This window comes from Nematostella vectensis, chromosome 6 (genome assembly GCF_932526225.1).
Source record: "Nematostella vectensis chromosome 6, jaNemVect1.1, whole genome shotgun sequence".
In the NCBI taxonomy this organism is placed as follows: Eukaryota; Metazoa; Cnidaria; class Anthozoa; order Actiniaria; family Edwardsiidae; genus Nematostella; species Nematostella vectensis.
This window is the reverse complement of record NC_064039.1, coordinates 11,833,982-12,399,984: the sequence shown is the minus strand read 5'-3', so window position 1 is coordinate 12,399,984 and position 566,003 is coordinate 11,833,982. Positions and strand designations below refer to the sequence as shown.

The window sequence follows — 566,003 nt, the reverse complement described above, 5'->3', positions numbered from 1 at the left end:
AGCTGGTTGTCAACGGGGTAGCAGCTCCGTGCACATGACCAGGATTTAGTTCGGGTCGGTTTCCAGGCCGTGGTGTTTCGGTGCGCCCGCGATCCTCTCCCATTCCACGGCTGGGCGCAGGGGGTACGAGGCTTTGTCTGGATTAGCCAATCAGAAACTTACCACTCGAAAGTCCGTGGAGGAGCAGAACGCGACGAAACCACGGCTGGAAACCGGACCTAGTCGTTTAGAAGAGCTCCGTAGAGAGAGACCAAAATGCTACAATAGAGTGACCGATAACACACTATTGAAGCAAACATAGCCTTATCAACAGCTGTTTCTTGACACAGAACGAAAAATAGCGAGGATTAGATAGGTTTTGAAGCTATGAATATTTCAAATTCGTTGTTTGTACGCGCACACTATAATGTCGCCATTTCAAATGAGCGCGCGCGGTGTTGCTTTCCCAAGGACAATTTTTGCTCTTGCTTTTGTAGAGAATGGACTCCAAACACTGTCCCAAATATGCCTGATAGCTCTTCAACACTCTTTTGTACTTAAAAAGTTGTCGTACGGCTTTACTTTTAGCATGTTTTCTTCCGGCGGTTACAGAGTTTCGCACTCAATGAATGACGACGACTTGCGCGAGAGCTTGCGAAAAAGGGGCGGAGCGATCCCTTTTATAGCGCGCGTTCGTGTTTGAAGGAGGTCTATTATATCCAGAGGTTTCACTTGTATAACTAATATCCACCATGTACACATACACGGTAACCACAGAAAGTGGTATCCCGAGTTCCAGAGCTTTGTCGCTCCTATAGAAACCCTGGGTTTTTCGAGGATAAAGATACTAAGGGGGAAGTTTCGCGGCAATTGCGCGCATCCACTTAACAAGCCGCGAAGATTGAGACCCGAAGTACCAGCAATCTCCGAAAAAAAAATAATAATAAAACACTTGAAAATAAAACAGCACAACATAAGTGACAAAGCCATTTATCATTCGGAATCATGTCATTCCTAGTAGCACCCCACTTTCTACGTGATATATTCGTTATCAAACGTGATCTAATTGCAAGATATGCAATACCATAATGTAGACTACTTACACACTTCAGTCAACTTACTACAAACATAAAACAATAACTATAACAAAACAATAAAAGGTAATAAAAATAATAAAACAAATAATAAAGTAAAATTTGAAATATGTTCCCTAGGACAATGCAAATTGAAAAATAAACTGAATAAATATGAAAACTGCAACTAATTTTTATAAAATTATGTACTGGGGCTTGTTGCTTCCAATTAAGATAACTGAGACCTTAAACAAGGAGAGCAAATTCATTGTCATCATAGCTAAATCTGTACAGCGTCTTGTTGCTGTCAATATAAATAACAGTATGTCTGCTGTTATTTATAATATATATAACAGTAATATGTCTGCTGTTAATATATATAACAGTAATATGTCTGCTGTTATTTATAATATAAATAACAGTAATATGTCTGCTGTTAATATATATAACAGTAATATGTCTGCTGTTAATATAAATAACAGTAATATGTCTGCTGTTAATATATATAACAGTAATATGTCTGTTGTTGTTTGGCGTACTGCTGGTGCATAATTAGCACTAGGGTTGTTGCTTCCAAGTGAGATAAAGACCTCAAACAAGGAGAGCAAATTCATCATCATCTTCATCATCATCTTCATCATCATCATCCTTGTTGCCATTGTCTCTGTCAAACAATGTTGTCTGTGGTTTGGTGTGCATGTGGTGCACTCATGGAGCAACTTCCGAGTGAGTCAACTTGTGGCTCAAACAAGGAAAGTAACTTTATCATCATCCATATCATCATCATCTTTTTGTCTGTCTGTTATCTGTCGCTGTTATCATCATCATCATCTATGTCCTTGTCATTTGTTGTTTTGTTTTGTGATTTGTACTTTTGAACTGTATGTGTTAACTCCAAGTGAGATACATTGAACCTCAAACTAGGAGAAACATTTCTTGTTCTTCTTTTTTTATTTCTTCTGTGGCGTCAAGAATCAAGTTATAAATGCTATCTGGGGAGCTGGCTAGTGGTGATGTTCTTATTTTTGCCCGACTTTTCCATAATAAAAATTCTACATACTTAACCTTATAATTTATCCCATCAAGGACAAAAATATAGATTGTGTATTGTTCTTGTTGCTGCTGCTGCTGCTTTTCGCTGCTGTCATTGTTAGTTATCTTTTATATTCAATAACTTAAAATTTGCTTTTAAATGTTTGTTTGTTTGTTAAAGGCTGTCCATCTCTCTTAAAACTAAACCAATCATTTAATACCACTTAAAGGCAAAATCTGGTTTAATTGTTGTTGTTTCTTGCTGTTGTTGTCATTGTCATACAATCGCTTTGTGTTTTTATTGTGTTTTGTCATTTAAAGGGTGTTCCTCCAAGGTACTTAACCCTTTACTGTGATCCCTTCAGAGATCTAGGTTTTGTTGCTGTTGCTTTTGCTATTGCATGTTAGTGTTATAGTCTGTAATGGAGCTGTTATTTGTATGTTCTTTGTGGTAGGTATTACCCGAATGTGGCCATAGCTCTTACCACTCCTCGGTTTCTATAATAGAGTATCCACGTTAAATATGTCTTGTCATTTTTGTGCCATTGCTGCATAATGCAACTCTAATGACAGCTTAATTCCCATATAATCTATAGCGATAGGATCCTGTTAATTAAATGTTTGTCATGATTTAAACCTATGACCTTGAAAGTGCAGTAAATAAGCCTGTACATGTCAGCTATAATGAAGTAATAATTGAGACAAAATAAAGAATGGTATAACAAGAAATACATTGCCCTAGAAAAACTTACTGCATTCACTATTACCCTATCATGTCTTTGTCTAAGCAAACGACTCAACAGTACTCTTAACGATGCCGATGCTCTCCTGCAATTGGTCCTCTGTAATGACCAGAGGGGGTGTGAACCTGATTATGTGGTCATGAGTGGGCTTGGCCAGAAGTCCATTATCACGAAGTCGCAAGCATACCTTCCATGCATTACAATCTGTGTATAAAGCCAAGAATTTCAGAATACAGTAGTGCTCATTTACCTAAGAGAACTTCAACTCAACTTCAGAAGTCTACTTAGCCCTTACCCCATGAATCCATTTTCGTTTGAAAATGCAACCTTTTTGTTCCATTTTCAAAAAGATCCGTGTCCACACGAAGCGTTTCCATTTTGATACGACCCGTCCCCCCGAAAACAGAGAAACGCTAAGAAAACAATAAAATGCTCTACAGCGCATGGGTATGACCCACTATTTTGCATGTTTACATCGCATGCGCAATTCGAATCCCGCCATTGTTTTCGAAAGGTTCCGTTTTCGTCCATCCTCACGACACCGACAGGGGATTGTTTTCAAATTGTTTCACTCTGGAGATAGTTTGGAGATCGTTTTCAAATCGTTCCTTTTTCGGTCATCGTTTTCGCGTTTCCATGTCGACGATACCCGCATCCGTAACAAAAAGGTTGCGTTTTCAAACGAAAACGGATACGTGGGGACAAGGTCAGCGGTTATTCAGTAGATTTAATTGCTACCCAGGTTGGACAAGGCAACAACAAGACAAAATTGGTTTTGACATAGTAGCAAATTTCTGGGGTAAACCAAACTATCCACTTGCAATAATGTTGTGGGATTCGAGACCTTATTAGACATGAAATGTGTATGCAATGTACAATTACAAAACAAGAAAAGCGCTTTTGTGCTTAACTAATGCTATAAGTTACAAACTTCCACACCATTTAGATTTGTCAATGTTAAAAGTTTTCTTTAAAGTTTCTGAATAAGACTTAAATATATTTGGCACAAAGTGAGTAAATGTTGGCCAGGTTTCTGCTACTTACCATCTGAAGGCTTGATAACAATTGCGTTCATGAGACCTTTGCCTCTCGCCAGCTCAACAACATTGGGGTTGAGCTTCTGCATTGCTGACAGGAATACTTTGCCAAGTTCAGCAGATCGCTCAGATAGCTTCTCTTCCTCTAAAACCTGATATCAACAGCAACACCTTGACTATTAATAAAGTATAGAATATAGTCTATACAGAAGTTTAAGTTATCCCAGTTTGAGTTGTAGCAAATGTTTGTTTCAGTGCCCTTGGCACTTATATAATTTCTAGAGTTGAGATGGGGCACTATTTCAAAATTCTATTGTTGGATAAGAAAATAAATAATATCTTATGAATGCTAAGAGCCTTGTGTTTGGTTCTTTGTACCCATTTTGTTGATGGGGGGCTTATTTCACAGGGGGTGCTTAATGGGAGTTCGGCACTCAATAAAGCATTTACTGTGGTTAAGATCATTCTTTATAGGTATCTGCTATCTCTTATGGTTGTTCAAATTATTCCCTCTAGCTATCTGCTATCTGTTAAGCTCACCCTCAAGGCCTCCATGGCTACTTTGGCACCGAGCGGATTACCACCATATGTTGAGCCATGCTAGAAAACACACACACAAAATTATAAGTTCAGATATTAGAATGTTAATTTTGACCCATAAGCACAGAAATGTATATAAAATAATGCTAAATAGACAGAAGCATCAAAAAGAGATTACTTTAAAAATTTTAACAAGTTCAATGTCACCAGTTTTGAACTTTTTTTTTGTAAAGTCATTCAGATTGTGTCTTTTATCACTTTATAAAGCCCAATCATGCAAAAAGGTGACTATGAACGAACATTATTACAAATGTGGATGCATGACGAATCGATAATCACCTCTCCTGGTTTGATAGTCAGCATGACCTGATCATCAGCGAGAACACAGGACACCTGCAAAGTAGTAGCCATAATATAAGACTACATTATCTAGAACATATTATAAGCCCAAATGCAGGCAGTACCGGGTATAATCCACCAGAGATTGCCTTGCCGAGAACAACCATGTCAGGTCGAACATTATCATGATCCACACATAGACGTCTGGAAGAAATCACAATAATATCATCATTTTAGTCATTTTGTAAGAACTGTCTATAAAACAACAATATGAGAAGACACAGTTTGATAATGTGGACAGCAAAGAAAATGTAACCAGAACCAAATGTTTTCATACTAAGTGCCAATTCTACTAGGGACCTTACATAAATAGAACAGTGATGGCAGAAAACAATAAACGCAAATAGCCCGACATGAAATGCACTCTGTCTGATAAATTTCAGAAGTTATCACAAAAATGATGATGTCAAAACTCTTAAGTTTCATGGTTTAGCAAGGACTTAGAATTAAATGGTTTAAACCAGACTTCATTGTTTACTATGGAAGAAACAAGCTAATATTTTATCAAAACTTGTTCAGAAGTGAGCACTAAGTATAAAGCATTTTTTCTCATTTTTTCCCCTTGTCAATGAGTTTGTTGTTGCGTACATCCCCTATTTACATACAGCTATGGCTAGTCGCTACACACACAACAACAACAAAAAACATACAAACCCTCTCTCCTCAACATAGTCATTTTCCTCTCAAGCCTCCCACAAAAAACATGATAACCCAATATTAATTACCTTCCAGTCCGACCCAAGCCAGTCTGTACCTCATCTGCAATAAACAGGACCTGTGGGGACAGAAAACAAGGCACACATAAATCTTACATGTAACAGCCTCAGTTCATTTAGGGTTTAATTTACCATTTGAGTAAGAACTGTTTTAACCCCATACCTTAAATTCTTCATTAGCCCAAATATTGCCCAAAGTTTGAGCTATCAAAGTTGAAGGGTGTGTATGGTGTACTTATGGCTAAATGAATTGCTAGCATTATGACTGGTGTACTTGAAGTACTTGTGGGTAAATAAATTCCTCCCAAATGTGACTGGTGTGTGGTCTTGGGAAAGAGCATGGTACTTGATAAAAAGTCTCTTCACAAATTAAAAAACAAGAAGCACTTTGAACTTGTAGGAGGCGAATCTTACATTGTATTTGTCACACAGGTCACGTACGCCCTTCAGGTAACCAGCATCAGGCACTACTACACCTGCCTCGCCCTGGATTGGCTCCACCATGAAGGCTGCAGTATTGGGGTCACTGATAGATTTCTGCCAATATAAAAAAAAATAAACCTTTGAAGTTTGTGTAATTTGAAGCATTTTATTAGCCCTCAGCCAAACTTTTAAGCATGAATAAGTGTAGACCCAGCCTTTTATTTGCATGTGAACTATCACCATCTTGGACTATTCAGGGCCATAGCAGGGGGTAGGGCACTGGGGGCACGTGCCACCCAATATTTAAAAAAAATTCCCCAAGCAGTTCACAAATACTGTAGGGAGCCTCCTTAAACCAGGATTAAAAACTCAAAATGGATAACTTGTCAGTTTTCTGTTCTTTACTTTGTTTCAAAGCCTAAATACTTATTTTAATCACCCCCCCCCCCCCCCACCTTCCCCTAATGTACAAAAAAAACTTTTATGTCTCTCAAACAAAAGTATTTCAATTTGAGGCTAAACTATAGAATTCAGTGCCACATCCAAACTTTTTTACATTTCCATTGTATTTATTTGCATTTCCATTGTATTTATTGCGCCGTTCTAAAGAAATCAAGGGGCAAAGTCCAATTGGCGTTGTATTCTATAGTTGCTCTCAATTTGACATGGCCATATTTTGAGAGATTGAACGCCAATTAAAAATGAACAATTTACCATAAATACCCCCCTGCAAAAAAAACAAATGACTTAAGTACCTCAAGAGCAGCTAAGTCATTGTAAGGCACTAGCGCAAAACCTGGCATAAAAGGGCCATAATCCGTATAACAAGAAGGATCAGATGATGAAGAACAGGCTGCCAATGTTCTTCCCCAGAAATTGTTCTCCGCGAACACAATTTTCGCTTGGTTCTGTGGAACACCTTTCACTTTGTATGCCCATTTTCTGGCGAGCTTGCAAGCGGTTTCTCCCCCTTCAACTCCAGTATTCATTGGTAAAACTTTGTCATATCCGAATAATTTAGTGACGAACTCCTGAAATTCCCCCAAGACGTCGTTATAGAACGCTCTGGAAGTCAGCGACAAGATGCCCGCCTGGTCTTGCAGGGCCTTTACGATACGAGGATGGCAGTGTCCTTGATTTACAGCGGAGTATGCAGCGAGGAAATCGATATATCGTTTTCCCGTTACATCCCACATGTAAATCCCCTCTGCTTTTGCTAGTGCCACTGGCAAAGGGCTGTAGTTATGAGCGCCATACTTTTCTTCTCGTTCAAATACTTGCTCGGGACTGAGTTTGGATGAAAAAGGTGTCGTGGTCGAGAGAGCCCGTAGGCCTACAACTCCACGTGAGAGCGAACGCGCCGAGATTCGAATCATTTTGCAACATATACGATAAATGAAATTTAAAGCAGTTAAACTTTTGAAGGCGTAATTAAAACAACAAAAAGGAGTTAAATTGCTTTTGTTTGTAGCAATTTTATCAACACTCTCTTCTGCTGAAACTCCAGAAAATAAAAGGACTTCACCAGGCGCGCGATGCATTATTTAGGCTGCTTTTTCAATGTCCTGATTGGTCGGTACTCTGGGAGTTGTCACGTGGTCGGGGAGGAAGTCATTTCGATTGACAGGTTTTTTTTCTTTCGCAACATGTACGATAAAAGAAATTTAAAGCACATATGAAAAAAGTTGAACTTTTGTAGGCGTAATTAAAACAAATAAGGAGTTAAATTGCTTTTGTTTGTAACAATTTTAACAACATTCTCTTCTACTGAAACTCCAGAGAATAAAAGGACTTTACCAGGCGCGCGATGCATTATTTAGGCTGCTTTTCCAATGTCCTGATTGGTTGGTACTCTGGAAATTGTCATGTGGTCGGGGAGGAAGTCATTGAGAATGAAAGGGGATTTTTTTTCTTTTCCATATCAAAAGGGAGTTAGTCATACCGTAATGACTAAAACCGTAAATTTTCGGGTCTTCAGGGGGGCGCTTATTGGAGAGGGGGGGACTTATTTCATTTCAGCAAAAAATAAAGCTTCTGAATGGACTGAGAACAAAACATGCGCTTATATATAAAAGTTGAAGAAATAATAAATAAGCCCGTTATGTTATGTGAGCATGTTAGTGTAAGGGGGGGCGCTTATTTGAAGGAGGGCTCCTATTCAAATCATGATAGTAATTTGATTTTTTTTCGCTTAGCTTTGTTTTTGGAAATGAGTGAGAAAGTTTTCTCGCTCATTTTCAAAAACAAAGCTACCCAAAAATTGTGTGGTTACATCAATGGAATAACAATGGGATGAATACCTGTTTGGGCTAGCTTCACAGATTCTCTACTATCTGGTTACTAATGTTTGTATGGCTTTAGGTAATATAGGTTATAATAATAATCATTATAATAATAACAATAATAATAATGGAAAGGGTGTCCATCTTGCAATCATTTTTTCTCCTTCTATACTCCCATAACATATTTTATGTTTTTCGTTATTAGCTTCTTCCAAGAATTAGGGGTAAACTGAATAAAGAAGACAGACCCAGATGTGGCCCACCTGTGAATCAAGATTGCTTTTTGACAACAGAGTCCTTTTATATTGATTTCTATTGAAGATATCTATATTCCCTGGATGGATCCTTGAGTATCCGGATCTCTGTTGAAGTTTTGTTTGTATTTAGGAAGTTTTGGATTTGGGGGTATAATTTCAGGCCACTAGGATGTCATTACACACCAAAGAACTTTTCCTTCCTTCTGACTTTATTGCAATCTCAGATGCTGGATGTTTATCTTAAAAAAAAAAAAAAGAAAACCACAAATCCATAACAATATATCCCACTTCACATTCAAAACAGCTGTTTAAATTCATTTTTGGTAATGTGTTACACCCTTGTAACATCAGCAGCTTTCATTAAACACAGGAACCACAGATAACAACATACATGTCTCACCCTATATTTTTATTGGTAAAAAAAGACGTTTTATCATATTGAAATACTTAGACCGACTTCCCCCCTCATCCAATCACCATATACTGTAAATACAACTCAATCCTCAGAATAATCCAGAAATTTTACATTTTCTTTCATGATAAAATGAAAAGACAGAAAATAACTCTGGGTTTCCTCTGACAATGATGCAATTCAGAGAAGGACATAACACACAGAGCCCATAACTTATCATCATTTTTTTACATTAGATCTTAACAGCATGATTGTATGCATACAAACATTATGTCACAAGTGTGACATACATATTTTGGACAGTGTGGACATCATATTTGGGACGGACCGAGCGTGCCCAATTCCCCTATTTGCAGATAAAACAATGAATCAACTTGGCCCAGTCCCCTTCTTCAAAATTGTTGCTCCGCCCTCCCCCTCTCCCTCCCCTCCCCCTCCCCTTATTAGAACTCCCACATCTGCCCCAGGACAGTGATTTGTATAAAGTACAGGGTCAAACTGGAAATAACCCTTTTCCAATAAATTCATAAAAACAAAAGCATGACAATCACTCACACGTTTTTACATTTTTGAACACCCCCCAAATTCGTGAAATCTGTTTGATTTAGACTATGTTACCTATTCTTAAATTTCATCTCTGTGTCCTACCTCAAGTAATAAAACTATAGTCCTTTATTGAAGAATACTGCATCTAGTGAATCACCATATTTTTCTCTTATTTTGGCTTGTAGTTCTGGCTCAAGATGACTGACAGCAATCGAGCTGTAAATGCATATTTATTGCATAGTGAAATGACAATAATGGTAGCAAAGTACAGTAGAAGAGTGGTTGGAAATTATGACAAAATTAACAGTATAGGCTTCTTAGAAGGGGAGGGGAAGGGGGGTTGTTTACCTACTTAGGAAGCTCATCCTCAGATTACAGTGATACACAGGGTGTGTAATATAAGGAGGGTGGGCTTAATAACATGGAATGAATGAAAAATAAAATGTGATAATGCACTCTCCCTACCCTATCTGCTTGACACATAAATTTTGTGTGAGCCTTTCAGGGGGGGGGGGGGTTGAATAGGGGTATGTAAATCAGCCGATCTGCTACATTTTTGGGGCAAATCCGTGGATCCGCAGATATTTTTAGATCTGCATGGTTTGACAGATAAAAAATATTATCAATTCAAATTCATTTAAAATTTGAAATTCAACCATCAAAGCAGTCAAAATCCGTAATCCACGCCAAAATTGTCAAGAGATCCGTGATCCGCTGTATTTCCAAATTCCGCCAATCCGCTGAACTAATTATCAAAATCTGTAATCCGTGAGCATTTCGGGGCCGAAACCTATTCACCTGCCCCCCCTTCACTATGTCACATCACATACCTCTGTTGTGGGAAGATTGCACAGCATAATGGTGTAGCAAAAACCAGACTGTAACAGGTAAATAATACTCATATTTAAACAGCGGCACAATCAGTTTTAATAGCTGCATGTTATTACTACCCCATATATTTTTTTGAAAAAACCTTGCAGATTGCTATAGGACCAGCCAACATTGTGCTGCTTGTTGCATGAGTTTTTTATGTTGTTGCTAGATGTTGGGCTACTTGGTTCAACATGTTGCATATAGCATTTTATGAGCTGTTTGTGTTGGTCAGCGGTCTGCTGGTCAGCGGCAGACAGCTTCACTGTATGATTGGAGTCTGCCATGTTGGATTGGGAATAAATGTACAGTCACTCATAGCTAGCTCATTACTCGTCCTGTGTACTCGACTTGGTGTCGGAAGTGGGATATGTCGAACCCGAAGAGACCGGAGCTAAAGCTGGCCGGAAATATTGGACCCCAAAAGACCTGTTTTGTTTACTGTCCTATTTTTCTTCTTCTATCATTACTGTTTTTTTTTTGTATGGCTTGTATGGCTTAGGTTTCAGCTTTTGAAACCTTGACTTTCAAATTATCTAAATCAAATATATAACAACCAGCTGTGCAACTAACAAAATCTTTCAAACTTTAAAAAAATGACGATTTAAGTCACAGAAAATCGTCTGGAATAAACTCTTCTTAACAGAATCAGCAAGCTTACCAAAACCCAACTAGGAGAACTTGAATTGGCGATGCAAGCCATGGAAGTCTCTGGATAACAAAAACACAAAAAAACAAAACACAGCAATGTAAAGCAACACTATACCTTAGGAAATCCCAATAATTTACAGTATTTGAGTTATATAATGCAAAAACAACAAGAATAACAATATAATATTATTTCCATTTGAGTCATTTTTAACCATAATTATTTGAGCAATTTATGAAATATGCATTGAATATTAAAAACATAAAGATCGAAAATTATACAGTTTGAAATGGCATCCAGGTCTCTAGCATGATGCAGCTACAGTAGACCATATTTTGATTGAAAAAAATATATACATATATGTCAAAATGAGTTAGAATATTTGATTGAACACAATTAAAAAAATGATTTCTTACCTTCATAAAAGGTTTAGAATCCAAGTGGTTCATAACAAAAGGAGGGAGGACTATAAAGAAATAATAAACATGTACTTTAGAAATCCATTAAGAGCATGTGAATACTGTAGCATATGACTAGAAGTTTCTAATAGAAAGTGAATGGTCCGAGAACGGGACGAACATGTTTCAGGGGTTCTCAAAAAAGACCGCTGATCAGCATGATATCTAGTCCAGACCTGGCACTCTCGTTGCGCTTGACATTCTGGCTAGCGTGAAAGAGGGTCCAGTATTTATTGCATGCGCATGCGCGAAAATACACCGCATATATGCAGTGTGGCATGGCTGCTTAAGTTCAAGATGGCTGCAAAAGGGACAAGCGAGGGTTTATTTCAGAAATAATATGCTGATTTTGGTCGTGGGTAAATACTTCGTTTTCAATATTTTCTGAGAACAGGACAGATGATAATTAGAGTCTGGAAAATATATCAATCAAAGAGCTTTTCCGTTTTTGTTATTTTCACACGCACGCTTTAGGCAACAGCGTCATTTCAAACAAGTGCACGCTTTTTTGGAATTTGATTTTTAATCATATTTATCGCGTTTTTATAGAAAACAAATCCCAAGTAGTTCGCTGATATTCCTTTACATGTACAAAACATTATTTTCAACTTAGCGATGATCGATTTTCGGAGCTCTGCACTCGACAAGGTCTAGCGGGAAGCGACCCATCTTAGGCACGTCCGTTATTGCGTGCGCTGGTATTTCAACTTTTGGAGTGAAGATTGCTGATTGGTACATGTTCGCGCAAACACATGAAATAAATACTTTACCCTCTTTAACGCGAGCCAGAATGTTGAGCGCAAAGAGAGTCCCAGGTCTGGACTACATGATACCAAAAAAAACAAATAAGCCGACTGGGAAGCCTGTGGTGTGGACACGAAAAATTGCATCCACTATATGAAACTCGCGCATGCGCTAAAACACCGCTGATCGATATGAAATCAATATACAGTACAAATCAGCCGACTGGGAAGCCTATGGTGTGGACATGAAAAATGCACTATATGAAACTCGAGCATGCGCTATAAAACACAGATCAGCATAAAATCAAAATACAAATCAGCCGACTGGGAAACCTGTGGTGTGGACACGAAAAATTGCATACACTATACGAAAATCGCGCATGTGCTAAAAAGACCGCTGACGTAATAACACGTCATAAAATGCAATCCTTATCTTCCAGTAAGGATGATACCTTTTTCTTGTTTATTCCAGGTAGTTTTGTGCAAAAGTTCCAAAACATCTATCAGAATTGAGGATTCCTAGCTTCCTCTACAGGCAACTCTTCTATACTCTGTAATGGCCTTTATTCAGATTTATGGGATACCTGTGCTTGCAATTTTAGGACATGGGATACTGGTAACTAGGGGAGGGAGGAGGAGAAAAAAGGGAGTGCCTGCCATATATCGAACAGTTGGGACATGGCGTGTCACCTCAGTGGACACGACACGTCGCCTACCTGACCCTTAATTTGCGGAGGAAAAAACATGGCATGCGAAAGCGAAGATTCTACTTCAAAGCGAACTCATTCCGATATTTCAAGATATGTCAAAAGCCATTTGCTAGTATGGGATACAAAAAAGGTTTTCGGGAAGTTAATGAAAAGAAAGGATCCATAGATTCTAAAAAGTGAATTCGATGCTGAATGTTTGCCTTCACCGACGGCAACGTGATCGAGCTCAATCAGCACTGTTCTGTTGTCTTTTATTGACCATGTAAACGTGACTGCTTTCAGCTTGGTTTAGGGTTTTCACTTCAATTGAGACTTCGCCGTCTCGGTTTTCACTTCAATTGAGGCTTTGCCGTCTTCGGTCTTTAGCGTTCCAAGCACACGAAGCATAAACCCTGAATTTCGGAGCAACTGCACACCTTGATTACTATAGAACGGCGCAATAAATACAATGGAAATGCAAATAAGTTTGGATGTGGCCATGAATTTTGAAAGTTGGCGAATTCCTTCGTCTCTGTGAGGGACTCAATAAAACGATCCATATTGACTCCGAATGTCCTAGTTCATGGATGAATTTCTACTCTTCCTCCCGGTTAGTATCATATTCTTTACAAATTCCTAATTACCCTCCCATAGATGGTAGAAAATGTCATGCGTAGTGCCACATGCGCAGATGTCATTCAGTGTGTCAATATATGGTAGGCATCTCTATCTTTTCTTTCTTTTTTTTTTGCCTCCCTCCCCCCTGCGTTATTTTTCTCTTCTATTCGCCACAGGAATCCCGCATTGAAAAAAGAACGCTTTTTTCTTTCCGTGAGAAGAGATGCCTGAGGAGGAGTCTAGAGGATTCCCTAGCCACTAGAATTTGGAAGTCTGTCCAATAATAATTTTTTTTGGGATACTCACACATTCCAGGTGCTGCCATGCCTATTCTTGAGAAAACAACACTAGCAATAGCTTTCCTTGCTGCCGCCTGTCAATCAAGTAATGGAGTCAAACTAAAAAATAACTTGTGATATTTCTCTCAAATGTTAAAATAGGTAAAATAAATTACACTAATTTACCTTAGATTCTCCTATTCTGTTCCCATCTTTATCTGTGATGGGGATTCCATGAAAGATTTCTCTGGAGGCAACAAAAATAAAATATAAGAAAGAATGTCACAATTTTTTCTTCAACACAAATATTGCAAAAGATAGGCCTGTGAAAATGTGACTGTGGCCACGGACTGACAAGAATATTTGACTTTGCAAAGGGGGTCTGTATATAGAGGATTCACTATGTAAATGGAGCATATACCTTTGACGCATGAATGGGATGTTGACACAGTTTGCAGCTGCAACTGCTGCAAATGGTACAAATCTTCCGATGAGGGGAGGAGCCCCCTGCAACAAACAGCACTTGATAAGCATTTTAAGATAAGTATAAGTATAAGATAAAAATTCTCTGAGATCTACAATCCACTGTGGTTGTTTTCTAGAGGAACAGCTTTTGAGGAATGTACTATAATTATGAATTTCACCAATTTCAGGGCTTAAATTCTCCACTGTAGTTACTCCTATGCAATTACATACCCTTGTTGCATAATTTAATCCAAGTGCTACAGTTATAGCTCCACCAGTTGCAAGTGCATATGCTATAGATAACTCCCTGCAAACAATAGAATTTTAAGTTAAACAAAACAGATCTGTACATGCCATGTCGATGCTACAACTAATCCTATGGAATGTTAGTCATTTATACTGGCTTACTTGTTTGTGAGCAGGGAATCTCCACTTCTGTTTGTATAGTTAACTACTGCATTAAAAGATTGGTTAATCCATTGCCAAAATAATACTGCTGGGGTAGTCCTAAAATAAAAGTGTAAATAGTTAAAGGAATGACATAATGGTCTTTTACAGTAATCAATTGATTAAAGATAATCACACAACTTCAAACTTATAAAATACTTTAGAATGCACGAGCCTTGTAGGGCATGCTTTTATAGCCATCACACATCACATCACATCACACATCATCTTTTAAATACTTATAAAATATACATTCAAAATTGTCTACAAAAAGCAAGCAAGCACATGGCAAACAACATAAATGCACATGACTATTATACAACAAACCGGCCTTATTCATTATCCTGGTATAGATATTTGTGAAGCATAATTCACATTGTAGATACCATTAATGACTTGAATTATCAAGAACACACTCGGATTGGAGATCCAAAAATCTAATGTTACTGCTAGACCATCAAAAATAATCCTATTGTATAATTCACACTAGCACTTATGCAGTCGGATAGAAAAAAATATGTGGTTAAAAAAGGGATACTCCACTCACTTTAGGTGTATAGAAGGTCGATTGTATTATTAATTACAATTCAAATCAATTCAAAAGGCCAAAATAGTCATGATCAATGATACAAGGGTCTCCTACCTGTAAAAAGTCATCATACAACCAGTAATGGTCATATTCATAGGGACTTGTGCTGACATCCGTCCCAGAATAAACATAGTCTCCCCAGTATCAGGGTGATATGCAGATTCATATGTCTTCTTTGCCCACCAAACTTGCTCATCCGAGGTGCCCTTAGGCTCCTCCCCTCGTCTATAAGAAAAGTAAATTAAAAATAATATTACCGGTACCAACCTTGTAGTGGAATTTGTTGTCCTGTAGGATTCAAATCCATTTCTCGTTTGGGAATAGTGACATGGCAAATGATGGAACACTAAAAACTTGAAAGCCACTGATTGGTTTAGATGGTTGATTGACTTTATGGTCTGTATCCCCTTTTTGTCTTCTTATGTCTCAGCCTTGTCATAATGATCTCAGAGATGTGGAGGTGTTGTGCAAGGACAGCTTGGCTGACATAGTATCAAAGCATAAAAGTGCTTTAAGTGTAGACACTTTTGGACTAACCTGTACTTAATCAAGAGCTGTTTGGATTCCTCAAGCTCTTTAGCTGAGCGTAGAATGTTCCTTGGATCTGTGACGGTGAAAAAGTGCTTGGCCCTTCCCATATAAGTGCTTTGGTCATATCGGGGTTTATCCAGATCAATTCTGCCACTAGGAAGCCTTGCCGACTCCATTGTAATTATTCTAGATCTTTTGTTTCTGGAAATGAATTGACAGGTTTATATAGATAAGAAGATGGAAGACTACAGTTCTTTGAGCCTTGCTGCAGATTAATTAGAATTTAAAGTTACATTGTCACCAGTTTACTTCCAGAGGGTTGACAGAAACCTAAACTGGAAAGAGACAAAAGAATCTTTTAGAATCTGCAACTATTACACATGCCATCCACTCTAAATTATCGGTCACATCCTAAAAGACACTTCCAATAGACACACAGCTTTCACAATTTTGAAATGTTTTTTTTTTTTGCATTTTCCGTCAAAACTAATCGGAAGAGAAACAATCAGTCTTAGTGGATATTCAATAGTTTATGCACACAAAAAACGATTCTTACTGAAATTTAAATTTTGAAATACAAATAGTTTAAAGACTATAGGACTATTTTATATAACCTACCCTATCCTATAACAGACAGAATTTTTCAGGAATTCGTTTTACATCGGTAGATTCAAGTCAAGGTAACACGATCGACAAAGTACAAATGGTAGTGTATGAAGTAGTTTCAACTTGTTTCACCAAGCGAATACAAGATTCATAAGTGAGATGATCTCATTTTGCAAGCGTTCTTTTTACAGTGTTAACAGTTAGTAATTCGAATGATGCACGAACAAATTCTTAACGTTATTGCTATCCATTCCACAACATTCTAAACAGGTTCTAAGCCAGGTAGGTAAGAGACTGTATAAAAAGAAGCCGGTTACGGTTAGATGTAAACATTTATGTGCATCGCAGATGTAATTCCACGTGTGAATGTTCAGCGAAGTTAAGACCGATTTTGCTAAAAATAAGAATCTAGACCACAATACCACCCTACCTTACATCAGTGGGATTGAAAGGCCCTATAGAAGTGTGAATACTAACCGTTTGCGATATTAATCGCCAAGACGTTCGGCGAGATAGTTATAACTTGAAGATGTTACACTACCACGTGATCAGTACAACCGGTTTTACGTGCCCAAAGCCCGATGAGTTATGGGTAGAGGCAAACCCCCAACAAACCCCCCCTATATCAACCAATCATGAGCCAGCAATAAGCGCAGGGCCTGTACCCTGGTCCCAGAGCCTCGAGCGTCTCTCTATTCAGCGTCTCTCTATTCAGTGACCGAATAGAGCGTCTCTCTATTCGGTCTACTTCTACTTCTACTTTATTAACTGATAAAACCATGTCGGTATCACATCAGTATAAATAAATACAAGGTAAAAATATACAGATCTGTAATAATTTACATAACTTATACAATATATTCATAATTTGTAAAATAAATTTATAAAATAATTTTCAATAAAGTAATTCAATTAAATAATTTAGCTTAATTAATTTATAACTTGAATACTAGAACCACTGGCCATTATCAATTAAATGCTGCTGAAGCTTCTCTTTGAATTTGCCCTTTTCTTTTATGTCGGTAATTGAACCTGGTAAATTGTTCCAAAATTTTATAGACCACGGGAAAAAGCTATTTGCATGCTGGTTGCACTTGGAATGTGTTCTATGGAAGCGCTTGGAGTTGCCATTCCTTGAAGGCCGGTCCATCGGAACCAAGAAGGGCTCTCTCTCAATGTCCACAGTTCGGTCACTGAATAGAGAGACGCACGAGGCTCTGGAACCAGGGTACAAAGCCTGTGTCATGGAATTAAAATTTTAATATCTTGAAAATGGATTCCTACTACGCAACAAGCAAACCCTACCCCTGGGTACGACAGAGGCTCGAGCTTCACTCGTTTACTGACCGGGCTCGAGTTCAGTTCAGTTCAGCTCATTCTTTTTTAAACGTTTAGAAGTCTCAAATCTCATCCGATTTCATTTATGTTTTCAGATGATTATATTTAATCATCCATTTTTAATGGGCTACTGTTTTATTTTTATTTATCGGTAACCGATTTAAGGTTATTCAGACCAGTAGTTTGTGAAGTTTACAATATATTTCCAAAAATAACTTATGTTTTTTCTTTAAATTTGCGGAGAGACATGACTTAGGCATGATGGGGATCACTGGCAAGTCTTAAATGACCATGTAAACTTTTTTGTCCGCATACTCAATTTTCTCCCTTTGCTTCGGGCAACATTGCGTTATCCTTCAATTTGTCAAAAAAAAGTCAAATTGAAAAAAAAATGCTATAAAGAATTACTAACGCAAGCCTCCTTAAAAACCGATAGAATATTTTAATGTTTAAAAACATTTGAACAGGGTAAAGTCTCCTACACATGTTCCATGAATCTAGAACAAGTATACGGGCGTCCTGTATTATTAATACACACGTATCAGACATATGTATATTCCGTCAAACCAGGCTTCACATAGAAAATGCTGGGTATAGGATTAAAGAATTGAAGATATGAAGATCTGTGTATACTTTCTGCGTATAACCACCTTGGTAAACATATTATATGTATGAATATATTACATGCAAAGGTACATAATTCAACCCAAAAAGACAATCTTTAAATTATCACATTTGTGTCTGTCTCCGTATCTTCGTGTACTCGCAGAGTTTATTTTTCTCAAGCAGCTTCAATTATTTTTTTGGAAAGCAGAAAATTACTCCAGCAATCTGATTGTTATTTTCCGAATTTGAATTTTCAATTCTTGCTTCACTTCCATTTCCATCACAAAAACTAAACTTTACTCCCTCGCAAGTGACGTCACGCGTCAAAGGGTTACCATGGATACGAGTTGGGATCTCCGTGCGTACACTTATGGTGTACGTATCGCCGCTGGTCAGGCGCGCTCTAGGTGATAGCAGTACGTCTTGTATGCCGTCTTCATCAGTGCACTTGAGGTGGCCTTCAAACTCGGACACTTTTTGTCCGGATTTATCGGTCAAGATGACGTTAACTCTGTACTCCTCTTCGCTTTCATTGTCGACTTTGACAGAGAAAAAGCTGACACCAGCAAGAATCACCGGATAATCCACGGTGAGCAGAAGCTCAGACAATTCTTCTTCGTCGACACCATCATCCACCTCACGCCTGCGCAGCTCTGGGAAACCGATATACCTTTTGCACCTGTACAGCGGCGAATCGTCATGGCTTGATCCTGACTCTTTTTCCTTAGATACCTTAGACGTCCCACGGGGCCTGATTGGAAACTTTACATGGCATTTCTGAAATCCCGAGTTAAATCCGATATACATATTCGCGACTTCTTCGTACGTCAGATAGCCCGACCGAGCAACTTGATCCGTAAAATCTTTCATTGACATCAGCGGGAATCGGATGGAGTAAAACGTATCCCCGAGAACCTGCCGTCTGGCTTCAGCGGTCAGCGGCAGCTTCAATCGCTGGCATTCTTTGCCAGCCCAGCGTACCGCGGCGTTAAACAATGTCGTCTCCTTGGCAACAAGAGTGTCACGGCATAGAAAGGCAGTCAGTGTTCCGTGGTCGATTTCCACAAACGTGACATCATCGGCTATATTCTCGGCCCGTTTGTCCACAATGTCCCAGCATTGTTTCTCGAGACCCTTGCCGACTCCCAGCATACAACACTGGTCTAGGACAGTTAAGGAGTTGTCCACCGTTAGATTTGTGACAAGGAAATCGGTGCAGATATCGGCCAGGTGTGGAATTAGGTATTTGCGAGCCAGGTAAAGTACCTCCGGTGCTGTAATGGTTGTCAGCTGTACTTCGTCGTAATATAAGTACCGAAGAAGCTCCAGAAATGCGGCCGGTTCACACTCGGAGATCTCGATCTGGTAATAAGCAATAGATATGGCTAATAAATGACTATCAGACCAGCTTACTTTTTGTAAATTACATGCCATAGACTGTCCACTTGATACTTGCTCAGCCTATTTGATGTTTACCTGTTCACATAATAAATGCCCAGCTATTGGTTGTTTACTTTTATTTGATATATTCTCGGTTGCTAAGATATTTGTTAATATTATTTTACCTTCTAACGTGATAGCTGCTAAGGTATTTGCTAATATTTACATGTTCACGTGATAGCTGCTAAGGTATTTGCTAACATTTACAAGTTCATGTGATAGCTGCTAAGGTATTTGCTAACATTTACATGTTCATGTGATAGCTGCTAAGGTATTTGCTAAAATTTACCTGCTCACGTAATAGCTGCTAAGATATTGGTTAATATTTACCTGCTCACGTGATTACTGCTCAGATATATGCCAATATTTACCTGCTCACGTGTTAGCTGCTCCGCCTGTAACGCTCCAAAGGCGAAGAACATGGACGAGAACACAGGACTGCTAATTGACATGATGTACTTATGGGCCGGTATGGACTGCTTGGCCGACCGCCCCACCAAGAATCGGACATCGCTGAATAGCTCATTATTGAACATGTGCTTGTTGCGCTCGCGCAGGCTGCACATTGAGGTCTGCCACTGGTCATCCTCGGCCGTGTAACGCAGGCTCGCGCGCAAAGCGCCTTTTGCAGTGAAGGAGTCGTTTAACATCGGGGCGGAGTTGAGTTGGTCGCTCATCTGTGAATTGAATGAAGGTATAAATGCAAAGTCTTGCAAAGTCTGTAAATCATAGTGCGGTTGTTTTGAGCTGCGAGATGTAACGGAGTTATAGGTTGCGGTCCATACCGCTGAGGCTCACGGGACAGCGCGCTTATAGACTAAGCCAGCGCTGAGCAGTAAGTTGCTTCGTTGTTGTCAATAAGCCAGAGGGTTCTTTTCCAGAAAAGTTTTCTTTTTATTGGAAGATTTTATTTGTCGTCGCTTTCTAGCTTGATGGGTGCAGCATTTCTTCGATTATTTTGGCTTGCATTTCAAAAATTAACGTAATTCTTTTAAGAATTAAAAGTGCCTAATGAGAGCAATGACTTCCTTTCTGGTCAGATTTGAGGACCCTTAGACCAAGCTAGCGGGCCATATAGGAAACTATGGACCTGTTTCTGTACGCCCAAACAAATAGGACAATAAGATATTTTCTATACTGATCCGCTTACTTCAAATAACCTGGGCTCAGCAGTTCTTTGCATATCGAGATCTACGCCAAAAAAAAGTGCGATCATCGTTTCCATAGATACATTAAAAATAAGGTGAACGTATTTGCTATCATGGAAATATCAGCTCGTGACTTAGACCAAGCTAGCGGGCCATATAGGAAACTATGGACCTGTTTCTGTACGCCCAAACAAATAGGACAATAAGATATTTTCTATACTGGTCCGCTTACTTCAAATAACCTGGGCTCAGCAGTTCTTTGCATATCGAGATCTACGCCAAAAAAAGTGCGATCATCGTTTCCATAGACACATTAAAAATAAGGTGAACGTATTTGCTATCATGGAAATATCAGCTCGTGACTTAGACCAAGCTAGCGGGCCATATAGGAAACTATGAACCTGTTTCTGTACGCCCAAACAAATAGGACAATAAGATATTTTCTATACTGATCCGCTTACTTCAAATAACCTGGGCTCAGCAGTTCTTTGCATATCGAGATCTACGCCAAAAAAAAGTGCGATCATCGTTTCCATAGATACATTAAAAATAAGGTGAACGTATTTGCTATCATGGAAATATCAGCTCGTGACTTAGACCAAGCTAGCGGGCCATATAGGAAACTATGTACCTGTTTCTGTACGCCAAAACAAATAGGACAATAAGATATTTTCTATACTGATCCGCTTACTTCAAATAACCTGGGCTCAGCAGTTCTTTGCATATCGAGATCTACGCCAAAAAAAAGTGCGATCATCGTTTCCATAGATACATTAAAAATAAGGTGAACGTATTTGCTATCATGGAAATATCAGCTCGTGACTTAGACCAAGCTAGCGGGCCATATAGGAAACTATGTACCTGTTTCTGTACGCCAAAACAAATAGGACAATAAGATATTTTCTATACTGATCCGCTTACTTCAAATAACCTGGGCTCAGCAGTTCTTTGCATATCGAGATCTACGCCAAAAAAAAGTGCGATCATCGTTTCCATAGATACATTAAAAATAAGGTGAACGTATTTGCTATCATGGAAATATCAGCTCGTGTACGACGATTATTTATACCTGTCTTCTAGTGCAGGTGTGTTAAAGCAACAATAAAAAACTTTGTCGTTTTTTATCCTACTAGGTTACGCCCCGCCGAGCCTTTGCGAGTATTAGAATATGAAGCAATGAAATATTCATCGCCAAACAGAGTTTTCATGGACCAAAAGCGTCCCTAAAGTATGATAAAAACGCTGTATTTTTGGTTAACAAAGTTAAATTCGACAGTTCGAAGTGTAAAAATTCAAAGATTATTGGGTTTGATCTTTTGATCTCCGCAACTGAAATGAAATCTAATGGTGAAACGGTGGAATATCCTTACGAATGAAAATTACTGAACAAACATTTAAAAAGCATTAGAGTTCAATCTAATAAAACGCACCCAAACATATTATTCACCTACCTGTAAATCCGTTTACATAGCGGTTTTATAAATTGGAAAGCTGATAATCTCTTTTCTTTTGAAGGTTTAGTCTTTAGACATCTTTAACAAAAGCTTCCTCCAATCTAAGGCCCTGCGTTGACGCCAGGCCGTATTCGCGTGATATTGAGCTTTTTCAATAAATTTTCATGTAGGCGGTAAAAATATCATGGCTGGATTCTATAGTAATTACTTCTCACTCAAGACAGTAGGCCGTACCGATGATAAATCTCCGGGTGTAAACGTGTCTATCAGGGACAAAGGTATAAATATTTATTGGAAGCTACTCCAGATTCTATTATCACTTATTCTATTTTCCACATTGGAGTTTAGTTATACTTACGGTGCATAAATAAGGCGGCGGAACCAGAAACAGTCCCGCAAATAAAATAATAAAAAAAGGGCTTGCAAATCAGGGAAATATAGAAAATACACAGAGAGAAAAGGCATTTTTTTCCTATTTTCCAAGAAGGTCATCGCCTGTAGCTCGTAGATGGCGTATAAAGTTAATAATGCCAGTCGATCAATTCCAAGTTTTCTTACTAGTGTAACCCTCGTGATAATGTTTTCATAAAAAAACATCTCTCATTACAAGATGAATACATCTACTTACTATTTTCTGTAACTGTTACACACCCACTAAATCGCTTTTTTTTTCTCCTGTTGTTTTTGATGAAGTATTATGTAGTTTGTGGCTGTTCTTTCTCCTAAGCCTTGGCCATTCATAAAAAAAAATGTTTCGCCAGTCTCGGTGGAAATGATGGAGGTCCTTTATTTGCGGCGAATCTCATGCAGTGTGTTAACCCTATCGTATGTGCCAAAATGTAAACAACACCCTGCTTTGCCCAATAGACACTTCACAGCTAATAAGATATTCTCTTAAGCAAAATTGGTTTAAATCTTCATCGGAAACAAACAGGCTAGAAATTGGTACTATAATGTGGTTACTAAAAAGAAAATGGGTACTATTTTGCTTCAAATATAAGGCTTAAAATTATGTTGTGTAGAAGCCTTAAAGGAGCTAGAAACCTCAAAGAACAGCTAACGTACAATTTATGGACAGAACCTAATAATGCTTCAGGGACTGGTGGTGGTGATGGTGGGGGAGGGGGGGGGGGGGTGTGTGCGCAGTCATAGGCCTATCATGCGAAAAAGGAAGGTATTTGAGCAATCCTTCGATAAGAAATGGTCCACTTTTTGGCGGCCAAAGGGAGGGGAAGGGGGGTAGGTACTGCTTGAGTTAAGTGAGACTTCAGAGGATTTTTTTGTTGCGGTTTAAATAAAGCTATCGTAAAAACATTCTAGAATTTTCAGATTTTAAGCATTGCCGTTGCCGCACAGACAAAGAAAATCTTATTCGGGAGAGCACATTTCCTGCGAGACTTACACTCTTACTAGGTGCCTTTATAGCGATAGCATGGTCATACGCATACACACAAAAATAACTGAGCTTTGCATATGTAATGTTCAGTTCAGTCATTAAGTGCCACGTATTGCCAAGGCGGGGTTACTGTGGTGAATTGTAATATATACTGACGTCATTACCGATCACACTATTTCCTTTCCAATCAAAAGCGCGGTTTCATCAGTATAAACATGGCGGCCATCACCACAACAGTCTTTCTGTGAGCTAACACCACTTTTTACACCATAAACATGTCTTCATTGAAATAATGCCCAAACGAATAAGATGAGAAAGATCTGTTTTTCATCTGTGGTGAAATTTGTGGCATTCATGGCTACTTTTGCGAATGAATTTGGGAATGTCAGTTCGAATGGCTCTGAAAATGCATCAACTTCGAACGGGAAAGCTAAAGGAAAGAATATGTCTCGAATGGAATCATGGTAATTATATTATTCAAGAGACACTAATGTATTGTTAGATATCATATTGACTATGGTTTTGAATAACGTATTCGATTTTCTTTTAGTTCGCTTATAATTGTCAGTACATTAGATGGTAAACTTTCTGCTTTGGATGGAAACAACAACGGGGATTTGAAGTGGAGTCTGCCTGCGTTTTCAGGTCCTCTGTTGTCTTCTAGCCTCAGTTCCTTTCAGGTTAGTTTTTTTTAGTCATCTTCTCTAATCAAATTTTCGCTAAAATTAAACTAGTTGTTTGATCTTTTACTTTTACATTTTCGACATTTGTTATCAACCATGAGTCGTGAGTCATATTAAGACTTAAGACTTTGCTAAAAATGTAATTATCATTGTAGACTGGTAATAAAGTGCGAGTGATTCCATCCCTTGATGGCGGCTTGTACAGAGTAGCTGGAGATACTATTGAGGTTTGTGAAAGGGTATTATCTTTCACTTTTATTGTTTTCAGACTGTTGTGTACACATGTTGTGTAAATGTACGTAATGTCTTTATTATGTTAATTACACATGATTTTAGTACCATTTACATTTCAGACGCAGAGACAATTTACTAAAGATTTTTTTCCCTACAGTCTATTCCCTATACTGCTGACAGCCTTCTAGGCTCATTCCACAAACTCCAGGATGGTTCCATGCTAGTCGGAGGGAAGGAAGCAATATCATGCGGTATTGACCCCTATACAGGGAAAGTAAGGTATATCTGCTCTGCCGAGGGATGCAAGCTGTCCGAGGATGAGGAAAATGGGCATGTCCAGAATAAAGATGTTCTTGTAGTGAAGAGAACTCAGCAAACAGTCAGGGCAGTGGATCAGCGGACCGGTTCAGAAAGGTAGTAATATAATGGGATGTTATTAACCACAGCTAACCATGCATGTCAATGCTCTATTTTCAAAAATTAATCTGGTCAATCATTTTGTTGCTTGTAGAGTTATTGGAATTATCCTATAAGATATAAGTCAAAGCTTTCTAGAAAAGACAAGGACACAGCCTATGTACCCAGGAAATCATACATCACAAGGCTGAATAAATGCTTAAAGAGTAAATAAAGCCAAACCTCAAACTATTTTTGTTGAAGGAGCTAAAACTCAAATATTAATTTTATAATCTCAGATGGAACTTTTCTGTTGGTCAACAAGATGTAAACTTTCTAGAGGGTATAGGTGAAGAAGGTGACAACAAGTGCGCAATGCCTGATGCCGAGGTGTCGACAGAATGGGATCTAAGGATCTCTATTCCTGATGGGCTCATTGCTGCTGTACAGCCTCAGGCTTCAGGAGATATTGCTAATGAGGTTGTACTGTGGAGTCATAAATTTGAAGCACCAATTGCAGCTATCTGGACTTTGCATGGGGATTATCTCAAAAGTGTGGACTTATTCAGTGATGAGATTATGCCAGGGCTGCGTGATGGCCTACCCAACCAGGACACGGCAGAAGCTAAACCCATTATGTATCTAGGTGAGAGATCATTTTACTCTCAGTGCTTATAAGTTTCCTGTTGCAAGGTGAAGATTTATTTGAGGGCCATTTCTATTTTGAGTATTATTGGGTCATTTCTTGATTATTTTTAGGGGAGGGAAAAGGAAAGCGGACGGCATGAAAGCTTAATCTCCAAATACATTATGTTATTTACTGTTAGTGCACTACATGATCTGTTTCTACAGTCAAAGGCTCTGTGAGCCAACTCGTGAATGCAAATGTATTTTCCTTGTTATTTTCTTGTGTGCATAAGAGATATACAATGTACAGTAAACTGAACAAAGTATGAACACATCCAAGATGTATGAACACCAAGTATGAACACATCTTTCCCTTTTTTTCTTTTTGATGTGATGACACACTAAGAAGAGTATTATTAATTATTATTATAATTATAAAAAGTAGGTACTGGCGCACATAGACAAGTGGTCGAAACCACTATACTACAGTGGCATTGCTGAAATGACATTAGACTAAAATTAGTTTTAATACTAAATGGAATACTGTACTAATATAACTTGAGTTGGGTTAAGTAACACACATTGATTTACAGTAAAAATGATCATGCATTAATGTAAACTGTTGACAAAAGACAAAGTACAAAAATACCACAACAAAAAATGGGGTACCATTTTTTCCCCGCATACAACCCATTGTTCTATGCAGAAATCAATAATACTAAATATATTAACCTATGTACTCTCTCAATTCAGGTTCCCATGAAGGTCAAGTATACATCCAGCCCTCCCATCCAATCATAAACACCCTTGATCCTGCTATCAAGATACATTCCCAAACAAATGATGGTAGCCAAAGGAAACCCAGGACAATCAGCTGGCAACCCAAGCTTGCAACATCAGCATCTCGCACACCAACTGTCGTGTCTAAAGAGGTTGCCGTTTGGAATCCAGTCGAGTATCCATTTGGTAGGTACAGTATCAGAGTTATACATGGATGTCAGAACCAATGGGAGGAATCAAAGGGACAGTGTTTCTCCTATGATTCCCTGGGTTACAATAAGCTCAGAGTGATTTTTAACCCATATTTTTATTTAGTGCTGGTTGGTGTAGTGGCAGTGGTATAGTGGTAGCTACCAGGCTGAAAATTCAACACCAGAAAATGCATCTCCTTGTTGCTTGGGGGTAATATGCTAGGTGATAATGTTTCCCCTCTATTATTTTTGGCTTGAAAAAGTGCTGCCCCAATATATTTTTTGCTTCTTCCAGTTTTGTTTGTGTACTATATCAGCAGCTGTGCTGTGATTGCCTAGTGCTGTCAGACCTTCCAGTCTTATTCACAGCAATTCATAACTAGCGCAATTTAAACTAATGTATACTTCCTGGGTTCCAGACAATGGGTACTACTTCTATGGTGACGTCCAGCCAGTTATTCCACCTCACCACAGAGCGTTACCAAATGGACATGGTACAGACAACCAGACCATAAACAACAAGGATAATAAGAAGCCCCCTCCTAACAGTCATGCCATGGAGTACTGGTAAATGCTTTTGATGCTCACATCCTAATCTATATTTTATAGCCAAATTTGTTGTTGTGCGCCCTTGGTGAATCCATAATATCACGTTTTGTTTGGGGACAGCACAAAGTCAATCAACCACCACCATTGCGTCATAAACCATTTGACCAACACAGCAAGGTAATTGATTGGTTATGGTTGTATTATTGATTACGTGCTATTCCCAGATGATCAATTGATTTGAATTCTCAGTGGCCACAAAACGACAAATCAGCTATAATTATTAGAAACCTAATAGTATTGTCAGTGACAAATGATGCACTCCAATGGTTAAACTTATAGGGGCCAAAAAGGTGTAAAGACCCCCTCACAGTGTGCAAACTGTTAACTATTTGATACTATATTGTGATGAAAGACTATGTTTAAAAAAAAAACAATTAGAAGTGAGAGCTGAGGACTATCCATATGATTGCCTCATACTCTGTATTTTGAAATTAGAAACAAATTGATAACACGCTTACTGGGTTCAACCATTAATTTGAATTTCATTACTCGTTCTATTTTTTTTAAGCTGTTAACCTACTTGGTACTTCTGTTACAGGAAGGGCGCTATGGCTGTAGTGGTAGTGTTTGCTGCATTCGCACAGCTGGTCCTTAAGTTTCTTGTCACACCTGCAAAACCGGTAAGATCCTCCACAACAATGTTGTGAAACAGTTCTAATAATAGTAGCGCCAAGTGTGCTGAATGTCAGCCCTTCTATACCTGCAGGCCCCCTCTACAGCACTTCAGAGATTGCCTTCCTCATCCGCCTCTACTATCACTGGCTCTTCTGAGACACTCATGCAGGTGAATGAATGTTTTCAGTTGTTATTGATAAAAAAAGGGTATAAAAACAAGAGCTTAGCAAATGCAACTTGTACTGCTTAAACCAAAGAAACGATGGTCATCATTGTCCTTTCCTAACTTCAGCTTTCTCCGAGCTCTGCAAGTCTGTCATTAAATGCCAGCTTTTCTTCAAGGTAATCATTTCTTGTCATAGTTATTTTTTCTTTTTAATTATCAGGTATACTTTCAAGGAGTGTTATTTATTATTAACGCTCCTTGAAAATAAAGAAAAAACACAAAATAAATCAAATTTCAAGCTTGAGCATAGGGGAAGGGGTTGCTTATTGTGAAAGGTGTGGCTTACGAGGGCGCATTTATGTCATTTGTTCTTTGTCAAGGTACCTGACTGACTTTGAGCATGAGCTCTGCCTGGGAAAAGGAGGCTTTGGTTTAGTATTCCAAGCCAGAAACAAGGTGGACGACTGCCAATATGCCATCAAAAGAGTCCGGCTGCCAAACTGGTGGGTAAGATGGTATTATTATACCCATAACAAATGGCAGTCAATTTCATGGCAGTCAATTTCATGACAGCTTACAACACTCTGAAATGAAGTATCTTTCAGTAGCATTTCTTTTTGTCATCACTGTTCCATGCTAATGACTCGATTTTCAAACAATGTTCCTTGCTGTCTTTTGTGAGTATGCATGATTTTCCAGCTGTGCATTTTGAACTTACACCATCTTTGCAAATGAAATACGATAAAAAACATTGTGATTATTTTCTATATTCTCTATATTCTCCACAGTGATGAAGCAAGGGCCAAAGTGATGCGTGAGGTGAAGGCCCTTGCCAAGCTAGAACATTCTGGGATTGTTCGCTACTTCAATGCTTGGTTTGAAGCACCCCCTGTTGGATGGCAGGAGGAGCTTGATGAAAAAATGGTTGATGATGGGTGAGGGAGATATATTTTATAAACTTAACTTGTATTGCAGAACATATCCTCTTTACCACTACTGTTTTGCAAAAAAATATATCTCTTGGTTATGCTTGTTTTCTTATTTATTTTGGATATCAAGTAAATAATTGAACCTTAGTTCAGCTACAAGGAGGAGGAGACCAAATCTTCTCCCTTCTTTTCTAGAAAATACTGTGGGATTGGTGATGATGTATTGTCTACTGGAGGCCTTGTAATGCATGACATCTCACACCATGATAACATTTACAAGCAGAAAGCTCCAAGAAATGGTAAGCTAGCCCCTCTTAATTAAGGCTTGGCTAGAGGTTAATTATCTTGTTTGTCGAACATTGAAATCAGCTTCCTTTTAAACATGAGGGCATTACTTTTTCTGGTTTCATGAAAGAAACTTTGAGTCCTTATTTGATAATTAGCACAGAGCATTTGCAAGATTAACTCCTAAATTGCTAACAGGTAGGTTCAACCATAGTCCAACACAAATGTTTGTTGATAAAAATGTTTTAAACTTTTTGCGAAGCGTTGTGGAAGCCATTTGAGTGTCATGGTTTGATAGCGGGTAAACACAATGTCATCTGCGTGTTGACAAACTTGTTTTCATAGCTGGGCTGTTAGTCTCATTTGCGCTATGGGCGTACTGTGCATAGTGTTTTGTTGGCCCTTACAACTTTCAGTACCGCCTGCTTCATGTTAGATTGATTGTTTTGTCCCTCTCTCAATATTAGGGCTTATTTCTGATCCTGATGGTAAGAAAATCCGCCAAAGAAAATCCACAAGCTCAAGTAGCAAATCCCATCACTCAGATTGTACTTCTGCTGAACACAACCGCCACAACACAATTACCGAGGACTTGAACCTGGACATTCCCTTTGACGTCCAACAGCTTGAGAATGAAGCCTTCTTGCCAGAGGATGAGAGTGGTTCATTTGGGATCGAGTTTGCTGAGTCTAGTGGTTCTCACACTTCGCCTGGGCAGAGCTCACATGTTGGTGTCGAGGATGTGTCAGAATCAAGTGGAATTGTTTTCAAGCACTCTAGCAATGGGGTGAGTTATCCTAAACTCCCAGTACTTCCTTGTGCATGATAAACACTTGTGAAGAGCATTTATACAGTTGAAGCATAAGATATAGCCTTATTGACTATTATTTAAGTGAGTGGGAAGCCATAGAAATACTGAAGGTGGGCAAAGGGTCATGCCCCATATGATTCTTTGATTACCTACCACTACCCCTGCCTGGCAGTGTTTGCTTGAAAAGAACTTTGAGATCTAAAATGTTAAAGCCGCATTGTCACCAGTTCACTTCCGGAGGTCCGACGGAAACCTCAACCGTTAAAAGACAAAAGAATCTATTAAAATCCGAGATATTAAACAGGTCATCCGCTTAAAATTATCAATCACATCCTCAAAGAAACTTCCAATAAACACACTGCTTTCAATATTTTGAAATATTTTTTGCGTTTTCCGTTAAAAATCATCGGATATTATTAGGTAATCGACCTGAAGTAAACTGGTGACAATGCGGCTTTAAATTCATGATATTTTGTTAAAGTCTCATATTGTATGGATAAGTGTTTTATTTGATTTTCATTGATAGGAAGCTGCCATTCCTGTAAGAAACAGCAGCAAATCTTTGTGTAGCCGTGGTAGCCACTCCTCCACTGATAGTGACTCGCACATTTCACCCTCTTTCACAACATCAGGCCAGTCACTTCTTTCAGGTATGCTAAAGATTTCCTTCTCTCAATCACCTCTGACTTTGTCCCCATCTAATACCTTTTCTCAGACGTGCCTCAGTAGCTTTTCTTGTACATTAGTCATGATCAAGCAGGGGGTCAATTATAGCATCCAAGTTTACCCTTGTATAATATAGAAAGAGCTGTTTACTTTCAAATTTTGCCACTCTTCCTCATTCACTTACATTTTCCCCCTCAATGCCTATATTTTGTATCTACCTAATACTTGCCAACCTTGAAAGCTAAATAAATAGGAGATTGTGCTTCAAATACAAGAACGGAATAAGAAGTTCTGGATGAATGTATATCTCCAGGGAGATGAAGACTAAAAATGCAATACAATTCAATACAATAATCCTTGTTTATAGAGGGTAGCATATTAACCGAATTAACAGTTTTCTAACATATGGCCCTCGTAAGCATTGTAAGCACTGTCACTGGAGGTGGTCACTGCCAGAGGGTTTATTGCGTCTCCAGTGGTTCTTTTACGTCCCTTTGGTTCAGGTTAGTGTAGGGCAGCATGAAGAGACAGGAGTCTCTTGGCAGACTTGGCAGGTATGCTAACTGTGTAATATAGAATCCTTATTTTTCTGCTGCTGCTGTAATTAAGGGATATAGTGAAGGTTTTTTAGGGAATAGTGAATTAGAGATAATTAGTGTTAGTTACTTTTAAAATTAAAATTGTCTGGTTTTTTTTGCTTGTTTTTCATCAGGGAAGCACCACAAGTGTGGCAACAAAAACTGCACCAGTGACATCCTGTCTGCACCCCTCTACCTCTACATACAGATGCAGCTATGTCAGCGTGAGAGCCTCAAGGATTGGCTAAAAAATAACAGCACCAGGGAAGATATCTTCTGTTTCAATGTGTTTGAACAGGTTAGAAAGAAAAAAGCATTTTATCAATAACTGGCATTTAGTATTAACTGAATCAAAGGTCACAACAAGTTGAAATTTTGCTTCTTAAAAATAGCTATAGCTAAGTTCAATCGTTGAATTATCCATGACCCGTATCCAATGCAAATGCGTGCAAATGAAAATAAAACAATTGCCTTGATTCATTTGCATGCATTTGCGTCGAATACGGCTCATGGATAATACGACGTTTGAACCTAGGCTAAAACGTTTCTTGTGTTTGACTACATTCTTTTCTTTCTCGCAGATTGTGAATGCAGTGGAGTATTTCCACAACCGCGGTATGATGCATCGGGACCTTAAGGTGGGTTAACCATTTTCTACTGTGATTCTGAATAACCCATTTGTCCATTAATTTACAATTTTATTTTTTAGAGATTTCAGACATAAATTGTTTGTTATTTTCATGTTTAGCCCTCCAATATCTTCTTTTCCTTGGATGGGCTGGTGAAAGTTGGTGACTTTGGTCTTGTGACAGCCACAAAGCAAGACAACATCCATGAAATACAAGAGACAGGTATTGCAACCAGTGGTGTAACGTACATATAATCATGAATATTAGGGGGACCTTATTGTCTAATGAAAAATTGTGATTGAAACACACTGAAAGCCAAATGATTGGCTTTCAAAATTATTGGGCAGGGTGTATGTGTACCCAGTGTATCTAAAAAATCCTCTAATTATGTTGAAAATGACAATGTTTGCAAATCCTATTTTATCATTGCAGACAATCCTGGTGATCTTGATGGTAACCACACAGGACAAGTTGGTACTCAACTTTACATGAGCCCAGAACAGGTACAGCATTGTGCATGATCTTGTTTTCCTCTTCTTGATTGATATTTCAATACTATTTGGTTCTCCTTCAGATTGAAGGCAAAGCTTACTCGTTCAAGGTAGACATCTTCTCACTTGGCCTCATCCTGTTTGAGCTGTTTCATCCTTTCAGTACAGAAATGGAAAGAATTAAGGTAATATTGATTTGATTATCCCTTCCTTTAAACTGCAACTAAATAAAAATGTCTATCATTTGGGGTTCAAGTTTCTGTTTTTTAAAATTTCCTTCAATCCTGAAATTTTATCAGTTCAACTGCATCACAGGTGCACAGTCAAAACTTGTTTAAAAGTGAAATCAGTTATGAGCGGGACAAATTGACAAAATTTCATCCAAGGTCAAGCTTATTTGCAAACCATTACCACAAAAGGACAGGAAATTGTGTAAAGGAATATGTAAAAATAATTCAGAAAAAAGGTAGATATAAAACGATACAATTATTTGGACTATATATATATATTTTGCACAAAATGTTGGCTTTTTCCCTTCAGTTACACTCCTGAAACTTGTGTTGTGTAAAGATATACTAAAAACTTTTTCCACAACTTATCCTGTAGTTTTTATCATTAATATAATAAGGCTAGATCTAATCTTTTAAACATCTTTGCTCAGGTAATGAGCAACGTCAAGAAGCGCATTATGCCAGCTGAATTCAAGACCAGCATGACTTTGCAGGTAAGAGTGAAGTGTGTTAGTAGTATAAAAGGTCAAATTACAATAAAATTTGAATCAGAGACCAGTTACCACCTCTCTGATAATAATCAATTTTTATTGGTACTCGTTATGCCTTGGCACTACGTCTTGTTGTTAAGTGTACAATACATCAGTAGAAGCTTTACAGGTCTATATCTTGATGTCAACTTAAATAAAAAAATTATACATCAATGCAAGCTATAATACCTACGTAGAAATACCTAGGACAATTGTGGGAACCTCCCCACTCAAATCCTGGCAAATGGCCTTTTGTGGCAGCTAGAAAATCACTATGTGATAGAATCCTTAGGTCTTTTAGCCAGGTGTCTAAAAATTTTAAAGTTTCATATTTTAAATATACTTTCTAATTTAAATGTGTTCTTTTGCAAGAGCATTGTTGTCACGTCCTTAAGATGCCAGCATACCAATCAGAGATGCTCTCTTTTTTCTACTTTCCAAACAGTAGTGAAATCCTACCGTGCTATTGTCAAAGGTGCAAGGCGGTGTCGAATCTCTTTAGACCCAGTGATATTGCTCTTTTACAGTATAACTATTAGTTTGGTATTGCATCAAGTTAATTGCAGCAATTCAATAAAATGCAAATGCTGTTTGCAGTCTCAGCTTGTGACGTGGATGACATCAGATCTCCCTACAGAGAGGCCAACAGCTGCAGAGATCCAGTCGAGTGATATCTATAAAAACATCATTACCCTATCCAAGCAAGGCACCAAAGTCAAGTCTGAATAAGACAGAGCAATGGCAATAAGTCAATGTACAAAATAGATTAAAAGATATTTAAAACCTTGTGTGAAGGGTATGAATCAGACTGAAAAAACACCCAAAACTGATACATGGAAAATTCATTGGGTTGACTCATATATGACTAATATAGGATACACCACAAAACATTGTTTTGTACCCTGTTTTGTACATTATAGTACTGTTCAATATTGTTGTCTAAAGCTCATATAATTTTAAATATTATTGTGAGGTGTTGTAGATTAGGATGGGAGAGGAATTTAGATGCCATTTAGTCTTTGCAATAGGAGATTGTCTATGCCATTCTTTATAAGTTGGCTTTCTTCTGTGGGTTGGAAAAAGGGGTCAAAACCCATTATGCACACTATGCAGGGTACAGTCTAGTCTGCATTGCAGCTGCTCTTAGTGTCATACAGGGGAAGCCTTTCCAGTCCATCCCTGACACTAAAAGGTGCTACTAAGCTTACTGTCAAATTTCTTTTGCACAGTGATATATTGTACTCATGTGCAACCTACTTGGTTTATATTCAAGGTCTTGTTTATTGTGAAACAGAAAAAGACATAGTACATATTTGTATATTTTGTAGTTTTATATGTTTATTTTGTAAAAATAGATTTAAAAGAATAAATAGACTGTTTACATATACAAAGTATGGAATTGCAAACAAGGCATTAAATAGCTGTTCAACGAGTCAGGATCATTTTAAATCTCAAATGGTAAACGTTTTGATTTCCACTTGTGCTTTGTCTGCCATTTCTTATAATGGCAGCCATTTGGCTATGAGAATCCACATTGCTAGGTAACTTGGATGTCTTCAGTTACCATATCATTCATGGTCTTTGTGCAAGCTTCACAATCCTCCACGATCTTGTTCAAGGTGTCTACTGTCTCCGGGTTGAACATAGTCACCACATCCACGTTTAACATGTGACATTTCACTGAAACAGAATAATGTCAGCTACCTTGGGTGTGGCCACTTGTGGGGGAGGGAGGTCATATAAACTAACTGCATTTGACTATACCAGTAATAAAAAGGAATGGTATTTAGTTACTAGGCAACCAAGTCATTAGGAAACCGTTCACTTTGACAGTGACACTGTCTGATAACCTAAGATGTTTGCCTAAATAGATCTGTATGTTTTTCCTATGTACTTTCTTTTTACTCCATTTAAAAAAAAATTATAGGAACATGGCACATTTCTCTAGAAGAATAATAAAATAAAGCATCAGAAATTTGAGAGGGAAAAGTTGGAGGATGCTGTGTTTCATACTAAGGCCTACACACCACTGGCAGCTCGAAGCTTGTGTTTGACTGCATCCAGGCTTTTCTCTATCTCTGTGATCTGTGTCATCATTACAGAGTACTGGTCTGAGCAATCTAATGGGTGGAGTCATTTAAAAACAAAAGAAAGGGGGTTTGATTTTAAACTGCACAGGACCTGCAATATTTATGCAAATGGTATTGTACTTAATTTGACTCAGCAATCACATTCCAATCTCAAGGTGGTTTCCATATGATCGCATGACCTGGTTTCTTTCTTATGGAAACCAGGCTTTAAGACCCTCCCTAGAAATACACACCTTCATTACATGGAACTTCGTCAGAGGCTTTTAATTGATCCTGAGTTTAGAACAAAAAATAATACGGTCAGAAGAGCAAACTGCGTTTGTTTGTTGGTTTGCATCGCTTGCCTGTCTTGTTAAAGTAATTATCAGATTTTTTATTTGTCAAGTGAATTTGAGGGAGTAAAACATATTGGCCGGATCAGTTATGGTGGCATTCAATATTTGTATGACATCAACTCGTAACCCACCTTCCACGACAATTGGCCAGTCACGTCACTACAACAACAACAACAAAAATGATAATAACCATATTCAGTTGCACTAAATAAAGAACATTTTCTTTGGAGATTAAAATCCTCGCTGGTTAGGATTTCTTAAAACGATTGAATACATTCTTTTTTTTATAACGTCTAATTTTCAGTTGAGACTGGGTCGTTTTTATTTTTGGAGCAATTTAAGGCTGAATATTTTTTTAACGATGTGCATTTGAGAATACAATACCCAATGAATTAGGAAGAGAATTACACAAATGATCAATAGCAATAATATTTAAGGGTGTATTATGAACACAATTCGATTCAGCATTTTAGAACACAACACACAAACAAAACTCAACATTTTGCTGCTATTTCAGCCACGGCATGTTCTTAGCATGTTTCTAAAATTTGGTGAAATCTCAGGCTGGACGTTCTTATAAAAAAGATTCTTATAAAAAAGGAGTGTATTTGACAGAATTTTTTATTGGGACAACATTTCGGTTTGTACACCTGCCTCGAATCAAGCTAATGTTTCTCATCGTGATCGATATGATAATTCATTCTCTCAGCTGGGTATTATCACCACATGTAAACTATATTCGCGTTGCGATAAACACAACCTTGCATAAAGAGAATATATAAGTAAGCTTACTTTAATTCTCTCTCTCTCCTTGTCAATGTGAAAATTTATTTTATTTAAATCCTCCATATACGAGAGGTTTTTCCTTTTTCCCCTTAGTAAGCTTTATGATTAACTATGTTGTAGGCGTTAATTCTCTATTTCAAGGAGGCTTTAAACCCCTACCCTTGGATTTTATGCTGGTCCACCTCCATCGCTTGATGATCCAAACAGAAAAACCTTTTTTGCTGAAAAAAAAAAAAAGAACAAGTTCAAATTGAACTTTAAAAGCTTAATCTAGGGTTAAGGGATTAAGATATTTTTAAGGTTTATTTCGATAGTTTAAGAATTGGTTTCGACACCATTAGCGTTTGTATTTGGAATTTGATAAATTATGCATAATTTTGAGCAGTGTTAATGAAAAGAGGAGTTATTTTATTTAGTTTGTTCAATATTCCAGTGCGGAAGTGAAGAAGAAAGGCTATGGTTAGAGATTAGGTTTGAAGACAAACGAAAGTGAATTTTAAATAGAGTGTGTACGGAACATTATACTTTTTTCGTTTCTGTTGGCCTTGAAATCCTAAATTTATAACTGGTAGTATGGTTGGCAAGCGTTGTTTGTGAATTTAAAGTGAAACTAATTATTCTCAATCACGATGAAAATTATTTGAAAGGATACCGAAAACCATAGAATTTAATCTTTAAAACATTCAATTTGAATATTTATTTTTCCGAAAAGCTAGGCATACGGAAACTTTTTTTTAAATTGACACAATATCTCACAGTAACTTACAGATGTTGAAGATTGTTGTCCCACCAGCTCGTTACGATTCACTTGCATATTTCGCATACACAAAATAAACCATTGTCCCTAAAACAAGCAGAACTAAAAACAGGAAGAACGACACTAGAACCCTGAAATGGAATGGTGTCTTTTGGCGATTCTGAAGGCGTGTAGTTCGAGCCTGATTTTCGGGTTCTAGTTGAAGGATCTCGTCTTGAGGGCCTTCTAGTAGATCCGTTATCTCGTCACGCGCTCGCCGCCCACACCATTTTCGCGGGAAAATATCCAAGCGCGCGAAATCGCTTTGCTAGTACCGCAACAACTAGATGAATTATGCATGAGAACAATTTAAAATTATTGTACAGCGATTGGCTATGTGTTCAAATAATACATTGAACGGCTCGCGTTGATCATTATCTGATTGGCAAATAGAAAATATATGTAAGCTTATTACTTATATGCATTAGTTTCTTAAAATACAAAAAAAAAACACACACACACACACAAAGTGTTGGCATGGATATGCCCTAAATTTAAGTTATTCTAAATCTTCCAAATTTTAAAAATACAATGTAGGATTTTTTCCTCTTTCTCTCCAAATTATGGAACAGCCGGCGTTATCTTTGGATACCTGTGTCTGGATGAAAAAATCAATCAAGATGGCGGCCAAAACGCGTGACTTGAGGCGTTTTGTCGATTTCGGACGAAAGATCGTGGCTGTAGGAAGAAACTATCGGTGAATATTACGAAAAAATAGGATATTAAGTACTCAACGTAGCAATTCGCTTTAAGAGGCGTGCATATCTTCCGAGACTTTTCATAGTGTACAATTCAATCGATGAAAATCGAATCGAACATCCAGGCAATCGACAATAAAAACAAAATAATAGTTAATTGGTATCGTGTAGGGAATCGTTAATATTCGATACTCACAAATTTTCGTCCAATCAGTTTATCGATTATTATCAATAATTTTCTATTGCTTTGAAATTTTATGATAGACTTTCCGCTTTACTAAGCTTTTGTTTTTGGAATTAAGTTACTTCTGCCTATGTTCCCTGTCCTATCTATTGTCCTTTATAGCTGTTTTATTTCTATTGAATGTCATTGTTTCAGAGATCATGCAGCTGAGCTTGGCAATGTTGTCCCTGATAAACCACTGATATTTCTCAAACCAACATCAGCATACATTGAGCAAGGAAGCAAAATAAAGGTACAATGCAATGCTACATTAATGTCTTCAATGCTATAGCTAAAAAAAACTTGTTTGCTAGGGGGGGGGCTGTCAGGATTTTCTTTTATATGTCTTTGTTAAATTCCGGATCTATCAAGTCAGGGGGGTGCACTACCTGCAATCATGTTAGCTATATGGCACTGGGAACTAGTTGAGTAATGGATATCCTCTTTACTCTTTCTTTACTCAGTACTCCTAAAGTGGTTATTGCATGTTATACCTTTCCTCTGCTTTTTGTGTTTTGTGGCTCAAAGGTCCTCTACACTAGCTCGCCATTTTATTCTCATGCCGTACCCAATCAATCTCCACTGTCTTCTTTTAAACTACCGTGCTGATACTCTCGCAGTATACAATGCATTGCATATAATAGTTTATTGTGTAATTTCATGTATATATAACAAATTTCAGTGGTTCAATCAGTTCTCAGCTGAGATAAATTGTTATTTTTTTTTTTCATTGCTTTCAGATCCCCTCAAACTGCTCACAGCTTCACCATGAAGTTGAACTTGGAGTTGTCATAGGTCAAAAAGGAGCTAACATCAATGAGGAAGCAGCTATGGATCATGTTGGTGGCTATGCACTAGCACTTGACATGACTGATAGGACATTGCAGGAGGAGCTTAAGAAAAAGGGCCACCCATGGGCAATTAGTAAAGGGTTTGATACCTCTTGCCCAGTTAGTGACTTTATTCATTCCTCATCAATCCCAGATCCACATAATTTGAAACTTTGGCTTAAGGTTGATGGGGTGACAAAGCAAGAGGGAGTAACTAGTGATATGATGTTTACTGTACCTTTTCTAATCAGCTACATCAGTAAGATAATGACACTAGAGGAAGGGGATCTGATTTTAACAGGTACACCAGCAGGCGTGTCAGCCGTCAAGGAGGGTGACAACATCACTGCAGGAATCGAGGGCATTGTTGAAATGGCATTTAGTGTTGAGAAATGAAACGAAACGAAACGATCCCAAGGAGTCCCCGAAATGAACCCCGTGGAATTACCAGAATGGACAAAGGAAAAGTGGAAGGAAATACTTTTTGAAGCATTATAAAAAAAATTAAAAAACAAAGGCCCGATACTCAGGCAATGTACACTACTCAACCACTGACCTCGATGACGAGTGTCAATCAATGTCAATGACGTCATAGGTCACGTGACTTTAAAAAGCTTCAATATCTCCTATCCTTAAAACCCTAAAGGCCCGATACTCAGGCAATGTACACTACTCAACCACTGGCCTCGATGACGAGTGTCAATCAATGTCAATGACGTCATAGGTCACGTGACTTTCAAAAGCTTCAATATCTCCTACCCTTTAAACCCTAAAGGTCCGATACTCAGGCAATGTACACTACTCGACCACTGGCCTCGATGACGAGTGCCACTCAATGTCAATGACGTCATAGGTCATGTGACTTTTTAAATATCTCCTACCCTTTAAACCCTAAAGGTCCGATACTCAGGCAATGTACACTACTCGACCACTGGCCTCGATGACGAGTGCCACTCAATGTCGATGACGTAATAGGTCATGTGACTTTTTAAATATCTCCTACCCTTTAAACCCTAAATGTTCGACACTCAGGCAATGATGACGAGTTTCAATGTCTATGGCATTTTATTTTAACATCCACATGTCCTTATATGAATGGTTCTTTGTGAGAACTTAGGATACTATGTTCTTGTTATTCGTAAATTAACAGTGGCGGTCAAAATTATTTATTTTCGTTTCTGTTATTTAGCATAGTTTAATGCCATTTCCTCTTTCCTGCTTATTTTGTTTGGTGTGTTGTTTTGTATCGTGGCACTTTGGCATATTTTTTTAAATTTTTTTTTGAAAATTATTTGTTTTACAATAAAAACCTGTTTTTGATAGCCTAGAGTGGTTCTTATCTGGGGGGTGGTCAGGTTAGGTTCTTGTCAGTTTTTACTCGCAATGTCCACAGTTTGCGATGACGAGTTTCAGTCAATGCAGCGTACAAAAGAAAATCACCTGATACTGAGGCCAGTAATTAGTTACGCTTTCTCTGGACGACAAAGGTCAGGATTTTGACGTTCCCGAGGAGAATGGAACCGACGAGATCAATTCTGATTCCGACTATGACTCGTGGTTTCAAGAAATGGATAGAAAAAGACAGAAGGCACTTCACTCGTCAAACGAATCAGCAAGAAGAATGGTGAAAAGGGAACTAAAAAGGAATCCGCCCTCCAGGTACTTTGTTGGTGAAAAGGTTTTGGTAAGGCTCCCACAAACAAAGAAACTCGTGAAAGGCAAAAGAATATCTTTAAGAGGCACACGTGAAGCACTTGTCCTTAAGGCTGATCACAGTGAGCACAAGTACTTTGTCCAAATCGATAATCCCGAAGCTCCAACAATTAGGCAAAGTATGTGGATTAAAGTCGACGACATTACGTCACTAACGAAACAGGACGAGAGTAAAAGGCAAAAGATTGTAAAGGAGGAAATAAACGGTAAGCAAGAACAACAATTACAGATGACAAATGAAACATTTGCTGATGATGACATAGAGTTTGAAGATGAAAACAATAACGGAAGCGTACTTGATAATGCTATAACAGAACTGGTTAGCGACAAGGAACTCAGTGGCGATACTGTGAATCTGTACACATGCTTTTTGAATAATTACTATGCAAGTACTCGTACAGTCACAGCGAGTACTTACTTTTACCCCTCCCTCGATAGAAGCAATGATGCTGAAGAGACGCCATCTTACCGAAAATATATGAAACATAAACTATTAAGTGAAATCGATTACTTAGTAATCCCTATTCATTTGATGGAATTGAAACACTGGATTTTTGTTGTGTTATGTACTTTAGCAATGACGCTGGAGCTATATGACTCTGCAGGTGTCAGCGAAGCACATAAGGACGTGTTTGCCAATCTCAAAGCTAGGTTTATTCACAAAGAGATGGAATCTAAGAAAAATAGTTGGTCAGAGCACGTCAATAACCGTACCCCGAGGCAATCTAATCTTAATGATTGTGGGGTTCACATGTGCCTCATGATTAAACGACTTCTCCAAGCCAAATTTACGAGTCCTCCAGTCGCCATGCCAGATGAAAGTCGCGAAATGCGCCAAGATATGGCTGACGACATCCTAAACCATCCCTTCTTAGCGGCTACTCCAGACAATCTTAAGATTCAAGACCTCTTTTTAAAAGAGGTCTCAACCAAAGACGTACTCGACCAGCAAGTGGCTGCTGCCGGTTGCGTCTACAGGAAGGACGTGCCTATGGACGGTAACTGCTTCTTTTACGCAGTGAACGACCAGCTGATAAGATTGAAGTGTCCAGGGATTCCACATAATGTCTTAAGACAAAATATGGTAAGATATTTAGAACAGAATCCGTTTACCCCTGACGGCACACATCTCGGTGAGTTTATTAACCATCGCGCCTGGGACTCATACCTACACAACATGAAGAGAGAGGGTGTGTGGGCAGACTGGATCGTTGTCTGGGCAACTGTCAATATGCTTGATCGTGACATTGCCATCGTCTCGTCAACTGGGAGTGATGTTCTGCGAATAATCACTCCGAGCACTAGCAACAAGTCTACCGATCCCGGGAAAGAGGGAATGATTCTTCTCGGGCATAACGCCGAGCTTCATTATTATAGCCTTGACATTGCCGAGAAAGGCAGCCACCCCGCAGACCCGACATCATCCTTGATAAAAAAATACGGAGAAGGAAAAGTCACTGTACAGTTCTGCCAGAAATGCAACAAGGAGTTCAAGAGTTATTCGGGTGGGGTGTAGGAACTGGGGAGCGCCTTAGCCTGTTACTCCGATGACCAGGAATACTGCGAGGATTGTTTACATGAAATGCTTTTCTAGGTAACATAGTTTACACTATCCCTGCGTACGACTCGGCATTTCACATATGTTATTATTTTAAAGTTAAAGTTCAATGTTAAAGGGAGCGGTGTTCGCCCATAAACCGAGAAACGATTTTGATTTAAGAGGAAAAATGCAAGGCCATTGTTTTTCCCTCAAAAGTTCACTGTTATATCATGAAATAGTTTGTTTTCAAAAGTAGTAAAGAATGAAATGCAACCATAATACAGTACATACATCGTTGTCCTAATCTTTTGGTATGGGAATGTATGGGAAAAAGCTGTGTATGTATGTTTTGGATTGTATGACGTTTGTATTGTTGACGTCCTTAGTGGTGAGTGTTGCATGTTGCGAGGTTAGCAGACACTCGTCATCGAGCCTGTGGTTGAGTAGTGTACATTACCTTAGTACTGGACCTTTGGGGTTTAAAGGGTAGGAGATATTGAAGCTTTTTAAAGTCACGTGACCTATGACGTCATCGACATTGATTGGCACTCGTCATCGAGGCCAGTGGTTGAGTAGTGTACATTACCTTAGTATCGGGTCTTTAGGGTTTTAAGGATAGGAGATATTGAAGCTTTTTAAAGTCACGTGACCTATGACGTCATCGACATTGATTGGCACTCGTCATCGAGGCCAGTGGTTGAGTAGTGTACATTGCCTTAGTATCGGGCCTTTAGGGTTTTAAGGATAGGAGATATTGAAGCTTTTTAAAGTCACGTGACCTATGACGTCATCGACATCGATTGGCACTCGTCATCGGGGCCAGTGGTTGAGTAGTGTACATTGCCTGAGTATCGGGTCTTTAGGGTTTTAATGATAGGAGATATTGAAGCTTTTTAAGGTCACGTGACCTATGACGTCATCGACATCGATTGGCACTCGTCATCGAGGCCAGTGGTTGAGTAGTGTACATTGCCTGAGTATCGGGCCTTTAGGGTTTAAAGGGTAGGAGATATTGAAGCTTTTTGAAGTCACGTGACCTATGACGTCATTGACATTGATTGACACTCGTCATCGAGGCCAGTGGTTGAGTAGTGTAGATTGCCTGAGTATCGGAACTTTAGGGTTTAAAGGGTAGGAGATATTGAAGCTTTTTAAAGTCACGTGACCTATGACGTCATTGACATTGAGTGACACTCGTCATCGAGGCCAGTGGTTGAGTAGTGTACATTGCCTGAGTATCGGGCCTTTGTTTTAATTTTTTTTTAAATGCTTCAAAAAGTTTTTTTCTTCCACTTTCCCTTTGTCCATTCTGGTAATTCCACGGGGTTCATTTCGGGGACTCCTTGGGATCGTTTCGGGGCCCGGGATCATTTGGGGGACTTATGGGGATCGTTTCGGGTCCTGGGATCGTTTCGGGTCCTGGGATCATTTCGGGTCCTGTACAGGCTTCCTGTGCTATTACCCAGAGCGCAGCGCGCGGGAAGCTGTTATTAAATCACCATAGTAACAAATTATCTATAACAGCCGAAGTGCCAAAATACGGGTACAAAAAAGCGACAAGATGGCGGTTGGAGACGGAGTCGAACAACTTCTTAGCACCGCAGCTGCCCTAGGAACCACGACACTAGATTTGAACAGAAAGAACCTGATAGAAATACCACCCAAAGTGCTGGATCTACAACACCTAGAGGTATTCAGGCATCATAAATCGCACACATGTCTAAAATTTACACGTTGAATTCATGTTACTTTCGCATTCGTTTAATTCTTAGTTTCGACGTTTTGTGTATCTTACTGATATTAAATATTCTGTTTTATTTCTTTCTACAGTTTTTGTATCTTGAAGGCAATTATCTTACAACACTTCCTGAGACGCTGTTCGAGCGTTTGCCAAATTTGAAATGGCTTGACCTGAGAAATAATCACATCAACGAAGTACCGGAAAATCTCGGGGCACACAGGTAAGACTTCCATTGTTAAATAGAGGGCCGTTATCGACTGTACGTAAATTATGCAGTACTCATATAATTTCTCACTCATAACAATATTATGTTTACTTCTTTTTAGATGTCTAAAGAACTTGTTACTTGAGGGAAATAACATTCGAACTTTACCATTTGAATTAGGTAAGATGATACTTAAGGTTATATAGAAGTGCAATGGATGTAATGTACAATATTGAAATGAGATATCTCTTTTTTTTGGGGGGGGGAGGCTGATTATTTCGTCCTACTAGTACTGGAACAACTGCTATAGCAGTTTCGCTCATTATGGTTTATTACTTCAGGTTTTATCAAAAGTCTAAGTGGCCTGAACTTAGCGTCAAACCCACTAGAAAACCCACCTCCCCAAGTGGTTGAAAAGGGCACACAGGAGGTCCTTAGGTTTCTAAGGGAGCAATTCTCAGATAGAGAAAAGGCATCTGGCCACTGTACCCAAGGTGAGTTTTATGTTTTTCATGAGACGGGGGGGGGGGGGGGGGGGGGGGGGGGATGAGCCAAAAATGCAAACAAATTTAGAACATATTTAGAACATGTTTGTATACTAAGTAATGCCTGGTGCACATTAGTGGCCTAACAACATAGGTGTGCACACTGTTATGTTCAGATGTTCAAGTGTGAATGGTTCAACATAAAGACAAGCTAGACATAACAACATGGACATTACAATAAGAATTTTTTTTTCTTCTATGTCTTTATTTCTATGTTGTTATGTCAGGCTTAATAAACATACGGAAATAAGAATGTGTGTGTGCCTATGTCATTATGTTGTTATGTCACTAGTGTGCACTAGGCATAAGACCTTTTTATACTCTGTAGATGCGTTCAGTTCCTTTTTAACATATTGAATAGAGAAACTGATTGATTGGTGTCAATTTCAGTCAAGTCCCTGTCAGCCTCATCCAGCGACGAAGATCTTAGTAACCCCAGAGAGTTTTCAAGTAAGTTGACAGTTTTGTGTTCCCTTCTGTGAGTGTTTTTAATAGTTCCAGAAACACTTTGAGTGTATGCAATGGGTTGTTGAAAGTTAGTGGTCTATTGTAAGGGGGAACGTGGATATCAAACTTCCAAGCCCCTTTTTATTCCCATCCTTTTATTCAAAATTTATAAAATTTTGCCCAAATAATAAGTATATCTGATATCCAAATCCCTTTTGCAGGGGCCACAGTTCCTGATCAACAACCCATTGTGACAGAGTATGAATGTCTAAGCCCTGAGAAAGTGCGGTTACCTCCAATCATACAAGCTGCTGCATCAAGATCAAGAAATAGAACACTTGATAGCCCTGAAACTTTACTACAAGGCCAAAAGGCTAAACAGTTTGTGCATGAAAAGCAAAAAGCTGTTATTGTCAGTGAGGCCAATCCACCCAAATCTCCTATTCGTCAGATAAGGGAGTCAGTTTCTCGAAATAACTCAGAGCTGTCCCCTAAAAAAGAGCACAAGGAAATTGAAGAAAAACACAAAGTTATAAGGGTCAAAGTTGAATCCAAAAAGCAGATTACTGAGCCTCAAAGGTTAGAAGAAAAGGAGGAGAAACAACGAAAAAGAACTAAATCTAGAGGAGTAAGTCCAAACAAAGAGCCTAAGCCCAAAAAAAAGAGCAGCGAGCCTGTCCAGAATCCTTCCTATGATCTTTACAAGCCTGTGACTAAAACCACTGCAAAACCAAAGACTGAGGTACAGAAAATAGACATCGAAGGCAGGAGAGAAGTCCTCATGAAGGTGGATGAGATTACTGCAAAGACACATGGAATGGCTGTCAAAGAGGAAGTAGACTACTCAGAGCTGAGAGATCTTGTTGATGCATCAAATTTTCACGGCAGACTGAACTTGAAGGAAGGAGACATGATTGCTATTAAAGTCCCAGACAAACTTTACATCAAAGGCCAACCCTGCCTTGGGAAGATCACTTCTCTTCCTAACACTGTGGGCCAACTTACTGTGCACTACTACACTGGCACGTATGACGGTTACTGGAGACCAATGATGAGCCGAACGAGTCCATATCTGAGAAAGGTGCCCCTCACAAGTGTGTTGTGCAAGTTTAAGGTGTCAACAGATGGTCGCATGAGCCCCGTGACAGCTGCTAAGGTGCGACATGCTGTTGATGCCGACAGGAAAGAGCATATTTAGTGCAGTGTGACCATCATCTGAGTATGATCTGAGTTGATCAGCAAGAAATACCAGCAACCTTTGGATGATTTAGTGTCATCAGAAGTCAAAGACGCTTGGTTCAGATGCTGTGGAATAAAAATAGACATCTGCTTCAATGCATATAGAAAGCTTAAATATAATATATTATGAATGCCACACAAATAGAATAGAATCGAAGTATTTTGTAGAGTAGATTTTTTTACAATATTTTTATACTTCAGTTTTATACAACAGAAATATCATACTGAAAAATGAAATAATAAATAAATAATATGAATAGGTATCACCTTTTAACCACCTGTCCAGTATACTGGCAATATATATGCTTTTTCAAAAAGTTCCCTATGTGGATTTGGGTTTGCATTATAAATCTGTGCAGTACTTTATGTCAACTGCAAAGTTGTGAATTTGATGGTTGTGTGGGTGGATGATATTGGCCACAGGCATGCACCAACGATTGGCTAAGGGAGGGTGCGCAGTCATTGATATCATATGGAAAAAGGATAGTATTCGACGATCCTTAGTTAATAAATGACACTTTTTTGTTGGGGGGAGGGGACTATACACACAGACGCGCTAGTCGCTGAAACTCCTCAAAACTGTCATTGCCATCAAGTGGGCTTCTTGTTGATTTGTTTATTCAAAGCTCCCAGGTCATTATCATGCATTTTGCGACTGTTTTTTTTTTTTTCGTTTATCACGCGCTATAGATAAGTGTGAAATGGGTGCATATAGTTGACCTTGTAGTAAATAAAATTTTGTGTTTTCAGGTCAAGGCAATAGCTCTCGACGTAATAGCACAGGCTCGATCCAATCCCGACGCTATAGCAAAACCCGCGAGTCACTCGAAGATGACCCCGACTTGCGCCCCATCCAAACCCCAGTCTCGTTCCACACCCCTCCACTGGTACGCCCGGACCAGGTCCGCAAGAAGTACGACCGGCAAAGAAGCCACGCCTATTCGGCGGAGAGCAAGGACTCAGGGAGGAGGCACTCCTACGGGGAAAACGCATCACACTCCTGGGAGAAAGCCAGCTCCACGGGATCAGCGCCTTCCAAACGGACCCAACCTCGCCACAGGCATACCAACCCCAAACTAGAAAAAGCAAAATACGACATCCACGACCCACCAAAGTTCCCGGATTTCGAGGCGAAGATCGCAGAGCAGCAACAAATGGCGATGGACGCGTCTTTGAACGAGAAGGAGAATGGCATCGTGCAGAAGCTGAAGGACAAGAAGGCCTTGGATGACTGGCGGGATAAAACCAAGCGGATCAGACAGCGCAAGCAGCATCTCGCAAGCTTCAAAGCGCCTGTACAACCAGACGTGAACGCACCCTACGGCACGGAGAAGAACATGAAGGAGGAAAAGCCCAATGTGAGTTAAATGACTGGCTAGGGACGGGCCTTGCAGATGTCTGAGGGGAGGAGGGACGGGCCTTGCAGATGTCTGAGGGGAGGAGGGACGGGCCTTGCAGATGTCTGAGGGGAGGAGGGACGGGCCTTGCAGATGTCTGAGGGGAGGAGGGACGGGCCTTGCAGATGTCTGAGGGGAGGAGGGACGGGCCTTGCAGATGTCTGAGGGGAGGAGGGACAGGCCTTGCAGATGACTGAGGGGAGGAGGGACGGGCCTTGCAGATGTCTGAGGGGAGGAGGGACGGGCCTTGCAGATGTCTGAGGGGAACGGCTCGTGCACTATATTCACTTTTTCGGTTAAAATCTTTGCCAGAAATATGATATTTTTTTTTATGTGCTCAAATTCTTTGACCCCCTTTAAATTACTAATGGCCCGTTACTTTAAGAGTAAAATAGTTGGGACGGGAGAAAGTCTGGTCCATGAATATATAATCTCAAATCTCGAGACAGGAAAAGAAACAAGAACCATTTTGCTATTAATACAACTTCGTACTGTAGTATAGCCAAATTGACCCTCTTCTGATTATCCGTTATGACCCCTTGATCTCTCCCCGTACAGGCGATGTACGTGGCAAAGCTCAAGGAACTGTTGGGCGAGAAGGACAAAGGTGCTGCTAGGAGGTAAGAGAGGATTTGCCTTGTATTCTATTTAGTTGTGAAATACCTTCACTAATACAACCTCTACAAGACAAGTTCCGTGATTTACTGATGACCTGCATAAGGGAAAGGAGTAAGGGTGAGGAAGCAATAAGCTGTTAGCGCCATCTTCCTCAATATCTTTTCTGCTTTCTCCTACTTTGTGCTTGCTTGTGCGGGCTAGTTTTTAGCAGGCAGACAATCGGGACAGCTCTTGTGGATAGCCAGACAGCGTAAGGATGTACTTAAAAGATCTTTGATGAAAATATTTTTCGCCAGCTCTTTGAAAACCTCTCGTGGCTAACCGTAAATTTCAAATGGCAGCCCTTTGAGAAAAAGTGTTACATATTAAATAACACCCAAGGAATGATATTGAAAATGCCTTGTACTTTCAGAGCACTGCTAGATCGCGAACTAGAAGATCGCATCCGAATGCATATGGACAAAATTCAGGATCATCGGCGTAAAACGTACGACAACATTCAAGACGAGCTCGAGTCTGCGCGGAGAAACCTCGAAATGGTGAGTCGACTGTGACGCATGTGCGCGCGGGAAAAAAAGGCAGGAATCTATCATAAGCATGTGCTACACAAGTGTACTCCGATGCAGCTCAAGAAACAAAAGCAGTTCTGTACTCTAGCTTTCGTTCAAGTTAAAATCAAGAAACGAAAGCCCGTGTTGAAGTCGTGGCTTGGAAATAGATGCGAAAATTCTAGTAGGCATGCTTTGAAGAACGCTTTAATGAGGACCAAACTTATAAGAAAGAGCGCACGTTCGGATCGCTTTGTGTTTAGAACTACATTGCACACGTGCTACTACCGTTGCAATATGGACTCCTACTTAGTTATGAAACCTTGGTAGACACGGTTGCGAACGATCTGTCTTATTTGAGAGCAGAGATTCCATTTAGAATCGGTTATTTCTATTTACCGACTGTGAAAAAGAACAAAACATGCAAAATAATAAGTCTTTGACCAGTCGTTCTTCTCGTATTTGTTCCAGGCACACAAATACCAGCGTGAGCTAGACGAGAGAAAAGCCTTGGAGTACCGACTGCGTGCGTTTACTGGGGACGACATAGCACTCGCCAAGGGGAACGTACAACAAAGATTATCCTCTAAAAAATCTAATAAATAGAATCATTATATTGAAATTCAGGATTTTTATTCACATAAAACCTTTTGTTTCTCAGAAATTACCTTTCATCAAAAATTGTACATAAGTGTAAAATAGGTTATCTATGAAAATAAGATGTCATTTGCTTGATACAAATGGCTTTGAAATAAATTATAAAGAAACTCCTTTTTGGTAATAGCAGGGTGCATGTCAAAAGGCTAGGGGTAGTAATGCTTTTTCTTCAAAATTAGCCTGCTAGCCGGCTCTCCGTAGTTACCACTTACACTACAAATATTAACCCATTGACCCCTCAACCGGCCTGTACCGGCCTTGAGAAGAGACCCACAACCAAAAATACATAAATGCAAAATAAACACAACAAGACACAGGCAGCCCAAGCTCATTATATGAAATTTGACGGTCAAAATTCAAAATTGTCTATTTATGAATAAAAATGACTTGCAATGACTAACTTGTTGTGTCGTTTATTACTCGACCGAGTTTGAAGCCATTCGACAGGGATTTCACCAGATTGCTGAGTTTTCTCCCCCACATATATAAATAATCCCGGTCTAAGGGTTAATTACTGAACATGCTGCACGTTAACGCAATGACAAAAAAACATGCATTTTCTGCGTCACCTGTTCTTTTAGCCAAAATAACACAAGAAGGCGCCCGCCTGTAAGTTTCTTGTCAGTCGTAGGACCAGGATTTCAAAACCTAGGCTACAAGCCATTTATAACCAAATCGAATGACCACACGTACAATCGATTAAAATTTTGCTCGTTTATCTGTGACTTAAATTCGAGGGAGTGCTGGGGGGGTCTCTATGGACCTATAATTTCGAAGGCGTTAGACCACTCATAAGAAAATCCGTATTAGAGAAATGAAATTTTGGATTTATTTTAAAAACGTAATACAAATATGTACATGCTTTACATCGACGAGTGCTATAATTTCAAATCAACGTTGTCGGCAATGATATTCATAAGTTACACAACGCGACCTGGAAAACCGCGAACAGCGAAAAATATGTGGGAAATTCTGACAAGTCACAAGCGAGAATTCGGGTACTGAAACTTGTCTAGAGATCTTTATGCTTGAATAGCTCGTATGTGATTGGTAGGAAGGAACATTCCACACATGTTTCTCTTTTCCCGTTTTACTACTGGTCACGCTAAAAAATGAGAAGCGGGTAGATTGTTATCGAATCTCTTCAGCCTCGTTTCTATCTCCAGGCTCTTCTTCGGGCACATTCACCACAGGGAACACGTGGGGTTCCTGTGGTATTAGCTTGCCATTTTGTTCCAGGATCTGTTCGATCTCGATCATACGTCTGTGCTTTGTCACGTGTTCCATTCGCGCCGGGCCACCAAGCCTTATGAAACGAGCACCGGTAGCGACAGCCTAAAGAAAATGACACGGGGTCGTCACGTGAAAAATGAACTGATACAGCTGTGACACAATCTGAGCATACACCTATTTCAAAATACGTTGTCAGCATAGATGTGAAATGACAATTGCCAAATGGTAGTTCTTCTATTGAATATCATTATGGGACTCTTCGTATTTGTACTGAATGTAGGAAAATATGAGACAAGTTTACTCGTCACCTTCATTCTTACTTAGTCAAATCTTTATACTCATAAGAAGCGGTTGGTCTAGCCTGGAAGGGGGGGGGGGGGCAGCTGTAACCAGGCTACGGTTGGACTTAAAAACTACCATTTGAAATTTTCCAATCGCCATTTGCACTGACAGCGTTTCTTGAAATACGTATATATAAAACGTATACCATCCCGGTATTTTAAAGCGCTGTGGCGACAAAATAATGGGGGTACATGACATAAACAACTTCACAGCATCTTCTATTTCCTGCAACCCTGTTCAGTGTAGGGAGAGGGGGGAGGGTTGGACGGAATGACATCCACTTTATACTTATACTTATCTAGCACGTGACGGGATCCAAAATGCCTTATGGCAAGTGCAACCGTAGCACTGTATCTATAGCAAGCCCTAGGATAATGGAATCGGGTAAATTTTTGTCCACGTTTTCATCTTAGGTGGCACATTTAATGACGTTACGAGTTGACTGGTTACGAGTTGACTGGCTACGTATTGAATGGTTACAAGGTGACTGGTGAGGAGAGGGGACTGGTTATGAGAGGTGTCTGGTTATGAGTTGATGAATGTGTGTGACAAGTAAGACTACCCCAACAACTTATATCCAGAATCTGACATGAGTTATTACCTAATTTCGACCGTACAGAGTATAGTCAGCGGATAAATCTACACGCGCATGCGCAATGCCAAACCCTGAAATCTTCCTCAATTGTCTCGGAACTAGACTCCAGGGCCCACGCGGTTCTGTTTGAGATCCAGGGACAAAAGTGACTCTGTCATACAGTAAAAAAGATGGAGAGTACTCAGATGGGACACGAGAGAGTCGTCACACGTTCACACACTCTTTGAACCTCGCATTGTAAACCAAAGATAGATACTCGTGCGATAGCCTTGCCCTTACGGTTATTAGGAGTCGCAATGTACTATCAGACCACCAGAGTTTGGCTTCTTGTGGTCTTGATGGCCGAATGGGCAGAATCAACAAGTGAGTACCTGACTCAAGCGGGTGACAGCCATACGCAAGGACAAAGACCAAATAACAATATCTATACAAGTATACGAACGTTTACATTCGTGTACACGTAACAATACACCAAAAACTGGAATTCGACGAAAATTAAGCAGAGTCGAATTCCAGTTTTTGGTGTATGGTATTCATTGTTCTGGTACGAGATCACGACAGTTTGGGCTTTTTGATTCTATCCGTGTACACGTAAAGTACAGCTAAAATCATACACGAACGCCAAGAATTTCAAATAATTGGGGTTGCATTTAAGCTTGATTATTAATACACAATGCGAAGCTGTTTGGATTTTAAACATCAATACTGGTAAGTCCATCTTTTACAATTGGTATACGAAAATGTATGATTTTAGCTTGGAATCATGCATTATTTAAACAGAATCACAGGTGTGCGGCCTGCGCGCAAGGTCAGCGGACGCAGGAGCAGACAGGCGCATTACAGGTAGAAATCCGTCTTCCTCCATCTTGGCCTTTTGCAATATTTTTATAATCATTTAGTTTTTTAAATTAAAGGTCCTCCCCAGGAAGTTGGCCGTGGATGGCGGCCGTTTTTGTGCGGGGTCCGCCCAAGTATTTCAAATGTGGTGCATCTTTGATCTCAGACCGCTGGCTTATAACCGCGGCTCACTGCGGAATCTTCAATTTTGACATGATGATGACCAGCGCTCACAAAATGCCGGAACAGTTGATGGTAGAGGGAAGGGTTCTGAATAAATTTCACTAAAAATGACCAATGCATCAAGAACTTTCTATAAAGGATCTTGCATTGAAGATATACAAAGCCAATCAGAGGTGAGCTAAGCTTTCCCCTATCTAACAAAAAGGATTTATTACCAGGTGCGGCTGGGCGAGCACAATATGGAAAAGAAAACCGACACTAAGCAAGAGGTCAGCGTGAAGCGAGTTGTCTTCCACCCAAAAGGCGATCTAAAATTCACTAACACCACCGAGGTGAAAAAAGTAACGTCCTCACATGACCTGATGTTGGTGGAGCTTAAACGAGCAGTGGAGATAAATGATCACGCTAGACCCATCTGTATCAGCAAGCAGACATTCAAGCAAGGTAATTCTATTGATGACCATGTTAGGCTCATCTGTATCAGCAAGCAGACATTCAAGCAAGGTAATTCTATCAATGTCCACGTTAGGCCTTTATGTATCAGCGGACATTCAAGCAAGGTAATCACATTGATGACCACGTTAGACCCATCTGTATCAGCAAGCAGACATTCAAGCAAGGCCTTTCTATTGATGACCACGTTACCCCATCTGTATCAGCAAGCAGACATTCAAGCAAGGTAATTCTATCAATGTCCACGTTAGGCCTATATGTATCAGCAAGCAGACATTCAAGCAAGGTAATTATATTAACGACCATGTTGGGCCTATCTGTATCAGCAAGCAGACATTCAAGCAAGGTAATTATATTGATAACCACGTTAGACCCATCTGTATCAGCAAGAAGACATTCAAGCAAGGTAATTATATTGATGACCACGTTAGACCCATCTGTATGAGCAAGCAGACATTCAAGCAAGGTTATTATATTGATGACCACGTTAGACCCATTTGTATCAGCAGATATTCAAGCAAGGTAATCACATTGATGACCACGTTAGACCCATCTGTATGAGCAAGCAGACATTCAAGCAAGGTAATTATATTGATGACCACGTTAGACCCATCTGTATGAGCAAGCAGACATTCAAGCAAGGTAATTATATTAATGACCACGTTAGGCCTATCTGTATGAGCAAGCAGACATTCAAGCAAGGTAATTATATTGATAACCACGTTAGACCCATCTGTATCAGCAAGAAGACATTCAAGCAAGGTAATTATATTGATAACCACGTTAGACCTATATGTATCAGCAAGCAGACATTCAAGCAAGAAACCTAGCTAACTAACCTGTTACTGTGAGACATTAAAGAACCACTGTTTCTACATTTCGTACAACAAGATATTGGGTTTTACTTATTCGCAGGCACAATGTGCTACATCGCAGGATGGGGGAATGAGAAGGTGGGAGGACCAACTCAGCAAACCTAGCAAGAGGCGGCTATTCCTATAGTGTCACGTGACTGCAACATGCCCGCGTCGTACAGCGGTGTTATATCGAGCGACATGCTCTGTGCGGGTTTCAAGGAGGGCGGCGTGGACACTTGTCAGGAGACAGCGGAGGTATGCAAGCGTCTTCCTAACAACCAGTATCATCACAATAATCATCATAACCGTTACTGTCATCACCACCCTCATACTTATTATTATAATCACTGGAAGCAGCAGTATTCATCGTGTCATCATTTTAATAAAAAAATCTAAACGTCAGCCCCATATTTAACGTTGTTATTGATCATTATCATCATCATCACTTTGGCTATTTCAGATGTTACTGATGTTTATAATACATTTTCAGTTTCGCGTTTCTCCTTGTTTTTGTTTCTTTTCAGGTCCCCTCATGTGCCAAGGCCGCGATAAAAAATGGTTCGTAGCCGGAGTAGCGTCCTTTGGTCACCAAGGCTGTGGCGTACCGCACAAATACGGCACATGCTAGCATGGCACGTACCACAGGAATACCAGTAATCCGAGATTGAATGACATCAATACGGTGTATATGCTAGCATAGTACGTACCACAGGAATACCACTAATCCGAGATTGAATGACATCAATACGGTGTATATGCTAGCATAGTACGTACCACAGGAATACCACTAATCCGAGATTGAATGACATCAATACGGTGTATATGCTAGCACAGCAACAGATGCAAAATGGGTCGCACATACCACAGGAATACCAGTAATCCGAGATTGAATGACATCAATACGGTGTATATGCTAGCACAGCAACAGACGCAAAATGGGTCGCACATACCACAGGAATACCAGTTATTCAGGTCATAATGATATAAAAACGGAATATAGCATAACAGTACACGCAGAATGGCTGGCACGTACCAATGGCATACTATTTATCCAAGACAACATGATATAATTACGGTTTATCTGCTAGCATAACAGCAGACGCAATATGGGCGCCACGTCACACAGGGATACCACTTATCCAGGATACAATGACATAAATACGGGCACGCAAAATTGGTCGCTAGTACCACAGGAATACGAGTTATCCAGGACTGAATGACACAAATACAGTATATATGCTAGCATAGCAGCAGACGCTAATTGGTTCGCACGTACCACAGGCATACCACTCAAATTGAATAAATGAAAAATGGAACATTTACGTTTGCTACAGGTATAGTGTTCACAACTGTACTCACGAAATCCACTGCTAGAGTGTTGACGTCTTCAACCTGTCCCTTACTCAGCATTACCAAGCCTCCCTGGTCTGCGGACAGGACAATAAACAGGGGTATTAATAATGACAACAAGTGATTATAACCCATGAACTAGGGGCGGATCTAGCTTTTCGCTAAGGGGAGTGGGTAATTTTTTGTTGCATGTGGCTTTCTGGCGGCGTGGGTTAAACCCCCTAAAACCCGTGCCCTAGATCCGCTACTGATGAACCCAAGGAACAGGGAGATTCTCCATAGTAAGGGAAAGGAATTTCCCTATGTCCGGTTTGTAAATAAATAATTACAATAATCTGTTGTAACTACATGGTGTGCCTCCCCTTAAAGAAGACCAATGACGCCGCCATTTTACGCTTCCGCACAAAACCGAATGACTCAAAGCATCCACTTCAATCGGCTAATTCAAGCAACTGAGAAACTAAAAAAAATGTAGATTAAATGTGAATACGTATGAAGAGACGATTTGCTGCTTTTTCTATCCCAAATAAAACTTGAGAAAACTTGAAATTGTCGCGCATTGAAAAGTCATTAAAGCGGGAAATTGTCAAAACACAGGAAGTTTGAAGCCGATTTACCGATTTAAGTCAATGGCTCTAGATAAAATGACAAATAAAATACCGTTTTAATGTAAAGATCTATAACCTCGGAGTTAAAACCGGTAAAAGCCGGTTTTCGATAGTCATTTTTAACATCAACTCAATATTTCCGGCTTTGGAGGTGAGCGGTCCGGTATCGCGGGGTCCGGATCGTAGGATACCGGACCTTACGAGAGCCAATCAGAGCGCGCGATTTGATGGATACCGGACCCCGAAAAAAAGTAAAGCAAGATATTGGATTTTACTTATTTGCAGTCGTGTATTGTTATTTTGACGTTTTCTTGCAAATGAACAATAAAAAACGAGTGGTTGACCGACATTCCTTAAATACTTACCGGCCACAGCCCTTATCTTTTCCCACAGCTCCGTGACGGTGTTTGCGTTATCAGCACTGAGTAACGCAACGCTGGAGAGTTTTTCAGTCACGCCTGTTGCTAGGATACTGGGATTGCGTCGGTAGAGCTCGTTGCCTATGACGAAACACTTCTCTCCGATCCGCTGGTTGAGCTTCGTCCATGCCTCCCTGTCCTGAAGCCAAATGAAATTCTGAAAGTCTCGCACATAAAATGTTTATATTGTACAGCACACATAAACACATTTCTTATGGGTTATGAATACGTTAATTAAGATTTATGTATGTTTGAGCTCAAGTGATGACGCGGAAGTGTTGAACATTTGACACATTTCAACTTTCTTACACGAATCTTTGTGTTCCGGCTTCACGCGGGCCCAATGATCATAACCAAATATCAAACATCTCTGGTTTTCTTTACCAAGGGTGAGGAAAGTCTGTGGTTCATGATTGCGTTATTCATTTGTTCAGCTAAAAATCAATGCAAATTTCAGTAGCAAACTAAATCCACTCGAATCACTGTTAATTCAATCCATGAAATTATCCAGAAAAAAATTGATTTAAAAATCAGTCTCAAAGAAGAAGGGGCCTGGCCTAATGAACAGGTACAGCTATATTTCTTAAAATTATGAGAGTTTGAATGTAAAAAAATGCACGGAGAATTACCTGACTTCTTACGCCATCAATAATCCCGAGGATTCCCGGAAACTTTTCCAAGAACTCGCAATACAGATTGATGACGTCATCGACTGACTTGAAAGCGTTGCTCATGATTTCGTACTTGAGTTTCTCCTGTATAAGTCAGGAAATTTAGGAAAAATTTAATCATTGGTGGTGTGCAAGTGTCGATGGTGTGACCTTGGTGTGAAAAAAGAATTAAAAAAATACCGCGTATATTTTGCAACAGCTGTTTTTAAACTAAAAAACTCAAAAAATTTCCCCCCCACAAATGTATATGTAACCTATTATATTATCTACACCAAAAGAACCTTTCCCACATCTTAAGCAATGAGATATTAAAGCCGCATTGTCACCAGTTTACTTCCGGTCGATTACGTAACAATATCCGATGATTTTTAACGGAAAACGCTAAAAATATTTCAAAATATCAAAATATTGAAAGCAGTGTAAACTGGTGACAATGCGGCTTTAAGTTTAACTGTTTTATAGATATCTTGATTACATTTACATTGCTTTGCCTCCCAGAAGAATTTATAAAAGACTAAAAAGATTATTGTCCATTATACAATAAAGTATATGTATATCTCCTTTGGATCCCATTAGCTAAAATCAGAATGTTAGTTTTACAATCGGACGCATTCCAGTTGTGCAACTGGCGCACGAGGAGAGAGGGGGAAGAAAATAAAACTATTATAATTAGAGGAAGAATAGCGCAGAATAGCACGGCATATGCATAGCACCGAATAGCACAGCACAAAATTGAATAGAAGGACTTAGATTAAACAGTTAACTCATTGGTGCATGTAATAAAACTAATACACACTACTAAAAACAAAATATCATCAAATTAATTAAAAAGTAACTCTTTCCATGAATGCCGTGCATGTGTGCATGTGAGTCAAGTGTTGTGACTTTAACAAGTGTCGGTTTAGTTAGTGCGAAATTCATTTTTTTCTAGACTAGACAGCAGACCTACTTAAATGCTGCATTCATTCCACAACTCTGGAGAATCGAGATAACATGGTCATAACTCTAAAATGATTGTTCTCAAGTTGATTCTTTTCTTGGTTGTAGCTTCAGTATTTTGCAGTAATAAGCACACAGTGCCATATGGAGAGAGGATACTGTCTCCAGTTGACGATTCAGTGTACGATGCATTGTCTGAACTTTGCAAAGGAAAATCTTTACCACCAAAAAGTGAACGTAGCAAGGCACAAAAGGCTGCAGTTATCCGCTTTTAGAGAGGACGGAGAAAACTTTCTTTAAAGGTTGAAAATGGCATAGATTGCTTATTTTTTTAGATAAAAAGATGCTTAAGAGTTTAATTTCAAAGTACTTGCAGAAATCCTGGTTTTACGATACATGTTATCTTTTATAGCGGAGCTTGGTAGATCAGAAAAGGCGGTAAGCTATACAATTAAGTTCCGTGAAAAAGATGGAATTCCTCTGTCATTCGCTGGCTGTGTCTTTTGTTCCCAAAAAGACGCGAACATGGGAAACGCATGCACAAATTTTCTTTGAAATGACTAGAGCTCATTATCTGTTTTGCTTGGGGCTTAATGACAATAAAAAACTGGTTATAAACTCATTTTTCTAATGCCTAGTGCACACTAGCAACATAACAACATAACGACATGGGCGCGCGCACTATGTTTAGCCCGACATAACGACATGGACATAATGACATAAAAGAAAAAAATATGTTTTTTCTCTTATGTCGTTATGTCCATGTAGTTATGTCGAAGATAAGAGTGTGCGCGCCCATGTCGATATGTCGCTAGTGTGCACTAGGCATAACCGAAAGCTTATAAGGCCATTTTAAAGTACTTTTAAACAAAAAACACAACAAAAGCACACGTTAGCAATCATCAGTAAAGATTTTAGTATTTTATCATGAAGACAGGTGGTGCATACCGCAAGCGTTACTAACAACATTGTCTGGACGGGAGCTTTAATTACCTTCCGCTTTGGATTACCAATCTAAATAAGAATACGGGTGAAATATTAAAAACAATATTTTATTGCCTGATGAAACTGTCTGGCATTTTCACGCAACAGACAGATCAAACGACAAAAGTTTCAAACAGGCTCAGCAGGTAAGACCTCGCGTTTGATTGGTAGGAAGACAATTGAAACAATGGATATTCCATACAAATTTCTGCTGTTCACGTTTGATTGGTCAGAACACATTTGTTAAGTCAGTCAGTAATTGACACAAGCAATATCCAATGCACATTATCCCTGTTAATGTTATTTTTAATATTATACTTTTTCTTTGTTTTTTTTTAGTTGCTTTGTTCTGTTTTGTATAGTTGTAAAGTGTCCCAAGTGAAATGGTCGCTATCCTAATTAGCATTTTTGTCATGAAATAAAAGCTGGTATTCACTTTTTTAGATTTCTTTTGAAAATGCAAAACAATCTTTTCTGTAGCACGTGTAATTGCTTAAGTTTACAATTGGTTATGTTGTGGACTCAGTGAATCACAGTTCTATAATATGCCCTGAATAAGTTACCTGATCATAAAAGTCATTGGCAGCGATATTGAGTATGATATGAAGGTCTGTTCCCAGTGTATAACCACACCCAGAAACAGCATCCTGTAGGTATTCCAAGGCCGTTTCGGGCTTGTCCAGGGGTGGAGAGTAACTCCCATCATCGGTTACACATCTCCCTGATGCCTGCAAAGACATTGGGTTGAGCGATATAGCAAACAACACGTGGGCAGTGGTGACCCAATCTTCCAAGATTAGAGAGCTCATGAATATACCACAGCACTTACTCACAAATCATAGTAAAAGAATAGAAACTACAGAGGTACAAAGGATATTTAGTTATTTTACAATACTCATCTAAAAAAAGAACACCAATAACCACCCACCTTAGCCCCCCCTGCCCAGCCAATGTGCCTGAAGAAAACTAGCCTATGATGTACCCTATATCCTATAGACAACCCTATTGGATGGTTGACTTAAGCTATGTAATGTACTACTGACTCCAAGTTTCTGCTGCAGAAGGGCCCCCATCTGATGATAGACTTCAGTCAACATCTGAAGGCCCTGTTTAAACAACACACAACAATTTGTTATGTCTTCTAAAAAGATTGACTTACAGTAATGGCACAGTAGATGGGATGTGATACTTGTGCATTTATAACACATCGCATCTACAGTAGTTCTTCATTGGGCTCCAACAAAGGGCTGATAACGCTCAAAACATCAGCTCTGTTTTCAAAGGAGAAACAAATATGACACCACAACCTCCCCCCCTCTGTTTTACCTTTGATGTGGATTCTCCAGGCTTGGGTAAGATGAGCACTTCCTTGATCATGTTTTGCTTGCCAGAAGCCAACTTACCAGATGACAGTAGGGTCATGACAGGCAGCGGCATGCACTGGCTTCCACTGGGCTGTAAAATAACCACCATTACCAACCCCAATATGGTCAAGATTGACTCAAGAATAATCAACGGTCTAACACTATCTTCACAATAAGCCAGCACACACACTACACCACAGAAGAATGTACTAAGGGGCCACTTAGACATAGTATTACCATTACCATACTCTAACAGTACAATCTGCAATTCCTTATCAACTAGCTATAATCATCTCACCTCTTCAAGAAAGGTATTTGCCAAGTGTTCAAAGACTTCCATTTTCTTTAACATGGATCCTGCTATAACCGTTGCCATTGAAACCCCAAGGACAGCATAATCTCTTGTAACTTTCTCTTCCTCCATGTCAGGAACTATTTGAATGTTGGACTCCTTGGCAAGTTTCTTGTCAGCAACGACACTCTGCTTTTTGCTAAGTGAGACTGATTTTCTGGATTGGCTGGACTTTTTTCCTGACAGCTCATCTATTTTCTCTGTAGTAGGATCTGACTCAGATTGCTCCGCCTGAACAGACGCTGGGCGTGACAATGGCATCTCTTCATCAAGCAAGCCCCTTTGAATAGAAAAGTGATTATTAACCCTGAAATTGAAAAACTGTTATCCCCAAAACAAAATATTCCTGCACTCAAGCCTAACAGTCTCTGCCCCCCAGCATCTCAGGGAAATGCAAATAGGCTACAAGACTTGTTTTGGCAGTACCTCCATTTGAGACCTAGTACCACAACATGCTTTGCTTCCTTGCCACAAAAACTCATCAATACATTTTTCAATGTCAATGCTGTACTATGACCATCAAGCTTGACTTTAGAATTACCATAGAGTAATATTCCTTCATCCTTTCACAAAAAGGGCCAAATTCAGGATTTCCTGAAGGGACAACATTACCAAATGGGTGTGCACCAATATATAAACATATAACTGGAGGTAATATGTAGGTTTAAGCTAAAGTTTTGGCTATTCTCAACCACCCCTGAGAAATAATATTTTGATCCTGAGCAGACCAGGGGGGGGGGGGTAGGGGGTGCAAACACAATGGCGTAAAGTCCACTTTTGGTTCTCAATAGACGTGCTATTTGTAGACAAAACTATAAAGCATAAGCTCAATCAGTCTGGTATGTAGCCAAATCTGACAATAAACATCCCGTGGCAATACTGCAAAGGCATAATTTTTTTTTTTTTGGGGGGGGGGGGGGTGTTCAGATTTTTATCAGAGAACCCCCCCCCCCCCCCCAAAAAAAAAAATCCTGGTTACGGGCCTGCTGAGTATGCTCTGGTTTGGGGCTGCCATGGAAGAATTAAATGATTAATAATAACAACAAATATAAGCTTACTTCAGTATCTGATCAACTCCTTGCTGGTTCATTGGCTCTACACCACTGACCCTGGGTGTAATTGTGTCCTGAACTCTTTCTATGAGATAATCAATGTCTAGCGCAAGATTCGTCCCACTAACAACACTCGTGGGTGCTGGGGGGTCGCAAGGCGTCTTTTGCTTTGGGGGTTCGGGAGATTTTCCTTTGAGGTCTGGTGTTTTCACCTTTGTTATGGGTGGAGAGCCGTCTATTGGTAACACTATGCTCTTGACTGGCTGTTGAATAATGTAAGTAACAATAAGTAATAATCTACTGTGCTTATGGGTAAGGATATGTATTGATACAGGCCATAGTTTTATTTGCATGAAAATTTTGGCAAAATGTTATGGAAACAATAAAACATACACAAGCCTTGTGATACTTCCATGTTCAAAAAAAATGTTTGTAATAATGAGATAATATAAATAAATAATAGTTGAAAACAAAGTGCTCCATTTAAAAAGGTAATAGGAAGATCAAGGGGTGGGGCAAGTTGGCTGCTCCTCTTATTTTCATAGATGTTGCTTAAAAAATATGATAAAGTAAATAAAGCAGATCCTAGCTACAGTTCCCCCTAAATAAAACTATTAAATCCACCCCTAGGGGTAGGCATAGGTGATATTGAGAAATAAAATATAGCAATTTTGAGACAAATGTGCTCTCCACAGACTAACCAATCCAATCTAATCACTGTAGTAGCTACCACAATAGAACTCTACCTTTTTTACACCATTAACAAAGCAGTTTAACTCAAGCTTGACAGAAGGGTGACCTCTACTGCTTAGCACTTCTTTGGCTGACACCTTAAGCAGAAATGGAGTATTTTAGATGGAAATCTACACAATTTTATCGGATACGTTAGGCTTGAATTGAAATGTTCTTGCTGCCTCTGTGAAAACTGAGTCTGAGTCTGGTGTTTCATAAAGCCCTTTGCTGAGGAGGCTTATTTGCTGTGGCATGGGCTAATGCAGATTAATCTTGTTTCAACCATGCTAGCACAGACCACCTATAGTTTTTTCTATAGGTTGCTGTGTAGCCTTCAAGTTATAGCATGCAATCATTTATACTAGAATAAATTTTGGTCAACATTTTGTCAAATCTAAGCATTGCAAGCGCCCTTGTAAAAGTGCTTTAAAAGCAATGCCCTTCTACTCTAGTGTATGGGTTTACGGCTGGCAAACTCTTAATCATTTCTAAATGATTTCTAAAATATTTTTTGATAATTTCTAAATAAGTCACTCTCAATAGATACATACATATGCTCAAACTTACATTTGTAATTGTAGGCGATTTTGCTATCGCACCAAAGTGCTCAGACTGAGAGAAATAAAAATAAAAAGAATTTATGATGCAATAGCTAACTATTTACACGTCAAATTAGTAGTGAGAAGACTTTTACAATAAGTACCATAGATGAAGATGAAGTTTAAATAACACAGTACACCAGGGATTTTAACACTACAGAACAGCTGATCGAAAGTCAAAAACGATATAGTCTATTTGTAGCTTAAGTGTAATACCTCTCAAATAAAAAGATATTGGGAAGCCTCCTAAAATATAAGTAAGTACTGTAAGTATTTTTGTCAAAAGAAAACAAAAATATCCTGTCACTATTTCTCTGACGACAAAAATCGTTTTCCTACCATATAACCAAATATGTCTTCAGGCTTCTCCTTAAACATCTTGTTTAGCAATTCTTCCACATGTTTTGGCACGTTATTTGAGTTGAAATACTCGACGGCTTGTCGTTTTGTTTCTAGTGTGTATTTCGCGCTTACGGCCGCCATCTTGAATCACTAGGGAGATCTTGTCAACGGCCTCGCTTTGGTGAAACTAGAAAATACACAGGTAACCCGAACTTTTGAAAACGTAAGGAAAACGGAAAGTCACAAGCTCGAAAAACTTACAAAATGAAAAAAAGATAAAAAAAGAAACCTAAAAAAAATGAAAGAAAATGAAAGAAAATGAAACCTAAAAAAATCCGCGTTCACACCGACAGGAAAGTGTTTGACAGTAAATAAAGTGATTTTTCTACGTTTTAGTGATAAAATATAAAAATGCAAAGGTATTTGTATCTGTTTATTCACATTTATTGGTAACATTCCGAATCGTACAAAGAGCTCACACTCTACCTATACCAAACGTTAGCTGGAAAAAGCTTTATGAGGGTCATGTCCTGTGCGCTACCACGCCTCTCTTGGTGTGTACCTGCTATGTTAGCGGGTAAGGTCAAGTGGTGGAAATAATTGATGATCGACTAGTAGTTGCGTCTAAGAGTATGATTAAAAAACAACGACCCTGACAGAAACAAAAAGCGCTTGGAAGGCGCTAATAAAAACACCACAAGGAATCAAAATCTTTTTTATTCAATTTCAAAATGTGCTAAGATACTCAACCCTGAAGTCTCTAGTTAAGATGGAAGTAGATTTGACCATCAAGGCCGTGTGGTGCCCTTGATGGAAAAACCTTGCTGTTGCTTCTCGATCATTTACCACTGTGTACTCCAAGAGTGTTCGTGTTTGGAATCAATAATGGCAATCGATTTGGATATTCCTAAGCGATATGTTCTCTCTGGCTTGATATTCATCGGATTTTTTATAATGTCTGCGCTGCGCGTAAATCTTAACGTTGCGATTGGTGCGATGGTGAATAATCATACAATCAATACGAACGGAACGGATATTGTTGAGGTTAGTATATTGAAGGATATTGTTGAGGTTAGTGTATTGATGTTTATTGTTGAGGTTAGTGTATTAATGTTTATTGTTGAGGTTAGTGTATTGATGTTTATTGTTGAGGTTAGTGTATTGATGTTTATTGTTGAGGTTAGTGTATTAATGTTTATTGTTGAGGTTTGTGTATTGATGTTTATTGTTGAGGCAAGTGTATTGATGTTTATTGTTGAGGTTAGTGTATTGATGTTTATTGTTGAGGCAAGTGTATTGATGTTTATTGTTGAGGTTAGTGTATTGATGTTTATTGTTGAGGTTAGTGTATTGATGTTTATTGTTGAGGCAAGTGTATTGATGTTTATTGTTGAGGTTAGTGTATTGATGTTTATTGTTGAGGCAAGTGTATTGATGTTTATTGTTCGGATCAGTACATTGGTGTTTATTGTTTAAATTAGTGTATTGATGTTTATTGTTGAGATAAGTGTATTGATGTTTATTGTTGAGGCAATTGTATTGATGTGTATTGTTGAGATCTGAGTACATTGATTTTTATTGTTGGGTTAGTGTATTGATGTTTATGGTTGAGGTTATTGATGTTTGTTGTTGAGATTGGTGCCGTACCCAGAGGGTTGCAGGGGGTGCGAACGCACCCCCCACATACACACAACTGCCGAAGGTCCACTTTCGGTTCTTAATAGACGTGCTATTATTTGTAGACAAAACTCACTCTGGTATTTACTAAAATCCGACAATAAACATCCAGTAGAGATACTGCAAAGGCATGGCCAGATTTTAATCAGAGAACTCCCCCCCCCGGAAATATTTGGTCCACTTTTTCGGATTTTGCACCCCCCCCCCCCCCCCCCCTCAAGAAAAATCCTGGGTACGGTGTTATAATGTATTTGGTCTATTGTTGAGGTTTATTGTTGGGGGTTATTCAGAGCGTTCGTTTAAGCGTGACCGGAATTTTATATGACCCTCATCCAGTTCTATTTTTATTTGATTATCATGAAATAAAAATCTGTAATGAGCCCGGGCTTGACTGGCTTCAGGGCAGGAACACCCCTGTTAAAGTACTTTTTAAAAAAAGCAATGAGGTGGTTGTTGCTGGTAGCTGGTAATTCTTGGCAGCTTGGTAGCGACGCCCTTATAAATTTTACTTATTGAAATCAAAGCTTTTACCAGGCGTATGTCCAAAGAGACCGAGGGGTCCGGACCAAGGCCTGATCATGAAACGAGATATGAGCGCAACGTCGGTTAACACCTTCGTTGGTAGAGAAGAGATGGATAATTTCATGTGTACATTTGAATAGAGAAAGGTTTCTAGATGGATCTAAGGGCCTATACCGAGAGCAAAGGATGCCGATGTAAACTTAGTTGGTCTGTGGTCAGTGAATTACTACTGGGGTTTGGACACCACCCTCTATTTTCTTTTGACACGCCCCTCCAAAAGTTATATCACTTCCATTGTTTTAACTTGTATTGGTCATACGACTTGCAGGATCCAGAGTTTGATTGGGACTCCGCTATGCAAGGTAGGAAAGTACTACATGGCCGTAGCAGGGGATGGGGCATTGGGGGTACGTGCCCCCCCACCCCCATATATATATATATATATATATATATATATATATATATATATATATATATATATATATATATATATATATATATATATATATATATATATATATATATACATACAACTTTCTTAATGATTCTGTAACCTGCCCCCTCCCCCCCCCAGGATATTTCGGGTCCTGTTACGGCTCCAGTACTGTGTGCCACCGCTTAATCACGTCACCTCGCCTTAAAAGGGGAATCATAAGAAAGTCCTTATCAGATTTTTTTTCATTAATCGGTTAGTGGGTCAGCGTCGGTTCGTGCGCCACGCACGCCTAGGTCTATCTATTCACCTTGAAAAAAGATAACATATGCTCGTCGTGAAAACAAATTAATTAACTCCATAGTATAGCAGAATGGGTGTGGTCAACACAAATTTCCATCCGATAAAGGCGAAGTCACACTTTGTGCCCAAAGTTAATGCATAAATGTTATTCTGCTGGCTGGTAAATTAATCTGCTGTATTTCTGGTCTAAACTAAAAGAAATTATTACACCCCAAGAGGTTAAACGAGTATATGTGACTTTTTCAAGGGAGTCCGTCCGGAATGGAACTGTTTCTTAGTAACACAGAGAGCACAAATATCCCATCGCATGACCAGATAAACTGTATTTCAGTTTATTTTGATTTTGTGTTTTTATTAGCATATAGCTCGAAAAACTCTGTTCCTTCTGCCCCTTGGTTCTGCCAGTAGGACTAATATTATCGTATCTTCCATCCTTAGTTTGTTACTATACCTACATGATTTCCCGGCATCCGTCCCATAATTACCAATGTTTCAGGTTGGCGTATCGTCACTCTTAAAGCCGCATTGTCACCAGTTTACTTTCGGAGGTTCGACGGAAACCTCAACCATTAAAAGACAAAAGAATCTATTAAAATCTGAGATATTTAACAGGCCATCCGCTCTAAATTATCAATCACATCCTCAAAGAAACGTCCAATAGACACACTGTTTCAATATTTTGACATATTTTTCGCGTTTTCCATTAAAAATCATCGGATGTTAGGTAATCGACCGGAAGTAAACTGGTGACAATGCGACCTTAACAGCTTAATTTATTTTTCGTCGGTAGGCATCATCCTTGGCTCGTTCTACTACGGATACATGGTTTTCCAGATCCCAGGAGGCTGGCTGGCCATGAAGCTCGGAGGCGCCAAGCTCTTTGGCTTTGGCATATTTAGCGCCTCATTCCTGACTCTCTTTACACCACTCGCGGCTCGCTGTAGCCCCATCGCACTCATCATACTGCGCGTACTGGAAGGACTCGCTCTGGTAAGTTAACGTATTATGAGGGTGTGAATACGTGCTCTGTTTAACCTGAGTGACATGTGCTTGTTCTAAGTGCTGAGCTTTTTAAAAGAACTAGCTTCAGTGACCATATAAGTGATATTAGAATAAATGAAAATGTCAAAACTTTGGTTAACTTTGAGTAACGTTGAATCTTTGTATACTGGCGTGTGCTTGAGGCAATCACCTAGGATAACGGACCATATTAGGGTGGACGACATTTTGTCACGGCCTACTGCATGACTTCGATGGTCTTTTTGCGTAAATAGTATGGTTTGAATGGAATGTGTCAATTTATTATTATGTGTTCTCAAGAACTCATCGATTCTGAATGGCAAGTCATGATAGTCCGATATTACTGAGAAGGACGGGCTCTGCTAATCACTAGTCAGATAACGACATAGGCGCGCACTCTATGTTCAAGTGTGAATAGTTCGACTTAAAGACATAAGCCCGACATTATAACATGAACATAACGACATTAGAGAAAAAACATGTTTTTCTTTTATTTCTTTATGTCCATGTCGTTATGTAGGGGTTAACATATACGAACATAGGTGTGCGCGCGCCTATATCGTTATGTCGTTATGTCACTTATATGCACCAGGCAAGCATATATGACTCTTATGACTTTGAGTGACATGTGTCAAATCATTACGTCGCTTGTTTTTATGGTCTCGCGCTGTCTGGCTTGTCACGTGATAAAGTGTATGATATAATAACCGCTATAATGGATGAATAAAGCCTTAGTGAAGTTTCGAGGAGTCCTCTAGACAGCGGTCCTGGCGCCGGGCTAAGGGGTGAGGGGGGGGGGGGGAGACGTATAAGTTACTATGGATATTATGGGTGCCTCCCTGCCCCCCTCCCCCCCCCCCCCACACACACACCAGCCTCCTTCCGACAAAACGTTAAGCCCTGATAAAGAGACAAAGGGGACATTTGACCAGCACAGCTCTTTGTGTATTGTTGTAGGGGTGCCTGTTCCCGTGTAATCACTGTATCTGGGGACACTGGGCGCCGTCAGAAGAGAGGACAACACTTGTCACGGTGTCAGTCGCAGGTGCGTGTAATGGTGTGTCACGACAGGTGTCACGATTTGCGTGACACATGATCCCGTAGTCTAAGTATAAAAGGACAAAACAAACAAGGCTAACACAAAAAATTCGTTAGGAATTTTCGTTTTTTAACTGACTTGTACTTGTGTCTTTTTTACAAGTGTAGGCGTATTTCAACTAACCTTTACTTGTGTGTTATATACAAGTGTGGGTGTATTTCTACTGACTTGTACTTATGTCTTAGATACAAGTGTGGGTGTATTTCTACTGACTTGTACTTATGTCTTTAGGTACGAGTGTGGGTGTATTTCTACTGACTTGTACTTATGTCTTAGGTACAAGTGTAGGCGTATTTCTACTGACTTGTACTATGTCTTTGGTACAAGTGTAGGCGTATTTCTACTGACTTGTACTATGTCTTAGGTACAAGTGTAGGCGTATTTCTACTAACTTGTACTTGTGTCTTAGGTACAAGTGTGAGCGTATTTCTACTGACTTGTACTTATGTCTTAGGTACAAGTGTAGGCGTATTTCTACTGACTTGTATAATACTTATGTCTTTGGTACAAGTGTAGGCTTATTTCTACTGACTTGTACTTATGTCTTTGGTACAAGTGTAGGCGTATTTCTACTGACTTGTACTTATGTCTTAGGTACAACTTTAGGCGTATTTCTACTGACTTGTACTTATGTCTTTGGTACAAGTGTAGGCGTATTTCTACTGACTTGTACTATGTCTTAGGTACAAGTGTAGGCTTATTTCTACTGACTTGTACTATGTCTTAGGTACAAGTGTAGGCGTATTTCTACTGACTTGTACTATGTCTTAGGTACAAGTGTGGGCGTATTTCTACTGACTTGTATAATACTTATGTCTTAGGTACAAGTGTAGGCGTATTTCTACTGACTTGTACTATGTCTTAGGTACAAGTGTGGGCTTATTTCTACTGACTTGTACTATGTCTTAGGTACAAGTGTAGGCGTATTTCTACTGACTTGTACTATGTCTTAGGTACAAGTGTAGGCGTATTTCTACTGACTTGTACTTATGTCTTAGGTACAAGTGTGAGCGTATTTCTACTGACTTGTACTATGTCTTTAGGTACAAGTGTGGGCGTATTTCTACTGACTTGTATAATACTTATGTCTTTGGTACAAGTGTAGGCGTATTTCTACTGACTTGTACTTATGTCTTAGGTACAAGTGTAGGCGTATTTCTACTGACTTGTATAATACTTATGTCTTTGGTACAAGTGTAGGCGTATTTCTACTGACTTGTACTATGTCTTAGGTACAACTGTAGGCGTATTTCTACTGACTTGTGCTTATGTCTTAGGTACAAGTGTGAGCGTATTTCTACTGACTTGTACTATGTCTTAGGTACAAGTGTGGGCGTATTTCTACTGACTTGTATAATACTTATGTCTTAGGTACAAGTGTAGGCGTATTTCTACTGACTTGTGCTTATGTCTTAGATACAAGTGTGGGTGTATTTCTACTGACTTGTACTTATGTCTTTAGGTACGAGTGTGGGTGTATTTCTACTGACTTGTACTTATGTCTTAGGTACAAGTGTAGGCGTATTTCTACTGACTTGTACTATGTCTTTGGTACAAGTGTAGGCGTATTTCTACTGACTTGTACTATGTCTTAGGTACAAGTGTAGGCGTATTTCTACTAACTTGTACTTGTGTCTTAGGTACAAGTGTGAGCGTATTTCTACTGACTTGTACTTATGTCTTAGGTACAAGTGTAGGCGTATTTCTACTGACTTGTATAATACTTATGTCTTTGGTACAAGTGTAGGCTTATTTCTACTGACTTGTACTTATGTCTTTGGTACAAGTGTAGGCGTATTTCTACTGACTTGTACTTATGTCTTAGGTACAACTTTAGGCGTATTTCTACTGACTTGTACTTATGTCTTTGGTACAAGTGTAGGCGTATTTCTACTGACTTGTACTATGTCTTAGGTACAAGTGTAGGCGTATTTCTACTGACTTGTACTATGTCTTAGGTACAAGTGTGGGCGTATTTCTACTGACTTGTATAATACTTATGTCTTAGGTACAAGTGTAGGCGTATTTCTACTGACTTGTACTATGTCTTAGGTACAAGTGTGGGCTTATTTCTACTGACTTGTACTATGTCTTAGGTACAAGTGTAGGCGTATTTCTACTGACTTGTACTATGTCTTAGGTACAAGTGTAGGCGTATTTCTACTGACTTGTACTTATGTCTTAGGTACAAGTGTGAGCGTATTTCTACTGACTTGTACTATGTCTTTAGGTACAAGTGTGGGCGTATTTCTACTGACTTGTATAATACTTATGTCTTTGGTACAAGTGTAGGCGTATTTCTACTGACTTGTACTTGTGTCTTTGGTACAAGTGTAGGCGTATTTCTACTGACTTGTACTTATGTCTTAGGTACAAGTGTAGGCGTATTTCTACTGACTTGTATAATACTTATGTCTTTGGTACAAGTGTAGGCGTATTTCTACTGACTTGTACTATGTCTTAGGTACAAGTGTAGGCGTATTTCTACTGACTTGTGCTTATGTCTTAGGTACAAGTGTGAGCGTATTTCTACTGACTTGTACTATGTCTTTAGGTACAAGTGTGGGCGTATTTCTACTGACTTGTACTATGTCTTAGGTACAAGTGTAGGCGTATTTCTACTGACTTGTACTTATGTCCTTAGGTACAAGTGTAGGCGTATTTCTACTGACTTCTACTATGTCTTAGGTACAAGTGTGGGCTACCTTTTCACCATGCCCATTACCGGACTGCTCACCAAATATGGGTTTGATGGCGGCTGGGGATCGGTGTTCTACTGTTTCGGTAAGATCTTTTTTATTCTTATTCCCAATGCCCAACTCCTTTGTTTTTTTGCAGATTTGTTTGTTTGTTGGCTTGTTTCTTCATATTTCTTTGTCTTGGTGTGCCTGTTTGCTTGTTTGTCATTGTTTTTTTTTTTTGTGTGTGTAATTGTCCAGGGCCGTAGCAGGGGGTTGGGCACTAGGGCTCGTGTCTTCCCACAAATATTTGTAATATCGGAAATGACCTGTGGAGGTGTGGGGGCGTTGCTGTATCCCCAATATTTTCTTAATGTTTCTGTATCGCGCCCTCTCCAATATTTCCAGATCTGCTATAGCTCTGTTGTTTGTTTGACAAGGTGTGTTTAGACTGGTGGTTTATTTACGTGTCTGTTTCCTTGTTTGTTTGTACTATACTTATCTAGGCGTGTCTTTTTGATTGAATCATGCGAGAACTGATCGGTTTTCCAGGTGTGTTTGGCCTGTTCTGGTACATTGCCTGGCTATTATTGGTCTACGAGACGCCAGCAGAACACCCGGGCCTTTCCACGGAGGAGAGGGAAATTCTTAGTCATCATGATAAAGATTTGGAGACTGTGAGTTAACTCATCATTGAAATCACCATTACAACCACCGCCATTTCACGATCCATAACCACATTTGATAACATTATAATGATGATCCTCACTATTATCATCATCATTTCCATAATAATCCTTTTCATCATCATCATCACAATCATCATCATCATCGCAACCACCACCACCATCATCATCATCATCACCATTACCATCATTATTACCATTATTATCACCATAATAATGGTTATTATCACCATAATAATGTCAACATCAGCCCTCTTAGATCCGCCGCTACTGACGGCTGATTCGCTTTATTCGATCTGTTTCCTAGATTGGGAGTGTTTCCGTGCCTTGGATAAATATCCTGACGTCACTTCCGGTTTGGGCAATAGTCGCAGCTAATTTCGCGCTGGACTGGGCATTCTACATTTTGCTTATCTCAATCCCCAAATATCTTGTCGAGGTTCAACAAACAGAGATCCATACGGTAAGGATCTTTTGATACGAATCAGCGAACAGCTCCTTGGTTTGATAGTATAATTCCAAATCAATAGTTCTTCAAATCATTTTGCCATCCGGATGAACGGATAAGGATTCGTGAGGAAAAGCTGGGCTATAAGGAAAAACTCTATTTAACAGTCGTCGAGTCACGAAAAGGAATGCGTTTTGAAGCATTTCAATAAACTTTCAGTTTGGCGGTTTGCTTATTAACACATCAGGTGAGCCTGTCTAGTAAAAAGACCACCTTGCCTTGTAGTATCCATACATGCAACAAATAAAACCTGCTTATTACGCACGCTTGTGTCTCTGCAGATGGGTTTCTTGGCAGCAGCTCCCTTTTTAGTCAAAGGGGTGTTCACGCCTGTTTCTGGCCTCACGGCAGATCTGATGCGAAAGAAAATGCAAACGAAAACCGTCAGACGGGTTTTTTACGCTGTTGGTAAGAGTATTTATTGGCTTATTCGTTGTAAGTACAGAGGCGTGTCTAGAAAAACGCAGGGTCCGACTCAGAGTAGTAATTCATATTCCAAAGGTCAATTTAGTTCAAATTGACATCCTTAGCTCTGGTAATAGGTCACTAGACCCATTTAGAGACTTTTTCTATCCAAATACACACATAAAATAAGCAGTCTTCTTAACCACCAACGAAGTGGTCAACCGGAATTGAGCTCATTTCGTCACATGAGCAAGGTGTAATCCGGACCCCTCGGATCCCCCTTCTGGATACGCGCCTTGGACTTTGAAAGTCCATTCAGGTTCTTTCCCGACTGTTGGGCATATAGCCACTGCGTTCTTTAAAAACCCGACTTGATAAATGAGCGGGTCGTAAGTCAAAGAAACCTAATCGGCTGTTAATGTTGCCTCAGGTACCCTGCTGACTGGTGTCCTGATAGTGGCGGCGGGGTACGCACATGTGGTGGCTGTCGTTGTGTTTGTGGCTCTCGCCGGGGCATCCACGTCCATCTCATACGCCGGGTACACAGTCAACATGTTGGATATTGCCCCTCGATGTGCCGGCGTCATCATGGGGATTTGTAATACAGTGGGGACAACCGCTGGATTCATTAGCCCCATGCTTGTGGGCTTTTTAACGCAACACAAGGTAAATTGGGTAACCATCCAAATGCTTTATGTTGATATATTAATTCTACTCCAAAACTCGAACCTATACGAAATTCTCGGTGAGACTTTGTGTGAATGCGTTACTAGGATACATTATACTGACAAAATGGTCCACTCTTTCAGAATTCGCACCCTATATATTAAAGCACCCCTTTCCACCAATGTAAGTACGGGCTTGATTAATATATGAATTCGATTTTGCATCTCCTTCAGAGTGCAGCCGAGTGGCGGATAGTCTTTTGGGTCGGCGGTATCATAATGTTTGTTGGCACCGGCCTCTTTTGCCTCCTGCTCGAGGCAGACCGGCAGGATTGGGACAAGAAAATGGACGGGAGTACCAACGACGAAAATCAGGGGCAAGACAAGCCCGCAAAGGAAGAAGTTCTCACCCCACCAAGCAGAAAATAAACTTGGAGGCCTTTTTAAACAAAGCGTATTATAAAGTTAGTTTTACACGAAGAAAATAATATGTTGAATTCTTTAAGGCCCATCTACACTAGCAACTTTTGTAGGGACTCGAGTTGCGATTTTTGCGGCGGCTATATTCAATTTTTATCCTCATTCTGCTCACCCAACCCAGCAGAAAATAAACTTGGAGGCTTTTTTTGAACAAAGCGTATTATAAAGTTAGTTTTACATGAGAAAAAAGGTCCGTTTACACTAGCAACTTTTATAGCACCACACGAGTTGCAATTTTTGCGGCGCTTTTATCGCACTCTGACTCACTCGTGTAAACAGAGTCATCACTCGTGTAAACAGAGTCGTCACTCGTGTAAACAGACTGAATCAATCGTGTAAACAGGCTGAATCAATCGTGTAAACAGACTGCGAATTCGCGGCGTTTTTACGGCGACAGCTTGCAAATTAGATAACACCTAACAGATACTAAAAGTGTCCGATGTTTTTTAGCAGAACAGCTAAAGAATATATTGCAAGAACTATTGTGCTCTATGTAGTTATTTATAGCAATATCCTTTGTTGTACGACCTCCAAGAATCCAAAATTCCTTTCCTCTATTCCCTCTATTCCATTCCTTCCTTCGACTTGAAGTTATTATTTCTTTCGTAAGTGAAAATTTTCGGGTAAGACAGAATACCCTGGTTTTGCGAGGATAAACGATCTCCTAAATTATTAGTGAAAAAAGTGCCACAAGCCACCCGGTAATTCCAGGAGATTTTCTGATATGGTTATTACATGGGGTTTTAATTTTACTTCCATACTGTAGTTTCGAAAGGGCGGAACTGCATTTTATCATTCAGATCATTACTGTAACAAATTCACTCTCATAGGAATCCAATTAAAAAAATCGTTACCGTTATCAAATGGTCTAAGAAAAAGGTCATTAATTATCCGTGAAAAATTTACTTTAATTTTTTTAACCGAGAGATGGCCTGAATGTCGCTGTTATCAGCGGGCTTCCGTTCAGCAAACGGAAGTCATGAAAGTTTAGGTAAGAGAACCATCATATTTATTAATTTAATTTTTAGGGGGTCTGGGGAGAAAATCTTGAAATTCCAGACTATTAGGAGGCTCGGAGATTGATCAGAATACCTCTTCAAAAAATAAGGCCCTTCGCGAAACAACCCTGTTTAAAAATTGGGGACCTCCTTCAAATCGGCGCTCAAAACATTGCAAAAAAAAAAAAAAACATCCCCCAAATGGCAGCCCTCCCCTCATGACCCTTCCCTTATTTGATCGTGAAAGCCATTTTGCAAATAAAATACCGCATTTTTGGTTGCTAAGCTTCAGGATTTATTGTAAGACGCACATAAAGATTCTAAAATTTGCAAGACGCTTTCGCGTTCGAAAAATATGGGCTACCTGTGGTTGAAGATAAACGAATGGGCTGCGGGTCAGCGGGTAGCACACGAAAGTGAGGCTATGGTCGACAACAAGAGAAGTGGACACGCAAAAACAGTGTGAAAGTCTTGTGTTTTATAGAAAAATCCCCAAAATATGCAAAATAACAAAGAACGAGATGCATCTGATGCAATTTCAGAGCAGTCTGAAGATGACCAACAGGTAGATATGTCTGGTTTTAGAATAATTATTTTAAATATTATTGATCGACGATTTTCAGCTCGATCGCTTTGACCTGAGTTCTGAGTTTCTATTCTTGCTTTTGTCTAACTAGGTTTTATCCTTATTCGAGCATTCTGATGTCTCTTTCAGAGCGAGAAAATGAAGGTTCATTCAACGGCAATAGTCAAATACACGAGTTTTGCTCCACCGGTTTTACCCTATTGGAGGCTTAGCCAGGTACTTTACATAATTCCCTACACACAATTTCTAATCGGAAACTGCAAGTGCTTATTATCATGGCATGTCAGAATATAATATTCTGACTTAAATAGGGTTGGGAAAGAAGAGAGGAAGAGGTACGTGCTAGGGGGAGGAGAAAGAGGTACGTGCTAGGGAGAGGGAAGAGGTACGTGCTAGGGAGAGGGAAGAGGTACGTGCTAGGGAGAGGGAAGAGGTACGTGCTAGGGAGAGGGAAGAGGTACGTGCTAGGGAGAGGAGAAAGAGGTACGTGCTAGGGAGAGGGAAGAGGTACGTGCTAGGGAGAGGGAAGAGGTATGTGCTAGGGAGAGGGAAGAGGTACGTGCTAGGGAGAGGGAAGAGGTACGTGCTAGGGAGAGGGAAGAGGTACGTGCTAGGGAGAGGGAAGAGGTACGTGCTGGGGAGAGGGAAGAGGTACGTGCTAGGGAGAGGAGAAAGAGGTACGTGCTAGGGAGAGGGAAGAGGTACATGCTAGGGAGAGGGAAGAGGTACGTGCTAGGGAGAGGGAAGAGGTACGTGCTAGGGAGAGGGAAGAGGTACGTTCTAGGGAGAGGGAAGAGGTGCGTGCTAGGGAGAGGGAAGAGGTACATGCTGGGGAGAGGGAAGAGGTACGTGCTAGGGAGAGGGAAGAGGTACGTGCTAGGGAGAGGGAAGGATAAGGGAGGGCTTGCAGCCGACCCCCTGGTTTTTCCATATAAACGTTTACTCAGTGAATGTTTAATGCTAATGAGGTAAATTGTATTCTGAATAGCCGAGAAGCCCTGTGCGTGCTAGTCGAGGTGTCAATCATTTTTAATACTTGCTAGTCGAGGTGCCAATCATTTTAGAGCTATCGTCAGTAATTTCAGCTTGAAACATATCTGGCATTTTAAATAGCATTATCAGTATTCCTTCTCATTTGAATTTCTTTTATTTTTAGCTCTGGACGCTGGGTGGTTTTCCCACTAATAGTGAATTTAGTATTGCCTACACCAGGGGCGTGAATAAACTGTTATGAAACGTTATCTTATGCACGAGCAGATTTTAATATTTGAAATACTAGGGTAAAATAAACAGTGCACGGACAGCAATCTTGCGTGAGCCAAAGAGGTACGTGCTAGGGAGAGGGAAGGATAAGGGAGGGCTTGCAGCCGACCCCCTGGTTTTTCCATATATTAAACGTTTACTCAGTGAATGTTTAATGCTAATGAGGTAAATTGTATTCTGAATAGCCGAGAAGCCCTGTGCGTGCTAGTCGAGGTGTCAATCATTTTTAATACTTGCTAGTCGAGGTGCCAATCATTTTAGAGCTATCGTCAGTAATTTCAGCTTGAAACATATCTGGCATTTTAAATAGCATTATCAGTATTCCTTCTCATTTGAATTTCTTTTATTTTTAGCTCTGGACGCTGGGTGGTTTTCCCACTAATAGTGAATTTAGTATTGCCTACACCAGGGGCGTGAATAAACTGTTATGAAACGTTATCTTATGCACGAGCAGATTTTAATATTTGAAATACTAGGGTAAAATGAACAGTGCACGGACAGCAATCTTGCGTGAGCCAAAAGGCATCCTGTGAAAAAACACAGGATCAGTGGCAATCACTACCTTCCCCTGCATTCGCTCCATCCTTTTTTCCAGGACACACAAGATCCCTCATTTTCCCAAGCCCTTTGTCCTTGCTAGGCAGGCTATCAGAATACGGGAGATGTGTACTCTGTACCTGGTGGATCATTGTACAGGGTCCCTATTGTCATTTGTCTTTCATAACTGCAGGAATCTAGATTCATTTCTACAGGTGCCATGATACAATGCTTTGTTTTCCCTATTTTGTTCGTACGAAGCACACGCTTCTTCACTTGTCCGAACTTTGGCGATTTTTTGGAATTTGACCCCGCAAACGAATGTGACTTTTCAGTGCCAAAAGGGTGTATTGGTATTTCTTATGGTTTGGGCAGTTGAAATTTTCACCTTACATAAGGCTATGGACACAGAGTTGCTACCCAATTGCATTACACCCTAAATTTTTAGCGTTCCCTTTAAGCTTCCACTAGAGAAGGGTGTTTCTTTCAAACCTCACAAAAAAAACCTGGCTATGGGTGTGCTAATTACAATTGACAAATACACCCTGCTGTATTTTCTATTTTTTAGGACACTAACCTCAACATTGCTCCAGCAAATTGGCTTAGAGATGGCCGGTTTTCAGATGTTTTACCACAGAGTCGTAGACCTGTTGATTTTTCAAGGTATATAACCTTGTGCTTATAGAATTCTATTGATTTTCGCAATGAATTTGTGCTAATATTTTCTTATTCTAGTTTTGAGATTGCTCACACCTTTCTGGATACTATTGGTGATGTAGATGTGATTTCAGATGCTGAGGTATGAAATGACCTTTGAGTTATTCTTGCTCATATTTTAATCATCCTTGTTTTTAAAAGGGGGACTATCACTAGAAAGCTGAAGGTTTGAGTTTACAAACCTTTCAACCATTTAAAGGATTTGCATTAAATAATATTAAGTGTAAGTCATGTTCAAACATATAATTCCACCCTTAACTTCTAAAATTGAGCTGCTCTTTCAAACCCCTCAGACCTCTTTGTGGTTACAAGTAGAACTCGGTACTTTTTTCCCTACAGAACATCAAGAAGTTATTGAAAATGCCACATAGGTAAGATTGTTGATAGAGGCCTGCGAGTGTTGATAGAGGCTTGTCAGTGTTGATAGAGGCTTGTCAGTGTTGATAGGGGCTTGTCAGTGTTAATAGAGGCTTGTCAGTGTTGATAGAGGCTTGTCAGTGCTGATAGAGGCTTGTCAGTGTTGATAGAGGCTTGTCAGTGTTGATAGAGGCTTGTCAGTGTTAATAGAGGCTTGTCAGTGTTGAAAGGCTTGTCAGTGTTAATAGAGGCTTGTCAGTGTTGATAGAGGCTTGTCAGTGTTGATAGAGGCTTGTCAGTGCTGATAGAGGCTTGTCAGTGTTGATAGAGGCTTGTCAGTGTTGATAGAGGCTTGTCAGTGTTAATAGAGGCTTGTCAGTGTTGAGAGGCTTGTCAGTGTTAATAGAGGCTTGTCAGTGTTGAGAGGCTTGTCAGTGTTAATAGAGGCTTGTCAGTGTTGAGAGGCTTGTAGTATTAATAGGGGCTATGTCATTGTTGAGAGGCTTGTAATGTTGAGAGTCTTGTCAGTGTTGATAGGCTTGTCAGTGTTGAGAGGCTTGCAATGTTGAGAGGCTTGTCTGTGTTGATAGAGGCTTGTCAGTGTTGATAGAGTCTTGTCAGTGTTGAGAGGCTTGTAGTATTAATAGGGGCTATATCATTGTTGAGAGGCTTGTAGCATTAATAGGGGCTTGTTAGTGTTGATAGGGGCTTGTCAGTGTTGATAGGGGCTTGCCAGTGTTGATAGAGGCTTGCCAATGTTGATAGAGGCTTGGGTTCATGCAGCGTTCTAACTGACACTTTATTTAGTTGTGTTAACCTGCTCCAATTGCTACAGCTTACAATAGGTTTTATCCCTTAATCTTTTAGTAAGGGAGAGATTAGCATAGCTGTCCACAGGATTGGCAGGACCTTGCTCCTTGATGATCTGGATTTACCAGGCTTACTTTCTTATGCATCACAGGTATTTGCCTTATATATTATTCTTATAAAATATTACTGTATGGAAGTAATGAATTGTTTGTGCTTGTTACCCACGAAAGAAATGAAATGGGGTGTAAACGGTATACTTTTACTTGTACAAAAAGGTGTGGCAATGTTGCAATTCATTCTGTACCATTGACACAGCATGTCACTACACAGTCTTGTCCCTACAAAACTTTAGTCATGGATACGAAATTAAGCCAACCTCTTTTCCAGCTGGCAGTTGATACTTAGCTAACATTGCAACATCATAACCTACAATCTGTTACAAAATTAATGGGACACTTTCCCTCCCCCTTCCTCAATGTTGGAGGGCAAATGATCACCTTGCTACTGCTTGTGTTTTGAGCTAAAAAATCGCCTCTAACCAATATTAATCGGGGGAGAGAGTTGGCGGTTGTTCGTATGGGAAGTGTCCCACTTACTTTTGTTGAGGATTGTAGCTAACATTGCAACGTGACGTCAGAGAGTGAATAATAATAAAATCTTTAAAATAATGTAAGTCAGCCATTTCAGAAACTTTCTGGCTGAATTGTAAGCACTGAACATGCTTTGTTTTTTGTTGTTTTTATTTTTTTGCTGCAAAAAGCTGGAGCATGCATAAGTTTGTCACCCAAAAAGTCTTATTTCTTAGTGCAAGGTGCCTTATCGTTTTCATAATAGTCTTCAAATTGAATGACAGAGGAGGGTGCATTATTGACCCCATACAACATAAAGTAACTTCCTTTTACTGACCGTCAGTCATTGTTGACCAAGCCACTGCTTGTAGGATCTAGGAATGCTACCTATTCCAATATTTTTGTGTGTTTTTGTAAGGGAGGGCTGTACACGTTTATGTATGACATTACCTCATCATAATGAATGGCCAATTGTATTTTTTACCAGAGTGGAGGTTTTAGCAACTACAAATGGCTGCTGGATTTCTATTGTGAGCAAAGTGGGATACCAAAGGTATTGAGAAAGTGCAGTTTAAGCATACAAGTGAATATATAAAAGTGTACAATATGCAAGAAACAGATCAATAGCAGTTTAGGGAAATTATGATTTCCATTTTCTAATTGTTCAATAAATAATTTAAATAAACTATGAGTAGATAAATACGGATTTTTCAATTGACTTTTAACTGAGCTCCTTGGTTTAGAAGTTAAGATTACCACTCCCCTTTTCATCAAACTCAGCCTGGTGAACTTTGAATAGACAATTATTTTTTTCCTCTTTATCTTTCATGACCCCTTGACACTTCATGAACAGTGGTCAACACAGTGTTTTTCATATTACTACAGGGTGCTGACTTCAGGAAAAAGAAAAACAGAAATCAAGCAAGAGAAAGGGATATTCTCTCAAAGTTTCTCCATTACAGGTTAGCAAAGTTTTTTTTATTCATTTTATTCTTAATTTTAATTTCTAAATTCAAAAGCAGCACTTTCCTTACTGTGATGTTAGGTGATTTGTTTTCTAATTGATGTTTAAGACAATTTTCATGTAAATGGTTCCTCCCTGGGCGTGTAATTTGGCTTTCTCCGTGTAATCCACAAATTTCCGCTATTACCTCTTACCTTACCTTACCTCTATTTCTTGTAAAAAAAGACAGATATTCTTCGTAAGAGTGCAATATTTCGAACTGAATTTCGAAAACAAATAAAATGACTAGGCGTTCTTTGCTTAACCGCGAAGGCCTAGGACTAATAATAAAATACCTTTTTTAATTGGCTGGTGGCTAGGAGCCAATGAAAACTCGCCTAAGACATTTTTGCGCAAAAAATAAACCTTTTTCAAGTTATTTCGTGCTTTCCTTCGGTACAAAATGTAGTTTGGGCGTAACAGTTGATATTCCGTGTAATTTAGCGCGTAATTCAGTAAAGAATCCCGCAAAATTTTGATTTTTAGAGAAAATGTAAAATCCCACGTAATTTAGTGTGTAATGATTGATTTTCCACGTAATTTAGCAAAGAATCCCACATAATTTTGAGTTTTTTTCCGCGTAATTCCAGAAGCCCTGTTTAAGATACCCTCTATTACTGTATGTAATCGAGACACCTCCCAAGGATCCAATTTTTCTTAATTCTGGCATTATATGTAGGAAGCTTGTTGTATAAGTCAATCCAACAGGATTCAATAAGATGGAGCAAAGAGCACAGGTATTCTTTTGGATTAATGATGATTACAATAAAATGAATGGAATCATGAATCATGTTTAACTTCCAGTATCCAGCAAAGTAGTGAAGACCCTTCTAGAAGACCACCTTATGAGCAGCCAGCCACCCCTCCTGATGTCAAGCCAAACATCAGTGATCCAGGGGGGCCAGTTGTGGTGACAGAGCCAGAGGAAGAAGACGCTCTTCCAGAGGTAATACTGCAGTCATGACATGCTTTGTGTGTACTTTGCACACCATCATTTATTTATTGCAATTTTACTGCATGATTTTTAAAACACTTTTAAAATAATATTTTCAGAAAAGAAATTTATCTTGGACATTTCTGTATTTAATTCCATGAAAAGAAAATAACTTCACCTTACCTTCAAGTTTTTATTTTCAATACAATTTTATGATTTTTTTAGAAAAATTCTCACAACTTAAAATAATAATTGATGTCATCTAAATCAGAAGTACTGTAGCCTGCGTCACTTGCTTTTTCTTCTCTCGCCCCCTCCCTCTCCCTTGAGCCGCTACACAGGCTAGAAATACTGTAAAATAAAACTCCAATGATTTTCATAATCATGTTGGTTATTCTTCTTTCGATGGACAGGTTCTGTTTAACATCTTTAAGTCTGCTCTCGCAATAATTTCCTAATTAAGCCACTAGTGATCCAGCTATTTAGCAAACAGCTTTTTATGCAAGTGGTGTTTTATTTATTTACTTGCCTTTCCTAGCCCAAGCAAAGGTCTCCATTTCAGAGAAATATTCTGTGGCGTTTTGAGGACATTCATATGCTAGTTGGTTCAAATCTACCTATCTTTGGAGGAGGCAAATACCCTGCTGTGAGTCTAAGGCTCAGGTTAGTGCAAGCGGAATAAAGTATGTATTTAATATTTATGCTCCTTATCGCTAGAAATAGGATGAGCCAACATCCCCTCATTACATGATATCTGCTCCTTATCGCTAAAAAAAGGGTGAGCTAACATCCCCTCATATCATGATTTATGCTCCTTATCGCTAAAAATAGGGTGAGCCAAGATCCCCTCATATCATGATTTCTGATCCTTGCTAGAAATAGGGTGAGCCAACATTCCCACATATCATGATATCTGCTCCTTATCGCTAAAAAAAGGGTGAGCTAACATCCCCTCATATCATGATTTATGCTCCTTATCACAAGAAATAGGGTGAGCCAACATCCCCTCATATCATGATTTCTGATCCGTGCTAGAAATAGGGTGAGCCAACATTCCCTCATATCATGATCTCTGACCCTCATCGCTAGAAATGGGTTGAGCCAACATCCCCTCATCATGATATATGCTCCTTATCACTAGAAATAGGATGAGCTAACATCCCCTCATATCATGATATCTGCTCCTCGCCGCTAGAAATGGGTTGAGCCGAGATCCCCTCATATCATGATATATGATCCTCATCGCTAGAAATAGGGTGAGCCAAGATCCCCTCATATCATGATTTCTCCTCCTTATCACTAGAAATAGGGTGAGCCAACATCCCCTCATATCATGATTTCTCCTCCTTATCACTAGAAATAGGGTGAGCCAACATCCCCTCATATCATGATATCTGCTCCTCGCCGCTAGAAATGGGTTGAGCCAAGATCCCCTCATATCATGATATATGATCCTCATCGCTAGAAATAGGGTGAGCCAAGATCCCCTCATATCATGATTTCTCCTCCTTATCACTAGAAATAGGGTGAGCCAACATCCCCTCATATCATGATATATGCTCCTTATCACTAGAAATAGGATGAGCTAACATCCCCTCATATCATGATATCTGCTCCTCGCCGCTAGAAATGGGTTGAGCCAAGATCCCCTCATATCATGATTTCTCCTCCTTATCACTAGAAATAGGGTGAGCCAACATCCCCTCATATCATGATATCTGCTCCTCGCCGCTAGAAATGGGTTGAGCCAAGATCCCCTCATATCATGATATATGATCCTCATCGCTAGAAATAGGGTGAGCCAACATCCCCTCATATCATGATTTCTCCTCCTTATCACTAGAAATAGGGTGAGCCAACATCCCCTCATATCATGATATCTGCTCCTCGCCGCTAGAAATGGGTTGAGCCAAGATCCCCTCATATCATGATATATGCTCCTTATCGCTAGAAATAGGGTGAGCCAACATCCCCTCATATCATGATATCTGCTCCTTATCGCTAGAAAAAGGGTGAGCCAAGATCCCCTCATATCATGATATCTGCTCCTCATCGTTAGAAATAGGGTGAGCCAAGATCCCCTCATATCATGATATCTGCTCCTCGCCTCTAGAAATAGGGTGAGCCAAGATCCCCTCATATCATGATTTGTCCTCCTTATCACTAGAAATAGGGTGAGCCAACATCCCCTCATATCATGATTTATGCTCCTTATCACTAGAAATAGGGTGAGCCAACATCCACTCATATCATGATTTCTGATTCTTGCTAGAAATAGGATGAGCCAACATCCCCTCATATCATGATATCTGCTCCTCATCGCTAGAAATAGGGTGAGCCAACATCCACTCATATCATGATTTCTGATTCTTGCTAGAAATAGGATGAGCCAACATCCCCTCATATCATGATTTATGCTCCTTATCACTAGAAATGGGTTGAGCCAACATCCCCTCATATCATGATTTCTGATCCTTGCTAGAAATAGGGTGAGCCAACATCCCCTCATATCATGATTTCTGATCCTTGCTAGAAATAGGGTGAGCCAACATTCCCTCATATCATGATCTCTGATCCTCATCGCTAGAAATAGGGTGAGCCAAGATCCCCTCATATCATGATATATGATCCTTATCACTAGAAATAGGGTGAGCTAACATCCCCTCATATCATGATTTATGCTCCTTATCACAAGAAATAGGGTGAGCCAACATCCCCTCATATCATGATTTCTGATCCTTGCTAGAAATAGGGTGAGCCAACATCCCCTCATATCATGATATATGCTCCTTATCGCTAGAAATAGGGTGAGCCAAGATCCCCTCATATCATGATTTCTCCTCCTTATCGCTAGAAATAGGGTGAGCCAACATCCCCTCATATCATGATTTCTGATCCTTGCTAGAAATAGGGTGAGCCAACATTCCCTCATATCATGATATATGCTCCTTATCGCTAGAAATAGGGTGAGCCAACATCCCCTCATATCATGATTTATGCTCCTTGCTAGAAATAGGGTGAGCCAAGATCCCCTCATATCATGATTTCTCCTCCTTATCACTAGAAATAGGGTGAGCCAAGATCCCCTCATATCATGATTTCTGATCCTTGCTAGAAATAGGATGAACCAACATCCCCTCATATCATGATTTATGCTCCTCATCGCTAGAAATAGGGTGAGCCAAGATCCCCTCATATCATGATTTCTCCTCCTTATCACTAGAAATAGGGTGAGCCAAGATCCCCTCATATCATGATTTCTGATCCTTGCTAGAAATAGGATGAGCCAACATCCCCTCATATCATGATTTATGCTCCTTATCACTAGAAATAGGGTGAGCCAAGATCCCCTCATATCATGATTTATGCTCCTTATCACTAGAAATAGGGTGAGCCAAGATCCCCTCATATCATGATTTCTCCTCCTTATCACTAGAAATAGGGTGAGCCAACATCCCCTCATATCATGTTATACTGTATGCTCCTTATCACTAGAAATGGGTTGAGCCAACATCCCCTCGTATCATGATATCTGCTCCTCATCGCTAGAAATAGGGTGAGCCAACATCCCCTCATATCATGATTTCTGATTCTTGCTAGAAATAGGATGAACCAACATCCCCTCATATCATGATTTATGCTCCTTATCGCTAAAAATAGGGTGAGCTAACTCCCCCTCATATCATGATTTATGCCCCTTATCACAAGAAATAGGGTGAGCCAACATCCCCTCATATCATGATTTCTGATCCTTGCTAGAAATAGGGTGAGCCAACATTCCCTCATATCATGATCTCTGATCCTCATCGCTAGAAATAGGGTGAGCCAAGATCCCCTCATATCATGATTTATGCTCCTTATCGCTAGAAATAGGATGAGCCAACATCCCCTCATATCATGATATCTGCTCCTCATCGTTAGAAATAGGGTGAGCCAAGATCCCCTCATATCATGATTTATGCTCCTTATCGCTAGAATAGGGTGAGCCAACATCCTCTCATATCATGATTTATGCTCCTTATCGCTAGAAATAGGATGAGCCAACATTCCCTCATATCATGATCTCTGATCCTCATCGTTAGAAATAGGGTGAGCCAAGATCCCCTCATATCATGATTTCTCCTCCTTATCACTAGAAATAGGGTGAGCCAAGATCCCCTCATATCATGATTTATGCTCCTTATCACTAGAAATAGGATGAGCCAACATCCCCTCATATCATGATATCTGCTCCTTGACGCTAGAAATAGGGTGAGCCAACATCCCCTCATATCATGATTTATGCTCCTTACACTAGAAATGGGTTGAGCCAACATCCCCTCATATCATGATATCTGCTCCTTATCACTAGAAATAGGGTGAGCCAAGATCCCCTCATGTTATGATTTATGCTCCTTATCGCTAAAAATAGGGTGAGCTAACATCCCCTCATATCATGATTTATGCTCCTTAACGCTAGAAATAGGATGAGCCAACATCCCCTAATACTATGATTGATAACATGATTTTTCTCGTTTTTTTTGCAGGGACTGTGACAAACCAATAAATGTGCTGACTGGGCTGGACTACTGGTTGGATAACCTCATGTGTAATGTGCCCGAGGTCGCCATGTGTTACCATGTGGATGGGATAGTTCAGGTACCATACCACTGTATAAAGTACGAAAGAAAAGGGCAATTGGAGCCGACTTTATCCAGAATAATCCATTTTCATTAAATTTTCATGTGAATATGTGTGCCAAACACCAAGATTACTACACCTAAATCAACACAGAAATGACTGCAGTAATTCTTTCGAATTAAAACAAGACAGTTCTGTCCGAATCTTCTTAAGAGCAGATTAAGTTGCTTTTAGTTGTTGTTATTTTGTCACTAAAAGCTGAAGAGCGTGCCACCACTTAAAAAGTCACGCCACACTGAAAAAGTACATGGTACACATGGTTTACATGGTTCACATGGTTTACATTACATTGGATCTTAACCCAACTGCTAATGAAACGCTCCGTTGCCTGCACCCAGTTGACTCAAAAAGAAGTAGATTTAGTCAATTTGGTTTTGCGACAAGTGCTTGTACTAAAGATGGACATCGCCTTTTTGCAGTGGTTCTTTAATGTCCCATGATTACGGGTTGGTAAGCTTAAATAAGACAGCTATGTGGAGTAGCCGTCTGAGCCACGATAGATGCACATTGATCTTACCCTCAAAGTTTCTTTCATTTTTGTCTTCACCTTTGATCGAACGAAGAATATGAACTATTTTCTCAATGTCTATGCTTGTATAAATTACGCTTAATTCAATATAATTGTAAAAATTCTTAGTTTAGTAGTATTTTTTTAACGCACACATGTGTATGTAACGTTGTTTTTTTAACAGTGAAAACTGTCATAAATATTGTTCCAATTTCAATGAACTGAATTATTGTGCCTTCAGTATTATGAGCTATACAAGACAGAAGAACTGCCCAATCTCAAGGATAGCACCTTCTCGCCTCAGGTGGGCTTTGAAATTAAGCTAAAATCAAACTAAATTAAGATTTAGCTTTGCATTTTTTAGAAGTAGCCGTTTAGTACCAATATCACTTGATGCTGCACTTTTTGTATCCTCTCACATAAGAACATTGAGATATGTTGCTCCAGTGAATCTTCATATCTTCGAGCCAGTGATACCTTGTCTGACGGAATTTGAATTTATTTTTATACTTGTTGTTGTCTCGCCAATAGGTCGTCAAGGACATAGCAAAGAACCTCTTGTCTTTTATGAAGTCAAACTGCACGCAGGAGGGCCACACCTACTGGCTCTACAAAGGTCAGGATTTCTAATGACAAGCTGGTTTTCCTTCCATGTTGTAATTATTTTCAGGTTGAAGGGGTAACCTCTTGTTTTCATGAAGGTTATTTCTATTGATAAGCCAAGTATTCTTTCCATGTTATAACAATTCTCGGGTTGCACACCTCATGGCTCTACAAATGTCAGGATTTTCATTAATAAGCTGAGTATTATTTTCAAGTTATGATAATTCTTGGATTTAAAGGACACACCTGCTGACTGTACACCTTGGACAATTCTGTGGTGGCGCCAATATCAAATACAAAATAGATCTTCTATCTGTTTGAAATGTAACTACTACTAAAACTACTCTTCAATTAATTTGGAGTATGCTTTTGTATCCCCTAAAGGGAACTTTATAGGAAAAGGGTAACTACTACTAAAACTACTCTTCAATTAATTTGGAGTATGCTTTTGTATCCCCTAAAGGGAACTTTATAGGAAAAGGGTAACTACTACTAAAACTACTCTTCAATTAATTTGGAGTATGCTTTTGTATCCCCTAAAGGGAACTTTATAGGAAACTGCTAAAATATATTTTGTGATAAAAATTTGTTGACATTGTTCTAGACAATGGTTATATCATGTAGTACATGATTACATGAGTACATAATTAGAGATAAGGAATGAAGAAAGAGGGATCGTTTCGTTCCTTCGCCTCCTTTCCGCTGTATTACTTCCCAATGTTTACAAGCGCGAAAGCATCTTCAGTCGCAGTTGTTTCCTTCCGAATGTTTATTAATTTTGTCAATGTTACAGGTAACGATAGCGAAGTTGTGAAGCTCTACGATCTCACTTCAATCTGTGAAGAGGTATGTGAGGTTTACGTGGTCGACTTTTTTTCTTTTTTTAATGCTATGAATACCCGTGAATGTGTCGGAATGATACAACTGTGAACGTGTCGTAAACTTTGCATTACATGATCGTGTGTACACGACTTTATCTTTGCCCTGGATTAGCTATGACGTTAGGTTTTCGTGACGTGATCGTAGAGTGATCGTGTGGACTCGACTTTATCTTTGCCCTGGATTAGCTATGACGTTAGGTTTTCGTGACGTGATCGTAGAGTGATCGTGTGTACACAACTTTATCTTTGCCCTGGATTTGCTATGACGTTAGGTTTTCGTGACGTGATAGTAGAGTGATCGTGTGGACTCGACTGTCTCTATGACTATCGATGACCTAGTAGTCTTGTCCTTCTAAATCCTAGCGGGATGGGAATAACTACCAGAATCTGTTCACTGTTCCTGTGGGTATGCTGTTCTTCAGGTAAGCGAAATTCTGAAATGGCCCCTATAACTGTTATTTTCTTTACTTACCGTAATTTCTCGAACAAACTCTTATATGAAAAAAAAATATGAAAACTATAACCATATGACACGGTAGCAGTCCTACTACCCCATGTTGATTGCTGTTATCGTTAGCAAATAGATCAGGAACCTTTGATTATGCTTTTTTTGAACTTGACATTGATCAAGACGTTTATCACTTACTTGTTAATTAATCAAAGAGGCAATATTAAATTGGAATTATATTACCAGCATTCCCATGTCCTTTAGTTTTAGTAAGATGTGCGTTTTTTGTTTTTATTTTTATTTTCTGAGGTCATGTTTTTTTTTTGCAGAGTGGCGAAGAATATGATGAAGCAAAGAAGGCTAAATTCACGGTAATGTGTGTTCACACATTCATTATCGAAGGATTAAGTTTTTCTATCATTTAAAAAAGAAGTTGAAGAAGAAGAAGAATTGTGTAACTGTAATAATTAAGAAAAGTGATGAGAGAACATGAACTAACATGGACGTGGAATTCAGGAATCGTTATAATTTAAGTTTTATTCATTAAATTTATTTCTGAGATGTATTTTCAGGGAACAAGGCACCGTTCGACTGCTGCTTGATAACTGTTTAACACTGATTGAAGAGCATAATTTCCCTGAGGTATAAGAAACAGTTAAAGTTGTGAAAACAGGTATATACAGTACACCGAGTCTGTCTCATTCGGGAATTTCTTTTCTTGCAGATCGTGGCATCGGCTAATTATCTGCTATCAGAACTCTACTCTCCCGATAATGTGCATATTACACCACACGAGTCATCAGGAGAATCACAACACAGCTCGAAAGAGGACCTTACCCTGGGTGATTGCACAGAGGATAATGAAAATACCCCACCGGACGAGAGTGTAAATGTGAGTAATAACTTATACATTATATATAAATAGCCATGCTTGACTCTAAGAATGCCCCTCATAATGAAACTCTGTAATTGTCAGTATTAAAACATACAGTGATACCTCCATTTTGCGGCCACCCTGTGGACTGTGCAATGTTTCCCCTTAATAGAGGTAAGATAGAGTAGGTGAGTTGGCCGTTTTAGAAAGGGCGGCGTCTTTTGATAGGTGGCTACTTCATGGAGGTATCACTAAAGTTTGTAGAGAACAATAAGGAAAGGCCTACGATAGAAGATTATGGATTACAGTAATAATGAATAGCTTCGCATGCGTGCACTTGTTAACCTTTTGTATAAGTCGTTTAACGGGAATTTCTTGATTGCTGGGAGTTTTGTACGATACTTTGGGCGGGATTGTAGGTCCCGTACAAACAGCGCCAACATCTTGCTCGACTGACCACAAAGAATATGCTCGTATTTCCTTTGTCTTGTGGTCTTCGTGGTTAATCTTATGTTTGTTGCTCTGCAAATAGATTCTCGACGTTCGTGAACTCTCCACTCCTGGCATGTACCAGGACGAAGTGAAGCAGGTGAGGAGACTTTACAACAACATAAGCGTGTGAAAATATAACATTAAAATAGCTCTGCATTGATCTCTCTCACACGCTTTTTTTTCAGAGGGGGGTTCTAGCCTTTCGTTAAAGGGGGGTTTGAGTCAGTGACAAAGGGGGGAGAGGGTAATTTTTTTTTTTGTTGCATATGGCTTTCTGGCAGCCCAAGGGGGGAGGTTTAAACCCCCTTAACCCTCGCCCGTAGATCCGCTACTGATTTTATGGAGTTACTTTATGGAACTCGTTTCTGACATTATATTGTGTGCATCGCAGATGGGCTCGATGTTGACTGGGAATGTGGAACAAAGATGCAAGGCTGCGCTTTCTTACATCGTGAAGGTAACTACATGTTTCTACGTACATCACAACATCAATACGAGAATTTAAGCGGAAAAGTTCAATTCCCTAGGGTCCACAGGGTGCCCAACTCGACACCGAGTCTGTGGGGGAATCTTATAATGACGCATATAAGGACGCATTCAGAGTTTTATTATGAAATTTTGTGTCTATCGCTCTGCCTAACGGTTAGTCTGCCATGTTGGTTCTGTTTTCAAACTTCTCGAGGTGTGAAAAGAGGGCGTCCCCATTCCTTTTATAGCGCGGTTTCGCGTTTAAACCTGTGCACTGGGAGAATTAGTTTTGTCTTTGTTAACAAAATCAATTAATGGTGCACATTAGGGCTTACTGTGCCTCAAAATGGCGGCCGCATCGCATGATGAGCTTCACCATGGCAACAGTCAAGCCTCGTCCCAGGCCCCCATCCCCTCCACGGCGTTATCCATACGACACGTCAATAAACCTGAGCCCAGTTCCCCCGATCCACTCCCCATCGCCAAGCCAGACATTCCAGGAAAGAACTCCTTAATCCTCATTAAGCCTGTTAAATGGAAGTCCAAGTCCACTGCGCTACTCCTACGTAAGGCTGCCACGGTTTACCATTCACTAGCTTGTGTCTCGAACTCGAACGGAAAATACGGACGAGGCTTAAGGTTTTGTAAACTGGCATTCAAGTGTTTTGAAGCCCAGCAGAGATTCGCGGATAGGACCTCGACTTCTAGCCAAGACAGTGCCATATTGCGTTCAGTCTTGTGCGCATGTGCTGACGCTTACCTGATGCTGGCCAAGTGTACCGAAGGCCTTTCCATGCACGGCGAAGACTTCAAAAACTTGTCTAGCGATGACCTCGCGCTGTCTGAGTCGGCAGGCGAGTGTGTCAGCGGTATACCTGGCACGTTTTATAGCAAAGTGGAATTTATCGTTTCCATGGAAAGGAACTTTTGTACTAGGTGAGTTCAATTCCGTTAATTAATAGTTAGAAGTAGTATATATGGGTCAACTGTAATTAATTGTTAGAAGTAGTATATATGGGTCGACTGTAAGGCAGTTTTGAATAGTACAGCGGTACTTTGACAAGGCGTACAGCGTTATATCCAGAAAATAAAGAAAATCTTAGCATATGATATTTGGCTAAAAAGTCTAAACAACCGTTATATCAAAAAGTTGAGATACAATTCTTTTGTTGGGCAAAAAAAAAATAGAGAAACAAAAAAAAAAATTACGACAGAGCAAATGCATGCCACACCCGAACCCGTATGTCTAAGTATCGATTCTGTACTTTGGAAAATTAGTTATGGTCGTTATGGTCGTTATAATATCGTTATTTAGGGACGGCATGTGGATCTTTATTCCGAAATTCGTTGTATTGAGGTTTCACTGTTTTATAGATATCGAATTTGCCACTTCTTCGACCAATAAATATTGGAAGCAAGATGAAATAGTCCAGGTTCGCATTCTTTTACAGTACCGCTCACGAACATAGGGACATTGTTCGCGAAACTTTCGCGAACAAAGTTCGCGAAATTCGCGAACATATAGACTGTTCGCGAACAGATGCAAAATAAACGGTTTGACGAACGGTAACGTATGATCCAGGGCTTAATAACAGCTGGAACAGCGAGAAGCCATTTATTTGACAAAGACTTGTATTAGACAGAGAATTAGTTTGGGGAATGAATGCCGATCGCTTGATATTCCTTGAAGATTTTCGAATGTGTGTTAACTGCTAGCGAATACTTTTAAACAGCGGGAAGCCATTTATTTGACAAAGCAAAGACTTGTACTAAACACGGGAGAATTAGTTTGAGGAGGGAATGCCGATCGCTTGATATTTTTCGAAGATTGTCGAATGTGTGTTAACTGCTAGCGAATACTTTGAAAAGCCGGAAGCCATTTATTTGACAAAGCAAAGACTTGTACTAAATGAACGCGAGTTTGGGTTTTTGACAAGTTCCATGTGTATACCAGCGGGAATTTCTTTGATCCCAAAATAAAACAATGCCAAACGTATGATGTTGCTGGATTAGCGAACGCTGTGTCCGATAGTTCGTGCTATATTTTATCCTTGTCCTTGCTTATGTCCAGCGGGAACAGAATTTGAAACTGAACTATTGAGGGTTGTTCGATTGGCTTCATACAAGATAGCCGTATATACATAGCACGTTTACGCTATCTTTTTCGGCTAATTCCTCTAAGGGCTATCGACCTACGGTATAAGGCTTAAAATATGAATAGTACAAGATTATGCAACTATATATTCTTTGGTTTCCAGACCTATATTATCGAACATTATCTTCTAGGGCTATATTTTAATATTAGGCTCGCATAGTTCACCAAAAACTGGTACTCGACTCTTCCGAATTTTCGTCTTATTATACTTCTCCAGGGTAGACCACGACCATCTGGGTTTTGTGACTGATTAGGCATGCAATGATACATCACCCATCCCTGGTAACGCGATATGCGCAAACGAAGGTTCAACGGGTGAGTACGCAGCTCTTACAAGATGCAATTTGATTGGGCAAATGAACAATATCCGCACCTCGACACAAAGAAAGAGAAGAATAGAGACAAAAGAACTCCTTTGTAGAACAAAGATAATAGGAGACAAAGCAGCTGCGTACTTAGTCGGTCCAACCGCTGTTAAGGCCTTTTCACGTACTAATACATACAACTTAACATGAGACTATTGGCTTGGTCTATAGCGTTGGTTTATGGATGTAATTTGATGAAATGTGACGTTTGACGTTATTTTCTATGTATTATTATATTATTTTTTATATATTTATATTTATATATTTCGGGAGCGCATACGCCGGATCATATGCCGGATAAGACCCATCTTTTTTTTTTAATAATTCCTGATTTAACCAAGTTTTTAGTTCTGAAAGTTGTTTACGTTCTCTATTCAGTTAAACTGCCTTCGAAACGGTTTTTCAAAATTAAAAAAAAAAGATTAAAAAACTCATTTATAATGCCGAATAGTTTATCCACCTTTAAGTCTGATCGTTACGGTTTTAATCAGAATTTTATGAATTTTCGCGTGAAAATTTTCGTTTGCAGGCGGTTAGTTGTCCATTTTATGTTTTCTAAAATAATACCTCATACTTTTTAAATATTGAAAATCGCCTAAACACAAAGTATGGTAATGTGGTTTTATCTGACTTGAAGTGACAAAATTGTGATGAAATTGGAGTTAAATTGTTTTCTATTGGAAATCACTCCTGAGGTGAGATGTACAAACACGCCCACGTATATTAAAAGTCTCGATTTTTCAAAATTGATTTTTATTCCCAAAACTGATGCACCAATAATGATTTTCTCTAATTATCAGCATCTTCTGTCCGTTCTTACCGACTTCTTTTTTATTTTAGGACTTGTGTTACTCACAAATGTATATTATCCGGCCATCTGTTAGAATTGTAATTACTAAATTTGCTATATGTTTTTTTTATTCTATTCATTTCGTTATTAAAGTTTTCCAATAACATTTTCCGCCACATAGCTCTTTTATTAATTGTAGTCAACAACAAATACAAACAGCTGTGTTTAATTTTTTTTAAAGGGCTAGCTTTTATTTCTTACATTTTCGAACTTTGTTTTCTTTTTGTCTCTTGTATTTATAATTATAAGCTGGATCTTGTTGATTTCAAGCTTCCATATACTTTTTATGTTGTTGTTTAGTCTCTTTTAATTTTAATTAATTAATTTTAATTTCAACGATTCAAATACATCATGTTTGTTTTTACTCGAGATTTGCTCATTTGTTCCTTCTGGGTTGGCACTGTCTGTATTAACAACATATCTTGCTAGACAATTAAGCAGTTTTAACTCTGCTACTCGCTGCGCGGTGAAGTAAAACTTTTCTTCGTATCCTAATAATTGAAATTATCTCTAAAAACTGCTTGGAACTGATTGCGACTGGAAAACGCAGTGGAAAAGAAGGAACATCGCCAGTTGGCGATACTGTTTTCCTATTGCTAATATTTCTTGGGACTCTTGGGATTTCTTGAGAACACAAGATCTGCTTGGATTCGTATATCAGCAACTTTAACATATTGGTAGGATCTATGCGAGGACCTTCTTTCTAGAAACTCAAAGTAAATTCATCCTCGTCCTCTGTGATTGGACACCTGCTAGCTGTGAATCGAAATCTCAATGTATGCCGTGCTGTGGCTGTAAAGAAACATCCGACAGAGCAGGGAACCGATGGCATTCGGATGGTGATAGTAAATTGAATGTTGCTGAATGTAAATTGAACGTTTGAGAGGGAAAAAAACGAAAATTAATCAAGAGAGCAAGAAAAAAAAAAGAAACTTGAGAGAGCGTCTAGTGTTTGGATGGAAGTGTAGTAGCAATAGAACTATCCTAAAAAAGGTGCCTTCTTAGAAATCGCTTGACTGGTATAGCGAACATGAGTGTTTTTGACAACAATCGTACTAAGTGCTTCATATTCGTCACATGGGAGGAGTTAAGCACTACGTATTTCGTGCTGAGCGCAGTGAATGGCGTCTTCTCTGTCATCGCTGCCACACTCAACGCTCTCATCCTCCTTACTGTCCTGAAGTCGCCCTCTCTCCGCACGCCGTCCTACATCTTCCTGTGCAACCTCGCTATCTCTGACCTGGCCGTCGGGGTTTGTATCCAGCCTTTATGTTCAGCAGTGATGGCTCTACAAGGACTTGGTGTAATGGCAAAGCACTGCACCCTTGTTGGTGCATTCTCAGTGCTCTGCATTTACTTCGCCGGGATCTCTTTTATTGGTGTTTCCCTCATGAATTGTGATCTTTACCTCGCGCTGTACCTTAACCTGAAGTACGTATGGATAGTCACCGTACCCCGCTCCATCTTACTGACAATCACTAGTTGGATCTCCCTCGCAGTGTACTCTGTTCTTTGGGTGTTCGTCTTTAAGTGGGGCGAGACTTTCGCTTTTGTGACGCTAGGGATCATACTGTTTTTCGTGCTCCTGAATGTGGTCGCGTACCTCAAGATCTACCGGGTCATACGGCGTCACAGACGGCAGATACAAGTTCAGAGCCTTGCCGTAAGCGAGACAAGTGATGGTACAAACACCATGAGGCGAAACCGGAAATCCGTCAAGGGAACCTTCTATGTGTTTCTGCTGTTTCTCTTTTGCTACGTGCCGTACATTCTCTGCTCCGGGCTGGTCTTCTTTCTCGGTCTTAATGAATGGCTTGAGAGAGCTGTGCAGGTTTCGGTGACGATCATATTTTTGAACTCTAGTCTCAATCCGCTGCTTTACTGTTGGAAGAGAAAGGACCTAAGGGAGAATGTTAAGAGGGTCATCAAAGAGTTGATTCCTAGTCATCTGACCTGATGCGGTTGTTTTCATCAACATCATCACCATTGACATTTTATAAACCTATTTCAAATAAGGTTGCACTAGAGAATCTGTGTCGTACGTATCCTGCAATGGCTTATTGGTAACGTATAAATGGCTGAATCCAGGTCTTATATGAATAATATTTACAGGCACACAAACAAGAAACCAACAATTTTCATAACCTGGATTTTATTTTATTTACGCTCATTTGCCTATTTGATTGATACCCATGAAGCATTGCGCGTTACAACACATGAATTCTCTGAGTGCAACCCTATTTGGAATAGGCGTATATAATCACCATCGTCATCATTTTCGGCATCGTTATCATCAACATTTTTATCTTATTCACAGACGTCATCTTTACTATTACTATCATCGTCATAATCACCATCATCTATCTCACCCTAAACTAAAACTGTTAGCATTACCATCTTCATCAATAATATAATTCATAATTCGTCGGTCGTTTTTATTACTATCATCACTATCCTCAACATAATCATCAATTATTACCCCCTTAATGTTTTAGGATATAGCCAGCCTTGAGAATAACAATTAGCTGTTAGAAAATCACCCGTAAACAGAGTAGAAAAGCAATTGCAGGGAAAGAGCTTCGTGGTTTCAGTTTAAGAGCCGACGGAAACCTCAACCAACCGACAAGATACAAAAGAATCTATTAGAATCCGCGCTATTTAACAGGCCATCCGCTCTAAATTATCAGTCACATCCTCAAAGAAACTTCCAATAGACACACTGCTTTTACAATTTTGAAATATTTTTCGCGTTTCCCGTCACAAATCATCGAAGATTGTTAGGTAATCGACCGGAAGTGTAAACTGCTGACAATGCGGCTTTAATTATCTCTTCTATAGGCATGTAATTATCTAAAGGAAATTGCAAATCAGTGATGATGATGAAGGTACACAGTGACACGCTTGACACTGATCAGTAGAAGACCCAGGCGATGGGTGATGGGGGAGACCTTCCGATCTCGACGACAGAGCAAAAAAATGGCATGACATTTTCCAATTCTCAATATATATGCTAAAGATTCCGCATACAAGGAGTTCCTCTGACCATAAGCGTAATTCCAAATTTTAAAGAAATTTTGAAGATATGAAATTTAGATATTAGCGAGAAAAGTTGGCTTAATTTCTGATCAGAGCCCGACTAAAAACAAGGAGAATTCATGTACTTTGAACATTTGAAAATTGCACTTCAAGCCTCATATCTCGAAGACGAATCCATTAGAAAAAATACACTTTTTGATGTGTTAGTTTACATAACATAAGGAACCTCTATGCAAAAATTCAAGCTTACCGAAGTTAACAAGACCTTATTTTGGGAAAACTTGCCATTTTTTGGCTCTGTCGATCTCTACCATTTTACGGAACTGTTTCGTGGTTCCGAAAAAAAGGCCAGGCTGTCAGACACAGGAATGGGCCCTTTCACGAAAGCCGTCGTCTATCTAAATAGTAGATACAGCAAAACTGTTTGTTTCGTTAGAATCATTCAAATTTGTTTAACTTTTTTTTTCTGTAACCAATAAATATGTCGGCATAAGTACAAATAAATTGAAGTGCACCAGGAAGATTGACAAGATTGTTTCCACATACTTTGAATCTTGAAAATTCTGATATTTTTGCCTTGGGAAGAATGGACTCAATTGGTACAAGAAGTCCATGCTGACAGTTTTCCAAAATAAAAAGCTTTAAGAAAGCCTTGCCTGTTCGCAGGCGTTTATTAGCGGAGCCAGCGCGACCGTAGGCCGTGCGCGGAGCTCCATAGGTATAGAAATATGGTATAACTATGCGACTTGCTTTTGGTGATCATTGCGCGGGTACCCTGTGGTGACACTCGCCAGTCAGTCAGCCGCGCAACTCTCAGGCCCCATTCGGCCCCGAAATGGCGGCTAAATACAAGCACGGAGCAAGAGAAAAAGTTCTTGTCATGCCTCGAAGTTCATGTCTTTTTGCCTCAAATTTTGTGACTTAAGTATAAAGTCAACTAGAGGAGATCTACTAACATTCATTCACGCCAAGATTTATGTAAGGATATGTCTGGTTTTAGCTAGTAAATTTAAGTAAGTAACAGTTCACATTAAAAAGCGACCACAACCACAAGAAAGCGACAAAAACAATGCAAGGTGAGTTTCAGACGACGATTTGTATTGTCTATTTAGGATATGACAGTTATTGGGCTTTTTGTTGTCTTTTTTGTTTGCTTTGAGAATACGAGTACTTAACTTAGTAATCAAATTATTTGAGCATAACACCTTTTGTTTTGACATTCTTTGTTCTGAATTGATTGTGTTGAAATATCTTGATTGTGTTGAAATATTTCATAAAGGCTAACCAATATCGTGTTACATTTGTCATATACTGCTGAAGACAACCGTTCTTGTCTTTATATCCTGTGCTCTTAGTCCTAAGAAGATACATATCCTTAGAAGATACAGCAACTTTTTCAACTTTCCGAGGATAAAAAAAAATTCAACCCCTATTGCCAATATGTATTGTTGTTATTGTCTGCTTCTTGCATCTCATGTGTTTATTTTTTCAAATAGTTGTGGTAATTAGTCAGATTATAAATGTCTTGAAGAAAAGATTGTTTTGAAAGAAATTTCACTCTTTTATGAACCAGGGACTACCTGAGGGCCAAGAGGAATGCTAAAGACTGGAAGACATGAGAATTGAAAATCATGTCTTGAAAGATAACAGTAGGGAGTTCTTATTCACTAGTCATTTGATACCCCCACACCCATGGTCCCAGGGAAAGGTGGGGGATTTAACTTTAATAAAAGCCTGTTTCCAAGTTAAGATTCAAAAACAGTCAATACCACCACCCCTCTTGACATATTCTGGTTAAAAAGTAATCTAAAACCCCACCTTAACCCCTGACTTCCCCAGGACCATAAGGGAGGGGGCTCAAATGACTAGGGCATTACTATGTGATTCAGCAGTACACACTCAATAGGTTTTTTTTTAGAACAAGATACTTATATTGTATAAAACTATAAACCAACTTTTGCTTTTTAAATAATAAATCTGTAAAGAAAACAGTTTTCTATCAACCTAAAGATAATGGGAAAGGGGATATTTTAGGAAAGTACTGAATATAATTATCACATTATTTTTATTATATTTTCTTTTCAAACATTTTAAGAAGAGTGATATTTCTTTCTTTTCCTTCTCCCTGTTGACTATTTTTATGCAATTGATGCTCTTTGCTATTTCCCCTCTACACCAAAAATAAATTAATGAACAGATTTGATTTTTAGATTAGAAATTTTTATTTAGTACTTTCACTTATATCTTCTTTTAAGGATTTCCTTTCCAAGTCTCTTTCCCATTACATTTATTTTAGAGGTTTATATTTATTTCATTGGAATGGTTGGATCCAGGGTTTCTAAAAACACCAAAATATAATGCATTACTGGATGTATATTTGTAGATATTAATTTCTATGGGGATGGAAAATCACCACTTAAAATGGTACATTAAAACTTCAGTATTGCATCTTATCTAAAATTGTGTCTGACACTATATTCCATCTTTGAAATCCTGTTTCATCCATTACTTGTTCTTTGCAAGGACAAAGCTTGTCTGAATGTAGCTTTACAAATGTACATTAATGGAATTATTATTAAGGGGAAGGGTTTTTAGGGCAAGATACTTAAACTTTATAACACTAGCAACAACGGGCCACTATATGGTAAAGGGGGGTGCACCAATATGTAATGGGCTTATACGCGGAACAAAGTGATTTTCTTGAATATCTCGCGAAGTATACATGGTTTAGCAATAAATCTTGGTATAGTGGTAGATCGTGGTAACTTACAACAGTTGGAATTGTTGTTGCCATGGAAACACGCCCAATTGCATAAATTTGAATTTTAATTAGCTAGAATAATTCAAGTAAAAATGGGGAACATTTAGGCAAAACAATTTAGAAATCTTAAGCCATACATTTGTTTATTGGCATAACACATGTATGAAATAGCCTTTGCACCTGGTCTAGCTATTAATTTTAGCGAGATATAGATTTTTTATGTTACCACGGTAACCGTTGTCATGTTAACGGGGTCGATGGACCAGATGCAAAGGCTATTTATTATGGGGCTTTTGATTATGAATAAATATATGTGCTTAGAACACCAATTTACACTGCATAAGTTTTCCCCATTTTCTTTTAAAGTTGTTAGCTAATTAATATGCACATTTGCTGCTTCCATGGCAAAAGACTGTGCAGATCATGTTTTTCTCCTATGGTTATTCACCATGCCAAATTTGGTTGTTGTAGGTTATCGCAGTCTTGTATTTTTGAAAAATGCTTAGATATCCGCGTATAAGCCCATAAGCCTAGAATTTACAATTAGACTCTTGACAACTTTGACAGCCATATTCACACCAGGAATTGTGTTTGTTAACTTTGATGTACTGCATAATTGAAATTATTGAATAAGGGCTGGATCCATTTGGTTGGTACAATAAATAAATCTCAGTAAAGAGCAGGAATCTAGATCCCCCAAAAATACCTCGATCAGTCAACACAAAAGGTGTTCAATGCTGGCTCCGCTTTAAGGCAGTGCCTAAATCTATATATTAGCGATTTTTGGGCGCGTGTCCACCCTTCCTTTCTTATCAAACTGGTGCACCGCCAGAACAAAACAAGATGGCGGTCGCCTAATTGTGCGCGAGTAAAAACGAGTAAAAGTACAGTAAACATCGCCTAAGTCGACACTTTCGGGACTAAGATTTTCATGACGGCTTATAGACGACCTACGTGTAAGTCGTCATTTCGACGATTTGTGTGTAACCTGCCAAAATGACGACTTGAATGTGCATCTCGACTTGAAGAAGAGATAGCTACTACGTTACCATGTGAACACTTGTAGTTTGATTACCGTAATCAATACATCAATGACTGTGTCATGACTACACAGGTAGCCCAGGCTCACGGCGAGTGTAGGTTTATTACAGAGTTAGTATGAGCGTACAGAGTTTGTATGAGCGAACAAATCTCGTTGAAATAAATATGCTGATTTGAAAATAAAACAGTAGCTTGACATTGCTGCTACTCAAACCTGCCATTATTAGTCATTTTAAGCTTTTTTAGCCGCTGCGAATGCCTTCTGTAGAAGGCGACGGGAAAAATTCGCAGCGGCTAAAACAGCTTAAAATGTCAAATAATGATTACTCGAATGTTTGGCGCGCGTCGGGACTAACGCGATGCAAAATCAATTGTTTTTATGTTGTTGGGACCGGGATTTCTGCGGCGGCTTAGGCACATGGGCGAATTAGGAATGGCGTGGAAATTTAATTTAAAATGTTATACCATTAAATCGGGACTTTCTCGGAAGTAACGACTTTGGAACTTTGGCGGCTCTCACATTTAAGGCTTCCAAAGCTAGTCAAAAGCGAAAGCGCTTGCACGAACCACTCAGCAGAAAGCTAAATTTATAGGCGCTCACTGTCACCCCACCCCTGTCGATTTGGAAGTTCCGTTGAGACTGAAAAGACAAATAACGGTGTATCACATTTGCAGTGTTGAGCTGTACGAGGCGGCGCTAGACCTGATGGGTAAAGATACTCAAGAGGAGGAGTTCGTGAGCATCGCTCGTCGCGTTGGCAACGTCAAGAACGAGTTGGGCGTGCATTATATGAACTGCGCAGCAGCAGAGCTACACCGCGAGGTACCCCCGACTAGCGCCGAGCGGGACTTATGGCGGAAAAGCATCTCGTTCTTTGAGAGTGGAATACGCGCCTTCGAGACTATTGACGACAGGTATCTGATGGTTTTTCCCGCCTGAAATGCGTAGTTCCCGGATGATCGCGCGCGCCTTATAATAACACGACAAGGTCTGCCTGTGCGGGTTTTTACAAAATATACTTTCAGCCTAAAATTCATTGAAACTAATGTAACCAATTCTGAACTTTTTCTGATGTAGCTTTTTGCTATTTCGTTAGGGTAAATGAAGCACTATCAACCTTATTTGGCTGTATTCTAGTAATCACTTTAGGATTTTCAAGGCATTGTTTACCGGTTTTGAGATTACGTGATTGGCTGTAACTGATTGTCATCTCTCTAGGGCAAATATGGCATTGCTGTATTCAAACTCTGGTCGACTTATGCGGCTGTGCGCGCAGGCAGTTGCGGGATACGGGACAACCCGCGGGCAGTTCTCACAGGAGGAGAGAGCATTCTTCAACAAGGTAAACTGAGATCATGTGCGACAGACAGATACTACACATTACTGTAATATAGAATATATATAAGTACAGAGTTTTGTAAACATAAATTGTTTGTTTGACACTTTTTCTAAATCGACTTGTGTCGCCATTTATTTTTGCTTTTTTTATGTTGTTTGTTAATTTTGATTTTTCTGTTTGTTTATTTATTATTTGATATTTTTTCTGTTTAATTGATTATTCAACGGTCTATCTGCGTCTGTCCTCCCTCCGTTTTCTGTCTGTTCGGTTTAGTTATCGATCTGTTTCTCTTTTTTGTTACCTTTTTCTTTTCTCCCCAGGCTTTCGAGCTCTATAATCAGGCTCTGCGCACCTTAGCGGAGCGGAGGGTATGTCCGGGAGTCTGGGACACAGTCACGTGGGAGCTTAGTGGAGCTTACAACTCTATGGCCGTGCTTCTACAGGACTACCCTCCCCTCTCCTTAGTCTCCCATCAACAGGTATAAGGCGCAAACTACGGGTTATATCAATAGGTATACAACAATACCCTAGGCGCAAACTACGGGTTATATCAATAGGTATACCAACAATACCCTAGGCGCAAACTACGGGTTATATCAATAGTTATACCAACAATACCCTAGGCGCAAACTACGGGTTATATCAATAGGTTTACAACAATACCCTAGGCGCAAACTACGGGTTATATCAATAGTTATACCAACAATACCCTAGGCGCAAACTACGGGTTATATCAATAGGTATACAACAATACCCTAGGCGCAAACTACGGGTTATATCAATAGGTATACAACAATACCCTAGGCGCAAACTATGGGTTATATCAATAGGTATACAACAATACCCTAGGCGCAAACTACGGGTTATATCAATAGGTATACAACAATACCCTAGGCGCAAACTATGGGTTATATCAATAGGTATACAACAATACCCTAGGCGCAAACTACGGGTTATATCAATAGGTATACAACAATACCCTAGGCGCAAACTACGGGTTATATCAATAGGTATACAACAATACCCTAGGCGCAAACTACGGGTTATATCAATAGGTATACAACAATACCCTAGGCGCAAACTACGGGTTATATCAATAGGTATACAACAATACCCTAGGCGCAAACTACGGGTTATATCAATAGGTATACAACAATACCCTAGGCGCAAACTACGGGTTATATCAATAGGTATACAACAATACCCTAGGCGCAAACTGCGGGTTATATCAATAGGTATACAACAATACCCTAGGCGCAAACTGCGGGTTATATAAATAGGTATACAACAATACCCTAGGCGCAAACTATGGGTTATATCAATAGGTATACAACAATACCCTAGGCGCAAACTACGGGTTATATCAATAGGTATACAACAATACCCTAGGCGCAAACTACGGGTTATATCAATAGGTATACAACAATACCCTAGGCGCAAACTATGGGTTATATCAATAGGTATACAACAATACCCTAGGCGCAAACTATGGGTTATATCAATAGGTATACAACAATACCCTAGGCGCAAACTACGGGTTATATCAATAGGTATACAACAATACCCTAGGCGCAAACTACGGGTTATATCAATAGGTATACAACAATACCCTAGGCGCAAACTACGGGTTATATCAATAGGTATACAACAATACCCTAGGCGCAAACTATGGGTTATATCAATAGGTATACAACAATACCCTAGGCGCAAACTATGGGTTATATCAATAGGTATACAACAATACCCTAGGCGCAAACTACGGGTTATATCAATAGGTATACAACAATACCCTAGGCGCAAACTGCGGGTTATATCAATAGGTATACAACAATACCCTAGGCGCAAACTACGGGTTATATCAATAGGTATACAACAATACCCTAGGCGCAAACTACGGGTTATATCAATAGGTATACAACAATACCCTAGGCGCAAACTACGGGTTATATCAATAGTTATACAACAATACCCTAGGCGCAAACTATGGGTTATATCAATAGGTATACAACAATACCCTAGGCGCAAACTATGGGTTATATCAATAGGTATACAACAATACCCTAGGCGCAAACTACGGGTTATATCAATAGTTATACAACAATACCCTAGGCGCAAACTGCGGGTTATATAAATAGGTATACAACAATACCCTAGGCGCAAACTACGGGTTATATCAATAGGTATACAACAATACCCTAGGCGCAAACTATGGGTTATATCAATAGGTATACAACAATACCCTAGGCGCAAACTGCGGGTTATATCAATAGTTATACAACAATACCCTAGGCGCAAACTGCGGGTTATATCAATAGGTATACAACAATACCCTAGGCGCAAACTGCGGGTTATATCAATAGGTATACAACAATACCCTAGGCGCAAACTACGGGTTATATCAATAGGTATACAACAATACCCTAGGCGCAAACTGCGGGTTATATCAATAGGTATACAGCAATACCCTAGGCGCAAACTGCGGGTTATATCAATAGGTATACAAAAAAACCCTAGGCGCAAACTACGGGTTATATCAATAGTTATATCAACAATACCCTAGGCGCAAACTACGGGTTATATCAATAGTTATACCAACAATACCCTAGGCGCAAACTACGGGTTATATCAATAGGTATACAACAATACCCTAGGCGCAAACTACGGGTTATATCAATAGGTATACAACAATACCCTAGGCGCAAACTACGGGTTATATCAATAGGTATACAGCAATACCCTAGGCGCAAACTACGGGTTATATCAATAGGTATACCAACAATTTCCCTTGGGCAAAGAGCTCAAACAATGAGTTATATCAACAGGTACAAGGTATTTAGAGGACCTAGGTTGTACTTATCACCGTCTAGGAGGTTTTTACTAAAACAATAAGAATCCAAAGGCTTGAAACCATTGGCGAATACTTGCCTCGATACTTTGTGTTACGATGCGTCTTATTTTTTATTACCACCCTTCAATTACAGGTTGAAAAGGAGGTCACTGAACTCATGATGAAAGCGTTAAAGCTCTGCGAACCAGGTCCCAGTAAGCTCCCGGGCAAATCCCAGGCCCCTGGCGACGTGGAAAGAAGAGTGGGGACTATTCACCACCGTCTGGCATCTCTTTATCATAATGCTTACAGGAACGAGGTGCGTGGTCATAGGGAAGAAATGCGTTGCCATGTGGAAGAGTTGGGGGTCAAATGCGTGGTCGCATGACGAGATGCATAGTCACGTGAAGGGATAAGTGGTTACGTGAACGAGGTGCGTGGTCATAGGAAAGAAATGCGTTGCCATGTGAAAGAGTTGGGAGTCACGTGAGGAAATGCGTGGTCGCATGACGAGATGCATAGTCACGTGAAGGGATAAGTGGTTACGTGAACGAGGTGCGTTGTCACGTGAACAGAGTGCGTGGTCACGTAACGAGGTGCGTGGTCACGTAAACACGAGGTATGTGGTCACGTGAACAGGGTGCGTGGTAACGTGAAAAAGGCGCGTGGTCACGTGAAGGAGGTGCGTGGTCGTTTGAAGGAGGTGCCTGGTCACGTGAACATGGCGCGTAGTAACCTGAGCTAGGTGCTTGATCACGTGACGAGGTGCGCGCTCGCGTGAACGAGGTGCGTGGCCATATGAACTATTTGCGTTGTCTAGTGAACGAGGGGCATGGTCACGTGAACGAGGTTCGCACCTCGCAGGCGCAGAAACTCGCGTGAGTCACGTGACATTGAAAAGTTCTTTTTATGTGGACCACCGTTTCAAGAAGCCTAGTTTCAGGCGTTCTTACCGGGTTTCTGTGTTCGGAGATGAACGGCAGTGAGGCAGTCTGAGGGTCTGGGACGACCTCATCCAGTGATGTCACAAATATAATAATATCCACCACAGGAAGCCCGATCTGATCCCGGGTGAGAACGCCTGGGACAATGCTGCGATATAAAATATGCGGTGGATAAAGCTGGCTTTTTTTCTCTGTTAAAGCATACATAAGTATAAATACAATGTTCGTTCCAACAGGTGTCCGACCACCTTAAAAAGAAGCAGCGCTCCCTGGCCGAGCTGCACTACGCCAAAGCGTGCACGTACATCCGAGCAGACGTCTTCCCTTGCGAGTGGATGCGGATCCTTTTGGAGCGAGTCGCTATGTGCGAGCATCAGCTCGCTCTCCATACGGGCTCATCAGCTGCCGTCAAGACGTTGCAAGTTGCTCTGGGGTCTCTACTCGAGGCTAGAAAGGCCCTGGTAGTGCTGAGCACACATGGAGGGAGAAGTTCGCGCACAGAAAAGAGATCTGGCAGTTTTGAGGTAAGAGATAAGCTATTCGGTCTCTTGAAGGGCAATGTTTTATTTTCATCCGTGCTTCAACACGTAGTGTAGTATACGATTTGTGTTTCTATAGACATTTTTTCTGCAGCATTTATATCCTTTTCAACATATTCTCTTTTATGAAAAAGACAAAATGTCTGGCGTTGCTCTGTAGTTCGCTGTACCTTTCACCGCCGAGTCCCGGGCTCGATTTCCTGTACTGAACTGAGGTTTTTTTGTTTCTCCAGTTTTCCGTTCCCTACTTAAAGAGAAACGATAATTTCGATTTAAAATGGTCAAATATGAGTTGATAAAGTTGCTGCCTCTATTTGACTCAGTCAGATTTTAATATAGAATTCCTAGGCGCACGGGGCACCAAAGGATCATGGGACCGAGTTAACCGTAAGTCTTAGATATTTTTAGAAGCTCATGGACAACCAAACTGGGCATCAGATTGAGGGTCGATTTTCGTGTAATTTTCAAAAACCCCTCAATCCTCGGTAAATCAAGAAAAAGTCATTGATCGAACTCTTATAAATCAATATTCCTTTTTTACCTGAAAGAAAGAAATAAGTAGCTATTATTTATCATTAGGCATTTATACTAATCCTAGTAGGAGTTATGGTCTCGTATCGTCTTAGCTCTTAATCTAATTCTGTCAGCATAAAAAACCTAACGATCTCGGCATCGCCTTTTAGTCACCTGATCGCGTGAAAGGTAAAGAGGGTGCACTTGATGCCCAGCAGGAGGTCGCTTCAGGGTTAACAGACAACGACTCGTCTCTTTGTGAAAAAGGCATCCGGGACATACCAGTCAAAGAGGGCGTGGCTGAGCACGTGGACGAAGGTGAACTCGATGTTCTTGTGTCAATACTAGAGGCAAGGTTGAACAACGCTCTGAAAGAACTCGTCAAAGGTCTCAGTCAGAAGGGCCGAGGTAAGGGTCCGGAGCAGACGGGTCTGGACAAAGCGAAGCGAATGTACTCCGTAGCGCTCAGAGCCACAACGCAAGGAAGCAAAGGGGACGTTAAGGCCAAGGCAAATGCTCTTGCTGAGGCGCTCAGTGCTATAGATGAAATCAGGAATTCTTGACAGAGGTCTCACGTGGGCTTGCTATGGATTATTTTATTTCTAACATTTCGTATCATCAAAAAAAAAAAACTACTTTGCTGGTTCCTGTGTTGCTAGCCTCCAATGCAGGCGTTTAGCCGGTGTTTTATAGCGTAAATCCTGTTAGAAATACACGCAAATGAATCCAGTGGATTGTTTCATCTTCATTTGCGTGTATTTGCATTGAATACGGCTCATGGATAATACAACGTTTGAACTTAGCCTCAGTTTATTTTCATTTGTCTGACTATAATGTTTTGCCTATTCCATTGCAATTATATTGGAATTGATCGCCAAGCGCGCACGTATCTTTTTTGATCTCGTTGTCCTAGCCGCCGTCGTGGTACTTATGCTAGGTCCCTAGTAATAGTTAATATAGCTTAAAGATTTGGGATCCCTGTGGCCCATCCCTCAAGCTTGAAAATAAAGAAAATAACGACCTCTTATAAATATATAACCTATATAATATACAATATGTATATAACTTTTTTTGTGTTGTTGTGTGAAAACAACTCACTGTCTGATAACATTTCTTTGTGACAGAAGTAGAACAAGAAATAAGCGCATAAACACGGCCTATTTAAAGATTGGCCCTCTTCCACTAAATAATGTCGAGGGGACAAGAATCCAAGAGGATTCATGAATTAAATACAGTTGCTCTAGAGCTGTTGGAAGTGACTTATTAAAGTAAGTAAAAGACAGAATGAAGAAGTAAAAGACTCATTTATACGGTATGGGGTGGATTAGACGTTAGACACGGTTCTTTCCATTTTTCGCTAACAGTTTTAATATTTCTAAACAAATGTTTAGTTTTAAACAAGTTATCTTTGCTTAACATAAGCATATAATTGTACAGAGCCAGCTTTAAAACAAGATATATTTTCAATACGCGATCTCTATTCAAACCGAGGTCTCGGCCATAGTCTTTGACCCAGAATGTCCCGAGGTCTCAGCCATAGTCTTTGACCCAGAATGTCTCGAGGTCTCAGCCATAGTCTTTGACCCAGAATGTCCCGAGGTCTCAGCCATAGTCTTTGACCCAGAATGTCCCGAGGTCTCAGCCATAGTCTTTGACCCAGAATGTCCCGAGGTCTCAGCCATAGTCTTTGACCCAGAATGTCCCGAGGTCTCAGCCATAGTCTTTGACCCAAAATGACCCGAGGTCTCAGCCATAGTCTTTGACCCAGAATGTCCCGAGGTCTCAGCCATAGTGTTTGACCCAGAATGTCCCGACTGATCTCTGACAGCATATTCCCATCACCGCGAATTTCATGCACAGTGGGGTGAGGGGGTGAGAGAAGAGGTCAACCGAAATTTTTAAATGCTTCGCAGGCGCGTACTCAAAAAGCACGACATTTTGAGGTTTCTGAGCCTAGACGTAGCGGCAAATTTGCTAAAAATGTCCATATGTTAACTGTCACTTTTGTTATCTTCATGGGGTTACAGGTACAACTATCTTAGTCGACGTACGCATCAAGCAGTCCACAGCCATTACTCAGCTGGTGTTTTCAGTGATTTGATAACACTTTTTCTTTCGTGGTCTCTACTCTTTCGTCTTTTCCTCGTCTTTCTTCTCTTCCTCTGCTGCTCCAGTAGGATGAGCCCCCGCAGGTTCTCCCGAAGCCTCCTCAGCTTTTTCTGTTTTCTCCTTTTCTCCCTCCTCCTCCTCCTTCTTCCCATCCTCTTCATCTGCCTTCAGCTGCTTCTTTTTTTCTCCCTTCTCTTCGTCCTTCTCGCCCGAGGGATCGTCCATGGCCCACTTTTGTTTGTCACCGGACACTAACAGTCCGAACAAGACGATTCCCACAATGTACACGATGAAGGTGATCCAAAAGACGACCCGCCACTCCTTAGCAGTCTGGAACCATGAGAAAAATCTCTATTTTATCATCTATTTAAAAGAGTGCCTACCATACCCTTAAGTGGTCCCATGATAACATTTTTTATTTTGCAATAATAGAAAAGTACATCGCCCAAAATAGGGTTACCTTATTTGGCGTGAAGATGACCACAATCCGAGAGCTAGCTGATAAAAACCCTGGAGTAGCCCCCACCCCCTCTTCCTTGTAGAATAATGCCTCTAGATAATAATTCCTGCAGTACCCCCTTCCCCTTACCTTACTTGGTGTGATTATGATGAATCCTGGAGTAGCCATTCTCCCCCCCCCCCCCCCCTCTTGTAGAATAATGTCCTTTACCTTATTTGGTCTGATTATGTCCACGATTTGGGGGCTGATGAATCCTGGTTTAGACCCCCCCCTCCCCCGGTAGAATAATGTCCTTTACCTTATTTGGTGTGGTTATGCCCACGATCTGGGGGCTGATGAAGCCTGGAGTAGCCACCCCCACCCCCCCCCCCCCCCCTCTTGTAGAATAATGTCCGTTACCTTATTTGGTTTGATTATGCCCACGATTTAGGGGCTGATGAATCCTGGTGAGCCCCCCCCCCCCCCCACCTCTTGTAGACTAATATTCGCTACCTTATTTGGTGTGATTATGCCAACGATCTGGGGGCTGATAAATCCTGGTGCTGCGCCGAACACGTTAGTCACACCCATGATGACACCAGCGTACTTTGGGGCAATATCCAAGATATTGACCGCATAACCGGCGGCGTTAATTCCAGTTATTCCCACGCCTATTGTGAGAAGACCGACTGCTAGGTATGGCTGGTTGGCATAGCCAGTTGCAAGGACAAAGATTGATGCTACAGTACAACCTGCACGACACCAGAAGTTAGAACAAGGGATAAATTAGTGTGATGTGCGCGCAAATACGACTCCAGAAGTTAGAACAAGGGATAAATTAGTGTGATGTGCGCGCAAATACGACACCAGAAGTTAGTACAAGGGATAAATTAGTGTGATGTGCGCGCAAATACGACACCAGAACTTAGAACAAGGGATAAATTAGTGTGATGTGCGCGCAAATACGACACCAGAAGTTAGAACAAGGGATAAATTAGTGTGATGTGCGCGCAAATACGACACCAGAAGTTAGAACAAGGGATAAATTAGTGTGATGTGCGCGCAAATACGACTCCAGAAGTTAGAACAAGGGATAAATTAGTGTGATGTGCGCGCAAATACGACAGCAGAAGTTAGAACAAGGGATAAATTAGTGTGATGTGCGCGCAAATACGACACCAGAAGTTAGAACAAGGGATAAATTAGTGTGATGTGCGCGCAAATACGACAGCAGAAGTTAGAACAAGGGATAAATTAGTGTGATGTGCGCGCAAATACGACACCAGAAGTTAGAACAAGGGATAAATTAGTGTGATGTGCGCGCAAATACGACACCAGAAGTTAGAACAAGGGATAAATTAGTGTGACGAAATCCCTGATTGTTGTCTTACCAACTGTGAAGACGCATCGTCGAGTGTTCTTGACGCTCAGTTTATTCTTTATGAGCCAATCAACGATAACTCCTCCTGTTGGCCCGACAAACGCCTTGAGCACGTAGGGGAGGGCAGCCAGGAAGCCAGTCTAAAAGAGAAGCCAGAGTTAAAAGATATACTTTGAGAAAGCTACAACCATTATTTGATGTGATGTCATGATTGTTCAAGTCACGATGGGAATTTTTCAGATAATATAATTAATAGATGATGATTCTAATTACATTAACGAGTATTTTTCTGTTTAGAGTAACATTGATGATAGGATAATGAAATGAAAACTACGATGACTAAATAATAATGGTGACGACGACAATTATGATGATGTTGACGTAGATTATGATGACATAGATAATTATGATGATGAACATGATGATGACGTGATGATAAACACAATGATTATGAAGATCATGACATAGATGATGGTGACGATGATGATTAAAAAGCTTGACACATGGATTTTACATCTAAGAAATGTTGCCAAATCTCACCTTTGCCAGATCGAACTTGAGCACCTCGATGAAGTACTTGGGTAGGCAGATGAGGATGGTGTACATGCCCCAGTCTGCGGTGAAGTTTGCGATGATGATGGCCCACACGGGCCCTGAGGTCAGGATCGACTTCCAGGGAATCGACAGCTTCTGTGCGTGGAAACAAACAAGCGTTAATCTGTTAGCTAGGAAAAATCCTAAATAAAATAAGAAAGAACTCAAAGCTCAAAGACCCCCTTCCCCTACGCTCTTAATCTAATTGGGATGGGGCTACACGGTGCATCTGCCCCTTCCCCTTCGGACCAAGATTTTATAAGAAAATGTTTCGGAGCTAAAACCATCAATTTCCCATGTCTGTTCTATGAAGGGATCCTTCTGTCGACCATTCGTTTTATCTAGAATGATTTATCATCACAAAACACACTGATTATGGTATGGACTATTATATATCTCGCTGTGCGTAAAAAAAGGTTATAATTTCTTTTTTCTCGCCTCGGACTGCAAGGCTTTTGGTGGCTTGTGGTCGTCGCCATCTTGGTCTAAGGGCGCCGCCATATTGGATTTATGGGCGCCATCTTTTTTTGCTGAATGAACCGCCTATGACGAAAAATGGGGATATAGAAAGGTATGATGAATTATAATTATTTAAAAGTACGAAAATGAAAGAGATTTAAAAAAAAAAATACACAAAACCTGTTGTGCATTTCATTGCTATTTCCGCTTCCGGTTTGTAATTGTTGTCTGCGCATGTCTGAGTGATATTCATAACAAGGAAGACCTCATACGTGAAAATACGCTCGTGTTCTCGACTCTTTAAAGGTACGTATCTGAATGTTTATTTAGATCCATAACAAGCCATAAATGCACTCTGCCCCTACTGCTGCCAATGTTATTTGCGAGACGATTGTAATATTTTAGGGATTTGATTCTAACGTTTTAAAGTAACTAGACCCGTGAACTTAACAACGATTGAGTCTGGTATCAAACAAACGTACTATACAGACTATAGCGCAATTATTTGATCTCAGGCATATAACAGATAAACTACAAGTTATGAGCTTATTGACTGCAATTGGAGCCCTGTAATGTTTACATTTTTTTTAGCGATTAGGCTTAGTGCAATAGTGCACGAATTTGTTTAGAGCTCCATTTGTTAACTTTGTGTGACTAGATGTTGTTATTGTATATTCAGGTACGCGGAGCAGTTGTGTTTAGATTCAGGCGCGGATCTAGCTTTGAGCTAAAGGGGGGTTTGGCTCAGTGACAAAGGGGGAGGGGGGAAATTTTTTTACAAAGACAGACAGATATTTTATTTGGAATCGTATACAACGTATGGCTTTATGGCAGCCCAAAGGAGGGGGGGGGGGGGGAGGGTAAACCCCCTAAACCCTCCCCCTAGATCCGCTACTGTGATTCTTATAGCCGTTCTCAATTACACGCGGTCGCATGGAAAAAAGCCTTATCGGCTCACTAACGGCTGGATCAATGGTCACACACGGCTAGTTTGTGACGTCACTTCCGATATTATTCAACTTCTTTGCTTCTATTCGTGCAATAAAACATCCATAAACACTCGAAAAGATAAACGAATACACGAGAAAGTACACTTTGTGCAAAATCAGCGTTTCAAAGCCCGAGTGAGCTCGCTAAAATGTGCAAAGAAGGTCCATGGACCCCCTATTACATGGACTCCTATAGAATTTTTACAGATCACCTGAAATTAAATAAGAAATACACCATCATCACTTCTGGAGACCAAGGAATCGCTCGTTGCTCACGCCATCCTTGTGTTTTTTGTTTGTTTGTTTTTTTAATGGCGACTGCTGACCAAAGCTTTGACAGGCAACGCCACAGGAATCCCCCAAATGACCATGGAGAGTTGCAGATTTCAAACAATCTAGGAGTACTTCCTATAAAATAGGATTTTATTTTTCAAAGAAGTGAAAAGCGTACCCATAAATTAAATTCACCGCACCAAAGTGGCGGCAGATAGTGTACACTGATCGGTAATTAAAACTTCGGGAATTCGTCGGCGCAAAACGTGGTTGTAGGGAAAACACAACTCAAGCAACGATTAACGATCAACGAAGTCTGAAAACAAGGCAAAAGTGACCTGATCACAAAATATTTAACCAGCGAGTATCATAGCAGCAAGGAACCATTGTTGCCGAAAATGTGATCAGTTTGTTCGAGTCGGACGCGCCGACGACTTCAACACCATACTGGAAACGCTCTTGGATACTGTTCAGTATTTTGTGAAAATACGAATGCTGTATGTATAACATATTGAATGTTTTATGTATATTATTTGAAAACATACTTCGGTGCTGTGTTTAATTTTTTGTATTTACAGGGCACAAAATGGCGGCTTATCTGTCAGCCCAAGAGCAACTCAACGCTTCAGGGAGAAAAACCCAACTTCTAGAAGCTGCACAGAATGAACTAGTGTTCCTAGAAATCGTAAGTAAATTCCCACGCCTCGCTAAAGGATCTGTACTGGAGAACGCCATTCGCCGCTACGAGAAACTGTGGCTTCCACTAGCAGCCAACCCACCACAGGGAGACCCTCTCTCTCTGTTCTCAGCTCCGCTCGACGTAGCCTGGGTCTGGCACGTTCATATGCTGTCCCCAGTCTCCTATGCGCTCGACTGCGAGTGCCTCGTAGGCAAAGTTGTCGATCATGATTTTGGTAGAAACCCAGACCCCAATTCATTATCACTTATGGGTAAGGATTTGTGGAGCTTGCATTATCCAGAGGAATTGTTTGAGTTAAATTTGCTGGAACCCGTTTTTCTCAAATCTCGCTATTGTTTTAAATCAAGCTATGATCTTGTATCTGCGTCATTACGTCAGTGGAAATTTTACTACAATGTATCGTTGCCGCATTATAAAGATGAAATGTTCTTGGAATCCGCGTTTCGACGCTACGCGCACCACCTCGAGATCAAGAAGGCATACCCGGAGGTATTCCTTGTTCCTTGTTACGACTTTGACCTCGTTTGGCATGCGCATCAGATGATGCCGCTGCACTACAGGAACGACACTTCGCAAATTCTGGGCTTCGTTTTGAATCACGATGACACTGTATCAGGGAGAATTCCCGGATCAGTATTATACGACGCGGAGATGGAGACAAGAGAAGTTTGGAAGCGATTCGGGTCATTGAACTTTACTAAACGTGGTGCCATGTACAGGGGGGACCCGCAGCTAGAAGGAAAAGCTCCCAATGGGAGGTACAACAGATATGCCACCTATAACTATGACTTAAAGTTAAGAAAGCTGACCTCACTAAGTCCGAGGACCCTTAAATTTTCCGTTCATCGGAAAGAAGGGCTGGGAGGGTGTGAAGGAGAGATTCAGCCCGGTAAAGAAGTGAACTACGACGGAGACCCTTTGCCGATCCCTCGGTTCTTCTGCAACACGGCCGAGAATAGCCCAGTGGCTATAAGTATTCGTGCAAAGGGGCTTTTTCATCACAAGTGGAAAAAAATCACCGTAGAACCAAGAACATTTGTGGATATTTTGACAAGGACCAACACAACACAAGAATCTTTATTCGTATTTATGGCTGAACAGAACAAAGATAGATTGGAGGTGACATTTCATGTTTCACCTCCAGCCTTAGGAAGCTTTAAACTTAAAATCATCCCAAGTCCTGTTTTTTTCGATGTGGGACAGATCGCTAGGGAACTATCTGAACCAAGTCTCATGCTAACACAGCAAGACATCGAGAAGTCTCAGCTAAAAGGCCAGCTTAACCAGAATCTGGTCAAGAACCACAAAGATGAAACAGTGGCGATAGCTAATGTGAAATACTCATATGAGGGTAATCTGGCAGCCGTTGAGATCGCTGCGGATGATAGATACCAAATTGCCGCGTCAGCATTCCTTCTTGGTCCAGCCGCATTACCTTACCTTGGTGAACTATCGCCCAATCACAAGTGTGCTTCAATTGAGGCGGGAGAGCGCGCGATGCTTGTCCGAGGTGGGGGTAAGGATTTCGGTATTTGCTTCGGGAAATGGATCGAGACAAGTGACGCAACCAAGAAGAAAACTCCCCTCGATCTCTTCAGGCTGAGGTTTTTCAGTTTGGAGGAAGGACACCAGAGTTTCCATGAAGTCTTTGTTAAAAATGCCACTTATAAACTGCAATACCCGGAACTGTACATTAATCTGCGTAGCGGACAAATCGTCCTTTCAGTTGAGCACTCGGATATCTTGCCACAGTGTATCGCTACAAGCTTTGCTTTCGCTATGCTCTATCTTCTCTGCCGTCCAGCCAAACGAAGGGCACGGCGTTCACGCAAGAAGCGTATTGTGAGACGAGATAAACTGCCCAGGGCTACACTATTCCACCGGCGTTGTCCCAAACTCCTCCTGGCTTCCGGAGCATGTTGCATGAGTCTGCCGCCTTTTGAAGACTACCCACTGTGGGTGAACGAGCGGAATGTGGATTTAGCGGAAGACTGGGGCCTAGGTAGGTACCATTTGAACCAGTAAACAAAACCATTATTTCTATCGAGGATTTTTTTAGTGTTTTGTTTGTTTTCTCTACAAAGCTCAAAGAGCGGTTCACCAGCGGTTCTCAGAGACCGCTGGAATCAATTACTTAGTAATTTCAGTTTTCGTTTTATATCCATGCTTTACAAGATCTGAAATATGAAACATCACGACTCTTGTCTCTTTGTAGACTTGTTTTGAATATGGCCTTCGAAATCAAACCAAAATATGTTCAAATCAATCAGTCTTAGCAGTTATAGAGCCAGTAATTATGCCAGTTGGCATTTTAAACGATTGAAGATCTGTAAGCAAAAGATGAGTTCAAAGGAAAGAGGCTGACCTAGCTCTTATTTTCAGATTGCTCGTTCAAATGGAAGGAGAGCGGACCCATTGAATCAGGCGTGCGTCGGCCCCATTTAGAGTATGGGGCGTGGGACGGAGAAGAGACTGGGGTCGACATTGAGCCCTGTGAGGGCGGGGTTTGTGTTACTGGTGATGGAGAAGGAGACGGCGGTGGGGGTGGGTGTGGCGGTGGGGGAGGATGCGCTGGTGGTGGAGGGTGTGGTGGTGGTGGCGGGGATGGTGGCGGGGGAGGCTGTGGCGGTGGGGGAGGATGCGCTGGTGGTGGAGGGTGTGGCGGTGGTGGCGGGGATGGTGGCGGTGGCGGAGGTGGTTGTGGTGGTGGTGGTGGAGATTAAAAATGGGTTTGTTTAAGAAATAACTCGGTTTAACAGAGATTTTAGATTTTGTAATGAATAAATGAATGTTACTAAAGATGTTTTAGGAATCCCGAGCCGATAGGGGCACTGGTGGCCCTTGAACTCCAATATTTTTCTAAAAATTATACGAAAATGACCAGTAGGGGCGTGGCTGTGCCCCCAAATATTTTCTTAATGTTTCTGTATTGTACCCCCCCCCCTCCCAAATATTTCGAGGCCTGATACAGCACTGGTTAGACTACAGGGGAAACAATTTTCCTTTACATAACTACTAGTTTAGTATTGACTCTCTAGCTGTAGGGAAAGGCTATACTTGAGGGAAGGGCTAGTGGAAGGCTCAGGCTATGTCATAGGAAGATTATCATCTTTCCCATAATGCCAAGCGTGCATGCCTTCTGGTCACGAGGTAGTCACGTGGTGTAACAGACAAGATACCTTAACTCCAGGCTGATCAGCAATAGCGGTCTCGATGTACACTTTCTCCTCCTCGGAAATGGTCGGGTGCTCAGAGGGCGTGGCGTGGATTGACAGCTGCCAAACAAAAAACCACAGCAAGCCCACCGCACCTGGGGATAAAATTAATAAGTATTGATCTGGGTTGATTTCGGGACCAACCAACACCCCCGTCTTCACTTATACGTTTTGTGTTCCAAAGCAGGCAGTGCCAATAGTCACGAGATAGTTGTATTTTGATAGAAATATACAACAACACATATCAAGAAAATTTAGCCAAAAATTGTCGTTTTTGCCAAACGCAGTCACTTCCATATAAGGAAACTAATATGTTCCTTATTTGAAAAAACTGTATGATTCTTGGCAATTTTAAGGTTGCCGTACCGCAGGTGCTTCGCAAACTTTCTGACTTGTATTCAGAAGAGAAAAACAGTGACTTTTTTGGTCAAAGTGATCTTTTTTGGTCAATGGAGAAAGTATTTGAAAAAAAACTGAGATTCCTCGGTACCAGTCCCTCAAAACGACAACGTTTTCTTCAAATGGGGGCGAGGAAATGGTCCCAAAAGAGGGTTAGGGGAGGGGGGGGGAATGGCAGGGGGGAAGGGGTACCTAGGTTTCACATAGAGTACAGATGAAAATGACGCAACAAGAAAAAAACACACATCCGCTCAGAAAAGTGGGAGGCATGCCCCTCCCCGTCCGCCGCCCCTGAATAACATCTGGTAAAACAACACCACGAATATCATAAGATGGATGCACCGGCAAGCAGCGCCATCATTTATGGATACGAAGCGCTAGTATTATCTTGTTCTGTTTCACACTCTATTGACTAATGCTGCAAGGTACTGCAAACATTTCCCTTGTCTTGTGGTTAATCAAGGGAGGCTCGGTAGAAGACGTTCGGGCGAACTTGTCATCACCCCTCTTACCGAAGCAGTAGAAGACTGAAGCCCAACCGCCATCAAATCCATACTTGGACATCAGTCCACTCAATGGCATAGACAAGATGGTGCCTACTGGACACCCTGAAATAAACCACATGTTGCTTTTAGATTTACAGAACTAACCACATCTTGTAAGATTTTCAGAACAAACCACATCTCATAAGATTTACAGTACGAAACACATCTCATGAGATTTACAGAACAAACCAAATCTTAAAAGATTTACAGAACGAAACACATCTCATAAGATTTACAAAACAAACCACATCTTATAAGATTTACAGAACAAACCACATTTCATACGATTTACAGAACAAACCACATCTCATAAGATTTACCGAGCAAACCACATTTTACTTATCGGACCTGCCTCAGGCCTGTTACGGAGAACGCTTGCGAAGTTTACCATGACTACTGACTATCTCTCTAACGCATAGAGCAAACTCGGCGCCGCGTACGTTTCTATAAGTTCCCGATTTATTGTACATAGTTATATTTTATAAGGTTTTATACGTAATTTTATTAGTATTATTAGTTTGTTTTAGATTTCAAATAAGTTCATTATTCGACTTCCATGGTTGCAAAGAATTGATAAATATATCTATCTATCATAAGATTTACAGCCGAATCCGTATCTCGCATCCGACCATAATTAGCAATGTCTCGTAGTCAATCAAACTAAACGATCAAAACACCCCAAGTCTGATTTAGTACATCAAAGTACCAACGAGACACCACAGGCGTGTTAACCTCTATTATAATTGAACAATAAGCCTTCTGGAATTCGTTATAAAAGCAGACATAATAGTAGCCGTTCCTGCTAGGATATGTATACCTGCGACAGTGATAGTGAAGAGACGAGTTCGTTCAGACGGGGGCGCCCACTTGCTCCAGATGGCGTGGTTACACGGAAACAACGCCCCCTGACACAGAATAACATGTGTTCATACTAGCCCCATGTTCTCTGTGACGCTGTTCCCGTTTAACCATGTAATCGTATTACATGGTTACACGGGAACAGCGCCCTCTGACACAGAGTAACATATGCTTTTATATTAGCCACTTATTCAGGTTACACGATAACAGCGCACCCTGAAACAGAATGACATGTTTATACTAGCCCCATGTTCAGTCTACATGCCGCATTGTCACCAGTTCACTTCCGGAGGTCCGACGCAAACCTCAACCGTTAAAAGACAAAAGAATCTATTAGAATCCGAGATATTTAAAATGCCATCCGCTCTAAATTATCAATCACATCCTCGAAGAAACTTGCAATATACACACTGCTTTCAATATTTTGAAATATTTTTCGCGTTTTCCGTTAAAAATCATCGGAGATTGTAACGTAATCGACCGGAAGTAATCTGGTGATAATGCGGCTTTAACATGGAAACAGCTTCATGTTCAGAATACATGGTTACACGGAAACGGCGCCCCCTGACATAGTCTCGAAGTGTGCCTAGGTAAATGTTTAACTAACATACCAGGGTTAGACCCTCGATAACTCGAAGTGTGATGAGAGCGACGACGCTTGTTCGTGCTGCAAGGGGAGTCAGCATCGTGAGCACCGAAGCTATTCCGAGGCAGATTCCGAACACCCGAGTCCCTCCGAACCTCTGACCAAGCCATCCTCCGGGTAGCTGCATGGTCATGTAGCCATAATAAAATGCACCGAGGATTGTACCTAAAGCAACAAAATATATATGAGACGGTATCCATAGAACACAAAAAGGTTTTTCTTAGATGTTTTATATTTTCTTATCGGTCGAAATCTCGACTATAAGCATGGACGTATACACCTTTCAAGTTAAAGTACACACTTCAAAGTTAGTGAAATACAAAACGTTCAAAGAAAGCATCTAGTTCTGTTTTAATTGGTATTTTAGGGTATCAAAAGACATTGGGACGCTCACAGTATCTTTTCCGGGTTATTTTACAAATTTCTCTAAGAAGTCTCTCCGTGCCAAATCCCTAAGACTACCCCCCCCCCCTCCCCCCCCGGTCCAAGAATTACGCCTTACTGGCCCGACATTGGTTGAGGCCCTTAGAGTTAAAGACTGGTTCGGAAATACTATACATCACCTTGAAGCTTTGAACTCCAGTCAAACTCTGCTGGCTGTGAATGACAAGAAAACAAGAAAAAATATAACATCATTGTAATTTTGAGTTTTACACTAATAGTCCGCGTTGCCTTACCCGGAACACAAACTGTTCGAGAAAAATAAAATCAATATTTTCAATATTCTGCTAATATAACTGCTAAACCGACTCCTGTCGTTGCTATTTCCGTTATTTAAACTGAATAGCGGAACAGCATTAGGTGCTCTTTGATTGGTCAGCGCTTTACAGAGAGGTTGTGTAATTTGGGACTGCTGGCCAATGAAAGCGTTTTAATGTTTTTTTTTAATGAAATAAGTCAGAAGACACTCCATTCGTTTTCACATCCCCGAGGAACTCTTCTCAAGAACCCTAGCTTTGATAACCCAGTGTGACGTGACAATCACGCAGTACATTACAAGTACATTTTTGATGGTGCGTGACAGTCACGCAATACACTACAAGTACCTTTTGATGGCGCGTGACAGTCACGCAATACACTACAAGTGCCTTTTTGATGGTGCGTGATAGTCACGCAATACACTACAAGTACCTTCTGGTGGGGCGTGACAGTCACGCAATACACTACAAGTACCTTCTGGTGGCGCCTGACAGTCACGCAATACACTACAAGTGCCTTTTTGATTGTGCGGGATAGTCACACAATACACTACAAGTGCCTTTTTGATGGTGCGTGACAGTCACGCAATGCACTACAAGTACCTTTTGATGGCGCGTGACAGTCACGCAATACACTACAAGTACCTTCTGGTGGGGCGTGACAGTCACGCAATACACTACAAGTACCTTCTGGTGGCGCCTGACAGTCACGCAATACACTACAAGTACCTTTTTGATGGTGAAGCCGTTCTCTGTGACAGTGTGTGGGTTACACATGGCGCCAATGGCGACACTAAGGTTGACCCTGAGTGCGTACTGCACACAGATGCCAAGAAATACCATGATTGCCACAATATAGCGCTTGGGGAAGCCAGGGTGTTTCTTGCGGTCTTTGCCATCACCCTCTCCCTCGTAAGGGTCGGGAGTCGGACCGGACTCGGTTTTCGTCGCGTCGTCACTCATTGCTGAGTAGGCCGATCAGATTACAAAAACAAAATAACATAAATCAACTAAGTAAAAATTTGCGACAGTGACATGCTTCATTGAAGCGGTGCTTTTAGCTTCAATCAGAATTTTTTTCAACAGTCTTGTTATATTAACTTTTTACATTAGCCGTTTTACTAGAATTATATATTTAATGACAAGACAGCCGGATTATGGCAATTTAATTGTGATTTTCCCCCTTTTCGATGCAACGCACGCTACTGTGACCACCTTTTTATCCAATAAAGATGCGAGAAACGTACTATCGATACGACGCACGCTACCGTGCGTGGCCACCTTTACATCCAATAAGGATTTGAGAAATGTACTATCGATACGACGCACGATACCGTGGCCACCTTTACATCCAATAAGGATTTGAGAAACGTACTATCGATACAACGCACGCTACCGTAACCACCTTTACATCTAATGAGGATGCGAGACGTACTATCGATGCGACGCGCGCTACAGTGGCCAACTTTACATCCAATAAGGATGCGAGAGACGTACTATCGATACGACGCACGCTACCGTGGCCACCTTTACATCCAATGAGGATGCGAGAAACGTTCTATTGATACGACGCACGCTACCGTGGCCACCTTTAAATCCAATGAGGATGCGAGAAACGTTCTATCAATACGAACCACGCTACCGTGGCCACCTTTAGATCCAATGAGGATGCGAGGAACGTACTATCTGCTTGACATGAGAGCATATCATTAGCCAACCAGCGAGGCAGATAAACGTTCCTATATCCATTTCGTGTCAATCAAAAGAGTGAATGTCGTATGCTAATACCATCCTAAGTTATATTATATGTTAATATGATTGCCTACCACATTCTCATTTCATTAAGACTCATAAACGCTGTTACGTCATTACCTTCCTCTCCACTGACGTCTTTTTAAAAATTAAAAACTAATTTTTAACAGATTTTTCTACTTATTATGAGATATCGATCAGTCGAAGCCATATAAAGATCGGCATTTCACTAAAAGGAAACCAAGAATCTCCACGTTTCAAAATAGACAAAGATGCTCCGAACCTGTAGTGAGCACTTTCGGCACATTTTTCAAAAAATAGCGGCAACTTTGAGAAATTCAACTGGTCAATCTGGCTCTAGATTTAAAGTTCTGAAAGAAGAAAGCTGTTTTCTTTTGCACACGTTCACTTGACTTTATAGTTTTTTCGTCATAAAATAGATGAAGAAACACCGGTAGATTTAGAGACGACTTGCCTCGTTCAACCAATAAGAAGAAACGCCATTTGCCGACAACTAGAGCTACACGACGAAGGGCTGAGAAACTCTCGAGACTATGTTTTGTCGAATATAAATTGTCAGATATTATATTTGTGTTATTATATATTTTAAACTGAACAGAACTTCACAGGGAACTGTTAGTTAACCATGCTCCTCGACCACAGGGAGCGATGGGCCTAGGTGAGAAAGCAGTAAAACCCGAGCCAAACTTAGCCTCCTCCGCAGGCAACTCTTCTCATCGAAAAGAAAAAGCATTTTTATCGGTACGGGGTTCCTGTGGCGAATAGAGGAGAAAAATAACGAAGGGAGAAGGGAGCGGTACTAGTCTCCCGCGACCTTAAATCACAAACACAGGTATTCCGAATCTGAATAAAGGCCATTACAGAGTAGAGTTGCCTGCGGAGAAGGCTAAGGCAAACTATCAACCAATAATTTGTCTAGATCATCGCACTAAGCAATCACGTGACTCTGTATGGCAAATTCACGCAAAAACACATATCAGTCGATCAATCTTGTTTTAAAAACTGTTGTTTTTCTAGCTCGCTCGGTCATTTTCTTATTAGACATTACAAACCATTGGGAGTCCGCTTCAATCAATTTTTGTTTCGCTTTTTTATCGCTCTAGAGCTTTGTAAGTCGAGAATTTTCACGTAAACTTGCATGTTTACAACGATTTTGCTGGCAGCCAACTTAATAGGTCTCCCACGCGCTCGCCCCAGGCTCTTTAAACGACAGCCATTGATTGATATAGAAAGTACTGCGGCCGTCACCAGGTCACGCCAGAGAGCTACGAGAGAACCTTAGAATCAAAATTAACTGTTTTTTAACTTTATTTTTGGCTGAGCCTTATGCGCTGAATAAATCGCTTTTTGATCCGTTATTTTGCCGCTTAAGCCAGAACGCGCAACTTTGCCACCGAAAAAAGTCACGGGATTTCTTAGGGCAAGTCGTGTTATTATTAAAGGCTGTTTGTTTTGATAGAGGAAACCAAATACAGTAATACAGTGGTATCTTAGGACTTTGTCACAGGTACCTCCGATGGAGATGACAGACTGACCGCTTAAATGACCCGTTAGCTAATGTCCCGCCCATCTACAAACAGGTTCATGCGACGAATATTAGCGTAAATGAAGGGATTCACCACAGACGCGGTGGCCATATTATCTGTGTAGTCATATAGTTTTACTTGCGCAAGATTTGAGTCAAATCTGTTTAGTCCTGTGAGCTATAGAAGCACTCTCTTCCGCAATGAACTTGCCCCCTAGGTCGACCTGTCGTACGCTTCACAAAACACATGATGCACCCTGGCCGAATGGAGCAGTCTTTTTGTTTAAAAATTGTACGAAAAGCTCTTAAACATCATAAAATTATCGTTGTTCTCAGATTTTAATCTTGAAAGTATATATGGTTTTAAAACGTCTTCTCCTAGATGATTTTAAAACATTCACACGAGCTAGCATGTTCTACTTCCTCTAGTTTATTTGTACACATAACCATCATTGCTAAGCGAAACATCGTATATATAGTATAAAAAAGCCTATTGTGCTTTTGAAAACAAACCAGCCCCTTAGTAATGCTGCTGAGACTTTAAAGGATTAACTGTTTAACGTTTTGCGCTCGGTCTATTTCTAGTGTTATGATACACACATTACAATCAACTGAACAATTCTACGGTGTCCGTTACAGTTAGAGACGTTAGATTTCAAGGCCATCCAAATGTTTAATAAAATTACCTTGTTAGTTTTACTTTTATCTTACCGTTTTATGTCCCCTTGACGTTTGGTCAATCGATTGGATGTGATGTCCGATATTACTTCTCTGCCCTCATTTTCTTACTTACTGGCGACAATCTTTCCTCAGGGATCTCCTGCCTAACAACAAGTGTTTTGGTTTAGACTGCAACTTACTGACTTTTCTAAAGATTTTTCAAAGTTTTTAATGCAATTTGTGAGAAATAAACCTACCTCTGAACGAAGAAGTACAACGTCTTGTCACTGAAGACGTCACCGCATGAATAATTGATCGCTGATCGGACGATCATATATATTATTTGGCTATAAAAAGTATCCCGCAAAAGAAAAAAATCTATTCATTTAATGTTACGATATTGCATTAGCTGTGTTAATATATCATTATGCGATTGATTCATTATATCGTTAAATTTTTCTCTGTTTATTTTCTCCCAATTGACATTTACAAGGACTTGCGATCATATGGTGATTTCATCGGTAAAAACAAATACGAGAAGGATCAGTGCCGCTTTAATTTTATTCGTACAAGCGTTATCGAGACCTGTCGAAACTACAACTGTAGCTTATATAGTAAGACAATAGCATTTTTCTTTTCTATCAAATTATGGAGCAAAAAGAAAACAAATTTTTCCACACATGAATTATTTTACCGGTTGTTTTGCTGGAGGACGAAAATGACTTTACCACGCTCGCTGGTTTTCTATTGTGTTTTGCAGGTAGAATGTATCAAGTAAACAGCGGGAATTCAAGAATTAAAGCGGGAAATTTAATTGGTACTTAAACTTATACCAAACCTTTTTTGGTGTTATGATAAACATAACTTCCACATCCCCCTCCCCCCTTGGACGTAAATCTGTTGAGCACCGAGAACACTTCAAGTGGGCAGCCACTTTGGTTAAATCATTGTCTCCCGACCGTTCTTTGTTCAGGGGCGTAGCCAGGGGGGTGGCCAAGGGGGCCCGGGTCCCCCCTTCTAGCAGACAAAAAAGTAAATGTATGAGACATTATCTAAAACACAGGAGAAAATGCCTTGAAAGTCCCTTTTGGGCCCCCTCCTGTTAAAAATCCTGGCTACGCCGAATGGACTTCGGCGAGCATGCAAGCAACACCGCACTTCGTCAGATGCATTATCTTGATGCAAGTTGAATATGTAGATGCTCGATAGTCCCTCGGAGCGATGGTAACAGTCGAAGAATTCATGAGTACCTCGTACATGGAGTTTGACTTTAAAGCTCTGTTCATAGTCCTACACTTCTCGTACGATCAATATACTTTCGTTCCCCTCGCTCAGCTCTTATAACCTGCTTCGTTTGATTTTGTGTAATACTCGTGTTGTTTCCGGAAACTCCCTCGCATTGGTCCCTTGCTTTTTCTGCGATCGATATACTATCGTTCCCATCGGTTATTATATCCTGCTTGAATTACCGCTGATATTCGTGTTTTTTTCCGAGGCTTCCTCGGGGTTGTTCCGTGCTTGTTGTGCGATCGATATACTCTCGCCGCCGTCGGCTTTCGTACCGTTCAATTTAGTGATAGTTATGTTCGTGTTGGTTCCTGAGCCTCCCTCAGGTCCAACAACTGAAGGAGAGACTTCGCTGGTGTCTCGCCGTATGAACTTGAGACATGGTAATACTTGGTTGAAAGCTCGCCTGAAATCCGCGTTAATTAACCAATACACGAATGGGTTGATGGTACTCGAGATGTAGATAAGATACGCATTTAACATGTATACCTGACGCGGGAGACTCCCTCCTGAAATATAACGCAAGCGATGGACCATTAGATATTTGAAGTGGGGATAGGTGAGTGATGCTTTAATGCACGATATTTTTTTAACTGAAGAAAGCTTTTGTCCGTTTTACTTTTTTTTTCTATAGTTGCCTTGCTTTCCTTCAAAATGTCTATGCAGGAATTTTCATTGTGGGCGCTGTGCTTGAATTGCTCATGACATATGAATGATCAGAAATACCAAGCCTTGCGTACACAATACCGGTAGGGACTTTAATTAAGCAACGACGCAGGCAACGTGGACGACGACGGCAGAAAACAGTGAGATTTGATTCAGAATTCAATAGCAGCCGTGAAAATGCGTTCTGTCTGATACATTTCAGCCGTTTTCCATAAAACCACGACGTGAAAAATCAAACTTTCACGGTCAATTAAGGACGCGGACGTTTGCCGTGTAAACTCCTCTAACCACGTTCGCTACTGTAGAAATAATGTCCTTAGTTTATTTTTATCTATCTCTGACTATAATGTTTTGCTAATTCCATGGCAATTATTGATCACCAAGCGCAAACACATCTTTTTCGATCTCGTTGTCTTGGCCGTCGCCGTCCTCCTTGCTTGTTGGCAAAGAACCTTTGAGTATCATGCAAGCATACAGGAAAAAAAAACTACAAGGTTTTTAGTCCGTCCTACCATTTTACTTACGAAAAAAAAAAGCGTATCAAAAGTTGTGTCGAGTTTGTAAGAGTTGCTGTCAATCATTTTTCAGCACTTAGATGGCTTCCGAACACCCAAATATCCTTGAATAGTCACAAAAGTAGAGAGCAGAACAAATTGATTGACCCGCGCTAGGAAGTGACTTGTAGTATAATTGAACTGTTAATGTGACTTGTAGTATAATTAAACATATATTAAAGTATATTCTCGTATTGTCATCTAGTTAAGCTGTTTCATCCCCAAAACCAGAATTTTACCCAAATGACAAACCTGTAAAAGCGTCGACAAAATCGATGATCGAGACAGGGAGCCAGCACATAATAAAACCAGCGGTCGCAACCATCATAGTACGCGTGGCACGGGCTTCCTGTGCTTTCCTCCTCGCGTCGGCCTGGTCCCCACTTGTCATCATGCCCGCCACTCTTCGGTTGTTCGCCCTCATCGCAAAGTAACATTTGCTATAGCTATACAAGATCAGGTTCATGGGGATAGCGATGAAGAGACACTGAACAAGAAACGTATATGTGAGGTCAACATTGAACGGGTACATGCAAAGGACTTTGCCCGGCTGGAACGCGTAATGTCCCCACCCCACAAAGGGTGGGATCGTGGCGAGCCATGGTAGGAGCCATAGGAAGATGATGGTAATGCGCATGCGCGATGCCGTGAAGGTCTTGGTGTAGAGAAAGGGATGGCTGATGGCTATGTAGCGGTTGACGGCGATCAGACACATGGTCCACTGCAATACACACAAAGTTCCCATTACAATAGACTACGCACGTAGTCACATAGAGATCTATTGGGGAATGATTTGCTGGGATTTTCCTTAAAGACAATACATTGCAAGTCATTTCAAATTCTTTGCTATGCTATTTAGTTGCAGCCTTTCTTGTTGTTGGTTTCTATATGATCGCAACCGTTCGCAGGGTAAGTTTCCATGTAATCATACACGAATTGTCTGCGATCGATTACAATCGTGTGCGATCATGTGTAAATCGGTCCTTAGCATAGGCAATATATTTATATCATCTCTTGCGAAAGGTAATATATTAGTATTGAGTATAAATCTATGAACGTCTATTTAATTAAGATAATGATGCTGATGATTAGGTTTATTACAATGACGATGATCAGAAAAAAACATACCACAGACACTATTCCAAAGGAGAATATGAGAAAACCCTGGGCATCACACACGACGGCTCCATAATGCCACGTTCCCGTGAGGGAGACCCCTAGTGAGAGCGGCATGCAAATTCCGGCCATCAGAATATCGGACACCGCCAAGTTGGCCACCAGCATGTTGGGCGTGGTCTTCAGGCGAGTGTTCCTGGCCAAGACATAGCACACCAGAGAGTTTCCTAGAAAAATAGAGATACCTTTAGTGGTTCACATCGCTTAAAAGAGAGTCTCCTTAAAATAGAGTGTCCATATGTAAAGAAGTGCAGGGGCGCATCCAGGAGCATAGCCAAGAATGAGTGCACATTCGAGGTGTTAATTTTGTTACCGGCGCGGCGGCATGGTGCCGACACGGTTTTCGAGCGCCAAATTTGAATTCAAGCGTAGCGAAAATACAAAAAAACGGGCCAAAATGGGTCAAATTGGGTCTAGTCTCCCTTCAGTTTCTTAAAAAGTATTTGGAAAAGTCAAACTATCACAACGGAATATGTAAATAGAAACATTTATTATTCTAAATATATTAAAGGTTGAATTTTTCTTCTTAACACCGTGATGGAAATCGAGGTTAGATTTTTAAGACTTTTTGGCGATTTTTGTATGGGATTCGGAGTTTTGTAGTCATTAGCGCCACTTTGAGTAAGGTTCACTCCTAAAACTTTAAACAGGTATTAAAACATCACAACGGATTATTTGTCTGGGGTCTCTATAGTCTGTTTTAAGTGCAAAAGGGGGGCCGGAGCAGGGCTCCAAGAAAGGGGGGCTGGATTTAATGTTCTTCCTTAGTTTTATTTTTTGTTATTTTAAGCCAAATATCAGAAAACAGGGGAACGGGGCCCGCTCGGTCAGCCCCTTCAGGATCCCTGTGGATGTCCGCGCAACAGCAAATAACGACTGGGTACGAGTCTGGTCTCGTGCCTGTCCACGCCTTAAAATGTCCCCCCCAAAAAGAACGGCCCAGCCGCAACTGAGAATTAGACGTTCTTATAAAAAAAAGAGCGTATTATTACCAAGTAGTGCCAGCAGAATAAGAATGACGAGTAGCATGGACTCGATGACGATAGACGCCTTGTCTCTGTTCATAAGCTGTGCCATCAGAGTCGGGTACTCCTCCAAGGAGGCCATTTCAGAGATCACTTGCACTGAGGGGAAGATCACATACACCTCGATGCGTGTACCGATAAATGGCGGCTGTCTTTGTGGAGCGGGCGGCACACCGCTTATCGACCCTAAAATCATTCTCGCGCATAAAGAAATGCCATTTAAAATTGCCATTCGCTGATGGAGTCGTATAAAATGCGTTGAGCGTTGCTACCCAACCCCCTATCCCCAGTATGCGTAAAAAATAGAAATTATCCTTGCCGTAGATTCCTCGACTTTGGTATACTACCACGTCCTTTGTGGCAGGTTTATTTTGCTCGTGTGAAATATAGAAACTGTTAAATAAATCCTACTCCTATGGAGTAGACCAAACTTCAAAAAGTTAATTAAACCTAAAAAGGGCATCCCGTGATATTGAAAGAACGTCATAATTTTTTTTCGTGTAATGTGACGAATGCTTGCACAGCTGGGCCACGTTATGATTCTTCAGATGAATAAACTATTGTACAAATATTTCTTTTCATTATTACAAATATTTCTTTCGTTCTCTTTCTCGCTATTCCCTTCCTTAATGCATTACATTCTATCATAGAAATGGTCCAAGCTACTAGGATCCTGTGGGGTGCCTTTAATATCAATGCAAGTAGAAGGACGTTCCCTCATTACTCTCGCCTTCTGTAAAATTAGCGAGTGCTCTTGTCTTGGACGCAATTGTAGAAGAAAGATTGCCCTGTCTGCACCAATTTAGATACTTTTATTGCGAAGACAGGTGATAAAAAGAAAAAAAGATTTGTCATTGCATATTGATGCAAACAGAGTTACCCTTCCTGTTCTTAATTTTATCCTGATGAGGCTGGAATTATTTTAGATACTGGTCCGTCGTTTTATTTGACCGAAGAGTTCAAAAGAAGAGTTTATAATTAGCAAAAAACAAATAAAACAAGCAAGGCTACAAAATTGTCAAAAAAATAAATAAATATGCTATTCTTAAATAAATCCTCAAAGAAAGAATTGAAAAACCCTTTCAAATCATAACTCCCTACGGGAACATGCGTAAGACGTTTGTGTGTTTTCCAAAGTGGCTACTGGCAGTTGTTTTTGGGATGTCTGCTGTAGCTTCAAGCTCTCATCACAGATTAAATAAACTATCCTCCAATAGTAAACTATTCAAGTCGTTCGAATTGTTTGTTTTTGTATCAATGCGTTATATTTATCTGTTTGATGGCTATATACCCAGAATGGTTGAAGGAGTAGATATTTTCTTCTACACGAATAATATTATTTATAAATACTACGACAAAAAAGAGGAATTTAAAAAGAAGATAAGAAAATATTAGAATGCTAGTATCCTATGTGCAAATCGAGTCTGGAAAAAATGATTGAAAGAAAGAGCGAAATCTTCGTATTGTAAGAATGTCCATTGAAAGCATAAAAAATATTTTGATGAAAGTTCCGGGGTTAATTATCTATGCTTTCAAAAATTGTCCAATCTATCAATACGTCCGCGTTTCATTTATTATCGGGCATCTTCATAACTGTAATGTCCAAAATTCAAAGGATGAAATGATTGTAGTTTTCATCCATTGCTTAGGCGTGGGCACTCGCCTCGGCCGCCTAAAATCGGTCGAAGATTCACCAAATCTTTGTGCATCATTTCTTTGCCTACCTTTTTATACCTCCTCAGCATATTCTGGTTAACAGCTTGATTGTTTGGTAGTAGGTCAATATTGCAGATACAACAGCAGACTTCTCTAACCTTTTCTCAAAGTTTCTTGTGCGCTGCTCTCTTCTATGAGCGTCATATTTTCTCGCTTACTTTGCTTTGCATCATAAGAAATCCGACATAAAAGACATCAATCATATCACATCCGGTGAAAAGAGCCGCTAATAATTCAAATCCGACAATAAACAAACCCTTTTGTGTTCCTCATGATATTAAGATTACATATTTCTTTTGGGAAGGTATTAAAGTACAACAAAAGAAGTTTAGCGCAGTATCTTTGTTTTATTGAAAGGGAATCCAGTCTGTCGTGGGAAAAGCTGATGCAGGTTTGTGATGTGTGGCATGAGGGATATTAGCGGTGTACAAAAAAAAGTAATAGGAAGCAAGTGAGAGGGGTGGGGGCTGGTTTCACCGTGTGTCCTGATTAGTAAGTAGGGCTGGCACGGGGGCAGCTGTCTTTATAAGCTCCAGTCAGCTCAGCAAACAAGGAACAAAAATTATTGTTATCAAAAATATTTAAACCACTTCTTGCTATTTACACTGATTTACATCTCTTTTTACAAATAAAAGCTACTGCACTACTAAACGAGCAAGCATTCTCCATTGATTGTAAACAGATAGAAGACTATAAAAAGGCAAATACATCCTCGTTTTAGTCAAGAGACGATACCGCTAAAGGCTCATCTGTACTAGCGAAGAAACTGGAGATGTGAGAGCTTTTACGCATGAGTAAATCATCGCGAGAAGACACAAGCAGACACGCGTAAGCTAGTGCGTCCTTCCTTCTCCTTGTCCTTTGCTAGCGCAGCGTCGGCCTAACAGTCCTTCAGTTGCATTTTAGTGGGCTAGCGAAAGGTTGACACTGTATGACCCCAGTTTAGGGTACAAAATATGCAGAAGTTGCACCTCCTTTCACGAGCCTATCTTCGCGTTCGGATGAACGTGCCCCGCGTAACGGATGACCGTAGTACATGCGATTGCCATGATTGCGTGACTTCCATTGTGTGACAACTGGTAGCGTGACCCAGACGTCACACAAACGTCTCCTCAACCTGACAGCAACAAAAGCAAAAAAAATCTGTCACTAGCGGTTTCAAAATGAAAGACTATTTTACGTGAGTCAAGTCGTGCTCTGATATAAAAGCGACTTAAGATTTACGACGGCGGAGGGACGGCGCACAGGTTCTATTTCCACGCGCTAAAAGAAAATTGTGGTAGCGCGCGCTGAAATCCTGCTTGGGCACCTTTAAGGTATCGTCAAGAGGCTGCCCTCTAGGGGAGGGGGTACTTGGTATCTGTAACTAGGGTTTGCGGCCTTTGTGATTGATCCTTTAAAAACCTTTTTCCAATAGGAATGATAGTGAATGCTTGCGGCGTGTGCAGCGATCAGCGCGAATGAGACGCAAGGGGCATGGGCGGAGCCTCCTGCTCCACTTACGTTCGAGTGACTTTTGCGCATGCGTGGAAGTTCTTCTTACTCTTCCATAAATCATCTTCTTCACACTATAGCTATCGTAAAGCGAAAAAAGTGCAGGGACCGTACTCACCCGTTGGTAATCGCGACTAGACAAGCGCTTCTTGGCCGCCGGGGACCCATACAGCTTGCGAATTTTGGCTCCAGGCTGGTTGTAGGGGTCTGGGCTACACACCATACGGCCTGACGGCGTCTGAATAGTCAGCGCTGGCACGCTAGGGGCATGCGCAGTACGCGTACGGCTTCGCCTGAATGGTGACATACTCGAATTTCCAGCCGACAGAGTGCGCTTATGTCGCGGGAACACCTTTCCCCCGGATCTGTGAGGGGACTTAAAAGGCGACATAACACCCGAAGGAGTATAGCTTGCCTTGGCAGCTACAGATCTACTGTGGGAGGGTCGGTGGGCAGGCACATCTGGGGATCTAAAGGTGACGTTTTTGTGGTGGCTCGTTTGGTCCATTGTATTGTTGGCGTTGATTGGTGATAGGGGTGGCCTTGCAAGGCTGCCAGGGGTACACGTGGACTTGATTGGCGTCGAGTATGTGAGAAGGCTTGGCTTCATGGCCTATAAAAAAAAAGAAAGAAAAAAACAAGAGAATAAATTGCGGGGCATGGTCACGCCCTTTCTGGTCGTTTCCTTATACTTTTTGAAAACATTGGGGAGGGGGGGGGACTTGCCCCGAGTGCCCCATCCCCTGCTACGGCCCTGATTTGCAATTTATGCTAGGTGCGTCTCTGTTTAGCGTGGAGTTGCTATATTAGTGTTATCATTAATTAAATCCTGTAACAGTTGAGGCCAGACGCGATAATCTCATGACTGTCTCACCTGATCTACCGGTTTAGTTCGCGCGCGACTCCTCGGCATGAAGGGAGGCGTCCCTGGGTGTGTCTTTTCGAACTAAAAAAGAACAAAAAAATACAGTTAATAAAAAGCACAGACACACGCATGCGCGTATGCACGTCTGCCTATGCCGCTATTTGTTTTGTCGCAATTCTGATTGTTCACGCGCGTTTTATTATCTACGTGCACTGCTCTTTGTTTTCTCATAATTCTGATTGTTCACACGCGTTTTATTACCTACGCGCAATGCTCTTTGTTTTCTCATAATTCTGATTGTTCACACGCAATTTATTATCTACGCGCAATGCTCTTTGTTTTCTCATAATTCTGATTGTTCACGCGCGTCTTATTATCTACGCGCAATGCTCTTTGTTTTCTTATAATTCTGATTGTTCACGCACGTCTTATTATCTACGCGCAATGCTCTTTATTTTCTCATAATTCTGATTGTTCACGCGCGTTTTATTATCTACGTGCACTGCTCTTTGTTTTCTCATAATTCTGATTGTTCACGCACGTCTTAATATCTACGCGCCCTGCTCTTTGTATTCTCATAATTTTGATTGTTCACGCACGTCTTATTATCTACGCGCAATGCTCTTTGTTTTGTCATGATTTTGATCGTTCACGCGCGTTTATTATCTACGGGCACTGATCTCTGTATTCTCATAATTCTGATTATTCACGCACGTCTTATTATCTTCACGCACTGCTTTTTGTTTTCTCATAATTCTGATTATTCACGCACGTCTTAATATCTACGCGCACTGCTCTATATTTTCTCATATTCTGATTGTTCACGCGCGTCTTATTATCTACGTGCACTGCTCTTTGTTTTCTCATAATTCTGATTGTTCACGCGCGTATTATTATCTACGCCCACTACTTTTTTATTTTTCGCAATTCTAATTGTTCACGCGTGTTTTATTATCTACGCGCACTGCTCTATGTTTTGTCTGATTCTGACTGTTCACGCGCGTCTTGTCGATATGTACGCGCACTGCCTCTCCGCTGTTGTCTTTCCTGTTTATCCCTATAGATGCGAGCCTACCTTCTCCATAAACTTCTGCTTCATTGGTCCATCGGGCATATCCTTCACGTGATTATACAACTCCACTAACGCTTCAGTTGTCGCCTGCTGCGTGGTCTCCCTGTGTTCTCGATTATCCAGCTGATGACAATACGCATGCGCCATGGGAACCTCGTCTTCCTGTAATCATAAATACAGGTAGCCCAGTTTAACAAATCGAAAAAAAGACTCTGAGGGCAAGAGACTCACTGCTTTCCTTGAATGTTATGACTCAATTCGTATTCTTACGCTGCGCGGGGGATTGGGTCGATCTGATAAGCGTCCCCCACCATGCTGTTCGCTTATCTACTCGACCCAATCCTCCGCGAAAAGTAAGAATACCAAACATTCTACATGCTTACTTACCTTGCCTATGCTAATATTTTTCTCGATCAGCTTTAATTCCTTTTTCAGTTCATCTGGAATCTGCAGGAAAAATCCGGAAAACTTTAGTAAAATAGGTTGACATATTAATTATGTTTCTATCCCCTTGTATAAGAAGTTTTAATAATAATTTGAAAAATACTATTAAAATTTGATATTAAAGTATATCCCCCCCCCCCCCCCTGCAGCAGCCAGGCACCGTGGAGAGAGTGGGGCCAGAAGGGCTGAAGCTCCACCGCTCTTCAAGAAATTGTCATATATTTCTTATATTCAGCCCCCTCAGTTTAGTGGTACATTCTTTCTCATCAGCCCTACCACTTGGAAGCATGCTCTGAGCCCCTGGCGGCTGCCACTTGGTAACGTACATAAGCATAACTTCTTTGAATTGTAATAAAAAGGCGAGATATACGAAGTCACGTGAGTAGTGGCAATATGGCACGCACTCTTGGGCTTTTGGCAGCAAAATAACAAACAAAAAGAAACTTATCAACCAGAAAGTTTTTTTTTTATTTTTTTATGTTTTTTTTTTTTTATGAAAGAGTCCATTTTCATTGAAAGACTGAATTTTTAGTCACTGGGTCTCTGTCGCGAAGAGCGCTGCCATTTCAGAGTTTATTGTGGCGTGAGCTTCCCATTCACAAAGTCAGGACATTTCTAAGCGCAAGTCACCGGTTGTTTCTGTAGTATACCTGAAAGAGTTGTTTGGCAAATGTGATCATGAAGGCGACAGATTCATTCAGTGCATCTAGTTCTTGTGGGAAGCTACTGATACAAGACCCCCTCTGTGGAGGAAAAATCAACAAAAGCAGGAATAAGCTCCCTATTTTAATGCAAGGAGTCGTACTGCAGAGCCGTTGCAAGACACCTCGCAACGGCTTGATTGGGGGGGGCACAATACAGAAAGCTTAAGAAAATATTGGGGGGCAAAGCCACGCCCCATCTCGTCATTTCCTTATGATTTTTGACAATACTGGGGGGGGGGGGGGGGAAACCTGCCCCCAGTGCCCCACCCCTGTACTGAGGGTACACCATAGCATTAGACAAAGTGTTAACAAAAGGCCAGTGGTTGTCACCATAGAAAATGAGAAAGTTTTACGTTAGACCAGCAGATATCCGTAGCATTAGTTTGAGTTACTGTTACGGTGTATTAGGCCAGTAAATATTACACCATAGCATTAGAGGCAAAGCGTAATGCAGGTCAGCAGCTGTAACCATGGTTACTGCACCTGTTCCAAAGCCTGCTGGGAACGAATAAGGCACCATGACTTGACACGACGGAATGGAATTCTCAAGGACATACGGAATGAGGACTTGAGGAATGAAAACATCAAGTGTTAGGGGTTAGCGGAGAAACAGACAAGTCAACAGTTAGTTGGTGAGCAAGAAGTTGTCAAAGTATGTTATAGTAAAAATAAATACACTAAAGATTTCTTTGTTTAGGGCTTCAACAAAGTTAGAAGTACTGTACAGTATTTATACTTTAAAAGACTCTATATCACAGTTGATACAAACCCAATTATTCTATAGTGTAACATACATACTGTAGCGTATTTGAATAAAGTATTTTGACAGCAAATCTCCTAACATGTTTTCTAAAATCCTGAGTTTTCCAAACCATAGGAAATATTGAAACTCATTGTCTCATGTATGTTTTCCCAGTTGGCTTTAATGGGGCAGCTTCATGGTACAGCACATGTCTGGAGTCAGTGTTTATTGTAGTTGAATTTTACCCTGTCAATGCCTTGTTCAAATAATATGCAATATTTTATTGAAAACTATGTTTAGTGACAGTTTGTGGTCATTTTCTTTGAATTTAAGTCTCCCACATGTACCAAAGGCTCATAGGTCAATATTATTGGCCTTTATTGAATTCAGGCCTGAATTGGCCTAAAATTCATTTTGTCCAGGGCGGAGAGCCATCGCATTGCAAAGCTCTTACCATGACACTGCCCCTTTAACCCCTGTACTGACTGCAGTCTCACTCACACCTTCTTGTTACCTGTTTGTTGCAGTACAGTACATTTGGACAGAACACTACTGCCAGGTTGTATGCCGTCATCTTATTGTTGGGGTTTTCCAGAACAAGCTTTAGCAGCTCCAGGAGGTTGTGCAATAATGATCGATTTTCAGGCGGAATCATCAGAAACAAAAGCTGAAGTGCTTCCACATGCTTAGCATTTCCTTGATCATTTGAAATCTCTGTTATTATCAGAAAATGATGTTGGTAGAGTGATCTGAGCATGATTTTGAAAAACTATAGTAAGACAAAGTTAAAAATAAACTTGAACACAGATAATACAAATCTTTGGAACCAAAAGCAAAAATACAATCTATGATCAGGTTTATTTGTGAATCTAGGAGGCGTTTCCAAGTACCTGTAACTTGTAGGTAGGCGCGGTATGGGGCCTGTGTCAGCAGGGGCTCTGGGAGCTCTCCTAAGAATTGCTTCAGGACGGATGCAACATCATGCGCAGTAAACTTGCCACATCCTAGCTTTGGAGTGTCACCTCTATCAATCAGTTCCTTGAGTTCCTCTTGCCTCTTCTTGTTGCCAGATATTCGAAACAGTCCCTCTTTGTCTACACCTTAAAGTCAAAAAGCCAAGAAGTAGATTGATATTGCATGTTGAAGTTGCAGTTGATATTGTGAGTTGAAGATTGCAGTTATTTTAATGCATGCAAAAGAGGGTACTGAAAATTCCGTGAAGCACATCCGCCCTTGATAAACTGTCAGATATTACAATGGGAAAGTCAAGCATGGCCGTAAAAATGTATTGTGATGTACATTTCCAAGAGCAGAACCAAACTAAGAGTGGTCCCTACCAGTGAAGTATTTGCATTATACATAGGTTGGTGAACACTTAAGTATTTAGTTCTCAATTCATTGCTCAATTCTCAGTCAACAGTTTAAGCATTTATTAGTTATGAAAACTTTGCACACTTTGGCAGACCTACTCTTTTTTTATATTTTACTTACATGTCTTGAGATAGTGAATGAGTGGTAGGATTCTTTCAACAGACTCATTAGTAAGAGGGTGACCAAAGATGTGGTGATGGTCTGTAATAGACAGTACTGAGGATAAGTACACTACTGTGCTGGCCTGACAGCCAAAGGGTGAGGTTGGGGATTTGGATACCCCCCCCCCCCCCTCCGCACACTAAAATAAAGCCTACATTGTGAGTCTAGTAACAACGTAAGTTCAGGCCTGTAGCCAGAATTTTGCGCAGGGGGTTGGGGGGGGGGGGGGGGGGGTTGTTTGTTGTTCACCCATAAAGTGGACAATTTTCTTTTAGGTAGCTTGTCGAAAGTCGTAGTGGTACTTAATTTTCCTTAATTAGAGCAGACCTTCCAGTCAATTGGCGGTTGCAGCTTCCGGCCTGAACTTATAAGCTGATTCCTAAAATGCTTAAATAAAGAACTCAATTTCTTAAAATCCTGGTGACAGTAAAATGATATTGATGGAGATTTCACTAATGATTTCAAGATAATGTTCATTTTATTAATAACACGAAACAAGAATTAAGCAAAACAGGGACTCCCTATTAATTTCTGATGTAATCCATGCAAGATATTGTCAACGAGCCAATATACACCTTTTTCAATAAACATTGTCAGTGCAAATGGCGAATGGCAATCGGCAAATGGCAGTTCTAAGAACAATCACTGCTTATAGGTATAATTATTTGCAAGAATAAAGATGATAAGTAATATAATCACAGAAATTATCCACATGTTCCTAAATTAGATAGAAATTTGACAAGTTCCATGGTATTTTTTGATAGGAGAACTTCTATTTGACAATCGCCATTTGCCATTTGCACTGACAACGTTATTTGAGGTGTTATTTGAGATGTATATAGCTCTTATACCTACTCAAGTATAAACAAAAATAAGCACATGGAATATATAATCAGCTACCGGTATTGTACACTAATTTATACAGAAGTAATGCAAATATTACGTTTATTGACAGTCAACTGCCATTGTTTTTTTAACGACAAAAAAATGCCTCACCAGAGGCAATTTAACCTTAAGTAATGTAAACAGACATTATTACAACACCGACAAACTTTCCTCACAAAAGGATGTGCGGAAAAATTAAGTCGATTCAAAGCTTCTAACGATTAAGCCAACAGGATTTGCAAACAAACATCATTACTTACGTTTTCGGTGAATAATCTTGTTGAATTTCTCTGTAGATTTTTCCAAAAAGCTCCGATGAGGTTTGAAGTGACGCTCCAGCTCGAGGTTCTTAGCCACATTACCGCTATTTTCCAATTCTTGCAAATCTTCCAGCATCTTTAAATCCAAAATACGAGTCAATCGACTAAGGCAGATGGATCCATAGGGGTCCCTTGCATCGTTTTTACTCATTCTGTGTTTTGTTTGGCGAATCTTTCACCAATTATTCAGTATTTTGTTTAGGTTCAAGTCGAATTCATGATCTTTTGTCGGTTTCACATCTCAAATGTCCCCGCGGAAGCGACGAACACCCAATCAAAATAACGACTTTACGTCTGACCAATCAACACAAAGGTTAGCTGTCACGGCAAAAATGTATATGTTTAGGGAGGGGAGGGGTGAATCACGCAAACAAGGATTCATCTTTAAAAATGCTAACCACTTTTGAATTTAATTCCAATAAATATCTAAGGGGAGAATTGGTTTAGAAAAAGTAAATAATACATTAAATTATTCGATTGAATCTGTAAAACGGAATTTACACATGTGAACTCAAGCCCTCCCCCCTTAGTATTTTTGTTAAGTCCATTCCAATATGGCGGCGGAATGTGTTTGTTTTGCATGTTATTGTAAAATGTTCAATGTTTATCTCCTAATTTTGCAGTGCAATTCAGGAGTCCATCTAGTAAGCAGCTTTGCTTTTCATTGAAAGCAGAGGAGCTCCTGAACGCCAAGGTAACACCTGAATTATTGTTATATGATTTTTCAAGACCTCCCATATCATGAGAGGAATCATCGTGGAAATGGCGCGAATTAACCACTTACTGGTATCCGACTAGCACATATATATTATTAATATGCCTCTTGTGCTTTGACTTTTAACGTGGCTGGCGCGTCATTCCTCCGTGCTATCAGTACTCGATTGTTTATCTGTTTGGGTATTTTTCCATGCGTTCTTGTATCGATTGTGTGGACTCCATCTCCGCTTGGGAACTTCATCAGATAGCTCATTGTTACACGAATTCCTCTAGTTTTTAGAGTTCTAGCGATCATTGTACTCTTTTGATTGTCATCACCTCTGATTGAGCTTTGCACTCGGATGTTTCGTCATAGCGAAACCTGACCCTACCTAGAAGGATCAAATTCCGATACAAAACTATTACTTCGGCGGCACTGTGGTGTGTTGACTATCAAATATTTTACCCCAAGAAAAAATGCCTTCGATGAATTCTACTGCTACCAAGACAGAGTTCGAGAGCTCATTTACTCTAAGCGAGCAGGAAACCAAAACCACAAGAATGACTTCCTCGCTTGAGAGGAGTTTCGAGTCGAATGGATCCCGTCCAAGTAGTACAGGAAGTCCTACATTCAGCGAACGACTCAAATCAGCTAGGAGACTCGTACTGCCACAACACCCTGGTCGTGCAAGATTGGCCAAGTCAACCAGCGACACAGAGAAAATGGCCTCAAACAAAGAAGATGAGAATTCAAGCAATCCTAAAATCGCCCAAGAGCCTGCTGATTTCCGAACTCTTTTCAGGGAGCAGTTTATTCTTGCAGAGTAGTGAGTGTGCCCTTTAATACGATATACAAATATTGTTTTAATTTGTATCACTCATGTGTTTTTTTTATTTTTTTATTTAGCAAAGCAGTGTACAGGAACCCTCAGTCAGGAGTGTATGTTATCCCTTCTCTTAAATCTCTTCAAGGTAGGGCTGTCTCAAAATTAATTTCACTTTTCCTTTTTTGATGAAATGCATAAATTCATAAACTCTTGCAATGCATCGAGGAGAGGTTAAACAATGACATGAAAATAATAAGAACAAATGCTCTATGATGTTTTTTGTTCTTGGTTTATTCGATCATTTCCCCTCTGGCTCTTCCATGCAGTAATACTTAATTTTCTTCTAATTGAGCAGAATTTTATTTAAATTTAGCAGACCTTCAGCCATTTTAAGCCTGGTTTCCATATGGTCGTAACAGTCGTAAGGGTCATAACAGTTGTGCGCCAAAAAATCCTTGCATCCTTTAAAACTTAATGGAAATACTCAATGTGACAACCCTTGCAACAGAGGTGATCGGAGCGATGGGTCGCCACACGGTCGTCAGAGATAGAACCAGTTCTATCTCTACGACCAACATGACCAGAAAAAGGTGTGATACGACTTAATTTTTGAAACACTTTCATGCAACTGGTACGACAAGGCAAGGGCCTTTGCAGCAACGTAAAACAAGCTTGCTGAGTTTCGAAGAAGTTTGACGATACAAGTGCCTATATAACAAGTTTTCAAAGAAAAGGCAAAAAAAAACTGGAAAAAAAAATTTGGAAGACCCCCCAAAGAAGCGGTGACAAAATATAACATTCACTCAAGCTACCGTAGACTGATACGACCGATATGACCAAATGGAAACCAACAAACTTTAGGGCCGTATTGGTCGTACCCGAGTCTTCACCTCAGGGGGCAAACCCTAGATGACTGTTACGTCCCTTACAACTGTAACGACTTTATGGAAGCCAGGCTTTAACCAACAGGGCCAAAGCAATGGGTGGGTAGACTGTGGACTGATTTTTTCCATAAGATAATGAGGTGGACCCTCCCCCACCTACTCACCACCTAAAATATGACATTTGAGATTGTTGTCATAACAGCCAGGAAAAAAAGGTATTTTCTCATTATCCCAACCTTAGGAATGTACTAGTCAGGGTGGGGTGGAGGATGTAGTGGGATGATTTTAGGAACATGGTGGGGTCGGGTGGAGCTGGATGGGTAGCAACAAAATCTTATGGAGGGATCTACCTGCTACAGCATGTGTGCCAATATTTCAATGTTATTACTTTCTAGTTAACATTATGTACAGTATTTTTTGCTTACAGTGCAGTGAATATATAACATCTTTTTTATTTTCCACAGTTTGGCATGGCATCATCTTTTTGAGGGCTGGACCATACAGAGATGGCATTTTTAGATTTTTTATTTTCCTACAAGATGAGTAAGTCTTGTTGGATGGGGTGACATTGTATGTTTGAGTTTTATTGTATATTTTGGGAGTTGAAATCTTTGATTTTTTTTTTTTTTTGGGGGGGGGGGGGGGTGAGACTGTCCTACCCCCTGTAATGTTTATACAGTAGCTCAGCACCACTGGGGGGATATGATAAGCTTTTAAACTGAACCTTTGCTTTCCCTGCTGTATTCCTTTGTAGTTTTCCAGATAGTCGGCCCCTGGTTAAGTTCACTTCAAATGTGTTCCACCCACAGATTCACGAGAATGGGTAAGTAGAAGATGAAATTTCTTATTAGTATTGCTTTTTCTATCTTCTTTTTTTTCTGCTTTTTTTTTTTTTTGCTTTTTCTTGATATGTTGTGTTGAATGACCAATACTTTATTATGTGTTTCCAGTGTTTTCAATCTAGAAGTTGCATTCCCAAATTGGCATAGAGGAAAACATTGCATCTGGTAAGGAAAATAAAAGCTTTCTTTTTTTGCATTTGCAGCATAATTACAGAGCCATTGACTGTTAGTCTGGACAATGTATGCAATACAGAATGAAATAATACAAAAGGAATTGTAAAAATGATGCAAACATCAGCACCCACAGCATGTTTCTCAGATTTTTTTCATGAAAATAGGTGATGTGGTAAATGTGGAAAAATATAGAAGCTTATGAAGTTGATTTCCATGTTTTTTTAACATTTAAAAAAAGTGGGGGATTATTTATCATCAAAATTTTGGTTTTCCCCCAGATCCTGGACCTCAAGCAATTCCTAACTCAAGCATTTATGTAATGTACTGTTAATTGTAATACCTCGTTTTGTTGTTTTCGTTGCAGGCAGATTCTCAAGTATATGAAGAGTTGTTTTTATAGCACAGATACATGGGGCGGGGTCAATCAAGATGCAGTAAATGTGTAAGTAAGACAATCCCGATTCAATGCTACCCAGGATAGTTGATTCTCAAATTTAACCGTAAAGTATTCATTTCTCCTTTTGAACAGGGTGCACAGCAGTTTGGAAGAATTCAAGGAAAAGGCAAGGAACTGTGCTCTGGAATCACAAAAAATATTTGATGAAGAGACTGAAAGCTCAGGCAAGTTTGATATGTCATATGTGTGAGATACACGTAAGATGGAGAAATCTCTAGAGACATCTCTAGATCACACTAGCCCTTATTATCCTCAATGAAAGCCATTCTTCCTCAAATTAAAATGGCCATGCCTTGAAACATGTGTATTGAGAAGATATTTTGTCACTCTCTATGGTCCTGTATATGCGCTCATCTTGTTTGTACTCAAGACATTAATACTATGTAGGACATGACAGAAAAACCTGGAAAATGGGCAATTCGAGATAGGTAAAGAAGACTCGTTTTCTTGAAATGGGCATTAGTTTCGTGTATTCCAGAATAATTTTTAAATCATAAATAATGCAAGGCCAAAGCACATACCCCGATTTTGGCTTTTTAATATATATTTTACTTGTGCTATGTATGGGCTCAGGGACAAAAGGTTAATTTTCAATGATATTTTGTGTAATTTCCACCTTATTAGATGTGAAATGGGCTTATTTGACGCGTCAAGTCATGTTTTTCCGTCGTTACTACTTACTTGCTTTCACCTTGTGATATCCCTCTCTTACGGTTGCCCGAATCTTATACAAACTTCTAATTTCTTAGTGGAAGATGGAAATATTCTCAGAGTAAAGAATATGACAAAGGCAGAATTCCACGAGGCAAAGCAGCAAATGATTAAAGGGGTGAGTGCCAGCATGTATAATATTCTCAAATACCTGCGCAGCGTAGATAATAAAACACGCGTGAACAATCAGAATTATGAGAAAACAAAAAGTAGTGCGCGTAGTTAATAAAACACGCGTGAATAATCAGAATTATGAGAAAACAAAGAGCAGTGCGCGTAGATAATAAAACACGCGTGAGCAGTTAGAATTATGAGAAAACAAAGAGCAGTGCGCGTAGATAATAGGGACCTTAAGCGAGAACGACGGCGACGGCTAGGACAACGAGATCGAAAAAGATGTGTTCGCGCTTGGCGATCAATTATAATTTAATTACAATGGAATAAACAATACATTATAGTCAGAGATATATATAAATAAAAGGACATTATTTCTACAGTAGCGAACGTGGTTAGAGGAGTTTACACGGCAAACGTCCGCGTCCTCAATTGACCGTGAAAGTTGGAGTTTTCCCGTCGTGTTTTTATGGAAAACGGCTGAAATGTATTAGACAGAATGCATTTTCAGGTGCTGGCTATTGAATTCTGAATCAAATCCCATGTTTTCTGCCGTCGTCGTTGCTTAAGGTCCCTAATAAAACGTTCGTGAACAATCAGATTTATGGTACAATTAAGAACATTCCGCGTAGATCAATCAGAATTATGAGAAAAAAAGCAGTGTGCGACGATAAAAAGACGCGCGTGAACAATCAGAACTATGAGGTGAAAAAAGCAGTGTGCGTCGATAAAAAAACGCGCGTTAGCAATCAGAACTATGACAAAACAAAGAGCAGTGCGCGTAGTTAGAAAGACGCGCGTGAACAATCAGAATTATGAGGAAAAAAAGCAGTGTGCTTCGATAAAAAGACGCGCGTTAGCAATCAGAATTATGACAAAACAACGAGCAGGGGGCGTAGATAGAAAGACGCGCGTGAGCAATCAGAATTATGAGAAAACAAAGAGCAGTGCGCTAGATAATACGATGCGCGTGAAAAATCGGAAGTATGAGAAAACAAAGAGCAAATCGCGTAGATAATGAGACGCTCGTAAACAATCTATTATGAGAAACAAAGAGCAGTGCGCGTAAACAATGAGACGCTTAAAAAATCAGAATTATGAGAAAACAAAGAGCAGTGCGCGCACATAATGAAACGCGCGTGAACAATCAGAATTATGAGAAATAAAGCCCCATCTACACTAACAACTTTTAGTTGACAATTTTTAGTTGACAACTATATTTGTTGGCATCTACACTAGCAATTTTTCATGAGTGACAATTTAAAATTGCCGAGAAAAAGCAAACCTGCTAGCTTTTGAGCAACTATAGTTGCCACATAAAAATTGCCAACTTTGCTCCATCTACACTAGCAAATAAAAATTGTCAACTAAAAATTGTTAGTGTAGATGGGGCTTAAAGAGCAGTGCGCGTAGATAATGAGACGCGCGTGAACAACCAGAATTATGAAAATAAAGAGCATTGCGCGTAAATGAGACGCGCGTGAACAATCAGAACAATGAGAGAACAAAGAGCAGTGCGCGTAGATAATAAGATGGGCGTAAACAATCGGAATTATGAAAACAAGGAGCATTGCGCGTAGATAATCAAAAGCGCGTGAACAATCAGAACAATGAGAAAACAAAGAGCAGTGCGCGTAGATAATCAAAAGCGCGTGAACAATCAGAATAATGAGAAAACAAAGAGCAGTGCGCGTAGATAATAAGATGCGCGTGAACAGTCAGAAGTTTGAGAAAACAGAGCAGTGCGCGTAATAAAACACGCGTAAACAATTAGAATAATGACATATCAAAGACCAGTGGGTGTAAATTATGATTTAGAATTACGAGAAAACAAATAGCAGTGCGCATATGATAAAATTACCTCAAAATTCAGCAACCATTCGTATTTAAAAGTGAAGACTGTGTATTATTTTTTCCCAGGAAATACCAAGACCATCACGAAGTCACTCAACATATTGAAAAAAATATTTATTTAAGATAAAAAACATTGCGTTTGACGCACATGTTTGCAATAATGTATTTATGATAAATATAATACTTATTTTTACAATTGGCAAAGTTATACTTTGCAATTATAGATTATAAAGACGGTCATACAATATAATACATTTGTAAATATGTACATAAAGCAAGATAACAATACCCAATGGCAGTTCTATTGAATAAAGTTTTATTTTATTTCTTCTTTGGTGTCTTTTTAAGCATGATCTTAGAGATTATAGGGTAGATCTTTCATCCTAAAGAAGGTGATTTTAGGGTTGAGCGTAACATAGATATGAGCCAACTGTAGCAAATCTACCTCACAAGGAGAGAGTGCATTTGTAATTACGCTTTCTCCCTCCGAAGCACTGCTTTCACCATCTCCTCTATTGTATCCATATCTTCTGGGGGCGTAGTGACATTGCACAGCTGCTGGAAATCCTGTCAGACAAGGTGGACAAACCGGTATCAGACATTCAGAAAGTATATTTTCTTCTGACCAAAACTAAGAACTACTCTACTAAATTTCGAGAGTTTCCTGACTGAAGGGGTGCAATTTTCTAAAATGTAACCTATTTGTTTCCAATATTATTTTCAGGGAAATAATACGTTCTTTCCAACAACTTTTCCTGCATTCTCTGTGTACATAAAATTCTTGCGTCACTTCATCCTCACGACATTTCGAGAGTCGCGGAAATGTCAGCCACACTGAACTTAAACTTGTATCTATCCACTATTAATTTCGAGTGACACCCTGACCTTGTTTATCTTCTTGATGAGATCAGAATGATGTTTCCAACAGTGGTGTATGTAAGCCACTGTCATCTCAAAGACGGTCGCCTTGTCTGCCGTGTCGCTACACGATGGGATCATTGACCTTAGTAAAAACCAGCTTCGCGCAATCCTCTCCCTGATGAGAACGAGAAAACGGGAAATACTGTGACTGGCAGAATGTTTTGAAATTCCATTGAGTGTAAGCCTTGCGATAGCAAAATCTGTGTTTCTGGACCCAGAAAATTATTGCTGTTTGCAAACTATGTGGAAGGTATGTTGCAGGGTATACTTTGCTGGTCTGGTGGTCAAATGACATGGGTATGTTGGATGGTACTATGGGAAAATGTTTGTTTGGATGTGTGCATGGGCTTCCCTGTTTCTATAATTATGGAACACGACTTGCAAACTCGGTTACCTTTGGGTGCTTACCAACCCGATGTATAATTGCTCAAGAAAGATCGTTTTACTGTACCTTCTTTTGCGCTCTTTCTCCAGGTGTGCCTCCTTCCTCTCAGCAGGAGTACTCGGTGTCTTTGAAGTTGAATGATTGACAGCGGAGTTTATTGAATCCCTTTTCCGCTTGGTGGATCTGTTGGATGAAAAGTGTAAAGCTAATTACCATCTCTAGCTATCGTTCGATCTGTTCAATTCTACAATGCTTAGATGCTCGAACTCATACAAAACTCGAATGTCTCCTCACTCAAGCTAAACAGAGAATTTTCCATTAACCAATGGACAACTACAAGATTATTAGCCAGAAAAGAAAAATAGAGAACATGAAATTATATTGTATTGATATGTGTTTCACAGATCTCACATCATTTGTAAATGAAATTTTGCACATCTAGTTGTCAACCAATTAACAAAGACAGAGATTACTGTAACTGTCATATGTTTTATAGACAGTATCCCTTAGCTTTTTTTAAACAAACTTGTGAAAGTTATCCCTCCTGAAAATTAGCACAGTATACGTATCCTTCACTTGAAAGAATGTCCAACAGCTGACTTACCTTGGGGTTGTTGTCTTTTCCTTTTCCCCTAAATCTCTTCCAAAAACAAATGGTGTTAGACTGCTTGCAATAACTGCAGTGACTTGAGGGTCCAGTGGTATCAGTCGTTGGCTGTAGTCACTGCCCTGAAGTGCAGTATCCAGTAACTGCCTCGCACCATTCATGATCATTTTAGGAATCATGCCCTCTGCCTGGAAACCCTGTGAGCTTGTCTCTGTGACTTGTAGGTTTGACTGCAGTGGTTTGAGGGTCTCAAAATTTGGCAACATTGTCTCTTGGTTGTTGGGATGTGAGTTGGTTTTATCCCCCTCAGTTGTCTCATTGTTAGAATCGGATGTCTGTCATTAAAAAGCACACACAAACCCAGAAATATTGATCAGTAATCACTGTTTGCTTATCTGTTCGAGAAGAGAAAAGGTCAAATAATTATCTAACAACACCACAAATATACAGACTTTTCTGTCCCAGTTTGGCAGTTTTTATCAAATGACATAATTGCATGGCACATTTTCCTTGTGTGTGTGCACGAGCTTGCACACGTCATCTTTTACAAGCTACATTTTAAAAAATAAGATATTGTTACCTGGCTTACAGCTGGTAGTTCGCTGACTTCCCCCAGACCAGCACACCCACGTCCATCATGCAGAGGGATGATGCCTGACACACCCTGAGAACTAGGGCTCCCTTCAAGGCTACAGGTAGCGTTACTGTTTGGGATCTTTTCCACAGCAAGTGACATCTCCATGGCAGCTGTCAGCATCCCCATGCTGTTGCTTTGTGGTGGTGGAGGATTGTACTCAGGAAGGAAATCTAAAAAAAGTGAAAAGGCTGTTTTCAGTTACCTGGGTTAGTCTACTAAGGAAAAAAATTCAAGACAATCTTAGGTAGAGATCTGAAATCCTAGACTTTGACAACTTTAGGGATCATTTGCCATGCTTTCTAATTGTGGTCAAACCTTTTCTTTCACCTCCATTCTCTAAATGCAGTATCTAGTGCACATTTTGGGGTGAGGGCAAGGGGAGTATATAGCTACCAACTTGCATACTGTACCTGTAAAATACTGATACTGTTGCTGTCCAGAAATCCATGGCTGTCCATTGGCAAAGGTTACTTGTCCAGGAACATACTGTTGCGGTGCAAGTGAGTATACTGCTGAGGACGGGCACACATCAATGTTGGTGTAGGTGGATGCACACTCAGAGGGAAATGGCATCATCATGGGCTGTATAGGTGCGGCTGTTGACTGCCAGTCTTGTTGGGTAGGGGCTGCAAATCAACCACATGACTGAGCAGGACTTTCTGAAAGCACTAGTTTCTGGCTAATTTGTGCATTTCAAAAGGAGCTAATAGCTGGCTGAATTATGGTTGGTAAAACTCTCTGTTACAAGAACAAGCAAGCTACTGTATCCATTCCTTAACCTGTAAAACGTCTACCTTTTTCAGCAGCTTTGTTGTCATTTTCTGGCATTTCCAGGGACCGCTTGCATGCTGATAGAGGAGTCTTGTCCAGTTTCTGACGCTTCTGTGAGCTCCCTTCAGTTTTCATAGCATCATCCTTTTTCTTGGCCTTTGGGGTAACTACCATTGTATTGAAGTGGTGACAGAAGTGTTATTTTTCATTGTCAGCAACAGCAACCTCATTAATAATGTAATTCTTCATTAAGATTTTTTTGTTATATAGCTATCGTAATCATTATGGCTCTTAAAATTTACCGGCTGTAAGCTGGGCATGTCCAGCATATTTAATCACAAAATAAGTTCCTCTTTAATGAACACTGTATTCCTTATCCAAATAGGGTGGTAACAAGGCACCCAGGATACCCCAAACACCTTTTTGTCCTGTTGGCTCATTAACTCACCTGCAAAGTGGAGGGGCTCACTGATTAGCCGCATTATTGCTTTGGTCAAGTCTGTGTCAAATGTGCTGCACTTAAGTATTACATCATCAATGAACTGGTCCTTTACAAGCTCCTTCACAGTGTCTGAAAAAAGAATAGCATTAATTATATTGCAGTATGACACAACCTTTAATTCTCGATAAAACCTTACCCGAGAGTGAATCTGAGAATAAGAGTACAATTGGTGTCTGCTCATTAAGCGATCCAGTTGCTCTGTGTAAATCAAAACAACATTAGCTGATACCTAGACAGACAAGAGATGCATACAGGGGCGTGTTTAGAGAAAAATGCAGGGTGGGGTCCAGTAGTAATTCACTGACCATGGATCAATTTAGCAAATCTGCATCCTTAGCTTTGGAAATAGGTCACTAGAGATCCACCTAGAAACTTTTTTTATCCAAATGTACACACTTGTCCCTCTGGACACATGCCTGGCATAGATGGAAAGCTAGGTAAAGGAGACTTATGGGAAATCTTAGCGGTATTTGCTTCTTACTTGATATGTTTAAAAAAGTCCTTGTCTTCGCATTGCTCCAAGATAATCAAGCCATAAGCCTTTTTCTCACACAATTTTTTAGCTGTGCTGGAATCAGCGCACTCGATGATTGACAGTCCAATGCTCAAGAGACTTTCTACTGCAGACTGGGGAAGACTGCTATCTTCAGTTTTCACGTAAAGACAAGATTTACCAGCTTCATCCTACGAAAATAAAAACGATTGAAAACTTATTTCTTTTTTACGGCGTGTTGTCAAATTTTCAACGGTTTTTTAGACATGTTCAAAATCGAAAAGTCGTAAATTATTTCCTGCTTGGCGAAATAAGTTACTTATAAGCAAAAAGCTAGAATATATATTTTTAAAATCCCAGTTTTATTAACTAACCTGACATTTTCCTTATTGAGTTGTTCCCTTACAATATCGCACGAGCATAAAAGGAGAGCGCAGAAAACCGATTGCTCGTGTGCTCCCTCGCGCTGGAAAATGCTTAATTGTTCCACATTTTTCAGCAAGTTGTACCAGACTTACAGCTATTCCTAAGATCCCATGAAAATAAAGTGCATTTCCAATAAAGGATTTCCCTTGCTTTTCAAAGACATTTGAAAGTTGATGCAAAAATGACACAAAGCAAACAAGAATAAAGCGTACAACACAAAAACAACTAAATTATCATTTTCATCAACAACCCGTTTACCTGAACATGATTACCGCTCTGCTTTTTAGGTGTTTCTTGCTCCACCATCGCTCACAAAAATGGGTTTTCCAAAGAAATAAAGGAACCCAATGATTATTTAGCTTGTTTTTGGAAAACAAGACAATCAAAACGCAGAAGAGATTTGAATTTCGAATTTCTGACGCCATTGCACTGGAGCTGATGTGATGTTCTGGCGAAACATCGAGCGAGCCGTTTATTAAAACCCGAGGGATTCCCGCGGGAACACAATATGTAGAGTGAGGAAGGGGGGACCGAATTTTACGAAACTTCACAGAGGTGTAATTAAAATGATCACTTCTAATCGCTCGTTGAGTTCCGTGTGTTTTCATTAAGAATTTCTCTTAAAAATAACTAACTGTGAGCTTGTGCTCCCTGTGTTCAAGTATTCACGGTGTAAAAAAATGATGTTTTGTTGCGAACAACCAGAACTCACTCACTCATCTGTCTTCATGGGCACTTAATACCAAATTATTTATATTTTTTTATTAATATTTATATATTATTTATCAAAAACCCAAATATTCTGCCTTTGCGCCAAATCTATTTGTTCATTGGAAGAAGTGGCGCATACTATTTTTTGATTGGGCAGTTTTCCATATAGCTGCAATAAAGCTTTCCTGTTCGGTGCAGTAGGAAGACAAACACGGATATGATTTAAACAATATGCACTGTAAACACCAGAAAGGTATTATCATTTATTTCCTTGACAGATAGACTTCAAGCAAAATCAACACAAATGATTAAAAAATGAAAACAAGTATACATCAAGAGAGACTTTAATATCTAGAATTTTCCGTTAATCTAGTAACTCTTTTGAAAAAAAAAAGTACATACAAATTACATTATAAGGCAATATTTCCTGCAACTTACAATGCTGTAAAAATGGTTTCTACTTTATGCAAAGTTGCGAAGGAAATTGCCATGAGTGTCATGTTTCTGCAACCTGAGATACAACTTGCAGAAACAATTGCCCTTAAAACAACAAGGCCTGAAGACAGCGCAGAACATATTATTAAATATATATTAAATCTAAAAATAAGCCTAGCAGCTAGCTGGGAGATATTTATTCAGCCAGAAGGGCAGCTTTTTTCTGAACTGTTGTTATATTACTAGAAGAACTTGTTGGGCTGTGTAAGGGGACTGACGGGAGTTGGGTTCCAAATAGTGCGTTGTCATCCATTGCATGGTATTGTGGTAATCTTGTCTCTGCTCCAAGGGAATTCTATGGAATATACGCAAAATTTGTTAATCCCTTTTTCACTTCTACGAAACACCTGCTAAGTACCAAATATCTTGAGAATAATTGAAAAAACCTTACAGGTTAACCATACAGTACCTTAAACTTCTCTTCTGGTTCTTCTTGTGCTGTTTAAAAAAAACATAGAAAAAACAGTTGCTGCAACAACTTGGTTCTTATTTTTAACAGAGTAAAAAAAAACTTTCTTGAGATGGCATGAGCATTTCTGGGAAGGAGGGGAGGAGAATGCAAAATGACCCCTATGGTCTCCTGTGTAGCCATCTTAGCGACAGCCTAAAATCCCTTCCCACTTTAGATTTATACTAAGGTTGGCTGCACAGAAGACTTGCACTCCTAGTTAAAGAAGATAAAATTTGGGAAGCTATGAAAACAACATTCATATTGAATAATAGAATTTTTTATTTAAGGTTGTTGCCCCAACAATTGATTAGAAATTTGAGGGGCAGGGAGATTGAACTCTTTTGCCCTACAGGATTTGTTTATGCTGTTAAAATTGTGCTCTATTTTTGTTTTCTGTACATTCCCTCAAATACTGTTCAACCCTGCTCAACCCTACATGCTTCTACTGTTTCTCAAAAGTGCCTGTATGTGTACAAAGTACTTTATTTCCTCACCTTTGACACTGAGAGAGAGTGCTTCCAGCTCACGCTCAAGTTCCTCCATGTCGTCCCCTCCTGTCTGGTCTGATATGGCTTTATTACCTAAACGTTCAGCAAAATGATTAAAGATTGCAGCATGCTTAAAAGAAATGACTGAATGAAAACATGTACAATATTTTTAACTGAGCCATGGAATGAAATAATAAACTAACCCTGAGCAAGAGACTGTTGTATATTCTCAGCATCCTCTAAAGTCTGAAAATAAAAGTGAAAAGTATTAAAAGTCCTACAGTACTGATGATAAAAATGACTGTGCCCAGATTTCAAATTTCATGACTTCACCTGGATCCCTTTGCTATCCACTCTAAAATAGGCACACAGCAGTCTACACATATTTAAAGTAAAGAGAACTGAAGTAAACTCTCTTTTGACTTACCCCCTCAACATCCATTAGCACTTTATCAACATCACTTGCATTCATTCCTTCTTGGATGGCTCTGAGAGCAGAAGAGCCAGACTTGAGGGTTTCAACAATCTTTAACAAAACACATTATATTGTTACATATACTGTAAGAAACAGAACATAGGGAGAGTCACTCCTTATAAAAATGCTTGTGAATAAAGTTGTGTAAAGTGGTTTGCTCAGCAACAAATGTTACATGTGTGATCTAGATTAGTTGAAAAAGGAAAACCTTGTCAGAATGTGCTATTGTTTTGTATACTTTATTCCAGCCAAAAAGACAAACTACCTTATTATTGTATGCAGGAACACATCAAATGCTTGAATTTTCAAACATCTTTAGAGCTCTGTAGGGGGTTTCGAAGCATGCTAGACAGTTTTAGGACACCCTAATAAATTTGGCCAACAAAGAGAGGACAAAGTAGAACTGCCCTTATAATGTCTGGCAAACATTACTGTATAATGTACAGTACTTGTTACATTTGCTATACATACAGTATAACCACAATAGTCACAAATATATGAACACTACATATAACAAACTTATTACACTTTACCCTCTTATCTGTCTCTGATTCTTGTATCCTGTGTAATAATTCCTCTAGAGTGAGTAGGCTACCAGTTGTTCTGTCTAGCGACTTTTGATAGGATTCCTTCTTTTTAAGAATTGCTAATGCCTGAAATTTATGAAAAAAATACTTGCAATTTATCAAAGGACTAAAAGATATCTGATAAAAGCACCCTGACTGAAATTTAAATACAAAATTGTACTGTACAATATCAGGCCCATGCTATAGTAGGGGCCGCACAGGGGGATGCATACCCCCCAGAATGCTTAGATAAACTCCAGCAACCCCCTCCACCCACCAAATTCTGGCAATGCAACAGAGAAAAAACATTAAGTGACTAAAACAGTCACTTTACTTGCCATATCCTGGTAACAACAGTGACATCAAAAACTAAATATAAGTGATACTATATATTTACATGCATTAATTACTGTAGCTACTTTATCAAGTGCACCTCAAGCATTGTAAGCTATTGATTTGGAGCCTTTCGACATTCTTGTCGGTTACTTTACCGATTTTCGAAGTCCCTGATTTACACATTCTTTAGCTTTTTCTCTGCAACTAAAGTGAGTAATGTAAACATCATTAAAAAAAAATTAGATGATAAAAAAGGTGAATATGTATATCTATAATGCAAATGCATTACACAAACCTTTCAATGTTTTTTGATAACTTTTTCACTTGCAAAGTAAGCACTGCAACCATTTTCTTAAGTCTGTACAAAAATAATAAAATCAATAATTTACTTCACAGCACAGTACACTAGGTATGTAAAATATTTATTGCAGAGACAAAACCTAAACAAATAAAGTACACTATGTACTTCATAATAAAGTACACTATACCTCATAATATCCAGATCTGTGTCCGTTATAACAACAACTTTACTCTGGTTTTTCTTGCAGAATTTAATAACCTGTGAAATGTGATAAAATGGAGTAAATTTAAACATAATTAGTAATACAATAATATTGCATTATCAGTAACTTAGACAGTTTACAGATACTTTTTATTTTGAAAATGGTTGAAAACACTATGTAAATCTGTCTGGTATCACTGCTTGCTTTTTTATTTGAGCAAGTGGATCATTTGTCCCTTTGACTCAGGGGCGGATTTGCTTTTCACTGAAGGGGGGTTTGGCCCAGGGGCAGATTTGCTTTTCACTGAAGGGGGGTTTGGCCCAGGGGCGGATTTGCTTTTCGCTGAAGAGGGGTTTGGCCCAGGGGCGGATTTGCTTTTTGCTGAAGGGGGATTTGGCCCGGAGTCAAGGGGGTAGGTTGTAATAATTATTTGATTTGGCTTTCTGGCAGCCCAAAGGGGGGTTTAAACCCTCTGCCTACAAAATTCACTGGCTTGATTTAAGGTGCCTATGTAGTAAATGGTATTGTTACTCACGCCATACATATTTTCAACAGGACTATTGTGTCACTATTTAATTATTGTAGTTAACAAACCTTCTCTCCCTCTTTTGTACTGTGAACAAAAACCATTCTTTGTCTTTGTAGGTGGCACAAGACTATTTCCAGGTGCATGTCCGAGAACAGCAGTCCAGCAGAGGAACATCTCATTTTAAGTACATTCCAAGGGACCACATGATCAGTGGCCTCATGTTCAACTGCTTTGTGATGCATTTTCAGTAATAAATCTGCTTTCTCCTAAATTACATAATAGAAAACATGTTATCTTTTACTCAGGGTAAGCATTCTCTCACTAAAATAGTCTATGGGTGAAAGTATCCCAAGCCAACATAACACACTAGCCTAGCCCCCAGGCTAGCTGTCAGCTCCATGATGCTTTGTGTGCAGAACCACTTTCCAATATGGCAGACGCTCTTCATGCAGATTCAAATAGTAGCCTGGCAGATCCTTCACAAATATCTCTGTTTCTCCAAAAAATACTGTTTATTTCATGTGATCAAAGAAAAGTGAAATGCTTTGAAAAGTGTTCAGTAAGTTTTTTTTAGCATCATTTCGCTGCTTTTTTAAAAAAAATTTGGCGAGTTCAGTTAGTATCCGCTCGAATTTTTACCCAGAAAAAAATTGTTTTCATAATTTATAGCCCACATATCTTGAATAATAGATATCTTATTAAATAAATGAACCATTACAGCTTTGATGATAGAAAAGAATGTCTTTTAGGGCTGCCAAAAATGATGTTGTTACACTCAAACGGATAGATGCCATTTATGGTGCTTTTGGAAGAATCTGCCAGGCTTCTCTGGGGCAAGAGCAGAAAGGGCCAGTTACGTCATCACGATGCAGAGTGTACAGGCCAGCCGAGAAGTCTAGGGATGAGGCTAACATTCAAAAACTGGGAACCCAGGGAAAAACTGGTGGTACTGTAGAGCAATGCCTATAAACAGTGCCATCCAGGTTGCCCCTTCAGTTGCCCTTGAATTAAATAATAACATTTTTTAAAGAAATTAATGTCAAAGTGTTTGAACGTCTTCGTGACACCATCCAAGCTTCTTCGGACACCATTGAAATGTCACTGGGACACCATCAGTACATCTCCGGGACAAAATAAGGACGTCATAATATATAGCTTTTGCAAAAATCCAAATCAAAAGTCTCTCGCCTAATTTTGAGGATATAAAACATGTGTTCAAAAATGTAGCTTGCTATTATCATTGTTTAAACATTATTCTAAGAAGTTTCTATAATTAATGTGTACCTGTAGTTCTTGTGTAAGGACAAAGTTCTGGTTGTCTAATATTCTATCACTTTCGTTTCCGCCCCATAACATTGTCCCGACTGTCCAAGAAAATGACTTCCTCATGTACCCATACGACCATGACAACCAGTCGTCATTTACATGGCTCTGTATATCTTCTACTGTTTGTAATTTCTGTGTTCTTAGCATTTCCCTTAGCACGATTTTAAGCCCAAGAGGTACATGTCCGTTTCTTGTGAATCGTTGTCGAAGAGTATTCAAGTCGGTGCAAAATTCTCCACGAGATTGACACATTTCGCACACTGCTGTCGTCCAAAAGTTCAGCTTGCTGTCCCAGTGTTTGGGGTTGACATTTCTGTTTTCAGGAAACGCGGAAAACATAAAATTCATTCGATCATCATCTTCCCAATCTGTAGGAACGAAAGACATATCTGTTGTCTTTGCCGCCATTTTGAGATTTGAGCCCGCAATTGACCAGCTTTGCGGTCGTAGTTCGGCAAGGTTCTTCATATATGATGGTAAAGTGTACCATCCAAACAAGTGTCGAAACACGGGCCCTGGGGGGACACCACAACCCCAGTTGTGTGAGTGATATATAAATATAAGGGGGGTATTGTGTTCTTAATTTCTCTGTATTGTAGGAGCGAGAAGACGCCATCTCCTTCCTTTCTCATCTCTTCTCTCCTCCTTCCTCCGCCACCTCGTTCTCACGACTCGTTACGCTGACCTCAACTCCCTGGCGGGTACCCGAAGATGAGATCGACTAGGAGACGTGGTTGATCTGGAACCTCACGCCAAAAACTAACCAGTAAGCTACACAGAATACACAGCACTGTAGGTTTCGCCTTTTAACTAAAAATGGAAAACAAATGAGAGCATTCTTTCTGTGGATACGTGTTCTTTTTATTAGTAATGTAGCGACCACAAGGAGTTTCGCGATGAACCAACCGAAATATCGTGTTTCGTCGTTTTTCTCCTTTATAGCGGACCTCAACCGACAAGTAACCAGATCATCTACCCTGTGTACCAGAGGCGAAAACGTTTTTGACCGGTCGCTTTGAAGCTCGGAGCCTCTGGTACCAAGGGTAGCCTTCGGAACAACCTTTCTAAGTCACGTGTTCGTGCAGTGCATGACCATATTGTTCTGTGTAAACAACGCCAAAATCCTAAACAAAAAGTACCACAGAAGCCCTAAAATATACTATTTCTGATAAAAATGCTTATTTTCTCTCAGATACCCAATCAAATACCATGTCTGTTTACAAATAGCAAGGGTATACAACGGGCCCTCCTCCCCGAAACACGTTAAAATGGCATATTTTGTCGTTTGAATATGTTCTATCGCCGAAAATATCCATTTTAAAAGTTGCTGGGGAAAAATATTATCCAGGAGGGACCATTCCTTTTTCCCCAGCCAGCATTGGTTAGGAATTTTTGCACATGAATAATCTCCCGTATAGACGATCGAGACTACAAATTTGCCAACGGAGCCATTCGGGACGATTTTTCCCCAGCAACCGAAGGGTCTAACATCTTCCCAGCCAGCAAAAAAACGGGCTGCGGAACAGATATTTTGGGGGACAGATCTCCCCCCCCTCCCCCCCCCCCCCCCCCTCCCGTAATTATTCTATAGTCGAAAGATCATGGAGTTTTGTTTCCTTTCCAGGCGCGTTTATAGCGCAGGCTGCGCGCGCAAAAAGTGGGTCATTTCTTATTGAAGAACCGCGCAGCCCCCCCCCCCCCCCCCTCCTCTTAGCTAATCCTGGATAGGCAATTTCCAGCTCCATCTCTAAAGATGCGTTTATTCTAACGGTACGAAATTAGTGTCTTGGCCTCAACATATGCTATCGTAACGTCTAGCTATGTGCTTCTAAAAGAAAAACGTAATTTAATCTACGATGTAAGTATAGTCCCCGGTACACTCTAGATCCACCCGTTTAGTGACACTCCAGATACGCCAAGGACATCTCGTTTCAATTGCAGTTTCACGTGCTCCGTGTCGTTTACCTGGATTGTCTCTCAACGAGTAAACTGGACACAGAGGTACAGGGTAGCTATGCTAACTGCTTTTTTGATATCTGACGGGGCAGAGAGGGGGAGGGGGAGGGGGAGAGGGTGTCAAGTATCAGAAGTTTGTATCTCATGTTTAAAAAGTCCACTACTTCATCAATTTTTCAGTTCAAAGATGTTTGGGGATTGGCTTGACCGTCAGATATCAAAAGGCCTGTTCCTAAGTCATGTCTCGTCTTTGCTCTCTTTCAAATCTATTGGCTGCCTTCCTGTCTTCAAGCGTCAAGTAGAATGTGTATTTATCCAGTGCTTTGTCGTTAGTACGTGGCCTTGAACCCTTCACCTGAAGAAAAATAAAAAGAAAAAAAATGGTTTTGTTTTTCATGCTACATGACTTAGCCTGCCGGTGATGACGATGATAATGATGATTAAATGATTATGGTAATGAGATTGCTAAAAATAAAAACGATGATAATGATAATTAAATGATTATGGTGATGAGATTGCTAAAAATAAAAATGGCAAATGACGGCTATGAGATCATGATGATTATAACGATGGTTATGATAATGAGGGAAAGCATCGACGACGAAGACGACGTCACGTGACGGTGATTTTGATGATATGATCATGTTGATAATGATGATTATATTTTCATGAAAATACCTAGTCGGAAGCATTTGTTGAAGTTGTATTAATGGATAGCAAAAGGCGGTTTATGATGCAGGCGCGTACAAGGCCAAGAAGTGGGTAATTTCTTATTAAGGAATCTTTAAATACTATGCTTTTTCCAAATGATTCCATGAGCAGCCCCCCTCGGCCGATTCTGGGAACGTGCCTGTGATGCAGCATTCTCTCGAGTCTTCAAGGTAAATACACCATCCTTTCGTTACCTTATTCACTCAATCGTTCCCTTATTCACTCGTTCCCTTATTCACTCACTTGTTCCCTTATTCACTTACACGTTCCCTTATTCACTCACTCGTTCCCTTATTCACTCACTCGTTCTCTTATTTACTCACTCGTTCTCTTATTCACTCACTCGTTCACTTATTCACTCACTTGTTCCCTTGTTCACTCACTCGTTCACCTATCACTCACCTTACGATAAGCCAGCATTGTTCCAATGAAAAGGACCACCAAAGCGAGCATTGCTCCCACTCCGTATAAGAAGTACATGTAGACCTCAGTCATTGTGTTTTCAGAAGTAGGGGTGCTCTTTTGAACTAAATAATGCAAGGAATAATAGCTTTATGTGGTGTTTGAAAGCCCGAAAGTAGACTTAATTAATGCGTTGCGCACAATATCTATCACGTAGCAAAATTTCACATTTTCTTCTTATGAAATGCATCCTGTCATGTCACACAACACCATTAGCCCCATCATCGACGCACCAAAAACTTCAAAATGCCCATACAGCACATGACCAAGTAAACTGCGTTTACAACATACTTTTTTGTCACACAATACCATCAGCAAACAGTCAACAAAAACGGGGCTACAAACCAAGCACGCCCCAAAAATACACTTGTAGCACATCAAGTCAACCCCTGTCACGTCACACAAGAACCTTTCTTGTTTTAATATGTAAAGTGTTATCAAAACAGTATTGATTATAAAATAATATATTATTATACTTACCAGTAATTTGTGCCGTTTTTTCTCGGATACTGATGATGTTAAGCTGCGCAAGTCGATCATCTCTTGCAGAGTACAAGGTCGATCTCATTCTCTCTGAGGTAATCGTAGACGTTCTTCTATATCTGGCCCTATAAGATATACCACACAAGTCTTTATTGTCAGTCTCTATTTTGTCATCCAGGTAAATAGAGTGCGAGAAGTCATCTATTTATATCGGCTAATTTAGGGAAGAAGCTATTGTACTACATTTTATTGAAACTGTTGAATAATGTATGAAACTTTTGAGATAAATATAAATATTTGAAATAATATCATTATAAAATAATATGAATAAAGATGAAACTGAGGGCTCTAAAATCTATGAATTTTGTACTAATTGGTGCATGTGAAGTTTATTTATTGAGACTCTATATAAAATTCACTATGTTCACATAGATAACGATTGTGACGAGGATAACGATGTGCTGCTGCTGATGATGATAATGGTGATATCATAATGATTTTGATCCATACACGATGTGATGATGATTATGATGACAGGATGTGATAATAATGATGAAGAGGTGATGTTGACGATGATGATAATGATGTTTTAATAGTCACCTGTAAGTGAACATAATGCTTCCTTTACTCATGTCGATCACCTCGGCGTCCAGAAATCCCTCGGTCTCCTTCATCACCGGTTCAAGAGCAGACTCAAATCTTTCCTTTTCAGCCTTGTAATCTTCACTGCTCTTGTTTCTCAGCGTCTCTCGCCATTCATCACTCGATGTAATTTCAAACGTTAGACTTTTCGTTGACTGGACATGTTCAGAGCTGGTGGGATTCATGGTTGGCCCAATACTTGTAGTCATGGCCGACCCTGTATTCAGGGTAATTGTTGGGCGTATAAGGGACGTAGCGGTGGCACTGGTCTCGATTTGCGAAATCGCTTTCACCAGAGGACTTGACGCAGATGGTGAGTCCTTAATACTTTGCCCAGCAGAATGCACCATCGCTGTTAAGCTTCTTACCATCTCTGTTGTGGTCATAGGGGAAGGGTCTTGCAATGGGTCTGTGCTGAGGTTCACCATTAAGCTTCTTACCATCTCTGTTGTGGTCATAGGGGAAGGGTCTTGCAATGGGTCTGTGCTGAGGTTCATCATTAAGCTTCTTACCATCTCTGTTGTGGTCATAGGGGAAGGGTCTTGCAATGGGTCTGTGCTGAGGTTCACCATTAAGCTTCTTACCATCTCTGTTGTGGTCATAGGAATAGGGTCTTGCAATGGGTCTGTGCTGAGGTTCAGCATTAAGCTTCTTACCATCTCTGTTGTGGTCACGATAGGAATGGGGCTTTGCGAATACACTGTACTTAGGTCTAGGCTCGTAGTAACTATTTGACTAGATTGGTTTGCAGCGTCTGTGATTTAAAGAAAAAAAGAAATACGGGATAAGAGAAGAGGAAGAAAATCAGGGGAGGTTCTTCTCATGTTGACCTGATAGGGATGCTCGTCGTATTTTTGGGGGTTAAAATTGGGCATTTAACGCAGTCTGACACAAAATAGCCTTAGAAATGGCATATCTTAGGGCTTCGGGGTTTTTTTTTAGAATTTTTGGTGTGCAGGTATTTTCTCGAATGATCCCGAAGAGAATTCAAATGCTTCCCTTTCGCCCGGAAGTTTATTGGTGGAATAAGCCCCCCTCCCCCCCAAAAAAGAAAAATGCGTCCAAGCTTCTAACTGACTCCTCCCCAGCCCCTCCCTCTCAGCTGTCCCACCGGGATGCTTATTCGACCCTTACCATTGGTGGTGCAATTTGGCATGAGGCACGCTTCTTCTTCAATAACGACGCCGGGTCCATTTTTGCATTTGATTGTGCACAAGACCCGTCTCATTCTAGTACCATTCTTCCCACATGCTCCCCCAGCACAGGGGGTCCATCCGTTCCATTCTAGCGAAGCCAAGGTCTCGGTTGGAAATAGACTTACAAACAGGACAAGTAAGAGTAGACCGCTGACCATAGAGACGGTGAGCATAACGGCTACTGAAGTGGCTTCTGAAAAAAGGTGAATGAATAAATAGACGAGAGGGCCACTAACGATTATATCAAACTGCTATAAACACCTTTCGATGGACCTCAAAACGACGAACACGTGTAGAGAGAAGGCAAAATATTTAGGGATTTAGGTATTTAGGGTTTTAGTTGCATTCTTAGTTTATTGGGGCTATATTTCGCGGGTACCGACGGATCAACCCACGAAAATAGGGTTGGCACATTTCGCGAGATTTTAACTTCACGATTTGGGAACAAAATTATCCTTTAAAGGAATCGAAGTTTGCGAATATATCAAAAGCAACACAAAAAAACGCATTATTTTTTGCTTAACTCTATTTTCAAAATATTTACAACGAAGCCATTGAAACAAAAGTGAGAAATTGCAAGTTCTTGATCGTCACCAGTAGATCGTTACGAGAAAAAAACAAAAAATGGTAGGTTATTTAATTTCGCGATACAAAGTCCTCGTTTATTTTATCAGCCTCTTACGGGTGGGTTATTTTGTCGGGGAATCTTTCAAAAGGACATGGAAACTCTGTCTAATCCGATTCATTTGGACGAAAAATATGGATACACTCCTACCACATGGTCCCTTCATTGTTCCGCATATTATCTAATGAAATATGAATTTTACATTTACATCAAGATTGTTTTTAAATGTCTCTTACATTTTTAGAAACACAGACTAGTCGAACAAGATGCAGTCTTAGCTAAACAGAAAGTCATTTGAACCAAATAGTAACCACATAAACAGTAACATTTGTTTTGCCAGGCTCTATTGCTGAGACGCAAGACTATGCCGTGCTTGAACAATCTTCATATTTTTCTGGCAGCTTAACAAATTTTAGAGCGCACGAAAATATCAAGCTACATTTAATACGGTTAAATATTTTACTACAACAAGATCTTGATGGGACTGAAGAAATGAAGGGGAAAAAAGGGAAAAGACTAAAAGACAGAATTGGAGCTCAAACTCCGGCAAGCATAATTCATTATCATTGTGAACCAGAAACCTTTTATGACCCTCACCTTTACGTTTTTGTTCAAACGAAGTAAACTGTAAGAACATATCTGAGACTATTATTATCTGAGGCAAGCAGGAAAAAGGGAACACAGTTTTATGGTCCAAATGCAAGATGCGTAAAATCCTAATAACATGTAAAACATGTTATTAAGCTTGATTAGGCTAAAAGAATGCTTGACAAGACTATAGCAGCGAATATTTCTTTAAAGTATCTAAACAATATCAAATACTTACAGATAAATTTCTCGCGCTTGCAAATGTCTTGGTCTGCTCGCTACAGGATCGAGATCCGCAATATGCATAGCATTCAAAGAACTTTATTACCGATTGTTTTCATTTTACAATTCACAGCTGGTTCGATCTTTATTTCCAATGGAAAAATTATTAAAACATGCAAAGCTTAACAATAATAATTAATTCTAAACAATATCAAATACTTACAGATAAATTTCTCGCGCTTGCAAATGTCTTGGTCTGCTCGCTACAGGATCGAGATCCGCAATATGCATAGCATTCAAAGAACTTTATTACCGATTGTTTTCATTTTACAATTCACAGCTGGTTCGATCTTTATTTCCAATGGAAAAATTATTAAAACATGCAAAGCTTAACAATAGTAATTTATTAAAAGGGCCATTAACACATACATTTACCTGTGAATAAGTTTTCTGATCTATCATGCATCATACAGGCGCGTACACAGGGGAGTGCGCAGGGCGCGCGCGACCAAAAGTGGGGCATATTTATCTGGTGGGGGGAGGGGCTGCTTAGTTGAATTTTTTTTCTGGTTCAAAAATTGCGACCCTCCCCCAATCTAAAGCACAAAAAAGGTGACCCTCCCCCAAAAAGGCGGGAGGCGGGCTCCTCTGTGAAGATTTTGCCATTTAAATATGTGAAATGTTAATTATTGTTAAAACCTAAATAGAAAAAAGCATCATTAGCTCCTTGCCAACTAAAATCTTATTTAAATATGTTTTTATACCACCAATCTGAAAAGATAGTAGCGGGAAACTTTGACATAAATCGAAATTCGTAAATTCATTGATGGAAAGTATGGGAGTTAATGAAACCAAAACTGCAAAAGATGAAAATAGTAGAGGCCACACTTTAGGGGATAACGGTTTTCAACGCCAGTCAAACAAGAGTCATGGAAGTGCAAGCAGAAGACGCATCTAATTAATTTATCTATTTTGTAGGGGGTCTGGGGTTTTTCCCAGAAAAAAGTTGAAATTCCAGACTTTTAGGAGGCTCGGAAACTGATCAGAATACCTGTTCAAAAAATAAGGCCCTCCCCTAAACCCTGTATCAAAAATTGAGGCCCTCCCCTAAATCGATGCTTGAAAAATAGCAACCGTTCCTCAAAACATAGCAGCCATCCCTCCTTTAAATAATGACTCTTCCCTTATGTGAAATTAAGAAATGATGTCCAAAAAGAAAAAAAACAAATAGTTATTTATGATATCATTTATTTTAGAGAAAGGGGTTAAGAGGAGAGGGGGGTGAACGCATTGTAAAGGCAAGAATAATTGATTATCATTGTGAACCAGAAACCTTTTATCACACTGGCTCACCTTTGAGTTTTTATTGAAACGAAGTAAACTGTAAGAATATACCTGAGAATATTATTATCTAAGGCAAGGCAGGAAAAAAGGAACACCGTTTTATGGTCAAAATGCCAGATGCGTAAAATCCTTCCATTAATAACATGTTAAAGAATGCTTGACAAGACTATAGCAGTAAATATATTTTTTAAAGTATCTAAACAATATCAAACACTTACAGATAAATTTCTCGCGCTTGCAAATGTCTTGGTCTGCTCGCTACAGGATCGAGATCCGCAATATGCATAGCATTCAAAAGACCTTTATTACCGATTGTTTTCATTTTACAATTCACAGCTGGTTCGATCTTTATTTCCAATGGAAAAAAATATTAAAACATGCAAAGCTTAACAATAATAATTTATTAATAGGGCCATTAACACATACATTCACCTGTGAAGAAGTTTTCTGATCTATCATGCATCATACAGGCTCGTACACAGGGGAGTGCGCAGGGCGCGCGCGACCAAAAGTGAGGCATTTCTTATTAAGAATTTTTCAAATCCCATGCTTTTTCCATATGATACCTATGACTGCCAATCCTGGGTACGTGCCTGTAAAATATGCATATTTTTACCATTCAAAGGGCTATATTTTTCTATTTATGCTTTATGTGATATTAAGAAATGATATCCAAAAAAACAGGGGGAGCATATCACAAATAGTTATTTATGATATTTATTTTGGAGAAGGGGGTAAAGGTGAGGGGGGCGATGATAACGCAGTGTAAAGATAATTTTCTCAAAAATCGGCACTTCTTAATTTCCACTGCGTGGAATTCTCCGCCTTTACATACCATCGCGCATACATTGGGATAAGCTTTACAAAAAAGAAGAGAAACTATATCATCAACATAACAGGAGCCCATAAGTAAATTTACACTTTTTTATTAAAACGTCTAATTCTCAGTTAAGGCTGAGCCGTTCTTAGGGAAAGTTCATTTTTATTATCACCAGGGGGGGGGGGGGGCGTGAGGATACTGTGGGGGGGGGGGGGGGCTGGCGAAATATCCGAGGCCTAAAGGAGGGTCGTCGAAAGAATGTGTGTTTTAAAAAGGAGGCACTGATTTCTTTGTCTAATTTGACCAAGTGTCAAATCAGACTTCTTGGTTCAACGAGTCTCGGGGGCTGTTATTTGGCATGTAAAATCCAGGAGTCCAGAATACATATTAAACTACGTTTTATCTATGGAATGCAAACCTTTATATAACCTATTTTTTCATGGTTTCCGCTATATATTTTTGTTCCATATTCGAAATCATTAACAAAACGGGGGGGGGATACCGAAAATATGAGGGAAGCATGAAGGGGGGCATGAAGGGGGGCATTTTTTTCCACCTGAACTAATTTAATCAAAATCCTCATCCCCCCCCTTCCCTCAGGATAATAAATGAACTTTCCCTTATTTTTGGAGCATTTTACGGCTATAATACCCAATGAATTACTGAACTGATAAATAGCAATAAGACGGTTGTTGCTCTGAGCACAATTTGTTTCTGCATTTTTAGAACGCATCAGGACTAAAAAAAATTTTCTGCTGTCTGAGGCTTGGCATGTTCTTAGCATGTTCTTAAAATTTGGTGTGCTTCTACCTTCTGTATAATGAAGGGTAATAGCAGTGAGTGGTGTATGATGACCCATGCTCATAGAAATCTGGCTGGACTTTCTTATAAAAAGATTCTTATATAAAAAAAAGTGTATCAGTAGAACATTCGTACAAGTTTTCCTGATTTATCTATTAGATTGTTTTGTTAACAATTTTGCGCATTCCATTATCAATCTCTATGCTCTCTTGCTCTCCCTTATGTGTCTTCGCTCAGGATCCCTGTTTCGCAGGAATCCCGAACAAAAAAAAAAAAAGGAAAAAAAACCACAGGTATCCCAGTAACAAGCACGGTATTGTTAGGTATGGTTTCCGGGTACCTGGTATCAACTGCCCCAACATTGGAAATACGGGTGTTCTGAATAGATACAGATCACAAAGCAATGACAGTTTATTTTGATTTTTGTTCTAGGATAAGACAATTACAGGACAACTACAGGAGGTGATCGCAATCGTGAAAATATTAGAGCTAGGTACTGAGATGTTTGTAATCCTTTGATAAGTTATTTCATAATCAAACAATGGAGAAACTGGACAGAAGCGGCGAGTCCGATCCTCTTCTTGTTCAGCCGATCCAACCTTTATCGCGTGTAACTTGCAAGGTTTACAAAAGGCGATGGTACGTCTTGTTCGTGTTTTCTGCTGCCGCTATGACATCAAACGTGATGTGGAATACATGGGGCCCTATAACTAGCCCAAGTAAAATGGCGTTTGGCTGGTCCGAGGAAAGTGTTCTGCTAGTAACATCCTGGGGATCCAGCGCATCTATTATTGGTACTGCAGCAATGTCCCTTATCATGGAAAACAACGGTAAGAGTATATTTTTTAATACAGCATACATCAGTATCGAAGCATCGTACCTTGACTGGATGAGTAAGTTACATGTAAGCTTGTCAGCTGCGCGGTACATTATTTTATATTTTTTTGTTTTGGATGGGATTTTTGTTTGGGATCTTGTTTTGATCTATGAAATCTGGTTATTTCTTGGTGTATGGAAAAGTCCCGAAATTTTCCTACACAGACACATATATAATAAATCTCGAATCTCACCTCTCTCAGTGTGATACTTACAACAGACATTAACAGTTTGGTATCAGTCAAGACACATAGGACAGCTGGGATACTTGGGACGGCTGGGATACTTGGGACGGCTGGGATACTTGGGGCGGCTGGAATACTTGGGACGGCTGGGATATTTGGGATGGCTGGGATACTTGGGACGGCTGGGATACTTGGGACGGCTGGGATACTTGGGACGGCTGGGATACTTGGGACGGCTGGGATACTTGGGATGGCTGGGATACTTGGGACGGCTGAAATACTTGGGACGGCTGGGATACTTGGGATGGCTGGGATACTTGGGACGGCTGGGATACTTGGGACGGCTGGGATACTTGGGACGGCTGGGGTACTTGGGACGGCTGGGGTACTTGGGACGGCTGGGGTACTTGGGACGGCTGAAATACTTGGGACGGCTGGGATACTTGGGATGGCTGGGATACTTGGGATGGCTGGGATACTTGGGACGGCTGGGATACTTGGGACGGCTGATATACTTGGGACGGCTGGGATACTTGGGGCGGCTGGGATACTTGGGATGGCTGGGATACTTGGGGCGGCTGGGATACTTGGGATGGCTGGGATACTTGGGACGGCTGGGATACTTGGGACGGCTGGGATACTTGGGATGGCTGGGATACTTGGGATGGCTGGGATACTTGGGGCGGCTGGGATACTTGGGACGGCTGGGATATTTGGGACGGCTGGGATACTTGGGATGGCTGGAATACTTGGGATGGCTGGGATACTTGGGATGGCTGGGATACTTGGGGCGGCTGGGATACTTGGGGCGGCTGGGATACTTGGGACGGCTGGGATACTTGGGATGGCTGGGATACTTTGGGCGGCTGGGATACTTGGGATGGCTGGAATACTTGGGATGGTTGGGATACTTGGGATGGCTGGAATGCTTGGGACGGCTGGAATACTTGGGATGGCTGGGATACTTGGGATGGTTGGGATACTTGGGACGGCTGGGAAACTTAAGGCGGCTGGGATACTTGGGACGGCTGGGATACTTGGGACGGCTGGGATACTTGGGACGGCTGGGATACTTGGGATGGCTGGAATACTTGGGATGGCTGGAATACTTGGGATGGCTGGGATACTTGGGATGGTTGGGATACTTGGGACTGCTGGGATACTTGGGATGGCTGGGATACTTACGACGGTGGGGACCTGCTGGGATACTTGGGATGGCTGGGATACTTGGGACGGCTGGGATACTTGGGACGGCTGGGATACTTGGGACGGCTGGGATACTTGGGATGGCTGGGATACTTGGGGCGGCTGGGATACTTGGGACGGCTGGGATACTTGGGACGGCTGGGATACTTGGGACGGCTGGGATACTTGGGACGGCTGGGATACTTGGGACGGCTGGGATACTTGGGATGGTTGGGATACTTGGGACGGCTGGGAAACTTAAGGCGGCTGGGATACTTGGGACGGCTGGGATACTTGGGACGGCTGGGATACTTGGGACGGCTGGGATACTTGGGACGGCTGGGATACTTGGGACGGCTGGGATACTTGGGATGGCTGGGATACTTGGGATGGTTGGGATACTTGGGACTGCTGGGATACTTACGACGGTGGGGACCTGCTGGGATACTTGGGATGGCTAGGATACTTGGGATGGCTGGGATACTTGGGATGGTTGGGATACTTGGGACGGTTGGTAAACTTAGGATGGCTGGGACACTTAGGACGGTGGGACCCGCTGGGATACTTGGGGCAAAAGAACCAGGAGATCCATTGGCTGTTTTAATTTTGAGATACACCTATTTCAGTTAAGGTTGACTATAAGGAAATGGAAAAATGATGAATGCCTAACATCACTGTTTAAGGAAAACATCTTCTATCTGGTAATGACATTTAGTGAGGCTAAATTAAGGTTTGTAGTTATGCCCATGTATAGCATTTTCAATTCAAGAAGAATAAGTTATTATTGGTCAAACTTTGTCCCATTTTCCATTTTGAAATAAGTTGTGTATCCTGCAGATCAATTGAACTTGTGGCTTGCATACTATGCTAGTAGATGCTAGTATACTGTTCAGAGAAGTCTCTCAAATTTTAGCTTACCTTTTTTATTAACCCATTGACCCCATCCTGATATCCATGATACCCATCCTGGCTATTTTTGAGCTGAATTTACAAAAAAACAGACTGAAAACAGATACCCGCCCCCCTATTCTGAGTTTTATACAGCCCGTCAAAGTCAAACACAGCTGCACCAAGTCAGCGGTATCCTAGCTTTCCAAAAGTGCTTTGCGGCCCCCACTTTTAATCCCTCGTCGTTGTGCTGAAGCGAGCACAAGTTGATGTTTGCTTGCATTTTTTATCAAAAATACAGCTATGAGCATATTAGGAGAGTGTCTCAGGACATCATGAAGTCTATTGAGGCATAATTAAGTGCTTTGCTTATGGATATTTGCAAGCAAAGGTGGATTCATGGTGATTTTTTCTTGTTTGGCTTTGCTTGGATGAGAAAATAATTTTCTAATGAATCACCACAGCTCTCCTAAATGCTGTCTTTTCTGAAACCAAATTGATTCCAAAATTATTTACACTGCTATTCTGGGCCTGTATGACCTGGAATTGATTTGATTGGCTTCAGGGTGAAAAGACCATCTGACTTTGGGGAGAGGAGTGTTGACTGGCCCTCCCCTTGTGAATTTTTCCCTGAACCTCCCAGAATGCTTTGCAATCCGTAAAGGCATCCAAGTGGTTTTACAAGCCTTCAAGGAGTGGACATTGTGTTTTGAGGCCATGGCAATGAACCTGGAGGATCAGAAAGGTATATATTTGTGTCTTGAGCTGTGTTTGCTGATCTCTCTCCCTTGTGTGGTATTTTGAGCGTTTTATTGAGAGGGGTGATTCTGCTTTTCTTTCCTTGTTCGATTAAAAGTTTGTCAAAGAACCTGTGATATTATATGGCTTAAGAGTAGTTGCCAACACCTTGGTTGGATGCATATCTTAAAGACCATTTATCCCTTAGACTTATGTCTGAGTATCTTCATCTTGTTGTGTTTATTTTGCATTAATGATTTTTTTGGGTTGTGGGTACTTCTCGAAGCTGGTACAGGCTGGTTGAGGGGTCAATGTGTTAAAACAAGCTTCAATTGTAAATAATGGGTGACCTTGTAGGGAGAATCTGGGTTTGAATTTTTAATGGAATCGGTTTTCCAAGTTTGTGTTTGTTTTGGGTCAACTTTGAGTTACCAAATGTTAAACTGATTTAATTTTTTTTCACTTTTGACCTGAACATGTGAAAAGAGGTTTCTTCCCTTTTTATTTTGGTTTTTTATTCTTTGTTTTCTTTCTTTCTTCTTACTCCCTTTTTTCTTTTCATGACGATATGATAGATGCCACAAGCCACCAGAAAAAAAAATAATAATAAAGAGCGTAACTAAGTGTGATAAGTATTGCTATGGGCAGACATTATTTACAGAGGCTTTGGAAATTTGATAGTTTGACACAAACAAGAATTTCGAAATCTGATTCCACCTTGCAATCTTCCCTTCATCCACCCTGCCCACCCTTCCCTGTCCATCAATTGTATGTGATTTGCTTTATTGAGATAATACAGTATATAATTGAGAGTATTCTATTTCGAAAGTGTTTCTTTTTTATAGCTGCTTGAGGCTTGGTGGCCATCTTTTGGTAGTAGACATTGTTGTGACACTTTGTTGTATTCTTATTCATTTAAATTGTTTGAATAAACAAATAGAGTTCTTATCCTTCTCTAGGTCTAAGAGTGACTGTCATTACTGCTGTAATGTTGCTATTCATTGGTAAAGGGACCCAAGTGCTTGCCATGCTGTACCTCTCAAATGTGACCCAAACCTGGCTGATCAACCTTGGGCAATTGGTTTCTATGTTGCCAAGTGCTGCCTTGAATGGGGGAGCACCTTTTGTATCAGCGGTGTGGTTTCCAAGTAATGAGCGTGCAACTGCGACAGCACTTGGAGTTGTTGCCACATCTTTGGGAATAGCTTTGTCTTTTGTGATTGGACCACAAATGGTTCCAGATGAGTGTCTGGTACACAACAAATCACAGAAAACTAATCAAACGCTGCCTTCTCAAGAGCTTTCGCTTCATATGATTTTGCATTACATGTATCTTCAACTTGGGATGGTTATCTTACTTCTTTTCTGTGTCATTGTGTATTTTCCAAACAAGCCAAAACTGCCACCAAGTCATTCAAAAGCACAGAAGAGTATTGGGGGAGTAAAAGGTAATTCAATCAAATTTTGCATCTGTTAGTTTGTAACTTCTCTTTGTCATGGTTTTATACAAACTTGGGTTATATACTCCCTTTTAATATCAGCACGACCAGTTAAACCATGAACACCTAAAATATGTATGGAATGTTTATTATTGTCTTCTGACAAATCAGACTTATTCAGACATTTACTGTTTTAATGTCTCGCAAGTGATTGTTCGGAACAGAAACTCCATACATATTTCTGTTTTTCACAGTTTTACTTTTATTGCACTGTAAGTAAATTATATTATTAGAATAAACAGCTTTTTCGTAGTATAGTTATATTCAGTTGAACGATATATTTTTTTAAATAATTATGGTTCACAATGTACCCCCCAAAAAAAATCAGCAAGACTTACCCAGTGCTAACTTTCAGCCCATGGTCAGGTTTTTTTTAAAAGGACAAGAAGTGGGTGCCTTAAATATATATGTTTGGGGATTTAACTAAAGATGGACAAAAAGTAGGCTCAGCAGCCTTAATAGTTAAAGGGATTAGGTATAATACAGAAACAAGTGCAGCTGATGTTGGTTGTACTTTTGACTGTATGGCACATCGCTGTTGACAAAGATGGATGTTGACAAAGTCAAGTGTATGTCTCAGTTTTACAATATATTTTTAAATATGATGGACATTTAATTTTTTCAGGTCTACAAATGCTTTGTCTAAAGAAGTCCTTTTGGCTATTAAATGTGTTCTCAGCAGTTGGATTGGGTGTTCAGATTGGCTGGTTGTCCACACTTTCAGCAGCTGTCGAGCCATTTGGAGTCAGTCAAAGGACAGCAGGATGGTTGGGTTGTGTGGGTTCATTATCTTCTATGGTCTCAGGTGTTTTGACTGGAAGGTAAAAGATTTGTGATTTTCAACCTCATGTTGTTGGATTGTACTATTCTAAAAAAAATCTCATGATCTCAACTCACTCTACCTCGGGAGTATTTTGGGGATAGGCAGAACTAATGAACATACTAGATGTGGTACCAGTTGTACCTAGTTCGCCATTGTAGATTTGTAAAGACAAAACAATTGATTCATCAGAACAAGCCTTACGATAATTCGGTTAAATTCCAATCACTTGAATGAATTGATCTGATCATGACACTCCTGATTTGTCTTATTTGCATTCACAATATTTTTCGATGAAGTCACTGTTGAGTTGTAGTTACAGAAACAAAGTTGTTCCTGATTAAGGAGGAGCTTAGAGCACTACGCTACCTCTTTCTCGGTTAATGAAAAATAATTTACTTACTATGTTCTATTGGCTCAGGTGTCATTTATGTGTCAAGCGGAGGGGGGAATATGGTCATGTGATTTGACGTCACTAGCATAAAAAATATACTGACGTCATCAAAATAAAAAAAAATATTAATATTTCATGAAGGAAACACCGTGTGACAACCAAACTCTGTAGGTGTCATGGAGGTGTCAAGGGCGATGCAACAAGATGGCAACCTTATGTTTGATGTCATCGATGAAGCTATTTATCTTGAAATTACTGAGCGAAAATAAGCTTTGGTTGGAGCTCCGCCTTAATCTATATATTACCTGTGTTTGTTTTCAGAATCGCTGACACGATGATGTACCGTTTTGAGCACCTTCTGTTGGTCCTCATGCTTGGAGGTGGGATTTTCCAACTTCTCTTCAGTCTGACCTGCCAGAATATTATCCCATACAACGAGTATCTTCTATACGCGTCCGTCATTGGCCAAGGGTTCATACTATCGCCTGAGTCTTCTTTACTGTTTGAGCTGTTGATGGAAGCGACTTTCCCCATTCACGAAGCCATAGTGTCTGGTATTTACATGGCGACTGGCAATATCGTGATATTATTGTTTTATATACCTTTCCTGGTAGGGCATGTACCGACTTGGGTGATGAACTGGGTGTATCTAGCATCTCTAGGTGTAGGAATTCCTTTTTATGCAATCTTTAGGGTAAAGTATGTCCGTATAGGTATAGATGATAGTCTTGTACATTCAACTGTTATTAACTCTTAAATCAAAGCTGGGGCAGGCCTCGGAATATTGGAAAGGGTGGGGACAATATATAAAACATTTAGAAAATATAAGGGCCACAGCCACGCCCTACTGGTCATTTCCTTATAGTTTTTAGAAAAAAATATATGTGGCCTATATAAAATATATGCCCTCTATGGCCGTGTGAATAAAATATATATATATATATATATATATATATATATATATATATATATATATATATATATATATATATATATATATATATATATATATATATATATATATATATATATATATATATATATATATATACATATATACATATATACATATATACATATATACATATATACATATATACATATATACATATATACATATATACATATATACATATATACATATATATATGTTACATTAGTACTATACTCTAATATTTATCGTTCTCGCTATAGGGAGTTGTCGATCCTTTTTTCTTCATTAATGTAGCGTTACTATACTGTAAATGCACGCAATAATTTCGAACAATTAATTTTCGTTTTATTGAAGTCTTTATTTATCAATTTATCTATTCTCGCAGGTTATCAATACGGTAACTATGCATGCGATAATTCCGAAAATCTGTTTTGCTTTTTCACCAAGTAATTTTTTTATACCACTCAGTTTCAGTTTAATGGTAAATTTAATGAGTTCTTTTTTACTGTCGAGTCTAACACCCGTAATTATGTAAAATGTTTATTTTATATCGGATTTCTCTTTCATATACGTCCAATTTTATTCTCATATTCTTTAATTAACTTTTCACGCTCTTTAAGAATGACGAAACAAAGTTTTTACCTCCCTGCGAAAGTCAGTTTTCATCACGGCATAGACGTAGAAGTTCGGCGCAGAGTTCAGGTACCTAACCAGGGCCGTGGTGTCGGTAAGCCAGCCAGCCGGTCGACACGAAGCAATTAGAAAGACGCAACTCATCCAAAACAACGAAAAGATGTTACAGACCAGAAAGATCGCAACGACTATTCCGATTGCAGTGAGATCCTTATGCCTGTTGCGTCTTGGTGGAGCCGAATGGTCTTGGCTTAATTGTTCGCCAGAATGAATCGTTGCTGAGGTAGTCAGGTCGTTTTGTGCCCTTATCTCTCGGCGATGTTTCCTGACCACTAGGATGATCCTAGTGTATGCGTAAACCATGAAGATGATTGGTAAGCAGGTCGTTATCACCTCGTAAACTATTCGGTAACCAAAAAGAGTCTTGTTTGTATAGAACCCAAGCATTTTTAGAAGGAATGGTAGTTCGAGAATCGGTGGAACTATCCAAGCCACTGCTATGGAAATCAAAGTACTGATATGTCCTTCCATCGTGATGTGAGAGAACGGGTGCACCACTGCCCAGTAGCGATCCATGGTCAATAGGCATAAGCTCGTCACGGAACTGTTGATAACAACCTTGACTAGAAATGCAATCACTGCCCAAATAGTGCTATTACAAGGTGTGCCAAATACGCAGATTTGGACAGAGAGAAAAGGGAAGATTCCAACGAGGAGATCAGAGACTGCAAGCGAGAGAAAAAAACGACCATTGGGGGAGGTCTGATGCAGAAGATAGGGTCTTGATATTAGGATATAGACCGCCAGACTGTTACCGATGATTGTGATGATGGCGATGATATTGTAGAATACCCAGTAGACCGTTGTAAACTGCATAGCGGCCAGTGCGTACGGATTTGTCGTTATACTCACTCCGGTAACGTTAGACGAATTCATGTCGGATAGTGGTTTGATGTGCTTCGGGAAATCCACCACCGTATCAGTTTCGACAAAAGGGAGTGATGCACTATTTAAGTCGCAGTTAGTATTTATGCCAGCGTAATTAACAGCAACCCAAAAAGATTCATAACAGTTTTCCGGACTCTGATTGGCAGACTGAGCTTTTGCGCGCCACATGTTATTCAAATATTGCCAGATTTTAACAACATTGCTATTTTTATGTTGATCAAAAGGAAAGTCGCTATCTACTATTAGGTACACATCAAAGCACCATGCATTTTCTGATTCCTTGGATAAAATCGACAAAAAAATCTCCTCTTGCACCTGGTGTCATATGCTAATGCTTGACGATGTTGCTGATCTGTCAAGTTGATAATAGGTGACACACCTCCCAGGAGGCCGGCCGATATTATCGTAAAAGTCTTCGTAAGATTGGGGAGGGTTTGGTAATCATTTCCCTTTCGGCAAAGTGTTATCCATGAGTGGTCTCAAGTGAGTCATCAGCCTTCTTTCCCAAACATGCGCTAACGATTTTCATCGTAAGGATAATCGTGTAAAACGCTTGGGTACTATTTGAATTTGATTGAATATACTTTATTATTAGCGAATAGGTATTTTAACAAAATACGAAATATTCTAGAGTCTTCTAAGGAACCGACCGTGGATATCCAAAGGGGTTTTCCAAGACAACGAAAATAAACATCCACTCGAAAAATTTTAAACAAGCAAGTTAAGAAAATAAGCAAGAGGCAAAGCCACCAAATAAAAAATAGAAACAAAGAATGAGCAACTAAACTTTGTAAAAAAAGCATTTTAGAATAAAACGTAGAAATACTTTCTGATGCAACCGCAGCATGAGGGGCGCCTGTAATTCTGCTATTAACGTCATCTCAAAAAGCACCTGCTAGTTCTTAAATAGTCTTTTTTTTCTCTTCAAAGATGGTATTGCTATTATAGTATTAAATACACACGCCAAAAGCGATACCCCTTGCAGGTTATCGACTCATCGATGTTTTGTTTTCGCGAGCAAGCTCATTATCCTCCTTGAGGGAGCAAACATGCTGAAATCAATTATCGCTCTTTATATCTCATAGGGAACAGAGATCTGCGGCTGCCTCGACGGTTTATTTTAGTCGCTATGGTAGCTAGGCTTTTACCTGCAAATAGATGCTGTTTGTGTTCTTCTGAGCTGTTGAATATCGTCCCATTCTAATTATCTAGTTTAGCTCATTATCCTCCTTGAGGGAGCAAACATGCTGAGATCGATTATCTCTCTTTATATCTCATAGGGAACAGAGATCTGCGGCTGCCTCGACGGTTTATTTTAGTCGCTATGGTAGCTAGGCTTTTACCTGCAAATAGATGCTGTTTGTGTTCTTCTGAGCTGTTGAATATCGTCCCATTCTAATTATCTAGTTTAGTAGTATTTTTATTACGTGCGGATAAGGTTGCTTTGAGTTGGCCAAGTGCTCGGAAGAGCGTTTCCTGTTTGAAGGAAAATAAAGTTTAGTCAGGAAATGAATTCTCTATTCGAAAGTGATAGTAGTCATTTATGCCATATGATATTACATCATAACTGGTTCGCAGTATTATTTTTCGAGGTCATTTTTACATCGTCATAGTTATTTCGAACGAGATGTAAGGTCTTTATGCCAGGTTTTGCTTGTTTTGTGTCATTTACATGAGCCTTTTTCGTGCCTCCTAATACTCCTAGTTTCCATGGTCCCAGCCCTTGGGCCCCCTTGGAACATAGATAATTCGGGAGCGACTCAATCCTTGGCGTCTCATTCGGCTTAGTCGAAAAGCCACTATCGAGGGAGCTACTCCTACTTGAGCCAGCAGTCAGCGGTCAGACACATAAAGCATGCTCGAATCTCCAACGCATAATGCACTGCGTGCTTCAAGTACAGGAGTTCGGGTTTGCAGCGTCGCGAATTGTCGCTTTTGAGCGACATCCCCAACCTTTCTGTCCCCACTAATTATTACGTGAACTTTAGGCGCGAATATACCCGCCAAAGTAATTGTTGCTATGGTTACAGAGACGCCGCAGTTGAGGTAGACATGCGCCCAGACGTCATGCGTGTTAAGATAGCTGGGAAGGTAGATAATCCAGGCGGCGCACGTGAGGTACATCATGACTCCGATGTACTTAGCTTCGTTGAAGTTCCTCGGGAAGTTACGAGTCTTGAAAGCGAACAGAGTGCATACAAGCATTAAGAGGATATTATAGCTAAGGTTGAGTGCTAGCATCCCCCCGTGGCTCTCACAGCTTATTACTGTCCTCGTGAGCCGCTCGTAGGTGATGTGGATATGAGAAGGGGACGATATGGTCCAGACCGTGGTTAGCAATAGCTGAACTGCTATCAGTCCTGCGGTGACGAGCACCTGAGAGGTCGGACTAGTTAAGTGTGGTCGTGAGGCCGCCTTTCGGGCACGGCTGAAGATCCTGTAGATGCGATTGGTCTTCATGAGAAGCGGGGCGTAACACGTTGTGTAACAGACAGAGCTAAAGAAACGTTCCACAGTGCAGGTGATGGCGTCTGGTTCGACCAAGTTTGTGAAGATCGATGCATAGCATAGCATGATACCCAGCAAAATGATGGCGCAAAGTTCCCTCCCGGCTGCTTTTACAACCTCGTGCTCCCGAGACTTCACAAAAAACACACAGATAGCTAAGGTCACAAGCATCCCAAGACACGACCAGACGGCGAAGGTGATGCCCATGGCCTCCCCAAGGCTCGGGTGCACAACAGGCAGCTTTACGCACATGCTGTGGTTCGTGTAGGGGCGGTGCCCTGGTAAACATGACTGGCAGCTGTCATTCACCACAATTTGATGCTCGTCGCAAAAGGAGCATTCCCAGCAGCACTTGGGATTGACAGGGAGCTGATTGCGTATCTGGGGGAATTGACAGGGCGCAGAGCAGATAGAATGAGGAGGACTAAGCTTGCCTTTTCCCCAGCTTATTTTCTGGCTCTCTAAGATCAAGTGTTCCATTCGCACATTGTCGCTCTCGTCACCCCAACTCCACGAACCCACATTCTCGTAAATCCACTTCCCATTTTGATATTGAAAATTCATGATACTGTAGTTTCCGTCCATTTCCTGGTTTTTGTTGAACCGGACAGGCCATCCATACGACGCGTCCGGAAATGTCACATTCCTGAGAAAGTCGATGAGCGTTTTGCCACTAGAATCGGCTATCATGGCTTCGCATAATCCAACCTTTCCAGGACACAATGCGCGCTGCATGTCATCTAGAGCATGCGCAAAGGCGTACACCGCGTTGATGACAACTCGGACTGGTGCCACCTCCATTTTTGGTAACACCAAGTCTTCAGTACAGTTTTTATAGAAAGTTGGTTTACCCCCGGGAAGGTCACATTTGAACCAATTCTCCCAAAATTCATCAATCCACGGGATGTTTTGATTATTAATTGGGTTCATCGAACTGAAAAACTCCTCGAATCCTGCCACCTGCCCATCCATATGATTGACAGTAATTGAACCGTTAGCAACCATCTCGTTACCTATGGTAACTGTCATTCTATTACTCCATCCATTGCTGCCAAGCCACGTGAATCGCGTGGCGCCCAGGCGCGCAGCCGCGGAAAGAAGGCCCGCAGAGTCGGTCTGCGTTGTGAAGACTACTATGATATTTACTGCATCGAACCTCGCCTGCGCTATTTCACGGATAATCCTCTCGTAATGAGCATCAGTCGAAAGTGGCGGCACAGTGAAGGTGGCGGCAATACAAATATCTCTTTTCTCGGTGATTTTGATTATCGCAGACATGCCATTCTCGCCATAATTCCCCGCTGAGTTGATGGTAATTATATAATTCCAGCCATGATGTTCTAGAATGTCCACCAAAGCTTCTGCCTGAAAAGAGTCCGGGGGGACCGTCCGAAAAAAGCTGCCATATAGATCTTTGTTACTCAGGTCTGGACTCGTTGAACCAAAGCTAACTTGTGGGAGCCCGAATACTCTAAGTAATTGTACCGTCGCTATGGAAACGTCACTCACAAGAGGCCCGACCACGCCTTTTAGAAGCTTGTTATTTGTTAAAAGAGACTCCTTGATTATATCCTTCGCGTGGTCGGCCCCGATCGTTTGGCTTTGACAAGTGTCGTAGATGCTCGCTCCGAGTGTGATGTTACGGAGCAAAGTCGAGCTATTATTGATTAGCTCGAGTGCGAATAGCATGGCCGCGAGGTACTGGAACCCTGGCTGAGTGCTGATTGGTCCGCAGCTGTTCTCTGATTTTTGGTTTTTGAGGTGAACCGGGAAAAGACCCCCAATGATGACGTCACCAGGTATGTCTAGTGACGTCGCGCCAACGCAACCTGAAATGAGAGGGACCTTCTTAGTGAAGATGAGGGCGGCAAAAAATAAATACAAGTCTAGGACCTTAGGAAACATTTGTTTAAGACTTGAAGTCGGCCCAAGCTAAAAATAAAAACGTACCTACAAGCGATAAATCAATTTTGAGCAATGAGCAGCACAGAAATGCTTATAGTAGTAAAACACCGCGATTTCTGATGGAATAAACCTAGTTTTTTGTCAGTTGGACTGTGTTAACTTTTTTTATTTATCAAAGAATATGTTAAGTTTACACTTTTTTGGTTTAAAAGTTTACGATTTCGACTTTGTATTATAACACATTTTTACGCAACCGAATTGGATTTGCAGAATATATATATACTAATTTCACAACCCTAGCTAAATGGCGTAAAAAGTCGTTTAAATGCATTGAAGTCATACACATATCCACAAATTTTACCTTAAACAATAGCCCTTCTAACATTGAAAAAAAGAACAAAATCTCGCTTCATCTACACGAGATAACAGTTTTCCAGCGACAAAGAAACAAATTTCCTCGACTTTCTGCGTGAGTTCCCGAACGCTCTTTTTGGCAACCAAGGGGGGGGGGGGGGGGGGGGGAGGGATGAGCGCACATCTCTGTATACTCGCCTGCGTGATGTTGTCCTGATGGAACACCTATATCTATTACCCAAGACTTAGAGGCGCCGGAAAAGAGAATTGTTTCAAATCTCTGGCAACTGGATAATATATTATATGTTTTAGAAAGGCCTATGACCCAAAACCTCTCAGCTTTTTTTTTCATTTCGAAATGGCAACTGAAAAACATATACATATTTCTTTTTCTACTGTTTCGCTCGAAATAAGATTGTTCGTATTAGGTATACGTCAAACAATGCCGATGAACATTCAGAAGTTACGGTGTGACAGTTTATTTGATAGTTATTTTACCTTAGTTGACAAAAGAAAGGAAAAAGAATCATACCTTTCATCGCCAGTGCAGACATCAAAACACAGCATGCGGCCAATTGATGACCCATCACTGACAATCTTATTGACCTGATTTTTAAACAAAAACGTCAGTTTGCTTCTTGTTTTTACCCTCATTTCTATTGCGCTAATATCTGTAAAGGTCTTCAGGGTTTTTTTTTTTTTATTAACACTGCGCTTATTCAAGCAATTACGCTAATCGGTGAAAAAGTATGGGGGAGCTAAAAAGTTTAAACGAAAATATTTAGGCAATATAGCCTCTATGTGGAATCTTCCTCTCAACAAACAGCTTGAATCGCCCCTGCGTTTGACGGTATCCTAACAACTGAGTAAACAGACCTGGGGTGTAATTTCCTGGTGTTCTTGGTGACCTGTTTGGCGGATTGCTCATAGTTGATTCTGTATTAAGGTAAAGGTGAGAATCAAAAGATTACTCAGAGATATGAGCTTGAGTTCCCAGGTGAAAAGGTTATTTGAAGAAATTAGAGAATGACCAGTTTATTACCAACGGAACAGAACCGATAGAACTTCTAGTTACAAAGAAAAACTCTCTTCGTTCTCAAGCTACTAAAAAACTGCTCTTCTGTCTTTTTTTTCTGATCTCCTTTTAAGTAGAACTAAACAAAACAAACCAATTTTGTAAAGCAACAAAAAGTCATTTCCTATAAAATTAGAAGAAGGCTTCTCTTATCGCAACCATTATTGCTTTGTATTCTTTTCTTTTCTTTGCATTCATTGATTTAAACGCATGCATTCAATTGCTTGGCTATTAGATTACGCATTTATTATAACTTTTATGTATCACCGTTAATCGTTTTTTTTTTACTTTTTGGTAATGTTATCTTTCAAAGTTTTTACCAGACTCTAGTCCCCAAATACCTTTTAGTGGAATATTAATTCGCCACAATTGTCATATCGATGTGATAGCTAAATAATACTCTTGATAAAGGCGATTCTTTCGGGCCCAATGATACATATGACAATGTATGGTGGTAGATTTTCCTCAAATGATACATTGGTACAGTCCTAATGGCTGACTTGCTAGAAATTAAAATATTTGAAAACCGCTTTTGGTAGCATAGTAACGACAAAAAAAAAAAAAAAACTTACATTGAGAGTTGTCGACTTCCCCCGTTTTTTTTCTTCACGTTCGCAAATCCCTTGTCCGTGGTTACTCTCGACTAATAAGATTTTTCTTAGATAAAATAAACGATTAGAATTACCAAACTCTACATCATGCTCACGTCAATGAACAGAGGGCAAGTTACCTTAATTTTGTCTTAATATTGACTTAGGCTCGTCATACGCTGTCAATTTATGTTTTTGCAGCTTTGTCATCGCTTTATTACAGGTGCTGCGCCAATGAGCTCAATCCCTTGGAGATGAATTCTAGGGGATTGGATGTATACCGCTTCCGTTATAATCTTACGAGAGAGACGGTGTATTGCAAAATGAATGGATAGCAAGATTAGGTGCTACAAAATGTCTTGCAATGATAGCAGCGCAATTAGCTAGTGATTTATGATCACGAATTTGCAATATATTGTAGCATAAATCTACGCTATCCTGTATATGAATTGCAATTCTGAGTAATAGTCTCTGTAGTCTCTATTATACTTCTAATACCGATATTTTTTAACTTCAAATTCGCCACTAAAGGTCAAAAAGGGGTTTCGGTTATGGTTAAAATAATAGAGCGACTTATAAAAACAGATTTACTATATTGAATACTTCATATACAGTTTTCATAAACTTGCTATCATCCTGTTTTTTTATTACCTTTTTTATAATTTCTTTTATTATTACGAGAGTTTATTCAAAACGATATGTTTAGAACCATAATGGCACACATTTTAAACTTATGTTCATTTTAAAACATGATATTCTGAAGATAAACAGAAGTTGGATACTCATAGAAACATCAGGCACCTTTAGTCATCTTCCTTTGCTCTTGATCATATTTTCGAGGTTATCTTTCTGAACTTCAGTACTAATAGATAATCGATTGAGTTCTTGACTACGAGCTATCTCTTATGCGGTAAAAAACACTTACGGACATCTGTTTTCCTTAATTTCGAATCTTAGTTTCCAGAATTACTTTTGGGCATTTTAATTAAAAATTACCCTTTGTCAGACATTTATAGATGCCATCATTTATGTCTATTGATTCGATTTCTATCTCAGTTTTTTTATATTATCTTTTTTCATCTTTTATATTCTATTTAATCTATTTTTTCTTAGATTTTCTTGTATATTTCTTAATAGATATCTATATTTAACTAATATACTGCCTGGGTAAAAGATGTGACAAGTCAATTATATAGACTTTCCTTTCCATTAGGCTTTTCAATCTGTTCTGTTTGTTTATCTAAGCTTCCCATTTTTTGACAGTTCACTATTCCAATTGTTTATAGGCGGATATTATTTTGCTTATGAAATAACATAATGACATTTGTGTAGCTTCTGAATTTATACCGTCAATGCTTTTTTATAGTTTCGCATCTTGTTGATAGATTTTCTGTCATTCTGAAAAAAAAAAACTAGAATTACATTCAAACACTTTTCTCTGAAGCAAAGGAGGAATAGGGGTGCCTAAGGGGGGAGGGGTAGGGATGAGCAGGTTTGCTAGTAATTGCGGAGATTCTTCAAAGAAAAGACCCACTTTATGGCGACCAAGAACTCCCACCCTGTGTACGCTACTGGTAATCTTTTCTGCTGTTCCGTTAGTCAGCGTTGTGAACTAATCTTTTACTAGGTGCATTTTTTTCGCTGCGTTTTTTTTTTTCAATTCTCGACGCTCAACTTCACGCCCAATTATTTAATCTTTTTCGTGGTTGATGGATATTCTTATTTTGAGCGCGGGTTTGCACCTTAGCCGTTTCAACAAATCGATAAGACAGGGCGTAAGCATCTGCTAGCTATGACGTCAATTTTAAAAGCTGGCCGCGCTACACAGAGACGCCTGGGAACTAGCCTATGATATCACCTCTAACACAGCGTTAAGAATTTTCATGCGCGATACGTGAAAATAAATGAAACGCGAATATGCCATACGGCAAGTAGCGCAAGTAACGAAAAACGTTATTTTTACAAGAAATGTTGTACTGATTAGCTGCCAACTTCGGAAGTTAAAGCGGCATTGTCAGTTTAATTCCGAAGGGTCGACGGAAATCCCTACCGACAAGAGACAAAAGAATCTATTAGAATCCACGCTATTTAACAGGCCATCCGCTCTAAATTATCAGTCGCATCCTTGAAGAAACTTCCAATAAACACATTGCTTTTTAATTTTGAAATATTTTTCGCGTTTTCCGTTTAAAATCATTTGAGATTGTTACGTAAAAAGCATTTTGCTTATTACGTTTACCTATCGCGTTTGACCGGGAAATCTAAAACGGTCGCACAAACAGCTTAAAAAAGCAGTTTCAAAATCTAGCTAATTCGACCTGTTAATCCTAGGAAAATCAAAAAAGGTACGAGGAGCAAGTCGGTTTCAAGTGGTAATTGAGAATTGTTATTCGAGAACCATTTCACGTCTTAAAGTACAATGGTTTGTTCTGTCATTTGTCATTAGCGTGAGCTAACAAGGTGTAACTATTCCAAGTTAAATAAGAACAGTCATGTCGCCATTTTATGCTCCCGCCCAATGGAGAGTCACTCAAAGCATCCATCGGCATCGGCTAATTCAAGCAAGTAACCAAGATATTTTCAATCAAATATAGTCAATAAAATATCAGAGTTCGTTCGTAGATTAATATTTAGAAGTTTCCTTGCGAATAAACCTCTGTATTTTCAATGATAAACAATAACAAAGGAGTGAATGATTGACATTCTTTTACTTCTTTAAGCAGTCTCCCTAAGAGCGGCCGGGTCAATTTCGCGTCAGAAAAAAAGTCAAAAGGGTTTGGTCTACAACTAATAAAAATAGGTTGGTTTTATCGAAATATCTTTTTTTCGATTTCTCAGAGGCGTTGTCGGACATGGGATTGCCGAGTCAAAAAATCGCATGTTTGTAGAGGTGAAATTCACAGTTTTCACAGCTGCGCTACACCAAAACTAAAACGAAACTATGAACTTCCATTATATTGGCAGATTCCCCGACAATTAAGCCTCGAATAATGAACAAAAAAGAAATTATTCCAAATTATTTCTTCACGCGCTACAAGATTCCAAAGACCCCTATCTAATCTGATCCTAAGAAATCTTATAAACATGGCCGCGTTTGCGGACCAAAATCTCTGTTGTGGGACGTAGTTATATGTCGAATGATACATCCCTGAAGAGGTCTAGGGTTTTATGAAAAGTCGCTAGAATCCGCCTGTGAGCGATTTACCGGGAGACGGAATTCGCTCAAAATTTTGTTTGTTTGCACCATCACTTTCGGGTCACGGATCGCTTAGCAAATAGAAACTCCATTACCAAAACACTCTGAAACACTTTTTCGAAGCTCCCCCCCCCCCCCCCCCCCCCCCACAACGGCCGAAGGTCCATTTTATGTTCCCAATGGACGTGCTATTTGTAGACAAAACTATAAAGCATAAGGTAGATCACACTGGTACGTAGCCAAATCCGACAATAAACGTCCCGTGGAGATAATGCAAAAGTGTTCTTTCGTGGGTGGTCAGATTTATTCCCTCCCTCCCCTCCGCCCCCCCCCCCCCCCCCCCCTGAAAAATTAGGTCCAATTTTCGGTTTCGCAGCCCCCCCCCAAAAAAAACATCCTGGGTACGGGCCTGGGATCTACACTGCTTTTTGAAAGAATGAACTAGTTTTGTTTTTATTGCGAGTTCAGAACAAAAAGGCATCTAAAGTAAAAGTTTTTATCACATTTTTCAACTTTCCAGAGCTAGCTCTAATATTTTACAAAAGATTACCACAAACATTTAGGCCTAGAGAATAAACTGAAAGACTATTAAAGATGATATTTAAGACTTTTTTTGTCTATTTTTTGTCTTTTTAATGCATTTCTTTTCAATGCATTTTTTGTTGTTGTTGTTGACTAAATCTAGAAAGCTGGCAAGTAAACTAACAATTTCACCTTGTTTGCCTCGATTTTTTTTCTTTTTGATGGAAAGATGGGGGAATATATGTCCGAAACGTGATTTAAGTGAGCAATACACGATTTCTCCGAAATTTCTGAAAAACTGTTAGGTTTCTAAGGATGTTGGCCAGCAACAAACAACGTCATCGTTCCTCAAAAGTATGCGAAATTTATTCAAATTATCCTGTTGCGATAAAAGTTCAAGCTTTTGGAACGAATGGAGTAAGTAGTGTTAAAAAAAAACAGTAATCTATACAACGTTAACCAAGATACCAACATAGTAAATGCAATAAGGGCTTCTTCTACTGCTACTTCTAAAGGAAACATAGGGGAAAAGCTGTAGAAATTGTTTTAAAAGGAACACTCCGTTGGACCGTGAACTCCTTCTTTACCTAGGACGAGTTATGCTACCCACAGCTCTTTCTGTGATTGTTATCGTCCTGATTATTATAACTGGCGTTCTGGGAAATGGAAAAATACTGCATGTTATCTATAAGACACGCCTTATGCATACGCAGTGTAACGCTCTCGTGTTCAGTGTGGCGCTTTCGGACCTCGGTCTTTGTTTACTCTACATGCCGGTCTCACTCACCTCACTGCTATGTGGCAGATGGTTTTTCGGGGATATGGGTTGTTCGATCAGTGCGTTTTTGGGAGAGATACTCTACAGAGCAACGGCCTTGGCAATATTTTCTATTGTGTGCGAGAAACAATTCCAAGTAATACACCGTCGAGTGGAGGCTTTGTCGGTTCGCTGTGGCTTTGCGATACTTGTCGTAATATGGTTATTAGCCGATATATTCTCCTTGCCAATTCTCCCACGGCAAGCCCGTCTATGTGCCCGCAATTCGTAACTGTATTCTGGTCGGGTCACCCAATTCTAATGACACTTCCTTAATGCTGTTCACATTCTTTGAAGGTATTTTATTCAAGGGTCTTTTGCTCGGGCTGATCATCGTGTCCGTTATGGAAATAATCAGAAAAACAAGGGAGGCCATCAAGAATACCACACCCTGCGTTTGCCATAACCTGGAACACCTCCGTCAGATGACTAAAAATTATTCTTCATTCACAACCCTCATCCTTACCGTCACCTTCATTATCCTCACCTTCCCTTTCGCAATCACACAATCTTTCTTTCTGGGCACAACGTACCCGATCTCTACTACTTGTTGATAGTGTGGCTGATGTTTGTTAATTCCTCGCTGCGTCCACTCATTTATGCATTTAGAAACAAGCGAAGTCGTTTCTATATCCATAAAAGGTACGTGCGAGTGCGCCGTTATCTCCACCAGAGATGCTTCCTTTGCCATATGCATCGGCAGCGTAGAGCTGTCTACGTCGTCCAAAGCGACATCAAGAGTAACATCCCGGATATGATGACGCAGGTTGAGCCTTTCGCGTCACCTTCTGAGTGGAGTCCACTATTCACACGTCGCCTTCACGTTACTTGGACACGCAGCACGAGGGCTGAAGAGTCATTTGTGGATATCAGTGCGCTCCCAATAGCTAACAGTTGGCAGTCGTGTGGGCGTCGCGCTTATGCCCGCGCTTCATCCATGGGAAGATACCAATAAAAAAGACTTCGAAGACATTGAAATAGCAGGGAACTGACATCTTTGTACATCGGAATACCTAGGTGTTAGGCCACTATGGTATCTAACACGTACAATTACCCGGAAAACCAACATATTTGAACATTTAAAACAGCAAGCGCGTACGCAAAGACATCGGAATACCCGGGTACTATCAACCTTTTACATCAAAGACATCGAAATACCCGAGTACTTTCAACCTTGTACATCGAAGACATCGAAATGCCCGAGTACTTTCAACCTTGTACATCGAAGACATCGAAATACCCGAGTACTTTCAACCTTGTACATCGAAGACATCGAAATACCCGAGTATTTTCAACCTTGTACATCAAAGACATCGAAATACCCGGGTACTATCAACCTTGTACATCAAAGACATCGGAATACCCGGGTACTAGTCACTTGGTACATCACAGACATCGAAATACCCGGGTACTATCAACCTTGTACATCAAAGACATCGGAATACCCGGGTACTATCAACATTGTACATCGAAGACATCGGAATACCCGGGTACTATCAACATTGTACATCAAAGACATCGAAATACCCGGGTACTAGCCACTTGGTACATCACAGACATCGAAATACCCGGGTACTATCAACCTTGTACATCAAAGACATCGGAATACCCGGGTACTATCAACATTGTACATCGAAGACATCGGAATACCCGGGTACTATCAACCTTGTACATCAAAGACATCGGAATACCCGGGTACTATCAACCTTGTACATCAAAGACATCGGAATACCCGGGTACAATCAACCTTGTACATCAAAGACACCGGAATACCCGGGTACTATCAACATTGTACATCAAAGACATCGGAATACCCGGGTACTATCAAACTAGTACATCAAAGACATCGGAATACCCGGGTACTATCAACCTAGTACATGAAAGACATCGGAATACCCGGGTACTATCAACCTAGTACATCAAAGACATCGGAATACCCGGGTACTATCAACATTGTACATCAAAGACATCGGAATACCCGGGTACTATCAACCTAGTACATCAAAGACATCGAAATACCCGGGTACTATCAACATTGTACATCAAAGACATCGGAACACCCGGGTACTATCAACATTGTACATCAAAGACATCGGAATACCCGGGTACTATCAACCTTGTACATCAAAGACATCGGAATACCCGAGTACTATCAACCTTGTACATCGAAGACATCGAAATACCCGGGTACTGGTCACTTGGTACATCAAAGACACCGAAATACCCGGGTACTATCAACCTTGTACATCAAAGACATCGAAATACCAGGGTACTATCAACCTTCTACATCAAAGACATCGGAATACCCGGGTACTATCAACATTGTCCATCAAAGACATCGGAATACCCGGGTACTATCAACCTTGTACATCAAAGACATCGGAATACCCGGGTACCATTCACTTAGACATCAAAGACATCGAAATACCCGGGTACAATCAACCTTGTACATCAAAGACATCGGAATACCCGGGTACTATCAACATTGTACATCAAAGACATCGAATTACCCGGGTATTATTAACCTTGCACATCAAAGACATCGGAATACCCGGGTACTATCAACATTGTACATCAAAGACATCGAAATACCCGGGTACTATCAACCTAGTACATCAAAGACATCGGAATACCCGGGTACTATCAACCTTGTACATCAAAGACATCGGAATACCCGGGTACCATTCACTTGGTACATCAAAGACATCGGAATACCCGGGTACTATCAACCTAGTACATCAAAGACATCGGAATACCCGGGTACTATCAACCTAGTACATGAAAGACATCGGAATACCCGGGTACTATCAACCTAGTACATCAAAGACATCGGAATACCCGGGTACAATCAACCTTGTACATCAAAGACATCGGAATACCCGGGTACTATCAACATTGTACATCAAAGACATCGAAATACCCGGGTATTATTAACCTTGTACATCAAAGACATCGGAATACCCGGGTACTATCAACCTTGTACATCAAAGACATCGGAATACCCGGTACTATCAACCTTGTACATCACAGACATCGAAATACCCGGGTACTAGCCACTTGCTACATCACAGACATCGAAATACCCGGGTACTATCAACCTTGTACATCAAAGACATCGGAATACCCGGGTACTATCAACATTGTACATCAAAGACATCGAAATACCCGGGTACTATCAACCTTGTACATCAAAGACATCGAAATACCCGGGTACTATCAACCTTGTACATGAAAGACATCGGAATAACCGGGTACTATCAACCTTGTACATCAAAGACATCGAAATACCCGGGTACTATCAACCTTGTACATGAAAGACATCGGAATAACCGGGTACTATCAACCTTGTACATCAAAGACATCGAAATACCCGGGTATTAACCACTTGCTACATCACAGACATCGAAATACCCGGGTACTATCAACCTTGTACATCAAAGACATCGGAATACCCGGGTACTATCAACATTGTACATCAAAGACATCGGAATACCCGGGTACTATCAACCTTGTACATCAAAGACATCGAAATACCCGGGTACTATCAACATTGTACATCAAAGACATCGAAATACCCGGGTACTATCAACCTTGTACATCAAAGACATCGAATTACCCGGGTATTATTAACCTTGCACATCAAAGACATCGGAATACCCGGGTACTATCAACATTGTACATCAAAGACATCGAAATACCCGGGTACTATCAACCTAGTACATCAAAGACATCGGAATACCCGGGTACTATCAACCTTGTACATCAAAGACATCGGAATACCCGGGTACCATTCACTTGGTACATCAAAGACATCGGAATACCCGGGTACTATCAACCTTGTACATCAAAGACATCGAAATACCCGGGTACTATCAACCTTGTACATGAAAGACATCGGAATAACCGGGTACTATCAACCTTGTACATCAAAGACATCGAAATACCCGGGTACTATCAACATTGTACATCGAAGACATCGGAATACCCGGGTACTATCAACCTTGTACATCAAAGACATCGGAATACCCGGGTACTATCAACCTTGTACATCGAAATACCCAGGTACTATCAACCTTGTACATCAAAGACATCGGAATACCCGGGTACTATCAACCTTGTACATCAAAGACATCGGAATACCCGGGTACTATCAACCTTGTACATCAAAGACATCGGAATAACCGGGTACTATCAACCTTGTACATCAAAGACATCGAAATACCCGGGTACTATCAACCTTGTACATCAAAGACATCGGCATACCCGGGTAATATAAACCTTGTACATCGAAGACATACAAATACCCGGGCACTTTCAACGTAGTTCATCAAAGACATCGAAATACCCGGGTACTATCAACCTTGTACATCAAAGACATCGAAATACCCGGGTACTATCAACATTGTACATCAAAGACATCGGAATACCCGGGTACTATCAACCTTGTACATCAAAGACATCGAAATAACCGGGTACTATCAACCTTGTACATCAAAGACATCGAAATACCCGGGTACTATCAACATTTTACATTAAAGACATCGAAATAACCGGGTACTATCAACCTTGTACATCAAAGACATCGAAATACCCGGGTACTATCAACCTAGTACATGAAAGACATCGAAATACCCGGGTACTATCAACCTTGTACATCAAAGACATCGAAATACCCGGGTACTATCAACCTTGTACATCAAAGACATCGAAATAACCGGGTACTAGCCACTTTGTACATCAAAGACATCAAAATACCCGGGTACTATCAACCTTGTACATCGAAGACATCGAAATACCCGGGTACTATCAACCTTGTACATCAAAGACATCGGAATAACCGGGTACTATCAACCTTGTACATCAAAGACATCGAAATAACCGGGTACTAGCCACTTTGTACATCAAAGACATCAAAATACCCGAGTACTTTCAACCTTGTACATCTAAGACATCGAAATACCCGGGTACTATCAACCTTGTACATCAAAGACATCGGAATAACCGGGTACTATCAACCTTGTACATCAAAGACATCGAAATACCCGGGTACTAGCCACTTTGTACATCAAAGACATCAAAATACCCGGGTACTATCAACCTTGTACATCAAAGACACCGGAATACCCGGGTACTATCAACATTGTACATCAAAGACATCGGAATACCCGGGTACTATCAACCTTGTACATCAAAGACATCGGAATACCCGGGTGCCATTCACTTGGTACATCAAAGACATCGGAATACCCGGGTACTATCAAACTAGTACATCAAAGACATCGGAATACCCGGGTACTATCAACCTAGTACATGAAAGACATCGAAATACCCGGGTACTATCAACCTTGTACATCAAAGACATCGAAATAACCGGGTACTATCAACCTTGTACATCAAAGACATCGGAATACCCGGGTACTATCAACCTTGTACATCAAAGACATCGAAATACCCGGGTACTATCAACATTGTACATCAAAGACATCGGAATACCCGGGTACTATCAACCTTGTACATCAAAGACATCGGAATACCCGGGTACTATCAACCTTGTACATCAAAGACATCGGAATACCCGGGCACTTTCAACCTAGTTCATCAAAGACATCGAAATACCCGGGTACTAGCCACTTGGTACATCAAAGACATCGGAATAACCGGGTACTATCAACCTTGTACATCAAAGACATCGAAATACCCGGGTACTATCAACATTGTACATCAAAGACATCGGAATACCCGGGTACTATCAACCTTGTACATCAAAGACATCGGAATACCCGGGTACTATCAACATTGTACATCAAAGACATCGGAATACCCGGGTACTATCAACATTGTACATCAAAGACATCGAAATACCCGGGTACTATCAACCTTGTACATCAAAGACATCGAAATACCCGGGTACTATCAACCTTGTACATCAAAGACATCGAAATACCCGGGTACTATGAACCTTGTACATCAAAGACATCGAAATACCCGGGTACTATCAACCTTGTACATCAAAGACATCGGAATACCCGGGTACTATCAACCTAGTAATGAAAGACATCGGAATACCCGGGTACTATCAACCTAGTACATCAAAGACATCGGAATACCCGGGTACTATCAACCTTGTACATCAAAGACATCGAAATACCCGGGTACTATCAACCTTGTACATCAAAGACATCGAAATACCCGGGTACTAGCCACTTGGTACATCAAAGACATCAAAATACCCGGGTACTATCAACATTGTACATCAAAGACATCGAAATAACCGGGTACTATCAACCTTGTACATCAAAGACATCGAAATACCCGGGTACTATCAACCTTGTACATCAAAGACATCGGAATAACCGGGTACTATCAACCTTGTACATCAAAGACATCGGAATACCCGGGTACTAGCCACTTGGTACATCGAAGACATCGAAATACCCGGGTACTATCAACCTTGTACATCAAAGACATCGGAATACCCGGGTACTATCAACCTTGTACATCAAAGACATCGAAATACCCGGGTACTATCAACCTTGTACATCAAAGACATCGAAATACCCGGGTACCATTCACTTGGTACATCAAAGACATCGAAATACCCGGGTACTATCAACATTGTACATCAAAGACATCGGAATACCCGGGTACTATCAACCTTGTACATCAAAGACATCGGAATACCCGGGTACTATCAACCTTGTACATCAAAGACATCGGAATACCCGGGTACTGTCAACCCTGTACATCGAAATACCCGGGTACTATCAACCTTGTACATCAAAGACATCGGCATACCCGGGTAATATAAACCTTGTACATCGAAGACATACAAATACCCGGGCACTTTCAACCTAGTTCATCAAAGACATCGGAATACCCGGGTACTATCAACCTTGTACATCAAAGACATCGGAATACCCGGGTACTATCAACATTGTACATCAAAGACATCGAAATACCCGGGTACTATCAACCTTGTACATCAAAGACATCGAAATACCCGGGTACTATCAACCTTGTACATCAAAGACATCGAAATACCCGGGTACTATGAACCTTGTACATCAAAGACATCGAAATACCCGGGTACTATCAACCTTGTACATCAAAGACATCGGAATACCCGGGTACTATCAACCTAGTAATGAAAGACATCGGAATACCCGGGTACTATCAACCTAGTACATCAAAGACATCGGAATACCCGGGTACTATCAACCTTGTACATCAAAGACATCGAAATACCCGGGTACTATCAACCTTGTACATCAAAGACATCGAAATACCCGGGTACTAGCCACTTGGTACATCAAAGACATCAAAATACCCGGGTACTATCAACATTGTACATCAAAGACATCGAAATAACCGGGTACTATCAACCTTGTACATCAAAGACATCGAAATACCCGGGTACTATCAACCTTGTACATCAAAGACATCGGAATAACCGGGTACTATCAACCTTGTACATCAAAGACATCGGAATACCCGGGTACTAGCCACTTGGTACATCGAAGACATCGAAATACCCGGGTACTATCAACCTTGTACATCAAAGACATCGGAATACCCGGGTACTATCAACCTTGTACATCAAAGACATCGAAATACCCGGGTACTATCAACCTTGTACATCAAAGACATCGAAATATCCGGGTACCATTCACTTGGTACATCAAAGACATCGAAATACCCGGGTACTATCAACATTGTACATCAAAGACATCGGAATACCCGGGTACTATCAACCTTGTACATCAAAGACATCGGAATACCCGGGTACTATCAACCTTGTACATCAAAGACATCGGAATACCCGGGTACTGTCAACCCTGTACATCGAAATACCCGGGTACTATCAACCTTGTACATCAAAGACATCGGCATACCCGGGTAATATAAACCTTGTACATCGAAGACATACAAATACCCGGGCACTTTCAACCTAGTTCATCAAAGACATCGGAATACCCGGGTACTATAAACCTTGTTCATCAAAGACATCGGAATACCCGGGTACTAGCCACTTGGTACATCAAAGACATCGGAATACCCGGGTACTATCAACCTTGTACATCAAAGACATCGGAATACCCGGGTACTAGCCACTTGGTACATCGAAGACATCGAAATACCCGGGTACTATCAACCTTGTACATCAAAGACATCGGAATACCCGGGTACTATCAACCTTGTACATCAAAGACATCGGAATACCCGGGTACTATCAACCCTGTACATCGAAGACATCGAAATACCCGGGTACAATTTATTTTTGTAGCTCAAGGCTTGTGTTCAATTGTCTCTTGATTGAATAATCTTGTGAGAGTCGACTTAAACCAATTGAACGATGATAAAAAAATCTATTAGTTAAAGTCTTGAAAAACTAACAATAAAACCTTGGACAGCAAAATTTTAAGTACAATTTTATTGTCTTATTAGCTTGAAAGAGGGGACTTCATAGCTCACGAATGACACTGGTTTGTTGATATGGGAAATTAAATGCCAAGATTTTAAGAACATTTCATTTCAACCTCGATGAACAGCCGATAATTCTCAAATTAGATGACATTGAAAAAGACGTGATTTAGATCAACCAGCATGCAAGACTTCTTCTAGAAGTATCCTAGAATGCCTGATAGATATATCTCATTCCGAGGAGAACGCATCGCAAAATGTGTTTGTATATAACAACGGACACAGTGGTACACGCCTTTATTGTCGCTTAAGAGCAAAAAGCTAAATAAAGCGGAACAAGAAGAGATATTTTGAAAACACGAAAATACGTCGATAAGTCGCGCGGGCTATGTCCAAACTGGCGCTCATATTTTATTACTGTTTTGTGTGAACAGTTTTTTAAAGTCATAACATACAATAAGTTTAATTTCCTTTCTCAGTACACCATGTTTTTACCGATAAGAGAAAATACAAAGATTTATTGCTGGTTTTCATTAATATTCCGCATGAGCCACTAATGTATTTATCTTGGCCGGGGATTTAGATCGTAGCTATTGACTTATTACCTAATAAGCTCTAATCTTAAACATCTAGATGGCTAAAAAACGAAAGGCCTTTAATTTTAGAACTAAGAGCAATAAATTCCTTTGTAATCTTATCTTTGGTCTTATCCCTGAGTTTTGCGGGCGGTTTTTTTTTTATTAAAAAGGACACGCAAACGACATATAGAATGAAAGCTTTTCGCTTCCTTTTTAGACCAAAAACATCCTTTTAATTATATTAGAAAATAAACGCTCAATACTCAGTACTTATATAGCCAATAATGACGGTGAAAACAGTGGAATTGCCCTGGAGCAAGAAAGTATCCAACAGATATCAATGTCGGTAGATTTATCATATGTTTTCTGAGCGGTTACTGGCAGTTCTGTCACCAGCGCGGTTTAATTTTATTTATGTGACATCAAACAATTTTTGACGCCCAAAGAGATAAATATGCAATTTGACCCCCACTGCCTATTAAATTTTCCCCAGAATTTAATATCTCCGCAAACGTACTTGTTTGTTCTGTACACTTTATCTAAAGACTTCTGAGAAAACAGCGCAAATAGACATAAGGCTCAAAGGAAGACATGTCAAAGTGCAACTTCAATGCGCATGGCGAGTTTTTGCGCTCACCGCCGTTTCTCGCGCAGTATAAAGGGATATAACCTAGCTTTGTTTGCATGTAAGATCTATAAAAGCCCGCCTTCGGTGGTTCACGCCATCCGTAAGAGTTCCGGAAACCTTTCCGAGCCTAGAGGGAGAGCTGAGCGATGTTCCCGTCAAAAAGAAGTTCTATTGTTGGCGTAATGTAAATCTGGGCATTTGAAAAGAGGGCGCTTTAGCTAACGACGCACGTCATAGGAAGAGGAAGCAACTCATCAGTAAAATCACAGTGCTTAAAGGTTGAGCAGTAAGTCTACGGCATCGGTAAAGAGGGGTAGGGACGATGGACCTCCATCCGGACCAGAACTTCAGCTTACTCATGAACAACACAGTGAGTGAAGAGCTCGATCGCTGCAGCGTACGGCCAAGCGTCACGAACCTCGTGTTGACTGTTGTTCTGAGCATCATATGCGCCGTGGCGTTTTTTGGTAATGCCGCGGTTCTAGTAACAGTGGCGTGCTACCGATGTCTTCACAGCGCTACGTACATCCTCCTTGTGTCGCTTGCAACTGCGGATTTGCTCGTGTCGGTGTTCTCGATGCCCTGGCGCATCCACCAGACGGTGAGAAACAACCACTGGTGTCTGGGAATGGAACTGTGTGCTTTTTGGATATGGATCGACTCGTTCGCGTGTTGTGCCTCCATAACGAACCTCGCTGCGGTGGGTGTTGAGCGCTTTGTGGCGATCAAGTCCCCATTGAGGTATCATTCATTGATGAATAACGGCAATGGCTTTCGGATTGTTTGCTTTGTTTGGCTTTACTCTATAATCTGGGCGTCGCTAGGAAATCTTAACTGGAGCAACCCAGGGAACGCGGTGTTCAAAACAACTAGCATTTGCGGAAAAAACGACCCGATTTACTATACAGTAGTTGCAATATTTGCATTCTATATGCCTCTCCTTATAGTAATTCTTACCTATTCCTACCTAACCCACATTGCCCGAGTCCACGCGAAGGCCTTGCAGAACCTAGTCTCTCCAGAGCCGTGCCGGCCTCGTTCTTCCACTCTGACTCGAGATCGTATAGCAACATTCAAACGTGAGATTAAAGCTACTAAGATGATAGCGGGCGTAGTGGGCGCTTTCTTTATATGCTGGTTTCCATTCTTTGTACTTGTACTGAAAAGTCTTTGGTCTCCGTCCGTCATTCATCCCGTAATAGCAGAATTCAACAGCGTTCTCTTTGTTACCATTTTGCCGAACTTGAATTCAGCTTTAAATCCATTCATATATATTGCGTTTACACGCGAGCTGAGACAAGCCGCTCTAAGGCTACTAAGACGCGTCCAGATTGCCGTACTGTGCAAGCGAGATGAGAACGCGAATCAACTCTGGGCCCGTCCCATTCGCAGCTCGAACAAAGCAAGAGCGATGTCTGCAAAGACGGTTGAGTGTAAGTTGTGATGATTCCATTTATTGAATCATTTGAAGTAATTACCGGCAGTTAAAATAGTTACTTTTCTGACGCCAAAATATACATGCGCATGTTATGAAATAGCTGTTAAGCCATTTCAATGAAATTATAATACATAGAAGAACACTTTAGGCAAAGCAAAGCCAGGAAAGAAATAACAATGACAGTTTATTTAAGGGAGGTTTAGAATATTTATTAAGAAAGCGTAGAAAGATAACATGGAAAAAAGCAACCGGGGAGCTTAGGCCAAATGCGATTTTGGTCTGTATTGTTCGGTGCCACCTCGTTAATTCGACCATTTGACTGGCGCACATTTGGTGGGATTGAAGAGGTTGCGGTGTTTTTATTTTACAGTCCATTTCATTCCAGTTGCTTCCCTAACATAGCCCGGAACTTTAGCATTTGCCGGAAATATCCTGATGTTATCAAGTCTATGAGCTTACAAAAAGAAAGAAGCGTTCTTTAGAGATAATGTGATAACAGAAACTGAATAATCGCGGAAAAATTTCACTTAACTATTCGGTATTTGACCGTCTTAAGTCAGATACATTCACTGTGCTGTTAAAAAAAACAAGATCACTCACAATTTCTTTTCTTGATACATTACGTGTTAAAAGACATGGATAAAGCCGGAAAAAAAGTCCTTAAGTTTAAGTATTATCCGTTGGTCTTCCGAGGTGGGTAAATATTGAGCAATTCATGTGATGAGAGCATGTCAAAGTCACTCAATAATAAAAAGATTCCTCCAAAATTCTGTCTTGTCCCGCCCCGCAGAATCGAAGTCCGAGTTGTGCGTTTCTATCACTTCTACTAAGCATTCCACAAAGTCAATACCTACCGTGAAGAGAAAGGGGGCGGGGGAAGGGGGGTAGAAAGGGGGCGGAGGAAGGGGGGGGGGGGTAGAAAGGGGGCGGGGGAAGGGGGGTAGAAAGTGGGTGGGGTGGGGGTAGGGGAATAGAAAGGGGGATGTACGTACAAAAGTGGTCACGTTATACATGCTTGATTTAACAGCTACTGTGGCCAAATAAGAAAGGTACCCAAATAGACTTTCTATTCAACATCTTAAATTAAAAAATTATTTTAATCACTTAAGCCTGTTAGCATAGCATGCGTGTACAAATGCTTTTAATTATGAAAACGTCTGTGTTTTATATAGAATTGCTTATGTGTGGGTGAAACCCTACAAACAGCCATCTCGAAGATCCAGCGCTTCTCCTTTTTCTGCCTCTCACGCAATCACAATCACACGCCATGTGTCCAAACCCGATAAAGATGGTACTTTCCTTCCTTTTCTTATCCTTAGAAATACACTGGAGATATTTAATTTATATACAGCAATGCCCTTAGCAATTATTCATGCGCCGACGCCCTGTCACATTAAGAGGTCGGCGTCCTACCGGATCCCGCGGTAATGTTACCATTCAAGTGAAAAGGGGCAAAGAAAGAATTCAATACCTCCAGTTTATCGATGATAAGAAGTTTGAGGATCTTCAAAGACCACCGCTATTCCATAGCAATAAACTGCACATTATACATACAGTCAAGAACGTATACAAAAGATCTTATGGTATCAGTTGCTTTAAGCTCGCTCTTTTTTCTATAAAAAAAAGCCTTGATTCGATTTCATAAGAGGGATTAAAGAATTGTAGACTCGACCTCCTTTTCTAGCTGTGCTTTTCATGTATTTTCATGTTTTCACTGTGTGTTTAGTGGATATCAAGCTAGAGACCTCAAGCTCTCTCTAGCTTTCAAAACAAAATAGCCCTGATTTGATGTAATGGGGGGTTAAAGTGTGCCTCCTTATCTCGTTGCGAAATGACTGACAAAATAACTAAAGGGATAATGAAGAAAATAAAAAGGGAATTCTATTAAAATAAGTAAATAGCAGTGCCATTGCGCCCATAGGGGAGGGGGAGTATTTTCTAAAATTTTCTTTTTAAGGAAATGACTAGTACACTAATCCCCCCCAGATTTCACAATGACTCTTTATCTTATACCCTTACCCCCCTCCCCCCTCTAGATTTCGGAATCGTTGTGCATTGTGTTGACATTGTGGGACAGTCGACGGTCGATTGTCATTGGACCTTATTTTTTTAATAGTAAATCATCTCTGTGTACAAACAGTGCTGTGAAAGTATGCAACGTCGCATGGCCCAACAAAGCCGTGCTGTTTCAACATGTTGGAAGCAGGGGCAGATCCAGGATTTCCAAATTGGGGGTGAATAATGGCCGGATAGACGGCTTATAACTGATACAGTGGTTCTTGGCGCGTCACTACATAGATCTTACAATCCTTTACTCTGAATTGGGTCGCGTCTGCAAAGTCAAGCATGCGAAGGAAAATGGACAGTACCTCCCTTCCCTCAGACATTTACTCTCTTCAAAAAAAAAATTAATCCTTTTTGCTCAATAAGGGGGGTGGAAATCCACCCAATCCACCCCCCCCCCCCCCCCCCCCTGTATCCGCCCCTGGGAAAGACTCCAAACTTATTGAGGAAAAAGCGAATATTTTGACGGATGCGTACTAAAAGGGCATCGCTGTTGAGAAATATGCTTTTCTAGCAATGGATAGGATGGATAAAGGATTCCAGGGAGCTTTCGTAACAGTAGGACGTTGAATACTTATTTTATCGCGAGAAAACAATAGAGAGAAAAAATTATTTGGTCCATTCGACGTGAAAAGCTGATGTGATTGATAGAAGTGACCAGAAACTATGGTGACACGTCCCTGGTTAGCCACTAAATACTCATATTTTACAATGTGACTGCATATCACGTGAAAACAGATAGCTTACAAATTATTTACACGTGATGATCTGAGCATTTACCCATCAAAAAATACAAGTGCTTAAAACCATGGATATATACTTCATATACTGTATATATTGTAAAACACAAAAAGAAAACTGAAATAAAGTCACAGACAATTGATTAGTTTAGGGGTTTTTTTTCGGAGCGCAAACTTGTAGATCCAGCATGTTATTATCTCTATGTCTAGGCAGTCCATTACCAAGGCGGAACTGAGATGTCGCGATGTCTCGCTTAAACAAGTAAGCATCAGACAAAAAGAGATGGAGAAAATAGGTGCTAAGTTATCGTGATAACGTCTCCAATACATGACGAGTTTCTATTTTTATAGGAAGAAGGCAATTATAGGTTTATAGTTCTAACTCTCCCACATTTATAACCATTTATAAAAAGAAAAACAATCGGTAACGTAGGTTTGTATACGTAAATAGAGCCGATCTTGGGAGAGGGGGAACCTGATTTCTTCTGGGGTAAACCTGAGAAAATCAGGTTCACACCAGTTCCCCGTCCCACAAAATTTTCTAGCTACGGCCATGTTGATACTTTCCTGTTCAAAGTAGGGGTCTGGTAGGCAGTATATTGAAAATGTTCCAGCCTTATCCCAGTTTATCGAGGCTTTTCTACAACTCATCGAAAGCAACTGAGTACAGTTTAATTGACATCACTGTGACAAGCAATAAATTGCCCGAAAGGCATTCAAAAGCCCGTCGAGACTCCTTTTAACTAATCAACTAGGATTATCTTGAAGTTGACTCTGGTAATTCAGTAAGTCATAAAAATAGTTTTAACTGAAAACAGGATAGTTATATGCCCCGTGCATAGATTTAGATTTGGAAATCACCGACTTAACCATTGTCATCCAGCCTGACTTACTACGACAACGAACGCCATGTCGCATAGCATTAAAAGCTGCCCACTAATTACAATGACAAAAAATGTTTGTATTCATCCTTTTCCTCAGTTTGCTCTGATCGCCATAAACAATAAGATCATGAGAGCACGTCAGCTGGAATGCACGGAGAGCAAATAGCATCTCTATCCCGTGAGATAAAAGACTGTGGGAAAATGCAATTTCAGCAGCGAACCTGTTGAAAGATAAGCGGTTGTACACCCGACACACATTTTAAAATCAATTGAATCTATTGAACATCCCATTCGTCCGTCCTCTGTGCCATCCCCTTCTTCTCTCTCTTCCGTGTCACCCCCCCCCCCCCCCCCCCCGTTTCGTGTCATCCCCTCACTCTTCCCCTTTGTGCCATCCCTTTAGTCCCCGCCCTCAGTGCCATCCTCTTCGTCCGTCCTCCGTGTCATCCCCTTCTTTTCACTCTTCCGTGCCATCCTCTCCGTGCCATCCCCTCCCCTCCGCGCCCGTTGTGTCTCGCTCTCGCTGTCTCGCTGCACAAGGGAGATTAGCTTCCAACATGTTGGTCTCACTGGATTCATTGTACCGACGCACGTAGCATGTGCTGACGCACGGAATACAGCTGCCTTGAGCCTCAAAGAAACATCAAAATTAGCGTCACGTGAAAGTAACTTAGAACATCTACATGGAAAAAAAAACAAAGCACTCTGCTATTTCAGGAAAGTTAATATAAAAGCTATGTGTGATTTCCGAGAATGTAATACCTTGACTGTGTATTTCAGCGGGGTAAGACTTGGACTGTGGATTTCCAAGAGGGGTAATACCTGTTCATGGTCGGTAATAGATTGGCTGTGAATTTCCAGAGGGGTAATACCTGGGCTATGAATTTCTAGAGGGGTAATACCTGGGCTGTGTATATCCAGAGGGGTAAAACCTGAGCTGTGTATTTCCAACATAGGGAAAAAACCTGGGCTGTGTATTTTCAGAGGAGTAATACCTGGCCTGTGTATTTCCAGAGGGGTAATACCTGGGCTGTTTATTTCCAGAGGGGTAATACCTGGACTGTGCATTTCCAGAGGGTTAATACCATGGGCTGTGAATTTCAAGGAGGTAATACCATGGGCTGTGAATTTCAAGGAGGTAATACCTGGGCTGTATATTTCTAGAGGAGTAATACCTGGGCTGTGTATTTCCAGAGGGGTAATACCTGAGCTGTGTATTTTCAGAGGGGTAATATTTGGGCTGTGAATTTTTAGAGGGGTAATACCTGGGCTGTGGATTTCCAAGAGGGGTAATACCTGGACTGTGGATTTTCAGAGGGGTAATATTTGGGCTGTGAATTTTCAGAGGGGTAATACCTAGGCTGTGAATTTCCAGAGGGGTAATACCTGGGCTGTGTATTTCCAAAGGGGTAATACCTGGGCTGTGAATTTCCAGAGGGGTAATACCTGGGCTGTGAATTTCCAGAGAACTAATACCTGGGCTGTGAATTTTCAGAGGGGTAATACCTAGGCTGTGAATTTCCAGAGGGGTAATACCTGGGCTGTGTATTTTCAGAGGGGTAATACCTGAGCTGTGTATTTTCAGAGGGGTAATACCTGGACTGTGAATTTCCAGGGGGGTAACATATTGACTACGAATTCGAAGAGAGGTAATGCCCTGACTGTTGAAGCTTTTCTCGTGTAGGTTCAATTAGTTTATTCTCGTATCTCAAGGATATCTTCTTCGACCTCACAGCTAGCCTCATTATTTCGCAGATTCCAAGTGTATGTTCACTTTGAAGTCTATCACCACCTTTAATGAAAGTACTCTTGAAACGGCTGCCGCATTTCTATAATTCATTCAAATTGCAAGATAAGGATTTTTTGCTAACATCACGGATTCTAAGGAGACTTTAAACCAGGCAAACACTGAACTTAATTTCAAGATTCACAAATGTTCGTCATCCTTGATTGACTAGCCAATAGATAAAAATAGGTAAAAAATACCGTATATGAAGCAAGACGAAGGAAAATGGATTTTGGTTCGAGTGAGCGGAAGGCTCCCTCCTGCGCAATACTTTGTGTGTCGCTCATTACCATTACCATTGCTCCGCATAAACTTTATTTATGTGGAGCATGGAAACGAGCGACACAGAGTGCCCTGCGCAGAAGTAGAGGAAGGCTAAATAGTAGCCTTTATAGTATGACGAGGCTTGTGTAAGCCAATATATTCGTGCACTCGGTTGCTAAAGAGCCAATCAAAGCTCGGATCGTGTATTAAGGGAGCTCCCTAATTCAATCAGTGAACAACGAACATTACATGTAAGCTGTTTGTGGTTTTCCCCTTTTTATGCAGATCTCATCATATTATTCGGATAATATGTTAAAAAAATTGCTAAAATCTCAGCGTGCTCTAGTTTGTTTAAATAGAAAATAAAGATAATTGCATTGAATACTAAGAGACCGTCAAACACACAAAAACCTAGAGGACAATTGTCCTTTCCTATTTTTCATTTGTCACACATCCTGTTATGAAGAAAAAAAGCTTCAACTTGATAAAACATGCGTTCAACGTGCGTGTTGTGTATAGCGTATAAATATACAGATGTTTAGAGGAACATTCCTTTTAAATAGTTTCTCCATATTGGGATAATTTTTTTCTCTCTGGCCTTGGATATAAATTCCAAGAGTGCTTTCTCCTTGGATCATTGTTAGTTAGAAACATGTAACGTACGAGGATGCAAGTGCGCTTACAAAGATAGCCAAACAAGGGCAGAAGTGCCGTATTTCGGCTATTACTTTATCTTTGCTCAGACAGTAAGTGAATTAAATGCGTTCCCAGCGGTTTGCTAGACGCAAACTCCTTTCAATCATGGGCGAATCATCTTTCCTATCAACCACAGCAATAGAACCCTTAATAAAAAATTGATTGTTGGCAAGGGGTCGATAAAAAACATAAATACTTTATTCGCGAACCGAAACAAAACTTACTGGTAGCGACCTATCAGTTATGGGGCGTATAACATAAAACAACGCACAAACCGTCTACGCCGTGAAAAGTTTTCTAAACAGTACGGAGTTTTCGAGAGAAAAAAGAAAGCTGTCCTTTCAAATTACAATCATGGCCGATGCTTTACATTCAGTTCCGACTGACCCCAGATTAATTTCGGCAATGGTGAGTAGCTTTAGTCCTTGTCGTTATTATATATATTCTTCTAACTATCATAAAATTGCTCTCAGGGAAGATGCAATAGAGTTTGCTTCATTCACCAGGTTCCGATGTACCGGAATCTAAGCAAAAATACCTTTTAAGTATACATTAACGGGAATGACAAACCCTCAAATGTACTTTTGATACTGCTAATCTCAATATGCTTAATACAAGCTCAACTACCTCACGTCTTAAATGCAATGTGCTGCACTAAATAGCTAAAGCGGCCGAAAACATGATAACATGTCTTAAGAAGTCCATCATGCTTTTAGAAATTCAAATAGTTTTGTCTTAAAAAAATCTAATTTTCGAAGCTCAGAAATTACCTTTTGATTAAAAAATGATTATCATCAAAACCCGAGTTAGCACTTGGCGGCGAGTGTTTAGGGCAAGCTTTGAGTAGATTCATACTTCCGGGTGGTTACCATGGAGATGCTATCTCGTAGATATCTCTTTATGTGGTCAGCTGCCGCTCTGGTTTAAAGCAAACGATGTCAAACATCTAAGCACGCAAAACTAGTCCATCGGCTAGCCCGCCTTTAAAGCTCCAATACCACTGTCTACCAATAGAGTGCTAGAGTCAGGGAAATTGCCCACGGCCTCGGTAGGACAACTGAAGCGCAATTATAGTTTGTTACCGTGGGGATTGAACCAATCGGAGTATTCCTCCGTGAAAACTGTAAGACTGCTGGGATTCCCTCGTACGCCAGCGCACAGCTAGCTGAGCAGTGCATACATCTTCCCGCGCGCGCGTTCTTAGACCTCGACTGATGTCAACCAAGAGAAGCCTGCCGGAGAGTCTCGAGGTAATCAAATATTCAACGCTCATACTTGCCTATCAAAAAGAATACCGCATTGATCACCCGCAGTAGATTTTGTATTTTCAAGATAAAGTATTTTGTGACTAACTTAAGGCGCAACGTGGCAATTTATTTTATAGAATAGGAAATAGATTTTTTTTCTGAGGTTTTAAAAAGAGCCCTCAAATCTTGAAAACTCTTAGATAATTCAATTTTCCAAATTTTTCCGGGTGAATATGTGAGATTTATGGTTACCCGTTGATTAAGGGAGTCTGTCTCGATGTTGTCGTTAATATTGGCTTGAGATAGTATACAGAATATCCATAACTAAGGAAGAGCATTGGTAGCCGCAATACATAGATTGAAGTTGCATGATCACTGGTAATTTTACATTTCTAAAAGCCAAACGAGATGTAGCATAAACAATGCGTGTATTCTATTTGTATAGTCCCTTCCAAATCGGCTGAAATGCGACTCTATTACGAAACGAATATGTGTATCTGATTGGCTAGAGTCTCATATACAAAAATACGATTTTTTTTCTAAGCCGTCTCGTTAAACCGGTTCTATTATTTTTGAAATAACAACAATTGTGTGGGGATTTCGTTGAAAGAATTTTATATGGAAAATAACAAAAGTACAAATAGATGAAATATGTCTATGAAGAAAGAAAATTTTCCTTGAAAAATAAGCAAATCTAAGGTAAATCATTTTTTAACACCATAGAATATTTTCATCGCTTAATCACATGAAGAATTATAAACAGATAAACAGTATTATTTACTAGAGAAAAACATCGTACATGAGATGACGCGTAACTATGTTCAATGATTATGAGTGTTTGTCGAACTGTCTTAAATATCCTGAAAAATGGTTTGCATTTCATGTACATCTCTTACAATATCTGCTCTTATGGAACAGAATTCGATATAATTACGTAATCGGGTGCTAGTCTGTTGAAAAAGAAAAAGCTGTTAGTAATTTGTAGAACAGGAATAGCAAAAGATTGAATAGATTTTCCCTTATATAGAAAGCTGGTTGTAATTTGAAAAGTTTTTTTTTATATACGAGTAAAAAAGCAATTAGTGAAGAGCGGAATTATTTTCGCATTAGCAGCACAAACCTCCTACACAGTCAAAATCCATTAACGAACCATGCACGCTCAATATACTACAAGACCTGTAGGGCTTAATTTACTTATGGGTAACTTAGACCGTTTTTCTGCGCAGTAAGTCAACATAATATTAAGGCATAATAGACAAGTACAACTGTGCCCTTGTCTTCACAATAAAATATGGAGAAAAAAATAAAACGTTGGTTCAATACTATAATGCGAAATTGATAAACAATAGTTCGGGATTAAGAAATTACTGCAAGGTAGTACAGTGCTTTCAGACTTAACGACCATTTTAGGCAATAAATATAAAGGACAACATAAAACGCGAGGCTGCAAGTAGCTCAGTGCGAGTAATAGTACCGTGACTTGTCTACGCAATAGATAAGACCATGAAACTAAAGTAGTTCAGACAATTATCCAATGTATATTATTATCATGCTTTTGACAGGGGTGATTGTAGTTTTGTATCAACCCATAGGGGCGGCGGGCTAGATAGCATTTGTTCCCAATAATAATAGTAACAACAACAACAAAAGCTATAAATTAGCTGAGCTGCCAAAACAGCATCATTAACTACAAAAGGACGACGAAGGTGACAACAATGAAAAATAACAACAACGTCAACAACAACAGCATTACAGGCAACACCACCAACATGAACAACGGGAACTTGTAGCCACTAACAACAATTCAGCAACATCGTCAACAAAACAAACCATTAAAACAACGACCCAGCAACTCTATAAAACAAGTAAATAAATTCAAAGAAAGCAACAATCCAACAAAGGGAACAAATATGATCATGGATCACAAATATGAGTAGATCATGTGACGTAAATTTGAATTAGATATCCCAGCCATGCATCCGCCACCTCTGGTGTAGAGATATCGTTGCTTGTAGAAACCATCAATTGAGTATAATAACAATGTTTCCCTCATCTTTTTGCGCTACACACATCACATCAAGTACGCTATATTATTCTAGTAGCAGCGAAAAGAACTGAGCGAATAAAATAAACGAATGCAGGACTGATTCCTGGGTCTATAAAAAGATAGTTGCTCACTGCTTTTATTCCGAATCAATCCTTTTTTTTGGCATAAATCTTCTTGTGCAAACAGACCATGAAACTTTCATAAAAACGTGCTTCTAGATAGTCTATAACAATGATTCGTGACGGAAAAATCAGACAAACAGCTGGTTATTTTTATGACTGCCTGATTGAAATGAATTTTTGTAGCTTTGCCTCCGTTCTTACTTCCCTTAGATTTCGCCGCCCCTTTTTCTTATCAAAAAGGATGACCAAGGTCTGATTTCAAACGGTTCACGGTTTCACTTTGACTGAATGTAGCGGAAGGCACCGTTTGTTTTTTTGATTTTAGCAATGTTTTCCATCTGAGCCTTAGGCCCTTTTTGATCACCGCCAACTGATATCCAACATTCGGGAAAGTTATGAGAAATGCGGCTTTCCATGACATTGATAGATGTTCGTTTATTACCGACTCCGTTTTTGGCATATCGCTCGTTCCAGTAAAATTAAAGCGCAGCAAAATAGGAAAAGGTACAAGAATATATAATTATTTGCATATGGTTTTCCGGAAGTGAATTATGGTAATATTTAAAGAGAGCAGTGATTCGCAGACTAGAGCGAACTGTTTCGTGTATTTACTAGACTCCCGTATCTTGGCTTCTTTTGACAGCGACTGGTCTATCCGACATTTCGCCAGCACCAGATTCATTGACCACTAAGTTCATAACAGCTTCAAACTTGGTGAATCTTTAAGAGACTTCGTTCATGGATTTTGAGGTATACTGCAAAGCTGGCTCTTGATTCAGGTGTCTCTAAAAGATTTGGTTTTAGCGCCTTCTCAACTAAGTAGTTTTCAGAGAACGAGACACTATAAATCTATTCGGGAAAGCGGTTTATGGCGACAATGATTCAATTAATCCCGAAAAAAAAAGAAAAATAATAATGATCATAATATGTGTGCAACTTGGAGAGAACAGTGAAAAAAGAACATTAAATAATTAAATTATGGTTGGGTCTAGCGATTTTAAGGGAATCCTAAAACTACAGGGGGCTTCGTCTATCGGCGAATAGTTCAAAACAATTCTCGCTTTTGAAATTGAATAATATTCTCAAGTGCTTATTTTGGTCCGTTTAAGTTTTAAGGCCAATGTAACCGCATAAAACATCTTATGCACAAACTAATTTTTTTTACTGTCTCACCATTTATTTTAGAACTAACACAAAATCGTTATAAATCTATTGAAATATCATGTTGTTTTACAATTACATCAGAGTTACTGCCTGTAGCATTGACTCAGTGACATTCGTAAAGATACAAACTAAGTAATATAATATTCCCCGCGATTTTTCCATGGTTATTCGAGGCTACCGTAAAATTATTCCCATTTGTGTTTGCTTACCATATCCTCATATATATTATAGAATATTGGGCAATTCTTTTATTTAGACAATTCCGAGACAAATAAAATGAAATTCGCTTAACGGCTATGAAAGCTTTGTCTTATCTTCCAGCAGCTGCTAAGCTTCTTGTCAAGCAGTTTTTCTTGATTACTTTTGCGTTGACAGAGGATGTGCGAACAAAGCAGACTTACATTAGCATCAGGCCGAGGAACAATTGATCCTGGATATCCCCCGCAAAAATTCTAATTCAGAGAATGATAAAATATATGCATATCCTTAGTTCGCAAAATCATTTTTATTCAATACCAGTTAGTAGCAACTACAATGACTAAACTGTAGTCGGGCATTGTGTAGTACATATGTATTATTCTTTCAAATTAACTGTCAAGTATTTTTAATACTTAAAAGTGTAGACATTTGCGGGATACGGCTCAAAGGACCAATTCCATTTCGGTATTTTCATTACTCATTTAATACCGCAAACCGAAGGGGCGCACCAATTAAGGTGGCCAGCACCTAATTATTTGCTTCATTTTGTCATAAATAAGATAATCTTTTTAAATTGTATTTCTATTTTTGAAATAGTCCAAGTTAGTTCAAGGGACATGTTAAGCCCCAGCTAATGTACATTTGCCGGTAAATCGCCATTACTTTTCACCATGGTAACGATCGCCTAAGTTACTTTGTTTATTTTTTTTTTTTCAGGACAAGTTAACAGAAGAACAAATCGATGGTAAGTACAAACTACAAACATTTAATCAACTGTTCCTTGATTGTTATTCGCATGTAACAAATAAGTTACCAATTGTTTGGTTTTGGCCAAGAAAGCTAAGTGTCACACGGGGTATTGGGCATCTCATGTAGAGAAATGTTCACTTTGCATGTCAAAAGGTAAACTAATACTTAAACCTAGTGCTTATTTCTGTGATTCTGACTTCCTCCACATATTTCTTAATTAAAGCCGCATTGTCACCAGTTTACTTTCGGAGTCCGACGGAAAATGTATTAAAATCCGAGATATTTAACAGGCCATCCACTCTAAATAATCAATCACATCCTCAAAGAAACTTCCAATAGACACACTGCTTTCAATATTTTGAAATATTGCTCGCGTTTCCTGTTAAAAATCATTGAGACATTGTTACGTTATTGACCGGAAGCAAACTGGTGACAATGCGGCTTTTAAGCACTAACCTGAAAGGGTGCACCGGCACCGACCTTGAACATTTACAGGTCCGTACAACGGGGGGAGGGGGGGATAGGTGGGATGCGCCCCCCCCCCCCCCCACCACCACCACCACCACTACTACCAACCTTGGTCACCACAAATTGTGCCATTTTCTATTGAACGATTGTCAAATACTATTCTTTTTTTCGTATAAAACCTATGACCTGGGAACGTGCCTGGTATTGACATATGTGGGGTGGGCAACCTGTTTATGTACGATCCCACGTCTTTCCCACGTATTAGCCAGGTAACTCCTCACTCAGATATTTAAGCTATAAAATAAAGACAAAAACACTTTTTGCCTTGCATCTTAGCTGAGCAGTGACCTCAAACAGGACATCTTACGGCTTAGAGACCACCAGGGGCCGAAGCAGATTGTAATTCCATTTGCTAAGGGGTATCTGATGTGGCAGCCCACCCACCTCCCCTTACCAACAAGTCCTCTTGTCATTATGTTGGAAACCCTTTACCGTTAGATCATTTAAACAAGTCAGTTGCTTTTGTATTGTGTTATTCCTGTATATTGGATATTGAGTAAGACTAGATTTTCACTGAAAATTGTTTATGCGGAATTTGGGCGTGATTTTTTTATCTGAAAATAAGTATGACGAAAATAAACCAGTAACAGAACATTTTGTGAAGAAAAATATACCATGGGTGTAGTTTTAGGGGTATTTTTATGATAATATCAGCACTGAAAAATAATCAACTTGATCTGGATACAAATCATTCGTTTGCACGTAAGGGCCTTGTTCTTGGTGATTAACTGATCTTTTTCTCTTGATAATATGCACGCGCATTTGTCATCTTCACACCCGGGCATGGTTACTATGGTAATTCCTAATTTCCTTAATCCTGAGATTTAGAAAATCCTTCCATTTCTGTCGAACTAGAACTTTTAAATGCGTTTGTGTCGGACAGTTCTCTATGGTAGCTAGAGACATGCTAGAAAAACGAATATCCACAGAAAGCACAATCAACATAAATTAAGTAATTTATTATATTGATGGGTAAAAAGGACAAATCTTAGGTGCGGTAAGGATGTTTAATAAAAAATCGAATATCCACAGAAAGCACAATGAACATAAATTAAGTAATTTATGATATTGATGGGTAAAAAGGACAAATCTTAGGTGCGTAAGGATGTTTATCCAAACCTTTCAAAAATCCCGTGAGGAGCTTGCTAAGATGATTTATTTTTATGCTGGAAAAATCATCAAGTGATTCAGTGTTTGAGTAACACAGGTTAGCATTTTTCGTTCGTTAGCTGGTTAAAGGAAAAATAAAACGCCGCTCTAAGGATATAACCTCTTAATAAGGACCTGTCACTTGTTTACAGTCATAAAAGTACACAAATGTGTAATTTCCACATTTTTCTCTTACGTTATGTTGGCAAAATGCTTTTTGCTGTACCCATCTATTATTGCTGTGTGTGGTTTTGGTTACTTGTAACATTTCCTTTGTTGCCTTATGGTCTTTCCTTAAATCTTCAATATTCATGGCTACTTTAGTATATGGGAGAAAAGCTGATATGAAATTTTTCGAGCTTCGCTGTCAAATGGATCGAAATTCTTGTATGCGGATTGGTGAAGCCCGAAGCGGCGGTCTGAAAAAACAGGAGCTTTATCCTCAAGCCATTTCAATGCTTTCGATATAATATGTAGATGGCGTACAAAAATATAAAGTTATTTTTCTGGTCATCACATGTTGGGAATTTTTTTGGGTGGGTATATTTCTATTCTTGGTATTTCTGAAGGTTTGACATTTTGGGTTGACGTCACGGCCACCATATATATACAGTTAGGTAACCCCCTCCAATCTGACCAGAAGAAAACGTGAGATTTAACTTCACAGCGTCATGCAACACATATAGCGTTCAAACAGCGATACAAAGCCCAACAGTGCCAGCCGCTTTCCAGGGCCGTAGCAGGGGGTGGGGCACTAGGGGCACGTGCCCCCACCCCACCCCCCCAGTACTTACAAATTTTAAATGGAAATGACCAGTAGGGGCGTGGCTGTACTCCCCATTGTCTTCTTAGTGTTTCTGTATTGTGCCCCCCCCCCCGAATCTTTCAAGTCTGCTACGGCTATGTTTACTCAAAGTACTTGTACGAGGAATTCTAAGCAGTGTTTCAACCCTGTAAAAACTTATGACCCAAAATTCACAGAAAAAAAAACCGATCATAGGTTTTTTTTTTCAGAATACAGAGATGCCTTTAAGTTTTTCGACAAGGACGGTAATGGGCACATTACTACGCGCGAGCTAGGAGCCATTATGCGTTCGCTCGGACAGAATCCCACTGAGAACGAGCTGCAAGACATGGTCAACGAGGTCGACTACGACGGTAAGCGTTATCAGCCTTATTTGGCAAACCTATTTGTCATTTTGCCTAAAAGATTCCTTATTTTGTAAGTACCATCAGCCATTTGCCTAAAAAATTCCTTATTTGGTATTTGGTAAGTGCCATCAGCGTTTTTTGCCTAAAGTATCCCTTATTTAGTAATAGCCATCAGCCTTATTTGCCTAAAGTATCCCTTATTTAGTAAGTGCCATCATCCATATTTGGCAAACGTATCAGCCTCATTTGGTAAGCGTATCAGCCATATTTGGTAAGCGTATCAGCCATATTTGGTAAGCGTTTTAAGCCTTATTATACAAAGCTTTGTAATGTTTCAGAGTGGTAGCAGGGGATGCGGTGGGAAGAGCGCAGTAATTTTCAACTGAGCGCCCCCCTTCCGCCCTACCTCCATTTTGCAAGTCGAACTAGTCGAGACTGATCCTGGGTTTAATTTGCTACAGAAATATTAATTTCAATTGCATTGATTTTTTTTACCGCGGCAGTAAAATACGATTCGGTTCTATAGTCTTTATCTAGGAACAGTCCTAATCTGTTTAATGCTTTTTTCTCCAGGCAATGGCGTTGTTGATTTTCACGAGTTTGTGAACATGATGATAAACCAGAATAACAACACCCTGGACCAAAATGAGCTGTTAGAGGCCTTCCGCACATTTGACGGCGACGACAAAGGCTACATCTTCTCCAACGAGATCCGCTACGTGCTGAGACACATGGGCGAGAACATCCCAGAGCACGACATTAACGACATACTTAAAGACGCCTCACACGGCCGCAAGCGAAAAATCACATTCGAAGGTAACCGTTCTCTCCTTACAGTGCTTTGTTTTCAGTGCGACGTGCGCTAGTGTCGTGGCCACCTTGACAGTTTGATTGACATGAGCTGTTTATCACCCAATCTGTGCCTCAGAGGTTTCCAGCTCATCAATCAATCAATCAATCAATCAATCAATCAATCAATCAATCAATCAATCAATCAATCAATCAATCAATCAATCAATCAATCATGTGAATCTCGCATCCTGATTGGTTAGCTTTTATAAATCTTTAGGTGTGGTCGTTTTATGATGATATCTTATCCTAACAGAAACAATAGACAAGCTTCCAGAATCCGAAGCAGTATGAAATTTGATTGATATCTTGATTTTTTTATGGTGCTGCGGCATTTAGAAAGAGAGCTGATTGTAAGGCTGATTTCCATATAATGTTATGGAAACTGCTTTGTGTTCAGAATGCGATCGGTTGCGATCGAATTGCTGCGGCCGTGTGCGACCCCATGGAACCCAGCCTGTACGCTCATTTGACTATCTCATCGTGTGTTCTTTAACCTTAAACGCATTCTTAAAAGACAGGGTCGAAGCAGGGGGTGGGGCGCTGGGGGCACGTGCCCCCCCCCCCAATATTTTCAAAAATTACAAGAAAATAACCAGTAAGTGCGTGGCTGTTCCCCCCATTGTTTTCTTAACGTTTCTGTATCGTGCCTCCCCCCTCCTCAAAGTGTTCGAGGCCTGCTACGGCTATGAAAAAAATACTCTACCTTAAGTCAAACGGTTTACAACTCGGAACAATTCCATGCTGTCAGTTCCGGTGTCTTTGAACAGGAAACAGTCTCCCTGCATGGTTGACAGTGAGAAATGTAGAAGCCAGCTCGTAAGGCCTAATTTGAATATTGTATTCTCGTTCTTGTCGTGCATCAATCCAATGTGGTGAAATATTTTGATAGCTTCTACATGGCCCGACAGTATGATTATATAAAGTATAATGTAAGCAGGAGGCGAAGACTGATCTTGTTTAATTCTCTTTGCAGAATTTGTCAAAATGGTGAAGCCTGAGATTTGAGTCGAAATCAGATGATTGTGGGAGTGGATTGTGGGCGCCCTGATGCGGCAAAACACGATTGCGCATGCTCAAGACTGTTACTCACCCTTCCAAAGACGCAGGGAGCCCGCGTTGATCAGCATCATTGTGTTTTTTTGGTTCTGTCAATTATGTCAGCAAAATATCACGAATTATGTTGTATCCAGGTAGAAACGCAACTTATGGGTGGCGTAACACAACAGTATGATCATTTTTTATTAATTTTTTTACAACCTAATGATACACCTCGGCGAGAGGGAAGAATGTTTATTCCAACAGCATTTTTCTGTTGTTTGGTACATATTTTTGTATAATTTAACGCATCGTTCTATCCATGCCCGAAAATGTTTGGCAACCATATATAACGATGTGTAAAAAGAGGCTTTGATGACATTATTTGATTACAAGTACGCAAATCTTTTTACAATAACTTTCTTTCAAATATGACAGTTCGCCCTATCCTATAAAATTTTCGATTTATGTCGAGAATAAAAAGAAAACAGCGAATTTAAGTTATTGGACTCGTAGTCAAATACGTCATCATGGAAACCGCCATTTCCTAATTGGCCTTTCTTAGGGAGTGTTCATTGAAAACCATGAGGGGGGGGGGGATATTAGGAAGTGTCTCCGAAAATTTATAACCTTAAAACCTTCTAAAGGGGTGCTCCGACAAAAAACGTGCCCTCTAACGGAGTCTCTGATTTTTTTACGAGTCCGTCTGGAATCCTGGGGGTTGTTAAGGGGGGTCCTCACCGTAAAAAGAATACACTTAAGGGGGGAGGGTGTTCTGGAATTCCCCCCCCCCCCCGCTTTATTGGGTATTTAATGGATGCTGCCAAAAAATATTGGATACGTGAGCATGTTTATGTGATGCTAAATAAAAAGCTTGAAACTGTCGGATTTTGGCAATTTTGAATATCTTCGTTAATAAGATTCACAACATCAGGTTTGGCATCGTTCGACGCCATGTTAAATAACGTCCCCTAACGTCCCAGCATGCTATTTGTTCATGAACTTGACCCAATCCACCACGTAAGAATGGCCAATACGGTTTGACTAAGGACTTTATATACGAGTGCAAACGACAATAACCGTAGGTCTCGTTTTCTATCTGATTTAATGCCGTAGCAGGGGGTGGGGCACTGAGGGGATATGCCCCTCCAATATTTTCAAAAATTATAAGGAAATGACCAGTAGGAGCGTGGCTGTGCCCCAAATATTTTCTTAATGTTTTATGTATTGTGCCCCCCAATATTTTCAAAAATTATAAGGAAATGACTAGTAGGAGCGTGGCTGTGCCCAAAATATTTTCTTAATGTTTTATGTATTGTGCCCCAAAATATCTTAAAAAATTATAAGGAAATGACCAGTAGGAGCGTGGCTGTGCCCCAAATATTTTCTTAATGTTTTATGTATTGTGCCCCCAAATGTTTTCAAAAATTATAAGGAAATGACCAGTAGGAGCGTGGCTGTGCCCACAATATTTTCTTAATGTTTTATGTATTGTGCCCCCAAATATTTTCAAAAATTATAAGGAAATGACCAGTAGGAGCGTGGCTGTGCCCCCAATATTTTCTTAATGTTTTATGTATTATGCCCCCAAATATTTTCAAAAATTATAAGGAAATGACCAGTAGGAGCGTGGCTGTGCCCCCAATATTTTCTTAATGTTTCAGTGTTGTGCCCCCCAATATTTGGAGGTCTGCTACGGCCCTGAAGTATTTTCTCTGAAGTATTTTCTCAAGTAAAAAAGTTAGCCGAGATACTGTGCTAAAACCTAACAAAAGACCTCGACATTTTGACTACAGAGAGCCTCCATGCGATATATAACGGTCACCCCCGGTACCACAGAATGCGTCCGTCTATTTTCAGAGATTGACTAATAACGCCTGTTATACAGTGTCAACTCGATTAAAACCCGTTATAGGAGGACCAATTTTCCAAAATAAATGATTAATCTCGTCTTTGAGTTTGACTTGCTTATAGAATAACCTCGAGCCTTTTCAAGAGGTCCACCCTTTGTGCATGCTCGAACCAGCGTATTTTGTGGGCCCACCCTCTCTGCTCTCCTATGGAGTACTAGGAAACACTCTACTCTCCTATGGAGTACTAGGTCCACCCTCTCTACTCTCCTATGGAGTACTAGGCCCACCCTCTCTACTATCCTATGGAGTACAAGGCCCAACCTCTCTGCTCTCCTATAAAGTACTAGGCCCACCATAGATATTAAACACCGCTTTAAATTCTTAAAGTTTTTTTTTATATTATATCGAGTACTTCGATAAAGCGATATTTTGATATAATCTTGGATCCCTTGCCATGACGTTATATCGATTTTCCGAACAAATTTTCGATGAGACAATGAAACATTATCTTTTGAGATGCAACCAAAAAAAAAACAGCTTTAAAACATAGCGTTTCATTCTTCATTGACGTTGTGTCTTGAACAATATAGATACCATTCGCACGTGCATTACGATATCACTACCATGGTCACCGAACGAGTCCAAAGGAACCCACGGCGCCTAGGTAGACCTCGATAATTTTCACCCTACGTCACAGCGTGCTGTGTGTGGCGTAACCGTATAAGACTAAATTATTAAGGGCTAGGAACCTGGTTATTGCCTCCCTATTAATGCACTTGTGCATAGTTCGCTAGATAGCAGTTTTGGGGCCGAAATCTCCAGCCTAGCATTAAACTTTTAGCTGCCATACCAGATTTTTAGCTGCCAGATACCACAACGCATACTCGCTACCGCGCAGCGGTCGCACTCAGAGTTCTCCATGTTATGGATTTTTTCGCGGCTGAAAAAAAAAGGGATAACCAAAACTCTGTCTCTGGATAACACGAAAATCTTTTCACTTTTCACATGACTCAAAACTCGGTAGCCTGGTGACCGCGGTGTCCTTGACTTGCGTGCCCAATCAATGTTGCTTCTAGTGAAATCGTTTAGAAAGCTGGCCGTCTGACACTGGAAACCCACAAGCAGCCTGCCACTGCCGATGATTATGCATTTGTTGTGGTTAGTTTAGAGCACACGTTTATGCAGTGCAGATGCACTTAAAATCGTGACTAATTTTTCTATTGCATAGGGCCGCATTTGTTTGCCTCCGAATATAGTTCTCGAATCACCCGCAAAAACCACCCGCGAAAGTTACCCACTGCGCTACTCATCCTTCTTTCGAAAAAACAAATTGGTAGTTATATTTATAGAAAATACTTCCCGGTGTTAGTTATTTCAGTAGCAGGGTTGTTTCTAGAATTCCTATGGAAATAAAAAAACAGGTTTTTAAAGAGTAACGGCCTGACAAAATAATAAGAGCAAAAAGGTATTAGTGCTAAGTGTTTGATACCTCCTGCTTAAAGTGTAACATTCATGAAACTACTACTATCTCAACAGATATCTGGAAATATAATTCGGGTAATTAATAAATCGCCTTCTAATTTGCCTAGTCGAGTAGCTTCAAAGGCCATGACTAAATATAGGCAAGAAAACGATTTTAATCTTTAAAATTATCTTTAGTTAATAGTCTAGAGAATCCCTTCGTGGATAATGAGTGAGCCGATTGCTTGGGATAGGTTGTGTGTATGAAGAGGGGGGCGGGGAGGGGGGAGGTTGGGGATGCATTCTTTCCATGCTACAAGCCTGCCCGAAACCACTCAAATGTTCAGAAGAAAAATTCCACGTTTTAATGACTTTTACACCATAGAACATACAATTCTAGAAGATTCTAGAGAATACGGTCTGTCCTTTATTGCGTGTGAAGCGGAGGGAGAGCTATTTTCGCGGGAATGCGATAATTGAGCCCACACCTTCGCGTATCGCTGCCTTGTTCTGTAAACTACACAATTAAATCTTGATTGGTCAACATGCAACGTTTTATTTGCTTTTATCTAAACCGGCGCAAAAAAAGAAGAAAACGGAAAGATGCTATTAGTGCTCTCACGTTGCCATGTGTTATCGCAGAAGGAAAACTGTGCCAAATCAAAACGTGTGTTCACGTAAGTTAGTACAGTTTATAAAATGTTATACAACTGCCCACCTAGAATAAATTGCCCTAGTTAAACTATTTGTTCAAATTTTCTTCTGAAGTACATGACAATGCCCAACTTTTAGGATTCAGTCGAGAATTTTATTCGTATCACACTTTCGGCTGGGAGCGGCTCTAACAGTGAGCGGTGTATTTTTGGCGATCGGGTACCAAAACATCAAAACGCGTGTTGAGTCCCTTGTTTAGAATTGCACTAGTGCTTATTCAAGCACACGTCAGTCCTTTTCTGGCAGCTTGAGAGCTTATTAAAGCTTCTTATCGGCACATAAGCGATAAAAATATCGCCTCAATAACCTCGTCTATACTTCTTCCTTTAAACCCAATCGTCCGCCTCCTCTTTAAGTCTCTCTTGAATGATGTAATACTGGAGAATTTCCTCCCATCGTCGTGTTTTATCCTCGTGCGAGGCATTTAAACTCCCGATTCCCACAGTAATCTCGCGGAGTTCTCTAGTAACAGCTTGGAGTCCTTTTCTTACTAGCATGGGACTAGCACTTGTATTTGGCTTGTATCTAGTAGCACCCTCTATCACAGCTCGTTTAAATCTTTTTCCTGGTCGTAGTCCAACTTTTTCTAAGCTTTTCTCAACATTCGTGGGCACAAATTGTGCATAAGCTGGGTCAAAGTACAATACTTCCACTAGGTTCGAGGACCAGTGAACTCGTTTTCTCGGCATAGAGGCTGTGTAGTTATGGTTATACTCTATGAGTGTAGTTCGATCCTCGAAATCCGAAGAGAGTTTAGTCGCCATATTGTTGACAAGAACGTAACGTAGCCTTGTGCGTGTATGGTCTTTGATCGTTTGGACGTGAATGGTGAATACACCACTAAAATATACTCTTCTGAACTATTGTTTTGCCTCGGTGGTATTTGTTTTCTTACTAGAATTCTTCGTATCTAACAAGTCCGACGAGTTCGTCCGTTTAACGTAAGCCCTGTTCGTGTATGGGGTCTTTGAGCGTTTTGAGTGGAAGGTGGTTACATAGTCCTTTTATGCTATTATCTGTTGTTTTGATTTGCTAATTTTTTTGTTTTTATACGATTCTTCGTATCTAACCAATAAATTATTGACGATGATTTTATCGCCCACGTCGTGGTTTAGGAAAGGCTTAGTCGTACATTAGCATATCTAAATTTTCCAGTAACATTATTGACCTTGTAAGGTTGCTAAAATCTCCAAGAAAGTATTCTAAAAACAAAGTAGATTCGAGTACTTTTTTGTAGTCAGTTATATCGACTGATAAGGCCCTGTGATTTTTTTATGCAATATTTGTCGCGGCGAGTTTTATCGCGGGCGCTGCGACACCAAATCGCCAATGTAAACTAGACTAGAAACTAGCTAAACTAGTTGCAACCTTGATATCCGGGTAAACCGGGAGTTTTCTCGTTTAGTCGACAAATTTTTTCAAGAAAATCGACGAATAATACACACACCCAAATTCGCAATATTCAAACAGCCTATTTAGTAAGCATCAATCAGCTGATTCATGCATGATGAAATAATTATTGTGTTGAGTATTGGTTGCACCGCCAGATAACGCCTCAATAGTATCTAAAGTTGGAAAATAAAGGGATGTGATTGGATAGCGGATAGTTGCTTTTCCTCGTGACCACAAAGTCAGCCAATCATATCCAAGTTTTCAAACATAACCAAACGTGACCACAAAGTCAGCCAATCATATCCAAGCATCGAGCATCGATTGCTAAGGTTTCCAAGGCTAGGTTTTGTGCGTTGTTGGGCTGACTTCATTTTATCTTAACGAACCAGATTCGGCCAAGTTTGATTAGAGGGAGGCTTCAATGCAGCCAGCAGTTTCGAGCTTATTCAGTATAGCAAACATTTTCGTTTTCAAACATTTCAAATATATCATTTGTTTAGTGTTTTCGAAGAGGAAGTTCCAAAAAAATCATAATTTCAAACTTTGAGGTTGTTAATCATTTTGTCCCCTGGGTACTGTGTGATGTTCTGAAGGTAAGAAATTGTAAGATGTAGGGGATGTAGGCAATTTGGAACAGCTGGAAGCACAGTTTTCTCGAGAGCTTTGAATTATTTAAAAATAACTCACCATGATCATGTAAGGAAACCTTTCTAGCGACTTCTTTACTCGGAAAAAATAAAACCAATTTCAAAGCGGCACAACATCAAAGTGGGCGGTAATTAAAAACAAAAGTTTCTTATTTTGCGGTCTTATCTACAGTAGTATCCTACATGCGTACTGTGACGTTGACATGGCAGCTTCTAGGACTTTCCATAGCCCAGATAGCTATCGAGCGATGAAAGATGCCGGAGTGCGTGTGGGGGGAGGGGGAAGAGGTTTAGTTATGTACCCTTTGAATGCCCAAAAACGAACGCATATAAAATTGCTTGATAAATATTTTACTAATTACTTTCAAGAACAAAAAATAAGTAAAATAGGTATACAAAACAATACAATTTTAGACTTTTTCTTTGAGAAGTATAAATTAAAGATAATCTTGGATTTCTTTACATTCTCTTATATGTACGCTTTGAAACGCTGATACAACATACTCATCGAGCGTTTTTTTCATTCTTATCATGAATACAAAATATTAAATCCATGTGTCATCAAATAATCAATAAGAATAATAGCTATGTATTAGTTTTCAATTGTATAAAATGGTCCTTGAAACAATGGACCGTGGGTTGAATGAAAAGTTCTCTCCCAGAGTCTATCTTCATTACATCATCTAGTTCTTTTTCTTGCCAGCATTGTACGCTTTCTGGTAGAAGTTCATAAAGAGAGCCACTAGGCTACACATGTAAGCAGACTGCAGCCACAAGAAGCCGTTTGGAAAACCGCAGTTCATGTGGATCGCCTTGCTCGTGTGAACAACCACAAGGGCGAACTGGCTCTGTGACAGAATACCAACACATCATGAATGGTAAAACATAGATGAACACTTACTGCCGTTTTATGGAAGCTGCCTGCAGTTTTCTAGTAGATATACCGCTCATGTTTAAAGGGCTACAATTTTCGCTTGCGCAAAGCTTGGAATTTAAGATTTAGTCCATTTATCAAGTAAGGATTGAATTTTTGGAAAATATGTGAGCTGTTGTTATTTGAGTTACCATAGCGACGAAACAATGGATAATGAACTTTTAGATTTTTGCAAATACACACTATACGCAGAAAATTATTTTTTAACCATACCCCTTAGACAAAACTTACGACGTTTGCCTCCACATTTTTAAAGTTTTAAAAAAATCTGAATGTCTACTAGAAAACTGCAGGAAGCTTCCTTAAATGTTTTGCGAAATCTCACCGACGATTTCGAACTGCTAAATCGCATTTCAGCCAACGTCATTCAAATACCGTTTTCATCGGCCAATACCGAAATGGTTTGCTAACACGCCACATCTCCGTAAGGCGCTGCCATTCAAAAAGAACAGAATGTAGACTTTCTGAAAGTCCGTTGGTCGGCTTTTGCTGATTATTGAGGAAAAACCCTATCAGGGAAAATCAGCAAGGGAGATTTGGGGCAAGTCTACACCGAATGTAATTCCGCTAGTTTGAATGATCGAAGCGAGGGACCGGTTAAGCAGTTGGAAATTTGTTGAAGAGAGTTCGTAAAATGACAGTAACATATGAGCGGTGATATATAGATAAACATGTAACATTATGGATGGTGAAATTGGCTTCCCACTATTGCCCGGTAAGAAAGAAACACAAAAAGTGTATCTACATTTAAAGAGTTCAAGTGATATCTCGACTTTGACTGTTTTAGCAAGACTTACAGAAAAAAGCAAAGACAGATACCCCACCAGCCTTTTTTGATTTAGCCTGGTCAAGGTACAATAATGCTGGAAGGCAGTATGCCTCATGATGTACAAAAGTGTTTTTGTCAGATTGGTTGATAAGGAATAGGGCTAAGTTAGGTTAAATAGATCTAATTCACCTTGTCGAAAAAAAAAATACATTTACATCAATAGACATTGGGAATTCTATTGATTTTGCAAACTTCTTTTTCATGGACAACATTAATGTAGAAGTGCTAGCAAGTGCACCTCGGTGATCCTAGATACTAAAATTTCTTAGATACTAAACAGATACTAAACAGAAACTAAAAGCAAGGGGGGGTACTTGTTGATAACAAAAATGTTCAAAATTACACATTTTTTGCAAAGAATTAGAGAGTACAGCTGGAATACGTCAACATATTTATTCACAGCGATTTTGTATCGCATAGAAATTTCCAAGCGCCTAAACCAGACAAGGTATTCTAATCAGACATTAGTCTAGGATCCACACAAACTACAGAAGTTGCTGTAAATAATTTACTGTCGAATACGTTGTATCGCGACCCGCGTTTTCAAAACACGATTTGTTTTGGTTTTCTTTTTCGTCAGTAAAACCATTGAGCCAATCCCAGTCTCGCTTTGAGCACTTCTCTGGTTATTCTCTGGACGAAAACCAGACAGTGTCGCGACAGAAAGCTAGACAACTGCACAAGGCGAGAGATGGCAAGAATCTGATTGGCTTAGAATAATTTGACTGGCGGAACAGAAAATCCCAAAAGACAAAAACAAATCGATGTTTTGAAATTGCGGCGTCGCGATACAACGGATTCGACAGTAACAAACCATAATTATATATAATGCCTTTCCATAGATTCTAGCTGATTTTACTCGGTAATTCTACCTCGCATTTGCATACAATCAGAGGTCACGTGAGATAGCAAGCATGCACTTCGAGCTCAGTGCGAGTTGGACTTCGGGCGAAGCTGCACTTTTTCTACGAGTGAAACTGAGGTTTGTACCTTTCGCCTTTTCACAACAAGCTAGTGTTAAAAACTTCATTTTACTGTGAACTATGGACGGTAGAAACAAACTGGTGGCCGAGGAAGATACAACGAAGAAGCTTTATTGGAAATTTCGGCGGAATCTAATTCTTCCAAGATGGCGGCGGACGTTCCGCCGTCCCATTCATCAGTTAACAGTGAGGCAGCTCCTGCCTCTGTAACGCCAGAACAAGTCTCCTTGCTGACTTCAGCAATTCAGAGATTGTCTGAGAAGTTGGAGGACAGCCCCATGGGCAAAACCTCCAAGGGAAAAGCCTCTGCTGACAAGCGGATTGGCGAAAAGAGCGAGTGCTCGATTCCCGCCAAAAAGCCATGCGGTCCTGACAACCACTCCATGAGTGAGGACTCGGCTGACTGTGAAGCTCTTCTGGACAAAATTATGAGCTCAAAACCATCCACCTCAGCTGATAGTAGAGGTCAGCAAGATCAAAACAGTAATGATAATGCATATTTACGCGAGTTAACCAAAGAATATGGGTCGGAAGACTTGACAGGCTCTCCTCTAAAGAGTGAACCATTTGTTAAGCTCCTCAACAAAATGTTTAGGAGTAAAGTCGGAGAAAAGGCACTGAAAGAGAAAATGGAGCGTCAAGTGCGCCCAGAAAATTGTGCCAATGCCATTTGGAGAAAATTACAAGAGCACACAAAGAAACGTGACATGCACATGGTGAAAATGCAACAAGCTCTTGTAAAGGGAATCATCCCAGTTGCCCATGTGGCTGACAAAGCTATGGTGTCCAAGTCTTTAAATTTGGACGAAATACAGCAAATTAAGAAAAGTTGCCTGGAAGCATTGTCCCTATTAACTCATGTTAATTATGAGATTAACATCCAGCGAAGGTTTCTCATGAAACCAGACATTGGATCTGAGTATGCTTCCCTTTGCTCACCTCTGGTGCCATTCACCGATAACCTGTTTGGTGACGACCTCAAAAAACACCTGAAGGACATTGGAGACGAAAATAAAATTGGAGCCAAAATTAACAAAGGAACAAAGGGCAACCCACATGCTTCCCGACCTGGTTTTGGCAGAGGGTTCTACAACCAGAACAGGCCAAAAAACCATAGCAGCCGGGGTGCTCCCTACCCCGGCAGGAATTACCATCACAAGGGGAGCCGGCAGCAGAGAGGGCCAAAGGCCTCCAGAGTAATACAAATGTAAGTAACCATGCCATGAGCTTTAGAGCTGGCAATATAGCAAACTTCTTTGATGCATGGAGGGAACTCACCTCTGATGCAACAATTCTTGACATGGTTAAGGGCTGCCATATTGAGTTTGGCACAGAACCTGTTCAACATAATTTACCCAATTCCTTTGCAAACCAGTCACAACTGGAAAAGGACATTATTGAAACAGAAATATCCAAACTTATCCAGAAAGGAGTTATCCAAAAGGCAACCCCTTGCAAAGAGCAGTTTATATCGTCTGTGTTTACACGGCCAAAAAAGGATGGTTCGTTTAGAATGATCCTAAACCTAAACCAGTTTAATGCTTTTATCACATACCATCACTTCAAAATGGAATCACTGCAGTCTGCTTTAACTTTAGTAAAGCCAGGCTCATTCATGGCAGTCCTTGACCTTAAGGATGCGTATTATTCTGTGAGCATTGCTGAGGAACATAGATGTTACCTTAGATATGTCTTCATGGAACAACTCTATGAGTATGTCAGTCTCCCAAATGGACTGGCCTCGGCACCCAGAATGTTTACCAAACTCATGAGACCTGTCTATAGCAGCCTCAGAGCAGACATTTGTTTTGTTGGATATATAGATGACATCATCATTTTGGCTGACTCCCCAGAAGAGCTACGGACAGCTCTTAAAGAGACCAGGGATTTACTGACATCATTGGGGTTCTTCATCCATGAAAGCAAATCTTCCGTTACACCCTCTGAAGAGGTTAAATTTTTGGGAACAGTTGCTTCAGTAATAGGGCTCAAGGTGTCTAGCTTCCCAGGTGTACGTTACGGTCCATTGTTTTACAGTCAACTTGAGAATGAGAAAACGGTAGAACTAAAACACAATGGATATAACCTGGATGCCAAAATGGAGCTATCTACATTAGCTAAGGAGGATTTAAAGTGGTGGATAGAAAATGTGGAACTTTCTCCAGTACCTATCCTTGTCCCTCCGGCAAATGTTATACTTAAATGTGATAGCTCCCTTTTAGGCTGGGGCAGTGTTATTGATGGCTCTAATAATGTTACTGGAGGCAGGTGGAGCCCTGATGAAGCCCTCTTTCATATTAATTTTCTGGAACTGAAGGCCATAAAACTAGGATTACAGTCATTATGTAGCCATATGTGCAACACTCATATTAAAGTGCTGTTTGACAACCAAACAGCAGTTGCCTATATTAGGGCAATGGGGGGAACCCACTCCGATCTATGCAATCAAATGACCAGAGAAATCCTACTCTGGTGTAAGCAGAGAAATTTATGGCTAACAAGCTCCCATTTGCCAGGGCATTTAAATGTGACTGCAGATAAAGCCAGTAGAGAATTTAAAGACAACACTGAGTGGTCCTTGGATATATCAGCTTTTAACATGCTTGTCGCACAATGGGGTCAGCCATGTGTGGACATTTTTTCCTCAAGGCTGAATAACAAAGTACAAAAATATGTATCTTGGAAGCCTGACCCTACAGCATTTGCCATTGATGCATTCACAATAGATTGGGCTCAATATGACCTCATTTATTGTTTTCCTCCATTTAACTTGATTGGGAAAGTTCTCCAAAAGATTCAAGCTTGTCGGTGCACCGCACTTCTTGTCGCCCCACTGTGGAAGACACAGCTCTGGTACCCGAAGCTGTTAAAGATGCTAATGAAGTCTCCTATTCCAATACCAATGACACGCAAAACACTGGCGCTACCACGACGACCCTCTACAAGTTCACCCTATGTATCCCAACCTAAAACTGATTGGCTGTCTAGTGTCAGCGAAATGCTAAGGGGAAAAGGAATCGACGGTGAACCATTGGAAATAATTCTTGGCTCCTGGAGAGACGGAACAAAAAAGCAATACACAACTTACATTAAACAATGGGTTGAGTATATCTTGGCTCCTGGATAGACGGAACAAAAAAGCAATATACAACTTACATTAAACAATGGGTTGAGTATTGTCAAGTGAACAGTGTGTGTACAGCTGCACCATCCTTGGGTCAAGTACTACAGTTCCTGTCAGGCCTGTCGTCCAGAATGGGTTACAGAGCGGTGGCAACTGCAAGGTCTGCACTTTCTTTATTTATACAGCTTGATGGTGTGAAGTTGGAGGATCACCCTCTCGTAGCGAGGTTTATGACAGGCTTGTTTAACAAGAAGCCTGCATTACCAAGATATGTGGAAACATGGAACCCACAAATTGTTGTTGGGCTTACCCTACTACCAGTGAACTCTCCCTCAAACAACTCACCTTGAAGCTAACAGCTTTAATGGCTTTGATTACTGCTCAGAGAACACAAACACTTCAAGCTTTATCATTAGATGGGATGACTGCCTCTAGGAGTCAGTATACCTTTCGGGTCCTAACCCCATTCAAACAGACAACACGATATGGGGGAAAAGCAAGCACTTAGCTCCTATTGTGTTGAAGCAATATGACACTGATGTTAGATTGTGTGTTGTTACATTGTTAAATGCATATTTGTCCAGAACTTCTAGTATTCGGACATCTCAGCAGTTGTTGTTATGCTACACTAAGCCTTATGGGCTGCGTCACGAGAAACAATATCCAGATGGATAAAGCAGGTTATGAAAGGTGCAGGGATTGACACAGAGATATTCAAGTCCTATAGCACCCGCAGCGCTGCTACATCCGCAGCTAAGGCAGCTGATGTTCCATTAGATGATATTTTGGCAGTTGCCCGTTGGAGATCAGACAGTGTTTTTGCTAGGTTTTATGATAAGCCTGTTCAACAAGAGAAATCTGCTAGTGTATTTGCTCAATCTGTTCTTCAAGTCAGTTAAGCACCATGACCCAGTTGGTCTTGTGCTATATATATTTCAAGCGATATTGATATTAATAAAGTGATTTACCAGCTTACAGCTGTATACGTGCTATTGTTATTTGGCACCCATGTTGCTTTAAAATCTCACGTGACCTCTGATTGTATGCAAATGCGAGGTAGAATTGAAAAATTAAACGAGACTTACCTGTAAGTCGAAGTTTGATCGAGATTCTACCATAGCATTTGCAGGAATGAAGAGGTCACTTCCCGCCTCTTACTGGAGCCCACCCATGCATTTGTAAACATGGCCACCAAATAACTCCTCTTTAAAGCTTGAGCTCGAAGTGCATGCTTGCTATCTCACGTGACCTCTTCATTCCTGCAAATGCTATGGTAGAATTTCAATCAAACTTCAACTTACAGTTAAGTCTCGTTTAATTTTTCAATTCTTCGCCATAACAAATTGCACATTAGGCGTGGTCGAAGCAATTTATAACCCTAAGAAATAAAGGAGTAAAAATAAGAAAATAAAGCAAGAAGTATTAACCGCACAGTAGATTTATGGTTTACTGTAAGATATGTCTGGGGTGTTTCGAAACACCATTAGCGTTAGACCCCCAAGGCGTAGCAGAATCGAAATTATCTTAAAAATACCCCAATAATATAATACGTTTTGATTATAATACGTCTACTTCTATGGAGAGCCCACAATTTTGTAATTTCTGCTAACAATAGCCAGGAATCCATGAAAAAAAATGTTACTTATTATGTTGATCAACAAAATTTAATTATTAGAGAAAATGGTAATTTTCGTTTGGAATTTTACACTTTATTTCTAAAACACATTTGTCCACTTTTCATAATATTGAAGAACCTAATTAACAATATGATGAGGAAAAAACTTTTTTTCCAATACTACACTGGCCGAGGCCCATAATATTGTTTAATCTTTCGATTTTAGTTTTAAACCAGTCTCTAAATTCTTATACCGCATTCACACCAGCACTTAAACCAGTTTAAAGGTGGTTTAATTAAACTGGTTCAAATCTCAATCAAGAACCATGAACAAAACTGAATAGACTGTGCTGTACATGTTACTAAGTGATCATTTAGCTAGTAAGAATTCAACACAATGAGAAACTTGGCAAGTTATCAGGCAAAGAAAAACCTTGTTTAACTAAACATGGGTTTGGTGTGAATACAGCATTAGTCTAATTAAGAGAAATAGTTTTATAAGAAGTTCAAGTGAAACCCCAAGCGACAGATCTTAAACACAGCTATTAACCAGACATGTGTGATCCCTCTGTAGCTAAGGTGAGTCAAACCTTTTTTACAAGTGGTAGAAGACCTCAAATGGAAAATAAGGTTAAGTAAAATATAATGCTACCTAGTTATAATGTTTACTATAGTCACTTTAATGTAGATTACAGTATCTTTGCTTGCAACTGGTATTGCATTCAATACAGGCATATTAAGCCTCAGAACTTGAAAAAAGAGATTCCGATATGAGATACCTCCGAATATAAGAAATACAAAATGAAATTTCAATCAGTAAAATAATAGACAGGAAGATAACAAAAAATAAATGCTAAAGATTTAACATCCCTGATTTTAGCATGATGTATATATATAACACAATTGGTTATTTGAAAAAGTAAAATAGGTGTTGGTCATTTAAGATCCAGTCCCATAAACAAGCAGAAAGTACTGCAATTTACGATCACCTAACACAAGGATTGTTTGCTCTCTACTACTAAACTTCCTCTTCAACTAATTTTACTCTTTTTTGCTTGGTTTCTTAAGGTAAGTGTGCAAATAGAAATTTGAAAACAGAACCAGGAGAGACATTCCATAGCCAAACTGCACCCACTGAAAGAACTTGTGTGTTCCACAGCCATCGTGCCAAAGTGCATAGACAGCCATATAAATGAGGGCCAAGAATTGAATCTGTGAGAACACACAAATAAATGGTATCACAGGTCAATTTGCTTTAAATACCTTGAAGATTTTGCAATATAAATGAATTTTGTTGAGAACTGTTTCCTTGAAAATTAGGTTAATACAACAAACACAATTATGAATTTCTCAAACTTTTCAATGATATAGCATGAAAACTAATAATAATTTAATACAATACCAGCTGCAAGCAGAGTTTACATGTTTATTCAATTAATGTCCTTTTTTCTATATCAAACATTGTATAGGAAGAAGGCACAAAAAAAAGATTGCAAGCTAAAATTGATAAGAACACTGTTTTCATGATATCCTAACATGATACCATACCAATATCACAAATACAAATATTTTACCACAAAATACTATCTTGAAATTATTAGCATCCCAATCTACCAATCTATTTTACTTATAATAATATAGATTCTGTTCCCCTTTTTAATATATTTATTTGGAATTATTATGGAATTCATAATTTAATTATAATAGAAAGAAAATAAGCATACAGTGCACAAACAACAAAAATATATAGATGGTAATTACTCCCCATAAGTAAAAAAATAGGGTAGCAACAATAAAGGTTGAAGGTTCCTTTTACTATTATAGATATGTACATACCAACTGCATTTTGGTCAGGTAGCGCTTCCACCAGAGGTACTTCTGTACAGATGGTCCCATAGCTGATAAGCCATAGTATAAGTACATGATGACATGGATGAAGCTGTTACATGCAGCTCCAAAGTATGCTGTAAAAACAACAGCAACAACAACGTACTGTTAACCAGACAATTGGGCAAAGACTGAGGAATTCAAATAGTTAATTTGAGAAATTGATTTAAGAAACCCCTATAGAGAAATATGTACATCGACAAATACAGCTAACAGGGCTTCAAAATGAAGGCCGGATTTAGATGTTTAACTTTACAACAGCCTTATCATCAGTGCATAAAACTTATCATTTAATTACTGGAACTCGCTTCATACTTAAGCCAAAATTTGAGCCACTTGTCACAGGATGTTCCTGAGGGAAGGAAAGTACTTACAAACACCACCAGCAATCCACTTACACACCATCCACCACAGAAGGCACATGGAGGCATGGTGGTACACATGAAGGAACGATATTTGGTTGTTCTTCTTGCGTAAGATAAAAAAGAACTAAAAGAAAGAAACACCCACTTATTATTGACTTAAACAAAAGTTGAAGAATTGGCACTTTTATTCAAGGGAGTAAAAAACTTTTTGCTTTTTTCTTGCATTTCTTAGATCTAACTTCTTGTTAAAAAGACTTGAAAATTGGTATCTAGGATGGGCCAAGATAAAAGATGAAAGTTAAGATGAACATGAATTAAGAACTGAAAAGAAATAATTGTGTGCCAACTTAAATGTCACTTTTTTGCATAATCAATATTTTTATGATTATGCTACATGATGATTTTGATAAATGATGATTATGATGCAGGATGCCTATGATGTCCCAGTACCTGGTGATATTACTTACGGTATCAAAGTATTCAACAAATTTAGACAAGTAGTAGATGTAGCAAACTCTTGCTAGCTAAAATAGAGGGAAATGATATAATTATTTTAACACTGAGTTTTTCTGGACTTGACACAGCCATACACTAACCCCAAGCCTCCTACTCCTTTTCAGTCCTTCTCCCCGACATTATGATCTACATATCAAAACTTTACTGAAATCCATCCCTACAATTTGTTTTACAATTGCCCCTACCTCTAATTTTTCCATTACTTTTGATTAAATTCCATAATTTTGACACTTTTTTCCAAATGTCAAATAGCACTTACTCTCATTAGTCGGGGGTCTTCCTCATAACTGACATCTTGGCACATCAGATTGAACTCAGGAATACTCAGAATAGAGGCAATAAACTATTAAAAAAAACACACATCAGCTATATGGTACTAATGGGGGTGGTAAAAGAATACTTTTCTACTTCTCTGTCAAAGTTGACAAGTCTGCTGTGTGCTCTAAGCGTTCTCAAAAACCCCTTTTTTTAAATATGAACCTTTCTTTTTATATTTTCATTCATAAATCTAGAATTATGTAAGTTACTATTACAAATAGGAAAAGCTGCCAAAATACAAATGAATCTAAATATGAATCATAAAAACATCAGAGCTAGAAAAATTGTAGTTAAGATGGGAGGGGGTGGGGTTGTAAGTGAAATTGTCAGCCACACCTTTGTTATTTTTTTCATTAAATATTGGAAGGTAAATAATGGGTTACCTCAAAATAACCATCTACAACAAACAAAGTTAGGTAATGAATTTGCCAAATTGAATAGAAAAGTATTGCATTGGCTCCCCCGAATCTGCCGATGGAAATGGATGCTTTTTCACACTTGGTACTTTGCTAGGATGACAACATGGCAGCTGACGAAGGCTGTTTAAGAGCGAACTAACAAACCATACTCCTCCCTTTTTAGATAGGCTGTTGTGCTTACAAAAAAGAGAGGAGAGAGAGGCCTAAAATTGTTTCAACAATTATGATTCTTGCACTCTTATCTATATTTATTTTAGATTTTAATTACCTCATAAACCATGTATGCAGAGAGCAGAACCAGCGCAAAGTTATACACCACAAGGACACCTCGGAGGTCCCAAGCCTTTCTATTCTCCATAAACTTTGGTCCAACTTTAACAATGAACAGATACATTGCCATCAAGGATAAGCAAGGCCATGGAGTCGCAATCAGCGGCCATTCATGCAGACGGGGATCTGTAGAGGCAACATTAAACAACATGTTAGGAATGCAACATTTGCTATCTTAAAAAAAGGTTTTCTTGATTTAACACAGTATATACCTCCGACAGAGGTCACTATCTGGTAGACATCTGCAAGTCTCTGTGTAGATGTCATGTTCAACTGCAACATAAAAAAGAATAACAAGAATCAAAAGTAGTGTGACATTGAGACTGTTATACACCTATCGCAAAAATGTTTGTCAGCCCAAATGGTAATTTGTTACACTGACAACATTTTTTTAAAAACAAGGCTACATTTCCAGTAATTTAAATTTCAAGCAACATTTTCTCTGCACATTTAGCAAGTCTTCAATTTCATGATCCAAGAGAAAAAAATTTGCAGGGAATTCAATTTCACAAAATTGAATTGACTTTAATTTTTTGTTTTTACTAAAATGAACCAACAGTGTATCACTTAGCTGCAACATTTTTGAAATTGCAATAATCAATTTAGTAAGCACAAAAATTAAGAAGAATGTTGGCAACAAAGGCTTTGTATCCCCCCTCCCTCAGTAGTTTTCTTGCATTCCTCGTCTCTTTGAAGAAACCAGTAAAACTTTCCAAAAATTGTATAATGACAATGACTTACTTAAAGAAGGCCAATCACGCCGCTATTTTATGCCCCCATTCAATGCCTATTCGCACAAAGCATCCATTTCCATCGACTAACTTAAGCGAGTAACCAATATATTTTCAATCAAATATCGGCAATAACATATCAGATGTTATTCGTAGATTTATATTTTTAAGTCTGCTTGCGTATTAACCACTGAATTTTCAATGATCGACATTCTTTAAGATGTTAATTAATTCTACAAACAATAGATGGGGTGATCTTGTTATTAATAAATAGTACAATTGTACACAAGGCCTTGCGCAATGTCAAGCCTTCAAAAAATTGTAGCAAAGTAAAAATATTCTTAACCCAGATAGAAATCAGGGATAATGAGTTTGGAAAATGGAAGAGATTGTACTGAGAGCTGCAACTTGTTGAATGACTGATGATGCGAAAAATCTAGGTATTCCAACTATAGAACTGACATTAAAATCATCAAACAAAAATAAAACGAATGCCTAATCTACATACAAAAATCCTATCAAAATAGGACCATTAGGCTATTAAGAGACAATTTTCTGCTGCTTTGGATGTGTATTTAACTATAATATTTTTTGGCGGTGAATTCGAAAGTGTAAATTCGTGTGTGCGTTCGTCAATCCTCCAGAAAAAAACGTAACGCTGCCACAAAGACAAACACATACAAATAGATCAGGGTATTACCTACTCGTTTAGCGAGCTGCCCGTGCTACAAGGTACAGTAAATTGAGCTTTTAGACGCTGCAATTCACCTTGCTCGCTGCACTGCTTGAAAAGAACGAGCTATGACTGACAGCTTGGATCTACTCAACAACCCTCGTGCTCTGATTGGCTCATTTTGATCGCGAGATTCCATTGTTTGACCATTCGACCCGAGGTAACCCTGGGCATCTTGATTAGTTGTTGCATAATTGAGTGTACACAAACTGGAACAAGTCTTTCTACAAGCATCTGTTTCCCATGCAGCATAGGGACTGTATTTATCCATCCGCTTCATAGACAGGTATAAAGTATAAAAGTAACCCATGTCCCGTGTAAATGCTAGCTGAACCTCTGCCTGGTCATGTTTTAAACCGGAAATTGTTGACTTGTGTAAGTTTCGAAATGTCATTTCTTTCCTGTTTTAATCCGGAGCCTTACATCAGATGTCTGCTGAAGATTTTGCAGACTTTGACCCCAGCACGTGTTGACGATACAAGAATCTTCTTGTACCTCTCATCCGCATTCTTTGACCTAAAAAAGGTTGATACACCTAGAACAACAGCTTCCCAAGCGACCAAATATTAAGTTATTCGTTTTCAACTGCTTCAACAACTAGATCTGAAAGTTCACCAGGTCTCTCCTTTATGTACTTGGTACTAGGCTACCTAAAAAAAACTTCTTAGTCGACATTATGTATCGGTACTTAACATTTACGCCGTAACCTTATAATGTAATATTGATTGTGGGTGTCATTGTACTTATATATACTGTATTGTTTCAGTAGTGATTGACTTTGTTAGTGAGCCGAGTCAAGGGAAAACGAGAATGCATCTTATACAAATGAAAATACGGGACTTCCTGGAGTTTTACACGTGGGCCGACAGCATAAGTGGTGAGTGAAGTTGTTTAAAATGTCATTTGAGAGGGCACTTTGCATGAGAACATGAGAATTCTACTGCCCCTGGGGGGAGGGGTACCTGGTATTAGGCTTTTGAGAGGGTCCATAATAACCACAGGTCGCCCAGGCTTCAGCCTTTTTTTAAGGAGGCTTGCAACAATCTTTTGACATTGTCTTGATTTGTTATTTTAATGTTAAGCACTCTTCCATAATTCCAAGCTCTTAGTACATTAATACTTAACATTTTTGGCCTCCAAACATATGCATTGAATGATTTTTTTTGTTACCATAGGGACTCAGAAAGTTTGTAATAACACACTGTCTTCCATGTTTAAATCAGTTTTACTAAAAATCCACTGCAAAATTTTCTATAAATGGTTTTTGATTGAAATCATGGTTTAGACTTGAACATTTGTGAAAAAGAACCAAATTTCTGTTGCGAGGAACTTTGATATGTCAGGAAAAACCAGGGGCAGACCCAGGAATTCCTAAGGGGGGCTGGGGGAGGAAAGATTTTTTAAGAAATGGGACACATTTATTTTTTTTGCATGGATTTCCTTATATTTCTTATTATTTTCTAAGCCAAATATCTGTAAATAGGTGGGCTAAGCTCTCAACCCACCCCTTAGATCTGCTCAATTACATATAGCCCCTGAGTAGCAAGATTGGGCTAGACGCTACTTGGGCTAGACACTACTTGCTAAAAGCAAGAAGTGGATTAAATATTATTTATAAAACCAGAGTTTCTATGTAGTTTGTTTTAAGCTGGGAGAAAGGGAAGCAGGGGGGGTGGGGGTGTTTAAGATGTGGGGCGTTCCTTAGAGAGGAGTGTTCAATACAAACTTGTAAACTTAGGGGGGGCATTCATTAGATAGGTGGCGTTGTCTAGATTTATTTCAATTTTTAGTACGTTATGATTGCCCTTATGAAGTCTACTGAGGCCATTCTGAGAACTATTTGTAAGATATAGATTTTTGCATTTGTGTCTCATAAATGGCCTTTTTGTTCATCTCCTCCCAAAATGTTTAGTGGTAAGTTTAACCCCCCCCCCCCCCCGATAATGACGAAAAATTTTTGGGTCAACCCCCCCCCCTAGCTAAAAGCTAGATCGGCACCTGTAACCCTTTACTTGCAGATGATGAGGTATTTTTATTATTTCTTTCATTGTACTTCAGATCCGAGAACTAAGAATTGGCCATTGGTGAATGATGTGCGAGTGCCAATAGGATTGTTGTTTGCCTATATACTAGCTGTTTTGACTGGCCCTCATCTAATGAAGAACAAAAAGGCTTTCAACCTCCAATGGATAATGGTTATCTACAATGGAATGATGTCGCTTCTAAATTTGTACATATTTGTAGAGGTAAGAAACATAATTGAGTATATCCAACTCAGGCTTACCATCCTCCCGCTGATATCATCAGAGTTATTTCCCGTAAATGAACTTTTACAAAATGAAGTTCGAATGAAATCTCATAAAGTTGTCTTTGATGTCAATAAATGGTAAAAAATTGAAATCTTATGGATTTTATGGGAGGGGGGGGGGAAGAGAGGGAGACAAGGCCAGCAACTTATTTCAAGGCTGCGATGCATAGCCAGACTTCACAGGCTTTAAATTTCGAACAAAAAGGAAGAATCGCAAAATGCCCACCACACAACGAATGAGAAACTCCTAAAGAAGGTCTCCACTGAGTTTTCTGGTCGTCCTTAATTTCTAGATACATGAAAATGGTTAATTATTTTGCCGATGAGGCGATGTTACGGAGAATTGCCCATGATCGAGAACAAGCTCGAGACCATTGGAATGCGAACAATGCAGTGGGCGTGATAGAGTAGAAATAGAAGTGTTTTTTAACCAATCACAGACGACTTAATGAGATTTCATTCAACCTTAATTTTGTTATAGATCATTTACAGGACATAATTCTGATGATAACAATAGGAAGGATGGTAAGCCTGCCTTTGATATTGTAGAAATCAACTACTTGGAAGTGATATCCCAGGGGCATAGCAAGGGGGTGGACCAGCGCCCCCCACCCTCTTCTAGCGGCCAAAAATACAGTAAATGTATGCATGAGACATTATCAAAAATACAGGAGAAAATGCCTTGAAAGGGCCTTTGGGCCCCCTCCTGTTAAAAATCCTGGCTACACCTCTTTAGCCTGTATACATCTGGTAACTTTTGTTAGTACTGGAGTATGCTGTACTGATGTTTGTACCGGATGCATCTCTTTGTACGTCAAAACTTTATTTTTTTTCTTTTTGAATAATGTAGATCTTACTAGCAACCACAGCAGCTGGCTATAGTTATACCTGCCAAGAAATGGTCTATTCCAATGACATCAATGAACTGCGAGTAAGTAGAACTAGCCATGCAATCTGCAAACCTGCCAACTCTCCCACATTAGGACTCTTAATATTTTGGACCTTTTCTCCTGCTCTCCTGCGTAGAGCACCAAATCTCACCCTTGTTAGCATTCCTAAAAACAATTTGATAAAAAAGATAATTTTGCTTATTTTCTATAAATAATAAGAAAAAAACAATCATTCCCTTTTGGTAGTGCCATTTTATTTTTCTAATACGCAAGTGTATACCCTCCCTTCTCCCTCCCCCTCCCCCCCCAAAAAAATCTCAAGCCTTGAGATTTTCTTGGGGGTGGAAGAGGTATGAATCTGACATAAAAAATGGCTGTTTGTAAAAGCAGGCAGTAACTGACAGTACTGCCCTCAGTTTTGATATTCAGTCAAAACTAAAAAAAATGCATTCATGAATGTTTTGGGGTTCTTATTTTTCTATTTTGTTATTGTATATGTACTTTTTCATTGAATTATATGCCATTTACAGATTGCATCAGCATTGTGGTGGTTCTACTTCTCGAAAATCATCGAGTTTTTAGACACAGTGAGTAAAATACCAAAACAGCTGAAATATAATCAAGAGGGAGGCAAGGAGGTATAGTGATTCCTACAAAGACACCATGTTTCTTCAATCTCTTTTTTGTTTAAAATTTTTTTTAATAAAAACCAAATAATTGAACTGATTTTTTTATGTTATGACTAGCATTTTATTATTATAATTTTTTTACAGAGATTTTATGCCAGCAAATGTCTAATCAAAAGGCCAGAAATCCCCATATTTGTGCTGTTTTATTTTTGGCGAACAAATCTCTTTTTTTAACAATACAAAACGAAAAATGTAACAACAATTGAAAGACCAATCTTTCAGTTTTTGTATAACCTTATCTGTACCCATGTATAATACACGCTTTTATTATTAATCGTCATGATATTGTGACATCCATTCATTGTCTGTATCTACCAATGGTTGACCAATTTCTTTGTTTTTCATCAGATGTTTTTTATCCTGCGTAAAAAGAACAACCAGATATCGTTCCTGCATGTCTATCATCACTTTTCCATGGTATGCTTGTGGTGGGTCGGCATCAAATGGGTGGCAGGGGGGCAATGTAAGTAAAAGCTCTAATGAGATTAGACCCTATTTGAAAAAGTATATTGACTAATATAATTATGTTGCCTTTTCTTTCAGCATTCTTTAGTGCCATGATCAACGCTTTTATTCATATCATCATGTACGCTTATTATGGGTTATCAGCAATTCCTGAAATGAGGATATACCTGTGGTGGAAGAAGTACCTGACTCAACTCCAACTTGTGAGTGTATTTAAGTAATTTCTACCTGAGCCTTTCCTGGAAACACAGCCTAGTCCAGTGGCTTGCTTGTTGGGTTTTCTGTGCTCATAAATAGACTGTGAGATCTTTTGTCTTTCATTCATCTGAGGTTAAAAATTCCTTCGATCACACCCAATTTGCTATTTCTTAGGGGTAAGAATTACCGTTGACCACCCCTTTGGGTTAAAATTGGTTTTGCCGACAATCACCCCTGTCTATTTTTATCAGGAGTGCCCCACCCCCTCCCCCCAGTAATAGCCCCCTCTCGTTACTCACAGATAAAGTGGCAATCACACCAGTTTTTATTTACCCTTATTTGCTTTTTACCTGATACCCGTGAAGCACTGTGGGTTACATTTCCAGTCATTGCTTAAACTCTGATTATAGGCTACTTATATAAAAAAAACTCACACATAAAGGGAACAATAGGATATGAGCTTGGTAAAAACAGTATGCTGAATGCATTTCATTGGTTACTAACCAAAATTATACCACTCTTCCCTATCTCTTGGGCTTTAAACTTTCTAAAACTAAAAGAATAAGTTACTAAATGTTTATTTTTCTTCTTTTAACAGACACAGTTTTGCACTGTCATGGCCCATGGGGTCCTCAGTCTGTGGGCCAAATGTCGATTCTTCCTATGGATGCAGTACGCCCTTATTGGATACATGATCTCGTTTCTTATTCTCTTCTCCAATTTTTATCTCCATGCCTACCTAACGCGCAAACAGTCATGCCCTAATAAAGATGCAATGCAAGCCAATGGGGAAACACCCTTTTGCCCAGATAAAGGGGCCAAGCAGGCCAATGGGGTAGATACACCAAGAGAGGAGAAGAAGAAGAAATAGAGAATTCGAATCGAGAAACTAGATGTACACATTATTATAGTAAAGGATGCATGCTTGTAAAAAACTAGAGTACCAGAGATTAAATATTAGATGTAAACAATAAACATTTAACATGATAAGGCAAAGAAGGAGAACTAGAGATAAGATACTAGATATACACATTTTCATATTCACAGGACATAAACACAGCTGGCACATACTGTATGTCAAAATCTGTTTTATTGTGTTATGTTGCCAAGAGGTTATTGCAAACTATCCCATCTGTACAGGTCAGGGCCTGCTGTCTTCAATTTGCCTATCCTCGGGCACCCAGGGCGTCGCGGAGATCGGGCACACAGGGAGCGCGCGAGAAAGAAAGAGGAGTTTCTCGCATGCTGCCTGATCTCTGCGACGCCCTAGGTCCCCGAGGATGCAATTTGCCATTTCAACTAATACCCATAACATACATTGTTTAAAAAGAGACATGGTACATCATCAGGGGCGGATCTAAGAGGGGGCCCCGCCCCCCTATTTTCAGACATTTGGCTTAAAAACAACAAGAATTTTAAGAAAATATACGGATGAACAATAAGTCCGCCCCCCCCCCCCTTTCTTGAAACTTTTGCTTCGCCCCCCCCCCCCTCTTTTTTTAACTTCTGGATTCGCCCCTTATGATGCATGAAACGTGGTGCGCTGGTTAAATATTACGTGAAATATATATAAGTATTGAGTTCGGGAATCTCCATTGCAGCACGGAAAGGCTAGGGCCCCATTTTCTAACAGCGTTTGGGTGACACGTTCTCGGACATGTAGTTGACGATGTTTCCCGCAGGCTGGTAGCGCGCCACCACATAAGTGCATCTACCATCGCTCGTCTTGGCACGACCCATGCCTAACTCCTTACTCCCCTTCCATACCATCTGGGTGAAGTGCCCTGTCCCCCCCTGGAAGCCTCCACGAACAAAACTGTACTTTTTTGACTCCTCGTACCACATCTCGCACGCCATGTCGCCCGCAGTGTCATAACTGTAAGGAATGCAAGGTGATTATTTTCTTAGGGTGTATACTGGCGAGGTAATGTTAAGGGCGGCACCCCACTGTCTTCACACAGCTGAGATTTAATTGTTGGGGGAGGCGGGCGGTCCACAGTACCCCTCCCACGGCTACGTTTACACAGTCCCCGATGTAGAGAAACTATCTATAACGAGGTAATACAGCTTGCACGGCTAAAATTAACCTGCCTAGCTATCAGTCATGTTGAATTTTGTTCGTAGTTTATTTTGTTAAACTTTTTTAATGGGCCGCGCGAGAGAGCTGGGGTTAGTGTGAAGGGCGCCCGGAATATTTAGTTATTCCGGGTGCCCCTTATACTAGCCCCAGCTTGATTCTCCCCTCAGTTGTGCAATGCACTTTTTTCACAGTCGTACAATCGATAATTACTGGCCTGATGGCTAGATTCTCCCCTTAGTTGTACAATGTACTTTTTTCACAGTCGTACAATCGATAATTACTGGCCTGATGGCTAGATTCTCCCCTCAGTTGTACAATGCACTTTTTCACAGTCGTGCAATCGATAATTACCGGCCTGATGGCTAGATTCTCCCCTCAGTTGTGCAATGCACTTTTTTCACAGTCGTACAATCGATAATTACTGGCCTGATGGCTAGATTCTCCCCTCAGTTGTACAATGCACTTTTTTCACAGTCGTACAATCGATAATTACTGGCCTGATGGCTAGATTCTCCCCTCAGTTGTACAATGCACTTTTTTCACAGTCGTACAATCGATAATTACTGGCCTGATGGCTAGATTCTCCCCTTAGTTGTACAATGCACTTTTTTCACAGTCGTACAATCGATAATTACTGGCCTGATGGCTAGATTCTCCCCTCAGTTGTACAATGCACTTTTTTCACAGTCGTGCAATCGATAATTACCGGCCTGATGGCTAGATTCTCCCCTCAGTTGTGCAATGCACTTTTTTCACAGTCGTGCAATCGATAATTACTGGCCTGATGGCTAGATTCTCCCCTCAGTTGTGCAATGCACTTTTTTCACAGTCGTACAATCGATACTTACCGGCCTGAAAACATAGCTAGATTCTCCCCTGCGTCGTTCCGACTGCACTTGCTTGAGTGTTGCATCGAGCGTTGCTGAGCAAGTTTCTCGGCATAGTACTGTGCCTCTCGAGCCAGCTCGTCCGACCACTTGAGGGGAGGTGCCGAGTGCATCGCGCGATACTTGTTGTGGTTGTCAACGCATTGGTTCTTAAAGGATCTGTCTATTGGTGTGCTGGATTTTGGTGCACTTCCCCCGCCTGTGGAACACCGAACAAAGCTTTCAATGTGTAGTTCCGGAAAATATCCATGGTTGTCTGGGGTCGGAGGTATGACCCGCCACCCCTCTAGAATTTCCAGCCCCCAGGAAAAAAATAAATACAGTAAATGTTAAGGAAAAAGGACATTTTAACCCCCAACCCCTCACCCCTGTGGAAATTCCTGGGCGTTTGAACCCCCCCCCCCCCCCCACCCTCCCGGGATTTCCAATCCCTTCCGTGGGGGTATGGATATTTTCTTGAACTACACATTAGGTGCATCATTACGGAAAAAGAGTGCAGGAAAAAGGTTCCGTTCCATAATGAATCGTACAAGCCTTGAGGCGGTGACCCCTACTTGTCCCACATGGACCAAGAGTCACCACATGTGTAATGGCCCGCACACTCTCCCTTTACCTCGCGCATCGTTAAAACCTGATAACGTACCAGATGAAGGCCTGTCAGTTTTCACTTGCGTCCTTGAAATCTGCGGACTGTACTCTGGGCAAGCAAAGACAAAAAGCATTTTTAAAACATCTTGGCCGCAGCTCAAGGCGCGGAATGAGTGATGACGTGATATAAATGTATTGGATGGGATTAACATGACTTTACCTTCAGGATACAGGATTTTAGCTTTCGTGTGTAACGAGATTTGGGATACAAAGTCCTCAAATGGATTTCAGGAGCAGACTTTGTATAATTTCTCCGTGCGTTGTAACTATGGCATATAAAACGGCGGGACTTGAAAAGCTCGCAGTGAGTCTAAAGCACTGAAGTTGTACCACGAATTTACAAGTCTTTGGATGAGGTCATAGGGCGAAACATATGGAAAACATAGAGCAGTTATTGTATGTCGATTTCCGGACATCATGATTCAACATATTTACACCCTTTGACTAGAGAACAATATTTTGCAGGGCAGCGGAATTTAGCTCTTACATAATATAAAAGGTTCATGCTGATGGTAAGGTAAGTTAGGTTCGTGCTGATGATAAATTCAAATTCCATACGAAATTATTATTTGTCGTTACCTTTCTTCTTCTCTTCCCGTCTGTATGAGCGAGAGCCAATATCGTCATTCTTGAAAAAATCTAAAAAAAATCACAGCATTTAGCGCCATGTTTTTTTGGAGGTTATCGGTAAGACAAAAGCTAACAAAAATGCATATCTCTGGCTATTGCGTGTCTTGGCGTGCCTAGCGCGTTACCGTATTAAATGTAGAGCGTTTCTTCGCGGGCGTCGGTATACTATTATAAAACCTCTCTAAAAGGTGTTTTGGCGTGCATGGCGTGTTATGGCCAGGTATACTATTACACATGGCCTGAATAACTCGCTGAGCGTGTTTTGGCTTGCATGGCATGTTGGCCAGGTATACTATTACACATGGCGTGAATATCCGCTAAGCGTGTCTTGGCTTGCATGACGTGTTATGGCTAGGTATCCAATTTGTGGCCTGTATATCACGCTAAACATGTCTTAGCGTGCATGGTGTGTAACAGCCAGATATACTATTACACATGGCCTAGTGTCTTCGCGTGCATAATGAATACTTGTTATAGCGTAATGAAAGCTTGCGATATTGAAATTACGTAGCGTGTATATTACACGGCGTTGCGTGTTGTCCGTTATACCGTTATACCTCTATGAACTAAAGTTATACGTGGGTGATAAGTATATTGCATCAGTATCTTACCGTCATTATCGTAATTCCTTCTTGCCCCGCCCTTCCAGCCCGAATCTGAAAGTCACATTTAATTTGCCGTGTAAGTATAGACCTTATTCCCGACCACTACGCTTTTTCTCATTACCGCTAGTAATCGGATACTATTGTTTCAAAATGTGTCAAGGGTTCTACAATATCTCGAAAAAAATTCTTCTCTGAGCCAAATTGCAAGGCCATCCCGATCGCGATGTTACTCGACACTTAGTTTTGAAGGACGTTGAGTTTATGAATAGCTCTTGGTGGGAACGCACTTCCTCCAAACTCCCTACCACTCCGCGGCCAAACAGCGTCCTTCTCTTTTTTTTCAAATGTCAATTTTAGTCCTGTAGGCTGCATTTGCTATTCTACAATATCACAACATCTGAACAACATTGCGCAGAGCAGCCGCCTATTGGTGCCCTACCATTGTCGCCCTCGTGTTTGTACGTGGTACGGATCTCACGGTGGACTGAATGTGGACTCCCACCTATGAACCAACAAATATCAAATGCTTTGGTTAATCAGGTCCGTGGCAGGGAGTGGGCCACTGTGGGGGGGCGATATTCTAAAAAAATATAAGGAAATTACCAGTTGGGGCGTGGCCCACACACGATATTTCGAGGCCTGCTACGGCACTGTTAATACCAGAATCTGCCCGTTTGCAGAAGGGAAGCTCACCAAATAAGAAGCTCACCACATAAGTGACACGTTAAAGAGGACCAAGTGAGTCCAACTGTTCTAACACAAGAGGACAAAGTGGAACACATTGCTTAGTTTCTTTTCTTCCCCAAGAAAAGTGAATCTCGTCGTTCTCTTCAAACTTAAGAAGGTTAAGTGAACACCATTGTTCTGTTATATTTTGCATGGGTCTATCTATGACAGAAAGGTTTGACCCTTACCGTCACCCGCTTTGGTCACAACTGTTTTCGTAATGACTGTCCTTCCGCCAGGACCACGTTCATAGGTTGTCTGAAACACACACATTAAGATAGTCTTCGATTAATGACTACTTAGGCTAAGTTCAAGTCGTATTATCCATGAACCGTATTCAATGCAAATGCATGCAAATGAATCGAGTCGATTGTTTTATCTTTATTTGCATGCATTTGCATTGAATACGGCTCATGGATAATACGACTTGAACTTAGCTTGCTACAGCAGTACGAAGCTTTCTTTTACTCCTAATTTAAGCTTAATTCCGAACTTTTTTGGATAGGCAAAACGACCAGAGAGAGACTAAAAAATTCAAATCCGTCTTTGAGAGAAAATGAAAACTTGCTGATTTGTGAGGATGGTAAATAAACCGCCTGGGGTCGTTCGTTTTGTATACCGTTCCAACTGCAGATGGTTGCAAATGAACATGAAACAACGACTTTTTTCATCAGTATGGAATTTTGGGTATTTTTGTGGCTTTTTGTTAAAAATAAATTTGTTAAACGCGTAGAAGACTTTGGTATATCAATTATGTTAATTTATATACAGATTAAAATTTAAAAAAAGGAGGATGAAATTAGCATAACTGGAAATTTGGGAAAAGAAACACGGTTGTTGCTTGGTACATCTCCCTAAATCGTTTCACGAAGTTTGTTTAATTTTCTACAGAAACTTCAAGTGCATTAAAACAGACAGCGCACATTCAAATATGTAGCGCTATCATGAATTATAAACAATCGGATTGTCTGGTTAAAGATGGAAAAAGAAATTATGAAAGAGCCGTGTCCATTGTCGCTTTTACCGTTTCTTTCGTCTTCCCCCCTTTGTCTTTTTCCTTATGCCGGATTCCCAAGTCTTCAAATTTCTTGAACAAATCGTCTTTTTTGTCGTTCCAAGATTTTTCACGGCTACCACTTGGGTGCTCCGTGCTCAACGGTTTAGAATCATGCTTTTCAATTCTTGAAGAATAAACACGGGTAGTAGAGGAAGGGGAATTCGAGCCCTGAAACAGGAAAGCAACAATTAAGATGATGAGGCGTAATACAAGTAACAAATGGGAATGAAAGTACCGACCTCGGCCATAGTGGAAGATTATGTTTTGAATAGACCACAAGGTTTTGGAACTCGTCCCTACAATGTTTTTATCTGCTTCTCCTATTTGCTGAAGTACCAGCGATATGATTGACATGAGCGGGCTAATCACCCATTTCCAAGTCATAATAGCAATGTCTAGATGTCTGCATTTAAATATCAAGTGGATTTAGTGTTTATTTTTTTCTCGGGTTGCGACTCTCTTTTTTGTTGTGTCTTTCCAGATGCTTTTTGGTTATGCCTTATGGCTGCCGATGGCTATTTGTTATTTGATATGATATTTTTGATATGATTTGATATGTATTTTTCTACGTCGGATATACGGCTAAATTCTCTCAAAGACTTTTCGAAGACTCAAAAAAGAGAATCGGGTTTTTTTTCTGCTAGCTTTATTACTTGCCTTTGTTTCTCTTTATCTAAATCAGCTTTAGCAGCTTATGAAGCATTTTGAAGGAACGAATTTGCTTAGCTTCATCATCATTATCATTCCTTCCTCCAGCTCGTTAAGAGCTAAAGCTTTATATTAATTCATCAATAATTTACAACAAGGTAATTCACGAGGGAGGAAAGGAACTCAAACAGCGACGCACAATATTTATTGTTTCGATTGTAACAAAGAATGTTGTTTTAAGAGACGGACCATTAGAAAAGTGAAGGGAAGGGGGGAGGAACAAAAATATCTATACATGATTAAAAGCCTGAAAAAAAATGGATGCAGCCCAAACCAGACAGAAAAAAAAATGCATACAACAATGAAAAAAAGTTCATGCACGTCTTGGAGACGAGGAAGAAAAACATGCACGACTGAAACTTCCCCACCCCACCCCCCTTCACTTTTCTAATCGTGCGTCCCTTAGGCTTTCCCTCTATCTAGTAGGTAGGATTTGGCGAGGGATTCATGAACAAACAATAACTTGAGGGGAAACAATGTAACGATATTAGTATGAGTAGGGTCGCAAGTCACCTTGGCAGGGAAGACATTTTGTTCATAGCGCCCTTGCACATTACCCGCGGGTCTGAACCGGGCGACGACCACAGCATTCCCGGATGAGGATATCGCTTTGCCTATGCCGACCTCTCTGCTTGACTTCCATACTAGCTGGGTAAAGTTTCCCGCATCTCTCTTGAACCCAGGGTTGTCAAAGCTGTAATTTTTACTGCCGTCGTACCACTTGTCTATGGGCTCGTGCCCTGAAAGAGATAACTGGTACTGACCAACTTCTATAACAAACGCCTTGTATCAGGCCCGTACCCAGGATTTTTCTTGGGGTGGAGCGAAATCCGTGAACGTGAACCTCTTTTTTCCGGGGGGGGGGGGGGAGGGTGGGTTTTCGGTTGAAAGCGGGTATTGGGGTGTGTGGGTGGTGGTGGGGGGGGGGGGGGGGTGTTAGGTGGATAGATAATCTGAAAGGGAGGAAAATGTGGAACATATATGATGGCGTGGAATGGCAAGAATGGGGATGACAAAAACAAATATATAGAGTTACTAAATGGAAAGGTGGGATATTTCTTAGAGCTCTTCGAAATGTAAAGCAACCTTACGTGTATTCTAGCACAAGGTTTATCATCAGGAGGTAAGACCAGGTACTAGTCAAATGCGAAGGGGAGGAATAAAACTGGGAACCGAGGGATGCTAGGGGGTGGGAGGAAAGATGGAGAAGGTCTAGTGAGAAAGGAGTTCGCATTTGAGACGTGTTTCAAAGTGAATGAGTGGCTAGCCAATTCACCTTACCCAGGAGGGGGTGAGTTTTCTGATAAAAATCTGACCAGCTGACCACCCTCTAAATAACAAAATGATTTTTTTATGGCATTGCAGTATCTTCATGGGACGTTTGTCATCGAAGCAAATTTGGCTACGTTTGACTTTTGAATATCTATGTCTTACCAGAGTGATCAAAAAAGCTTAAGATATATCTTATGCTCTCTTGGAGTGATCTAAAATGACTTTTCTATATCTAATTCGCTTATGCTTTGTTATCTAGAAAAAGAACGTCTATTGCGAACCGGAAGTGGACTTTTAGCCGTTAATGGGGGGGGGGGGGGGGGTGCGAACGCTCCTCCTGCAATAGGCGAAAATTCCACGTTTACAAGCATTCGTTCGGTGCAGTTTTTGTATAGAGCTTATAACAAAATCTCTTAGCTACCACTGTACCCAGGATTGGCTGAGAGGGGGAGGGGGTGGTTGGGTGCAAATGAACCATATTAAAAAAGGATGGCATTTGACCATCCTTCGATAAGGAACATGACACTTTTAGGATGGGGGCGGGGGGGGGGGGGGGGGCTGCACGCACACCCTACGCACCCCTCTGTGTGTTACTCACGCGCCTGGATCGGTTCTTTACAGGTTAATAACCCATTTATGTTGATACCCATTACCCGTCAATACCCAATACATGCTAATACTCAATACAGGTTAATACCCAATACGAATTAATATCCAAGGATTAATGCAGAGTGTTCAAGAAGAAGAACCTCCTGCTATACGAGATGAAGAGGGAGAACAACTCCCTACCACCCCTGGAAACTCCAAGGTGACCTCACAACACCATCTTACCTTTCAACTCCACCCTCGAATCCGTAGATGTTCTCTCCTTCATCACCCCTCGCAACTCTAAGGTGACCTCACCACCATCTTACCTTTCACCTCCGCCCTTCCAGACAACCCGTAGATGTTCTCTCCATCATCACCTCTTGCAACTCTAAGGTGACCTCACCACCATCTTACCTTTCACCTCCGCCCTTCCAGACAACCCGTAGATGTTCTCTCTATCATCACCCCTGGAATTCCAAGGTGACCTCACAACACCTTTCACCTCCGCCCTTCCAGACAACCCGTAGATGTTCTCTCTGTCATCACCCCTGGAATTCCAAGGTGACCTCACAACACCATCTTACCTTTCAACTCCACCCTCGAATCCGTAGATGTTCTCTCCTTCATCACCCCTCGCAACTCCGAGGTTACCTCACCACCATCTTACCTTTCACCTCTGCCCTTCCAGACAACCCGTAGATGTTCTCTCCATCATCACCTCTTGCAACTCTAAGGTGACCTCACCACCATCTTACCTTTCACCTCCGCCCTTCCAGACAACCCGTAGATGTTCTCTCTATCATCACCTCTTGCAACTCTAAGGTGACCTCACCACCATCTTACCTTTCACCTCCACCCTTCCAGACAACCCGTAGATGTTCTCTCCATCATCACCCCTGGCAACTCCAAGATAACCTCACCACACCATCTTACCTTTCACCTCCGCCCTTCCAGACAACCCGTATATATTCTCTCCATCATCAGTATCGGCGCTACTAAGTGTGTTAGATTGAGCGCATTCTCGAGCCCAGGCCTCTGCGTCCTTGGCAAGCCCGCGAGACCATTTTAAAGGAGGGGACTGGTGCTTTTCCCGAAACTTGTTGATCGTATCGAGGGCCTCCTTTGAGAATGAATCCAGCAGTAGAAAATTCATACCTGAAAGAAAAGGGTTACTCGTTTGAAACGAAACTTGTCAATATTGAAAAAAAAAACGATATGACATTGATTGCGGCTTCGATTTATCTTTCAAGTTCTACACAGCCAATTTACATCTATTTTTGGTATCAATTTAATTGATTTTCAAATTCTTTACCCTAAGGGCAAATAGAATGCAATGATAAATGCAAAGTTATGAACAACCTTGCGTGGCCAAATATTGAGACATCATAATGCAAAAATAATACCGCTCATAAAATATACTCATATATTGAAGGAAAAATTGTGCAGCAATGGAAATCAAAAACTAAGCTTTACTTTCTTTTTGTACTACAGCTAAACCAGCCATTAGGAAATAAAGTCGTTTATCGATTTATAACTTACTAATTTGCGCCTCATTTTTCGAAAATGAAATATTTAAACGTGTGAGATAAAGTAGCGCAAATAATGTAACTATTAGATGAAAAATGGTGCTTTTTTCATATTTCAAATACTTTTTAAACATGATTTTCCTGAACTGTTTTCGTGCTAATTTGACAACTCATTCAAATAAAGATGATTGGTACGCCATTCGCTAATAAATCACATGTGACGTGATTACACCCCCGAACATGATTTATCATAGTGCTTAATACCCTTAAAAGGCACACTGCGGCACGTTTTCAGGGGTACTTATAACAAACGACAAGCTCTTTCTCTTTTACGCTTGGGTGCATTGCCTTCTACACAAAGCAAGTGCGATTTCGCTCCCGTTCATGCATCATTAAGATGTTTTGTGTGACTCCATATGAGTTTGTATGTAAGCACGCATGACGCTTAAATCTTGCTATGCGATCTAATAAAGATCACTAGAACTAATGGAAAACTATTTTGGGATAATATCAACAAAATATTTATAACCAAGCCCATAGCTTCCCGAGTTCATAATTTCATTTTATATCTGCACTTTTTGAAAACTGAGGCTACTTACGTTCGATGGAGATCATGGTGCTCCAAATATCTTATTATTTATAACTATTTATAATTGTTTGCCAAGATTGACAAAGCATCAAGTTTTGTCTCACGCACCCATCTTTTGGAAATTAGTAGAAAGTGACAGTGTGAAGCACTGAAGTCTTGACAATTAAATTAAAGCGTAAATATATTTTAATGCAAAAGCGCGAAACTTACCCTCAAAGCAACAATTGAAATCCTAAATATTTCCTTTTGTGTATCCAATAGTTTCTTTCCCTCCTTCAGAATGCCTAGTGCGATTGATATTTTCTCCTTTAAATACTCAACTTTATAAACTTTGATCGACAAAGTTTTCTCAAGGTAGCAGCAATCCGATTGCACGACAACCGACAGCGTCACTATTATGAAAAGCTCCTGGAGGTATGGATGTGAGGTTGTGTCATTTGCACATGCTTCGGAAGTCAAGCATTTACCGTCAAAGTCACCAGAGCACATCAGATCATCGTGTTTACATTATCTACCTAAGCATGTACGACGCAGTTTTGATGTCTTTGGCAAATATTAGCTCAAGATAATAAGGTCATGCAGTAATTATTGATATTCAGCTTTTGTTTTTATTTGCGCTATTTTGGTCAAAAAATTTAAAAGAGTAGTACCTATTGCATTCGGGAATCCATGTATCATAGCCCGCAGTGCTTCATGGGTAATGTATATAACTGCCCGAAATCTGCTTATCTATTTGATACCCATGACCCACTGCGGGTTGATACATGGAATCTCGAATGCAATAGGTGCTACTCTTTTAAAGTTATGCCGTTGTAATGATTAGTCGGGAGGACCGGTTTAACCAAGGATCGTACCTTTATTTCTGCTAAGTTCAGTGGTACAACTGAGAGTTCTACTTATAGTAAAATAGTCTACTTATAGTTAAATAGGTAGTACGTTTGATTGACAAGCACTGACCACGTGTGCGGAGTGCAGTGATTGGACGGTACTTGACAATGCAAACAGTTACATCAGATATCATAACCTGTCGTGAAAAAAAATGTATTCTCGAAATTTTGTAGAAGATTTTGTCACATGAAATGTATATTCCTTAAAATCTGAAAAAAAAATCGAGACAGCCTGTCAAAAAATCCCCCCCCTCCATTTCTAAATCCTAGATCCACCACAGCTTTGTGTATTCTAATGGATTATTGAGCAATAAGCCAATAATTCAAACTTGTAATTGTAATGGAATCATTGTTTACGCCTGGTCACTTTTGGAATCCATAATAAGGTTTTTGTAAAATGAAGCCCTAAATGTGGCATAGTCATTATTTGCGTATGCACCTAAGAAAAGGAAATACTGATATTCTAGCACGAAAGGTTTGTTTTTTATGGCGGCCATTCCTGTTCTTGTATACACGCATCACAAAAACAAAACAAGAAACATAAAAACAACCACAATAATAAAGCACTCCACTATTTTGATTGGACTTCTGGTTGTTATGGTGGTCACTAGTTCAGTGGATTGCTGGAGACGTGTACAGGACCCGAAATGATCCCAGGACCCGAAACGATCCCAGGACCCGAAATGATCCCCAAAAGTACCCCAAATGATCCTGGGACCCGAAACGATACCGAGGAGTCCCCGAAATTAACCCCAAGGAATTGCGGTAATGGACAAAGGGAAAGCAGAAGAAATACTTGCAATTCTTGAAGCATAATTAAGGATTAATAGCGACTCAATTTCTAAACAACGTGACTTAAAAATATTAAATTCCAATACAATACTTCTATTTATTACATTGCCCGGCGTTAAACACATAAACAGAGTCCAAAACAAATACACAACTTTCAATTGCTACTGAAAGCAATACAGCATAAACATAGCACAGCTTTGCTCAGATCAACCAAACTCTCGACCTTCCATCACACTCTAAACATTTTGCGGTTCCGACACATGACTCTCATTTCCGGTAAACATCACCCCTAAAAATTAATATTCATTTGACAACCAAACATGTATTTCACCACGAAATTCTTGTTTACACGAGCGAATATTTACCGACACATTATATTTAGGCAGCCGGTTTGGCCGAGAAGATGGAACGACAAAAGCACACTGAGTAATACACTCAAACAACCAACTCATCTACTACCGATGCAAAATATTAAGAGGATGTGGCATTTGTTGAAAGCAATATTATGTGAGTTTTAAATTTCCTCATGTAGTCGTGCGTACACCCCGGCATGATCTCATGATAGGATAGGTCTTTCATTCGCCGAATAAAAACATGCAAAAAAATTACCTTAACCCATTTCGCTTCCTATGAAAAGCAGCATGTCCTATCCTTTCTTTTTGGCTTTTTATGTAAAAATGATTTATCTACACCGTGTTCTTCAAATTACTATCACAGGAATTGTTAGTTGACCCCAATTTCTGACTCAACCACTGTATTTCCCCCGCAGTCGTATATTAATATCTTAATACTATAGTTTTAGTTAATGTAAATTTCCTTTCAATAACATAAATAAAGCTAAATGTTTCAAATGTTTTTAAAACTGAAAGCCAATCCTTACACATTCCTTTTGTTGTCCATTACTGCAATTCCTTGGGGTTCATTTCGGTCCCGGGATCAGTTGGGGAACTTTTGGGGATCGTTTCGGGTCCTGGGATCGTTTCAGGTCCTGGGATCATTTCGGGTCCTGTACAGACGACAAAGAAACAGCGGCGCTAAAAAGGTTTGTTAGGGTTATTCGCAATGAAATGTCTAGATAGCTGGGAACATGATAGTGTGGTACTAACCTTTAGATATGGTGAAATGTCTCCCATTGCTTCTTATTATCATACTGTGTATCACCGTATTATTGCAAAGTGTTAAAAAGATTTAGGATTTTATGAGATATCAACCAGCTTTGTTTAGATGTTGGGTTCTTGCTATCTTCGTTTACAGGGCACTCCCATGGGGGAATGCGATACCCCGACGAGTTACAGCGATACAGCAGCTGCAGCGCGAAATGTATGGTGAGATGAGGGATCAAGCCCTCATTGAGAAAAGTGAGCACACACCTTTAAGTCAGTCCGAGTTAGCGGGGAACTTGAGTCTTGAGTTAGCGGTTTGTCCCCATCGGTTTGTCCGAGTTAGCGGGTAGTTCGAAATATCGGTCTTCTACTGTTTTCCAGCATGTTATATGCTTGCACTAGTGGGGTCCCCTCTCTACTATTCCTCTGTGCCCTGTTGCTAAAGAAAGGCTTTGGTGATATAGGTTAGCTGATTCTGGGTTATACCAATACGCCCTGATCTCTTGGTACCTCCCCTGTGTATGGCCGTTGTTCTAACCATAATTAGTCGCTCGATTTTCCTTAGGTCCTCCCCTGCATTAATTAAAAATAATCATTATCAATATCTTAAATTGATTAGATTTAATTTTCATAGAAATGCGAAATGAGGCGAGCAGGGTGCATCATGTTGCCTAGAACTCTATAAATGTGGTTTTAAAATATTTCAAAATTTGCTATACTGTGCCTTTGTAAAATCGTGTATTAAAAAAAAAAAAGATTGTCCATGCTGGTGATTGTATTTATGTTTATTATCCCCCCCCCTTTGTCCAGGGGGGGGATATATTATGTCAAGTAATACAAAAAAGCTGAGTAGCAAGGAATAGAGCAGGGTTTTCGGGCAAACCCTCGACTGCCGAACCGCCGTTTCTTTATTGAAAAAACAGGCGCGTGTCAAGACGGGGGTCGAGAGGTCCGGACCTTACCCTGCTTATGTGACGAAATGACACATTTGTTGTTAGTTGGATGATGTTTTATTCTATTTGTGCATTTGGATAGAAAAATGTTTCTAGATGGATCTATGTCTGCGCACCAGCTCAAATAAACAAACCCTGCTTGACTGTTCTCTAGTAGGTTTACTCGAAAAAATACTGTTTTCGGAGTTTCAAACAAACAAACAAACAAACAAACAGACAGACAGACAGACAGACAGACAGACGGACTGACAGACGGACAGACGGACAGACGGACAGACGGACAAACAAACAAACGAACGAACGAACGAACACAGTGTTTAGAGCTTAGGATTAGAAATTGCTTTGACCACACCCAATGTGCTATCTTTTAGGGTTTAAAAATGTTGTTGAAAAGTGTCTTTCTGTTCCGCCTGTCAAAACATTCTGATTCAAAATGCATGCCTTGTTTCGCCTAGTGCAGTTGCCTGGCTTTCTGTCACGAACATTGTCTGGTCTTCGTCCAGTGAATAGCATCGCGAAACATCCAATTCGGCTATAACAATTTGCAACGATTTTTCTTTTTATGTCTAAACGCTTTTTTGCCCAAAAACGGGGGTGACATGTCACCCCCGTCACCAACCCTGGATCCGCCACAGCATAGAATACACAATCATTCATAGACAATTCCCTATTACATACGAAAAAACAAACAGTTTAAACAGTGGGATAGCATTCTGGTTGCTACCCGCTTTAAAGATTTCCTTGGTTTTAGAACAGTGGTGGCGTGATTTTTTTTCGCACTCTTTCGGGGGTATCTTTGCTAACACTGATTCAGTTTGTAAAAAATCTCAATTTTGTGATCATCATCTTTGCCCAACTCCAAATTCAATTCAATTGTGGAAGGGCACACATAGACCATAAAATAAATAACCAATTTCATTGGAATGCTTACATTTAATTAAAGCAAAATCAGCAAAAAGCTGTAAAATATCTACGATATAAAGCAAAAACAGAAGATTGATAGATATTCTCAAGTGTAATACATTTAAAAGGCTTGGATCCTAAGCTAAAACTGTTGAAATTTTGAAAGCTGCCTTAAAGTGAGTTAACAATGCCTTAAATGCACCATTTTTGGTCAAAACATCAAACTCGGCAATGTTAGCTGTTTGGTAATATTTCATTTTGAGTGATGACGTCATCCAGCCGATCACGTGACTTTTGCAAATCAATATTTCAAAAAATTCTCCGCTGACGGATACGGTATGAAAACGAAAACATCGCATGTTTTTATGTTCCTTTGAAACACGTCTGTACACTGATGTCTTAACCGGCAAGAAAAGTTTAGCCTTTTGGTCACAAATCAACATTTTAATTCGCAGCAGGTCACGTGACTTAACAAAATATTTAATATCTTGTTAACGGCAGGGAAAATTCCGGATGCTAAAACGCTATCATATGACACACATAAATTCAACACTTATTTAGTAAACACCTTTGTCCTGTTTTACTGTTTTCCCCACCAGCGGAAAGGCAAAAAAAATTTTGTCACGTGATCTATTATGTGACGTCATCACCAGCAAGAAAACAATACGAAAATGTTAAGGCCGTCGACTTTAATCATCTTGCTAAAAAGAATGAATTCAAGGCGATGTTAACAAAGTTTAAGGCAAAAAGCTATATTCGATGCTAAGAGCAAACTACCCAGGCCTTAATATACTTGAGTTTAAGCTTGGTTTGACTTTTGTGAGGTTCAAAAATACGCTTGAAAATACGCGCAATTTTCTGATGAGTTCATCGCGATATAATGACAGCTCCCCTAGAAATTATATAAAAGAAACAGATAATCTTTCCCGGCAACTTTTAAAAAGGATAGATTTTTGGCATCAAAACATATTCAAACGACGAAATATGCCATTTAACGTGTTTGGGAAGGGGGGCTCAATGTGTTCTCTTGTATTTAAATGACAAATTCCTACTTCTACAAATAAGATTCTTGCAGCTTTGTATCACTATATTATGAAGATAAGAAAATAACAACCTGTTTTCTCTCTATTGGGCTAATATCTTTTTACCTTTTTGGTGGTATAAATAAAGACAATTCTAGGCTAACAGGTTTTCAGTTTGCGGATTTTTACTTTAGTCATTAAGTAAAAATGAACATGATGTAATTTCCAAGGTCAACCAATGGTATCTCGCGCTGAGCCCTTTACACGGGGATTCCCCTTCGGTGACGTGTATAATTAAGCCGAATGAAGGCCTCATTAAGACACAGCAAGACAAGGCAGACAAGATTCAAGACTTCAAACATAAGGTAAGTTTATTCCACTTTAGCGTTTCCTTGAAAACCTGATGTATGAGTATATTGATCTCTAAATGACCATCCTAAAGTTTAGCATGATAATAAAGTGTGTTTTCGAAAGAACAGAGTGCACATAGACGGCACTGGGTGTTTATGAATTCTATCTTTATATAATTCAATAGCCTAGAGCTGGACACAGAGAACAGAAAGGGTTGATATTACTCCATAAAAGCAACTGTAAAATAAGGCGATTATAAAGCTTCAATTAGAACGCTCGAAATTGAAATCACATATGCGCACGAATACATTGTAACAAATAGGTCACGCAATAAATAAAGTGAAGTTTAAAGCTTATGTAATTAGATAGAACATTCTAAATCGAAATGACACATAAAACAAGTATTTGCTTAGATAAGCAATTTCAATTTTCGATTTACGGTCAAATAACATAATTTTTGTTCTGTTTGTTTGTGATGTAACTAGATAGGACATTCGAGATAGAAATGACATCATAAAACAAATATTTGCTGAGATAAGCAATTTCACTTTCGATCTTCGGTCAAATAACATAATTTTTGTTCTGTTTGTTTGTGATGTAACTAGATAGGACATTCGAGATAGAAATGACATCATAAAACAAATATTTGCTGAGATAAGCAATTTCACTTTCGATCTACGGAAAAAAAACATAATTTTGCTTAGTCTTCTCCGCCGGCATCTTAAAGAGCAGAAAAAAGAAAAAAAAAGGATTTGGTTTCCTGTGGCAAAAAAAAAAAAAAACGGGAAAAGAGAATACTGTATCTCCCGCTCCATTCCCTCAAACTTGTGCACACTAAAACGGTCATCAAAATAGATTTTGAATTCTGCTCATCACCTGGAGACCAAATATCCGTGCAATAAACTCCTCTCTGTTATTATTTATGTCTTTTTTCGTTCGAGGAAAAATTCCCACCATGTCAGGGTAAAATTGTGCCATGAAGGATCTAAAAATTCAAAGGTACATGGAGGCAAAAAAAAAAATCCACCAGGTAGGGTTTCACCAGATCAGTGATTTTTTTATTGTTTTGCAGGTTTTCCTTTATGATGGGTACGATCAAACCTCCAGAGGAAGAAAAAGGCATTATGGATCTTCCTTTTAAAGTCTACACAGAACTAGTGAAAAATCTTGAAGTGGACGACGGCTGGAAACAACTCGCTGCAGAGGTATGACTATATGTGCCTACCCACAGGTAGCCCAGACAATCGATGCTTGTTCGTAGCTCGGAACTCGGCTGTTCTAAAAGGGGACGCGCAAAGCGTTTTTGTGTGAAATGTTGCCAATGTTTTGTGAAGTGTTTTGGGAGAGAAGTAAAAAACCCCGTCGAGAAAATCCCCTCAAATCGTGTATTACACATGAATTTGACAGCAACAAGGCATGTTCTAAGTTTTAAGGCAATTTTATTGACAACATTCCACAAACTCATAAGTAACCCCCTTCGTTTGGATTAACTCCTTGCATGGATTTTGTGTGTGTCTGGGGGGAGACAAGAGAAGGGCCTATTAAAATCTTATCATAGATATAAACCACTGAACCAAACTTGTTTGTATTTACAAAAGACATATGGAAAGTACTGTGCTTATTCTAGGTGATTTGCTCAGAAGATTGCAAGCCTTATTACACAGCAAAAAGAGTGCAAGAAATCAGTAGCCAAGAAAGTTTTCATCGTAACTCTGAAGTACTTTTACGAGACATGGACAAGATGGGAGTTACTATCAATGAAATTATTGATGCTCTTAAAAAATGTAGGAACAACAGAGCAGTTCGAATTATTGAGTCCGGTAAGGATGACATCTTAAATATTAAGTGCACCAGTCCCTTGAGTTCCAAATAAGAAATTTCAAATCGCTCAAAATTGGTTTAAAGTTAGCCCCTGGTTCTCTTATCATGTTTAAAAAGTTTGAGTTACATACAATAAATATTTTTCGAGAAATTCCGAATTTACGATTTTGCCTATAAAATCGCCGATTTGGGGGCATTTTTCACCTTTCAAAAAAACCGCAAAATATTCTTTAAATATACGCGGAATTGAAAATAGCGATAAAGATCCTTAGAAAGGAGTTGATAAGTTATAAATTGAGTGGTTTCTTTACTTTTTCCGGCAAAAAAAGTATATTTTATTGCTGTCTAAACATGTCAATAAAAAATGTCGACTTGAATAATAGCTTAAATTTGGGGCTTATAAAACCGATGGTACATGGATTTTCGCAGAGATTTTGCACTTTAAGCAAACATTGGTGTTATTTCTTTCGATTCAGCAAATAAAAAATTGGGGGAATCAAATTCCCGAATTATAATGAAGCCGAACGCAACACCATGTCGAGCTCAAATAACACGCGATTTTCTTGACAGCCGTCTTTATTAGATACACATACCTGTTTGTACAGGAGACAAACCACAGATAATAAACTCTACCCTTACTGTATACTAATCTCAGATGCTGTATAATTGTCTTGGTTCATCCTTTGAAGTTACTGGAAGTCAATAAAGACATTACAATGAAAAATATTTGCTATTTTGTACAGACCAGTTCAGAATACCTGCCGGAATGGCAGACTTTGAAGGATTTGTTTGGGTTCTAAAGTTTCTTTACGCTCAATTGAAGTAAAAGATATTCAAACACGTCAGTTCTTACCTTCTGCCAAGAGGTTTCTGGGGGAAAAGCCGATTTGTAAGATTAATTTCAATGAAAGGTCAAGTACTTGAACACGAGTCTGGTTTCAGATGACAACTGATCAGCGGTCTACCAGATGAGAATGCGTGAATTTGCAAAGGAAACCCGATATAAAGAATAGTTCAACTACTCGGCTTGCAGTTTTTATTCTAGATTGTTTCTTATTTTATGTTCTTCATTCTATAAAAAAACATATTAATGATGCCAAAATTATGTTAAAAAGATACCGTAGGAAACACCAATCGAAGAATAAAACACAAATACCACAAGCAAACATGCTTCGTTGACATAAGGGCATAAGCTGAAAGAATTGTCACACTCCCTCAAAGCGGCATCCTGTTACAGTAACACCTCCGTTAGCCACAAAAGGCTTTAGGGCAACACAAAAAGATTACATGAGGCTGCTTAAAATAAAATCAGGCAATCATAAAATTGTAAATCGGATGATGCTTGATATTTTTCTTCATCATGACTACCTGTGATTACGCTGTTTGCGTGGGTGGTCCTTGTGGCCCTAGTGTCGATTGCTCGAGCAATTCAAAGTGCGTTCTTAAACTTTAAACTGAGTTTGAACTTCTTCTTACTAGAGCTGGTAAGTGAATCATGATTTAACGACCGGAGTATTTGTTAAGCGCGCGCGTAGGTGACTCTTGAAACGCAAAATGTAATCACAGGTAGCCCAGGCAATGGTTGCTTGTTCGTAGCTCGGAATTCGGCTGTTCTGAGAGGGGACGAGTAAAGCGACGACGAGTGAAATGAGTTCTCTAATAAAAATCTGACTACCCCCGAAAGAACAAAGAGGGATTTTTTTTATGCCTTTGCAGTATCTTCACGGGATTTTTATTGTCGGATTTGGCTACGTACCACGGTTATCTAGCTTATGCTTTATAGTTTCGTCCACAAATAGCACGTCAATTGGGAACCGAAAGTGGACTTTCGGCCGTTGTGGGCGCACCCCCTGCATCCCCCCCCCCCCCCCCCCCCTGGGCATATTTTGGGGAGTCCCTATTTCAACTCAACTTCCCGTTTCGTAGACTCGACTTATTTATCGCGCACCTCTGTTTTCCTTATATTAGTTTATGTGTGTTCCGATGTTTGTGTGGGTGTGGGTGTGTGTGTGTATGTGGGGGGGGGGGGGGGGGGGGGGATATGCGACGGAGATTTCTTTTTCATTACGGACATTGCGCAAAAGTACAGACTAGCTCACAGGCTAAAACATCCCTCGCATTAAAACAATGTCAATCAGCATTATATCTTTCGTTTAGCGAAAGTATTATTTTACCCCTCAAACACGGGGAGTAGATCGTCGTCTGTATCGGAATCATAGACATGTTCATTCAATCTGTCGCAAGCTCCAACTGATTTTGTAACCCTTTTCCAGGCAGTCTTGTTGGCATTGCACAGTTGTTGTTCTTGTTATATCAAGCAAAGTAGGCCAATAACGAGTTAATGTTCTCACGGCAATCTACGATTGTGCTTGTGCAGAAGGGAAGTAGCCCATAGAGGGTTACTGTTCTAACGGCAATCAACATTTTACAATGAGTTAACTGACAGCTCAGTGGTTGGACAGAGTGATATTTGTTTTCTCTTGCTACAAAGTAGCGAAGCAGCCCATTTAAAGTCACTATTCTCACGGTAGTTGCCGATTTTCCAGCTACCGTTTTTTCAAACTACTTCAGTCACCTGGAGCAAGTCCGTAATGAAAAAGAAACTCTGTCCCACCGGCGACCAGCAACAACGGCACACTTACCCTAGGGACTCCCACGCAAAATGTAAAACCTTTAAAAGAAAAAGTCGACAACAACGCAGATTTATGTTTTTAGAACGATATTTCGGCTGACCAATACCTGCCTTCTTCAGCTTCAGGTTATAAATGAGTTACAATGGCATGTTACAGCTAGTATATGTACAAAGTTCATTGATGATTAACTAACAAAAGGTAAAAATAGTAATTGAGTAAGGGGTGACTTATGGAAGATGGTAAATAGGGTGGTGTGGATTACTAAGTAGCTAAACGGTTTCTTCACATATGTTTGTGTATTAAAAAATAAAATAAAATAAAATAAAAATAACCCGGTCCGCCGAGGTCTGGTCCGTGTAGGTCCTGTCTTCATTTTACAAAGACCCGCTCCCATTATTGAAAAAAATGTCTGCAGTAATCAAGCAGTGCTCATGCGCACACAACTAATATGCAGATAAACGTAACGTATACAATTTTTACTCTTACGCCTAAGTTCTTTACCAAATCATCAGATGTTTTTGAAAATAGACAAACAAGACATGATATCGCCTTTTTTTAAATATGATTTTCTAATAAAGAAAGACTAGGACTCAAAACGGTATGTTCTTATCGGGATTAGGATACCTGTGGAAAGTCGCGCATTTTCATCTGGCAGACCGCTGATCAAGTTGTTGTCATCTGAAACCAGACTCGTGTTCAAGTACTTGACCTTTGCATTGAAATTAATCTTACAAATCGGCCTTTTCCCTAGAAACCTCTTGGCAGAAGGTAAGAACTGACGTGCTTGAATATCTTTTACTTCAATTGAGCGTAAAGAAACTTTAAAACCCAAACAAATCCTTCAAAGTTTGCCATTCCGGAAGGCGTTCTGAACTGAAGTCTGTACAAAATAGCAAATATTTTTCATTGTAATGTCTTTATTGACTTCCAGTAACTTCCAAGGACGAACCAAGACAATTATACAGCAACTGAGATTAGTATACAGCAAGGGTAGAGTTTATTTTCTGTGATTTTTCTCCTGTACAAACAGGCATGTGTATCTAATAAAGACGGCTGTCAAGAAAATCGCGTGTTATTTGAGCTCGACATGGGGTTGCGTTCGGCTTCATTATAATTTGGGAATTTGATTCCCCCAATTTTTTATTTGCTGAATCAAAAGAAATAACACCAATGTTTGCTCAAAGTGCAAAATTTCTGCGAAAATCCATGTACCATCGGTTTTATAAGCCCCTAATTTAAGCTATTATTCAAGTCGACATTTTTTATTGACATGTTTAGACAGCAATAAAATATACTTTTTTTTGCCGGAAAAAGGAAAGAAACCACTCGATTTATACCTTATCAACTCCTTTCTAAGGATCTGTATCGCTATTTTCAATTCCGCGTATATTTAAAGAATATTTTGCGGTTTTTTTGAAAGGTGAAAAATGCCCCCAAATCGGCGATTTTATAGGCAAAATCGTAAATTCGGAATTTCTCGAAAAATATTTATTGTATGTAACTCAAACTTTTTAACCATGATAAGAGAACCAGGGGCTAACTTTAAACCAATTTTGAGCGATTTTGAAATTTCTTATTTGGAACTCCTCAGTTGAATCTAAGGGACTGGTGCACTTAAGAAATATTTTAACTACCAACAGTGGGACCCTCGTTTGATGTCTTGCTGGAAAGGCCTAGAAAATACAATACTGCCCTTTAGTTATTTGCTATGCTAGTCGTGTTTTTTCTTTCTTCAGGTTTGAAAGCATCTATACATGGCCGCCAAAGTGAACAGGTAAGCACATAAAAATGTTTCCCATCTTGTTTTATTATGTTGTTCTAAAGAGGGATCTAAAATTCCGTTTTCCCAGATGCCTTTTATCGAAAACCTCTGTTTACTGTCAGCCTTTCCTGTGTCAGTGTACTCAACAAGGCGCCGACAACGGGAAAAAATCCTAAAATAAGGCCACCATCTCTGGTAAGAGACCCATCCCCTTTCTTCGCAGAGCCCCACCATATCAGCCATATCGCCATTCAGGATCCTGCTTATTCTCACACACTATCAATAGAAACGTTTGTATATAGCAGGGTCTGATCACAAACCATACAATCACGATTCGAATAACCCAAATGGCTCAAATGGTTTTGTGGTGGGGGTTAAAAGCCCTTCCGCTGTCAATGGAAGTTATATAGTTATGTTCTGCCCTAGCGTAGAAGAGGGGAAGTGTACTCCCCTCTGTTTTAGAAACAAAGGAGCTCATCGTTATTGTTATAGCGGTTTCAGATCACACGCGGCCTTCGCCGTCAAACAAAATCTTTTTTTGCTTAAGAGCGCTGTCACACAATATGCTCCTGACCAATCACAGCTTTGGACGCGTGTGATCTGAAACCGCTATAATGTCTAGAAATAAGAAATTGGTATGTATAAAAAACATAGTTGTGAAATTATATTTTCAAGGAGCATCCACGCATCATACGAGAGAATGCACTACTACTTGATTTCCTTGCTCTATTGCCTTGGTTACATCAATTCACATTGCTTTATGCATGCGCATATTTACATTATAGTGGAGCCATTTTTGCAATTCCCTTTGTCGCCATGGCCACGTCCATTGTGTCTTTCTTGATAGGTAAATTTGGTAGATAGAGAAGGTATTGATAGACTTTAAGCCAAGAACTGCTGCAGATGATGAATACGACAGCTGATGAATAAAGACAATGATGGTGTAGGACGATGGAGTCTTAATGTTCCTGCTTGTTCCTATATATTAGGAACTAGCAGGAGCATTAAGATTACAGTCGTCAATAAACACGGATTACAGAAACACAGGGTCGCCGTGGTCTCTAATAGAGTAGTGCTTATATAAAATAAAGGTTTAAAAGGGTAGGGGGTTGGGGGTGGGGAGCTGCCTTGGGACACCTAGAATTTAAAAAAGACGCCCCTTGTGATGTTTCCCTTGCCCCTCCCACTTCTACAACGCTCCTAAGATTTTACAAAGATTCTTTCAAAAAGGTTTTTCTAGTATCCCCACTCTAACTTCAGACTCCCTCCCCCAACACCATAGATATCCCCCTTTACCCTTTTCAAAATTTCCCTCGTTGTTACTATGGGGCCACTGTAATTGGTTGTGGCTGCGGTTGCGTCCGTGCCTCCTGATGTTGAAAGCTTATAAAATTGGAATTTATTTTTTTCTGTTCCCTTTTTATATTGCAAATATATAAAGGGAACAGAATGTGACGGATCTAAAGGGAAGAGGTGGTAATGGGAGACGAGCGCGCTTGAAAAATATGCTCCGACAAAATATGTTGTTGCTCTATTGCAACCTTCAATGTACCGAAAAAGCTATAATGAATTCATATCAATCAATGGCTGTCGTTTTTCTAAATGGTCTAAAAAAGGGCTGGGGCGGGCGCGCGGAAGACCTGTGATATTCTAGAACGTTAGGGGCTAGGCTCCATTTCCAAGATGGCTGCCAGTAAAATCGTAGTAAACACGAATTCCTGCAAGTTTACGTGGAAACTCTCGACTTACAAAGTTCTAGAGCGATAAAATAACGAAAAAATGATTGGAGCGGGACTCCCAAATATGGTATGTAGTGCCTAATAAGGAAAGGACCGACCGAGCTAGAAAAACGACAGTTTTTAAAACAAGATTGACTGATATGGCGGGGCTCTGCGAAGAAAGGGGATGGGTCTCTTACAAGAGATGGTGGCCTTATTTTAGGATTTTTTTCCCGTTGTCGACGCCTTGTATTTTTGGCCCCACGAAAGTGCTTTTAGTTTGACTCTGCAAAAACAATGACATTTGGTGGCTTAAAAATTTGACACTGAGAAGGGGGTTAAATAGAGCTTTGTCTTTATCGCAGATGATGGAAGAGGAACAAGCCGAAACATTAAAGAAAGCGAAGCAGCCGGTCGAGCATGACGAAAGAAGTTGTGGAGTTAAAAGGTATCGATGACGGATTGAAGTCATTACAATTAGATTAGTCTTAGATTAGTCTACATGAACTTTGTAGAAGGACAAACTCGCTTGAAATGAAAGTTTTGTTTTGTAAAGCCATGATTTGGAAATATATAACGTGAATTTGTAAAACACAATATTAGTAAAACACAACTGACATTGTATTTTTGTCTTTTTTTTTCTAGGATGTGAAGCAGTGGAGGATTTTGAATAACAGGGACATTGTTCCGGAAGTTCCGTTTCTGTGTAACGGAAGTTGTTAAAATTATTAGTTTATGATCACCAATTATGTAATATGTAATTAGTAATAGGATCGGGTATCATTGTACCAGGCACGGGGTGAACTCGTGAGGGATTGTAAGACAGATTGTAGAGAGATTGAGAGCTGATTCGAATAAAGGGAGAAGAAAGTCGGAGATCGTGAAAACAGAGTGTCGTTTGGTTCGAAACATTACCAACAGACATTTCAGTAAGGTTTGTAGTTAGTAATATATTAGTATTCATCTACTTAGTGATTAGTATTCCCTAAGTTGCAACTTTGTTTTCATTGTTTTCCTCCTGGAAAACAATTAAAATTAAGGTGCAACTCAGGGAATACTAATCACTAAGTAGATGACTACTAATATATTACTAACTACATTCTCCACTAATTCCCTATTTTTCAATGCCCTCGCCGCTTGACACCTTAATTACTATGAGATTTAGGGGGTTGAAATGGAGAGCGCTGATTGGTCGAGTGGCAGTGATCATTTTCTAAGAATTTCTAGCGGCGCAAAGGAGCATCTTAGGGCATAAAGGCGTATCTAAGGGCGTAAAGGAGTATCTAAGGGCATAAAGGAGTATCTAAGGCCGTAAAGGAGTATCTAAGGGCGTATAGAAGTATCTAGGGGCATAAAGGAGTATCTAAGGGCGTAAAGGAGTATCTAAGGCCGTAAAGGAGTATCTAAGGGCATAAAGGAGTATCTAAGGCCGTAAAGGAGTATCTAAGGGCGTATAGAAGTATCTAAGGGCATAAAGGAGTGTCTAAGGGCGTATAGAAGTATCTAAGGGCATAAAGGAGTATCTGAGGGCGTAAAGAAGTATCTAAGGGTGTATAGGAGTATCTAAGGGCATATAGAAGTATCTGAGGGCGTAAAGGAGTATCTAAGGGCAATAAGGAGTATCTAAGGGCGTAAAGGAGTATCTAAGGGCGTATAGAAGTATCTAGGGGCATAAAGGAGTATCTAAGGGCGTAAAGGAGTATCTAAGGCCGTAAAGGAGTATCTAAGGGCATAAAGGAGTATCTAAGGCCGTAAAGGAGTATCTAAGGGCGTATAGAAGTATCTAAGGGCATAAAGGAGTGTCTAAGGGCGTATAGAAGTATCTAAGGGCATAAAGGAGTATCTGAGGGCGTAAAGAAGTATCTAAGGGTGTATAGGAGTATCTAAGGGCGTATAGAAGTATCTGAGGGCGTAAAGGAGTATCTAAGGGCAATAAGGAGTATCTAAGGGCGTAAAGGAGTATCTAAGGGCGTATAGAAGTATCTAGGGGCATAAAGGAGTATCTAAGGGCGTAAAGGAGTATCTAAGGGCATAAAGGAGTATCTTAGGGCGTAAAGAAGTATCTAAGGGCATAAAGGAGTATCTAAGGGGGTAAAGGAGTATCTAAGAGCGTATAGAAGTATCAAAGGGCGTAAAGGATTATCTAAGGGCGTATAGAAGTATCTAAGGAAGTAAAGGAGTATCTAAGGGCGTAAAGGAGTATCTAAGGGCGTATAGAAGTATCTAAGGAAGTAAAGGATTATCTAAGGGCGTATAGAAGTATCTAAGGGCATAAAGGAGTATCTAAGGGCGTAAAGGATTATCTAAGGGCGTATAGGAGTATCAAAGGGCGTAAAGGAGTATCTAAGGGCGTAAAGGAGTATCTAAGGGCATAAAGGAGTATCTAAGGAAGTAAAGGAGTATCTAAGGGCGTATAGAAGTATCTAAGGGCGTAAGGAGTATCTTAGGGTGTAAAGGAGTATCTAAGGGCGTAAAGGAGTATCTTAGGGTGTAAAGGAGTATCTAAGGGCGTAAAGGACTATCTAAAGGGGTATAGAAGTATCTGAGGACGTAAAGGAGTATCTGAGGGCGTAAAGGAGTATCAAAGGGCGTAAAGGAGTATCTAAGGGCGTAAAGGAGTATCTAAGGGCATAAAGGAGTATCTAAGGAAGTAAAGGAGTATCTAAGGGTGTATAGAAGTATCTAAGGGCGTAAAGGAGTATCTTAGGGTGTAAAGGAGTATCTAAGGGCGTAAAGGAGTATCTTAGGGTGTAAAGGAGTATCTAAGGGCGTAAAGGACTATCTAAAGGGGTATAGAAGTATCTGAGGACGTAAAGGAGTATCTGAGGGCGTAAAGGAGTATCTAAGGGCGTAAAGGAGTATCTAAGGGCGTATAGGAGTATCAAAGGGCGTAAAGGAGTATCTAAGGACGTAAAGGAGTATCTAAGGGCATAAAGGAGTATCTAAGGAAGTAAAGGAGTATCTAAGGGCGTATAGAAGTATCTAAGGGCGTAAAGGAGTATCTTAGGGTGTAAAGGAGTATCTAAGGGCGTAAAGGACTATCTAAAGGGGTATAGAAGTATCTGAGGACGTAAAGGAGTATCTAAGGGCGTATAGGAGTATCAAAGGGCGTAAAGGAGTATCTAAGGGCGTAAAGGAGTATCTAAGGGCATAAAGGAGTATCTAAGGAAGTAAAGGAGTATCTAAGGGCGTATAAAAGTATCTAAGGGCGTAAAGGAGTATCTTAGGGTGTAAAGGAGTATCTAAGGGCGTAAAGGAGTATCTTAGGGTGTAAAGGAGTATCTAAGGGCGTAAAGGACTATCTAAAGGGGTATAGAAGTATCTGAGGACGTAAAGGAGTATCTGAGGGCGTAAAGGAGTATCAAAGGGCGTAAAGGAGTATCTAAGGGCGTAAAGGAGTATCTAAGGGCATAAAGGAGTATCTAAGGAAGTAAAGGAGTATCTAAGGGCGTATAGAAGTATCTAAGGGCGTAAAGGAGTATCTTAGGGTGTAAAGGAGTATCTAAGGGCGTAAAGGAGTATCTTAGGGTGTAAAGGAGTATCTAAGGGCGTAAAGGACTATCTAAAGGGGTATAGAAGTATCTGAGGACGTAAAGGAGTATCTGAGGGCGTAAAGGAGTATCTAAGGGCGTAAAGGAGTATCTAAGGGCGTATAGGAGTATCAAAGGGCGTAAAGGAGTATCTAAGGGCGTAAAGGAGTATCTAAGGGCATAAAGGAGTATCTAAGGAAGTAAAGGAGTATCTAAGGGCGTATAGAAGTATCTAAGGGCGTAAAGGAGTATCTTAGGGTGTAAAGGAGTATCTAAGGGCGTAAAGGAGTATCTTAGGGTGTAAAGGAGTATCTAAGGGCGTAAAGGACTATCTAAAGGGGTATAGAAGTATCTGAGGACGTAAAGGAGTATTTAAGGGCGTATAGGAGTATCAAAGGGCGTAAAGGAGTATCTAAGGGCGTAAAGGAGTATCTAAGGGCATAAAGGAGTATCTAAGGAAGTAAAGGAGTATCTAAGGGCGTAAAGGAGTATCTAAGGGCATAAAGGAGTATCTGAGGGCATAAAGGAGTATCTAAGGGCGTAAAGGAGTATCAAAGGGCGTAAAGGAGTATCTGAGGGCATAAAGGAGTATCTAAGAGCGTATAGAAGTATCAAAGGGCGTAAAGGATTATCTAAGGGCGTATAGAAGTATCTAAGGAAGTAAAGGAGTATCTAAGGGCGTAAAGGAGTATCTAAGGGCGTATAGAAGTATCTAAGGAAGTAAAGGATTATCTAAGGGCGTATAGAAGTATCTAAGGGCATAAAGGAGTATCTAAGGGCGTAAAGGATTATCTAAGGGCGTATAGGAGTATCAAAGGGCGTAAAGGAGTATCTAAGGGCGTAAAGGAGTATCTAAGGGCATAAAGGAGTATCTAAGGAAGTAAAGGAGTATCTAAGGGCGTATAGAAGTATCTAAGGGCGTAAAGGAGTATCTTAGGGTGTAAAGGAGTATCTAAGGGCGTAAAGGAGTATCTTAGGGTGTAAAGGAGTATCTAAGGGCGTAAAGGACTATCTAAAGGGGTATAGAAGTATCTGAGGACGTAAAGGAGTATCTGAGGGCGTAAAGGAGTATCAAAGGGCGTAAAGGAGTATCTAAGGGCGTAAAGGAGTATCTAAGGGCATAAAGGAGTATCTAAGGAAGTAAAGGAGTATCTAAGGGCATAAAGGAGTATCTAAGGAAGTAAAGGAGTATCTAAGGGCGTATAGAAGTATCTAAGGGCGTAAAGGAGTATCTTAGGGTGTAAAGGAGTATCTAAGGGCGTAAAGGAGTATCTTAGGGTGTAAAGGAGTATCTAAGGGCGTAAAGGACTATCTAAAGGGGTATAGAAGTATCTGAGGACGTAAAGGAGTATCTAAGGGCGTAAAGGAGTATCAAAGGGCGTAAAGGAGTATCTAAGGGCGTAAAGGAGTATCTAAGGGCATAAAGGAGTATCTAAGGAAGTAAAGGAGTATCTAAGGGCGTAAAGGAGTATCTAAGGGCATAAAGGAGTATCTGAGGGCATAAAGGAGTATCTAAGGGCGTAAAGGAGTATCAAAGGGCGTAAAGGAGTATCTGAGGGCATAAAGGAGTATCTAAGGGCGTATAGAATTATCTAAGGGCGTAAAGGAGTATCTTAGGGTGTAAAGGAGTATCTAAGGGCGTAAAGGAGTATCTTAGGGTGTAAAGGAGTATCTAAGGGCGTAAAGGAGTATCTAAGGAAGTAAAGGAGTATCTAAGGGCGTAAAGGACTATCTAAAGGCGTATAGAAGTATCTAAGGGCGTAAAGGAGTATCAAAGGGCGTAAAGGAGTATCTGAGGGCATAAAGGAGTATCTAAGGGCGTAAAGGAGTATCTGAGGGCATAAAGGAGTATCTAAGGGCGTAAAGGAGTATCAAAGGGCGTATAGAAGTATCTAAGGGCGTAAAGGAGTATCTTAGGGTGTAAAGGAGTATCTAAGGGCGTAAAGGAGTATCTTAGGGTGTAAAGGAGTATCTAAGGGCGTAAAGGACTATCTAAAGGGGTATAGAAGTATCTGAGGACGTAAAGGAGTATCTGAGGGCGTAAAGGAGTATCTAAGGGCGTAAAGGAGTATCTAAGGGCGTATAGAAGTATCTAAGGGCGTAAAGGAGTGTCTAAGGGCATAAAGGACGACGTATCTAACGGCGCTAGTTCGCGTATAAGGGGCTTCCGTCACAAAATAAATCTCAGTTGCGTTCGGTTTTCTTTGACCAATATGTAAAAAAAACAAAAATTAAGGCTGTGCATTTTCTTTATTACAATCAAGTTATGTACAATTCTAATTCTTTCAATAAAAATATAGATTTTTTATATTATTTCATACTTTGCGATAATTTGCGATGTACATATAGTTTGGTGGTGAGCGGAAACGAGGTAGCAGTTCCTATCAAGAAATATTTGAACCCGCCCCTACAAAAAACCTCTCAATATTTCCCCAATCAACCAACATTTCATCCATTCAATAATTAAACCACTAACACAAACCTAGAACACAACAGTGTTTTAAGGGACAGTTATACCCTACCCATAATCCATTACTTTAAATCTCCCTGGTTGTAATATGTATGTGTTATGCTATGTATACACGTACACTCCAAGGTAGTTGGTGTACAAAAGCTGGAACCGGCTGACAGCCAAAGATAAAAATCGAGTAGGTATATTATGTTACCATTCCAATGTATTCTGGGAAGGGTGAGGTTTCCTTTTCGACTTTTGTTTTGTTTAACTTCCTACACAGTTACCCAGAAGCAGTCAGGCTTCAGAACAAAGAAATATCTTTCTATCTATTATCTCTCGGATTTAATAGCTATTATCCTGTTGCATTTGCATACCATCTTTGTGCACTTCTTGAATAATCCCTCGAAATGATAATAGTTAAGCTTGTTCTCCATATATACCTTTTTGAAACCACCTACTGAAAAAATAAATTACTACAAACTATGTATCATTCTGTAGACATTGTAAATGTACATATCTATGGACGAGGCGGCCGTCAGCTGTCTAACTCGAGCTCGGGGAACTTGTCCTGTCCGTAATGCTGAAGGAGATATTTCTTGAACTGATCCTTGAGCTCTCGCAGACACCTGGGGGATATACGAGAGAGTGTGTGAGCAAGAGAGCATGGAGTTGCTAGAACCGTCATTAAGGAACCTGAGGGATTTACGAGAGAGTGTGTGAGCAAGAGAGCATGGAGTTGCTAGAACCGTCATTTAGGAAAGAAATGTAAAAAGAAAACACATAAATAATCATATGCCAACATTGATATGATGTCTATAATTCCTGGTGTCTTCCTTTTTTTATATATTTATTTATTTATTTATTTATTTATTTATTTATTTATTTATTTATTTATTTATTTATTTATTTATTTATTTATTTATTTATTTGAAGGGGGGTGTGGACTGTTTGGCGTAAGTTGCGAGAAGAATCTTATTTCGACCTTCTTTCTCTGATTTCTTTTAAACATTTTTTTATCAAACAGTTTGACGCATTCAGGCCAATGATCTTCTTTTCTATAAACTAAGCTATTTAGTTGAAAATGAGGAAATCCTCAGAAGAAAAAGTAGAATAAAATATACCGGTCTGATCTGTGATTGTAATCTAGTCTGACATCTGATTGCAACAGAAAAGAGGCTGGGGTAAGCACTATTGGGAACCAATAGGATTGCGCTGATGTGACTTGAGACAGCTCGAGCTGAATGCTCACCTTCTGTACTGCTGACTGGATCTGAACTTGAAGATATCAAACGAAGGGGAGTGGGGCAAATGGACGATGAACGCGTTAGGGAGAACCACAAATTCATACCTAAATTGGGAGACAAACGAACGATGAACGTGTTAGAGAGAACCACAAATTCGTACCTAAATTGAGAGAAACAGGCAGTAAAGGGCGCTATTTTGCACACAGGGCTATCTTAGGGCGCTGGTTCGCGTAAAGTGGACACGAGGGCGCAAGCGCCTTTGTCAGCCGCCATTTTGTCATCCTAGCAAAACGACAAGTGTGGAAAAACATCCAGTTCCATTAGCTGATTTGGGAAAGTTTTTGCGATATTTTCGATTGCATTTATTAAAGTATTAGATTTTTTTGACGTGGTCATTTCGAGATTTCTTAACATAATTTTTCTTTCAGTATGTATAAAATGGTAACGATAACAAGGGCGTGACTGACCAGGGCGTTATCACAAAACAAGCGTCATGGGACAGTGTCCAGTAACAAACAGTATAATCACAAAAACGGTTAATCACATAAATACCATCATCTCCTCAATATGCAGGCAATGCTAAGTTTGCAAAAAAAATGAACACCGAATATACTACCAGCAAAGGGTTGGTGCCTTGATTGGATTTTAGTGTGTTGGTAGGTAACACCACAAGGGACCAAGAGTGATTGATAAGGTGTGAACGTCCTCAGAGGGAGATGTCTGTATCTTGAAGGAGTTCTCAGCTACAAAATAATAACAATAGACGAATTTTTGCATGTCCTTACCCCTGGGCGTGTACTTCCATAATATGCGACACTTTATTCCAGCCAAAGCCTACGAATCTGGTGTCATAACGAACAATGTCCTTGGGAACCACGATGTACGGCTCATAATCCTCCTCCCATTGAACCTAGGAAACAGGACAAGAATGCTCATGTTCATGATATATATAACTAGGAGGCGATAACAAGTAGATTTTTAGATAAATATTGGGTCGAAGATACACCAAGCAAACTTTCTATGTAAGATACGGAGAGGCAACGGTCACGGTGGTGTTGTTGTTGTGACATGTGACATGGTTTTCTACGGTAAGGGTACTGTGTGTTCACGGTTAGTCTAAAATTAGCCACTGTTTTATGTAGTCACGGCACAGCCACTGTTTTAAGTAGTCACAAAACAGCCACTGTTTTATGTAGTCACGACACAGCCACTGTTCTATGTAGTCACGGCACAGCCACTGTTTTATGTAGTCACGGCACAGCCACTGTTTTATGTAGTCACGGCACAGCCACTGTTCTATGTAGTCACGGCACAGCCACTGTTTTATGTAGTCACGACACAGCCACTGTTCTATGTAGTCACGGCACAGCCACTGTTTTATGTAGTCACGGCACAGCCACTGTTTTATGTAGTCACGGTACAGCCACTGTTTTATGTAGTCACAAAACAGCCACTGTTTTATGTAGTCACGGCACAGCCACTGTTCTATGTAGTCACGGCACAGCCACTGTTTTATGTAGTCACGACACAGCCACTGTTTTATGTAGTCACGACACAGCCACTGTTTTAAGTAGTCACAAAACAGCCACTGTTTTATTTAGTCACGGCACAGCCACTGTTCTATGTAGTCACGGCACAGCCACTGTTTTATGTAGTCACGGCACAGTCACTGTTTTATGTAGTCACGGCACAGCCACTGTTTTATGTAGTCACGGCACAGCCACTGTTTTATGTAATCACGGCACAGCCACTGTTTTATGTAGTCACGGCACAGTCACAGTTTGGAGAGGTCAGGATTAGTCATAGCTCTGCGTGGTCACAAAGCCACGGTTTTGTGCGGTTCCCTGTTGTAACTTTAAGTCTAGGTAGTGATCTTTTGGTTGATGGCTTACTGTGTATAACGTAGTGGCGGTTCTCCACTTGGCGTAGTCTGTTGGCGCATGCCCTTTACTCCACTCGTTGTACCTGCAACATCACAGATTAAATCAAGCTATATTCCATAGGAACCTTCAAACAAGGTTGGTGAAAAACTATTCCAATCGGATTTTTGCTTCAATTATCCCTGTAACAATCTATGTTTTGGAGGCTCCCACTTGAGAGCCATTGTGATCAACTGTACTTAAAGTCCTTCACTGGGGCCCAAACCCTAAGCGTTCTATCTGGGTTTCGGTGCTTGTTGACGACCTGTGTGAATGCGCATGGTCTGGGACGAGTCAACACCACAGCAAGTCCAATCAGAATTCCAGAGAGAAGGCTGCCTTTATTGCACAAGATGGACAGATACTCTAACCTGAAGATAAAGACGGTGCCTAGGTCCCAGGAGGAGAGTAGCTGTGACTTGGTCTGAGGAAATTCCAGCTTGTAGTGGAGGGTCTCAAACGCGGGGACAACGTACGCCTGTGATAATAAAGTCATTGTTTTGTTATTAACGCGCACACTCAGGGTGGGTATCTGGGACTATTAAAAAAACGTGCTGGACCGGGTCGTTTAAAGGCCGCTCTAAAAGACTGAGAAGCTTCTTTGACACAAAAATCGCCATAAAAGAGATTAAATTTAGCAGAGCGTCTAAGATTCACGAGTAACGGCCTTGTTTGCGGTCTAGTGCTAGACAGGAAATCATAACAAGGTTTTATCTGTATATAACAAAAGGGCTAGTGCCGTCACGAAATTGTGAAATATTTGTTTAAACAACGTTAATCGCCCTTGAAATACAACGGTCTATTTGCGAGAAAATAACCATCCACGAATAAAGTCTAATAGTTCATAGTGTCTCCGGTACACGCCTTACAACGCCCTATGCACATCGGTGCTTTGTGTGACTCAGTGTGGTGCGAGGAGGGTGAAAAGGTGGCATAATTGGCCTTCTAAAGGAGCGAGGGGATAAAAATCACCAGGCCTTTAAGTGCCCATGTCAGCTTCACCTTTGGTATTGTTTTCATTCAATATTGGACGACGCATGATGTGTTACATCTCGAAATAACCATCTCAAAGCAATGTTTTATACTTCATCTACCAAATTCAGCCGAAAATATTCCATTGGTTTCCTAAAATCAGCGGATGGAAATGGATGCTTTTTCACACTTGGTACTTTGCTAGGATGACAAAATGGCGGATGACAGAGGCTGTTTAATATCCAGGTCGAGATCGCATGGTAATAACGTTAGCCTGCGCAACAAGGACGTGTACGAAGACCGAAAAAGCTTAGGGGTTAAAATACAATAAATCTACTGGATATGAACAGTAAAGAGGGATAGAGTGAGATGAATGTTATGCAAGAATTTCATTATTGTTAATAGAGTGATAAACAGTAAATACACTCTTCCACTTCTTCTCAAAACGAGGCATATTGGTCATTAACGTATCATCTAGGTGCTAGTATCATGTAATCAATTACAGAAGTGCAACCAAGAATTTAAGAAAATGAACAAATATACTTTTAAAAAATCATTATCTTAAATCATTATCTTTAATACACTTAAGATGTGTCCCGATTCCTTTCCTGCTTTGAAACCCATGCATGCCTTTTCATTAAGCGAGTAAATACACATGACTGTAACATTACAAACAAGAAATCGTATGGTCGATTCAGTTAATTATGTAGGAATGCGCTATGATTTATTATAAAGTGGACACTGCACAGATTCTGCCGCCATATCTCTGTTATCAATTCAAGAGGCTGGCAACCAGAATTCCACATCTATCAGCTGACATTCATTTAAGTGAACAAATCTATCGCATTGCATACGATGAGAGGGAGCAATAAGGGGGGAATTGAGCCCAGATGCGACCGCGATATGGTAACAAGGCAAGTACTTAAAGCCAAGTGAACTTCGCCGCCTTCCAGAAAAATCTGGGAAAGAGAACTAATGTGGCGCATTAGGCAAGAGGTCGCAGAACAAGTTAACGAGACCGCAGAGAGAGGGATGGATTAGTGATCGATCTTCCGCTGTGAAGTAGATGGTGATGCGCAAGGATTAAGATAATAGTCTCACCTTTTTCTCGTTAGGAGAGGATTCCAGCATCTGCCTGATGAAAGAAGATCAAGCTCATTTTTTAATCAACAAGTACAGAAATAAGATAAATACATAATGTTTTTTCTAACCAGCGCAGATCACTCATATCATAAGGACATGATGGTTTTATAGAAAATATAATATATTACAGTATCGAGCAAGAGCTATGAAATTGAAGGCAGCAAAGGATATAAATTAAAAAAACTGTGTAGATTCTTTTTTTACCCCCCCCCCCCCCCCCCCAAACACGAGAATGCATTTCCCGATACCAAAGGTTAGGGGGCCATAATTAGGCAACAAAATTATAGCAGACAAGCTAAAATGAGGTTTAGTGTATTACAAGGAGATTGCTGTGTCAGACAAAGAGCATTTTCAATCACACCCACAGTCACATTTGATTTGACTACAGCCGTAAAAAAATTAAAATCACTCCTGGTTCTGGTGGGAAGACTCCCCCTCGATCTTAAATATTCTCGATTAGCTAATGTGGCTTACATGGGTTGATGAGCAAGTAGTTCCTATTTCTGAAAATTCAGCTATTACAACATTGTTCCTTCTCCAAGGAATTTTCTGATAGAACCACACCCCAAATTATGCCGAAATGCGGTGTTGGTATTAGGGTTTTTACACCCTGCGCACTGGTAGCCAGATTTCCAATTCCTTCCGTTTATTAACATGGATTTTTCTTGTAATCGCACATCATCGGTAACTCACTTGATGTAGACGTTCAGCGAAGGCATCGGTAGAAAGTCGATATCAGTGAGGAACACAAACGGGGTCCGCGCGTGCTCCAATGCAATGTTGCGGAGATAATTCACAGGGTAGAATTGCTGGAAAACACACACACACACACACACACAAAACAGTTATGCTTATGAACATGTGTCGAATGGTATGGCTTCATTGGTTTTAAAAGTCAGTCCAATTCGGCTTCGATAATCCGGCTAAGATAAGTTTGATGTTTAATCATTGAAGATTTCTGCAGATTCTGAATATAATATATTCATACTCAAAATATACTTACCCATTCTTTAAACACGATGTGATAGCCAAGCGCATAACGGAGAAACTGCTGCGCCTCGCTGTCGGACATGCCAAAATATGCTTACCCCTTCTTTAAACACGATGTGATAGCCAATATTCTTGCGAGCCTTAAGTACAGGCGAGCCCAACGCATAACGTAGAAATTGCTGTGCCTCGCTGTCGGACATGTAGAGCGCGAGGCTGATCGGACCTTCCCAGTTCTGACAGAGAGCTTCAACCATCTGGAGCCGATCCATGGAGAGCTGGGCGACAAGCGTAACATCGTGTGGGCCATACTCCTGCGTATCATTAACACACATATTATCATAGTTCCAAGGAGCCAATCTTAATATCTACAGTAGGGTGTGAATGCAGTAGACTTTCCAAGAGTTTTGAAAGGGCAAAATCCTTGAAATAGTAGGGATGGGGTAAATGTCTCACCACGGTGAAATTATAGTCTAAAGATGTAGTAAATATTTGGGTAAATGTCTCACTTACCACGGTGAGATCATAGTCTAAATATGTAGTAAATATTGGGGGTAAATGTCTCAATTACCACGGTGAAATCAGTCTAAAGATGTAGTAAATATTTAGGTAAATGTCTTACTTACCACGGTGAAATCATAGTCTAAGTAAGAAGTAGAGGTGTGGTAAATGTCTCATTTACCACGGTGAAATCATAGTCTAAAGATGTAGTAAATATTTAGGTAAATGTCTCACTCACCATGGTGAAATCGTAGTCTAAGTAGTAGAGATGGGTGCGTTGCGTCAGGTGCTGCTCTTGCTTAAACTCATAGCACGGGTCTTCACCATCCACGCCTGGCAGCTGAACAAGAGTGTAATACTTAGCAACTGAGGTAGAATTAGGAATAAATAGGAGGAATAAAGCCTTGTGCTAACAGTACAGTTTTATCTGGGGAAACAAAACGTGTTATATAGCAATTGTTTAGCAGTACAAAATTTCAAATTATCCTGTACGGTGTTTTAACAGCTTAACGTGACACTCCTTTTATTTTGTTGTCAACCGAGTAAAGCTGTTCAGACAGCATATGAAGATGGCCCAGGGCAAAGATGAGATGGAAGTTCCTAAGCCATAAGAAGAATACAAACAGCAAAGGGAAGCAACTATTTACAACAATTCTTCATTTATATTAGAGATTGGTATGACCCGGAGTTAAACTTTATATCAGATTTTGAAGTGTGCCATAGCAATTCAGCTATGCAGTCGAATGCATTTCCTAGAGAACTGTAGCTCTAACGCCACTTTCAAGGGCAAGAAAAATAATAAACATGAAGCATCTCTTTAAGTTTTGATTCCCCCCTTATTTGCGAAGGTTGTACATGCCCTGGATAAGTTTGAGGAAAAAAACCTTTTGTACCTTGGTAACTATTTCCTGCTCGCTTGCCGTAAGAGAGTTGTTAGAGGGAGTCGTCTTATCCCCTTCTTTTTCACAATGGAATAATGCACGCCTGCAAAACAATTTGCCATACAGTGATACAATATCGAGGAAATGGATTGGACAACACACCTTATAAATTCTGACCATACCTCAATAAGTTACCATCATATTCGAGGAAAGTTAAATAAAGATTCCTGAAGAAATCACCATGCTTGTTTTTCACCAGGAGTTTTTTAGGAGAGTTCCAGTGGATAACCTGCAAAAGAAGTTGGTGGTAACATCTATTTGTTTACAGTCATCAGAGAACATAATACTTCAGCACGTAACTTTGACACATTTAATGGTTACTACTGTAGAATACAGTTCTTATTTGATGCTGTGAATGGCTTGATTGATTTCAGTCTATATAGTTTGATGAGAGGTTGTTGTAAACTGTTTCGAGAGGAGGAATAAGAAGAGAGATTCTGTGCGATTATGTACCTTTAATTCATTGACTTCTGTGTAGCATTGCTGCAAACAATCAGATCAATAGTTATTAAGTATCATGGAAAAGGCAGTGTCATCCATCATGCAAACAAACCTAGTTTGGGTGACAACAAAATAACTATAACATGTTGTCTACACTAAAGCTAGAGGCTAAGCAGGTTTGCCATTCTGTAACACTATTTTTGTTTTCGAGAAGTATGCGTAGCTAAACTGCCTCCATTCCACAAGTTTTGCCAATGCACCCTTCCAAGTAGAGTACCAAGGAAAATGTGTGAGAGGTGCCAAAAGTAAAGAATGGTTTTGTTCTTGCTTGCCTTAAAAGTAGGCTACCAAGCAGCAAGCGAATGGAGGTTATGTACACTATGGTTACCTCACTGCGTGTGTTGTCTCCAAGCTGGACATTCCATGTACAAGGCAGCTTATGCAACAAATGAGGGTCATTTTTTATCACTGCATTAAATATATCCTGAAAGAAAGAGATGGAGGAGCAGTTATTTTTTTGTAATGTAGATGGCGAATTTGAATAAAAAAAGTGCAGAAATTCTGTACCACCAAAATGGGGAGCAGACAAAAGATAAAGAAGAATATAGTCCACCAGTAACAGAGCATGAAAACAAAGTAAAGCACAGATGCTTCTTGAAAAAAAATGGTATGAGTGAGAAAAACATGTCTGGAAAAATCTTATAAGAGCCTACAGTACTGTTACATACAGTGTATAAGGAAGTTCTTATTTCATTTCTTTAATTCGAATGATCCTCAGCCCTTGTTCAATTACAGGTACATGTCCCCTATCTTCTGTCAATTAGCCTGAAGTTCCAGCTGGGCTACAAGCCCCCTTTGTGTACTACCATCAGCCCACTGTAACTGCATCATGTTAAGAATCTTTATATTTATGGGCCTGCAGAAGCTGGTGGAAAAATGCTTAAAATAATCACCTGATCTGCTAAGGCAGTAGACAACATGGTCATCAACTCCTTCTCAGCTGTTAATCTCCATTTGTCCTTCCAGTTCATGCGACGCAGTTTGTTAAGATCAAGTAATATCACACCAGTGTTAAATCCCCGACCCTGATAAACACAATAAGATATCTGTACAATATCTTGACAACTTTTATATTACAATGTCTATGTTACCATTGACAAAGGTTTTTTCTAACAATGAACGAGTTGAGAAATCTTAGATGTTAGAACACCTGAATAAATTACAAATGTAATTGTATCGTCCAGAATTATCACATTCAGTCTTTAAAATATGTGTTATTGTATAAGAATGAATAAAGCTGTCTTTTTTATGGAAAGTGTTTAGAATTGTGATTGGAAATGCCATTCAAGAGAGTAAGGCGAAAGGAAACATACCAAAGCAGGCCATGGCTTGTGATTTTTCCACAGTTTTCCAAGGTACCAGTCACTCTGGTTCTCTACAAGTCCGATTGCCTTTGAAATAAAACAAATTACTCCAAATTACCCCTGCTAAAAAGGACACCATAGGGACTGACTAAGCACTGCCCTTCTAAAGAGGTGTTCTGTGTAAGCAAGTATGGAATTCCTATCCAGTCATCTGTAATTAAAAAAAAACTGTCCTTGATGGCAAAGGCTATTGGGTAATTGTCCTGAGTCAGGGTTCCACCATATACTGTTTAAGTGTACAGTAGGTAAACAAGTCCCACACCTTCTTCTTTGTCAGCTGGTCTAGAAGTTTCCAAAGTTCAGCCACATCAGAAGCAAATATAACATCAGTGTCGAGCACTATCACCTGGAAGATAAAAAAGAAATATTTGATAAAATATTAATTATTAAAAGAAATTAAAAAAGACTATTTTGTAGTGCCAGCAACCAGTTTAGTGAACCAGTGCTTGCAAAACGTTAAGATATGAAACATGGCAGAGGTGGGAAACGGCCTCTTGTGCTGCAAAAGTCCTATATGGTGATGCCATATAGACATAAAAAAATGCCATTACATTAAGAGCACCAACTTTGAGCCAATACTTTTCTTAAAGTCTTGAGAAATAACATAAAGTAGTAATTTAGTGCAATATGTAGGGAATTCATAAGGGAGCTCAAGGCCAAAGACCCCTCAGTATAAAAAAAAATATATCCAATTTTAAATAATTTGAGGCCAAGGAACTCAAATGTATATAGCCAGTTTGTCACTGTAAAACACTGATTTTGATATTACTAGTCTTATGGCCAGAAACTGCAATTCAGCAATTCAGCATGGCTGTAAAACGTTAAAAAAATGAATTACTATTATCATTATTACATATATCTTAAATACTATTGCTCACCTTATCAAGCACCTCAGGTAAAGCTTCAGTCAGTACAAGTTTCATGAGACCAAACACTCCAGAATAGTGCTTGTTTGGCACCCATGAAACCCTATCCTAAAATCAGTGGAAAGAGTGGGAGGTAAATAGGAGCAATAATAATAGAAAACAGTACTGTAGCTGTAAACAGAAGTAAGATACTAACATGTTTTGCATTTTCAATAAAAACGGTTTATCACTAGGGCATACCTTATATTTTTCTAAGTGGTAAAAGCTGGTTTGCACTACAAGAGATAAACAAGAAAGGAATTATTAATCAGTAAACACAGATGAAACAATACTGTAGGTACAGAGAACAGTAATATACATTATAGCTATACTGTTGACTCTAAGTTCCTATGGTACATAGATAGGTTGGGTAAAGAACTAGAAGTTCCAAGTAGTAGTTCCAAGAAAAAAAATTGAAAATGCAATTCTGAAATCTTGCAATTACTGTACAATCATTCTTCTGCAATTGATGGATATGATAATACATATAGCTGTCTAGGAATAAACTTTGTACATCTAGGGTGATAGTATAGAACCAAGGTAAAAATGACTGAGAATCAAATACTTTTAAAGGATTTATTTTGGATTATGGTTTAACCCCCACAATTTTGGTTACAGTGCTACTATACATTTTCCAGCCAAATCAGTTATTTAGGCATATTTAATCATATCTTTTTATGTTATGGTTTTAATTGCAGCTGTTAATCGTTAGTGGTAGCAAAGAGATTATACACAGTACCTGCAGGCACTCCCCACGTCCTGAATAACGTTCCAAGGATGAGCTCAGCAACAGAATCAGAAACAAAATGAAAATGTAGAGGATTGTGGCGGTAGAACAAAAGTGACTTGATAAGAGTGACAGCCTGACGACTTGCAGAGTGACCAGCACAAACGACGGCTATGTGGATAACCTAGAGAAATTGGTCAAAGATTATTAGACATACATAGACAGTGCTGAATAACGTATGCTCATGCGCGTGCTCTGGTGAAAACAAACACAATTGTAGTGCTGAAGCATTCGAGTAAAGGTACGAAAGGCTGACTTCAGTTGCTGTTTTGACAATCTGTACAGCATTAAAACCATACTGTACAAAAGATGACAGATTTGTTTGATAATAAGGGAGTCATAAAGAAAATTATAGCTTCAGCCTTGCGCTATATTTCTTAGCATTCGCCAAAATGTGGTGGTTCGCCGGTAAAAACCCACCATTTTAAAACAAAAAGGCTGGTTTAACCGCGCGGTACTGGAACTAGTCTTGCGTTTTTTCAGCACTGGCACATGCAAAATGCAAAATGAATTTTTCCATACAATTGAAAACTGCAGTATCTTCTAAAACGACAATGTCACACAAGTCAGAATAAAAGACCTGAAAACAAAGCTCTACACTGAAATAAGCCGTATGTACATACAGTTATTGGGAAAAAATAAGGGAGTATGGCATGTTAGGTGAGACCCTTTCCCTTTTAATGCATAGTAATTTTAACATTGGGTAATTCCAGAAAATATTTGTACCCCAATGACGACCAGCATTTGAGAATTTTTCCGAAAGCACGGGGGGTGCCAAGTTCAGAAGGCCAAAAACATAATTAGAAAAAACAACTGCCATCTTACCGAGTCTTACTGATTAGCATACAAGCACGATAAAGTGGTTTGGAATCTCTCTTGTTTCTATCTAGAGTGCTGCTGTAGTTTATATATCTGATTTGTTTATGAAAGCTTCAACAACTAAACCGTACTACAACATAACACGCATCATCAGGATCTTTGGAAAGAGAAGCAACACCTGCGACTATTTTTATATCTAGATCGGGATACCTTTATATATTGTCATCTCCAGTTGGAGCGTTTGCATGTATGGCACGTCTTTCAAAAAGAAAAGCTTAACTGCGAAGACTGCATAGATTGCTGTTTAAATTTCCATGAGTCTGGCCCGTAACATATGTCTAAGCTGGTTTAGGAACAAAATATCCACTACTCATAAAACTGAAGCAATACCTTGCGTAGCAGTGGTTTTAGGATTTTGGGGTCTATAGATCAACCAAGCCCAGGCAAAATTTGCTGGCTAACTAAAAAAATCAAGATCCTGATTGGCTTGACTCCGTTTGTACAATAACTCAAAAACTCATGACCGGCCATTGACAGTCTTACTTTCAGGCGAGTTCAAATCGTTAAAACAAAACAGTCTATAAGTTTTAGTTTGAAGCTCATTCAATGGCAACAAAATCTTGAGGATCACTCACGACATGCTTGTGGATCCGGCATACTTTGCGGGCACTCCCAAAGGTCATTACTGCCATGAAAGCTTTACAGGAATTAGAAGACCTTGGGTTCATTTAAAGGAACAGAGAGACAGTAGACAGTATGGAAAATAAAATTATCTGTGCGAAAACAGAAATGAACAAGGAATACGACAAGAAAGTGAGTGAAAGAAAGTCTAAGAAACTCCTTGAGAGCGGCCCTCCTACTAAAAGACAAGGAAAGGACACCCCAAGTAGCCACAGGATCACCGCAAAACGTGAAAGGGAGTTACCTAAAAAACTAGAGGACTCTCTGACTGTAGATGACATAAATTGTGTTGGAATCATTAGAAAGGTAGCAGATTTATGGTCAGATAAGGATCTGAAGGGAACAGCATTCAAGGTTCAGGTTTGTATGAGATGGAATCCTAAAATTAACTTTATGTTGGTGACAGCGTATATTGAATTATTTTTTACTTTTGAGTACAAATGAAAAGCATTTTGCATGTAAATAGTGACTTTAATAAAATAACTTATTATATTTTCTTATATTTAAAAAAAAAACAAACAAAGATTTCCAGAGTGGAGGGGGTCTTGCCAAGAAATTGGAATTCCGGAAGCATGGGGGGGGGGGGGGGGGGGGGGGGAAAGAACAAAGCCTACTACTGTAAGGGTACGGATATTTTCTGGAATTACCGATTTAAAGCTTGCCCTCCCCTAATCCTACAGTAGGATACAGCACTGCACGGACAACTCACCTCACACTGAGGAACAGCAAGAATATCCTGATAGAGCAGAGTTGATGAATTATTGCTACGAACTTTAAAAAGAACAACAGTATTATCATCAATGCCATTATCATATTTTGGTCATATCAAACAATGCAGTCTAAGCAATTTCGAGAAAAGCAATTTCGAAAAAAGGCTACCATGAATCTCTTTTCAGTGTTGTTATTATTTTTCTAAGTATTATCATAAAATGCATGTCAAATCTTATCATCTATACCTCTCAAATCCTTCATTATCTGTAGTCTATGATCCAAGTCCTGGAGTCGCTGGTTTGCGAGATCTAGTTGGTGCCTTAGTTGAGAATTTTCCCCTCTTATGTCATTAAGTCTAGTCAATAACTGGCTGCCATCATTAGAAGATAACGCATGGAATTGTGGGATCCCTTGATCTGAAGGTAAAGCAAAACTCATGCTACATTGAGGTTAAAGTAACTACAGTAATACTGTAGGTATCCTTTCTTGTCTAAAAAAACTACTGAGATATTTTCTGGAAACCAAATTTTTATCCTCAGTGCCCTCCCACTTAAAACATCACACCTGCTAGACATGCACACTACATTTTGGAGGTTTGCAGATTGATAAATTAATTGAATTAAAGCAATAAACAAGCATGATAGCTTAGAGAGGCTAGAGATATATTGGCACTCAGAACTGATCAAGCAGATAAATGAATCAAATATCTTTAAGCCAGTATTGGTAACCATACCTACAGTATCTATTACAAAGCTACATATTTATAAACAAAGATTGGGAAAACTGAAATGTGGACTTTAAAAGCACACACACATTGGCACCAGTCGGGCCAAGACGGGACGCTAGCAAAGTCTATTACCCATGCAGTTCGGCAACCATGGACAGCTGTTTCGTCCTTATTAGGACTCCTCAGCATGGCATAGCTCTAGATCCCACATGGATCTGAGCTGTGGTTTAAAGCACTTCGTTTGAGTCGAAGTCCCCCTGCAGTTTTTTTGCCGATGAAGTTTAACTGAGGCAAACCGGCTATGCCATGCTGACGAGTCCTAATAAGGACGAAACAGCTGTCCATGGTTGCCGAACTGCACGGGTAATAGACTGTGCTAGCGTCCCGTCTTGGCCCGACTGGTGCCAATGTGTGTATGCTAGTGTGCTTCTAAAGTTCACATTTATTAGAAAACTGAGCAACACAGTAGCTTGGCCTTTTCTATTATAGAAAGAAGCCAGGATCCTTCCAAAAGTATGTTAGAGACATTTCTCATTAGTTCTAGCTCTAAGTCCATCACCAAGTTTTGGCTGGCATGTGGTTACTAGAGATGTTTTCTGTTTATTTAATGAGCGTTTATCAAACAAATCTGGCTTTACTGTCTTTAAGGAGGATATATCCTGCATGTATGCCACATTAGACCCTTTTTAAATTAGTATTGGGGCAATTATATTTTTCTTGTTTGGATTAAAATTGTGTATGATTTTTTTAAACAACAAATAGGTTATTTTACATTTGATAATATTTCTACTACAAAACATGATAACTCTGTCTGTCTAGACACCTCTCTTGATATAACATGCAACCGCATCAAATGGTCATGAGGTAGAATCCATCAGAGCAACAAATCAGGGGCACTTAAAATTTCTAAGCAAATGCTATTTCCACGCTACGGAAAAAACAATGCTTTACTTTGGTGATTGTGCTATCAAGAACAATGCACAGTGATGTCTTTTCTTTTTGCACAAAACTAGTGAAACCAAACCTTTGTACATCCATCTAACTGAGTAACTAATGATTGATTCCTTTTCAAGCTGAAATAACTGATATCTGTAGCATGAAAAGTGCCATCCCCTAATACCATATAATACTACAACTGTAATGCACACCATAGGCCACTGACCCAGATTAAATGGTGACCACAAAGGGTGAAACTCATTAAAGATGGACTATTTTAGTCTAGGTGTGGTCTGATTTGCCACAGATTACACACAGAAAACAATTAATGCTACCTTAATAGCAAGACATAAAATGGATAGGAAACTAACTAATGAAGTCTGTTTCTGAGTATACACAAACAGCTGTTTGTGATGTTAGTAGGTTTTTCCAATTTTCATAAAAATATTGTCAAACCATCTTATATCAGTGGATCTTTAAAATCAACTTCTAGTCATAATTGCAATCAAGCAATATATTTTTAAAGTTTATAATAATGTTATCAGAATGCAAAATCAAATAACCAAGAAAAATCAGACATGCAAGAGGGAGAGATAATTAGTAAGCAACAAAAAATTGAATTTCTTCATTCTCGTTGTGGTTTCAGTCCATAGACCAAGCCAAAGAATGTCAATGATAAGGCATAGGGTTGATAGCCTTTTATAACAAAATTTTTCCAGATGTCAAGTGACCCTATTGATCAGAAACCAAAGCAAGGCAGGTTAAATTCTTGTCATTGTTGAATTTCTCTTATCAAAACTTTGCAATAGAGGTGTAAAAAGATGACTTTATCATGCGTTTAGAGTAAAAATATGGATTTTGAACTTTGGGCTTGAAATGGATGGGTTGAGGCATCATGCACGATTTTGTGTCTAATTCTATAAAAAAAAACATTGATGGAGCCTTACAGTAAGTGATTAAAGTGAAACCATTCATAACATGATTATGACTTTCAATTGAAATGCCTTCAAGGTGGAATACCATGCATGAACAACCATCTCTCTCTAGCATGAGTAAGATGTTCACATTCATACCCTATATGGTAGCACCAGATCAATATTATGTCTAGCATATGTTGACTTCTGCAATTACCTGACTCCATGAAATTTTCCATTATTTAACAACATTACTCGCATAGCATGTTAATTATTTAGGAATTAAAAACAACTAATTAGAAGTCGTTTGCAAACTCTAGCTGCAGATATGAGCTCTGAATGTTTGTACAGGCGGAGCTGTCAACTTGGTCAAGTAGAAAGCGAGGCTTTGGCTTAGGAAAGATAGCCATCTGGACTGCAAAGCCCCTAGACAACTTGTCAAACACACAGAGATTTTACGCTAAATTTCCCCTATCATGTAAACACGCGGTGGACTAATTAACTCAGATAAGAAAACTAGCCAAATTGATCAACACCCATATGAATTTCGCACGAACAGAACTCAAACTTTCTAAAATACTTAGGAAAACATCTCTAAAGAGAGTCAATTAAATGAGTAGGAATTGTTTGCTTATCAAATGAATAAGGCATTTTGGTAGTACATCTATGACGTGATAACGACATAAGACAAACAATTTACTACAACCATTAAAATCTACAACTTGACAACTAAGCCAAACAGCAAATCATATGGCTTCTGTGTAGTTTTCGGGCACATCAAAAACAAAACAACGAACAATTATTGTTCACGGTTGTTTTGAGGTTCGATAAAAAAGAACGAAATATCTTCAGCAATTTTTTGATACAAATATTTATTTTATCACGGACATTGTGTGCAAAAACACTTCAGATTTTAAACTTGGGCTAGGCAGAAACGCGGCTTTCCTGGATTATGCCAGAACTTGGGTGAAATCCAAGTCTTTTAGCTGGAACTCCCACGCGCAAAAACCATAGTAGCGCGAGCCATCGATTAATCATTCCAACATTTAGTGCACTATCGCCAATTGGGAATATAAAGGAGGTGTATTGTTCTTAACATCAGGACGGGATACTTATTCGCTTTGTATAATGTCGGCAGAGGATCACTGAACGAGAATCAACGGGGTTAAACGGCATAACTAAACTTCGCCGCATACTTGTGCACTGAATCCCGATATAATTCAAACGGAAGTCCCTTTCAACACCCCTCAGCCCCTAAAAATATCGCTCTCAAACGGCAACATGTGTTAATCTGAGAAATTCAACGCAAAAACGAATAAATTCAATTAAGCTAAGAGACGCAGTGCAGGGATGTTAATATCCTATTTGAAACTTGAAAGAAATCGTATGCAAGTAAAAGTTAGCGTTAAACTAACCTTGTGAGCTGTGATGAGCCGGCGGCGTAACCCACCAAAGAACGACAGACGAACCGAGCGATAACATAAGCAAAACTCCAATAACTCGGATCTTTACGATTCCCATACTGGCCAACAGCATTATAGGCGAGCAGGGAAACCTCTCACGACAGCGGACACTTTCAATTCGGCCTTCAAACGAAGGAAATGTCTTGCTATATGTGTGAGCCGTTTCATAATCGACAAAACGCGCGCTAAAGTTCGTGGCTCACACTTCTAAAGATTTACACACATCTTCTGTCAATTCCTTTGGTTGGATATCCTTTCCACCATTTCGAACAGTCAGTCCTAGCTCGGTGTATCTTTACGGACAGTAATCCGGCTGTCAAATGGTCCGTGAACTCGACGTATGTCTCGTGTTGTGTAAAGTTGTGCTCTCTCACTTGTCATGTGGAAAACAGAAACACATGAGCCTGCTGTACGCTAAACAAAGGACAGCGCAAACACATGAAAGGTACACAGGAGGCCCAACAGCTAAATCGACTCAATGTTTTCTAATCAAGCTGACGGCCGTTCATTAGTTCTAGTCAGATTCCATGTGATCCCATGTCTCATTTCACCTAACTGTCGGCTAAATTAGATTCGGTAAATACCCTAGTGTCGGTCTACCCGTGGTAAAGCCTCCGCCAACCCTCCGCCTAGCCCGCCAGTGGGCTCTCATTCGGGATTATTCGTTTTTTTTTTTTTTTTTAATTCTGTGGCGCTGGGACGAAAGTGAGAAAAAAAGAGAGCCCAGGTAATAAATTCAGCCCCAAAAGACTTTATCTATTTGCAGTAGCAGATCTAGGGGAGGGTTTAGGGGGGTTAATCCCCCCCCCTTGGGCTGCCAGAAGGCCATATCTCACAAAAAAATACCCCCACCCCCACTGAGCCAAACCCCCGTTTAGCAAAAAGCTGAGATCCGCCCCTAATCTGTATCACAATTTTTTGACCAGATTGCGTGACGAGTGGTCTTGTACTGGCCTCCTCGAGCTCCGCAGGCATTGCTTTGCCCTGAAAGCAGCAGAAAAGAAACACAGGCGCTCGGCGCATCGGCGCTCGAGTTTTGATCATATTGCAGTGACTGTGATCAAATCCTGGCTCTGAGCTCCGGACATTTTCAAAGTTTATGTATCTTATTGGGTTCCTGGTGTCAAGCGCAGTTAATGACAATGATAATAATTATTATCGGAGATGGTGACGATGATGATGGCCCGTATCTCACCGTACCCGTTTTGACCTCTTCCCAAATACGTTTTTCAAAAGTTTTTCACTCCGTTTGTTCTGTATGTTACTCGATACAGAAACGCCCCTACTAGGAATTTCTTATAATTTTTCATTGGCGGCACGTGCCCCCCCCCCCCCCCCCCCCCCCCCTCATGCTACCATATCAAGAAAATTTAGCCAAAATTGTCGTTTTTGTCAAATGCAGTCACTTCCATATAAGGAAACTAATATATTCCTTATATGGAAAAACTGCATGATTCTTGTAATTTTTAAGGTTACCGTATCGCAGGTGCTTTTTAAACTTTATGACTTGTAATCAGAAACGAAAAAGAGTGACTGTGACCATCTTTTCGAATCTTTAGTCAATCGAGAAAGTTTTGGTAAAGAATCCAAGATTTCTCGGTACCAGACCCCCAAAACGCCTACGTTTTCTTCATATGGGCCTTGTCTTCTTGCTGTTTCTGTTTATTCCTCGATCAAAAGAGAATAGCGTGTAAAACTCTGCAATTGCGTGAGGCCTTCCGACCCTGGTGACAATATATGGACTTTAATCCCTGTAACATAATAGCAGCACAGGTTTGTTATTGTTTGTGTGCAACGTAGCGTTTTGTTAGCAATTTGTTTTTTTTAGTACGAAGCAAGACTATTGTTGTGTCTGTGTGCAACGTTTGGTAAGCAATTTGTTTTAAGTACGAAGAAATTATTTTTACTCAAATCACGCTTCGCATTCCTTTGGAAAGGAGTGACACTTTTGGCTCCAGACAGGAGCGTTGGCAACAGGAGTTTGATTTCAATCCAGCTAGCAGCAATGGTCGTGGGAATTGTATTTGCATGTTTGGCGTGCTACGTTGCCTATTTCATCATTTGGATTGCTCTAAGGACCAAAAGAAACCTTCCTCCGGGTCCGTTACCATTACCTCTGATAGTAAACCTTCATCTCCTATCCAGCAAACCTCACTTGGATCTTGCACGACTCGGAAACATCTACGGCCCCATCTACACACTAAACATGGGCTCACAGTTAGCGGTAGTATTGAACAGCTACGAAATTGCAAAGGAAGCGCTGATGAAGCGAGGAAACGCATTTGCTGGCCGACCGCATCACTTTGTCGGTAGTAAGTTCTCGCGAGACGGTAAAGGCGTCGGGTTTCAGAATTACACTCCCACCTTACGACGCCAGCAGAAAACTATCATGAAAACAGTGAAGTATTTCGAAACCCTGAAGACAGGAGAGAACTTACAGGAGATCATCACAAAGGAAGTCGATTATCTTTGTGATCTGTTTGTCAGTCATGGCTGCAAAGATTTCGATCCTCGTCGCGACATGACTTTTGCTGCAGGGAATGTCGTCGGCAGAATTACGTTCGGTGAGCGGTTTACAGTGGAGAATGAAGAATTTTGGCAACTTATGGACTCGCTGAAAATATTTGTTGAAGGTTTAACTGCGACTAGCTTTATTGATGCATTCCCTCTCTTGAGATATTTTCCCTTCAGTTTGGTCAAGCGCGTGCAAACGGCGGTAAAACTGAGAGACGATGTTTTAAACAAAAGGTTTCAAGAGCACCAAGACAGGCTTCGAGGCGATGGCATGGTGCTGGCAAAAAGCAAAGACCTGACGTATGCACTGATCGAAGAGGCCAATCAGAAAACTAGCAGAACGGATAGCCAATCAGATACGTTGATACTGACGGATGATCACGTGATGATGACCATGAACGACACAATAATGGCCGGAAGTGAAACGCCCACGATGCTGCTGCTTTGGAACATCTACTTTTTCGTGAAATACCCGGATGTTCAAGCGCGTGCATTCAAACAAATTGATAAAGTCATAAGCCCGGATCAACCAATAACATGGGAGGATAGAAAAAGATTGCCATACTTGGAGGCTTTCATTGCTGAGGTGATGCGCATCATTTCAATTATGCCCCTAGCGGTCCCTCATCTCGCCATGGTAGACATGGTCCTCGCAGGGTACCATATTTCCAAGGGCACTACTGTTATAGTCAACTTATGGGCCATGGGCCATGATCCCAAGGTCTGGGACGCCCCCATGGAGTTCCGTCCCGAAAGGTTCCTTGACTCGCGTGGTGGTTTCAGCACGGCCAGCACTGAGGGGTTCACTCCATACGGCATGGGGCTGCGCTCTTGTCCCGGAGAGCAACTTGCCCGGATGGAACTTTTCCTGTTCACGGTTCGGCTTCTGCGCATGTTCGAGTTCCGTGCAAGTGAGGCTTTACCCGAAATGCTCGATGCCGAGTTTGGAATCACGATCAGACCCTTGCCCTTTAAAATCCGCGCCATCAAAAGACATCAAGGGATTGATACCACTTAAAAGGAAGTAAACTTATGGTAGGTAGGAGGTCTACAAGGTCTATCAGAAGAATGGTACCACAGCGAAAATAAAAAAGCAATGCAATTTCGATCCCAGGGTTATCTGGGTAATTTTTTTTAATATGGCATCACTTTACTTCACCTTTATTGATGCAACCTTGAAAATTCATAATATAATGCACAGCACAGCTAACAAGCTTAAATAGGTAAGGAATACATATATACGAAGATAGAAAAAAAAACAAGACTTCAGGGGTCCAAAGGGGATATAGCCATGTGTTGTGAGGGTGGTAGGGCCACACGATAAAAAGCATCAGGACTAAAAATAATAAATATATTTAATACAAAATACTATCTACCGCACACTAGTAGAGTGATTTTCAAAACAAAACAAAATTTAGTTGTTAAAATGTAATAGTCAAGCCAGAAATCAAAGGCTTTACCGTGTATTAGTACTAAATAAACTAAATAGTATTTCACGGGTTTTTGACAACCACTCTTATCATAAGTATATATACAATAATATACATAATAGTATGATAGGTATGTTATATTAAATAAATAAACAAACAAAAATGCGTCTTGAAGAGAGCGACGAGGAAAGTGACGATCAAGAGTCTTCAAATCAGGGTCTGGGTGGGGTTAACCGACTAGCGAAAAACGGCTTAAAAAGTAACTGACTACCGACAAAATATGAAAAAAAAAACTGTTGACTAGCGACAAAAATAGATATTTGCCGACTACCGACATTTTATTATTTCCGGTATATAAATTCGGTCATTTCAGAATCTGCCCTTTGTATTTCCTGTTGCATCAAACTTTTCAGTTAATTATTAATCCATAATAAATTTATTACCAATAAGTTATTAATTACTAATCAATCTTAAATAATGTTTAATCTTGTTTATACAAGGAATCTGGTAAAAGAGCGAATACAACCTTAGATTCACCGACTACCGACAAAGACCGATAATTCTTACCGACTACCGACTAATTATGAAAATTTTAACTGACTACCGACATGCAGACCCCCCCCCCCCCCCCCCCGTCAAATGAGAAATCATCGAGTGTCAATGACAATGATAACATTCAACAGAATGAACCACCACGCAAAAGGGGGGTATAACCTTCGAACACGTCCAACTAAGCATGCAATTTGTAGATAACATGTAGAGAGAGAAAAATCATAAGGGGGGAGGAATATATTGTGTTTTTAGGGTCAGTTAATTAGGTCAGATATTAATGCTATCTCGAGAAGTTATGACGTTTGTAGATAACTCGGATATTATTTGTTATTATTTGATTGACATGTGTTATCAGGATTCACGAGGTAAAAGCGAGGACAACGAGTTATCCAGGGAATTCGGATTGAGAGTTGACCGAGTTTGTGTTTTGTTTTAAGGAATCTAGTATTGTTTTGCATTAGTTTAAGAATTATATGTACATTTGTGATTCTTTGTAATAATAATCGGCATAATTTTATGGACCAGTTTCTGATCTGTTTAAACAAAAAGAAAAATTATAATAAAGAAAGAAAAATAAAGAAAGAAAAAAATGTTCCTACACAGATTCTATATATACGAACAAAATCCAAAATATTATTTATTCAGTTGTATTAAGCTATGTGTAGGAACGCCTTTTGAATATTTAACGTTAGAGATGCTGAAATAAAAATTTAGCCTAAATCTGCTAAATAGGGCAAACAATCGCTGTAAATTTTTTTGACGTATTTCCAGCCCTACTCTGTTATTCTATGCAGAAAATAGGTAATTGGTAATTTTGATTTTTTTTTTGTTATTAACAACTACCCCCCCTTGCAATTAGTTTCTGTTTAGGTTAGAAATTTTAGGTTCTAGGATCAACGCGGTCGATCGACCGCCTTTTGATTATTTCACGCTAGTGATATCCGCTAAATAGCGGGAAAATCGCTGTAAAATATGTTGACCTATTTCCAGCCGTACTCTCTAATTCTATGCAAAAAATAAGTAATTTTGAATATTTTTTGTTATATCAACAACTTCCCCCCTTGCTATTAGTTTCTGTTTAGTATCTTTTTAGTTTCTGATAAGTATCTATTTTAGTATCTAGAATCATCGCGGGCAACTGAACCGTCGAACAGCACAAACATCGGAGCCACTGCAGCCAAGTCTAATAGAATGTTTTAACATTTTATTACTTAAAAGTAATAAGCTTATTATAAATTGTAAAAAATGTACAACTCGTGAATAAAAACCGTACTTTCGTACTCGCGCACTTTCCATGTAGTATTCTCTATTTATTTAAAGCCATTGTGTAAATAATGTTCTATGAGATATATTCTAAATTACGTGGTACAAGGTGGTTTCTGGTGGTGCGTCCGCTACATATTTGTGATGCTTATCAGGTCAGGAATGTGGCGCGCTCTTGTCACTTCCTGGTCATAGCACACCATAAATAACTGCTCGGTGAAGCAGGCGTTTGTGTGTGTGTGTGTGTGTGTGTGGGGGGGGGGGGGGGGGGGGGGGGGGTGGGGGGGGAAGGGGGGTGAAATGTGCTTTTACTCCCAGAGCTAACCTTATTTTTATAACAACCTCTTTTATAAGAAGGTCCAGCTTGAGAGTTCACCAAATTTCAAGAACATGCCGAGGCTCAGATAAAAGCAAAGTTGTTTTGTTGTTGTGATGAGTTTTAAAATACATAATCAATTTGTTTATAATAATAACAACATCATTGTTATTTTATTATGTGTCAGGGGCTCAATATGTGTAATTTTTTTTCTAACACTTCATGACTTCATGAAGTATAGTATTTTTTAAGAACACCCATTTTTCAGCCTCATTGTCAAACGCTCCAAAGATAAGGACGGTCCAACCTTAACTAAAAATTAGACGACCTTATAAAAAAAGAGTGTAGCCCGAGTATCAGGTGATTTTATTTTTCAAAAGTTGCAGAGAAAAAATAAAACTACTTTTTTTTCGCTTCCCGGTATATACTTCAAAGGGAACGATAAAAGCCTTTCCGCTATCTCTCTTAGTATCCCAAAGAGCACTTACGATTTATGCTGAGGCTCCTTGGTGATAAAGACCATTAAGTTGCCTTTGATGCGGTCGCCAAAGTGGAAAAAGCAATAGGGAAACGCAATTGGCAAAGGTTTCAGGACTCTTATCGTCCGGGACCATCCAGAGAACAGACAAGAAGAAACGAGAGCCCTGGTGCGGCTCGATGCTACTATTGCAACAAGACAGGGCATTTCATATCTAGGTGTATGGAACGGAGGAGGGCGCAACGCCGGGGCCCAAACCAGCCCCCCAGAGAGGGTCCACAGAACATCCTGATTAACGCCGACCGATGATATGTATCTAATATACTTACTTAAATCGTGTGTAAAGTAATAAAGCAGAACAAAGACAAAAGAAAAATATCTGTTTGGGTGGGTATATCAGTATATAACACCATTAAGCCAAGGTTTTCTAGTCAACGACAACAAACAAACAAACCCACACATAATTTATAGTCTCTTAGGCTAGATTTTTGGAGCCACGGAGAGATGGGAGTTTTGAAAAATGGCTACAAAAAAGCCTCCCGGTAATACTGGGTCAGAATTGCCGTCTCTCTGCTGGCTGGTACGGGGTTTTCCGCCCATTTATTTTTTTTTCTCCACTCTTTTGTGTGGTGTAGGTTACATTCTGGTTGTGGGAAAAAAAACAACGACTTTGATTGTGCATAATGGAAAAAAAAGCAAAATAAGAATAACCATATACGGTGGATAAATTTTGAAGGAAGCCCCTTGTTAGCCAGCAGAGAGGTGGCTGCTGACGCTAAGATGGCGCAAACAGCTACCTTGGTGGAAAAAAGGGAGGCCATGGGCAAAGTCGAAGACTTTCGTGGCCGGAGAATTGCATGAGCATTTTGGGCACTGGGAAAAAAAAACTGCTAAAAACGCCCCACCTGAACGCCGTGACGAGGTCTTGCAATGGATCTCGGGAAAAGTATCTATTTTCCCGTATTTTCGGCACTTTAGGGGGACATTTAAAGGGGAAGGCCTTTTTCACTAGATAGAATCATAGATCTACCCCGCTATGTCTCCGAGGATGCCTTTTAGACGGTTCTCGACGACAAATCCGGTTACGATCACCTCCTCTTAACCGAGGCCAGTCGCCGCTTCTTTGGCATCCAGTGGGTGGTATTTTGTATACAACACGATCCCGTTTGGTTGGAAGATCTCACCATATGTGTACCACACCAAGGGACTTTTGGCATCTAATTACTTCAGATCCCTCGGGATCCTGTGTCTACTGTACATCGATGACAGACACAATGGCCAATTGCAGATACCGCCTGGATCGGGAGCATATGAGCGCCTAGGTACTACTCAACAGCGAGACTTGGCGGCGGCTCAGTAGACGATTTTCCTAGTGGCCTTCCACTTGGTACGGCTTGAATATTTCTTGGGACTATCGAAGTCCATCTTGACGCCCAGAGAGGTAGTCCCTTATCCTGGGTTTCCTTGCCGATTCAGGCAGAGAGGTCTTTCATCTTAAAGAGGATAAAAAGACGAAGTTTCTTGAGTTAATTAAAGACACGCCCTCCAAACGCTGGGTGTCAGTTAAGACTCTGCAACGAATTTCGGGAAAGTGCGTATCATTCTCACTGGTTGTCCCGGCTGCTAGACTTTTTACAAGGGGAATGAATGCGGCGATTGCGTCAGGCTTACGTAAGATGAAGCCAGTTCCGGTTCAAGGTGCCCTGAGAGAGGAAATAAGCCACTGGCTATTCCTTGAACGATGGGATGAACCACTGCCATGGCCTGATGAGAGACACATACAGGTGCAACTGGCGTCGGACGCCTCTCTCACTGGTTAGGGTGGAGTCGCCTTATCATTTACCCCTCACCTGGAGACATCCGACTACTGGACAGCGGAGGAAATGTCCCTCGACATCGCAACCAAGGAAGCTAGAGCGGCCAATCACGTTGTGCGCGAATTTTGCAGTCATTTGAGAAACGCACGCGTTGACATGTTGGTGGATAAAAAAGCGGTCGTCTATGCTTGGAGTAAACAAGGGAGCCGCAGCCACGCCTTCAACGTGGCTCTTAAAGAACTGTTCTTCCCGACAATGCAGTTGAATGTACAGCTCCGCATGTCTTATGTTCCGACTCTCCTGAATCCAGCTGACCCCCCATCGCGTAGATTGTCAGTAGGGGATCGCAAACTAGCACCTAGAGTGTGGAAGTTGGTACAACAGCAGTTAGGAGACATCGGCGGACACTCCTGTGACCTCATGGCCCTAGATTCGTACACCATGACCGATAAGGCGGGAAGAACCCTCCCGCACTTCACACAATACCCGTCCCCGGGCTCGCTTGGAGTAAACTTGTTTGCGCAGGACCTGACACGGTTCTCAACAGAGATGAAGCGCCCTTACGTTTTTCCCCCGAGTACGTTGATAGGCCCAGTGTCGAGGTTCCTGAAAGGCTACACACAATCGTGTACAGTTATAGTCATCGACAACTACCCAAGGGAATTTTGGTGGCCCTTGATTCAACGGTTTTCCCGAAGGAAATGCAAAGTGGCAGAGAGAGGGGATGCTTCAGCTTTACTCTACCCTGCTGGACAGAGGGACATGCGGTCGAGGGTGACGTCTGGGCTTTTCTCGTAGAATTTGGACTGTGAGCCCATCTTGATAAACGTAACAGTAATTGAGTAATTGAGATTAGTAATTTAGATAAAGGAGACAAGTACGACATCATAAGCTGTCAAAGTTTCTTATAAATCAAATAGGCTCGCGATGTGTAAATAAAAGAGGATGTTCCCCAACTACTGTTCTCTATTTTCTCTTTCTCCCTGCACAGGACCTCCCGGTTATAGCCAAATTATTTCCCCCCTCGGTCAGATTCCCCGTATGTTCCCATGCCAATGATCAAGATTTCCGGTTTTGTCAGCAATGCGGCTATAGAAGGCGAGTCTCCCCCAGGCCCCGGTCAAGAAGATAAGCGTGGACGTACATAAAGTTGATAGACGACTGCAGCAGTTATATGGGATTTTGACAGGGCCACCAGTTATGACAAACAAGAGGACTCTGAGATGCGAACTACAGGAGTTCCTGGCGGCGCTCCCTGGATACGTTTCCATAGCAACGTTAACGCCATGAGATCTTTGCCGCTTCTTGGTCTTCAAAGACAAAGATGGGAGATCTCAGGTGCATCGTCTCTCCTGTCAGTTTATCGGAAAGAAAGGGTACTTCGGCTGTGGCTGCCAGACCCACCTATCTTACTAGACAGTTGACTCTTATATTGGAAAGCTAATGGCTATATTTCACGCTATGGGAAGAGACGGCGAATGGGATAAACGGTTAGGTTTGGGCAACCCGGCAGCGAATAAGTCGCTTAAAGACTACCTGAGGTTGATAACTGCAGAGCAACTCCAAGCTAAAATATCCCCAAAGCAGGCTATGCCTTTCTTTGTGGACAAACTCTCGCAATTATCTTTGCATTTAGACAGCGAGATGAATAAGGCGTACAATAAAATGGCCTTCTTCAATGGAGACATATCGGGCGACCTGGGGCAAATGAAAGTTGTAGAGATCTTGAGATTTCCTCAGAACGACGGGTTCCTCTTTAATCACATCTGGGGGAAAACCCTCATAGATGGCGATGGAAATGTCTTTGGGGTGAGAAGAAATCCCCAGCTGGAGATATGCCCGCTCGAGGTATAGAGCGATACATGGAAGTGGCGCGCGATACAGGAATTAATTTAACAAGAGGTTAACATTTTCGCACGGTTACACCAGACCTCGGAGTTCGAGATTCGCCTCTGTCCTCATCCGCGGCTGAGGCGAGGCTAAAAGGCTACTTAAAGGACTTGAAAGCAGATGAGGGAGAGACATTGCATGGCTTTAGAGCTGGGTGTGCAATCACCCGCGCCTTGACAGGCGCTTACCTCTCCTAAATTATGGATCATATTGGTTGGTCCAACCGCCATACGGCCCTGTATTATGTGCAGTTGGCAAAGGTCCTCAATCCTGCAGGGGCGTCCGCACGTCTGGCGTCTGAATCTCATTAGGGCCCCTTGAACGCGTGGCAGGATGCTAATGAATTGAGGTGCTTCGTTGCATTTCCGGCAGCTTGTAACGAATCGCGGAAAAGAGCGCATGATCCTCAGTGAAATGGCAAGTATGAATTTTAGGTTTGGGGGTATCAGATTGTATGTAAACAACCATGAAAGATATGCTCGAGGACCCAGACGGTGTATCAGGTTTAACTCCCCTCGCTCCTTTGGGTTCTCGAGAATGCCACGCGGAAGAGTGAGAGTGGTTTCAATTAATCCGTGAAGTATAACTATACTATACTGTCGGGATTTTTGTATGTTAGCGTGTAGTAACCGAGTCCCACCAATTCACCGATCACCAATTCCCCTGATTAGTTGAGACCGCTCTATACAAATTAGGGTTGTGAATATATGTGAGGGAGTACAAGCCTACCTGGGTGTTAGGATGTCCTTTAGGTATGGGGAGAAGATAGAGTTATTAATTAGGAGTTTGACAGTTGGTGGTTAGGTTCACAAATTGCTGAGCTGGGAAGGGGGACCACTCCCCCCTTCTCTCAGTAACCGATGGCCTCATGGAGATATTGGTTTGGGAGAAAGGGATCCATCGGTTGGCAGTGCTGTGAAAGGAGACTAGACCGACAATGAGCCAAATTTATCCCCATTCTTATGCGATGACACAATGGATGCAGTGTCGGATAGTTTACTATTCTCGCTGCGTACATTACGGTCAGCGCTTATAACATCTACAACCATGAATAAATTGCCACAGTGTGCTTAACTACAGAAGCAGAGGAAGCATGCCAGGGTCAGAGTGATTAGAAAGTGAGTGCTGAGGTGGCGGGGCGGGGTAAGGTGGCATTACATCTGCCCTCCCTCCCACCCTGGTACAATTCGCACTGCGACCATTGTTGAATCGCCAAATTTATCCCCAACCTTATGCGAAGACACAATGGATGCAGTGTCGGATAGTTTACTTATTACATGCGTGACCGAAGGTTCTTCCCTTGGTCCTTTGCGCGAGCGCTAAAGCTTTCCATGGCTCGTTGCGCTGACTAGTCTGACTTGAGACGCCTGGGCCGTAGCCCGAGTATCAGGCGATTTCTTATTACACTAGCTGGAAAGGAAAAATCAGGGGCCAACCATTTGACTTTTGAGGGGGGGAGGGAGGGGGTTGGTGCGCAGGATATCTTTTTCAAAGCATTTGGTATGCATTGAGGGGATTGGAAATTCCGGGGGGGTTTGGGGGGCTCAAATGCCCAGAAATTTTCAGAGGGGAGGGGGGGGGGGGGGTAAAATGCCCTTTTCCTTAACAGTTACTGTATTTATTTTTTTTCCAGGGGGCTGGAAATTTCAGAGGGGTGGGGGGCCATACCTCCGACTCCCTCAATGGGGAGGGAGGGCATGGATTTTGTCTGGAACTACACAATCTAAAGCCGGTGAAAAGGTTTGCATGCGTGTATGGGCTGATGTATACTTAAACTGGCAAATTTGCATGGACTTTAAAGTTGAACTAAAAAAAGGAATTGTTTGAAAATACAAATCGTTTCGGTAGTTTTTAAGGCTACAAAATTACCATACAAATATATTTGTGCATATGTAATGAAAATAAAAATGGAAAAAAAATATGTACTCCTGTAAATTATATTTATCTGACAAGAGGCCTGGACTGGAAACACGGGCTACCTGGGCCTGGTTCCTAGAAAGCAGATAAACGCTAACCCAGGAATGAATGCCCTTTTTATCCAATCAAATGTCAAGGTAGCCAAAATAGCGCTAAACCTGCTTTCGCTAAGTGACCCATTAGTCGGGTCACTTAGCGCACAAAAAAGAGCTCAATCTATACACAAGTGGACAAAAGCACCAAACTTGGTATAAATATAGCCTAGAGGATGGTAGATTGAGACCGGTGCCCACCGGTACCATTAGCGGATCCATAGATAAAGAGCAATTATTTATATTAAGTGTTGTGGGTACCCTGTTGTAAGATTTTCATACCTTTTCAAGACACAAAAAAGTTAAAAATACACATTTTTTGAAAACGATTTATATCATTTAAGCTGTTTTCTATCGAATTCTGAGCCAAAAAACATAAAAAAAGCTATAAAAAGCTACCTTTGAAGAAGGAAAACCAACTGGAACCCAGGCCCCACGCGGCCTTTTTTACATCCCTTTTGCTAACATGCGAATATGACAGGTTTTTGTTTATTTAGTAAGCACAAATAGGTGGTGCACATGAATCTCCCCAGAAATGTTTTTCAATGAGTTCCCTTAGTATTACATTAAGGGTTACAGAGCTTTAATTCAACCAGCGCGGCTGTGATTAATAGGCCCGTCAGCAGGAAAAAATGCTACCGATGAGGGAGATTTTCATACCCTGTTGTGCGTTGATAAATTATACCATGCCAACTCGGATAATTTGTTTATCTTTTCGTTACGGCCCTATGTTATTTAAAATAAAATTATCACAATTGTTTCCGAGGCGAGAGCCTCGCTCTACCCCCATGCTAGTTATGGGCCAAAGCGTCCCATTCCAACCACTCGGTCGTATGAAGCCAAAAACCCTAGCTAATAGCGTTCCATGATTAATATTTTCATTTTGTAATATGTAATAAAATGTTATAAAAAGTATATCAAACTAATATAGATCGGCAGTGGTGGTTGGTGTCTACGGACATGGCGCTCAAAACCCTCTGATCGTTAGAATAATTCTGGCTTATGTCTTGATTTTCTAGGTAATATTTATTAGAAACAACAACGTAGTTTACAAGGTCCGAGCTGTGTCAGCCATGCTTTCATGAGTGCCCTCTATTCTAAGTGACGTCACGTAAAACTACAAGAGACTGTCAATCAACTATCGTGACATCTCCCCCCTAAAAGGAGATACTGCTTATGAAACGTAATATGAACTTTACAGCCTTAATATTATTCCTTAGAACTCTTCAATGTATCTCATTGGCTTTTTAACAGTTCTACCACTACGGGTTTTGAGCTCCCTAGTATTAGCATCATCAAACTGCTCAGCTCCTGTAGTCATCAACATCTTGAGTGTCATCGCTCTTGACATCCTCTTCTTCCGGTAGCTCGTAGGGAATAATATCTTGATCTATCCCAGCTGAAGGACGTAAATGACGACGATTTCGCTTCAGAAGACTTGAGTTAGACGTTTCTACGATGTACGATCTGTTACGAGTGTCTGCTGCAACAATTCGACCTTGTGTTTTCCATCCTTTTTCATTATCAAGTTTGACTCTTACTTGATCTCCTTTTTCGAGTACAGGTAGTGATCTAACGCCGTGACGATCATCGAATGACTTCTTGTATCTCTGCTTGGTTTTCTCGTCGGCTTTTCTCACCTCTTTGTGATTTGGCGTCTTTGAATGTAAATTATCAGTTAGTGTAGGCAATCTTGTGCGTATTTCACGACCCATTATAAGCTTACAAGGACTTTCCTTTGTGGCTTGTGTCGGTGTTGCTCTATAAGTTATCAATGCTAAGAAAGGATCCTCTTGTTTCAGAATCCTCTTCGCAATTCGTACTCCACTTTCCGCTTCACCATTTCCTTGAGGGAAATGTGGGGTCGATGGATCGTGCGTAAAACCATACTCCTTACTGAACTCCTCGAACTCCTTAGATGTGAACTGAAGTCCCCCATCACTCTTTACTAGTTGGGGTATTCCCCATCTCGCAAACATGTTCTTAAGTTTACCAATCACTCGTTTGGAGGTAGTATGAGGTGACTTTGTAGTGTGTGCGATTTCAATATACCTTGAATAGTAGTCTGTGACGATAAGATAATCTTGACCATCCGACATTGCAAGATCTGCTGCAATCATCTGCCATGGTCTATCTGGTAGGGGTGTGGTTCTTAGAGGTTCCTTTCTCTGCGTAGGCTGGTTGACTAAACAGAATTCACATGACGCAACCTTCTGTGCGATACTTCTGCTTAAACCAGGCCACCAGACGGAGAGACGTGCTCTCTCGCGGCACTTGGTTACACCCTGGTGTCCATCATGGATTCTGTCCAAGACGTAACCGCGCATCGATTCTGGGATCACAACACGACTCCCAAACACGAGCTTGCCATTGACTTATGATAGTTCGTTACGAATTCCAAAATACTCTCGTATTTCTTCGGGAACCTGTTTTGGATGCATCGGCCATCCATTTCTAACGTATTCCAATACTAACTTAAGCTTGGAATCTTCCTAAGTTTCTTGCTCTATCTCTTGAAGTTTATCTTTCGCAATTCTAGTGTTCACTACTGAGTCTACGTATGCTTTAACATCTTCGCTGTCTGACACATTTGACTTAAGTGGGTTTCTGCTCAGTGTGCCTGTTATTATAAGTTCCTTACCAGGTATGTGCACTGCTTTCGCATTAAACCTCATCAGGCGCATTAGCAGGCGTTGACATCTCACAGGTGTCTTATCCAAATCCTTACAGTTAATCAGCGGTACTAGCGGTTTGTGATCTGTAAGAAGTGTGAAAGATTCTAGACCAATCAGATAACGTGAAAATCTCTCACAAGTCCACACGGATGCCAAACATTCCTTCTCGATCTGCGAGTATCTGGTCTCTGCTGGTGTTAGTGTTCGCGAGCAGAATGCTACTGGACGCAATGTCCCTTTGTCTTCCTGAAGTAGAACTCCCCCGATTCCGTAGCTACTAGCGTCTGCGCTAACAGTGATCGCCTTGTTTGGATCGTAAAATATTAGAACTGGCGTTGTGGATACCATCTCTTTGACCTTATCAAAGGCTTCTTGTTGTACTTCGGTCCACTGCCAGACTGTATCTGACTTAAGCAAGTCGTTCATTGGAGCCATGACTGTGGATAAGTTGGGTAGGTATTTGCCAAGGTAGTTAATCATGCCTGTCACTTGGCGTAACTCACTGACATTCTCTGGCGCTGCGAGTGCTTGGATAGCTCTCACTTTCTCGGGGTTTGGACTAATGCCTTGCTGGTTAATCACATGTCCAAAATAAGAGATTTCTTTCTTTCGGAACTCACACTTTTCTTTGTTCAGCTTCAAACCCGATTCTTCAATGATCTTCAAAGTCTCGCGTAATCTTTTGTCGTGTTCTTCCGGGGTTTTCCCGACGATAATGACGTCATCCATTATCGCGTATGCTCCTTCTTGGTTCTTCAACAAATCTGTCATGCATCGCTGAAATATCTCGGGTGCAGAGGTTATACCAAACGGCAATCTTCGGAAACAAAATCTGCCTTGTGGTGTGATGAAGGTCGTAAGCTTTGCGCTTTCATCATTGAGGGGTATTTGCCAAAATCCACTTGACGCGTCGAGCTTTGAAAACAAGGTCGCTCCAACCATCTTGGGCGCAACATCATCAAGGGTTGGCAGGACATATCTCTCTCGCTTCACAGATTCATTTAGTCGTCTCAGATCAACACAAATCCTGACCTTCTCATTACTCTTTGCGACTGGAATCATAGGCGCACACCAATCAGTAGGCTCTGTAATTCCCTCAATTATACCTTCGCGCTTCATTCTGTCCAGCTCACTCTCGACTTTAGGTAAGAGTGGGAACGGGATTTGTCTGGCGGTATTGACGTGATACGGTTGTGCACCCTCTCGTAACTCGATTTTCACTGGCGCACAAATAAGAAGACCAATATCTCCGAATACGTCAAACGAAACTTCTCCGACTCTCTGTACTAGACTCATTTTACAAGCAGTGTCCCGTCCTAGTAAATTGTGCACTTGCTCTCCTGCAATAACAAACATCTTAACCTGGTATGTCTCCCCATTTAGCTTAGCTTCAGTCAGAAATTGTCCTTTACAGATCAGTTTTCCTCCTGGGCTTGAAATATCAGCGCGCTCTGGCTCTAGCTTTGGAGGGTTTGGGAGATGATTATAAGTCGATTCCGACAAATTTGTAATATCAGCCCCCGTGTCAATCTTGAAATTAACAGGTTTCTGGTTGATTAACAAATCAACTGTCCATGGATTCTTTGTTCCGTCCGATTCTACATCTCCTAAGAAAAATCGCTGGTCTCCCTGTGGTTGTGTAACCTCATTAGCATTCATAGGTGGCGAGTGACAAGCTGCCGCAAAATGATTGTATTTTTTACACTTGTTGCACTTTTTTCCTTTAGCGGGACAAACATCATTATTAGCGTGTGTGCGGGCGCACCTGTCGCATTTCTTAGCTCCTGTTTTTTTTTTTCTTGCCCCTTGTTTTGTTCTTTGAACTTCCGGTTTCTACCCTGCGTGCGGGAACCCTGTGGTTTACGGTGAACTTCGAGCAATTTGTTTGGACTTTGGTCTGAAATATGAGATTTGATCAACTCGGATTGTCGAGCCATTTGTATTGCTGAATCCAGGTTTAAATCTGATTTCATTTGTAACTTCTTAGATAGTTCTTTATCTAGAGTTCCAATGACAATTCTATCTCTAATTTGCGTCCTTTAGATCCCCAAATTCGCAATATTCAGCTAATTCGTACAGGTTTCTTATGAATGATTCTGCCGATTCTCCCGGTATTTGAGATCTCTGATGGAATTTCGCTCGCTCACGAATAACATTTCTCTTTGAAATAAAATAATCATCATATTTCTTTAGGACTTTCTCTAAGTCTTTCTTGTCAGCTTCTGACCCAAAATCAAAGGACTTGAGAATGTTTTCCGCTTCAATTCCCATTGAATAAACGAGCGTGCTCACCTGTATTTCCCCTTCTTCCTTCGTAAGTTTCGTAGCAATCGCGTATCGCTCGAACTTCGGCTTCCATTCCGGCCACTTTAAAGGCTTGGTGAAGTCGAAGAACTCCGGTGGATTCAGGAATCTCGCCGCTGCCGCCATGTCTTGATTTTCTAGGTAATATTTATTAGAAACAACAAGGTAGTTTACAAGGTCCGAGCTGTGTCAGCCATGCTTTCATGAGTGCCCTCTATTCTAAGTGACGTCACGTAAAACTACAAGAGACTGTCAATCAACTACCGTGACAGCTTACGTCAGGTTTGGGGCTAAACGTGTCCTCTCTCAAGGTTGACGCTGGTTTCGTCAACACTAGAGTTTTTGAACACTTGTTTATAGCACCGTCGTTTCTTTGTACCTCGAAGAAAACCTCCATGAGAAAGGAAAATTCCTCTATATGGAAAAGAGATCCCCGCGGACCCTGCGCACATGCTAGCGTACGTAAGCTCTATACATTTTTAATTATCCTCTCTCGCGCTTCCTGGAGACCTTTCCTTTTCTTATGCTCCACGGCCCTTTCCATCCCTGAGGTCATCATTAAGACATCTTTAGGATAATAACATAGTCCTCTTCTATTGCTGCGGCGATTTGTTGAAGGTTGGTTGGTATCCTGTTTAAGCATGCGATGCGTTTCAACCTCATCAATGTAATTCACACGTAGGGAGCAATAAGCACTTTCGTAGTGACTCTGCTGGTCAGCTTCTTTCGTTCTAAAGTGCTTTCGAGCATTAATACCGCAAATGTGTGACAATTCCTGTGCCATTTTGCGCTATTTGGGACAAAGAGTTTCTACAGATGTTTCTTCCGCAAGAGAAAAGAAACACAATCTAATAACTTTTATTAAAGAGGCATATCTAAAGCATCTTATTGGTCTTTGGTGTCTAGTTGACAGACACTTACAAAGCCCCCTTATTAATTAAATCCATCTCTAGCTCTTCTTATTTAGCCAACGTCAAAATACCCGGTAATTGCGATTAATCGCAGATTTAGAAGAAATAAATTTAAAATAAAAAAAGTTCATATTTAGTAGGTTATAGACATTGTAAGTCCTTGATACATGAAGAATGAGTTTTTGTTTGTACTAAAATACGCGATTTTATGAGGTACTCACAGCATATAGCAGTATAGTGCCAATATGAGCCGCCATCTTGGACAACCGTGAGGGGGATTGGAAACTTTTTCTCCCAAATAAAACGTTTAAATGCAGCCGACGACAGTTTTATTTTGAAATATTAACAAATACCGTTATATTTCCCCTACCCCTAAAAAAAACAATCAGGTATTTCGCCCTTAGTTTAAATTTCACCACAGGGAGCCCGTGATGGACGCTTTTTTTCCAATTTTATATTCCGTTATTACACAAAATCCCCAAGTGGTACCGGTCTCAGTATTGATTACATCCTCTTGGCTATCTTTATGCCAAGTTTGGTGCTTTTGTCCGCTATGTATAGATTGAAACACTAAGCGACCGGACTACATGGAGTATAACGGTCGTCTCCGATGATTGGCTATTTTGAACAGGCGGTTTCGGTTTCGGGTATGCTCGTAATGCATCATGGGATAGGGTATTTTCCCTGTTATTATTCTGCTTGTGTGTTACTTCGTCTTCCTCTGGTTTACCAATAGGTGGATAACATGAATCACAGTTTTAGCGGCCCGAAAACGAGAAACGCTAGCGAGTATGACGAGATACGAGGGACACAAGTTCCAGCTAGTTTGCCGTTTATCAACCAATATGGCGGACCTCAAAGGCTCGAAGAGGGTTATGATGAACTCTTTGATCCGCCTTTAGAAAGCAAGTATGAGTGCCCTATCTGCCTTCTAGGACTTCGAGATCCTGTCCAAACGCCGTGCGGCCACAGATTTTGCTTCAACTGCATTAGACGATCCATTAGGTAAGTCGTCGGTTGACATCTGATAAAGGGCCTGGTCAAACTAGAAGCAGAGTCTGTTGCGACATGACGGTGAGACGGTGAGGCTAACAGATATTTTTTTTTTGGGATTCCATTGATTGATTACACTATCTGAGAGTACGACTGTTATTGAGCACATTTGCAACTCTAGAAACTTTTGCACAACTTTAGAAACTAAAAAGACACTTAATGAAAGTGAAAGTAATGATAAGCAATTTCTTTGGTAATTTTTTGTATAAAGAGAAAAATAGCTTGGGTCTGCTTTGTGTTTCCTTAGTACTTCACCTAAACAGAATAAATGCTACCATTGAATGGTTTTGATGTTTCCGATATATTCTCCTTGTTTCACATAACCATTTTTTTCCTTTCTGTTTTTATATTTTTGAAAGGTAATGCTCAGCTGACATCAGACAGGTTTTTATGCTGCCTCTCGATATGAAGCAGTCATCTGCCATACTTCTATGATAATAGTCTTTTGAATAAGAGATGCAATATTTCACATATTCCAGTTCTATGCTCCACTGTGCCTTCCAGTTAGAGACTCAAAAGAAACACTAGTACCATTTGTGAGCCACATTGCACAGGCACATACCCAGGATTGGCTAAGGGGGCTGCACCGTCATAGGTATCATATGGAAAAAAACATAGTATTTGAAGATTCCTTTATAAAAAATGTTCCACATTTTGGCCGCCAAGGCCCCCTGTGTTTTCACCTGTTGCAGTCAAAATGCCTTCAAGATATAATGATAAAGATGTTTTGGTACTATCATAGGAATGTTGCTTGAATAATATAAAGTTGAGACACTTGCCTTATTACTTGAGTTCTTATGATTCATCCCAGCATCGTGATGTGTACACAACCACAAAGATGGATTTATTACAATAAGAGCTCATGCTTTTTTTTATCACCCCTGACCCAAGCAGAATAACATTTGTTTATTTCCCAGGGATGCTGGACCAAAGTGCCCAGTTGATAACACACCACTTTCAGAGAGAGAGGTACGGTATGCTCTTGGACTTCATCAGTAAACATACGGTGCCAGGCCCATACCCAGGATTTTTCTTGGGGGGTGCGAAATCCGAAACAGTGGACCTAATATTTCCGGGGGTGGGGGGTGGGATGGGATTTCTGCCGTTGTGGGTACGGGCCTGGGTTCTGTTATTAAAGGAAAAGCTCCTTCCAAATGTTTATAATCATAATCTATTTATAATCTGGCACACCTGCATATATTATTCTTCAGCTGTGATGAAAATGCTGGATATGTTAGAGTGCACAGAGCTTGGTATAAGATTATTTTATGATTATATAGAAACATTTCAGGTGGATAAGTCTAGGAATGATATTTCAATTGGTTTAGGAATATGAAATTTGAATTTAACGATGTTGACTCCTTGACGGCTGATAGATAACTTATTGTTCTTCAGCCTGGGTGTAGGATGAGCTTCTCCTTTTATAATGGAACCTAGTATTTTCAAGAAGACCACCCCTATCCACTCAATACCCCGGCTATGGGCCTGTTTAACCATTAGGCTGACCATTTTCCCAAGCTTGTATGAGGTACAGTAGCTCATACAACTTGCAGTTTGCACAAATTTCCTTCATTAGAGCAGACCTTCTTCTGAACCTTCCAATACTTCCCCTTGGCTACGTGCATGCTAAAGTGATACTTGATCCATAATCAGGGCCAGTCCTAATAGGAGGGAGCCGAAGAAACAAGGGAAAGTAATATAGTTTGGGTGAACAAAGGAATGAATTATATAAAATGCTAACCCCACTTGCAAGTTATTAGGAATTATACCTTGGAAGTGTGAAAATATGAAAGTGAAAAAAGAAAAGAATCAATAAATAATTGAAAAGATATAAGAAAAAAATGAGAAAATTGCGAAAGACTAGGATAAAAAAATATGAAGAAAAAAACTACATATTATTTCTAGAATATAATGGTGGTTGAAGCTATGCCATAAAACTTTAATAATATAAATGCTTCTTTGGCACACAATGTTTGGTGGTACATTGCTCAAACTTCTGATAATTTCTCTTAAGAAATAATATAATTTCTCTATTAATATTAAGCTTCCATGCTTTTCAACAAGAAGAAAAATAAAAATCACGCTATGTAACCTGAGATTGTGGAAAAAAGCGACTGTTCTATTCCTTCCTTCTCCATGTCTCCTTTATGCTAATTTTCACACTGTTAGCATTGTTATTCTCCTTTCTTTGCTAATAGAAAAATAAATAAAGAAAGGAAATGTAAAAAAATAAAATCTAATGAAAAGATAACCGACAAAAGCGATTGGGATTGAAGACATTCTTTACAATCACCTTCAGCAGGTCCAGCCAATTCAGTTCTTGTGAGTTCTACTGTTTCAAATTTCATTTTCCATGTTTATAGCTGTACCGAGACAACTTTGCCAAGCGGGAAATGATGTCTTTCATTGTGTGGTGCCGGCTCAAGAAGGAGCGGGGATGTACATGGAAGGGAGCTTTGAAAGAACTGGAGGTAAATCAGTACATGCCCTTATACATCTCAGTTCATCATTGTTGACTACCAACCATGCAAAATAGTATCCAACAAGTCAACTGGATGTCTACAATTGCCAGGCACCTTTGTGTCTGAGAATGACTTGTGAACTTGACTTGTTAATGAGAAGCTGTGTAGTATCACATGTTTAAGTTTTTATGTGATGAGCTACTCATCTCCATCTCATTCAGTCGTTTGTAACTTAATTACAAACTCTCCACGCGTTTGATTGGTTATCACTGTTTAAAGAAAAAGACTTCAGGTCTCGACTGGATATGGTGATTATATAATGAAAATGATAGAGCTTGTGAATGATGAGAAAGATGTCTCAGCCATTTCGCATAGCGTTTCTTAGGCAATGTAATGTAACATGTACCAATATCACAAAAGCAAGCCTATGATGGAGGAATGTCTGATGTTTATAATGCTTTACAATGTGTATCCATATCGCAATCTGGGGATGGTTGAACGTCTTAATGGTGTCGATACAAAGTCTATGTAAGCAGGGTTATGCAGTGAACCTGGTCTATGATCAGCCTTAATTGCCCAAGGAAAACACTTCTAGACCCTCTAACTGGAGCTTTGGAGATTCAACCTGTTCTATCCATAGTATAAAGTTTTCTACGGATAGAAATCAACAACAATTTCTATCAGCTTTTGGTCCTTTCATTAACAATAATTGTATGGTGGCTGCCTTTGACTTGATACTAAAGACAGCATTCCAGTCAAAGATGTCTAATCTCTTTAAACGATAGGACAAGAAAAGACGGGATCCATTATCGAGATTCTCAAAAACTACAAAAATGAGATCATGGGTGGAATGATGGTGCATTGCCACCCTTTCATCTTGCATGCAGGGTCGTAGAAGGTCGAAAGTCAGTACCCATATGACAGTGCTTTTATCACCCTTGCGGTTAGATCCCTCATAATGGAAGCAAATACTTTAATTTTCAAGAAGTATCAAGATGACTTGAGATGGCTTTTCCCATTTCTCTTTCAGTGCTGTTTACGTAGTAAAAGGGAAGGTCAAAGTAGAGAAATAGACTACAGAAATACCCTGTTAAAAATTAGGAACGTTACAGTATGTTATCACTTCTAACTGATCTCTGGTCTTCCCTGAAAGAGGAGTATAGCAATGTGGATCACATTTATTCTATTGGAGTCAAAAGGCTGTTTGATGATCTAAAGACAAACACATAGATACAATGAAATTATTAATAACAACTCGACATAATGTTGTAGCTGAATGGATCATAACACACAAGACGTTATTGGTTATGCGCACAAAGAATCTCTCCTCCTGTGTTGCCGTGGTGTTCCTGTGCAGTAGGTACTTGTTGAACAACGGTCATGTTATTCAGAGGCTCCTTTACAGCTCCTGACTGTTGACATCTGTGTGTGCACAGGCGATCCCTGAGTCACAGTCACATAACAAAGGTCTCCCTCTAACGGAGTATTCTACCTTGCCGGCTTTCCATATAGTCATTTTATTGATAAACTGTGAGAGAGCCTCTTTGAGATCCATTCCAATATTCATTGCCTTGGGAAAAGGATGCCGTGGTGCGTTTTACCTGGGTATTAACATAATTTAGTACATTGTACAAAATATTTTTTAATATGTGCAATGTTTATTGTCCATGTTATCTCTAAAACTGCAGCATATCAGATACTAAAGAACTTGGTCGATGTGAAATTAGAACAGAACCAGAACCTGAGCTATTATTTGGCTGAAGAGCAGTTGCTATAACTTTGGTTGGATTCATATCTTCAATACTTCAACTCGTTGTCATTCATATTTTTGGGGGTTTGGGTACTTCTCATAGCCGTTACAGGCCAGTTGAGGGGTCAGTGTTAACCATGCATGTTGTATCAGGAACATCTTAAGGGCTGTCCCTGTATGGATACTAACTGTCCTAATGAGTGTGGCGCAGTAATGCAAAGAAAGGAAGTTGACAAGCACTGTGCCGAGGCATGTCCCAATCGCTCTGTGCCCTGCGACCACTGCAAGATGAAGGTTACTATCAGCAAAATAGAGGTATGAGTGTTATGTGGCAATGTATTGAGATGAGGATAAAAAACAAAACAGATTCGCAAAATACGCCAACCGTTATGGCCGTTATATATGATTTCAACCGTTATGGCCGTTATATATGATTTCAATCGTAGGATGCGACTAGCTGAATATTTCTTTAATGAAGACAAACCCAATGATAATGATACTCTCTCTTTTGACAGTTCATTTAACCCTTTCCGTAACAAAAGCACTTGGACTCCCTCCTCAGGCAGGGATAACTCACTCGACACCTTCCTTAATTCTGTCAAACTACAGATACAAAACTCTACACTTAACAAGACTCGCTCTAACATCACACCTGGTGAACGTAACGCTTTAACACAACTCAACCAAAGACAAGACATCATAATCAAACCCGCAGACAAAGGATCCGGCACAGTCGTAATGGACAAAGACTGGTATATTAATGAATGTAATAGACAACTTAATGACACTAAATTCTACACACAATTAGATGCCGACATTACTAATGACATACAAAAACGAGTCACAACTTACATCAACCGAATGCACACGGACGGAATAATTAATCAGGACACTAAATCCTACCTCACACCCAAAGACTCTAAACCTGGACGGTTTTACATACTCCCTAAAATACATAAACATGGTAATCCTGGACGCCCCATTATTTCCTCTAACTCCCACCCCACCGAACGCATCTCAGAATTTGTAGACTACTACCTCCAGCCATTAGTAAGTAAACTTCCATCATACGTTAAAGACACTAACCACTTCTTAAACATTTTATTAACACTCAGCAACCTACCAACAGACTCTCTCCTGGTCACACTCGACGTCTCTAGCCTCTATACTAATATTCCACATAATGATGGCATCAACGCTTGTCACCACTTCCTTCGCACATGTAACACTAACCCCATCCCTGCTGGCACTATTTGTGATTTAATCCGCATGATCCTCCAAATGAACAACTTCTCCTTTAATGACAAACACTACCTCCAGAAGCATGGCACCGCAATGGGCACACGCATGGCACCCTCTTTCGCCTGTCTCTTTCTTGGTCTATTTGAAACCAACGCTTTGCGTGACGCCCCCTACAAACCCCATACGTGGTTAAGATACATCGACGATATTTTTGTTGTATGGACTGAGGGCCTAGACAAATTGAACGCTTTTGTAGATTACCTTAACAATCTACACCCCACCATTAAATTTACAAGCTCCCACTCCTATAACAATGTACCTTTTCTTGACGTTAATGTCTCCCTTGTTAATAGTAAAATCGAAACTGACCTCTACTCCAAACCTACTGACAAACACCAACACCTTCTTTTTTCATCTTGCCATCCTCATCACACCAAAAAGGCCATCCCCTATAGCCTCGCCCTCCGTATTCGCCGCATTTGTTCTACAGAAGAAAGCTTTAATAACCGCTGCAATGAACTCACCAACTACCTCCTCAAGCGTGGCTATAAACCCGCTTTTCTCAAGAGACAAATCCTACGCGTTGCTAACATTTCCCGCATTGACGCCCTACGCCCTAATAATAACAACCACAAAAACTCCCGTCGCATCCCCTTTGTCACTACCTATAACCCTACACTACCTAACATCAACAACATAATCCGTAGAAACTACAACCTTCTACTCTCGTCTAAGCGATGCCATAAGGTTTTCACTGAGCCCCCTCTTGTCGCCTTTCGCCGCTCACCTAACCTCCGCGACATCCTCGTTAAAGCCAAGCTACCTTCCGACCGCTCTCCCACCAACCAACCTCCCGGTGCTTTCCGTTGCGAAAAAAACTGCCTAACCTGCCCCTATATTAGAACCGATGGCCTTACAAGCTACACATTTTTCTCAACAGGTGAAACACGACCTATAACCTCCCACATAACCTGCAATACTAAAAACGTGATTTATATGATTCAATGTAACCGCTGTAACCTTCAATATATTGGGGAAACTAAACGCAAATTAAAAGAACGCTTTAATGACCACCGCAGAACTGTAGACTCTCAATCTCGATCCATACCAACCCACGCCGCTGAACACTTCCTAAAACCCAACCACTCAGCTTCTGACATAGAGCTAATACCTATTGAAAAAATAAGAAATAACCGCGACTCCATCCGCAAAGCAAGAGAAGCCACATTGATAGCTCGCGCTGGCACTCTTGAACCCGGTGGCCTCAACCGGCGTGAAGAAACCGTTTAGCTACTTAGTAATCCACACCACCCTATTTACCATCTTCCATAAGTCACTAAATTACTATTTTTACCTTTTGTTAGTTAATCATCAATGAACTTTGTACTTTGTCACTCAATTACTATTTTTACCTTTTGTTAGTTAATCATCAATGAACTTTGTACATATACTAGCTATAACATGCCATTGTAACTCATTTATAACCTGAAGAAGGCAGGTATTGGCCTGCCGAAATATCGTTCTAAAAAACATAAATCTGCGTTGTTGTCGACTTTTTCTTTTAAAGGTGATTTATTGATAGCCTTCGTTTTAGTAAGAATGGCAGTTCTGGCCTGAAGACACAATTTTGAATAGAATTGCATTAACAGTTTATCCTCTCAGTTACATTAAGGCACAATTAAAGCACTCTTCTATCTGTTCCTTTTGTAGAAACATTTGAAAGAGTGCCCAAAGATGGTGATCCAATGCAAAAGTTGCAAACAGAATGTCACAAGAGAAAAGGTTGGTAGTGGAGTGATGTCCCAGAGAATCGTGCTAGACTAGGGTATTAAGTTTGGATAGAAGAAATATAGATATGTGTATGAACTGTGCCAGCACAGGAGTTTCCTTATCTCATCTCCTGCTGTGGTGTTTGTCTGTAAATAGGGATTTTCAGAACAATGACAAAATTAGTAGAGGATTACAGTGCATTTTTCTAAACAATATCTATATTAGTATAGTATAGTATTTGACTATATCTAATATATTGGATTATCCTTATATGTATAGGTCTCCTCTTAGCATTTTACTTCCTATACCAGCCTTAGTGGTACCTTGTAATGTACTGAAGACTTCTGAACAATGAGTTACTTGGTGCTTTTCAGATGACTGATCATCTTCAGAGCAGCTGCCCAAAGATGAAATCAACCTGCCCATTTGCATTCTTAGGCTGTGATTTTGAGGTATGAACCCACAGATGAAAATAAAACTAAAACGAATAAATTACCTACTAAACTTGAAAGTTCTTCGCACTGCATTTTTTTTCTGAGCTTTACCTTAAATTCCAGTCATATAAGTAATTTATCGGCAAAATAAAATGCAAAACAATACAAAATCCACACGAATTCTTAATGTATAGAGTTCATATGTAGATGCCAAAGTTACCAATAGACGCCGCAATAAAAATGCTTTGGAAAACTTGTACAATTTTGTGCATGCGTTTTAATTTTGCGTGTGTGTTCTTAACTTTTTACTATTTATTGCTCCACCCTCTAGGGTTTTAACCCGGCTGTGATAAAGCACGTCACGGAAAACCGTGAGAAGCATTTCTTTGAATTAGGGAGATACCATCAACGGCTGAATACCGAAGGGAAAGGCGGAGCTGTTGGAGGTAAAGATAAATCACGTCAGTCATCTAAAGAACAGGCATCCCACGGCCCACAAGAACACACTCCACACGAGGCAGAACTTCGGCGTGAGGCTCTTTTTCAAAGTGCCAACATGCAAAGGGAGGTGGACATGCTCGGTTCCCGGGGAGATGAGTATCGGCAGTTTCTTGCTTACCTGGAACGCAAGGTAGAAGATGTCAAGACAAGCAGTGATAGGCGCATTGCAGAGCTGACCCACAAGCTGATGAGACTTGAGACCCGGGAGATCGAGCTGGAGGGAAGGGTGTGCAATGGAACATTCATCTGGAAGCTGGACAACTTCAGGCAGTGTAGAGAAGGTTCCATTGCAGGCCTAACAGCGGCCATACACTCACCGCCTTTCTATACAAGCATGTATGGCTACAAAATGTGCCTCCGGATGAATTTAAACGGCGTGGATGGAGGACTGGGTGAGCACGTCTCCTTGTTCATTCACATGATGCAAGGCGATTGGGATGGTATCCTGGAGTGGCCATTTATCGGACGGATAACCCTTTCCATCCTGGACCAAAGTGACCAAATTGATTCAAGGAGACCGATCAGCGAGACGCTGGTAGCAAAGCCCAACTTGTTGGCCTTTCAAAGGCCTACTTCTCCCCGTAACCACAAAGGCTATGGGTATGTGGAGTTTTGTCCGATTGATCAGTTAACCGAAGGACAATACATTAAGAATAATAGCATATTGGTTCGCATCCAGATTTCCCGCTAGATCTAATCTGAGGTTCTGCCAATGTGTCGGGTTGTATATATAAACACTGATCGCTCAATTCATTATTGTTATATTTATATTCTTAAGCTATTAAGTTTCTCGCGATTGTTTTACGCATTTCCCTAATAGTTTCTTTCCCAATAGTGTTTTCGTTCTGAATGTCAGCTTCTCTTTCGGTCCGCTTCTGTATGTATGTCAGTTTGTCTATTTGTTTAAACCCAGTAGCGTATTTGCGTTTATAATATTTTGTATAATTTCACACTTGTATCAGTTTTATAACGATAAACGTGCTTGGTATAAGTTTGCCGTGAGTTTTAAATTTTCATTGTAAGTTTTGTATAAAGATTAGAATGATTTTTGCTTATTATATCAAGCCTTTAGACATCCGTAGCCTTTACCCAAAGCCTGTGCAAGATGGCGGGTAAAGGTCCATAAACACGTTCATATATATGAACATCCGTATGCCATATTGGCAGAACCTCAGAAAATGTGGATGGTATTACTATAGTTCGGAACACATGAATGCACATTATATCATTTACTTAATTAACTTTGCAGAAGTTTTGACTTCAGGTTGGATTTTAAAAAATAGCACAAAAAAAATACAAAACGGGTTTGTGTAAACCCTGAGGTAGATCTAAAAAGATCTACATTATAATTATATTTTTTAAGTTAAGGTAATTCCCTTCTGCGCATATTGGCGCACGCTGTTTGTTCGAATTTCCCGGTATTAAGTGCGCGCGCGCGCCACAGTTGTACAAGAAAACAAAGCAAAAGGCGCGCGTTTTTTTCTTAAAATCGCTTTGACAGAAAAACGAAGTCGGTTACCCCCATTTTTTATTTGCTCAAATAGTTAAATATATACGGAAAAATGATATTTCTCTTAAAAGCCGTAAAATACTTCAAAATGGCGCTCTTTACCGTATGAATAGTGGCGAAAACAATGTCTTTTAGTGCGATCTCTTAAAATGTGATTTGTTTTGAACATTAGCTACTACGGTATATTGTTTAAGAGATCGGATTTCGGCAGCTCGACAAACAGAACTTAATTTTCTAAAGACTATAGGCACTCTTTTTGAAAACTAAGAGTTGGGATTTTTCCTTGCGCGATCAGTAAAAACGCGTCAACTCTACGCCCCTCTGTTGTGAAAACGAGGTCGGTACCCCCATTTTCTATTACATTTTTTGAAAGCCCTTAATTTCAATATTGTTTATGCCAAGTTTTGAAAAATTCTGGGTTGTAGAACTATTTCAAGGGAATTACCTTCATTAAATTTATATGTTAATATCGTCATCCGTTCACGACGGGCTAGATATACCATAGAAAGGTTAGTTTTATTTGCCTTACTCCGTCTGTCTAAAGGAGTAATGGCTTATAGTGCCAGAATGGTGTGGACAGGACAAACTATGCGGATACGTTATAGTGCGACGCGCATGGCAGGCCAGGATAGAAACGTGACTAGGAGGACCCCTTCGTGTTCTGATGAGCACTAAAGCATTTGTCTCGATGGTTGCCTAGTGATGCTGTGGTCAATAACATTGTACGTTTCTCGTAGTCTTAGACTACTTCACAAAACTGCCATCGTGACCACTGTAGCGCGCGTCGCAATGTTAATTTGTCAACACTTGGCTCTCGTGCTGTTACGTCGAACACATGGGTACATGGGCTAATTTTCTAGTATGTATTATATGATGGACTTATTGTATAGTATACCATCCACATTTAGACTTAGTATAGGATAATAGCACCGTAGTGTTACTCGTTCTAGTTTCAACCATTCAATCTCGGTACGCGAAATGAATTTTCCTGTTTTTCGGGAAAATTATGATTACCTTATGGCTTAAGTTAAAAATGTGGCTAACAAAAACCCAAAAAATGGAAATTAGCGAAGTAGTAATAGTCAGAAATGAGTAAGTGGAAATCTCTCTATTTTTAAAACACCATAAAGGTAAATAACGTTGAGATCGAATAGGTGATACCAGAATCCCCAAATCTGGCCGCGAACCTACAGTAATGTAAACAGATGAACCTGACAGGCACAATGTCTGTTGTTAGGAAAAATATTTGTTTTGATTTATTGGCAAACATGTCCAAAGGCTAGTTGTCTATATTTAATTGTTAAATCTAATTTTAATTTACAATATACGGTGGTGGATCTTCCAAAACTATAGAATAATCCAGTTCAATAGTCTTTAAATAGCCAGTTGTACTAAATGAGCATATTATATGCGTCAAGGGTTTCAGTGGGCTATGGCTTAATAACTTGAAGAGAGAAGAAAGGTACCATCAACCTTTCTACAAGCAGGGTTTAAACTCCATGCGCGAACTAGATGCGCAATGGAAGATGGATCCACTTTAAATTTATTTCACTCAACAGTATAAAGGTTTTTTTTGTGGAGCAACTTTTAGTTTACTTGAATATAGTATGAATGAGACTTTACTGACTACGCAATTAATTTATATAGAGCAGTTTCAGATATTTTTCAGGTCATTACCATTCAAATTGATACTTGGAGAGTTGCCATGCTGAATGAATCACTATGAAACTTAAACATTGACTCAAAGAAAATTAGATCATTTTGTGGCTCGGGTCTTGTCGTGCGTGAGGTGGTCCTATTTTTTCGAGTTTGTTCATAAACAGGGAGTGGTGGTTACAGAAAAGGCAATAACAAAACATTAAAATTTTGCACTAACCGTTAGCTCTGGTTAATTGCTTTTCAGGATGCTGTTTTTGTAATGTGCTTATGTTGTATTCAGGCCTGTCAGGTTACCTAAAATAAAGCTATGCTAAACGAACTGGTCTCATCTCACCTATCCCGCAGCTCATTCACTTCTCTTCGTATCTGTTTTACATAATGTATACGTGAGCCTTTACTCTTCTAAAACAAATATTATCGCTCTCCCTCATTTAAATAACAACAACAAAAATTTCTTCAAATTAGGAAGAGATAAGGTATTACTTTATACTGCGCGGTGAATGTCGAGTATTGTTATGGTGAATTTCCTTAAAATTCAAAAACTACAAACTGTGAGCTTGGGTTCCCTAGAAAATCGCCCAGGGCCGGGGTTACAGAAAAGCCAAGTTTTCTAAACCCAGTAGCGTATTTGCGTTCGCGCTTGCAAGTCAGCCTCTCCCTTTAACAGTTGATAAACGTTTAAGAGAGCCATCCGGTGATCCCACTGCTGCCACCAAGAGTAACATGGTTGCTGAGGGGCTCGGGACGCATAAGTTCCAGAGACAACCATTAGAAAGTCCTGGCGTTATCCACTACACACGGCGCATAGCAATAGGGAGAGGAGAAAATGCTATCATAAGTTTTCATTTCTTCCATGTTCATTCTCTACCGGCGTAAGGTTAGGTAATACAAGCAACATATTACAGTCTACGGAACAGATGCTCATTTGCATAAGCCACTGTCCGGCGTCCTCGATTTCATGCGACGCCATTTTCTGCCATTTGTCATGACAACAGCCCACGCTTTGACGAAGGCGATGTTTTGCAAAGTTTTATTACATTTATAACATTAGATAGTATGCTCGCCTGTTATACTTTTTAAACAAAAAAAAAATATCATGACGATAAAGTATAAGGGTCAACTTATCTCATGTTAGCAAATCAACTTCCTAAGAAGTCTTAAAAGAATCAGGTTTTGGCGATATTTTGAAGAGAATGAATCACATGAGAAAAGTTCTACTCACTCAATTTCACATTTTGGTACATCCAGTCATAAGCAAAGTTAAAAGCCGAGACTCACAGCATAACTAAAACTGTTATTTTACTTAATCTGAGTGAACTCTGAGCACATATTTCCACCTGTTTTTAAATATATTAAACGATTACGAGCTTGCATGGTTTTACCGTCTCCAAGCCGCAAAGCACGCATGTATTTATATTCAAAATATGTCGAAAAGGCGTGGAAATCACTGGAAAGTTTGTATTGGACGTTTGATAAGAATTCCTTCAGGAATTTGTATTGGAGGTCTGATTTCCGTAGCACCCCTTATTAAGAGCAATAAGTCCTTTAATAGCATAGACATGCAACAACAGCCAATAATTATGTTTGCTTCTAAAAACATTTTTGGTACACCTTGTCATAGACTCGTTTTATGAAAATCATGTACAATATATGAATCTCCAACTAATAAACTCTCGGTGTGTGAAAGATGGGCTCCAGATCCTAACGCGTTAAAAAATAGGAGGATAAATTCAAAAGTGTGTCATCCACTCGGTCTCGACTAAATCTTTGTTCTAGCCGTAGAAGCGTGCGTAAATAGCAAAAGAATGAAATGAACAAGTGACCGTGCATTCCAGCATGGCAACTGCGTTAAAAATAAACTTTTCTTTTTTCCCAAAAATTTTGTTTATTTGGACTAAATAAAATTTTGTTATTATGCGTGAACATTACTCTTTAGGATGAGGTACAATTTAGAAAATGAAAACGAATAAAACGCTCAAAATATAATTTTATTCACGTCCTAGAGATTTTATGCTAATGAGTCGAACATGATTTTTATTGTCATGGGGGTAAGACACCGAGAGAGAGGATAGAAAATCAGCGAAAGATACCTCTTAAGCCTCTTTGAAGCTAGAAACATTACTTTTGGTACTCCATCTGAAGAAGGAAAATGCCATTTATACGATAGTGTAGGCTGTTTCATTTATGAAAGTTGTTTTACAATCTTTTAAGGTGGCGCGCCGAGGTTGTTTTGGCTAAACAGCTTATATACTGTCACGCAGGAATAAGTCACACATATAGTGGAGTGATATTTAGCATCTAGAAATTATATACGGATCGGCTGTCAGCTTATTGAAGTCCACGGGACAACTAAAAGCATTTTGTTTAGCTAACCTATCGCGTTTGACAGGAAAATCTAAAACGCTCGCATAGAAATTGCTTAGCCAAGCAGTTCATATTTTTAGCAGATTGACCTTTTGCTCTAGAAACTTATGGGCGTACCGCGTCCCTTTTCAAGTGGTACTGGAGAACAGAGTTTTGAGCATTTGTTTTAGTCCTGTATCCGTTAACTACATAAGGAAAGTTAGGTCTGAGCTCACACAAGGTTTACCCCAAGTAAGCTCCAGACCCAGCCGTCGATGAAATTATGTTTTAGTACATTTTAAGATTTTGAGTGCAAAAATGATTGGAATGCTGTCAATCATAATAGTCACGTGTGTAGCTTGCCATGCACACTAGCAGTGTAACAAGTTAGTGTGTGACATCCGTAGTTAGTAGCAACATGTAAACATTACGTAAGTCACGGTAGCCCAAGGGTAACCAACTGGCACACCCACATAGGAAGGTCGTCCCTCGTACACCCATTGGTTAAACCCTTATCCAAACACTGCTAAAAGCCCTTTGGGATGTCAGTGTCAGTTTTCCTAAAGGACATGCCGTCTTAGTAGCATATAAACACACCAAAAACTCACTTAACAACTTGAAGAGACACCTGTAAGAAAATACTTGTAGACACCAGATGTTGTAAAGACTTTGTAACAGCGAACAAGTAAAATCCGGTACCTCCCCCAGCCAAGGGGGTCATAGTCGTTTTCTCACAAGTGGTCAGAGAGAGTAATAGCCGCTTGTTACATGTGGTTAGAGAACCCAAAAATATAGCTGTTACAATACTATGTTCCCTACAGAAGACTCATTTTCGGCGCAATTTAAATTTTTCAAATTTTATTAATACATCTATGCTTTATCAGATTCCGCTAGATTCACTCTTCTTGGAAATCAAATTATTTTTTTTGTCATGCAAGTTAAAAGGAAGCAATAGTTTTATATTAAAATAAAAATCTCGAAATCTGCGCGATGAATCTTTTTCTAAATCTACAGTAACACCTAACAATACTCCAACTTAAACAACACGAATTTTTGGCTTAAACTGACCTGTCAAACTTCGCGATTGATGAATCTTTATTTCACGCCAAAATTGTCCTCGCAATCTTTGAAAAAATAAATGCACTCTTGCCTACAAAGATCCATCCCCGAATTTACGCCCCCTGCTAAGTCCAAACCCTAAGGCAACTTGTGTGAGAGGGGCAAGAGGACCAGTTTTGCACAAGAATAAATTTCAGATAATCTATTCGAGAGTATTTTTGTTAAGATAATTTGAAAACTAAATAATTTTTCCTTTTCAACATTTTAGCGCAACCCGCAAACTATTACCCGACGCTATTGGTAAAAAAGGCCTTACCGAAAGTACTTGCTTGATGTAGTTGCATGTCGAGCCTGCGTTTATGAGAAACTAGAATCGAAAGTTGAGTATCTGAACGCGCTTCAAACGAAGCCCACGCTAGTGTCACACATGGTAATCGACGATAGCTGCCTTGTTTGTTTCACATGTGACAAAGTTGCACGAGCGGAACTGAGATCCCATGCATCCCGGGTTGTGCATTTCATACAGATATCTCCTATTCTATTCCATTTGGTTATGGGGTGAGCCCGCTGGCTAAGCGCGTGCGTACGTTAGCCACCCAGTTTATACAATCGGGGAGAATGTTTATATGGCGTGCGATAAAGACGGAAAAAACAGTACCAATAAGCAGGTCACTTACAATGTTTTTAATAGGGAAGAATTTTACCATTGATTAGCACTGAATTAAAATTTAATTTTCCATGTTATTTAAATAAGAAGAGCCTTTCGCAGTAACCTATCTCATAACAAGTACAGTTGTAACGAAGTTGCATAAGGCCTGTCTTCACTCCTGCAATGGTATTGTCGGTGTCCGGTGACCATTTAAAAGTTACACTGAAACAGATAATTCGATAGAATTTAACCACAAAATAGTTCAAATATCAAAAGACAGAGAATATCCCCTCCATAAATTTGACAAACACAATGCTTGTAGGTTCTTGAAAGCATGAAAAACCACGCTCCCAGACACTCTTACACCAGGCGCGTACAAAGAGGGTCATTTCTTATCTTCAAATACTGACTCCCCCCCCCTCCCCCATAGCAAATCCCGGGTACGCGCCTGTACGACAAACATGTAATGATTATATCCCTGGTAATGTTATCTTCTTATGGGTCGAAATGGCCTAGAAATACGACGGAAGGCTCATAATCGCAAATGATGATTATTCGGATTCCATTTTTTTTATCTTATTTATTTACGTTTCAAAGGGGCATTAATCATGGAAACCGGATTGAAATTATTTCTCTGCATTAGAGGTTCTAAAAAGTGGTACCTCTTTGAAATACTGGGTCGAGTCGCCATATTTTTTAGACATTCGAAATATTAACTGCGGTTTTCGGTATTCTAGGAACACCCGTTAAGAATTTCCAACTGCTGAACCGCTTTCTAGCTTCAGTTTGTCAATCAACGTGATTACACTTTTTGTTTCTTGATTGATCAGCACCTTAGGAGGAGGTGACGTGATTTGAAACCATTCCCATTTCTGGCCAATGAAAAGACTCTAATGATTTTGATTGACACAAGAAGGCTATTAACCCTTACACTTACCGTACAAATTCCATATATGAAATTCGTGAATTTCTTTCCCACACCATGATCGCAGTCGGTTGACATCCGATGCATGTTGAATCTTGCGGCAGCTTGCTCGTCACTCCAGCACTCTCCATAGAACTGAACCCCGAACATGCTGGTGAAGCCTTTTTCGTATGCCTCCTTTGCGCATGCGCGGATGACCTCGGTGAAGTCTGGGTATTTGGACCAGTCTATTTGCCTGCGGTGGTTATGGTACGGAATGCGTAATGCACGTTCGTCTTCATTGTCCTTGTAACATCCGACTGCCTTCAGCTTAACTAATAGATCAATGATGATTAGTGTCTTTGTAACATCCGACTGCCTTCAGCTTAACTAATAGATCAATGATGATTAGTGTCTTTGTAACATCCGACTGCCTTCAGCTTAACTAAATCGATAAATGATAATTAGAGCCTTGCGCCCGGGATACCTGTGATAACTCTGGTGATAACCTAAAACGTAGAGTTCTAGGACTCTTTAAATGTTTTAACCTTGTCCCCAGGGTCTTCTGGGTCATTTTCAATATGGCGTCTATATTAAAAATTACCCAGAAGACCCTGGGAAAGATTGAAAATGGCGGCCAACGAAAAAGGATACAAATGCAAAATGCATGGTAATGAGCCAAGTCGATTGTTTCATCTTCATTTGCATGCATATGCATTGAATACGACTGATTATTAAACTTGATTAGACATTTAACTTATCCTTACGCATCTTCCCATCGCCAACTTCAACTTCAATGTCACCCTGAAAAACACAACATATAGGAAACATTGGTAAGGCATGGCAGTGGGCGAATACGGCGGTGGGTCCTGTTAGTTTAGGGTACAGTATGTACTCCAGTTCTTTAAAACAGATGTACTACTTCCAGACGATACAAGCTTGGTATGGTCAGAGAAAAGCCCACTCTAATAAAGACTCGAATATCATTTTTGGTTTGTTTTTTATTAAACTGAGTCAAGGGACGATGTATATTTTATACCCCCTTGACAGAGTTGGATTCAGAATTGTACTCAAGAGGGCACCAAAACAAGTATCTTAAATGTTGTTTGAAGTGAATTTCAGGATTCTTTAAAGCTCCCACATCTTTTAATGTAATCCTTGGATGCATGAATGACTAATCGTTTATAGAGGTCCTAATGTAAATAATAGACTTCTGTCTTAAATAAGAAAAATACTACTGAGTACCAGAGGAAGAGCTTCAAGCTTCACTTGCGTTTAGCCTTGCTGATTTGGCCGGAGCTTGGAGCCTCTGGTACCCAGTGTGAGGGAATTATTACCCCTGGAGTACTTCCGTGAGCCGGAGATGAAAGACAGACGGATATTACAGCCAGTACAACGCCCAGCGTAATCGTAAATGCGCTTGAAGGCATGCTGTGATGCAAGAAGCACAGGTTCAACTGAAATTGATTGCGAAATGGGTGACTTTAAGAGGAGAGTGCCTGATATGAAAGGGGCGTATAACCTGCCCCATTCCTTAGCTACGCGTCGCCCAAATTTGATATCTCTAAGTTACTAATTCAAGGTATATACATATAATCTGATCGTTTTAGCGGAATCAGATACTAAATTTGATTTCTAAAATTATCTGACTTGATATCGGATTTGATATTTTTCGATTCCTTACGTTTCCTTGTTAGCGAGATTTTGCTCTTGATGAGCGCGTGACATTTTGGATGCGCAAATAAAATTGGTGGCAAAGTAACAACAGCAGTCTCCGGGACGATCAGAACAAGATTATAAACAATTATTGGAGGAGGTTTTAGTGATATCCGGAATAATCAATGTATAGACAAGTGGAATCAGGCGAGGCCGAATTCAATGATTGTTTTATTATACATTTTAATTCAGTAAAACTTAATTTATTCCCGATTCGCACAAAAGCCGCTACTTTTCACAATCGAATCTTCGCGCTCTAGGCCCAAGATGCATCTCGCGCGTAGAACACTAATCTCAAGCTGCTAGCTGATTGGGTGATTCTCAAAATAAAGCGCGCGCTCTAAGCCAATCAGAATCGACATAGTGAGCCCAATGTATAAAACAATATTTAGAAGCAGGGGCTCATAAGTAGAGGCATTCAACTTCCCCAAATTCTGGTATTATATATGTGTCACGGCGTTTCCTAGGATCAGGCTATTTTTAGACGCGCGGATTAGCCAGTCAGATGCTTCCTTTGTGCTGACGTTTTGGCTGAGCTTAACTGCACGCGCAGTCTCAGAAAAAAGCTTTATTTTTTCTTCGGTACTGCTTTGACTTTCGTTGCTCTCTTCTTCAATATGAATCCAACTTTGCCTTCAAATTTGAATTCTGGCTTGCAATTCTTTTGTTGAACAAACAAAACCGACGGATGGATAAAAAAGTATTCTTTCTATGTGTAGACAAATAAACATATCTAGGTCTGAAGTTTCATTTCTCGGGAAATTTTAAAAGTGCCCTAAAAAGACTATACAACAAAGCCACACGTGTATACCACTGTATTTTAAACCGTCTGTCAAATGTTGAAAATGTGTCAATACAAGTACTGTTGAAATTGTTTTCGTCACTCGTTGTACCAGTATTACTGTACAGTTGTGAAATTTGGGGCACATGCCTTTTAGGAAGGGCTTCATCGTATGAAAATTTTGAGACTAAATTTTTCAAAGTATCCAATGATTTCGAAAAACTACTGAAGTTTTTCAAGCGTATACTAGGAGTCCACTCAAAAACTACAATTTCAACTATATATGGAGAACTGGGAAAAGCCCCACTCGATAGCACAAATTTCTTCCCTAGTGGCAAAATATTGGTGCCGAATAAAAAGTAGGATATATGAAAACACCTTATTGGGGGAAACGGCGGAGATCAGCCTTTCTTCAACATCTAATGTCCCTGTAAGGTTTATCAATTCCCTATTGGCTTGGTGTGATTTAAAGACTCTACAGGAAATAGATATTGAAGGCCAACAAATTCATACCCTAGGAAAATATATGAAGAAAGTACTGAAAAGTTATGCAACATTTTGGAAAACCCAGGCACAGTTAAATCAAAATAGTGGAAAGCTACGCACTTGGGGCAAGAAAATGGCTACTATCGTGTAAACAACAAAAAAATGGTCCATAAACAATTTAAGGGAAAATTCTCCATGTACCCTCCCTCTTTGAATAATATAGTTTTCTTTATTTGTTTGTTTTCACTGTGTAGGTAAATCATCCAATTTGGGGGACCTGTGCTTTAAAACCCAGTCTCTCTCCACTTGCTCCAATCCAATATGGCGGCCCGAAGGGTTTGTAAAACACTCCTCGTTCTATGTCCAATATCGTTCTTCCTTTTTACGTGCTACGTCTTATTCTACTTCAGAGAGGAAGAAAAGAAGCAAACCAATGAACGTGACAGCTCATCATGCCCTGCAAACTTTTACTTCGAAAGGGGCAAATGTTTACCTTGTAGCAAAGAGGATTTTAGTATGCCTGGGTGGGTTTCATGTACTAAGAGACTCGACTGTCACAGCATAGCTCAAGACGTACGAATCAGGAAAAGACTAAGTAACCATGGCAGGCTGAATGCAGTGAAGGATATATATCTTGCGGATTGGCACGGTTATACAGTCGTTTACTCGCGCTGTTCACACGAGATGTATGCGGACGATTGTTTGCATGGATTGCGGATGATGGAAGGGTTGCAAGGGAGCCCGCATGTCACTCAACTTATAGGAGTATGTTTCTCAAACCTAGAGGTGAGAAGAACTCTTGCTTTGAAATAAAAAACCTGAATTCATTTCTCACGTCGATTTTCTTGTGTGATTCAGCAGGGGCGGACCTATGTAGCCTTTCGCTAAACGGGGGTTTAGCCTTTCGCTAAAGGGGGGTTTAGCCTTTCGCTAAAGGGGGGTTTGGCTCAGTGACAAAGGGGGGGGGGGATTTTTTTTGTTACATATTGCTTTCTGGCAGTCCAAAGGTGGCCCCTAGATCTCCAAACTGTTCAGTCTATGCATACATTGAGAAAAGTGTGGGGGGAGGGTTGGCTTTCAGATATATGGCTCCTCGCATAAGAACAATGAAATTTGCATCTAAATTACTCTAGAGATGTGAAAGATGTTCTTAAACCTGAATCAAATTCTTAGAAAAGGCTGATACGAACCATCCTATGAATTGATAAAAGGGTTAATTTTGATAGAAATATTTATGTTTCAGATGGTGACTGCATATTATTCACATGGCTCAGCAGATAAACTTGAAACATTACTTCAAAAGCCAAACATGGGACAGTACAACACAACTAAGACTAGATTCCAGTTGTCTCTAGATTATGTCAAATCATTATTCTATCTACACAATAGTCCTCTAGGAACGAGGGTCATGTGTGACACAAATGACCTTGAAAAGACTTTATCACAATACTTGATAACAGACGATTTCCATCTTGTTCTAAATGACTTGGATGCATTGCCTGAAGTTGAGCACTCAAAAAATAAAGAGATTAAATGTGGTCATAGAGAAATCCAAGGTGATTTTGTAGCCCCAGAGCAGTTGTGGCCATTTGAAGACAAAGACTTCAGAGATGAGGCTATGCCAGGATATGATGAGAAAATAGATATCTGGAAAATACCTAGCGTTGTTGACAAACTCCTACCATGGAATGAACAAAACAATCAAATAAGACAATTATTGCTGCAAATCCACAAAAAATGTAAATCAAGAGATCCAATACTGAGGCCGTCCGCTGCTGAGGTTCTAAAAGTTTACCTTAGTGTGAATAGCATTGTTGAAGATCAGACAGAGGAAAAAAGATAGCACAGGGACATTGAGCATTGTAATATCTACAGGCCCGTACCCAGGGGGGTAAGGGGTGTGAACGCAACCCCCACAACGGCCAAAGGTCCACTTTCGGTTCTCAATAGACATGCTATTTGTAGACAAAATTATAAACTTTAAGCTAGATCACTCAGGTATGTAGCCAAATCCAACAAAAACGCCCCGTGGAGATACTGCAAAGACATAAAAAAAATCCCTATTTGTTTTTTCGGGAGTGGTCATTTTTGGTGGTGGATTTTTACCAGAGAACTCAACCCCCCCCCCCCCCCCCCTTCCCCGGAAAATTAGGTCCACTTTTTCAGATTTCGCACCCCCAAAAGAAAAATCCTGGGCACGGGCCTGTATCTATGAGGGGTTAAAAAATAGTTGTTAGAATTTACGTATAAAATAAATTTATATTTTCTTTAGACTTTGAAATGTTGCTTTTTTTTATGATAGTCATGTATGTACAAAGATTGGCACACGAGCTGCTTTAGCTTGGTGGTCTAGTTCAATTTGGTTCAGTTTGGCCACAGTCCTCTCTCGTCCATGAATAGTACCAGGAGGCCCAATCCCTTTAAATATACTGAAAAAGTCCCAAACCCACAGAGGAGGCTAAAGGATTGTAATGTATCGTGACACTAAACACCCTGTAGCCTCACCACACGTCTATTTTCAGTGGCCAAGAGGGATATTACAAGGGGAGTGGAAGTTTTACAAAAGAAATGAAGAAAAACATGTCTGCCTCCCGAGAAATACAATGAATTAATGAGGCTTCCAACCTCACTTCCCCTAACAAAATTTTCTAGTTATGGCCATGATAATCGTATGTGATGGTTTGTATCAGTTCTGTGTTTAACGGGCGATCAGACAATTTTTGTTTTTGATCTTAAAGGGAAACAAGTGCAGCAATTAGTGCATGGACTACACCCATCATCTTCCTCCTCATCTAGTAAGGAGTCTCTCTCCTCAGAATTTCCTCGTGAAATACTTAGCATCTTAGCAGCTGAATGTGTTTCCATCGGTTCATGCCTTTTACTTTTCTCTATTCCGTATTTGTTTAGTATTTTCTCTCTGTGTTTTGATCTTTTAGCCTCTAGCTTTGCAAATTTCTTTATGCGTTCTTGTTCATCTTTTTGCAATTGCTGTTCTGCTTTTTCAAGTTCTTCTTTTTTGAATCCATCATTACTTGAGTCCCGCGTGAACTCCCCTACTGTGCTTTGAACCTTGCCAGTGGCGCTGGAAACAAGATACTTGGCCGCAAACGACGCCATGTTCGATAATTGCTGTTTCTCTATTTATTTTATAAGAAAATAAAAATAAATATGTAGTAAGTCAGCCACTAAACACTGAACATTTTTGTACTCTAAATGATTTACTGTAGTATTCTATTAAAATACCACAGCATAAAATTAAACAACACAAATAAAGATGCCTAATTATTAAATAACTTTTGGTTCATAGTTATCATTATCAAAAAGCTCGGAAAAGCAGATAGCAAAGGCGCTGACAGAATAACCCCTTGCCAAATCTTCACCCACGGAACGACTTTGAAGATTTCAAAATTCAATTAACGGATGAATGTATCGTATCACGTTAAGCACAATTTAGTTACGGTAACTGAATTCCGATTGTTATTCTTTTATATTCATAAAAGGTTAAACGATGGACCTAGCACGGAATATCCCTGATTCTAAAAAGAATAATCGCATTTCTATAAACTAGTGAAATGACGTTTAAATAAAACAGCCCTAATCAGAACTTCAAGTTCAATTTTTTGGTTGCGAAATAGTACACAGAAGTTTTATGAAAAATTAAATTACCGCTAACCGCTATCTATAATAAAATAAGCACAAATCCAGTTGTGGATTTCCAAAGAAGTTATTACTAGAGAATTTAACAATAACAAGATAGGCCTACTTCGGCAGGGAGAAATTATGAACAACCTTTAATCGCGCAATGAATTCTAAAGTACAGATTCAAGACAACGATAGCTCTAACAAGGAAATATCGCACGTTCTAAGCGACTGCTCACTTACCTCATTTATTGTGTAGTCTCAATACGCCGGACAAAAACAACTATAAAGTTACCCTAAGCCTAGGAAAAGTGTAAAATAATCCGACTGCTGAACGCTTAACTACTAGTGAGGTTCCTTTAAAGATCCGCATTGGGATAAGATAGCTGAGCAATGCATTTGGCGTGCCACCGTGTCGCACTGTTTTCAATGTCAATATCGTTAGCGTTTTGTTGTCCCTGCGACTTATGCAAATTCAGCCTTTCGTGACGTTAACTATTTACTTCAACAAAATGTACATGATTTTTTTTTTTATTTTGGCTCAGGAGGCTTAAAAGAAAATTTAAAAAAATGAAAACGGGATTGATTCTTTTTGACAGCTCAGAGTGGTGAGTTTCGACACATTAAAAAATGTTTATCAAGTGCAACGATAGTACGCGCACTCTGATTGGTTGATTTACCGGGATTTGGAAGTACGCACCGCGCGTAATGATCTCTGCTTGCGACGAGTTTACCAACGCGTTGTTTGTAATTAGACACTGGGATAACAACCAAAAAATAAACAAATTACATGAGGAAATACAATGAAACACAAAACATTAGGCGTAGCCACGGGCTTTAGGATACTTTTACTCCAAAGTGATGTCTAATGTTTGTTAGTTCTACATAAACCACGCGTATTCCTACTTCAACTGGATGTATTTGACTTGGATTCGCTCCTCCAGCGAGCTCTTTTTCTTTTGCGTTTACGACCTTTCAAACGACGCGCTATGTAACCGCTGCCTGGTAAATGAGTAACCTGAACTTGAAAGAACATTCCCATCTAGGTCCAGTAGAGAAAATGTCAGCACAAAGACATTGGTGGAGTGAGACACTCTCACCCCATCCCCACTAAGCTTGACCCGGACTTCACTTGGAAGGCTGGCTCTACTTGCAACCTGAAAGCCATGAAATTCATTCCCAAAATTAAGCATGTATACACTGGTTAATGGCTTCTTGATATTTTCTTAGGGGAAAATGATCTTGTTTAAACAAGGAAAATCCCTTATATATATTTGAGGGGGGGAATGGGGGCCTATAAATGTATTACATATTTTGAGTATATTACACTTTAAGAAGGATCCATATCTTATATACAGTCATCATGTTCCACTTACATATTTCCTAAGTTCATTCTACAAAAGCATCTTGATGGGAAGCTCTGCTCCTGGATCTGGTCCTGGGGTGCCGGTCAAGGGCCACTGTGTGTCAAGCTCCTTTGCCAGTGCCTCAATGGTGTGGGTTCGTGGTAGGCAATTTTCAACTCTCGCAATCTCATGGTACCCTCGCAGTGAAATGGAGAAGCGGTTCATGATATACAGAAGAAAATTCGCTTTTAATACAGCACAAGTAATCAATTAACTTTTTAATAGACGCGCGCTTTGCACTGTTTTTCTATTATGTGTCATAGATTTACTTGTTTTCTTTACCAGACAAAACACCAAAGCTGAGATGTAAGCTTGTGCGTTTCAGCTGATTAGTCACTTTGTGTGCGTTAATGATATTTTTCGGATCACTTGCAGCCTATTATTTGGGTTCTTTTCTGTTTTAATAGGGGGCGGAGATTAACGATACCGCGGGAAATACGAACTCTAATTTATATTCTAGTTTTTGTCATCATAAAAAGCACCAAATACAAAACTAAAAATGTCCCAAGGAGGTATTCGCTCAAAAAGCCTGTAATTTGGCAGAAATATAGTTCAACAATGGTTCTATCATTTGCGGGGTTAAAGAAGAATTTTAGTTTACGTCTGTCTTTACTAGAAACTCTGTAAACAGACATTTTTAAAATTCCCATTCGATTTCTGACAAAAAATGGGCCTTTTCTTGGTCCTTTTCCTCCACAGAATGATTTCTTGAAACCGGCTACTAACGGGCGCAAATCGTTCCTTAATCTTTTATCTAATACTTGCGGGATTTAGTGTTACGTTATTACGGCCCTAATACAGTAGGAATTTAGTTCTATATAAGACGTTTTGCGATTTTTGCCGGTTTTCTTTGTATTTCGCCTGTTCAATCAAGCATTAGATTCGAGCGCGCTGAGCCGCATCACGTGACACAGTAAATGGCCGCACATTCTGCGCGATGGCAGCGCGATGCCAACAGCGCCTGCATATTAATACCGTTACGCTATATTTGATAATTTGCTCCCCTTTATTAATTCCATCAAACATAAATTAAACGTGACTGCTTTATTTTAAAAAAACATACAGTAACCAAAGCTCCGGTGATTGTTCTTCTTTGGCCCACAACTGTATTCATTATTAACGAACAATTGCACCGCTTTGCTTCAAAGCGGTTTGAATTGCACCGCTTCGCTTCAAAAGGTAGATGCTGCTGTCTAGGTTTGAGTATCAGAATGTATCGAGACACTAAACTGTCGTAGCCTCGTAAAACAAGCGCTTTTTTGTATTTACTTTGAGCCATGTGAATATGTTTACGTGTGGAATAGACCCACCGCCCTTACTGCAACGTAACTTGTAGGCTATGGTTCTACAGGAAGCGCTGTGGCGTTTGTCCCGTTCATATTTTATATTGGTGAATTCTGTCTATCAGCTCAAACACGGCCTCCTCGTCTTCGTAGTTGTTTGTCAGGCGCAACAGGGTCTGGTTTGCCTCATTGGCACGTAGCTCCACCACACCCAGCTCCTTGAAGGTGCGAAGCGCGTTGCGTAGAGGCTCTAGGGAACAGCTCTCAGCTATGGAATAGCATATGACTGGTCAAAAGTGGGAAGGCCATATAGGAACCATATAGGTACCGTAGGAAAAAAACGTAGGAATAATCAGTTGTATAATGGGACATATAAATACTCTGGACCCGAAAAATATCAACGTGAAATTCAACAAATTATAAAACCCAAAAGCCTCCATTATATTCTATATCCCAAATATATTGATAGTGGCATTCTCAAATATTCAATATAAAACTAAAACAATGTCACACAATTGTAGCGAGTGGTAGGGTATACAAATACTCACGAAACATTGTGACATCTTTAGACACTCTTTCCTTGGCGCAGTAATGTACGGCTGACAGGAACTCATTTTCTAAATAGTAAAATGAAATGAAAGTTTATCTTAAAAAAACAAGCGCTTAGAGTATTAGCATAAAAGCGACACCATGGACCTGTCAAGCGGTTGCTAAATAGAGGCTGTTCATTCTATGGAGGCTCAACAAAAAAGAATGGAACTGGAAGGTCCAGAGGAAGAAAGAGCCACTGCTGAAAATCATATTTGTCACCAACGTTTTCGGGTCTTAAATATATGTAATATGTTGGGACAATACGATACAGACGCACCCAGTATTGGTAAAAGAGGTGCGCAGTCATAGGTATCACACGGAAAAAACATAGTATTTAAAGATTCCTTGATAAGAAATGATCAATTTTTTGTCCGTCAAAGGGGGGGGGGGGGGGTACACTGTGCCAAGGAAGGGGGGCGTACCCGGCGCACCCCCCCTCCCTGTGTACGAGCCTGCGTTAGACAAATCTTAAGCGCGACACGGCAGTGAGGGTAAGGTGAAACCTTGAAGGAGCTATCAAATAGCGTCAGTAGCATAGATCTGTGTAATGAATTTGTAGCTGAAAAATATCCGCTTAGTTTATTTGTGCAAATCTATGATATCGGTCCCACCATGCATATTGTAGAGCTTTTCTGACGAGACGTCTGTAAATGCGTAGATTTTAATACGATAGGGTGAGGGGGCAATTACACCCAAGAGCCAATAAGAGAACTACTCACCAGTGAATTCCTGTCCTCGTAACCATAGCAGCCCGCAACTTGCGATCCAATAGGATTCCACGAGAGGGCAGACAAGCGCTTGCAAGAAGGTCAGACGGCTTAGCTGAGACTTACTTGAAGACAGCTAAAAACAACACCGTAAGCCCCTTGAACTGTGAATCCCACGAATAGTGAGCCCCATGAGCCGTGGGGACCCCATAAAACCTGAGCCCCATGGACTGTGAGCCCCAAGAACCCTGGGCCCAATAAACCGTGGGCCCAATGAACCGTGGGCCCCATGAACCGTGGGCCCCATGAACCGTAGGCCCATGAGCTGTGGAGCCCCATGGACTGTGAGCCTCATATACCGTGGGCCACATGAACCGTAGACCCTTAGCCGTAAGCCCCATGAACCGTATGGGCCTCATGGACTGTGAGCCCCATGAACCGTGGGGGCCGAATGGACCGTGGGCCCCATGAGATGTCAGCCCCATGAACCCTGGGCCCCATGCAACGTTTGCTTTCAACACATGCATTTTAAGAATGCCATTTGAAAAGTGACGCGAAGTAATAAGCAAATATAATAAGGCGCTCTAAGAACGTGTTTTCTCGTGACCCACCTTGAATAAAGGATCAGCGATTTCGTGCCCAAAACAATCGTCCTCGTCATCTTCCCAAGTGTTGGCAGAGAAGCCGAGCGACCAATCTTTATCCCTAGAGGTCGTACTACGCGACTAATAAAACCACAAAAAGCAAGCAAGAATTACTAAAATGCCATAGTGATATGAACAGTAAATAGAGTTTATTAAGGACGGATGTTCATACAATCCCATTGAACGGGAGAAAAATTCCGATGCTTATCTGTGGAAGTGGTCCCGGAGAGGGAGGGGCTATTGACTGTAGCCCCCACTTATTTTCACTTGTACACTACTATAGCTAAAATGTGGTGTTGGATGTTTTTTTGAGTTTTGGAACTCACAAGCACTACCCGGGGTGCTCTGGGGCCGGTGAAGGTGCTAACTACAACACCGGGTGCAAAAATTCCGATCCTTCAAAAATAAGAAGAACTTTTTATATCTTTCCATTAACTTTAATGTATCTGTTGTTATTCTTGAGTTAAACGTATATCAAAAAACCGGTGATTTCTCAAATGTCTTGACACGCGAACTTTCCGCTAATCAAGCGCGAGCGTTCCGTTGCGCGCCGTGAGAAGTTTACCGCAAAACTGCAAACTTGTTTTGTATGTTTTCCCGTGAACCGGCAGACCTGTCTAGCTTGTTTTGTATGTTTTCCCGTGAGCCGCCAGACCTTTCGAACCCCTTCAAACCCTAGATCTTTGCCCTTTGCTACTGTAGATTCTCGGACCATCCTCTTTTCATGCTTCCTCTTTTCGTGCGTCAAGAAGGGTTACTAAAAGGAACTCTGAGAGATTTCGAAAATTCGCTCATATTTACCTCATCCGTACATCGGATAACCTCGCATGTAATAAACTTCTCAAGGGCGTCTTTAATACCAGCCTCGACCGACACACATGGCTACGTCAGGAGAGAAACGAACGTTAGAATAGCTAAGATTACCCCTAGAAGTGCTCACAATGGCACATTACATTAACATGAGTTAATATAGATAATATGGCGCTTTCAGGTAAAATAAGATTTATTTAAAAATTTGGTGTTTAGCAATATAGGAACAATGAAAAATCGTTTGTGTAACCCTAGTATAACTTTTTTTTTTTCAGATCGGACAGAGTACATGAAAATTTATGTTATCTCTTCGCCTGCAATGATGCATAGGAATGGAATGGATATCGGAATGACCAGATGTAAGGCTTTCTACTTACAGGGAGAAAGATGAATTCTTTCTGAAGAATCTCGCAAAGATCTTTAGCTTTCTCGACGATCTACAGAGAATAGACAGAGGGATGAGTACGTGAGCGTGAGTATGAGGACGGGACATTACAAAAGAACTGATCTTCACTTGCTCGAATTGTTGTCGGGCAACAGTGGATTGTATTGGGTCTTTGTGTTTTTTTTTTAGGTATGTTAATTTGTCCTGCGGACTAACCCATAACACCCTTTTATTTCAGTGCTAGAAAAAAAATGCACTCAAAAACGTCCTAGACGAGAGGAATGCTTCTGATATAAGGTAATGTTGAAAGTTAAAGCTTCACACTTGTGTGGTTTTGTGTGTTATTATAGCCAAACGGTGGGCTTTTCCAATACGTAGCTCTTACTCACCTCGCTTTGAGGAAGTGTCCCTTCCTGCTTGATGTCTTTGATGTCGATATCATTATCTCTAGCAACGGTTACGATGCTGCACGCTGCAAAAGGCCAACACACAAACAGTCAAGTATGGGAGGGCTAGGATACTGAACATATGTACAACAAATCAATATGCCGACAGGAATAGCACAATAGTACGAAAGTCTGAGATTGCTTACCTAACACGGATTCCAAGGCAAATACTGCCAAGACCTGGAAAATATGAAAAACAATGTTAGCATATTCTTTAAAATATTTTTTGTATTTATTGCAAAAGGTTGCTGTTGTCGTTGCTGCTGTCATAGTATCTGTTGTTACAGTTGCTGCAGCTGTTGTTACAGTTGCTGCAGCTGTTGTTACTGTTGTTACAGTTGCTGCAGCTGTTGATAAAGTTGCTGCAGCTGTTGTTACTGTTGTTACAGTTGCTGCAGCTGTTGATAAAGTTGCTGCAGCTGTTGTTACTGTTGTTACAGTTGCTGCAGCTGTTGATAAAGTTGCTGCAGCTGTTGTTACTGTTGTTAAAGTTGCTGCAGCTGTTGTTACTGTTGTTAAAGTTGCTGCAGCTGTTGTTACTGTTGTTAAAGTTGCTGCAGCTGTTGTTACTGTTGTTACAGTTGCTGCAGCTGTTGTTACTGTTGCTGCAGCTGTTGTTACAGTTGCTGCAGCTGTTGTTGCTCCGCTCAGGGTCTTCGTTTCAAGGTCTTCCTTGTCAGTGCGGTTTTCCTGTCAATGTTGCTTTTTCTCTAAATAAAGGTGTAATTTCCATTGTTGCCGTTTTTATTTACTCCATACCAGATTACTATAGTGCACCAGGTTGATTATATGCGACGGGCTCAGCTTAGGCGTGACCTTGGTCACGGTTGATTGCATGACTCCTTCTGTCTTTGTGACGTCAGTTGTTGTAGCTGGTGTAACGCTGGACTGCGTGACTGTCTCGATGTCCACCAAGTCACGTAAAAGGTCAAGTGAATGATGCAACACGTCACATGTTTCACCGCTGAAGCCGACGTCACTACGATGATAGGGAATTGATCGATAAGTAGTGTAGCTTCCATGACATATAAGTATAGGGTGAGGAGAAACTGACAAAAAGATAGATAACAAAGGAAATAAGGCGAGGTAGGGTGTAATAAGTAATGCTTGAGAATATAGCGTGAAAAAAAAGTAAGAAAAACAAATTGGTTAAGAGTTTTTATTACTGAGTCTCCGAGCACAAAAACAAGTGCACACTTTAATTAAGGTTCCGTGAAATCTCAAATTATGGTCGGGATACTTTTCACAAATGATTCGACATTTTCACATTTTCAAGAGTTTCTCATCTCACCCACATTTTTCCAAATCTATTTTTCTTACCACGACGCAAAAAGGGCAAAGTGCGAGTGCGTTCTAGGGGCCCTTTTGCTTGTATTGCGCCAAAAAAAAAAGCGTAAAAGAACTTTGTTTAAAAAAAAAGTGCGACTTGGGGAAACATGCACCTTAAAACATCTTGTCTTCTTGGATAAACTCAGCCTCAAAAAAGCACAAATTTCGATACTCACCGTCCTCGTGATATGACTTCAGATCTTAACCACTGGAAGGAATCCGTCAAAGCCTGTAGAGTAGCTCCCTAGTACAGTAAATAACGCGTAAGTTTGCATACTGTACATTTCTTGTACCGCAATAAGACAGCAACAGGTTGAATGGAGTTAAAGCAGCTTGCACAACAAGTTTTTTTTTTCAATTGAACTGTGCTAGTTTAAAAAAAGCCTTTTCGATTTGCGTGACAGCACGCTGCGTGACTGCTCACTGCGTGACAAGAGTTGTTTGTATGAATTGTGTAACAGAAAAAATCTCATTGATTTGCATGTTGCGTGACAGCTCATAGATGTACCTCTCTGTGGACGTAGAGGAGGAGGAAGGCGAGAATGTTGGTACTCATCACAGCGCTGCACTGGACCGCATCTACCAATGACAATACAAATAATCAACTAGCCTTCTACGTCACTTCTATAGCCCTCTTCCATCATCGTCAGCATAATTTAATATATTAAAATGGACCAGCTAAAATGAACAGATGTCAAGCCCACCCCCCCCCCCCCACAAACACACACGCACACACACCCATTTAAATGATATGAAGCATTCTCACCATATATGACATGATAGCCCAGTTCCTTGGTCAACACACACACACACCCATCTAAATGATATGAAGCATTCTCACCATATATGACATGATAGCCCAGTGCCTTGGTCAACACACGCACACACCCATCTAAATGATATGAAGCATTCTCACCATATATGACATGATGGCCCAGTGCCTTGGTCAACACACACACACACACACACACACACCCATCTAAATGATATGAAGCATTCTCACCATATATGACATGACAGCCCAGTGCCTTGGTCAACACACGCACACACCCATCTAAATGATATGAAGCATTCTCACCATATATGACATGATGGCCCAGTGCCTTGGTCAACACACACACACACCCATCTAAATGATATGAAGCATTCTCACCATATATGACATGATAGCCCAGTGCCTTGGTCAACACACACACCCATCTAAATGATATGAAGCATTCTCACCATATATGACATGATAGCCCAGTGCCTTGGTCGACACACACACACACCCGTCTAAATGATATGAAGCATTCTCACCATATATGACATGATAGCCCAGTGCCTTGGTCAACACACACACCAATCTAAATGATATGAAGCATTCTCACCATATATGGCATGATAGCCCAGTGCCTTGGTCAACACACACATATCTATCTAAATGATATGAAGCATTCTCACCATATATGACATGATAGCCCAGTGCTTTGGTCAACAAAAAGCATCTATCATCCCCCATGGCTGCAATTGAGACATCAGATACATTCCTGAGGAGGGAGGACAGGGGTGTTGAGGTCATGGATGCCTTGGCTGCCATGCTAGAGCTGAATTCTTGCATTATTGAGGAGTTGTCCATGCAGCGTGAAAATTCCTGGAAATCAAAAAAGGCCTGGACCTCAGTAATTGATCAATCCCACATTGAGTTAACAGGGTTCTACTAGGGATAGGGGTGAGAGTAATCAGATTTCTACTAGGGATGGGGGTGAGAGTTAGCAGGGTTCTATTAGGGATGGGGGTGAGAGTTAGCAGGGTTCTACTAGGGATGGGGGTGAGAGTTATCAGGGTTCTATTAGGGATGGGGGTGAGAGTTAGCAGGGTTCTACTAGGGATGGGGGTGAGAGTTAGAGGATGGTGTTGGCCTCACCTGTAAGGAGAAGGGCTGAGAGAAATCCACTCTCACATGACCATACTTTGTGCCCAGAACCTGCCAGATCCCCTTCACGGCTTCCCAGAAAGTCTCTGGGCGTTTTGCCTCCCCCTGAGGAACAAGTGATTAATTATACACTTTAATATAAACGTCTCATACAGGTACAATATAAGAGCTTGTATAAAATTAAGCAAAAATAGCAATACAAGATTTAATAAGAGCTAGAATTGATGGAAAAAAAAAACAGAGAGTAGTCAACATCAGTGTAAGGAGTGTTAAGTGCTGCCTTCATGTGTCTAACATTCGCAAATCAGAATTTTCCAGTAACATAAAGCATTGCAAGAAAAGTTGAAGCCATCACAAAATACACTCAAAATATGCAATGCAAGGTTACAGGGTGCTTCAAGCCAATTTAATTCTAATTTTGCGATTCTTACGTTGCTGGGGCAATCTTATGGCATGCAATTCACCCTTTCAGCGCTGGAAAGTCATGTTCGTTTTGCGGGGTCAATGTCCAACTAATCGTAAACAACATGTGAAAGTTCGGACAAGTCAAGAAGAGTGTGCTTTTGTACGAACAAAATTGGGACAACAAAGCATTGTGCTAATGGCACCTGTAGAAATGAATCTAAATTCCTTGAAGTTATTTTTCCTTTTTGACTTGTCCGAACTTTCGTGGGTTGTTTTTAATTTGTTGGACTTTGCCCCCGCAAAACGCATGTGACTTTCCAGCACCGATGGATGAATTCAACATGGGTTAGTTCACCACAAGGTATTTTAAGCCTAAGTGCATGCACTCACCAACAGCTCCCGTGGGTAACTTGTCTCAAGTATCTGCAAATAGATACGGTAGTATTAAGGTATTGGCCAAAACTTCTAAATACAGGAAGGTCCTGGTAGTCCGGCGGATATGTGTTTGAATTGCGCACTTTTTGCTAAAGTTACCAATTTTAGCATAGTGATAGTTTTTGATAACCTTTTCAAGATAGGCTATAGAGCCAAGCTCAGATCGGCTTTAATTTCTAATTAATAAGAAGAATTGATTTGGCTGCCATTTTGAACCGGAAGTAAACTACCTTTTTATAAAAAATAGATAAACTTGCACATTTTAATACTGTTTTTCACTAGACAACTTATATGAAAGTCAAAGAATGTATTTAAACCCAATATTTTTTTAAATAACCGCAAATTTGTCATTTTTGGAACTTTAAAGGTGATAGGCACCTTTAACCGGAAGTAGTCGAAAGTAAAACCTCAGACGTTTACTTCACCCCACGCCCTCTAGCAAAAGACACCAATTTTATTGCAGTTGTAGTGTGCAATAGCCTTTATAAGATAAGCTATGGAGCCAAGATAAAATCAGCTTTTATCACCGAGTAATATGGTTTATTATAATTGCAGCCATTTTGCACTGGAGATTAAATTTGGCATTTTTGAAAGCACAGAGATGCACATCATGTTTAAAAGTCTACGACTAAAATATTCATAAAATCCATTTAATACTTTTAAGTTGTAAAAAAAGGCAAAACTGATTAGGTTTCTGCTATTAATTTTACCTTTATTTAAACCGGAAGCAGGTTTCCAAACCTGTTTCTGCACACTCTAATCAAATAATATTTTTTTAAATAGAATTGCACAAATGATAAATGCACCAATTTAATATAAAGAAAATGTTTTCTTGCTTTGTGAGCCTCGGCATTTTGTTAAAAATTAGTGAAATCCTAGTCAGGCTGGACGTTCTTAAAAATAGATTCTTATAAAACAAAAAGAGTGTGGTTCATAATATGTCGGTCTAACTCTGATGAGAATTGTTTTCTTTATTTAATGCAGTTCAGATATCTTACAGCTTTATCGTTAAATGATTCAATGGAGCTGCAAAGGGCTGAACATTTCAAGCTGGCTTTGGTGCAAGTGCAGCGTGCTGGGCAGCCTATCTTGCATCTAATAGCTCTTGGTTCCTCATCTAATAGTTCTTTGGCTTCTTGGCATGCCTTGAAAAGCTCTAATAGCGTTTGTCCAAAGCGGCTATGGCAACTGTTGTCCATTGTGCTAAAAAGACGGAAGTATTGAGACAGGGAGAAGTGCTTGTCCCCAACAATGGCCTGCTTGAAAGGCATTTTTCTTGGTGTGTTGTATGATAGCTGCTTCGTCGTTAGAATAAGATCAAATGCTGTTCCTTTCTTCACGAAGAGCTGTATTCTTGCCTCGTCTACTTTCAATTCTCTGTACTTGTTCGGTTGTATAGAAGCAGTGGAAAGCGCTCAAGTGTTGCCAAACATTCTGTCTTTTATCTTAACTGGCCTGAAGGCTAGCTGTCGAAGACCATCTGTGGCTTTGGGGAATACAGCAAGTACTGTCTTCTCCCCCTACCCGCACAACAGGATACAGTATCACCTGTAAATGCGTGAAATTCTAATTGGCGAGATACTTCTTTGACTCTTCTGTAGAAAGAGGAAGAAAGGCAAGAAGAGTGATAAGCGCACACCCGAGGCCACCAGATTAACAGTTCCTACTGTTAGAAACTGTTCATCTTGTAGCACTTGCACAATGTGTCCGGTCGTTTACAGATGTTGAAGTCAATTGGTGGAGCGGCCCGCTCCTGGGGTACTTGGTATCCCCACCAGGCTTGTCACATAAGCAGTTGCTTTTTTTTTAACTTTCTTTTCTCTTGATCCAGCTATTGAGCTGGAATGTTTGGTATACTTGGGCTGGCTATATGTGTCTTTTAAATCATTTGACGACTTTCGAAAATAGTGAGTATTGACGCGTGACTTTTCACTTTTGGATTAAATTATCGGCCATTTTAATATCCCAAGATAATTCGTGATTAAAATCAGATTTTTTTGGCTCCATAGCTTATCTTGAAAAGATGACCCTAAACTACTCCTGAAACAAGTTTTTTTTTATTTTTGTTTAAAGGCGCAAAGTGAAACAAGCGTGCCAGTATTTTTTACTATTGACTACTTCCGGTTCAAAATCGGTGTCACTGTAATAGTTACAAAAAATAAAAGAAATCTTGTTACTTTAAGAACTCTTTTGTTTAGTTGCATTCTCTGACTTATATTTGATTTGTCTATAAGTAAACTTTCGTAAATGTGCGATTTTATTATTTTTTTTGGAAAAAGTTAGTTTACTTCCGGTTCAAAATGGCGGCCAAATCAATATTCATTATTAATCAGAAATTAAAGCAAAACTGAGCTTGGCTCTATAGCCTATCTTGTAAGAGGTATAAAAAACTATCACTATGCTAAAATTGATAACTTTAGCAAAAAGTGCGCAATTCAAGGTAAAATCTGCACATATCCGCTGGACTATGGGGGTAAAATATACCGTAGATGGATGGCCTGCACCTGTATGAAAATATTGGATATATCTTTGTATCATTTAACTCTGTCTTTCTTTCTCTATCATAATTTTCATAGGCACTGTACAGCAGTACTGTAATAGCCACACTCCTTTTACAATTATATCAGCGGCATAGCCAGGGTTTTTAACAGGAGGGCGCCCATAAGGGACTTTCAAGGCATTTCCCCCTGTATTTTAGATAATGTTTCATACATTTACAGTATTTTGTCTGCTAGAAGGGGGGGGGGGCCCTAGGCCACCCCCTGGCTATGTCCCTTGTAAATTTCCATACATTTAGTTTTCACACTATGAACATAAAAGTAAAAAAATACTCAATATTACCTTTTCATATGATATATTGACTGGTACTATCAAAACATCTGGGACTAAACCTGAAAAGAACAGTGAACTTTTAAAAACTTTAAAAAGAAAGAAATTGCTCAACTTCAGTGGATGTTTGCTTAAGTTCCAGTATCAATTGATAAGGCTATATTACTGTACCTTCCACAACAGAGTTGACAACCACAGAGAGGAGACCAGACTTAGGGACCATGGCCTTTCCAGTGCGCGACCTGCTTCCCTCTAGGGGAGAAGAAAAGTTCATCACCTGCAGGTTTTTCTATAAAAATATATCACCACAGAACTCCTGTATACATTGACATATTTTCTCACCAATGAACACTTCAAGATATTCTTTCTCTTTGAGCAGCTGCTGTACATACTAAAAAAAGACAAACAAAAAGAGATGGTTTTATTATGCTGTTATAGCTACAGTAAACAAACAAGTCCAGAACAACATTGACAACAAGACTTACATTGTGACAACATATTGTTGTGACAACCTACTGTCAGAAATATCTACCTCTTGGAGAACACTCTTGTAGAGATCATCTTTGCCGCTAGCATGGTCTAACTTCCTCTTAATAAAAAAGCCTCCTAGATGTCGCATCAACCAGCTAGTAAATTTAAATTTTATTTTATTAGAAAGGGTTTTGGTTACATAGAAAAATGTATAAAATGTCAAAAATGATAGCATGGATCTAACCTGAATACCAGCATGTTCTTTAAATTATCTACAAATGATGAAAAAAATGTTAGAAACACAACTCCAGGAGTTACAAAGTGAGCTTTACATGTGTCTTGTATTAGAAACCCTAGTCAGCCACACCTTCACATTTTTTTTTGTAATCTGAATGAGCAAATTACAATCTTTTTTTTAATCAGGTTGTTATTCAAATGTAATAGCCTAAAACAGTTTGTCAAAAGATGCAAGTCAGATGTTTTGCTTCAAATACAAAAAATGTTCATGTTTAAGCTGGTAACAGCTACCCCCAGCTACCCCCTTGTGCCTTGCGCTATGGCAGTATTGTTACCCCTTGCCTTGCGCTATGGCAGTATTGTTACCCCTTGCTTTGCGCTATGGCAGTATTGTTACCCCTTGCTTTGCGCTATGGCAGTATTGTTACCCCTTGCCTTGCGCTATGGCAGTATTGTTACCCCTTGCCTTGTGCTACTACAGTGGTTTGGCATTGATCATGTCCAAAACAATTACTACTATAATAAGAAAGTGTAACACTTCCTTTACACTTCCAGGAGTACCTCCTGCTGCAACGTGTGGGGGTTTGATGTCACAGGTGAGAAGAATCCAAGTTACCAACACGTAGTCCAGATGACTCTTGTGCAGAGGAAGGAACACCATGGGCTTACCTTCCTGAAAAGTGCACAAATTATTGTACAACAAAGTAAAGCTGCAATACTGTACATTGCAATGTATCTTTTTCGCAGAATAATAAATACAAATAGTAATTATCTTTACTTAGTAAAAATAAAATATTGAAAATTTCCTTGAATGGTTCTAATGCCATCGGATAGGGGTAACAATACATGACCATGTACTCCCTCAAAATACATGTAAAGGTTGACAAAACACCCAAGACATTGTAGTGAAACAATAGAAATAAAGTTAACATCTTTTCAAGTCTTCTCAGAAGAAGAAAAAAAGAGAAAGAATTTTTGAGTATGTATAATAATCAGTCTGAATAAAAAACAAATTAAAAACATGTTGTTTACTGGATCTTTAAGAAGTCTCCCAAGTCTGCTATCTGATATCCTGATTGCAGCTGAATCTTTGTAGAATTTAAGGAGATAAAATTCCAAAAACACCTTGTTTAGTGGATCTACAGCTAATAAGGTACACCTGTACCTGAGCAGCCCTCTGCAGCATCTCAATCTGTCCCTTGTGGAACTGGATACCATCCAGAAGTTTGCCAAACAGTTTGAACAAGAACCAGCCAGTGAACCTAACGACAAGGTCACAAGAGTAATTGTGCAAGGCTATACTTTATTCCTTACTGAGATCATACTGTATGTAATTATGTGGGCACAACCTGCCCCTAAAAGGTGCACACTGTTCACAAAACCTTCTTGGGCAACACCATGACATGTTATGGCACACCCAGATTAACCACAAATATTGCTGTCGGCGATCATAGCAACATTTGATTGCAGTAACCTGGTAACTATTCTGAGATGCAGTGGAACTGATAGCACTTTGAAAGAAAGGGTAAGACTGTTATAGATTTAAGGACATCTATGCCTTATTGGTTATTCACTTTCTACCAGCTGTCAACATTGAGATCAGAACCTCTATGCAGGGCTTCTGGAATTACGCACTTGTGCGGAAGCACGTAATTTGGCTTTCTTAGCGTAAACCACAAATTTCCATGTAATCCCGCGTAATTTGGCTAAATTTTGAAAGACAAAACTTTTAAGTGCACAGCTGATGTGTTCTTTTGTGGTTCTTACCTCTATTTCTTGTAAAAAAAAAGAGATATTCTTCGTAAGAGTGCGATATTTCGAACTGAATTTCGAAAACAAATAAAATGACTAGGCGTTCTTTGCTACACCGCGAAGGCCTAAGACTAACAATAAAACACCTTTTATAATTGGCTGGTGGCTAGAAGCCAATAAAAACTTGGCTAAGATATTTTCGCGCAAAAAAAATAACCTTTTTAAGTTATTTCATGCTTTCCTTTGGTAAAAAATGTAGTTTGGGCGTAACAGTTGATATTCCGTGAAATTTAGCGCGTAATTCAGTAAAGAAGCCTGAAAAATTTTGGTTTTTAAAGAAACATGTATTGCAAAATCCCGCGTAATTTAGGGCATAATGATAGATTTTCCACGTAATTTAGGAAAGATTGGTTATGTACTTTCTACCAGCTATCAACATTGAAATCAGTACCTCTATGCCTTATTGGTTATTTACTTTCTACCAGCTATCAACATCGAAATCAGAACCTCTATGTCTAATTGGTTATGTACTTTCTACCAGCTATCAACATTGAAATCAGAACCTCTATGCCTTATTGGTTATTTACTTTCTACCAGCTATCAACATCGAAATCAGAACCTCTATGTCTAATTGGTTATGTACTTTCTACCAGCTATCAACATCGAAATCAGTACCTCTATGCCTTATTGGTTATGTACTTTCTACCAGCTATCAACATTGAAATCAGTATTTTCCCTACTTGATGAGAGTACGGTAGATTGCTGATGCCATGTTGGAAACAATCCCACTTGCTTGCTTATTCAAAGCTGTTATTTTCTTTTGCCGTTTTCTTTCAAGATTTTCAAAGTCTTGCACTGCAATAAGAATGGGGTTATTCATGCTCTTTGCATATTTCCCACTAGTTTAGATTTAACAAAGAAAGCACTACAACAACAACCACAGAATGATCAAATTCTTGTAATTGCAATATATTTTTCCACATGTTTTCTCAGGTTGTAACATGTTATTGCACAGTGCAGGCAATGAGTAATATAACCTCAACTCATGGGCATCAATCCTTCATGCATATTCTACTCAAGGGTGACCTCAGAGTATTGACTTTGAAAGTTTATAAGGCTAAGAGTAATTAATAAGACCTGCTTAAACACTGAAATGCAATGGCACATGGGATTAAATAATAATAAATACTGTAACACTGGATTGGCTGTAAGTTTTCAAATAGAACAGTTAAAAGTATGTGTGCAATGCAATGCAAAATAGGGATAAATTAATGACAAAAGTAAAAGCATTGTAAATTTTAAAAGGAGGTCTTTTCTTATAATATCAAATAGTTATGGAATAATACTCACCATAGGCACCTTGTGGTGCCTTGTCTTGAAAAACACTATTCATTATGCAATTTTGCACCCTGGAATGTACAAGGAACAATTTGTTTTTACAATTTTAAGCCTGATCATTGTTTACCAAAATGTAGCTAAAAATATTAAATCGTTAATTTAGAAACCTGGGGGAACTTGTGACTGATTTCTTTACATCTGCAAAGGTCTTGCTAACTTTGCGATTGTATATGTAAAGGATGTGGCAAAAACTCCTTCTGAATAAATTCTCTCTGCAAAGTGAAACAATCACCAACTGTAAATGTGAAAAGTAAAATCAAGAATGTTGGTCAAACATAGGTAACACTTTTTTAATCATCAAGCTAACACTTCTAATCAAGCCTTTCGTCTATCACCTCTCTTGCTAATACAAACAGAAAGACAACAGCCAATAAACCACTAAAACATTAAAAACCATCAGATTACAATCTCTAAAATTGAGTTGAATACAATAACATAAAGTTGACTGCAATAGTATAATTGTGAGAGTTGACTTAAATAGTGTAATAATGAGAGCTGACGGTATCTATTTACTGTATGGTCGGTCATGTACAGTGGTGTTTCTACAGTACTAACCTGCCGTATACTGCCATATTTAGAATGTTATGCATGCCTTGTGATGGGATGTCAGGGCTGAAAAATTCCTTCACCAAATTCATAAAAGGAAAATTAGAGTCTCTTCATGATAATAATGAAATTAAAATCAAGCAATATTAATATAGCACTCCAAAGGAGCCATTAATTAATCTTGTAATTTGAGTAATACTTCCATAAAAAATAACTCACTAAACAAACGTATTTTGTTACTTTTAATTCAGGGTTGTTCAATTAATCAGGTTAAAAGTATGGACAAATAACAAGGCAAAGTGCAATTTCTGATTCAATCAAAACTAAAGGTATACCTATTGCTGAGCAATGAAAGGAAAATTATCTAATTTTTGGTTTTAGTTTTTTTAGTGTAATCATGGGATTTAGAAAAATAAAATAAAACAGGCTCTAGCCTTTCCTAAGATTCTGCTCTCCAAAATGTTAAATAGGCTGTATTCACCTTGGAGGACTCGGCATGACATCTTGGACATCCATCACCCATAAAAGGACGATCCCTCTTGTACTTGGAGGGGACAGCAGCAGGAGTGACCTCAAACTGCTTTTCAGTAGCAGATGCTAAAAAGTCAATGTCATCCTGCAGAAAGAAGTTCATAAACAGCCATCTGCACTGCACGTTAACAAGGTGGTGCGCATGGGGCGCTTGCAACCCCCCCTTGGCTGGCAAAAAGTGGGTCATTTTTTATTTGAGGATCACCAAATAATCCTTTTTCCATATGATACCATAGCCGTCAACTCTCCAGCATTAGGCAAGAGTCTCAAGATTTTGAATATTTTCTCAAGCCTTATTTTTGTGAAAATATCCAAACATTTGCTGTATTCTCCCGCATTAGCTATCTTGGTACTTCTGATAAATTCACTGTATTTTCTCAAGATTTTTCCTAAAACGAGGTTGACAGCTATGTGATACCTATGATTGCCCATCCCCCCCCCCCCCCTTCCCCAGACAACCAAGGGTGAAGTACCCATTTACTGGAAAAACGATTAAGCAGGAAAGCAAACACATAACATATGCAAATTAAAGTAGTACATCTTTCAATATTTTCATTCATACCATTTGCCTGTTCCCTCTCCGTCTGCCTGACCTAGCAGAGCGCGGGGGCTGTCTATTTGGTAGAGGTCTTGGGACGTTTCCAAACCTCTGTATCCACGCTTCCTTTCCAGGTATTGACCCTCCATCTGCAAGTGATTCGGAACCATTGCCGTATTTTCCAGCCCCGGATTTCCGCTCCCATTTGCTGTAAACATCTTCGAGTTTCTTCATTTGAACGGGATCCATTGTGAACGAAGTTGACAAAGAATTCTCAGAATTTCCTAATTCACAGCATATCGTTTGGAGAATTCTGAAGCTTTTCAGGTCGGGAAATAGGGTGGGATATTAACTTTGAGACTAGCGAGAAGAATCATGAACTACGAGGGACTCACTAACTGGCGCACGTTTTCGCCGTCGTATGTTTGCCGCCATGTTGAATGACGAGGAGGACTGGGCTCCACACACAATATACACAGGCATCCCTAACACATAACCAGGATACTGAAAAACTGTTTAGTTCTGCATTTCATTTTTGCTTAGATTTTGTTTTTGGTCATAGTTGACAATGTTTTTGTGAACTATTCAATAGTAAGTAAAAAGTGATAAGGCAGATTTTGCGTAACGTTAGAAGTACTTTAATCTAAAATTGCTTCTTTTTTTTTTCAAGAAAATGTGGAAAGACTATTTCATTCTATTTTAAACGTTTTTGGCTTTTTAAAGTACATCATTAACTGGAAAACCCATCATTTGCAGAAAGGGGTAATCTTAGCCAAACGGGATACATTTTGGGTTCTATTTTATGTTCTATTGTATCGGTCACCGGTCAAGCAAGCAGGTTGTGAAGTATTTTCCAAGCGTGAGGGTTTTCGCCTGAACAATCAGGGTCCATTAATAAATAAACACAAGCTGTGAGATAATACAACTGGCGAGCAATGGCGGATTGTTATTCCGTTAAACTAATTTAAGAGCGGATCGCGGTAAATGTGATGGGTGCGACATGGAAAAAAACACGAAGAGTAAAGTGTAAGTAGCCGAATTATGCTGAGGTTTCTTGCTTCAGCACGTGAAAGAGGGAAAATTCCATTCATGCTTTGTGTTGTGAGATCGGAAGTTACTGATAAAATTAGGGTCATCAATTGCTTGTCAAATCTCATCAAAACTTGGTGGGGCTCATGCGATGTCTCGAAACATACCACATAAGTAAAATTAACAGTTTAAACTGTAATTCACCTATAAAGATGTACAGTATTTGACACCAAATGGAATTTTGTTGTTACCCTCATTCACACTTTACATACTTGTTGTCAGCTATATATACCTACATTTATCAGTTTACAAAGATCATATGTTTCATAAAAGGTGATAATATATCTAAAGAATTAATTAGGTGTTCATATTTGTAGATGATTCGAGATTAAGGACATTGTAGAGATGACTTGGTGTGTGGTGCTACTTTTAGTGGTGGCATCTCTTAGCGCTGTATGCTATGGAGGTGAGTTTAAATTATGATAACTTAACTTTTAACTTATGATAACATCACATGGTAGGGATGAGAATCTGTGACTTTAATCCATCGTTGTCTTGATCATCATTATCATATCATTACCACCCTTCACCTCCTTTTCTTCCTCCTCCTTGTCATCATCAACATATGTCCATATTATCATTATCATCAAAATCATCATCACAATAGCAGCAGCACCCAAAGTAAAGTAGCAATTACTTTCCTTTCGTGTTCACCATCATCAACAGCATCATCATCGTCAACAGAAGCAACTTCGTCATCATCATTTCAAACGCTTCCATCACATCACATCACAGCATCACATGATTGTCACACAATAACCATTATCATCACTAGCATCGCCATCATCCCTTCACCAGAATCATGACAATCATCATCATCACAATCTCAATAACTACTATCTTTATCGTCGCCATTGCCATCATTTTTTACTCCCTACTTGCTTCTTTTAGACGTCCCATACCAACTTCTCCCCGCGCCCGCGACCCTTCCCGCTAGTGTGGTACCTCCTGCTGGAGTTGTCGATCCAGCTGGGACCATTCTACCAGCTCCCCAAATAGCCCCTGCGCCAGCGATATTACCAGCTGATGCTATTAGAGAGAAAGATAGGGCATACCCGATGGACAAGCGTTCATGTAAGCAATCAACCCAGGCGCGTACACAGGGGGGTGCGCAGGGTGCGCGCGCACCCCCCTTGGCGGCCAAAAAGTGGGTCATTTCTTATAATGGAATCTTAAAATACTATGATTTTTCCATATGATTCATATTACTGCGCAGCCCCCCCCCCACCTCAGCCAATCATGGGTACGCGCCTGCAACCCCCCCCTCCTCCTCCTCCTCCGCCTTCTCCCCGAATTCCGCCTAAACTTGAGGGTTTGCTATCAGTCTTGCGTTAATAGTATTCTAAAATGTTCTAATGTTCTTGCCCTCTCTCTTCAGCCTCTAGCAGGCAAGGCAAAGATGGAACTCGTATGATTCACGGTAAGATAAGATACGCATACTCTAGTTATTTAGCACGCAGTTTAGCTATGGTGACGGTGACGGTGGCGTTGATGGTGATGATGATTATCATAATGCTACATTGCTGATCAGCTGTTCGTTTAAAAATGATTGGTGATTTTGATCATGATGAATTTCCTCCTAACAGAGGATCTCCCCGTTGCACATCAGCGCCAGGCCGTCATGGAAGCTCTCTCAGCGGCGCATCAAATGGCAGCAAGCCAGAATAAGAGCGACAAAGGAAGCAAAGTGAAACCACAGCACGGACGTAAAATTCTACAAGGAAACTCAAGTATTGCGAAAGGAGATCATCAGGGAATAGAAATATTATCAAGAAAAGGAAAGAAAGCATATTTACAAAAACGCCAGTCCTCTAAGAGTTGGCAAATGACGCCATTTGAGCTAAGCAATAGCAATAAATTAGAAACCAATTATGTGCTTTTCTCTGGCCCTGAAAATAGAGAAGAAAAGAAATACAAGCAAAACGAGTTTCCACGGACTGCGAGTAGGGGGTTGAACTCAAGAATTCTCCTGAAACGTCGTACTCGAGATAAGTCACAGTCACAGCGCTCAAGAAAAGGAAAAACAAAAACTTACGGATTTCTTAGGAATCATGGGGCAAAGTTTAGCTCTTCAAAAATGTTTTCGCCAACACCTTTTTATATTGATGTAGATAAGTTGAGACCTCATAAAACAAAGCCACATAAAGCCCATGGGGCGAATTCGGGAGGCGCACCTGAATCCTCCCCACATTATAGACCAACACAGACTGGTTACCTTAAGCCAACAGAAATAAACCAGCAGCGCAAAAAAGGAAAGAAGTTTGTGCCGACTCAGACTTCGTATATAGATATAAAGAAAAAGGGTGTAAAGCCAAAAAATGGGTGCGTTATTTCGCAAAGTAAAGGGAAAAGTCATAACAAACGTGCATTGATCAAATGTACAAAAGCGCGCAATCAAAGAGATCACACACGAACACGCCGGCAGGTATTCGGGATGGACAGCGTGGCAGAACAGAATGCAGTGACTCAGCAACTTCTGCAAGGTCTGTTACCACAACAATTACTATCTGGGCAACAACAGGCTTTTCAAGAGACACAGCATGCTTTTCCTGGTGTACAACAGGTTTTACCGGATTCCCAACAGACCTTTGCCGATCCCCTTCAATCCTTACAGGGTTCCCAGCAGGTTTTACCGGATGTACGGCAGACGTTTCCAGATGTGCAACAGTCGGCCTTACAAGGATCTCAACAGACATTTCCGGATTTGCAACAGGTTTTCCAGGGATCGCAACAGGCTTCGCCAGATGCGCAGGTTCTAGGAATGTTTGGAGGGCCGGGAAGGCGAGGTGGAGTTCAGGAAAATTCGCTGAATGGTGATTCGTCCCTGCTACATTCGTTACTAGGGCAACCAGGTACTACAAATTCTAATACGAAAAGAACGCCATTAAATCGTCTAACTACGTGATTATATCGTGTACAAATTGTATTTCGACGGAAGCGCTAATAATTCATTAAATGGCAAGCCAGTATGTTGACTGAAATGCGAGTAATAAACGGACATAATCAGATAAAATTAATAATAGCGCTACAAAAATCATATAAGCGAAGAAAGCATAACATAAAATAATCACCAACAAATCACTAACCATGTAACACTAATAAAATGCACAAATAAAATGCTAACCTTTAACTGTGATCTGTTTCTCATGCTTACCCGATGCCACATTGAACACTACACATGCAACAAAGAAGTAACACATTACACACAATTTCACATTGTTTAAAATTTTTCTTGTTTGTTGTTCAGAGGCTAGTTTGCCTCAAAATCGAGGCTTTCAATGTATTTCATGAGCCCGCAGTGTCTCTGCACAGTGTTGCATTTGCATTTATACCAGGAATGAGAGGAGTCTGGGTGCCAATTTTATACTTTGCATAATGCGCAGTCCACAGTCAATGTTTTCTTATATAAAATATCGACTTCATTTTTACGAAAAAAAAGTAAAGGCGTAAAAGACATTATAAATCAATTACAATACCCAACCAGAGTATGAATGGTTCACCAAAAACTGATAGACGACTCTGTGACCAAATTCATAAAAAGAAAAAAAAAGGCTATATAATTGCTTTCAAGTGTTGGGCTCCACTAGTTCTCAGCGCACTCTTCTCTATACACTGGACGCAATAAAGACATATCCGAAATGTACCTAAAATTTACTACTGTCTATAAGTTGCATTTAAAGGCCACACGCCACACTTAAAGTCACGTAACTGGGGAACACAACCACGCCCCTACTGATCATTTGCTTATAATTTTTGAAAATATTGGGGGGGCACGTGCCCCCAGTGCCCCACCCCCTGCTACGGCCCTGATGCACGATCGAGAGGTGGACTTTGGTTTTATAGCAGTCTCGATACACAATAAATTTGACTGTTATACGATATTTATACATTATTATCCCAAGATCCATTATCATGGGCCCAACAAGAACTACAGCAACCTCAAACTGCCCAGCCCCAGCCGCTACCACAGGATACTCTCCCCAGTTCTTCTCTTTTCTCTTCTCCTGCCGATCCCCTGACCGCCCTGGGATATCAGGACCAGATTTCTCAGGCTCTCTCCCCAGTTTCCCCGTCACCGGTTGTTGTACCCGGCCAGGCAAGACATAGTATACCCCTGGGGCCACAACCTGCGTATGGAGGATCTGATCTGTTGCCGTACGAGGATAGAAGAAGTCACTACTTACGACACAGGCGGCCGCACAGGCGCCGTTTTCGTTACAGACCGGATACACCCACCACGTTTGAAGACACCTATGGCCGATCACCAGGGATATTCGACGACCTCAAAGATATAGGTAAGGGCTATTGGGTAAACTCAAGTGAGAACCGAAAATCACTTTCATTGCGCTTGCACTAGACTATTACATCAGCATAAACGGTTACTAACGGTTACAGATGAATATGTATTGATATATAATCAAGTTATGATTTGTCTGTTAAATACTGATCTCACGAGTTCAACCGTACTTTGGTGCTTTGGGTAGAGGCTTACGTGGAAGTATCGCTAGAGTGCCAAATTTGTATATGTCCTAGTCGAATGAAACTGCAAAGTAACAACGAAATTTGCAGGTTCTCAAATTGACCAATACGATGATATGAACTATGGTCAGCGGTACACGCATCGCAGGCACAGACACAGGCATCACCATCCTCATCGCCATAGGGGATGGGCCGAGAGGGACCGGTACCGAGAAGCCTACGTGACAGACAGGGTACCTCACCGACCTGCGTACAAGGGTAAAGGAACAGCTTTTATATATTTTTTCTTTATGCCTTATTGTTTCTTGCACAAGTAATCAACAGATACAGTAGGTGAGGAGAAAAGCGTTGTATGCATTTTTTTCTGTCTTGTTTAGACTGCATGCATTTTTTCCCAGGCTTTTCATCGTGTATGAATTTATTTTGTTCCTTACCCACTCCTTTCCCCCTTTCATTTTTTTAATGGTCCCTCCCTTATTCAATCAAAAAGATTGCAATTGATGTTTTAGTATCTTCTCACTCCCTAGTATATTACGTTTTTCAATGGAAAGGAAAATGACGAAACGTGACCCGCAAGATCACAAGATCATTTATCTTACAGAGCCAGCCGATGAAGTAAGGGGCGATTCACATGACGATAACTTGGGGGTTAGCACGGGCGACAGGATAGTAGCAGCGAAGGAACACTCGTCTCTCCGCCCCGAAGCCGAAGGTAAGCTGGCGCACGGGCATTAGGAAATTGTGAGCTTAACTGTATTCGCCTCCTTCCTAGGGCCTTCTCTCTTTCTTGACAGGGGGAGAGGACCCAGGGAACGAGGTTGATTATCAGTTATACATGCAATTACCTTCCTTCGTCATTTTATTTCTTCTAATGATCCTTTAGATATGCGTGGAGGTGAAGAAAATACCCACTAAAATCCATCGTTGCTTACACAAGGAAATCTAATTCTATTGCATATTTATTTTCTTTTAAAGATGAAGTAACGGAAAACCCAACTAAAGATGAGGTCGTTGTTGAGCAGAGCTCTCCCAAAAAAGGCAGCGATAAAACGGACGATAGTGAAAAAGAAGGTAAGACTACGGACGAGAACTTACCTTTTGAAGACTGGATCCAACTTGTATAACGCTGTTGTTATCTTGTTATCTTAAAAATATATTTTATTAGCCATGCATGGATTACCCAATTGCTTTTTTAGCAATAAAACTACGAAGCCCGCGATTACGTGAAGCTAGTTAAGCAAGGAATCCCACTGTAATCGATAAGGTGCTAGCGACCTAAGTCCAAAAGCAACGTTGATTGAACTAGGCATATTTACAACCTTAGGTTAGACTAAAATGGATTTTCTACTTCTTTATAGAAAAGGTTGTGGAGTACCCCCACAAGAACGAAGACGACGCCTTGGCCGTGCCAGGTATGGCAAGCATAGTCTATGTATTTTATAATAAAATGTCTGAATAGGTAGATCCTTGCAGCTGATCACTATAATTAACACGCCAAATTTTGGACAATTCCAGTTGTCCAGTATATAGATTAAAGATCGCACAAACAATTGTAAAGAAAAAGAGTGCGTTAACAATTGGCATCGAGAAAAGAACGAGTAGCAATTAAAAAGAGCGCGTAACAATCGAAATGAGCGCGTGACAATCAAAATGAGCGCGTAACAATTAAAATGAGCGCGTAACAGTCAAAGTGAGCGCGTAACAATTAAAATAAGCGAGTAACAATCAAAATGACAGCGTAACAATCAAAATGAGCGCGTAACAATCAAAATAAGCGTGTAACAATCAAAATGAGCGCGTAACAATCAAAATAAGCGCGTTGCAAGCAAAATGAGCGCGTTACAATCAAAATGAGCACGTAACAATAAAAAATAAGAGCTAACAATCAAAATGAGCGCGTAACTATCGAAATTAGCGCGTAACAATCAACATGAGCGCGTACAATCAAAATGAGCGCGTAACAACTCACGTCTCACGTGCAACTGAAGCAATATTTTCTCGTAACGTCTCTACGTCACTTGGTTTTTATTGTTTTCAAAATTACGGAAAACATTGAAAACATTTGTGAAATTAACAAAGATTGCGATAAACAATTCGTCAAAAGAGCTTTAGTGATTTTAGCATAATGAGCTCAGGAACTTTGCAACAATGCCTGCAAAACCACACGAGGCAAAAAGTTTGCCAATAATTGAAATTGGTCAGTAACAGTTTAGAAAAAAACAAGCAAGAAAAGTTTAAGTGGGAAAGTGGGAATCACTTGTTTTGGGATGCTTGGGACATTTCAAAAATAATGGCTTGTAAATTCAAGTTGATAAAACTTAATTTTTTTTAACTTATATTTTTTTCATAGAAACAACTGACGCAGAATTAAAAAGGAAGGATATCATAAATCGTCTTGGTGAGTGATTGATGAATTCCAATGTAACTACGCCGAGTATTTTCTATCAGTATTATGACGTCATTAGTATTTATGACGTAACGTGCTCATGCCATTATGCGTTAAACATTTCAATTCCGGTGGCCTTCCACCCCGCCCCTTTTCATGCAGATGACATTACTCTCACGCAATAGATTTTTTAAAATATTATTTCATTTACTCTTACTATTAAGCTGCGATTTACAACTAGGCCATTTAAATATAGCAAATTTACTTACATTATAAACTAGGGAGGCCAATTTCTATCCGACTCTTTTTAATTGTTGACATAAAGATATTCAAGACATCAAGACTACAGTATTCAAAGTCAAAAACGCGACCAATCATCACCTAAAGCGATAACCGACACTGTTTGTAGAACTATACACATAATTTTTGACTTGCACTTTAAGGAAGGCCAATCACGCCGCCATTTTATGCTCCAGCACAACGCCGAGTCATTCAAAGAATCCATTTCCATCGGCTTATTCAAGCTAGTTACAAAGATATTTTCAACCAAATATCGTCAATAAGGTACAGTCTTCATTCGTAATCTATTACCCTTGAAATTTTCTTGTGAATGAACCGTTGTATTTTCAGTTATAAACAATAACAAATGAGTGGACATTCCTTAAATTGTGATTATTTGTCTCAATTCAAATGGCTACGCTCAAAGGGATAAATCAGTGATTCGTAGTTGGATTCCTCTTGTTCCGGGTTCCTGCAAGTACACTTCCGCGCTTTCCATGTGTTGATGCCAATTTTCAGGACTATCAGCATGAGCCTCATTATCTGAGAAAGGACCATGAGTACGGCCAGAAGAAGTAGGAGCGCCGGGAGCACGCTTAGCAAGAAGACTTGCAAAACCTCTAAATACTCCATAAGGTCCTTGATAGGGCCGCGTGCACGTGCACCCGCAGATATCAGCACCGCCCTACCGAGGTTAGCCACCGCCAGCACGACATGCACAAACAGTAATGCCACCGCCAGGTAGTTAGCTCCGCGCTTCTTATACGGCGTCACTATCAAAGTATGCACCAAGTTGATGACACAGATGATGGTGATGATAAGCAGACGGTGGGCAGGTGAGGTGATGAACGCAGCAAGGCACAGGAACACGAAGCGCCGAGCTGTGAGGACGCTCTCCCAGTAAATGGCTCCTTTATTGGGTCCTGCAGGCTCACGGAACGCTTCGCCAAGGACCTCCATCAAGGCGGACCTAGTCTCACGGCCTCGGAAGCTCTCGTTGTACTCGCTAGTACTCCTCTGTTTTCTTCTAAGATACAAGATGAGCCAGACTACAATCACAGGTAAGGGGAAGCAGCAGGCAGCGATGAACCAATTTGGGGAAATTTGCCTACGATGGAGCTTCACCGAGCCGAAGAATAAGACAAAGATGAAAGGGATCATGAAGGTCAGGTTGTACGCCATTAGAAGATACTGCCACCAGTTCCAGCACCTGATATGAGCGTCATGGAACAGTCTCAGCTGCTTCTCCCCGTGGACAACGAGTGGGACGCAGCTCAGAAGCTTCAAGGACGTCTCACCGAGCCGCTCGTAACCAAGCAAGAGGATCTCTACTACAGCAGCCAGATACGCCGCCAAGAATGGCTTCGGTCGCTTCTTGATCCTGCAGTACAAGCACTCTACTCCGTATAGCATCGGCAGAAAGGACATTGTCAAGAAGACACTGAGCGACCAAAATAGTTCTTTGGTTACTGCAGTCAGACCCGGGAAAGGGCAACCAAAGTTAACATCAACTACTTTGACTTTAAAGTTGAAGAGGGATACGATGAGGATTACAAGTTTGGTACGAGCAAGGATTTCTGCGTACGGCTGCAGCATGATGACATCTGCCACTTGGTAGAAGTAGAACACAATCTTGGTATACCCATGCTCGTGCATTTGGGATACCCTGGAATTGGGTACTTCCCCTTTGAACCAAAAGGATTTATGTATCATGTAAGAGACAAATTGAGGCTTGTATAGGATATAAGCAGCCAGCAGAGCCGAGTAAAAAACGGCAACCACCCAGAACCAGGCATCATTACAGCTCTCCCGTCGACGACAATGCGTACAAAACAGGCTCTCCGTGAACCCTTCCGCGCATGCTCCACACAGCAAACCAGTTCGGTTGCCATAGCAGCTGTTATACACTGATGCGTTACTAACAGTGCGCGGAACCGTGCAGTATTTTTCAGGGCAATTGGTAAAGTTGAGTCCATCGGTTTTGTTACACACCACATAACCCCAGAAATCATGCTCACTTTTGATGTTGTAACTACAGCTCGCTCCGAACGGACAAGGCAGACATGGAATGAACTTTTTCTTCTGGGTTCCAAAGTAAAGTCCACTCTGAAGGCTGTAATGTGCTTTTGGGCAGGATTTACATTCGTAGATCAATTTAGTGATATTAATGCTGCATTTTCCAGAATCTGAGAAAATGGTGTGGGATGTGTCAGTGAGTTTTGCATAGCTGCCTACAGGGCATGAAAACATGGTGTCATTATCAATATGAACAAAGCCAGTCTTTGAGATAAAAGTTCCTGTGCTCAACGTTTCTAGGAAAGTTGACCTAAAGCTTGAATTAAACACTTCAAACGGGCCATTTCCTTGAACACGAAGGAAAGGCGTCGATGGGACAGCTTCGTTTTCGTTTTTAATCCTTGGCGGAAAAGGTGGCTTCATGGTTCTTAGAAATTCAGAATTTGCAATTTGAAGACCAGCAGTTCCTTCTTCCTGGTAGATCTGCGACCCTCCTTCGGGGTTCTGTACGTTGTTGTCCTTGAAAAAGCAGCCATTAAATGAAGAGAAGCCGTTTTTAAGAAAGATAATTGAATTGTAGGCGGTATTACGTCTAAATATTACTTTTTCGAAATTAAGAACGTTTTTGTAAACAAAACGTTTTCTTGGACAAGGACCCTTCGTCAGTTTATGGTCGAACATTGAGATAGGGTCATCAGGCATATGGAAAAGAAGCAAGCTGGATACTTCACTTTTCATTCTACTTTTTAAGTAATAGTTCTTCTCAAAAAGCGTGTTTCTTATTGTAATATTCACTGTTCCGTTCCGTGCAGGCACTGTGATACCAAACAGAAAACTATTTCCCGAGTGAACTTGGTTGTCAATAAACCGGACGTTCTGCAAGGAGACATTAGCCCTTGTAAAAAGTTGAGCATTTGAAGCTCTCCCCAAGTTAATGCTTAATCCAGGTGATCCACTCGAAATTGTATTATTGTAAACTGTGATGTTTTTTAATAATATGTCGATATATCGAGGTTGCTTTCCGAGAAACGTTGAAATGCATATTTTGTTCCTGCCAAAATAGGAATTCTTAATGTGCCAAATGGTTCGTGCTCCCTTTAAGTTCTGTTTTAGGATAAAACAGAGGGGTGTGTCAGTACAAGTGAAGTGGTTAATATATACCTCGAAGGCGTCTGTTTGGATTGGACTCTTTTTGTTTCCAATAGACTCAGAATGCTCTATTCTCACAACGAATTTGTTTATTTTACTTGAATCCGTTGCTTTAATGAAAGCCATCCCTTTACTTGCACGATTATCAATAAACAAAGTTTTTGTCATATTCACCTCTACATCGCCTTGGCGACCACCAAGATGACGGATAGAGAGGGGCCCGATCTTTCCTTTGTTGCACACAAATCTGACGCCCTTTAAGTTCACTTTGAGGTTTCTGTTACCAAAGAGACAGAAAACACAGTTCTGTTGATCATCTGGTAGTCCATGGTTTTTACTTGCTAGTACATCCATGGCATCTATGTCGAGATTTGTTACTCCAAAGAATATATAATTCGTCTTACTTGTCCTTGCCTTTCTTCCTATAACAACGGAACCACCCAATCCACCGCCGCTACACTTGAATATGCTGATATTTCTCATGCGCAGTTTAACATTTTTGTTCTTGCCGTCACTTATGCTCAGAACACCTCCAACGGTCCCATTACTTTTTGTAAAGTTTGAGCTTAGAAGTCTTACCTCAATGTTTCGTCCTGTTGGGATGTTTACAATACCGCTTGCTGTCCTACTATGGTGTCCTGTAAAATTTGAGTCACTGATTTCAACCATGACGTTATCTGATGCAACTGTAAGAAAGCCAAAGCCATCGTTACCATTTGAAAAGATGTTACTGAAGGTAACATTGGCTGTAGAAGCATTGACGTGGAAAATACTTTTTTCTTGGAACCCGCGAATGATGTTGCCATTGATGTTTATAGCTTTGCAAATCTGATGAATCACATGAACGTCACAACTAAAAAGGGGGAGCGCATTTCCCATAACTGAGACGTTCGACCAAACGGATGTTAAAAAAGTTCTCCCAGTTATCTCAACAAGGGCAGGCGTGGACTTGTTCTTCAGATTTCTTTGAAATAATACATTTTTCAATTGCAGCATAAGATTGGATAAAACTCTAGGAATTCCGACAACCTCCACCTTAAGACATTCTGAGTTATCGGCAAAGACAACTCCTGAGAGAGTGATACTTCGGGTCAGACTCGGCGCAAGCCACACGTGGATCGCCGCATCTATGAGCGTGCATTCCTGTATAAGAATATTCGGGTTAAGAAATACGAGCTGTGTTTTCTTGAATACAAGTTGACTCATAGCGACTTGGCTGTGGTTCTGGGACATCGTTAAGTTCACGTGTATCCCATCGCCAGTGCACGAGATACAAGCCTTGCTCTTAGAACTCACCATCGTAAACCCAATGTTGATATACAGACTTTTCTTGGACCCGCAGTCATAAGGATCCTTCTCTGTATCGGTACCATCCAAAGCAAGTGTTCCCCCAGGGGGGAGGCGACGGAAGCCTCGGGTAAGACTCTTGCAAGGCATGCTGGGATTATCGCCGCAGCTGTCAGTGTCATGGCCGTGTGCACGTGACACGTACACTGTTCTGTTTGCTATGACTTCGGTACCTATTGATATTGTGAGGAAATGGTAAAAAAACATTCCATTTTTACTATCAATAGCACGACTGTGACGAGGACAAACCGCATGAACGACTTTGTGTCATTTAAATTTCAAATGTATTAATTATTATTGTGTCCAGCTGACGGCCCTGTACTTCAGCCCTTGGCTGCAAAAGGGTGTAATAAACCATTGATTGATTCATTGATTAACAATAACCTTTATTCTTGTATTCTTGGAGGTCGTGCAACAACGATTTCGACTGAAAATACTGCACAATGTTTTCTATATATTTATATTTCATGGTTCAGGCTAATCCTTTTCCTTCTTTTAAAGTACAATGTGATGAAAAATCAAGTAGATTTAAGGAACTCGAAACCGTAGTATTGCGGTTTTCTTTCACAAGGATGTAAATTTATTCCACACGATTGGAAAATAATTAGCAAAGAAAAAAAGAAAATATTCAATTTCAATTTATATATTAGGGCCTTGATGACCGGGGTTAACTACTATCAAAAATGCAAAAATATGCGATGTTTATGGAGTTTTGTATGTTTTGGAAAGCAAGTGGTGAGCAGGCCCGTACCCAGGTGGTGGGGGGGGTGCATGGGGTACGCTCGCACCCCCCTACAACGGCGGAACTGACGTACTATGAAGCATAAGCGAAAATTAAAACTTTTTGTAGCCAAATCCAATAATGCAATGGCATAAAAATCCCTTTTTGTTTTTTCGGGGTAGTCAGATTTTTATAAAAAAAATAACACTTTTCGTCCTCCCCAGAAAATAATTACGTCCATTTTTATGTATATTTCGCACCCCCAAAGAAAAATCCTGGGTACGGGCCTTGTGAGCAATTAATCATCCCTTTGGTTTCTTTAACACGACAAATAAGGGGCATAAGAAGTGCTTATTTAAGAATCGGTCACCAGTTACAAAGCATGTTTATAAAATCCAGGCATTTTAAAGCTATACTTTCTTGCTCACCTTGAACAAAAAGCAGCAGAAACAATAGACGGGTTATTATCTCCATCGGCTTGAAGATCAAACAAAGCGTGCCGATTGTGTGGCAGAAAAGTGGAAAACTATTCTACTCGACCATTTTATATTTTCCCTTTTCACAGGTTTCGAAACCTTGGTTTCAGCAATACATGTTTTTCTAGTTCCTCTTTCGTTCTAATTATTAGATTGGATATCAACAGGTCAACAGATCGAAATAGTCTGAAATGTTCATTGACGCTTACATTCATAACATGCATTCAGGCTTTTTCGAAAACAGATATAATTAATGCATAGATACTTGTGTGCTTCCAGTTATTTTAAGCACCACGTAAAGAATTAAATTTTCAAAAGGCACATTTGAGTAAATGTCGAATAGTGAGCTTTTACAAAAGATTATCTTTTAATATTAAACAAGAATAAACATGTCGGTTTCCTGACATTTTCTTGTAGAAAGTAAAAGTAGTTAAATTGATTTGGCAACCGATTTGAGTGACGACTCCTTTTTTCCCCTTTCACTGCCATGAAAATAGAGACAATATCAATGCAAATTTTATTAGCGAACTAAATGCAATTAAATCACGATAACATACAATCCATCCTATGGTAAGCGGGTATCAAAAGGTGCATTTTTAAAAGCCTACCAAGTCATATGGATAAAATTGATAATTCATGATTTGGTTATTTACAGAAAAGGAAGCAGTGATGCATCTTGACTTTGACGAGACTTCCCAGAAGAAGAACATTGTCAAAGATGTCACTTCCAATGGAAATAACGCAGACCTCACCAATGGCGCTGCAGTCACTGCTAAACCGTTAGGTGCGTAAGCAAGCGTTTCTTGACATTGAGCTAGACCCATATCAAACATATTCCCCACGGATAGTGTCCTTCGTATGCATTGCCTTATATGGGCATTGATGCCCATATTTAGAAGAGCTAAAGTTTACCCGCTCCCTGATCTCCAGAAAACATGGTGAAAAATGCTGATTCCTTTCAATTTGAGACTCGAGGCAAAAATGTGTCAAAAAAACTTGGTCAAATCTTTATCACACAAGTCTTGAAAAGCCCTTAGACCCAGGCCTCCAAGAGATTGGCCGAGCGAGATTTAAGGTCACCCAAATATTGATATGCTCTCGCTTACCAGTGATGATTATGCAACAAGGCAATTTAATTTGGGGCGTTTATTAGATAATTTACGGTTGTCCTATTTCGGTCACTTTTATTTTATTTTATTTTGTTTTATGGCATTCTGTTTCTATCCATTTATTCTCATTTTGTTTATTCATTTGCTCATTTCCCCCAGGTACTTGTGGTAGAGGCGCAATACTAAACAAAGGTGAAGTATCATATCGCGGCAAAGACTTCAAGCACAAGCCTACCGACGCCGTCTCCATTGCCATGTGGGTCAAGTCCAAGAATTCCGGCTTCATTCGCTGGTTTGACCAGTCAGAAGGATCTAAAGATAGTTTCTTCGCAAGCACCAAATTTCCTGCTGTACCTAAAAAACGCTGGACTCACCTAGTTGGAACCTTTGACACCAAAACCGGCGAAGCAAGAGTTTACCTTAATGGCCAGCTAAAGCTCGAGAAAATAGGCAAGAAAAATAGCGGTCTTCCGCAGGATTTCACCTCCGCTGGGATTGGTAGAAAATTCGGAGATGATCACGTGACCTTTCTGGATGACGTGTACATGTTTGATAGAGTGATCTCACCAGAGGAAGTGAAAGCGCTCTACCGGAAGTGCGAGTTTAACAGAATGGTGCTGCATTATGGGTTTCAGCATTGGAATTCGACAACAAGCACTTTAGAGGACCAGTCAGGGTTACATAACAATGCTACGCTTAAATCAGGTAAGCAGTATGCTCGAACCCCTATACGGGTCAGTACCTCCTCTCCCCAGTAACTAGTAGGGGCTTCGATGCGCCCTTCCCCCCCCCCCCCCCCCCCCAGCTTTGGGGGTCTTGTACCGTCTTGTACAAATTTTAAGAGGTCGCTACAATAAAAATTCTATAACACCAGAATCAAGGGTTTGCCCGCGTTGTCACGCTATGGAAAATGAAGAACACTTTCTTGTCAAATGCCCTATTTACAAAGAACTTATAAATAAACAATTCCCAAACTTTACAGATTTAATAGCCCCCAAAAAACACCATAGTTTTGTAGCTAAATACATTTATGACAGCTTTTAAATTAGACAATCTTATTTATAAATATTAGAGAATAATGGCCTATGTACTTCTTTGTTCACGGCACTCTAATACACCTGTCTGTCTGTCTGAAGAAAAATTTTTTACAGAATATTTTTGCCTCCTCAATTGACCAAAGATGGTCACAGTCACTGATTTTCTATTTTCATTACAAACCATAAAGTTTCCTTTTAAGGACGTGACCGCGTTTGGTATTTTGAGGCCAAAGAAGGCAGCATAAAGCACCCTTAATAGAATAAACGCCTGGTCATTATGTTTTACATATTCTTCACCTGTGTTCTTTTACAGGAGCCCGCGTTCTCTCTGACGGCTGTGACAAGTGTGGCGCATGCGTGGATCTCTCCTCAAACGACCAAGCGGAAGTCTACTTGAATGCCAGCAAGTACAAGCTCAAGCCAACTTCCGCTGTCACCGTATCTGCGTGGGTGAGCCTGAACAGGACCAGCGGTCTTCACTCCATATTCCAGGCACTGAAAGGAAAAACAGACAATACAAACGTGTACAATTTAGAAGTAATAGACGGGAGGGTCCATTGGGAGAGCAGAGACAAATCAGGAAAGCCTCTCTTTGATGTCAAGACAATAGACGTGACCATACCGGAAGGACTTTGGACCCACGTGATGGGCACGTACAGCGCTCAGACCGGAAATGCCAAGATATATGTAAACGGTCTGTTGCGAGAAAGTTTCACCAATCCTTCCCGGCCAAGACTTTCTGCGGCCTGGGAAAGGGCTAGTATCGGAGGATATGTTCCGGGAAATCACCCGTTTAATGGTTTGCTTGATGAGTTTTTTATGTATAACTGGGAGCTGGACCCTACGGAAGCACGGTTTGTTCTCAAGTACTGCGCGGATAAACCCAAGCTCGTCTCGTTTACTGTTAAAGTACCCATTTTATGAAAAGAAAATGGGAGACTAAAGGGTTATATGAACTACTGTTTTAATGTAAAAATAAAATAGACATAACTCAATCTATTCACCATACTCAAAGATCCAGCGTACTTTGCGGGAGCAAAGGCATATAATGTGATAAAATCTCGAAATAACCATCTAAAAACAAAGTTTCACTCTTCATTTACCCAAAACAATAAAAAATATCGTATTTGCTTACGCAAACCAGCCGATGGAAATGGATTCTTTTTTGGTACTTTGCTAGAATGACAAAATGGCGGATGACAGAGGCTGTTCAAGCCCGATGCAAAACAGCGCGAACATAAACCGTTATTGCTTTTACGCTCGGTTGACCACAAGCAAAGGAAATATAGGCAAACAATTACGCAGTACCTTCCCACATGTATACAAACAGTGCCAGCATTGATGGGATAAAAAACGCTGCATGGATTCGCCAGTTGGCGTCGCTTGTACAGGGCTACCCTACCCTCCCCCTCCCCTCACTCACTTCCCCTTCCCCTCCTTCCACTGGTTTGCTACGTGTCTGACTCGGTGAGTTGTACATGCGTGAAATAACAAACAATACATGTATTTATAGCACGTGAATAAAATAATAAAATGATGTAAAAACTACTTCGTAATGCATGATTAACCTTAACAGTAAATAAAAAAAAAAGAGAGAGAGAAAGAAAGCGAGAGGGGGGGGGAGGGTGGGGTGGAGGGAAAGAGAGAAAAAGAGGGATGGGAGGGAAGAGAGAAAAAAAGAGAGGAGAGGGAGTGGGGGAAAGAGAAAGAGAGAGGGTGGTATGATGGTATTGATTATATCTAGATCATAGACAGACAAGAGGATTTGTTCCATACTAAAGTCATGAATACCTCCAATAACTCAACAACTCGAGTTGTGATTGTTTCGAGCGTGTTTATTACATAAACGAGCAAATTAACTTTATCATATTTGACACCCACAGTTTATAATATATTTACGCTTGTTCCGCGTCCAAAAGACTAACAAAAAGATAAGATCGTTAAAAGATAAAAACTTCTGTTTTTTTTCTGATGATTTATGAATGAAATGCCTCTCCCTTTCATTGAGATGGAGAAAATTTAATTCTATGCTTATTCAAAAAATAGCAGTTAGGTTAACAAAACACTTTGTTATGTTCTTCACTCTAGAAGTGCACTCTTCAAGTGAGAATTAGAAGAAAAAGTGAAAGAATATCTTGAAATCAATAATGCATAGTTCCACATGATTCGCGGTTTGCAAGGAGTTAAAATGCAATGAGAACCGGTGTTTGGTTTCGATCAAGTGTTTTATGATCAAGAAAAATAAGCTTATTTTGTCACCAGTTAACACAAAAAATGCGTTAAATACCGTAAACAAAAAGTATCGGAAGATTTTCAGGGTTTGGAGGCAATTATGTCGGAATATTGCTATGAAGTATCCGCTCTTTGTGGCCAAGAGTCATACCTGTTTAGAGATAAACCTTCAGAATGGTAAAACAACTGTTATTATATATATCCCGTGAAACTCGTTAGTTATGTATTCTGTTCACATCAACCAAGATTGGAAACACAATCTTCGCTGGAACATCCTAAAGTTGAAAAAATGGATCCTTTTCCTAATTCACACAATGGGAAGAGAATTGAGCCCGGATCGAAGAACGCATCGAAAAAGGCAATGGCTCGAGTGGGAGAAACATTCGCACGATCTTCGTTCAAAGTGACGCGAGTTAGACCCAAAAGAATCAAGCTAAATGTTGGAGGTTACCAGTTTGAAATTCTAAAGGATAACTTAAAGAAATACCCAGATACTTTATTAGGTGGTGAAAGAAAGAAATATTTCTATGACGACGATAGAAAGGAGTACTTTTTCGACCGAGACCCAATCATGTTCAAGTACATCCTGGACTTCTATCGAACCGGTGATTTCCACATTTCTAACAAGTCACCAGACTGTATAGAAGCGATTTCAGACGAACTCGCTTTCTTTGGAATTCCTAAAGAGTTTGTTTCCTCTTGCTGTTGTGAGAATATAGACTTTGAACACAAGATGGAAGAAGAACTGGACGATGAAGGACTAGACCCTGCGTCATTTGGCAGAAAAGAAAAATTGTATGAGTTTTTGACGAATACAAAGAGTAGCTGTGCTGCGTCAATGTTCAGTTATTTTTTCGTCCTCGTTATTGTAGTCAACATCATCATGATAAATGTGGAGACGCTCGAATGTGCAATTAGCAAATCGTGCGGGGAATATTATGAAAATACTTTCTTTATCATCGACTCGTTCTGTGTAGCTGTTTTCACCTTCGAATTCGGGGCACGATTGTACTCATGCCCGAGTCGAAAAGCATTCATCAAAAACGGGACAAACGTTATTGACTATATCGGTATTTTGCCCTACTATATCGGGATTTTTGAAAAGATCTTTGAATCTAATAATGTACAGCTAGAGTTTCTGATCACTGCTTTGAGAATTTTCAGGATCTTTCGGGTGACCAAGCTAGCAAGGCATTCCGACAGGTTTATGAATCTTCTGAAGTCCATAAGGGATGCAGCCGGCGAGCTCGGGGGGATCCTGTTCTCGTTCCTAGCTCTCATGATTATGTTCTCTTCCGTTATCTACTTCACGGAGCAGAAAATGTCCGACGGTCCCCCGAACAAACCGTCCCAGTTCTCAAGCATCCCGGCTGCCTTCTGGTATACGCTTGTTACCATGACAACATTAGGGTAAGTGCAGACTCGGGATCATGCGCGCAAATGACAACTGGATAAAAGACTTGGTATATGGTTCAATGATTTCGTAGGGGATTTCGTAGGCCCCCAATCGGTTGTATCATACATCCACTTCTTGCATCCTTTAGTTTGAAATTCTGGAATTCTGGAAACATGCGAGGCGTGTATTTTCAAGGGAAATGTTTTTCGAGGTATTGAGATTCCTGTGTGATTGAATTCTGCTATTGTAAAACTCCAATGGGAATGGAACAAGGGACAAGTTAGCACCCCCTCCGTATGACTTTTGCTCTTCTTATTCATACAGTTATGGTGACATAGTACCAGTGACATTTTGCTCTTCTTATTCATACAGTTATGGTGACATAGTACCAGTGACATTTTGCTCTTCTTATTCATACAGTTATGGTGACATAGTACCAGTGACATTTTGCTCTTCTTATTCATACAGTTATGGTGACATAGTACCAGTGACATTTTGCTCTTCTTATTCATACAGTTATGGTGACATAGTACCAGTGACATTTTGCTCTTCTTATTCATACAGTTATGGTGACATAGTACCAGTGACATTTTGCTCTTCTTATTCATACAGTTATGGTGACATAGTACCAGTGACATTTTGCTCTTCTTATTCATACAGTTATGGTGACATAGTACCAGTGACATTTTGCTCTTCTTATTCATACAGTTATGGTGACATAGTACCAGTGACATTTTGCTCTTCTTATTCATACAGTTATGGTGACATAGTACCAGTGACATTTTGCTCTTCTTATTCATACAGTTATGGTGACATAGTACCAGTGACATTTTGCTCTTCTTATTCATACAGTTATGGTGACATAGTACCAGTGACATTTTGCTCTTCTTATTCATACAGTTATGGTGACATAGTACCAGTGACATTTTGCTCTTCTTATTCATACAGTTATGGTGACATAGTACCAGTGACATTTTGCTCTTCTTATTCATACAGTTATGGTGACATAGTACCAGTGACATTTTGCCTTTCTTATTCATACAGTTATGGTGATATAGTACCAGTGACATTCCTGGGTAAGATCATTGGCAGCATGTGCGCGTTGATCGGCGTGCTTCTACTTGCCCTCCCAGTGCCCATCATAGAGGAAAAGGTGAGGGATCCTTATTGTATGATCTTTATTTTTCTCTTCTTTTTCTTAAAAAAATCCTGTATCACTTACTAGCCATTACAACGCTTAGTTTTGAATGATACATTTAGAGATAGGCGGATAAGTTGGTTAGAAGTCTTAATAAAGACTACAGTAATCCTTTAAATGAAAACCATTCTTATAGTCTTAAATTCTGGTACGTTGTAGTACAGGGAAAACAGTAAGACAAGGTAAGTTTTTTGGTGATAGGAACTATTTTAGTCTGCAAATGTATCCAACGTAGTATTTCATATTTCACTTTCTTCAATCTTCAGCTCAGCGCAAATACAAAGAGGACAGCTCGCAAGTCCGACGCAAAAAAACACAAAAATCACAGCGTGTACGCGACCTCCAAGAGGCTGACGCATTCGATAATGTCGATTAACCGCCTCAAGAACCGGCTAAAGAAGCGAGTGGAAGTCCACTTATCAACCTCCAGCCTTGGCAACGAGATGAGCGTAATCGCGCACGAGGGCGAGACAGGTACAAGCGGTGTGCATCCTCGACACGGGCAAGAGAACATTGAGATGAGCTACGTCTCTGGAAGCCATTCGCCAGTAAGTCAATCACTTAGAGCTGTAGGAGGCATCGAAATATTTGGGGAGGGGAGGGGCGCGATAGAGAAACATTAAGATAATATATGGGGCAGAGACACTCCCTTACTGGTCATTTACTTATAATGTTTGAAAATATTTGGGGAAAGTTGCCCCAAACTGTCCCTGACTGTTCTGAATTCATTAAGAGTTGTGCTGATCATATTGTAGTGACTGTCGTGGTGATGATGATGACCTCTACGATGACAGTGATGACTACCATCATCATGTTTAGGATGTGGTTGGGTTGTGGTTGGGGTATATGCTGTTTTTGACCGCGACAATAATGTTTATGATGATGGCTATTATAATGGCATTACGACACGACACAATTACGACAATAATGTTTATGATGATGGCAATTATAGCGGCATAAAGATTATAATGATGTGTAAGACTATTCGGCATTAAGGAGGCTGATGACTATGCTATGTTTCCATGGTCAAAGGTACACCACATTAATTATAATGATGATGTTTTACCATTAAGGTACACAGACCGCGACAAAGTCCCAAGCATGCTCCCAACCGAGCTACCATCAATGCGAACAACATCTGCGATCCGCCCCGCTGTCTTGGAACATCCAACGGCAGCGCAATGGCGGGTTGCCATGGTGATGAAGGCTTGTCAAGCTCGGGGGATACGCTAGTCCCAAGCTCTAAGGAATGCATAGCTAGGATACCTGTGGAATGTGAATATCTTTCAATCGAGCATGGGATTCCTGTGTAAAAAGAACTGAGTCCAGCTAGGAAAGTTTGATAAAGAAAACACTATTTTAAAATTTGAAGGCTTACCGTTTTCTATTTCTTTACAATAAAATTTTTATTTAACATCGGGCTACCCCTTACAGGCCACGTTGATTGAGTATTTTTAACAAATAAATCTCATTTTTTATGCGTCTGTCCTCTGATGTTGCACACAAAACGTCACAGAGTCATGAACAAAGAAGTTTTTAGAGTACCCTGGAAACCAGAGGCTCAGCGCTTCGCGGCGACAACGATTTGAGCGAATCGTTGTCGCCACGAAGCTCGGAGCCCCTGGTACCCAGGGTATATTTTGAGCCGCAGTCGTGACTGTTAGTTGTTTATGACAGGCTTTGACGTCTTCTGCGCATCCATTAAAGCCGCATTGTCACCAGTTTACTTCCGGTCGATTACGTGACAATCTCCGATGATGTTTAAAAACGCCCGTGAAAAAATATTTTCGACTGGTGACAAGGTGGCTTTTAAAGGACAGGCCCACAAAAAAAATCTGCTTCCACATTTTTTGGCTTTGGCTTTGCTGTCAATCATTTTTCTCTCCTCCCATGATACACCGTAAACGTGTAAAAAAGTGGTTGTATTCAGACGGACAAGGATAAAAGAATAGATTACAGTCACAGGCTGTAAATACGGCCTGTTAGAGCGCAATAAAGGTATCAAGTTTGATGTTTTTACTGCAAATAGTAATTTTTTCACATTCGATAAATGCAATTTTGAAGATTTTTTATCTTTCAGTATTAAAATCTAGTGATGTTTAGTTGTTTGTATGTTCTAGATTTTGGGACAAAAGTTCTATTTAGTTGTTCTTGCTTTATTGAATGCATATTTTTTTTGATAATCCTGGTTCTATAATATTGTATATAAATATTCATTTGAATGCATAGAGTTCAGTAAAAAACTGCTTCAAAAGAGTTTAGCTTGCTCGCAGGCAAGGCAACTTATCGATACGCCAGGTCGTGGCGCGGGCGCCATCTTTTTTATGCCGCGAGGGAGAAGAAAAATGGCGATCCGGAGCCAGGGGCGGTACAGGGGGGGGTGGGGGGGAGGGTGGATTGGGTAAATATCCACCCCACCCCCTTTTTTTTGAGTAAAAAAAAATATTTGTTTGAAGAAAATAAATGCCTTCGCCTGCTTGACTTTGCTGACGCGACAAACCCAATCCAGGGTGTAGTATTTTAAGATCTAGTCAGGTTGTGATCTACCAAGATGTAGTCAGGTAGTGATCTACCAAGATCTAGTCAGGTAGTGATCTACCAAGATGTAGTCAGGTAGTGATCTACCAAGATCTAGTCAGGTAGTGATCTACCAAGATGTAGTCAGGTAGTGGTATACCAAGAACCACTTGATCAGTTATAAGTCGTCTATCCGGCTATCATCCAACCCACATTTTGAAATCCTGGATCCTCCCCTGGGCGCATCACCATAATACAGTGTCTGCGCCTAAAATACTGAGTGCACTGCGCCCACTGTCTTGATTGTTCTTTTTAGGTTCGGTTTCCGCTGCACATCGGACACTCGAGCCATGGAAACCACAGATTCCACTGCAATGATTAGCTAAAACACTTTGTAGCACCTGAAAGTCGGAACTCTCCTATCCTTTATTATCAAACAATTTGAACCCTGTGCAAACATTGTTCGAAGCTCGTACTTTAAAAACAAGGTGTTGTCTTTGGACGTTTTTTTTCTTCTTGTATGATAGGCTATTCGTCTTTAGTACTGAACTCCCAATTTTCGAAAACAAAACACTTTCGGATAAGCTCGAATGTGAGCCTGCTAGCAGGCTATCCGATTTAGCGAACTGAAACTTTCAACAAATACGCCAATTATTTTATGAGAGATACAAGGGTCCTGAAAGGGTAACTGGTAACCGGGATTAACAAAGCAAAATAATTAGGAATTTCAATTATTATAGCAGTCGCTGATCGTGAACATTTATTAAAAGCGTGTGATCATCACCGGCTTATCGTTATCGAGCATAGAGCTAATTACTTAAGATGGTTTCTAATGGATGGCGGCTATAAGTCCAACCACCTATACATGCAGAATGGTTTACAGGTTTTGGAAAAGCTATTAACTCACGCCCTCGAGGGGTATGAGAGAAGACGCGGCTGAAAATGGTTCTCACAGGCTTTTTCTATGACGCAAATGGTCTAATAACTTAGCATGGGTAATGGGTAAATCATTATAAGTAGAGTAATGTTTTCCATCCCGAGCTTCTATATGCCCAGGGGCCACCTCTCCCTTTCCATATTGCAATTATATTGTGCTTTAGTAATAGCTTTTTTAACCCTTGACTTAAATCTTTACCCCCCCCCCCCCTTTTCCTTTGTATATTATTTGTAACATAACTATAACTAAATCAATATACTCGCATACTGCTTTATTATATAGAATTTCTAACCTTTGTAACTATCACTTTATTTTTTTTTCTTTAATATCTAATCCGTTGTATCGCGACCCGCGTTTTCAAAACACGATTTGTTTTGGTTTTCCGTCAGTAAAACCATTCTGAGCCTATAAGAGTCTCGCTTTGTGCACTTACCTGGCTTCCCTTTGGACGAAAACCAGACAGTGTCGCGATAGAAAGCCAGGCAACTGCACTAGGCGAAAGATGGCAAGAATCTGATTGGCTTAGAATAATTTGACTGGCGGAACAGAAAATCACAAAAGACAAAAACAAATCGATGTTTTGAAAATGCGGCGCCGCGATACAACGGATTCGACAGTAAACTTCCAAATCTCATAGCGAAGCCACCACGAGGCGCGAAGCGCCGCTTGAGCGGAGCCCCATACCTAAGAAAAATTGGTATATAAAACAAATATGGTAACAAATATTGGTAACCCATCGACTCGACTTTTCGTGACGCGATGTCCGTCCGTCCGTCCGTCCCTTAAAAGCATCGTATGACAACCAAAGTTGGCAGGTGTCATGTATGTGTCAAGGGAGATGCAAATATGTGGTCACGTGATTTGTGACGTCACCGATGACGTCAGTAGAAGGAAAAATATGGTGACGTCATCAAAACAAAAAATATTTATATCATTCATATCTCGTGAAAGAAACATTGTATTGCAACAAAACTTGGTAGGTGTTATGTATGTGTCAAGGGAGGCGCAAAGATATGGTCACGTGATGCGTGACGTCATCGATGACGTCACTTTAAGAAAATCCCGATGTCATATTTATATTTATATCTCCCAAACGAAACTTCATATGACAACCAAACTTGGTATGTGTCATGTATGTAACAATATGTCACGTGATTGCGACATCATAGGTGGGTAGGTATTTAGTCACGTGATTGTGACGTCATAGCTGATGTCATCAAAATAAAAAATATACATTTCATTAAAGAAACATCGTGTGACAACAAAACTCGGTAGGTGTGATGTATGTTTCAAGTGGGGTGCAATGAGATGGTCACGTGACGTCATCGATGACGTCAATAAATTAAAACCACCCTGACGCCGAAACATCGTATAACTACTAAACTTGTTATTTGTCATGTAAATGTGGGGGGAAGGGGGCATAACAAGTTGGTCGCGTGATCTGTGAAATCGTTGACGTCGTCAAAAACAGAAATATAATGATATTTAATATTATTAATATTTATCATTGAGCGAAAGTTAGCAAAGATTTGGTCGTTTTTGAGCTCCGCTTTTAAGCAATGCCTAAATCTATATATCAGTAGGTAATTTTTGTCGCCTCATCTAGTAAATAGAAACCGATAACAAAAAATCAAGACGCCCTGGGTCTTCCTAGGATGATGAGCGAAATAATCGACACACACAATCTTGGGGGGAAAGCACAGCCAAAAAATACCAAAAACTTCCAACTCCTAAAAGTTGTAGTCACTGCCATATAACCCTTAGCTATATCTCCACGACTACCTTGTAAGCGCCCGCAAAGGCCGCTGGGTATGACCTCAGTATCACCAGTGGGGCGCGCCTCCATAAAACCACGGAAGACACAAATCCTACAAATTGAAGTCCCGGTACAACAGCGTGAGGCGGGCATTTGCCTTTTCCGCTTTAGACTCGATGAAGCCATTCGACCACAACATACGGGAAACAAGATGCTTTGTCAGCAAATGCAGAGAATCATTTCTCCCACAGTTGTAAATACCAAAATTACATAATTGAACAGTACATAAAGGAAAAAAATAAGAAGAACTTAAAGCCGCATTGTCACCAGTTTACCGACGGAAACAAAAGAATCTATTAGAATCCGCGCTACAGGCCATCCCCTCTAAATTATCAATCACATCCTCAAAGAAACTTCCAATGGACATACTACTTTCACTATATTAAAACATTTTTCGCGTTTTCCGTTAAGAATCATAGGAGATTCTAATGTAATCGACCGGAAGTAAACTGGTGACAATGCGGCTATTCGTGTGTGTTGTTTAGTTCGAGCTATTTGTCTTAGGGCTACAAACGCTAAAAATGTGTAAAGCGAAATTTCAATGTTTGCCTTCAAAACTATTTGTTCCGTGTGAGCAGAAACAATTAAACGCAAAAAGATATCTAGATACTATCTTATTAAGGTAATTATCAAGCCTGGGAGATAAACTCAAACTTGCAGTGACAAGTTTATTTTGGCGGCTGAGCGAAAACCTGCTCGTCAGTCTTCGCGGCCGTCGGATGCCGCGGTAACTCTTCCTCATGGCCGAGAACGCCTTCTCCTCAAGCATGGGTGCGAACGCAACCCCCCCCCCCCCCCCAAAAAAAAAAAAAAATGGCCGAAGGACCACTTTCGGTTCTTGATAGAATTGACATTTGTAGACAATAAAGCTATAAGCATAAGCTAGATCACTCTAGCCAAATCGTTATCAATCCCAATTTCGCACCCCCTCCCAAGAAAAATCCTGGGTACGGGCCTGTCAAGCAATGATTTTCCCCTAGCGCTTTTGTCATCAGTAATGTGATATGTGGAGTCATCTAGTCTTAGTTTTGTGTAATTTGTGGGCCAGCACAAATGGTCTTCCTCCGCACCCGTTCTGTTAGTTACTACTTTGCCATCCTAGCAAAATAATGAGAGAATATCTCCATTTTAACCACTCGCGGGAACCCGGGATTTTCTTTTTGTCTTCGTTTCACTCACGAAAAAAACAAACAATGAACAGATGAAAACCCGTGTGTGGCTTCCCAAAGAATCCCATTGCCATTGACTAAATTTTTGAAGTGATATTTTGTATGTTAATTGGTCAATGTATGTGACTTGATTTTTATATGGTTACTTGAAGTTTAAACGCATAATCTGATTTCCAATTGATGATGAAAGCAATGACAGAGGCATGGCTGACGATGGCTCTTTAAATGCTCAAGTGCCGTGAACGGTCCAGTCCAGCTTAAGAGAATCTACACAATGACGGGACTGTAAAGTGATAATGGGACAAAAGAGCAATTTAGTACTAAATAATCCAGTAAACTATCAGAACAGCACAGGAGTGTTTCTTGTTGCTTGAAATGCCCAGGGGTTAAAGTAAGAATTGATAAACATTACCTGATTCAATAGTGATCATACGAGTGAATTCTATTGCTACTGTAACCAAGCCCTAAGTTTGCCGTGACACGCAAAAATGGACCGGATTAATTAATTATGTCTGGAGATCTGTTACTTCTTGCCCACTTTTATAGGATACCTTTTGCCCCCTATTTCAAGCCCTGTCTTAAATCACCAAAGAGAACGATTGAGATTGACTCAAAGCCAGAACTACTTTATTTTGTCGTCCGCGCACTGGTGACCCGCTCCAAATGATATAAAGGCCGTTGCTAATACCACAATAAATTATAAAGGCGTTCAGTTTGTTTGCTTCGAAAGTGCTGCTTTTCGTATAGATATTTATTATATAAAATACCCATCGACTAATTGTAATGAGGTGCAAATTACGTTTCAGGAAGGATGTATATGGAATGGAAATGCTCTTGTCATCGTTACATTTAAGGGCGTAGTTGAGGTTTTCCTCTTTCTCCTTTTTTGGATATGCTCGATTTTTTGTCAATCAAAATGCAAGTATGAAGTTGTTATTGCTACCCCATATCTTCCTGTGAAGTCAGTCCAGCGAGAGATATTTCCTATCGAGACACCCAAGGTCCAGGCGGTTCACTCAAGTTCAAGGCGCTGTTATTATAGGCCTCGTGTCTACTAGTGAGTCGATGAAAGCGGATCGATAGCAGCTGAGAGTTCGTTTAGCGGGTGACGACTGACAGATGTGTGATACATCCTACACAGACAAGACGATTCAGCTCTTTCATTCGATCGTGAATATAAAATAAAAAAAATTTTTCTTGCCACGGGGACCTCCGAGGGGAATCAGCAAAGACCACTGCACTCCTTAGTACAATATACTAGAGATCACTTCCATTCTCACTCCCCAGCTGAACCATGACAAAGGGGTACCGAATGCAAGTACAAAATTATAATAATTATAAAAATGTAAGCACTTGGTCGCGTCCGATTTTTTTAGGGGGGGGGGGGGGAACATGACACTCAAAGTCAAAACTACATACATACAGCATTGCTTCAAGATGGATATAGTTTTTTTGCTGTTTTAGTAACGTGCGCCGTTCAAACTCGCGCTACCTTTGACCGCACACACCAGGTAACAAAGTAAATTGATAGACGATCTGCCATAGCCCTGATTGCTCTTTGTGCCCAAAGAAAGATTGACAAAACACCGAGGGTATCGGTACTTGATGTGTATTCGATATTCAAACTCTTAAGACAGTTCTAAGCTGAGGCTATCTAGGGTTCATAGGGAGTGTTTTCATGATCGTGTTTCCGGCATCTCTTCTTACGTACGTCCCTTCTAAATGGAACCATATGAGATGCTATCTTCAAACCAAACAGGACACGAATTAATGAATAACTCTCAGAAATGCTAGGAATGAAGGCTAATGGCAAGGGAAGACAATAAACAGCACGAAGGCGACGGGATGACATTAGTCCGTCTGCATGCTGAGAGAAGCAGTACTACAAAAGCTCTCGCTCGCTCAGCCCACTAGTTTGCCCAGTTTACACGTCTCATAGGTCACTCGACGATCGCTCCGCACTCTCCAAGCGTTGAAAATGTGCCGGATTCTACTAACACTTCTGGTCGTGGTGGCGATAGTTTCGGGTAAGTTTTCGACGGGCATGTTAAATTGTTGAAAGATCGCTTGCGGGTGCGCAACATTGAGTAAACTTCAGTTCACACCGATGATAATATAACCTACTCTCCCTTGCTGAGACTGACTGCTGAACAGACTACGGGAGACTATTAACCCTCAACAGAAACACTGTCCTGTCCCGTCTTGGAATAACAACAGGACAAAGCAAACAGGCTCCTTAAACTGTGACCATTTTCAAGTTTAACTTTATCCTCTCGATTAAAGAAATTCTTATAAATGACATTTTTCCGATACAACGCTGGAATAATCAATAGGAATGGTACAAAATTAAGAAGTTTCATTGTGCTCAGGGAAATCGCTAGTTAATGGCGTCATCAAGGAGTACGTCGCCCGCAAGGAAACCCTCCTAAGAAAACACTGTTTTGATTAATCTTCTCTACTCCTCATAGCGGTACGCTGCGCTAGATATAAGTTTCTTTTTAAGATTTAATACTTTTTGGAAAATATTTATATATAGGGCTGTTGAAACGTGCTCTATTTTTACATATGATACCTTAGCCTTCCGTTCACCCCCAAGGAAAATAGATCATAAGAAGAATAACAGAATTTGTCGGAGGCATGAAACTAATCCCTCAAATCGCACGTCTTTCGCGCGACCTTCGCTCGGCGGTATTGTGTGCGTGTAGTTGCTTCTCAAGAGCCGCAAAGTACTATTTGTGATGCATTTAAAGAGCAAACAAGACGTCTTTTATTGAAGGGAAAGCGCAGTACATTAGTACAGTCCAAAGTCGCCCGCGTTGGAGTTCGTGAAAAAGTGTGGCTTTTTTGTCAAATAATAGCCATGTATTGTGAGGTGTTCGCGGTTTCCGCTGAGGTTCCAACGAAATAGTTTAGCGCTTAGCCATACGCTCAGATGCGCGCTAATCGATGAACAAAGCTGCGAAAGCGATAGACCGCGCACGGGCAGGAAATCCATCGGTTAATCCCAACCCTTGATAAACAAGCCTAGAAGATACTACTGCAAAGATAAATAGAGTAACATTTCAGTTAATTGCGCGGTGAAGTGTTTAGCGAGGCGGCGATAACGCAATGACGAAATACTGCAAAATCGCAACCGAAAGTTTCTCTAAATACCAACAACCTATGATTGCCTTTTGAACTACAGTCTTTTAAGCAAATTGGGTGCTTTCTTTAGTTAAACTATTGTGGTATAATCGGTATTTCATGACCTCGAACTTATGCGTACTTATCTTGTCCGTATTTTGCTCAGATTAATCTCGCGCCAGCATGAACTAAAATGAGGGGATTAAATGGCAATCGAGAAGACACGAAATAGTTCCGCCGTGCTGCTGTGTGCCGTCACGTCTGCCCCACATGTAAACTTCTCGTTCCCGATGAGTTGATTTACGTTAGGTTTGCTGGGTATGCGAGATATCGCGTCGCGCATCTATTAGCAGTGATCTTCTTGGGCGCTGTCGCATCTTATCTTCTCTGACTTGTCAACTCTTGGCCTCCCAAGTTTACACGAAAATGATCGCTCCCATATGATGACGCCACAACCCGATACAAAGAGTTTTTCGAGCCTGCTCACAAATAGCGCAACAAGTCCATAATCTCCAGTTTGCGTATTTAACACATGCAAAATTTCACGATTCTCTTCCTTTTTCTTGGGTAGACTCTTGCTTTTATTTGTAGCGATGTTTAACGAAGAGCTCGTCGACAATTTAGCGCAGATGGGACCCATATTTGACGGTTTTGGTGTGTTATTACACGCGCACTTTGTTGACTACTGATTATCATGCCTCGAGCTTCGTGATTGCGCACGTCTGTTTGTGATTAGCGCTAAAAAATTTAATTTCCCTTGTTCCGATGGCATACCCCAATAGATTAGCTCGGACAAACTTGAATACACATTCCCCATAGCCATCACATTACAGTTCTGCCCTTGTTCCGATGGCATACCCCAATAGATTAGCTCGGACAAACTTGAAGACACATTGCCCATAGCCATCACATTACAGTTCTGCCCAAATTTGTCCAATCGTGGCTTCTGTGTTCACTTTTACTCACTAAAGAAAGGGAACTCTAAAGCAGACTTAATTAATTTGAGTTTTTATACAACTCTTAATGTAAGCTATTGATTTATACACCTAGGACACTATTCAGAACATGGGGATGGTGGTTTTGGGTTGGGGGAGGCCATGAACGGAGATCTCGGCGGTCTTCCCGGCAAAAGATGAATAACCTAGATCCTCGAGCTGGGGTTAAGGGTGGGTATGGGGGTAGTGGGGAGGGGTGAAGTAAAAAAAACGTCTTTCAGATGGACTAACTTTAGTATTGTTGGTCACTGGTTGCAGCTGCACAAGCCAGGAAGGACCGAGTGAAGAAGGCGAAAGATTGTTCCCGCCCTTGTCCGAGAATTCTCACGCCAGTCTGTGGCAGCGACCGTGTGAGCTACAGCAACATGTGCGCCTTCAGGAACGCGCAATGCCTCGCTCTCGAACAAGGCCAAAAGCTGCTGCTTCAGTACGAAGGGGAGTGCGGGAAACCAAAACCAATCAAAAAAGCAAAAGTCAGCAAAGTCAATAATAATGGAAGGCGTAAAGAGAAAAATAGAGGGCAGAAAAGACCAAAGAGATGCCGCCCTGATACTACCCACTGCAAGACCATCAACTCTACCCGAAATGCCGTCTGCGACAGCAACGGCACGACTCATAGTACTTACTGTCATTTCAAAGTCGCCCAGTGTAAGGCAGCTCTTGCTGGACAGAATTTGAGCCTGCGATATAAGGGTGTCTGCGGTAAGCCCAAGCGGCAAGTCGTATGTCCACAGGAATCCCAGTGTGATCTAAAAAACAGACCGATTTGCGGAGAAGACGAGAAAACGTACAGAAACCTGTGTCTTTTCCTTGTCGCCAAATGTAAAGCGAAGAAGGATGGAAGGCGGCTGAAGCTCAAGTATAGGGGTATGTGAATATAGGGGTGTGGTTTTCTTTCTTCCTTTTCTTGCTTTCTTTCCTAGATCCCCTCTCTCTCTCTCTTTCTCTCTCTCTCTCTCTCTCTCATTAACTTCAAAATTCATTAATTTCTTTCTGACCTGTTTATGTTTTTAGGGGGGGATTTATTTTTTTAATTTTGCAGCGAAAAAAAAGATGATTCGTAGACTATTACAGTTTTGGCGGTATCTTCACCGCTTCTCGCAAATGTCGGCTACAGTTTGTCCTACCAAATCTTGGCAAATGGTCATTTGTACACGTCCATTAAGGCGGATTAGCCAGCTTAGCGTGTCTGCAATTCACGTAAAGGTCACTTTGCAAATGGAAAACATAAAAGGACATTATATGAAGGACATACGTGACTTATCGACAACTCTATGTTAGGACCTCCGTCACCTCGGCATGATTTTCGGAGAAAGTTGACAGAAATATTGTGTCACCTAGTCACAACAGGTTATGTTAAATGAATGGCATAAGACATAATTGTGATATCAACCTAAAATCAATCATGCTTTCCATAGCTGACGCTGTAACTCTGCAGTAATTCTGCATTTTTTCTTACGAGTACAAATCAGGCCTGAGTAGAAATATCACTACCCTGCTTCAGGCCTCTTTTATTGAGTACATCTTACGGACGATATGTGCTTCAGGCCTCTTATTCTTGAGTACATCTTACGGACGATATGGGGTATCAATGTCGCATTGCCGCAATGCCGTATTCTGTCGTCGTACTAAGCGGGTTGTTTTCTTTAGGTGCCTGTGGAAACCCAACTCCTCGCAAGTCTTGTCCCCCGCGAACCTGCCCAAAACAGGACAAACCGGTTTGTGGCTCAGACGGAAAAACCTACAGAAACGGCTGTGAATTGGCGACAGCAAAATGTGCCCTACCTAAGGGGCAAAAACGACAACTGACCCTTAAACATCGGGGACCCTGTGGCGCCCCTATCACAGCAAAACCGTGCATGACCAAGCAGAAATGCCGCCGAAAGCGTGACCCTGTGTGCGGCTCGGATGGCGTGACTTATCGGAGCAAATGTCACCTGCGAGTGGCAAAGTGTCTGCGCAAGCGCAAAAGGCGATCTCAGCTTGTGCTCAAGCACATGGGGCCCTGCGGAAAACTCGTGAACGGAATAGGAAAGTAAACTGTGCGGAATATCTATTATTTGTCATTATCTTTCACTAGTGCTTGTGGTATTTAATGTCAAGCTGTTACATTAAAAGTGTACAAAGATTTAGTAAAATGGAAAAGGGAGTTTTATTGTAAATTTCAAGTAACGGTATACATTAGTCAGAAGCAGATCTGGTGCTTTGTTTGGTAGAGCCCGTATGTTCAAGTATGGGGTAGCAGTTATATGTATCATATATAAAAAGAATACTATTTGACGATCGTTCAATAAGAAATGACCCATTTTTTTAACGGCCAAAGGGAGGGGGGGATGAATGGCGCTTTTTGCATTATTTGATAGTCTACCTTTGGGAGGGTTTACGCCTAGAAAGACTTTTTCAAGGAAACCTAACCAAACAATACGATGTATTTCTAGCGTGTGAAATTTGATATCTAAGCCCAAATAGTGGTGTTCGTGAACCAGAAGAATGAATACAGTACACCAAAAACTGGAATTCGACAGGGTCCTGAATAAGTCTTATTAAAGACGAAAATTTAAAGCCGAATTCCAGTTTTTGGTGTATTGTCCCTAGTTTCTGCTTGTAGTACATTATGTTACGAAGCAGTCACGATTATAGACTTAATTTATAGTTCATATTTAAGATCCCAATGTTTTTGATTGTTAACCATTAAAAATAAGATCAAATTTTAACCTTTCTTTTTATTTTTACGTCAGTTGGAGGACCAAGGGGGAACTCAGACTATGCTGGCTATGTGGGGAGGGGGTCAAGCATAGCCCAATTCCACACCCACAAATTTACCAAAAGTTCCGAAGAAACCGAAAATACAAAAAATAACACCAAAAGTACCGAAGTTACTGAAAATACAAAAAAAAAAAATAAGTACCGAAGATCCCGAAAATACAAAAAAACACCAAAAGTACCGAAGTTTCCGAAAATACAAAAAATAACACCAAAAGTACCGAAGTTACCGAAAATCCAAAAAAATGGAATAAGTACCGAAGATCCCGAAAATCCAAAAAAAAAAAAAAAAAGTACCGAAGATCCGGAAAATACAAAAAAAAACACCAAATGTACCGAAGATCCCGAAAATACGAAAAAAAAAAACACCAAAAGTACCGAAGTTCCCTAAAATACAAAAAATAACACCAAAAGTACCGAAGTTACTGAAAATACAAAAAAAAAGAATAAGTACCGAAAATACAAAAAAACACCAAAAGTACCGAAGTTTCCGAAAATACAAAAAATAGCACCAAAAGTACCGAAGTTACCAAAAATCCAAAAAAAAAAGGAATAAGTACCGAAGATCCCGAAAATACAAAAAAACACCAAAAGTACCGAAGTTTCCCGAGAATTAAAAAAGGAAATATTTCACTGTCGCTTCCTCGTGCAACTGTGAGTAGCTGATTAGAGCCAATTGTTCCGTCCCATATAGTTACAGAAACCACCAGACACATGTTATAGTCAATTCAGATCTGCCTCGTACCCAGGCGTCTCAATTTGGTAACACAACGGTCCTGCTCTTTAACGGACGCTGAACGCGCCTGGGTACGAGGCGGGATTCAGATAACATCCCCAGCCCGACAGTTCTGAATAACGTATGCGCATGCGCGTGCTCGTTCGAGTAAAGGTACGAAAGGTTGACTTCAGTTGCTGTTTTGACTAACTGTACAAAAGATGACAGATTTGTGTGATAATGAGGGAGTCATAAAGAAAATTTTAGCCTTATGTTTGGTCTTTAGCATTCGCCAAAATATGACAGTTCGCCGGTAAAAAGCCGCCATTTTAAAACGAAAAGGCTGGTTTAAAAGCGCGGTACTGGAACTAATCTTGCGTTTTTCATCACTGGCCCCCAGCCCTTACCTGACATAATTTGTACGTGAGGCACGGTACCGGTTTCTTAAAAAGAAGACACCACTGATTGCACATAAGTTACATTCTCTTTATTAATTCCCTTGTATAACATGTATTCCATTAACTCCTGACCACATCTATCCGATATTACGTTACTATGAAAATATGTAACAAAATTAAATGCTAAAGAAAGCATGTATATTATTATATCTCAGTATTCACTCATAAGTGAGCAGTCAAATTTACAATAGGTCTTTTTAAACCAGCGTAATTATAAAGGCACTTTGTACAGACATATAGCGATCAAGGGGTCATTTCTTTACTTTTATAATAGTAAAAGAGACGTTTTTATAATGCAATTATTCTATCGATTTTTAGAGTATCGTCACGTAACTTATATGCACATATTTGAGAGAGAAGGTGGACTGTAACATTATTATGTATCCGATCCGATCGTGCGGCATGGAAATACCAATATGAAGCATGAACACAAATTATATCAAACACATAGTCACATTTCGCAAGCGTCTGCATAAGCAGATGCAAAAATAACGCACCTGAACGAGAGCGTAAAGCGGGGCGGATGAATTCCCATCAATCGCAAACTTTAAACCTCAAAATGTGGCTTTTAACTTCCAGACACCGGAAAACTAGTGAATATAAGTTCATCCAGTTTGATGAAATGATATGAAGAATATCAGTTTTGAGTTTTGAATCATAGCGTGACCAGCAGATATCTACGACAATCCATGCGCAAACTAGATGTGCCAGGGTAATATCCCTAGTCTGTAGTCCCTAGTCAATATTTCATCGACTTCGGGAAGCAAGAATATAGTGTGCGTCAACGGTTATTCTGTGCAGCGGTTTAGCAAAGCTAAGATTAGAAGTAAGGGTTTTTTTTGGCATATGAGTCACGTGACCATGGTATGCAACCAAACTGAACAGCCTAGAGTTCATTCGCAGATTCATTCATCCAATCTCAGTGTTATGTATTCAGTAATCATCAGCATCCTCTAATGTACAAAACACCCCCCCCCCCCCCCCCTCCCTGTATCCGGCCCTGGCGAGTTCGTTAGCTTCTTGGTTCGTTGTCTGGTCAAATATGATTACCCGGCCTTAGTTGACATTCCCATCGCTCTCTGAAATCGGTATGAGGTTTATCAGTAGCCTCAGCAATCATAGGTCATCTTCTCAGATACTTAGTCCCGGGGGATTCTCAATAGGGGTAGATGGGTAAGATCGTTCTCTCAGGGTATAAAATTCTACTGAACTGCTATCCTTTAAGGATTTTTCTTCTGCTATCCCTTAGGGCGTTTCACGCTAGCCGTTTATCACATCCTAATGAATTCAGGCCATGAATGTAATCCAAAAAAATGGTGGCGTCTTACGGACCTTAACCCCCGGGTACTTGGTAAATTCATCCTTGCTTCAACGTCCTTCATTCTTGCTAAATCAGGGATATAAAGACTCTCCTCTGTTATTTTGTACAACTCTCCTCATTCGTAACTAGGCTGTCTCTCATCATTATCAGCTCTCTGTCTGCTGAGGACAGTCTTATCAGCATACTCAGTCTGAGACTCAAGTGAAAGTAACCAAACATGTTTGCACTGCAAACTCCACCTCGCTCATGATCAAGTGTAATATACACTCTTGGCGAAGCCCGCTTGCCAATGGAAACGGTCATGGAAGGCTCAGCTTGTCGCCGCTCTGGGTACAGTTTTAGACTTTATCCAGTATATGGAGTACATGATGACAAGATCAATGATCTCCACGATCGTAATGACGCTGGCGCCAAGTACTAGCCCGAGCTGTCCGCCCACGTCACCTAGGAAGATCAGAGAGTTCGTAAATAAGAGACGTTAGGGATACCGAGGTCCTCATTGGGGAACCGCATTAGAGACGTTAGGGAGACCGAGGGCCATATTCGTTGGCCGCATTAGAGACGTTAGGGATACGGAGTTCCTCATTGGTGGGAGGGGGGCGCATTAGAGACGTTCGAATGCATAGGTCCTCATTGGGGGGCCACATTAGAGAGGTTAGGGATACCGAGGTCATCATTGGGGGGCCACATTAGAGACGTTAGGGATACGGAGTTCCTCATTGGGGGGGCCGCATTAGAGACGTTAGGGATACCGGGGTCCTCATTAAGAAGCTGCGTTAGAGGGAGAGTAAATAAGATACGTTAGGGATACGGAGCTCGTCATTGGGGGGCCGCATTAGAGACGTTAAAGATACGGAAGTCCTCATTAGGAAGCCACATTAGAGACCGTAAGGATACGGAGTTCGTTACTATGCAGGTCCGAGCGCGCTGCGATTAAGGTGCGAGAACGCGGCCTCTATAGTACCAACTAGTGCGTATATAACCGGTACGGTGCGCAGATATCGTTTTTCATTAAATTTGACAAAACTTAACGTGGAATTAATTAATCGTTGATAAATTATTCTTTAATCCTATATCAGCTTATTTTCGATTGATAATTTTATTGATTTTGATGCGTTTTGTGGAGTCAGGTTCTGCTGCTTGCGGAAGGAAACCTGTGTTTTCATTGAATTCTGTGTACACTATTCAGTGTACATGATGCTATGTGATCGCGTCAAGTGTGGTATGGTATGACTAACCTTGTGCACTTACTTACCAACAAGTCTAAAGAAGCCGTAAGCGGGTGTTTGTTGTATCGTATCCAGTCGAAGTTCATCAAAGAACAGGTTGATAACCGAGTAATTTTCCCTGCAAATTACGTCTGTGTTAGCAAGGATCGCTTGAAAAACAACACGGGTGCTTTTTGTTTACATGAATAACTTACGCGAACGATAAGTGTTTTGCAATATTCTACAGAAATATTCTACAGATCACAGTTTCAATTATGTCTAGTTTTGTCTTCCTGGGCAAAAGAATGTATGCTAGATTTCCAAATAAGGTAAATTGAATTGCTAATATAAAGTTAAAAATCTAACAGCCTCGATGTGATCGGGCGCCAAACGAAACTGCTTGAGGTTTTTCTTTTCAATCATTTGGCTATAGTTTACTTTTAATGAAAAATAACTCGTCTTGGGAGTTACCGAACAATAAAATATCAGAAAAATCTTGTTTCTTGGATAAAGGCATTGTCTGCGCGGATGATTGTTCTACTTACAGGATGAAGTCCACTGCGCCATCAGTATCGTTAGGTATTCCCTTTGGTCTCATTAGAAATTTGTACTTCTTAGTTAGAGGCAGCAACTTCTGCGGTAGGAAGAGCGCGGACGACAGCCGTGTTTTATACACGCGTTCCTCACAGTCCACAGGACAGGTGTAGTTGTAGGCGTTGTCAAAGTCCTCTGTTAAGAGTAGAAGGTCAAGACTGAGAACTATATCAAGCTAACAACTCGCATTTCGCTCTACTTACCAAAATAACAGTGTGATACGGGCTAAAGAACTCACATTGTATAGAACCTACCCTGCTGACAGGAGCAAAAAATGGCAAAACTAAAAATGTAAGGTTGTGTTAGCTTACATTTTGTTTATATTTTGCCTAGAGACTCCTTGCATAATATAAAACAAAATAAGCTTTAGTATTTTTTGGTAGATGATCCAATCCTGAGATATGATTGAGCAAAGATGCCATAGATCATGAAAAAAGTAGCAATTTCGCTCAAATTGGGCAATTTCAAACAACTCAAGAGTCAATTTGAAATATCTTAAGAACGGATTATCTTCCAAAAAATACTAAAGCTTATTTTATATTACACAAGGAACATCTATGCAAAAAATCAAGCGAATATAAGCTAACACGACCTTACAATTTGAACTTTGCTATTTTTTACCCTTGCTACTTTTTTTTTAATTGAAAAACTAGTCCCCCCTCCCTGAGGAAGTCAAGACTAGTCTTTGCCCCTTACGGCTGATTAAGACAGCACGATTTAGTCGTATGCGCCCTGTCTACGACATGTCTTTAGCCCTGAATTACACACTACGACTTTTATTGTAGCGGAGTAGTAGGCCGATTTACACTCTACGACTCGAGTTGAAGATTTGTTGCGAGCAAGTCGCATCCAACTGAATCGTACTGTCTAGATCAGGCTTCAGCCATCTCTCCCATGTCCTTTGATGACAAATATAGTTGTATCTGTCTCGATGAGGAGCTTTGTCTTTAGTATAGCAAGGTGGGGGTCTAAGTTCCTTCGGCGGCTAAGTTATTCGGCGTCTTTTTTTAAACGTTTTTAACAAGATCTGTCCTCTGGTTCTTTTTTTTTTTTATGCTTACAAGATGGAAGTGTCAGGTCCACATTCCCATCACGATCGATAACGACAGCAAGGAAAAATGGTGGCAATCATCACCTAAACCATTATCACCTACCCCAAGCTGGCCACATACAGTCCAACGCTTCCTTTATACTGCATGTAGAAGTATTGATAACATCTGAATAAAGGTAAACATACATTTTTATTGGTACACAAATATCACAAAGAAGCCAAATACATTAGAAATTTCCCATGTCCTTATATGGAATATCGCAAATTCCCTCTCATTGTCCGCACACCTCGTCTGTCAATAATAGATCGTGTTGGCTTGCCCCGCCTAACCCCAGGTATACCCTACCTCAACCCACCTCTTCAGGTCTAAAAAGTCTTATTACAGATGAAAATTTGGCAGGGTCGAAAACCAGTTTTTGGTGCATTGTATTCATTCTTCTGATTTAAGTTCACGGCTATTTGGGCCTTTTGTTTTGATTCGTTTTGATTTTCACCTCACTCCAAGTATACCTCATCTCACCCCAAGTATACCTCACCTCATCTCACCCCAAGTATACCTCATTTCACCCCAAGTATACCTCATCTCACCTCATCTCACCCCAAGTATACCTCATCTCACCCCAAGTATACCTCATCTCACCCTAAGTATACCACATCTCACCCTATGCAAGTATACCTCATCTCACCCCAAGTATACCTCATCTAACCCAAATAAAATCAAAAAGCCCAAACTGTCGTGATCTCGTACCAGAACAATGAATACAATACACCAAAAACTGGAATTCGACTCTGCCAAATTTTCGTCTTTAATAAGACTGCCTTGAAGAAGTCTCATCTCACCCCGAGTATACCTCATCTCACCACAGGTATACCTCATCTCACCTCAAGTATACCTCATCTCACCACAAGTATACCTCATCTAACCCCAAGTATACCTTATCTCACCCTATGCAAGTATACCTTATCTCACCCTATGCAAGTATACCTCATCTCACCCCAAGTATACCTCATCTCACCACAAGTATACCTCATCTCACCTCAAGTATACCTCATCTCACCCCGAGTATACCTCATCTCACCACAGGTATACCTTATCTCACCTCAAGTATACCTCATCTCACCACAAGTATACCTCATCTCACCCCAAGTATACCTTATCTCACCACAGGTATACCTCATCTCACCTTAAGTATACCTCATCTCACCACAAGTATACCTCATCTCACCTCAAGTATACCTCATCTCACCCCAAGTATACCTCATCTCACCTCAAGTATACCTCATCTCACCCCAAGTATACCTCATCTCACCCCAAGTATACCTCATCTCACCACAGGTATACCTCATCTCACCTCAAGTATACCTCATCTCACCACAAGTATACCTCATCTCACCCCAAGTATACCTCATCTCACCACAGGTATACCTCATCTCACCTTAAGTATACCTCATCTCACCACAAGTATACCTCATCTCACCTCAAGTATACCTCATCTCACCCCAAGTATACCTCATCTCACCCCAAGTATACCTCATCTCACCACAACTATACCTCATCTCACCTCAAGTATACCTCATCTCACCACAACTATACCTCATATCACCCCAAGTATACCTCATCTCACCCCAAGTATACCTCATCTCACCACAAGTATACCTCATCTCACCCCAAGTATACCTCATCTCACCCCAAGTATACCTTATCTCACCCCAAGTATACCTCATCTCACCACAAGTATACCTCATCTCACCCCAAGTATACCTCATCTCACCACAAGTATACCTCATCTCACTTCAAGTATACCTCATCTGACCACAAGTATACCTCACCTCACCTCAAGTATACCTCATCTCACCTCAAGTATACCTCATCTCACCCTATGCAAGTATACCTCATCTCACCCCAAGTATACCTCATCTTACCACAAGTATACCTCATCTCACCTCAAGTATACCTCATCTCACCTCAAGTATACCTCATCTCACTTCAAGTATACCTCATCTCACCCTATGCAAGTATACCTCATCTCACCCCAAGTATACCTCATCTCACCACAGGTATACCTCATCTCTCCTCAAGTATACCTCATCTCACCACAGGTATACCTCATCTCACCTCAAGTATACCTCATCTCACCTCAAGTATACCTCATCTCACCTCAAGTATACCTCATCTCACTTCAAGTATACCTCATCTCACCCTATGCAAGTATACCTCATCTCACCCCAAGTATACCTCATCTCACCACAGGTATACCTCATCTCACCTCAAGTATACCTCATCTCACCCCAAGTATTTTGGGCACACAGGGGGCGCGCGAAAAAGAGGAGGGCTCCCCTTTCTTTCTCGCCCGCTCTGTGTGCGCCCGATCTCCGCGACACCCTGATTCCCCGAGGGTGCGTATCGAGAGAAAACACATGCTCGGGTCCAGAGAAGTAAGTCACTGACCACGGAGTAATTTAGTCCCATTTAGCATCCTAAGCTCTGGTAATAGGTCACTGGATCCATCCAGAAACTTTTTCTATCCAAATTAACATAAAATCAGCCATCTTCCAAGTACCAGCAAAAGTGACAACCCGGGGCGAAATCACCTCGTCACACGAGCAACTTAAAGGATGTCTGCCAACTACTACTTTGCACTTTGTGCAAACATTGTTCTACTTACGTGAAAACTTAGATAACCATTCACAATTCAATTGGGATATTTAATCAACAGTATTTTATTGAAAGAGTTGCAGTTACTCGCTTGAATTAGCCGATGGAAATGGATGCTTCGCGTAAGTCGGTTTTGAGCAGGAGTGTAAGATGGTGCTGATTGGCCCTCTTTAACTCCCTCGCAAATAAACGTTCCTCCCTCCCGCATACCCCTGCACACAAACCTGCCATGAACCAGGCCCTGCATTTGCACTGCTGGAGGATGTATTTAGTCAGGCTCTCCATATAGCAATTATTGCGCGAGTACTTGGGGTAGAGGTCCAGACCGCGACCATCACAGTCTGAGCTGAAGGGATAAGGGAGGTTCTTCACCTAGTCCAAAAGAAAATCTAATTATTTCACGGAGATTATGATTAATCAAACTCAAAACAAACTAGACTACTTTAGCAGTACATTTTCAATATGCGGACATAGTGATTAAATTATAACTAATGCGTGATACAGGCGCGTGCGCAGGATTGACTGAGGGGGGTTGCGCAGTCATAGGTATCACACGGAAAATGCATTTGAGGATTCCTTTTAAGAAATGACCCGCTTTTTGGCCGCCAAGGGGGGGGGGGGGGGGCGGGGGTGCGCACCCTTCGTACGCGCCTGTGATTAGCATTATTGACGAGTTTAAGGATTCTTAGCGATTACAACGATTCCAGTTATTTTTACTTTGTGACTAGGAATACTACTGGTGATCTTAGAGGTTATTCTTGACCGTGTATAGGGGACACTATTCACCATTATCCACTAAGTGCTTCCGGACTATTCCTTACTAGTAATGCGATTAACCTAGAAAAAAACACAAAAGGTTTGAAAAATCCTCTAATTTGCCAAGTGAACGGTTGCACACAACCTATTGGAAAAGAGGTTTCTGCAAGGTAGTCGAAAAACATACTTGACATACTCTAAATATGCTTTTATTCCCTCTCCTTTAATTCAAAGAATGCTACTAAATACAAATATATGCCCTGCAGCAAGCATCATTTTAAAACAATCGATGTTTGCAAGCTCATAAATAATGTCATAATAAATGATATAGTATATATGTATAAGAGGTGTAGCAAGGCGTCGCTAGATCGCGTCGTACACAGTTACAAACATCTCGTGCTATTGTGTCTAGGATTACCATCGAATGAAAGGACGCAGCAAGTGGCGGTTCACCTAAAGGGGGTAATGTCATTCATCTTCCTTGTGCCGCGGTTTACTAAATACTGAATAGTAAATAACAATCCTGCATTAATTTTATTCGTTTTTAGCGTGGGTCACGGGAAACTTTAAACTGCATGTGCAAACCCGGCGAAACTTCTCTTTATATATAACGTATATTTTATTATCTTTTCTTTAACTTTAAGCTGCTTGGGCAAACCAGAGGCGAAACTTCTCTTTAACGTTTATTTTATTATCTTTTTTTAAACTTTAAACTGCATGGGCAAACCAGCGGCGAAACTTCTCTTTATATATAACGTTTATTTATTTTATTTTTTTTTTAAACGCAACTTCTTATTCTAAATAACGTTCTTTTTATTGTATTTTTTAAAACTCTAAACTGGACGCGCAAACCAGAGGCGCAACTGCTCGTTTTTTAACAAACACTTTCAGTTTTGACTTTATCTTATACATTGTATCCTTCGAAGTATGGTGAGCTCCATGACTGGACGATTTATTTTGATCGAGGTGAATGTCCCAAAAATAACACAAAAATAGGTATATCCTTGGGTATATCTACATCCCAATTTAGGCTTCTGTGGTAGACCTAGTCTAAACTAAGCTTATATAGTTATCATACTACACCAAGACTTCTCTAATATCAAGCCAAAAACATTTTGGGGAAAGATGTGTTAGCTTGTGAAGCTTCGCAAGAAACTGGCACTTGGAAAGTGCTATGTTCTGTGTGCACGCAATCTGATGCAGTAAGAAATAAATCAATCAATCAATCAATAAATAAAACAAGACAAAAACAGTGAAAAAAAAAACAGTGGTTAAAAATAATAACGTGGGACAGAATATAAACCACCCACTTGAAACCAAAAAACTAACGACAGGCGTCACTTATAGTTTTCAAAACTCCATCCTAACGTATAACCCTAATTAGCAAAATATTAACATAACAATTTTCATCGTAATAAGCGGTAGCTTAAGTTGAACGATTTCAATGAAAATATCTTATCCTTTTTACCTCAGTCTAAACCTTTAATTAGGGGATTATAAAATGCAAAGCTGTAAGAACTAAAATAAGAACGCCCTTGACCGTGAAAGATTTATTTATACCCAGTGCGGGTTGTTCTCCTATTTGATTCACTTTCCGTGCGCCGCGGGACAGATTTCCTCTTGTTTTCCATATTATTGTCCGAATTTGAATAATAAATTTTAAGTAAAATTCTAAATTTTGCAGTACTTTGCCTATTTTGATTATTAGCAGCTTACAAGCAAAGCCTTACTTAAAACGTCGATTTGTAATCATAAATAAATATTCAAGCATAAGGCTTTTCGGCGATTTTTTAAGTGGCTTCACTATTGAGCCAATTGGTGATGCCATGCTTTCAACTTTTATGCTCAGATACCGTTATATATTCACGATCTGTGAGCTTGTACTTGTTCTGGTTTGTGACTCATTATTCACTAACAACTGGCTTAACTGATTTTATGCTTAGCGTCCTGAACACAATTCTTGCAAGTGTGCCAAACATAATTATGAATCATGAGCTTTTATATGAAAATTGTTGTAGGTGCCGCCTCTTCTCGCCTAAAGATCTAGTATTTGGAAAAATAAATCTGAGGAGACCCTGTCACCCAGATAAATGTTGTACTTTATCGCGGTTCTCTTGATAAAACAAGAGATTAGTCGCGGCGAATGTGGCTAGCCTTTAGGGCAGTTTAATTGAGTCTGCACAGCTTAAGAAGTGGCCCTTACACGCAAGGATCTATGACGAAGACGATTTCGAGGTTTAGGGCACTTATCTACTGAATAGTGGGTTGCTAAACAAAACCGCAAAATAAAAACAACGCTGTGTTTCAACGTCTGAGTTAAAAGGACACATAGTCGTCTTTACAATCTTAAAACCAGAATTCAGAAAATTAAAAAAAAACACGTAATAAAGCTATTTGATGCTACAAGAAGTCGTAGGTATCGAAAAATAAACGGTTTTGTTATGAAAGAAAAGACACAGAGACCTAAAATAATATATTATTCATTGTCGTTTGATAATTCAAATTAATACTGGTATAAAAACAAAAAAAAATCCCGTAAGCAGACATCGCCTGAAGGAACAATAATCTGGTACATCACAAAAAGGAAAAGAAAATTAAAATATATGCATTAGACACTTAACCCTTCTTGACCTTTATTCGAGAATTACATGCGTATCTTATCATCGCATATAAAGTGGCTCTGGCAGATTGTTTAACGTACATCGCTAAAACAGGGGAGTAATATCTCAAAACAAGTGGGCATCCCGCGAAGATAGCTAATTGGCACCCAAGTTGTTAGAAGAGCAGAGCGCAAATTGAATGATAGACTTCGAGGACGCTGTAACCTTCCGAGTATCTTATCATTCTTACTGTGCAATTATATTTTTTCAGCCGCCATTTTCGGTTGAATTTTATTCGATTCTTACCATTCAACGCCTGTCGCCTGCTACAGGCTAATTATAATCGGCTTCCAAACAAATAACAATTTGAATTTCCAATTTGGATATGCAAAATGAGAATCATCGAGAAGGAAAACAAACGATCCCCTGCGATGTGATCATTTTTTTACTTAGTTTTGGTAAAACAACCCTATGAAGATATTGTCCAAGTGTTTTGATACGTATTGGTAATAAAAGGGAGATTTAAGTTAGCATACTGATAACTAGACTGATCATCACCTACAACAGAGGTACGGAAACAGCCATCGGAAACATCAGAAATCTTAGCAAATGGGATGAGTTCTTCGTAATTAGGGTTATGAATCGTTCTTGAAATGGAACACTAGGCCGAGATTGAGTGAAATCACAGTCCTCTGTTTACTTAGTCAAGATATACAACCTAGTTTTATGGTCGCTTTACACGACCTTCAACAAATAAATACTTTGTGTCAAATCGTTACTTGCCTTTTCCAGTCTCATGTCCACGTAGGTGACATACCCAGACGATACTCGGAAACCTTCCCTAGTGAGCGGCAAATCATCTTGTTGATGAAGAATAAACCGAAACCCACTCTCCCTGACATCGTCCTTAAACCACCAATGCTGGGCATTTAGGTAAATCTCCAGTCCAAACTTAGGCCCAACATTGTCAACTTCCAGGAGTTTCTTGCCGTCCATAGCAGCATTGAACGTATAGCATGTTTGGCCTTTAGCCGTGAAGAACACCTTAAAGTCGTGAATGTTGAAAGGTCTTGCGCCCCGAACGCCGCGCCTCAAAGAGCAAGATATCAGAGTTTCGTTAAAACTCTTATACGTCTTCCTGGCTAAAGTTTCTAACTTTTCTGAGGAAGAAATATTTATTGCCTGCTCGCCTTTGGCATTGCTGACTAATGTTTGGCGAATGTCATGAAAATCACATATTGTGACCGCCGGAAACACTAAAGTTCTGGGGTATTCCACTGTCGACATAATGCTAAAAGGGTATTTAAAATACTGCGTTGTGCTGGTCTTGATCTCCTTAAAGAAGAAACCCCCAGCAATTGCTAGAACGCTAAACCAAGCGATCTTACGAAATAGAGACTTTGTCTCGAAAATATAATGAAATCCGTGAAGTGTGCAATGGTTTATGTAATAAGCAAAGACTTCCCGCATCTTCCTTTTCCCATATTCCGCATGTTTCTTGTCTCGTTTTGCAGCAGATCGTTTTCGTATGTTCTCGTAGGTTGACGCATTCCCATTTTGATTTGCAAGCAATATTTCCTCCTTGCTCTCCGGGCCTGTGCTCTCGTCTTCAGATGCACTATTAGTTGGCGACGGTTTAGACGCGCAACATCCACACAACGCCATACTTGTTCTCTTTTACTACCCTGTCTGATGAACGGACATTCCCCGCACGAACCACAAGTCAGTGTCGAGCAAATCAAATAAGCTCGCTTACACGTGAAGAAAACAAGACCTGTGCGGATCTAGGTAAAATATCAGCACTTGATTTTTATCTTTTGGTTCCATACTTCTCTCTCTTTCTGAGTCCCGGTAAAATGATTTAGTTAATCGAACCTTTGTCTTTGTTTACTGCTTTTCAAAATCTTCAATAATAGTCAAGGCACCTGCACTGCTACTCTGATATTATGCATATGAGTCGCAACACCCCGCTAATGTATGCACAAGCGAACAAAGACGAAAACCCCTTTACCAGGTCCTATAGCCACAGCTTCGGCGAGAAGGGTATTATTGTAGAGCTGTAACACGCTAGCTGTCAGACTACACTCATTCACAATTTCACAAGTGTTTTTTTTCTAAAGTATAAATTAGTAAATGGTTTCCCGTAAGGGTTACGACATAGCAATCTTCAGAGATATTCTCTTGGGTTAGCCAATCAAGGGGGCGGATATTAATGTACAATGGGAGAAACTCAAAATAACTTCAACAATAAAGTAGTTGTTTTAAAATTGAAGAATGCATATCGTGACTTCTCTTCTGTTTCTCTAGACATGTTTATCGGACGAGTTGTGTTTTTTATTCTTTTATGTACAAAAGACGCATTGAGCATCGTGCGTCCTTCAACTTGTTCCCTTGGTCTCTACAGAAAGCTCGATATTTTAACAACGCGAACTGGGCCAAGGACAGATCAGGTCCTCGAGAATATCCTCTGCGATCGGAATACATGATAGCACTAATCGTTATCCGATAAATCATTTGGACGTTGTTTTTAGGATAAAATTCGTCAGTAAGACTATACGTGGAATAATTACATCAAAGGCTTTATTTTTTTCCTAAAAAGAGGGGTATCACTTGATTGAATATTCACGAGAGATGGATATTTTTTAAAGCTCTGTATTTGATAGATAAGCTTCGGCACGGAACAAGGTCATTTTTCATTATACAATTTCGAGTTAATTACATCTCACAAAAGATGGATTTATGGCAATCCAGATTGGGAGTTGAAATAACTTTTTGTTTTGAAAGGCAGGAGTTTATTCTAGGGAAAGACAGTTGTTACAACATTGATAATCGGCGGAGTTGTCGCTTAAAGATGATATATAATATATGATCTTGCTAAAAATGTGTTTAGTAAACAATTTAAGGATCGTTTACAACGTTGTACAGATGAAGTTGCTCTCCATTGATAGTTCTAGTATATTGTTCGGTGTTTGTAGAAAATCTCAATAAATACGTGAATGATTTCAAGTGTGAAACCGCCAATACCATTAATAGTGCGAACATCACAGCTTCTACGGGAGTTTTGATCTTCCCACACATATAATAAAATACTTTTTCCTTTATTAATCTTTCCGCAAGTAAAGATATAAAATTCCAAGCAAGCGTGGGAACAGTCAAAACATCAGATTTAATGGAATCTTCCATATATATTCTATATCCTTTGCTTTTTTTTTTTCAAATCTGATACTTACGTTCCCTATGATTATTTTATCCGAGCCCTGCTAAGATATCTATTATGCAACGCATTCCCACTCATCTTGAGGGGTGTTTGATTGTGTTGCACCGTTCCCAGTGCGTCAAGGAACACAACAATCGATCAAATCTTAGAGGATAATATCGCACCTCCAAAGGGCATAGCGCTTCAACCAGGAAAAAGTCAGGGTCAGTCCGCGATTCGCCAGCGGTTATTATACAAGAAAGTGAGATTTGCATGGGCTCTTGGCTGATGTGAATTTATTTTTTACGTCCTTATTATTACTCTGGGCTTCTGTTTAAAAAAGTAGAAGCTTTATTGTTATGTTAATCGAATAGGCAGCATGATAAAAAGTCTAGAAAGTTCCTAACAGCCACAAAGCCTTGTGGGAAAATACACGTAGAATACATGGAGAGGCACTAGGCGGAGAAGGCGAGGTTTTTTATTATGCATTTAGAAGCCAAGTAGTTTATGCTTGATAAGAAGCAAAATAAGGGGGAGGTAAATGGAACATTTTACCCTTTTTTGGGAGGGAAGGGGCAGGAAGGGGGCTATGAAAAGGGCCCCCGAATGGTCCCCCGAAATTTCGATGTGCTCGCAGTTTTCGGCTAATGCTCGCATGCTCGCGCAATTTTCTCCGTCGTGCTCTCATTGTATTTTCCGCCGTGCTCGCATTGTATTTTTCGATGTGCTCGCTGCTCGATTTATTCATCAACAAAAAATGCTCGGTCTCGCATAAAAAACGAGAAGCTCGCAAGTGTTAGCCAAAGACCATTCAGGGGCCCTATGAAAGTGACATATTTTGCACATTTTTGGGGGAAGGGGGTAAAAAAGCTGTTAACATTTTGCTAATTGGGGGTGGGGGTGGGAACTGAAAAGTAGAGCACTTTGTACATTATAGGGATTCCGGGGAATGCTTCCTGTTTTAAGTTAGCTTACCGTAAACGATCTAATAAACGCCAGAGGCATTTATTAAAGTCCATATTACCTTTCAAAGTTGATGGATTTGGTCAATTCTATATATTTTCATCTTCCAAGCGGTATGTGGCTTGTAACGCGCTTTCGCGCTAATAGCTCAAATCTGTTGAGGTATTTTGGTCAACCTTCGGAAAAAGGCCGTGAACTGAAAGGCCCGGGTCCAGTCATTTGGGACGTAGATCGATCAATCAAATTATATGAGAAAATATATGCGTGCGCTAAACCGATTCCTATCTTCATGTCTTCTTAAGTTATTGTTGAAGAACGTTGTGTGGTTACAAATTTTACCGTCATATTTATATCTCAACCTGGTAGGTAAATGATTATTTAACTTCAGTATACAAATCTGCAAAAATTTAGCATAAATTTTGTAGTCTATGAATTGTTTTGCATTGTGCGCGCGCGATGTATTCGCACCAAGAATGGCGACATTCTCACGAGCGCGTGCTGTTTTTAAAACCTACAACAAAAAGATATTTTATTTTCTTTGCTTTAAATTATTCTTCGCTTAATTGTGTGTAGCATTGCAATAGAAAACAATTCGCCAATATTTTGTTGTATTGCCGTTGATGAACTTGAACTGATTTAAGGAAAATATGTTGTTTTAGATTTTCACGCCAAAATTTGGAATTATTCACTCTATTCAATCCCCTTTCGCGCGGCCAGGAAAATGTTCAAAGATCTGTAGCAAATTCAAATTTCAATTCCCTTCAAATTCAATTCCCTTTTCAGAATTTGAAAGTTTATCTATGCTTTCTTTTGGCTGGATTTATATAAGTGAAAGGTTTTAAAATTTTAAATTTCGATGGTCCGAGGGGGGCGTTCAATAGATAGGAGGCGTTTATTAGAAAGAGGCGTTCATTACAAACTACAACAATATAACATACCAAGTGCAGTAGGGTTCTTATCTCAGTCAGGATCACGTTAAATTATAGCCTCCGTAGCAAGCGTTTCTTTACATTAAGCAAGTCTCCACGTTCCCTTTTTCTTGGCGCCTCTACTAGACGTAAAATTATTTCGTTTTAAATATTATTTATATTCTTCTTTACTTAGTGACATTTAAAAGTTTTTTTTTCTTTTGCAATTGTGATAACTAAAAATATCATTTTCGCTGCACACAATAAGATTCAAAGAGGGGGAGAGTCCGGTTGAATTCCCCCTCTGATTGGCGCTGTCCCATCGAAACTAGACTCATCAAATAAGCGCGAATGGCATTTATTTTATTTTATAAGTGCTTCAGGGCCGTCTGACTCCAATCCCAAAATGATCGGATGAGACGCCTTGTCCGGGTTTTAGGGAAGCTCTCCCGGAAAAAGCTTACCATTTCTGAAGCGATAAAACCATATAAACAATTTTATGAAAATAAGCTTGTATTGTTTATTTATAATTTACTTATTCATCATTAATTTTAACCCCTCCTCAAGTCCATCACCTTCTTGTGATTGTTTTGTATCATCACACTTCGTTGTTATCTGGTTATTATGTGTGATACACCATTATGCACCGACTAACGTGAACGAAGAGTTTACTATATAGAGTGATTTTCAAAATCCCGTGTAACAAAATGTAATTGTTAAAGTGCAATAGTCTAGCCAGAACAAAAGAGAATAAATACATTAAAGTGTATGAATACTAAATAAACCAAATAGTATTTCACGGGTTTTTGAAAACCACTCTTTAATTTTTCAATTGACCATATAACTGATGACACCCCGTCAAATGCCAATGACACCCCCCATCTTAAACACCGACACCCTAGTTATCTTGGCTGACCCTATACCACCTTCTCCCCCAGCAAGACAAACACAAGAGCATGTCCCACCAAAAGATCACTAAGAGACATCCCGTGAGCACCCGCGGGCCTCATGCACTACCCCAGTGCATCAAACACACATAAAAAGACAATAGAGACATGATTGATTTGTTATTTTTATAATTGTAGCAGTAGTATATGGCACGAAGCCTCATTATTCCCAGGTATATAGTAATAGTTATTAGTGGCCCTCGGTAATTATTTTTCTTAGAAATTCAACATTTCTTTCCTCGATAACAAATTTAGTTTTTTTAATTACTCACAGGAAGCTAAATGTACCGGAACGTTTTGCGTTCATCATTAAACTTATAAGCTACAAATGAGGTTAACCTGTACTCAGGAACGCTAAATTGTTCATGTATCTAACCTAAAGACCTGCAATCGTTAACATGAAGCGGTGTTAAATAGTGTGCTCTCCAAAGAGAATGATTGGGCTATAATTGTATAACCTGTAATTGCATTATTACAGTTATTGACTCAAAAAATTTTTATGTCTTTTCATTATTTAAATCATTATTTGATATCCACATTCTTGACTGACTTCACATAAAACTAAAGGATATCAGTTGAAAAGACATAAATGGGTGCCCATTCCTTTTTTTGCTCGATTGTAGGCGATGGAGAAAACCCAGAATTTGATCGTGCCTTCGCCATTGGGACAGTAGAAATATCCTCCTCTTTCCCTAAAATATTTTGCATGCCCTAGGCCATTTTGCACGGTGCCCAACCACCGCAAAGGGGGTTGATTTTTTACGCAGACAATATTAGAACATAAGGCAGGCTTCAAAAGATTATGCCATTTTCTAACATGATTAAGTATTTTTAAACACGAAAAACAACACATTTCATTAAATATCTACAGTAGCAAAAATAAACTCAATCTTTGATCACTATTAAAGCTGTTGTATTGTAAGATATATATCTAAACATCCAATTTATCCGTTATTGTAAATTCAACAACCAATCCTAAATAGGGAATCAATACACCAAAAATGGGTTGGAGACTAAATGATCATAATTATCATATCTCAGCCATTTGAGATCAGTACAACGCCAAATATAGAAAGAACCATATAAAGGGGTATTAAAAAATGAATAATACCACAATATGGACAAACGAGATATGAGTAAATCCAAATGTGGACATTACCAAATATGGACATTACTGAATATGGACATTACCAAATATAGACATTACTGAATATGAACATTACCAAATATGGACATTACTGAATATGGACATTACTGAATATGGACATTACCAAATATGGACATTACTGAATATGGATTGGTCTGCTGACTAGACCGCTTCCCCTGTAAAGACAATATCATTATCTTCTTTAAATACCAGTTATTATTGATTGGCTTGTAAGGGCGATGTAATGACTATACAAACTCATAGTCAATAGTGTTATGTTTCGCTGCCAAGGGGCAGCACTTGTTTTTTAATTACGTTGGTTACCTTGGTTACTTTGAACGACAGTTCAAACCTGACCCCTTGATCAAGTTGGGTTCCAAACTATTTTACTCGACGAATTGAAACTTGAATGGCTGGGCTTGTTATAGGTATACTACCCGCTTCCAAGATTATCTGACGCCTTCACACTTTCACTGTTACCAGCGAGTTTGCCTCCATAAGTGTTCGCCAGCGAGTGCGCAACCATAGGATGTGTCACGCGGAGCGCATTGGATTAATTTCGATATTTGAATGAGGTATAAGCTACCATTCCTAGCAGATCCAGATACTCCACGACTGTCAGAAGACTGGCACCGAGGAAGAGACCGATCTGTCCTCCGACGTCACCTTGGATACCAAAAAAGGGTAATGGTCATTTGATAAGCACGTGATGGTTCCTTGATAGGCACGCGAAGGTCGCGTGATAAGCACTTGATTGTTACTTTACAAATACGAGAAGGTTGTGTGATAAGCACGTGATGGTTACTTTATAAGCACGTGAAGGTCGTGTGATAAGCACGTGATGGTTACTTTATAAGCACGTAAAGGTCGTGTGATAAGCAAGTGATGGTTACTTTATAAGCAAGTGAAGGTCGTGTGATAAGCCCGTGATGGTTACTTTATAAGCACGTGAAGGTCGTGTGATAAGCACGTGATGGTTACTTTATAAGCACGCGATGGTCCATCCTCGCGTACACTCCAGGGGTATGAGTGGTACCTTGGCGCGCGAGGATGGCGATAGTCACGAAACAAACTTGCAACTACCGAGTAACCACTTAACAAACCAAAGTTACGCGCTTGACTTACCCAGCAAGCTGTATAGATCGTAGCTGGGGACTTGTTGCACATCAAAGTATGTCAGGTCTTCATAGTAGATCTTGATCTCAATCAAATTATCCCTACAAACATGTAAACAAATTGGCTCAAACAAAATAATACAACCAAACATTAAGACAGTGAATTGTTTGAAAACTAAAGTTGATATTTTCGGAAAAACTTTGAGTCACATGGATTAAATAACGTAACGCGAGAATTCAGGGTTATTGAAAAAGCCTTTTCACCTAAGATATCGCCTGTTCTCTTCGTCAGACCCCTTCAATCCGTACTCTTTAGCCAGCATCTTGGCGTAATTGTTGGCGGGAAATCGTGCGTAGGAAAGCTGCGCGGAGTACTCGACGCTGTTGCAAGCCACTGGACATTGATCCAGCTTGTTCTCTTCAAAGTATGCTGAGATGAGAAGTACTGAGTAAGTAAGGACAAAAAAGGCTTGGAGTACGCTAACACGGCTACCCCTCTTCCCATCGAAATAATCACCAGAAGAACTAGTATGCAGAAATGAGAAGTACCGAGTTAGTAAGGACAAAAAAGGCTTGGAGTACGCTAACACGGCTACCCCTCTTCCCATCGAAATAATCACCAGAAGAACTAGTATGCTGAGATGAGAAATGTTGAGTAAGTAGGGACATAGACAGGTTTGGAGTACGCTAACATAACTGCTCCTCTCCCCATCGAAATAACCAGCAAAGAACTTAACAGTATTATACACCAATTTCGATAAGGGTTGTCAGTGCACATGGCAAATGGCAGTTCTACGACCGAAAGTAACCATGCGCCTCGAAGAATATGGATAAATCAAAACAATTATTCATTGATGGTTTCCACTGCTTGGCTCTGACATTGCTGGACTTTATTTAACGCCTTTAATTTTTCGAATGATTAGTACCCATAAGCCATTTACCATTTGACATTCGCACTGACAACCTTTTGTGGAATAGGTGTATATATCGTTAGTATGCATAAAATACGTATAAGGGTGAATTTAGGTCCGCGACGCCGGCAACACAGGGCAAGCTCCCGCACTCGGTTACGGGTTTCGTGTAGTCTTTAGGACGTGATGCCGGCAAATAAAAAAATCCGCCAACCTGACTTCCTGATACTTGATCTAAACGGCCACTCTAATACCACGAGATTGGTGATATGGAGGTGTTTATGATTTTGATTTTGCCGGCGGCAGATGTCTCTTAAGCTGGTAACGTCAATAACATTGGATGCAACTCGGACCGAGGGTATAACTGTTGTCGTTGCTTAGGGCGCAAACAGTGCCGGCATCATAATATGTCACCATGAATACGGTCTACATACCCTTGACTTACCCCAAGCTTTCCACATGCAGGATGCCGCTGTTTCGTAGTCACACACTGGTATCTTGCCTTCCCCTGTAAAGCAACCACGGGTTAATGTTAAGGTTCATCGTGGAAACCATATTCCACGTATACGTAACATGCATTTCATCAGAAAAAGAAACTGAATGCAAGAAAAGAAAAAAGACACGAGAAAAAAAAAATTAACCAGTTTCGATAAATTACGAACTGGATTGCCTATGTCGATACCAGTAATGCCATTGACTGCAAAATACAAAATTATGAAAACTTAAATCATACTTGCAAAAAGCATTCAGGATCAGTTTATTCATATTACCCTCTTCCATTTTATTATTTTGATTTATCTAATTAAATTCGCTTAAAAGCATGGCAATTTTGATTTACCTGGCATAAACCAGTCTCGGCACCCGCAAAGGGTCACCACGTACTGCGTAAGCTTGTCCAGGAAACATTTCGACTTGCTATAGCTGTTAAAGTACTTCAACTCTGGCATCCCGCACATCGTCTTGTAAGGAAACGGCAAATTGGTCACCTTAAAATAACGCACAGACAGTTAACATACAGAAGTCCCTAAATGATGAGTGATTTTGTGAACGATTTCATAAACAATTCAGCTTGTATGGTTTTTTTAAAAAGTTTTTATTTTTTTGCATGCTTGGCGCATAAACACTGGCCATCGTTCAGAGTTTAGGTAATGCAACCGATTCAGATTTATTTATATATTTTATTTATTTAGAGGCTTCCTTCACACTTATATATAAAGATATACAACAAAATAAAAATAAAAAAACAGACAAGAATAAGTGCGGAGAAGGGAAGGCGAAAGGATACGAGGTCCCAGCGAGGCCTGCCCCGACACTACGGATACTTGAACACTTATCGATAAAATACAAAAACAGAGAGACTAATCAGCTGCAGAGACTTGAAAGTAACAATGAACGTAATACTTATTCATGACATTATATGTTTGCGTTTATTAAACTTCGTGGTTCAAAATATCGAACAATTCAAGTTACAATTTCATGGTTTATTTAGTAACTGATCTAGTGGGAACCGCGAAGTGGTTGCTATAGGCAAATTCAATTTATGACTATTCGAGGGCGTTTACAATGTTTCCGGGACTTCGCGTATGAGGCCTTGAAGACCAGTAGGAATGTGGGAAAACCTCATAGACATCGATTCTAGTATCATAGTATATGGATTTGTTGAAGAAAAAACGCCATGCAGTGGAAAAGAAGGAATTGTTCGCGCCGCGAGCCTTTAAAGGAAAAGGAGGAACCACGCGCGTGGACCCTATGGTTGTTGAAAAGGAGGAACCACACGTATTGAGCCCTGTGTACCTGCTCTTGCGTGGCTGTCTAAGCTTATAACAAAAGCCACAAACAGTTCGACCCACGCAATACAGCCATTACCCGGAAGGTTTGTTTCCAAAAAAAATTAAATTGGTCAGATATGTATCAAGAATTCGCACCACTTTTATGTTAGAAAAGAAATCTCCCATCCAGTGCAGGAGACAAGGTTGAGTAATAGCCTTTGAAAGATATTCTTCGAGGATTAATTGCTTGCATTATGTATGATACATGCCGATAACCCATGTTTTGTCGACATTTCGAGTTGAAAAACCATCGAAACAATACGGCCACACAAGTGTTACTATTTTTACCCAATATAGCAAGAATGAGAAAATACAACTCGGGCCTCTCGCGAGCGCCATACCAATTTCTATCTTATTTTTAGTAACAGCTTTTTTACATACCACGCACACGAGTGCAACACGACGCTTAGGAGCACAAGTTTTATTTAGCGCGCTTTGTGACTCTATTAAAATCCCGCGCGCGCGAAATAGAAAGTACACTTGGAGACACGCCAGGAATACCAATCTCAGTCTAAATGCGTCCATTGAAATTTGTAGAATCACCAAAGATACCTTGTATATACTGTATGTGTAGGGTCAATAATGACTTTATTTTTACGAGTGAATTTGTAACTAGTCCCCCGACACTTTCGTGCAGAAGGCTTTCAAGGTCAAGAAAGACATAAGCGTAAGGGAGAAACATAGCGCGCGCTAGGTGACAAGGGGTGAACAAGTCCCCCTTCTCAAAACCTGTTTTCTGCTACTTACTGATGTTGTCTTACTGACTGTAAGGGGCGCAGAAGGAGAAGGCGGAATTGGGCTTTTGGACAATAGCCATCCCATTTTTGTCATTTTTAAGTAAAAATTAGGTGATCCTGTATACTTTTCTTGAGCTTTGGTACCTAGGGTTCCCTTATCTTAGGAAGATTTGCGGCCCATGGTCATACCCCCAACCCCCCCCCCCCCCCCCCCCCCCCCACACTCGTGGGGCCCTTCTTGAACAAAAGAACACAATGATAGAATGTTTTGTTTTTTGAAGAGTTGTTGAAGAGAGGACCAAGTAAAAACTCTGCATACAACTAACAAATAAATTTGCTCTGGTAACGAACAAGGCACTCAAAACGAATTTTGTCTAATTGAAAAAAAAATTAAGACAGACAACTCATTTTGCTAGTGTGTTAAAGCGCCCAAAAACGAAGCTCAATGGAGCCCAAGTAAATTATATAGAACCAGGCCCACAAATATTTTGATGGAACCGCATAGTGGGCCGTATGCATAGATCAAACGGGACGAAGAATAAGTTAACCAATTACGGATCCCATGCTATTACTAAAAATAACCTTCACATTAAGGCCGCTCACGAAAACAAAACGAGCTTAGTTACAGAATATTTCAAGTAAATTATTACTCTTGTTTTCCATTGGGAAGATTGTACGATAATTGGTAACGGTTTGGCTGATGCACATCCTATGTATCGCGCCCATCCCCAAATTTTTAAGAGTTAATTTTCAAAAAGCCTTCCGACTTTTTATTTAATGAAAATTGTGGCGGCTTTCTAGCGGTTAGAATGAAATACAAACCGGTAGACCAAATCTCCCGTAGCTTTAATGGCACGACAAGGCTTAAAAGGTGGACTCTCGCTTTTCCGTTTTTTAGTTTTCTTCCCCTAATATAACTCAATACCGAATAATCTAGGAACGTATCAATGAAGTAATGCCATGAGAACCGATCCACGGTAAAAAAATGCAGCCTTGGTACAAATTACAAATATATACAAAACCGCGCCGCTTTAACTCCAGGGTAACAAAATATTTTTCAATTAAAAAACGATTTTGTGACAAATGAATGCTCTGTTATAAGCTGATTGGCTTATATTGGCTTCGCGTCCTACCGTTACATTACGTATTTTAGCTACTTTTGGTTAATGTGTAAAATAGAATTGTTTTTTTGTCTGATATTCTTGAATAATTACATAATATCATTGAAGCTTATTTTCTAGTAATGCTAATGGGAATAGATATAATTAAAAGATAAAAAAGATACAAAATGTTACATAAGTAAAATAAAAAAATGTTGATTTAGCCGCCAAAAAGTTGTTATAAAACTTAGTACAACTCATTCGCGCTTATTTACCTTGTATTCGTGTATATGCAGCGATTAGGAATAGAAGAGGAGGACGCGAAAACCAGCTGAGCATGCAAAGAGAAATGTAAATATTATGAGATAGTTTCAACTAACCTAGCGATCGGAATCAAGCTCTCAGGCGAATTCTCTTAGTTCTACACTAGTCTAGCAATGGATTCTAGCGATTTAGAAAACGGTAGTACATAAAACAATTTAAAGCAGTGCCAATGGGTTAATTGAAAAAGGGGAAGAAGTTTTGCCGGAGGAAGTCCCCGAAAGACGCTAAGAATAAAAAAATATCGATGGAAATAGAAAAAAAAAAATTAAATTTGAATACTCAAGTATCCGAACTAAATGTTCTTATTTTACATTTTCTTTTAGTATTTTTTATCCATTTATTTTTGCATTTGGCCAAGACCCAGGTTCGGTTCTGTGCAGCCATAATAAGGCATTAACATGGAAATCATCGTACACGTTTTTGTTTTCGTAAACAAAAACCAATTGCATAAATTCGTAACAGCAAGAGGTGAATATCCGAGCTGAATTGGAATATAGGTGAAACGACGTCCTTCGCTGCATATAACACCAAGAAAAACCTTTCTTAGCACTATTAATTAGCAAAGGCAAAGCGGAACTAAGTGGTAATTACTGCAAAACGAGAAAGAAAAGATGCAATTAAAAATTGGCGACGGCTGTATCAGTGAAAACAATATAATTGCATGAGGACGCAAAAGCAAAAAGGAAAAAAAATCGATAAAAAGGATGATAATAAACCTGGCTGATACCTTATTTTTCTGAGATTGATTTATACGCTATCTATAATAAAGAAATAAAAGGGGTTGCTCGCTGTTATGGCTTTGATAGATAGTTTTGATTGTAGATAGTGCTTATGCCTGACCTAAGAATTTCACCTCAAATGTAATCGATTTCGGCGCGAAGCCCCTGGAATACCGTTTGAATAAATCTACTGTTTTTGTCACAATAAATATTAATTTGAGGTAAGTCGGTTAATAAAATTCATTCAAAGGATTTTACCCCATACCGGAGATAGTTGTGCCCTTAATGGAAAGCAGTTATTCTGATTTCTTCCGTTGCTGTCTATGCATAGCGCACTGAATGTTTACTTGACTGACAGTATCTCATATGGAAGCTGCGTAAAACATTTTGCCCTTTGTGCGTTTAAAGCCGCAGATTCCAAATAATTGCGACTCCTGATTATTTGCTTAGTTCCTTACAACATATATTTTGCGTAATAAAACTCTAATTTACTTCATAAAGGCCACCGTAATTTCCTCACGAGATAAGCAAAATAAAAAAAGAAATGAAATAGTTATTTGTATAAGCAGTTCCTGGATCACCATAAGATACGCCAAATAAACGCAGTGATTTTGCGTAGTTATAGGAATGATACCTGAGTCACGGGAGAGTGTTAAGACGAAGCACAGTGAATAAAAACAATTGTTTTGAGCTGCATTAATAATAAGGACGAACTAATTTTACCTTTGTTCGCTTGAGTTCCATGTAAGACGTGAAACCCGGGGACACCGAAAGACCTTGCATTTTGACTGGCGTCTCTCCTTGGTCATGTAGAATTACCTTGAATCCAGCGTTTTTAACATCATAGTAATACTCACTGTGTTGAGTATCTATAACCAAGCGTAGCCCGTTTTCCTCGCCTACATTTGACATACTCAGTATGGGATCCTTTCTCCCGGAATTGAACGTGTAACATGTATCCCCATCCGCACTTTTGAAAGACGTGAAATTTTTCCACGAGCATTTCCCATGCTTCTGCCAAGAACATTCCTTGATCATATCTGGCAATCGATGGGCTGCCTCCTTCAAAGTTCTCTGCATAAGTTCGCCGGTTAGCTGGCTTTGTAAATGCGAGGTATTTCGTCCCTCGAGTTTGCTAGCAACGAAGATTTCGTTCATCAGTGTCCCATTCATCTTGGACATCCTCGCGTCGTTGTAATTGCACATGGAAATGGCGGGGAAAGGAAGGCGTTTGTCGTACACCAAAAGAGTAGTAGTAGTAAATGGGTAGTCAAAAAAGTTTATAAAGCTCTCGGTGCATTTTTCAAAGAACATTGCAAAGGCGCCAAGCAGTAAAAGGCTCCAAATGAGCCTCCTCAGAGGTGGGTTACCAGCGAAACAGTAGTGAAACCCGTGCAAAGTGCAGCCACCGAGAAAATTCTCCCATAGTTCCTTAACTTTTGCCCGCTTCTTCCTTCCGTCAAGGAGTTTTTTGCAGCCGCCATAATCATTATCTTTCAGGCATTTATCATAGTCGTTTTCTGGGAACTCGCTGCGCGGCCATTTGTTTGTGAGAGACTCGGCCACGCTCAACTCTTTGCCATTATTTTCAGATTTGATGTACACTACTGATATATCCTTTTTGCAGTGGTTACAGAAGGCGTAGATAGATCCCGCTCCTTGAGGCGCCTTATCATCGCTACCCTTGATGATAATCTTAACGTCACCACCATCCTCATCCTTATCGTTCTCTTTCATGCTTATAACCGTTTGGGAATCAAGTCCGTGAAACAGCGTTTCGGTTCCGGCTCCGTTCAAACATCAGTCCGAAACGTGGCAAATCTGAACGGAATATCCCGAATTGTTAGATTATCTAAGCCTTGACATGACTGACTACAAGCTTATATAGGACACTATATCCAATTGAAGGAGTTAGAGTCTCGCAGATCGGAAATATGCCGGAGAAAAGAAGAGCCAATCATAGCGCTTCCCTCACACCCCATACCTGCAGCTCCAGCCAATTACAAATCACATCTGAATTGCAAAACACGTCATAACATACTTCGCGGCTCTCTGATTTTATTTTCTACTAATTATATTACAACTTGCGAGACCCCGCATGGCAGGTGCAGCGAACAGAGAATGTCATTGTTTAAATCAACAATTATATTATAATCGGATATCTCCGTGAAATACCGGGGACTCACTCCAGGGCACTGCCTGTTTGTGAAAACGTAATTCGTACAAAAGCTGCATAAAGGGCAATAAGAGGTTCTTCATGAAATAGTTTTGTCTGGGTTCTCTCCACCCTTGAATGTTTTATTCATGCTACCTAGAGTAGCACTTTGCGTGGCAATGTTGTTGTATCAATCAACCAACAACTAACAAGGGATCTGGTGATAAATTGTTTTCTAAACAAGAACCAACTTGGTTGAAAACGTCACTCATATAAACACATCAACTGTGTAAGATAACAATCGATGTAGCACGTCTTGGGGTTTAACATTCATTTTTTGTACAAATTTTAAGTAGATTGGTTTGTGTACAATTCCATGCGTGATTAATAATTCACCGGCTGAATTTCTAACAGGTATTGTTTCGCAGGGAACTGAGCGTTTTAAGGTGATTTCATTCCAGTGCTTTCAAATAACGTTTACGCCTGAAAGTGCAAGGTATGAAAGGTCAGTTTTTTTCGGACCATGCACTGGTAGCAGCTCTCTCGCGACAAATTGATGGCGACACAGGCGCCCAAACCTCTATTACAAACTCTAATCCCGTATTCACGCTCTAAGACCGACAAATTGGACCATTGATAACTGGATATTGTAATGGGTTCTGATTGTGAACTCTGAAGTTGAGTGTGAAGTTTGCCTCTAAGGGGGGACTATTTTGACGTCAGGAAACTATTCAAGTAATAAATAGTAGTTGATGGCGACCGCAACATTTGAGAAAACTTCAGGAAAACACAAGTAAATCACCAACAACAGCAACTCATCAACAGCAGGAAACGATAATAATAACCTAAATCCACCATTTGCACTCGGTTTCCTTCTCCCCGTGGCTATTATTGTAATCCTCTATTATGAAAGCATCGTTTTATCGTTTTGTAATAAAGGATTTCTTTAAAGCGGTAAACTGTTAAGGGCTTATCACGATAGTAAAGCCACAAATCACAAATAATTCTCCCGTAGTAATAGAAGTGCCGATCACGTATCACGACCGGATTAAGCTCGGTTTTCTGCGTAAAGTTCTCGACGGTTTGCTAACCTGGTGATGGGCGCGCTAAATATTTGCCTCGGGTGGCCAATTGACGGCAGCTATTCTTTTAACAATATCAATAAACTGAAGAATTTTTCTTCTAAATATTTTATCACGAATCATAAGAAAAAGCAAAACAACTGACACAATTAAAACACAAATTATTCTTTGCTAGTATGCTATGAACAGCTTTATATTGTTACCAACGAAATGAATAATAAAGGTGTATACTGTAGTTTTGTGGCGAGCCCTTCCCAAGGTAAAGGGTGGGTAAAGCGTGAGCAAACCTTTTCCTTAATATTTAGTTCGCAAATCACGGTATTATAATCAAATCAAAATCTACTCTTTAACGCCTCTGGGAAACAAAGCGTGCGCAGCTTGAATTTTTTAAAAGCTGCAGGGTTTCAGGTTTTAAAAGGGAACCACACATTCTGGAAGAGTCTAATTTAAATGATAGCACAGGAAAGGGGACTTGAGAATTACTGCAGTGCTGTTTTATGAGCAATTATTCGTTACAAAATATTAGTATTAGATTGTGTGCTCCCCCTTACGGAGGGAGTTTACACACAAACACCCACGCACACACCCGACATTTCCAATGACACTTTCAATATTCCGGAAATCCGGAAATAAATGGTATCGCAAGATCGGCTTAAACGTCCGGTCATGGGTGAGACCAGCAGGTTTTGTCAGGGTAATAGCACCATCCATTGATAGAGATCAAAGAGTTAGCTGTTTTCTTAGTTTTCTAGAAGGATTATGTTATGATTGTTTGTACGTTCGGTTCAACCGAACGAAAAGAACGCATCCGTGTGCAGTTGTAAAAGATGATGATTATAAAGAAGCTAGGTCAGTAAGTTAATTCTACTCGTGCAAGTAAGGTGACAAAGTTGTGCTGCAAGTTCATCCAAGGAGAAGTGTTGGGAACTGAAATCACACCTAGGTGTGGTGGAGAAGAACAAAAACTGCACATGATACGAGATAACATACCTTACTACACTTAATTTTCGAGTCACTTTAATTTCGCGATTTTAAAAGATTCGCGAAAATAAAGTGACGCGAAAATCAAGTGTCGCCTTAAGTGAAGCCTTTGGGGGAATATTGGCCGTTTAATAAGCTTTATGAAAACACCTTGTCTATCTAGTCATCTAATGCACATATAGTACGGTAAGGGGTTGAGTTTGACTATTTATAGATTTTTATGAATCTAAGTTTAGCCAACGCATCTATTTGTTACAAACTGTTTCAGTTTTGATGATTACAGCACATTTTAATTCCACTTGTTTTGCTTGATTTTATTATCCCATAATCGCGAAAAAAAAGTGATCTGGTTTTTAAAAAATAGGAAAATCGCGAAAATAAAGTGTCGCGAAATATCTCCATTAAGTGTAATAAGGTAGAGTACGAATCAGTGTTGGATTACAAGTTACATGGACAACATGTACCTATGGACAACTGTTTCCAAGACTTCATTGGACAAACAAGAAGGGGGTAGCTTTAGTGGGATGTTTAAGACTCTGTTCCCCTGAAACCTTTGGAACAACAATGCCATCGGTTTCTATATAGGGAGGTGGTCCCTGAACGGGATGCAGGTATGTACGCCTTGAAGTGGTAAGCATGGGCCAGCTTCTATGCTATCAGCAAAAAGAAAATCTAAAAGACAGCAGATCAGTTTCTAGAGTACAGCGAGGCAGTCTCCACTCTTCTTAGGAATTCTAGTTATGTAGATAACTTGAGAGCCGTAGCAGGCCATGTAAGATTTGGGGGGGGTGCACAATACAGAAACATTAAGAAAATATTTGAGGAGGGGCACAGCCACGCCCCTATTGGTCATTTCCTTATAATTTTGAAAATATTGGGGGGGGGGGGGGGCACGTGCCCACAGTGCTCCACCTCCTGCTACGGCCCTAGTCACGAGGCCACGACAGTCACCAAGGATGCGATGCTGGCCAAAGGCGGATTCAAGGTTAAATATTGACAACTCGGTGGAGAACCTTACACTCGTGTTTTTCCAACGTATACCTGTGGTAGCACCTGTATCAAAGTTTCTATCACCCAAACGGGAGATAAATGCGACGGTGCTGTCAAAGAGAGGTCGCAAGGTCATCGAGAAAAATATGGGGCTGAACTTCGAGAGAGTTCCCTGGGTCGCACATAGTTGAAAACTGGCAATGCTGGTAAAAAAGAATTACCAACTGTGCAAGCTACGGGAGTCCACTTTGCTAGAAAAGCAGATGGGTCCGCTACCGGACACTCCTGAAAGAATATCTACAGAAACCCGGCTCGCAACTGGCCGGGGCGGACCCGCAAACTCAAAGAGGCTTTGTAGAGAATGCCAAAATGGACGGAATGATCTACACAAGGGTCTTGCAGACAAAGGTTTGACGTGGGTGGCCTTGCAGACATAACTTGGTATCGGGGGACGGTCGAGGCCCTGGTAAAAGGGGGCTTTCGGCAATCTTACAAGCAGAGATTCTGACATCAACGTCCTGAGGCCCAATATAGTCTGCTCCTGGGTCGAGTTGTCAGCCCACCAGATTACGCGTGTATCGACAAGATATCAACTCAGGCAGTCACGTACGAATTTCTGTACGCCTCAAGGCTGTTCGAAAGGTATGTTGCTAGGGAAATGTCGATTTGTTGATTTGTTAGAAAAAATGTTTTACTGCTGAAATTGGCCCAGTGGACTAGTGACTCATCGGGCAACATATTGATGACGTCAATGACGTCATTGGATGACGTTATCACATCAGGGAGAAAACGTTTATTTACATTTCCTTTAATTATTTTTGAAAGGATTTTCAGTTCAGAGTATTCAGTATTCCATTCTGAACAAACGTGAGCATGGACTTAAAAACAATATTTTAGACCAATTAATGTGCACGCCATTGGGGTATTTTAGTCATATGTTTTTCATTTTGACCGGTATGCCTTGTTCCATGCTCAATTTTAACAAAAAAGGGTAAACAATATTTCCGTACCCAAAAATTGCCCCGTTTAAAAAATTTAGGGTGCCATTTTACCCTTTTTTGTGCGCCGGAAGCTGTTTTTAACGCATGCGCTGTGGCCCAGACTATTTGGAGACGCGGCAGCTTAGCCACAAATCAAGAGCACGGCGCTCTCCACGCTCGTTTTTTTTTTGGACTCGCAATACATGGAAAATGATGTTTTACCGCGCTAACAATGTTGGATATACTGGAAACAGGTTCGCAGGCGCTGGTTGTTTTGACTGTTTGAGAGGTCGGCGAAAGCGACCGGAAGTGCAGCGGCGCCAGAGACATCACTGTCTGAAGAAGCGTGCATCGCCTGGTATTGTTGGTATCCGTGGACCATCATGCTCATCAGGCAGGCCATAAGTTAAAGGAAGAATTTGGACTTTAGTTTCTAGACGTTTATTGGCATTGGTTATTATATAGGTGGTTAAAGCGTCACTCCCCCCTCCCAGTGTTCCGGTAACCGGGGAAAAATAATATCGCGCGATCGTCCCATACGGCTGGTCAACGGTGAGATCAGCATTTTATTCGGGGTTAACCGCGCCATCCATGGAAGAGATCTAATTGCTAGTTTTTTTTTTCTAGTTTTGCATATCCGGAACATGGATGTCACCAGGGTGTAGGGGAGGGTCCAAAGGGGGAGGTGCACATAGCGGCTAAAGGGGCAGGGATGAAATTTGCAGAAATAACAAATTGCTACTAAGTTAAATTTGGTATAATCTAGAAATTTTAATTAATTAGGAATGAGTCAATATATACAGAAGGTAATGCACCACGAGTGCGCAGTTTTGCAGCACGTGCGTGTGTATATAGTAAAGTGTATGCCGTGATAACGTGAAAGGGTGAAAAGAATTAGGTGTCTGATGGGTCGGCAACGATATAACCCACAAAAAATTCAAGCAATGCTTCGGGTAATGGATTGTTGCAATTACAATTACATGATGTGGGTCGTGATGTAAGGAGTGTGTGGTCCATGTCGAAGGAGTATATGGGTCGTGATGAAATGGGTATTTGGGTCTTGATGTAAAGAGTATGTGGGTGATGATGTAAAGAGTATAAGGGTTATCATGTAAGGGGTATGTTGGTCGTGATGTAAGGGGTATGTAGGTCGTGATGTAAGGGGTATGTGGGTCGTGATGTAAGGGGTATGTGGGTCGTGATGTGAGGAATATGTTGGCCGTCATATATGGGTATGCTGTTCGTGATGTAAGGAATATGTTGGTCATGATGTAAGGAATATGTTGGTCGTGATATAATGGGTATGTTGGTCGTGCTGTAACGGGTATGTTGGTCGTGATATAAAGGGTATGTTGGTCGTGATGTAAGGGGTATGTGGGTCGTGATGTAAGGGGTATGTGGGTCGTGATGTTAGGAATATGTTGGTCGTGATGTAATGAGTATTTGGGTCGTGATGTAAGGGGTATGTGGGTCGTGATGTAAGGGGTATGTTGGTCGTGATGTAAGGGGAATGTAGGTTGTGATGTAAGGGGTATGTTGGTCGTGATGTAAAGGGTATGTGGGTGGTGATGTAAGGGGTATGTGGGTGGTGATGTAAGGGGTATGTGGGTCGTGATGTAATGGGTATGTGGGTCGTGATGTAATGGGTATGTTGGTCGTGATGTAATGGGTATGTTGGTCGTGATGTAATGGGTATGTTGGTCGTGATGTAAGAGGTATGTTGGTCGTGATGTAATGGGTATGTTGGTCGTGATGTAAGGGGTATGTTGGTCGTGATTTAATGGGTATGTTGGTCGTGATGTAAGGGGTATGTTGGTCGTGATGTTAGGAATATGATGGTCGTGATGTAATGAGTATTTGGTTCGTGATGTAAGGGGTATGTGGGTCGTGATGTAAGGGGTATGTTGGTCGTGATGTAAGGGGAATGTAGGTCGTGATGTAAGGGGTATGTTGGTCGTGATGTAAAGGGTATGTGGGTGGTGATGTAAGGGGTATGTGGGTGGTGATGTAAGGGGTATGTGGGTCGTGATGTAATGGGTATGTGGGTCGTGATGTAATGGGTATGTTGGTCGTGATGTATTGGGTATGTTGGTCGTGATGTAATGGGTATGTTGGTCGTGATGTAAGGGGTATGTTGGTCGTGATGTAATGGGTATGTTGGTCGTGATGTAAGGGGTATGTTGGTCGTGATGTAATGGGTATGTTGGTCGTGATGTAAGGGGTATGTTGGTCGTGATGTAAGAAGTATGTTGGTCGTGATGTAAGGGGTATGTGGGTCTTGATGTAAGGAGCATGTGGGTCGTGATGTAAGGGGTATGTTGGTCGTGATGTAATGGGTATGTTGGTCGTGATATAAAGGGTATGTTGGTCGTGATGTAAGGGGTATGTGGGTCGTGATGTAAGGGGTATGTGGGTCGTGATGTAAGGGGTATGTTGGTCGTGATGTAAGAAGTATGTTGGTCGTGATGTAAGGGGTATGTGGGTCTTGATGTAAGGAGCATGTGGGTCGTGATGTAAGGGGTATGTTGGTCGTGATGTAATGGGTATGTTGGTCGTGATATAATGGGTATGTTGGTCGTGATGTAACGGGTCTGTTGGTCGTGCTATAAAGGGTATGTTGGTCGTGATGTAAGGGGTATGTGGGTCGTGATGTAAGTGGTATGTGGGTCGTGATGTAAGGAATATGTTGGTCGTGATGTAATGAGTATTTGGGTCGTGATGTAAGGGGTATGTGGGTCTTGATGTAAGGAGCATGTGGGTCGTGATGTAATGGGTATGTTGGTCGTGATGTAACGGGTATGTTGGTCGTGATATAAGGGGTACGTGGGTCGTGATGTAAGAAGTATGTGGGTCGTGATGTAAGGAGTATGTTGGTCGTGATGTCAGGAATATGTTGGTCATGATGTAAGGAATATGTTGGTCGTGATATAAAGGGTATGTGGGTCTTGATGTGAGGAGCATGTGGGTCGTGATGTAAGGGGTATGTTGGTCGTGATGTAATGGGTATGTTTGTCGTGATATAAGGGGTATGTGGGTCGTGATGTAAGGAATATGTGGGTCGTGATGTAAGGAGTATGTTGGTCGTGATGTAAGGAATATGTTGGTCATGATGTAAGGAGTATGTGGGTCGTGATGTAAGGAGTATGTTGGTCGTGATGTAAGGAATATGTTGGTTATGATGTAAGGAATATGTTAGTCGTGATATAAAGGGTATGTTGGTCGTGATGTAAGGGGTATGAGGGTCGTGATGAAAGAAATATGTTGGTCGTGATGTAAGGGGTATGTGGGTGGTGATGTAAGGAGTATGTTGGTCGTGATGTAAGGAGTATTTGGGTCGTGATGTAAGGAGTATATGGGTCATGATGTAAGGTAAGGAGTATGTTGGTCGTGATGTAAGAAGTATTTGGTTCGTGATGTAAGAAGTATATGGGTCATGATGTAAGGGGTATGTGGGTCGTGATGTAAGGGGTATGTGGGTCGTGATGTAATGGGTATGTGGGTCGTGATGTAATGGGTATTTGGGTCGTGATGTAATGGGTACGTTGGTCGTGATGTAATGGGTATGTTGGTCGTGATGTAATGGGTATGTTGGTCGTGATGTAAGGGGTATGTTGGTCGTGATGTAAGGGGTATGTTGGTCGTGATGTAAGGGGAATGTAGGTCGTGATGTAAGGGGTATGTTGGTCGTGATGTAATGGGTATGTTTGTCGTGATATAAGGGGTATGTGGGTCGTGATGTAAGGAATATGTGGGTCGTGATGTAAGGAGTATGTTGGTCGTGATGTAAGGAATATGTTGTCATGATGTAAGGAGTATGTGGGTCGTGATGTAAGGAGTATGTTGGTCGTGATGTCAGGAATATGTTGGTCATGATGTAAGGAATATGTTGGTCGTGATATAAAGGGTATATGGGTCTTGATGTAAGGAGCATGTGGGTCGTGATGTAAGGGGTATGTTGGTCGTGATGTAATGGGTATGTTTGTCGTGATATAAGGGGTATGTGGGTCGTGATGTAAGGAATATGTGGGTCGTGATGTAAGGAGTATGTTGGTCGTGATGTAAGGAATATGTTGGTCATGATGTAAGGAGTATGTGGGTCGTGATGTAAGGAGTATGTTGGTCGTGATGTAAGGAATATGTTGGTCATGATGTAAGGAATATGTTGGTCGTGATATAAAGGGTATGTTGGTCGTGATGTAAGGGGTATGTGGGTGGTGATGTAAGGGGTATGTGGGTCGTGATGTAAGGGGTATGTGGGTCGTGATGTAATGGGTATGTGGGTCGTGATGTAATGGGTACGTTGGTCGTGATGTAATGGGTATGTTGGTCGTGATGTAAGGAATATGTTGGTCATGATGTAAGGAGTATGTGGGTCGTGATGTAAGGAGTATGTTGGTCGTGATGTAAGGAACATGTTGGTCATGATGTAAGGAATATGTTGGTCGTGATATAAAGGGTATGTTGGTCGTGATGTAAGGGGTATGTGGGTCGTGATGTAATGGGTATGTTGGTCGTGATGTAAGGGGTATGTGGGTCTTGATGTAAGGAGCATGTGGGTCGTGATGTAAGGGGTATGTTGGTCGTGATGTAATGGGTATGTTGGTCGTGATATAAGGGGTATGTGGGTCGTGATGTAAGGAATATGTGGGTCGTGATGTAAGGAGTATGTTGGTCGTGATGTAAGGAATATGTTGGTCATGATGTAAGGAGTATGTGGGTCGTGATGTAAGGAGTATGTTGGTCGTGATGTAAGGAATATGTTGGTCATGATGTAAGGAATATGTTGGTCGTGATATAAAGCGTATGTTCGTCGTGATGTAAGGGGTATGTGGGTCGTGATGAAAAAAGTATGTTGGTCGTGATGTAAGGGGTATGTGGGTGGTGATGTAAGGAGTATGTTGGTCGTGATGTAAGGAGTATTTGGGTCGTGATGTAAGGAGTATATGGGTCATGATGTAAGGTAAGGAGTATGTTGGTCGTGATGTAAGGAGTATCTGGGTCGTTATGTAAGGAGTATATGGGTCATGATGTAAAGGGTATGTGGGTCGTGATGTTAGGGGTATGTGGGTCGTGATGTAAGGGGTATGTGGGTCGTGATGTAATGGGTATTTGGGTCGTGATGTAATGGGTATTTGGGTCGTGATGTAAGGTGCATGTGGGTCGTGATGTAAGGAATATATTGGTCGTGATGTAAGGTGAATGTGGGTCATGATGTAAGGTGCATGTGGGTCGTGATGTAAGGTGTATGTTGGTCGTAATGTATGGGGTATGTGGTTGATAAGATACGTTTAGCAGTATATTGATAACCACTTAATAGTCTGGATCGGCGGCTATCAGCCGATATCAATCGATTTTTCATGTATTTATCTTTCAGGCTTTACCCTTGATGGTCGACTTTCTTTACTGGTAACAAGTGATATAAATTAAAACATAATTATCAATGATATCAGTAATGATGCTCGGGTATGCCATAAAAAAAACTAGGATGTATCATTTTTCACAACTGCACGTTCACTCTCATTGGTTGATAAGAACGCAACACTGCGAGCTGTACGCGTACAATAAATATTTTATTTCGAAAGAAATTTCAGGGTTCATAACTTCCCGTACAGCACCCGTACAGCCCCTTTGGTCAGTCCCCATGCAAAAATAAACCACTGGTTCTTGAAGATTTTGAGAGCAAAACGGCTTTTTCCATTTTTTTAAACAAGCCTTAATAAAGTTAAAGGAAAACAGAACCCGATAATAGTAGTCCCGTTTCTAGCTGTACACGCAAACATTGCGTGTAGATCGCACGATCCTCACGACTCTGCTGTTTCTATGACTTTACACAATAGTATTAGTTGTCAACAAAACTGGAGAATCGAATTACTCCAAAGACTTTACCATAGATCATGTGACATGAACGAAAACAAAGGTGTGGCTACGTCTGAATCCAAAGAACTCAGAAGCATGCTTCTGCATCGGGATTCTATTAAAGAGCGTGTACTGTTTCGGGAATATGCCGATAATCACGACAATACGCCCAGCATTATTAACACCGATTCACAGAAGGAAATAAGATAGCGATGGCAAAGCGATTTGCGATCCCACTAATCCAAAACATTCTCGCCCTTAGTCGGCTCTCAGGATTCTTAGAGTTTGGTTTGTTATTATATCCAAATAGTTTGCTAGCACAGCAGCGATATTAGGTGGGATTAGAATGTCCCCTTTTGCTCTCGAGTGGTAATCGAAGCAGATAAGGTATAAAAATAATCTTTTTTGTCCATCAAATTACTTAATTATCTCATCAGATCTTTGGTAAGTACTCTCTCAATAACATCACCACTCGGGCCGCCGCTTGTGCCGCAGACACTGGTGCCAGCGATAATCACTTCCCTTACTATATACACACGAGCTCCCGGTTCGGAATATTTACGTATCTGATACGAGGATGATAGAAGAATCAGTAACAAGTCACAGGCGCGGGCATGCACATCAAAGCGCACCGACCGCCGACGCTGCCTAAGCTTACGCTGCGAAAAACTGCTGGACAATGCACGAATACACTTTTCGGTAGGGTCAACGATCTTTCATTCTTAAATCACCCGTATCTCTTGCTATAATTGTGTGGTAGGAGCTTTGTTAATCTTCGAGGTGTAAGTAAGTTGATGAGCCTCATTTGGTGTGATATTTTGACCCCTAAATCATTCTCTAATGGGTAAAAGTCGCCGAACTGGTTACTGATTCGTGTTTTTATACAACATACGCTATAAATGCAAGGCAGCTTTTGTAAGAGTCACACTGCGAGATATTCACATTTCGTAGCCATAACAATTTCCTTTATTGCCTCCTTAAATGTTAAAAAAAGTTCTCACTTATGTGGATCTAATCATATAGTGAAAAGGCAAAAAGTGTTTTATGGTAAAAATTGAAAATCAAATTGTTTTTTGAACAAGCTTATTCCCTGCTGGTATTTCCCTCTATGATCTGAATCGTTTATTGCGAGATGTTATGAATTAGACGTGATTAAATCAAACTGCGCGCTATGCCTTTAACTGTGTTGATCCAAGTTAGCGTACAAATGAGGTTTATCGCTTGTATTCATTCAGTTATCGTGACATTCGGTTTGTAATTACATATAGTGATTGTGTTGCTCTCCCAAGCGGGTCCTTGATCACTTCACTATTTCCATTTATTGGGTCAGGGGAAAATCATAATAGTTTCCCCACAGAGTAAAAACATACCCGATAACCACACCATTAGCTCAGTGGCCATCTAATAAACGAAAGCATTTGATTGAACATTCTCGCATGTTTAAAAAAATAATGGCGACAAATTACTGGAAACTTTTTTGATTTTATTATGTTTTTTTTCTCTCCGCTTTATGGGGTTGTAAGTGGTCATTCAGTTGTGTACACAGTTTTTACTGGATGTTTCACCGTAACGGATATTTTCTATCTAGCCAAGAGTTCCCATTTGCTCGTTTTACTAGCAAACTATATAATACAAGGGCATTATATATAATCAATTGGGCGATCCCCTCAACGCACTTAAATCTGTCGTTAAAATGCACTCTGGCGTCGTTCGGTTCATTAGAGAAGATCCTCGTTAAAACTATAGTACTAGACGGTACATTAACTTCCTATTCTTTATACTTAATCATTAACGAAAATGAGCAAAAACTTTTCATCATTAATATTAAAGTACCTTACAATGTTCAATTCGATGCTGCCTTTCCTCCTTAAAGATCTTTTCGCTTTTTCCCTATTAAGCTGAAACTCGATTCAACTCTATAATAATTTCGGTTTTTTCTTATTAAGCTGGAACTTCATTCAACTCTATAATAATTTCGCTTTTTTCTATTAAGTTGGAACTTGATTCAACTCTATAAGTCTAGGGCCCGCAGCATGTAGGAGGCGAAGGAGTCACTTGTATGACTCGAAAAACTTCAATAAAATCCAATTACGTCTCCAGAAAGGCTCTCAGTGTATACAGTATTGTCCCATAACCATGATTATAATCTTACCCTCAATAATTTTGACTATTTCTTTAAAAAAAAAATATTTTAGCATGCTCAATATTGTTTGCCAAATAAGGTTGGTGAGCTTCTTTTTCTTTGCCTTAGAGTTTATCTCTTCTTCATAAAGACACTTAACTCTTTGTCGGAAATGGAGGAAGACACTTATGGCAGTGTTTATGATTGCCTCTTATCTTAACAGTCAATACGCCGTGTACTTTCTTTAACCAGACCCTTCTAGCTTTCCTCGCTTATAGATAAACTAGATAAAGGCCCGCTAAAAGCCTATATATTGACAGCAATTTGTCTCACTGGAGATATATTGTCAACTCACACACACGATGCCCAACCTGGCATCGACTAGATTAGAACCACTTTCTTGAGTTATTAGAACATATTTTACCCTTTCTCTTGAAATATTAAAAAGACTATAAATGTATTCCCACTCATAACGACTCCTTAATGATGATGGTTTAAACATTCCATAATCGAAAAAACGTTTTCTTGCTTTCCCTCGTACATTTTCCGGCTTAGTGAAAATTATTTCCCATTGGAGTTTTATCTCCTGAAATTACGAATTGAGATATGAAAATGCTAGTGGATTTATCTTTGAAGATACCGTAATTTCCCGCCCTTCCTCACTCTGCCGCTCTTAATCTTTATTTAGTCATAAGTTCAACACTAATCGGAAAGCTGCCACATAACGGTTGTAAATCCGGTCAGAAGTAAGTCATTGTCTAAGGAGCTTGAATAAAAAAAAAAAGATTTCTTATTATCACGCTAAGCCCATAACAAGCCAGTTTATTTGTCCTTTTTGTTTTGAGCAACCGCAATCTTTTCAAACAGTTCGAAGGATAACAGTTGTGTATTGATTGCTGGTTATTAGAATCAAATGAAAATTAAATTTGAAGGCTTGGTACTGCTCACAAATATCACACTCGCTCAATGGGTCGCTTTGGTTAGAAGAATGGCCAAATTTCAAAACCTCAGCGTGAGGGTTTTAAGCCAGCAAATTAATCTTACTTGCCAACAAAGAAGCTGTCAGCAAAGAAAAAAAAAACAATCTTAAAAGAAAAAAAGAAAAAGGCAAGCTTAACGAATTATCGGTGTTCGGAAGCATTTATGACATTACCTTTACGACAGTTATACAAATAAAGAACTTATCTGGAATCCTGGCGTGTTTTCTTAATGTCATAATGTTATCTTAGCAATAAGGCAAGTAAAAACGCCCAGTCATTATTATAATAAGCTTCTAACTTTGAAAAAAATATCTCAAATGGACTATCCAAGTTGAATCATTCATCGTGAGGAATATTGGAGAAAAAAAATTAAGCACCACTTTCGATAGTACACTTTCGACCTAAAAGGAATAATCATATCATAAGATAAGGCATTTATCTTCTTCGTAAAGGCTTTCAATTTTGACTTGTTGAGTTTTGCTATGTTTAGGGCAGTTTTCATTGAACAGTTATGCGAGTGGATAAAACAAACGCTCAGTTTGCTTCCGCTGAGCTTCTTAACATTGCGTATATCCGTTAAGGATAAAAGACGCCTCGGGTGAAACGCTTGTCGATCTCCTATGTGCCAGGATAATCAAGCTGTTCTCTCATGCTCTCGCTCCGTCCATTAGCCGCAGCGGAAACAACAACAAACTGCTGCAAAATGCGTAATAATTCTCTTGTCCTTATTATCACTTTTCCTTAGTTTATTGTTATTATCTCACTAGCAGAAACCAAATTAAAAGTGTTTTTTTTTTTCTTCAGGCTTTATTAAGTTCGCCCTTGCAGATAACACCGTGTTTGTGCACCGGGTGTAAATTGGGTTTTAATAATTGCTTACTTAGAGTATTTCCGAATCCATAACCTTCATGGGCCATGTGCAGAGCTCTCATAACTAAACCTTTTCCAAGTGAGATAAACATCGCTTGGAACAATTAGAGATAACGAAAAGATTTGCTTTTCATGGGCGTATTTCTAGATCAACTTCTCTCCTTTGGTCTTGCAGTCTGTTTTGCATTGTAGGTTGTTTTGCTAGGTTGTTTTGGTCTGGCGCTGAAAAAGGGCTGTTTCAGCCATTAAGTTTACCTTTTTGAATAGCAAGGTGTTAATCACATAAGTTGTAAACGTACAGCGAATCTTGCCTCTACAGCATCTCCGTTTAGTTGACATAACTAACAGGGAAGCAAATTTCATGAACTTGTCAAAAATCTATTTGCACAGCACATGTCAACACTACATTTTATTACTAGATATTTACCACTACAAATTCTTGAGTTATTAAATGTTTTATTACTTCTACAAATCCTTGAATTTTCAAATGTTTTCATACTTCTTCAATAAATTATCGAATTTTAAAATGTTTTAAGTGGTGATCCTTCGTATTCTTGTTTGGTATGAATTCAAACATAAAGGGCGATCGAATAAAAGGGATAATCTTTTTACCGTTCTTTCATCTTGTTTTATAATAGAAAGGCGGGACCGCATCAAATTAGCGTGAGCTTTTCTAGCTGTGCGACATTCAGCACAAGAGAAAAAGTCATATATGTTTTCGCTTTTATTGCATAAGTATTTTTTTAGTGGTAGCGAAATTAGTTTTTTTTTTCATATGTCTGCACGACAGAGCATGGCTATTGATATAACATTCCCTTATGAAAACAGATGTAATTCTATAATTTGCAATTTATTTCCTTAAATCTAAGAAAAGTTAATATTAGAAAAATTGAAAAGCAATATATTTTTTACAGTTATGCTGGAATTTTCCAAACAATTTCAGCAATCGATCATGAAAAAATGTTACTTATAGCATCGCTTCCTTAACAATCCCCAGATTCATTTCCTTACGGTCTGGTTGACTTATTACTCCAGGACACCGCCAAACAGATTACGATTTCCAATATCTTCTCTCCCGTAATTTTTAATCTAACTTTATATAAAAAGTCATTGCCGTTAAGGGTAGGCGTACATTTTATTGCAATAGTTTCTAAGCCAGCTATCAATAATTCCCGCATCGTTTTTTATATTAAACTACACTATCGGTGAATAGGTATGATAATTCTTCAGATTTTCTACAAAAGAGCAAGTGATGTTTTTTTATTTAATTTGCGTTACTAACAAACGTATCATCATTTATTAACAACCTTTGATTACTGGCATAACGTATCTACAGGGTTATAGTGATGATGGCAAATATTGATCTATCTGGCAGGTGAATCCATTGACTTTTCGTACATGTCACAAAGAATCACATATTCGTATTCGTATTGTTTATTTTCTTTTTATTTCCAAAACCCTTTTTTTGCTCGGTATGTTCCCGAAGTCAATAACTGAATCACCTGTGTTTAATTTTCAGCTTCAGTTTTTTTCCCTTTTCTATTTATTGTGTTAAAGGTTCTAAAAGGTTCTTTAAAGTTTTTTTAAAATTGGTGTGTAGTAAAGGTGTGTAGTGTCAAATATATTTGGAATATTGAGTTATTGAATTCTTTATAGCTTGTTTAATAAATCACAAATATTGTGATTATAAATAAAACAACCTATTTACCAAAAAAACAATTTTCTAAAACCGAGTCATTTTGTGATAGAATTCTCATAGCAAGTGGAGAGTGATTGAAAAGATGAATTACAGTATACTATTGCTGAATAAAAAAACGATTGTTTTGAATCATCAAGAGAAAAAATCAAACGTGTCCTGATAGTAATCTGAGCCTAATCGACCGCCTGATTTCCAAATTATCGTCAATTTTTTCATGATTCCTATCTTTTTAATACCACTTCAGCCTTTATCTTTTCTCACGCTTACTATTAAATAAGAAAATTACCTCCTCTGGACATTTTTACAATTCATTATCATTATCAATTCTGTTGGGATCTCTCAGTTAAAAAAAAAGACCAAAGTATTACTATTTTCAAGCAAAATATAGTTACAGTTTATGATTAACGTTAAACACAAAAATAAGTTGGGTTAGCAAAGACCACCAGTAATTATGATAATATTGATGGAATCACTCCATGGCTATAGAAAATTTTGCAATTTCTCATTTTATATTATTTCATATTTGCTTTAACGGTTGCTTCTATCGGGTGCTATGTGCGCATTCAGTCGAAAATGATTGCTCTAAAATGGTAGGCCGTTTCTTTGAATGAGGCATTAGGTTACAAACCGTTAGTGGCCGGCTGTTGTAATATACACCGATAGAAACCTTTCACCTCAACCACTCATAGTTATATGGTAATGATTTTTTAAAACTATATGATAAATGCCCTTATTATTAATGTCGGATTTAATTTTCCAATAGCTACCTTGTTAAACCAGAAATAATGGTGACAAAGTCTATTTTGTAAATTTCAGTACATCACACTTATTTATTATATGGTAATGATTTTTCGAGCTGAAATAAATGCCCTTATTATTAATAGTGAATTCAATTTCCAGAAAGATTAGCCTCGTTATCTAAGGAAAAAAGGCAAAAAAGCTTTTGATATTAAAATAAAGAACATTTTCTTAAGGACTTTATCTTATCTTTTCTCGTTAATGCAATGCCTAGTTGAGAATTGTTGTTTTATTCTTATTGCATAGGGTATATATATTATATTTTAATACTACACAGAATTTTCCATCCGCTGTACTTAGAAAGACATTAGGAGCATCATTCTTGGAACATGTAGTGGCACGCGTTCTAACAAAACTTGCTAACGAGTAAAAAAAAACCTTTAGATGGTTTGTTTTCCGTTCTTTTCAATATTAAGCTCAATTAAACTTGGTTTTAGTGCGCTTGCATTTTTACCTTTTCAAAAACAATCACTCCCAAAACAATAAAAAGCCCGTATAACTGTCTAGAAAAATAGCTTTAAGTGTCTTCAATGTTTTGAAAACAAAATCGTCCTCACTTCCTTCTAAACCGTCTTTAGAATACAAGGCTTAGTGACTCTTAAAGTGGTCTTTATTGATAGCAGCTTAAGTAGAGCCTTTCAGCAAGCAAATGTCATTTTAACTCGATCTCCAAACTAAGATTTATTTCTCTTTTGGACTGGAATGTGCAGGCCTTGACATTAAAGAAATATTGTAACATCCGGCAGGTTTTTTCTCTGTTGATGTGTTGTGTTTTGTGCGATTGTCTTTTCGACAGAATAAACCCTAGATCACTTCCTTATACGTATTGACTTACACTCACACCTTTACCCGCTTGTAGTCATGCGAATGGTGTTTTTTCTAATTTGATTCGCACCGAAGTCCCCACACAGTTCGCGCAATCGCCTTTTTAAGCTCAAACCTTAATTTCCTTTTCTATGTACCCGAAGAATACCTTTTTTACTGTGCGCGCTTTTGTCGCTCATGATAGTAACAGCGAGTGAGGAGGAAATCGCTGCTGAGAAGGGGTCTGAACTCTCTGCCAGACATGATGAATAAACTTTTTCAAGCAAAGCAAGAGCACCTGTTACGGCAAGGAGTTGTGCTGATAATTTCACGGCTACCGTCTGGGTTCAACATGATAAGCAATGACGAGTTTAAGCTAATCAATGCTATTCGTTCAGCCCCCTTACACAAGCCCGCCCTTCCAGCCGCAAGCTCTTTTCAGAGAAGTTAATAAAAACTTTGAATGTGATTATATTGTTCTGTAAAGAAAAGAGCAAAAAGGCCGCCTTGCTCACTCAACCTTTAAAACTCTCGAAATTAACGTTTGGTACTTTTTGAAGCAGATCACATGTCTGACCTCTTTAAAATAACAACATTATGTGTGAAAGTTTGTGGAGGTCTCGCGCGAACGATACGATCTTCCTGACTTTCGTAGATTGCTCCTAATTGTGTGCTTATTAGTATAGTTATTGCGCCAGTAAAGAGCTCAGGGCTTATCACTTTGTAGCTATAAATCCGAGCCGAGTTCTCGATTGCCGTCCTTGTAACAGATAAACTCTCCGATCTGATAAAATGGACTGATATCTCTATTAGACGATTTCACTCCGTCGCATCACGCTGTTACAAGCCTTACTGATTAAATACATTTATAATTCACGGCTTTATTATACGCAAATACTGTGCGCCATTGTAACGCGTGACTTTGCCGGTTTCGCGGAGTTTTCCTAATTTAATTAAATTTACCAAGCTTGGTTTAAAGGTAACCTTTTGCTGTTTGTTTGTACGAAGTGTTCATTCTTCTTTGTAAATACAAGTCTTTGCTAGCACTAGGGGTCGTGCGACCAACCATTAATTGGATTACAATTACTTAATCAAATTTTACCTAGTAATCAAAGTCAAGTATATACACACAACGTTATATTGTTGTGATTCTAGCAAACACCACAAATTGGTCCTCTGCGCGCTTGGAAGCACAAGTAAACCGCTTTGTTGTGTCTTTTCCGGTCACGATTTCTGTGACTCAATATTGACAAATAGTTCTAAATATTTGCAGTATAGTGCTCTAAGAAGCGTTTACCTTAGGGCTAAAAAATAAACCTCACTTCCGAAATCCGATTGCTTCCCCAATAAGTACCTTTGAAAATAGCCTACTTAAGAAAATCTGCAGTGAAATATGTGGTTGTCAAAGCCAATACTGTGCAGAATATAAACATACTTTATTGTCACGGGAAACTTTTATAAACTTAAGGCGGGCTGTGGAACAGCGACAGGGTATTTTCTTGGTTTGTTTGGTCGGCAAAGTACAAGAGCCACAAGCTGTGAAGTACACAATCCAAAAACACTGCTGTGTTGTATAGGCAGTTCAGTACCCCCCTTTATTTGATCGGAAAGTGGTTTAGCACCCCTCGGTTGATGGTTCCGCTTGACTTCGTGGCTTCCTGCCCGATGTAAAAACCCTTATCATCGGCACCAATGATCAGTGTGTAAGAGAGCGGGGACGAGTGAACATTAGGTGTTAATCGGCATCGGGATTCATCGTCACTTATACTGTCAATCCATTCAATTAATTTCGAGGGCGATTACGCGTTCCCAGAGTAATCAAAGCTCGACCAATCACACGAGGAGTTTGACTATTGTTCGCAACACCGCTTTCGTACAGACATCGAATTTAATCCACCCCCAAACGCGCAGCTGAAGCCAAAGGCGACACACGGAGGGCCAGTAAGTAGGCATTCGCACAACAGAAAAACACACAAACCATTTGGCTTCAAATGCTGCGGCCTGACTGTGCGCCGGATCAGTCTGCCATGGAAGCGAGAGTGAACGGAGTGATCGAAGAGCCAGTCTCTGACTCGGACTCACAGCCCGATGCCGGCACCGACTCCACTCACGAAGAACTCAGACCCGTCGTCACATCCTTCTCCGTCAAAGACATCCTCGATCCCAACAAGTTTACGGCGAGTACGATCAGGCGCCGGTCAAGCGACAGTGACGGGGACTCGGACGCTGAAGGCTCCTCCACACCGACTTCTCCAACTGGAGTTTGGCATCCGTGGATGAACGCTACACGCTATAACCGTCCTCAGACCAAATCGCAAGGTATTTACAGAACTGGTTAATTCGATTTACTCTAGATAGTACATAACGTGTTGTGTTGACTTTATATAATGAGGTACCGTTAACGGGAATGTAATGAACAATTCCTAATACAATATGAAGGTGTTGTGAATTAGTAGTGTGCTCTTATAGCATTCTCGTGCGCCCTCGAGAGCTCTTTATCTCGACTCCGTTCTAAATGCATAACTCACACGCTAGCTACACTAGCTTCTTGCCGGGCAAATTTCAACCTGAGAATGTATTCCTTGATACGTGAATCGATGAGCGAGTATCTTAGAGCCGATGAGCCGTGGCATGTAGCGGACCGCATATCTATAACACTCCGCTATCAGCTGCTACACTTGGCTTCAATAAGCGTGAAATTCCTGAACTCTAGCACTGCTTTGCGGTCACACTACTATCCATCACTATTAAGCTGTCAAACCCTAGGCTGCAAATAATTCCAGTCCCTTTTTTGTAGACCCAGACAAGGATAAAGCATCTGATGTGGATATATCTCGATCCGACCAAGAAACGACGGACGCAGCGGGCGAAGACCCCAAGTCCTCTAGCAAATCGAAACGAAAACGCGGCTCAACGGAACGCGCGAAGGAGGGCAAACCTCGAAGAGCAAGGACTGCTTTCACATACGAACAACTAGTCGCACTGGAAAACAAATTTAAGAGCACTAGGTATTTATCTGTGTGCGAGAGACTGAATCTTGCGCTGTCTCTAGGACTGACGGAGACCCAAGTGAAAATATGGTTTCAAAACAGACGCACAAAATGGAAGAAGCAGAACCCCGGTATGGATGTTACGGCCCCTACCCGGCCAAATATCCCTCACGGACCAGCTAGTCTAGCCGGGTATCCGCCGGGCTTCCTATGCGGAGCGCAATGCCCATCACAAATGCACTACTACACGTCGAGTAGCAGTCTGCCGTACATAATACGACCTCATCCCACTTACGGGCACTTATAGCGCACACTAAGGACAGCAAAGCTGCCGCAGAACACCATTTACAGGGGACGATCCCAACAGTCAAGAGCTGTAACATATATAGATATATAAATTATTAGGAAACGATATAAATGACTCGGTCATACTGAGTATAGTGTCCATATTATATAAATAGTCTGTATATTTTGGGTGTGGGGGCGCTCTGTTTATTCCAAACAGCGAGTTTTACACTACTACTGCATAGCTGTATATTTGCCTAACGAGTCAGCGTGTTACCAACCACAAAACGAGCTTGTATCGAGCTTTTAATGTCATCCTCATCTTGCAGTTTCGCAAACTCAGTTTTTGCTTGATTCTTTGTAAGTATTGAGATAATTTAAGTAGAGTTCTAGATCTTATGTTCTTTAATCAGACTTAGACTTCCATTTATCAATGATTCAAGGGCAACCCTCTACAGACCCATGTTATTTATTTGGCGTTCAACTCTGTAGCAAACTATTCGGGCTATGAGTCTTATTAAACTTGTGTCTCATTCTTAACACGGTGTCTCTGATTGTGCAGTTCTACTGGGGAATATGGGCATAGAAGTTCACTTAGCCTCTAGTTTTATCCTGAAGATTGATTCAAAACAGAAGGCAGAACATTCGGCCGCCATTTTAGAGGGATTTGTTGTCTTCGTTCGTTGAATTATCTACTTCGACTAAAACATTTCCCTCTCCTATCACTTAACAGCACGCCGTGTCTAAAAGCCAAGTCTTAACAAACGGATTATGGAAGATAGCTGGTTCACTTCTACCCATGGTAAATTGAAGCCAAATTGGTCTCGACAAAAGCAATAACTGGGATAACACGGCGCGATCGCAGCACGTTTTTAGTGACCCCCACTTCGGCGTGTGTTAGGCTTTTTTAGAAAGGCATTTAGATACGAGTTAGCGTCCGAACCTTAGGGTTTACTAATTGCTGGAGTATTTGTGGATGTTTGGTTTGAGCGGAACCTCTGACTGGGGTCCTATTAGTGCGCAAGTTTAGCCAGGCCGCACAGCGCCTTGCCCCATTACACGTACATCCATACTCCTCATGTTCCTTTCAAATAAAACCTTTTTAATGGACCGTCTCGACCCTTTCATCTAATCACAACCCGTGAGGCTTTCTTATTTCATCCCTTTTATACGTTTGCGAAAAGACTATGTTCTCTGTTGTATTATCCTTTCTGTGGGGTGTACACCCAAAGGTTTAATGTCTATATGGCTTGTACAGCACAAACAGATCAAACAGAGTCCCTTTAAAGCTAAGATTACAAAAGTAAGGGGTTTTTTTACTTTTTGCCGAATGAATCCTTATTTTAGATCATTAGGCTTCTGCAGAAGCCTAATTGATTATAAAACCCTGGGAAGTCCATTCATTTTCGTACACACAGAGCACATCTAGCCCTCTCTTAACCCATTAGGCAGATTGCTGTTGTTGTCTGCTTTGTTCAAACAGTTAGTATAGCCATTTTGTTAGGGGCGGAATGCTCTTTATTCCATTTCACTGTCCTGTTTTATCAAATATAAATCTCCTTAAATTCATGAATAACTAGAACACTTATAAACCCACAATGCCTAAAGTGTTTAAGTTTGTACATTCTTGTGTTTTAATCAAGCCTCAATTTAAAAGCGAAATAAATAAATAAAGAAATACTTGTGTAAGGTGTTGAGAGAGCTTTGTGGGCGGCATCTCCGGAACTTTGTTCAATGTAAAACCTAATCGTCCAATTGGCCTTCACCGTTATTATGTTCCATTTAGCAATATCATTCATTGTTTCTAAGTAGGAAATCCATAACTTCAACAAAATGTTAATTTCACAAAGTGGTACATCATATATTTAGTCTGGCAACGAATGTTACCAAATAATATTGGCATTTAACTTGCTCTTAAAACAACCTCTAAAAAAATAATTTTAGATTTTATCTTTTTCTATTTTATAAAAAAGAAACGACCGTTTCAACATCTACCAACAGAAATATCTTAACATGTAAAAACTGAACTGCCATATTAAATAGAGTATAAGCAAGAACGCTAAACAGTCTTGTGTCGTGGGGTGGTTTAGCAGGCTGTGAGCGTGCTGTTTGCTAACGTTTGTAGGAGGGTTGGTAAGCTATTACAGTGTCTAATTGACATCACCCGTGGGTAGCTGAGTATTACTTCGCAATCGGTCCTCGCACTTAGTTCATTTTTTTTTTCTCAATGGCTCTCAAAGAATGATTCAAAATAATAATATTTCAAATTGGGAAAATTTTAACGGTCAAATATTATAAAATCAAACAAAGGGGAAAGTAGTAACTTTACATTTAAATGCAACCAAAAAAATCCAAGACCTATTTTTGTCCTCGTAAGTGTAGAATGTATCTTGAAGATCAATTCTCCGCTAGTGTTTGTAACGGCAGTTAAAGTACCAGTCTGCATGCCTCTGATTTCACTGTGACAAACTCGTCAGCACTTGCAAGAGAAGGTCTACTCTCATGAGTGACTCTCGCGACTCTCTGTGTCTGAAGAAGGTGGCTGTTCAAGCTTTCACTTTCATCGTCTCAAACCTCTATCCCAAACGAATCCTGTTAAATGGACAAATATAGAACCTCAAATTATCTACGTAGCAGATTAAAAGCACATATTCGAGACGTGGTCCCTTTGAACTAAAATTAACCTCGGGGGAATTCGTGTTTTTCAGAGACGTCTATTTCCCGTGGTGCCTTTTCTACTCCCTACGTGTGCCTCATAGCGAGGAATTTAATTAAAAATGGAGACGAAAATTACACGCCTTTAAAAATGTATTAGAACTAAGAGGCTGGATTCTAATATGTAATCATTTCAAAGTGTTAATCCAGGGTTTTATTGGCTCATTACTTGAGCTAAATGACCGCAAGTTCTTAAAGTTGTGACTCGAGGTCCATTGAGCGTAAGGAACGTGGTATTTGCTTTAAAATGATACAAGGATAATAACGACGTCAATGTTGCAAGTTATTAAATAGCCTTAGCTTTGTTTTGAAATATTTGATCGATCTGGTGGTGTACATTTTGTTCGTGATCGCGAGATGGCTAGTGTAGTATCTTGATGCAAATATAACTGCAGTTTACATCTTTTCTTACCTAAAACGCCAGCTCAAAGCTTCTATGTCCGATTGAATTTTTATATTAAATCAAAGAAATTTGGTGATTATTCCGTGCGCTAATACTGGAATTATTGCAGTCGTACTTTTCTGTGGCTCTTTATCTGAGTTTGATGCCTCCTCACAGCATAATTGATAGGTTTACCCGACAGATTACGCTCAACCTCGCGGGGTTCCCGCGAACCGCATACAGGGAGACACAAGGGGCACTCTGAAGTAGTTATTAACGTGCTCTATTTATCTGTTTGAGATAGCACTAGTGCCATGAACTCTTTGATGGCCACAAGAAGTTGAAAAATCGCGCCAAACTTATCCACCAGTAATACAGGAGTGATGTGTCCTTATTGAAGAATGTGTTAGGTTAGGTGTGTATGCAGAGGTGACTATCTAGACTTCTGAAAATAAGGTGAGAGGGTTAAGGAGTGACTTTTTATGGTCCTAGATTGTCCCAACCTGGCATTGAATTCTTACTGGTAGACTACTACCCTTACCAAAAGAACCATTGTATAGCTCTGCGTCTTCAGGTTTGGTGAAGGCTTCCGTAATTACTTTTTATCCCAGCGTCAAAAATAAGGACATGAAAACTTCTGCACAATCACCGCCATTGAAAAAGCCACAAAACAAGGCCTTGTACCGGCGCCAGTGAACCTACACTAAACTAATCCTTCAATTGGTGTAAATGGTGCGCAATGGAGCCTGTAAGTGCGGCCTATGTGGTTTTCCGGGATTTTTTGTCTTGATTATGTCTTCCTGTTCATCAAAACTAATAACTTACGGAGACGGGGCAAGTCTGCATCTTCCCATGCTTTTCAAATAAAAACACCGGTAGTAATACAATGACTCTAGTCATTTTCTTTTGAATATTGTGTAGTGAATACTCACGAAACACAAGCCGTGCTCGATAAAAAAGCTAGAAACATCTACCAGTGTGGATCAAAGATGGCGGCCATTTGACTCGTGATCGATTCAGTGCACATTTGTTTCTCTAGAACGGCGTTAGCTCAGGTTATATTATTAACTTAGCATACCCTACGGCCATGACTAGCCGAAAGTATTCTCCAAGATTTAGTGATTTATGAGATGGCTCCACAAATCTTTTTTCAGAGTCGAAACAAAGTGACGCCGGAGATGCCGATCTTTTTGCTTGGTTGAACGGGGCATTGATTATTACAAAACCTAGGGATCCTATACCCTACTTCAGATACTCCAGTATCAACAATTTATCAATTATCATTAATCAAGAGTCCCAAAGGCTCATGCACACATTTCAAAGTTTAAGCTAGAATTTACAGCAATCCACTTTGCTTAAATGCTGTTGGCACCAAGTGGTATACCCTCAAGACAAGACTCAATAAAAAACTCAAGTGTGCTTTTTTCGATGTGTTAAAATGCAATGTGCATCTAATGATCTAGTGTGTAGTGGGTGCTAGGGTTTGGTTTTTCATTTGCAAAGAAAAGGCTAGATCTGTAGAGAACGTGGCTTGTTTGCAGAAGATAATGCCATCAAAGCAACGTTATCTCTGGCGTCGCATCTCAACCGAAAAGCCGAGTTCTCACGCGACTTATCCCTTTGACTTTGATTTTTTTCTAAAAAAAAAGATTGTTTTATTTACATAAGTCCATCCTAAGCATCACGTATTTGAACCTCAAATACCAAGTTATTTTGAGCCTTTTATGGATTCGATACGGAAGATTTTCTTTTTCTTTTGATTTGACAAAGTTGTCTCTTACTCATCTGACAATAAGTCTCGGACTAATTGTTCTATTGATCTCGATCATTATTGAAGTCGGTGTTTTTGGACGGATATAGCGTTAAGCTCGAGAATGTATAAAAGCCACAGATAACTTGCTCTAATCTGCACTCGAAGAGGATTAATTATTTCGGCAAGAGCCTCTATCCCGCCCCCTTCGTGCTTGAACAAACAGAACAAGCCGAGACCGCTTTTTTACTCAATTTCCTCAATGTTTACCAAGGTATTTACACAACTACAGTTAAAGAAATAAATTACAAAGTCCATCAGACTATTTGAAATGCCTCTATGGGTAACCTTTTGTCTAATGTGGGTTTAAAAATGGCCTAACAAAATACTTGATTAACTGCATAGTTTGAAAGCTAATAGTACTAAATGATTATATAAACAGGTTAATTCAGAAGCAATAAGACATTATTGGTTTTTGTAATCGCTGTTGTGGTTATCCATGGAGTGCGCATTGAAGTCGATTTACTTCAACAGAAAGTGTGTCAAACTTCAGTAATTTAACGCCGAACAAAGTTTTTTTGAAACCGCCTTCTACGGATATAGTTTATACTTTTTCAGCTTTTTCAAGCTGTCTTAAATAATTGCATTGGTCAGTGAAACTCTAATTAGGGTAACAGGAAACAGACAAATTGTGGCATCCGTAGCATCGGTTATGTGTTAGTTACGAGTATCTACTCTAGTCCGCGCTCCCGTAGCAAGTTCGTCTATGTCAATACATCAGAGTGAGCTAAAGACTACATACCAAGCTTCATAATTCCCTCCCATATTTTATTGTTACAATACTTGAGAGTTTTGAAGGAATCTACGCTCTCAAGGTCCTCCACCTGGCCTCTGCTCCAGCCACCCATTTTGCATTTGCGAGGGGAGACAGGAGCTGATATTTCCACAGTTTGTCGGTCACTCTTTGCAAATTAAGAGGTTAAAGCCTGGCTGGAATGAGTGAATGCCTTTCCCGCTGCGCTACGGATCCTAAAGGTATTAAAGCGGCCGACAAAGATATAGGTTTTCGTCTAATTGGAAATCCATGTGAATGCGGGCCTGTATGGAGGGCGATACGAGAAGAGCGATCCGTCATTTCTAGAAATAGCCAGTTGATGGCGTAAGCTGTTTCGTTTCGTCTCGGACTGAGGCTGTTTCTGAGCACTGACATATCACGCGGTTGCACAAACATAGGCAATATAAATATCTGCAATACTGCTATCACACTTCCAATTTAACCTTTGAAGTGCTTAATTACAAACCTTCCATCATATGAAATCGAGAACCATGCGTGCAGGGGTGGCTCCAAAAATAAGCCGAAAAGCGTTCTCAATTCCAAAGACGAATTGTTGCAGTGTTTATTTGTTTTTAGGTATCTAAAAATAATAATAGACTGCGGCCGGTTTTTAATTAAATTTTGTCGTTTGATGTATACGTGTACACGCCTCGGCCAGTTGTTACTATAGCAAATGCTTGACATTTTTGACAAACTGTCCATACAAATATCGGGTCTGCGTTAGCCCTGCTTACTGAATTTGACAACACGGAGTTCGTGCCGGATTTGTTGTGATGGTGCTGTCTGTCCAGTTCATGAAACGCACTTTCCAAAGAACCCTGTATTGAGTAACACTTTCTGGTGCAGAAAAGGGCATGGTTGTTTTACTTGAGTTTTTTCACACGAAGAAAAGAGATATCAATCGCAGCGGACAGTTTAATTAAATAAGGCCTTCAAAAGCTAAGTAAATAAACTTAATGAAAAAAGCACACAATAGGTGAGAGTAATTAAAAAGGTTGTGAATGTTGCGCTTTGTTTGCGCACGCCGGATTCGCTGTTCTGCTTGGGCCATAAACAAAGCTGTGCCCATGGTGGGACGCGATGGGACAACTAAATAATCCTGGTTGGGGGCCAAATTTACTCCTTACGAGGCATTGGCTTCCTTCACGTATCTTAATGATACAATCAGACCATCGCTGCATGCCGCTGCATTAGCAAATTGTTCTCTTGCATATTATTGGTTTGTTTATATTAAGTGATTCTTACACTTAAAACATAGGCTTTGTTGTGTTTTGGGGGCCTATGCTCTGGGGATGTACCTCGCGTATGTACGATGGGCTTGCAGCTGTCTATCGGGCATAGCCACAAACCCCCTGGTACCACGAACACGTGTAACGACTTATAGAAGCCACACACTGGACAAGTAATTATTTAATAATGACGCTAATGACGTCCGGGCCGGCAAACGCACATCCAAATTACAAAATAAGAATTTCGATAAAGGCGAGTAAATTGTCGGCGCTTATTAGAGGAATGGTTTACGACTGTCTCTAGTCTAATGTACTATTTATCAATTTGTTTAACGGGTTACCAGCGGATATTGTGTTGTGAGTCGCAGTTGGACCAACTGTTCTAATTGGGAAACACATTAAACTCGCCGAGCCGCAAATGGCCATTGAATGGTCCACTGTGGAACTCACACTAGGTGAATTACTGGTTAATCTTCGCTGAGCGATTTCACATGTACCGCGTAGTGACTCGCGCATCAGTGCCTTACTGAACGCATCATTAGAAACGCGCGCGCCTCTCGCGCGAGGAAACCATCTGTCAAACTATTTAGCCAAGAGCTTGTACTATTTTACTCAAAGTAAACACCACTTGATGAACACAAACATCGAGCTCGAGACAATCATCTTCCAAGGGCTTCGGCAACACCTCATTCCGCGGCCTCACCGGGGCGCACGGGGTGTCCCAGGGGGGCAGGCCTTGGATCCAATAAAGGCAATAAAGACCCCGACTGTCACAATGAACGTACCTTCAGTACACGCAATTGAGCCGACGTGTAATAAATAGGTATAAATTGACATCAATCAATCTGAGCTATTAATTGCGTCTGAAGGGTCGTGCTCAGCGACCCCGTCAAACAATTGACCCAGGCTTATTAGAGCCTGTTTACTTTATCTTCAGTGTTTGTTGCCGTGGGCTATTAGGCAATAAGCTAATTGCTGATTATCCACGCGGCCTTTGTAAGAGCCGCTATCCGTCTGTGGTTACTCACCGGCAAAACTAAACGATCGTGACGTCACGGATCCACGCACAAACCACCAAAGACGCCTTATAAAAATGTATTCCAGGTTAGCAAGAGTTCCTTTTAACAAACAAAAAACATTAATTCAATATTTTTTTTATGAAGGAGGAGCAGAGCCAGACTTGCGGCGAAAGGCGGTGACCTAAGAAGTCTGGAAATATCAAGTTCAGGAATCCACACACGTGAAAACGTGAAAGCTTTTTGAAAGTTTTGTTGTTGTTAAAAAGTTATGAAGAGTCTTCGAATTAGTCATAAAACGTAAAAAAGGGCGAAAATCCTCATTTTGGGTAGGAGACCTGATATATTCCCATCATATGGTAAATAACTAAAACATTCCGGGCGAATAGCAATTTCTTCAAGCATACGTTTATTAATTTAAAAAAATAATAATTCATTTTATTAAAAAAGTTTTTTTTTTAATTTTGTACATTTTTATGCTATTTGCATATACATGTTTTACCTTGAAAATTTGAAGAAGCCCCGGGGGGGGGCTATTCCTTTTTATTCACCTGGAAAAGGGATGAGGATGAGGGGGGATGCTGATTAGAGAAATGTAACTTATTTCAAAATCTCTTTATTTTATTTTTGAAAAAAGGAATTTTTAGCTCTAATCAAGTATCAGATGCAATAAAGTTACGTTATTGGGGAGCTTATTGAAGAAGAGGGGATAAAAAAAACATATCAAACATATTCCCCACGGATAGTGTCCTTCGTATGCATTGCCTTATATGGACATTGATGCCCATATTTAGGAGAGCTAAAGTTTTCCCGCTCCCTGATCTCCAGAAAACATGGTGAAAAATGCTGATTCCTTTCAATTTGAGACTCGAGGCAAAAATGTGTCAAAAAAAACTTTATCGCTTGGTCAAATCTTTATCACACAAGTATTGAAAAGCCCTTAGACCCAGGCCTCCAAGAGATTGGCCGAGCGAGATTTAAGGTCACCCAAATATTGATATGAGGAAATATGCCTGATGAAATCAAATGTTTGTTAAAAAAATCATACAAAAAATCGTATAAGCTTTTAAGCTTAAAATTACACACGTATTCCAATAACGCAACTTGATCACATGACTATTTATTTGTTCCTTAAAGCAAGTGGTTGCAGTGCGGGCGCACCAATAATGTGCGCATGCGCCAAGTATGAGCAGTACACGGGGAATTCTGTTGTGGGGGGGGGGGGGGGGGGGGGGGGGGGGGCATTGAGTACTCTGCGTGCGTGTGTGTAGAAACGTGTGGCACAGGGTTAGAATCCCGAAGCAAGGATGACACAGTGCAAGCCCCAATACCAGATTCCCCTGATTCCATACAGGTTCCTCTGACTCTAGACTGTACAATGGAATCAGTGCATTATAGATTTGTATGGTTGTGTATTTATCAATAAGTGTCTGGCACGTTTTTTTGTTGTTGTAGATTTTCTCGATGTGTTTGGACCAGAATAGGGTATTATCATTATAAAAAAAAAAACTAGGGACTTCGTGTAATGTACCTGCTTTATTTTGCTACGTTTTATGGTAATGTGACTTGTGATTCAGGGGTACTATGACGTGTGGTACAGGGGTACTATGACGTGTGGTACAGGGGAAGCATGACGTGTGGTACAGGGGAAGCATGACGTGTGGTACAGGGGAAGCATGACGTGTGGTACAGGGGAAGCATGACGTGTGGTACAGGGGAAGCATGACGTGTGGTGCAGGAGTAGTATGACGTGTGGTACAGGGGTAGTATGACGTGTGGTACAGGGGTAGTATGACGTGTGGTACAGGGGTAGTATGACGTGTGGTAAAGGGGTAGTATGGGGTGTGGTACAGGGGTAGTATGACGTGTGGTACAGGGGAAGCATGACGTGTGGTACAGGGGAAGCATGACGTGTGGTACAGGGGTAGTATGACGTGTGGTACAGGGGTAGTATGACGTGTGGTACAGGGGTAGTAATATATAGATTTAGGCACTGCCTAAAAGCGGAGCCAGCATAAACACCTTTTGTGTTGAGTGATCAAAGGTATTATTGGGGGATCTAGGATCCTGCTCTCTACTGAGATTTATTTATTGTACCAACCAAATGGATACAGGCCTTATTCAATAATTTAAATTATGCAGTACATCAAAGTTAACAAACACAATTCCTGGTGTGGATATGGCTGTCAAAGTTGTCAAGAGTCTAATGGTAAATTCTTATGTCCCATCATAGAAGTTCCATTATGAATATCTTTTTTTAATGAAAACAATACTCCCACAAGCTTTGCCCTTGTGCAGAAAATGTCATGGATGTAACAGCATGCCAAAGATTCAAAATAATATATTTAGACTGTTTGGATGCCATACTGTGATTTTTATGTATTGATTTAGTGGCGATTCTCTCCTTCATTGGACCGAATATTCAGAAAAATGTCTGGAGATTAAAATCCAAAATATATCTCCTTTCATGCATTACATATTGGTGCACCCCACTTTACCATATAGTGGCCTTGTTGTTGGTGGCCTACTCCCAAATGAATGCAATGAAGAAAAAAATAGATTGAAAATGCTAACTTCTAATTTCAAACCAAACACTTTCATTGATCTATGTTTGGGGTAGAGAGGAATCAAAGAATATCAATTGACTAAAAAATAATTGACGGGAGAGGAGATATAAAGTGAATTGACTCAACTTGAAAGGTTTGGTGAAAAAAATATAACAGTAATGAAAATAATTTGATTGAGCATTTCTTGACATTTCCCCTTTCCCATTATCTTAACCCTTTCACCACCACAGGCCTCTAAAGAGGCCATGTCTTTGCTATCCAAGCTATGTGAACAGAATTCTATTATTGAAAAAGAACAAGGTTGTTGCTAGTGTTATAAAGTTTAAGTATCTTGCCCTAAAAAACCCTTCCCCTTAACACATTGACCCCTCAACCAGCCTGCACCGGCTTTGGGAAGTACCCACAACCCCAAAAATTCATAAATGCAAAATAAACACAACAAGATAAGGATACTAAGGCATCATTCTAAGGGATAAATGGTCTTGCAGATATGCATCTAACCAAGGTGTTGGCATCTACTCTTAAGCCAAATAATAGCACAGGTTCTTTGACAAATCTCAAATCAAACAAGGAGAGAAAAGCAGAATCACCCCTCTCAATAAAACGCTCAAAATACCACACAAGGGAGAGAGATCAGCAAACACAGCTCAAGACACAAATAGATACCTTTATTCTGATCCTCCAGGTACATTTCCATGGCCTCAAAACACAATGTCCACTCCTTGAAGGATTGTACAACCACGAAGATGTTTTTTATGTATTGCAAAGCATTCTGGGAGATCCAGGGGAAAATTCACGAGGGGAGGGCCAGTCAACACTCCTCTCCCCAAAGTCAGATGGATTTTTAGTCTTTTCACCCCGAAGCCAAACAAATCAATTCCAGGTCATACAGACCCAGAATAGCAGTGTAAACAATTTTGGAATCAATTTGGTTTCAGAAAAGACAGCATTTAGGAGAGCTGTGGTGATTTATTAGAAAATTATTTTCTCATCCAGGCAAAGCCAAACAAGAAAAAATCATCATGAATCCACCTTTGCTTGCAAATAGCCATAAGCAAAGCACTCAATTATGCCCCAAAAGACTTCATGATGTCCTGAGACACTCTCCTACTATGCTCATAGCTGTATTTTTGATGAAAAATACAAACAACCATCAACTTGTGCTGGCTTCAGCACAACAACGAGGGATTAAAAGTGGGGACCGCAAAGCACTGTTGGAAAGCTTGGATACCGCCGACTAGGTGCAGCTGTGTTTGACTTTTACGGGCTGTATAAAGCTCAGGATAGGGGGGGAGGTATCTGTTTTCAGTCTGTAAATTCAGCTCAAAAAAAGCCAGAAGTCAATGGGTTAATAAAAGTGCCATTAATGTACATTTGTAAAGCTACATTCTGACAAGCTTTGTTCTTGCAAAGAACAATGGATGAAACAGGATTTCAAAGATGGAATATAGTGTCAGACACAATTTTAGATAAGATGCAATGCTGAAGATTTAATGTACCATTTTAAGTGGTGATTTTCCATCTCCATGGGAATTAATATCTACAAATATATATCCAGTAATGCATTATATTTTGGTGTTTTGAGAAACTCTGGATCTAACTATTCCAATGAAATAAATCTAAACATCTAAAATAAATGTAATGGGCAAGAGACTTGGTAAGAAAATCCTAAAAAGAAAATATAAGTGAAAGTTATAAATGAAAATTTCTAATTTTAAAATCAAATCTGTTCATTAATTTATTTTTGGTGTAGAGGGGAAATAGTAAAGAGCATCAATTGCATAAAAATAGTCAACAGGGAGAAGAAAAAGGAAGAAATATGACTCTTCCTTAAATGTTTGAAAAGAAAATATAATAACAATAATGTGATAATTATATTTTCTAAAATATCCCCTTTTCCATTATCTTTAGGTTGATAGAAAACTGTTTTCTTTACAGATTTATTATTTAAAAAGTAAAAGTTTGTTTTTAGTTTTATATTATATAAGTATCTTGTTCTAAAAAAACCTATGAGTGTGTACTGCTGAATCACATAGTAATGAACTAGTCATTTGCACCCCCCTTATGGTCCCGCAGAAGTCAGGGGTTAATGTGGGGTTTTAGACCACTTTTTAACCAGAATATGTCAAGAGGGGTGGTGGTATTGACTGTTTTTGACTCTTAACTTGGAAACAGGCTTTTATTAAAGTTTAATCCCCCACCCTTCCCTGGGACCATGGGTGTGGGGGTATCAAATGACTAGTGAATAAGAACATCCTACTGTTCTCTTCAAGACATGATTTTTAATTCTCATGTCTTCCAGTCTTTAGCATTCATCTTGGCCCTCAGGTAGTTCCTGGTTCATAAAAGAGTGAAAACAATTATTTATTATTTCTTTCAAAACAATCTTTTTATCAAGCCATTTATAATCTAACTAATTTTCCACAACTATTTGAAAAAAAAATAAACACATGAGATGCAAGATGCAGACAATAACAACAATACATATTGAAAATAGGTTTTTTTTATCCTCGGTAAGGAAAATTTCTCTTGTAAGTTGAAAAAGCTGCTGTGTCTTCTAAGGATATGTATCTTCTTAGGACTAAGAGCACAGGATATAAAGACAAGAACGGTCTTCTTTAGCAGTATTTGACAAATGCAACACGATATTGGTTAGCCTTTATGAAATATCCCAACACAATCAATCTGCCCTGAAGAAGTCTTATTAAAGATGAATTCCAGTTTTTGTTGTATCGTATTTTATTCAACAAAATCAAGAATATAGATAAAACGAAGAATGTCAAAACAAAACCTGTTATGCTCAAATAACTTGATTACTAAGTTAAGTACTCGCATTCTCAAAGCATACAAAAAGGACAACAAAAAGCCTAATAACTGTCATATCCTAAATAGACAATACAAATCGTCGAGCGAAACTCACCTTGCATTGTTTTGTTTTTTTGTTTTTTTTTGGTCGCTTTCTTGTGGTTCTGTTCGCTTTTTAATGTGAACTGTTACTTGCTTAAATTTACTGGCTAAAACCAGATAAATCTTGGCGTGAATGAATGTTAGTAGATCTCCTCTAAATGAATTTATCCTTAAGTCACAAAATTTGAGGCAAAATAAATAATTATCGCATAATCGACAAGAACTTTTTCCCTTGCTCCATGCTTGTATTTAGTCGCCATTTCGGGGCCGAGTGGGGCCTGGGAGTCGCGCGGCTGAATGACTGGCTGGCTGGCGAGTGACACCACAGGGTACCCGCGCGATGACCACAAAAACCAAGTCGCATACCTATACCATATTTCTATGCCTATGGGGCTACGCGCGCGGCCTGCGGCCGCGCTTAGCTCCGCTATGACGTGTGGTGAAGGGGTAGTATGACGTGTGGTAAAGGGGTAGTATGACGTATGGTACAGGGGTAGTATGACGTGTGGTACAGGGGTAGTAAGACGTGTGGTAAAAGGGTAGTATGACGTGTGGTAAAAGGGTAGTATGACGTGTGGTAAAGGGGTAGTATGATGTGTGGTACAGGGGTAGTATGACATGTGGTACAGGGGTAGTATGACGTGTGGTACAGGGGTAGTATGACGTGTGGTACAGGGGTAGTATGGGGTGTGGTCCAGGGGTAGTATGACGTGTGGTACAGGGGTAGTATGATGTGGTACAGGGGTAGTATGACATGTGGTACAGGGGTAGTATGACGTGTGGTACAGGGGTAGTATGACGTGTGGTACAGGGGTAGAATGACGTGTGGTACAGGTGTAGTATAACGTGTGGTACAGGAGTAGAAAGATGAGTGGTTCATGAAGTAGCACGTCTTGTGGTACAAGGGTAGTATGACGTGTAAACGTTATCAATGAAGAAGTGTGGGTTAAACACGAGGTTCCGATATAAAAAGGAAAGCTCCTCTCATCTCCGAGCTGCAATTTGCAATTATAATCATAACACTGTCAAGCAAACAGTCACAAAGTATAAGTCTCTTGTAAAATTGCTTATCCCCGAGCCTCAGTTGGCTTGAATAAAACTATTTTTGCACAGGTAAGACAGTTGTGTTAAGAAATTGATAAATTAGTGATTTTCTCTCCACTCATGTTTTCGGTGCAAAATTTTGCGATTTCCATAATCTAACGCATCTGAATAAATTATTATCGCGCTGTGAAGAAAATTCTCGTATTTCAGAGCGCTAACAGCTTGGTATAGCATTATTTTACTATAAATACAACAAGTTTAGCGGAGCCAGCGCGGCCGCTGGCCGCGCGCGGAGCTCCATAGGTATAAAAATTGGTCATAAACTAGGCGACTCAAAATTTGTGGTCAATGACGTCATGTCACACGCTGTCAGCTGGCTGTACCACTCACGTGACCAGCTCATGCGACCAGGCCAGCTAATTGATTGATCACTCTAAACCAATGACAGACTGGCTCCGACAGGAACTGGGGGTGGGGGTGGGGCTTGGAAAAGCCGGGGGGGGGGGGGGCTAAGCCTATTCTGACTTTCGACATCAAACGATCAACGGAACACAAGCTGGCAGGGGAGAATTTACGAAAAAAGTGTTTAATAGAGAAAATACAAATAATTATCCAGTCAAATGGCCGTATGAAAATAAGAATTTGAAGGATACATCTGTCTACTGCTTTGTAGGAACTGCTTTGTTCTTACAAGCTTTGAATATCGGCTCGACTTCTTCACCTGGTGCGGTGGTTAAAAACTTTATAGTTAAAGGAAAGGCTACAAAACCAGCAGCATTTATCGGGGAATTGTCGAGGCTCTGCACTACTATTCTTATTATGATGTCACAGAGCAAAAATCAAAAAAGAAAAGCTTTATTTATGATAGCTAAAATACGGAATTGTTCTCCTAAACGGGCGAACACCACAAGGCAAACAACATGGACAGTCAAGGTGAGTTCCGGACGAAAATTTCAATTCAAAATAATGTAAATAGAATATATGAATCAGAACGTAACTTCTGTCATATTCCTTTTAAGTGTAATTTTTTTTGTTTGCAAATAATTCTGATAATAATCCTCAAACAAAGCGATTTTCGTCGTTTTACAGCCTCTTTGATTTTCCCGGTGTCATTTTCCTGATGTCATTCAATCATCTTGCTTCCACTGTGTTTTTAATTGGCTGAGAGATCAATTTCTTGAACGCTGATTGGATGCTATTTTGGCGCGCACTAAAACGGCTTCCCAGCTCTGTTATAATCGTAAAAGAAACTTTTCCTGAATACAAATAAGAAAAATACATCTACAAATCAAGAATTATTTATCTAGCTCAGGTAATAACGACCTTGATGACTCATGTATACACAGTTGTGTTGGTAAAACTATGTATCATTAAGCTTATTTAATTGAGAATTCATTTGCTATTTATTGGCAAATGTGTGAGGAAAAACAAAAAGCATTTCGCTATTATCCTTGCAAAGTCTTTCTCTTTTCTTTATCTCCTGTCTATGCTGTTTTTGTCCCAAATTTTATTACAAAAACGTCAAAATGTCTCTCTTTCTTTCTCATATAAAGCCAATATTGATCTGTTGTCTGTTTCTGTTTGGTAAGGATACTAATCTAATCATTTGTTTTCCTTTTTGTTTGTTCTCATGTTTTGAGAAAATTAGAAAATTGAAATAATAACGAACGATTTTTTTTCTGATTCAGGCGAACTGTTAATACCCAAAAGCCATGATGTGAGACTGTATGAAGACATGGATGATGAGCAGTATATTTAGCAAAATATGTAGCTTTCCTTTTTTCACTTAAAATATGTTTTTCCTTTTCAATCAATCTGCATTCTTCCCCTGGGAAAAATATTTTTGATGTTTTGTTTATATTGCCCTAAAATTTTAGCAATTAAAATAACCAAATAACCAAAACTGTGATTTCTTTTTCCTTTTTAAAGGGGGGGGGGGGTGTCCCAAGTGCTATGCTCTTTTCATTCTTTTGTGGGATTCAAGCTAATTATGAGTAGCAATAATTTGATTCGCTATTCAGCATCCTTTGTGCATTTAAAATATTATAAAATAGATACATTAAAATTTATTCAGAACCTACATTTCTGCATCTTCGCCATATCTGCTATTGGGTAAAATTGCTGTTTACCATTCCCATTTACCCAAAGAGACTCCCATAAAATCAGAAGAGGATGATCAATCTCAACACTAAGGGATAACACTTTGGGTGTGGTCAGTAATTCCTACCCCCTTAAGGTAGCACATTAGGTGCGGTCAAGCAATTTCTTTCTCTAAGCATTTTAAACACTCCCTAAGGAAAAGCAGTTAGCATAATTTCATACCCTCAAGATAGTACAAACAACCCCATCTGACTATTTTAGGGGGAGCCCTCCTTAATGGATGCTGTCAAATGGGATTTCTCTTTTTTTATCTATGCTACTTTGTCTGGAGTTTTAACTGGAAGGTTAACATTTGAGAATGATATAACTGTGCTGTTAGACTTAAGTAGGAAAAGGATAGTGAATTGAAATATTTGTATTCACAAAGATTAGTAGTTGCATCTTCCAGCAATTTTGTACCTGTACCTGTACTGTGTTTTAAAAATGGATGAAAATTTTACATAGGTATTTTTGGGTGCAGAATGTTAAGCTCTCTTGCTACAAACATCTGCAGAAGTCTCTTGATCTTCAAAGCTGTACTCAACAAAAAAAACTGAGTAATGCTGTACATGGCAAGGCACATATATGTTAGATTATTTGATTATAGAAATGTAAAATAGGAAATATCTGTTCAGTATCAGTTGTCTATCAAATGAAGCTACACAGAGCACTGTTAATAAATAAAACTAAAATATCAGCAATAGTTTTTTTTGTTAGGATGCAAAAGAAGTGGTTATTGGGAGGAGGTCCAGCATTTCATTACGGTGGGAGAAATAGCTGAGATAAAATAAAATCCAGCTTGGACCGTGCATTTCAAACAAGTAACATAAATGAAAAAGTGGGGGGGGGGGGGGGGGTTAAGCATACAGCACTTTAGTCTTTATAAAGCATATGGACTGAGGTAAATGTTGTTATTATAGATCTCTTTTTTATTCTCAAAATAAATTCTAGTCTAGAGAAACTCTATTCTTCAGGGGTTCATACCCCCAAACTGCCCAAAGATTCCCAATATGACAATAGGGTAATAAAGCTGGCTCCATTTTAGGCAGTGCCTAAAATCTATATATTAGGTGGACAAGTTTAGAAATGATATTTAGGTTTAGAATATGAAATTGAATTTAGAAATTATGTTGACTCATTGACGGCCAGGGGGTGGGAGGAGCTTTCCTTTTTATAGCGGATCCTCGAGATACATAGCGTATTGATTTCAACCTTATTAAAAATGGTTTTCGGGGTCATATCAATCGTTAGCTGTTGTTTCTCTAAATGGTCTTAAAGAGCCTGGGGCGAGCACGCGGGAAAACTTGATAATCGAAAACGTTAGAGACTGGGCCTATTTTCAAGATGGCGGTCAGAAAAATCGCAGTAAGTATGCAGGTACGCGCGGAATTTCTGCACGTACCCAGTTCTAAGGGACTAAAAAGGCGACAAACGTAGATTCCAAAATATGGTATGTAACGTCCTAATAAGGAATTTGCCGAGCGAGCATGAAAACGACCGTTTTCAAAACAAGATTGGTTAATATTAGCCCAGGGTCCCCCACCCTCAAGTATCTAATGACCTAAATATGATCGTATGGTCATGGATGTTGATATTTGTGTGCCTCTTTTTATGAGGCTCGATGCAGTTGCTTGATATTGAATGAGAAAAGCTTTAAGCTTTAAGAATATGAATATTTATTATATTGGTTTTTAAACACATGGATTGAAAGGTCATTATCTGTTACCATAGCGACATTCCCAAAAAACACCCTTACAACCACTATCTAGTCAATGAGAATATGTCTTGAATGTGTAAGAATAAGAAAAAAAAATAACCGTGGATTTGCATTTTCCCTTGCATTTATATCTATTTAAATTTGGGGCTGCACCGGTGTCCCTACTGAGCAAGCGAAAACTAAAGAAACCGTTTGCAAAAGCTGTGTAGTTTGTTGGACTTCGCGCGTTCTGAGAAACTTACTGAGTTGCGTTGAGCAAATATCTTAGATTGCTCGAGCAGAACACAAATAACTTTTTAGTGTATTTACCCTTCGATCGTTTTTTTTTTACATCCGATTTTCCCAACAGCCAAAATAAATGTTTTAACGGTTAGATAAGAATTTCATTTGCTTATATCTCTCAATAGCCACGAAGCAAATTATCATAAATTTAACACTTCCTGGTAAAAAAGAAGTCTGACCTAGTAAGATTTGATTAGTCCATATGCTTTTTTAAAAACGAGTTGAGCTAAAGTGATAGCAGCTATACAGCGAACACTCGTAAAATTGACAACGACGAAGAGAAAAATTTGTTATAAAACAGCCAAATGCACTTTTGTTAAATATATACAAGTTAAATACATACAAATTTATTAACGATCAAAAAGACCATAAACGTATTGAAGGAAACGTCGTGTTAATTGAAATGGCAGTTTCAGCTGTGTAGTGAATGTTTTTGTGCAAATAAATAAGCTCATTAAGTCAAGTTGAATGGTTTCTGTTTTTCGTAGTCGTTAAACTTGTGAAAAAAGAACATTTGCACATTTTATACTACAGTAAAAATGCTTTTTGATTGTTCATATTTAGCACTGCGTTAATTTTTCAGCTTGCATCATTCAACTCTCTAAAAAAATATATTTAAAATATAAGTATCGTGTACACCCCCTTTATGTAAAAAATGTAAAAAGTATTAGTCTTATCTAGACTGAGAGAGCTCTAAAAGACTAAAGTTCTTTTATATATTTTGTGCTCTGTGTTCATTTATATTCATGCTTAGGGAATTAAGCAACGACGACGGCAACGTGGACGACGACGGCAGAAATCAATAGAATTTTTTATTCAGAATTCAATAGCAGCACGTGGAAATGCGTTCTGTCTGATACATTTCAGCCATTTTTCATAAAACCACGACGTGAAAACTCCAAGTTTCACGGTCAATGGACGCGGACGTTTGCACTGTAAACTGCACTAACTACGTTAGCTAGTGTGGAAATAATGTCCTTAGTTTCTTTTTATCTGTCTCTGACTATAATGTTTTGTTTCTTCCATTGCAATTAAATTATAATTGATTGCCTCGCGCGATAATATCTTTTTTCGATCGCGTCCTAGGCGTCGTCGTCGTCATTGGTCCCTATTCATGCTCTACTTGAGCTAGGCTGAGTGTGCGCCGATACATGGATAAACACACAGGCTACCCGCACGAACTACAACAAAAACTGCACAACCACATCGGTATTTAATTTGTTTATCTTGCTAGTAAAAAGCGTAGTTAGACTTGTCTGGCAGCTTTTTATTATTATTATTATTATTATTATTATTATTATTATTATTATTATTATTATTATTATTATTATTATTATTTACAAGGAATAACGTATTTTCTAAGCAAGCAAGTTGGTCAGTGCTCACTATGTGATAACTGCGGTTTGCGTGAAGTCAGCCTAAACTAATAGAACTGGGAGGCGAAAATATGCATTATCTGGCTGGGTCTCTGAGGAGCCTTAATGCGTTTTACTTGTCTGATTTCATCCAACGTCTTTGATAGCTTTCAATGCGAGGATAGATCATCCGTAGCTGCGAGGGTAGCGGAAAGCTTAATCCTTCGAGTCTTTCCACAGCAATCAGCGCTTTTAGCAACCGTTAGAATAAAAGGCCTTTCAATTGACGTAGATTGCATTCATATCAAGTCAGTCCTGTGATAACATAGTATAGTATCGCGAAGGGAATACTCGAACGGCTTATCAGCTCAAATCACATTAGAAAATCAACATTAAATGGATCAAAAAGGCTGTAGCCTGCGGTCAAAGGCTGAGCCTCTATGCCAAACAGTAGAAATGCCCAGATCGATCAATCTAATCTTCGACATAATTCATCTTAATATGAAGAGGAGAACTTTTACTTCTACGCATTGGGAAGTTTTAGAATTAAGATGTGAGCGATAGACAAGCCTGCGGGGAGAATTTGGTCGGTAATGCACCGCCCAGCTCAGCCCACTTTGATCAAAACTATTAACCAGAGATCATTTAGACAGAGAGATTGAAAACAAATTAGTGGCAGTCCAATTGAATGGGTGGGAAATTGTACTCAGTCGTCATCAGTCTACACTCACAAACACTTTTACTTTATTTAATTATATTACTTGGCTAGATATATTATATAATGGCTCGCTGTTTCCTGTATTAAGACTCTAGTGTAATGAGAACAATATTGCATAGTATAATCCCGAGTTGCTTTGCTTTTTTCTTGGCTTTTCTAAGTTTCTCCTTACCTGCACAGTTAATTTGGCCCACTCTCGTTTACCTACAAACAACAACAAATCAGCGTGTATATTAATTACTACAGCCTTTAAAATGCCGGGCATAGGGTCGCCGGCACGCGTCCTACAAGTATTATAAACCCTAAACATCTATCATAATACAAAAAAACATTATATACCCTAAAGCATATTTCAAAAAAGAAAACACACTTTACTATATGTTGGTCTAAGCATAAAAATCCATCTAAATTTACACAGGGAGCCCAGATTCACATTGTGCTTCAATCGGATTTTTACTGCATGTTTATTCAAAAGCATTTCATTTCAGGAAAAAAAGGCTAAAGATTAACTATAGAAGTTGACCACATGAGCTGTAAATAACAGATACGTTGACACATTTTCACTTAGTTTGATTTCCCACAAAAGTCTTCACCAGGATTAAACCGAACGAGCCAAATATTCGTCACTTTATTCAAAGTGGGGATCAATGAAAGCTGTAATGACTGCCTTATTTGCGCATTCTACATTGTATTCATCAAGTACATATTGCATTTGCTACTGTAAAACAGATCTGTTTTCTTGGCATATTATGGATAGAACAAAAAACTGCAAATTCATGTCCACACGGGAATGAACATGACACATTATGAGGTGTGATATTTCAAAAATATTCTTCGTAAGCATTTCAAGAACGCATTATAGCTTTTAAAAATGTTAGCTGTTCGAACGATATAAGGTCGTGACCCGCTGACCCGTATTCACCTCTCTCCTACCGTCTTTGTCAGATATCGATAAAGGGCGCCTATAACCAACTCTATGGGAGTCACTTAAATTTATCAGGTGTCTTTGTGTGAAAACAGAACATTTCTGTACCTCATCAAATAGAGAATAAAAAGTTACACGAGAGCTCGATTTCCAAAGGAAAAATAGTGATTTTTCCACCTATTCAGCAAATTTCCAGCGTGGAAATTCTTGCGTTGGGGGTATCATAAAAGAGAACTCCCTCCTTAATGGAGAAATATTTTTCCGGTTATACATTTTACAGTATCTCGTAATCGAAAGCGTCTTATTTGCGATTTTTTTTTAGGGCTGAACTTGTAATTTATACCATATATTTTACAATATTTTAAATATCTTGTGTTAAAACAGTTGTGAGTGCTTGCCTGACGTTAAGCTAGTGTTTAAGTGCAGGACCCATTGTTTCATGTGGTAAGTGCGAAACACAATTTAAATTTTTCGACATCAAGCGTAGAATTCGCAAAATCCCGCATTTCCTCGAACACGTCCTGCATTTCCCAAAACTTTATTAAAGCTAGTAACGCTAGATCAAAAGGGAACGGTACTTTGCATGTACGAAACTGGCTTTCCTTCACATGAAAATATGGGGCAGGGGAGTTGAAGGGGATTAAAATAAAAAGCTTTTACCACATTGAGAGGTTGCCCTAGGATATCATTATGTCTATGTGCTTCGATATGTTTGCAAGCAGAGGTGGGTTCATGGGATTTTATTTTTCTTGTTTGGCTTTGACCGGAAGAAAAAATAATTTTGTAATGAATCTCCTCAACTTTTGTTATGTTGGTATTTCCCGAAACCAAAATTAGTTCCAAAATTGTTTACACTGCTATTCTCTTTGATCTTATTTTTGTTTTGTTTTTGGGATCAAAAAAATATTTGTAGAGATGCCTTTAGTGGCCGCTCCATCATCATGTTCAGTGCATATCCCATAAGTTGTCCCTATTACATGCTTATGCATATTTTGACCTAAGTGTGGAGAATTCGTGCAGCAATAGCGGATTTGGGTAGAGCACTCGTTTTCTCTTACCTTTAATATCTTTTTGCTCTTCACATCGCTGGCTTTTCTTTGCGTTCTGAATGTAATTATCAGTCTCGTGAGGACATTGACCAGTATTTTTACATGTACTTTACATCTTTTATTTTAACGCATAGCTTTGGAGCGTGTACCGAGATTTTAGTTATTGAACACAATATAATTTTTTTTTATTATAAAAATAAAAGTGAAGTCATTAAGTTATAAAATCATGATAATTTTTACCTGTAACTGACCCGTGAGAATGATGTTGAAAAAGGTACGTTTTTACGTATGTAAAATCAGGGAAAATGAACAGGAGCATTCAATGAAATGCTTAGCTACATTGACAACTACTCAGTATACAAAGTATAGTCTAGTTTGATATAACAAAATCTAGAACGATAATGACAACTTAAATGTTACTTGAGTTACTAGAGTAAAACAACAATATTATAAGACCAAACAAAGAATGAAGGTATTTATTAGCCGTGTTTGCTGATTTCATTATGAGGTATTAAGGTGTTTTTCTGCGTTTTTCGTTTTTTTATGAGAAATTCTATTGAACGTTTTTCCTTGTTCGATTGGACATTTATCAAAGAACCAGAGCTATTTTGGCTGTAGAGTAGTTCCTATCACATTGCTTTATTTTCAAGACCATTTATTGCATATTTTCAAGACCATTTATTCATCGAAGGAGCTATATAAACTAAAGCGTTAACTGCGGCGCTTATTCGTGCAGCATTAGCGGATTTGAGTCTAAATCAGTTTTCTCTAAATATTAAGTATCCTCAAATAAAAATTGGATCATTACTATTATAATTACTCTAACAATAATTATTATAATATTTGTGTGTTATAATAAGTTCATCAATTTCAATGTGACAACTATTTTTTAAGCGGCTTATTTATTCTCACCATGTCAGATCGTTATCTAACCTGCTAATGGATTATGGTTACTCATTGTGAGATTACTGATTTTCGCACCTATTGCACACTATATGCTATCGTCTTTTCTGCTGAAGCGCCAGAAACGAGCATCAATATACCTAAGAAATATCGAATAACGCTATATAACCTCCTAAAACCAAATCCTATACATTCCCACCATCAAGTGTTCTCTCTGTGCTCTCTGCACTAAAAGTGTTGACTTCCATGCCTGGTGAAGTTTACCGTACTAGATTATTCCTTCTGATACTATCGTTCCGAAATCACGAGTGAGTGGTACACATTTTCTCTCACGCTCTCTTTTAACAGGTACTTGGCCTGAGCTCCATGACAATTTGCGAGCGCAAGAGTATCTTATCCAACGAATCGCATAACCTGTTAATTGTGTAAAGATCGCCTTTCACTCTTTCTGTCTGTTCCTTCTTTGTCTTGATGGCTGGTCACCACGTGTTTTGTTATACGCCCTCTATCTTGAATTTGTCATTTAATGCTTCAGGTTTTGCTCGTAGCACAGGTTATTCTAGAGTAGGATTTACCGGTAACTTAACTATTCACATCTAACTTCGACAAATGCGCGAGAAGTTTATTAATTGAAAAGCTGAACATCGAGCTTGTCAGTTTGGGGCGTAGGGTTCTAAGCACTTTGGATGTGGCAGGTTATCATAGTATATGGGTTGAGTTAAATGTAGTTATTGCAATTCAACCTCGACAGATGCTCGAAACGTTTATTATTTGCAGCGTGTTCCGCACTGTCTCACCAATACGTCAGTTTGGGACGTTTAGTTCTTCAGGTTACGGGCTATGGCAGGTACCTTAAAGAAAGGTAGAGCACCACTCTCAGTTCAGCTATTGAGGTCTAACAGCGACAGATGAGCGAGTCATACGCCCACTCTCGACTATTTTTAAATCTTACACGAGAGTTTTCTTCTTCTGCTAAAACAAAAACATACCATTGGTCGACAGGTGCTTGGTTCGTGACTCTAATGAACCTACTGAAGTTTAACTTTTTGACAGAGGGATGCTCTGGTAAACAGAATACTTTCACGTCCATGACATGTTTTCTTTTACAGAACAAAAGTAGTCTCTATATCAGCTTTAGCGATTATTGCCCAACGTATAGGTTTAGCCAATACCTTCGAGTATGTCGATTGTGACATTTTAAGATCGTCTTTCAGTAGCTGCTATGAAATAATAAATAGTTTTAAGGAGATATCCCTCAATCTGTCACTATGTATTCGCTGTAATACTATAATCCGTTTTGCACTAATTATGGAAGTTTTAAGGGACGACATCACCTTAATGGTATTGAGCGTGAATCAACATAAAATAAAACGTGCATAATTTTAATAAAGCAGTCTGTGAGCCAAAACCTTTTTAGCTCAAAAGTCTAAAATCTTTGATAAAAAGTAATGATGTTAGTTTGTTAGGCAGTTGTAGAGTGGCTGCAGTGTTATATCGTTTACAACTATTGGTTGTTAATTGTTTGGATATTCGCTTAATATTTGATGCCCCTATGAATATAGCAAATATAGAAGGAAGATTACCAACAGCTTTATTAATAAAACGTTTACTCAAATCTGTGTATAGGGTAAATTGGAGATTTACGTTTTCTTTAAAGCGTTCTCTTCATCGCTCTGCGCTCAATCAATCGATAGTACCTGCGGTAACAGGGCGATAACATTGATTGGCAATTGTGCAAAGTGTATGCAGGTTAAGCATGTTCGTAAACAAATCGATTGGGACGAAGAAATGAGGCATTCGCACGCAACGTGAACGCCAGATGAGCTTTCAAACAAATGTTGTTACGGCACCAGCACTTATTCGTACCGGGTTTCTTCTTCATCTTATTGTTAACTACTCTAGTTTGCGCGCTTTTTTGTTACATTCTATTCTCTCGCTTACCCTAGCGTGAAGTAATCAGCGACTCGAATGGTTAAGTGCTAGTACTATTCCACTGATATTAATTAAGGCTAATTTTTAAGGAAGCTTAAGAGTGGGCTTAATGGCCGAAAGGGAACCGAATTATAATAGTAAAATTAAAAGAGTTTCATTTTTCACGCGCTGCAAACCTATACAAATTTTAAAAGTCCCAAAAGTCACACTTGTTGAGTTCAGTTCATGATAATATTTAAAAACTAGGAGGGTATAGACAAAGGCAAAACCGTGGTACAGGAATTTCACCGACGTGGAATTTTTACCCTGTTTTATTTACAGTCTAACTTTCAGCGGTTTGAAATAGATCTATTGTTTACGAGCTTTTAGCGAGTGAATGGCACTTTAATCACTTCCACAGCCCATCAGCGCCTATTGTTTACGGTCCTTTATACGTTCAAAAAATGGTGTTTCCCACTTATCATTTGCAACGCCTCAGTTACGTTGGATAGGCACTGTAAGATCGATCGTCGATTCTACCTTTTTTTGATTGTCTCCTTTCGCCTTATTCTGGTGGCAAAATATCTCGCCAACTAAGTCAATACATAGACAATACACTAACCAGCATAACTACGTCACAGGTGGAAATATTTGTCAAAGTTATCAACTCCCTAAAGACCACTACAGCCTTTTGTATATATTTACTTTTAGTGGCAATACGATGGTAATTGCCCTGCAAACATAGCATGGCGAGTACTGATGTATACGAACGTGTTTGGCTAGCTAAATACAATGAGTTAGCATTAGAACGTATTGTACAGATACGGCAGCTTTCGCTTCCAATTAGAACCTTTGCTTGTTGTCGAGTTCTGAACCAAAAGGGTGAACCAATTAACGCTGAATTGTTGACTAAACAGTTGGAATAACCTGTTTATCGTTAAACCAACTGCTTTTAAAAGCTGTTCTGCTACACTTGAACGCACACATATTAATATTAAAAAGGGCTTTATTTTTTGTTCTATGTTCGCATATGAGTAGAAATTATTGATATATTTTATAAAAAGCGAGGTCATGAAATCGGTCCTAGGTCAAACACTTCCTCTTTTGTTGAACTGCGTGTATACAACAACGATTTCATCAATGAATACCGTTTAGGTAGGACACGTTGTAGTTACGAAAACAATAGGTTTAATCCATTTGTGCTAAGCCTTAATTGAGCGATACTTCGCCGTTATTTGTAGGGTGTCTGAAGAAATCGTATTTTCTGTTTTGAATAGAATTACTCTGTATCTTCAAAGCAACGATTTAGTGCCAGTGAAAATTACCTCCGAGCTCTTAGAATCTGTTAATTGACAAAGAAATTTTTCTTGCGCTAAGTGAATCAGCTCTTGTTTGAGTCTGCAGTTGATTGTTTTCCTTGACATCCTAAGGAAGACTATCTGAAATATTAATGGTGAACCATGGCTTTTTACGAACATGTCAAAACACTCCCTGCGGCCATCATTAGTAGCGTCCCAAATCCTAGAAACTGCACGTAACAGCAGCTATTTGAGAGGCTACGCAGAATAGTGCTACTTTAGTAGCAACAATAAGAGCACAGTGGAGAATATTCAAACAATTATTAAGTGTCACTGACGGTCCTGTAACCAAGTAATCTAGTGTTCGCGCCAAGAACGCTTTACCTCGATACTGGCTTTTAAGACGATTAAGGCAGAAATTATAAATGGAATATGGGGGGCTGCAATTTCTAAGCGGGAAAGCATGAATCGCCGTTGGCGTTGATTTTCCAAAAGAGACTCGTATTAAGAAAATACAATATATTTATTTTCACATACAAATACGCAAGGAGGAGCAGTGGTCAATATAGTTGTGTTTATCTCTAAATAGAATTTTAAATGTAAGACGATAAGTGTAGTGCAGTCATTATGGCTATTGTGTCAAGGAGCAAAAGTGGCGCCGTTCCTCTTAAACTAATGATGGCTATTTGCAAAAGAAATCAGTATCGGTGATAGTAGATTGACAACAACCATTAACACTCTAAAGGAAATAATCAGCTAGAATAGAAATATGGAATGTCCTGATTTATTTCTTCCTTTATTTCCCTCGTAAAATCGTGTTAGTGCTATAAATTGTATTAGTGGAAGTGCAATGGCTGTCAGACATTGGTAGCTGTCGCCTCGAGTGTTGGGGGAGGGACATTTTCAATCACATTTCTGCCCACATGATTTCAATGGAAAACTAGAAGTAAAACAAAATAAAAAGATCGCTATCAGCTACTTCTCTCCATGTTTATACATTTGGTGAGACATTACCCAAAGTACCTAAGCGCCAACAACATCTTTTTTCACAATGTGTGGAGTCTCGGTTTCATAGCCACTAGTTGAAGCACTCGGATATGAGCCCTATTCATCACTTACATGTTTAATTGCTTTAAAAGCAGAATACGACTTATATGGGTAGCGCTAGTGACCACCAGTTTGCATGCGGTCGCTTCAGACAGCTTTTAATCACTCGCATTCTACTTTTTGTCGCTTAATCTGCTCGAGGTTTTTGACAAACTGCCCAACTTCAATCACAGATGTATCCATGTTTTTTTTAAATGCCTTTCTATTAATCGTTTTCTTTACCTTATTCTAAGAGACAAACTTTTTTCTATTTTTCCAATTTATTTAAATCCCAAGGAAATTAATCTTATCGGCCAACAAAGTTATTGATATTAGTGTGTTTTTGCTGAGATTTGGCGCTTTTCTAGTGACACGTCGGAAGCAAAGCAACCTAGATAACAGTGGATGAGCGCAGACTAATGCTTTTACCCAAATCACTTTTTTTTAATTTTTATCTGCCCTATCTAGTACTGCCTAAAAATCACTAATCCGATGCTCGCATTGTGAACAAAAGTAACAATTGAGTCGGGCGATAGAGTAAAGGATCAAGAACAAATTGCCTGACTGGGTTCTCATCACTCTTCCATGTTACTTAGCTTATCGCCCAAGAACCTATCTACTGCTCTTAAACCTTAATGTTATAGATGAAACTAAATATGGCGCGCTAAATCTGATATGTTTGCAAATCGTCGAGGCAGGTCCGGTGGTAAGCCAACCATTAAAACATTTAACTATCGCGTTATACAACGACAAGGTTATCGAGCCGTCGTAAAGTACGCAGAGCAAAATTCTCGGCACGATCTTTTCTTGAAACATACCGCGCGCGGTCCTCATACGGTAAGAAACGAACATTTTTATTGTTTGAATATTTTACTACGACGCTGCAATTCTTACCTAGCCACTCAACACACTATTAACAGCCAATAAACAAATAAAACAAATCGAATATTTAGTGGTTTAAATAATACCCCTGAACAGCAAGACAAAAGGCTCCTGCCGAGAAGTAAGCTATAGAATAAATAGACATTTGTGGATCAACTCGTGGCCCAATATCAGGCTTCTGTGTATTTGTTTTCTCATAAATACAAGTGATTAAGAGAAAAAATTACTCGCTTTGGAAAATAGGGTAAATAACAGCATGGCATAATCACTCTTGCAAAGAATAGGCCACTAACAGCGCCCGGGTTGTTCTATTCAGGATTTGGCTAGGCCAATTGTTGTTTAAGTCTCCTCAATTGGTCCATCATCAATCAGTCATCTCTCGACTGTCAGTGATAATGAGTTAATACCTCTTAAGCGAAACGGCCCTTGGAAGAATTCAATTCAGCGATGGCTTACTGACTCATTAGCATCTGATTATTGCCGCATCTGGACTCACTTAAGCCAATAAAGCAGTCATCAGATCAATTTTGATCGCAGTAGAAATACCCAAAATCATCTCGCATCACCTCGGGTCCTTCAAACAGCCTAAGTGTTGGTTTTATCGGGCAGAGAAACGAATAAAGCCTGTTGTTATTGTCGTGTGTGGTGAGTTATCACAGGGCTCTCACTAGAGGTTCGTTCAGGCCAAAGCTTTACTTATCTGCATCCTCACCTATCAATCATACCATTGTTATGGAGATGTGTCTCTCGGGTAAGGCATCAAGCTGTCCTTGCAGCCACAAATTCAAAACATTTACAAAAACCAACTATGTTTGGTAGTGAGTATCCGGCCCCCGATGATAAGCGAATTCTAGACAACTTCGCTTTTAATTCAAACGTCTTCTTATCGAGTGCTAAAAAGGGGCGTGAGAAAAAAGCGCCAAAGGCGTAATACGTACTAGACCTGATAACGTTCCAGGCGAGAAAACCTTCGTTTTGACAAGGCCTTGGACAAATACCCCACTTGTGTCGAGAAGAAGGTATACTGGCAGGGTCTCGGGTGATTGTCATGCAATACACAGCGCGTAATTGCTGAATTGTGTACCGTTTGGCCAATTGAAAAAGGCTAAACATGGACACACTTAGAGTGGAAACGTGTCTAGGGCTAATTGATAGCAACTAACAGCCAATCACAGTGGGTTTTATCAGTTTTCCCGGTTGTTTGCAAAGAAGGGGGCGGGGAAGTGCATTTTAGCTTTCTCACGGTCCCATTAGATGTATTGCTCGTCCAATCAGCGCTCTCCGTTTGCTTGTCAACCGTTTAACAAGTTTGACGTTTTTATTCGCGATCATTATCACAGGCTTAAAACGTCGCCACTTAAGCTCAAACGCATTGAGACCAACACAAATGGGCTTTGTTTGCCTTTTCTTAGGCTCCTGAAATTACTCTCTCATTTTAAAAAATCAGCAAACAGCTCGCACTCATTAAATCAATCAGTCTTGATCAAGTATGGATGAGAAAGCACGCGGCAACCCGTTCTCCATCTCCAACATTCTAAGTTCTACTCACAGCCAGAGAGATAATGAACGCCGTGAGTCGACCGCGGGGAGTGAGAGTGAGCGCGATAAGCGCAAATCTCTATCGGGGGACGTGGAAGGAGAGACTTTGCACCTAAAGGAGCTTACACCAGAGGACAAAGATGAGGACATTTGCGTTTGGGAGACCGAGTCCTCCGACTTAAGCCCCACCAAGACGTCCCCGGACTACGACAGTAAGTACAAATTGAGTCCGCAATATGCGCTATAGTGTTACTACTAACCGCAGTTCATAAGCAATCATAAGCAATACCTCCGAAAACTTGCATAAGTTTCGCAACAAATTAAGAATTTGGACACGGGAGTGTAGTTCAGGTTCTGATTGTTTTTTTCTGCTTGCAGGGTCTTTAGAAAAAGACGCACACCTTCACGACGACAAAAGAGACGACAGCAAAAAGCGCAGAAAGAAGAAGACTCGGACAGTGTTCTCGCGCAGTCAAGTTTACCAACTAGAGTCAACATTCGACATGAAGCGCTACTTGTCTTCTTCAGAGCGCGCAGGGCTGGCATCACAGCTACACCTCACGGAAACCCAAGTGAAAATCTGGTTCCAGAACCGACGCAACAAATGGAAGCGTCAAATCGCCGCGGAAATGGAGGCGGCGACTCTTGCTCAAGCCAGTCAACAGAGGATGGTGCGAGTACCGATACTGTACCATGAACAGAGTAGAGAACATTCGCACTCTTCGTACCCATTTTACCATCATCCGTACGCTAGCATGCAGTACCCTCCGAGCTTCTCGCATTTATTTGCACACCCTCTACGGCCGTCCATGAGCTCTTTGGTGTAGGTCAAATAGCAGGTAAACTTGTAAATATAAAGCCACCGTCAGTTGTGAATAGAGGGCTGGTTCTTCAGAAATGGTCGCGAAGAGAGAACGCTACAGGGCTGATAAATAACCCCTGGCCGACACCGACATTATGTTTGCAATGCATCGAGCAAGAAAACAAATATCGCTGCGTTATATCAAAATACGAAGAACCGCCACAATGGGTCGAAAGAAATATGAAGAATCTATCAATCGCATGAGTTTTTGTTGGACTGTACAAACATTGTTAGATTTCAAATCGGTTTATTTATTGAATTACGCGCTGAACTCAGTGTTACTTTAGAGGGTTCGGCGGAGACTGAGAATTTCGAGTACGGCATGACTGCCACTGCATATGACTGTCTCTTCACAGCTATGTTTACAAATGTTATTTACACCCTATTTATTCAATACCAAAAATTATTAAAACTAAGAGCGAAGACGACCGTTATATTTGCCTGCAAATAATGCCCTTGAAAAAGCCGATTTTTCGCACTCTATAGATTTATCGACAGAATTAATAGATAGGCTTTGTTGGCACCGTTTGATTACAAAAACTGTTAATCGGTTTTCGAGTTCAATTGGGATCTCATCGACAGGGTTGAATTACACGTTTTGATGAGAGTAACTCTTTCCCAAGTGGCGTCTTTGCTTTCTTCTACAAAATAAACAATGCAACGTCCGTTGACGATAAAGTCGAAATGATATAGAAATAACTGCAGCCGAAAAAAGAAGGTATGACACAAAAAGAGGGGAAATGTAAAAAGGATGGAAATTTTAGTAATAGAATTTTGAAATAAAATATGTTCACGTGTAATGGTGTTGTTTGAAGACAGATATTAGCCTCCGTTTAAGTTTGACGTGTAGAACTACAAACAAAGACTGCGTCGGCTTAAGAAGATTACTCCAACATTTATTACACTACAGCCTCAGACGATCAGGAGCCGTTTATGCGAAACACAACATGTTATTCTACTTAAAAATGAAAAACAAACACCTAGAACACAAGCCCTGGAAGTTTATCAAAACATCAACAAAGGCATTGCACCTTTTGCGTTTCTTTTTGCATAAAATACTTTAACGTTGAAGTAATTGATCAAATTGCTGCGCCACACAACATTAATAGAATGTTCAGAGGTGTTAATGTGATAGTTTTCTGTGGTAAAACGTGACGATGGTGTTTCTATTCATTCTAAAAGCAAATGAAGCCCTTTAAATTTCTCATAATAGAATGCTTTATCATATTGTGCAACTACAATAAAAGATGCGCTCATACCACTGTAATTCAAGTGCCACTCCCAGGACTTATTCAAGAATTCTTCGAGATGATTTTCACTGAACGCTACTCGACACGAATCAATAAATATAAGCAGGTCGGAGCAAGGCTATATCGGTAATTGCTGCTTCTCCAAAAATACGGAAAATACTTCGCTTAAACATCCGCGGGATATTGCAACGAGAGCTTTGATTCGCTAGAAAGCACCAAAATGTTTCCCTCCTTTACAAGAAAATATCAGGCAATAAAATTTTTGAGTGAGAGAAAAATTGAATCTTTTCAGGTAGTATTGTCTTATGAAGCGCACATTAAAAGTCAAAATCAGCTGTTACATCATTATCGTTTTTGTCAAAACAACTAGGTGTTCTACAGAACAAGCGATCAACGCTTGGTCCATACCTAACGTCCTAACTTATCTCGTGCGTGTGTAAGAAGCAGCTTTCTAGACAAGTTTTTAATGCGCTCTTGCTAAGGACAGTCATTACTATTATGAATGTCTGAAAGAAGGTTAACAGAACGCTATTATTTTGGTAGTTGGTCTAGTAATCCGTGCATTATGGCATTTATCGAATTTTTTAATAGCAGCCATTAGTGCGCTTTCTAACAACTGAAACATTTATAGACTCGTCGAGTAGTCCTTTTTTTCCTTGTTCAAAATAGAGCTGTTTTAAAAGCTATTTGGTGTGAACACCTGGGAGGAAAAAGATAACTTATATTATCTAAAAAAAACTGTTCTGTTATTAGTACTATACTAGTTGACATTGTACTGAATAACTTATAACTTGTAGCTAGAAAATGACCACCGTAGCCTGCCGGTCGCAAACACTACATTTTTAGTACGCCCCCATTTAAACCAAAAAGTACGAAACGCGCTGTTCGAATTTTACCGCTTTGAAGGATGAAGGGAATAAAAAAAGCCGAAAGCCCTGTACTGCTTTGTAAATTTGTTTCTAGTTGGTATCATAGCAAGCCGCGCTTCATCTCCCTTTACTTGTAATTCCCTTTGAGTTTTTTTCTTTTTTTTTTTTTTACAAGTGCTCCATAATTATATCAAAACAGACGGAACAAGATAAAGGTAGCGATATAAGATGTTTTAGGACTCGAAAAGACACATTAGACTTTTTTATCTCAATAAAGCTGTTTACTTTGCTTTCGAAAAAACGTTTTATGGTCTCCATAAAAACATCTCTAATTCGGAGCCATCGCGAAAGACCATTAATAAGCGAAAATGAAATTTGTCACAGGGAGGGGGCATTTATCACTTTGAAATGGTGTTTACTCTGCGTACAGCCAGTGTGTGCCTTAAGGCAGCGCGCGCTAAAGTGTGTAGATAGAAAGACGCAGGAGATGCGATTGTTGTGTCTGCTAGCTTACGCGATTACGGGGAGTGCAAATTGTACAGTGCTACGCTCAATCACTCACAGTTCCTGTAATGATATCTGATGAACGGAAAAGAATTAAAACATCGCTCCTAGGCTTCTATGAAACCTGTATGGCTAAATTTGACAGTTCAACTGCCAACACAGGAAAACAATGGGTCGAAGCGCATGAGCTTGGTACGAAGTACGAACACTAATGGTCATATGGTCGGAACACTCCACCTGCCGGCCCTTGAGAGCTAGCCCCCTTCTAGACAACAACCCCTTTTGTCTTTGCTTCTTGTTTCGATGAAAGTCAGTTATTCTCATATAAATTATCAATGCTTTCCGTCAGGGAATAATTTTTCAGCGCGTTGTCTGAAAAGCATTCAATATTTCATGGGTTTAGGAACATTTGGTTTTTATTTGAACCGTTTACGAAGATCTTAATATTGACCGCTTGCGTGTCTCCTAGGTTATACTTGTGTCGCGTGTAGGGCTTCCAATATTGTAATAGAACAGCTTAAGGAAAATAGCAGGGAGTTAGTTTTTGTGGGGTTTTTGTAGACGAGACGTTTTATTGCTGCTTTCCTTAAACGAATTAGCAAGGAAGTAGGGAGCGAGGATAAAGGGTGCGCAAATCAAAGGGAGTTTAAACGAGCCACTTTGAATGGTTTACTTCACTCTTAGTTCTAAAATGGATTATTTTTGTTTGACACTTACACGACCAATATTGTTAAAAGCAGCTCCCCAATCCTGTCAAGAATGGAGAAATCAAGTGAGTTATTAGTTTAGGAGAAGAGCACTTTCTTCACATCGTCAAACAATATGGGCTGTGACAAAATGTTTCGCCGTCTTTCACTTATGTTACCGGGCCCAGTGTAGAAAGACACACGGAAGACTATAAACTAGAAACTATTTTTATAGATACTTTATTATTATTACCAATTCAATTCTAAATGTGAATTATATACACGACACACTATTGCTATCGTTTCAAAGAAAAGATTTATGGGCGCTTTAGACTAAACAGACAGTTTCGGGATTAAAATTGGAGTGCGAACAGAGTACACCTAACAGACAATTCGTTATTATATCTAAAACTGAGAAGTATATTCACCAACGTCTACTTTTTTCCAAAGGGGTTGACATTTCTTTGTGCGTGCTTAACGGTCCTGCTTTTAATAATTACAAATCGAAGGCGAAATTAATGACAAAACCATCGACTTAAGATGAGTTGTGATAAAATCAGTTTTGTACCATTTTCCGACAATGTCATTATAAGAAGAATTAAATGTAATTTGCGGCTTTAACGAGGGATGCTATTCAATTCGGCGCATCAAGGATTTGCATGACTGTGAGAGTATCGTAAGAATCGTTAGCTTTTCAAGTCAAAAGAGCCGAAACGTTGTGAGATATTGGACTAGTGAAGGGATTTGGTAAAAAAATACATTGTAATCGTTTATGACTATTGTCTATATTTCGACATCCGCGATGGACGTTTTATGGCCCTATAATAATTGTGTTTAGTGTTTTTTAAATATGATATAGTACAATAAGCGACGATTCCCTAGGACATCCCAATCGTCTTGGATTATCAGTTTAGAAGAAAAATGCTGAGAAGCTATATAGCTATAATTTTGACCGCAGGCCCATTACTTTAACATTTGAAAAAAAAATGGAGGGAATTGATTGTGGAATATTATCGAGTTAATTCTTTAGTGTATAAAAAAGTATTAACATCTCGTGACTCTAAAAAGGCTACCAGGCATTGGAACTCTACAACGCGAAAAAGCTGAAGAGCGTCTTTAAATCATTTGCAGGATGCGTAATTTAAATGATTAGTAAACCCTGAATGGGAAAGAAAAAATGGAAAAAGGAAAAAAAATAAAGGTTAATGGACCTATTTAGTTGATATTGATATTATGTTATCTTCTTTGTGAGTACCTAAGAAAGGATAAAGTTGGAAGCTAGTTTATTTAAACGCTCTCCAAAAGGTGCGCTACGTTTTATACGGGCTTCGCTTCTCAAGAAATAGGAACAGGGTACGACCGCAGGTCAGGGGTTTTTTTTAGACGTGTAAAAAACCTGGCTCTCTACATTGGGGACTGTATATCCCTCGTGGTTCGGATGACTATGTTAAATGGAGGTCCCGTCTCGCAAAAACCTAGCTAACCAACCTGTTATTGTGGGACGTTAAAGAACTACTGGAGAAGGCAGAGCCCATATCTAGTGTCTCTACTTGGCCGCATAATCTAAAGGGGCATTAATATACTAACACTCTCTTCCATGTAAACTGCGCGGCAGCACAGTGCGTCTTATATAGCAGTCCGAATAAGACACCGTGTAATGTAAATCCAGAGTAATTCAGCCTATGGCTGCAATTCTGGATAAAGTCGGCTCAGCTTCCTTTCCCTTCCCTACTCGGTGGGAGTGTTTAAGGAGACTTACGCAAACTGACACACGAATTTGCTGAAAAGGATATACTGATCTACAATAAACGAACGATAGCAAATAACTTCTCATATAAAACTGCAGATCAGAGACATTGAGAAAGACATGGTATTTTATATTACTTTTTCTGTAACGATGGTGAATAACTTCCCATAAAAGTCATACTGAAGATTTGTGGTCAAACTGAAGATTTAGAGACATTGAGAAAAACATGATATTCTATTTTTGTTTCACGAGATAACTCTTATTCCCTAAAAAGATTTATCAATAACTGTTGGGAATTACGTTTGTAAGAAGCTGTAGTTAAATGAAATTAACGTGCAGCACGAGAAAAAATTTTGAAAACTTCTAATTTGGACAATGAGACAAAATGCAAATCACCATACTACAGCAATGGCGAACAGAGACAAACAAGATAAAAAGATATAAAAGATGTAATTTAATATAATATAATAGACATATAAAATAATTTAATAATATATAATTTAAATAGTATGCAAAATTTATAAAAAAAAAGATTAGTAGACCTAAGATGCTTATGATATATATATTTCACGATATTTAAGTCTAAAATAAAAAGTGTATAAACATAGGGCTAGTTTCTAGTACATAGGCCTTACTAGCCATATGTATTGGTTTATTTTTACGAATGTTCAGGAGAGAAAAAAACTCACGGTCAATGGACTGCCCAATCGACTTGAAAAGCAGCTCAGTCGTAAAGTCAATAATAACTCAGCGCCGCTGACAACAACAAAGCGGCTTGAGAATGAATGCGTGGATGACTATAACTACAGCGTATAAAAGTGTATTCAACAATAAATCATGTGAAATGCTGATTTTTACCAAAAAAACGTTCATGAGGCCCAAGATAGTATAATAAATTAAAATCAATAATTATATGGGAATATAAAAAGCTAATTTCACTAAATATATTCGTTCCATAAAATATATGATCAATTAGGCACTTAAATGCCTCAAATACCGACACTAAAAGCCAATGACGAGAAGAATGCCTTCACGAAAAGAATTTCAAAAGAGGATAGAAGAAAGCAGAACAATCAAATCCACGAAAGCACTCATGCCCATCCTCTCCCAACTCTACTAAATACTTGCTCTGCCCTCATCATACCCCATCTCTCTTTTCTGTCCTCGCTTTTCTTTAACAGTTCATATCACATTCCTAACTAGCTGAAGACAAACCCCTACAGATAAAAAAGATACTAGACAATTAATGACACCATCACATTCTGCTGAAAGCCTAGTAATAGTTTGATCGACTAAGGATGCGTTTTTTTCCTATCATTATGGAATGGAAATGGTTGATAGAAATTGTTCAGAATGGCATTCGAGTCATTCTGCTACGGGTAACAGAAATGGGTGGAATGGCCTTTATTCCATTCCGGAATGGGAACGCGGGATAAACGAACGAGCGCTTTTTTCTATTCTAATCATTCTCATTCCGGAATCAGGAGTAAAAAACGCGCCCTATGTCAGAACTAAACCAGCTATTCGTATATGGACTTTTAACCGATAACTAGGAATCCCCAACAGTATTTCTTTTAGTTCTTTTACAAGCTTAATGCCCATGGGAGCCTTTCACAAGCTTAAGGCATGCCATCATCTGAATGGAATTTGTCAATGGCACTCGTGCAGCTCGTGTGTCGTATAAACAACAGAGTTGTCCAACTATCAAGAGAGTGATGACTACCAAATGCTATGAAACCGGCGAAGCAATGCTTCAAATCCCTCTCAATTCAAGCAATTAGCATTTAAGCGCTCCTGAGGTGTTCAATGAGCATCACTTGAGATGTGATATATCTAATTGCTTTTAGTCAATCGATGTGGTCGCCGCGCCCGTTTCCGTGCAATATCAAGCACGCACGGAGTTTGGGGTCTCCAAGACAGGCGCCCAGGAGGGTTTACGAGCTGAGCTGTAGTGCAACGTGGAGGTCCTGTATACACAACCCTCTTCTCATATCGCCCACGTACATACAACATATCATTTATAAATGTATTGTCATATAGTTAACAAGTTGCCTTGTATTGGACTGAGAATTGTAGTTACAACCGTTCCTTTTTCTGAAACGCAAAACAACCTTGAGCAGACATTCCTCTTCTCTGACTGCTAATTAAGAACATCCAGCCTCAGATTTCACCAAGTGTCTTGTTTTATTAGTGTGATGCGTTATGAAAATGCAGAATCAAATTGTTTCTCAAGATAACTGATCATTATTGAACATCCTTAAAAACATTTTCAACCTTAAAATTCTCCAAAATAATAAGGGCCCAGTCTCGACTGAAAATGAGACGTTCTTACAAAGAAAAAGAGTGTGATAAAAAAAAGATCACATCTTTAAGAACACATGATTTTTGTTTAAAAGTGTAGCTTATATTGAACTGGCAATGGGATTTCAAAATACACACCAGTCTCTCTTTTGAATTGCGAAGGCGTCCACCCCGATAACACATGTTTCTTAACGCAACTTAATACTTCATTAAATATTTATGCCACATAAGCCAATGGTCGTGATATATTTCACGTTTTTTGGAAAACTCAGTACGCATCCAATGACTGTTATCAGTCATATCTTACAAGTTAAGCAAAGTTGTGGTGTACAGTAGTCCACCCGTGTCGTTTTTTAGTTTCTGAATCGCAGCGAGTTGAAGCACGTAACAGTAATAACCTCGATTTTTGTCAGACTGTCTTACCCTACTATGTAGTTGTAGCTACTAAAGCGCTTTAGCGTTTCATTAGCATGAGGATAGCTTACTGTCTCACTTGCGAAAAGGCACTATTCAGTATCTCTGCCGTTTATGATACAAATACTATTATTAAAAGGGGCCGATGGAACTCAAAAGACTAAAAGCACTTGAATTTTCTTATTTCTTTTTATTCCCCATAAAACTTTTATCGCATTTTTAAATACTTTGGACATGTATAAAACGTTTTTTAAACCGAAGTACTTGAAGTGAAGAGCTTTTACAGAGTAAAGTAGCCAAGGAGGCATAGCAGCAGGTGGAAAGATAAAACTCCAATTACCAGTGGCGATCTAAGCCCGTCTATATGTCCACTATGACAAATTGCTTTTCTCTGATAAGGTCTCCCTAAGCGCGCCGCCGTCCTAGCATTTGACTGTAGGTACTTTCGGCTCTTATTTCTTCAGAGTAATAAAATCACTTTTTTAGTAATTTTTTTACTTAATGCTTCAAATTTATAGCGTACTCATTTCCGTTCAGTGGCTAACACGTTTTTGTTTTCCTTTGTTTAATTTGTTGATGATTTGTTGCAGTCGCGGCGCCGTTTAAGCCACCAAGTGTGGCAATCAATTGGTGAAAGTCGTTTCAAATTGCTAATCAATCAAACTGAAAACAAATACCCTCGAAGATTTCACTGGATCTGTCAACTCAAGTAATATCAATCAAGCGATTTTAAAAACAATAACTTTTCAAGTAGATATGCTGCTTAGTAGATACAAAAAATATTTTCGCTTTGAATATTCCATAGAATGGTAAAAATCGATATATATTGCAGGGATGCTACCTTCGGGAATGCAAAATGAATCAAAATACATTTTAATATACCGTTAATATGGGAATCGGGAGGGAGAAAATTCACATATTGAACCGAACTTATCTAACGTAATACACATAAATATAAGAAATCAATGAAAAATAACGAATATTGTGATACCACTACTAAGTTTAAAAAAAAATGACATATTCATGTGAGGTCCTTTTATAATGTTCCTATGAATTCTTTATCTCGGCCTAATTTTCATGATTATGTTTTGGTACCATTTCTGCGCTCCCCATTATTGTCCCACATTATGTTTCCCATGTTGCCTTGTTGTACTATTCATATGATGTCCCTTGTGTGGTCTTTGTACTATTCATATGATGTCCCTTGTGTGGTCTTTGTACTATTCATATTATGTCCCTTGTGTGGTCTTTGTACTATCCATATGATGTCCCTTGTGTGGTCTTTGTACTATCCATATGATGTCCCTTGTGTGGTCTTTGTACTATTCATATGATGTCCCTTGTGTGGTCTTTGTACTATTCATATGATGTCCCTTGTGGTCTTTGTACTATTCATATGATGTCCCTTGTGTGGTCTTTGTACTATCCATATGTCCCTTGTGTGGTCTTTGTACTATTCATATAATGTCCCTTGTGTGGTCTTGGTATTATCCATATGATGTCCCGTGTGGTCTTTGTACTATTCATATGATGTCCCTTGTGTGGTCTTTGTACTATTCATATGATGTCCCTTGTGTGGTTTTTGTACTATACATGATGTCCCCTGTGTGTTCTTTGTACTATCCATAGGATATCCCATGCATTGTCTCTGTACTATCCATATGATGTCCCATGATTGACATTTGTACTATCCATAAGATGTCCCTTGTGTGGCCTTTGTACAACCCATATGATATCCCATGTGTGATCTTTGTAGTATCCGTATATCGCATATATGGTCTTTGTTCTACTCATATGATGTACCATGCATGGTCTTTGTACTTTCCATATGATGTCCCCTACATGCCCTTTGTTCTATCAATCTGTATGACATCCCTGTGTCGTCTTTGTACAATCCATATCATTTCCCTTGTATGGCCTTTGTACTATCCATATGATGTCCCCTTTGTACCCTTTGTTCTATCAATATGTATGACATCTACTGTGTGGTTTTTGTACTATTCATATGATGTCCCATGCATGGTCTTTGTACAATCCATATGATGTTCCATGCATGGTCTTTGTACAATCCATATGATGTCCCTTGTGTGGTCTTTGTACCATCCATTTGATGTCCCGTGCGTGGTTTAATACTTTCCATATGTCCCCTACGTGCCCTTTGTTTTATCAATCTGAATGACACCCCCTGTGTTGTCTTTGTACTATCCATATGATGTCCCATATGTAGTCTTTGTACTATCGATGTGATGTCCCTTGTGTGGTCTTTTTACTATCCATATGATGTTTTACTATTCATATGATGTCCTAATGTTCAAATTAAACCCTTGATTTTTAGGGCTCCAGATACCCCTCCCCTGGAATTTCTGGGCTACTCCCCCCCTTCTGGAAAAATAACAGAGCTACCCCCACCCCGCAAAGAAATTTGTGTACCCCCTCCCCCCAGTCTGAAATGTGTAAAATAGAAAGATAACAAAAAAATAATCATAGTAAGCCCCCCCCTCCCCCGAAATTTATGGGCTACTTCTACCCCTCCCCCTTGAAATTTAAAAGTTTTGGCTCCCCCTCCTCTCAGAATTTCTTCTTTATTGCCACCCCCCCCCCCCCCCTTTCCTGGAGATTTAGGCCTCTGGAGAACGAACAGTTCAATGCTTCCCTAAGCTCACTTCTAGTTAATCACGCACCAGTCAAAACGCGCTCTGCTAGATCTCGACCAAATGCGCCCTAGTATTCGGATTCCTTAAGGGCTCTGTAGAAAAGCGGCGATTGGAGAGATAATACCTTACTAATCGTTTAGAAGTTCGTGGGCAGATATACAGGGCTAAGTGCGATGAGTATGCAAATGCCCTACGGTCTGCGAAATCTCATTACTATCGAGAAAAAATTTTAGTTTCTACAATCAAGAATTTTTCCGTATGATTGACAACTTGTTCAGTGTGAAAAGTGTTTCTCCTCTGCCATCCCCGAGTCTTTGCCATTAAGATTTTGAAATTTCGCGCTCTTTTGGTTAACCCCACAGGACCTCCTTTGGGATTGCCATTTTCACTAGATTCAGGACCGCGTCGTAAATCATGTTTTGAGAATTTCTCCCAAGTCTCTAAACGGTATGTACTTGATCTACTGGAAAAGTCTTCAAGCAAATCATGTATGCTTGACCCTGTGCCAGTACATTTCTTAGAACAAGATTCAGATTTAATCACTCCTTCGATCACTTCATTAATAAACACTTCCCTTTCTGGAGGTGTGTTCCCAGCATCGTTGAAAAAGGGTATACTATTCCCCTTTCTTGAGAAAAGCCACTTTAGACCACGAGGTCGAAGATACTTGAAAGTGTGGCTTCCACACAAACAACAAACTGCCTGCTAGATAATGGCTTATTTGCCAAAATGCAATCTGCGTTATAGTAAATGCAATAGTACTGAAACAGTGATGTTGAGAGTTACGAATGATGCAATGCGTTCTGTTCTATAGACGCTGGAAATGAGGTTGTCTTGGTCCTTCTGGACTTATCAGCTGATGCTTTTGACACGCTTGACCATAATCTTTTACTCCGAAGATTGGAAAATCGTTATGGTATTAGTGGGACAGTTCTTTCCTGGTTCTCTTCCTATCTGTCCAACAGAAGTCAATCTGTTGCGGTAAGGAATGTAGTCTCAAGTAGTAGACCCGTGCTGTTTCCACAAGGGTCTGTTATTGGCCCCCTTCTGTTCTTTCTTTATTTTGCGCCGCTTGGAGATCTTATTAATGCGCATAATATGAATTGCACCATGTACGCTGACGACACGCAAATCTATGTGTCTGTCAACAACAACGACAACAATAGATCAGCCACTCTCAGCAAACTTGAGCTCTGCATTAGAGATGTTACCATCTGGTGTACCACAAACAAGCAAACAAGCTCACAAACAAGTCTGCAATCCAACAAAATACGAGATTCTTCATCTTTCAACCCGTTTTTTAAAAAACGTTTAAAAACCCTATAATTCCATCCCTGGGCTATGTATTGAGAGTAAGATAATTCAATCGGTTGATAAAGCCTATCTTAAACTGGGCAAACATGTCAATAGTATTTGCAAGTCTACATCTCATGCCATCAGAAGAATCAGAGAACATCTTTAGTGAAAATAAATGCGAGAGGTTGATACATGCTTTTGTCACCTCGCGACTTGATTCCTGTAACGGTATATTGTTCGGTTTGCCTGATAACTTGATTGCTAAGCTGCAGAGAGTCCAGTATACGGACATAGAATTACTTTGTAAATTCTTCTTATGACATATAAATGTCTAAATGGCTGTGGTCCAGACTATTTAGACTATTTAGCAGATCTCCTCGTCAAATACTGTCCTTCTCGTGCACTTCGATATTCTACAAAAAGTCAGCTCAAGGTTCCTACCACTAAAACATCTTATTATGGTAACCGAGCTTTTTCTGTATGCACGCCTAAACTTTGGAATGCTTTTCCAGAGCCATTAAAAAATTCTAAATCTGTTAATACTTTTAAAGGACAGCTTAAAACTTATCTTTTTAATCAATTCGTTGATGGCGATTTTTAATCCTGTTTCTTTTTAGATTTTCTAATTTTATTCTTGGCTGTTGCATTTATTAATACATCCATTTTGTTTACATACATTCCTTTCTTTCTTTCTTTTTTATGAATTTTGAGAGCATCGAGTCTATAGGATGCTCTCAACCACGTATTATTATTTTCATTATTACCATCCATATGATGTCCTATGCGTGGTCTTTGTACTTTCCACATGACGTCCCCTACGTGCCCTTTGCTTTATCAATATGTATGTTATCCCCCGTGTGGTCTTTGTACTATCCATATGATGCCCCATGAATGGTCTTTGTACTATCCATATGATGTCCCATGCATGGTCTTTGTACTATCCATATGATGTCCCATGCATGGTCTTTGTACTATCCATATGATGCCACATGCATGGTCTTTGTACTATCCATATGATGCCCCATGCATGGTCTTTGTACTATCCATATGATGCCCCATGCATGGTCTTTGTACAATCCATATGATGCCCCCTACGTGCCTTGTTTCTATCAATCTGTATAATATCCCCCGTGGTGTCTTTTTACTATCCATATAGGTCCTTTGTGTAGTCTTTGTACAATCCATATGGTTTCCCATGTGTGTTCCTTGCATTATCCATATGATGTCCCCTACATGCCCTTTGTTCTATCAATCTGTATGACATTCCCTGTGTGATCTTTGTACTATCCATATCATTTCCCTTGTGTGGCATTTGTACTATTCATATGTCCCTTGTGTGGCCTTTCTACTACTTCGTCTTCTTCCTGGTGGGCCCACCTCCTTCTATAAGAAGATTCTTGTGAGCACAGGCTGCAGTGCATGTGAGGGAGTGCTAATAAAATGTCCGTGAAGTGAGTTAAAAGAAATTGGAGGGTGTTCAGTTTTCCTCGAGGTGGGTTTCAGCGGGCCTTTGAAGGAGGCCAGGCTTGGTACTTCCACCACAGGGTTCGGCAGCAAGTTCAAATCCCGAATTGTTCTCAGGAAAAAGGACATTTGATGGTACTGTGTCCGGGAAAAGGGAACTTCGATGCTCATGTTGTTATAGTGGCGCGAGGGTCTTGCTATGGTTTTCATAGTAACAGTCTTACCCAGGTCCACCATACCAGAATGGATCTTGTAAAACAGGCTTAGCCTTAGATATTTCCTTCTCTCTTGAAGGGACATCCATCTAAGTTCACTCAGCATCTCTGTTACACTAGAGGTGTTATAATATCTGTTTAGTGTAAAGCGTGCGGCTGTACGTTAGACCATTTCTATTTGATTGATGTTTTTCTGTGTAAACGGGTCCCAGACAGGGCATGCATATTCTAAGGTTAAGTGCACAAGGTATTGTATGCTGTGGTTTTTAGTGTAGCGTCAGCCACACGTAAATTTCTTCTGAAGAAATCTAGAGTTGTGTTTGCTTTGTGAGTGATGTTGTTCACTTGTTCGTTCCAAGATAGATCATGCCATATAGCAATGCCAAGGTAGGTTGCTATGTTTGTTAATTCCAACACTTTGCCATGAAGCATATATTCAAACTGTAGGGCTGATAGCTTTCTTCTTATATGGAGCACCTTGCATTTCTCAGGAAGGAATCCTGAGATTCGACTAGCTTTTCAAGATCTTGTTGAAGTGCTTTGCAGTCATTCACTGAGTAAATGGTGGCATATACTACTGTGTCGTCTGCAAATTACCGCACGTCTGCTGTAAGAGACTCTGGAAGATCGTTAGTACTATCCATATGATGTCCCCTATGTACCCTTTGTTCTATCGATATGTATGACAATGCAGATCAATAAATATGTTCAAAAAGATTGTAAAGGACAATATCCTCTCTCAAAAAGCAGCTATTGATTTAAAAATATGATTCTACTTTATTTAATCAAATCAGCCACATGAAAATTTAATAATAAGGATTCCTTAGTCAAATCAAGAACATTCATATATATTTTAGTAGAGACGCTACTTAGTCTGCGACAGGGGTCTACACCTCATAAGAATTGTGCTTTTAGTAGACTCCTCATCATCACTATTTTTTGAATTATTATCATTATACTATTATTTGGTGAAATAGACTTGATTGATTAATTGATGACATCCACTGTGTGGTTTTTGTACTATCCATATCATTTCCCATGCTAGGTCTTTGTACAATCCAAATGATGCCCCTTGTGTGGTCTTTGTGCCATGCATATAATGTCACATGCATTGTCTTTGCACTATCCATATGATGTCCCATGAGTGACATTTGTACTATCCATTAGATGTCCCTTGTACTACCCATATGACGTCCCATGCATGGTCTTTGTACTACCCATATGTCCCATATGTTGTTATGAACATTGAAAATACAAAAAAGAACGTTGATTTAAATTGAACGGATTAGATAATTTAGACAATTGTTTAGTTAAGCTACAACGGCTTCCTCTACTTTGAGCGCAGCCGCCCTTTCCTATGATTAGACTGATAAGATTTATCGTAGTTTACCTTTGAGTAAGAGTTTAGGAATGAGGCACGTCCTACTTTAGGACACGTCCCACCTGCCTATAAATTATAGTACCCATTTAGCAATCTTTAAGACTTGAGCAGAGAAACCGAAGAGGGAAGAGTTGAGTCGAGAGCCAGAAAAGAAGAGTAAGAGAAGTCAGAGTGGAGTTTGAAGAGTTACAAGCTTACTTGGAGTTGTATTTCTTTAAGCCCCGGAGACGAGATCAGACGTAAGTTGAATTTGTAAATATTGATTTAGCCTTTTTGCGATTTACAGAACTGCCTGTAATCCTTAGGTTTTTATCCTAAATTTGCGAATTGTTAATTACTTCATGGTTATCACCGCATGTGTTCCATGGTTGGACGAGTTGATTGTAATAAACGCTGTTAAATCAAGCTTGGATGACTGTTCTACACTGTGGTTGACACTAAAACGAGCCCACTGCACACTTCCCACAAGTCGCTGCTTTGGAACCGCTTACATATGTAGTCTTTGTATTTTCCATATGATGTCCCTTGTGTGGTCTCTGTACTATCCATATGATGTCCCCCCCTTTAACTATAGTATGTATGACATCCCCTGAATGGTCTTTGTACAATCCATACGATTTCCCATGCGTTGGTCTTTGTAAAACCCATATGATGTCCCTTGTGTGACCCTTGTATTATCCATATGATATTCCTTGTGTGGCCCTTGTACTACCCATATGATGTCCCTTGTGTGGCCCTTGTACTATCCATATGATGTCCCTTGTCTGGCCCTTGTACTATCCATGATGTCCCTTGTACTATCCATGATGTCCCTTGTGTGGCCCTTGTACTTTCCATGATGTCCCTCTTGTAGCCCTTGTACTATCCATATGATGTTCCTTGTGTGGCCCTTGTACTATCCATATGATGTCCCTTGTGTGGCCCTTGTACTATCCATTTGATGTCCCTTGTGTGGCCCTTGTACTATCCATTTGATGTCCCTTGTGTGGCCCTTGTACTATCCATATGATGTCCCTTGTCTGGCCCTTGTACTATACATGATGTTACTTGTGTGGCCCTTGTACTATCCATATGATGTTACTTGTGTGGCCCTTGTACTATCCATATGATGTCCCTTGTGTGGCCCTTGTACTATCCATATGATACCCCCTGTGTTGTCTTTGTACTATCCATATGATACCCCCTGTGTTGTCTTTGTACTATCCATTTTTATATCCCCTGTTTTGTCTTCAAACCCTAATTTTCCTACTTTTCATGACTACTACAGTATGTTGTCTTTATCCCATTGACTCCTGGCTATTTTTGAGCTGAATTTACAAAAAAAAAACTGAAAACAGATACCTCCCCCCCTATTTTGAGTTTTATACAGCCCGTCAAAGTCAAACACAGCTGCACCTAGTCAGCGGTATCCAAGCTTTCCAACAGTGCTTTGCGGTTCCCACTTTTAATCCCTCGTCGTTTTGCTGAAGCCAGCACAAGTTGATGGTTGCTTGTATTTTTCATCAAAAATACAGCTATGAGCATATTAGGAGAGTGTCTCAGGACATCATGAAGTTTTTGGGGCATAATTGAGTGCTTTGCTTATGGATATTTGCAAGCAAAGGTGGATTCATGATGATTTTTTCTTGTTTGGCTTTGCCTGGATGAGAAAATAATTTTCTAATGAATCACCACAGCTCTCCTAAATGCTGTCTGAAACCAAATTGGTTCCAAAATTGTTTACACTACTATTCTGGGTCTGTATGACCTGGAATTGATTTGTTTGGCTTCGGGGTGCAAAGACATCTGACTTTGGGGAGAGGAGTGTTGACTGGCCCTCCCCTCGTGAATTTTTCCCTGGATCTCCCAGAATGCTTTGCAATACGTAAAGACATCTTCGTGGTTGTACAATCCTTCAAGGAGTAGACATTGTGTTTTGAGGCCATGGAAATGTACCTGGAGGATCAGAATAAAGGTATCTATTTGTGTCTTGAGCTGTGTTTGCTGATCTCTCTCCCTTGTGTGGTATTTTGAGCGTTTTATTGAGAGGGGTGATTCTGCTTTTGTCTCCTTGTTCGATTTGAGATTTGTCAAAGAACCTGTGCTATTATTTGGCTTACGAGTAGATGCCAACACCTTGGTTGGATGCATATCTTCAAGACCATTTATCCCTTAGACTGATGCCTGAGTATCTTCATCTTGTTGTATTTAGTTTGCATTTATGAATTTTTTGGGTTGTGGGTACTTCCCAAAACCGGTACAGGCCGGTTGAGGGGTCAATGTGTTAAACTCCCTATATGATGTAGGTACCCTATGTTGTCTTTCTAATATCTGTATGATGCCCCCTATGTTGCTTTTGTCTTCATATGTTATACCCTATTTTGTCTTTGCCTGTCTTTGTTCACTGTTTATAGTGCCTATATGTCTAGCTGACACAGTAAAATTTGAAACTGGACTATTTCTTCAAATGGAGCATATCGGGTTTTTTTAACTGGACTATTTCTTCAAATGGAGCATATCGGGTTTTTTTTAACTGGACTATTTCTTCAAATGGAGCATATCGGGTTTTTTTTAACTGGACTATTTCTTCAAATGGAGCATATCGTTTTCTTTATCAATTGATTAATATTTCATATACATGTGCAGTGTTCAAAACCTTTTGGCATTCATAAAAGAGTGCTCAATAGAATGATGTAGAGCGGGATCAAGGGGATTTATCCCCTGATGAGTGGCGTGGCTACCAAGAAAGTTAAAAATGTAGTTTGCATGTTTTTTCCACACATCAAGATATATATACCAGTTTGTGTTTGGCCTTTTCTTAGTATTTGCTTGCCTTCTAACTTGGACTTTGTTTATGTTTTCTTTGTCTTTCACTATGTTAATTGTCATTCACAGATGATATGATATCATATTGATGTAATCTATCTCATAACCTTAATACGAAATATTAAATATTTACCTATAAATGTATGTCCTTACAGAAACTTAGCTTCTGCTATTTGTAGGTAGCTTGTGCTCACATACTCTAGTTTTACTCGAATCACATTATACTTTAGTCTTTAGAGCTTTTCCACCTTCCTGTAAATACGCGCTATATTGTTTTATTAATAATTAAATCCATCTTGACCGCAGATACACCAAATATTATACCTTACAGTCAAACCGACCGTGCGTTCTTTTAGCAACACTGAAATATTGTGGCACAACATTGATATTTTGATTGGCAGATTGTCTGCGGAAGTTGCAAAACGTGCGTAGAGCGCATAGAGTGAACAAGCTACCACTTACATTTCCTTACACACATGTGCTTTAGTTAATAACTAACAAATAGTCACGACTTTAAGATATATTTAATAGATATATCTAAATATATCTATTTAGTAACTGTAGTATTTATGTTACGTTAAGAACCTTGAACATTGAATGCCCCCGTGCTCAGACTTAACCTCTAACAGAGGGGTGAATGTAGTATTTATGTATGTTAAGAACTTTGAACATTACGTGTTGGGCTGCCTGTGTTATGTTTATTGTTGTACAGCGGTTTTACCCCATAGAATCTCTAGGGGCAGCCATCTTGCTTAGTTTTCGGTTTAGTTTTACAAGCTGTAGATTTATGTTGATTAAAGCCTCAGTTTAGAGGCATACCTTCTACTACAATTTAATCAACATATTTTCTGAAGTCCCATGGATAAAGTACTGCGTCCTGAACGCCTAGAAACCGATCCAAATAGCAGCACGGCCCAGAAGGAATGGCTCCATTGGAAAAGGACCTTCGAGAATTTCGTACAAGTTCTACCTCAGACGGGCCTGGACAAGTTGACCGTTTTAACTAACTTTGTTTCTCCAACACTCTTCCAACACATCGAAGATTGTACGGAATACGATGCAGCAATTGAGGCGCTACAAGCCCTTTATGTTAGACCACGGAATGAGATCTTCGCTCGCCATCTACTTGCAACGAGACGCCAGCAACCATCGGAAAGCTTAGATGAGTACTTGCAAGCTCTGAAAACACTGAGTAAGGACTGTGATTTTAAGAGTGTAACCGCAGCGCAGTACAGCGAAGAGAGCATACGGGATGCGTTTATTACAGGTCTGCAATCCAACACAATCAGGCAACGATTGTTGGAGAACAAAACACTTGATCTAAAGACCATGTTTGACCAGGCTCGAGCTCTGGAGTCAGCTATGAGGAGTTCAGAATCATATGGAGCACCACAGATACCTATAAATGCAGCACTACCTTGTAACAGCACCCCATTGTCAGCAGAACAGCCTGACGAGTCTACTGTAGCTACAATGAAACTCGATAAAGCTACTTGCTTTTTCTGTGGAAACAAGAAACACCCTCGACCGAAGTGTCCTGCCCTGGAGGCTATTTGCAACAAGTGTCAAAAGAAAGGCCATTTTGCTAAAGTTTGTAAAGGAAAGGCGGTTCCAAAAGAAAGAGTTTCGGCAGCAACTTGGTCCCCGATACTCGCCACATTGACAGCTAACCCACCAAAATCCCTCTCTAAATCATGTGGTGTCGTCAATATCCAAGGATTGCAAGTCAAGGCCCTGTTTGACAGTGGGAGTAGTGAAAGCTATATCCATCCCAGTCTAGTAGAGCAAGCAAGTCTGACAGTCCAGCCCTCATCTAGTACCGTATCCATGGCAACCTCCTCGACAGGCGCCATCAAGGTTAGTGGTACTTGTACAGTTGATCTTACCTACCAAGGACGGAGATATGAAGGCCTCAAGTTTTCTGTACTCCCTGGGCTATGTGCAGACCTCATATTAGGAGTAGACTTTCAGTCAAAGCACGAAAGTGTCATCTTCCAGTACAAGGGCTCCGAACCGTCCCTCTCCGTCTGTAGCTTCAGCACTCTGAATGTAGACCCGCCTGAGCCATTTGCAAACCTGACAGCAGACTGTCATCCTATTGCCACAAAGTCACGCCGCTACAGCCAAGAAGATTCCACGTTCATTGATGAAGAAGTTAAGAGGCTGCTTAATGAAGGAATCATTGAGCCCAGTCGCTCTCCATGGCGAGCACAAGTTGTAGTAACCAAGGATGAGAATCACAAGAAGAGGCTAGTAATTGATTACTCACAGACCATCAACAGGTTTACCCTCCTCGACGCATTCCCATTACCACGAATAACCGACTTGGTTAACCAGATCGCCCAGTACAAAATCTTCAGCACTATTGATCTACGCAGTGCTTATCATCAGATCCCTCTCAAAGATGAGGATAAACCGTACACAGCATTCGAAGCTAGAGGTAACCTGTATCAGTTTAGCCGACTCCCATTCGGCGTCACCAACGGGGTGGCCTGCTTCCAGAGAGAGATGACCAAGTTTGTGGAAGAGAACAATCTCAAAGCGGTCTTCCTTTATCTCGACAACATCACAATCTGTGGGAAAGACCAAGAAGAGCATGATTCCAACCTTCAGAGTTTCCTTGAAGCTGCTAAGCGCAAGAACATCTGCTATAACAACGACAAGAGCATCTTCTCCACCAGGCGTCTTCCTATCCTTGGATATGTGGTTGAGGAAGGGAATATCAGTCCAGACCCAGAACGTCTACGCCCTTTGCGAGAGCTACCCGTTCCAAGTGACTCAAAGTCTCTGAACAGATGCCTCGGATTGTTTTCCTACTACTCACAATGGATACCCGCATACTCGGATCGAATCAAGCCAATAACCTCCTGCAAGGTTTTTCCATTACCCGAGCCCGCTGTCGCGGCCTTTGAGAGTATCAAGAAGACGGTGGAGGAAGCTTTTGTTAGTGCAATCGATGAAAGCATTCCATTTGAAGTTGAGACGGATGCTTCAGAGGTGGCATTAGCTGCCACTCTCAGCCAAAATGGGAGGCCAGTTGCATTCTTCTCAAGAGCCTTACAGGGCAGCGAGCTCAAGCACGCCTCAGTTGAGAAAGAGGCACAAGCGATTGTAGAAGCTGTCCGACACTGGAGGCACTTCCTAACAGGGAGGCACTTCACTCTTAAAACAGACCAGAAATCAGTATCTTACATGTTTGACCAGTGCCACAAAGGGAAGATCAAGAATGATAAGATCATGCGGTGGAAGATCGAACTCTCCTGCTATAGTTTCGATATCATTTACCGTCCTGGTAAAGAGAACATTCCACCCGACACTCTGTCCAGAGCTACTTGCGCCACGTTGAGTGAAGATCCCCTCTACCAGCTCCACGAGTCACTCTGTCATCCAGGGGTCACCCGACTCAACCACTTCGTACGCACCAAGAACCTCCCTTATTCCCTTGAGGAGATCAAGAGCATGACAAGTAAGTGTCCAGTTTGTTGTGAATGCAAACCACAGTTTCATCAACCTCCCAAAGTTCCTCTCATTAAGGCTACTAAACCTTTCGAGAGGATAAACATTGATTTCAAGGGCCCCTTGCCAAGTAACAATGGCAACAAGTTCTTCCTCAATGTGGTTGATGAATATTCAAGATTCCCTTTTGTCTTCCCTTGTCCTGATGTGTCTACACCAACAGTGATCAAGTGTCTTACCTCCTTGTTTACGATGTTCGGTATGCCAGCCTATGTACATTCGGACAGGGGCTCCTCCTTGATCAGCCAGGAACTGCGAGACTTCCTGAATGAAAAAGGGGTAGCCACAAGCAGGACAACTGCTTACAATCCCGAAGGCAATGGGCAAGTGGAGAGGTATAATGGAGTGGTATGGAAGGCAATTTCAGCATCCCTGAAGTCTAAGAATCTGCCAGTAAAGCGCTGGCAAGAAGTCCTCCCTGATGTTCTACACTCCATTCGTTCTCTGTTGTGCACGGCTACCAATGAGACACCCCATGAGCGATTCTTCGGTTTTCCCAGGCGATCCTCTTCCGGATCTTCCATCCCAACATGGATGAGTGAGCCTGGACCGGTCCTACTCAAGCGTCACGTCCGTGCAAGCAAGACAGATCCGTTAGTTGATGAGGTGGAATTGCTTCAGGCGAATCCTCACTACGCCCATGTGCGCTATCCAGATGGCCGAGAAACAACAGTCTCTACCAAGCATCTTGCCCCCAAAGGTGAAGTACCAATAATGTACCCACTCCCTCAAGTTAAGCCTACTGTTCCAGGTGAGCATCACCCTGCTACTGGTAGTTCCCCACCTTCCTCGGAGATAGAAGTGGAGATAGGTGTGGGCGAAGAAGTGCCACAGGTCAGTACAGGTCTTGATGGGCAGCCTCCTTTGCGACGTTCGGAGAGGACCCGACGTCCGGTGGACAGACTTAACCTCTAACCGAGGGGTGAATGTAGTATTTATGTTACGTTAAGAACCTTGAACATTGAATGCCCCCGTGCTCAGACTTAACCTCTAACAGAGGGGTGAATGTAGTATTTATGTATGTTAAGAACCTTGAACATTACGTGTTGGGCTGCCTGTGTTATGTTTATTGTTGTACAGCGGTTTTACCCCATAGAATCTCTAGGGGCAGCCATCTTGCTTAGTTTTCGGTTTAGTTTTACAAGCTGTAGATTTATGTTGATTAAAGCCTCAGTTTAGAGGCATACCTTCTACTACAGTAACTAAATGGGTCGACTAGAGATGTTTACCATTGATGTGACATTGATTGCGAAGAGTGCAAACCGGTACCAAGAAATATGCGAAAGGGCACAAAAAAATTCGTGGAGAAGCAAAGCATAATCAACCTTTATAAACAATACAATATACTACATGATGGTAAAATAGCCATGAAGTTAGTTTGATAAGAAAGAAAATTACAATGTATACAACCGAACATAATAAAATGGAGGAACTAACCTTTCGATTCAGGCGAAGTGACGACTGCCCGTTCATAGCAAAGCAAGCTAAAATACACAGGTCGCACAAAAACATTGATTGAACACGGTTCGAAACACATTTTTTCACTTGCATTGTACTTTTTCGTACCTTTGCGAGGGTTTTTCGCATGAATTTCGATGTAGTAAGCTCTATAAAACGTAAAAAAGGGCTGCCCTTCTGTATGCAATGTTTAAAATCACCGCGGACTGTGCAAAGTTGTCACACTGCCACACGATGGTCAATAGGCAATTGTGACGTCATAAGAAATTATGAGTGTTGATTGGCTAGAGACTGTTCGCGCAGAAACATCACCACCGCGCGAGTCAGGTAACACAGGAGCCCCAAATAAGAAGCTCTCTCCTACAACACTGCCGCCTTGCGTGACAGTCATGGTTCGGTCATATGATGTGAACAGTTTCGAGTCGGTGAGCTTATTGCATGGTTTTTACTGCTAATTTTATATCTAAATGCATTCTCAAAGAAGCTAAACAGGCAACGACAACAAAAGTGGTGTCTTATAAGGCGATTTTCCCAACATATCAAGGTTTGTTTTCTCGGAAATACCTTATTCTACTTTGTCTACTTACGATACCGTAATAACTCGAGTAAGTGCCCCCCACCCTCGACCTCGAATTTGTGAATACCCCCCCCCCAATTAGGCGCCCCCTTCCCCTCCCACTAAAAGATGTCTCAACAAAAGCACCATGGAATCGTGTCAATCTATTTGCCTGCAGGGGGGGGGGGACTCTCCAGAAAAGTTAGGCAATGAAGATAATCACATCTTTTAGGGTATCACATTTCGACCAACTGCTTTCCTTAGGGGGTGTTGTAGGATTTTTTCCAATTTTGCTATCTCTCAACCAAGGGCTCATAAATAGGGGCAATCATCTGTATTATATAAGTGTCACGGCGTTTCCTAGGATCAGGCTATTTTTAGATGCAAGGATTAGCCAATCAGATGACAGGAGGGAAAATTTGACTTTGTCTCAAGAAATCCAAAATTGCGGCCGAGAATGGGGAAAACGACGCTTGCTTTTTGAATTCTTCCTACATCGTCATATGCCTCCTAATTTCAAAACTCTTTTAGCCTTGGACTATATATTTGTCCATAAGTAGACTCAAACTTTGTTACGAGGACATTTTTTCTTGCTCTTGCAAAGCAATAAATTCGGAAATAAGTAATCATTTGTTTCGATCTCAAAATTCTCTCACTGAGAGGCCATATTATCATTCATAAGGTGTTTGATACTGCTAGTTTAACAATAGTGTAAGAAGTAACATACAAACGTTTATGTCTTGTTTTTTTATTTTAAATTTATATTAAACCAGCTCTTCAAAACTGTAAGTACTTGTTTGTTTAAGAAAGAATTTAGTCATGATACGCATAAATATCAACACTCATGACCTGCCCAGGACTCAACTTGCCCTGATCTGGTAAGAAATTGTAAAAAAATAACCATGTAAAAGTATACTAACATAAAAGGCATTACGTTTGTGTCTTTTTTTGAAAATTCTGTTTCCATTTACACTAAATGCGAAAATTGGTACTTGTTACTTACTCATTTAACTTTTAATCTGTTATGAATACTTAAAGTATTACATACTTACGGCATCTTAATTTGTTCAAGTTTGACTTTCTTTTGACTGACCAGACCATCATAATAAGATTTAAAATGATTGCAAAAAAGTCCAGGAGTGTATAAAAGCATGCATATCTGTCATCCTGGTTTGTAATGAGACTTGCCATCAATATAGTAATGGCCCTTGTAAAATCTTTCAAAAAAGTTCTTGATGGAAATATGATGCTGTCACTCAAACAGTTTCAGGCTCTTGAAATATTTGTGTATCATTTGGGGAAATGGACTCCTGGTCCATTGACCACCAGTGCTTGGTAGCACTCTGGAGTCCATTTTTAGTGTCCTAAGATTTGGAAGTGGTGAAAGCATCTCATATGGCCAAGCCTTGGTATGCCAATCAACCGAAAGGATTTACAAAGAAAAAATATTCAGAGGAAGGATATAGAAATGTCATGATCAATGTAGATGGGGCTAATAAAGTTACAATATAAATTGTTCAATTTTTTTAGTGCACATGCCTAGAAAGTACTAGCTGTTCTGACATTCCATTTTGGTTTGAAAGGGTCAACATTTGAGAGCTCTGCAAAGCCCTCCCATAACAACATTAGGTTAACATATTCACCCTATATAGCTACCAACTCCCTTGCCTTAAAGGCAAAGCTTCAAAATACCCAGTTTGTGGCTATCATTTCCTGGTTTGATAAGATGTCGAGAATAAAGGCAAATAGTCAATAGCTAGGACATATTTCATACTATGACTTTGATAACCAGCATTTACAAGCTTTGATTTGTTGGTGCCCTGCTTCAGTCCGCAAAGAGAAAAATCTGGCCTTGCACCAAAAAAATGTCAGATTCTTAGAAGTTGTGTTAACACCATGCCAAAATGAATGTAAACAAAATGGGCCAAATAAGCCCAGAAAGAAAACCACTTGACAACTTCTATCCTGCTGGATCTTGTGGACTGTGTCATCAGTTAGGGACAAATACAGACTTTATAAAAGAAAAAGGTTGACACCATTCATAGTTGCTTTTTAATATACTATATTTTGGCAGGCCAATACCTGCAGTTAATATTTAACAGTAAGAGTAGCATGTTTGCAGCTAATATGAACAACTTCAATAATAATTAAGAAAAAAATGATAATTATAATAGGGAGTTGTGTAAACTAAGTTATTTTACTGTAAAAAAAGTCAACAATAAAGCTTTTTGAGTAGCAAAACACATTCATGAATGTAGCAGATATTATCATTAAAAGAAAAACTTCAGGATATTTTCCTTATCAGTACATATAATTATCTATTACAGCGAAATAATAATAAAAATATTTAACAAAAACAAGACATAAACTTTCGTATGTTACTTACACTATTGTTAGTTAACTAGCAGTATCAAAAACCTTATGAATGATAATATCGAATTTTGAGGTTATCACTTATTTTTTGCAAGAGCAAAAAAAATGTACTCGTAACAAAGTTTTAGTCCACTTATGGAGAAATAAATAGTCCAAGGCTAGTGAGAAAATGTTTTTTTCTCTGCGGCTAAAAGGGTTAAGAAATTAGGAGGCATATGATGATGTAGGAAGACTTTGAAAAGCAAGGGTCGTTTTCCCCATTCTCGGCCGGCATTTTGGATTTCTTGAGACAAAGTCAATTTTTCCGCCCTGTCATCTGATTGGCCAATCCGTGCGTCTAAAAATAGCCTGATCCTAGAAAACGCCGTGACACTTATATAGTACCAGAATATGGGGAAGTTGATTGCCCCTACTTATGAGCCCCTGACTCAACCCACTGGTATTTCTAAGGGAGTGTTTAACGTTTTTTCCTGATTCTGTTGTCACTAAGTGTATAAAATTCGACCAATTCAGGCCCGTACCAAGGATTTTTCTTGGGGGGTGCGAAATCCGAAAAACTGGACCTAATTTTTCCTGGGGGGGGGGGGATTCTCTGATAAAAATCTAACCACCTCTGAAAGCACAAAAAATTATTTTTTATGCCTTTTCAGTATCTCCACTTGACGTTTATTGTCGAATTTGGCTATAGGCCAGAGTGAGTTTTGTCTACAAAACCAAAAGTGGACTTTCGGCCATTGTGGGGGGTGCATTCGCACCCCCTGCACCCCCCTGGGTACAGGCCTGCAGTTGCTATTCCTAAGGGGGGGATTAAGGATTTTTCTGATTTTGCTATCTCTTAGAGTATAAAAGTTGTCCAACTTCTGCTATCCCTTAGGGTTAAAATCAATTTTGCTGATGATCACCCGCTGTCTGTTTTTTTTCGGAGTCCCCCCGAGTTTATTTGTAAACAATGAAACTCCTCCATGAATGTACCATACTTTGTAAGTCTAACAAAATTTTTACAGTTGTTTTAGTTTATCACAAATAAAGTCCTAATCACAATGTTTTCCCCCCACTCCCCTAAAAGCACCTCCTCTTCAATAAGGGCCAATAATATCAAGCACCTGGGCACTTATTGGAATCATTCTTGTATATAGTACCTTATCTTATTGAGATAATTTCTGATAATAACAGACAAAGCAGACATGTACCCAGGATTTGCTAATGAAGGGTGCACAGTCATAGTGATCTTATGAAAAAAAGATACTATTTGATGGCAGTATCAATAAGAAATGATCCTCAGCCAAGGGGGGTGCTCGCACAACCTCCCCTCCCCCGTGTACATGGCGCCAAAGTAGTAAGTTGTAAAGGCCAGATCTTTATATCATTTTTCAAAGAAAGCCCTGTACTGTCTTTTTACAGCTAAACATGGTGAAAATCCCCAAGACCACAGATGGACACTCCGAGTCAGATAGTGAAGAAACCAAATACTTGATTAACACTAGTACTTCAAGTATCACACCAGTGTCTGCAGACAAGCTACTATGTAAAGTGTACAAACGCCGATGGTACATTCTCTTCATTTACAGTTTCCAGGTCACTTTGCAAAATGCAGTATGGAATTTTTGGGGACCTATACAAGAGTCCTGTAAAATTGTGTTTGGATGGGAGAAATTTGATGTTCTGTTGATTTCCGTGTGGGGTCCTGCATCAGCTGTGATTGCATTGGTTCCTGGGACCTGGGTTCTGGCTAGGAAAGGTGATGGAATTGAATTAATGTAATATTATAACTCCTCCACAATTTCTTTGATACTTTGCACATATTTGGAGTTTGAAGGAAAGGGACTATCTGTAAACAAGAATTTGATTATAACTTGGCTAATAATAGGCAATAATCAAACAGAATTATCCTTTTTATTAAGATTTAAGATCGGCTCTTGAACAACCAAGTAAAGTCATTGTTTTTTTCCAGGTCTGAGGCCAACTATTCTCTTAACATCTTTCTTCATATGCATTGGGAAAGCATTACAGATAGTTCCATTTACTGATCAAGATGTCCGCACAGCTGTTGTTAATATTGGCCAGATGATAGCAATGACATCAAGCTTTATGACAGTATGTGTTCCCGCTGTACTGTCTGCAGTATGGTTCCCACCTCATGAGCGGGCCACCGCAACCACACTAGCCATGGTTGCAGGATATATTGGGTCAGCTGCTTCGTTTGCAGTCGGACCTCAGATTGTCCCTGACCCGGAGAGCTTTGCTACAAATTTCACCAACCACATATCAGCAATAAATGTCACTGATGCTGATAAACAGTTGATGGCTACTAGAATAGCAAAGTACATGTATGGAGAATTGGGACTGCTGATCTTTGTTACATTTTGTCTTATTCTATATTTTCCCTCTAAACCTCCCCTCCCCCCAAGCTTATCAACTCGCTCTCGCAAAAAGACTGGCCTCAAAAGTGAGGTTTCTGAGATTTCTAGAGACGTGTGGTTCTGGCTGCTTACCTTTGTGTTCTCCGTGAGCTATGGGAGCTATTATGGATGGATATCAGTGCTAGATGTTGCTGTTGCTCCATTTGAAATCTCTGAGGACACAGCTGGGTGGTTGGGATGTCTAGGGAGTCTTGCTGGTGTTTTATCTGCAATTCTAGCAGCAAGGTAATAATTTTGTTTTCAAGTTATGTCCGATTTCCCGGGTACTGCTAAATGTTGCCATTTCCATGTTTCTTTTGGTCCCTTGTTATTTTTTGAGGTGCTGCGAACGCAAGGTGCTCAATGTGGTAAACTTGCACACCTTCTTTATTTGTGTGTTTTATGGGGCATTGCAAAAAAGTGTGTGAAATAAATTGCAGTTGTCCATGTTTACCATGATACGCACTGGAAGTTGTTGTGATCGAATGTGACTTTTGATGTGCATTCATGCTCTTGCAGATGCGCCGATTTGACCCGGAGATACACCAAGCTCATCCTGATCATTCTTTTCACTGGCTCCACCCTGTGCCTTCTATTCTTCACCATCACCTGCGAGAGGTACATCCCATACTCAGAGCCTCTACTTTATGTATACATTATTGGCAGTGGACTCTTCTTTACTGGGACCACGCCTTTGTTTTTCGAGCTGATCATTGAATATGTGTATCCAGTATCGGACTCACTGGCAACTGGCAACTTACTTTTATGGTCAAGCGTGCTAGGTGTGGTATTCTGTGTGGTGTTTATGTTCCCGAGTGTGGATGTGACATGGATGAACTGGGTAAATATGGCTGGATGCTCAGTCTGTGTTCCTGTCTTGATCCTTCTCAAGGAAAAGTACACTCGCTTGGATTTGGACCTTGGACCTCATATCCAATAGTTAAATCAACCGGTATGAGAAAACACTGATGGATTAGAATCTTAGTGTATTGTAATCTTAGTGTAATTTTAGCTTTATGATTTCGTCAACATCGCTCCAAATGCATTGGAAAAGCTTTATTTTTTTCTCCGGATTTTAAGTCTCGGGATGCGCGTTGGTTAGTAAGGAACAAAACATATCATGAAACTGTTGTCTTTTGTTACCCTCTAACGGAAACGCACCTTATCTCAAGGTGGTCGTGGTTCTATGACCGAGGTGCTCATGGGTGCTATCAGTTAACATTTGAGCCTATCATATAATCAGATGGTTATAAATAATTCACACGACGCGTTTTTTCCCCTAGCAAGCGTAGTAACAAATATTGCTTTCTGATACCCCATACTTTCCAGTTGGTAAACAGAAAGAGAAAATTGTTATATTTCTTTTGTTTAAAGTTACATCCTTGAATGCATATTCTGTGAATGAAATTTTTTCTTTTCTTTGAACACTTCCCTCCCCTTAAACAAAAATCTACAAATAAGCATTATATTCTTATCCTTTATTTGCTATCAAGCGAATTTTTATTTCACGACGTGAAAAATAGCAGATATTCCATTGCTTCAACTTGAGCTTTAAACCAATGGGACCTCAAGTATGGGATCGCGTATTGAGAACTCTAGGCTACAGCCATATCAGTGGAAAAATCACAAGTCATAAAAAATGACTATAGTTGTAATTTATAGGCGTCTGCATATGTGCCACATTAAAATGGACTCAGACACGGAGCTACACCATCTACACCCTAGAGTTGCAATGGAAACAGGTAGTTGTTCTGTCTTATATATGTAATGCCTGTCTTGAAAACCTTCAGAAGTCAAGTAACAAATAGTCTGTGCGCGTCATTTTTAACAAAAAAAGTTCCTCTTGATTTGACTTTCATACAGAAAAGACCAAAAAAAAAACATTTGATTCTGATACTTTTCCTTTTGTCATAAAACATAACTATGGCGTAAAGTCATTAATGATTCCTCCCTATTCTAATTGTTGTTTTTACATTTGTGCCGTGTTCAAGAGAGGGGATTTGTTCACTATTATAAAAGAGAGCTCAACGTTAACCGCAGACTTGTTCCAAGTCGAGCTCTCATAGGACTCTGAACGTGCGAGCTTAGCGTAAAGCCAAATGGAATTCCACTGGTTTATGTGTAACTGCGAATATCCCAGTCCACGAATAGAATCTACATACATCTATTCTAAAGCCCCGGGCAAACAGTGCCAACGTCAGCCATTGCTGGTACGGTTGCGCTCAGTTGACCTCAAACAAAAGACATGGGAAGATCTAGGGGTAGGCCGATAGGGTCCCGACATCCTATTTTCAGATATTTAGTATACAAATTTTAAGGAGTATAAGGCAATTCATCGGAATGTCAGCAAAGCTGGGCAAACAATTACGGTTATTTTGGCGAGCCCGGGGCTAACGTGCATAAACTAAACCAGACGGTGCGACATCTTTCATTGGTAGGACATGACCACTCCATGACTGGTTCCAGGCCCCCGCGCGGACTTGTCTCTCCTTCCTTCTAGTGTGATGTTTTTCTACTGGCTATTTTGATTGACATGGTGGCTTTAGCAGTCTTTTTCGGAGGGTTGTTGTTTGTGTCTCCATTAACATACTGCGCGGGTGCGGACTCGCTGTGTGCTCTTCTGCAAACCCAGGAAAAACATACAATGTGTAAGTAATTTCAGAAACGGCGGCTCCCATAATTTGGGAACTGTTAGAGCTAAGGTGCACGATTAGCCTTTAAAAAGCATATAAGTTATATGAACTTTTTTTAAGTTATCAGATTGTTTTTTTTAAATTTATTACTAAGACGGAGCTCATCACGACTGTGGCAGACACTGTTCGACAAAGATTTGTATGGTACATGGAATAGAAAGTTACTTGGTGTTCTAGGGTGAGGTTGACATGCTAAGTCATGATGAGAAGTCATTAGAACATAAGCAAACGCAATCACAACACTAGCAAGAGCACTTGAGCGCATCCCCATGCGTTGTGAGAGAGTGATCGAACAAGCGAAAACTAAGTGCTCGTAGGATTTGTATAAGAACGACCTATCAACATACCGCACGTATGAAGTCATAATGTTTATTATCATGGGAACCTCACAGAATGCGTAACCACAGTTTTCAGCTGGAAAGTGGAACGATGACCATGGTTCAAATTTCTTCTAAAGATAAAGAGTTCATTGCCTCAGCTCGAGAAACGCATATCTAGATATAATTAACATATTTTCTATTCAAAACACTGTGCTTGTTAGCAAGAGTAAGCGATTACGATAGCAGTTATTAGCTCTCTTCTTTATGTCGTCTCATTTAACTTAACGACAGCAAAAGTCATGTTAGCACCAATGGTAACATCTATTGCATACAAGGTCTGTTTCCTACTTATTTGTGTCGTTTGTTTTTGAAAGAGTATGACTTTAAATTTCCCTTAAACTCTTTAATTAGCTAACGACCGCAAATACGATTGTGCATGCAAATCGTCTAACCTTAAGATTGCGCGCATAGTGCCTAGTGCACACTAGCAACATAACAACGAAACGACATGGGCGCGCGTACTATAATCAGCCCGACATAACGACATGGACATAATGACAAAAGAAAAAACATGTTTTTTTCTCTTATGTCGTCATGTCCATGTCGTTATGTCGAAGATAAGAGTGCGCGCGCCCATGTCGTTATGTTGTTATGTCGCTAGTGTGCACTAGGCATAACTGGTTTTCCCGCCTAATGATTTTCCCGCCTAAAAGTGTGATGTTCCCGGATTGTTGCGTGCGCGCCTTAAAACCGAATCGAGATATGTCCATAATCTAGTAGACTGTATCCAAGCATTCGAGATTGGTCCCTCTGTACAGGACCCGAAATGATCCCAGGACCCGAAACGATCCCAGGACCCGAAACGATCCCCAAGAGTCCCCCAACTGATCTCGGGACCCGAAACGATCCCCAAGAGTCCCCGAAATGAACCCCAAGGAATTGCAGTAATGGACAAACAAAAGGAATGTGGAAGGATTGGCTTTCAGTTTTAAAAACATATGAAACATTTAAGCGTCATTTTTGTCACTATCCAGAAATTTGAATTAACTAAAACCATAGTATTAAGATTTTTATATACGACTGCGCGGGAAATACAGCTTTCGACAGCTTGGTTGAGTCAACAATTGGGGTCAAATAAAAATTCCCGTGATGGTAATTTGAAGAACCAGGCGTGAATAAATAATTCATACATAACAAGCCATAAACGAATGTCTCCAAAGATTAGACATGCCTCTGCTTTCCCGTAGGAAAATGTTTGTTTGTGTTCGGTGAATGAAAGACCTATCATAAAGAGAGATAAAGAGAAATCATGCAGTGGTGTACGCACTACTACATAAGGAAATTCAAAACTCACATATTGCTTTCAACAAAAGCCACATCTCTTAATATTTTGCAACGGTAGTAAAAGGGTTGTTCGAGTGCATTACTCAGTGTGCTTTTGTAATTCCATCTTCTCGGCCAAACCGGCTGTCGGTAAATATTCGCTCGTGTGAACATGGATTTCGTGGTGAAAAACACGTTTGGTTGTCAAATGAATATAGATTTTTAGGGTGATGTTTACCGGAAACGAGATTTATAGTGTCAGAGTCATGTGTTGGAACTGCAAATGTTTCGAAGGTCAAAAGTTTGGTTGTTCTGAGCAAGGCTGTGCTTTGGCTGTGCTATGTTTATGTTGTACTCCTTTCAGTAGCAATTAAAAGTTGTGTATTTGTTTTGGACTCTGTTTATGGGTTTACCGCCGGGGCAATGTAATAAATAGAAGTATTGTATTGGAATTTAAGTTTTTTAAGTCATGTTATTTAGAAATAGATTGGCTGTCAACCCTAAATTATGCTTTAAGAATTGGAAGTGCTTCTTCTGCTTTCCCTTTGTCCATTACCGCATTTCCGTGGGGTTGATTTCGGGGACTCCTCGGTATCGTTTCGGGTCCCGGGATCAGTTGGGGTACTTTTGGGGATCATTTCGGGTCCTGGGATCGTTTCGGGTCCTGGGATCATTTCGGGTCCTGGGATCATTTCGGGTCCTGTACACCTCACCCTGAATGCACTGGCGCATGAACTTCAGGTGGTGCTAAGGGGTCCTCCCCTCTTGCTGTCTTTGAGCTTGAAAAGTCCTCCTGGTCGATGTACTTGGGTACTTCCCTCGTGTACGCTCCCTGCTCAATCAGCCATTTCTGTCGCTGCGCGGCACCTGGTGCGACCACGATTTCCTCGTCGTCGATTATCCTGCTTGGGGCATGTTGTAGTTCCCCCCTCTCGATCCGGCTGGACTGCATGCGCGTCACCCCTCGAATCTGGGAGAGCTCCTCTTCATCTACTAGACGACGTGTTGGTGCGCTTACTTGACCAGCTGAGGAGAAAGATTATTATGTTTTTACCGATCCATAATGCTAATGGAAAATGCAGGGAGGGCAGATACAGGGACAATATGCAGAGAGAAAAGAAAGGATAAGGTGGGCGAATTTATACTAAAACAACGTAACAACGTTTTGTTGTGTACTTTTTTGTTCATGACACGCTGTGACGTCATCTGTGCATCTATTAGAGGACAAACGCACACACACAGACGCTATCTATTTGTTAAACCACACGGTGTGTGATTCAATTACTATTCGTTATCCCAAGAACACCCCATAACAAAGCTGGACTATATTTGATAATTCAATCTTACTAAAAATCAACTTCTTCCTAGATTAGAGGTTTTTGGGGGAAAGAGCGAAACTTTGTAGGTATACACTGGTCTTACTTTATCCTGTTTGACTAAATTACCACAATTACCGCATTTCAAGATCTTTTAACCAGGATGGCAAGCTTAAGGCTTTATCTTATATCGAGTGAACAGTTGCGAGACGGTGGTAGAGCAAACTCTTACCTTCCAAAGTCTCAGCAGTGGTCAAATCACTTACCGTCAAACCTGCGCTTCTGCTCCATCGCCAGCCCCCGGAACGTAGGGAGCTCTTCCTCCTCAATCAGCTTTTTGGGCTTTCGTTCCAGGCTTCCTCGCTCAAATTGTGCCCGCGTTACATGCGTAAGGCCTGGGGTAACATTAAGCTCTTCCTCCTCTATTGTCTTTCTTGGAGTATGTGTATCCCCCCCACGGTTAAAATGCGCCACTTGTTCCCGCGCTTTACCTTAGTAAATTAAATAACAAAATAATAAACATAATCATTACGATAAGTGTCTAATATTACTCTACGACACATAAGTCACATTTCTTTAAAAAGTTTTAATAAACTTATGTTTTAGAACAAAGCAAAATTATATATCCTTTTAGTTTATTTATACAACTGTTTAATTAGCTTCTCTAAGGCTCAATTCATACGTCGTGTTATCGTGTTATCCTGTTATGAGCCGTATTCAATTCAAGTGTATGCAAATGAATCAAGAAGATTATTTCATCTTCATTTGCATGCATTTGAATTGAATACGGCTCATGGATAATACGATGTTTGAACTTAGCCTAAGTTTAGGGTGCTTACGTTTTTGAGGTTATCAATTTTAGTTTAAAAGTTCTGAGTAGGTTTGCTTACAGAGATGAATTATTACTTATGTTTGGGCTTTAGACACCAATTACCTTAGGGAATGATAAAATATTATTTTTATATTACCTCCCGGTCTTGCTTACCCTGTCCAGCATCTCTTCGAACACATCTGATGACGAATTATCACTGCCGTAACCATCGGTAGTATTAGAATATTATGATGATTTTAATGTTATCCACTTCTCCGATGGATAAAAGGAGTTTTAGAGAAAAGTCGGTCATTTTTGATTAGGTGAAATGTGCACTAGAAATAACCCTGCAAAGTTTAGCCAGACCTAGCACTAACCGTGTTACTCCACCACATGTTGTCACTCAAAGGATGACGATCAACATAATGATATAAGTTGTTCTTGATGTGACTGATTTGTTGTGCTACCTGTTAATTTTAGGCAAATATAGCCCAGGCTGTGTTACTCCGCAAATATTAGTCTCAGAATTGGTGACGCTCGCCATAATTTGTGCCTGATTCAAGTGCTTAACCTGCCCCTCGTGTGTAACCAGACGTGCCCAAACCCGGGTTAGTCCACCAATATTAGTCATGCAAAGGGTGACGGTTACTTTAGCGACTGAGTTGGTTTCAAAATGACAATTGTAACAGTTGTGTTGTTCACTTTATTGGTTTTAATATGATGTGACTAGTTATTACTACATGAAGTCCAACCAAGCGAAGATTGATGAGCTGTCTCCGCCCTATCGCATGCACACTTCCTGGAGTAATTCTATGCAAGAACAGTTACTGTGACTGATAGATATTTCTCAGATGTTTCAACATAACCTAGTTTTGAACATTTTATGTAATTTAGTCTGCGTTGTTTTATTAGCACCAGACGCAAATCCAGAACTATCTGACAGCTCCCCACCCCCCCCCCCCAAAAAAAAAAAAGAATGAGAATGCGAACAAACCTTGGCCAACAGCCGAGTCCCGTGAGAAAGGTGACCTGCCCGCAAATACCAAGCGAGTAAAATGCGTCCGAAAGTGCCTTTCAGGGGAGATTGTATTTTTATCTTCTGGATCTGTGACTGAGCTAACTGCCTTTTGTGATAATAGTTATTTCACAATTTCTGATAATGAGAAGATAGAAGCCTAATGCGTCTATGATTTCCATCAATTTGACAATTTGAAAATAAATGTTATTCTTTATACAAAATTTAACAAGCTTCTCTATAGTCTCTGAGCATTAAGGTGTCTTCTTTATTTGTAACTTAAAGCTATAAGAATATCTCGTTTCACCGTACATGCGGGTTTAATACATATATTTTTGTTTGTTACCATCTTTCATGAAAGCCCAAGTGAAAACATGTTATTCACCTGTTGGAAAGCTCAGTTCCTCCTCGTCGATTGTTTTCTTCAGCGGTGAAGCTTCGTATTCCCCGCGTTCAAAGTGCTGCTGTTGTTCTCGAGCCAAGCCTGGAGACCAAAAGATAACATCGATTAAGGAATTTTGCCGAAAGAGCAAAGTGATTTCTCAAGAAAATTAGTTTCCAACTGAGGCGTAACGACTAAGATGTTATAGCTTTATTGGATCAGAAAGGGGGAGGGAGAGGGGGACTGGGTCAACCCCCTGTTTACGCCCCTGGCCTTGATAAATGAAGTACATCTTCTTTCGTGGACTAAAAATTAATTATAATTTAACCTTTAGAGAAATTCAGGTCTTCCTCATCGATTGTTTTCTTAGGGGCTTGGACGTAGGCCTCCCGTTCAAATTGTTGCTGTTGCTCTCGAGCTAAGCCTGAAATCAAATGGAAAAGGCAAAAGTGACAAACTGTACTTTGCTTTTTATCATTAAGACCCTTGAATCGACTTGCTTAACGGTTTGTTTTGTATATAGAAAACTCTTGGATGGATTAAATTTTACCGTGATTCGAGTTTGAAGCAGAAAAAGATACATCACACAAGAATTACACGAGAGTATATGCTCATGTAACTAGTTAGCCAAGTCGTTTTGAATGACATTATTTATGACGCTAAAAATGCTTTGAATTTCCCTTGTCTAAGGGAAGGGTCATTATTTTACGGAAGGGAGGCCTGCCATGTTTGGGGGGAGGGTTGCAATTCTTTGAGCATCGATGATTTGGGGGAGGGCCTCGACTTTTGATACAGGGTTTAGGGGAGGGCCTTATTCTTTGAACAGGTATTCTGATCAATTTCCGAGCCTCCTAAAAGTCTGGAATTTCAATTTTTTCAAAATAAATAAATTAAAGTGATGCGCCTTCTGCTTGCACTTTCATGACTTTCTGCCTGGCGTTGAAAATCATTGTCCCCTAAAGTGTGGCCTTATGTGGTTTTATTAGCTTCCATCAATTAATTTACGAATTTCTATTAATGTCAAAGTTCCCCCCTACTAACTTTACAGATTGGTGGCATGAAAACATATTTAAATAAGATTTCAGTTGGGAAAGAGCTAATGATGCTGTTTTCTATTTATGTTTTAACAATAATTAGCATTTCATTTATTTGAAAATGGTAAAATTTTCACGGGGGAGCATGCCCCCAGACCACCCTATAAAATATTATTTACACCCCTAAAAAATGGGCGCGAAATCAACTTTTCTCCTGGCTTAGTGGTGTTTAAGGTCTGCTCCGCCGCCCCTTTATCGGCATGTCTAACCAGTGCCCCCCCCCCCCCCCCCCCCACCCACACACACACACAATGAATTAAGCTCTCTTTTTAAGTGGGAGGGCCTTAATTTTTGGCCGCCTTTTTAGGGGAGGATCACTTTTTTTGTGCTTTATATTGGGAGAGTGTCGCAATTTTTGAACCAGACAAAAATTCAACATAGCAGCCCCGCCTACCCCTCGGATAAATAATGACCTTACCCTAATGTTTGACGATGCTAGCGCCAAGCAATATTTAGAATTTGTTTAATCAATTCTAAAAGTCAATTTTAAATATTCCTACCTTGCGAGAAACTTAGATCTTCTTCATCTATCGCCTTTTTGGGAGCTTGAATATAGTCACCCCGCTCGAAATGACCTTGTTGTTCTCTCGCTATTCCTGCATCGTAAACGAAAATATTGGTTAAGTGATTTCACTGCAGTCTTGACAACCTTCGGGTACAGGGTTATATTGAAGGTCTAGTTTAAGAAGGAGTTTTTATGTTTTCGGTATGACACGGTTACGGTCAAAACCCTATTCTTCTGATATCTGATAAATAGACGAAAAGAACCAATCAAGTGGCGGACCCAGGGGGTCTAGTCGCTCAAGAGCGAGAGGAAGGGCGTTTTCCGTAAATAGGTTTAATCTTTTACCTGGAGTAAAATTAAGGTTCTCATCCTCGATTGCTTTCTTTGGTGCATGAATGTGGTCACCTCGCTCAAAATGCGTCAAGTGTTCCTTAGCCAAACCTACACAAAACAGATAATGCATGTAATCTATCAAGTCTTGCATTTTGTTTTAGTACAGAAAAATTCACAGTCCTTATTGTCTGGCTACTAATGCAATGCTTTACATAATGCAGACCTGGCCTTGATTCGGCCCCTCTGACTTATGAACCAGAAGCCCACTCAATTATTGTGAAAAGACCACTTATGACTTGTATTGTAGAGGGGCGCTCGTTGTACCTGAAACCGCTTGAAAGTCCTCTTCATCGATGACTTTTTTCGGTGCCTGTATATAATCGCCTCTTTCAAAATGAGTCAAATGTTCCTTTGCAACACCTGTAACATTGAATAAAAGCATTATTTAACAGTTGCTATCAGCCTCTTTCTTACCCAACAATCTTACTTCAATCTTACATATCTTACAATCATTATTCTACCAACTTAGTCTCCTCAAACTTCATGACATAATCTATCTTAACAATGCACTGTTTATGTATGACTTCCATTCAGATCATTTGCCATCTGTCTTCAAATCATTTTTCACAAATATTAACAGGATACATCAATATAATACAAGACTTGCTAGTAGGAAGACTTATTACCTGCCTAAGATACGCACAAACTATGGCAAATTTAACATTCGCTTTCTTGGTGTAAAAATCTGGAACGATATTCAGGATGATTATAAATCTGAATCCCGCTCCAGTTTCAAGACACTAATGATCAGCTCTCTTTTAGATCGTTACAAAAGCTAACTCTATTATTGTTGTAATTTACAAACTTAAGATTCTCTCCTATATATAAATGATCCCTATAATCGACCTCCCCTTGCTTGTGCGTGTTTTGTTCTGGTGCGTGTATCTATTGTCGTTTGTTTTTCGTTTCTGTTTGTATTGATATTATATTGATGTATCATGTTGTACCCATGCAATTTTCCGCTTGACCTAGCCGCTTAAGCTCGATTAGCTATGCTATTTCTTAATGCGGCTGGTGCCCAATTATAAAAATTATATTTATTTTTCTCCTTTTCTTATTTAATAAGTAATATCTGTATAATAGAGGGTGCTAATAAAATAAATGTTGTTGTTAAAAAATAAAAATAAAATGTTGTTGTTACATTCTGGCCCAGAAAAACTTCTGACACAACGTCAAACAATAACATGGCCTGTTATCTGCCTAACTGATATTTTGTTTTCATCTCCGCTCCCAGGGCTGACCAAGACTGGCCCTTCAGCCTGTATTATATCGTGAGAGACTGGCACTAGTTCTTGTTACTATAGTTAGACAATCTTGCATAATAAATTAGTCTTAGTTTGGTAGCCATTTTGTATGCGTGTTTTTGTTCCCTCACTCAAGGAAAAAGGCTGATATATTGCACAGCCCTAACGCCCTACCTTGACTACACGATCCAATCTTTCTTCTACAAAAACACAGCTCTTACTGTGAGTGGCTTTTTATCTTCCAGTCCCTAGGACTGGCCTGCAATCTCCCTGCTCTTACTCTAAAACTCTTTGTTATTACTTCCATGGAATAACCGTACCCTGACCGAGACTATCATGTCTAAATCCCCGTCAATTACATGCCTTGCCTCCCCCCCCCCCCCCCCCCTACCACAACCATCACTAAAATGACCTGGCCTACACAAACCTGCAGGTAGTTCCTCTTCGTCAATGAGCCTCTTGGGCTTGCTGATGTATTCGCCTCGTTCAATCTGCTCGCGCTGAGCCCTTGCAGATCCTGGTGTTACTACTAACTCCTCGTCATCTAAAGTACGATGCATATGGGTCTCGTATGACCCACTTTCTATCATCGCCCTGGTGGTTTGAATCCAAAGAGTATGCGAACATTAATAAGGCTGCCAATTTTCAGTAAACGTCTAAAAGCGTACTTTTGCAACGAAAATGTTGGACAACCAAGAAGTCAAGAGTCTTATAACTGCAATGTCCCAAGAACAAATCACCTACAAAAATAAGTTTATTTTGTTTTCCCCCGTTTCATTTACTTCAAATTATTAAAAAGCTAATCATTGGATATTGGCCCCAGAAGAGAAGAAACCGCTACCAGAAATGCCTTAAGGCATCCGTGTGAATTTATAAGACTAAAGACCGTTGTTACTTATATAGAGTAAGTCCAAGCTCCAAGGCGCCAAGAGGCTTACCATAAACCACATACTGTATAAGAAAATCCAGATTGAAGAACATTACCTAGTCTGTGCTGCAACACCCCTCGCAGGAAGCTCGTCTGCGGCAATACGAGTTTGCTTGTATTCCCAATTATCTACTTCGTCGTCTGGTTCTTGCCCTTTCGCAGTTTTGTACATCTGCATCTCCTCCTCTATGTTACAAGTCTTTTGATATTCCGTCCTTTCAGCTGCGGCCTACAGTACACGAATGGTTACAACGTAACCCGTGGAACAAAGCGTAATAGTCAAAGTGTAATGGTCAAGCCAGTAAAAAAGAGAACAAAGACTTTAGAGTGTTAGTGCTAAAAGCTAAAGTGTATTCGGGTTTATAAAAAGAAAATATCTAATTTCAATTGTCAATCTTTCGCCCTGTAATCTGCAAGGCCGTAGCAGGAAGTGGGGCACTGGGGGCACGTGCCCCTCTCCCAATATTTGAAAAAAAATATAAGGGAATGACTTGTAGGGGCGTGGCTGTGCCCCTCCAATATTCCGAGGCCTGCTACGGCACTGATCTTGGTAGTTATATTTTGGTTAACAGGGGTAACAGGAGAGACCATGGTCCTTTTAGTACATTACTATGGTTATACTGCTTGGGAAAGTTCCCCCTCCTCTCCCCTGCTTTTTGGAGTGCTTTGCGGCACGTGCGCTTTTAAATCGACTGCTGTGATGATCAAAGTCTCAGGTCTAATCCAGCCGTACCTGGAACGCCGCCATCTGGGCGCGAGCTGTCCCTGTTGTTGGTAGCGCCTCATCCCTATCGACCACAGACCCTTCGGCGTTAGTCACCGTCCCTGTCTCAAACTTCCAGCGGTAATCATGCGTCACTCCCTTCGATGGGAGATTATCCACGTCATTTTGCTCTTTTTGTACTGGCAAATGCGGTGGATCTTTGAAGATCGATCTTGTTTCGTTAATTGTACCTGAGAATTGGGTGTTTGAAATCAAACTGGGTGAGATCAGGAAAGGCAGCTGGATGTGGTTAGCGAGAGGGAGAATGACTGGTATAATGAATGTTAATGTGAAAAAGGGTTATGTTATGAGATTTTTCAACCAGCTCTCACTAACGATCGCGTATGACGGTTGTTTTGATTTTGGTTATCAAAGATACGATCGTTAAACCAAGGGGGCCTTATTTTAAGACATCATCCTCCCCTCTCTCATTACATACAAGTAAATATGCAGTCATAGTCTTGACTCAGCACACGTACTCTTGCTCAAATAGCAGGTTGCCTAAGACTCCCCCTACCCCTAACACCTCGCCCTTAAGCTCCATTGGCCTAGCAAAGAGAACCTCTCCCACTCTCTCTAATGCTTACCCTATGCCGAGCCTACGACCATGTATCATATTGCTCTTTAACTTCCTCCCCCCCCCCCCCCAAAAAAAAAAAAACACACACTGCTAAGCATACACGTTTTGTCTACCTTGTCCTGTACACATCTTGAAACAAAACAAAACTCGCCCCCTCCCCCCTAAGACACACACCCTTTGCATAAAAAATGAAGTAGAAAGTAGATTGAGATACCCCTCTCTGATTACAGAAGAATGGAGCAACGTGTGTGTCCACGTGTATGTTATGCGAAAACATTGCAGAAGAATGGAGTATGGGATATCACGTGTGCGATCACGTGCATGTCATGTGTGTTATGTGAAAACATGCTTGTTAGTCAGTGGATTGACAATTATTTTGTCAGTATCGTGATATACGAGCTGATTCATGCACAAGGTTTGTCATGCAAGTCATTACAACAAAAACTTTTGCTCGAGTTTTCAAACTTATTTTTTTACGATTTACATACCCGTGAACGCGATACTCTTTTTTAACTTTTTATTTCTCAATGAAACAGAACAAAATGCCGGTGTGACTTATCTTCGCTATTGACGTGTGTTGTGATGGTGATTGTGGTGTCATTAGCTCCAGTCTTGGCCATGAAACAACCCTCAACACCTTGGTGTTCCCCTAGCTCTCTTCGTGAATTACAAACCAAAAGTTAATCCAACACTTTTTGCTTCGAAACCGGCTGCAAACAAACCTTTCTCGGGGTTATAGCTGAGTCTTTTTTCTCTCTTCTCAGCGTTTGATATATCCCCTTTTTGGAATTGTGTTCGCAACTGAACGGCGATTCCCGTGGAGACTACTTCCTCCAGTTCATCTACCTCCCCTACGTGGACCGCCTCTGCTTTGGGTATCTCGCCTGGAACGATGTGGAAAACATCAAGGACCTCTGACGAAAGCGTCGGAATGCTTTATATGCGATAATGAGAACGACGTCACTTTCACGTGACATTGCAGGTGGTTTGCGCGTGTTCCCTGTGGTTTACCTGTATGCATTACATGCATTCACTGGATGACGTAATTTTCTATCTCAATCATATTATGTTGCCGGATCTTGGCTTTTTTTTTAATAATGGTTTCACTTTCTACTTTTTGATGTCACTTACTGAATGGACCGTTTTAGATATCTAGCATTATTTTTTTTCGGGGTCCGGTATCCATCAAGTCCCGCGCTCTGAATGGCTCTCCTGAGTTCCGGTATCCTACGAGCCGGACCCCTCGATACCGAACTGCTCAACTCCAAGGCTCGAAATAATGAGTCGATTTGTTAAATGAAAATCGGGCATATATCTTTCCGACTAGATACACCGAATTACATTACCATTTGATCATAACGGCAAGTAGTAATATTAATGCAAGGGATTCTATCAGTTTCCCGCATCGGTTAAAGGTTATCGTAATCTGTTATGTTTAGTACACGTCCGTTAGCGATGGCGTGACCGCGTACGCGTGTATAAAGGTCCATGATCACGTGATTTGGCAAGACGGAAGGGCAGGTGTGCACACGAATGCACACGAAACAAGGAGCCAATTTTAATGATGGAATTGCCAATAATGACACAAACATAACAAGTTGGCTACGGAGGAGAAAAAACATACGAATAATCATCGATGAAGGAAATACACAAACCAGCAGGCATTCAGACATATTGACAGACAGACAGACAGACAGACAGAAATACATACAGGCATATAGACAGACAGACAGCCCGACAGACAGGCATATAGACAGACGGGCAGACAGACAGACAGGCAAAGAGATAGACAGACGGGCCGACAGACAAGAATATAGACAGACAGACGGGCCGACAGACAGGCATAGAGACAGACGGGCAGACAGAAACGGACAGATAGACAAGCATAGAGACAGATAGATGGGCACAAAGATAGACATACAAACAAACAGACAGACATTGAGATTGAAAGACGGACGGAAAACAGAAAGATGACGGACAGAAAACAGTAAGGCATATAGACCGACAATGACGGACGGACGGACGGACGGACGGCCAGAAAACTTACCTTTCTCAAACATAGACTTAATCTTAGAAGCGGTGCCGATTTCAGGTTTCGGATCATCTACCTCTTCCTCGGAGACCATGGTATTACTAGCAGCGCCTGACAAAAACATCTGCTTGGTCTTGCTGGCCAAACCTTTCTCTGGGAAAGCCTCATCTTCTTCTCTTCTGTACGTACTGGCATTGTATACCTCTCCCTGCTCAAACTTGGCGCGTGTGGATAGCGCAGTCCCCTTGGCAGGTCTATAATCCTCCTCGTCACCCTCTCGAGCGACCTCGACATTGGAAGCTTGCCCAGACTCGAATTTACCTCTAACCACAGCTGCAACACCACCCTGATCAAGGTAAAGACAGAGTTTACCGAATTGACTCCTAACCACAGCTGCAACACCACCATAACCAAGGCATGACATAGAGTTTAAAGAGCCTAGACCCGATTTGCTTGACGGTTTATTCTGAATACTGAAAACAGAGGCGGATACAGGATTCCTCGAAGGGTAGGGCGCCATCCCGAAGGGGGGGGGGGGGGGTATTTTAGCTACCATACATTAAAAATATTTTAGTCCGAAATGAGGTGAGGGCACTGCCCTCATAATCAGGTCGAAGGGAATAGAGCTAGGAAGATCACCAGTCTCGGTAAAGCTCGATTTCGATGGTAAAGTCTGCTGACCTGTATGTCCGGCAGATCGTCGTCCATGTGATGTGTGAATTCCTGACGCGTTGTGGAGCTGACGAAAGCTGCGCGCGCACTGGACGCTGTGCCTTTCTGGAAAAAACAAGAAGAGTGTCGAGGAATATCAAAGGATCTCGCACAACAGCTTCAACGTGTGAGTGTACGCATAGGTGACTATGATTGAGTTATTCACCTTAGTTAGATCTTCCACCACTGTGCATTTTTTGTCAATGCAAAGGTCACTATGGAATTATATACGATTCATCTCTGGTAGATTTTTTTTGTTGCCCAGTCATGGATGTCATGTGGAATATAAAAAAAATAGCGCACTTCTTAGCGCTCGAAAGGGGGGGGGTGGAGCGGTGTAGCCAGGATTTTAAACAGGAGGGGGCCCAAAAGGCCCTTTCAAGGTATTTTATCCTGTATTTTAGATAATGTCCCATACATTTACTGTATTTTTGGCAGCTCGAAGGGGGCCCGGGCCCCTTTGGCCAACCCCTGGCTACGCCCTTGGGGGGGGGGGGGGGGGGGGGGGGGGGGGCGGGGGGTGCACCCTCACCCACCCTAGCTAAACGCATGTAAAGAGCCCACTATCGTTCATATAATGCCATATGTTATTAACCTCGGGCAGGTCTTCCAGCTCCCTATGCACCCTGTGCGCCGGTGTGTAGGCCTCGCCCTTCTCAAACCTCTCTTTTCCTTCACGGGTGAGCCCCTCTGACACCATCATGAGGTCCGGGGTCTTCTCGGTCTCGATCTCGTAAGGAGCTTGACTCTCAAACATTTGTTTTGCGAGTTTAGCGATACCTGTTCGCGGGAGTTCGTCAATGCCAATCTTCCCGGTCTCACCGTCACTGTAAATGAAGATAAATAAGTAATTATCATGACTTAGCATTAACGAATTAGAGCATTAAGGGGGAGGGGGGTAATTTGTTTCTGCACCCCTCGAAAATAATCTAGCGATCTGTCCTTTGTTACCGCAACATGGATGTAAGGACCCAATAATTAAGTATTCCACTAGACAAACTAGAAACACGCCAGACATATAAAATTCGCATAGTTAATATGAAAGCCAAAAAGGCTAATAAAAAAATCTGTTGTAAATAATCAAAAGGTTCCCCTTCTGCCCGATGAGAGTAAACCCGTAAACGCAATTTAATTTAAGAAAGGGGTACCCCATTGGTCGGCACCAGGACTGTAAAGTCTGTCCCTAACTCAATGTAAGGGCTTTCAGACAGACAGTCTCTAGCCAATACAAACACGCTCTTCTTAGAAGCAATAAATCATAAAAGCATAAGATGTAAATTATTTAAAATGTTAAATACATTTCGATCTTGAATAAAAGAAATTAATATAATATCGAAATTATTAGTTATTAAAACAAAACAAATAGGTAGAGGTACATACCACCACTGAATATCAAATTGAAACGTTTTAAAAAGCATCGTAACACGGCAGGAATGAAACGGTGGAAACAAAGGTTTTAACATTAGAGCTCAAAATTTCAAAATATAATGGATTTCAATCAGAGAGTGCAATAGAAAATAAACAGGATCTTTTTTTAACCAAACCTCGCCTTAAATTCTGATCTAATTCTCCTAGTACCTGCAAGATATTGGATATCGCGACAACGTAAATATGAATTTCTGTTTTGTTCCACATCATTACGAGAATCACTATAAAAATTCAAAATTCTCCTTAAAATGAACATGTATAATGATGAAATATCCCATTTTACGATATCCTGTCTCGTAAAAATAAACATTTGAATTACAAATACCCGACAGATTCTACCAGGCGTTTTTCTGAACCGCACCTTTTGAGTTATCTCTGATACAGCTATTCTATTATGCTTAAAGATATTAAAAAGCCAAAAAACGCGAAAGTACCTTTTTTTTTTAACCATTATTTCTATGGGGATGCGCTGTTATTGAAACGTGCCCAAGATTCAGGAGTCAGAAATCTAACCGCGACTGTTTGTCGCCAAAACCTCAACCGTCTCAACTTAACAGCAAGCGAAGCCTTGTATGAAATGTAAACTTAGCGTTTGGCTATTCGATTTTGAGTTTATGATAATGTAAACAGCACGTGGGTCGTCACCATGCGCTAAGTACAAGCAATTTCTTTACATTGATTGTACGACAAAATGCTTTACGCATTGGTTTTGAGACAGTATTGACGATTAAAAAGTCAAAGTAGTAATAAATTTTAGTATTTTCTTTAAATAACAATGGTTTTCCAACAAACTATAAATTAGCTCTATACTAATATAATTTGATTCAATGTTGCTTGTGATAACAATATGATAAAATGCACAGTACAGTCCAAGACAAATTTTACAGTGAAACGAGTATGGTGATGGTGATTAGCGCGAGTCCTTGAATGGTATATATATGCTACCCCAGATCCTTTACCGATCGATGCTTCAGCAGCGAAAACGTTTACCCCAGATCCTTTACCGATCGATGCTTCAGCAGCAAAAACGTTTACCCCAGATCCTTTACCGATCGATGCTTCAGCAGCAAAAACGTTTACCCCAGATCCTTTACCGATCGATGCAGCAATGTAGCCGGTAAGCCGCAAGACAGGTGAATCATGCGAATGATGACTCTAATAACCGCGTTCGTTGATGGGTGATATTAAAAATGCCTCGTGTGTTCGTCCGCTATGCCCCCATACCTTGGGAATATCCAGTAGTTTTGTCGCTAGGTTGGTATTTTAACTTTCAAATAACAGCTTTCATTCCGTCGAAAGCAGGTCGAATTAACAGAATTATTCATTGATCAAAACTAAAGGCGCATAGAGCCAATCAAAGTGTAGCCCACTTTATTATACCAGACATAATAACACATAAGTACCCAGGGCTTCCACCATTATTAATGAATTAGAATAAGCCACCAAATTTTTTGAACTAACGCCTTATGATTCCATTCCGGCTTGAAAAGGATCAGACTGGTTTTTGGCCAAATTGAATCTTGAAATGGTAAATTTATGTGAAGAAAATCGCTTGTAATATACTGTAGACAATGCCGTATTATAAGAAACAAAAGCCGTGTCATTTTACTAGTGGTTATTTTCGTAAGACTATTTTTAACCCGAACATTCAGATTTCGGTAGTTGTGGTCAATTTCCGATGATAATTCTTTGCGCCAATTTTTATCTGATATTAACGATTGCAAACAATTTGGTTTTGATCTAAATCATTTCTGTTGTAGACGAAAGCGAAGTTAAGTAAATAAGTTGAACCACATAATAATGACAAAAACAAATTCAAGATACGAATGTTTCATTTAATAGTTACGTCTTTGCAAACCTTGCAAGCTATCGTAGCACATCCATGTCGTACATTTTTAATCTCTTCTTGCTATTCTTTTCGAATCTAATGGATTTTTTCTAAAAACTTATTAAGTATGTAAAGCCCAGGGCTTGTATATAATATTCATCTTTGAAGAGCTAACATTTTGTGTTTTTTCCAAATCTCGCGAGTTTAGATCTTTTCAGCACTGAGAACTGAGGCACTTTTTTGATGTTTACCCACAGGGCCTCGTCTCCATGCACTCGCCCCAGCTCTTTCACGATTGTGGCTATAAGCATGCAAGGCATAGCGGGAAGGGTGAAAAATGTAACGGAGCACCGTTTTCATAGTTATTAATGAATGCTTGATCCTTTCTAATGCATAGCGTCCATAGCGCATCGTGGATTCGTGGAGCTGACCTCGGGAAACCAGCTTACTTTGCGAAAAATCTCCAGCTTGATCGAAAAAGGTGTTTGTATCCTAAAACCTATACCTGGGACCGAAAATCTATTTGCGATAGCCGATCACGTGACTTTTTGAGTGGCAAACTCGAGCCAAATATAGACACAGAAATGTCTGCGTCCGTTACATCAGAGAACGATAAAAAATATTTAAATGAAAATAAACCCTTCCCCAAAGAAAATTTATGGCTTATTTGTAAGCGCTGAATAAGTTGCTTTTTGTTGTTGTTATTTTACCGCTTAAAAAGGCTGCGCGTGCTGATGGAACGTCATCGCCATCGTCACCGAATGGTCCTTGCGTGCCATTCTGAGTATGCGCGCTCGCACCCAAAATATTGCTGCTACCAAGGAATTTCAGGTATAAATAAATACAAGGTTGAAAAGGTATGTTAAACGCCTCTGTGAAACAAACTAGTTGCACTGATGAAGGAGGGAGGGACATTGTCTACACCACTCCTACGCAGACAATCTAGTTTTTCTACAGCTTGCCTGTAGTCTTTCTAGCTATACCATTTATACCAAGAAATTTGCCTGGAAATTAGCATGCGGACACATTTGCAAAAGAACAATGCGAGAAAACGTACCATATTTGGCGAACTATATGCGAGCCCTTTAAGACATAGTGAAGGGTTAGGTTGGGATCTCTTCAGTGGCCGTCCTCTTTTGGCCAATTTTCAAGTGGCAATTCATCTTGGATAGATCAAAGACCTCTGTGACTGGATTATGCCGAATATATGGCTAAATGATTCTTAAACGCAGCCGTATCCACGACGGTATAAAAAATAACAAGATCATATTCTATGAAAGAAATTTCAAACTTTACCGAGAGAGTTTCTGGGATTTTGCTTGTGTTGTTTGAATCAGTCAAAATACCCAAATAGTCTTGTTTGTTAACCAGAAAATAAGAATTCTTCAGGGCAGACTAAAGAAGGTAAATCGTTACATTTTAAAGAGATTGTCCAGAGACTCTCTTTACGTCCAGGCTCAACTGGCCTGACAGGTATGCGCCATCGCACTCCGCCCTAAAAACGCGGCGATAGAGTAAATATGATATTAGTATCTTTATTCGTGAAGGGCAAGAAATTTCAGATGCAAGAGGCAAGCCTCGGATATTTCTTCTGCTTCGTGGGCAGACGCTATTTTTCTATATGTCTTTTGCAAATTTTATTAATCTTCTAATCATCCCCCCTTTTCCCTGGCTAGCTACGGCCCTGTTTATATGATCAATTATTCATATCACAAATTATGTAGTACCAGGTTTCACACATTTAATTTGGTAGTGCTGGAAAGCTTCTACACATTTCAATAAGCCTATTGGAAAAGCTATTTTATTAGTGACATTCTTGAGCAACCCCTTCTTTTCTCTTTTATTCGAAGATACCCTCTCCTTAGAATCCTACTCAATTTAACCCTAAAGTCTTCGCTATAGCATGAAGACATGTTTTTTTTTTTGCCTCGGAGACAAAAATTCGCACCGTGATTAGCTACTCCGGCGGTGGCCAAAATCTGCAGATATATCTGTTACATCTGTTGTATTTTGATAACAGGAAATTTCAGTTTCTCTAAAAGCAATTGTACGATTATATCCATAATCTCTTCCATTTTTGCGCTAGTGTTAATTGAAAATAAACCCCAAAGTTTAGGTTTGTTTGAAAGTCCTAAAGGGTATAATAAAATTAGAGCAATATCAATAAAGTTTACTTAAGGAGGCTTTTCAGCACTGCTAAATCAATAATGACAGTCCATTAGTTATGTGGAAAGCTGGTTAAATTTCACTGAACAGTCTTAGAACGAGACACAGAAATCATTCACCACGGCCTCATTTCTAAAGCTATTGGCATGTTTGCTTCCATATATGGTTCAGCTAGCGCGCAAACCCTACTGGATGCAAAGATGTGCATGCCTTAGCCCAAAGGTCAGAATTGTTTATTTCTAGTGCAGAACAATCATATAAAGTGAAAAGCAAGAAAAACAATAAAAGCCCTAATTAAAATGCACTTATCACAAGCATCTAACAAGTTTGGTGCTAAATTAGGCAAAAGTGATTATATAAACAATTAAAAAAGACATCCTACCAAATGTTCCTTATATCGTATTAAAGCGGAATATTGGGGGCGTTTTATCTAAAAATTCTAAACGTCTGGTGGTTTCTTTGTTGGCACTAAATACAGGAAACTATCGTTTACGTGCTGTCGGAGTAATACGAACTAGTTAGTCACGCAACACTTGCGTGACTCAAAATATTGTGCCTAGGATGATTAGATAAAGTTCTTTTTTGAATGAAACTGAAAGATTACCGCTTCATAACGCGCTAACACATCTATGATACGTAAATTGACGGGATAAATGCAGATAGACTATCACGAGACTTGCCTCGAGTTTAACCTCAAAGAAGGGGTCACCAAAATTGCGAAAATAACTCAAGCACAAGTATAATTGAATAAACATTTGATTCTAACTTGCATTTCGATAATAAACTGCGCTTATGCCTCCAAGTGCAAAAAATCTTATAAGTGCATTTATGGAAAATTCGCAACAGCTCATGGTTTACTGGAACTGCTTTTATCCGTTACGTACCTTTGGCTTAAAATGTAAAGCAAAAAGACAACAGACTTAGATTATAGTGTCAGTATTTCATTCATACGTTATACCGGTCCTAAGATGAATCAGAATGATAAGTCCACTTTTCCAACACGTTTTGCCTTTCACACCATTCCTCACGCAAATCATTATCGTGTATTTTATATTTTAGCTCTTGCTATATCGACCAATAAAACAAACATATTATGTGCCATTTTAAATACCTCTAAACAACATCACACTTCCTCACACATAAAGTTGTTATTACGCTTACCTAGATCTTAGCAAGATTATAACTGTGGGAAGCTAATTTAACCTGTTGTTTAAATGTGAGGAAATCTCTTGCCGACTCCAAGAAAACTATAACAGTTTTTAATCAAATAAATCACTTGTGAAAAAGTCTGAAAGTGACAAAATTTGTAAAATTGTAAGAGCAGTCGAAGTTCCAATACGGGGGACTCTAAATTTGAGTAAATTGTGTAAATAATGTACCTTGAATCGGATTCGTTATCTGCCACCCCTCGACTAGAATATTCAATGTTGCCTTCAATAGTCTCCGATAGTCCTTCCTCTGTCCGATCGCCACTCGCCTCTTCTGTTTCAAGATCCATGCTGGAAGGAATGAAATAAGTCGATCTCGTGGACAGAAACTCAAGTGATAATAACTAGGCGATTAATTCCAGAGGTCTAAGAGACAGAAACCAACGTAGATGGCGAGCACAATAGAAGATATATTTACATATCAGTTTGATACACCCACTTGCCTTCGGCGGTGAAGTGACAAATTCTTTTACACGAACGCAAACGGATGTGATCGGGAAACAGTCGGGAAAAGTCGGAAACGTCTGAGAATGATTGGAATTGCTGGAAGCAAGTTTATAGCAGGTTACACCTATGCAAGGTGGATCCATTATTCACTAAGGGTGTAAGAATTAAGCGTAATATTCTTTCTTTATGAGTGAATGTCATTGAGAAGATGTGGTAAATGTGGTCTCCTGCGACTCCTACATCTGCTACTGTTATCTGATCCGCGACCTCTAATATATTACAGATACTGCGTGAAGGACACAGTGATGCAGATACAATACGTTACATCTACCGTCAACCGGCCAAACATCTTTTCAGTGGTCACTATAACAAAGTCTTAAAATATTTGCTTCCCAATCCTGTATCCGCCTTAGCGGCCAAAAGGCACCTGCCCACCTCATTAGCAAAGTGTCTGACTAGCCTGGGTGGGCTTGAGCTCTCACTTTTGGCCATATCAAGAAAATTCAGCCAAAAATTGTCGTTTTTGCCAAACGCGGTCACTCCATATAAGGAAACTAATATATTTCTTATTTGGAAAAACTGCACGATTCTTGTTATTTTTACGGTTACTGTACCGCAGGTGCTTCGTAAACTTTATGACTTATCAGAAGAGAAAAACAGTGACTGTGACCATCTTTGGTCAATGGAGAAAGTATCTGAAAAGAAATTAAGAGTCCTTGGTACCAGTCCCTCAAAACGACAACGTTTTCTTCATATGCCTTTTTTAGTTTGAGTTTGGGGCTCGCATAAGGCGCTAAGAGGTACCACTGTATATTAAAAACGAAAGGAGAAAATACCTCCTCCTCCCCTGGAGCCCCCACTTTTCTTAACCTGAGTAGCCGGCCCTAAAGAGGATTAATTCAGAAATTCCTGTTTTGGGTTTTTTTTTGGGATTCCTGTGGCGAGCCAAAAAAAGTTTATCCGCCACAGGGATCCTGAACAAGGAAACACACAGGAGAGACGGCTCGCCCCCGGCTCGCAGGCTATACCCTGAGCAAGAACTGCGATGCTGAGTACCGAATCCGCCATATCAGGCTTTTACATGAAGGCGTGACAGATTTAATCAAACGAATCAATGTCAATTATTGTGATATGTTAATAGATCTTGATGATTGAATATGATCTTGATACATACATCAGCTCCGCACCAAAATTGAATCATTCATATTTATGTAACAGCATCGTCAAATGGTCGTTTGTTGATCTTAAAAGAATAAAATTTGGTATATACTTTATTAACGTGATAAGAAAACATTAAAGGTGTTCTTATATTTCGCATCAAAATGGTATGTTATACTGTGCCAAACCGTTCCTTTGGGTGAAAATAAGTCATAAATAATTTATTCAATCGAATAAACAATCAGATGTTGTTGTTTAGAAGATTTAATAATGCTAATAAGCCAAATTCGATTTGAACTTATCAACAAGGTACCGAACCTTTGGCATTAATTCGCATTTTATAAACCTTAAACATACCAAAGAACAAACACCTATAGAGCTTTGATTAGAAATCCACCAATGAAATATTTTTATAGCTAATCAGAAAGATAATATCGTCTCACCTTTTGATAAAGCGATGATTACAAAGGTTCAAGTTAAAAAGATTTAGTGCTAGTTCGAATTAGCCCTACCTTATATTCCACGATGCCGTAGGCGCCCAAGCTTGCCCTTGCGCTTGAAATTCAATACAGGAAAAATACCATTTTTGCATATTTACGGATAGATTTAATAACACACGCTACCTGCACAGCTGCACAGGCAAAGCTCCTGTTTAGTGGTGCAGAAATATCCTGCTAGTCTGCATTGTCATGAAACATGCAAACAAAGACAAAAAATGTAGAATGAAGCACGTTTTGTGAAAGTATTGCAAACTCTTAAATGCTAGCTATGTTTGGGTAAATCTCACGATAAATCTAAAAGAGATGATGATAGTAAACAATGAGTAAAGATTAAGTTTTTGATTCTAGGCTTCTATTCTCTTACGCTTTGATTCCGTAATAAAAATAGTTCTGTAAGAGAAGAGTTTACAAGAGTTGAAATCATATTTTATTTTGACATATAAGATACTCCCCGCACTTATGATACCTGGCGTACCTCCTCGATGCGTACTCGACACACCTCACTCCCTTCACCCTTGTCACGTGGCAAATGGCAAAAAAAAAACGATTTTAGCAGCGGGAAAAAAGCCAAGCAAAAGAGCATGGCCGCAAGAAGAATTGGGCCATGCTCTTTGCTCGATCATCTCTATTTCCGCTCGCTGAAACCCTGGAGATACAAAAAAAAAGGTATATACTTCACGGAAAACGAAAAAGAGGTCCTGACACCTACTAGGCTATCTCTAAACGCCGTATACCGAAAAACTGGTATTTGACAAAATTTTCGTCTTTGGAAGAGTCCAATACCAGTTTTTGTTGTATTTTATTTATTCTTCTGGTCCACGAACACGACTATTTTTTTTTTTTTTTTTTTTTTTTTTTGTATTTATTATAAACGATAAACGCCGTATGGTATGTTTAATGGGGTCCCTGTGGAAGAACTATCCCCAGTCTCTCTGCACTCATGACATCAACAGGTTTTTATCAGTGATGCAAATTGTAAATCGTCAAGAAGAGCAATGATGATAACCTGTCCCGGCTAATCGCCCAAGACGTTTCCCTAAAACAGGGCGATTTTTTATCCTAACCATATTAGAAGAACCAGGCTGTCTTCATGGCGAAGTTGAAAGAAATCGCGACGTGTTCTTGTGTATGTAATTCGTGTTGTTGTCGAGCTTCTAAAGTCAGTGGAGGTGAGCGGGAATCGGCAAAGGCACTTCGGGCCAATGGAACATCGCACGTTGATAGTCGCCCTTTCAGTATTGCCTGTGAATGGGATCGGAATAAAACTCAACAGTTCACTGATGATGGTACCAATACGTATTTCTGGTGAGTTAGACATGTTATTTGGGCGTGAGATGGAAGCGATTTATTGTAAGACCAGTTTCATTTGTTTACAAAGTTTCACTGACCATTCAACGTGCATCCAGGTCACACATTCTGATGTACCTATATTTATAATTTTGCCTTATTGCTTCCGACTTTAAAAGAATCTTCCCATCACTGAATACTATTTTGTTGGCCTTGCTTACATTCTAAATCAGTAGTGTTACGAATTTGTTTACATTTTCATGCCAGTTTTAGTTTCCACGTTTAAACTCGACTAACCCGAAAGTATTTTGCGGTACGCATATCCGAGTTTAAAAGTGATGTATCTATCATTTTAATCAGATAATTTTTAGATGGGTCATTCGAGGTATGCAAAAGATTTCTGGATGAATTTAAATTTCGCTGCTGGATGCTATGTGTTTATGTGCCTCTACCTGCTTTTTATGAATCAAAATGGCATGTAATAAAGTCAAAACATAATACGTCATTTTAAGAATATCATGTCTTCCTAAGGCGATACACCAAAAACTGGAATTCGACTCTGCCAAATTTTCGTCTTTAATAAGACTTCTTCAGGGCAGACTCTGCCCTGTATTTTATTCATTGTTCTGGAACGAGATCACAACATTTTGGGCTTTTTGATTCTATATGATTGTCTTCAAGGCGAATATATTTTGTTTGACATGCATGTATTGTTTTTGCAGGCAAGCTCATACGATCACAGTTCTGATAGGCCTGATTTGTGTCCTCATCTATGTTGCATTGTTTGAACAATCCCAGTACAGCAGTCAGTATAACACCAAGAGGTAATGTAAAAGGCTTCAAAAACAGTAATTCGAAATATCATATTCTTGTCATATTCTTGAACCAGAGCAATGAATATGATATACCTTTTACCTTTACCTTTAAATACAATAATTGCCACTAGCGAGCTAATCCAGCAAAAACTAGTAGTCCACTTTGCAAAATTTTCTTCAGGGAAGACCAAAGAATGTGAAATATTAAAGCAAATTTATACCAAATAGATGGCATGAGAAAAAAAAAGGTTACAACAACCTTACAAAAAATGTGCATGTTCTAGTATTACATGTGCTTTAGAAAAAAAATAGAATTTACATCTCTTGATGGTTTCCTACCACAGAAAAGTCATCACTTAAGAACTGACGGATAAGTTCATACTCCCTTAACAAGAACAATGATATTATAACATTATGTTGAGCTAGTAACTACACAGGTACCCCAAGCTCACTGTGTGTATGAATAAATTATAGTGGTTCACGTTACATTGTGTGTGTCATGGTTTACAGTAAACATATCGGATTGAAATAAGCCGTTCACTTTACTACAAAATAAAGTCATAAAACTTTCAAAAATATTCTGACCTGACAGTGTAGTCTTAAATATGGTCTGGGTAAAGTTTCAAGCCATTTGGGCCAGCATTTTGAGAGTTACATTGTTCTGTTTCCCCTTATACATAAGAGAGAAAGGTTGCACACTTTAAGGTAATTCACTTGAATTGCACTGCGCACCCCTTCTGCGCATAGTGGCATGCGCTGTTTGTTCGAATTTTCCGGTATTCAGTGCGTGTGCGCCACAGTTGTACAAGAAAACACAGCAAAAGGCGCACATTTTTTACTTAAAATCGCTTTGACAGAAAAATAAAGTCGGTTACAAACAGAACTTAATTTTCTAAAGACTATAGGCACTCTTTGAAAACTAAGAGTTGGGATTTTTTCTTGCGCGATCAGTAAAAACGCATCAACTCTACTCCCCTCTGTTGTGAAAACGAGGTTGGTTCCCCCATTTTTTTATTACATTTTTTGAAAGCCCTTAACTTCAATATTGTTTATGCCAAGTTTTAAAAAAATTGTAGAACTATTTCAAGGGAATTACCTTAACCCCACGGCTGCCATAAAAACTGAAGTAATTCCCTTCTAGCTTGCTCAGAATTCAATATTTTGTCAAAATTCCTTCCCCACAATTCAGTCTGATCTTCCTAGATGCCATCAAGACCAATCTTGATATTTAAATTATATCTGCTTCAAAATCACACATTAGCTAACCTCATGACCATCCGATTATCCTTCTGACCAGCTACTTGGATACAGCCTTCAACGGTCGCGACGTAACGTGAACCACTAGACACAGTGAGCTTGGGGTACATGTGGTATCTATGTTTCACACTGGCAACAGGATGCTGGCTTGTGCACATTCTATTCTGCTGCTTATTTTTCCAGCGTCACATCCTAACGAGGATGTGGGAAAGCATGAAATGATATCTAAACATGATATAATGGCAACTAGAAATGCAAGCATGCACATACTGTAATCAATGTGTGAGCCGTGACCCTGTTGCTGGCATTGTGGATGTAGATCACCATAGTACATAAAGGATAAGGAGGGCTGTTTTTTGGACTATATACATATATGTATGTGTTTTCCGGTAGATGTTTTCACCTTGAGCCAAGATAGTGCTCCACTTTGTAGGAGCTTGTTTAGTTTAGCAATGAATGACTCAGTTCATTGCTTAACTATATGTATATGCACCTCATTTGAAAGAAGTTTGTCTAGAAAATGCTAAGTTCTTATTTGTGGGAAAAGTTTTGTATTATTTTCATCATAGGCCGACTTTCAGATTAAATCTAGAGGGACACTGCAATCATTTCTTTCAATTGCAAATAGAGAGGTGGCTTCAGAAGTAACTTGAAATTTGAAGGAAAGACAAAAATTAGTTTGGGGGTTTGAGTTAGCAGGGTATTAAAACATATATCAGCTGTTATATTTTCTCTTCTAAATAATTACATTATCTTTATTCATTTATACATATAAAACTCTCAGCTAAAGCAGGAGTGTCATGCATTCTCTAGACTTTGAAAGCATACTTTATATCATATTGATCTCTTAGAAAAAAAAAAGAGAGAAATTGCTGTAGAAAAAATTTCACTGTTTTACTGCCCATCCGGCCTAGTTGACTAGGAGTCAAATCAGGCACGATTGGTTAGAAGCGAGTATACAGTATTTTTACTGTAAGGGATAATGTTGATATTGTTGGTAATAATTTTATTGCCAAGTTTTATTGCATAACTAAATGCTGTTAGTATATCATGTTCACAACTTCACAAATATTGTGATTTTCCCACACAAAAACAGTATTCCTTGAAAGGAAGTGTAATTTCTTAATTTGTTAGCTGATTACCTGTTTGAAAAATAGCTGTTTCTGTTTATGTGAGTTATCAATGATACTCCTGCTTCAATAACAAAGAACACTAAATTTGTGTCAGTAAATAGTTCTACTTTATCATAGATTGAGTGTCCTATTCTTTGGCATCCAGAAGACTTAGAATAGGATCTTTAATGTTTTTTTAATTGTGAATATCATATACTGTAAGGCAGAATAAACAAAATAATCAAGAGCAATGCAAATCCTACCTCCCTTAGTGGATGCCATTAACATCATGCCCAACATGCTACATCAACTATTTTAAATAAGGTTGCACTCGAGAATCCATGTGTCGTAACCTGCGGTGGTTTATGGGTAGCATATAAATGGCTGAATCCTTGTATCTGAAAGCTATTTGAATGTTCATAAAAATGTAAACACAAGCTTCTACTGTTTTTGAAACCTGCACGTATTTTATTCTCTGAGTGAAACCTTATTTGAAATAGGTGTATACTCTCATGATAAAAGTGTTTGTTTCCTTTATTTCGCTGTATCTTTTTGTCAAACATCTTTGATCTTTTGTCTGACAGAGGGCTGTTTGCCTGTTTTATGGTGTTTTTACTGTTTGGTGTCACTCAAATTCGCGATGGTCCCTTCAAGCGACCACACCCAGGTATTATTAAATGGTGCTACACTTGAAATTATGTAAAGTACCTCCATTTAAACCTAAACCATATTATTCCTTTATAGTTTATTCCTTGATCCCTTACATATATTAATTTTCATTGACCTGTATGTAAGAAATCACATAATCCTTATTTGTTTCCAGCATTTTGGCGGTTGATGCTTTGCCTCAGTGTGCTCTATGAACTGGCATTGATATTTATTCTTTTCCAGGTAGGATAATATTCTAGAGACATCTTGATGTTTGACTTACCAAGATTATGGATTTCTTTTTTTGTACAATCTGTATGACTTACTGTATAAGATAATTCTGAGTTGAAGGGTATGAAGAACTTTGTTAATGAGTAGTGAACAATGCTTTTCATATCTGGTCAACAGTGGATTAAATAAATGGTATAAATGAAAGTGAATGGGAATAACTTATTTTCTAGTCTGTTGATGATGCACGCCAGCTGCTGAAATATATTGATAAGAGCCTTGGAGAACCATTACCTGAAGTCTCTTATGGGGAGGACTGCGCATTCTACACTCCGGGACATCCTGATGGACCATTCCACAATTTCTTGGTTTGTAATGGATTGCTTCTATTCAGTAAAAAGATTAACAGTTGTTTAAATTATTTCCTTTCTTTTTCTAGCAAAAGTTTGACATCTTTGTCTTCGCACACTTATGTGGCTGGTGGGCAAAGGTCAGTGTTACTTTAGTAGTTTGTAAAAAAAATCTTAAAGATGACCTCGTTATAGCAAAGTTTTGTTGATGTGATTGATAAAAAAAATAATAACAATAATAATAATAGTAATAAAGGTTTAATAACAGTATTTCCATTACAAATGGCTCTTCACCTGTTATATCCTAGCTACCTAATCTTATACATATTATAATCTAATCATTTACTTTTAAAATATAAAAGGTATGGAAACAAAATGTTAACTTTATTGTTGACTGCATTACGACAGCGCTCCTTGAGAATGTTAAAGGTCTGGTTCGGGAAGGATCTGAAGTTATGACATGCTGAAACGTTCCCTGGACCAATTGTCTAACTAAATTTAAAGTAGAGGAGGAGCTGAGGGTCATTGTATGTTGAACTTTATCTAGCCTAAGCCTACACACGTTTCTCTCTGAACAATGTTTTGCATTACTTACTTCATTAAAGTTCTGGCATTGTTGTTAAATTGCACAAAATGATCTGATACTGAGTATGAAATCTAATCTCTCTTTATTTTCTGATTTCTTCTCAAGGCATTGATGATTAGGGATTACTGGCTGTGCATTGTTATCAGTGTGCTGTTTGAAGTCTTGGAATACACTCTAGAACACCAACTTCCAAACTTTTGTGAATGCTGGTGGGATCATGTAAGTTCCTTTTTATCTGGCCGATAGAGGCTCTGAATAGAGAGGCTACATAAGCTATTGGGGCCTGGAGTTAATTTGTGCAACAGGACATACGTTCTGTACTTTATTATTTATAAAAGAAATTAAGGTTTATCATCCCAGCAAATATGTAGCTTTAATTGACCATTTGACATGCGTGGGTTGTACAGTAACCAATGCACCTAAGAAAACATTAAGGCTCCGTAAGTTCTTTTACACTTTGTTAGTACTTTTACCCATCTTAATTTTCATTATCTTTGTAATCTTTCAGTGGATAATGGACGTCCTCGTTTGTAATGCTATTGGCACATACTTAGGAATGAAAACATGCGATTATCTGTCTATAAAGGTACAAACTCTGGTTCATACTGTGCTGCCCATATAGGTAATCTGCAAAAGCCTTTCCTTGGGGTTATTCAGATTTTTTGTTTTTTACCATTGGGAACCCTGGAGCCTCCAGAGGGAGGCACATGGATCAGCTTGCAGCTTTTGAAAGCAAAATCTTTCTTAATAACCTCAAATGAGACCCTGCTAGCTGGCTGTACTCTCTACAATTTTCTATATTACAGTAAAATGTATTGAGTAATTTAAATGTAGTGTAATAATTTGTTACTTACTTTTTAAATACTAGAAATTAAAATCTGGTGTAAATATACCAGAATTCATGGGTCCTCTGCTTATTTGTATAATTGTCTTACTAACTATTTTCGTTTTCGTTTTTTAAGCCTTTTCATTGGCGAGGACTCTGGAATATTCCTAGTTATAGGTTGGTGACTAATTGTTATTTTTATCCTCCTTTTTTGTAACACCAGTTAAGTTGTTTTTCCTCCTCCATTTTAGTGGCAAATTAAAGCGAGTAGCACAACAGTTCACACCATATTCATGGACAGCTTATGACTGGGGAGCAACAAAAACACTGAAGCGTTGGCTGGCCGTGTGCGGTATTACCGCTGTTGTAAGAGAAATTACTTTTTGTTTACCATGTCGCCCAGTAAACAACATCCTTATGCTTGTTGAATAATTATTAACTCCCACTCATCCTAATTATTATCACCATCAACATAATTACCATTGTATCAGAATCAGCAATGCAGCTGTAGCAAAAATATTAACATCAACAGCAGCTTTGATTAGCGTCAACACATGATGATCATCATCATTATTTTTAACAACATTTTTTATGAAGATAAGTTCAGTGTATGTGTTCCCTTATCAGCAGTATTGATATCAAGAGCAATGTTATAATCATCAACTTTCTGAGCAAACATATCATCATTGCATCAACACAACTATCGTTTGCATTATTATATGGCCGCCCATGGACTCTTTTTCTAGCTCGTTTCTGTGATCATGCAATCCGGAGACCTAGCGACCCCCGGTTATAGAGCCTACCACCCAAGAAAAAATCTAAATGCTCGTTTCCTAATCAGCATGATTTTGATCAGCAGTTACAACGCCATAAATTTTGTAAAAAAAAATCATCAGATCAACATTACAATCGTTTTGCATTATAGTATTGCCACCGAAAACAAAGTTCAAATGTTTTTGTTTCCTATTTATTTCATTATAAACTTCCATAGTTTATTGTGGACACTGTTTTCCTTTTGATTTTCCAGTATCTGACGGCTGAGCTGACCCTGTTCTATCTGAAATTCATCTTGTGGATCCCTCCGCCTCACTTCCTGAATTGGATGCGAGTGATACTTTTCTTATTCATCGGCAGCGTAGCACTGAACGAGACATACGAGTACATGTTTGACGAGTGAGTTAAAGATTCATCTGCCCAGGTTTTATGAGGCGGTCGACAAAGGCGTTTCATCCTTCCGTGGCGGCTACTGCTATTTTACTGTTATATTTTTTGTCTGACTACTCGTCTTCTTCCTGTGTTTTTTTTTCTACTTTTCTTCTCCTTTAATTTTTCTTATCTTCAATAAATGTACCTTATTGAATCCTAACTAAATCCCACCCCAATTTACCAAATTTACCAATTTGCTATCTTAGTTATCTGTTTGCCCCATTAACCCCCTCTTTCTTTTCGTAGCCAACTTATACAAGGAGACAGGGCAATACATTGCAAAATCACCCCCCTTAAAGTCAGTCACGATTATCTATCGGGTTGCTAAAGACACCGAATGAATAGTTCTTCTATACTTAGTTTTAATAGTGGTATGTTACGATTATAATAAAATGTGTGCTTTTTAATCTTTTTAATTGTTTTTTCAAGGAATGTGAAGCGATTTGGTCAACAGGCGTGGGTAGTGGCGGCCATAATCGCCACCGAGGTTCTTATCTGCCTTAAATTCGACCCTCAGACCATCTTCACGCCTTTCCCTCCTCATATCACCGCTTTCTGGGCGATTGGCTTGATCAGTATGCTGGTTTGGACTGTTTGGAACTTCTGGTCTGATATTCTGAGTGGGTTTTACTTGAGTTCACCCAAGCATGCGAAGAAAACGTATAATGCGAAGATGCAATATCAAAATGGAAAACAAGAATAATGGTGATTCGTGAATGGTATGATACTAACAGAAATCGATAAACTTGTAGATAGTCAAGCCTTACTAGCATTCATTATCCTTTCTATGCAGTTTTGAGGGGTAGAAATTTCAGTTTTCGATTGTTTAAATGCTGCTTGATTGAGTGCGTCCCCTCATTTGTGCCGTACTGGATTTTCTCAAGAAAAAAGCCCCCGACCAAAATTGTACCCTTTCCTAGTCGACTGTGAACAGCGCTGTGACACCAATTTACACGTTTTAGTTTGTTTACAGATTTCTGGAAGAAATCCAGAAATCGATAAACTTGTAGATAGTCAAGCCTTACTACCATTCATTATCCTTTCTATGCAGTTTTGAGGGGTAGAAATTTCAGTTTTCGATTGTTTAAATGCTGCTTGATTGAGTGCGTCCCCTATTTGTGCCGTACTGGATTTTCTCAAGAAAAAAGCCCCCGACAAAAATTGTATCCTTTTCTAGTCGACTGTTAACAGCACTGTGACACAAATTTACACGTTTTAGCTTGTTTACAGATTTTCAGAGGTTTTGAGTATTGGGTAGCGTCATCCCTAGGCGTTTAGTGACAGCTCTCTGTAGTCATGCATTCTACAGTATGCGATAAGCTGTCCCATTACGTGGCGAGCAGCCAAAGTGACGTCATTAACCGACCAGCCACTCAGCCAATAGAAGCTGGGGGACGTTTGTAAAACTAGGAGCGGCTGCTAAGCAGTGTTCTGATGAGCTGTAGATTTTTTGCTATATATATAGATATTGTATTTCACTATTTATTAACTGACATATATTTAGCGGTTATTTTATTGCCTTATTCGAGATGTGTTTTTTTTTAATTTTGCACTACCACAAAGACGCAGTATTTAAGCCTCTTTTATTTGTTGTAAGAACCTATATGAAAAACAGGGCCTTAATTAAATATCTTATTCGGATCAGGAGAACATGTTCTCCTGTCCAGGTATCCTGTTTAGATTCCTTTATTACCATCTCCACGCAAAGCATGAAGTGAACTTCTATTTCCTCCCGGATTGCTCAGTATTTCATTATGATGACATAACTGCGTTGATATTATAGGCCGAATTTAAAGATAGCGTCACTCCCTAACAAGAAAATGAATTTTGGGCGGGCGCTAAACTTTGAGTTCGGCTAAAATGTTTGAGCGCTAGTCTTGGCCAAAAAGGGCTTGTAAAACTGAGCTCAGGTTAATATCAAGTTAGATGGAAGTTTTTCTACCAGGCGCGTACACAGGGGGGTGCTTTTTCTATATGATACCTATGACTGCGCACCCCTCCCCCCCCCCATCTCAGCCAATTCTGCGTACGCGCCTGTCTACAAATCTAGGATGATATTGAGACTATCAGTAGATTAAGTGGTATGGAAGAATAATGCTAGGATATAATATTGTGATAAACCCTCAAAAGGTATCTGTATATTTGATAAAGAATTTAGATAATATAATAATTTTCTCAATAAAGTTGAATAGCGCATTTTATCGTTGGTTTTTAATAGTAGTCGAAGAACCGGGCATGGGAAATGAAGGAGTTATTTTTTCCGATGTCATTGATTATATTTTTTTGCTTCATTGGCGTCAGGGGCTCATAAATAGGGGCAATCAAATTCCCCATATTTTGGTATATTTAGGTGTCACGGCGTTTCCTCTAGGATCAGGGGGTCGTTTCTCAAAAGTCCTGACCAACCCGGAAGCCCGAAAAGTCACCCGGTAAGCCCCCGATAATCCAACCCTACATACGACTTTGAATTCTAGCTTGCAATTATTTTGGTAAACAAAACCGACGGATGATGGATAAAAATATATTCTTCCTAACTGCAATTTAAGCGTGCAGCCTCACGTCACTACTCGCGCGTGGCACTGGCACTGCCTAAAAGCGGAGCCAGCATTGGACACCTTTTGTGTTGACTAATCGAGGTCATCGAATTCGAATTATGCAGTACATCAAAGTTAACAAACACAATTCCTGGTGTGAATATGGCTGTCAAAGTTGTCAAGAGTCTAATGGTAAATTCTTATGTCCCATCATAGAAGTTCCATTATGAATATTTTTTAATCAAAACAATACTCCGACAAGCTTTGCCCTTGTGCAGAATATGTCATGGATGTAACAGCATTCCAAAGATTCGAAATAATATATTTAGACTGTTTAGATGCCATACTGTAATTTTTATGTATTGATTAAGTGGCGATTCTCTCCTTCATTGGACCGAATATTCAGAAAAATGTCTGGAAATTAAAATCCTAAAATATTTCTCCTTTCATGCATTACATATTGGGGCAACCCCCTCTACCATATAGTGGCCTTGTTGTTGGTGGCCTACTCCAAAATGAATGCAATGAAGAAAAAACAGATTGATTTTGGAAGCAAATCCTAAAAAAACATCTAAGGCATCACTGACAGTGCTAAAATGCTAACTTATAATTTCAAACCAAACCCTTTCATTGATCTATGTTTGGGGTAGAGAGGAAGCAAAGAATATCAATCGACTAAAAAATAGTCGACGGGAGAGGAGATATAAAGGAAATTGACTCAACTTGAAAGGTTTGGTGAAAAAAATATAACAGTAATGAAAATAATTTGATTGAGCATTTCTTGACATTCCCCTTTCCCATTATCTTAACTCTTTCACCACCACAGGCCTCTAAAGAGGCCATGTTTACGCTATCCAAGCTATGTGAACAGAATTCTTTTATTGAAAAAGAACAAGGTTGTTGCTAGTGTTATAAAGTTTAAGTATCTTGCCCTAAAAAAACCCTTCCCCTTGATAAAAGTTCCATTAATGTACATTTGTAAAGCTACATTCTGACAAGCTTTGTCCTTGTATTTAGCCGCCATTACGGGGCCGAGTGGGGCCTGGGAGTTGCGCGGCTGACTGGCGAGTGACACCACAGGGTGCCCGCGCAATGACCACAAAACCAAGTCGCATAGTTATAGCATATTTCTATATCTATGGAGCTCCGCGCGCGGCATGATTGCTCCTACTTATGAGCCCCTGTCACTGTGTATACCTATTTCAAAAAACGTTGTCCGTGCGAAACGGCAAATGGCGATTGGCAAATGGCAGTTCTAGAACCGTAAGGAACCATGGGTCTCATTAAATTTCTACTAAATGATGAAGAATATGGATAAATCAAACAATTATCCATTAAAGATCATCAATGTATGTCTCTGACATTGCTAGACTTTATTTAAAATCTTTAATTTTACGAATGATTAGTACCCAGAAGCAGCGTTCGGGCTTAGAACTGCCATTTACTATTTGCCATTCGCCATTTGCACTGACAACTTTTTTTTAAATAGGTGTATATCGAAACGTCCAGTGACATTTTACCACAGGAGTCCCAATATAAGATAAGCCATGTTGCTTCTAAATCAAGATGGCGACCCTGATCCACTGAAAACGTAATACTTTGGGCAAGAGCTAACATACTGCTACTTGCATTTTTTTCTCCTATTATGCGACCAAACTATAATAATATTGCAATCGCTGTGTCAGTGGTCTTCGTTATATGGGTATTTTATAAACTTTCATCCTCAACGTTCAAACAAAAGTCAGAACTTGGTGTTGACACAAGTGCATCGAGATTGGGTAAGTACAATTTACGCATCAAAACATGATCAAATTTAAACTGCACACAGCTGAAATTCAGGCTTGATAAACTGCTACTGTCACAGGGAAATCACTGTTTACAAAATGCCCATTGTATATAATTTCATGGTAATTGAGTCACCCTGCGACACGCGGCATTCCGCTTTAGTGATCCATACAAAAACTACATAACCCGTATCATTTTGTGTGCTGATTGTTTCTTCTTATAGCTAAACGGCTAAACTATAGAATTCAAGGCCACATCCAAACTTTCCATTGTATTTACAGTGAGGACACAGAAAGTGGGCCATGCTGAACAACTTTGACCAATCAGACTCGGCTTGAACACCATAAACATTTTAAACAGAAAAGTTTAGCCAGTGAGAAATGCTGGACTTTGTTTATCACTCGTATTTTTACGAGTGATCGAGTCGCTTTCCCACGGTCGACTACACATACAATAAACGTACAGCGTTTCTCATTGGCTGAACTTTTTTTTAAATGTTTACGGTGTTCAAGCCGAGTCTGATTGGTTGTTCAGCATGGCCCGCTTTCTGTGTCATAACCGAAATTGCATTTCCATTGTATTTATTGTGCCGTTCTATAGAAATCAAGTCCAACTGGCCATTGTATTCTATAGTTGCTCCAGCTAAACTGCTAAGCTAATTTGTTTCCATTGTATTCACCGCCCCATTCTTAGAAATTAAGGTATTAAGTGTTTTTTTAAAGTGATTGTGGTAGGGTATTCTGTAGTTGCTCCAATATAACTTCGAATTAGTGAGCCAGTTTTACCCAAATGGCTTCATTCCGGGTGAAATTGTTTATTATGCCATTCGATGACAATAGGCACATTTTAGATGTAAGCGAAAAAAAATCTTAAATACTCCCATAGATATTCAAGAAAAAGCAAATTCGAACGAGTTTTGGGTTGTTCTTGAAGGCGTCAATAATCCCATAATCCTGTTTACTTAGCTCAAAGTCCCACAATCAACATCCAGGGAACTTAGTTTTACCGCTTTTCTCTCTAATTAGCGTACAAATGCATCAGTCATATTATTGACATTCCTTCAGCAAGTTTTATCCGTGTTTAAATCAACTTTATAAGCGTTTACACTAAATTTTGCAAAGTTGTAAAATATGCCAAGGTTAAGTAAGAATCCTTGGCTTCCTTCGAAGAAGTCTAAGTGAGGAAGAAAGCCCAAAACAGAGAATTGACTCCGTCCGCCATCTTTTTACCTTTTCCTCATTCTTCTTTTCTTCGGTGCAAGCTTGCTTCAGTCTAGGCATCTTTCTTCACTTATACGACTAGCGCTATGACATTTGAGCGCCTAGGGGTTTTCCCGCTGCGTGTAGAGCGTGCAATGTGATTGGTTGCCATACGCGGCTCTATTTGCTCTTCGTCTGTCATTACTGTCACGCTGCCTCTAATGTTTACACAACTTCAATCTCCGATATCTCGCAATAAAATTTTACCCCAACTTACCCTAAATAAGTGAATTAAAGGTACACTTCTAACCGCCAGATTCCTGCGCAACTTGACAAGCATCTAGTATAGATATTGTTCTGTCACACTGTGCCACGGATAATCAATAGCTTTTTTCGCTAAGGATTTAATTAGCGCATTGTAGCCAAAGAAGGAAAATTATTGCACGCCTAACTTTGACCCTTGATTATTAATCAACGAGGCTGTGCAATATCAAATGTAGACACGGTTTTTCAGTTCAGTAGATCACGAAGGATATAAAGCAGATCCCGGGAGTGTATAAATAATTCGTATGTTTTTTGTATGTAATTTGTATGTTTAAAAGTGGTCGACTTTGCACTTCGGATCGGACAAAAGCAACCATAATTAAGAGCTTATAAAAAATGATTATTTTAGGCGTAAAGTACAATCATTAATAAAGCTTTAAATTGATATATAGTTTGTTGGCATTTGCTTTAATCCGACGCGAGTGCGAGCAATTTTGCCGAGATGATTGGGTAATTACCGCTTGAGTCTACGGTATCCTTAAGTGTGCATATTTATAAGACAGCGGTTTAAAAAAAAAACATTCATGGTGAAGTATTGCATTATTTTTGGTTTGGGTTCTAGATGGAATGCACCACCAGCAAATCAACTAATGAGAGAAAAACAGAAATATTAATGTATACAACAACAGAAAAAATATAAGAAATATACAGAATGTTAAGTATAGAAGTCATATGCCTTGTCTTGTATGATTTTGGACAGCTATATATTGTGTCAAGAATAATTATATGCTTATATGGCACATGGATTCTCAAGTACAACCTTAATTGAAATAGGTGTATATGCATCATGTAGAAAAAATTGTGGCATATATGTTTAGCTGTCAAATATATAAATGAGATTCAGTATTTTGTTTGTAGATTTGTTTTAGTCAACATTCTGTTCAAATATTCTGGGGGGGGGGGGTAGAACACACCTTATGCCTACTCATATCAGATGACTTATGGGGTTTAGAGGTATTTTTTGTTTATTTATTTAAGAGTATAAGAAATAGATTTTGGATTGTTTTCTTTTTTGTGAAATTCATATTTCCGGTGCTCCAGGTCTAAGCATGTAAAGGGTCATCCCACTATTTAACTGTACCTGATATTTCATTTTATTATTTTTAAGGTGTTACTAAATTATCCCAAAGTAAAAACTATCAGCTTGAAGCAGCCCAGACTACAATCCGAGAACTTAAAAAGAAGTTAGCGATGATGGAAATGCAGTCAGAAGAGAGGGATCAGATTGTAGCTCCAATGAAAAAGTGAGGAAAAATTTGATTACTCAATAATTGATGAAGCTTGCATTATTTTTAATAGCAACCAATTCAGACATGTCAATCTTTTGACAATCATTTAATTCAGTAGGACTGAGAACTTCGAAGGATTAATACCCAAATTATTAGGAGTTCCCCCCCCCACACACACACACATACTTTGGGATAACCAAACCTCACTTAAGAAATCCTGGTTCCATCACATATACCATGCTTCTTGAGAAAACTGGAGAATTTGAATGTCCTAGATTTTAGGCAAAGAAAGATATCTTGCTCTGCTGTTGACAATGTCTGAGGCTTCAGGTTCAGATTATTACGTTAAAAGAATGCATTTAAACTTAAACTTCTTGTGTTGCAGGTTCAGTAACCACAAGCTGGTTCATTTGGATCTGAAGGGAGCTCCCCCAAAGATGTCATACTTACTGCATGTGAGTCATACCCCATGATAACCGATATTGGCATAGAATGAACATTACAAATCTCTCTTTTATTTTTAGGAACATGAGCTTATACAGAACCTCAAAGTAATAACTAATGTATATATATGAGTGATTATAATAACCTCCTTATAAAATCAACATATATCCAAAAATATTCCAAAACAGTTAAATGCTAATATAAATACAGTAATCCAATAGAAGTTTCAAGGGTTTTAAGTTTTCAAATGCAGTGTGTTGCTTACAGATCTTGCCTGTAATGAAGAAGTGGGGAGCCACTGGACTCTTGGTTGAGTATGAAGACACCTTTCCTTACCAAGGAGACCTGGCAATTCTCAAATCCTCCCTAGCTTACAGGTACTGTAAACAGTACAATCTAAAGAGGTTAAAGGGTTGAGTGTCAGTTCAATTTACAGTCGAAGCTCTCTAAGCGTCGGCTCTTGTAAGCAACAAGCCCTGCTCACAACCACGATCATGAATCACCGATTGTCACCGAAACTCTGTAATTCTAAGCTCTCATAAGCGACCAACTTATCGGTGCAACCAGCTCCGTTAACGACCACAATTTCAAAACACCAACTGAGATTTTCTTTTATTTTTAAGCTCTAGTAAGTGACCACAATGATTTTTGTCTTTACAACATCAGTCAACACCTGATAGAACATCATATCCAATGCATTCTGAAATCACATATAAAGTGGAAATGCTGTAATGTTTCACAAAAGCTGCCTTTTCAGTAGGCAACCATTAAAGAATTTCATAATTTCAATTTTCTAACTTCAATTTCAACCATGGGATTGACATTTCTTTGTCTCCAGAAATTGTGTAAATGCAAGGAATCTCTAGTCCATTGCCAGCTCCACGATTTATCCTTTTTCCAGTTACAATAGCCATCCACTTGTTTGTTGCACGCTTTAGAAATCGGCTAACAAAAGACGCCATGCAATTGTCGTAGACGCAGAAGATATTCTCATGACGAAAAGCTTAAGTCGTCGATATAAACGAGCATAACGAGCTACTTTGCGTAGATTAAATTGCTTATAAATAAAACAAGTCACTCTCATGATAAGTCAAATACCTAGTTTTAAAATCAAGCAATAAATGAAAATATTACAGCATTGTTATTATCACGATTTAACTTTTAGATTCCATTTTAATTATGCGACCATCACCTATTGTTAAAGTTTTAAAATCACCCAGCATGCCCCCCTGTGGTTCATAGCATCTTGGCTTGATGTTAAAGTCAAAATTTTCACACTACTTCAACTATTTCTGTTTACAGTAAAGAAGAAATTAATCAATTGAAAGAAAAGTGCAAAGAGCTTGGCCTATTGATTATTCCTTTGGTACAGACGTTTGGCCACATGGAGGTAAAAAGACCAGTCAGTCAGTCAGTCAAAAAATATGTATATGTTTTATAGCACCCTGTATATTCCTCTTTTAATATATTATCAAAATTCCAGTGATCCATGAACAATTCCATGAACTAATCTAATCATGCTGTTTGGAGTTATTAGAGCTGCACCAGTTTTGATTGATATTCTTGTAATATATTTATACATTTAACACTTGTATACATTTTGAATAATGTACACTTGTTTGTATGTGGTAGAAATGTGGTAAAAATGTAGTAGAAAGCATAGATTTACAGTACCCAATTATTATGTATTTTTTTAGTTAAATCTTGAAAAACCTTTAAAAATAAATTGTTGCCCCCTTCCTTAATCTTCCCTTCTTCAACCCCTCTGGAACCAAAGCTGTTCAAACTGTCATACCAAATAAAACATTTTTGTGTTTTTGGCTTTTCTGCTTAGTTTGTGTTGAAGCATCAGCAATTTGCTCATTTGAGGGAGACCATAGAGTTCACAAACTCAGTTTGTCCTATTAACAAAGGTAAGTTACCATTAAACCTGTTATTGTAATTGATAGAGTAAAACATTGTTCATTTGCTAAATAAGTGTTTTTTCTTTGTCAGATTCTGTGCCTTTAATTAAGAAGATGATAGACCAAGTTCTTGAGATGCATCCTGATCTTAAGTGGTTTCATGTGGGTGGAGATGAGGTATTAGAATGCTCTTTAATATTTTTATGATTCAATTAGTAAATGCATGACTGTCAAAAGTGGCATGACTCGAATGACTACAGATAAGCAGTAGACTAACTAGGTGGTCTGCACAGGACTGGTTAAATCAGGAAAGTAAATCATCACAAGTTGAAATGGTGTGTTTTACACCTCTGTGAAAACAGAGTAGTTTTGCTGACTTTTGTGTGTATTTTGAGGTTTTCCTCGTTAGATTTGAAATTTGTCTTAGAACCTGAGCTATAATTCGGCTGAAGATTTGGCTTTATTTTGCATTTTTTGGCTTGTGCGTTGTGTATACTGCCGGTACAGGCCAGTTGAGGGGTCAATTGGTTAATTTGACTGATTTGTTTTCTAATTTATAATAGTGTTTTGTACAGCATACATTATAAAGTTCTGGGAGCAATTTCTTATCCTAGAGAATACGTAGCAGACCACCCCACCCCCTGCTTCATCCCTGAGAGACCAAAGAAATAGTGAAAGGAATCAAAGAGTTTCATTCACACTGCATCTCATTTTGTTGTCTAGGTATGGAATTTAAAAACCTGTAATCAGTGTCGGGCTGATTCACGGAACAGGACACAGTTGTTTGTACATCACATGAGCCAAGTCTTACAGCATGTCAAAAGCAAAGGGCTGATACCCCTCATGTGGGATGACATGATGAGAGAGTGGGATGTGAAAGACCTAAAAGGTAAAGAAATTTAGTAAGCTTAGAATCAGGAAATGTGTAGCACATCAACAGAAATGGGAGGGCACTATCCAAACTTTAAATTTATACCCCCCCCCCCCCCCCCAAAAAAAAAAAATATAATAAAAGAAATAACACACACTTAAACAAATGTTAGAGTTTATTATCTGATTATGAAATCCAAATAGGTACTATATATATATATATATATATATATATATATATATATATATATAGGAGCCCCAGATTGCAGCACAGATTGATTAAATGACTAATTCCTGTTAGAGCCTGATTGATTATATTTTCTGTCACACAGCTCTAAGTGGTATAGTTGAACCAATGGTGTGGGCATACAGCGACAGCATTCGGGGTTACTTCCCTCCTGGTGAGTTCAAGTTTGTCCTACCTTTTTTTAGAGATTAAAGCCAAAAGCTAGTTGCTTTAGGCATAACTTTCTAGATGAGTTATATTGGTCTGTTCATTGTCATACAATTAATTTTTGTTGAAGTTTGAGTAAACCTATTTCAAAGAAGGCTACATTAATATTCATGGGTCACAATTTATGTGTTTCTTGGGTTGTATCAACTCTATGACTCCCTGAAGTCTATAAGTATTTTGATAACAGACACGTGGCTTCAAAGGTTAGCCAATTTCGTGTTACTCTTTTCTTACTTTCCTTACCTCATACCTTATGTTTACTATTATTATTACTTTTGATACATGCTCATTTTGCCACTTTTGGGTAGGTATGTGGAAACGTTATGCTGAGGCATTTCCAAAGATGTGGGCTGCCAGTGCTTTTAAAGGTGAGGTCTGACCTGTGTGAAATGCTTTTCTGAATTATGCCATTCATTTTGCTATAAATAGGCCCAATAGCAGTAAGGGCAGCAGCACTGTGCCCTCAGCACTGTGCATATGGAGAGACTGGCCCCTCCATGATAGATGTTTCCATACATTCTTAAACTTAAACAAAATTTTAGCCTAATAGGTAGGTTCTTAAACGTGGGTTTTTAACTGTGTTTTTGTTTTAATCATAGACAGTTTTTCAGTCAATGAAAATGGCAAACAGTTAAACTTCTATTAACAGGTGCAGCTCGTCCAGACAGCAACTATGTCCCTGTTGGCTTCCACGTGGATAACAACCTTGACTGGCTCAGGGTTATAAGCAGTCTCCCAAAAGGCACACAGATAGAAGGGATAGTCCTTACAGGGTGGAGCAGGTCAGTACACGTACTATAGGACAGATCTATTTATTGGCTGTAGAGAAGAATTTCTACCTAATTCTTCTACCTATTCTGGTCAAGCTTATTACAGATCTTCTATATCTATCTTAGTGATTAATAGATCTGGCTAAATATACAGACATGTTTCTTAATCGTTGTGTTTGTCATCTAATGTTAATAGAAGGAATGATTTCCTGAAAGAATTCTGCTTTCACGTCTGTTACACGTTATTCATTTCATTTTTGATCGACAGGTTTGACCACTATGGAAGCCTGTGTGAGTTACTGCCAGCCGGACTTCCCTCATTGGCATTCTGCTTAGCAGGGCTAAGTAAAGGTTAGTGGAAACATTGGAAAGAATTCCGGCCCTCTATTGTTTCTTCAAGTTAAAGAAATGAAATGATATTGGTTTTAATTAGAGACCTTAAGATCGAGGTTTGACCAGTTTACCGCGAACGGCAAACCCCTGGCCGCGGTTTGCGGTTTCACGTTAGACGTATGCCCATTTTTTAAAATTAGATTCGAGGTTGTCTGTACAAATCATTGTATAGCAATGGCCATCTAAAAGAAGCCATCTAAAAGTGTAAATATCAACTCGCCATAATCGATCGATGATCGATGATCGCTATAACAAAACTGGTAAGAAAAAAAGGTCTTTGCACCGATGAGCTTAAGATTTTTTCGAAGCAACAGGTTTAACAAGAAGCTTTAATTCTGGCGCCATGTTTGTTTTCATTCATGCCGACCATTTTGACTTTGCGCTAATGAAATCATTCTCAAAAGTATTTTTCAATTGTAAAGCAAATATCAGTTGCAAGTTAACACATAGTAAAAGCTAACTATCTGTCTGTTTTTCTATCTATACGAAAAACCTTGCCGTAAATGACTTACTTCTAGTAGGGGTCCCAGCCTTACAAAACGTGAACTTCGAACGGCAAACGCGACGGCAAGCCCTTGTCACGTGACCGCTTGAGGTTTGCGGTCAGCCTTAAATCGCGAAAAACCTGGATCTTAAGGTCCCTATTATGAAGTAACGTCCCTGAACACAAAAACAAACATAAAAACTTCCTTGCATCCACTCTTTCCACCTATTATTATTAAAAGGGCCTAACCTTTTTTCCCCTTCACAGCATCAATTACAAATGAGGTCAGAGAACCAATCGAGAAGGAGCTGGGCCTGCCTGAGGGATTTGAGTTCTACCCAAGAAAATTCACTGAGTAAGTAAATTCATCCCATTATCGTAGCAACCATCCAACCCCGCCCCCCCTACCCCCACCCATCCTCCGAATACAATATCTTGAAATCGGGTACATTTTTTTTCCCTAGACAATTTCTCATTTCTTTTCATAGGCATTTTCTTTTCTCGGGAGGGGCAGGAGGGGAGGGCAGGGGGTGAGCAGGGAAGGGTGGCAAAGCCCCAGAACCCATCCGCTAGGTCCGCAACCTGATGTCACACTTTTTCCTATTGCAATTCTTATTAGGAGCATTAGGATCTTATTGGGATTTTTTTTCGTTTTTTCGCAACACTTAAATTTTGAGTTCTTTTGCCGTTGTCAGATTGAGCAAAGAGAGTACAACTATTTTGATTATTTAATCGAAATAGTGCACAAAAGGTTTGGTAGCTTTTCAAGTGTATAACTGCTGCTCACGCCTTCCTGGAAATGACACTTCCTGGCTGATGATAAGCGCGTATATTTATTGCAGGAAGTACAAAGTACCGGGCGGTACATTCCCAGGACACGAAATCTTCTCACTGGCTAACAAACTCGAGATTGCAATGTACCGTTTGGCCGGTATTCATCATTTGTAAGTAGTTCATCTGTTTGCGCAAGTAGCACCGACATTATCTGGAAAAAAAATGCATCGTTGTAGTTGTAAATCATGGGCGGTTGCAAAGATTAAAGTGTAGAGCGCAAAGGTCTCAAGCTTCGCTAGCCATCTGTGTCATGGATAAATTTAGACATGAGTTGTCATAATAGTGTTTTAATGTGTTTAAATATCCTTGGTCATTTTCTAGTGAAGGAGCATGGATGTTACAGCGGCAGCAACAACAGAAGTTTCTTAGTTTTCACCACATGGATACAGCTGTGGAATACTTGACCACGTAAGAAGGGGACGAACTCACTCAGAAGTAATCGTAACACTTTTGCCCTCGTTCAGAAGGAATCGTAACACTTTTGCCTTAACGCATTCAGAAATAATCGTAACACTTTTGCCTTTAACTCACTCAGAAGTAATCGTAACACTTTTGCCTTAACTCACACAGAAGTAATCGTAAAACTTTTGCCATAATTAACTCAGAATTGATCGTAAAACTTTTGCCATAACTCACTCAGAATTAATCGAAACACTTTTGCCATAACACACTCAGGAATTAATCGTAACACGTTTGCCTTAACTCACTCAGAAGTAATCGTAACACGGTTGCCTCAACTCACTCAGAAGTAATCGTAACACGTTTGCCATAATTAACTCAGAATTGATCGTAACACGTTTGCCTTAACTCACTCAGAAGTAATCGTAACACATGTTATCGTGTACATGCACACTTCCACTTCTTGACATGGTTGACTTTGTTTTGTATCGTTTGCTTAAATCCAAGTTTTATTTATCAGCGAGTTTTCTTTTCTTTTTTAGGGCAATAACGGTCTTGAAAGAGGTGAAGGAAAATGTCAGGGAGCCCCTTCATGAAATCTATAACGAGCAGGTCGTGAACGAGTGGATCAATGATAAGATTGACGAGAAACTCGCCTACGCTCAAGACAAGCTAAAAGCGATGGAGAACATGCGTCGAGTTGCGGCTGAGGCGAGTGCCAGCACAACATAAAGTGTTTATAGTCATCCACAGGTACTCTTGCTTTCCGGATATGGAAGTACATAAAAATGGGCGGAGATCTGAGATAATTAAAAAAGGACAGCCGTAGTTCGTAAGATAAAGCGCTGTCATGTTTTATGTCATACGTAGCTACCGTGAAATAAAAGTAGGCAAAGACGGATTTAGATCGATGCAGAATTTGCCCTGTTAGAGCTTGCACTTACTTGAAATTGTTCGAATACGGTCAAATCATGTTTGTTGAATGGAAAAATCGAATCCGTTTGATTCGATATAATCGAACAAAAGTTGAATGGCTTGTTAAAACCGTTTGCCAGGAACCAAACTTGATATGTGTTATGCCTAGTGAGTCATCATATACCAGAAAACCTGCTGTTGGCCTTTTTTTTTTTCGGGCTGATTAAGAGAACAACAACATTAACAAAGAAAAGAACAACATATTATCATGAATAAACAACAAAAGCATTAGTAGCAATAAAAAAAACTTCAACAAGTAAAAATAATAGCCATCACCATGTAACAACGATGGCAAGAAAAACTACTAAAGAAATAACAGCAACAATAAAACAAAAAAACAAACTGGAAAACGGATAGTATTTGACGTTCCTCGAAAAAAAGAAATTACCTACTTTTTGGTGTCTAGGGGGGAGCGCGCGTCCTGCGGACTCCCTGTGTACGCGCCTGGGCTTGTAATTCATTTAGCACAGAAAAGCCGTCTTCTGTTTTGTTAGACAAAAAAGTAAAGTGTTCTTTGCAATGATCATAGCTGTCGTGTTTTGATAGATGGGTAGCGTAAGACAATTTGGCCTAGTTAAATAGCAGCAAATGCACAGGGGGAATGTATTGTTTATTTTGGTTTTTAGGAAGGGCGTTTTAACTTAATGCCGATTTAATTACAACAACAACAACAACAATATAACTTTATTTATACCACACACAGAAATTACAGTAAGAAAATAAATAATAATTACAGATTTTGGGTATTGGCTGCCTAGAAGTAACTAAAAAGCTAATCTGGCTAGGCAGCACAAAATAGTTCAATTAAATGGAGCGTATAGCAAGGACGTACAAGGCACGAATACAAAATACATGAAAGCAGCAGCAAAATAAAATGCAATAAAACAAAAAAACTAGATAGAAGCTAATAATTTTCAAGGATTGAGGTCTTTATTGCAGCCTTGAAGCTAGGCAAACGCATGGTTTTGGTAGGTTCTTTGATGTTATTCCAAATTGAGGCACCTTTAAAACGAATATTAAACTTTCCATAATTAGTTCGAGGTAAAGGGAGGCAGTACGATGATTTAGAAGCCAGTCTTGTATTATATTTGTGCCTTGAAGCAACCGTAGTAAAAAAAGAATCAAAAGGAGTTGGAAGTAGATTCAAATGAAATTTGTACATAAATATTGTGTTTAAGTAATAGATTAGATCAGGAGATTTCAAGATATTTAGTTTTCTAAAGATAGGAGAAGTATGTTCAATGTAAGATGAGAAAGTTATGATTCTAACAGCTTTCTTCTGTAAAATAAAAAGAGGCTTGATTGTTGATTCATATGTGTTGCCCCAAATAATAGCACCATAAGTAAGAAATGGATAAATTAGAGAATAATATAGCTGAGTGAGAATTGTTGGTGATACATAGTAACGCAGCTTTGCTATTATTCCGACCCCTCTGGAGATTTTCTTACTTAACTGGTTAATGTGCTCCTTCCAGTTAAGAAAGGAGTCAATAACTACACCAAGATATTTGATATTATTTTTTTGTTTAATGGTATTATTATTGATTGATAAAGAAATAGAACTAGCCAGCCTCTTTTGTGCTGGTCGAAAAATGACAAAATTAGTTTTACTGATGTTCAAAGCCAATTTATTTGCACAAAGCCAACGATTTATATTATACAGATCTGTGTTTACTTTGGTCTCTAAGGATGTCAATGAAGAATCGGCACAAAATAAATTGGCATCATCAGCAAATAAATGAAAGTCAAATAAGTTGGAGCAGTTATTAAAATCATTAATGTACAGAAGAAAGAGAAGGGGACCAAGTACTGAACCTTGAGGCACTCCACATGTTATTGGTAGTGGTGCAGATGACACATTACCAATAGAAACAAACTGTTGCCTGTTTGATAAGTAGGAAACAAACCATTCATAAGCTATGCCACGGATGCCGTATGAATAAAGTTTTGCTAATAATATTTTATGATCAACAGTATCAAAAGCTTTGCTAAAATCAAGAAATATGCCACAAGAGTATTGACCACCCTCAATTGATCTTTGGATTTTATCGGTAATAATTCACCTCAAGAAGTCACGAATAGGAGGAGCCGCTATTGCAGCAGACTTGAAACTGAAGAGGAAACTCCATTTGCGCTAATACAATCGATAATTCCCTTCTAGCATAAAGTTCATGTAGGGAATACAATACTTTGAGACTTGCAAGATTTCGAAAATGTGTGAAAAAAAATAAGGTCAAAAAGTCACTTCATTTATAAGAGGCGAAAAACAAAAGTTGTTACTATTTACTAGTATCATGATTCAAACACACCGTCTTCCGCTTCAACATGCTGCTTCTTCGTAGTCTCTCCACATTCATTATCTTCTTAGGGGCAAACGAAATCTGTAAGTGAGATATAAAAAAGCTGCTCTCTTGATTTTTGTGTATATCTCGGTAATTGAGAAGGAATTTAAGAAAAAGCCGTACACTTCATAAACTATCCTTCTAACGAGGGAATGCATTTTTGTGATGATCCAAGCAACCAAGCCGAGGAAGCTGAGCTTCTCGGAGAAAGTAAAGAGGGAGATGTTACTGTAACTCTTTGGTTTTGTGTTTCTAGACTACTACTATGATTTCTTTTTCTATCGAGTTGGCGAAACAACAACACGTGATACTAAAGAGAGTCTCTTATCTTATGCTCTCTTTGCGTTCTTTTTTTTTTTTTTTTAAGGTGGGGGGGGGGGATGTGATTGCTATCAGCTAGCAATTCAAGAAAAAAAAGCTCTTTTCGGCCGCTTACAGGTATAGTTTTTTTTTTTTTATAATATGAGATGGGACGAGGAGCGTTCAAGGACCGTCAAATGGCATTATTCTCCAAATTATTCAGTTTTTTTTCATGGGCTCATAAATGGGCGCAATAAACTTCCCCACATTCTTGTATGTGGTGTCACGGCGTTATGAGCCCCTGTTTTTTTTTTTTTTTACCCCTGGCTACATGCCTACCAGGGCAATGATATCCAGAGCAGTCTCCCGGGGCTTGTTATAGAAATAGCTATGTAGCCTTCGTCTTTAAGACAGAAAATTCAAATTCAGGTTTGCTTATGAGTGGGTTGCCTGTGTATTTTCACTTGAGCGCGGATTTTTACGTATTTTCGCGCGAACTAATTCCAGCCAATCACAGCTCAATATCAGCTGTGACGTAACAATTGCTGCTTGACACCGGCTGACACTTCTTAGTGCGACTTCCGCGCTGTCATGCTGTTTACAAGAATTCCCGGTTAATTTTATTGGAAAACATACGAAAGTGCCATTCAAATATGAAGAGATTTGACAGGAAGATGGTATATACAGAGAGGAAATGTCTTGTAAAGATTGAACACGTTTGGAAGGTTTTCAAGCAACGAATTTTAATCGAACTTGTTGGAGTACAGATATGAAACTGGATAACACATTATCACAGGAATTTGAGCGAGAAGTCGTCTGAGGTTAGTTAAAACACCTATTCTATGTTTATAAAAAAGTCTAATGGGAGTGTAATTATAGAGTGTATTGTTTCTGCCTTTCCTAATTTCGGTAAAGCTCGTTGTCTACTTCTTTATCTAAGTACGTTGGCGACCTTTGACACTTAATTTCCGCGCACAACTGCCATCATACTAAATTCCTTGTTAGTTTAACACAATCCTCCGCAGTAGTATACTTTAAAATCCAATATAATTCCAACAATTTAATGTGTGGTAACACATTGTTTGGTCGCTTACGAGAACTTGAAAAAAAAAAAAAATAAAATAAAAGACCAGTTGATCATAATTCGCGTTGACTTCGCCGGCGACCGATAGAAGAGTCGTATTAGCGCCTCACTTCAACGATGAGAAGACGGTCCTGGGAGGACTTTCATTTCTTGCTTATTGTTACTTTTTATCTAGAGATAAAACAAAGTTTGAAATAGCACCTCCCCCTCCTAAGCGCCTCCTGGGTACTTACGAGCGATCATTTTTTTTGTGAAAAAAAAAATAAAATAATAATTCCTTTATTTATTTTTATTAAGTTGCTTGGGTCACGTTACAAAATCAGAAAAAAATAACAATAACATGATGAGGGGAATTGAGGTCCCCTCAAATCTAAAATCAAAGTAAGGGAATATTTGGCATGTACAATCCAGAATGCAAACCTGTATACACCATATTTTTTTCATGGTGTCCCCTATATGCTCATGTTCCATATTTAAAATCATTAACAAACCATTCTAATGCTACAAAAAGCTCATGCTTTGTCATCAATATCCTCGCACAAATTTAATTTGATGTCTTCCTCTCTTTTTCTTTTCTTTCTCGTGCTGCATTTTTCTTGCATGGAGCAGAACAAAGAGTCTTTTTGCTTCTTCTGCATCATATATAGCAGGACCCGGGATTTTTCTTGGGGGGGGGGGGGGGGGGGTGTGAAATCTGAAAAATGGACCCAGGTTTCAGATTTGGCTACATACCAGAATGATCTAGCTTATGCTTTAAAGTTTTGTCCACAAATAGCACATCCAGCATGAACCAAAAGTGGGCCTTCGGCCATTGGCGGGGTGCGTTTGCACCCCCTGCACCCCTCCCCCCCCTGGGTATGGGCCTGTATCAACCTTTATCAGGTAAACAACCTGGATTTAGTCACACCTTTGAGAAATTGAGTGCCTTCACTTTTTTTAATTAATGTTTTCAGCGAATTCTTTTCCCTCCACTTTCTCACCAGCTTGCAGCTAGTCTCTTGCTCACGTTCCTTTGACATTGTTATTACCGTTCCTTTCTTTGCTCCTTCTTTCTTCAGGTTTTCTGCAGGGCCCGAAATGTTGTGGGAAGCATAAGGGGGCAAAGGGGGGGGGGGGGGGGGTGGAACATTTTTTTTTCCACCTGAAGGGGGGGGGCAATTAATTATTTTTTCCCCTTACTTTTATCAAAATCCTCATCCCCACCCCCCCTCAGAACAATAAATGAACTTTCCCTAAAAGTAAAAGTGGTCATGTCACTATGTGTCACAACAAATTTTACATATCCAAAAACTATTTATGCTGACTGCAGGACTAAGGGCAATGACACAAAATAATACTAAATAAATTCCCAATTCCAAGTAAGAATATACTCACACTTGACCATTGACCAGCCAGAAATGAAAGAGAATATAAGCCATTAAGCAGCAAGCAATGGAATAAAATGGGAAACATTAAGTAGCCAATAATATATAAAATGCGAGCCATTGAGCAGCCAGCAATGAAATAAAATGGGAGCCATTGAGCAGCCAGCAATCGAATAGAATGGGAGTCATTTAGCAGGCAGCAATGAAATAAAATGGGAGCCATTGGGCAGCCAGCAATCGAATAAAATAGGAACCATTGAGCAGCCAGCAATGGAATAAAATGGAAGCCATTGAGCAGCCAGCAATGAAATAAAATGTGAGCCATTGAGCAGCCAGAAATTGAATAAAATGGGAGCCATTGAGCAGCCAGCAATGAAATAAAATGTGAGCCATTGAGCAGCCAGAAATTGAATAAAATGTGAGCCATTGAGCAGTCAGCAATGAAAAAGAATGGAAGCCATTGAGCAGTCAGCAATGAAATCGAATGGGAGCTATTAAGCAGCAAGCTTTAGAATAAAATGGGAGTCAATGAGCAGTCAGCAATAAAATAAAATGGGAGCCATCGACCAGTCAGCAATTGAATAAAATGGGAGCCATTGGGTAGCCAGCAATGAAATAGAATGGGAGTCATTTAGCAGCCAGCAATGAAATAAAATGGGAGCCATCGACCAGTCAGCAATTGAATAAAATGGGAGCCATTGAGCAGTCAGCAATGGAATAAAATGGGAGCCATTGAGCAGGCAGCAATTGAAAAAATGGGAGCCATTGAGCAGCCAGCAATAGAATACAATGGGAGCCATTGAGCAGCCAGCAATGTAATAAAATGGGAGCCATTAAGCAGCCAGGAATGTAATAAAATGGGAGCCATTGAACAGCCAGCAATGGAATAAAATGGGAGCCATTGAACAGCCAGCAATGGAATAAAATGGGAGCCATTGAGCAGCCAGCAATGGAATAAAATGCGAGCCATTAAGCAGCCAGGAATGTAATAAAATGGGAGCCATTGAACAGCCAGCAATGGAATAAAATGGGAGCCATTGAACAGCCAGCAATGTAATAAAATGGGAGCCATTGAGCAGCCAGCAATGGAATAAAATGGGAGCCATCGAGGAGCCAGCAATGGAATAAAATGGGGCCATTGAGCAGCCAGGAATGTAATAAAATGGGAGCCATTAAGCAGCCAGCAATGGAATAAAATGGGAGTCATTTAGCAGCCAGCAATGGAATAGAATGGGAGTCATTTAGCAGCCAGCAATGGAATAAAATGGGAGCCATTGAGCAGCCAGCAATGAAATAAAATGGGAGCCATTGAGTAGCCATCAATGAAATAAAATGGGAGCCATTAAGCAGCCAGGAATGTAATAAAATGGGAGCCATTGAGCAGCCAGCAATGGAATAAAATGGGAGCCATCGAGGAGCCAGCAATGTAATAAAATGGGAGCCATTGAGCAGCCAGCAATGTAATAAAATGGGGCCATTGAGCAGCCAGCAATTGAAAAAATGGGAGCCATTGAGCAGCCAGCAATGGAATAAAATGGGAGCCATTGAGCAGTCAGCAATGTAATAAAATGGGAGCCATTGAGCAGCCAGCAATGAAATAAAATGGGAGCCATTGAGCAGTCATCAATGGAATAAAATGGGAGCCATTGAGCAGTCATCAATCGAATAAAATGGGAGCCATTGAGCAGCCAGCAATGTAATAAAATGGGAGCCATTGAGCAGCCAGCAATGTAATAAAATGGGAGCCATTGGACAGCCAGCAATGAAATAAAATGGGAGCCATTGAGCAGCCAGCAATGAAATAAAATGGGAGCCATTGAGCAGTCATCAATGGAATAAAATGGGAGCCATTGAGCAGTCATCAATCGAATAAAATGGGAGCCATTGAGCAGCCAGCAATGTAATAAAATGGGAGCCATTGGGCAGCCAGCAATGTAATAAAATGGGAGCCATTGGGCAGTCATCAATCGAATAAAATGGGAGCCATTGAGCAGCCAGCAATGTAATAAAATGGGAGCCATTGGGCAGCCAGCAATGGAATAAAATGCGAGCCATTGGGCAGCCAGCAATGGAATAAAATGGGAGCCATTGAGCAGCCAGCAATGTAATAAAATGGGAGCCATTAAGCAGCCAGCAATGTAATAAAATGGGAGCCATTAAGCAGCCAGCAATGTAATAAAATGGGAGCCATTGAGCAGCCAGCAATGTAATAAAATGGGAGCCATTGAGCAGCCAGCAATGGAATAAAATGGGAGCCATTGGGCAGCCAGCAATGGAATAAAATGGGAGCCATTGAGCAGCCAGGAATGTAATGAAATGGGAGCCATTGAGCAGCCAGGAATGTAATAAAATGGGAGCCATTGAACAGTCATCAATGTAATAAAATGGGAGCCATTGGGCAGCCAGCAATGTAATAAAATGGGAGCCATTGAGCAGTCAGCAATGTAATAAAATGGGAGCCATTGAGCAGCCAGCAATGTAATAAAATGGGAGCCATTAAGCAGCCAGCAATGTAATAAAATGGGAGCCATTGAGCAGCCAGCAATGTAATAAAATGGGAGCCATTAAGCAGCCAGGAATGTAATAAAATGGGAGCCATTGAACAGCCAGCAATGGAATAAAATGGGAGCCATTGAACAGCCATCAATGTAATAAAATGGGAGCCATTGAGCAGCCAGCAATGTAATAAAATGGGAGCCATTAAGCAGCCAGCAATGTAATAAAATGGGAGCCATTGAGCAGCCAGCAATGGAATAAAATGGGAGCCATTGAGCAGCCAGCAATAGAATAAAATGGGAGCCATTGAGCAGCCAGGAATGTAATAAAATGGGAGCCATTGAACAGCCAGGAATGTAATAAAATGGGAGCCATTGAACAGCCAGCAATGGAATAAAATGGGAGCCATTGAGCAGCCAGCAATGGAATAAAATGGGAGCCATTGAGCAGCCAGCAATGGAATAAAATGGGAGCCATTGAGCAGCCAGGAATGTAATAAAATGGGAGCCATTGAGCAGCCAGCAATGTAATAAAATGGGAGCCATTGAGCAGCCAGGAATGTAATAAAATGGGAGCCATTAAACAGCCAGCAATGTAATAAAATGGGAGCCATTGAGCAGCCAGCAATGGAATAAAATGGGAGCCATTGAGCAGCCAGGAATGTAATAAAATGGGAGCCATTGAACAGCCAGGAATGTAATAAAATGGGAGCCATTGAACAGCCAGCAATGGAATAAAATGGGAGCCATTGAGCAGCCAGCAATGGAATAAAATGGGAGCCATTGAGCAGCCAGCAATGGAATAAAATGGGAGCCATTGAGCAGCCAGGAATGTAATAAAATGGGAGCCATTGAGCAGTCAGCAATGTAATAAAATGGGAGCCATTGAGCAGCCAGCAATGGAATAAAATGGGAGCCATTGAGCAGCCAGCAATGTAATAAAATGGGAGCCATTGAGCAGCCAGCAATGTAATAAAATGGGAGCCATTAAGCAGCCAGGAATGTAATAAAATGGGAGCCATTGAACAGCCAGCAATGGAATAAAATGGGAGCCATTGAGCAGCCAGCAATGTAATAAAATGGGAGCCATTGAGCAGCCAGGAATGTAATAAAATGGGAGCCATTGAACAGCCAGCAATGTAATAAAATGGGAGCCATTGAGCAGCCAGGAATGTAATGAAATGGGAGCCATTGAGCAGCCAGGAATGTAATAAAATGGGAGCCATTAAGCAGCCAGCAATGTAATAAAATGGGAGCCATTGAGCAGCCAGCAATGTAATAAAATGGGAGCCATTAAGCAGCCAGCAATGTAATAAAATGGGAGCCATTGAGCAGCCAGCAATGTAATAAAATGGGAGCCATTGAGCAGCCAGGAATGTAATAAAATGGGAGCCATTGAGCAGCCAGGAATGTAATAAAATGGGAGCCATTGAGCAGCCAGGAATGTAATAAAATGGGAGCCATTGAACAGCGAGCAATGTAATAAAATGGGAGCCATTGAGCAGCCAGGAATGTAATAAAATGGGAGCCATTGAGCAGCCAGGAATGTAATAAAATGGGAGCCATTAAGCAGCCAGGAATGTAATAAAATGGGAGCCATTAAGCAGCCAGCAATGTAATAAAATGGGAGCCATTGAGCAGCCAGCAATGTAATAAAATGGGAGCCATTAAGCAGCCAGGAATGTAATAAAATGGGAGCCATTGAACAGCCAGCAATGGAATAAAATGGGAGCCATTGAACAGCCATCAATGTAATAAAATGGGAGCCATTAAGCAGCCAGCAATGTAATAAAATGGGAGCCATTGAGCAGCCAGCAATGTAATAAAATGGGAGCTATTGAACAGCCAGCAATGTAATAAAATGGGAGCCATTGAGCAGTCAGCAATGGAATAAAATGGGAGCCATTGAGCAGCCAGCAATGTAATAAAATGGGAGCCATTGAGCAGCCAGCAATGTAATAAAATGGGAGCCATTAAGCAGCCAGCAATGTAATAAAATGGGAGCCATTGAGCAGCCAGCAATGTAATAAAATGGGAGCCATTGAGCAGCCAGGAATGTAATAAAATGGGAGCCATTGAGCAGCCAGGAATGTAATAAAATGGGAGCCATTGAGCAGCCAGGAATGTAATAAAATGGGAGCCATTAAGCAGCCAGCAATGTAATAAAATGGGAGCCATTGAGCAGCCAGCAATGTAATAAAATGGGAGCCATTAAGCAGCCAGGAATGTAATAAAATGGGAGCCATTGAACAGCCAGCAATGGAATAAAATGGGAGCCATTGAACAGCCATCAATGTAATAAAATGGGAGCCATTAAGCAGCCAGCAATGTAATAAAATGGGAGCCATTGAGCAGCCAGCAATGTAATAAAATGGGAGCTATTGAACAGCCAGCAATGTAATAAAATGGGAGCCATTGAGCAGTCAGCAATGGAATAAAATGGGAGCCATTAAGCAGCCAGCAATGTAATAAAATGGGAGCCATTGAGCAGCCAGCAATGTAATAAAATGGGAGCCATTGAGCAGTCATCAATGGAATAAAATGGGAGCCATTGGGTAGCCAGCAATGAAATAAAATGGGAGCCATTGAGCAGCCAGCAATGTAATAAAATGGGAGCCATTGAGCAGCCAGCAATGTAATAAAATGGGAGCCATTGAGCAGCCAGGAATGAAATAAAATGGGAGCCATTGAGCAGCCAGCAATGGAATAAAATGGGAGCCATTGAGCAGCCAGCAATGTAATAAAATGGGAGCCATTGAGCAGCCAGGAATGAAATAAAATGGGAGCCATTGAGCAGCCAGCAATGGAATAAAATGGGAGCCATTGAGCAGCCAGGAATGTAATAAAATGGGAGCCATTGAACAGCCAGCAATGGAATAAAATGGGAGCCATTGAGCAGCCAGCAATGTAATAAAATGGGAGCCATTGAGCAGCCAACAATGGAATAAAATGGGAGCCATTGGGTAGCCAGCAATGTAATAAAATGGGAGCCATTGAGCAGCCAGCAATGGAATAAAATGGGAGCCATTGAGCAGCCAGCAATGTAATAAAATGGGAGCCATTGAGCAGTCATCAATCGAATAAAATGGGAGCCATTGAGTAGCCAGCAATGTAATAAAATGGGAGCCATTGGGTAGCCAGCAATGAAATAAAATGGGAGCCATTGAGCAGCCAGCAATGTAATAAAATGGGAGCCATTGAGCAGCCAGCAATGTAATAAAATGGGAGCCATTGAGCAGCCAGCAATGTAATAAAATGGGAGCTATTGAGCAGCCAGCAATGAAATAAAATGGGAGCCATTGGGCAGCCAGCAATGAAATAAAATGGGAGCCATTGAGCAGCCAGCAATGAAATAAAATGGGAGCCATGTAGCAGTCAGCAATGTAATAAAATGGGAGCCATTGAGCAGCCATCAATGTAATAAAATGGGAGCCATTGAGCAGCCAGCAATGAAATAAAATGGGAGCCATTGAGCAGCCAGAAATGTAATAAAATGGGAGACATTGAGCAGCCAGCAATGAAATAAAATGGGAGCCATTGGACAGCCAGCAATGAAATAAAATGGGAGCCATTGGGCAGCCAGGAATGTAATAAAATGGGAGCCATTGGGCAGCCAGCAATGGAATAAAATGGGAGCCATGTAGCAGCCAGCAATGAAATAAAATGGGAGCCATTGAGCAGCCAGCAATCGAATAAAATGTGAGCCATTGAGCAGCCAGCAATGAAATAAAATGGGAGCCATTGGGCAGCCAGCAATGTAATAAAATGGGAGCCATTGAGTAGCCATCAATGTAATAAAATAAGAGCCATTGGGCAGCCAGCAATGAAATAAAATGGGAGCCATGTAGCAGTCAGCAATGTAATAAAATGGGAGCCATTGAGCAGCCAGCAATGAAATAAAATGGGAGCCATGTAGCAGTCAGCAATGTAATAAAATGGGAGCCATTGAGTAGCCATCAATAAAATAAAATGGGAGCCATTGAGCAGTCGTAAATGTAATAAAATGGGAGCCATTGGGCAGCCAGAAATGTAATAAAATGGGAGTCATTGAGCAGCCAGCAATGAAATAAAATGGGAGCCATTGAGCAGCCAGCAATGGAATAAAATGGGAGCCATTGAGCAGCCAGCAATCGAATAAAATGGGAGCCATTGAGTAGCCATCAATAAAATAAAATGGGAGCCATTGAGCAGTCAGCAATGGAATAAAATGCGAGCCATGTAGCAGTCAGCAATGGAATAAAATGAGAGCCATTGAGTAGTCAGCAATGGAATAAAATGGAGCAGAGCAGAGTTTAAAGGACCTGTAAACCCCTAGTATCAAACAAGATATTTTGTATTTTGATATTTTTTTAAAATATAATTCTGGCGTAGATTACTATTATTGTGTTCTTTTCGTCCGTTACGGCCTAGTAGTTAACCTTTTCGCGATTGCAATTTTACTTCCGGTTGAATATGCACTATTTATTAACACTAATTTGATGTTTTTTTCTTTTTTTCGCTTAGATGAAACGAGCTTTTTATATTTTAACAGCTACAAAAAATGTTTGATCTTTCTTCACATAACTTCAAAAGATCTTTGATAAACTTTACTCTAAGTTTTTTTTCCGTTTTGTTTTGCACGACACAAAAAGCTGTTTTTTTTTTTGTTTATTAGGCAATAAGCCACTAAGTGGTATAGGAGCCGCTGAAAAGTAAGCTAAAGAAATCAGAATCGTTTGGGATTTACCGATGGTAAAACCTGAGGCATTGTGGAATAAGCATCCTTGTAATTGGAATAGACCCCTTGAAGATTTATAGCAATGGAGTAGAATGAAGGATTTTTAGCTGTTAGAACGAAACTTTTCGCACGTACCACATATTGTGCGCACACAACCAATTTTTTTCCCCATTTTTTTTTTTTTTATTCGAAAAATGTGTTTTCCGGCTTTCGGGTCTTAAGGCGTTCGCGCTGCCCTGTCTTCATCTCGCTTGTCGAGAGTCTTTGCAAAGACGACGACAACGAGGACGGCGGCGACAGGGAAAGTGGAGATTTCAAAACTGGCTGGTGGGAAAACCATATTCGTTGCTATACAAAAATTATCTAGGCGATGCAGAAACGGGTTTCTTTTTTAAATTTTTAAGTGTCGAGCTTGGTGAAAATGTTACATTATCGTCAGTATTGATTCGGTGTGGCTACTGAGTCTCACTAATAGAGAGACGTATGTCGTCGGAAGGTGGCTAAGATAAAAGAGACACCGAAAAAAGAGATTTGCTTGAAGGGCAGCACAAACAACAAATATAAATACATTATAGATTTGTGCTATTCAACTTTGATAGGAAAATTGACTTTTAATGACTCTTACAACAAGATCGGATATTAGATCTATTACTATGCTTTGGTATTCATTAACGTTCAAATGAAACAATCAAATGAATATGATTAATGTTTAAACGCTTGATTGAAAATCAATTACGCCAGTATTATATTTTTAAAACACTTTTTCTTCTATTAAGAGATTCAGCTTGGACGCAAAATGCCTTCGCGGTTCCAATAAATTCCGCCTGTAAGCTATACCTGTTTTTGAAGGTTGTTTATTTAAGGTCGGAAAACTACATATTGTAAACAAGATGTTGACGCCCCCTTTTAAAATGGATAGGTTCCAATACGATATATTATTCATTGTTTTATTTATTACTTGTTATATAAGATTCACGATGGAGGAAGTCAGTAAAAACTTACGGTAAAAACTTTTATTTTTCCAAACCCTAACCACAACTAATATGCTATTTACGCAGTGTGAAATAAAATAGTTAGAATGCTTAGACTTCTTTAGCGCATATCATGGTTTGTTTAGCTAAATAAACCCGTCCATTCTTTATGCAGCCCATGGTATTGACGGACGTGGGGCAAAAAAACTGGACTGATTTCATTGCATGTTTGTGTTCTACTTCTGTGCCCTGAAAGGCCAGATACTAGAATAGTTAATTTCTTAAAATTTTACTAATGAAAAAAATCATTTAAGATCCACGGAAACATATATTTTTAAAAATAACAAGCTGTTTCTATATTCAAAATAAAGACCCAAACAGCAGTTTACACCAGTCGGATCCATAGTCTTTCAGCGGGACAATATCTTTTTACTTGATGCCATCTCTATTGATATTTCTCAGTTTCTTTTACAGCTAATACAAGAGTTCCAGAGCTGTCTTTATCCACTTTTTCTAGTTTTATAAAAGAAGAGTAAGTAGAGTATTGAGGTTACATTTTGAGCTATTGCTAAACGATGTATTTAACGACGAGTGCGTTATCGCTAAATGATTTGAACAAAAACCCTGCGAGTAGATTAATAGTTAGAACCAACATTAGCTTCCACTTGACGTTATAATGTTTTCCACAAAAAAGGTAACAGAACCCACAATAGCGTTTACGTTGGCTAACTCGTATTTTTGACACGTATACAAGAACAAAAGATGCAAAGGGAAAACCTTACTCGACAGCAATAAGAATGTAAATTTTAAAGATATCTGATTTTTCGCGTGCGGAAACAAAGTGTTACGGATGTAGTTACTATTGTGCGATTAACTCAAGAAGCATTTGAGATTGCCTCCGTTTCCGAGACAGTCAAGATTTCGTTGTGTTGTGATAATTTGAACTTCAAAGTATCAATTTATTGAATAAATTGCTTAACATGAAATCGAAATCACTATTTTATTAAAACGATAAATGTATTTTCTTCTTATAATAACAATGCCAAGCATCTAACCTTTTAGAGGTTTCTTGAAATGTTTCTTTTCCATGCTTTGAGCGGTGACCACGCCTATATAGATCTCGATAAAAGCCTAGCAGACAAAGATATTAATAAAAGTACAGTAGAGATGCAACACACTGCCTCGAACATTTACTTCATATTGCTTCTTTATTTTACATGTGGAATATTAAGGAGTAAAGTCGCAAAGGAAAAATAGCAATTGCAACGCAAGCATTGTTTTCGCAATGTAAAAAAGGCGCATCGCCCAGTTACGGAATGCCATGTGTATGCGGGTGGTACATTGGATGAAACAGATTCCGTTAGACATGGATTAAGCTACCAAAGAACCTGCTTTTCTTGAGAGTAAATAAGGTATGCACATGCTCCGCACACGGCAAAACACAAACTTTCTGCAAGAACAAATAAATTTCTTTGTGAGCGTGAATGTGCCATCTTGCCTGTTTTGACGCCGTATGAAAACATTATTTCATCGCCGATGTTTGTTTTTCATAATTTCATTAATTTTGCATGCTATTTACCCGTACGATTACAATGCAAGGATTGATTAATTGACGTTCTAGCGAAGCTTGTAAAAACAAGAGCAGGTAGGGTAGTGTGGAAGACTTATCGCGCGCACGTCCTTTTAATGGCCCTTTGAAAGACCACAATAACAACTCCCATTTTGAAAGAAGGATTTTTAGGATTTTTTTAACTCATGATAAAAACTCCGCGAAGTGTCAGTGAGTTAACCAATGGCCCTGTTGCATTGTTATTTGTTTTCGTTGTTGTTGTGATGTCGTGGTAGTAGTTTTGCGGTTCTATTGATTGCTTTTCAAGTAAACAATAACTGTCCGCGAGTCGGTATCGTTTGTGGGAATTTTCTCTACCGCATATCGCTATATATAAAAAAAATACATAGAATTGCATCAAAACTGCCAAAAAGCATTTTAGAAAGAAAAATATTACATTATTTGGTTTAACAATTATGTTAACAAAGTTTACTAAACCCATGGGATAAAAAACATTTTAAATTAATTACCTATTCGTGTAAGAAGCACACTTATTTTACTAAGTTGATTAGATGTAGCTAAGGTATGGTGAATTTCGAAGAAAAACATCCTCTTCATCAATCCAAGATATACCAAACCTTCATACGAAGGCGTGGCTTTCTTCGTGGCGTTGTCTCTACATACTAGAATAGCTCCCTGAAACACTTATCTAACAGTAATAGGTAAAAGATCTAGAATGTTCCAAAGGACTATCTGTAAAGACGCATCCAAAATTTTGAGGTAGGCTCTCAGAGCAATGGCAACCGCAACACAAGTGAAAATCCGTCAAATACAAGCGCAAACACAAAAAAATCAAGCAGTTGCGTCCTTTTGCGCTTGCTTTCCATTGAGAATCGGAAAACTACTTTACGTTACGCTCGTGTTGTATTGAAAAACCAACCTTTAAATTTCTTTTGTTTAAATATTCACCGCTTATTTATGGTTAGACAAAGACCTTGGCTCATAAAAACATATAATAAAGGCGATATTAATATTGTATCAGTGAGTGAAATTTAGACAAGCAGCTCCTAGGTGTAACTAAAGGCTTCAGTTTTATCACATTAGTGTTTTTAAAGATTGCGCAGACGACTTCATTGTACCAAGCTTCACATGTCTAGGAGGCATGTCTAGACTATTGACGAACGTAAGCGAAAATGAACGTTCTACAAAATACGCGTTTATGGTAATAAAAATCCTGCGTTTTAGATTCACTATTTTTGCGTCGTTCTTTCCTATTCATGTAACTTGGGGCAGATTGATAAGATTAATACAGGAGGGAACTATGGAACTTTCAGTACAGTGAGCTAGGTTCTTCAAAAATGTTTTATTCGCGTTATTGTAAGAAAATAATTCTATGGTCGACTCGCAAATATGAAGATAAAGGATTTGATAGTTGGGAATATACAAAATCAGCAAAAGTTACTGTGAGTAACATTGCGCGCAATGGCAGATTTTTACTAGATTTTCCCCTTGTTTTATCAATTGAAAATAATCCTTCTTTAAAGTATAAATTAAGACAATGCATTATCGTAATTTCCTTTGTTAGCTAACCCTTGACATATAAACACTTTTTCGCTTTTCGACGTAAACGGCAAAAAGGGAACCTTCCATTTATTGCGATGTATTTTTTCGAGCGCAAAACGAATAACAATTTTCCGTATTTAATCACATTTTAAAATGGCCTAAAAAATTAAGAAACAATGGGTGGTGTACAGTAAAGAAAAAAGACTATAGCTTTTGTTTAATAGGTGAGATAAGTGGAAATCTCTTTTCGTAGCCCAATGCGTAGTTACAAATGAAATACCTTTAACTGATAGCAAAAAGATACGTAAAAAAGATGAACTAAATCAACAGAATGTTGAGTAAAGAACAGATAAGATAAATCTAATTTAAACTATCTCCAAAAGAAAGATTGCCTTTAATCAAACAATGTAAGCAATTGGCTCGCTGCGTATTTTCAATATGCCTCTAGGAGAAACGTCAGTAGCAAAAAATTAAAGCTAGTAAGTTCGGCTTTTTCGTGGCTAGAAAACAGAAAATAATCTATGCGACGATGGTTAAAATGGCAAGAAATAGATATTAGTTCTACTACAAATGTTTTTTTTTAAATTGATGTCAAATATTTACATATCAGGAAGTTCATTTATTCTCTAAAAGTAAACTCTTTGTTTCATTTAGCCCTTTCTTGCATTATTTTTTCAAATTGCGGGATCTTTACGAGAAGAGGCCCGTAATGCGATCTCGATATAGACAGAAAATATCCAAGCAAATGGCGATAAAACAAACATTAACAACCACGCGCTGGATCATACAAGTCAGTCGACTAGTCGACAATTTTTTATAACAATTTAATGTTTCACCTCTTGTTGAGTTGCTTATCTCACAAGCACAGAAAGAATCATTTAAAGGAGAGATGGCGAAGCTTGTGTGTCTCCTTTGCGTGTCTGATGGTTATCGTGGGGTGATCTGCTACGAATGATAACTGCGCCTTTTGGACCGCTTTATGGGATAATAGTAATTGAATTAGACAATCAAATGGCGGTTTTGAGCCAAAATGTCTATATTCTGCGGCTTCAAAACGATTTATTATATTTTTAAGAAAAAAAGAATAGAGCCATTTGTATACAATGCGTTTCAAATAAAACCTATTAAACGTCTTACCAAAGTTTATTTCTAACTTAAGGCACAATTTAGTAAACTATTTCAACAGTCGTTTTATACTATTTTATTATTTTTTTGTCCCATTACAATGTGTTTATGCAAACTTTCGTTTCGCCAACACCCCATCATTTTTAACATGAAAAACATTCTTCTAGCTCCCGCTAGGCAACCTATTTCGTAAGTTACAAACTAATCCAAAAGGTGCAACATACCTTCACCGCTATTGTGCGTATTCACACAAATACCTTACACCTTTTCTTTTTTCCACGATACCTTATTAAGAAGTCTTATCTTTAGCCTTTCATTTTGCTTATCGCTGCTCAAACAGCGTTTTAAGAGCTGCATCATGCTTTTCAGCAGATGCTGGATGCACTTGCAGCGTTATTCAAAAGACACCATACGTGAAGGCGTCGTCAACAGGTTCTATATTGTAGTAGCAACTGCAACTTGTACAAAAAATGCCATCCATTGTGTCGGTCTTGTATTGTGTTTAAAATGCTCTGTGCATATGGTAATTGCAGCGATTGCATGCTAGTAGTCAAGACAGATAAGGCTTTCTCTTGACGCCGCGGTATATACCGATAACACCATGCTTCCCCTTCCATTGTCACACCAGACACCGCTATTTTCAAGCCGTCTCTCATCAAAAACAAACCGTATCGCAGAAATCTTGGTAGAATCTACGATAAAACGCTTCGATCAACTCGATTCTAGAGAAATCGCGAAGTAGAAAAATCGAGGTTCATATGTCAAATTGCGAGAAAACAATTTCCTGAGATTAGCCGATAAAATCGAACGCTTCTCTCGTTCACAGTATTGATAACATATCAGGTACATCTTAGCCGTCTTGAATTGACTTTTGATTATGTCATAGGCTAATTTGTGAAGTAGTAATACACATAAAACTAATTTGCGATGTGACAGTTGGGAAATGTGTTATGGCAATTAGGAAAAAGCTAGTTTTCTCGTTTAACGTTAATGTATAACTTTGTATCCTACCTTATTTTTCTCGTTTTTATTGGGGCACTACACAAATACCAAATGAGTATACATACCTATGCATGCTACATATAAAGTAACAAAACGTGAAAGTTGGCTTTAAACAAGAATCCCTTTTGCTTTCAATATAAGGGGGGAAAGCTGATTAAAAAAATTTAAAGATATTGTTACGTTCAAACGAGGCTCAGCTACGAAGCGTCAAACGCAGCATCCGCTACAGTTCAAAGCCTTGCGCAAAGCCACGTGGAATTTAATATTTTTAAGGCTGTTGATATTGAAACTTCACAGCATCGATAAACGCCAATAGAAAAAAAATGTACTAGCACTATTGTCCGACTTACGGGACACCCGCGAGATTGGTAAGATAGACAGCAGCACCGGTACCTTGCATGGCTGCAATTAGAATTGTCCAGGATTTGTGCCTAGCTAACGACAGCACTGAAGATGAATGGGGTAAAACGCGCATAAACAAGGCTGGTTAGGGCCAAACTCAACGTTAAAAACCCTTTTATGTATAGTAATTTATATTTGAATAATAAGAAACCAGTTCCGTACATACAGTTGATCCCATAAACGTTGTACAAGCAAAAGACATTTACATTTTAAATTTTCTCGCATAAGGACTGCCACTGAGTGTGAAGGATCAACCTTTTCGTATATTTTAAGCCAATGAGCGGGTTTTATGCATGCGTTTTTATATCTATTTAATATAAAGGGTCTCGAGCAAAGGCTCGACATTGGATATTCAATTAGTTTGCTAGCTTGTGAACTGATGACATCTACTGTATATGCAAGTATCCGTTGGTTTCCCGATTAAAATTATTTTTTCTCGAACACCTGTTTTAAGAGTTTTTTTTTTTTTCTGCCATTGGTTGCTAGGTCTCTGTGGTAAGAGACCTGCAATAAAAGTTCACCTTTCTGGGGTCATTATTCTTGAAAGGACAATAAGAAACAGGTAGTCGCTAAAAACTTCAAGCCAGTATAATTCGTGAAGGATGTTACTGTTCAGAAGCTGAAGAGACACTTTAAGTTTTCAAATAATCCGTTCTCGTATTGTACAAAACACTCGACATGACTATTCACTTAGCGGAATTATCCTTTGTTCAGTCTTCAATTCAAGAACAGAAATGTTTTTGTTATGCTATTGTTGTATTGTATCAATGCGGTAAAGCAGAACAGGCATAACGCTATCCCTATTATTTGCTTACAACAGGAATTTTTAACTTCGGATTATCGTGAAAACCCCATATCTGGTAAAAATCGTACACGGATGGCCTTGATTATGGGCAACCTTTACTTTTGTCAAATTAATAGGTCACTAAGTTTAAATGACTTGACCAAGCAAGCATTTGATGCGCAGGTGTCGATGAAAAGTATACCCGTATATTTAATCAAACTAAGTTTTTTTACGAATGGTCTGCAGAAACAGGAACTATGGAATTTGTGCACCAACACAACTTTCGTTAAAAAAAATTTTTAAAAATTTTCATGTTAGAAAAGTAAGGTTTTCTAAAAATTTTTAAGTGTAAGTTTGAAAGACACTTTTTTTCTTAATATGTAGCACGCATACATTTGTTATTCGAAGTTTATTAGGAAAAGACGGGTTCTTTACAGACGTGTGAAAATAGCGGTAAAATAGTATTTTGCCCTCAAGACTTCCGCTGTTGGCAATGGCACTCCTATGTTTTCCTGGTGGTTTGGCGAGCCTGGACGTGGATTAGACGGGACAACTTTTCGATTCATTTTTACAGTAGTTATTTAGCGATCGTTTTTTTTTATGAAGTTTCCCTGCAGCTTTATTCTCAAGTAAACACTCAAAACGCGCGATTATTCGATTGGACATAAGAAAGCTTGTGGGAGCATTGAAAGCCGCGGTTACACAAGTTTATCGCTGGTCCTTGCCGCGATATAAAGCAATGGATAGCGGCATCCTTCAAAGGCCATAATATCTCACTGGGGTTATCAGGCATATCACGCTGTAGCTTTTATGAAAGATAATAAAATCAAACATATCATACATTCATTGAGACGTGGTGCGTCCTTTCTCCGCATAAATGCACGTGCGTTATCCTTTGAACAGCAAACTTCTTTGAATAACTCAAATCAAAAATCTGATAATGGGAACGTCTGTGACGATGTCGTGTGTTCTCAGCAGTGCGCTGAATATTTCCCGCTTGAAACAAAAGTTGATTGGGGTTTAGGGGTCAAGAGAGCTAATAAATCCCGCGAGAGAATATCTTCAATGGCCGCGTGGTCTTTCTACCTCTATACCAATACGTCTCGTTAAATTATTATCATTACTATTATTATTATTTATTTTTTACAGTGACTATTAAAGTGTTCTGCTTGAATGAATCTTTTAGAATTTCTACCACGTGTACCAGTATGGATTGGAATGTAGTGTTCGTTGTTAAATAAAAAGTGTAAAACAAGATTGGATAGTTGCTATGTCTTAGGTGTGAAAGCTAAGGATTGCATGAATAGTGTTTTGCGTCAGACTACTACCTGTTTTAAAAGATTGTGCAAGAGCCGCGAGCGCTGGTATATCAACAGAGAAAACTAAAAATGAGGGGCCAGTAAATATGCCCACGTTTTGACAAAACCATTTGATGGCTATATTGCTACTGCAGTAATTGGGCCATTAAAAGTGTCATCATAACACGAGTAAATGTCTAAGTAAACACGGGTAATTGCTCTTGATTGGAGGTTAAGTTCAGCTTGTGGTCTTAACAGATTCGGTTACATCCGTTCAGAATTTTCACGCGCAGACGAATTCAATCGTTTTATTTTGCACAAGAATTCATATCTCGTTTTGAGATAACGAGAGACGCGAGCGGACAAAGGCGATATCGCGTGCAATGTGTGGACTGTATTTTGAGGTTTGTATGACATGTCGTACTTTGAGGCAGAGCCGGGGTTTCTTGGCTGGCAAATCACAAATAACTGATCACAACACAACATAAAGGAGAGCAAACTTTTTCCGGTGACCTGCTGAGTGCTAATTGGAACGTAATTTGCCCGATAAGTACCATACTTATTTTGAACCCCTAAAGAAATATTTGAACATAGTCAAACGGCATCCCCTCATCAAGGGATAATCCCTAAGCATACGAGGACACTTATACTGACCGGCTTATCCGAAATGCCCGGATTTTGCAAAAACTTGAATATTTCATTAGCGGCAATATCACCACGAGTGGTCTCCAGCAGGGAGAAAGTAACAAATATCAGGTTGATATCGTGTTGGTGTTAGCGTGGATATATGCTGAGTTTTGGTGAGCTAGTTCAAATAGAGAAGGTAGTTGTATCCTCTTAAATGTGATAAAGTTATGAATAGAACTAATACCCGATATATTTGATGTGGCGATTTCCACCTGTCCTCCTGTCCACCCAATTATCCGTCTCTCAAGGTACTATGATACATTAAAGAAAGGTTGAAACAATAGGTGTTTGTTCTGCGTTAGATTATAAAGAAAACAGTTGATTCGAGAAGAATAGAGACTCTAACCGATGAGTGGAAAAGCAGGGCTGGATTACCGACGATATAGGGCGGAGAATACTCGATGGGGAGTGATTTGAAAGTCGATCCAAACACGTACACAAAAAACTGAATAAAAAATATACATGCAAGTATAGTATTACTCACAGGATTGAATGTTTTACGTGGTTAGTCACCGTGCCCTTATTCTAGATGTCCGGTTTCTTATTTGCGGATTTTACACCTTTGTAATGCTGTATGTCCTTGAACGTTTTCCTTCCAAGTCAAGGTAGTTCACTAAGGGAAGTGTTTTACAGCCGCCCAGGCTGCTTGGGACCAGAGGTCCACATGATTTGCTCAAAACAGGTGGCGACACTAGAATGCAACCAGACTTTAAACCGAAACAAAGAAATACCATCACACAACTAACTAGCCACATAATTGATGGGGAAAACAACTGTTCAATGATCTAGCACACTTCTAATAGTTTTTTTCTTTTTATTACCCTGTGACGAGACAGAATAAAATATTTTCTATCAACAAGGGCTAAATAGCCCACTTGCATTAAAAGTTAAATAAAGATTGAATTACTTTGGGGTCCTACGCCGATAAATTGGCGTACTAGATAAGAGCTTCAAATATATTTACAGATTGTTCTTGGCGAACTGGCTTGGTAAGAAAGATGAGTTCATTTCCTAAGTCTTGTAAACACATTGTTAAGTATGTACTTAACTGAGTTCTGCAAGAGCAAACGCAAAACGACATCAAAGTAGGGCTGAAGTTACGCTCAAAACGATGGCTCTACAACTCATTAAGAAACAAAATCTCACATAAAAGTCTCGTAAATTTGGGTTTAGAAGGCACCAAGTATAAAACCTCATGAGGAAGACACGCAAACTAATTACGCTAGAGCTGCGCTAGAACTGAAAAATGCAATCTAAAAGCTATTGAATTGAGAAAAAATCCAAAAAGGCCCTAATTGCACTTTGCGATTAGAAAAAAATTATAAGAAATACTTTCTGATTTGCCTCTATTCAAAAGTGCGAGTCCGTATACACGACAACAATGGAACAAAATTCTGTGAAAGCATCCAACCTAGCATTGAACACAAATAGCATTGAAGACTCTTTCAAAGAAAGTCAAACTAAATTTCTATACAAATCACATAATATATAGGTGTCGGTTGTAGTTAATTTCTCTTGCTATTTCACACTTTGAATAAGGAGTACTAATTAGATTTGTATACACCTTTGTCGGTTTTCGTGACTCTAGCGAATCAGAGGTGTATCGAATAAACTAATGCGGGTGCAGAAAACCTGGGAAGCCTTGATGCATTCCGTAAGGTCCTTTGTACATGTACGCCAGTGATTGACTATAACTGCTAGCAGCAGAAAGTCCCATATGCGAGTACGGCTGCATCGAGTACGGCCCTGCACTGCATGTTGAATCACAGCACATTGAAACGTTCCCTATCGAAGACGGATACCCTGGAGCAATATAAGGCTTACTGGCGAGTTTCAGTTTCTCTAGTTCTGCCTCATGTAGTCTCTTTGCCTTGGCGCGGCGATTCTGAAACCATATTTTCACTTGCGTTTCCGTTAGGTTTAATGATGCAGAAAACTCAGCCCTTTCCGCAATAGACAGATATTGTTTTTGACGAAACTTTCGTTCGAGTGCCAAGAGTTGAGAAGTTGTGAATGGCGTCCGGGGCTTGCGATTCGCTTTGTGTTTCCGTAATTGGCACTTGGAAGGACTAAGTCTTGTACGTATTCCTGAAACGAGGAATCAAACAAAAGAGTTAAAGTCTGGATTTGTCTAGCTCCGGCAACCGGGGTGCATTGTCTGTCCTTTCAAAGACGCACTCCATGGATTCTCAACCCTCTTGGGGAGTACAAGCATAAGAACCCCGACAAACAATTGCTTAATTATGTTGAACTCTTCTCCTTACGTGTTTAGTGATACAGCGATTACGACAAAAGACAAACTCTACTTACTCGGCGGAGGGTCATATCGTGTTGAGTGCATCCATGGAAAATCTTCCGTCGTACTGCCATCCTCGGAACTTTTCTTACCGGCTTCTGCCGTCGTCGTCGCAACTTTTCGCTGCTGTGACTCCTCGTCTCGCGACGACTGTTTCTCTAAAATGCTTTCTACCGAGAAGTTGCTTTGTAGTCCTGGCGTATATGGCTTACGCTTGTTGCTTGGCTGCTGCTCCGGTTTCGATATCAGAGACTCCACAGAGAAGGAGCTCGTCCGAGAAGTAATACTAGCAGTAGATGTGGTAGGCACGGCCTTAGAAGGAGAAGGCAAATCGCGATCCGCCTCCATTACATGCAGCTTTGAATGGGTCACTTAACAGTGAGTGGAAAAGCAAACGGACCTACAACCTCTCTCGCACCGGTACGGGCTTGTGTGGAATGTCTTAGCACGGTCAGATTGCTCTGGCTTTATTCCACTGCACTGGGCCTAACCTGCTGTGAATAGCCATTTCACCAGTTGTCATTCGAGCATATTAGACACTGCCTAATAGGGCATAAGATAATTGTGTCATTATCAGGCAAATTTGTTGTTGATAAATGACAGCCAACCACAGGGCCGCTAAGGAGTCATCTTTAAGAGATCCGATAACTACTAAATTGCTCCCATTGGTTCAGATTAAAACCAATTTACGGGTAGGTAGTTCTTTTGTTTGTGCCGGCGTGGTGGCATCGATCATTCTACAAACACTAAAATGCCTCAAGCTATAAGAGAACAATCTCACCAAAATAGAGTGAAACTCCTTTAATTTCCCTTGACAGATATACATCCTTTTTCGACTCCGATCGCCTTTGTACAGTTTTCCGCCTGGTTTAGAAACCACTTGTACAGTAATTAAGGTTAATGCGAGCACTTAAAGGTAAAAGTCCATGTTACATCTTGGACGGAAATTAAGAGGTCCATATGGTATGGGTTGACGTCGAAGCGCAAACTAGCCTTGGAGTCTATGCAAGTGTTGTGATGGTTAGAGTGGGGGTGGTGAACGGTGCAATAATAGGTTCGAATAGCCCCCGAAGCGATTGTTTGTCCATCTTCTCAGTGGCACAAAAGAAAGAATATTGTCGATTGTTTCTCCTAATGCCTAAAACAAATAGCCAGGATCAACGGGGGGCTTTCGTTGATAGTATCAGATGCTTTTGCAAAACAAAATTTTATGGAAATCAATTAGACCTTTTTAAAATACAAATATTGTTGTGTCCTTATTATCGAGTTGCACGGGAAGTAATTTTCATGTGTATACACAGCCGGTAATTAAAGGGTAATTGAAACGAGTGATTCACCTTTAGCAAATAATAATGGAATGCTAATTAAGCAGGGAAACCTGCGTTTGTGTCAAATTTTAACGATCGTTTCTCTGCCAAGAATCAGATTCTGGCCTTGACATAACGCTGCTAACGCACGCACGAGTGATTCGGGCAAATTGTAATTTGATTTTAAGTGATTTTAAGTCTTTTTGATTGCTATATGAGCGGTAGGGCAAAAATCTTTGTGACAGCTCAGGGTAATAATAATATTGGACGTTGTGTTTGTTTGTGAATGGTATTGTTGCGTTATTTGGGCGTGCGTTGATTAGATGGTGAACTCAAGATGACAGGAGTGGACTATCTTGATCAAACTTGAGCTGAAGTGCACGCGCTCCAAATGCGGGTTCGCAGTGCATTCCTCGCGGTAATGGCCGGTACGATAAGTGTAATTACAACCATACAATTTGAATTTAAGAGATTACTAATTTGGATCACAGTGGATATCTGGTATTCCGTCATGATATCAATATTAGTCGTCGGGTTTAAGTAATTATGAATGGTCGCCATTGGTATGAACACAAAATGAGCCATGGAACGAACGTTACTCCGAGTTTGTTCAAGTCATTGTACGAATCGAGCTAAGAAAGCTTAAGGCTGTAATCAACATTACTCAAGTTAAATAAATTAATTCAATTGATTTGCAGCTAACAAGTAAACGAAATTAACTCGTAAGAGAAGTGCTCTTGAAACCAATTTACCCCGCTTAATGTGTATGTGAAAGGGTGTGCCCACGTTCGCTATCTCCTCTAAGATGAGAAGAAAAACATGGCTTGTAGTTTTTCCATCTGACAACTATCATTCTTCCTCGTCTTCCCACCTAACGATAAGTTGATAACATAGCTCTGCTATGTCTAAAGATAACTGTCGCCATTCTAATCACTACTGCCCGTATCAGCACACAAATCCAGCTCTCGAACTCGTGAAATTTCGAATTCGTTTATCAACAGTGTTTTTTTTTTCTATCTGGCCTTGGGCAATCGGCGTTTCTTGGTTCCGCTAACATTATCATCTTAGAGACATCTATCTCTTACAACACTATACAAATGTGCTAGCGTTGGTACTTAGCTTAATCACAAGTCAACAGCGATGGAAAATATAAGCTATAAGGGAAGTAGATTTTGTTTGCTTTTAAGATAACGATTTTGTTTTCCTAGTAACACGATAACGAAAAAAATGTTTGGAATACCAAAGAATTGCTGAATTCTTTTTCAACCAGGCGGATCACTCTAGATTCCCTTACAAAATCTTATGTGTTTTTTTCCTACATACGTTTTCTTTTGCGAAACATGGAAAACCAAAACAATTAGCAGTTGTAATGAAATACTTTTATCATAAAGACCGTATAGCAGAAAGGGAAGTTATATCGTTGGATGTTTGTCATGCGAAAAGAAAATAATCTTCAAGACGTTCCGGTGTACACACCGGTGTCGAGCATTCGGATGTTGAAACACCCGCAGAGGAATACAATTTGCTTTCTGAAAGAAAGAAAAATGAGAAGTTCCAATCAACGGTAATCATGTATAGTAATTTATAACTCCTAAGTTCTGAAAATGTAGAGGAAATAAAGTTGCCGTTTATGTCGTCTCTTTGTCGACATGCGACGTTACCTAAGGCTACTAAGCATCGCGTATATTGACAATGCCTGAAACTAATAGCACTCACACGAAAAAGGCAAATTAAGTATTATTTGAAAAGAATCGTCACTCAAATCAAATTAAACTTCCACACACGGTAATGGAATAAGACAAATATTGACACGAATAGTAAGTATGATATCTCACTAGAAATATTGTGTTTGTTCATGCTATTGTTCTTACAAAAGAGAAAACTCAGAAGCACTTGTAGTGTATAGAAAGGTGGGTGTCGACTAAAGTAGTTTTAACATAGAAAAGGTGTAATGTTAAAAAGAAAAAGATTAAACGAGTCGATTAGATGATTATGATGAACGGTTAAATACTTGAGGTAAAACCGACAATTCAATAAGTGACGCATTTGTATTTCCTTAAGTAATTAAGAGTTCAAATAGAATTGGGAAGTTGATATTTCATATAAATTTAGATGTCTGACGGGTGTCTCGGTACAAAATGGTAGGAAACAGAACAATTAGAATTCAAAAAAAGCCTCACAAAGATGAAAGTACGGAGTTGGCGGAGATTGATGTAGCAAAGGAGTGCCTTGTCAAAAAATAGAAATTAAGAAACACGAGAACTTAAGACTTATCACCGATGATCATTTAAACACTGATAATTCTGTCCTTCGCGATTAAAGACGCTTATAGCCATTTAGATGTCATGAGCTTACCTAAGAGTGCTTCACATCTATATACCTAGCTTTCCTGATGCACAAAAACCAAGGAGGGGAAAGAATAAACTCCTGGTGGGGCTTTGAACAAAAAAGAAAAATTCACACCCGAAACCTTCACTTTGGCAAAGTAATATCATTCGATTAAAGACATTAGAGTTGATATATTCAATCTATAAACACAGTCAATCTGATAATGGATAAGTGCATGTTGTTTCCGTTTACCTCACTGATGAAATAACGAAATATTAAAGAAAATAAATTGGATAAAAGAATCCACAAATGAAGGCCTTGCCGACACTTAAGCTTAGAGTAAGGCTTTGTTATGATGCTTATCAAGACTACAAGATAAGTTACAGCTCAGCTGCTTTTATTAGAATCTAGAACGTGACAATGACACAAATCAAAATTGGAAAGCTATTAATACTGATTTAGGACATTTTTTAACTGAAGGTCGAGATTCGCGACCTAAAAAAAGATGCATACAATTCGTTAACCTTCATTCAAGTTCTTATCTTGAACTTGTGTAGAAAGGCCAGCTGCTCAGTTAACCTGTTTTGTAGGGAATATTACTGTGATTTTATCGTCACTTAGCGGTGTTGTGGTTACCCGTCTAAAACGAGGTTAAAGTACATGTAATTCTAAAGTGATTTAGCCCAACTCGTTAACAAATCAAAGGGCCTAATTACTTGCCCAATTAGAGTGATCGTTTCCTAGTTTCAGGAAAGCTTGCGAGTGGACTAAACTCTTGCACTTTGAACCGTTGAAAAAGCTACATAGAGTGTGTACGTGTCGGCATAGAACGCCGCTTCTTATCGCCACCAAAGTCTCTCCCTACGCAGGCTTTTTCCTTTAAATAAATAAGGGGTCGGATCGGCGATACACAGTGTCCGCACAGCACGCTCTGTCAACCCGTACCAGGGAATTAATATTAATTCTATTAAACTGGAAAGTTAACAAAAAGTCACACAGTGTGAGGGTGCGCCGTGTGAATACTAGAACATCTACTTAACAAAGGGATAAGTTGATTAGTCCGGTGAATATCGGGATGTGATAAGGGCGGGAGATAACTAAGAAACACGCTTGTTTCCTTATCTTGGGACGCTTGAGCGGTTTGTGTGGGGAAAATACCTTACCTTTCTGAATTTAAACGTGGCCCTTGCATTGTCGAGGTCTCGCGCAATAGTTGTTGTCTTGTTGTGATACACACAAACACGCAGGTAGTAACAGCAATATGAAAACTAGAACAGCTTACTGTGGAATGGGAATTGATGAGACACGTTGCAATATTGATCAAAAGTTAAAATAGCCTGCAATCGGTTTTCTGTGTGAAGTACAGATAACCAGTTTTCAGGCTTTTGACATTTTGCACTTTTACGAGATATCGTCGTAGTTATTTCATAATTTAGATCGTTTCTCAGTCAATTACTTGAGGAGTGCGATAATGTTTTGAAAGCGGATATTTTCTAAGTTTTTAAAATAAACAGCGAACAAAGCCTTTAAGTTCTCGGTATATTTGCCACCTCCCACCCGCTGTTTGTACTGTCGAGGGTTCCCATATTGTGTAATCACTACAAAGTAACAGGGAACAGTAAAATAGCACCGTAATAATTGATGAAGGCTAACTACTCCTGTTATGACAACAATCGAGAGCAGAAAAAAATAATATGAGTAGGTTCTGTCTACAACGCAACTTATAGCAGAAAACAAAGGATAGATCATGTTTCCTCTATAGCTCAATGTTTATACACGTTTTTGCATCGAAGGGGTTTGTTGAAATGGATACCCAAGTTTAAAAGATTCACGTGAAAAGTTGGCTTTAATAAAAAGGTTGGCTTCGTGATAGTTCTGATAGAGAATTTGGCGTAAAATTACTTTTAAGGCGTTCAAGGAATATGTTTGTTTGTGTTTGTGCAAGGTCTGTTAGTAGCCCAAAACGCATTTATGCCCTTACTCTTGTCTAACAAAACTACTACAAAATACACTGACAAAATTCTGACAAAGGCAAATGATTGCTAGGGTGAGCTCGTTCGCAGGGCAGTAAGCACAGTAACCAAAGTGGGATAAAAATGGCTAGAGTGGCATATTATTTCTTCATAACCATTTTGGCGTGAACATATTTCAATAGGCCAGACAATATTGTCAGTGCATTTTATTCTATCTTTAGGAGTCAATTGATGGGAAAAAACACGCACTTACATCTAGCATTTTTGCAGGTAAATGGAAAAGTTGGTCGCGGATGCCGTTTGTCGGCAAACACTTGTAAACAACAGTTTCAAGGGGTTTAATTTCCATCACAACATACCACGTATAGATCATCATTTGAGCATGCGCTATTGACAGTCTCAGAGATGACTTGCTTGTACGCGTGGCTTATAACAAAGATCAAAATTGCTAGTATTCCTTTGTATTCTAAAAGAACTGAAATACAATTAAAAGCCGCGTGTAAGAATGGTAGAACTTTTGCACTCTATAAAATAATATAAGAACCTGCTAAAGTTCTTATAGGAAGAAGGGTCACTCATGAACTAAAACAAAAATGTTGGGCTTAAAAAATATAAATTTACTTAACATTTAACTCTTTCTGTAAAATAAAAACAACCTCTAAGGACCAGCTTTGCCTAAATGTCCAGTGAGTATCCCGAAATATAAGAATTTATTTTGCTTGAGAAAAAAATAAGTTCTTGCATGTGGGTGTTAACTGTTTGCACAAAGAGGATAAGACAATGACAAAGGACATACACCCACATGCAATGTTATGACGTATTGCAATGTTATGGAAGATATTACATGCACTTGTTTTTCCGCGCACAAAGACCATCACGTTACTGCGGGACAAAGGCGAACTGTTGAATTGCCGAGGCAACGTAAGCTTCACAGAATAAGAAATC

The 566,003-nt window shown here is 39.8% G+C and overlaps 47 protein-coding genes and 11 long non-coding RNA genes across 107 annotated transcripts; 29 read left to right on the top strand and 29 right to left on the bottom strand.

Moving 5' to 3' along the window:
• Nucleotides 1-2,005: 2,005 nt before the first annotated feature.
• Nucleotides 2,006-7,442, bottom strand: LOC5521039 (ornithine aminotransferase, mitochondrial). The gene is made up of 8 exons (XM_001640693.3): nt 6,698-7,442; nt 5,934-6,056; nt 5,529-5,578; nt 4,869-4,947; nt 4,744-4,797; nt 4,405-4,464; nt 3,872-4,016; nt 2,006-3,031 (listed from the first exon to the last, which is right to left on the bottom strand). Exons 1-8 carry the CDS (start codon nt 7,316-7,318, stop codon nt 2,868-2,870), a joined length of 1,296 nt encoding a protein of 431 aa, XP_001640743.2. The 5' UTR covers nt 7,319-7,442; the 3' UTR covers nt 2,006-2,867.
• Nucleotides 7,443-8,393: 951 nt separating this feature from the next.
• LOC5520933 (sideroflexin-1) lies at nt 8,394-17,009 on the bottom strand. 7 transcript variants are annotated; one of them, XM_048729468.1, is made up of 13 exons: nt 16,860-17,009; nt 15,783-15,977; nt 15,300-15,470; nt 14,618-14,716; nt 14,441-14,516; nt 14,166-14,251; nt 13,931-13,991; nt 13,773-13,839; nt 11,375-11,424; nt 10,971-11,020; nt 10,270-10,317; nt 9,542-9,655; nt 8,394-8,720 (listed from the first exon to the last, which is right to left on the bottom strand). In XM_048729468.1, the coding sequence occupies exons 2-12, from the start codon at nt 15,950-15,952 to the stop codon at nt 9,556-9,558; spliced, it is 978 nt and encodes a 325-aa protein (XP_048585425.1). In that variant the 5' UTR covers nt 15,953-15,977; nt 16,860-17,009; the 3' UTR covers nt 8,394-8,720; nt 9,542-9,555. The 7 variants fall into 7 exon arrangements, with proteins under 7 accessions (XP_048585425.1, XP_048585421.1, XP_048585423.1 ...); XM_048729464.1 differs by lacking the exon at nt 8,394-8,720 and adding an exon at nt 16,070-16,111 and having other exon boundaries at nt 8,870-9,655; nt 16,860-16,936; XM_048729466.1 differs by lacking the exon at nt 8,394-8,720 and adding an exon at nt 16,070-16,106 and having other exon boundaries at nt 8,870-9,655; nt 16,860-16,878.
• A 118-nt stretch (nt 17,010-17,127) lies between these two features.
• On the bottom strand, nt 17,128-23,182 carry LOC5521038 (BTB/POZ domain-containing protein 3). 2 transcript variants are annotated; one of them, XM_032366113.2, is made up of 3 exons: nt 22,997-23,182; nt 20,138-20,443; nt 17,128-19,688 (listed from the first exon to the last, which is right to left on the bottom strand). In XM_032366113.2, exons 2-3 carry the CDS (start codon nt 20,441-20,443, stop codon nt 18,516-18,518), a joined length of 1,479 nt encoding a protein of 492 aa, XP_032222004.2. In that variant the 5' UTR covers nt 22,997-23,182; the 3' UTR covers nt 17,128-18,515. The 2 variants fall into 2 exon arrangements, with proteins under 2 accessions (XP_032222004.2, XP_001640741.3); XM_001640691.3 differs by lacking the exon at nt 22,997-23,182 and adding an exon at nt 22,366-22,634.
• A 770-nt stretch (nt 23,183-23,952) lies between these two features.
• On the top strand, nt 23,953-34,646 carry LOC5520932 (eukaryotic translation initiation factor 2-alpha kinase 3). Its single transcript, XM_032366112.2, has 22 exons — nt 23,953-24,228; nt 24,315-24,444; nt 24,603-24,674; nt 24,839-25,095; nt 25,377-25,723; nt 26,458-26,670; nt 27,095-27,242; nt 27,823-27,904; nt 27,991-28,068; nt 28,192-28,241; nt 28,446-28,568; nt 28,854-29,000; nt 29,190-29,293; nt 29,747-30,066; nt 30,617-30,740; nt 31,469-31,632; nt 31,916-31,972; nt 32,083-32,185; nt 32,396-32,466; nt 32,538-32,639; nt 33,116-33,178; nt 33,812-34,646. The coding sequence occupies exons 1-22, from the start codon at nt 24,074-24,076 to the stop codon at nt 33,941-33,943; spliced, it is 3,042 nt and encodes a 1,013-aa protein (XP_032222003.2). The 5' UTR covers nt 23,953-24,073; the 3' UTR covers nt 33,944-34,646.
• LOC5520931 lies at nt 34,533-37,527 on the bottom strand. Of its 3 annotated transcripts, none has more exons than XM_032366118.2 (6): nt 37,192-37,504; nt 36,585-36,646; nt 35,771-35,798; nt 35,538-35,577; nt 35,242-35,337; nt 34,533-34,894 (listed from the first exon to the last, which is right to left on the bottom strand). In XM_032366118.2, exons 1-6 carry the CDS (start codon nt 37,246-37,248, stop codon nt 34,752-34,754), a joined length of 426 nt encoding a protein of 141 aa, XP_032222009.1. In that variant the 5' UTR covers nt 37,249-37,504; the 3' UTR covers nt 34,533-34,751. The 3 variants fall into 3 exon arrangements, with proteins under 3 accessions (XP_032222009.1, XP_001640740.1, XP_032222010.1); XM_001640690.3 differs by having other exon boundaries at nt 35,242-35,334; nt 37,192-37,495; XM_032366119.2 differs by lacking the exon at nt 35,242-35,337 and having other exon boundaries at nt 37,192-37,527.
• Nucleotides 37,528-37,715: 188 nt separating this feature from the next.
• On the top strand, nt 37,716-39,466 carry LOC5520930 (acylpyruvase FAHD1, mitochondrial). Its single transcript, XM_001640797.3, has 3 exons — nt 37,716-37,918; nt 38,299-38,395; nt 38,883-39,466. The coding sequence occupies exons 1-3, from the start codon at nt 37,785-37,787 to the stop codon at nt 39,366-39,368; spliced, it is 717 nt and encodes a 238-aa protein (XP_001640847.2). The 5' UTR covers nt 37,716-37,784; the 3' UTR covers nt 39,369-39,466.
• Nucleotides 39,467-42,186: 2,720 nt separating this feature from the next.
• On the top strand, nt 42,187-50,018 carry LOC116604116 (leucine-rich repeat-containing protein 27). Of its 2 annotated transcripts, XM_048729460.1 has the most exons (10): nt 42,187-42,279; nt 43,750-43,915; nt 44,056-44,186; nt 44,293-44,351; nt 44,513-44,665; nt 45,107-45,166; nt 47,153-47,760; nt 48,358-48,419; nt 48,830-48,956; nt 49,437-50,018. In XM_048729460.1, exons 1-10 carry the CDS (start codon nt 42,233-42,235, stop codon nt 49,569-49,571), a joined length of 1,548 nt encoding a protein of 515 aa, XP_048585417.1. In that variant the 5' UTR covers nt 42,187-42,232; the 3' UTR covers nt 49,572-50,018. The 2 variants fall into 2 exon arrangements, with proteins under 2 accessions (XP_048585417.1, XP_048585416.1); XM_048729459.1 differs by lacking the exons at nt 47,153-47,760; nt 48,358-48,419; nt 48,830-48,956; nt 49,437-50,018 and adding an exon at nt 45,385-46,673.
• A 410-nt stretch (nt 50,019-50,428) lies between these two features.
• Nucleotides 50,429-63,709, bottom strand: LOC5521037 (enolase 4). Of its 2 annotated transcripts, XM_048729455.1 has the most exons (12): nt 63,532-63,708; nt 63,161-63,205; nt 62,608-62,691; nt 61,868-62,124; nt 60,756-61,089; nt 60,420-60,548; nt 60,137-60,199; nt 59,657-59,821; nt 57,129-57,254; nt 56,446-56,638; nt 55,482-55,549; nt 50,429-50,957 (listed from the first exon to the last, which is right to left on the bottom strand). In XM_048729455.1, the coding sequence occupies exons 1-12, from the start codon at nt 63,673-63,675 to the stop codon at nt 50,754-50,756; spliced, it is 1,812 nt and encodes a 603-aa protein (XP_048585412.1). In that variant the 5' UTR covers nt 63,676-63,708; the 3' UTR covers nt 50,429-50,753. The 2 variants fall into 2 exon arrangements, with proteins under 2 accessions (XP_048585412.1, XP_048585413.1); XM_048729456.1 differs by lacking the exon at nt 57,129-57,254 and having other exon boundaries at nt 63,532-63,709.
• A 438-nt stretch (nt 63,710-64,147) lies between these two features.
• On the top strand, nt 64,148-75,506 carry LOC5520929 (vesicular glutamate transporter 3). The gene is made up of 10 exons (XM_048729461.1): nt 64,148-64,578; nt 66,062-66,095; nt 67,260-67,459; nt 68,447-68,534; nt 71,277-71,372; nt 71,819-71,943; nt 72,260-72,415; nt 72,742-72,868; nt 73,296-73,531; nt 73,765-75,506. Exons 1-10 carry the CDS (start codon nt 64,345-64,347, stop codon nt 73,957-73,959), a joined length of 1,491 nt encoding a protein of 496 aa, XP_048585418.1. The 5' UTR covers nt 64,148-64,344; the 3' UTR covers nt 73,960-75,506.
• LOC5521032 (erythroid differentiation-related factor 1) lies at nt 75,431-114,146 on the top strand. 4 transcript variants are annotated; one of them, XM_048729454.1, is made up of 27 exons: nt 75,431-75,573; nt 75,724-75,810; nt 77,963-78,057; nt 78,130-78,193; nt 78,451-78,482; nt 79,336-79,429; nt 80,335-80,400; nt 80,733-80,809; nt 81,655-81,796; nt 82,323-82,447; nt 86,311-86,422; nt 87,214-87,276; nt 87,504-87,588; nt 88,369-88,421; nt 88,820-88,878; nt 89,234-89,275; nt 89,477-89,546; nt 89,629-89,796; nt 90,311-90,367; nt 90,662-90,727; nt 91,067-91,674; nt 101,622-101,861; nt 102,166-102,289; nt 102,607-102,765; nt 105,268-105,432; nt 106,294-106,581; nt 113,932-114,146. In XM_048729454.1, exons 1-27 carry the CDS (start codon nt 75,508-75,510, stop codon nt 114,001-114,003), a joined length of 3,279 nt encoding a protein of 1,092 aa, XP_048585411.1. In that variant the 5' UTR covers nt 75,431-75,507; the 3' UTR covers nt 114,004-114,146. The 4 variants fall into 4 exon arrangements, with proteins under 4 accessions (XP_048585411.1, XP_032221917.1, XP_032221918.1 ...); XM_032366026.2 differs by lacking the exon at nt 113,932-114,146 and adding an exon at nt 107,280-108,401; XM_032366027.2 differs by lacking the exon at nt 113,932-114,146 and adding an exon at nt 107,280-108,401 and having other exon boundaries at nt 75,433-75,573; nt 75,686-75,810.
• On the top strand, nt 92,583-96,734 carry LOC116604117 (adrenocorticotropic hormone receptor-like). Its single transcript, XM_032366037.2, has one exon. It carries the CDS (start codon nt 95,139-95,141, stop codon nt 96,063-96,065), a length of 927 nt encoding a protein of 308 aa, XP_032221928.1. The 5' UTR covers nt 92,583-95,138; the 3' UTR covers nt 96,066-96,734.
• Nucleotides 108,454-124,745, bottom strand: LOC5521030 (sialin). 2 transcript variants are annotated; one of them, XM_048729457.1, is made up of 13 exons: nt 124,630-124,745; nt 124,424-124,536; nt 121,144-121,379; nt 120,280-120,313; nt 119,682-119,881; nt 119,030-119,117; nt 118,180-118,275; nt 117,233-117,363; nt 112,071-112,175; nt 111,579-111,728; nt 111,049-111,178; nt 110,171-110,409; nt 108,454-109,548 (listed from the first exon to the last, which is right to left on the bottom strand). In XM_048729457.1, the coding sequence occupies exons 3-13, from the start codon at nt 121,375-121,377 to the stop codon at nt 109,234-109,236; spliced, it is 1,722 nt and encodes a 573-aa protein (XP_048585414.1). In that variant the 5' UTR covers nt 121,378-121,379; nt 124,424-124,536; nt 124,630-124,745; the 3' UTR covers nt 108,454-109,233. The 2 variants fall into 2 exon arrangements, with proteins under 2 accessions (XP_048585414.1, XP_048585415.1); XM_048729458.1 differs by lacking the exon at nt 112,071-112,175.
• Nucleotides 124,746-125,821: 1,076 nt separating this feature from the next.
• LOC5521029 (melatonin receptor type 1A) lies at nt 125,822-129,276 on the bottom strand. The gene is made up of 5 exons (XM_001640683.3): nt 129,048-129,276; nt 128,008-128,222; nt 127,132-127,600; nt 126,706-126,777; nt 125,822-126,168 (listed from the first exon to the last, which is right to left on the bottom strand). The coding sequence occupies exons 1-5, from the start codon at nt 129,274-129,276 to the stop codon at nt 125,822-125,824; spliced, it is 1,332 nt and encodes a 443-aa protein (XP_001640733.3).
• A 2,082-nt stretch (nt 129,277-131,358) lies between these two features.
• LOC5520927 (rho GTPase-activating protein 19) lies at nt 131,359-139,784 on the bottom strand. 3 transcript variants are annotated; one of them, XM_032366034.2, is made up of 12 exons: nt 139,640-139,784; nt 138,796-138,931; nt 137,609-137,689; nt 137,008-137,217; nt 136,632-136,831; nt 135,859-135,942; nt 135,322-135,414; nt 134,615-134,674; nt 134,231-134,389; nt 133,165-133,236; nt 132,409-132,903; nt 131,359-131,913 (listed from the first exon to the last, which is right to left on the bottom strand). In XM_032366034.2, exons 2-12 carry the CDS (start codon nt 138,929-138,931, stop codon nt 131,893-131,895), a joined length of 1,611 nt encoding a protein of 536 aa, XP_032221925.2. In that variant the 5' UTR covers nt 139,640-139,784; the 3' UTR covers nt 131,359-131,892. The 3 variants fall into 3 exon arrangements, with proteins under 3 accessions (XP_032221925.2, XP_032221924.2, XP_001640732.3); XM_032366033.2 differs by lacking the exon at nt 139,640-139,784 and having other exon boundaries at nt 138,796-139,142; XM_001640682.3 differs by lacking the exons at nt 135,859-135,942; nt 139,640-139,784 and having other exon boundaries at nt 138,796-139,138.
• A 78-nt stretch (nt 139,785-139,862) lies between these two features.
• Nucleotides 139,863-145,742, top strand: LOC5520926 (protein crossbronx homolog). The gene is made up of 9 exons (XM_001640793.3): nt 139,863-140,378; nt 140,459-140,523; nt 141,727-141,805; nt 142,017-142,085; nt 142,213-142,269; nt 142,643-142,720; nt 142,808-142,899; nt 143,485-143,564; nt 145,481-145,742. Exons 1-9 carry the CDS (start codon nt 140,029-140,031, stop codon nt 145,517-145,519), a joined length of 909 nt encoding a protein of 302 aa, XP_001640843.3. The 5' UTR covers nt 139,863-140,028; the 3' UTR covers nt 145,520-145,742.
• On the bottom strand, nt 145,514-150,726 carry LOC5520925. Its single transcript, XM_032366030.2, has 11 exons — nt 150,415-150,726; nt 149,719-149,921; nt 149,374-149,435; nt 149,184-149,306; nt 148,759-148,902; nt 148,375-148,590; nt 147,908-148,134; nt 147,325-147,662; nt 146,787-146,903; nt 146,300-146,450; nt 145,514-145,981 (listed from the first exon to the last, which is right to left on the bottom strand). Exons 1-11 carry the CDS (start codon nt 150,460-150,462, stop codon nt 145,886-145,888), a joined length of 1,725 nt encoding a protein of 574 aa, XP_032221921.2. The 5' UTR covers nt 150,463-150,726; the 3' UTR covers nt 145,514-145,885.
• On the top strand, nt 148,768-149,942 carry LOC125568084. Its single transcript, XR_007312068.1, has 2 exons — nt 148,768-148,898; nt 149,121-149,942. It is a non-coding gene; the product is annotated as an uncharacterized LOC125568084 (long non-coding RNA).
• Nucleotides 150,727-151,110: 384 nt separating the features above from the next.
• Nucleotides 151,111-156,656, bottom strand: LOC5520924 (charged multivesicular body protein 7). Of its 2 annotated transcripts, none has more exons than XM_001640680.3 (11): nt 155,995-156,656; nt 154,776-154,976; nt 154,167-154,237; nt 153,974-154,036; nt 153,834-153,882; nt 153,310-153,429; nt 152,729-152,827; nt 152,505-152,547; nt 152,308-152,394; nt 151,772-151,800; nt 151,111-151,657 (listed from the first exon to the last, which is right to left on the bottom strand). In XM_001640680.3, exons 1-11 carry the CDS (start codon nt 156,502-156,504, stop codon nt 151,499-151,501), a joined length of 1,431 nt encoding a protein of 476 aa, XP_001640730.3. In that variant the 5' UTR covers nt 156,505-156,656; the 3' UTR covers nt 151,111-151,498. The 2 variants fall into 2 exon arrangements, with proteins under 2 accessions (XP_001640730.3, XP_032221927.2); XM_032366036.2 differs by having other exon boundaries at nt 153,310-153,408.
• Nucleotides 156,657-156,875: 219 nt separating this feature from the next.
• On the bottom strand, nt 156,876-163,060 carry LOC116604112 (uncharacterized threonine-rich GPI-anchored glycoprotein PJ4664.02). Its single transcript, XM_048729462.1, has 6 exons — nt 162,938-163,060; nt 161,425-161,679; nt 160,249-161,044; nt 159,646-159,773; nt 159,106-159,230; nt 156,876-158,347 (listed from the first exon to the last, which is right to left on the bottom strand). The coding sequence occupies exons 2-6, from the start codon at nt 161,657-161,659 to the stop codon at nt 158,225-158,227; spliced, it is 1,407 nt and encodes a 468-aa protein (XP_048585419.1). The 5' UTR covers nt 161,660-161,679; nt 162,938-163,060; the 3' UTR covers nt 156,876-158,224.
• On the top strand, nt 157,978-160,006 carry LOC125568083. Of its 2 annotated transcripts, none has more exons than XR_007312067.1 (3): nt 157,978-158,037; nt 158,815-158,873; nt 159,715-160,006. It is a non-coding gene; the product is annotated as an uncharacterized LOC125568083 (long non-coding RNA). The 2 variants fall into 2 exon arrangements; XR_007312066.1 differs by having other exon boundaries at nt 157,983-158,037; nt 159,689-160,006.
• A 3,127-nt stretch (nt 163,061-166,187) lies between the features above and the next one.
• LOC116604144 (solute carrier family 49 member 4) lies at nt 166,188-173,338 on the top strand. 2 transcript variants are annotated; one of them, XM_048729452.1, is made up of 4 exons: nt 166,188-166,716; nt 170,718-171,206; nt 171,883-172,078; nt 172,793-173,338. In XM_048729452.1, exons 1-4 carry the CDS (start codon nt 166,428-166,430, stop codon nt 173,226-173,228), a joined length of 1,410 nt encoding a protein of 469 aa, XP_048585409.1. In that variant the 5' UTR covers nt 166,188-166,427; the 3' UTR covers nt 173,229-173,338. The 2 variants fall into 2 exon arrangements, with proteins under 2 accessions (XP_048585409.1, XP_048585410.1); XM_048729453.1 differs by lacking the exon at nt 166,188-166,716 and adding an exon at nt 169,713-169,765.
• Nucleotides 173,339-173,728: 390 nt separating this feature from the next.
• On the bottom strand, nt 173,729-181,737 carry LOC5520923 (metabotropic glutamate receptor 4). Of its 2 annotated transcripts, XM_048729451.1 has the most exons (3): nt 181,401-181,737; nt 180,286-180,359; nt 173,729-179,323 (listed from the first exon to the last, which is right to left on the bottom strand). In XM_048729451.1, coding segments are annotated over exons 1-3 (2,580 nt in total). In that variant the 5' UTR covers nt 181,403-181,737; the 3' UTR covers nt 173,729-176,819. The 2 variants fall into 2 exon arrangements, with proteins under 2 accessions (XP_048585408.1, XP_032221914.2); XM_032366023.2 differs by lacking the exon at nt 181,401-181,737 and having other exon boundaries at nt 180,286-181,382.
• An 11,907-nt stretch (nt 181,738-193,644) lies between these two features.
• On the top strand, nt 193,645-197,785 carry LOC5521027 (D(2) dopamine receptor). Its single transcript, XM_032366232.2, has one exon. The coding sequence runs from the start codon at nt 195,903-195,905 to the stop codon at nt 197,022-197,024; it is 1,122 nt and encodes a 373-aa protein (XP_032222123.2). The 5' UTR covers nt 193,645-195,902; the 3' UTR covers nt 197,025-197,785.
• Nucleotides 197,786-202,384: 4,599 nt separating this feature from the next.
• On the bottom strand, nt 202,385-204,336 carry LOC116604170. The gene is made up of 2 exons (XR_004290941.2): nt 204,223-204,336; nt 202,385-202,535 (listed from the first exon to the last, which is right to left on the bottom strand). It is a non-coding gene; the product is annotated as an uncharacterized LOC116604170 (long non-coding RNA).
• LOC5520922 (calmodulin) lies at nt 203,686-214,581 on the top strand. 3 transcript variants are annotated; one of them, XM_048729375.1, is made up of 5 exons: nt 203,686-203,860; nt 208,948-208,975; nt 211,672-211,815; nt 212,383-212,625; nt 213,635-214,581. In XM_048729375.1, exons 1-5 carry the CDS (start codon nt 203,807-203,809, stop codon nt 213,664-213,666), a joined length of 501 nt encoding a protein of 166 aa, XP_048585332.1. In that variant the 5' UTR covers nt 203,686-203,806; the 3' UTR covers nt 213,667-214,581. The 3 variants fall into 3 exon arrangements, with proteins under 3 accessions (XP_048585332.1, XP_048585333.1, XP_048585334.1); XM_048729376.1 differs by lacking the exon at nt 203,686-203,860 and adding an exon at nt 204,398-204,702; XM_048729377.1 differs by lacking the exon at nt 203,686-203,860 and adding an exon at nt 206,995-207,618.
• A 5,517-nt stretch (nt 214,582-220,098) lies between these two features.
• Nucleotides 220,099-232,640, bottom strand: LOC5521025 (elongation of very long chain fatty acids protein 4). 3 transcript variants are annotated; one of them, XM_032365999.2, is made up of 8 exons: nt 232,515-232,630; nt 231,296-231,356; nt 231,022-231,209; nt 230,276-230,359; nt 229,968-230,024; nt 229,510-229,624; nt 229,085-229,212; nt 220,099-220,611 (listed from the first exon to the last, which is right to left on the bottom strand). In XM_032365999.2, the coding sequence occupies exons 2-8, from the start codon at nt 231,348-231,350 to the stop codon at nt 220,447-220,449; spliced, it is 792 nt and encodes a 263-aa protein (XP_032221890.2). In that variant the 5' UTR covers nt 231,351-231,356; nt 232,515-232,630; the 3' UTR covers nt 220,099-220,446. The 3 variants fall into 3 exon arrangements, with proteins under 3 accessions (XP_032221890.2, XP_032221889.2, XP_032221888.2); XM_032365998.2 differs by lacking the exon at nt 220,099-220,611 and adding an exon at nt 227,279-228,460 and having other exon boundaries at nt 232,519-232,640; XM_032365997.2 differs by lacking the exon at nt 220,099-220,611 and adding an exon at nt 227,279-228,460 and having other exon boundaries at nt 232,515-232,633.
• Nucleotides 220,520-238,172, top strand: LOC116604103 (elongation of very long chain fatty acids protein 4). 9 transcript variants are annotated; one of them, XM_032365988.2, is made up of 8 exons: nt 220,520-220,641; nt 233,314-233,424; nt 234,606-234,793; nt 235,706-235,786; nt 236,276-236,332; nt 236,783-236,897; nt 236,978-237,102; nt 237,696-238,172. In XM_032365988.2, the coding sequence occupies exons 1-8, from the start codon at nt 220,635-220,637 to the stop codon at nt 237,966-237,968; spliced, it is 957 nt and encodes a 318-aa protein (XP_032221879.2). In that variant the 5' UTR covers nt 220,520-220,634; the 3' UTR covers nt 237,969-238,172. The 9 variants fall into 9 exon arrangements, with proteins under 9 accessions (XP_032221879.2, XP_032221880.2, XP_032221881.2 ...); XM_032365989.2 differs by having other exon boundaries at nt 220,529-220,641; nt 233,317-233,424; XM_032365990.2 differs by lacking the exon at nt 220,520-220,641 and adding an exon at nt 232,691-232,833.
• Nucleotides 222,512-226,608, top strand: LOC116604102 (transposon Ty3-I Gag-Pol polyprotein). The gene is made up of 2 exons (XM_048728754.1): nt 222,512-225,576; nt 225,644-226,608. Exons 1-2 carry the CDS (start codon nt 223,732-223,734, stop codon nt 225,668-225,670), a joined length of 1,872 nt encoding a protein of 623 aa, XP_048584711.1. The 5' UTR covers nt 222,512-223,731; the 3' UTR covers nt 225,671-226,608.
• A 434-nt stretch (nt 238,173-238,606) lies between the features above and the next one.
• LOC5521024 lies at nt 238,607-248,876 on the bottom strand. Of its 2 annotated transcripts, none has more exons than XM_048728755.1 (11): nt 248,624-248,876; nt 247,232-247,453; nt 244,952-245,178; nt 243,683-243,898; nt 242,862-242,931; nt 242,387-242,449; nt 241,954-241,998; nt 241,292-241,351; nt 240,708-240,761; nt 240,026-240,263; nt 238,607-238,973 (listed from the first exon to the last, which is right to left on the bottom strand). In XM_048728755.1, the coding sequence occupies exons 2-11, from the start codon at nt 247,449-247,451 to the stop codon at nt 238,724-238,726; spliced, it is 1,443 nt and encodes a 480-aa protein (XP_048584712.1). In that variant the 5' UTR covers nt 247,452-247,453; nt 248,624-248,876; the 3' UTR covers nt 238,607-238,723. The 2 variants fall into 2 exon arrangements, with proteins under 2 accessions (XP_048584712.1, XP_048584713.1); XM_048728756.1 differs by having other exon boundaries at nt 243,698-243,898; nt 248,624-248,875.
• A 5,461-nt stretch (nt 248,877-254,337) lies between these two features.
• LOC5520920 lies at nt 254,338-263,245 on the top strand. 2 transcript variants are annotated; one of them, XM_048728792.1, is made up of 6 exons: nt 254,338-254,438; nt 255,497-255,629; nt 256,052-256,244; nt 260,615-260,652; nt 262,724-262,806; nt 263,004-263,245. In XM_048728792.1, the coding sequence occupies exons 1-6, from the start codon at nt 254,377-254,379 to the stop codon at nt 263,008-263,010; spliced, it is 516 nt and encodes a 171-aa protein (XP_048584749.1). In that variant the 5' UTR covers nt 254,338-254,376; the 3' UTR covers nt 263,011-263,245. The 2 variants fall into 2 exon arrangements, with proteins under 2 accessions (XP_048584749.1, XP_048584750.1); XM_048728793.1 differs by lacking the exon at nt 254,338-254,438 and adding an exon at nt 254,468-255,423.
• Nucleotides 263,246-268,119: 4,874 nt separating this feature from the next.
• On the bottom strand, nt 268,120-286,310 carry LOC5520897 (xylosyl- and glucuronyltransferase LARGE1). 2 transcript variants are annotated; one of them, XM_048728790.1, is made up of 23 exons: nt 285,811-286,310; nt 282,064-282,234; nt 281,817-281,878; nt 279,560-279,731; nt 279,022-279,056; nt 278,794-278,889; nt 278,178-278,261; nt 277,865-277,942; nt 277,445-277,576; nt 276,880-276,975; nt 276,504-276,533; nt 276,173-276,279; nt 276,003-276,093; nt 275,348-275,449; nt 274,710-274,922; nt 274,315-274,430; nt 273,580-273,613; nt 271,878-271,984; nt 271,480-271,552; nt 270,447-270,497; nt 270,204-270,330; nt 269,593-269,691; nt 268,120-268,969 (listed from the first exon to the last, which is right to left on the bottom strand). In XM_048728790.1, exons 1-23 carry the CDS (start codon nt 285,929-285,931, stop codon nt 268,887-268,889), a joined length of 2,280 nt encoding a protein of 759 aa, XP_048584747.1. In that variant the 5' UTR covers nt 285,932-286,310; the 3' UTR covers nt 268,120-268,886. The 2 variants fall into 2 exon arrangements, with proteins under 2 accessions (XP_048584747.1, XP_048584748.1); XM_048728791.1 differs by lacking the exon at nt 270,204-270,330 and having other exon boundaries at nt 270,373-270,497; nt 285,811-286,298.
• Nucleotides 286,311-287,616: 1,306 nt separating this feature from the next.
• On the top strand, nt 287,617-290,084 carry LOC5520910 (steroid 17-alpha-hydroxylase/17,20 lyase). Its single transcript, XM_001640787.3, has one exon. The coding sequence runs from the start codon at nt 287,864-287,866 to the stop codon at nt 289,388-289,390; it is 1,527 nt and encodes a 508-aa protein (XP_001640837.3). The 5' UTR covers nt 287,617-287,863; the 3' UTR covers nt 289,391-290,084.
• A 9,347-nt stretch (nt 290,085-299,431) lies between these two features.
• Nucleotides 299,432-300,454, bottom strand: LOC125567926 (uncharacterized protein K02A2.6-like). Its single transcript, XM_048728959.1, has one exon. The coding sequence runs from the start codon at nt 300,452-300,454 to the stop codon at nt 299,432-299,434; it is 1,023 nt and encodes a 340-aa protein (XP_048584916.1).
• Nucleotides 300,455-304,703: 4,249 nt separating this feature from the next.
• On the top strand, nt 304,704-314,514 carry LOC5520915 (TNF receptor-associated factor 6). Its single transcript, XM_032365973.2, has 7 exons — nt 304,704-305,022; nt 305,988-306,039; nt 307,434-307,541; nt 309,436-309,597; nt 312,235-312,306; nt 312,669-312,746; nt 313,060-314,514. The coding sequence occupies exons 1-7, from the start codon at nt 304,763-304,765 to the stop codon at nt 313,918-313,920; spliced, it is 1,593 nt and encodes a 530-aa protein (XP_032221864.2). The 5' UTR covers nt 304,704-304,762; the 3' UTR covers nt 313,921-314,514.
• Nucleotides 314,515-320,469: 5,955 nt separating this feature from the next.
• On the bottom strand, nt 320,470-322,843 carry LOC5520909. Its single transcript, XM_032366182.2, has 4 exons — nt 322,691-322,843; nt 322,121-322,157; nt 321,387-321,688; nt 320,470-320,671 (listed from the first exon to the last, which is right to left on the bottom strand). Exons 1-4 carry the CDS (start codon nt 322,781-322,783, stop codon nt 320,660-320,662), a joined length of 444 nt encoding a protein of 147 aa, XP_032222073.1. The 5' UTR covers nt 322,784-322,843; the 3' UTR covers nt 320,470-320,659.
• A 1,488-nt stretch (nt 322,844-324,331) lies between these two features.
• LOC5520898 (protein O-mannose kinase) lies at nt 324,332-326,607 on the top strand. 2 transcript variants are annotated; one of them, XM_032366181.2, is made up of 3 exons: nt 324,334-324,672; nt 324,747-325,122; nt 325,580-326,607. In XM_032366181.2, exons 2-3 carry the CDS (start codon nt 324,853-324,855, stop codon nt 326,177-326,179), a joined length of 870 nt encoding a protein of 289 aa, XP_032222072.2. In that variant the 5' UTR covers nt 324,334-324,672; nt 324,747-324,852; the 3' UTR covers nt 326,180-326,607. The 2 variants fall into 2 exon arrangements, with proteins under 2 accessions (XP_001640835.3, XP_032222072.2); XM_001640785.3 differs by having other exon boundaries at nt 324,332-325,122.
• Nucleotides 326,608-327,296: 689 nt separating this feature from the next.
• Nucleotides 327,297-329,211, bottom strand: LOC116604163. The gene is made up of 2 exons (XR_004290937.2): nt 328,219-329,211; nt 327,297-327,473 (listed from the first exon to the last, which is right to left on the bottom strand). It is a non-coding gene; the product is annotated as an uncharacterized LOC116604163 (long non-coding RNA).
• Nucleotides 329,212-330,368: 1,157 nt separating this feature from the next.
• LOC5520914 (glycerol-3-phosphate acyltransferase 1, mitochondrial) lies at nt 330,369-347,099 on the bottom strand. The gene is made up of 27 exons (XM_048728896.1): nt 346,658-347,099; nt 346,046-346,180; nt 345,574-345,641; nt 345,126-345,230; nt 344,971-345,029; nt 344,361-344,475; nt 343,034-343,130; nt 342,430-342,541; nt 341,876-341,903; nt 341,693-341,786; nt 341,503-341,551; nt 341,332-341,412; nt 341,173-341,222; nt 338,287-338,319; nt 337,483-337,596; nt 337,020-337,209; nt 336,085-336,155; nt 335,753-335,820; nt 335,007-335,226; nt 334,394-334,427; nt 334,191-334,273; nt 333,794-333,853; nt 333,408-333,488; nt 332,574-332,687; nt 331,975-332,098; nt 331,213-331,281; nt 330,369-330,932 (listed from the first exon to the last, which is right to left on the bottom strand). Exons 1-27 carry the CDS (start codon nt 346,880-346,882, stop codon nt 330,757-330,759), a joined length of 2,655 nt encoding a protein of 884 aa, XP_048584853.1. The 5' UTR covers nt 346,883-347,099; the 3' UTR covers nt 330,369-330,756.
• Nucleotides 347,100-347,283: 184 nt separating this feature from the next.
• On the top strand, nt 347,284-364,269 carry LOC5520919. Of its 2 annotated transcripts, XM_032366056.2 has the most exons (14): nt 347,286-347,659; nt 348,040-348,128; nt 348,614-348,796; nt 349,101-349,142; nt 349,309-350,574; nt 351,625-352,017; nt 352,292-352,459; nt 352,803-352,913; nt 353,177-353,272; nt 353,560-353,613; nt 354,552-354,599; nt 361,231-361,359; nt 361,844-362,389; nt 363,035-364,269. In XM_032366056.2, exons 2-14 carry the CDS (start codon nt 348,068-348,070, stop codon nt 363,643-363,645), a joined length of 3,708 nt encoding a protein of 1,235 aa, XP_032221947.2. In that variant the 5' UTR covers nt 347,286-347,659; nt 348,040-348,067; the 3' UTR covers nt 363,646-364,269. The 2 variants fall into 2 exon arrangements, with proteins under 2 accessions (XP_032221948.2, XP_032221947.2); XM_032366057.2 differs by lacking the exon at nt 348,614-348,796 and having other exon boundaries at nt 347,284-347,659.
• On the bottom strand, nt 354,548-360,613 carry LOC116604125. The gene is made up of 2 exons (XM_032366059.2): nt 360,528-360,613; nt 354,548-359,551 (listed from the first exon to the last, which is right to left on the bottom strand). Exons 1-2 carry the CDS (start codon nt 360,571-360,573, stop codon nt 355,269-355,271), a joined length of 4,329 nt encoding a protein of 1,442 aa, XP_032221950.2. The 5' UTR covers nt 360,574-360,613; the 3' UTR covers nt 354,548-355,268.
• Nucleotides 364,270-364,340: 71 nt separating the features above from the next.
• Nucleotides 364,341-369,555, top strand: LOC5520904 (potassium voltage-gated channel subfamily D member 1). Its single transcript, XM_048728897.1, has 4 exons — nt 364,341-366,363; nt 367,394-367,502; nt 367,814-368,095; nt 368,621-369,555. The coding sequence occupies exons 1-4, from the start codon at nt 365,243-365,245 to the stop codon at nt 368,858-368,860; spliced, it is 1,752 nt and encodes a 583-aa protein (XP_048584854.1). The 5' UTR covers nt 364,341-365,242; the 3' UTR covers nt 368,861-369,555.
• Nucleotides 369,556-375,612: 6,057 nt separating this feature from the next.
• LOC5520899 (serine protease inhibitor dipetalogastin) lies at nt 375,613-380,818 on the top strand. The gene is made up of 3 exons (XM_032366180.2): nt 375,613-376,013; nt 378,363-378,971; nt 379,755-380,818. Exons 1-3 carry the CDS (start codon nt 375,965-375,967, stop codon nt 380,141-380,143), a joined length of 1,047 nt encoding a protein of 348 aa, XP_032222071.2. The 5' UTR covers nt 375,613-375,964; the 3' UTR covers nt 380,144-380,818.
• A 2,458-nt stretch (nt 380,819-383,276) lies between these two features.
• LOC5520902 (acid-sensing ion channel 1B) lies at nt 383,277-394,324 on the bottom strand. Its single transcript, XM_032366205.2, has 6 exons — nt 393,010-394,324; nt 389,095-389,242; nt 386,318-386,380; nt 385,115-385,298; nt 384,617-384,708; nt 383,277-383,805 (listed from the first exon to the last, which is right to left on the bottom strand). The coding sequence occupies exons 1-6, from the start codon at nt 393,889-393,891 to the stop codon at nt 383,672-383,674; spliced, it is 1,503 nt and encodes a 500-aa protein (XP_032222096.2). The 5' UTR covers nt 393,892-394,324; the 3' UTR covers nt 383,277-383,671.
• Nucleotides 394,325-398,352: 4,028 nt separating this feature from the next.
• LOC5520912 (acid-sensing ion channel 1B) lies at nt 398,353-408,070 on the bottom strand. Its single transcript, XM_032366203.2, has 6 exons — nt 406,846-408,070; nt 402,252-402,399; nt 401,859-401,921; nt 400,767-400,932; nt 400,513-400,604; nt 398,353-400,053 (listed from the first exon to the last, which is right to left on the bottom strand). Exons 1-6 carry the CDS (start codon nt 407,857-407,859, stop codon nt 399,941-399,943), a joined length of 1,596 nt encoding a protein of 531 aa, XP_032222094.2. The 5' UTR covers nt 407,860-408,070; the 3' UTR covers nt 398,353-399,940.
• Nucleotides 408,071-424,844: 16,774 nt separating this feature from the next.
• On the top strand, nt 424,845-429,254 carry LOC5520911 (homeobox protein slou). The gene is made up of 2 exons (XM_001640781.3): nt 424,845-427,758; nt 428,237-429,254. Exons 1-2 carry the CDS (start codon nt 427,431-427,433, stop codon nt 428,734-428,736), a joined length of 828 nt encoding a protein of 275 aa, XP_001640831.1. The 5' UTR covers nt 424,845-427,430; the 3' UTR covers nt 428,737-429,254.
• Nucleotides 429,255-430,218: 964 nt separating this feature from the next.
• LOC125567996 lies at nt 430,219-432,491 on the bottom strand. The gene is made up of 2 exons (XR_007311982.1): nt 432,353-432,491; nt 430,219-431,306 (listed from the first exon to the last, which is right to left on the bottom strand). It is a non-coding gene; the product is annotated as an uncharacterized LOC125567996 (long non-coding RNA).
• Nucleotides 431,933-435,383, top strand: LOC125568000. Its single transcript, XR_007311986.1, has 2 exons — nt 431,933-432,267; nt 432,423-435,383. It is a non-coding gene; the product is annotated as an uncharacterized LOC125568000 (long non-coding RNA).
• Nucleotides 435,384-441,494: 6,111 nt separating this feature from the next.
• Nucleotides 441,495-453,992, bottom strand: LOC125567995. Of its 2 annotated transcripts, XR_007311981.1 has the most exons (4): nt 451,585-453,992; nt 451,354-451,399; nt 449,543-449,574; nt 441,495-441,543 (listed from the first exon to the last, which is right to left on the bottom strand). It is a non-coding gene; the product is annotated as an uncharacterized LOC125567995 (long non-coding RNA). The 2 variants fall into 2 exon arrangements; XR_007311980.1 differs by lacking the exon at nt 441,495-441,543 and having other exon boundaries at nt 449,523-449,574.
• LOC125567999 lies at nt 443,675-445,053 on the top strand. Its single transcript, XR_007311985.1, has 2 exons — nt 443,675-444,092; nt 444,848-445,053. It is a non-coding gene; the product is annotated as an uncharacterized LOC125567999 (long non-coding RNA).
• LOC5520906 (solute carrier family 49 member 4 homolog) lies at nt 448,388-488,839 on the top strand. Of its 3 annotated transcripts, none has more exons than XM_048729211.1 (4): nt 448,388-448,506; nt 486,716-487,052; nt 487,266-487,959; nt 488,233-488,839. In XM_048729211.1, exons 2-4 carry the CDS (start codon nt 486,722-486,724, stop codon nt 488,651-488,653), a joined length of 1,446 nt encoding a protein of 481 aa, XP_048585168.1. In that variant the 5' UTR covers nt 448,388-448,506; nt 486,716-486,721; the 3' UTR covers nt 488,654-488,839. The 3 variants fall into 3 exon arrangements, with proteins under 3 accessions (XP_048585168.1, XP_032222097.2, XP_001640829.2); XM_032366206.2 differs by lacking the exon at nt 448,388-448,506 and adding an exon at nt 482,217-482,810; XM_001640779.3 differs by lacking the exon at nt 448,388-448,506 and adding an exon at nt 482,694-482,929.
• On the top strand, nt 456,936-460,625 carry LOC5520900 (homeobox protein HMX3-A). The gene is made up of 2 exons (XM_032366211.2): nt 456,936-459,175; nt 459,342-460,625. Exons 1-2 carry the CDS (start codon nt 458,914-458,916, stop codon nt 459,788-459,790), a joined length of 711 nt encoding a protein of 236 aa, XP_032222102.1. The 5' UTR covers nt 456,936-458,913; the 3' UTR covers nt 459,791-460,625.
• Nucleotides 488,840-489,176: 337 nt separating the features above from the next.
• LOC5520918 lies at nt 489,177-512,721 on the bottom strand. Of its 7 annotated transcripts, XM_048729204.1 has the most exons (18): nt 512,571-512,721; nt 510,625-510,744; nt 504,419-504,650; nt 503,794-503,889; nt 503,128-503,458; nt 501,803-501,964; nt 500,471-500,691; nt 499,794-499,966; nt 499,237-499,403; nt 497,830-497,925; nt 497,518-497,613; nt 497,168-497,263; nt 495,902-495,997; nt 495,577-495,675; nt 493,632-493,856; nt 492,763-493,075; nt 490,754-490,857; nt 490,242-490,333 (listed from the first exon to the last, which is right to left on the bottom strand). In XM_048729204.1, the coding sequence occupies exons 1-17, from the start codon at nt 512,648-512,650 to the stop codon at nt 490,782-490,784; spliced, it is 2,679 nt and encodes an 892-aa protein (XP_048585161.1). In that variant the 5' UTR covers nt 512,651-512,721; the 3' UTR covers nt 490,242-490,333; nt 490,754-490,781. The 7 variants fall into 7 exon arrangements, with proteins under 7 accessions (XP_048585160.1, XP_048585163.1, XP_048585162.1 ...); XM_048729203.1 differs by lacking the exon at nt 490,754-490,857 and having other exon boundaries at nt 489,177-490,333; nt 512,571-512,720; XM_048729206.1 differs by lacking the exons at nt 490,754-490,857; nt 512,571-512,721 and adding an exon at nt 512,502-512,540 and having other exon boundaries at nt 489,177-490,333.
• Nucleotides 512,722-513,498: 777 nt separating this feature from the next.
• On the bottom strand, nt 513,499-533,535 carry LOC116604181. 2 transcript variants are annotated; one of them, XR_007311978.1, is made up of 3 exons: nt 533,292-533,443; nt 531,033-531,174; nt 513,499-513,800 (listed from the first exon to the last, which is right to left on the bottom strand). It is a non-coding gene; the product is annotated as an uncharacterized LOC116604181 (long non-coding RNA). The 2 variants fall into 2 exon arrangements; XR_004290945.2 differs by lacking the exon at nt 513,499-513,800 and having other exon boundaries at nt 530,216-531,174; nt 533,292-533,535.
• LOC5520913 (phosphatidylserine synthase 2) lies at nt 513,649-523,069 on the top strand. Of its 2 annotated transcripts, XM_032366208.2 has the most exons (13): nt 513,649-513,863; nt 514,568-514,669; nt 517,614-517,696; nt 517,853-517,920; nt 518,139-518,273; nt 518,345-518,395; nt 518,947-519,060; nt 519,350-519,427; nt 519,804-519,844; nt 519,919-520,033; nt 520,695-520,840; nt 521,303-521,592; nt 522,104-523,069. In XM_032366208.2, exons 1-12 carry the CDS (start codon nt 513,649-513,651, stop codon nt 521,574-521,576), a joined length of 1,422 nt encoding a protein of 473 aa, XP_032222099.2. In that variant the 3' UTR covers nt 521,577-521,592; nt 522,104-523,069. The 2 variants fall into 2 exon arrangements, with proteins under 2 accessions (XP_032222099.2, XP_048585169.1); XM_048729212.1 differs by having other exon boundaries at nt 521,303-523,069.
• Nucleotides 521,300-523,647, bottom strand: LOC125567994. Its single transcript, XR_007311979.1, has 2 exons — nt 522,594-523,647; nt 521,300-522,557 (listed from the first exon to the last, which is right to left on the bottom strand). It is a non-coding gene; the product is annotated as an uncharacterized LOC125567994 (long non-coding RNA).
• On the top strand, nt 524,929-535,995 carry LOC116604178 (hexosaminidase D). Its single transcript, XM_048729210.1, has 16 exons — nt 524,929-525,185; nt 527,824-527,959; nt 528,330-528,399; nt 528,656-528,765; nt 529,691-529,778; nt 530,223-530,301; nt 530,384-530,469; nt 531,016-531,181; nt 531,495-531,563; nt 531,925-531,984; nt 532,266-532,398; nt 532,655-532,737; nt 533,531-533,618; nt 534,106-534,207; nt 534,419-534,505; nt 535,039-535,995. The coding sequence occupies exons 1-16, from the start codon at nt 525,053-525,055 to the stop codon at nt 535,226-535,228; spliced, it is 1,680 nt and encodes a 559-aa protein (XP_048585167.1). The 5' UTR covers nt 524,929-525,052; the 3' UTR covers nt 535,229-535,995.
• A 1,537-nt stretch (nt 535,996-537,532) lies between these two features.
• LOC125567998 lies at nt 537,533-565,646 on the top strand. Its single transcript, XR_007311984.1, has 2 exons — nt 537,533-538,934; nt 565,329-565,646. It is a non-coding gene; the product is annotated as an uncharacterized LOC125567998 (long non-coding RNA).
• On the bottom strand, nt 557,955-564,557 carry LOC5520896 (homeobox protein MSX-3). The gene is made up of 3 exons (XM_032366210.2): nt 564,249-564,557; nt 559,465-562,286; nt 557,955-559,242 (listed from the first exon to the last, which is right to left on the bottom strand). The coding sequence occupies exons 2-3, from the start codon at nt 559,796-559,798 to the stop codon at nt 558,767-558,769; spliced, it is 810 nt and encodes a 269-aa protein (XP_032222101.1). The 5' UTR covers nt 559,799-562,286; nt 564,249-564,557; the 3' UTR covers nt 557,955-558,766.
• Nucleotides 565,647-566,003: the final 357 nt, after the last annotated feature.

Excerpts from the sequence above, each read along its gene's own strand:
- LOC5520925 (XM_032366030.2), bottom strand. The coding sequence starts at position 150,462 with ATGGTGGAGCAAGAAACACCTAAAAAGCAGAGCGGTAATCATGTTCAG. Across the intron at positions 148,903-149,183 it reads TGAGCCCCTCCACTTTGCAG|TTACCCCAAAGGCCAAGAAA; the intron begins GTGAGTTAATGA and ends ATACAATGGTAG. Across the intron at positions 145,982-146,299 it reads TCATCAAGAAGATAAACAAG|GATTTCCAGCAGCTGTGCAA; the intron begins GTCAGGGTGTCA and ends CTTGTCTGACAG.
- LOC5520919 (XM_032366056.2), top strand. The coding sequence starts at position 348,068 with ATGACTTGGTGTGTGGTGCTACTTTTAGTGGTGGCATCTCTTAGCGCT. Across the intron at positions 348,797-349,100 it reads CCCGATGGACAAGCGTTCAT|CCTCTAGCAGGCAAGGCAAA; the intron begins GTAAGCAATCAA and ends CTCTCTCTTCAG. Across the intron at positions 362,390-363,034 it reads CAATGCTACGCTTAAATCAG|GAGCCCGCGTTCTCTCTGAC; the intron begins GTAAGCAGTATG and ends GTTCTTTTACAG.
- LOC116604125 (XM_032366059.2), bottom strand. The coding sequence starts at position 360,573 with ATGGAGATAATAACCCGTCTATTGTTTCTGCTGCTTTTTGTTCAAG. Across the intron at positions 359,552-360,527 it reads TCTGCTGCTTTTTGTTCAAG|GTACCGAAGTCATAGCAAAC; the intron begins GTGAGCAAGAAA and ends CAATATCAATAG.
- LOC116604178 (XM_048729210.1), top strand. The coding sequence starts at position 525,053 with ATGCGACCAAACTATAATAATATTGCAATCGCTGTGTCAGTGGTCTTC. Across the intron at positions 527,960-528,329 it reads ATTGTAGCTCCAATGAAAAA|GTTCAGTAACCACAAGCTGG; the intron begins GTGAGGAAAAAT and ends CTTGTGTTGCAG. Across the intron at positions 534,506-535,038 it reads GCTGTGGAATACTTGACCAC|GGCAATAACGGTCTTGAAAG; the intron begins GTAAGAAGGGGA and ends TTTCTTTTTTAG.
- LOC5520899 (XM_032366180.2), top strand. The coding sequence starts at position 375,965 with ATGTGCCGGATTCTACTAACACTTCTGGTCGTGGTGGCGATAGTTTCG. Across the intron at positions 376,014-378,362 it reads CGTGGTGGCGATAGTTTCGG|CTGCACAAGCCAGGAAGGAC; the intron begins GTAAGTTTTCGA and ends CACTGGTTGCAG. Across the intron at positions 378,972-379,754 it reads GCTGAAGCTCAAGTATAGGG|GTGCCTGTGGAAACCCAACT; the intron begins GTATGTGAATAT and ends TGTTTTCTTTAG.
- LOC5521025 (XM_032365998.2), bottom strand. The coding sequence starts at position 231,350 with ATGACATCTACACAGAGACTTGCAGATGTCTACCAGATAGTGACCTCT. Across the intron at positions 229,213-229,509 it reads GTGGATTGCTGGTGGTGTTT|CATACTTTGGAGCTGCATGT; the intron begins GTAAGTACTTTC and ends TTGTTTTTACAG. Across the intron at positions 228,461-229,084 it reads ACCTGACCAAAATGCAGTTG|ATTCAATTCTTGGCCCTCAT; the intron begins GTATGTACATAT and ends GTGTTCTCACAG.
- LOC5520930 (XM_001640797.3), top strand. The coding sequence starts at position 37,785 with ATGGAACAGCCGGCGTTATCTTTGGATACCTGTGTCTGGATGAAAAAA. Across the intron at positions 37,919-38,298 it reads GCTGTAGGAAGAAACTATCG|AGATCATGCAGCTGAGCTTG; the intron begins GTGAATATTACG and ends TCATTGTTTCAG. Across the intron at positions 38,396-38,882 it reads AGCAAGGAAGCAAAATAAAG|ATCCCCTCAAACTGCTCACA; the intron begins GTACAATGCAAT and ends CATTGCTTTCAG.
- LOC5521038 (XM_032366113.2), bottom strand. The coding sequence starts at position 20,443 with ATGAGCGACCAACTCAACTCCGCCCCGATGTTAAACGACTCCTTCACT. Across the intron at positions 19,689-20,137 it reads AGCAGCTAACACGTGAGCAG|ATCGAGATCTCCGAGTGTGA; the intron begins GTAAATATTGGC and ends GCTTATTACCAG.
- LOC116604102 (XM_048728754.1), top strand. The coding sequence starts at position 223,732 with ATGAGCTTTAGAGCTGGCAATATAGCAAACTTCTTTGATGCATGGAGG. Across the intron at positions 225,577-225,643 it reads GCTCCTGGAGAGACGGAACA|AAAAAAGCAATATACAACTT; the intron begins AAAAAGCAATAC and ends GATAGACGGAAC.
- LOC5520910 (XM_001640787.3), top strand. The coding sequence starts at position 287,864 with ATGGTCGTGGGAATTGTATTTGCATGTTTGGCGTGCTACGTTGCCTAT.
- LOC5520924 (XM_001640680.3), bottom strand. The coding sequence starts at position 156,504 with ATGAAGAACCTTGCCGAACTACGACCGCAAAGCTGGTCAATTGCGGGC. Across the intron at positions 152,395-152,504 it reads ACAACAGTCTCTTGCTCAGG|GTAATAAAGCCATATCAGAC; the intron begins GTTAGTTTATTA and ends CTGAACGTTTAG. Across the intron at positions 151,801-152,307 it reads ACTCTCTCTCAGTGTCAAAG|CACAAGAAGAACCAGAAGAG; the intron begins GTGAGGAAATAA and ends TTTTTTAAACAG.
- LOC5521039 (XM_001640693.3), bottom strand. The coding sequence starts at position 7,318 with ATGATTCGAATCTCGGCGCGTTCGCTCTCACGTGGAGTTGTAGGCCTA. Across the intron at positions 4,948-5,528 it reads GGCTTGGGTCGGACTGGAAG|ACGTCTATGTGTGGATCATG; the intron begins GTAATTAATATT and ends GATTTCTTCCAG. Across the intron at positions 4,017-4,404 it reads TAGCCATGGAGGCCTTGAGG|GTTTTAGAGGAAGAGAAGCT; the intron begins GTGAGCTTAACA and ends TGTTGATATCAG.
- LOC5520912 (XM_032366203.2), bottom strand. The coding sequence starts at position 407,859 with ATGAAAGAGAACGATAAGGATGAGGATGGTGGTGACGTTAAGATTATC. Across the intron at positions 400,933-401,858 it reads CTGCATGTGGAAAGCTTGGG|CATACTTTGAAGAGAACAAG; the intron begins GTAAGTCAAGGG and ends TTCTCATCTCAG. Across the intron at positions 400,605-400,766 it reads GAGAACAGGCGATATCTTAG|GGATAATTTGATTGAGATCA; the intron begins GTGAAAAGGCTT and ends ACATGTTTGTAG.
- LOC5520933 (XM_048729468.1), bottom strand. The coding sequence starts at position 15,952 with ATGGAGTCGGCAAGGCTTCCTAGTGGCAGAATTGATCTGGATAAACCC. Across the intron at positions 15,471-15,782 it reads CAGCTCTTGATTAAGTACAG|ACGAGGGGAGGAGCCTAAGG; the intron begins GTTAGTCCAAAA and ends CTTTTCTTATAG. Across the intron at positions 9,656-10,269 it reads GCAATCTTCCCACAACAGAG|CTCGATTGCTGTCAGTCATC; the intron begins GTATGTGATGTG and ends ATGCATTTACAG.
- LOC5520909 (XM_032366182.2), bottom strand. The coding sequence starts at position 322,783 with ATGCCTTCAAGCGCATTTACGATTACGCTGGGCGTTGTACTGGCTGTA. Across the intron at positions 322,158-322,690 it reads CTCACGGAAGTACTCCAGGG|GGTGACATTGAAGTTGAAGT; the intron begins GTAATAATTCCC and ends TGTGTTTTTCAG. Across the intron at positions 321,689-322,120 it reads AGTTGGCGATGGGAAGATGC|TTAAGCTGAAGGCAGTCGGA; the intron begins GTAAGGATAAGT and ends TTGATCTATTAG.
- LOC5520932 (XM_032366112.2), top strand. The coding sequence starts at position 24,074 with ATGAGAAAGATCTGTTTTTCATCTGTGGTGAAATTTGTGGCATTCATG. Across the intron at positions 24,675-24,838 it reads TAGCTGGAGATACTATTGAG|TCTATTCCCTATACTGCTGA; the intron begins GTTTGTGAAAGG and ends TTTTCCCTACAG. Across the intron at positions 30,067-30,616 it reads TCAAGCACTCTAGCAATGGG|GAAGCTGCCATTCCTGTAAG; the intron begins GTGAGTTATCCT and ends TTTCATTGATAG.
- LOC116604112 (XM_048729462.1), bottom strand. The coding sequence starts at position 161,659 with ATGCTCACCGTCTCTATGGTCAGCGGTCTACTCTTACTTGTCCTGTTT. Across the intron at positions 161,045-161,424 it reads GCCAAATTGCACCACCAATG|ACGCTGCAAACCAATCTAGT; the intron begins GTAAGGGTCGAA and ends TTTAAATCACAG. Across the intron at positions 159,231-159,645 it reads AAAAACGGCACAAATTACTG|TTCAAAAGAGCACCCCTACT; the intron begins GTAAGTATAATA and ends TGCATTATTTAG.
- LOC116604116 (XM_048729459.1), top strand. The coding sequence starts at position 42,233 with ATGACCAGGAATACTGCGAGGATTGTTTACATGAAATGCTTTTCTAG. Across the intron at positions 44,352-44,512 it reads AACTTTACCATTTGAATTAG|GTTTTATCAAAAGTCTAAGT; the intron begins GTAAGATGATAC and ends TTATTACTTCAG. Across the intron at positions 44,666-45,106 it reads ATCTGGCCACTGTACCCAAG|TCAAGTCCCTGTCAGCCTCA; the intron begins GTGAGTTTTATG and ends TGTCAATTTCAG.
- LOC5520926 (XM_001640793.3), top strand. The coding sequence starts at position 140,029 with ATGCCTTCGATGAATTCTACTGCTACCAAGACAGAGTTCGAGAGCTCA. Across the intron at positions 140,379-140,458 it reads CAGTTTATTCTTGCAGAGTA|CAAAGCAGTGTACAGGAACC; the intron begins GTGAGTGTGCCC and ends TTTTTTATTTAG. Across the intron at positions 141,806-142,016 it reads TTTATTTTCCTACAAGATGA|TTTTCCAGATAGTCGGCCCC; the intron begins GTAAGTCTTGTT and ends ATTCCTTTGTAG.
- LOC116604117 (XM_032366037.2), top strand. The coding sequence starts at position 95,139 with ATGAGTGTTTTTGACAACAATCGTACTAAGTGCTTCATATTCGTCACA.
- LOC5520897 (XM_048728790.1), bottom strand. The coding sequence starts at position 285,931 with ATGCTGTTGGCCAGTATGGGAATCGTAAAGATCCGAGTTATTGGAGTT. Across the intron at positions 281,879-282,063 it reads GATAATGAAGGATTTGAGAG|TTCGTAGCAATAATTCATCA; the intron begins GTATAGATGATA and ends TTCTTTTTAAAG. Across the intron at positions 275,450-276,002 it reads AGCAGGAAATAGTTACCAAG|CTGCCAGGCGTGGATGGTGA; the intron begins GTACAAAAGGTT and ends ACTCTTGTTCAG.
- LOC5520911 (XM_001640781.3), top strand. The coding sequence starts at position 427,431 with ATGCTGCGGCCTGACTGTGCGCCGGATCAGTCTGCCATGGAAGCGAGA. Across the intron at positions 427,759-428,236 it reads TCCTCAGACCAAATCGCAAG|ACCCAGACAAGGATAAAGCA; the intron begins GTATTTACAGAA and ends CCTTTTTTGTAG.
- LOC5520920 (XM_048728792.1), top strand. The coding sequence starts at position 254,377 with ATGAAGGCCTCATTAAGACACAGCAAGACAAGGCAGACAAGATTCAAG. Across the intron at positions 255,630-256,051 it reads GGAAACAACTCGCTGCAGAG|GTGATTTGCTCAGAAGATTG; the intron begins GTATGACTATAT and ends TGCTTATTCTAG. Across the intron at positions 260,653-262,723 it reads ATGGCCGCCAAAGTGAACAG|ATGATGGAAGAGGAACAAGC; the intron begins GTAAGCACATAA and ends TCTTTATCGCAG.
- LOC5521037 (XM_048729455.1), bottom strand. The coding sequence starts at position 63,675 with ATGGCGGCCGTAAGCGCGAAATACACACTAGAAACAAAACGACAAGCC. Across the intron at positions 59,822-60,136 it reads TTCTGCAGCAGAAACTTGGA|GCATCAGGGAGATGTGTAAC; the intron begins GTCAGTAGTACA and ends ATGTCTTTGCAG. Across the intron at positions 57,255-59,656 it reads CCAATGACTTTTATGATCAG|GAGAAACTCAAGTACGAAAT; the intron begins GTAACTTATTCA and ends TGACTTATACAG.
- LOC5521029 (XM_001640683.3), bottom strand. The coding sequence starts at position 129,276 with ATGATTTTAGGGTCGATAAGCGGTGTGCCGCCCGCTCCACAAAGACAG. Across the intron at positions 127,601-128,007 it reads CCTTTGGAATAGTGTCTGTG|TGGACCATGTGTCTGATCGC; the intron begins GTATGTTTTTTT and ends TGTGTATTGCAG. Across the intron at positions 126,169-126,705 it reads AAAAGATGTGTTTGCGCTTG|GAGGGAGTCTCCCGCGTCAG; the intron begins GTGATCAATAAT and ends GTTATATTTCAG.
- LOC5520923 (XM_048729451.1), bottom strand. Across the intron at positions 179,324-180,285 it reads GTCTGCACTGGCGATGAAAG|GTTGCGTTGGCGCGACGTCA; the intron begins GTATGATTCTTT and ends CTCTCATTTCAG.
- LOC5520913 (XM_032366208.2), top strand. The coding sequence starts at position 513,649 with ATGGCGAAGTTGAAAGAAATCGCGACGTGTTCTTGTGTATGTAATTCG. Across the intron at positions 518,274-518,344 it reads GACCATTCCACAATTTCTTG|CAAAAGTTTGACATCTTTGT; the intron begins GTTTGTAATGGA and ends TTCTTTTTCTAG. Across the intron at positions 519,845-519,918 it reads TGGAATATTCCTAGTTATAG|TGGCAAATTAAAGCGAGTAG; the intron begins GTTGGTGACTAA and ends CCTCCATTTTAG.
- LOC5521024 (XM_048728755.1), bottom strand. The coding sequence starts at position 247,451 with ATGAATTTTCTACTGCTGGATTCATTCTCAAAGGAGGCCCTCGATACG. Across the intron at positions 243,899-244,951 it reads AAAATGTCTTCCCTGCCAAG|GGCTCGAATTCCCCTTCCTC; the intron begins GTGACTTGCGAC and ends TTCCTGTTTCAG. Across the intron at positions 240,264-240,707 it reads AACTGACAGGCCTTCATCTG|GCGGGGGAAGTGCACCAAAA; the intron begins GTACGTTATCAG and ends GGTGTTCCACAG.
- LOC5521027 (XM_032366232.2), top strand. The coding sequence starts at position 195,903 with ATGGACCTCCATCCGGACCAGAACTTCAGCTTACTCATGAACAACACA.
- LOC5520922 (XM_048729375.1), top strand. The coding sequence starts at position 203,807 with ATGGCCGATGCTTTACATTCAGTTCCGACTGACCCCAGATTAATTTCG. Across the intron at positions 203,861-208,947 it reads CCAGATTAATTTCGGCAATG|GACAAGTTAACAGAAGAACA; the intron begins GTGAGTAGCTTT and ends TTTTTTTTTCAG. Across the intron at positions 212,626-213,634 it reads GCGAAAAATCACATTCGAAG|AATTTGTCAAAATGGTGAAG; the intron begins GTAACCGTTCTC and ends TTCTCTTTGCAG.
- LOC5520896 (XM_032366210.2), bottom strand. The coding sequence starts at position 559,798 with ATGGAGGCGGATCGCGATTTGCCTTCTCCTTCTAAGGCCGTGCCTACC. Across the intron at positions 559,243-559,464 it reads ACGATATGACCCTCCGCCGA|GAATACGTACAAGACTTAGT; the intron begins GTAAGTAGAGTT and ends TCCTCGTTTCAG.
- LOC5520931 (XM_032366118.2), bottom strand. The coding sequence starts at position 37,248 with ATGCGAAATATGCAAGTGAATCGTAACGAGCTGGTGGGACAACAATCT. Across the intron at positions 36,647-37,191 it reads GACAACAATCTTCAACATCT|CAAAAAAGGTTTTTCTGTTT; the intron begins GTAAGTTACTGT and ends TTTTTTTTTCAG. Across the intron at positions 34,895-35,241 it reads CAAGCTTCGAGCTGCCAGTG|TGAAATGTCACATGTTAAAC; the intron begins GTGTGTAGGCCT and ends ATTCTGTTTCAG.
- LOC5520929 (XM_048729461.1), top strand. The coding sequence starts at position 64,345 with ATGGAAAAACCTTGCTGTTGCTTCTCGATCATTTACCACTGTGTACTC. Across the intron at positions 72,416-72,741 it reads AACAAACAGAGATCCATACG|ATGGGTTTCTTGGCAGCAGC; the intron begins GTAAGGATCTTT and ends GTGTCTCTGCAG. Across the intron at positions 72,869-73,295 it reads ACGGGTTTTTTACGCTGTTG|GTACCCTGCTGACTGGTGTC; the intron begins GTAAGAGTATTT and ends ATGTTGCCTCAG.
- LOC5520915 (XM_032365973.2), top strand. The coding sequence starts at position 304,763 with ATGAATCACAGTTTTAGCGGCCCGAAAACGAGAAACGCTAGCGAGTAT. Across the intron at positions 309,598-312,234 it reads TTACTATCAGCAAAATAGAG|AAACATTTGAAAGAGTGCCC; the intron begins GTATGAGTGTTA and ends TTCCTTTTGTAG. Across the intron at positions 312,307-312,668 it reads AGAATGTCACAAGAGAAAAG|ATGACTGATCATCTTCAGAG; the intron begins GTTGGTAGTGGA and ends GGTGCTTTTCAG.
- LOC5520927 (XM_032366033.2), bottom strand. The coding sequence starts at position 139,006 with ATGAGTAAAAACGATGCAAGGGACCCCTATGGATCCATCTGCCTTAGT. Across the intron at positions 135,943-136,631 it reads TACTGTACTGCAACAAACAG|TCCTCATTCCGTATGTCCTT; the intron begins GTAACAAGAAGG and ends TCATTCCTCAAG. Across the intron at positions 131,914-132,408 it reads CTAGTCGCGATTACCAACGG|GTTGAGGAGACGTTTGTGTG; the intron begins GTGAGTACGGTC and ends TGTTGCTGTCAG.
- LOC125567926 (XM_048728959.1), bottom strand. The coding sequence starts at position 300,454 with ATGCGCGGTTACGTCTTGGACAGAATCCATGATGGACACCAGGGTGTA.
- LOC5520904 (XM_048728897.1), top strand. The coding sequence starts at position 365,243 with ATGGATCCTTTTCCTAATTCACACAATGGGAAGAGAATTGAGCCCGGA. Across the intron at positions 366,364-367,393 it reads GTTACCATGACAACATTAGG|TTATGGTGATATAGTACCAG; the intron begins GTAAGTGCAGAC and ends TTATTCATACAG. Across the intron at positions 368,096-368,620 it reads TCTCTGGAAGCCATTCGCCA|GTACACAGACCGCGACAAAG; the intron begins GTAAGTCAATCA and ends TTTACCATTAAG.
- LOC5520918 (XM_048729203.1), bottom strand. The coding sequence starts at position 512,650 with ATGCAAAAATGGTATTTTTCCTGTATTGAATTTCAAGCGCAAGGGCAA. Across the intron at positions 503,459-503,793 it reads ACGATCTGCCGGACATACAG|GGTGGTGTTGCAGCTGTGGT; the intron begins GTCAGCAGACTT and ends TACCTTGATCAG. Across the intron at positions 497,614-497,829 it reads GGACTTTCAAGCGGTTTCAG|GTTTGGCTAAGGAACACTTG; the intron begins GTACAACGAGCG and ends TGTTTTGTGTAG.
- LOC5520898 (XM_001640785.3), top strand. The coding sequence starts at position 324,658 with ATGGCGGCCCGAAGGGTTTGTAAAACACTCCTCGTTCTATGTCCAATA. Across the intron at positions 325,123-325,579 it reads TATGTTTCTCAAACCTAGAG|ATGGTGACTGCATATTATTC; the intron begins GTGAGAAGAACT and ends TTTATGTTTCAG.
- LOC5520914 (XM_048728896.1), bottom strand. The coding sequence starts at position 346,882 with ATGGATCCCGTTCAAATGAAGAAACTCGAAGATGTTTACAGCAAATGG. Across the intron at positions 342,542-343,033 it reads TGCTGCAGAGGGCTGCTCAG|GAAGGTAAGCCCATGGTGTT; the intron begins GTACAGGTGTAC and ends TGCACTTTTCAG. Across the intron at positions 336,156-337,019 it reads GGGCTATCATGTCATATATG|ATGCGGTCCAGTGCAGCGCT; the intron begins GTGAGAATGCTT and ends TGTCATTGGTAG.
- LOC116604103 (XM_032365988.2), top strand. Across the intron at positions 233,425-234,605 it reads GTGGGCCGACAGCATAAGTG|ATCCGAGAACTAAGAATTGG; the intron begins GTGAGTGAAGTT and ends ATTGTACTTCAG. Across the intron at positions 234,794-235,705 it reads ATTTGTACATATTTGTAGAG|ATCTTACTAGCAACCACAGC; the intron begins GTAAGAAACATA and ends TGAATAATGTAG.
- LOC5521030 (XM_048729457.1), bottom strand. The coding sequence starts at position 121,377 with ATGAGTGACGACGCGACGAAAACCGAGTCCGGTCCGACTCCCGACCCT. Across the intron at positions 119,118-119,681 it reads TTATCGAGGGTCTAACCCTG|GGGGCGTTGTTTCCGTGTAA; the intron begins GTATGTTAGTTA and ends ATTCTGTGTCAG. Across the intron at positions 112,176-117,232 it reads CTGATCAGCCTGGAGTTAAG|GCGGTTCATTCAGCAAAAAA; the intron begins GTATCTTGTCTG and ends TTTTCGTCATAG.
- LOC5520906 (XM_032366206.2), top strand. The coding sequence starts at position 482,655 with ATGAGTGTTGATTGGCTAGAGACTGTTCGCGCAGAAACATCACCACCG. Across the intron at positions 487,053-487,265 it reads CTGGGTTCTGGCTAGGAAAG|GTCTGAGGCCAACTATTCTC; the intron begins GTGATGGAATTG and ends GTTTTTTTCCAG. Across the intron at positions 487,960-488,232 it reads TCTGCAATTCTAGCAGCAAG|ATGCGCCGATTTGACCCGGA; the intron begins GTAATAATTTTG and ends ATGCTCTTGCAG.
- LOC5520900 (XM_032366211.2), top strand. The coding sequence starts at position 458,914 with ATGGATGAGAAAGCACGCGGCAACCCGTTCTCCATCTCCAACATTCTA. Across the intron at positions 459,176-459,341 it reads GACGTCCCCGGACTACGACA|GGTCTTTAGAAAAAGACGCA; the intron begins GTAAGTACAAAT and ends TTCTGCTTGCAG.
- LOC5521032 (XM_032366026.2), top strand. The coding sequence starts at position 75,508 with ATGCAAAATAACAAAGAACGAGATGCATCTGATGCAATTTCAGAGCAG. Across the intron at positions 78,058-78,129 it reads AGACCTGTTGATTTTTCAAG|TTTTGAGATTGCTCACACCT; the intron begins GTATATAACCTT and ends TTCTTATTCTAG. Across the intron at positions 105,433-106,293 it reads ATAATGCTTACAGGAACGAG|GTGTCCGACCACCTTAAAAA; the intron begins GTGCGTGGTCAT and ends TCGTTCCAACAG.
- LOC116604144 (XM_048729452.1), top strand. The coding sequence starts at position 166,428 with ATGGAGAAACTGGACAGAAGCGGCGAGTCCGATCCTCTTCTTGTTCAG. Across the intron at positions 166,717-170,717 it reads CCTTATCATGGAAAACAACG|GTCTAAGAGTGACTGTCATT; the intron begins GTAAGAGTATAT and ends ATCCTTCTCTAG. Across the intron at positions 172,079-172,792 it reads TCAGGTGTTTTGACTGGAAG|AATCGCTGACACGATGATGT; the intron begins GTAAAAGATTTG and ends GTTTGTTTTCAG.
- LOC5520902 (XM_032366205.2), bottom strand. The coding sequence starts at position 393,891 with ATGGCGTTGTGTGGATGTTGCGCGTCTAAACCGTCGCCAACTAATAGT. Across the intron at positions 389,243-393,009 it reads TGGACATGAGACTGGAAAAG|GTGAAGAACCTCCCTTATCC; the intron begins GCAAGTAACGAT and ends CTTTTGGACTAG. Across the intron at positions 385,299-386,317 it reads CTGTATGTGGCCAGCTTGGG|AGGACTTTGACAACGCCTAC; the intron begins GTAGGTGATAAT and ends TACTCTTAACAG.